Source organism: Ciconia boyciana, chromosome 3, assembly GCF_034638445.1.
Source record: "Ciconia boyciana chromosome 3, ASM3463844v1, whole genome shotgun sequence".
Lineage (NCBI taxonomy): Eukaryota > Metazoa > Chordata > Aves > Ciconiiformes > Ciconiidae > Ciconia > Ciconia boyciana.
The window spans coordinates 80,023,830-80,577,620 of NC_132936.1; the positions used below are offsets into that span (position 1 = coordinate 80,023,830).

The 553,791-nt window shown below is 42.3% G+C and overlaps 4 protein-coding genes and 2 long non-coding RNA genes across 23 annotated transcripts; 3 read left to right on the forward strand and 3 right to left on the reverse strand.

Annotated features, from left to right (window-relative positions):
• Positions 1-85,225: 85,225 nt before the first annotated feature.
• On the reverse strand, positions 85,226-103,464 carry LOC140649285 (uncharacterized). Its single transcript, XR_012041555.1, has 3 exons — positions 100,778-103,464; positions 89,448-89,609; positions 85,226-89,028 (listed from the first exon to the last, which is right to left on the reverse strand). It is a non-coding gene; the product is annotated as an uncharacterized lncRNA (long non-coding RNA).
• Positions 103,465-103,602: 138 nt separating this feature from the next.
• AFDN (afadin, adherens junction formation factor) lies at positions 103,603-238,301 on the forward strand. 14 transcript variants are annotated; one of them, XM_072856255.1, is made up of 33 exons: positions 103,603-104,304; positions 142,256-142,451; positions 144,100-144,215; positions 145,719-145,882; positions 147,246-147,406; positions 148,431-148,588; positions 154,521-154,632; positions 155,048-155,215; positions 163,989-164,083; positions 164,820-165,082; positions 166,646-166,715; positions 168,902-169,020; positions 175,776-175,837; positions 176,740-176,945; positions 180,709-180,729; positions 181,470-181,615; positions 183,108-183,202; positions 185,979-186,244; positions 186,761-186,904; positions 189,843-190,041; positions 191,804-191,907; positions 194,358-194,444; positions 214,608-214,673; positions 214,832-214,905; positions 215,429-215,547; positions 216,591-216,785; positions 217,046-217,137; positions 217,576-217,764; positions 220,393-221,415; positions 227,907-228,035; positions 230,266-230,782; positions 234,879-234,963; positions 236,122-238,301. In XM_072856255.1, the coding sequence occupies exons 1-33, from the start codon at positions 104,194-104,196 to the stop codon at positions 236,264-236,266; spliced, it is 5,697 nt and encodes a 1,898-aa protein (XP_072712356.1). In that variant the 5' UTR covers positions 103,603-104,193; the 3' UTR covers positions 236,267-238,301. The 14 variants fall into 14 exon arrangements, with proteins under 14 accessions (XP_072712356.1, XP_072712355.1, XP_072712359.1 ...); XM_072856254.1 differs by having other exon boundaries at positions 144,103-144,215; positions 227,901-228,035; XM_072856252.1 differs by having other exon boundaries at positions 103,604-104,304; positions 227,901-228,035.
• Positions 238,302-243,580: 5,279 nt separating this feature from the next.
• KIF25 (kinesin family member 25) lies at positions 243,581-286,645 on the forward strand. 2 transcript variants are annotated; one of them, XM_072856268.1, is made up of 15 exons: positions 243,581-243,689; positions 244,541-244,606; positions 248,631-248,747; positions 250,651-250,789; positions 255,846-255,949; positions 257,186-257,274; positions 258,801-258,843; positions 264,289-264,356; positions 268,757-268,831; positions 273,197-273,346; positions 274,430-274,606; positions 279,409-279,560; positions 282,087-282,284; positions 284,871-285,026; positions 286,270-286,645. In XM_072856268.1, the coding sequence occupies exons 1-15, from the start codon at positions 243,615-243,617 to the stop codon at positions 286,425-286,427; spliced, it is 1,767 nt and encodes a 588-aa protein (XP_072712369.1). In that variant the 5' UTR covers positions 243,581-243,614; the 3' UTR covers positions 286,428-286,645. The 2 variants fall into 2 exon arrangements, with proteins under 2 accessions (XP_072712369.1, XP_072712370.1); XM_072856269.1 differs by lacking the exon at positions 243,581-243,689 and adding an exon at positions 243,870-243,909.
• Positions 286,646-302,646: 16,001 nt separating this feature from the next.
• On the reverse strand, positions 302,647-345,342 carry FRMD1 (FERM domain containing 1). 4 transcript variants are annotated; one of them, XM_072856271.1, is made up of 16 exons: positions 345,211-345,330; positions 341,110-341,221; positions 334,411-334,575; positions 328,683-328,773; positions 319,197-319,276; positions 316,988-317,064; positions 315,154-315,340; positions 312,448-312,603; positions 310,065-310,130; positions 309,788-309,856; positions 309,423-309,597; positions 307,383-307,718; positions 307,114-307,242; positions 306,298-306,377; positions 303,914-304,197; positions 302,647-303,820 (listed from the first exon to the last, which is right to left on the reverse strand). In XM_072856271.1, the coding sequence occupies exons 3-16, from the start codon at positions 334,504-334,506 to the stop codon at positions 303,811-303,813; spliced, it is 1,836 nt and encodes a 611-aa protein (XP_072712372.1). In that variant the 5' UTR covers positions 334,507-334,575; positions 341,110-341,221; positions 345,211-345,330; the 3' UTR covers positions 302,647-303,810. The 4 variants fall into 4 exon arrangements, with proteins under 4 accessions (XP_072712372.1, XP_072712371.1, XP_072712374.1 ...); XM_072856270.1 differs by lacking the exon at positions 341,110-341,221 and having other exon boundaries at positions 345,211-345,342; XM_072856273.1 differs by lacking the exons at positions 307,114-307,242; positions 341,110-341,221 and having other exon boundaries at positions 345,211-345,342.
• Positions 345,343-509,775: 164,433 nt separating this feature from the next.
• Positions 509,776-523,859, reverse strand: DACT2 (dishevelled binding antagonist of beta catenin 2). The gene is made up of 4 exons (XM_072856274.1): positions 523,466-523,859; positions 517,387-517,519; positions 515,643-515,930; positions 509,776-512,393 (listed from the first exon to the last, which is right to left on the reverse strand). The coding sequence occupies exons 1-4, from the start codon at positions 523,703-523,705 to the stop codon at positions 510,595-510,597; spliced, it is 2,460 nt and encodes an 819-aa protein (XP_072712375.1). The 5' UTR covers positions 523,706-523,859; the 3' UTR covers positions 509,776-510,594.
• A 262-nt stretch (positions 523,860-524,121) lies between these two features.
• LOC140649290 (uncharacterized) lies at positions 524,122-543,802 on the forward strand. The gene is made up of 4 exons (XR_012041556.1): positions 524,122-524,268; positions 527,928-528,101; positions 535,854-536,158; positions 537,390-543,802. It is a non-coding gene; the product is annotated as an uncharacterized lncRNA (long non-coding RNA).
• Positions 543,803-553,791: the final 9,989 nt, after the last annotated feature.

The following is a 553,791-nucleotide window of genomic DNA, read 5'->3' on the forward strand; positions in this document are numbered from 1 at the left end:
ACACTTCATAAGTCACGATGTGTTGGTCTTTCGAGACATTACACATACTATTACTGGGCTTGAGAAAAACTAGACACGAGAAGATGCAGCACCACATCAAACCACAGAATAGGTAAAAAGCTGAACCTCACACTCAAATGAAAGATATTTTAATGACTAGCCTTTTGGTGTTAAAGCTTTTGCATATATTGGGAAGAGTACGCTACACAGTCCACATATTTATATTTCTTTGTGCTTTGGGACCAATTTAAACTCGTTCTGGGCAGAAACAAGATTTTCTGTTGTTTTACTTCTGTTCCCCACCTCTCCTGCCTCACACCAAGTCTCTGGTGCCCTGCTCCCATCCCCTTCCCAGCCCTGAACACCGGCTGCCCTCGCTGCCCTGGGGGGGAAGGCTTTGCAGCTGGATGGCTTCCATACGGGGGTCCAGCCTTGCCCCATGCACTGCTGCTGCGGAGAAGGAAAGAGGCCACCACGCACACTCACGCACGCTCATGCAGGGCTTTTCTCTAGATTTTATTGTGACTGCATTATAAGACAACAGAACCGGTAATTGCCTTTCATCCCAGAAGTAGATGGCCTCAGAAATTACCCCAAAAGTCCTTGAATCAGTAAACAGCAATTACGTGAGCTCTCTGAGGGAGAGGGTGATGTCATGGTAATTTTGAATAAATAAAAGCACTTGAAAATGGTAAGAGCCCAAGCAATTTTACACTGTCATCCTTTCAGATTTGACTATTCATATGCTGTGTTTCAGCTCATTAAGGCTGTTTCACAGGCAGCTGACTGCAAAGATTTGTGTCTTTTGCCTCGTCCCTGCCCCCCCGGGCCGTTAGGTCCAATCCTCCATGCATGCCCTTGCCTCTCGCCCAGGCATCTTGCTTGGCTTTCACCCTCTGCCTGCTTGACCCTCCCGTGGCATCCCCAATTCCCAGTCTTCACCTTTCCTGGCAGGCTGGCCCCTCTTCAAGCGGGTGGCAGGCAGCTGCCCCAGCGCAGCTGGTTTCTGCCCTGTGGACAGCGGATGCCCTTTTGGGTTGCCACTTAGACCTCCTCTGCGTGCCTCCATCTGCCCCCCTGTCCATGCCTCTCACTCTGCCCATGGTGCTCCCGAACCCCACAGCACAGCCTCGGGGTTTCCCCATCTCGGCGTATCCCAGCCCCCACAGACGACTAACCCAACTGTTCACCTAGGCAATCACTCCCCACTTTCCTAAACTCCTTCTGATCTCCACCAAAACTGCCCATCTGTCTCCTCCTCATATCTGTCTTCTGCTAAAGGGGACACGTCAACGTGGGCCTCTTTGGTAATTCATTTCTCCACGACCATATCACTAGCCTTTGACCATGGCAGCTAAATTTCTTGATTGCTCATAGATTATGTGGTTGGATGTGATTGCTGTGACCATCTGGTCTGATCTCCAGTATAATTTAAGCCATAGGTCTTTTCTGAATTATTTCCTGCTGTCTTTTCTATAAATAGACATTCAAAAATGCCAACTCTTAACTCGTTCTTTCCGATGATGGAGCAGCCCCACAAGTGTTAGCTGTTTGTTGCTCTGTTTGCTGCTTACTATTAAAAATACATGCTTTATTTCTAGATTGAATTTGTCAGCTTCAACTTCCAGCTGTTAGATCCAGTTACATCTTTATCTGAAGAGTCCTCTTTCCCATTTCTGTTCCTCAAATAGATGCTATGATTAATTCATCTCTTAAACTTCGCTTTGTTAAAATTAACCATCTGAGCTCCTGAGTTTTTCTGCTGTGTTTTCCAGTCTCTGGCTTACTCTGAAGTACCTTTAACTGTTTCCTATTATTCTTGCACTGAGTGCACCATGGAAAGGTACAGTAATAGAACTGTCTAGTCCTAATTGATATTCTGTATATTGAAAGACAATGTTTAATCTTCTGCACTGAAGCAATGGCTTGGGAAAGATGCTCCCCCCTGCTCAGGGAATATATGCTACAATATTTAAGAGTGATCCAGCAACCATAGAGAAAGAAAACTTTTTATCTTTGTCCTTGAAAGATGTAAATCACCTTGAAGACTTAAGATACACATCAGTGATGTATCCTGCTTCCCTTCTTGTTCCTGCACTGTTACCTAAACTACAGATGAAAAGGTTTTCAATGCCATTTTCTATGATTATTCAATACATCACCATTCCCAACTAGTTTTTAAATAAACTGTTATTCTGTGAATATGACTTGTGTCTTTTTCCCCTAGGTGTAGGACTTTTCAGCTGGTAATATTTCAGCAGGTATTTTTCCCTTGCATGCAGCTTACAAGTTATCCAAATCAGTCTCTAGTTATCACTTTTCCAGTCTTTTTACTGTCTCATAAACTTTGTGAGGGATTATTCTACATTTCCTTCCAGATCAGTGGCAAATATTTGGAATAGCATATGTACAAAAACTAAGCTTCATGGAACATCTGCAAAATCAGGCCTCTTTGTAAATGATTTCCCAAATACTACTATATTTTCAGATCTCCAAGTTAACTAGTTTCTAGTCTCTCTCATCTGCTACGAGGAGTTTGTGTCTTTCTAGTTTCTTACTTAAAAGGTCAAGAGGTACCAACCCAAACATCTTTCAGAAGACCATTATTTCAACCCTATTCTGTATCAGTCAAGCTTGGAATTTAACTGATTTTTAAAGAATAAAATCACATTCTTTTAACATAATCTTATTTTGTCAAAACCTGTGTGAGTTTGTACTAATTGTACGTTCCTTCTTTCTTTCTTCAGGAAATGAAATACTGTATCACCTTTTTGATTATTCTGCAAAGGATCAGTTCAGTTTCATGGGGCTGGTACCATGGGATCATCTCATTTACCTTTTTTAATATTGCCTTCTTATTGGCTTCCTGCCAGCACCCAGGAATTTCCCCGGTGTTTCAAGATGCATTGAAAATTAACATTGCTGGTGCAGAGAGCCATTCATCAGCTCTTCTGAAGCTGTTGATTACAAGTTTTCTGGATTTTTAGAAGCCCAGGGAAAGTAGCTGCTGTTTAGCATTATCCTTGGTTACTTTTGGAATAGAAGGTATTCTACACAGCTCAGAAAATCAGTGTGGTGTCTGCCTCTCTCCCAAATACAGAGCAGATACATCTATTGAACACCTTTTTTGCATTCCTTCTAGTGCTGGGCAAGGGCAGTGGTTAAGATTCCTTAAAATCTCTGCCTTGTTGTTGTTACCCTCTCCCTGAAGGGGCCAACCTGCAGAAATGGTCTAATTTATTTGCCTAGAAATCTGGCAGGTACATACTCGCCCATGGCGGGCAATGATATATTTATATCTCATTCTAATGAACTCTCCCAGCACCTCAAGTGACTGGTCAGCTTTGCGCTAAAATTCAGATCATTCCAATTTGGATCAAGAAACCTCCACAGATTTTGATGCACCGATTAATTTTTTGAAACAAATTTCTGGTGGCAAATCAAAAAGGATGGAGCAAAAATAACTTTTCTTCCGAAGGAATTTTTCTGAAATGGTCGTTTTTGTTGAAAAATATGTTGTTGGCCTGCCACTGAACCTTCTTTCATCTATATTGTATGTTCTGCATGTGCATACAGTACAATGGTGGCAAGTATTAAATATTCATCTTTTTCTCCAAAGGAAAGCTGTCTGAAAAGACTTTGCTTAAATCTTTGCTCTGCTTAAAGCTTGCACTGGCTCAAAATGAAAAGTGAAAAGTTAGGACTAATATAGCATGTAGTCACTCTCAGATACTAAGGGTGTTAAACTCATAGAAGGCAAAAAAATACAAGTCTCTCTTCTAAGTGGTTTCTGAATCATTCTGGAGTATTGCAGCATATGTTCCCATTAGGAGCAGCATAAGTCGCAGAACAGTCTTTGCTTATGGAAGGTTCACATCTGAATTGCTGGGCCATTTGGATTAAATTGCATTTAGCTGCTTAGCAGAGCCAATGAAGGTGCTAAGGGAGTTGCTAAAAATCTTTACTGTGGTAGGAGTTTGCTCCACTGTGTGTTTAAATCACTAGCATCAAAATTCTCACACCACTCATAGAAACATGCCTGGTTAAAAAGAGCTATAGATAGTGAATTTAATGAACAACTACTCCAACTGAGAATGGCTATTTGGTTGCCTAATAGCCGTCACACATTTGTTAAACCAGACCTGTGAGCCATAAGGAGTTTCAGCGCTGTGATGAGTAGTAGGAATCAGCAATACAGAGATATTGCTGAAAAAAAAACCTCCTGATTTTTTTATACAGGTGAATAATTTTTACTCAGCTTTTCAAAACTAATATTCCCGGTAAGACATGCAATGGAACTGGAAATTTCACAAGCTGAGAGGCAGTGGCAAAAGAGCAGACTGTAATGGAAGATGGGTACAGCCTGACATGTAGCTCTAATAACAGCTCAAACACTTGTAAGTGTCTCAGAAGTGTGCGCCTGCACACCTATACTCCATTAGCATTTTATTTTTATTCTATTTTCATGTTGGAGCTCCACATAGAAACCCCAGCTGCAACCAGTCTGTATGCTATGTGCACACAGACACAATAGGAGAGAAACTCTGCCATGATGCCAGTTGAACTAAACAGGCAAGAGGAGAGGAGAGGAGATGCCTCATTACGGAGAGGAGAGGAGAGGAGAGGAGAGGAGAGGAGAGGAGAGGAGAGGAGAGGAGAGGAGAGGAGAGGAGAGGAGAGGAGAGGAGAGGAGAGGAGAGGAGAGGAGAGGAGAGGAGAGGAGAGGAGAGGAGAGGAGAGGAGAGGAGAGGAGAGGAGGAGGGGGAGGAGGGGAGGGAGGGAGGGGAGGGAGGAGGAGGAGAGGAGAGGAGAGGAGGGGAGGGAGGAGGGGAGGAGGGAGGGGAGGGAGGGGAGGGGAGGGAGGGAGGGAGGAGAGGAGAGGAGAGGAGAGGAGAGGAGGGGAGGGAGGGGAGGGGAGGGAGGAGGGAGGGGAGGGAGGGGAGGGGAGGGGATGGGAGAGGAGGAGGGAGGAGAGGAGAGGAGAGGGAGGAGAGAGGAGGGAGGGGAGGGGAGGGGAGGGGATGGGAGAGGAGAGGAGAGGAGAGGAGAGGAGAGGAGAGGAGAGGAGAGGAGAGGAGAGGAGAGGAGAGGAGAGGAGAGGAGAGGAGAGGAGAGGAGAGAGGAGAGAGGAGAGGAGAGGAGAGGAGAGGAGAGGAGAGGAGAGGAGAGGAGAGGAGAGGAGAGGAGAGGAGAGGAGAGGAGAGGAGAGGAGAGGAGAGGAGAGGAGAGAGGAGCCGCCCCATTTGGCTCCCCTTCCCAGGCAGAACCAGCAGTTAGGCTGCACAGACAATGCTGGGTGCTGCCTGGCGATGAATGAAATAGATCATTACCAGACTGCCAAAGTTTCTTGGGAAAAGAGCTCTCCGAGTATACAAAGAAAAAATCTGACTGAACAGAACAGAATTTTTTCCTTTTTATTTTAGCAGTGTCCAGCATAGTGAGTCTCCCCTCCATGGTTTTTGTGCCATGTGACAGTGTAAATGTTTACCACCATTGCTGATCATCATAACTCTAGCCAACGCAGTTTGCAGCATCGGAAGGTGCACACCTGCCACTCCATGAAATGGTCTGAGTTTTACTGCGTCTGGAGCACGTCTGTTGTTTATGGGAACACAAAATGATGCGCCTCAGTGGCTTTACAAAAGGTCTAGACTGAAGGAAGTTGCTCACCCTGCACTGACAGGCAGTGGCCTGAGATCAAAAAATAAATTCAAATTGAAGAGAAAGGTCTCTTTCAGAGAGCAAAGGCTTAGCCTAGGAGTCCTCCTGGGTGCTGGGGGGTCCCTTTGGACCTTGTGTTGTGGAACTGTATGGCAACAGAGAAAATGGAGACATCAAGCTTGCAGACTTGTATTTGGAGCAGGGCACCTGATGGGGCAGAGCTCATCTCTGTTGTAGCGGTGAAATTAGTGTGGACCTCCCAGAGCCAGGATCAGGCACGAGCACTCCTGGGCGCATGCTTTTTGGGAGTGAGAGCTCGAGGTATAAGGTCACTGCGGTACCAAATGACACAGAAGTGCAAGATGAGAGATATAAAGATGTATGGTGAGAGAGGATACATCAGAATGAGCAGCAGCTTAGGGACATGGTGATTTCTGTGAATGAAGTTTTCATTCGCTTGCAATGATGGTGAGGAAGTTCCACAAATAAATAATCAGCCCCAAAGCCAAATGGTAATTTCTCTGTATGGAAGAGTTAGAGGCCTTCACTCAGTCTTGTGCTCCAACCATCAGGATCATCCTTCTCAGGCCACACTTGTTTATGGAATGAGTGCTGCTCTCCAGGCATCCAGCTCCTCTTCCCGCAGCCTGGCAGTGCCTGCTTGACTTCCCACGGAGTGTTTCTGAAGGCAGCATTTTCTCATATAACTAACTAATCTTAAGAACTCAATCACCAACTTTGTACTGGTCTGTAGCTACTCACATTTGAAAATGTTGGCCTTTGGGCCTCATGTTCTCTCTAAGAGTAAGATACTATTTAATCTGTCATACAATTGTGGGGCTAAGTATCTGCAAACATCCTCAGTATTTGAAGATGTGCAGTTTGCAATATTGCAAATATCCCAGACGTTGAAGAGCTGAGATGGATATATTAGTATTTAAAATGCTGAAGCACATAGGACTGCACAGGCACCTACAGCCTGATTCAGAAGCCTCGATGCTCTGTATTCCAGACTTGCTGCAAATTAAATGTGAAGGGCTATGAACGTGAGTGGGTTAAGCCATCATGCAGTGCTGCTGTGGAGATAGCTGCTATTTATCATTGCCTCCCACTGTGAGGTTGGAATAGGCAGCCTGAATGTCACATATACTGTATTTATAATGCTGTTTTAAGGTCATCTCCATGTGCAGATGCTCTAGACAGAAGAACTGATAAGTACAGATGTGTCTGTTGCGAGGCACTAAATAGATTTGAGATGATTATTTTATAAAAGCCATATTTCAGCCAGAAACACTGCTGCAGTCACTCTATCCCTGGCAACCTTCCAGTCACCAACAGCTGGCAATTAACACTTACACAAAGATGCCCAAACTTTGTCCAGCCAAAAGCTTCAGTGGCGACTTGCCAGGAGCTTTAGGGCTGCACCTATTTTACATAAAATGGAGCAGATTGTGGCTGATTTAATCTTTCCTACGGAGCTATGGCCCACAAAGGCTTTTGCTTCTGGCATGCTTTGCTGTACCCGGATCAAGCCATTGCCCCATTGTGGAATTCAATGGGCCACATTTAGCCTCAAGGTTGTATTCTGGTTTTCCGTGAATTATGTTAACTACTGACAAAGCCCACAAAGCCTTTCAATCCAAGTGTGGAAATGCAGCAGTTAATCACATCTCTTTGTACATGAAGAGGGGAAGAGACTTTGCCAAGATATAATACAAGTTCTGATGATATAATTTTAACAGTAACTACAAACAGACTGCTCGTCATTTGTGCTGAGTGTTATGCAAGAGAGAAAGTTTCTGACCTGAAAATGTGCAGACTCATTATGAGGCAAGGAGAGAGAAATTAGACCCATACAACTCCTTCAGAAGAAGAAGCCTGAGGAAGAGAAGATGCCAGTCAACGTGGAAGACAGATGGCAGTTTCAGGCCCCACCTGAAAGATATGATCTTTTCTTGGACTGCCCCAGAGCTTGGTGACCACGGGGCTGGATTCACCCTCTCAGGCTGGCGAAGGGGTTGAACCCACAGCTCCTGCTGCCTGCATGGGTGGTGTACTGCTCTTCCCCTGCGTGAAGCAAGGTGTGGGCGCTCTGCCCCAGCCATATTTTCACAGAAAAGACTGGCACTTCTCCTCCCTCCCCAGCTGTCCTGTTGGAAGCGATGCCTAACTATCTAACACAAATGAGAATTACAGGCTGTGAATCCTGGTCTGACAGATTGACTTCCCTGCAGCCTGGAAATAGATGACTGAGCTCCTAAGAGGGGTACAATTTAAGAAGCAACCTTTTCCTCAAGCGTGTCCCATTGGCTTGCACAGACACCGCCTAGTCACTGTGCAGGCTGCTGGGGAATGCCTCTGTCCCTGCTGGCTCTGCGCTGGGACCTAATTCCCAAGGCCTAAGGACTCCATGCAGGGTAGGAGCCCAAGCGTGGCATCCCCAGGCTCTTTTTGTGGGGTTACAAAATCTGGCACCGTGCACAGGGGTACACCCAGACTCGTAGCTATGATGTTTAGGACAAGCTGGATGTTCAGGGACTCTCACCTGACTTCTGCTTAGTTTGGCTGCTAATGCCACATCCAGCTGTGCTTCTGCACGCAGGCACTTCACCAGTGTTTTCTTTTCCTTCTTCCTTTGCTGTGCTGAAATTTATACGGACACCATATTCAGTGCTGATAAATGTAAATTAGTGCATAAGGGAGAGCATACAAACTTAACTCTCTGTGCCTTACAATTGACTCCAGACTATTTTTACCTTTCAGGAGTGAGATCTTGAGGACAGAAGAGGGAGCGTTCCTGAAATGGCAGCTCAGTATTTGGAGAGGTCAAGGAAGCAAATAGAGCATAAGGAACTAGGAGGAAAGGAGATAAGAAATCATAATCCATTATTATTCTCCTGAATAAATCCAGGGTGTACTTGCATTTTTTAAACTGTGTGCAGATTTGCTGGCCCTACCAGCCTCTAAACCATGGCAGCACAGGGAAGAGTGCACTAAGGAAAGCTGAGATGATGCAGTGTATGGAAGGGATGCCTGAAGAGATGTTAAATACAAGAGGACTCACCCTAGAAAAGGGGTGGCTGCAGGGGGAATGTTACAGAAGCCTGTAAAATCATCAGAAGCACAGAAAAGGTGCAGGGACAATTGTGCAGGGACAAGGTGCAGTTATTCACTGCAACTTGCAATACAAGAGCTAGGGGTTGTCTGGTAGAATTGCCTAGTGGTCACTCAAATGGGTCATCTGTGGAACTTGTCACTTCATGATGTCCTTGGCAACAAAACTTTCATATCAGGTCAAAAAAAAAATCAGACGAACTCATGGAAGGTGAGTCTATTGTAGGTTACCAAACATGAGGATACCACTTGTCACTCCTGAAGTCTTGAAGGTGCAGGTCACTGGAGACGAGGATGACAAATCAAGGCTCTAGCACTGCTTGCTGTCCTGTTCTTGTGTTCTTTCTCTGACCATCCCTTGCCAGGAGTTGTGACACTAACAGCAATGGACACAGAGCTGAGCCCAATTTATAACAAGTCTCCAATTCTCTTTTGTCTTTCCTGAAAAGGCTTCAAAGGGAAAAAAAAAAGTATCAGCCCAGACAGCTGCCTGCATCTCTTCTTGCATAATGGAAGAGATTATTCTTCAGACATGGTCACCTTGGCTCCTATGTGTTGGCCTTGTGCATTGTTTTCTAAGGCAGATACTTTGTAAAACACTTCTACATACAAGCATATCACATTATTTTCTTTCTTTCCCCCTTATATTCCCTGCAACAGTGAAATATTTAAATGCATCTTTCAAAGGATCCCACACAACTTTACAAAAACCAGACTCCCCCATGCCCTCAGAAGCAGGATTTTAGGATAGGGAGACAAACTGTGTGACAGAGAGAGCCAAGTACTTGCCCAAACTTATGCACAAAGCTTCTAGCAGAACAAGGACCTCCAGAAATCCTAACAGCCAGGGCTCTGCATTCTTCCTCTTCCGGCAGTGGTGGCATTCAATGCAGAGCCGCACCGCCACTGAAGAGTACACCTGCCTAAGCCATGACCTGCACTGCCACTGCGGCTCATGGCTTGGGTGGGTGTACTCTTCGCTGGCTAAAAAACTGGCTGGATGGCCAAGCCCAGAGAGTTGTGGTGAACGGAGTTAAATCCAGTTGGCGGCCGGTCACAAGTGGTGTTCCCCAGGGCTCAGTTTTGGGGCCAGCCTTGTTTAATATCTTTATCAATGATCTGGATGAGGAGATTGAGTGCGCCCTCAGTAAGTCTGCAGATGACACCAAATTGGGCGGGAGTGTCGACCTGCTTGAGGGTAGGAAGGCTCTGCAGAGGGATCTGGGCAGGCTGGATCCATGGGCCGAGGCCAATTGTATGAGGTTCAACAAGGCTAAGTGCCAGGTCCTGCACTTGGGTCACCGCAACCCCATGCAACGCTACAGGCTTGGGGAAGAGTGGCTGGAAAGCTGCCTGGCAGAAAAGGACCCAGGGGTATTGGTCGACAGCCAACGGAACATGAGCCAGCAGTGTGCCCAGGTGGCCAAAAAGACCAACAGCATCCTGGCTTGTATCAGAAATAGCGTGGCCAGCAGGAGTAGGGAAGTGATCGTGCCCCTGTACTCAGCACTGGTGAGGCCAAACCTCAAATACTGTGTTCAGTTTTGGGCCCCTCACTACAAGAGAGACATTGAGGTGCTGGAGCGTGTCCAGAGAAGGGCAACGAAGCTGGTGAAGGGTCTAGAGCACAAGTCTGATGAGGAGTCGCTGAAGGAACTGGGGTTGTTTAGCCTGGAGAAAAGGAGGCTGAGGGGAGACCTTCTTGCTCTCTACAACTGCCTGAAAGGAGGTTGTAGCGAGGTGGGTGTCAGTCTCTTCTCCCAAGTAACAAGTGATAGGACAAGAGGAAATGGCGTCAAGTTGCACCAAGGGAGGTTTGGATTAGATATTAGGAAAAACTTATTTACTGAAAGGGTTATCAAGCATTGGAAAAGGCTTGATAACCCAGAGAGGTGGTGGAGTAACCATCCCTGGAGGAGTTAAAAAAACGTGTAGATGTGGCACTTGAGGACGTTGTTTAGTAGGCATGGAGGTGTTGGGTTGGTGGTTGGACTAGATGATCCTAGAGGTCTTTTCCAACCTTAATGATTCTATGATTCTATAATTCTATTATTCCCAACTACCATGTGCAATCCACGTATCTTCCACCCCTCTGTTTAGAGTAGACAGCTGTTTATTTTGTTGCCAAATGTGAGCACATGTCAGCATGTGTTAAGACTGTCAGTGCCTCAGACGGGTCCTTGCTGCAGCGCAGGCGATACTGGCATGACGGCTCCCTCCATGCGTCGGTGGGCCTGAACCCGCACGCCGACGTGAGGAGCGCTCCCCGCTGCCAGTGTGCCAAGGGCACCCTTCCCAGCACGGGGCGGAAAGCTCATGCCTGAGCAGTAGTGGCTGTAGGCATTAAAGCCTAACCTCTCTGCTCTCAGCAGGACACCCAAAATACCTCTGCAGTGGGAAGAGGTATGGGCCTTTTGTGACCAGCGCTAATTCGACTCTCCGAGACAAAGAAAAACACACAGTCAAGTACAAGGAGATTTTTATCTCTTGCAAATCAGTGTGTTGGTGGAAGGAAAAGGAATATTTTAATGAATTATTCACTACCCCTCTCCCCTCTGGAACAGGCTAAGGAGTGGAGATAGGGTTCCTGCTGAACAGGTTGAAAAGAACGCTGTTTTTCAGAAGGACGATCCACCTTTCTGCTGAGCACAAGTAATTCAATGCCGGGATGTGCGTTAAAAGGGTAGTGGTAAAAGCTGGGAGAGAAAAGTTAGTTGCTAGTGGTGCACGTCTTAAGGAAAAATAGCAACCAGATGATGATGAGGAGAGGAAAAAAAGTTGGATAGAAATCCCCACAGCTTCAGATGCCATGATTATTTCATTAATAGCTGGATGAAAATGCATCACCTTATCCTGATGGAAGGCAAAAATCTTTCCAAGGACTCCATTCTTCTCCTAGGAAAACTGATTTTCCCAGTGTGTAAGAGAGTCCTGCTTGCACCACGACTGCCTGGGGACAAGCTGAGGGTGGCAGTGGCTGCGCTGCGGGGTAGGAAGGGTGTCACGGGGGGACTCTGGAAGCTGAACTCCTGGAGCGGAGACAGACTGCACAGGCTCAACCCCTTCTACCGAACTGTCACAGTGATCTAATTACTGGAAGTGAAGTGTGTGACATCTGGAGAAGTGCCCGAGCTTCAAAGTGACTTAGGCAGCCAGTGAACCAAACCCTGCACCAGCTCACGACTGCTGCACACACCTACCCACCCGTCAGCTGCCGCTGTGCCAGGAAGGAGGAGCTGGTTTATCCACTGAGCATCTGAACAGCTGCAAACACAAGTTTGGTCACCAGCTGGCAGGCCGGGTGTTGCTTTCAGCTGAAGACGTAGTGTATCACGTTTGTAATGAAAAACAACATCTCCTGCAGGATTTTCCCATGCGCTGCAGCGGGGAGGTATTAATTAATGAAGGGCACGCGGTCTAGTGTGACGCGGCTGCTGACACCTTCCACGCAGCCAGGAGCGAGACGTTATTAGGATTTCTCAAAGTTACAAGTGATAATTTCCACAGCTCTCAGAAAAGATATTGCTCTCGCCATGAGGTAACCCTCTTCTGGATCTCATTAGGATGGGCGAAGATGAATTAATCGCTTGTCTGGAAGCGCTGGTTGCCTAGGGATCAGCGATCATGACCTGATTGCATTCACTGTGGGCAGACAAAAGGTGGTCGCAGTTTGGTTCTTCAAGAGGTCTAATTCCCAAAGTTAGAGAAAATTACCAGTGAAATTAACTGGGAGGAAAGGTGTAAAGAGAGAAACGGGAGTCCTTTAAGAGAACTAATTAGCTGGCCAGAAAGCCACAGATTCACACTGCAGAGATAGGAGAGCTCTGGCTAACAGACCTTCTTGGCTTGTCTGCAAAGAGAAGGCAATTGGAAATAACAAAGCAATATATCATACATGGAAAATAGATAGCAAGGGATATAAACAAGTAGCTATTTAAAGCACAAGGCAAGGGACAATAGGAAGAACCCAAAATATATTAGAAACAAACACAAGCGTAGGATAGATTTAGGCCACTTGCTACATAGGGATGGTAAAATTGTTAGTAATAACGTGGAAAAGGCAAAAAGGGCAATAAACAGTCTGCAGGGAAAAAAGCAGAGAATGGATACATATTACATGAAGCTGAGTCATATAACAGAGTTGTCAGGTGTTGTGTCAACATTTTTTGGCAGATATAGTATTAAAACTTTGGAGAGTATGAAAAAAAGGAGCCACAGAAACTATTTGAAGGCTTAGCTACGAGGGCTATTTGATTACAAAATATTTTCTCCTTTTGCAGGGATTAAATGATCTTTATTCTGGCAGAGAACAGTAAAACATGAACCAACGGCTGGAAGCTGAGTCCAAAACGGCAAGGGTAATTAACCATTGAGAGAACTAGGGAAAATCAGTGCCCCTCTGGAATGCATGTTTTGGCCACAGCCATGTTTGCTAACTCGGCCTGGGCAATACCTACTTGTGTGTTAATGCAAATAAAGGTTGTTTTGGGGCTGGTGGGTGAAGGGAGTCTGCCAGGTTCCGGCAAAGTATGATGGAGGAAATAGCTTCCTCCAGCAGCAGAGGGAGGGTGGGTCATGGTGCTCGGGCATGTGGGGTCACCTGAGGGTCTCCCTGTGCCCAGAGCAGAGCTCCCAAAACTACAAGGTCTGTGAGAGCAAAGAGAGAAAACAGCTTTCCCTGAGAAACAAGAGGTAAACTGGAAGGGCATGAATACTTACTTTAAAAAGTGCTTGTTTCTTTCACTAGCAGCTAGTGTACTAGACACTGAGAAAGGAAATAAGGAGAAAAAAAAGGAGAAAACAAAAAAGTCCTGGCTGTGATTTAGCTCATTGTAAAACACAGCAGGGAGCTAGCTGGGGACAGGTCAGCACCAGAGCTCGCCTTGCACACTCCGAAATCTCAGCCTTCCCTACCAAAGGCTTGATGATACCAATACCTTTCTGGGTGTTCCTAGCTGGTTGTACCAGGTCTTAAAGATTTGGGCTTGGTTGATACCCAGCCTGGTTCAGTACAAAAAGCATGCCTACTCCCACTGCTAAAACAACTAGGCATTACAAACATTTCCTCCTTCTTGATGTGGAAACAGGGCACAAATGAACTCCACTCTTTAAATATTTCTTGTCATCTCCAACAAGTGCATGTATTGAATAGGTGCATTATATGCTAACCATGATCTATTATGAAATGTGGGGTTTTTATACCCCAGGCGTATGAGCAGGCTATGACTACTGATCATAGTCCTGCTCATGAGTTGGGTGGGGACAGCAGCAGCTCCACTCTGGGCAGTACTGTCAGCAACCTGCACCACCTGCACAATCCATAGGCCATGATCTTACAACAGCCACATCAAAATTAGGAAAAAACCACACCATCTATTTGCATTTTAGGGGAAGAAGAGGAGAAAGAGTCTGATCTAAATGACATTGATGTTACTGGGACCTTTTCTAGTCAATCAAGTTGGAAGCGGATAAGGCACAAGAACAAACAGAGAATGCAAAATAAGTCTTCAGCTGAATGAAAGGGGAAACCTGATAAGGAAAGGCAGAGGGTGAAGCATATTAAGTACTCTGCAGTGTGAAAAAAATAGGCTGCTAGTTAGCCAATAGGAGCATGAGAATTTTTTGTTTCGTAATGGTATTTTGTCATTTTATATTGAAGTGTATTTTTACATGAAAGGAGCATTATATAGCAACATGCAAATATATAAAAAATAAAGTGCCTACCACTTCTAAAACAGGAACCCAGCCTAGCAAGGCTACCTCACAAATGACCCAGGAGCAGGACCAACAACTGCCGATGTTTAGAGTGGATCCAGTCTGACTGGGGGTCTTGGACACAGAAATGTGAAAGCATGCCATTAGAAAATGTGCAGAATGGAATCATAACCCTTCCTCTCCTGCTCTCTGCAATGCTTAGGGAAGGAAGATGAAAACCTGTCATCAGTTTTGCATGCTTACAAAGACAGGCTTCTACTCAGGGTATTATTTGCTACAGCCTCTAGCTCTGATTTCTAAAGCAGAAAAGGTTTAGTGCCCTGACATTGAAAGTGTTGCACAGGTTACAGCACAGCAGTGGATCAGAACACTGTGTAGCTTTGAAATGCAAAATGCCAACACAGTAGTATTTTCCTATATTGACTTCAACCGAAGAGTACTGTGCAAACTTATATGGCCTGATTATTATTAGCAAATTATTAAAGCCCCTGCTTTACAGATGGGTTACTGACTCCTAAGAAAAGGAAGGTCACACGTACAGCAACTAATAATCTGATGGTGACTTGCAGTCCTTTGTTCTAATTGCTGGATCATGGTTCCTACTGATGGGCACAGTACGGTGGCTTGATGCAATCAATGGTCTTGTAATTAGGAAGACGTGCAATATCCTGGAAAATGGCCACACCTTCTCTGAAGACATTTCTCTCGGGTGTCACTGAATTTAATTCACGTCATCTGAAATCACCCTGAGCCCAGCCTGAATTTGAGCCCATGGATACCTTCATCTGCAGAGCTTCAGCAGTTACTCTCAGTAGGAGTTATGTCCATGCAAAGATGTCAGCACTTGGTGTGTGATAAGATGCAGCAAGGAAGTAAAATAAGGTGCAGTTATTGGCTGATAATAGGGCTCTTGACAATATATAACTGTGGTACAGCCAAATGAAATAAGTTCCATGAGAATGGGCTACTGTCCAGCACTTAATGTAAATGTTTTTGAAGTGCTGGTAGATCTGCTCTATAAAATACCCGAAGTGTGTGCAAGGAATAATAATCCATACTGACCTCCAGCAGAAAAAAGAGAAATGTAAAGACTAGAAAGATTTTATGAGTGTGGGAGGAAAAATGGGTTTTTGCCAATATTTTTTCGTAGATTGAGAGTAGTCTGTGGTTTTCCTCAAACTTTCAGACTTGACTGCTCTTTCTCAACACTGAATCTGTCATCTCAGGTGAATCCAACATCCACCTTATCATGCTAAGCCCCATTTAAAAGGGCTCATCAGGGTGTGCTGATGAATTATTTCCTTGTGCAGGGCTGTAATGCCTGCAGTAACCTCCCTCTGTTTTGTCAATGTGACTACTACAGTGTGTGCGTCCTGACCCACGTTAATAATGGTTCATGTTTAACAAGTCACACCAGACCCTGAAAAAGAGTGTGTAGTTGCATATTCTTCATCAAGTTAAGCCCATATGGAACCAGAGATCACGAAGGCCATGAACTGCATGAAGATATACATGTTTGCTCTGGTGGGAGGGGGCTTTTCCCTGAGGACCAATGATCACATCCAAGAGTGTGAAGATTTTGTTTCTTCCAGCCCCTTCCAAATTAAATTAGTAAATTTGAAGTCAGGCTAGACAAGATTGCTAATACACTCAGACAGCTGCTTTCTCAGGAGTGGAATCACTATCAGTGGAAGTGGAAAGAAGTCAAGGGAAGTTTCAGGTTTAGAATGCAAGATTTTGTTCCATAAAAAGGAATGGAAAAATGCAAAATTATTCCAAATACTGCAATTATGCCACAAAACCTGTGTTTCTAAAAATGCATAGAATCTGCAATACTGTCAGTAATAGGAAGCTTCTGTCTCAGCTAGGGTAAACTGAGAGACATGGAGTGCTAGTCTCTTCTGTATCTGTTACACTGGCATAGCTTCATTGACTGCAGCAATTATTCCTGATTGACATCTAAGTGAATTAGAAACGTGCACTGCACATCTTAACTGCACATGAATTACTGCATTGTGCTAAGCAACAAACTTGGAAAGCCCATTTTTTCACCCCATGGACCTTTTTGGTGTTTCTTGAATGGCTTTAGACCATGAGCTGAATTTATAAAATCCCATACGTGGTATCACATCAGCTGTTGTAGCATGTAATTAGCTCTATTTCATTTCTGAGACATCTCATTGTGTTTTGCAAGGAAGTGTCATCTAAATGGATCTTGGTCCTCTTTTAAGCTTTTTTTTTACTTTCTGGATGTGTGCAACCCCTGCAAATCTCTGAAAACAGACACTGTGGGCAGACAGTCACAACCCCACCAGTTGTGAGCACCATGTGTTGTGGATCTCGTGAGTGCAGACGCTTACAGCTTTTTTCCTCTGGAACTGAGCACCGAGTCATACATGTCAGGCCAACTGCATGCCCATAAGCCATGTGTCTACAGAGAGAAGCCGGTGCCCTGGACAGGAATATGGCAAGCCCATGGGGCAGCCATCATGCGGCTGTAGTCTCCAGCACCAACAGGTCTTGGCTGCAGAGCAGAGGGGCGGTCTGAGGTCTGAGGGGAGGAACCAGCTCTCCTACACTGCAGAGTTAACTCAACATTAGCTGGAATGGTGGTCCTCTCTGGAGTCCATCCCCACACACCAGAGTCCCCCGTCGGGCTGGGAAGGGGCTGCGAGCTCGGGTCAGCCGGCCAGCGGAAGCCCAGCCAAGTGCCCACCTCTGGCAGTAGCCCCAGCGTCCTGCCATGGGACGCTGATCCCCCCTTCCATCCTGGCTGATAATGCTTCCTGCCATCCCACGCTACCCCTTGGCCAAACACGAGGTTAACTCTCCAGGACAGACCTTGTGCCGTCCTGGGCAACTCCTGCACCCAGGCAGCCTTGGCGGGGTGGGAGTGAGGAGAGCCGAGCTTGAGGTGGCATCTGTCCTACCACAGGTGCAGCACCAGGTGGTGCCAGGCGCCTCTGCCAGCCCCACCACCGCCCCGTCTGCCCGCGCTGCTCCTTGCAGGAGGGCTGTCAAAGGCGGGGAAAACACTCCGCAGATGCGGGTGTTACACTTCTCCTCCGAGCACTTTTGGGTGGCCTCGCTAGCTTCGGCTACCCTGGATCCCTCAGGTTCAATCTGCTGCCACCTCATGTGCCGAGGTCCTCATGTGCAGACTCCCTGGCCAGGATCTGAGCTTTGCCCCTGTATAGGATGTCTTCTGTATTTCTCCTGTTGGTGAAATGAAAGGTATTTCTTATCTTGCCATTTTCCACCCATAATTTATGATAGACCATAGTTCGGCTGGGCCCTTAGGATGTCTGAAACCTTATTGTAAAGAAAATAAATCAAACACATCAGACTGCCCCGTGAGGACACTTAAAATTAGCCACAATGATTTGAAGAAATTTATTTAAACAACAACAAAAAAATTAGCATATGGGATATTTTTTTCTTTTTTTTTAACATACATTCACCGAAACCATTTTTTTTAAAGTATTGTGAATTTGGGACACAAAATCATTTTCTTTTTAAGTGGAGACTTAGAAAAAAAGTTGATTAATTTCCTTCTGGTATTTTTAAATTAAAGATTCTGATGTTAATTCTGAAATATAGTTTTAATTTAAAAACTGATCCCATTTTTAAAGGATTAAGTCAAACAAGGATTAAATAGGCCAAGATGAAGCTTTTGCCCCATAACAAAAGTAAATAACACATTTCCAGTATAAATAAAGGAATTTTTAAAATTTTACTTGGCAATCCCTGAACATTTTTCATATGCTATCAGCTGAATCCATTTTCCCCTCCTTTTTGCATTTTCAGTGATGAAAGTGAAAAATCAGCTATTTGCTGAGCTGTGCTGAACAGGGCAATGCATACATTGCTCTTTTTTTTCACATGTGTACCTAGCAGAAAGGCACGCATTAAACAAGGTCCCTTTCTCTAATTTTACGTAGTCCTCACTCATACACAATCTCCGTTGTTTCTGTAGGATGTTTGTCTGGGTTAGGAAAGTAGGAATCTGCACAGCAAGACCAGTGGTAGAAGGAAGCTTTTGAAACTGAAAACGTTGACAGTGTCCTGGACCATTTTCAGAGCTTCTTTCACAACGTGTCTGTGGAGCCATCATCTCACAAAGAGGTTTTTGTGGTCTATACCTAGAGGTGCCACTCGAATCAGTGACGCTACCCAGGGAGAAGTTGAGATGTTTTTAAAATGACGTAGATGTGTATTTTAATATGACCTACTTATAAAAGAGGAACTAAATGATAAAAGCGGCATGCTGAGAGGTCTTGTTCGAATGGAGTTTTCTCTCTCTGGGGAGAAACATTTAAGGTATTTACTTCTTTAAGACCTCACGATAGGGAGTTCAGTTTGGGGAAACGTGCCAACCAACTTCGGTTTCTAAATCAAGTTTCAGTCCTTGTGACTTCAGCTCCGCAGATCTATGTCTGAATAACAGGGCCCAACACACTGCACAACCCAAATGGAAATATATTCAAAGCTGACAGTTCCTGCTACTTTACAGCCACAGGCTTGTCAGATTGAACTTGAAATCTGACCCGAGCATACTCAAAATTCATCCCAAGTTCTCCTAACGCTGCCTGATGAATTTTGCCTGGCAGCAGGTTTTATTACAAGGGGATTTCTTAAAGTATGAGAAGTAGCTCCAAGCCATCTCAGTAACAGTAATTATTTCAATGTTTCCTTGTTGCTAGATAGAACCCAGACCCTTGGAACTGTGCAAAAATTAGTAATTTTGTGTCAAGTCAGCATGAAAATGCTTTGGATTTCTCACAGAAAGGAGCCTTATGTAAAATATGTTTGAGACTCAATGAAACACTTTGTTCAGTCCAAAACAAAATGTTTTGTTTCATGCGGGGGAGTTTTTATTCTTGCAAAATGAATGTGGGTCAGTCCTATTTAGCAAATCTTGTTTCAAAAGATGACAGAATAACTTCCCTTACTTTCCCAAACCTTATCATGGGAGGGAAAGGTGGGAGGTGCGTGTGAAACTTCAATAAATTTGACTTCATTTGTAAATAGCTGCCTTTCATCTGAAACTGTTTGTTTATTTTTAGGTGAATAAACATTTCTACCAAACTGTTTTAGTCAGCTCTATCTGGAGTCAATACAAGGTGTAAGCATTCATCATTCTGCCAATTGCAATGAAGCCCCGCGACTGGTGGCCCTATAGGGCTAGCCTGGGCTATCGATGATGTGTCTGTGGCAGACCTGCCGGAGGACTGTTAATTGCTTGACTAAAGCTGTTTTCCTGAGGTTTGGGTTGAAACGAATGAGCAGGTCTGAAAGGCTCGTGGTGTAAGGAAAGAAGAGCAAGTTCTCTTAGGGCTTCCTCATACCCATCTCATGGACTCATGGTCTCATTCCTACAGAGGCTGATAGGGGAATGAGTATCTAAGGAACGAAGGACAACTTCAGGCTTTGCTATTTTTGTTTTGCTTACAATGGACTTGACCGTATTTCAGGCTAAAAATCTGGCCGCGAGGAGCTCACTGTGTCAAGGTCAGAAGTAAACAACCACATGAGATTTCTCTGTCAGGTTTATAAAGTATCAGTGGCATTTCTTGGATGTTATTTAAACAGCTAGCTACCTTGTTAGCAGATTAATTTAGCGAGGCACCTCCAACGTGGCAGAACTGCAGAAGAAAATACAAATCTGCCCTCCTTTCAAGTTGAAGGGGCTGTTGAAACAAATTTAGCTCAAGCAGCTGCACTTTGGTGGGGAATGAGGACAGGGTGTCGTGGACCACACCTCTGCTTGGGGCAGGAGGGCTGGAGGCAGCTGAGCGGGAGTCAGCTCATGGCTGGTGAGCAAGTCCCCACCAAAGCCACACAACGTAAAAATGTCCCCACTCTCAGGCATATCACTGAGGATCTTTAGTTTCACCCCATTGCATCGAGATGAGCTAAGCTAGGCAGCTGGTGCAAAGCAACACATGTTCAGCTTTGTTTTCTGATTTTGCCGACCTGCATCTTAACAAATGTATTTACATGTAAAAATAATACTGATGCTCAGAAGAATCAGATAAAACTCTCTCAAAGGTTCATCGTAAACAACATTTCTACCTTTTTTTCAAATGATTCGTTAAGCACGGTTTCTGTAGCTTTTTAAGCATCCTGGAAGTCTCTGAGGTTGACAAGAGAAAGGGCTGAAAACCAATTCTACCAGAATCTATTCTTGTCTTTCTCTAATGGCTTATAGATCTTGCTATTTCCATAAATGCTCTTTGAAGGGAAACTATGTGGGATTTTAATGGCTTTTCGAGTTCATGTGGGTGTCACTTGCTTTGATGTATGCCAGATACAAAACAACAGCATGACTGAAGGCAACAATCAATGGGGTTTAAGGTGAACGGCAAGCACTGTGTTTAGGAATACACCTGTCTTGGGGTTATTGCACCCCAAACACAGCAGTAGCATTGAGCTACCACTCTTTTGTGTCTAAGGAAAAGTCTCTTTATTGCATTTTAGTAGGCATACTAAAGATGCATTATGCTTTTATAAGTAAGATATTTTTGCCCATTGGTGACACGTTACTTATTACCTCAAGCTTAAAAGGAGTGCTTGGGGACAGTGATTGTACTCAAATCTAACTTGCAGACAGATTTTCACAAGCCTTTTGACAGGAAAAAGTCGCCTGGAGTTATCTGGCTAAGGGACAGAAAAGATCTAGCAAAGTGTTTTACTGTTGCAATATTCAAGATAAACCTGAGTTGTAACACATGTGGGAGAAGCTCTAAGGCAAAATCATATTGGGAATGATTCTTGAAGAATATTCTGTGAGGAAATAATTGGGTTAAGGTTTCTCTTTCAGCCTGCTTTCTGGCAGTGAGGGATTTCAGCTGTTATTTGCAGCCTGTCCCTTTGCAGTATGCCACCAGCGACTGTAGCCCACCCCCAGCCCGGCCAAACCCGCCGACCCACCGGGCACCACTGCACCATACACTCACTTCTTCCAGCCTAGATCTGTCCATGTGTGTTCACGTTCCTGCACAAAATGCATATGCTATTCAAACCTAGGCTTATTATTTCATTTTTGGTATCACAGTTGTGGACGAGGGCTTTGAGGACTGTGCAAAAAAGCAGGGCAAAACCAGCCGGTGCCTACGGTCTACAGAGAGCTGGATGTTTCAGCTCCCTGACACAGAAGGTGAAACTGTGGGAAAAATACTATCTTGCTAAAGTTACTATTTTTGTTGAAACATATCCTCCCCTATTAGGTTTCCATGTATCAGGAACATCCAGACTCTGGTTGACAGCCTCAGTACTTTCAAAATATCCTGCAGCGGTTTTGTCTTTATCAAGGGGTTAGAAGTAATCAGATCGGGGGTGTATATCCCTAATAGGACAAACAGAACAAATGGGAGTGAGAGGGAGAGCATGGTTTTCAGCTGAATGTGCATAGCCAGGCTAGGCTTTAAAGGTGGGCACAAGTAGCCACCAAAAAAGCGATTGTTGTAGTCTCAAATAGCAAATGTTCAAGTCCGTTGTGATTACCTACTAAACATAATTCCTTTACAAATGTAACAAATGGAGAAACCTATACAGACTGATATGCAGTAGTGTAAAATGCCAGCTCAGATCAAATCACTGAGCCAAAACAAGGTTTTGCTACCTGTGTTGGAAGGGAAATGTGCCTTATTGCTCTTGGATAAGAATCAATAAATGTTTTTTTTACATGAGGTTTCTGACTGTAAGGGGTATGCTGGGAAGAGGAATATCTGTAATTGGTTTTGGGCTACCTACAGAGACACTCTTGAAGTTCACTTTGACTAGCAAATTATCTGAATATTTAATGTTCACAGACCATTGCTAAAAAAAAAAGAACACTGATATTTTGTATGGAGGAGAAAAAGTACTTTTGACCCATTTTGTGCAGGTGGCTCAGCTGTTACTGTGCCCATTGAAGGACGGAAAAATGCTGTTAACTGGGAGAATTAACTAAATTTGGGCTGTGATCTATGACTTGTGACAACGATCCTAAACAAAGCTGACATGGCATGTGACCAAGCTGAACTGATTGATCCGTTAGTAAGCTGGAACTCTTGATCCAGGGAAAAGAGTTGATTATATGGAGAAGAGGCTAAAAAGTAGCCCAGTGGTTACATCAGCACTGACATCCTTTCCAGCGCATCCTGAGAAGGGGTGAACTTTGTCATCTTTACTTGATAGCTTTTCATGCAGGTAGTGCTCCAAACATCCTCCTCCTGTTTACCTATTATAAGAGATACCACTGGATTCCTGCTGTATCATTTATTCTTACAAGGTTCTGTACTGTCTGCTTGAATTTCAGTCTCTGATATTATTACTGGTCCTTGCTCTCTGCCAGAGCTGAGAACTGAATACTGCCAGGAAAAATCAGCTCCATATTTCATTTCCATTTCCATATTTCTTTTAATATCCCTTGCATGCAGCCCATTCATAGTGTAATCATGCCACGGTGCTACTGGTTTGAGGGGAAGAGAGGAGCAAAGAGCAGCCTAGTTGTGAAGAGGTGATGGGCAGAAGACCCTTACAGGAAAGAAACGCCCTGCTTTTTGTCTGCATTTTGTGACAGCTGTGTTGATTCTGAGCTTGGAGGATGTAGGTTGTTTTTTCCACGCACACAGCAGAGCATGTCTGAAGGCTCTGCACGTGCTGGGCTTTGGGCGAGCTGTCCCAGTGGCTCGGCTCGCCAGAGCACCGGAGGAAAGCTGCAGGGTGAGGCCAGGCACGACAAGGCCTGTTCTCGGGTGGTATGACACCAATTCATTGCACAGGCCCAAACCTGTGTGGCTTTGACATCCAAATTCAGCTGGGAGACAGCGGAAGTCCTGTGAAGAGGCATGAGAAAAAAAGGAGTAAGCAGTGACTGGAGAAGCACCGAGGTGCCATGAGGAGTGTCCCCCCCTTACAAAAGGAAAATTTCCAAGAGCCAAAGCTGGGATGGTGATGGGCTGGGACCGAGTTTGGAAACAGGGAGACCAGTCGCTGCCTCGTGGGGAGATGCCCGCAGGCAGCGCTTGTCCCTGAAGGGTGCCAGTCACACAGGCGGCCCGGGACAGCAGAGTTGCCGAGCTGGAGCTGGCAAGTCAGCATCGTACCAAACAACTCCAGGTGACTCTTGTGCCTGGGTCCTCACGGCTGCAGGGAATAAGGGAACTGAAGCCTCTGTTCTCCTTCCTCAGCATCTGCAATACCTACTTGAGGATGACACCCAAGCTGGGACAGGGCTGAGCAAAGCTGAACAGCTCCTGGGGAGAGCACATTACATTTGCCATTGGTATGTATACTTTAGAGTAGTACATCGGCTTGGACAACATCATTACTGAGGGAGAGTCTTTTCTGGTCCTTATTTATAGCTTGTCCATAAGCAGCAGCTGGCCTCATGTTTGGAAAGTTTTCATCTTTTAATTTTCATGAAGTCCCACCCATACTTGGGAACTTGCAAGGAGACTTGGGACAAAAGGTGCAGATGGCCAGAAGGACCCGTACCCAAGATGGGAGGCGTTGGTTGAGCCCTACTGCCAGTATTTGTCCCTGCCTCCAGCTGTCTCCGCAGCAGGACCTGGCTGCAGCAGCAAGACCTGCACATGTGCTCTTCCACCACAAATATGTCCATTTTGCACCAGCGACAAAACGTCCATCGGAGCGTAACAGCATGTTGTCACTGTCAGTCACTGCAGCAAAGCTTAACTGATGGGCCGAAAGGGAAAGGCTCCATCTTCTGCACTCGCAGGTGGGCTTAGCACAGCCCACGGACAGCTCTGTGTCAGCTGCTGCAATGGTACTTCAAGTTGCGATGGCTGAAGAAACTCTGACAAAGATCCTGCAGATTAACTGCTCCTACGCAGGTGTTTGCTGCTGACGACCCATGCACAGCATCAATCCCAGGTGCCAGCCGCCATATGAAAGCGCAGATTTGTGAGACAGCTCCGTGGTGGATGGAGTCAGTATGAATTACTGACGTGCTCCACAAATGGATGTGGAGATGGGTGGCATTTATTAGAAGCTCTAGAATAGAGATCAAAGTGATTCCCTAATAGTGAAGTTTCCCATCCCATCGTTTAGGCAGGCCTTGGCGATTCTGCTGTCACCTCCTCTTGTTCCCTGCTCCCCTCCTCCTCCTGGCAGCAACCTGCAGCCCCCAAAGCCCTGCGTCAGGGTGAGGTGGAGGGAGGAGATGGGCCATCACCTGCATGGTGACACTGCAGCTTTTGCTCCCTTACTCTTATCCCCACATCCCACAGCGTTGTTTGTGCCTCTCAGCACTACTTCTTTAATGAGAGGCAGCACTCTGAGCCCAGGCTCGAGGAATAGGAAACTGTGACAAACAGGGAAGAAACCCATTTATTGTGCTTCTCCCCTCAACACGAGTGAGGTGTGGAGGAGACACAGCAGTACTGCTGCCTGGGGCGAGTGGTTTCCCCAGCCACATCCAGCGGGGATCCCCATCACCTCTGGACTCCCTATCCAAGGGAGGAGAGCATGCTTTCGGGGTGCTCTGAGATGATAGGAAAGCAGACAATCACACAGGTGCTGCAGCTAGTGATTTTATATTAAATAAATGAGATGTGTTGTTGTAGGTGCTGGAAGGGATCCACGCTCACATGTTCTTCTCACAACGCAGATTATTATGGCTGTTGATGTTCTTTTTATTACTATGGAGATTAAGAGCCTTGATCATGGCCTGGCCTTGCATTGTGCTATTTGCGGTACAGACCCGGAATGAAGACAGTCCCTGACACAAAGGGTCATCTGAAACTGGGGCAGGAGCGCTTGGTTCAAATGTTTCAGGGATGGTCCTGTTGCCTCTGTGGCGGTGCTGCTGAGGAGCGGTGGGTCGGCCGGCGAGACCTGGGGCTGGGACTGTTTATAGGGATGGAGGACTGGGCTTTGCTGCAGGAGGTGGGCTCGCTCCTGCCCAGGGGTGGAAACTCAGCAGCGGTTCATTCTTTCCTTCCTCTCTTGTTGCCAAAGGCAGACACCAAGCCCCTCTGGGGAGCTGTAAATGGGTATAACTCGATACAGGGCCCTAAGTAAGCAGCAGCATGCTTGGCTTAAAGCTATCCCCGTTACGACCAGAGGCAGGCATCTGAGATCAGTGGACGGATGACCTGATCTTGTGTGGAAATCTCATTGTGCCCCAGCCACAGTGCTCTGCTTCGCTGTAATAAAACGTAATTTGATCAAATATTTTTGCACATTATTCTTCTGTTAGGGTAATTATTGGGTGTGTGCCAGCCACAGGAGTCCTTGCACCTCTTCCTCTGCAGCGGCTGGGACTGGCTTCTCACAGTCTTCTTCTTCTGGATGCTGGAGAGGCTCCTGGACCAGCAACTGCTGTGTTTATGCAACAGGTAATAGAGGATAGAAACATTCTCTTCTTTTTCAAGGTGCACATGAGTTAATTTATGTCCGAAACTTAAGACAGAGCATATGCAATAAAACAAACCTGAAAATGGTTCTTCCACCTGTTCTTATTCACTCAGGGATACAGAATTCCCTCCGCTCATTTTATATTTAAACTCTGGGATAAATTAAACACAAGCAAACTAACAAGCGAGGTGCAGCTACCTCACCATACTCTTCCCCAGTGGTTTCAGGAGGGGAAGACAAAACTGTGCCTCACTTAAAATCACCATAAACACTTGTAATGTTGCAGATGGATCTGATTTTTTTTTAATTAATACACTACAACGCATCCATTTTGCGAAGGTGCAGAGTTTGAGCTTGCTGCTGTAGAATGCTTCTTAAATTAAGGTTTAAGGTTTTGCCCACAGTCTGTCCTCCACCCACCCAAAGGGAGCACACTCCCGAAAAAGGGTGGCCTATGGTGGCCTAGAGTGATCGTTCCTAATTGCATGTTGATAGGCAAGGAGCACAAAATGTACCACGTCCCTGCTCCAGAAGCTGGTTTCTACAAAACAAAAAGCTCAAGTTGCTTATTACTTCTTGGAGAAGTTTGCTTTTTTTCCCAGAGAGAAAATAATTTATGGTCTAACTGGTCTGAGCACTAAATCTGAGTAACGAGGATCCAGCCAGAGATTCCTATTAAAGGGTTAGTATCCATCATAATTGGCTGATGGGGTGTTTTGAAACTCCATTAATCACCGTGCTGGCAGCAAGCAAATTAGAAACTCTGTGTTCTGCCACTGACTTCCCATTTCACTGAGCGAGTTAAATACAAAGCATGTGTTACTGGCATCAGCGATTTCAAAAGTGGGTGTTTCTCTCCATGTAAGTGGTACTTAATAATGTTCCACCTTTGACTGAAACTAGGGCACGCCCTGCCATGAGGTTCTCATCATCTAATTACACTTACTCAATCTGAACTCAGCCATATCATGCAACTTGGGCTGGGTCTACCTGCCAGATTAACTCTTCGGCTTGTCTCGGCAGAAAAGCCATACCCCAGGAAAGCGGAGCTGCCTGGCAGGGCACTGGGATGGTACGGGCTGAGCTGGCCGCACCGCCTGCCCTGTGGCTGCTGCCCTCTGGGCCATGCCCCTCTCTTTTCCCACCCGTTACAGTTATTGTGAAGAAAGGGGAGTCAGTCACTTGCAAGAGCTCTGTGTTTCACGCAGACCTGATAGGAGCAGTGCCACGGGGCCGATGCGCGCGTGACGCCGGTTGCCACAGTGACAGCCCTCGAGCATCATGTCTTCAGTTTATCCGCAGAAGCAAAAGCAAAATGAGGTAAAAACCTCTTGCCAGCTCTAGCAGGACATTTTGTATAGATAAGAGACCAGCCTGTGCTCCAGGCCTGCTCCAGCCACAGTCTCTGTGCTCAGGCCCTCAGCAGTTCTCTATACAAATAAATAGCACTCCCCGGGGACCATTTTTGGACTCTGAGGCCAAGTGAGGTGCCACAGTTTGTTGGCTTGCACTGCTAAATTTTCTCAGTCCCCAAAACAGGGTGGATCATCCCTGGCTTATGCTCTCCCTGGTTGCTGCCTGGCTGGGAGCTAGCTATCATGGGCCAAAATCATGCCATTCAGTATGCTCAACATGCAACGGTATGGACAGTCAGGGGCCGGAGCCAGCGCTCATGCCCTGGCCCTGCTTTGTCACCTGGTGTAGATGCAGCCAGAGGTGCCAGATGTGGCTGGGTTCTTCGCCAGCCTCGGTACTCGCACAGCTGCGGTGATGCTTCCCCAGGGATGGGCACGCACAGGAGGTGGGGGCAGAGGCAGTGCCCTCTCCTGTGGTGCAGGATGAGATGCCAGCACTCAGCTTCACTTCATTTTGCTTTTGTAACCATAACCTAAAAACTCTCCAGGGTGAAGGTATGGAGAGGTACAGGTGTGGCTCTTCTCAGCTCCACCCTCAAATATTCAAGAGGTGCCTTGGGCACACTGCTCGGAGCTGCATTCCCGCCCGCGGGTGAGGGAAAAAGTGCTCCTAATCCACCTACTCCCACACAAGCTGCTAACGGTCCTTCGAGAAGGTTCTGCTCTTGCTCTCAAGTGTTTTTTTCCAGCAGTTTGGGATGCCGGAGAGGAGAGAGAAGCCCAAAAGAGAACAGTGTGTGTCTCATGACCATGGATGACATTTTAACTGATAAGGATCTCCACTCTGGTCTTCATCTTGTATTTCAGCTGTTATTTATGAAGCTAATGAAACTGCGGTGCATGCAGCAAGCAGGCAGGTTCTCTGGGGATTTCCTTCCCTCTTAATGGTTCTCTGTGAATAAATGCCTTGTCACTGAAAGCCCCCATGCCCTGGTACACAGGAGGAGAGTGTCCTGCCTGCCGTGCGCAGTGGTGCTGCTGGCCACGTATGAAATAAGGCAGCACACAGCAAGCTTAGTCCCCCCTCCCTCTGTTCCTATCCCCTAAGGAGGGAAGGATCTCAACAGAAAGGTGCGAGGCTGGAGAGCTGTCCCTCTTGGATTGTTTCAGTTTTAGCCACATAATCACCATAATAATGCTTTATAATTACATCTTGCATCTTTCATCTATATATTTCAGCTGAAGTTATGAATGTTTAATTAAACAAGTCTCATAGATACCTTTTGGGGCAGGTTGGCATTCAGATGATATCATTTTTCATGAGGCATTTGCAGGGACATATAATCGCAGGGAAAATCAGCCCTGCAGCGTGGTACAGGAGTAGCCCCAGCTAAGCCAAGGCAGCCTGGTCTGTGCACAGCCTCATCTGCCCTGCAGAGCCTGAACCGGTGTAACTGCGTGCCCAGTGCAGGGATAGCCTGCATCTCTCGAAATGTCATCCCTCCAAGCAGGGGCCAAACTCTGCTTCCCTCATGATACACCTTGGCTGCCACACCGCCATGCACCGAATGCTGTCTGGCACTGGTGGGATTCCCAAATGCGTAGGGAGAGGCGTGTCAGGGACTGCAATGCCACTCAAGTGATCTGCCAAGCCCGCTGAGCCTCGGAAGCTCATTGGAGTGTGTTGGCCAAGTATAGCACTGTATGGCCAAGCACTGTATAGCACAAGTATAGCACAAGTATAGCACTCTGCTGCAGGATTAAGGTCCCCATCTTAAACGGCAAACCATCCATCAGCCTTTCTTTTTTCCTGTCGTGCACTTGTTGGCAGCAATTTTCAAGCCCTTATGACAAAGGACTGTCACTGCTGTCACTTTTGTGTCTCTTTTGTTTTTAACCTCTCAGTTGAAAAACAGTTGTTGCTATCCTCATTTCCACTGCCCGGGAAGGTACCATAACTTGTCGCAGGAAAACGCCTTTGCTTGACATACATACACTGCATCCACACTGGAGCAGAGTGGAGCAGCAGGCAGCAGGTCTGTATTAGGACGGCTAAGCAAGACAGACTGGCCTAATTTGTATCCTCTGGAGAGAGAAAGACCCAAACTTGTTTTTTGGTTTATTTTTCCTGCGAGTTCATATGCATTATGAGAAGGGAGAGTTCATGTCAAATATTTGTTGGCATTTTTAATATGAAAGAACTAATGAGCCCACTTTGCCATCTGCTCTGTAGTGCGCGGTGAGTGAGGAGAGAGTCGGCTTGCTCATTACACTGATCACTAGGGTGTAAAGGGCTCAGAGGAGATGGCAGGGCTGCCTTGCCTTCCTGGGCACAAGCAGAACCTTATTGGTGTGCACTGCAGAAGTGCCCGGGGCTTTATTTAAATCAGGAACGTACTGCATCCATTTCAGCAAAGGCCCAGCTGCAGCAGGTAGGCACTCGACCAAAGAAGGTGCTTTTATTGCCATATGATGAAAGTTAAGCTCCGATGCCTCTTAACCCCTAGCCATGGGCTGGCAACCGTGACGCCTGAAGAAACCTGCTGCAAAGAAACTGAGAACCTGCAGTGATAGAAACAAATTTTACTTATACAGGTAAACATGTAATGCAATGAGTACAGAGCAATGAAACAGAGCTAATGGCATGCGGAAATCATGGGCAACGCTGACACAGAAGTCATTAATTGTGTGATTATGTCGGTAACAAGCAAGAGAGACAAAACATTCATTTTCAAAACTGAAGATTCATGGTAAGGGATGCGTATAGGTGGGCAGCCTATTAGGAAAGAAATCCTACCTGACAAAATCCAGAGACTAAGTTTCAGGGGAGATCTCAGGGCATCTGCAGGTGGAAGTTTCAGCACAGATGGACACCCATTCCTACAACCCCAATGTGAGCCAGAGCCCCCTCTATAATCCTCTTTCTTCCTATCTCATCGCTAATACAAAATTATTTTAATCTATCTGGGAAGTTCCGCTACTTTTAATTCCACGTAATCTACAGCTCTAAAGGTAATCAATATTACTGCTCATATTAAATAATTTTGAACTGTACAAAGTTATATTATCCCTTATGAGATGACAAATTCCTCTACTGGCCATTTGTGATAAGGCAATCTTGCTAAACACTGCCCACAGCAAACCCAGAATTTACTTCTTAATCTTCTCACCTCTAATGTTTTTTGGTCACCTTATTTCCTATATCATAGCTAAAGCTAAGGTGGGAAAATATTGTCTATATATTTATTCCAGTTTTGCTAAACCACAGTTTACATAAAGCTTCTAAAGCCATCTTTCATTATATTTAGTAAACAAGTATCTTAACAGGTTTAATCTGTCTTGTTTATTTAATATCCTATAGCCTACTGCGACGGTTAAGATTAAATCATGTTTGTATGCAGCAACAAAAATAATTTCCTTGCTAGAGTCGAAACCACCGGTAGGAGAGAAGTCAGAGCTGGACTCCTGGCAGTGACGCCATTTTACAGACTAACTCAGAGGCACGGGCTGTGCTCTGTGCTCTGAAAAAGCAGTGTCTCAAGCAGCCCTGCCCCACTGCCAGCTGCCTCTTAAACAACAGGAGGCCTTGCAGGCGGCTGGCTGATTGCCTGGGGGGACAGGCCTGAAGGTGCCTTGCTCTGGTAGCTTATGGCGCTTACGCCCAGGGTCCTGCGGGCTCCCACGGGCCTCCTGCAATGCCCAAGCCAACTTTTTTACCACTGTACTGGCAGTTTTGAGATCTGCTGCCACATCCAGTGCTTTGCTCTTTCCAAACCTGCCTCTGAACGTGCGTTTTTCACACAAACACACAGTAACAGTCAAGCCCAGGAAACGTAGCAGGAAGCATTTGTGCTGACATTCTGCTCTCTGTTTTACCAGTGCATGAAAACGGCAGTTCTGAGATTTGTCCTTATAGTCTGAACAAAGATTATGCTGAGCAATGGATGGGTCTCTAGTCATGAGAGCAATGCTTGTTTCCTTCTATTTCAATAAGAACATGCAAGTTTTAAGAAGGAAGGTAAACCCCCTACAACATGCTTTGTTCTTAGTGCCTTTTCAGATATTCCTACACTAGGGTGCCTACATCATGCCTCTGTTAGCTGGTAGTGCAGGGCAATGAGTGGATCTGCTGGCCTGAACCGCTGATGCTCAGGATCCAGTGATCACATTAGACATCCTGATGCCTTTATGTTAGACTAGGCAGGGACCCATAGACATTGGCAGTGGGAGTGCATCTTACTGCTTAGTTTCATCTGAAAGAGGTCTCATGTGCCCCGAGACCTCTTTGCAATGTAAACCAAAGGGCAGGCAGTGCCCATGATCAGGAGATTTGCTTCAAAAGCACATGCCTGACCTGGATTAAAACATTTAGGAGGACACATCTGTAGATTTAGGCTAAAGCTAACCTGGAAACCAGGGCTGGATCTAAACCTGGACTTGGGCCCATCTCCAATTTTAGTATTGAGAGGCCTGGAGCAAGAAGAATGCATCAGAAACTGTCTGACTAGTGCTTTGAGAGTACTAACGAAATTCACTGAAATGTGCTGAAAAATGTTTGTCAGGACCTTTTCAATCATTTTAGAAAAAAATACCAGGTCTATTCTTATTTGTGGACCTACTACATCGACTTGCTGCCTGTTCCCTTCAGTATGAATAGCTGGGCTCTGAGTTCAGTTCAACCACTTCATGGAGCTAGGCAAGACCTGTATTTAGTGGGCAGAGAGGTTCAGTCAGAGCTCCTTGTATGACTGTTGTGTGCCCTCTTACAGCTTCTTTGCTTTCCACCAGAACATGGGGTAACTTGACAGATTTTATGGATCCCCAGTATTTCTGTTATTGCCTTTTTAATGGATTCCAGCTATTAATTTGAAATTGAATCTGCCTCGTCTTAAGTCTACTCCTATACATTTTAAGTATACTTCAAAGTTCATTAATGAGCTTCAGTAGCCTTAATAAACCCAGGCTGTGCCATAATTACAAATGTCTAAATCACTCACTGTAAGTAGTTCAGATCTTTGCATTCAAGTGCAGATACTCAAAGGCATACTGCTGCGTACAGATGCAACCACACATATTCATGCTCATTTCTAGGGCTGCTCTTACAGTACTTATGGACAGAATGAACTCTGAGCCATGGAGTTGTTTTAGTGGAAACACAGATGAAATCATCTTTCACCTCTAGGTCACCAGTGTGATTCCATCAGAAAACAGCACTGCTGACTGAAAGTTTTTGGTCGGACACTGAGAGCTTAAGAAACCCCATGATCTCAGCACAGCTGTTAATAGAAAGCAAACCTAGCACTAACTCATGTCACTTTTGGCAGCCACAGCAGAACAGCTAAACTCTCAAATCAGCATGGGGGCTGCACGGCTCTTTTAGCCCAGAGGTGGCTCCATGGTGGGCAGTGCATTATCCTGGCAGGGTGGAGATTGGAAAAACTTGTATGGCAACCCTTTGGACTATCCCTGTCCCTGGGTTAAGAGGAGGTCACTTTTCATCTCATTCTGTAGGCTCCATATTTATAGGCAAGGAAAAATATAGGAAAAAGTGGCCAAAAGAGCCACTTGCAGCTTTTATTGCGTGTATTAGAACACACCAAATTCTGAAATAAGGACACACAAAATAAGGAACACACCAAATTCTTGAACCTCCTGGGGCTGGATCTGAAACTTACTTATTTCATTCAACCTGTGTTCAGGTAGAAATTCCCACTGACCTGACTAGGAACTGTATCTCTGCAAGAGCGAAGGACTTACTAAAGTCTTCAGAGTTTGGACCCTTCACAGCAAAGTTTGCCATCACATTTCGCTGATAAGGTGCCTGAGGCACTTTCTCTAATTCATTCTGCTGATGTGCAAAAAAAATTCCTCTCCTTTGGACAAATCCATCCACGCTCTTTTGCTTGAAAACCAGGTCAAAAATTAAATGACCATTCCTCTGCTTACCAGCATTGTGCAGAAGGAGAAGAGAGATTGACTGCTTCTGCTGCTCACAGAAGTGTAAAGATGTAAAGCTACCAATTTGTCATGAAGATGCAGGCACAAGGAGCATGAATTTGCAACTCTGGCCTCTCCAAGAGTCTGCACAAGGTGTATGTGCCAGCAGTTTTCTTCAGCTGGCTGAATGGAAAGGTGAAAACAAATGTGACAACCTTTCCTGCCAAGGCAGGGAACGTAAGGGTTAGAGAGATGCATTATTCAACAGTGAGTTTATTTTCATGCCACATTCAGATCCAGGCACCTGGTTATCACAAAACTGACAAAACAAAGAGCACTGGAACTGGGCAGAAAGGAGCTCGCGAAGAAGTCAGTGAGAAGGGCTAGAAGAGCTAAATCTACAGAGTTAGAGAGTAGGATGGGAGTCGAGGTCTGTAAGAACTCAAACAAGAATTTTTTGAGCACCAGAATGAGGAAGGACTGATCTCTTACAGATGTGCAGCTCAAGGCTGATGATACCCTTGGGTAGCTAACACGCAAGCCACTGAATAGCTTTGGTTCTGAAAGAAATTTTTCAGCACTTATAAGGGTCCTTTCTAATGTGTAATCACTGATAGCTACTAGGGAGTGAGCTCATGCTGGAGCTTTGACTCAGGACTCTCTTCTTCTCAGAAGTCTTCTTCCATAAAACATGTGAAAACTTAATATTTTAATCTGCTAAATGTCATTGAAACTGGCCAATAACTTCAAAAGTCTGTAGGGACACACACACATACACACAAAACAAGGGACAGCCTAAGCCTTGTTTCTGAAGCAAATGAGGTTAAAAAAACTTCAAGGTGTGAAAATGAAAATTATAAGTTATGAAGCAACCAAGGTCTTTGGTTTCCCTGTTGGGACATAGAATTTGAGACATCTTGGCCATGCCCTGAGCCATGCCAGCTTTTTGTTTGCTTCATTTGGTTGCCCAGCACAGCCCTCACTCAGGCAGCGTCCCATCATGTGGCTAATAATGTGCAGCTGAGTTTATTTAGGCTTATACCTTAAAGGAAGGTCTTTTACGTCTTAAGAGAAGGAGAGACTTTGTGTGTGAAGCTAGGAGAGCAAAGAGGTTGCTTAATGGCTAACCTGTTTGATCAATGTGAGTTATACCATAAGCAGATTGTTTGGGGAACTCTTGTGGAGGGAATGCTGCAAACAACTTCTAAAAGACTGGGCTTTAATGTGGGTTAAACCCTCTGTAAGAGGGAGGGGTTGGTATTCATGGGTGAGCCTGTAATGAATGTGCCTGTCTGATGCTGGCCTTGTTGAAGGCCAGTTCAGAAGATGAATAACTTTTGTTAAAGTGAATGGCAAGGTAATTGCTTCCTGAGGAAAAGTGTTTGTGTGGGTGGTGGGAAGGGTGGAGGTGATGATGATCTCAAATAGGACAAGTAAATGGTAGCTCTGCTCTGTTGTCTAGTCCAACAGGCTTGCAATGAGGTTAAGAAAGGGAGTGATTGGGCTGGCTCCTGTTCTGAAGCTTCCCAACAGTTAGAGACAATTCATTAAAGTAAGTAGGTAGTCTTCAAATGTGGTGGTTAGTCTCCAGTGCTCAGGTCACCTGCAGCTGCACAGAGGCTGGGAGGTGGCAGGGCAAGGGGAAGAAGTGCACGACATCTTAGGGTACCTGATTTAGTAGGGCTCATGTAGCTTTGCCTGTTCATTGGCCCGAGAGGCACTCAGTGTTCCTTGCTAACACTTGTCTCAGGCGAGTCAATATGAGGCAGGCAATGCAGTAACACCATGCTGCCGTTGGGTGCCTTTTTGTCTGTGTAGTCCCCTGGTGACCCCAGGAAGCCAGAACAAGTCACTGGTGTGCTTTCTTTATTGGATTTTGGTGTTGACTTGCACTGGAGGAGTTAAAGTCATAGTAGCAGCTTCACACTTGAATATGCCTTCCTTTCTTATTAGTACACGTATAAATGGGGCACAAGAACTATAGGATTATTCTTAGCTGCTTCTCTTGGCAACCTGGCTCTTCCAACACAATAGTACTTCCTCCTGCACTGCCTTCTCTCCATTCTTTGTTCTCTCTACCCCATCCAGATCATTTTAAAGTCATATTCAGCCCTACTAAGGTGAAAGAAAGGTGTTCAAGTGGCCATCCACAGGAAGGATACTGTACTTTATGGAAGAGTTACTTTATGCAATACTGGGTTTGCGTTGTTTTTTTTTAGCTTCCCGCATGGGTGACTATCAAAGGCAAATGGAAGATACTTTTCCCTGCAATGAGACGTTCCCCTGCTCCACCATCCTGAGTGGGTTTCACTCGTGTCCTTTGCTGTCAGTCACTTCTGGTTTTGGGTGCTCCTTGCTCCCTGCCAGGAAATCCTTCAAATACTGTAACACAGGCATTGGTGATCCACAAACTGACTCCTAAAAACCTGGAGAGGGAGAAACTCGCATAGGAAAAGAAAAATAGGTAGTAACTGAGTCTTTACTGGGGTCTTTTCTCACCTTCAGTTGAAGAAATTGATCTAAACGAGTGATCTTTCATCTAGCCATTAAGAAGCTGAAAGTGAATCCAAGGCCCCTGTGTGCTCTGCTGGTGGCTCTCATAGAAATCACTTGGCCAGCCTCTATAAAGGCAGTATGCTTGCCTCCGCCTTCTGTAGACATCATGCCTTAGGGCTTCACCGCTGGAAGAGCACCCGCCTTCCTCATGCAAGCAAAGCTCTGGCTTTAACTCCCACAGACACACATGGATATATATTGTGCTTTCAGACAGGGAAACACATTCCTGGCCTCAGGCACCCAGGGGTACCAAATTGCTGGCAGGGTGACTCAGCCCACAAGATACTGAACCAGAAAGCCCAGCTGGGCACAGCACACATGATAAAGTGTGCAAGATTCCTGCCTGTCACGGCAGTATTTCTTTTGGACTGTTTTCTTCACTGCCAGTTTGGGAAAAATGCTAAGTAAATAGGCCTCAAGCAGAGTCCAGCTCATGCAAGGGCTGGCAGCTCTGATAACCATGCTCACTCTTGCAACTCATATGCAGAAAGCCTGTCTCTACATGTTGTACAGTCATTTCCACTGCAGCCATGGGAGAAATCAAGTCTCTGCCGTGTTAGCCTGCTGGTGTTTGACAGTCACCTTGCACTGAAGTATATGTCAGGCGTGTGATTGCAAGGGCGATGCTGGGTGATAGGACTAAGAAAGTTGGAAAACACTTTGAGGAAACCCTATAGGAAATAGAGGGTAGTGGTGTTGCTGCAGCTCCTGGGAATGCACTGGAATGGAAAACTCCTCTCTGGTGCAGGGAGGAGTGTTCAGCGGCTGGGCAGGGCAGGGAAGGTATGTCTGCACCATGCACTGCTGCTCCAGAGCCGCAAGCAGCAGAGCCATCCATGGTGATGCTTCACCCATGCTGCTGAGGTCTGTGGAGCAAGAAGCCCTTATGGGGCTGCATTGCTCCCAGCACCCAGGCTGCTGTCTGCATCCGGCACTTCGCACTTACGCTGCAGGCATGCTCTGGAAAAGGTAGTATGAGAAAGGCTCAGTCAGCTCTGGTGTCCTCAGAAGCCTCAACTCCTCACAATGAAAACAAAGGATGGTGGAGTGTTCACCTGTTCATCCTCTTATCTCCAGTGATAACAGCTCTTCCAAAATATGCATGAAGCTCCAGGCTGCCGGCTAAATCCTTTGTCTCCTTCACTCCTCTCTAGGTTTTAACTATGCCCATGTCTGAAGTTATTCTAGGTGAATACCTGCAATGACTCCGTGGCAGCTTGTTAACCAGTGAAAGCCTGCAGTAGCCCACAGTATGGTGGTGTTTGGAAAGGGGTGGAAGCACAGCTGGCAAAAAAGCCCCTAGGTAGTCTCCACCAACAAGATGTTTTGGGAGGCTCAGAAGAAGCAAGAGGAGGGTCTGCTTCATGTGGTGCCTTGGTAAAGTGCATAAAACTGCCACATGTTGTAAAACTTTAGCATCTAGTACGTGAGTCAAAAAAACAATTGGAGAAACATAGAGGGAAGGGATGATGGGGGAACCCAAATACAAATAAATTACTTTAGGTTCTGGAAAACCCAGAGCCCCAAGCTGAGTTTGAGAGAATATGCACAGAAAGTATCTCTGCTTGTCTTGTTTCTATCTAGGTATCTGCAACTGCTGTGTAAGATGCTGGCTGGATGGACATTTGGCTATTCTTATGTTACATTTTTATGTAAATACAGCTGCCTTTGAATGGCAAAATCCACAAAAAGAAGGTGACAGCCTAAATACAGTGGGTTGTTTCTATTTTTCCAAGGTATTGAAAATTTAAGCCAGAGGAGGGAGAGAAGTTGAGCTTTCCTTTGCCCTGCATATGTAATTGCTGGGTATAGTAACCTAATGAAAAGAACCAGTGCAGGAGTTTAAAAGGATTAGCAACCTTAAATGCCACTTACAGTGAACCATGAAATGCTGAAAACTCTGCACAATCTCACCAGAACAGCACGTCTCTAGCTCTCCTGGAGAAAACCTCCTGGCCTGACTGAGAGCAAATCCTGGAAATTCCTGTGTGCTTAACAAACAGGTCTGCTCACGACGTGCCGTCCTGCTTGTTCAGAGGGTGTTGGAGATAGGGAGTGGTAGATACTGAAGTCATTGGCGTGAAATAACGTACCTGGCATTCATGGGGGGCTGATGCTGCAGCCACTCCCCTTTCCCCAAGCATCCAGGCAAGGGGTGAGCCATAGTCCGGCCCCGATACACCATGCAAGTGGTCTGGCAGCCTGTGTTGGTGGACTTTTGTGACCCTGACAAGCATGTGGCAGGGCTGCCAGGCTCACACCCAGGGCCCTGGGAAAGCCACCATCACAGGGCTGAAGCAGTCTTGGACCCTCCTCTCATAAATACTAAAGTAGCATGTGTAGAGAGATTGGGACATGCATGGTCTATGCTATATACTAAGCTTCAAATTGGCCTTAGTTTAATGGAAGTTTGAGACGTGAGAGGAAGGGTCAAATCCAGAAAAGTATGTTTAGAAATGTAACTGCATAATTTTTTGCAAAGTTGTAATCTGCTAATGTCAGAGGGGAGCTATGCCTGAAGATATCCAGCTTTCTTGAACCGAGGGCTAGTGTTAGGCTGGGCGTATAGCGTTAGGCTGATACCTCCCTTCCCACCTGTTGCGTGCTCTGCTGCCTTCGAGGGGTGGATAGGGAAATTGTCAGAAGTCTTCCAGACTGCAAGAGAGAAGAGTTTAAAATGAAGGCACAGAGCAAGAAGTTCCTTTATTTGTACCGTGTTTGTAATCTCTAGGTAATCCCATCACCGCTTGCACAAAAGCAGCAGGCTGACGTGCCGTATTACCACCGTAGAGGTGTGGGAGCTGCAGCATCAGCTGTTACAGCAGAATTATTTAGTGGTTTCTCTGAGACCACAGGCTCTTCAGTGCTCCCTCCGGTTGTTTCTGGGGCCTGAATAAGTAGTTCTAACACATCCCCAGGTGAAGTGAGCAGACGGCGGAAAGGGGGCGTTATGATGAGAAGAGCAAGATCAAAACCAGCTCTGAAACCTGCCCCCTGCCTCCAAGAGAAGACCAGTTATCCAAGCTGAGTGGGGGCATGTCCTCAGGAGCCTGGAGGAGAGGTCACGGCAGCTCACAGCTGGAGCCTGAGTCATCTCAGAAGCAATTCTTTCATCTGTTAGTTGCATTATCTGTAAATGAGGTATCTCGTACAAGGCTCGTACAACACGCCGGGGTTTGTGGTAGTCAGCTATAGGGCACATCTCATGCTGCATTTAAAGACTAATTTTAACAATAATGTGTCTCATTAAAGCAGTTGGCATATTCTGTGGTTTGTAGGACGTTTGCTGCTATACAGCCATATTATATTTATCAGAAGGGAGCACATTGTTTGTGTAGCTTTTCTTCTACACTATAGCACTGTTCCTGACACTTAGTGCCTAAACCTGACACTTAGTGCCTAAACTCATTTTGTATGCATCAAAATTCTCAGTGATTAATTTCTCTGCAGCCCATAGAGGAGCCAGGACATAAAGCGCCAGGCTGTGGAGGCTGCTAAAACGGAGCTGCGCCAGAAGAGCTCCTGCGGTGAGGTTCCTTCAGGGCTTTTACTTGGACATCGCAACAGGAGGAAGAGGGGTTGAATGCTTTGCTTGTGCTCTCCAGACTAGGTATTCTGCAGTCTAGCCCCATCTCATGGGGCTGCTTGAAGACCAGCTTCTTAATCTTTGGAAGAAGCTTTATAAAAATGTTAAGGTCTTTTGACTAAAGGCCCTGGAGGTATAAGGTATTATTATGATGCTATGCAGTCACAGAGATTTAATTGAAGGTATTTAACTGCAGTAGCTGTAAAACAATGGAAATTATACTTGACCTCCTCTTTGGAGCAATGCTTTTAGACAGATTAATAAGGTAGGTAATGCTTAAATCCTTTGTGCCTTTCCTGAGGTTTCCTCCAATACACTTAATGGGGTTTTCACAATGCAGCCAGATTGGCAGGTATAAGGAATTCTAGCAATTATGCCCCCTAAATTCCTTGTACTTCTTTCCAATTGAGTATCTCTAGGATCAAAGTAAGCAAGATAAGATACAAACTGTCTGTAAATGACATTCTCTGGAATGGCATACAGAGAATCTGGCCTGAGAAAAAAAAAATCAAAGAATAAGTGGTTTTCCCAGTAAATCAGGGCAAAGACAGAGTCCCAATAGACTCTTACTGACAAACCCCTGCATGTGCATGTTTACAGGTTACTTATTCAGTCACAGGTGTAGAAATTCATGTGGTCTCCCAACTTAAGAATTAATAATGGGCCAACCAAAGAGGCTTGTTAATTTAGTCTAGATGCTAATCTGAACTTTGGTTGAACCTACTTGCTCAAGTAATCTACCCAGCAATCTTCAGGAGAAGAGACTTTTTCTCACGTAGAGCCAGCCTAACAAAAATGTAAGCTAACCTCTAACTGAGATGGTTATGGAGAAGAAGTTTTCCCTGTGGGCAATTTGTGTGGTCATGTGCAGAGGAGCAGGCAGGCACCTAAACAGTGTCTCTTCATCAGGGGAATTCCTTGTCTGGTCCTCTGTGTCGTGGGATGGGCAGCTGGAAGCGCCCGGTCACAAGCATGTCCCACAGCAAATGGGGGTGCCGAGGTGCCTCCTTTCTCCTGGTCAATGTGCTCCTGCTTGCGCACTTCAGCTTCTCTGGGGTTAGACAGGGACTGAGCGGGGATTTATGCTTAGACCACCTGTGCCTTGCTCAGTCTCACTGAGGTACCTTTAAATGGATCTCATTCAGTTCCCCAAAGTGATCCAGAGACACCTCCCTGTCTGAGGACCAATTGCACTAGATGGAAGTGCTGGGGTGGCTGAGGTCAGGAGCTAATCCTTGTGCCCAAACCCTTCCTTCCCTGCCAGATGCAGTGCTCCTCCTTGAGCAGCAGGTAAAGCTAGGAAGTGCTTCTGCGGCTTGCACAGTGTCATGCAGGAGATGTGGCCAAAGCCTGCGTCAGACCAGACCCCAGCCCTGTGTTTCTCCCACAGGAACATTATTCCTTTGCTATACAAATAGTAAACCGAGCTCTTGCAGTGTAGACCTGGCGAAATTCCCCTTGATGGCAATAAGACTCACAAGGCAGCATCAGAACCACCTACTTGACTTTGAGAATTGGTCACAGATGATGTGACAGGTGTCACCCCTCCCCAGTGTTAAGGGTGGTGGAGTAATTTGCTGATGCATTCTTGGAATAGTTTTGATAAATTTTGCAAAGACCTGTTTAAATAAAACATTAGATACACTTTTCCTTAAGGTTTGCAGAGGGGTCATGATTATTTTTATTCTCAGTTATAAGTCTATGAATAATCCCTTACTCCATCATCCTTGGCAGGAAGGGAAGCAATATACTGGCTTCAGAGGCTAGAGAGTTACCTGTTTATTTTGAAATAAATGTTTATCTGTGCTATTCCTGACAGAGCATCAGCTTTCCTGTTCCACCCTTACCATTTAATGCAGGACGGTCATGCACTTTTGTCCTAGTTAACTCAAGTCCTGCAACCATGTAAGTATGTGACATTTTATTTCATGTTTTTTTAGGTCAGACCAGCCTCATATGACTGCTTCAGTAAATATGCAGTTGACCAAAAGCCACTCATTTTCATGTACGGCAGGCATGTGAGGCAATGGGAGTTGTTCAGTTGTTTGCCCAGTATTTCTTCTGAAGTCATTATTGCTTTTCTCCCGCCGTCCACACTCGGGGCCAAACATTGCCTTGTTCCTGACTTGCAAAATGAAAGGAAACAGAGGACAGTATGGGCAGGGGAATGAGTCTTTCCTCATTCCTCTGGCACGGAGCCACAGCACAGGCTTTCTGCTGTATCACGGTAATGCACAAGGAAGACGGGAATCAGCTCTATTCCTGGCCCTGTCACAGGCTCTGGGGACCTATTTCCTGGCTGCCCGGAAACTCATGGGCTCACTGTCACCTTTCTCCCGTGGAGGTAGCAATGGTAACATCCCGAGATGCCATTTCACTGCATGCTCTGTGAGCAATGTTCCCCTGAAACGAAGGCATCAAGCTCTGCTTTCTGGCACCACGCGCTCCCAGAGAGTGGCTTGCAGGCTGCACCGCTGTGTTTACGGCCTCTTGCACTGTGCAGCTTCCAAGTCTGCTGGTATTTTTTTGCATCCTCTGCTGGAGAGGACTTCGATTATCTGATAAAACTATGGACAGAGCCTGTACCAATACATGTACTTTAAAGGTACATGCTTGAGCAGATGGCAAATGGTCAGGGAAGAAGAAACTACTTGGTTAGATTCAATTTGATGACTTGTAAATTTTGCTCCCCTTACGATGGTTAACAGGAATGGTCTAAATGTTTCTTTCTTCTTCCATCTTTTCCTGCCTGAGGCTTTTTCTTCCTCCTCTCTAGCAACTCACTGCTGAACTCAGTGCCACTTTCCAGGCACGAAGCAGTCAGCGAGCATTTCTTCAGCATGACAGTGTTTCTGCCTCGCTCCTACCCTGCTTCTGTGTCTGCTTGCTGGCACCTCAGTATGTGAGGACACTCACGCTCTCCCATCTGCTGAGAGAGTGGTGGTAAGCCGCTCTGTGGGACTCTGCATGAGCAAGGGGCTGTGCCCCACGTCATTTCACACCAAGCGAGAGCCAGGCGAGAAACACGTCCTTCTTCTGGCAAAAGAGCAAGAGTTCAGAAGTGTTCCCTGCTTCTGCTTGTGGTGAAATTAAAAGCTCTCCAGGTATCTTCCCTTCCTGGAACGAGGCAGGAGCCTGCTGGCTGGGGCATTAGCTGGGGACGCGGGAGACACATGCACAAATCATCTGCGTATGTGGTTCAGTTACAGGCTGGAGCTTGGCGTTCCCACATCTAAGGCGAGTGCCCTAAACACTGTACCTCTTCTGCAGTGGCTGAATTTTGTTTTGACCTTCTTGCATCCTTGTTGAATATGGCCCCATCAGAGATCTCTCATTTTGATGACTCCTGTTAAACAAACCTTACTAATGTTCTTGATTGGTGCTTCGTGCTCTCTCTCAGCTTTGCACCAAATACATTTGTCCAGCTGGACAGTTTCATCCCTTTACCAGCACATATTTGGTTTCCTAGAGCATCAGTATTTGCTAGGCTCTTCATGGCACTTTGCTCTTGACTAGAGTGCCACAGTGAGAAGTTTTCATCATCTGATCCTCCCCTCTACTGGTAACGGCCAGGCAGCCTTGCCCATGCAGCTGTCTTTGCTTTCAACATGATATTGCACCACCTAAAGCATAAGAAATTCAGGTAAAGTTCGGGCATTTGAGTTCTGCGTCACTGATCTTTGCAATAGGCTTTCGTGCTAGCCCCTGCACAGCAATCAGTTCCTGACTGCGGCTTAGCACACCGGAGTTGGCTCTCATCTGGCTCACAAGCAACAGGGATTGGCGGCCCTGCGGCAGCCCATGGTCTGTCATCTACCACATCTTTTGTCATCTTTGCTCTTGAGCTCTCTTGAATAAAAGGCAGCAAGAAGTAGCCTCTTTGTCAAAAGTTGTAGTATATAAAGCAATAAGAAGCGCCAAACCTGCTGATGTTTAACTAATCGGGGAACATAGTTTTATTTTCTTTTTTTTTTTAATAAAAAGAACTTTAACAAATCCCTGCTCCAGCTTTGACTGAATTTCAAGTGTATGCAGTAGGTCAATGGCTTTTCTAGAAACAATTACCCATATCAGTTAGTGTCTGCACTAGCTTTAACTGAATTTCCTGAAATAGCCCTCCCATCATCTAAATTTAGATTTTAAAATACAGCTAAAGAATGCTTGGTGGCCTAATTAATAGCTAGCCAGTCCTCCTACAGGATCCTGTCTCTGAAAAGTAAATTGTATATGAGCACTAATACCGCATCTCAAAAACTCATTCAACTGCAAGCTTGGTCAGCTTTAATCTGGCTTAAATTGGCTTTGGCTATTTTGTTTCCCTGGTCTATTTGTCTCTGAGGCCTTTTTTGTGCTGTAAAATACAACAAGATATTTTGTTGCAAAGTGATTTTTAGTTTTGACTTAGGTAATGACAGCTATACATCCTAAGAGATAATAGTATTACGTAAAAATGAGCATATAAATTATTTGGAAAGGAAAAAAATATTTAACCATCTTTCTGTCTCTTCCTTCCCAACTTAAATTCTAATATATGTTCTCCATATAAATTCCTTTACAGCAATAAAGAACCAGCTACAGAAAAGAGAGGCATATGTTAATATATATGGTAAGATTTATTTCTTTCTCTGATGATTGTGGGAATACACTTAAGCATATAGTAGAAATCAGAGGTATATATTGGAAGCAACATGATACTCACCTCTGCAGAAATTCAACAGCTAAAATGAAAATGAAAGGGAATAGACCTACCAGCTGCTTAGATTCAGTAGTTTCATTCCTTACATGCTCTTCAGTAAGTTTCCAAAGAAGTGTGGGCTTGGATTTCAGTCAAATTTATCTTGCTAAGATTATGCAGGAGCTTGGAAAGGAAGGAAGGAAGGATGAAAATCAGAGTTCGCCCGCAAAATAACTCTCCTTCGCCCCACACACACCACACAGCAACATGAGATACTAGTGGCAGAAGGTCATGCAGATAATTGCAATAATATCTGCTGTGTCTCGGGAACTTGACTACTCTCAGAGGGAGGGTGATAAATTAGACCTTGACAAAATTCCATTCATGGAAAACTCCAACATTGCTAAATCTGGAATGAGGCAGTAAACTCCAGAATTTCCCAGAGAAAATAACTTCTGGAATTTAAGTTTTTCCAAAGTGAAATGCTTCTCCCTGGCTAAATTCTGTATGTTGTTTGTTTGGGGTTTTTTCCCCCCTTAAAAAATCAACCTGAACAACTACTTGTGCTCACTTCCCGCATGCCTAGGAACCTGAAACTCTGAAATCCCTGGCCTGAGTTGGCTCTGCAAGTTTCCAGGCTCCCTAAAGTGCAGCTGTGAGTCTGAAATTCCTGAGTGAGACATTTCTGTGGTGAGGTCTCCATGAAGCCAGGTACTCTGGAAGCATGGTTTCTCCATCAGCCTGCCCCATGGACTAGCAGGAAACCTAACTGAGCAGCACTTTGTCAACAGAACTTCCTCAAAACTGAGCAACTACTACAAAACCTTTTTAGTTTTGATTAGTCAGATTGGAAAATTCCTGACCAGATGTAATTTAGATCTTTCTGTGACTTCTGCTCAGTCCATCAAGTTCAATTCACATGGCCAGGACTTAGATGTCTTTTGGGTTCTTGATGTCCTTCTTGGTCGGTTTTGCCTCTTTCATGTATTAAGTCCTACTTTCCACATTTCACCTCCATGCTAGAAATGTGGATTTACAGCATGGACCACTTCTTTTTGGCAGGCTTTGGCTGCCAGTGTTAGGTAACAATGGCGGAGTTCAAAGCAACGGTGCTTGGTACCTGCATTCACAGCCCACTGAGCCAAATGGACTTCTTCATTTCTCTCTGAATATTTGCAGCCCGCTGTCAGGCAGTTTGGGCTGCTTTGTTCCTGCCAGCTCACATTGGAAAGCTTAGTCTGCAATCTGTGGCACAACTGTTGAGACATCATGGACCCAGGGTAAAAGTTTATGCCTCGCTCGAGAGTCTCTCTGAAGACCATTCCCAGTTAGTAATAGCTAGTGAGTCTGAGGCAGACACACATGGTGTTAGCAGCCTCAATCTTCTATAGAAATTTGTGTGCTTTAGCAAAGAAAAAAAGTCAGCCTTGGTGGATCAGCAACTATGGCATAGTTTACAACAAAGTAGGTTTGTTTTGAATCAAAGATCTCTCTTGCATTAAACGTGGGCACATCCAGTCTACGCATATCCTGTGGAACTAGAGATTTGGAGGTTTGCTTATTAGAGGAGGAAAAACTGTGTACCTATTCCCCAGCCAAATGAATGCTGGTTTTCAGTGGTAAAAATATAAACACATTTATCATCAAAACATGAGGCTGGAAATGCAGAGAAGTTCCTTGCTGGGATATAGATTCTCCTATTTGGCATGACCTGTGAAATTGAGGCTGGGGATGTGTATGAGAGAGGGATAACATGGTTATTTCAGTGGATGGTTGGGAGGGCTTAAAATCCATTAGTGCCTTTGATTAGGTGAAGTATAAATGTCAGTAGCACTGGCAATTCCTGCTTCTACCAAGAAGTCAGCTGTTCCTTCTGCATTCACTCTTACCATCTATACTAGGTGCTGCCCAACATTATGGTGCTCCAGAGCACTGTGCCTTAATGTGTCCTTCTTGAAATGCCAGTAAACTGAAGAATAGTATTTGTGTTAATTACTTTTTTTTTCCTAAATCAACCAGCAAGGTATCACCATAATAGAAAACTGATTCAGCACTTTCTGGACTAGGGCCCAGATGCTTTCTGTGATGGTAAATCAACTGAAATGCATCAATGCTGAAATTACAGTGGGAAACATCTCTAAACTCTTTGTGTGATACTGAAGCATATTCCCGTAAATTAGCCCCATTGGCAGTCATTTTGCCAATTCAGTTTTAAAGGTCAGAATCAAAATGTTGCACTAGACGGTGATATTTGGAAGGCAGGATCCCTGAAAGCAGGTTTTTTAGACATATTCAACAAATAGGCAGGCAACGGTTTCTAGATCCATACTAAAATAGAGGGGCCTTTTCTTGTGAAAAGTGTTCCTGTTTAAATGGTGACATGAAATGCAGTGAGTTACATCAGTTGTCCCAGCCAGCTTTCATTACTGATCTACATTTAACTTCTGTCCATATGAAATATGGCTTTATAGTCGTGGTATCTCCATAAGCCACTTAAAAGATTGCTTAAAATCCCATGACATTCAGAAAGACATAGGCCAGGTCCTGGCATGGCAGAAGGAGAGAATAAAAAAAAAACGAAGGTGTTTCAACTCTGCCAGCCGAGAGGCAGTGGCTTGAGTACAACAAACGGCTTCCAGCCCCTCAGAGCCCACACGGGCAAGCCCGGGGAGCCAGGACGCAAGGAGAGGGGTGTGCTAGGCACCATCTTGGAGAGCAGCGTAGGGGCAGCTGGGGACGCAGCGGTGGCCCCCCGTCCCTTGACAGATGATGGGGGGCTCACGTGCTGCTTCTCTGCAGAAGGTGTGAGCGGTTCGGCTCGGGGCAGGTCTCGCCTGGGCTGCTCTGCCTGTGTCTGCCCTGCCAAGGCAAAATCCCCAGGAGCACTCACGCTCTCCTCCTGGTCACTGCAGCTTTGCACGTTCAGCCCTCACCCTCTTCTTTCAACAAAAGGCTGTATTTACCCCTACCGCTCCCATCTGGCCTTCAGCAATTAATCTCTGTGCCTCTAACTGCAGCACATTGTGTGATAATTCGTTATGTTAATCCCATGTGTCAGCGAGCCACTTAAAGGCTTCCTGGGATGCAGTTCCCTGCTTCTCTTTTGGAATAAAACCTGGGTATTCTAGTGATGCATATAAAGAAACAATCACATTATCTGGCTTTCAGATAAACAAGGCTAAAGTTTGATTGCTTCTGTGCCTGTAGCACTGTATTCTTACCTAGTTTCAAATTTTGGAATAATAGAATTAGGGGGACCTAACTACACATTTCAATCTGCAGGCTCCCCTTCCTCTTTTAAATGCAAATCTCTAGGGCAGAGGCAGTAAGGAATTAAACATATTTACACTATTACAAGCCACTCTGTGAGCAGCAGAGCTAATGAAGCCTGGTTTTGTCCTGTCTGCACCCAGCTGCTGATTCTGATGAACCTTTCAGGAACACCTTTGAGACCACTACTGCCTTCGGTTGTGTTTAAGATCACCCAGCAGGCTAAAATGTTGCTGGGGGGCAGGATGGATGACAGACAGACAGAAGGGGAGGCAGTGAAATCAATGACACATCCTTTTCTTGTGAAAGCAAGCTGGAACCCCTCTCACTTGGTGCCACAAATTCAGTCACCTTGCATTATCAAACCTGGCTTCAGCTCTTCTTCCCCGTCCTTTCCCACTTAGTGGGGTTGTAGTGAGGATGGGGCAGTTTATAAGATGGTGCATTCTGGTTGTGGGGATCAGAGAGATTTAGGACAGACAAACCACTATGGTCTGAAATAGGCCTGTTTTCCTGGCACTGATGGAAAGAGCTTGTTGCTGCTCTTGGCACGCGTCCCACACAGGCAACTCCTCGGCCTCCTGTCGAGCCACAGCAGATGAAAAGAGCATGGCGGTGCTGACCCACCTCGTGAGAGCACGCTTCGGATTTAAAGAAGGATGGGAGGGAGGGGGTCTTGAACGTGTACAGAGAACACTTTGTACGTGGTCCCTGCAGCCAGTGCCTCCAGGCTGGAGATAAAGGTCTGAGAGGGAAGTAGCTTGAGCTGCCGCTGACTCTGGTGTCCTACGACCACCAAGGACTGCTGCAGATCCGAGGGCATTTTTCCCAAGCACTTGGTCCCTCAGAAGCTCTTAAGTTGGGCTTCAACAGCTCTCAGTTGCCTGAGCGTCACCAAGGATCTGGAGTGAAACACACACAGCGCCTCTCCCAGAGCTGAAACAGGCTCTCCCGAAGCCTGCAGGGTGTCGTGGGTGTCCCTCAGCTGGGTCATGGCAGCTTTAGGCCACCACTAACAGTGGCTTTCTTTTGGTTCTCCGGGTAGCTGAATCCCACCCCCCTCAGGTCCATGATTGAACGAAAAAAAAAGGAGGAAAATGATGAAGCTAGTCCAGGCTATTTTACTTCTTTTCTTTTTAGGTTCTTCTCTCTCTGCTTTCAAAATTTCAACTTAGCTACAATTCATTTTAAAACAAATTGAGAACATTTGAATGCTGAAATGATGGTTCAATTTTTCTCCTTTTCTTTCCAACTAGATTAGTTGGGCCATGTTCTGCCTGAACTGACAAATGTTTTCAAGTGCCCCAAACTTGCTCTTTTTCTTCTTTTTAACTGAATGCAATATTTCTCTGGCATAGTGTTATCTGAATCCAGCTAAGCAATACAACAGCATGTTTCACTTGCTCCAGCTAACCATTGGCATAAAGACACAGTTAAGGATCTCTGTGCAACCGCCTCTGTGCTCTGTGTTTTTGTTTTTAAATTAAGGTTTTTCTCCTTGGGGCTATTGCAGTATTGATATTCCACAGATGAGGAAGAATTGCATGCAGGACTACAAAAACCTGAGAAATTGCAGGAGGAGCCGTGGGCTGAATAATATGCTCTGTAATATCATAAGGGTAGCGTGTTTCCAACTCAGAATGAGGAATGGGTTTTCCAAAAGCACTAAGCTTGGGCCCAAAAGCTGAACTCCAGACAAAATTAAAATAACAAGGCTCCAAGCTTTCCTGCAATCAGCCAGCAACTTCAACTCTTGCTGCTTTTAGCTTAATGTTAAGCTTCCCTACCAAATGTCTACATGTGACTGTGCTAATCAGGCAAACACAGAGCCTGCAAATGAAAGAGCAAGCATCCCCGCCATCAGTGTCTAGCACAATAAATCCGGTCTGTCCACTTCAAATGGCTCTAGGTCTGCTTTCCCAGCCTTCCTCCTTGCCTCCTCCCCGTGGATTCTCAATCTTAATGCAAAAGCAATAATGGCCTATTCCTTAAGGCATGCTTCCTTAGCATATCGTCCCTCCCAACCAAAGCACGGCTTCCCTGGCTTTGTTTTTAAACCAGCAATAAATGAGGGAACAGAAGGGCTCCTTAATCCCGGGGCGAGGCTGCATGCCCAGCAGGGACACAGAACAAGCTCGATGGCTCCTGGCCAGCCTCACCAGGAGGCATCAAAGACCATGAGTCCACTGACACAAGCAGGGGTCCCTCTGTGCCCTGGGGACAGCTGGAAACGTTGCTTGAAGGCATTGCTGGCTGAGAGGGCTCAGCTGCCCACAGCGGCAGATGGGGAAAGAAGGACTCGAGAGAGAAGCTTGCTCAGGGCCACCGAAGCACGAGGTGCAAGCAGGCTTCATGAAATACCATGCCCCCTCTGAGCTCTTTCGCGTTAAACTAAGGCAGCTGATGAAGCTGAAGGAGAAGACAAAGGGAACTGAGGGCACTTACCTGTGCTTCCCTGAGCATGTCTAAATGCTCAGGTAAGTACAGCTTTCAGTCCAGTCCTGGCTGAGGCTCTTCCCACCACCTTCTGGAGTAGCACCAAGGCTGGCACTGGTGGCAACACTGGGCTGGGCACTCCTCAGGGTCTTCCAGAGGGAACCAGCAGGGACGGGGCTCAGCCTGCTGCCGCCTAGACCCCAAGCAGCCATCCTAAGCCAGGTTTTGTACCTCTGCTCTGAATGGCTATGGTGGCGTGCACCTTGTTGCGAGAGCGGTGCCGACTTCTGCCAAGGGGCAGCAATGCCCAGAGGGTGAATGCAGACCATCGGCACTATGCTTGCATCTGGGCCTGGCCTATGTGGCAGGGATGGGCAGAAAGATTGGTTAGTTAGGTTTAATAATAATTAATTAAAACCGTGGACTTGGTGATGAGCTGAAAAGAGAGTTTTCTTACATTTTTTGCAAGAAACAGAAGTCACCAAGACATTTCAGTACATGTTGTAAAAGGACCAGTACAAGCCCGCTGTGAGTTTCTTGGTGTCCAGCATTTGTAAACACTGCTGACAATGCATCATCTGATTTATGAAGAAAGCCAAGATCAGATGGTTTTGGCATTCTGAATGCTATCTAGACTTTTCTGGCTTTCGTGCATGAGAAATTGAAGGCTTGGATCACAACTTCAAGAGGCTGGCAAAAAGCCATAAACCTACACACATCAATAGATGGGAATGAAGTCATAACTTGTAATGATGCTGAGTAGTGCAAGATCTTCCAATCAACAGTTAAAAGAGCACGCTGGAAGGAAGAGATGGTACGGGGATGAATCCTGAGATGGGAACACAGACAAAAATCTGATTTCTAGGAGCATGAAAATGTTTGTCTGCCAAGGACTCAGTCCTGACTGACCTTTCTTGTTCACTTTTTCTCCCATATCATGATTTTATTGCTTTTATGGAGCAGATTTCAGAGGAGTCTGACACTGCCTTATTGGGAAAGCAGGAAGATTTATGCTGAGCTTATTGCAGGCAGCAGTTATGATTTCATTATAGAACACTAAGATTGTAATTTCGTGTGCTTACACAGAATGTTTAATGCACACATTAAGCTAGATGCGTTTTATTTCAGTTTGTATAGCAGCCTAAATGGCATAACAGTATGATACGCTTGTTTATTTGGCATTAAAGCTCGGATTCGGTGCTTAAGCATCTTGCTGAATTGGGGGGCCATGCTGTGATTTAATGGTTCAAATAAGAGTCTTGTTAGTGATCAAAACTCCTGGATCTGTAAACTCAGAAGATTTTCAGAGTGGTGGGAAATAATACTGTACCAGCATGGTAACCTTGCTAACCTTTCCAACCCAAAAGACAGTAACTTTAATGAGGCCTGTAGATACTATCACAGTTTTCACATGTCGGGTCAGTCTACAGATTGATAATGTGAAGGTTATAGGGTGAATTGTACAATTTTGAGAGTGGAGTTTACTGTCGCAAACATAAAATGCTTCAGAAAACTTAGATTTCTCCTACTAGTTTCGTGAACTTTTTTTTTTCCCTTCATATTACTTGAAGATGTATTCCTCCCCATTTAAAATTTATTTACTGCAACAAGTAGATATTGAAATGGGGTTATTTCATTCCAAAGCTTACTAAGATATCTGTGCTGATGTGGGTTTGGAAATAATAGGACTGTATTGCTCTAGTTATTAATAACACAGCTACTGTTTGGGCTCAGGAAATAGAGCTGTTTAAGCACACAGAAAAGATTCAGGTTTTGATAGTTTATATTTTCACAATCCATTAGTGTAAGATGTGATGTGGTATATTTCATAATGTTGAGTATGTATCTAAAAAAGATCCTTGCATTAGGAAGACTTCAGTTTTAAGAAAATGAGTTAATTTAGTAGTATGGGGAAAAGCGTATAACAGGCAAAGTAGACTCTTGCTGTGCACTGGCTGTGTGTTCAAACACCAAGGTTACTGAAATCCCCCAGCTGAAGGCTCAGCTCTCTTCCCTTCCCCCTAGCTATGCAGTGGTAAAGGACAGTACTGACTACAATAAATTAAAATTTAAAAAGGCTGGACAAGGGATCTCTCTACCCTTTCTCCTTCAGACTGGCTGCCCTGACGGATCAGTAGAAAATTCCGCATCTGAGGACTACAGCAATTTAACCGTTTAATGGAAAGAACTATTTCGATTTGATGACCCCAGGATCAAACTGATTTAGCAGAAAAAAAAAATACAAGTTTTAGCAATAGCCAAGGTTTCTTTTCCCCCTGTGTCAGTTGCATTGTGAACAATTGTTGACAACTGGCTCTCCCTGAAGGATGTACTTCAGGCCATAATGGAGATGCCTCTTCTAGCTTCAAGGCCCACGGTTTAACTGAGACTTAACTGTTCTTCAGCCACTTCAGAAAGGCATGTTTCCTTATTTAAATAACAAGGTTGGCATTATTTAAATATCTTGCATGTATATTTTTCCCTTGCTTACCTTTAGGCCGATTTCACCATCACTGAAAATCTTGCTGTGACTAGTGCTCAACAGCCACCTGCAAGATGCACAGCGTTACCCACTTACCAGGGACTTTGCGATTTGGTTTAAAATCTAGGCACTGGTTATTTAGGCTGTGAGACACTTCCAGACCTGTAAAACCTTACCTGATAGCTCTTTGTAGACTACTCACTCTTCTTGTCCAAGCTACGCTCAACTTGCAGGACAACTTTGTGTCTGCCAAGGACTGTTGTTGGCACAATGGCTTCTGCCTCGCTGTGACCTATGGCACTCCCATCCAGCCCTGTCTTTTTGGTGGCCTGAAACTTGAAGGAATGGTTGCATATCGCCCTCAGCAGCAGTAGGGGTGCTGGGAAAACAGTCAGGATCCCCAGAGCATTCTTCCTTCTTCAACCCTGTTCTGCATGGGGAGGGAGGAGAGGTGCAACCTGTTCTGCAGGACATTCCTACTCCGCTGTCAGGAGATGCCTGCCAGCTTTTCCCCTCTGGACAAGATGAGGACAGAATGATTTAGATGACATTACTGCTTTGATAATGAGTTTTCTTACTTCTCCGCCACCCCCTTCCCCCTTTTGTGTGAAGATTCACCTTATTAGAGTACAGGCTGGTTATAGAGGACAGACTTCCAGCCTACCCGTCCCCACTGCTTCACTTGCCCCTCACCCCTCAGCTGGCCAGCTCAGGAAATGGAGGCTGCGCATATGCAGATGGTAGATGGTACCTAAGGGCATGCACATCATGCAATTTAAGGAGGATGTCAGCATGTCATCTGTGCCCAGAGCTCAGCTTCCCTGCCGGCTCCTGGGCCTGGACCGTGGGTTTTCTCCTGTGATTCAAACTGTGACTTATGGCTTCTCAGTGGTTTCAGCTCCCTAAGCTCCTATTATATTATGCAGCATATATGGCTCTTACCTTAATGTAATGAAGTTACCGGGTAACTATTTATTTTTGCGATTAGCTTTTACACCAGCTAACAAGCTTTTAATTACTGAATTCCCCACATAGTTCTTTAATTCAATTTGTTTTGACCTTTCAGTTAGTGGGGAAATAAAAGAAAGGTGAAACCTGTGTTATGCCACTATATTCTGGCATTCAGAGCTGGGGAAGAGGCCTTGGCAGCAGTGAGCCAGGGCACATGGGCTGAGCTGGGGGAGTGTGGCAGGACAAGAGCCTTGGTTCCCATGAAGAAAACAGAGTATTTTATCTTCTCAGAGGAGAAGGCTTTGACACCCCTGCTGCCTACCCAGTGAAATACATCTCTTAGCCCTAGAGACCCTTTGTTTGCATTTTTTTCCCAGAAAGCAGAGGATTGACACTGAAGCTTTTGCCATCCCCCCGCCCCACTGCCACCACAGGCAGCTCTAGCTGTGCTCTAACTGCCAACACGTGCCCCATAAGCACAGCCCCGTGCAAACCTGCCGTACCAGTCAGAGCTGTGGGACAACGGACCACGGAAAAAATGGGCCCCTGAGACACGGAGAACGGGGAGAGGTTGGAGGTTGCTGGTGTTATACAACAACCATCCCCAGCTGTTTGGGGAGCTAATAGTTGGCTTCCCCTTGAGGACAGCCAATGTGCCGGTCCAGCGATGTCTGTGCCGGCGGATGTTTGGGATTCCACAAGGAATATTTGATCTTTGTCCAGCCAACCTGGATGGCTACACGTCTGCTTGGAGTATTTGCACTGCAAGGTGCTGGATTAATGATTAGGGAGATTAAAATCTACAGGCGCAGCCTGGCTTGTGCCAGTGAAATCTCCACCTGGCTCTGCCAGTGGACCTGAACATGAGTCCAAAGGGCCATATCTAAGGGTCAAGCAAGTCCAGAGGGCCATATCTAAGGGTCGAGCTGCTGGCTGGCCTGCAGGTTGTTCAGCGCTTGGCTTTTCTGCTGAGATTACCAACAAGATAACACCCATTGCAGGTTGGACGGCTGACCTTGGGATCTGTCCTAAACCGGAGTGGTTATGCTGATTTAACTTCCATAGATTCTTGATGCAGGGAGCCAGCAAAACAGGACACCAGCAGCAGCAAGAGGAGAGTTTGGCTTTTTGTGCAAGTCCTTCATGTGAAAACAAAACCAGCCAAACAGCCTGATTAATCTTGGTTTTGTTACATGAAAAATTTCCAAGCTTTGGCAAAGGGTGGATGGACAGAGGACAGGCCAAGGGTAATTGCCCCCTAAAGGGTAAACTAGAAGACACAGCTTGACCATTGTCATAACCTTTGGTGACCAACGGTGGGGAACTGGGTGTATAGTCAGTCATGACTACTGAGTGAGGTGAGGATCGTTTGCTGGCTGGTTCTGCTGGAACCTTGTTCGCTTTGCACGGGTGATTCACCAGAAAGCAATTGCAATGAGTCTGATAATGAGGCCAATGGGCGCTGATAGGAGCAGAGGAGCTATTATCATGATTCCTAAGGAGATTTTCTGAAATTAGTTGTTTAAACAGGAATGGGCAGCATTCACGTGGGTACGCTTCATTTCACGTCAGTAGGGATTGACACAAATTCCTTCCTTGTCATACAACGACCCCCGATTATTAACAAGCTTTTGTATGTTATTTCTTTCCTAAGAAATTCAAACCCAGTAAGTTGCTTTAAATGGGTTTGGGTCTGGTGATGTCAGATCCATTTTGAATAAATGGGTCTAGACCATAAAGTTTCAGTAAAAATCTGGCTTTAAACAGGAATCATTCTGTTTTCCAGATTGTACTATCACGGTCTAAACTCATTTCAGTTCTTCCTTAGTATTCTTATGAATTCTGAACATCTGAAATAGTTTCAATACATACTATAACTTAATTCTTTTTTTATACAGGCATACAACATATGAATAATGAATTGAAAGAATTGGAAAGAAAGATTCTTAAAATTAATATTAACTCTGGTTTCTCAAATATTGCCTTAAGTCCTCCCCTAAGAAACAGAGAAAATATTCCAACTCCACATGACAGAAAAGCTTTAATGCAGAGAACTCTCCACAGGACTGTTTTCATTTTGTAGTGTATTTTAAACATATGGACAGGGCAGACTGTTAATTATTTCTTGTCCTTTTGGCTCGGTTCCACGTACAACTCAGCAAAAGCAGAGCTCTACAGACTATTCAATGGACAATAAATGGCTCTGCATTTGCTGAGTGCTGAATAAAAATGATGAAAGGGTGTTGTGACTAGCTCTTGAGGCACTTGTTGGCCCACAAAAAAAATCCTTGCCCCTTCTTACCCCGGCTGCTGCATCTTGCTCCTTCCGTGTTGGTTCAGAGGGGAAACATTTTGAGAAGAGACAGTTTAATAATCCTACAGATGATGTTGGAAAAGGCTATTCAATAGGGTGAGGGGAAAGACCTTGCAACTAGTGGGACCATGTCCTTCAATGCTGCTGGACGCAACTAGCGTGCAATGTGATGTGACAGAAGGGCATCCGCGCCTTCTGAGGGACACACATAGGAAGATCTAGTTGCAAGAGTCTGAGACGTTGCGGCCACGGCTGTGTGCAGGGCCCTTTGCTGGGTGCTGTCGGCTCCCGAGCAGCAGCACCATCGGCAGAGGACCTGCGGCGCTGCCTCCGCTGCCTCCAGCTGCTCCCTGGCTCTTCAGCACAGGCCCAGCTGCAGCAGCAGCGGCACTGCGGTCGGCAGGCGTGAGCCAGGGGGCTGCAGAAGGAGCACATATACCCGTCTGCTGCCTGAATTACACTACTCTACACCATGTCCACAGTGGATGGACGGTAACATTGAATAATAATAATATCTGTAGCGGAAGGAGTGGTAATACCAAAAAACACCAAAGATGAAGTCTTCTGGCATAGCCCTGGGGATGCCCTTGCCCATGGGTCAGTTGCCTCCCACAAAAGAGCAGAGTTTGTGCCAGTCTTTTCCAGCTTGTCCTCCCCACGGTGTCTCTCTGGCAATCACTTTTACTTTCTTTGTTTCTCATCTCCCAGCAGGGCACGGCATGTGCTGCAGCAGGCTGGTGCTTATCTTTGTGTCTGGGGACCAACTAATGCACCTACTCTTACCGCTGGGTCCTAAAATTCGATGAACACTTAATTACTACAGTGTTTGTTCTGTTAGCAACACTTTTATTCTGTTGCAAACATTTGTCAAATATAGTGAGGATAAGGTCTCTGCCTGGTATTGTTTGCAGTCTGAACGTGTAGCTATAACCTGGAGAAAAAAAATGAACAGAAATAAAGTGTTAGAGTGATGGCTTTAAGATGACATAAAGGAATGCTTGGGGGTTTTTGTGCTTGTGACTGGGACGAGAACACATCAAGGAGGGGAGAGCCACAGATTATGGAGCTATTAGTCATTATTAATTATATATTTTGCACCATTACAACCACTCTGAGATCTAACCGTACCTTGCAATCAACAACAAATTAAGCTGCACGATGTCCCTTTGATGTTAATCACAGAAGACTGAGGATTATGAACCCCTGGCCAGGATAGACTTTGCTTTGCTTTCAAAGAAGTGTGGGGAAGGTTAACACCAAGTTTAACTTTATTGTCCAAATTAGATGCATTACCAGGATGGTGATAAGCATGAGTCACAGCGCTTAGATCTGCCTCACGGATACCCTCCCTTCTCCCTCCTGTGTTTCAAGACAGAAAGAAGTGGCAGTCAGGTCAGCTTCTAATCTTCCAGGGTAGCCGGGGCTCCAAAAAATATTCTCTGTGGATTGCCTTGCCAAGAAACTAAATGCAACCTTAAATAAAGCAGATGGAGTCCCTTCCCTGTTCTCCTTTCAGCTGCTCTAGTCATTTTTTTCTAGACTGAGCCCCTGCTGATGTGCCTGTACCCACTGCTGCTGCCTGCCGGGTACCCTGGCACGCTGATAGCAGGTTTCCAAGGATCTCCCCGTGCCCAGGCAGGCAGGACCATGTTCGACAGCTGTGGGCACCTCAAGCCCCTCCTGCCACCCCCCCCAGACCACATTGGCCATGATGAGCTGGCACTGTGACCCACCAGGAGCAAAGGGCCGAGGCCCAGGACAACCGCAAGCCTGCAGAGAGGGAAAGAGCAACTTCTCTGGAGCGGTGCCAGTCACAGCCCTGGGGCCCTCTCTTGATGCAGCTTACTGGCTGCTGACAAAATGGCATGAGAAAGACAGTGAAAAAATTATTTAAAGTGCAGAGGCCCCAGTCCTGCAGCTGTGCTGAAGAGTCTCCTGCACCCTGCCTCGGCAGCAGCCTGCTCACCTTGGTGAGGCGACGGATGTGTATCTCACACACACCTGCAAATGCCCAGTATTTCCATGCTTAACTAACTGTAACGCTTCTACAAAGGCAGCTTTAAGAAAGGTTCACGTTTATTCTGCTTTGCCTCCGAGTCAGACACAACTCCTGAACTCACGAGGGGCTGGATCCCGTTCAGTCCCCCGGGATGTGCTCGCCTGCTCCCCACCACCACCACCGGACAGAAGGAGCAGGCTGGCTTCAGCTGTGCTGAATCACTCGCTTTCCCTTTAGAAACAAATCCCTCGCTTTGCCCGGGGATCTTGGAGAGCACACAAGGTATTTCCCAACTGAGATTGCGGCGATGCTAATGGGTTTTACTGAACGTGTCGATCTTCCCTCCCCTTCCTTTTCCTGCAGGATTTCAGTGTGAAGCAGCAAATGAGCGGGATTTAGGAGTGGGACCCCCTTCCCCTCTCTGCCAGGGCTGGCTGCAAGGTGAGCTGTGGCCTCCCTGTGCCGGGTAGGTCACGGCTCAGCTCGGCACTGCAGGGCACAGCTGGGGTGCCTGCCAGAGTGGGACGCAGATGGGGAAGCACTTGCAGCATCATACCCTCAAATCATTACAGCCAGACAGGCTGGTGATTTGCAGTCCAGTTCTTCGCTGCGCTTTAGCGTCTCACCCCTTGTGAGATTTCAAAAGAAAATAAAAATCCAAAGCCGGAGCGCTGGCAAGAGAAGCTGGCAGTGCTGAGCAGCTGCCCAGCAGTCTGCAGCGGCGTCCCTTCCCCCAGCCACCACAAGCTGATGTGCCAGTCTCGTTTTGATGTAGCCTGTGTTCTGATTTCGCCTTTATTTTCCCCCAGCTTCTTACCCTGAGGCAAAATTCAGCTCTCACGCCCGCATGGCACTGTGCTCTCCCCCCTCCGGGCGCCCAGAGCTCCCACTGGCAGGGTGCAGCAGCCAGCCCCGGGACGGCTGTCACCATCCCTGCCAAGGGACTACGAGCAAAGTGACTTCCAGATATGCAGAGCACGAGATTTGGATCAGCAACAAAAATGGATAAATTCAAGACTGCACACATATTAGTTTGGAATACTGATTAGATCCAGAAATAAAGGGATAAAGTAGCCAAATGTTTTGGGAAACCAGCATTTTGTATCATTTATTATTCCTCAGCTAGCTTGAGTTGGAATAGGAACTGACCGAATGCTCGAGTATTATGTTGTCACATACTGGTATTGTTTGTTTCAGAGGTTTTGGCTTAGGATCTACAAATGATTTGGCAAGTAACCCGGCTGGCTAAGTCTGACCTTTTGCTAAAACGGGGGCCAGGGAGCACCACTAAAGGGACCATAGTATGTGCAAGGGAGGCTGTTCCTGTTTGTCTACAGTGCTTCGGCTGCACAGTCCTGACATTTTGTTTAATGGTATTTCTACAGTTGTTAGGCCTGGCCAGTGCAAATGCATCGGTGAAAAAGGAGCATTGAGAGACCGCCACAAAAGCCTTCTGTAAGTTTAAGACAGGGACACTTGAACAGGAGACTCTAGCCCAGTGAAGGGAATACCCAGTGAAGGTAGAGGAGCCCCCATTCAAGGCACACCCCACACACTCGTTGGGAGGGAGGAGACACTGGAAAGCCGGGGTGCCGGATGCAGACCGGTGGCCAAGGGCTCCAGAGCGAGAGAGAGAGGTTGGAGATGTAGGAGAGCAGTAACAGCACACACAGAAAAGTACCCAGAGCCAACCACAAGGAAAGGCTAGGACTCCGAACTCCAAACGCTCACCTGCCAGTATAACGTTGAGTCAGGAAAAGAGGTCAGGGTCCATGGAAGAAGTTCTCCATGGAAAGATTTCTCTGCTAAAACAGTGGTACACGTAAAGGCAATGCCTGAAAAGGCCTGGTCTGGATAAAAGATTGCTGGATGGCTGACCTCTCCCAGGGCTTTGCCTTTCCCCTCCCTCCTTGCACAGCTCCCCACACACACCCCGTTGCTCGCTAGGTCTTTCTGAGGGTTATCTTTTATCTGCCTCTCCACCAGCTTCTGCAGAGCCCACCCAGAGCAAGGCTGACATGTCAGTTATTATTATCTCCCACTGGAAGCAAGGGGTGCAGGAGACTTTGCTATTTTTATCCAGAACTTCTCACTCTGCAAACAGCTTTCTCACCTCTCGTGAAAGTGTCACTGGATGAGCACCAGTATCGCTGTGACACCGGGCCGTTTCAGCATGTCAGCCCCAAACTCTTAGGATAACCTGGTGAGAAAAAAGGGTGATTGCTCTGAGCTGGGCCTGGTTCGTGGTCCTATGGTGTAAGTCACTGGAGACAAAACTACTCTTAGTTTCCTTTTTAATGTATTTTCTATAAAAAAGGAAAGATGTTGGTGAGCAGCAAGAGCAAACTGTTCACAGATTAAAGAAAAGGAAGGTGATGCCATCTGTGTAATGTACTCCGGGATGTAATTATTTATGTGATCTTAACCTGAGTAGTTTCTGTCCTCCGTAAGACTCAATCTCCAGTTAACTGGAAGAAAACCCATCAAACTCCACTCAAATAAATTAGTGGTTTAGTGTGTTATGATGTATGTGCACTGCAGTATGCCTGTAGGGGCCAGTGTCCCAGTCAGTACTTCACTAGACTCATGTAACTAAACCAGCACCTGTACTTCAGAAAGTTTCAGACATAAAGTCCCCGCCTTGCAAACTTCAAGACGGTCATTTTCCAGTCAAGGCTGGGAGGAGGGCAGTGGGGCCTGTCAGAACTCCATCCTGAACACAGTTGTTACACTGTGAGAGTTAAATGATACCACTAGCATCCCATCCCGCTGCCTCTGACCTCTCCAGATCAGAGGAACAGCTGTTGGATAAAGCAAACTGAAGGAGACACCTGAGTAAGAGGGGAAGACGGCAGGGAAAGGAGGCAGCAGAGCCCCTGGCTGTGTGTGAAGGCAAGGCGAGAGATGAATTCTGCAATCTGTACTTCAGTCATTATAACAGCACATGCATTTCATTTACTGTATTTAGGATCGTTTGATGTTTTACTCTGATCCAGTTGGCTGTAACAATATAGTACCAGTGCATAAGACAGGTCAGAAGAGTGCAGTGAAAAGGAAAAGAAATGCTTGTCCTGGCTTCCTTGACAAATACTGGGCTTAGCAGAGAAGGCAGAGTGCTATGGAAGAGATTCTACCGTCGTTATCTACCTAAGTCTTCCAGCGGCACATGAAAGTTGTTTCACTGATCTTTAGGTTATGCCAGTGTGGTACCAATATTTATCATCACAGATTATTATTCCATTCTGCGCAGAAGATTTGCTTTTGACAATACACATTAGGTAAAATGGTGTAAAATCAATCTTAAGAAGATATTTTTATCAGTATATTCTTAATGTTACAGAATACGCTTAATGATACACTTGGGGACTGGGTGTTTAAAACAGCATGTGCAGGCATCTTGCATTACAAAACTCTGGAAGAAGGATTGAGGTGAGTGGGTTGCATAGATATATCTTCTTTAGATTCCTTTTCCAGGCAGCTGGACCGGCCTAGAACAGGACTTTCAAACTCTGCAGTCATACCTACATCTTTCATTCCTACAGAAGGCTGACAGATTAAGGGATGCGATATAGACTCTTTCATAATGGAAAAGGGCTTATATGGGTTTTGCAATGAAGATATGATAAAGCTTTAAGAGAGTTGTACAATTTTATGCTAATCCTTGGCAAGCAGATCAATATCAAGGTAAAAGGCATAATGTTTTTGCAAAAGGAGGGATCAGCACAGATGTACTCAGATGAGAGGCAAGGCTACAATCAAGTTGCCAGGCGATGCTTGTAGCACAAAATCAAATAAGGAAAGATTTCTTCTTGCAGGCACGGTAAGCTTGTTTCTGTTCTTCAGGAGCCATAAATGTTAAAGCTGGAACAGTCACATTTGATCATCTGACCTATCTGAATTGTTTAGCACATCAGGTCTCTGAGTAGCTTATTGCTCAGTGTTGCTGCATGGAAATTCATATTCCCTGGAGAACACTCATATACGCTTATGGACATCACTAAAAAATTAAATAACATTTAATCATGTATCTCATGCAGAATTCATCAGTGACAGTGGATATTTCACTGAGTAGGTTTTCCCCTGCTGTAAATCCGGACACAGCAGTAGAATAAAATATAACAAAATGAGAATGAGTATCTAATTTGGAGGGAGCACAGCAATCAAAAATGATGGTTTCTCAACTGAAAACAATTGGATTTTGCAGACATGCCTAGAATCTGTTACATATTTGTGTCCTTGAAAAATATATTGATGGGATTACTGACTAGTCACAGCTCGTAAATTAAGAATATTTCTGATCCATTTCACAGGGAAAAGGAGGGAGCAGAAAGTGGACCTACAGTAGGACCTGGTGCGGCGGAGGCACTCCATGTGTTGTGTGATTGCATAGCCTAGCTCGATGAACACAGCGATGAGAAGAACAGGGGCATAGTTTAATATTGGCCTCGACACAACAGATTAATTTTGTAGACACGGCAGATTATTTTTCTGTAGCCCTGGGCTACTCCTCTCCCTCCCTCCAAGAAGTCCTGCCCCGGCTGCCTGCAGTCACCGACCTGCATGCGAGAAATTGCCAAGAGAAATGCGGGGAGCGGGGGGCACGGAGCGGTCGGTCGGGCTGGGAGGAGGAGGAGGAGGAGGAGAGGAGCGGGGCGAGCAGGTGCACTGGCTGTGGGAAGGCAGCAGCAGGGTCTGGGAGCTGGGCCTTGGGCAGGAGGGAAGGGGAGCTGTGGCAATCTCTGCCCCGAGGTACGGCAGGGCTGCACGCTCAGTGTCTCCCAGGCATTCCCACACCAACCCTGCTCGCTTGGCAAGTCAAAAGCCACCCCTTAAAATCTCCCCAAACTGTCACAGCCCTGCAAAGCCTACAAGGTCACTGAACTCGAAGCAGGTAATACAGCTATCTCCATCACTGTCAGGGCTGAGACAAGTCTGAAGTGCTGTTTTTCTCAAGTTCTCAAAGGGGAGTGGGCTGGGTGCTGCTCCTTTTGTTCCTGAGCAAACACTTCCAAGATACACATCTGCAAACACAATTACACATCCATCACCAGCAACTTAATTTGAAGAGAGCAGCACAGGTGTGTGAGAGAAGCATGCGTAGCCTGCACAATATTTTTTTACTAGCTTCAGCAAATACAGTTCTCCATTTTCCATGGGAGAAGCTGGGTCAAGTACTAAAATGTCTTCCCCCCATACAAACACTTTCAGGAGAGTTAAATACTTTGAATTTAGAGCCCAGTAAGTCGGGGTTTATGTGAGCATGCCCTCTTTTTCAGCATACAAATTTTGTTCAAATAAGGAAAAAAAAAAGGAATTTGGACTTTTTCCAGATTCTGCAGATGTCAAATAAATTTTGTCTCATCAGACAGCTTCACACTGACTCCAAGTCATTGTACACACACACACACACACGCGCGCACTCTTGCACCAGCTATGCACAAGGCAGACCTTCTGTGGCCATGCTGCCCAACCGACCTCCACTTCCTCAGCAAGTCCCACGTGTTGCAGACACCTCTGATTTACTGCAATTAGCTGTACAGCACATATGCTATAGGCTCAGTTTGTCCCATACTCCACAGGGGTATTATATATCGGTGCCGGATAAGTGCTAGAGGTCTGAGATATCTAACAGACATTGCACATGTATTTTGTACCCTCGTTTCCACCCAGGACTCCTTACCTTCAGACATAGGGGCGGGCCATTAGTGAATAGTCTAACTAAATTACAAGCACTACTGACACGCTACACATCCTGTTCGATGCAGCCCCAGTTTAGCTGGGGGCAAGCGCGGGCGGCCGTGCAATCCCACAGCCTCCACCAGCTCACGCACCCGGCAGCCCACACCGTGCGCAGGGGCACTGCAGGGGACTCCCGGCAAATCCGCAGCTCGTGTTGCCAGTTATCGCCAAGCATCCTCATTTCCCCAGATCTGCGAACTGGAGATGGCAACTGCTAATAAATTGAATGCTTACTTAATTTCCTCCACCCTTTTAGTTGAAAAGAAAAGGCAAAAGCAAAACAAACAGTGCTAAGTGTATTATGATGGGGTTAGCTAATTGAGCTCTTTGGCAATTTCAGAGGTACGCAACTGCACAGCCATGGTAGTGGCATGTAATAGCATATTTGCACAATGGCGCGAGGCAGCAGAAAGCTACCCGGATAGGAATTTAGTTACGGGTCTCATTCCGTCAGTGAGAAACTTGTTTGGTAATCCCTCATAACTCCGGGATTTTAAATAACGTCTTCCAAACTCATTCTTCTTTCCAGGGAGGCCTGTTTCTGACACCACCAGTGTGCTTTTCAGTGAGGCTTTGCCCCCAAAAGTCCTTGGACAGTTGCTGCATTCACAAGCAAAATCTTGGGATGCATTGTGCCTGCCGCTCAGTAACGACTGTACTAAATCAGGCCCCGGGTTGGTAACTGCTCCAGCACAGCTGGACCCCTAAGGCTCCATAAGGACCACAGCACACATTTTGCTGCACAGCATCATTGGCATGACTGCGGCTTCCAAATCCAACAACTCGCCAACTAACCTTACGAAAAAACCAAAGTCCCCTGATAAAAGAAAAATGTGCTTTGCGTGGTCCTTGTTCTAGCAACTCAGAAAGCAGCTGAATGAAGTTCTTGTAAAGTTGTCCCCCAGACCTGCCCTGCTGGCTGCAAATTTCCATGCTCAGCTTTTAGGGGGAGGACATATTTTCCCCCAGAGAGTGATGGGTGAGCAAAACCAAGATGCTTACGAGGAAGTGCACATTGCCATTTTAAATATAAGGGCTAATGTAGGGAAAGCTATCAATTAGGTTTATAATAGAAGGAAAGTTTGTACGGGCAAGAGATGCCAAATTCTGATACTTGACAATGAAAAACTCTTACTGTAGGGGGATCCAGCGTCCCCACTAGTGAAGCTGTGTTCAAAATCTGAGCCATCCCTTGATCTCATCTTTGAAAGCAGCCGCTATTTGCATTGCTGACTGAAGAATGTGCATCTGAACAACACTGAACACTGGAGAGTCCAACGTCAGGGTTAACATCAAGATTTCTGCTAGTTTGAAGTCTTAGTGTGTCACTGTTCTCAAACTCCTTGAGCAGCCTGAGAATTGCCATGGCCTTGTTGATCTTTCACTGTTGACTCTGTTTTGGGAAAACAGTAATAGCTGGGTTTCAGAACCACTTTTCCACTAAGCATTCAATCTGCCTTTGCCCTTCACATAGAGTGTACAGGGCACAAGATGTTTTATTATTGTTATTTCCAAATTAGCTCTTCTAGGTGTGTCTCCTGCCTTTTTTAAATGGGAGTGTTACGTCTTGCAGCTGAGCAGCTATCTAGATTTTAGGATTTTTTTCTGGTTGTTCATGCCCGTGGCATCTCAGCCTGAGCACGAGGCTCAGCCAGAGAGAATGAACTCCCCACTGTTCACTCCCCCCGCAATGCCTCCGGTGGGTCTGAAGATAGTGAGAAAATGGGAAATGTAGGATGAATATGTGGAGAATGGATAAAACTGGAACTGAGGAGCCGAAGCTAATATAGAAGGTAAAGGAGAACAGGCTCGGAAAAGGCCATGCTCACTTTTGAGGCTGTGAGGGACTGGGTTTTTTAGTCTGTCTCCGGCCCCTGAGAGACAAATGGCTTTTCATCAGCGTGGGCAGGATCCCCCACGAGGAGAGCCCGTCCTGGCTGCCTCTGGGGAGGCGGCCGCTCTCCTGGCCCGGTCAGGAGACACAACGTCCCAGCACTGTGACTCTCAGCCTGTCGTCATCATCTGGGTGCTGAGAGACTTGCTCGGCGAGTTCAGCAGCTCATACGGCTTCCCATAAGATACCAGATAATTGCTGCTGGATTGTTGTGCGATGAGTAGGTTAGATAACAGGACTATTAAGCACTGTTTCATCACCACCCCCAAACCAGTACACCAGACACTTCCTCTAAAAATACTGTTTCATCCCAAATCTAATAAACGTATCTATTCTAAACTCCATCTGCTGTTACAGTGCTTAATTAATGGGAAAAATGGCCAGTGTTAGATTCGATAGCTCAGGTGTAAGTTATCAGGTAGTAGGATCTGTTCATTACCTGCAAAAAAAGTTTGTATTTGTATTTTCAGTCTGGTCAGGTACAGTAATGATTTTTCCAAGCCTTCAAGCCAATTTCCTTAATGATTTCCCCATAATGCATTAAGACTCCCATGCAGCAAGAAACATAAACACATGCATAATCCCAGTGTAACAATCGGCAGCTGCTTGTATTAACCGTAAGATTAATACCTTGCTGAAAGAGGCCCCGAGAGACCTAGCAGCAGTGATGCTCAGTCGACCCTTAGCAAGGGGAAGCAGTGGCAGGTCGCTCCTCGCAGCGTGCTGCTTCGCACTGCAGGTGAAATCCCACCTGCCGAGGTCGGTGGGCAGCTTTAGGCTATGCGGTGTGGTCCAGAGGGTTTGCTCCCCGCTGCAGCTCCAGTGTGTCCCTGCTGTCACCCCCGTAGCGCTGAGGATAACAGGAGCTGGAAATCACCATTTCAAAGCCAGTTCTCAGCTACAATCCCCAGCACCCTTCTGTGGCTTTTGGAAGGTCAAACCATATCCTGCCTCAGAGGAAACAAGAGGGAGACACAGGGAGGTCACATCAGCGGCAGCCAGGGGATCAGCGCCAGGATCTCCCGGCCGCTCGCCCTGGCCCGGGGCCAGCTGCTCAGGGCCAGCAGCTCCATGTTTCCCCTTGGTCTGCCACCGTGCAGCATCCAGGGCAGGGCTTACCTAGAGTGATCGTGAGGGCGCAGCCCTGCCGTGCCGCAAATAGTTCTCGTGTTAGGCGATGCAGAAGAGGCTGTGCTGCTGCGTGGTACCCGCATTGCCACGGCGGTTGCACCCGGGTACCATACCTGGGCACAAGGAGCGTTTTGGCAGCATACTCTGCCACTATCTGTTGTCTCCCACATTGCTGGCAAGGTGACAAAGGGATTATTATGGGCTTAGATAAAATACATAGGCCACCAAGATCATCGTCTTTGATTAGACCATATACTCTGCCAAAAACATCCTCATAGCACAGCTAGCCAAAAGACTGGAAAGACATAGTTTCACTTGTGGAAAACCTTCAGAAACATCTGGGAGCTGGTCCATCTTTGAGTTTTGCCAGCAGTGTGGAAAGTCTGCAGAGCAAACTGCTGCAGCTCTGTTAGCTGATGCCCTGTGGCACATTGCTAAGGGGAAAGTACTTTTGTTGATATGGTTCGTTTCATTTCAGGACTTGCAAGAGAGCTTTTTTGCTACATGTCCCTAGGTTAGACTGTGCAAAAAAGCCAGCGTCCACCTTTCAAGGACAAAAATGATTCCATGAGACATTTTAATCTCAGTATAGGTCTGCTGGATTATTATCACTTATAATTAGTTCTCTACATGCTGCGACATTCCCTGCTGGCAACCTCTTTTTCATCTGTAAAAATACCGAAGAGTTGTGAGAAGCAGGAGGGCTTGCCAAGACATCTGTATCAAGGTTGCTAGTGTAGACAAGGAATATGTGTCCCACCTGGGAGATTTGCTGAGATTAAGCCAGACCCATTCTATCTGCATTATATCCTCTCTAGGGGTATGGCTATGGCAGTAGTATGGTGTCCTGTTTCAGCATGAGCTCTAACTCTTCATTTTTTGGCAATAATATATATTTTGAACCCTAATGCATTTTTCACCATGAGTTGGTGAAACAATTAACTAACAGAGAAAAAGTGCTTTGAATTCAGTCCTGTAAGTAATTTTCTTGTTTAGTGGTTTGCCCTGCTTCTCTTTATAGACATCTAAACACCCTCTGAGTCTGGACCAGTTTGTTGCTTCCTGTGTCCTAACACCCAGCACATCAGTTACACTGAGCATTTTGCACCAGTCGAGCCTAACAGCAAACATATGCACCACGCTGAACCAGCTGAATTTAAATGTTACGATAAACAAGCTGGCATATGAATGCCACCACTTGCCAAGTACCCCACTAGCCTGGGGGAAAGCTTGCTGGGAAGCAGAAGGGGAGAGCAGAGTCTGAGAGCTGTTTAAATTCCTGCAGTTCTTCACTCACATTACTGAATTACGCCACACATCCCACCGAGAGGAGACCTGGAGAAGAACCACGCTCCTTACTTTAGCAATGGTCTTGGTGGTGGTAAGGCCAACTGCTTCCCCAGAGGCACGCAAGCTGACAGGACCACGTGCTGACTTGCAGATATGCACAAGCACATGATGGGGTCACTCAAGGCTTTGCAATAGAAACTAGGTTTTTCTGAATTTGGGGGTGAGCGCTGATTTTTATTATCTGGCAGAGAGGAGTGCATGTCTTACGAAATGCTGGAAGGTGGGGGGGGACTTTGCCCTCCATTATTTCTTCCCATCCTTTCACTTGTTTGGATGACCAGGGTATGTCCTGCCTCACACTTAGCTGCCACGAACTATTTGTTCTGTCGCTTAAGATAGATAGAAATTAAACTAAACTAACATTAGCTACCTTTTCCTCTTAGTTTAAATAGCAGCCCACCTCCTTCTAATGCAGAATATGTTTTCCTCCCTCTTTGCTGCTCCCTCATTGAGTAGGATAAGGGGGTACATTCAGCAGCAGCAGCAATATATGGGTTTGGAGTGCAGAGTTTGACCCAGGTATTGTTCACCACGGCTATGATTCAACATTCATTAATACCAGCTCTGTATCTACCTGATCGTCTGGCAGTACAAGTTTAATCCAGATCAGAAACAAGCCCTCAACTGCATTTCTATCAGGTTAGTAACTGTGTACATTAGGGCTTCTGTGCCAGCTTGCGCCACGATCATGACCTGGCAGCCCTGGTGTTGCATTTGCCCTCTTTTTTTGTTTGCCTTTGTGTGACTGAGGAACGTTGTCTCAGTTGCATTGAGAGGATGTTTGGAGGTGGCACCCCAAGGGACCAGCCTTCCAATTTTAAGGACAGCTCACATGTGCTTCCAATGGGGTCCTCCAAAAGGTGTTCAGGGGAAGCTCAGCACTATGGCCAGCAAGTTTTTCCAAATCACATTAAGTAGCAGGATTAATCTACACCTAGCTGCATCCTTACACCTGGCAGAGCTGATGCACATCGATCCTGTTGTTTAAGTTAAATTTCCTGATCCCTGGCCTGTTGATGAACAGGGCCAGCCTAAGTATTAACGAAAGAGTTATCCACCACACACTGCCACTCTGCTTTGGTGTGAAAACTGGACATTCGGCAAGATAACTTTGGAGCTGATTTATGCTGCCCAGAAGAGTCTCTGTTCACACTGTGCGCAGGGGATGAGCACAGAGGGACAGTGTGGCAGGCCTTGCTAGTGTGGGTGTGTGTCTCCAGGGTTGGGACCCTTGAGAAGAGGCAGATGCCCACCTTTTGCGTCTTTCTGTCCTTCTCCGTTCTGTGCCAGGACCTTGTGGTTCACCATGGATGGCAATTGCTAGTTTGTTCTGCTGGCCTGGCAGGCTGCACAACACCTGGGTTTCCACAAATCTTGCCTGGCCAAAGCAGGCAAAACGGGCAAGTGTGCTCCTGTTACAGAGTGCAGTGAGGTAAACAAGGAGACAGTGTACTGCTGGTGGTCTTTCATGCTCTTGCCTCCCCTTCCTTTTCAGAAGAGATCAACTGCCTCCAAACAAACGGGTAAGAGATGCTCTCACAAAGCATCAGAGTCCTATTCAAGGGCTGTGCTTATGTCCCAACTTGTAATGCAGTCCAACTCCTTTGCCCCAGGAGCAGCAAAGTCAGTTAGTACCACACATCATTATTGTTGGCTTTTCGTAGGGCTATCTGAACGAGTTAATCCAAAAGGGCCTGAAATAACCGCGTGGGATGGTATGACAGACTGTACTATTCCACAGGTTTCCAGTGACAGCCAAGTGCATGGGCCTGTTTCTTGGCACTAGAATCAGTAGAGTCTCTTTAGATTGATAAATGGATTAATGTCCTGTGGCTGTCATGTTTTTGACACAGTACCAGGTGCCCAGAATTTCATTTCTGGACTCACGGAACCATGGCCCAGAGGCAATCCAAAATAACTGATTTGGACCCTTTGCATGTAAGTAAACTTCTGTTTTACTATCTGTTTTACTTCCGTTTCTACTATCAGACACTCCACCCCCCCCAAAAGTCCAAAACATAAGCAAAATGCAGTAATATAAATGTTAACCGTGAAACAGATAATTAATCTAAATGCTAAGAGTAGGGGATTTAATATTAATACGGAAACTTAGAAAAGGCTAGGAGATAAAAAGTTGCTACAGCTGATTAGTAGGAAGAACCAAGTGTCTTCCCACCATCCCTTTTATTTTGGGTGTTTTTCAGAAATAACTCATCAGATCATGTATTTAAATGTCAGAAGAAGGCTTCACATCATTCCTCCCACCTCATAAAATGGAAGAAAATGGACAAGGAAGGGAAACGCTGGTAGGATTTGCAAGTTCGTCCCTGAGCTGCTGCAGTATACTTTCGCCATTGTGCTGATTACTGAAGGCTGAATCACAGATAAGTAAATGGCCCTTGCCAAGAACTGCAAATGTTCCAGCCACCACAAGAACAAAAGTATGCAACAAAAGCTCACATCCAACTCTTTGGGTAACGGCATGCCATGAGTGGGGGAAAAGGGGCTTAGGAAGTGATTTTTCTTCCATGGATTTTCCACTGAGTACTATTAAATACAAATACACCTCCTCTTTCTCACGGAAACCCGGAGTCAGAAATCACTGGAAGCTGGGGAAGTATTCCAAGAAAATATCCCTGTATGCAAGCCCTGTTCCTGCACTCTCCCTAGGCACCTGCCACTGACTCCTGTCCAAGGCAATGCATCGGGCTACGGTGACCCCTGGTCTGATCCAGTGTGGCTGCTCTTCTCTTCTTGAAGCAAGGAAATCCAATTAATTTCAATTTGAGGCATTTTTCATTACCTTTATCCTATTAGGGAGTCTGGGTCTCATTTATTGTCTCTGAAACAATCGAGACACTTTGTACTTCAGCCTTGCATGTAGCCCAAAGCCTGGCAGAAATTAAGAACATTAGCGCTAGCAGCAACATGTGGGGTTTTCCAACTCAGTCCAGAATAAATCAGTCTTTCACACTGATATTCACCCATACATTTCTAGGTATTCTTTGCTGGTTTGACTATGCTTAAAAATTTAGGTTGTCTTTACTTTGCTATGAACCTTTCATCGATCATTGCCCTTCCATTTCGCTCCACTCCTTGCACACTTGCACAAAAGATGGAGTCAGGCTGCTGCTGCGAGGCTGCCATCTTCCCAGCTGCAGAAGGTTTTAGGAGCCTTCAGAAAATCAGCTGGCACACCTGGCATGAACGTGTCAGCAACTTCTGTGGTATTTAATTAAACAGATGGACTAGAAGTCTGCCCTTAAAAAAATCCCCAAAACCAAAAAAACCCACCTAAGCAAACTTGGCAAGCTGGTATTGAATAATAAAACCTAGCCATCCTCCAGAAAAATAAGTGTTCAGAAATCTAAGTGATTATTCCATTCAGGGAACAAGGACATTGAAATGATGAAACCAGTCAACTTTCAAGCTAATAAGACAGAGGTAAGAAAGAATTCAAAAAACAGAAAGAAAGGGAGGGCAGCTTGCCAGAATCCAGTTAGGCCAGCCTGTCTTATTGGCTATCTGAAAAAATTTAGCAGGGCATCTAGAAATAAAAGGCTGGTATTTGCCATTTTGGGAGGCAGGAGTTGCAAGTCTTATTCTACATACTTCAAATGGGCTTTTGTTGGAGATATATATATATACTTCTCCTCAGAGCTTTCTCCAAGGTAGGTCTTCTCCAGCTACCTTTTACCTTCACTATCAATGCTCTGATCAGCACTTAGATAATTCTTGCCCTGCCTATTTTAGTATATTTAAGCTAGAAAGGTGTTAACACACCAGGTCTTTGTCATCATCTCCATTTTTTCTGACAATTGTAAAAGGTATGTCTCAGCCAAGTCAACAAAAAATGGCATCCTGTAGATCTAACCGTGAGCAAGACATAATCTTCCAAGAACATTAGGGTTTAAAACCTGGAAAAGGGACATTTCAAAACTGACTCCCTCTCTTTAAAATGCCATAGGTGGATTGCTGCCTGGTGCCTTTCAAGATCACTCCTTGGGATGGGGTGTGCCAGCTGGGATTTTTACTGGGAACGATTTTATTTTTGGAGAAGTTGTAAGATAGAAAATTGGCCTAAAAACTAACTTTAACTACAGAGCGGCTCCTGCTACTCTATAACATTTAGGCTATTTATCTTACAGCAAGCAATAAAGCAGCTGCTGGAAGCAAACAGCAAAGCAGGTCAATGAATCAAGTTATAGTCACTTTCTTTTGCAAATTGTTTCCTCCTTTTTTTCTTCCACATCCATCTGTCCAAGAGTTAATTCTGAAATCCCTGGGGTTTTTTTAGAAAAGATTCCCACAACTTCCTAAGAAATACTCATTTCAGGAGACACTTTGGTGGCCAGCTCAACTGCACTATAATCTATAATGTCCCCTGGAATGTCTTTCATGTTTCCATGCAAAGCTTGGTTTTGAAGTAACTTTTAAATATATATATATGTATAAATATATTATTTATATTATATGTGTGTGTATGTATAAGTATATATTCAAAAAAGGGTTTATATTTTAGCACCCTTTGGTCTGCTTACAACTTCATCACTGACAAATTTTGCAGCGTGGTTCTGCCCTCTGGTTCTGCAAAGGCTGTGCCTGCTCAGAGAGGACAGGGGCTAAGAGATGTAAAAAATGCAAAATGTCCCCAGGGGCTCACTCCCGGCCATAATTCATGCAGTTTGCTGGAAGTAGAGATGTGAGTAACATTTCCCATCTTGGCTCCACCCCAAAAAGTAATGACTTTCAATTTTCATTCTGTCCTGACCTAGGTTTCGGACACTGGGAAAGCTGAGAGGAAGGTTTCATTTAACTAGTTCCCAGCTCATGGAATGATTTTGGAAAACAGTCTCTTCACCAAAAACTATGGTTTTTCTTCTAAGCTGGCTAGCCCAAACTTGGGTACAACCCTAAGTTTGAGTCATTTCACATCCTGTCTTAGGGCATGTATTTTCTGTCTTCATTTAACAACTTACACAATTAATAAATATTCTGAGGAAGAGTAGATCACACTGCCACTGTCCTGTGCATTTACACGCGAGTATATATATATATATGTGCACTATGTCTGTGTATTTATATGTGTGTGTGTGTGTATATATATACACACAAACCCCCTAAGTTAAGTAATAAGTGTGGCAGTATACATGGGAGTATATAAAATCCTAGCTCTTACCTTGGAAACATAAAACATAACAAAGCCAAGTTTGCATAGTAATTTATATCAGAGTGCCATTAAAAATAATATTTGCTTCCCATCTATGATAAGAGACTTTTGTTAGTAAAAAGGATTAAAAAATAGCATTTCACTCCCACACCTGAATCTTTATATATTTGTTAGCCATAAGGTAATATTGGCAAACCAAACAAAATAAAAGGCATCTCTTCTGAACAAGACGCAAAGGTGAACACAATTCTGCGGTCAAGCAAAATTGCCAGCACAGGCTTCCTCGTCGTTCCCAAAATAAGTGAGGTGTCAGTAAAATTCCAGTTCACACAAGGTCATCATGATTTCTCCCTCCACAAATTACAGCACAATTTTAAAAGAGTCAAAATAATCCAAGCCCTCCTCTTGACTGTGCCTGCAGCAGTAAGAGGGCACTGCGCATGATGGTCTCCCAGAACACAGATCATCGCAGGCGGTAAGCAGGTTTTCCCTGGCTCATTCGAACAGTCAGAGTTCATACCACAGAAAGCCAAACCGAGGATTATGTGAAGATCTAAGGAAAATAACCAGCTAGCCCATCTAAAATTGATCCTGCAGCCTGGATAATTGCAGTGCTACAATAAATAGGCTGCTTTGTTTTCTCATCCAGACCTTGTGTCCACTGCAAGCTTTGTTGAGCTTTCTGCTATTACAAGATTACAAGATCTGCTATCCCACTGGCCCCCATTTGCTTTATTCCTTTGTATGCAGCAAACTGCCTGTAAAATATTAATACACTGACTGTAGAAAAAGTGCGAAATGCAAATAGGTGCAGGTGAGACTGCCTTGATAATTGCATATCATAGTAAAGACCCAATATAATTTAATTTAATGTGATAAGCACATAAGTCCCAATTTTCCTGACAATTGCTTATCCGGTGTTTCAATTTTTCTTTTCATCTTTTAATATTCTTTTAGGTAAAAAAGTTATTTCTATCAGATCCACAGTGGGTGGATAAGATCAATAAAATATACATACCATTCACAAAAGTGCCAGGCTTTACTTTTATTGAAAAATGTAGTAGTGATGTGTAATAAAAAGCATTCTCCCTTTGTGGAGGTGGAGAACAGCTAGTAATGTTCCAGAAGGCCTCTTTTTTCTGTACTCCTCCTGCATTTTAAGAAGAGATCACATCCATTCTCGCTTGCTTTTCAGTTTTGATTGAAGCCAACAGACACAGGCAAGAATTTAAACCTGCATAAATCTGACTCTGCATTGCAAGGTTTGTCTACATCCTCGGCTTCTCACTAAGGCATGGGAGCTGCCCCTGAATACAAAGTCGGTCTCCTAAGTAGTCACTGTCAATATAGCTGCTTTGCACATATTAATTATGTTTTATTTACTGGATCTGCTTTATTGTGATTGTTTGGGGTTTTTTTTAATGCTATAAAATATGCTAGTCATATAGCATCGTCACATAAACATTCCCAAAATAATCTTGCCTTTTGGAAGCTCCTAATTCTGCAGTGCTGGCCCCGTTACCTTAGCACTATTTTTCACCAGTCTTTTCCATTTTAACTAAACCATCACTGGCTCTATCTGGTCCTGGAACCAGCCCCTCTGAGGTCTCTCCACACCAGGCGGCACATGGAGGCACAGGTTTCCGTACCCGATAACCTGCTGCTATATATGAATCTTCTCCATGTGCTAACGAGGACTCGTCCCTATCCGCCCCTGCGGCACGCGAGTGTGTCGGGGTGATGCGGTGATGTTTGATTTTGAGTGCATCCCATCTGGCTGCGCTCGGGTTGCACTCGCTGAGCTCAGGGCCCCTCTCTCCGCACCCCAACCCCCCCCCAAAACCGCACCTCCGGGGGCTCTCTGCAAGTGTTCCTGACCAAATATCTCTTATTTGGCGGATTTCTTAAAGGCGTGTCCAGGAAACATTATCTTTAAGCCAAAAAGCACTGATGAAACAAGGGAATTAAGGAGACCAGAGTGTGAAATGAATGGCCTGTCCATACAACCACTCTTGGCTCCTGCCCTTTCCTAGCCTCAGCGCAGGCAAGCCTGCCGGTTTTATTTGCATAGAGGGTGAAAAGTGCTTCTGCACCAGGGGTCAGCACAAAGCCTATAGATCATTTAAGACCTTGGGGTGGCTGTTTGAGCCGGGGTGAATTTTGCTCAGCCAACATCTTTATTATCCTGAAGTAATCTCCAACCTCCTGGGTTCGGTGCCATGTGGAAAAATACCTCTGCTGGGAGAAAAAAACTCCCTGTTTATTGGAAGGTCTAGACTGGATGGAATTTTCTTTTTCCCTTAAAATTATCCAGATGATATATGTTGCACTGTGATTTTGATCTATGTCTGTTAAGGTTATACTTCTGCTCCCACCAGAGTCTGTGGCTAACACTCCCTTGATTGTAGGGAAAGCAAGCCCTCGAGCCAGAGGGAGTTAGACCTCCGTGGAAAGAAAAGCATTTATAAGACAATTCTAACTTCATATCTACGGTAATAAAAGAGAACAGCTTAGATAAAAATGAATTAAAGGAACGTGAAAGCTTCAGGTCTGTAGGCAGTTTATGGAGAATGAGTAAGTTGTATCTTTAACACTCTCTGTTTTAAATGTTAGACTCAGAAATCAAAGTTTGATCCAATAATAAATCAGCTGGTTAGCACAAAATCTAAAAATTTAAAATCCAGCTTCATAAAAATGTCATTCATTGATGCTGCATTGAGAGACTGCCTAGTCTGTCAAACACCTTCAAGTAGGTCATCTTTTAGGGATTAGTCTAAGTTGCTATCTGTTGACATTTCACATGTGACATCATAAGCTTCTTAAAATGAATGAAATTCTGTTTAGTCTTTTTTTAAGGCAAATGATAGCTGAAATCTTGCAAGGCAGAAAGATTTGCAAAACTGGCTAGTGATTTTGGCTGCCGTGTATTTGGAGTATCCACTTTAACAGAATCTAAAGAGCCTGTTTGTCAGGAACTGAGTGCTTATTTTTTTCTGAAAGTCGGACTTTCTCTCTCAAACAGGAATGCGAAACATGAAACATTGTAGGAATGAATAGTGTACTCACTCTGAAAATCCCTAGCCATCATCTTCCAATTAATGATGTATTGCTCTATTATTTGTCAGAAGAAGACCAGTTAGGAAGACGGATGTGAGTTTGATCCCCTAACCTTCAGCATCAGTTTTGCTACCGATTTCTGTGTGCCCTTGAGGAAGTCACCTGTGTTAGGCTTCTTAGAGGTGCTCATTGCTGGCCTCATCCCTTGGGCATTACAGTCCGCTTTGAAATGGTCCGTGAAGCGTTCTGTGCCTCAGCGTTACTGTCTGCACAACGGAGGCTCCTATTGCAGAGGAGCACTGTGAGCACAATGGCTGGGGGTACGGCCCCATCCACATGGAAAACAGGCCAGTGAGACCCACACAGCAGGACTACAGGGCATCATAATACACAGAGGTTTCTTTTCCAGATTGTATTTTGATAACTGGATAAAATAACAGGAATGTCTCTGAGCGGGGCTTTCTAATGGAGCAGCAGAAAAGCAGGGAGGGGCTGCAGCTTCTTTTGGTTGCTCCTTTCCTGTTTGCCCCGCAGCAGCCATGGGCTCTGGTGTTGAGGACAGTGAGAGAAGCAGAACTACACTAGGAACTGAGGTTGCTCCCTGCTATCAGTAAGAGGAAAACGGGACAAATTATTGATTTATCATGTATGAGACTAATAACTCATCCAAATGCATTAAATTAAAATGAGAGACATTATACAAGAATGTTTATTTTTACTGTAGTGAAGCAGCATCATTTTATTGTGTGTTCTAACTACTTAAAGCCATTGTGTTGGCCATCTTGAATACACTTAAGGAAAATATCCTTATGGAATTATTTTCTTTTAAACATTAACGGGAGAAGAAAGCTAGTATGAATAATAGTACACTAAGTATACTGTTTGTAAATGTCATTTATTTATACATCCTTTGTATATTTGTGTATTCATTGAGACCTTAATTTCTCAAGGAATTTATCTCTGTATCTTATTTACTTGTCTGGAGTGGCTTCCCCTTTCGTACCAGTAAACTAAACATATAATTGTTTAGAAACTCTATGGACTTGCCAAAATATGAACTCATGCACATGGAAGGGGGCAGAAGTTCAGATTTCAATCTGGCCATGTAGGGCGGCACGTGCTGTCCTAAGCTGCTCTAGTGAAGTTGTTCATCTTAGCTGCTCTCCAGAGGCTCTTTTATTGGGAGAGAAAAAAGATTTGACTGCCAAGAAGGAGGACGCTGCTGTCTGCAGAGATGTATCGAGGCTCTAATACAGAAAACAGAATATTTCTTTTTTCTTCTTTCTCCCCCTGTTCTGAGGGACTCTGGGAGAGAGTGTAATCCAAAAAATGGTAACGCTCTGCAGGGCCAGATTTTCTACTCAGGGACATGCTCTGGCCTTTCAGCTCACTGTGCTGGCCCACTGACTGCCCCTTCCTGTTTTCTCTCTTTGCCACTGTAAAGGAGCCCCTGATTCCTGGGTCACAGCCTTCTCCTTTTCTTCTGTGCTCCTGCAGTGCCTCATCCACCAAGCAGCCATAGCCAGGATCGCAGTCTGCTTTACTGACACAGAAACTACAGAAGTAGTTTCTTGCACCTTAGGCATAACTCATGAGCAATATACCATCATACAGCTCCACAGTGGAACAGGACACAAAACCCCTCTTCTTCTTCCTTGGGCACACATTCAAAGGGCTAGTCACCAACAGAATAAACTATGGATTCAAGGAGAAACAACTTTTTTCCCAAAAGCAAGAAAAATGTTTGTTATCAGCTATATGGAGCAGAAAAAAAGGATCTGCTCCTTTTGGCTGCAATTACTCACAAATTGCGTTAAATCCAAACGACTCGAGAGCACCATATATCTCTCCCATGCCATTCAGTCCTTGGGAGGACCAGGCTTTTGGCAGCCTGCGAGCACCCAGAGGTGGAGACCACATTTTCTCCCTTGCTGTCACAGCTTCTAGGGTTATTCTCTTAGGGTGCTGAATGGTACTGGTGCTGGGAGCTTCCAAGTCTGCCAGGTAACATGGGACCAACGTCCCTTCAGGTGTACTTAACCCTGTGGTGTAGTGGCAAATAAAAAGGTGGCTGCACTTTTCCCGTCAGGTGCACTTTGTATTGTCCCAGCTGGCACCTGTGGTTAGCAGCAGCTACGCTGCTGACTCACACAGCGTCATTTCAGGCTTTCTCTTCTGACCAAGTTGCTCAGTGTAAAATGCCAAAGCACGCTGCTGACCCAGAGTCAGCCAGAGCAGGTGGTGAGGCAGAAATGCTGTGAATCCTGTGAGCTGGGGTCTTGAGAAGCTGTTTAGTAGCAGCTGTTTTGTGCAGCTTCAAGGGCACGTCACAATAAAGAGCATTAGGGCATCGTAGAGCCTGAAAGCGCAGCTTCTTTGCCACAGAGAGCTCAGCACTCAGGCAGCATTTCTCAGCACTTCAGAAGGCAACAAACTAAAGACAAGCACTCCTGTGAGCATGCACAAGATGCAAAGGAGCCATGCAATGTGAATGGCACACAAGAAAAGCTCAAGCTAGCCTTCACTCACCCCATCGTCTGGATGAGCTGGAATAGGTGGTTGCAAGGAAAGCATGCTGTGAGAAGACTGCTGCTGCTCCCTTCTGCAGAGGTTTGCTCTCCCCCAGGACGCGGCCATGTGTTATGGCTCATATGGCAAATTGCTCATCGGATTGAGTTTTCTTCCTCTTCTTGGATAACATATCCCATCCCTTCTTCATTCGTTATGGGGCATGGTACATCTGGCAAGGCTGGGTGCACAGAGGGGTGGGAGGAGGTGCGTGTGCTGTGCTCAGGTGCCTGCCTCTGGGCCGGCACGCTCGTGAAGGCAGCAGGCAAGCCCCACAGCGTGAAAGCACTGGCTGGGAGGACAGGATGGCATAGGATGCAGGGTTGCTATTGGCATGTTCTATAAAATGTGTGTCTTTTTGACACATTTTGGGAGATAGCGCAACAGACACACATATGCCACCTAGCACACTTCTGGGAGCATGGCAGGAATCCAGCGGAGTTACAAATTAAAGCTAAAATGGGATAGGATGTCATAGCTCATTTCAAAGATGTGTATCATGCACTCAGGTCAGGCCCTCTGGGTAAAATTTGTGACTAAAAAAAATTTCTGCAGAGAATTTTGTAATTTTTCTTGTATTAATGATGACCTGTATTTTATCTTGATCACCAGATATTTCATCTCAGACTAATTATGTCCTCCCTGTGTGCTATGAGGGACTCCCAGATGCAAACTCAGAAAGAGTCCTGGAGAATGCATGCCAGCACTTTTAGGGAAGAGGTGGGGGGATAATGCGGTTACAGGGAAATCTAGGCTGTGCTTTCTTGGCCGGTGTCAGTTTGATTGATTTTATATGGAAGATCTGAACATTTCTTTGTGGGTGAGAGCAATAAAAAAGGTAGTTGCGATTCTCTACGGATGTATTGGGAGGTGGAGGAGAGTCTCTAAATTCCAACCACAATCCAGCCATTTATCAGAGCTACCCCTTTGCCACAAAGCGCTCCAGCCTCTCACCTGCCAATATCTTCCGGAGGCAGAAAACTGTATGGGCAGCTCTCTGTCTTCCTCCTCAAGGCGTGGCACGAATTCAAAGCGCATCTGAAATCTGATAGAGAATCTCTATAAGGGTCCCGACAGCCATTCCATTTTTACACCTCTTTGATGTGCAGAAGTACTTCATCAGCACGCTTCCTCTCCTTGTGCGTCCATGACTTCCAGAGACATGCAGGTCTATGGTTCTTCTAGGAGCATCTCACCAAGAGGGCAATGCATGTGTTATCTGTCTGCTATTAGTATTATTCCCCATCTTCCAATTCCGCATTGCTATTGATTGATTGTGTGCTGGCTGGCTGACTCTAATAGATAGCTTGTTCACTACCTTTAATTGATTGCCAGTTCACCATCCTTTGCCAGTACCCTGAGCAGATTGCTATTAATTGCCATTTACTTATTTCACATTACTATTTATTGCTATCTTCCTTCTCATCAGCTTCTCTCTTTCCCTCTCCTGTCCTTCTTGCCTCCCCTTTGCCCTCTCCATCTGCCAGTGTCTCTCCTTTTCCTCCTGTTACCTCCCTGCTCTCCTACCTCATGAACCTGTTTTTCACCACAGTCTTGGTGAAACCTGTGCCTGCCACAACCTCCTGTCTCGCTGCCACCAGTCTTTGCCCTCTCTGTCCTCTGTTCTGGGGGGGCCTCTCCTCACTCCCTGCCCCTCCTGCCCTCAGCAGCTCCCAGGAGGAGGAACAGACAGGCTGGCACTGAACACAGCCCAGGGGACCACAAGGACCTGAGCCCGCGCCTGAGTGATGTGCAATCCTGAGCCCTTCCTCGGGGGCCGCTCAGGAGGTGTGCGAGTCACGGTGCTCCAGATGAAGGAGATGAGAGTGAGAAAAGGCAAGAGTTAAAAGCAGGCTTTCCTACAGTACAAGGAATAAGACAGCCAGTGTCTGCGCTTTGGAGTGGGAGTGTTTTCAACAACTCTTCGAAGATCCACGCTGTGGCTACCAGCATAGGGACACAAGCCCCTGTGAAAGTTTCTTGTAGGGAAAACTGCAAATGAGCAGACGTCATGTCTGGGTAGTGACCCCCTTGCTGGTGTGTGTGAACAGAGTCCTCTACGTGGCGAAGGTGCATGCATGTAACCTCAGCAGTTGACAGCCAGTGGGACCGTGGGCAGCAGCATGCTGGTGGACACCCATTACAACTGCTGAGACAGGTGAGTCTTCAGTATGCCCTGCCACACTTGACATGAGTCCAGCCAGAGCGCAGCACAAAAACAGGCACATCTGCCTTCAGCACTGCTCATCAGCATGCAGAAAGAGGAACCTCCGCACAGCAGGGTACGGCTATAGAGAGCCAAAGCCTGAGAGAGGGATGCTGGGGACAGCGTGTTCAGACATGACCCAGAACTTCATGCATTTCATGGATCAGCACCAGGGAGGTTTGTGCACCTCCTTGCCTGCTTTCCCCCTCCCAGGCGTGCTCGGTAGCCAGAGTGCGTCCCCTTCCCGGGCGGTGGCTGGTACCACAGCAACATGCTGCCTGGACGTTATTTCACAGGCAGGAGGAAAGGGCGCAGGCAACTGACTCAGATACCCTCGCTGCTCCCCTTTGGCTCCTGCCCAGGCCCAGTCACATTACAAACCTCAAAGGAAGGCTACCAGGAACACTCAGAATGCTTGACCAAAATCATTAAAAAAGGCTCATTTTAATAACTCCAAGCCTTGAACTCTTGTATGTCCTAGAAGGAGCTCTATTGCTCTCCAATCTGAACCTTTAAAAATAGTCTGTGTTTTGAAATCATCATAGTGCAGATCATCCTTTACTGGAGGGTTGATAGCAAGGTGTGAAAAAAAAGAGCAGACAAGGATCTGGAATCAAAGGCAGGGAAGCACTTTGAGACATGTCGATAAGAAGTGCTATATAGATGCCACATTAAAAGGACTGGCAGATTTCTATCTAAGCTGTTCCTCCTCCTGGATGCATTCATCTTTCAGCGCAGCACTTCTTCATCCATACCATCCCTGTGACTGCAATGGCGCCTTTCCAGAAGACTGTGTTCTGACCAGATGTACTCAGATCTAGCCACCTTCCCTGTTCACATGCCCTTATCTGAAGCCAGCAAGGTCAGGTCTTTGGTTCCTGCCCTGTGCAGTGTGGCAATGGTGCAGATGGTATGTGGAGTGCCCCTAGCTCAAGCCCACGCACATTTTACTCCTCCTTTTGACCCATGATGAAAGTAGACCAGATGGAGATTCACTTATCTTGCAGAATCTTAAAGATGTCAGTTCCAGGCGAGGCAACAAATTCACAGGCCTTAAGCAAATATCTGCAGGTGACCAACGAGACAGCTGAGAGCTTTCCTCTGGCTGTGGGCACTGCACGTGCTAACACGCAGCTGCAAGACAATGCTTCGGTTGTATCTTTAGATGAAAAAATAGAAGCTCTTCCTCCCCCCCTAGCACATGCCACAAAAAGTACAAATGAACAGCGTTACTTTCAGTTCATTTGCTGGACAAATTACGTCTAATGAAGAAATGGCACGGGGAGGCTGCTGAAATGAAGGGTGTGCAAAAGGGAAAACTGCGAGAGACCCCAGGGCAGGTGCTGAGGTGATTTGTGAGCAGCAGGGGAAGAGCAAAGCCTCCCTGCACTAACCCCCACACCTCCCTGGCCCGACACAGGAGGGGACAGCGTGGTGCCGAAGGGCTGCTCAGGCCGGGGAGGTCCCGCTGGTTCGAGTGGAGGGGCTGATGCGGGTGACTGCTGTCCGGGGACCGCCGGAGCTCGCTGGCACTGCCGAGTGGACCCAGCGGGCTCCAGTGCGTCGCTGATGAATTTGGCCATCATCCCTCTGTCAGCAGCAGGCAAAGGGTAATAAGGGAACCGAAAACTCATCTTTGAAAGAGAGCTCAGAAGATACCACGACACGAATTTCAGTTTCAGACTCTCAGTTCTGACAAATTAGACTTGATCAAAACATGATTCATCATTTCTATTATTTAACATTAGGGGGGAGATGCAAAATTCTCCAGAGAGCAAAGACATATGGCTAAGTTCAGGTATGATACAAAGGTGCTTTAAATTACCCTTCCTTTATCTTCATTTTTATCTTCCTTTAACTGAAAAAGATCATTACTTTTTTTTTTTTAATCAAACTGGTAGAATTTAGGCTTTGAGCAGGAGAGAAGACATGTGCGCCATAAACAAAAGATGGTTTGTGGATGTTTGTATTTGACAGCTGTCTTCCAACAGGTAAGCAGATGAAATAAATGTTGTGCCAGCTACTCACTATAAGAGAGCTAACAATTACATACAGGAAGATGTGACACAGTTGGTTTTGATGGTTTCCCCTGTGGTCTTTACTTCTCCTTTTGGTGAAAGTGATGCAACTGTGATTTCTCTCATTTCCGCCCTCTTCAGAATTTGTGAAAGGATCCTGTCTGTGTTTCTTTTTATATCAGCATCTTCATTTTGCTGTCAATTCAGAAGCAAATCCAGTTGTTCAAACGGATTAAGGCTAAAATGAAACATAGCTGGAAAACAGCATTTCTCTCAACCAGTGTTTTATGCGTAAAATCACCGAGTCACAGAATCACAGAACAGTCGAGGCTGAAAGGAACCTCTGGGAACCTTCTAGTCCCCCCCTGCTGCTCAAAGCAGCTGACATATGGGAACCAAAAAATAGGAGTGTGCTCTGCCTGTCACTTCAGTGAAATGTATGCAACAATTTCTGTAGAATACTAACACTTTCTTGGTGCATCTAATGAACAGCCCATGTTTAGATATTTTGGAATACAGATGGTATTCAGAATTCATAAAGCAGGCCAGAAGCACTTCCCTAGTCTTCATCCCAGAAATTAGCAACAAAGATATAAAATCAAATGAATACTTGTATACTCTCACCCCAAATTACAAGTTTTTGACATAATAGCATGCCAATGCAAAAGTACTGAGCAATTTTCCTTTAAGCAGAATGCAGTGCATCACTTTTGTGCTTGCAAGTCTTTGGCTATGTGAAGACTTCTGTCTTTTCATAGTTTCCTTAACCGCTAATTTACTGTACACATAGGAGATGCACACTCTCCATCGACATCTAGATACAAGGAGCAAGCACAGTGATGTTTTTGAAAGAATGTGCAAAGGCAGCAGCACCCAGTGTTTCTCTATGGGGACACTTGGCAGCAGCACACTGACGCTGGGCACCACCTCATTCAGCATGCAATCTGTTTGTGTCCTGTTCTGAGTCACTGACCCTTTTCCATGCTCCCTCTAGGCAACCAAGCCCCTAAACTTTGTTTTGTATGCCAGGAAACATGCAACACCCTGGTTTTAGCCACCTGAACTCTGTTGGATCTAGTTCTTCATGTCTAGTCCTGTACTACATCACACTGTAGGAGCTGAGGCCACCAAACACACATGTGCTTGTGCTCACACATGGCTCTGCCTCAGCGAGCAAGGGGAAGCTGTCCAAGATCATTCGCTTTAGGTGGTCTGCAGCAAGGCTCCCCCTCCATTCCGGGTCTTTCTCATTTAATCCAGCAGCTGCAGACTTACCTGCAGACTCTTTCTTCAGGTTAAGATTCATTGAGGTGAATGTTTGGCTCACGTCCACCTCACAATTCACAGGGAGAGTTTCTTACTCTCTGTTTCTTGCCACTGCTCTGCCAGCCATCACCATTCCCACAGCAGAGTCAGGACAACGGGCCTCAGCCTCTGGTTTATGGGTGGACTGCCCTGGGGAATGACACCTGGAACAATGATGCTCTAGATGTCTTCCCCATGCCTGCCGTTCCTGGCCCTGTGGTACTCACGAATGAGGTCTGAGCTTCTGTGATTTCCAGTTGAGCAGTGGAAAGCAAACCCTCACCGATTTTGGTTTGCTCAAGACATCCCATTGTGAATGGCAGCAGCAGAGGGACCACTGCATGAGCAGCTCGGGGATTTGCATGGCAAACAGGCCAGCGGAAGCAGTGAGGAAGAAACTTTGTGAGTCACGCCAAGGTAAGCAGCTAAGCCAAGCCCATCCATCCATGCTGGTCCCCAGTGATTTCACTGCCATGTCAACGGACACATAAACAGGCAGCTGGGACGCTACCTTCAACCACACTGTCCGCAGCTTAGGTTCAGTTTCAGTCTGCTCCTGAGTGCTCTGGGCAAACTTCAGCTTAATGCAGAACATTTTAAATTTAAATATTTTAAATCAGAGCTTTTTGCTGTTCTTAATCAGCTTTAAAACGACAACTAAGTTCAACTAGCACAACTCAGTAGGTGGGAAAGTCCTAGGAAATTGGATGGGGATCAGGAAAGCTGGTCAGGTGTTTAGGTTGACCGGCTGACAGCCTCATAGGTCCATCTACACTATTCATTAATTCAAACACTTAAACAAATGATAAAATTAATATTGTTATAATCTGACTAATAGAATTAATTTAGAATTAATTACAACTGTCATACCAAAGTCAGATGAGCCTCAATATTATACAGGAATTTAGTCAAATTACTTAGAAAATAATCAGTCCTTATGCATTTTAAAAATCATGTAAGAAGAGGGATGTCCTCTGTTTAGAAAGTACAGCTGAAGAATTTTACCAAAACCTGTCAAGTTGTGATTGAAAATGTTAACCTTCTTTGTGCTGAAATAAAACTACCGTCTGACAATCTGATTGTCTCAGGGATGATTAAAGCTTTCTTCTTAGAATTATGTTGCTGAATAGTTGAATACTTAAACAGACAGCCTGCTCTGGTGCTTTTGAAAATCACATTGGCAACCTTGAAAATCTAGTTGTTACCCTTCCCTGCCTCCACCCTCAGAGATGTTTATCAATTTGATAAGAAGTTTGAAAACTTTATTTACTAAGGATTGTAGAGAATTGATTATTTTCAGACTTTTAAACATACAATACACTCTAAAAAACAATTTTATAAAATCATATTTGAACAGTAAAGCCTTCTCTAGATTGAGTCTACATGTGCTCATATGCATGCATTCGATATGCCTGCTTTCACGCATAAGATTAAGGAACAAAAAGACCACGGCACTTCACAGCATAGAAGAAGAGAGGAAAAAAAAAGAATAATAAATTTCTGAAGATAGCTGGAGTCTGAAAACATATCAGCTCTTTCAGGCTTCTGGATTTGTACAAAGTAAAACTTAGGATTGCAGCCAATAAGGCAGATGGTGATCTGCTGGACATCACATAACTCGAACAGACTTTTGCTCTGTTCAAGATGACTAGTCACATGTTGGTAGGGGGTACTTTTTAGTGCTGTGACTTTTCTCTGCCCAAGGTGGATGGTCACAGAGATTTTAGAACATTAATTTTCCTTATCTTTTTTAGGGCTTTTCTTTTCGCTTTCCAGACCATCTGTCCAAAGTCTTTGGACAAATCCGGTACAAGGCCTATCTCGATGTTATACAAGTTACCAAAAACTTTCAGGCAACTCCCTAATTAACATCAACTTTTAAGAATTCTACTTTAAAAAGCAATTTAAATACAGTCAGTGTTTTGCTTCCCACAGTACCTCCCTACCCCAAATATATACAAAATCCATAGACAGAAGACCATTTTTGAGGAAACGGGCATGGTCTTATCTGGCTGAAAGGTCTTGAGATAACATTGTGTCACCAATTTAGAGAAAGTTCAGCATAAAAATAGAAGTCATTACTTAAAAAGGAACCATGATAAACACTAATCACCAAGCATTTGCCCATCAGCGATATTTTGCATGGTTATTCTAAAAGATAAGTTTCACTATGGTGATTTTTTTCTCAGAAACAGCTGATATACAATATTTTCCTAGCACACAAATGGGCTCCAAGTCAAGCTGTTTGTCAACTGGAAATTTCATCTTGCAAGGGAAAAGCTATTTTAAAGCCATTCAGGAGTGAAATTCATGTAAAGCACTAAACTGTATATATCAAATTTGCATTCCTTAAACTGCTCTTCCCATGCAGGAAATGTGGGCTTCACAGGTCCCTGCTGTTGATAGCAGAGAATGGCTGAAATACATAGCAAATGCTGTAGAAGTTTCTTCCATTGTGTTATTTCCACTGGGAACTGCATTCATGAGAATGTTACCCTCTCCCAATACCATCATCAGTAGAAGGTATCATTATTTACATGAATTCACATAGACATTTACATCATTCTGTCCTAGAGATACTGCCTTTGCATGCTATAGCAAGCCACCTTTTGTCTGAAGTCAGAGCAAACAGAAGAAAATAAACATTGTGTTGGTGAAGGTGATTAACAAGACATAAAACATTACACCTGTGACAACTCCTGGAAGGGAATAGAAGCATAAATGCCAACTAATTCTTTGCATGTCCTGAAAGACAGAGCTAATCCATGCTGCTGGCAGCACTAGTATGCCACAGGTACTCTTAGAGGGAAACTGTTTCCGTGACTCACTCTCTACAGGGCACATTTTGTCCTTTGTCCACAATAAGAAAAGAGCAAACAGAAAAACCCTTTCACAAACTGACAAAATTGAGAAGGACCAACTCTGCAGGCTGCAGAGGTAGATTATCAGAGACGCACTGTTGAGAGCTACAACTCAGAGATGGTTTCAAAGCTGTGATAGGTGGATTTGGGTGGAAACCTTCCCCTACAATTGCTTAGAAACCATTCTTATTTCTTTGGTCTCTGCCCTGGCACAGTTTTATCATCTCTATCTCTGCCCATGCCTCCTCTCTGGTTCTTTTTCTTTTTACAGCTTTACCTCGCATCTCTTGCCTGCACTAATGCTTGTCCTTCTGTACCACACTTTTAATTCTTTATTCTTTACATTTCTGTTTCTTCTTCCTCTCATCTTTTGCAGCTCCAGTCACCCTGCCCATTCTCCTGCCTACCAGGAGGCTTGGGGATGGGGCATTTGATACTCCAGGGGTCTGGTACCCCAGGAGGCTCTGCTAAGGTCTGTTACCACGGTCACAATGGAGGGAAGCCTGGGATGATGGACAACTGCTGGAGCTGGTGGTCATATCTATGTGAGCTTACACACCTGGCTGAGCTACAATTCCCATAACAATACAGAGGGAACATGAGCATTGTATAAGGGCCCACCTTTACCTACAGATGCAGTGGCACCAGGAGTGGCACTCGTAAGGAATGAGTGGACTTTGGGTCACTCAGTTGTATTCCCTTACATTAAGCCTGTGACAAGCACTAAGGAGTAAAATGTTGTTCATACATTTTTAGTTACATATGCGTTACAGCCAAATATTAAAATTCTTCTGTATCCACGATTTCACACTGACTTTGCACTGTATTTATATCACTACAAAAGAGGATTTAAAAAATTCACCAGATTTTCAGCAAGTGTAAATCAGTGTAGCTCCACTGATGTGTGTTGCCTTGACTTTGGTGTGAATGTAATTCAGACCTGAATCACGGAAGGTGCACCGACTTGTGCCAGCTAAAAACCTGAATGAAAAAAACCTCATAAAACAACTAATGTATTTGTCTCCTTGCATCAAAACAAGCTTGGGTGAAAGCAAGCCAATCAGTCTATCTGTATATATACTACTTTCCATGGGACTGCCAAAATTTTTTTATTTAGGAGATGTGACTGACATACGAAATTCTCCATGGGAATCAAACGCAAAACTGTTAAAATTGCCTCTCTGCTGCTAACGACTTCTTCCAGTTCTCATCCATACGACGAAGATTTTGCTTATCCGATAGCTAGAGTCAGGTTACTATTTTGTATTGGTAAAGTAGTTATTTTTATTGAACTTAGTAACAAGATAACGGGCTGATTTCTTCCTGTCTAGAGGACAGGTCAATTTGTATCGAGTTTGTGTTGTTTTTCTTTAAAGCTCTTTAAGAAAATGCATTCTTTTTGTAGGGAGCTATAAAGTGGATTTAAGCTGATACCCACTGCCACTATGTAGAAGGCAAATTGCCAGCACTGCTGACATACATGGGTATATAATCTGAGTAACCCTTAAAACTCTCTCAGAGTCCTCCAATCTATTCTTGCTGGCACGTCGGCATTGTGGACTTTGCTACTAGCTCCTCTTCCAGACATCTTTCAGCACTCATTCCTCAGGCATAGCCTGAACTTCTAGGATCTCATCTCTGCTTGGTGCCTGTATCAGAGCTTTTTTTCTTTGATTGTAACACAACTTTTACTGAGTAAGTCACAACAGAGTGGTGGAGTCCTGCCTTCGAACGGTTGATCCGAGAAGGGTGCAAGCAGAGCCTCTGCTGCTGAGATTTGAACACACTCTCATTGACCTCGCTCTATAAGAAAACTCTTCACCTGTAAGTAGTATGCCTCAGGAACAGACTGTGAGTGGGGAGGTCCTCATGCACAGTCCTTTTTGGGAGAATCTGACGACAGACAGGCAGGTGGCATGCTGAGGCTGCTGCTGATGCCGCCGAGTATGGAAAACGCACTTGCACCTCCCCTCCACCCTCTCCACAGCCCCTAAGGCATGGGACCCATTTGGACCAGCACTTGCCTAGGTCCTTGCATGTATCTAGGGTACTTGACAGGTATTCAGCCCCGGGTGGTGTCTGTGGGCTGTGCCCAGGGACAGCTAAGAATAGCTGCCTTTACTAACACCTCTCACAAATGGCAGCCAAGAGCAGCATGACAGGCACCTACGGGAGGCGTAGTGGGTGAGCGGGTAGGGAGGAGAAGGGGGAGCCAGGAGCCTGCCTCCTCTTTCTGCTTCATCGATTCACTGGGCATCTGCTTCCTCCTCTGTAAAACGGGAGTTTCGAAGTTCACGCACAGTTTTGATAGCTGGATTAAAAGAGGTGATGCACATTTTGATTAATTTTCATACCCTAATTTTCATAAGCAGCTATTAGGTTTGCTCATGATTCTGAAAAGGTCTGTCACTGAGACAGTCAGACTGAGATCACGATCTGACTCCTTCCCCATCTCCAGAAAGACTCAGTAGTCAGTGGATACCAAACCTTCTCATGCAGCAGGATCATACCCTGCTCTTTGAGGTATGGCAGTTTCAAAAATGTAGGCAAACTCACCGGTTGGGCATGTCAGAGGAGAGGAGCATTCCCACAAGAGAACTTGTCTGCCTGACTTGGATATTCAAATTTTGTCAGACAGGATCTCCCTCTGCGGTAGCCGAATTTCCTTCTGCCCTGTCTAAGGAGCAGCACAGGCTTTTGTTCAGGAAAACGCCGTCATTAGGTACTTACGCGTAGGAACAAGGTGGGTGCCAAAGCAAGGGTAGACTGGAGCACAGCCATGAAAACACCAAGTGATGGAGGATCTGCCACAGCACGGCGTGAGTCTCCGGTACACACAGCTCTGTCTTCTCCCCTTTCTCATTGCTCACGTACGTGCGTGCCCTGCTTATCCTAAAAGAAAACATAGTATGATAAAAGTGATGGACTTGTCAACCTCAGCTTTTACCCAGCACTCTCTCCTCAGGAAGGGCCACCGAAGGGATATTTGCTGCGGCTGACGTTAGTCTGGGGGAGCGGGTGTCCCTCAGCTCCCGGCGCCGCGGCAGCAGCGACCCTGAGGCACATCACCCACCCTCCCGCACCGCGCCGGGCTCCTCTGCCCGCTCCCGCCTTCCAGCCCTGTGGAGGCCAGGGACAGGCACCGCGTGAACAGCAGAAACGGTGACCCAAGCCCCTCGCGCCGGGGCTGGCGTGGAAGTTTCCACGCACAGGGCGCGGGTCTGGCACGTGATGATACATGAGGCTTGTAGCATGGAAAGGATTTCCCATCATTGCTCCAAAATTAAGGAAGAGAAGCATTTCCAGGGGTTGATTCAGAACAGCGAGGTGAGGATCCTGCCCTGAAATGCCCTCTGCGAGAGCCTCTCTTTTTAATAGCAGAGAAGCCACAGTGAGCGTGGCTTTCCTGTGGTAAAGGCAGCCTCTGTGAGCATCTTGTTATCAGCTGGAGAAATTCTTGAAGATCCTAATTAAGGCCTGACTTCACCCAAATATCTGTAGTCCGGAAAGATATGTAAGCATATGCATAACTTAGCATGAGCTGAGTTATATTCTTAGTAAGGAGGAACTCAGCAAATATATAACTGCCTTCTAGAATGGGCAAGGCAAGGCAAAGAAAGGAAAGGAAAGAAAAGGAAAGGAAAAATGGAAAAGGTAGAGTGGGAAGGGTGACTTTCTTCTAAAATGGACAACCTTTTATTTTATTGTACTCTTGTCCCTTCTCTGTGTATCTACTACACATTCAATTCTGCTTTTGTTTTATCACTGTGCATTAAATGTGCCAAATGCCTTTGCAAAAAGTCTTGAACCACAAATGAGCCTCAATTTTGGTCTTGCTACAGTCAGTAGCAAATCCATTTACATCGGTGGCTAAGGATCATGGCTTTGCTTGAAAAACATTAAATTGGTAGCGAGAAGGTCATTTTAATGCGTTAGGCTGGGTTCTTGACTACTCAATTCAGTTTGGGTCTGGTGTAATTTTATTTTTCCAGCACTGGTGTGAAGCCTGGAATAACCCTTTTAAATCTCCTGTACAGTTAATCCAACAGGCTGCTGTCACAGCAAGGCTGGGCAGTTGCAGTCTCTTTAAGACATTTCTTAAGGAAAATAATTATATTTAAAAGGAATAATAATTTCTGAAGACTTTTTTTTTCTCTGCTCAGCCTAATGGAGCCCTCAAGACTTTATTTGCATATGACAGTATTAAATCATTATTTTGTTTACATCTGTTTCAATTTCTTACTCTTGCTGAAAGGCTGAGGGCTGTAACACTGTTATATCTGCTTTCCAGGGACAAATGCAAATAACTAGGACTTTGGAAGATCTTGCAAATATTTCTGAAAGCATATTTCATAGCCCTGCATATTTTTTCTCCTTCTTGAAGTGTATGTGCTGTAGCTTGTTCTGAGACAGAAACCCCAAAACTGGCTGTTGAGCAAAGCTATGGATTGCAGGAATTTTTACTAATGACAGTCCTCTCTGACCTGCAGTAACGCTCCTACTGTGTTTAACAAGTAATAGAACAGTCTATAATCCTTAACAAAAGATGAGTTATCATATATATACACAGTCTTCAGAGCCATTGCAAGCAATCTGTGACTCACTGAAAACAACCACTACTCCCTTCCTTAAGGATCTCTTAGCATTTTCTCTATAAGCAACCCATCAGATCATTAGGACTGAACTTTAGACCATCCCTGATGTAACTTAACACATCACTTCTTGGCCTAAAAGCATGACATGGGGAAAAAAAAGAAGTGTTGGCTGTATATATTTATTTCCATTTAGAGAGATTTGTAAGTGTTTAGAAGCTCCTTTGCACTTCCAGATGTCAAAAAGCCCGGTTTTAAGGAACAAAATTAGTTGTATTACTGCAGATAGGATTTAAATATTTCCTCCTTAAAATATTTTATGTTTGTTAAGAAGATGTATGGCTAGAAAGAATGCTACTGTGCACATGAAGGAATGTTGTCTTAATACATACTTAGTTTTTATTAATCTGGTAATGCTCTGTACTCTGAATTGAAACAATAGAATACAGCCCAAAGATTCAAGAAGAACTTGATACAAGTACGGCCTGATTTATGCAGAGCTAACCTTCGTGCCAGGAGGCCCCGAGGGACTTGGTGAGTCCTCCAACTCCTACAGCCAGAAAGACGAATTGTTGTTTTGCTGGATGCTAGTATCCCCTTTCAGAAAAGTCAAGATATGCTTGCAAGTGCAGTGTACAGCCTCAGTGCTTACTTCCAAGCTAGAAAAAGTGTGTAACAGTGAGAGAGAGGGTTATCCGTTTAGCTAGTTAAAAAGAAGATAAAGCGGTATCTTTATAAGCCAGCAGGTAAGATATGGGTGTCTTAAAAGGGAGAAGATATGAAGTACCAAATGGCTATTGAACAAAACAAAGAAGCGTGACAAGAGCTAGTGCCTGGAAGTTGAATTTGGACACACTGAATACGACACACCTTTTAGTGGAGAGGATGATTAATGGCTGGAACAAACCCCGTGAGGTTCTTTATCCTCTGTCTCTTGCCATCTTCAGTTCAAGTCTTTATGAAAGATAGGACTTCACCAAATATAAGTCACTGAATTAATCCAAAGACTAGCTGAATTAAATTCTACAGTTTGTATTAAACAAGCCAGAACAGATCTGCTGCTCATTCTGCCTCAAAATCTATTGGAATATAGATGAATCTTTCCATTGCTCCCTCTGCACTTGGAGCACTTGTGTCACAGCTCGTGCCTGCAGCAGGGCATTTTATATTATGTCTCCTTAGCGGATGATGTTTTCATAGCCAACTGTCAATCAAAACTTACAGTGAGAAGGAGCTGTAATCTCACCATGCTGCCTTCTCACATGATGGTAATTCTGATGGTCAGATTAGGGTCAATAACTACAAGGAATTCCAGCATAGGCTGGGGATTTCAAAACACCCTACTCAAGCTGAAGTGCCTGTGTCTTGGGATAACCACCCTGCCCTAGCTTTAAAATGCTGCTAGCAGTATAACCCTGTGTGCTGGTTTTGGCTGGGATAGAGTTAATTTTCTTCATAGTAGCTAGTGTGGGGCTATGTTTTGGATTTGTGCTGGAAACAGTGTTGATAATACAGGGATGTTTTCGTTATTGCTGAGCAGTGCTTACACAGAGTCAAGGCCTTTTCTGCTTCTCACCCCACCCCACCAGCCTCACCCCACCACCCCTTCTACTCTTCCGATTCTCTCCCCCATCTCAGCGGGGGTGAGTGAGCGAGCGGCTGCGTGGGGCTTAGTTGCTGGTTGGGGTTAAACCACGACAGTCCTTTTTGGCACCCAACGTGGGGCTCAAAGGGTTCAAGATAATGACAGGTTTGATTGGAATGTGCTAGATCGAATTTCTAGCTGTTATTGCTGTTTATCTATTAATCAGCAGGCTCCTGTGCTTGCCATGGGGCTTGCTTCCCTTACTGTATATTAGAGTCTAGTGCTTGTTAGTGGCTACTTTTTGCTTTTGCTGCTTGCTGTACTGCTGCACTGCTTATCATCTTACTCTGCTGTGCCTGGGAACATTTTGATAACAGCAATGGCGATGTGCCTGGGCTGGCAGATGGCCAGGGCATCGCTGCTGTTTCTGTGCTGCTGTACTGGACAGGCTGGAACTCCAGTGTGAACTCGAGTTGAAGGGACTGTGACCTGTGGATGGGTCCACACAGGAGCAGGACACCCTGAAGCACCTGTGGCCATGGATGAGTCCACGCCAGAGCAAGTACACCTCGAAACATCTGTGGCCATGGTTATGTCTCTGCTGCAGCAGGTATGCCTCTGAAGGGATTGTGGCCCAAGGATAAGTCCACACTGGAGAAGGTACGCCTCAAAGCATCTGTGGCAGTGGATAAGTCCATGCTGCAGCAGGTACACCTTGAAGCATCAGTGGCCGTGCATGAGGTCATGCTGGAGCACCTCAAAGCGTGTGGCCATGGGTAAGCCCAGGACAGAGCAGGTACACCCCTGGAAGGACTGCAGCGATAGGTAAGGCCATGTTGGAGCAGGTTTACTTCTGAAGGGACTGTGGCTGTGGGTAAGGCCATGCTGGAGCAGGTATATCTCTGAAGGTATTGTGGCCCATGGAGAAGGCCACGCTGGAACAGGCTGGAACAGCCATAGTTCAAATCAACTGTGTCTGTGGATGAGCTTATGCCGCAGCAGGTATACCCCTGGAGAGAATGTGGCTCACAGATAAAGCTCCACTTAGAGCAGGTACACCCCTAAGGGACTGCAGTCTGTGGATAAGTCCAAGGCAGAGCAGGGGCAAGGGGAGGAGTTCACTGCAATGTTAAACCCGATGGTCTGGTCCAAAGGGACCAGGGATGGAGACTGTAATGGAAATACCTTTAAACCTGGGATTTGAGTTGCATGTTATGGGAATTACTATAGCAGGAACCACCTGAACCAATGGAGGACAAGCCTTACAAGAAGCCATGCAAGTGCAGCAGTGACCCGAACTAAGCTGTCTTTGGTGCCCAGTAACTGCATGCAACACACCACCTCTCCTGTCCTGAGTGACCATCATAACAGATGGAGCCCAAAGTCATGGACTAAATAAACTCAGTGGACATTTTGTAGACATTTGTGGACATTTTAAAGACATTTTATAGGGGTGGTGCATAGACTAAGGGAATGATATCTGTGTCTTATATCAAAGGATGGAAAAGGGGATGGTGGTTAATGAAGTTGTATTGGATAGTGTGGTACCTGAGCATGATGTAAATGGTATGGAATAAGGGGTGGAGAATGTGCTGGTTTTGGCTGGGATAGAGTTAATTTTCATCATAGTAGCTAGTATGGGGCTATGTTTTGGGTTTGTGCTGGAAACAGTGTTGATAACACAGGTTATCACAACTAAAGTTGATAACTCAGCTTTAGTTACTGCTGAGCAGTGCTTACACAGAGTCAAGGCCTTTTCTGCTTCTCACCCCACCCCACCAGTGAGGAGGCTGGGGGTGCACAAGAAGCTGGGAGGGGACACAGCTGGGACAGCTGACCCCACCTGACCAAAGGGATATTCCGTACCATATGATGTCATGCTCGGCATAGAAAGCTGGGGGAAGAAAAAGGAAGGGGGGATGTTCAGAGTGATGGCGTTTGTCTTCCCAAGTAACCATTACACGTGATGGAGCCCTGCTTTCCTGGAGATGGCTGAACACCTGCCTGCCCATGGGAAGGAGTAAATGAATTCCTTGTTTTGCTTTGCTTGCATGCGCAGCTTTTGCTTTACTTATTAAACTGTCTTTATCTCAACCCACGAGTTTTCTCACTTTTCCAATTCTCTCCCCCATCCCACTGGGGAGGGGGGGAGTGAGTGAGCAGCTGTGTGGTGATTAGTTGCTGGCTGGGGTTAAACCACAACACACTGACAGCAAAGAGGCCCACCAGACTGACCCCTTGCCTCAGCAGCATGCTTGGTGAGATTTACTGAGCTCCCTGCTGCCACGACGTCCTTGCTAGCGATACCCAAGGCAGCCAGTGCAGCCCCACACAAATACATTGCAGTGAGTACAATGTAGATGGGCCCAGAGATGGGCTGATCTCCGCCGTGCTCCGGGGCCAGGGCTGAGCAGGCAGAGCCCCTGGCAGGGAAAACCCGCAGCCTGGCAGCACGCCCCAGCTTCGGAGCAGCGCCTACAGACTCTGGTGATTTGTTACATTAAGCAGTTTACATCCATCTGCCATTACCACATCGGGTGAAGTTTTTTTGCAGAGCCTTTCTGTTAAATTCCCATATTCGGATAGGTGCTATTGTGAGGCAAAAGACACATTTTTCATGCCTCGTGGTCTAAATTTGTAAGTGAAGATTCAAAGGTGCCTTTGATGGCTGGGAATTTACAGCATTTTGGAAAACAGGTCATTAATCTAGGTGCCTATTTCTGGGCATGTGTTTCTAACTTTAGTCAAAAGGAGTGAAATGCTGTGATCTTCCAGTTTTGAAATGTAGAAGCAATGTGATTCAGGAGATCCTTCACCCACAGAGCTGTACTCCTCTATAATGTCTGTCTACAATGATCTTTTAATTCTTGGTTTCTCATTTGATTGGCCTGCAGTGCTGGATACAGATAACCTTCCTTGGGATATATGCCTTGGAAACTGTACTTTATGTCAGATCTACTCCCAAACTGTTTATGGTTTGGGTTTTTTTGTTTTGGTAACATCTAAATGCACTTTTACAATGTGAAAACAATGCACTTACTTAGATTCTAACTGCATACGGAAAAGTTTGTTTGGGAGGTGTTGACCCTGAAGGTGCTTACAAGGTAGAGTATGCTGTCTTCAGGATTTGCTTAAATAGATCCCACAGTGCCTTGCTGGGTAACATTAAGTGAGGACACTCTTACACATTTCTTTAATTACCTATGGGGCTGTATGTTGCGCATGACAGGGTCATTAACAACAAGTTGTAGCTGCCGTTGTGTCAGCCTGCCCGTACTGCCAGGAGATGGTCTGTTTTTTCCATTCCCTGTTGTTGTACAAAATTGCACTCATGGGAAAAGGAGACAAGGATACAAAATGCCAATGATTATTGTACCAGGGTCTCGTAGTCACACTTGCTTTCCAGCAAGCTTTAATATTTATCATGTGGTGATACATCTTGCCCCTACCGTTTTGAGCTGTGCTAACTGCTGCACATGTGCACAAGAGGATGGTCCCTGCCTCAAAGTAATATGCAAATCCCAGCACATATTGAAACACAGTAAGGAGGAAAGGAATATAATGAACAGCCAGAAAGGGGAAAGATGCGGAAAACATGGTTAAAAATGTGAGGCTTGTGGTTAGCATGACAAGCAGAGGTCACAGCACACCAAGTGCCTTATCCATAGGCTAGTAGTTCACAAGCTTCATGATTGTAGCGAATTTAGAAGGATCTGAAGGAAGTACCTTTGTGACTTTGGCTGGGTCTCTTCCCACAATGAAGGAGTGGCATAGGATGAAAGGTGAGGGTGTTTGAGGAAAAAATGCACAACCTGGTATTAAAGGTTGATCTCACAGAGAAGAGTCAGGGCTCAGTTATTTCAAAGTGTAATTACTGAGTATTCCTACGCTGGCAGATGCAGTGTTGAGCACAGACATCCCAGCTAGCTGTCTCGGAGGTGAGGCAGGAGAGAATTTCACATGGACAAGTTTAGCCAGCTGAATAGGATGCGCTTTTAAATGTAGCCCAAGTATCTCTATTCCACGTTCTGCAATGTAAATATACTCCCTAATATGCCCCCCTGCAGCCATTCCCTTCTTTACCCAGTTGGGCAGAACTGAGCTGTGACATCCATAAACTGAAGAACAGCTCGTTCACCGAGTTGGATGCATTCAGTTTAACACAGATGGAGGGACTCCTCACCTTTGTATAAATGAGATGACCAATACAGCTGTATCATGCCTGATAAAAAAATTGCATCATTGGTGGGCTTGGAAGTGAAGCCTATGCCACAATCAAAAGACTGAAGCTTTGAAGAAGCTGAGGGATGGCGGCATTACTCTCAAGGAGGGATTCATCTCACTTCTCTGTAGCCATCTAAAAGTTAGGGTTTAATCCTGTCACAAGGTAGGTGTCAATCACTTTCTGGAAATGGCTGCTTCACTATGTATAGAGGGATACTACACTCACCCTCTCAGTCTAACTTTTAGACAATTCAGGTTAGATAAAATAAATCCCACTGCAGGTTTGTACAGAGGAATTTCCTGACGCTTTCTGTTGCTTTTCATTCCTACATACAAACCATGCTTCTATTCCATACCTGTTCTGGACAAAGACCTCAAGGAAAACTTGCTGCGGGAAGGATTGGCCTTTTCTTGCTGAGCAGGCACTTTCATTTCACAGGTTTACACCAATGTTTTAACTTACAAGCTTCCTGAAGTATTTGTTTTTGAGGCTAAAGCTCTCCACATACAGGACTTACGCATGTTATATGATTTAAAAGAACAGCGATTGTTGGAGCAAATAATTGAATATCCATTACAGTCTTAGCTCAGTGGCAAGATATTTTTAAGTGAAAATCCTTCTGGTGCTTTCGGATTGGTTCTAAAAAAGTGAAATAAAAACAAAAAGCCAATGGCATGCTGACCCAGTTTGCTTCCAAATCAAACTTTGCTAACAAAAACTGCTCAGATGTGGCCAAACAACTTCTGCTCATATGTGAAATGTATGTACGAGTTATAATCATCGTGTGTGAAAACAGATTAAAATGAATGCTCTTTTAATTTTCTATACAATGTATGCTTTGAATGGCGTTATTTTTTTAGTCAAGTAATTACAGGGTGGAGAGAATGCGTGGCCAATGGCAGCGGGTTAATTACAAGACCAAACACCCACTACATCTTGCTTAAAGAGCCTTGAAATGATTACGCATTGTTGTAACTAATAGCCTAGTTTGGACCACTGATTGGAGAGCTACCCTCAACTTAAAAGAAATGCACAACTTCTATCTAAGCATCTTTACCATTTTTACAAATAATGCTGTATACCACAGAGAGATCAGCTAAATTTTTGGAGACAGGGGGTGTCAGTTTATTTACACTGTCCACTCGACAATTTTACATAGACTCCATTTCTTCCTTTCCCTTCTTATAGTCAGCCAATTTCTCATCTTCTTTCACAACACACCAGTTTGGGGGAAAACACTTTGAAGTAGAGATCTGTGATTAAAATAAAAACTATCAGAAAGCTTTTGTGGTACCTGCAGCAGCTCTGAACCTTTGTTTTAACTGATTGCAATTTAAATTATATGGGATAAGGCCAGGAGAGATCATCTGCTAATCTAATGTGTATACTAGCCATTAAATTTCTCCTCAATACCTTTACATTGAGAACAGCTCTCCCTGGATAAAACGCGTTTTCCAGAAAAGCATTCAGTATGCATCTGAGGATAGATCCAGGAGGATTCCAGTATTAGGCTGACATCAACTGCGAACCTCTAACTCAGACCTGACCCTCTTCCCACATGCTTCTGATTTCCAGGAGCTGTTCATCTGAAGACAAACATACATCTTGCTGAAGTCAACACAAATGCTCACATGCTGCAAGACAGTCAAACTCTCATCCACCTTGTTTAACGTGGATCAAAGAGCACACTTCAGTAAAGATAGGACGGAGGCTGTGTGTGCTCTGAACCTACAAACATGGGTATGCCTGAGCACCCCGTCTGGGCAGAAGACCCTGCCTTGAGGCCAGCTACACAAGAAGAGCTTCCAGGCTCTCTCTCCACTGCTAAATGGTCCACTGGACCATTTCAGCATCCAGATCCACTCCTTTGTGCCCAACCAGCTGTAAGTTAAATTGTTAGCATGGTCCGGCTATGAACCAGGTAGCTCACTAAACAACTCCTGGGCACAGACTAGGAGTCAGCATGTGCCAGGGACCACTCCAGCAGGCAATTTGCATGCAGCCACCCTGTTTTAGAGCTAAAACAATTTAAAACCATGGAGGTGGCCAGGCTAGGTCAGTTGGCTGTAGGGCTAGAGAAAGGCCCTTACACTGTTTAGTTTATTAGTACAAATATAACTTGAGGGATCTTAACCCAAGAAGCGTTTACCAATAAATTACTTCGAAAGATCTTCTACACATAGTAAAAATTAAGCATCTTCCTTAAGGGGATTTTCTTGCCAGTTCTTCTAATTCATCCATATATAAACCAAAAGTAAGATACATGTGTTAAGATATCTGCCATTTATATAGTTTTGTGCTTCCCTCTCCCTAAAAATAGAACGAGGATAATTGAACTGAAAACCTAAAGATTTCCCGAAACCAATTACATAACTTGCCACACTTGCCCTGTTTTCCCCTCTACTCCCCCCCTTATTTTTTAAAGAGGTCAAGGTTATTAAATATAAGTTCCTACATTCATACAATAAGAAAAGTGGGATCTAAACATACAGTAAAGATTTTTCATGCAGCATGAATTTGCCCACGTAGTCTATATGTACTATGTTTGTTTACCAATTAGGCTATGAAATTGATACTTTGATGTACACAGTGTGTGCAATTCATGCAGGTGAGATAATGGTGCAATGAAAAACTTCTTTTCCCTCCCTGACTCATGTGTGTTTATAGTGTCCAAAGCTGCAACCCTCATTCCAGCTAATTTATTTACCTCAGTGGGTGTGTCGTCTATGTAAGGACTGCAGTTTGATGACCCAGGTTTGCAATGTTAATGTTGCTCTAACATAAGCTTTTGCATTGCGTTATGCAAAATTACAGCTCCGATACTTCTGCTCTAGAAACACATGCACACTTGGGAAGCAATGAGGAGGGTTACTTTAATAATTTCAGTCTTATGTATGAATTTATAACTTCCAATAGCGTGACAATTTATATACGGTGTGGCACTATACATCAGATGCATGCTGCCTCAGAAAATTAATGCTATGTTCTGGCAACCATATGGGCAGCTGGCGAGCGGCCAGGAGACCAGCAGAGCACGACCCTACCTGCATGCAAACCTTCCCTATCCAAAAGAACTGTTTGGATGAACTGCACTGGCCAAGGAGCAGACATAAAGGGATCCTGTACGTTGTTGTTGCTTATAACCATCAGATCCCCCAGGGACAGATGTACACCAATATGATTAACGAGAGAAGCTGCACAGACACGACGCCCTTGCAGCAGGTAACCACACGGGCACTGCACTTCTTGATGTCTTGGGGAACAGAGAGGATTGCAAAGGCCTCCTTGTATATCTGTGTTTCTTCTCTATGGATCTCTCTTTTAGTTGTTGCTCTCACCTGTGACAAAATTTACCTTGCAAGCTCTACAGGGAAGGGCATTTATCTTATTTGTTCTGTAAAATGCGTACTATACTTTTGAGTGCTGAACAAACAATCACAATAATGGCTTACAGTAGCTTAGTTATCTTAAGCACCTTAAAAAAAGAAAAGAACATTGTTCAGTAAGGAAAGAAGTAAAACCATTTTTCATTATCATTTGCAAGTAAAGCAGTTTTTGTTCCCCATTCTTTTGCTCCTCTCACACTATTATTTCTTATCAAGTATGCCATCATTTATAGAGTTAAATCTAACTCTGACACGGGCTTCAGTGGGACTACCTGCAGGAATGCTGGGCTGAACTGGAAACTCCTCAAATAGGATTCAGTCTTCTCACTATGTAAAAGATAAAAATCTCAGAAAGAATACAGAGGAAAATTTCATTTAATGGTTTCAAGTAACTTTATGCAATACCTTAAATGGAAGATGCCTTGATGATAGCTCAAACACACAATCCTGTTTATAATGTGTTTTCTGTGTATAAAGCTTTCCATTCATAAATATCTCTGAATTTTTTTTACAACTGTTCGCAGGAATCATGTCACTCGCTCACCTTTACCACAGCTGTTTTACTTCCCATTGCAATAGCCCTATGAAAAAAAATAGGGATCGAGAGCAGCACACATTTTCCACTGTAAACAAGCTGGTACACTATAATTTCATGCTTTAGCTCTCTGCACACTAGCTTTTGCAAGGAGATCAGGGCTTATGCTTTATCTCCCACAGTACAATCTCCATACGCATACTGTCCTGCTGGTTCACTCAGACAGCTAAATTCTTGTCTACATCATTCTTTTTCTTAAACCCTGGTGCTGTACTAAAGCTGCTGCCGTTTGACTGTTGATGGCAACGACTTGCTCTGCAGGTACAAGCGGGCCTGGTTTCTTTCAATACTGCTTCAGCACTGCCCAGTTCAGTGCAGAGCTGATCAGCAGCGTGGCCGCTGCTGGTATCTGACCATGGGTAGCATTTCCATTGCTCCTGCCCCTACAGTAATACATTGTAGTGACTTCGGATTTTTGAGAAATGACATCCAAACATTATTAGCCTGCTCCACTTCTGCTCAGTTTCAGGGATTTGTTTGTACCCAGACTGGAGTCTAGCTACCGATTAGAAATGCTGACTAGCTGCAGTTAAAATAGAAATAAATAAATTCACAGCTGATTATGCACCACGTGGGCCCAGCACAGTGATAATTTTATTCCTGGTGCTCCTCGGCATTTGAAAACCCAGGCATGCCAGCAATGCTAAATCAACTACTTTGGGTAGCCAGTTTTCCCAGAGCAACCACCTCTTTTCCCCAGGAAGAACAATTTTATCTATGTAGCTTGTAAAAACAAAATGGTGATCTATGCACAACCCGTACCTAAAAGTCTCCTTCATAATCTTGAAGTAATACAGCCACTGTTTCACATCCTGTGTCCTGAACAATCCCATTTCAGCAATATCCAGATAGAGCCAAGCATCCAAATCAGCACACCACTCCGCAAATGTCATTTGTGACAGAGCATGCAGCTATCTGCCTGGGTTGTGGACTACCGCATCACAGATTTTACATGGTTTCTTGATCTTTGCAGGCACTGCCAGAACATCCAAAGTTATCTGGCAGCACACTCTTTCTGCATACGCAGAAAAACCCCAGCATATTTTTTTTTCCCTTCTATGTCAGAAAAGTTATGTTTGGGTTTTTTTCTTTCTCTTCTCGCTACACTTTACTTCTAAAAGGAATATAGTTTTAGGATTATGATATTACAGGAACTTGAGGTTGTGTGTCCCCCCTCCAAGTTCTGCAGGGGCCTTTCAACCCCTCCCAGAGTTTGGGACCCAAGAAATAGGATCTCTTCCGTCCTTGGAACTGTAAAGCTCTAAAATGGCACAGTTACAGATGTAGGGCAAAAGTATAACTGACCTTCACCTGTAAAACCAGAACTGCTAGTACTTATACAGGAGCTATACTGCTGGATAAAAACAATAATTTAATTGCTTAATGTAGACAAGGCCTCTGAGGAATCTCCTTCTTCAAATAACTCAGCCAATCAAAACTTCACCAGCAAAACCCACTCATCTGAACTCCCTCAGCAAAGAGGAACTCGAAATACTTTGCCAGGAACACTAAAAAGAAACAGTATTCCCCCTTTTTAACCACCTGAAGAAACCAAAAAAGATACACACACGGATAACCGAGTTCAGATATGATTGTTCAAGGACTAAGTTTCAGAGGATGCCAAATGCAAAACAAACATGACCGCTGAAGTATCAGGACGCATTACTTTCTTCTGCGAGCAAAAAACAAAGCCAAACCCCCAGAGCTGTACTGGATTCCTAAGTCTATACAATGGGCCATGCCTCTTACAGCCAACAGACACATTTTGTGAGAAACCACACATAAGTTATATATCTAAAAAGCATTAAAGCACATCTGATGCTTTAACTCCATCTCAGGTTCATCTCAAGCTGCGGAAATTTCTGTCAATGCAGTCGTTTTAGACAATGCCTTTCACGCAGTGCTCCGAAAACACTTCCATAAACACTGTTAAACACAGCAGCGCCCCGGGAAGCAGCGGAGCGTCGTCCCCCTCGCTTCGCAGGGAGAAGCTGAGGCGCAGAAAGGCTCGGTGCGGGGCTGGAGGCCGCACGGTCAGCGGGCGGCACCGCTCCGCTTCGCTGCGGCCTTGACCTGCTCCCCCCCGCCCCGGCCGTGCGCCCTGACCTCTGCCCGCGGGCAGGGACGGTTTCGGGAGGGAGGGCTGGGAAGCGGGGACATTGCCCGCCGCCCGCCCGCCCCGGCGCGGAGAGGCCACGGCGGGGCCGCGCCAGCCTCCGCCCGCAGGGTCTTTGTTCCCGCGGCCGCGGCGGCCCAGGCCCTTTGTTGCTGCGAGCGCCCGACCGCGGGCCCCGCGCGGCAGCCAGGGCTCCCGCTGCCGGCGAGGGGCCTCCCGCCGGCAACCCCCCTCGCGCTCCGCCTGCCCGTGCCTGCCCCCCGCCGCGCCAACGGCCGCCGCGTGTCCTCGGCCGCCGCCCCTCCCCCCGCGCCCGTTCACCGCGCGGCAGCCCCCGCGCACCTGGCCGCGCCCCGCCCCCCCCCGCCCCGCCCCGGCCCGGCCCGGCCGCCCGCGGCCCCGGTCCCGGCCCCGGCCCCCTCCCCGCGCCGGGGGGAGCGGGAGGGAGGGGGCGCCCTCCTGAGGCGCGCGGCCGCCGCCAGGAGGTGACGGCCGGCGGGAGCGCGCCCGCGCCGCGGGAGGAGGGCGGGCGGCCGGGCGGGGGCGCGCACGGGACGGTGTGTGAGGGAGCGAGCGAGCGAGCGAGGGAGGGGAGGGCGATACCGGGGCGGAGAAAGGCGGCAGCGGCGGCTTCGCTCGGCTCAGGGCAGGCGAGCGGGGACAGACGCTGCCGAGCCGGGAGACACAGCGGCAGCCGCCACCGACTCGGGGCATCCTTCCTCCTCCTCCTCCCCGCCCTTCTTCCTTTCTCTTTCTCTCCTTCCCCGCTGTCCTCCGGGGCCGATCGCTATCGGCGGCGCGATCTCGGGGCGTTTCCGCGGCGCCCGTGCCGGCAGCGGCCGAAGGGAGAGCCGGCCCCTCCTCTCCTCAGCCGGGACTGAGGGACCCCCCGCTCCGTCCCCGCTTCCGCCCCTCGCCGGGGCTCGGCGGAGAGGGCCCGGCCCCGGCTCGGCTCCCCGGCGGCGGGCTCGGCGAGGATGTCGGGCGGCGGCGGCAGCCGGGAGGAGGAGCGGCGCAAACTCGCCGACATCATCAACCACTGGAACGCGAACCGGCTGGACCTGTTCGAGATCAGCGACCCCACTGAGGTGAGCGACCCCGCCGCGGCCCCCTCGCCCGGCCGGCCCGCCGCGGCCCGGCCCGCCCCGCCACCTCCTCCGGGCCGCCCGGGAGGTGAGACACCGCGCCCAGGCCAGGCCGCACCCGCCTCCGCTCCGCGGCCCGCGGTCAGCCTGGCCCACCTCGCCGCCCCTCCCACCCCCGGCCGGGGGGCTCGGGCACAGGCCTCCCCCCGCTCTCCGTTAACGCGCGGCCCGCTCTGGCCAGGGAGGAGGCTCCGCTCCTCGGCGGGGAGGGCTGGGGAGCGAGTGTCGGGCCCCTTGCCGTGCCCGGAGCGGCTCGGGTGAAGGCAGGTTGCAGCAGCCGGGAAGAGAAAGGGAGCTCAGGGCCGGGGTCCTCCCCTCCTCCCCTCCCGCAGGCACATGCTGCCCGACCCTGCGGGACAGACGGCTCCGATGCGGGAAACCCTCGGGGAGCTGGAGGTGGCGAAAGGGGGCGGGCAAGGGCGGTAATACAGAAGCTACCCCCCCCCCCCCCCGACCCCGAAACGTGTTACCTCCGTGGGCTTTTTTTTGTCTGTGACTTAAACAGAGCCGAAAGGCGGCTGGTGGAAGAGAAGGATTGAGTAGCCTGCTGGTGGGCTTTTTTTGTTGCTGCTTGTTTGTTTCTTTAAATATTCAGCTTTGTGCAGAAGGCGCCTCTTACAAAGCAACCTGCTCTACTTCAGCGGCTCTCCGGGCCGCTGGTGCAGTCTCCGGGGTAGCTTTCCCAGGGCGTGACGGACGAAGCATTTTGGCTGTGTGTGAAGGCTGCCAGCCTGCAGTGTAAAGTAAATATCAGGAGCAGGTTCGTAGTCCTGAGTTCACATGTTGTACCGGAAAAACACAGCGGGTAATTTCTTCCTAATGAAATGGGTGTTTCTGATGGCTGAGAGAGGCTGGGTTTTACTCTTTTTTTAAAAAAAAAGTAATAGTCAAACCACACCCTACCACTACCCCTTGTCATGTTCCCTTTGGCTGGTTAGTGCTGTGCGTCTGGTTTGAAAGCGGCGGGGGGAGAGGGCTGGGGAGGCAGGTTACAGCCCTGTTTGTGTGTGACAGCGCGCTGCCTGTTCAGAGGGTGGAGGCTGATCATGTGCGTGTTCCCGGGGAAAAGGAGGAAATTCACACTTGCTCTTGGCCTGGCCCCGGTCCTGGTTGTTTATTAACAGAAGCCTCTGAGAAGTCACGTTGGCTTGGTCTTGGAGCTTGCTCCTCTTTCTGCATCCAGGTGCTGGCTGCTAGGGTAGCCACAAAATCTCTTGAAAGCAATTCTGAGATTATTCAGTCTGTGATAGCTTAAAAAGAATTGCTTTGGGTATTTTCAGTTCTGCTCCTTGCAAACTGTTTCTTGAACGCCAAGATGAGGGATTTCTGTGATTATTTCCTACATTGTGCAATATTTATCATAGTTAAGAGTTCCTTGCTTGTATTGCTTAGGGTTTAACAATGTCACTGTTGGCTGACAGTTGCTTGTTCAAAAAAGCGGGCTGATGCTAGCATGAAGGAGCCTTCATGATTGTGTTCGAGAACATAGCACAGTCTTTCTGGAATTACAGGTTGACTGCTAACTGTCTGTGGCTTATTTTTTGTCTGATTAATGCATTTGTCCATTCCCAATACATTCTAAATCCAACCTGTTTTCTTCATGTTTGTGGCAGATTGTGCTTCTGTAGTTTTGTTAGTAAGTAGTTTAACAAATCCTACCATTTTTTAGGTCAGCCTTACGTGTTTATCATAATTAACTAGACTTTGCACAAAAGCTACCAGATTCATTATAGTTATTCTGAAAAAAAAAAAAAATAATTAATTGCATTAGCTCCACACTTCTGCAGTTTAAGCCTCTGAATCTGTATAGGAGCATATTTACTGCTGTCAACAATGACGTTTATTTCACTTGAACTACTGATAGTAAAAATTAACTGCATGCATATCTCTTTGAACGTCTGAGCTTTTTAGACTACTAGTTCTAAAAGTGTTTGATAAGACTGCAGGTACATTTACAACAAACTAACAGTAGGTAACAGTTTTATAGACAAAGTATATTTTCTTTCCAGATAATTACCAATACAAATGTTCCCTTTTTTTTTCACCATTACCCTGAGCTGACCCAAATTTGGCAATATTTTCAACCCAGATGACGGTGTGATTCACATGTGTACTATTTATCAGCTTAAATGAAAGCCCTTTTACTAGACTGCTTGAGAGCTGACAATCCTCTGTTGTTTTCTCTGCTTTTCCAGGCTCAACTTGACCATAAGGCACATCTTGCTTATTGTGGGGGCTGCAGTGAGCATGGCATCTGTGAAGATGCAGTAACCTGGATATAACTTCTGGTTGGGTGTGACCAAGCTGGGTTGAACTGGATTATTTTAAACTGTTCAGACATGGTCGTTGGCCTGCTAGCTTAACTTTGCAGCTAGCACGTGTCCATACTGCTAACTGTCACCCAGGAGCTTCTGGTTGCATATATCATATTTAGAATATCGAGACTTGATGCCTTACAGTGATTCTCCAGGCATTTCTTCCATGTAAACAATCTGGTTTAAGTGACTTGTCTTTTAAGTTTCTTAGAGAGAGAGAGAGAGTAGGATTTTCCAGAGGAGCTAGTCACTTCCTTAATAGTAGGGTTTCAGGGAGATTTATATATTCAGAAAATAAAAAGAAAAGTGAAATCTAATGTAAATTGACTGGAGTTCTGACAGTATAGCTTAGGTAATGACAGTGAAAGGTACTCGCATGTGACCTGCTGATGTACCTTGGTGTTAGTTTGAAAGGTCCAATTCTTTGGTGAGACACAGTTGCTCTAAGTCCATTGAGTCCTCATCACTTTAATGGAGAGTGTAAAATGTGACTTGGTTTTGAATGTATAGAGTAGTATTTTGAAAGTAGTTTAAATGTGTGGGTTTTTTTCAGAGAAGTGCTTCATGAAATGAATCAGTTTGAATTACTGTTAATATTTTATTCTGTAGACTAGTCTTAAGGGATTAGAGATCCACTTGTCTACTCTCTTTTCAGAGCTAGGCACAAATTATTTCTTAAAGTATACTGCCTGTAAGATATTGAAAAGCAAGCTGTAAGATATTGAAAAGCAAGAGCCTTGGATAGGGCATATTGTAGAGTTCCATTACTAACTTTTTCCTAACTTGTTGTGTCATATGAACAGTTAACTAAGTCATTCAGTGCTACTTTTCCCCAGCAAAACAGGGATGAAGGGAATTTTCTGTTCCATGCTCAAAGCTGAGTATTCCTCTGTCTGCATCCCATGTGAGGAAGACTGAAGACTTCTTGGGAGTGAGGGTTTCATATCTTCACTTATGCTTTCACTGAAGACACTTGTAGACTCATGCTTGAGAGCAAGGTGGTAATTTTAACCTTGTTATGTATTTACCTATTCTATCCTTGCTGCTGTTCTGAGAAGTCTGTTATTAATTTGCATTATTTTCATTCTGATTTTTTTTTTTTATTCAGAAAGTAGCTGTGAGAAGCTCTGTGGCTAGAGAAGCTTATAAATGAACAAAACCAAAACTCTGTTTTTAAAGTTCTAGCCAATATTACGTAAACTCTAATGTTGTCAGGAGCGATGCTAGGTACAGATCTTTGCTAAATATGTCTGTAATACCAGTACTAATTTAAACTTGATTAAGCTTTACTGTCTCTACTTAAATTATGAGGCAGCTACTCACTTGTGCAAGTTTAAAAAAGATACAGCAGGTTTTGGGGAAATACGGGGTGAATCATGTTTTTGTTTGTACATAAATCAACAGTCAGATTCAAAATGAAACAGTATGTTAACCCTTTTCTTTAAATCTGTTTCCCCTTTGCATTCCACTGTCCCCTTGCCTTTGTTCCAAGTATTACCAAGTTTTTGGATGCTTTTAATATTTGGCTTGCTTCTTCCTTTTTTTTTTTTTTTTAGCCAAGGATAGAAATGCAGTAAAAAGACTTAGACCTTTTGCAGTAGGAGATAAATTGATGTTTTGATCTTGATTTAAGTCTTGGATGATTATAGTAACCAAATTTTTTTAAAAAGGAATAAGTTTGAATTAATGATTTGGTAACAGGTGCCTAGAGTTGTTGTTCAGAAGCTTGTATATAAGAAATGGTTTGCATTTACGTACATTTACTTTTTTTTTTTCCCCAATGAAAGTGCTTACTGGAAGTAAGTGATTGATTATATAAAATAACTGCATATGGATGTTTTGAGGGAGAGCAACGAGCGCAAAGGCACTGTAGACTAGTGTGTTTGTCACTATTGGATAGAATAAATATAAATCCTTGTGAAAGCATTTAAGACTTGTCAGTTTAAGATGCTATACGTGATACGTGAAATAGGTGTTAAAATTATTGTTGATCTTGATGACAAAATAAGGTTTCATCTTTAACGTATGCTTTGATAACTGTATGAGAGGAAGAGAAGCATTGTGTTTTTTCTGAACGTGGTTTAATGGGTTAGGAATGTGAATTACATTTAATTTTTTGAGACACACTTTTTAGAACAGGTGGGATTTTTTTTATAATTGCCCAAGTGCTTAGGGATCGTTGTCAGAAACATTGATATGTTGTGGTTTTGCTTCCTGATGGAGAAAACTGTTCTAAACTGATATAATATACCTACATATTAATTACAGTAGAAAGGTCTAATCAAAAAGCTTAGAGAAATAACATGCTTTGCATTAAGAATAACTCCTAATAGAGTATTTAACTTTTAAATGGCCGCAGTTTAAAAAAAAAAAAGAGGAATTTGGAAGGTCTTTATGGCTATTTGATGACTTTTTTTTTTGTCTGAAATAACTTGTGTAGCCTTAGCAACAAGGTATTGGGAATAACTTCAGAATGAGGGTGGGTTTTTTTTTATTTTGTGTGGTTTTTGTTTTGTTGGGGTTTTTTATATAGAATGAGGGTGGGGTTTTTTGACTTTCCCTGTTCTCATGTTATATATGTTTGGTCTAATCAATATGTTTTAAATTCTTTTCATTGGTTTTAAATACAAATAAGCAATCTATTTATGGAAAATGCTGCACTATACTGGATGACAGGATATTTTAGGGTTGATGCAATTTTTGTCTTTATTCTTTGGGTTCAGATCTGATTCTGGTTCATTAAGTGTCATAGGGAAGACTGATATATGACATAAGTTTGTAGTTGTTTCAAAGTAGTTATGCAAGCTTGTTTAAATCTAGTTAAAGCAAAAAGAATTAGGAATCTTTTAGGTTTTAAGCCCCCCCTGCAGATTCCTATCTGCATGGTTGCTCAGCCGTAGGCTTTTAAAAATATGGCTCTAAGACTTTTAAAAGGACTCATGTTTTAAGATTGGGATTACCAGTGACTATGCCTGCTTAATTATGGGTGATACTAGTAGTGGAAGTGCAAGTCTGGAGATAGGGAAACATAATCTAAATGGTAGAAACGCTTGTGCCTTCTCCACATGTTGGATTGCACAGCTTTCAGTAGTTTTAACTAGTGCAACTCTGCAAACTGTATAGATCTCAAGAAGCTGATAATATATCTGAAAATATTGTCTTTTTAAGTTTGCTGGACCGACGATACAGAAAATAAATTCTCTTTACAACAAATGTTTAAGCTAATGAGACAATCTGGAAAGGTGTCCTGGAATCTTAAGGACTGGTGCCTGTGCTTTTTAGTGAGTAGACTATTTTTCAATAATTACTACCACTAAACAGACACGGTTCAAGAGGAGGTAAAAACGCTGAAGCGTTAGTTAGAGGTTAGCAATTTCTAATTGCAGCTTACTCAGTCTGTTGAGTTCTAGTTCTGCATTGAAATGGCTGGAGAAAAGAAGTCAGGGACACAGGTCTGCTTATTTGTATGAAAAGGACTATTTGGAGACCAGTTTTCCTTTAACTGAGTAAAAGTGAATAGTCTGTCTTTACAAATGAAATATAATCACTACTATCTAGAGAGTAATATCAAGTTTGAATTAAGATCTTGACCACAATCTACAGACAACATAATGTCATGAAAATATTTCTAGGGAGAAGCTTTATGCTGTGCTTTTAATATTCCTTATGTAAGTTATTTCTTGAGTTAGTGGCTAATTAGGTCCATACAATTCAGTCATACTGGCTTTAAGAATTCCCTCCTGATGTGTGAATCTGTTCCCTGCCTAAAATGCCATTGGCAAGCATTATTTTTCACTTGGAAAAACCCCTACTCCTCTGGACATTTTAGGGGTTTACTTTGCACAAGTCTGTTTTTTCTGACAAAACTGTTTCTCTTTCAAAGAGGTTAAAACAAAATGAATGGAACACACTTTTATGATTTTTGAGGAAAACCTTGCTTTATAATTCATAAAATTTTGCTTTTGTCCATAAATGCTTTTGTCATCTAAGCAGGGTAAGAAAAACTAAAACTTAGCTGGAAGGTGTTAAAAGTTGAAATGAACTGGTGTTTGTGATAAGGATGTAGATCATAAGAAACCATTCTGAGTTTATATTTGTGTCAGTATTTGTTTGAAAAGTTGCTTTGTTACAAATGAAGGGAAATAGATCGTGGCTATGCAAAATTCAGAGTATTGCATAAAGAATAACTTCTGGTTTTGACCAGTGATTCTGATGAAGGTGGAACTGAAAATCCCAGTGTGAAGTAATAAACTGAATGTTATGATAAACTTAAGTGAAGTCAAATTTAGCAGATATTCCAGATAAGTAATGGAGTATTTGCTCTGTCTTTGAAAATGAACTTCACGCTAATGGAAGCCTCTTCTGAAGTGTATTTGAGTAAAGCACTACTTAGGTAATTATTGATTTTTGGAGATTTTTGGCTAGGAAAAATATTTATGTATAAAACATATATTGAGTGATACTCATTTCGGTGAATAGAGATGTATAGGATTTTGCTTTTAGCTTGTGAAACAGCTAGAGCCTGTTAATTTCTGCTGTTAAGGTTGTTATGTTGATTTTGGAGATCTCTTCTCGCAACATAATTTTTACCTTAAAAAAATCAGCTGCTAGCAGTTAAATGCAATAAAGTTTTAGGAGGATAGTTTTTTAAACTGGATATAAAATCCCAATATAGGAAAGATTTCCATAACTGTTAAGCAATATATTCACATCAATTACGTTTGTTAAGTAGCTGAGATGAAGGTAAGCGGGCAACATGTTGCATTAGGTCTAACTCATAGCAGAGTTAAGAATTGCCATATAAACAACTGGCTGCTGTCTAGTTTTGTACATTGAGATCTGAAATGGTAAATAATGTTCAACGCACATCCCCCTGGAAATTTTTTGAGATTTGTGTAAAAATATAGCACAATACATTTCTCTTTCTGATGGAATCAAGATCATTAAAAGTGAAAATGCTCACGGACCATTGCTTTTTCTGATTTGTTGAGCTTCTTTTGCTCTCTTTTCTCTCTGCTTGTTCATCTCCTTACCTCCTTCCATGCTTCTCCCTTGTTTTCAAGGAAGGAAATTTAAACTGTACTGATTTGCATCAAGATGCTCCTTTCATTTTTATTATTTGCTAAGCAATCAAGAATGTGAAAATTGAAGCTAAAATTTACAGTAACAACACTAATCTTTAGCATTTTCATTCAGTTCGGTGGCCTCTGTAAAGGAAATGTTCACATCTTTTCTTTCCCAAGTTGTTGCTCAGTGTTTTCTGTAGTCAAGGTGTGTATCAGAGCCAGCTTTTTCTTTGTCTTGGTTTATCTTTGACTAAGGGGCTTAGAAATATTCTGTAGCTAACTGATTTTTCTTTCAATGATTTTTATCAGGATAAACCAAGCTAGGTATTAGATAGTTCTTTTGGATGCATACATGACTTAGTTCATAATTCTAGTTAAAGGCTCTGCAGAGATCCTCCCCCCCCCCCCCCCCATCTTTAATTGTGGGTAAAAATTACTTACTGCTTTTCTCTAACTGCCGCTGTCTAGAAGTTTGATAATCCAAGATGAAAACAGGAGACAACAGACATAAAACTCTGTAGTAGTATTTCAGGTCTAGCAGTAACATTCAAACTGTCTTCGTGGACCATATCCTGCCTTGTGAGCTTCTGCATAATGAACAAATGTATAAGGTCATAACATAACTTTTTGCAGTGGGAAGATAAGTTTTCCATGTGATTGCTTGCCCTCAATCATCAAATTGCAATTCTGCCTTTCATTGCTGTCTAGTTTGGTTCTCTAGTAAGACTAAAAAGTCTGCTTTGACATGAAGTCCAATGTTCATGGCTTCTTTTTTTTCAGTACTTGCCTGTTTTGCTGATACCTTCTTATTCTAGGTGACTTTTACTTTTTCTCTGTTAGGTATGTATAACTTGGTGAAACCATTTTGTGTAATACTTCAGGATTATGGTAATCTACTTCTGTTACAGGCTTTAGCCTCAAGGTTATCAACTGATTAATATTATCATATGTTATATTTCATTACATTTTCTAGAGCTGCTTTCTTTCCTTCTGTGTTCACCTGTAAGTTAGACCTTTTGCTCAACTCCTCTTCTGATCATCTTCTAGCCCAGATATTCTTACCAGGGAGCCATTCCTCTGATACCACCTTCTTTCTTGTCTCCTTATGAAGAAGCCGTCTGTCTAGGTATTGCTTCCTTTTCTCTCTACACTGAGCAGGACAGGGCTCTTTAGTGTCCTGGTCTATCAGCCAATGTCGGTGTAGATTACTAATTACTTCTGGAAATGTCTTTAGAGTTTGAATCCTGAAAGAACTGGAAAAAAGTCCTAGAGCTAGGGTTGTCATCTAGAAGATCAATATATGTTGTTACTTGTAAGTGCAAATGGTACACTAGGAAATGTAAATAATACTCCAATACACATATTTCTAATCTGTCTTTTAATTTTGTGCTATAAATAGGAGAGTCTGTTAATAGAGTTTGTGATTGTACTGATGGAATTGTGTATACTCCTCTTCTATAAGTTTGTCCATGTCATCTGTTCCAGTCAAGAACAGAAATTACACATAATTAACTTTGCAAGTTTTAAGCTTTTTTAAATGGTGCTTGGTATATCTTAAGAATAATTATCCATGGACTTCTAATTTTACTCATGTATTCCAAGAGTATAAGATACACTATACTTTAAAAAAAATACTTAAGAGTTACTGTAGTGATTCTTTTCAAGAACATTAGAAAACCTGCTGGTTTGCAATGTAATTGGAAATTGAGTATCTGTTTGAATATATGACTCCTAATGCCAGGTCAACTCTTGGGTAAATATTCTAGAATAGGTTTCATATAATACAGCACTAGTTGCTATAGAGCGGTGGCAGACTGAAACAAAAGGGATGTTGTATGTTAATGGCTCCAGGGTGGGGTTTTTTTGTTTTATTTGTTCATTGTTTTTATTGCCACTTTGATACATTGTGCTCTGTTGTAACTAGAACTAAGGAATATGAAAGCTCTCACAATAACTTACTACCTAATACTAGATTTAGTTTCCTGATGAACAGTTTTAAGGCTTGCCCTTGGTGAATTGTGTCCCAGGGCATGGTTGAATTTCTGGTCTACTCTGTAGTGAAAGCACCTTTATAGTGGGGAAAAAGTGAGAATGAATTGTCTGGCAACAATATTTATTTGGCCACAAAGTATGTTGTCCATAGCAGTATCTATGAACTAAAGTTTCAGTGCCTAGATTTTTCAAGAACCCCATGGAGCTGTTTTAGAACTTCCTCTTTGTCAGATGAGTCTTGTCAGTCCACATGTGAGTATTTTCTTACAGGCAGATACACAACTAAATTGCAGTGTCATGCTTTTACATATATATTGTATTGCTCTCAAAACCCAGCGGAAGATCGGAATCCCTCTTCTTGATGAAGATTAGTGGCTGTTGCATAGCCTATAGTTGGGCAAAAGAGTTCAAACAAAGAAACCCTCCCCCAATGACTACAACAACAAAAGGTCTTCTTCCCTCTGCCCTTCCAGAAGGTGCTTTACTTTGAGCAGTAGATCAGCTTGAAATTAAAAAGAGCACTTTAACCATTTGTTGTTGTTCTCAATTTTAGTAAAAACAATTATTCCATGTTCTCCATTTAAAAAATATCAGGACAATGCTGTCTGTGATGCAGGGACCTCCTGGACAGGAAGATGTTTATGTGAAAACAGACCATATTGTACCAGGTTGTGTTTTAGAAAGCTTTGCATTGATAAAATGGTCTTTATATTATAATTTATTTTATGTTAAGAAATCTGGAGAAATCTGTCTTGTATTCACCTTTCACATATAGTTCGATAATATTTACTGTGTTTGGATCATATCCAGGCATTGCGTATTTGTAGAATGCTGGGCGTTTTATTAGGAAACGTGTAAGTCATTTCCATTTAAAGTGATAGCCTTACTGAGCATGAATACTACTTATTTTCAGTGTAGACAGAATGGAAGCTTTAAAAGAGTTCTTTAACACTTTCTATATTTATTCTGGCTATTGAAAGACTGGGATAGATTGTTTTCATATCTGGAAGAGGAAAATAATTTGAAAATTGCAATGGAAAGACAATGTTTACTAATGAAAACATTGCTCAATCCTGATAATTGGTTTATGTCTAGTGTTTGCTGTATAGTGAGGAAACTCAAAAGTGGAATTACTTAAGATTATTGCATTTTGTGATCTAATTCTTTAGCTTTGTTGAAGCCTTTAGGAAAAAAAAAAGGCCAAACAACCGTTTCCGTCTTCAAAAATTGGTGAAATGCTCTAACAAAGCCTTTCTTTGTCTTGTGTAAGTCATGTATTGGAATACTTTCGATAAAGTCTCCAGAAATACTGACATTGTATCTAGTATTACAAGAGTGTTTTAGCTGTTGCCATAGCGCAACAGGGACTATTTCAATAAATTCAGCTGCTATGCCTATGACAAAGTGTTTTCAGGCAGATAAGGATTGATATGTAGACTACAAAAAAAAAAAAAAGAGAACAATGAAGTAATTTTATGCACTGGCTTTTGGCATATTCACTGAAGCCATCTACAAGCACCTAAAGACCTAACCATCCCAAAGTGATGAAATTATGACAGTCCCAGGAAGTGCTGAAGACATGAGCTAGGTTTGCAGTCTGTCTTGGGTGTTCTAGCCATTTAATAGGGAAAAAAGTGGAAGGAGAGAGATACTATCTCTATCCTAGAGCGTTTGTCAGGATTTACGGTGAAAAATATGGTTTTCTGTTACCTTCTGATTTCTGTCTGTATATAGCTTTTGAATAAAGTTGGCCTGTAAGGTAGGATCTGTGATGACCTTACAGTGTTCAAAATACTAGTAGAATTTTCCCAAGTAATCAAGTAAATCAAGAAATCAAGAATAGTAATCAAGAAAATCTCTTTAACAATCTGATACTGACTCAGTATCTTGAGTATTAGTAGTTCTGAAGGAGCTACTAATTCTTGTTGTTGGAAATAAATTGCAATCTCTTACAAACTCCAGAATACTTCTATTTTCACGCTTTCTCACCTGCATTAACATTAAGCGTGAACTCAGAAAATCAGTGCATCAAATTTCCGAGAGATTAGCCAAATTTGAAAACTTTGCCTTCTCAAAGTAGTCTTCATTCATCTTGAGTGAAAAGTATCAGGTAGCAGCAAAAAACTCGGACAGCATCATGTCAATGTGAGACAGTCATGTCTCATGCAAAGTATTGTACAATACTCTGATAGTGATAGTCTGAAGTTTGTAAAAACCTACTGAAACTCAGCACTTACCTTAAGTGTCTCTTATCTTCAGTGTTCCACACTTGTCTCCAGGTCTTTAAGCATGCTTGTGTGCATGGATGCTCATAAATATCAATGTGTATCATAAATGCACTGATCTAGCTCTCTCAATAAACCTGCTTATGTAGAACCCTTCTCTTCCACATTTCCGCCACACATGCTCTGCCCCAAAAATCTCAAATCCATAACCCTGAACTGGACACCCCAATCTTCTACTTAGGGTGAAAAATGCCAATCACAGCAGTCTTCAGATGTGTGCATCCTGCTGCACAGGCTTCAGAAAGACCCTGGGAGCATGACTTTGTGATTATGCAGCATTGTCAGTAGCTTCCTGTGAGGTTAGTGATCAGCCAGTCCTCTAGCATGTGCCATGAGGACTTTGGAGTTTGGAATGGCTGGACCGTTGCAATTGGCTCTCTTTACAACCAGCTAGTCCCTGTGCTGATGGTGGCTGTGACAGTGGGGTTTTCTTCTAAGGGAGTGGGGAGAAAAGGTGTTTGTTTCTTGCTTGCTGTACTGTTATAACAATAGATACATTTTCCTTATTTTGGAGAAGATTCCTTTTTCTAATACGCTTTCAGCTTGAGTGTTACCTATTCTGGGTACCTGCCAGCTAGGGACAGAATGAGTTTTCTGGATTAACCTTGCACTGAATTCCTCAGCTGCTGACAAGGGAATCTTGCACCCAGGGGAAAAATTCCTTCCTAAACACCTCAAAGGTAATATAGCATGGTACTCGCAGCAGGTAGAGTAGAGCTAAGTTTAGCCAAATCCTGAGGATAAACAAGGTGTTTCTTTACGGTGCAAAATGTCCAAGACAATTGCTCTGATCCTTGAGACACGTGTCCTTTTCCTAGCTCCAACTCCCTTCCTTCCAAGGTAATACCATGACATTATCAGTAGTAGTAGAAGTCTGCAAGTAGAGTGAGATACCAACATATTTCTGATACCTTTATACCCTTAATTTCTGAAGTAAAATATTGAAGAGCACTATTCTTTGGCATGGCTGATAGATGCTTAAGTAATCTGAAGCCTCTTCCACCTCAGCAGCTGTAAAAGAGGATGAGTAGTTTCACATGTATGTACATACTCTGTTCTGCAGCCACTTCTTCACCCACCTCTTGGCACTTCTGAGGCACAGAAAGAAAGCTGGTAGTGTTGACCCTCTTCCTTCCGTCACTGCCATTTGATTGCCGTCATGGGTGTTGTCTTCTGCAGCGTGGAACTGTCCATCTTTGATTATCTTCCAGCTCAATGGTGTTGATGATAGTGAAAGGCAGCAATGGGTTTTTCTGCTGCTAATGTTTAGCAGTTGCTTTGAGCTGATCCTTACCACTTTTACAGCATCCAGAAGTACTGAATAGTAGCAGTTAAATTTGTATGTTGATAGTTACTGTGGCTCTCAAAAACTTTGGCCAGGCCTTTCTCTGCCTTATCCTCCACCCCCAATGTCCATCTGACTTAATTGTCATTAAATATTGATAACATTTGAATTGGTGCTTAGTTTATTTCAAAAATTTCTTTCCATATTTACATATGTGAAATTTATGTTAAATGAAGAAAAATTTTGACAAGTTCAGGTTTTTGCTAAAGCTTACTGCATTTGTTGGGAAAAGCTGCTTACTTGCTATACACAAGTGGACTTTTTTTTTGTTTTTGTATTACTGAGCTTTCCTGTTTATATATGCCAGTACAAAATAACACGGTAGTCTGACTTTTTCCTTACATGCTATGTAAGGAAATGCTTATACTCAATCAAATGCAATGCTCAATCAAAAATGTTTGGAAACCATTTATATTACTTGGTTATTCCCCCCCCCCCCCCACCTTAGAGTGCTTCTGCAAGATGATATTAAACAAGATGAGATTATTTAGATCATACTTAACTTCTACTTGGGTGTAGTTGTAGCCTCTTCTTAAACTGTCTTCTGTTTGTTTAAAAGACACCTAGTGTTCTTGCTTTGTTATAATGTCTCCAGGACAGTGGGATGGGAAAACAGCGATACAGCTACATGAAGTAATGTGTTGCAGACTGTGTTTTAAATTTGGTTACTACAGAGCTAGAAAGAGAAGCCAGATTTTTGTGCATGTATGCAGTTTGCTGTTCACTGGGTCATGCTAATTCAAGATTTCACCTTACAAAATATGGGGGAGGAGGGGGGGGGGAGTTTGTCAGACTTAAGATGTCATACACCACCACCACATCACCCCTGGTTTAAATCTTAAGCTGTCTTGTATGATATAGCAAAGAAGGTCCCTTTTCTCTTATTTGGTACCTGCATACAGTGAGAAGTAGGTTATGTATCTGTTTTAAAAATACTTAAATATCAAATCTACATGAGACTGCCTCATTTCAGTAAATAAGTAATGTCAGTTTTGAACTTGAATAATTTCTCTTTTCCACATGTGTAACTTTCTGGTATTCAAACTTCTAGGAAGCTTATAAACTGTTAATTAAGACAAGTATATATGTTTTAGTAACATTGGTGAAGTGAATACTGAATACAGAAAAAATTCAAAATCACCAAATGCTTTGCAATAATAATTAAAAAAGAAAAAAAGTCTTCTTGAACAAGTTACTCAAAGTACCTAATCTTAAAGAAAGCTTGCTTCTCATTGTGGATAATAGTAAAAAATACACAGCACAGATAATATGGTGTTAACTAAGAATATATGAAATGTGCATGGGTTTTTGTTTGGTTTGGGGTTTTTGTTTGGTTTGGTTTTATTTATGTACAAATATTTTTGTACAAATAAGCCTGGAAAAGTTTACCACCCTCAGTAGTAGAGAAACAAAACAGTAGCCAGCACACACATCAGACTGGGAGAGATTATTGGTTGTTAATTAAGAGGAAAAGAGGCTAGAGACTCCTCATGGTTTTTAAATCTCTTTCCACTTCTGTATACTGCAATCTTTGCTTCTTGACAGATTTTTTTTTTCCCAGGTCATCTTTACATATTCTTGTGACATGCTCCCTCATTAATGAGAGGATAGACCTGTCTTTTGGTGTAACTTTTCAACTGATTTACTGCAAAGATTCTTTGGGTAATGTCACCAGTTAAAGCCTAAATTGTTTCATGGTGAGTCAGAATATACTTGAAATCTTGCATGGTAGTATCACTTATGCCCTCATTAACTATGTTTTAATATCTGAGTAAGCCAAACCAAGTTACTAAATGCTTTTGTAATCTGAGCCTGTTTAAACTCGAAATACTCCTGTTCACGGTTAATCATCTGCATTAATGTTTGTATTGTAACTTGTCCTTGGTCCATGTGCCACTGAAATGACAGCCCCTTGATAAGAATAAAATTAAGGTTATTTGATAGAATTGTATTTTGGAGCAAGAAAATGCTTGAAAGTAAGCAAGCAATTCATTTTCTGGTAGTTTTTTGCAATGTAGTGGTGATAAATGAAAGGTGGGAAATTTTTAGATGGTGTTAACTAAACATACAAGCCACGTCACTGGCTGCAAAACTACCTACTGGGCAGAAGTGCAGGACTTGCTGAGAATAAGAATTTATGCACAGTACACTGGCAAACACTTTCTTCTGGTGACTCTTGGTTAACACAGCTGCAGAGACCAGTTTTGTTAATCAGTGCTACATGATAAAAACAGTAATTTTTTGTCTTCTAGAAGAAAACCTTAAAATAGAGCTGGTAGCGCTTTTTAAAACATAGCTTCTTTGGTAATCAAATGTGCCATTTGAAGGGTGAAATGAGCATATTCATGGGTGGATTCCCCACTGCAAAGTTACTTTCCTGACTGGGGAAGTGCTTTTAACTTTGTTATTCTACATTTTTTAAAAAAATCATGTATATCTCTTCTGTATATCTGAGACAGATTATAGAAAACTTAAGTGCTGCGAATTGCAAAATAAAATTTACTTGAATATATTGAAAGGCTTAGATTGTATTTTCAGACTGAAAAGCATTTCAAGCATTTTTTTTTTCCGTAAAGTGGAAGTGTATTCCAGAGGGTTGGAATTTTTAAAGTAGTGAACAAATTTTACTAAAAAAAAAAAAATTGCCTTGTTTTAATAAAAATATCTGGTCTGGGCTTGATTATGGTCAAAATCTGCTCCCTGAGATCACCATCTTTGTGAAACCAGCATGAAAATTTTAATTGCTTAGTCATGTAAACCTTACTGATGATGGAAGAGTGGGTAGCCTGTGGCACAGGGAGGAGTTGCGTGTCTAAGCTCAGCAGTTCTTGATCACAGCTTAAGAATGAATGGATGCTGGAATTACCATTTCTGACTCTGATGTTGCAAATTAGTCCATCTCACTTTATTAGTATGGGTCTGTCCAAACAGAACAGCTTGCAAAATGGAGACCTATGTCCTCATAGAGAAAATTAGACTTGATCCTTTTTGTTGTTCAGCAGGACCTCTGAAAAATATGGCTTTGGGGAAAAGATGTTCTATTTCTGTTTGTTTATTTGTTTACCTTTAGCAATTTGAGACATTATATAGCTTAAAACTTTAGGCTGAAGACATTGTGGAGGTGACATAATTGGAAATTAACAGCTTGAGAGGGAAGAATGTTTATAGTTGGTCAATAATTCTGTATAGTTTGGTCATCTATCTCAATTTGTAAAGGTCCAAATATGTGTTTTACTGTATGGCAGTTTGATTTCAGGACAAAAGATTAAAAATGTGATTCCTGTCTTCTACAATTAGTCAAACTAATTAGTCAATTTCATTATTCCTAATTTCTGCTGTATATCATTTTAATAAAAAAAAAAATTTGCTGGACTGTGACTTTTGGGGGCTGAGACATGTGCTGTCTCTTAGATATGCATTTGAAAGGTATGCATCAAAAAGGTGAACAAAAACTACTGTTCTTCTCTGCTTGACATCAAAAAAACTTAGAGCTAGTTTTCTTAGTTCTTCAGTTCTCATGTAGCTCACTTAGCATTAAGAAAAAGCTTATTTAATTATTGCATTAAATAATTTGAAAAGAAACTGATACAAATTGCTTTGATAGTTGCCCATATGCCTTCTATATTGAGTATTTCCAAACTTCTGACAATGAGGACCACGTTTTTTTAGTGCTGAAATGGAGAGACTTGTCCATGTGATTTTGTGGACATACATATCTTTCAGATATTTAGTGATTACTTGACAACAACTACTAAATATCAAGTTGCTCTTAAAAGATAACAAGGTGATCCACAGGTTATAAGTAGCGTCAGTGACATGACTTACCCTCCTCTCTGTGGAGGAGCAGTCCAGAGACTGCTCTGGGTATCCAGATTACAGTTCGGAAACAACTCATTACTGGCAGATAGAGGCCATGCAGGTTTTACAGTGAATTATTGTTAGTCTAGTACTCTCAGCAGGGGTGAATATTTACTTGAGAATTTTTGATCATTAAATTATTGACAATGATTAGGAAAATCTTCATTTTTAGTGTAGTTGGTTTCTAGAACAAGTGCTGTGACAAATTCACACGAAGCAGGTCCTAGACCTGTATCATATAAACAGCATCTCCATTGTCATACAGCTATAATTATACAGTGGCATGTAGAAAATAAGACTGTGACGTTTTTCTGTTGTTACATACAACTTATTAGCTACATACTGGTGTGCCAGCTAAGTTCAGAAAATACCTCTCATCTGCAAATTGAAATTAAGGAGAGATTTAAAGTTGAATTGGGTGCCTAGTATTTTGAGATTTATAAGGTGAACCACAAGTACGTTTTTCTCCTTAGAATAAGACTGTTATCTTCTTTCCTAATTTTTTTTTTCCAAGTGTGCAGGAAGAAGGCTGATCCTCTAACTGTTTTGTGGATTTGGGGCTTTTTATTTAATTTTGGTTTTTTGTTCATGAGAATAGTGAAACAAAGAGGCTTCTCTTAGTGTCTGAAGTTTAGATACTGTTTGGGCCTCTTTCCTTTCTCCTACCCCCTATGTATAGTTGCATGAAGTGAATGACTGAGAAGCTTGAAACTAGACTGTTAATGTAGTTAGACCAGTGTTTCTTCATTCTTCTCTTGATCTCTCTTTTGTCTTGGTCTACCCCACTCTCCTTTTGTTCCCGCTTTCTGAGTTTGTTTTCTTCTGATGTTCTGTTGCTTTGTGGTGTTCTCCTCAAAATCAAGTTCTACTGCTGTGGTTAGCATGTGATGATGATTATTATTATTAATAATAATAATAATAATATTTCCACCCACTCCCGCCCTCCTGTGCCCCACATACCCTGTAGCAACTAGAGGATAGCAACAAATTGGTATTGATGGTGGTGAATCACTTTCCCTGTTGCACTCAGATGCCTGTCTGGAACTTCTGTGTTCAAAAGTAACATATACAACCTAAGGAAATCTCACCAGTTTGAGGATATAGGGAGGATGGGGAATATTTAATTTTTTTTTTTTTTTTTAAAGCCTTTTCTCCTGAGTCCTTGCCTTAAATTTCTGTGTTTGTCTTGCTTTCTCTGATCTTTCATTGGGTTTTGGTTGTATAATCTTTCTCAAAGAATGAACAGGACTTAGACATTAAAAGAATGATCCTGAAAATTCCTGATGACCTATTTATGTTATAAAATATCACTTTGTATTCTTAAAGGAAAAATGAGTTAGAGGCTAGTCTTAGTATTTTGCACCGGTGAACAGAGTAAGCAAGCTTATTTTAGAGCAGTTATACAGTGGTTCACCTGATAGTATTTGAAAAAATGTTTTCAGGCTTACAGTTCACTTTATCCATATTCAAAGTGAAATCATTGTGCAGTTCACTAACTACAAATATGTTCTGCAAAATAAAAATTTTCAGGTGCCAGTGAATAGTCGAGTAGTGGAACAGGTTGCACAAGGAGGTTGTACAGTTTCTGTCCATGGAGATTTTTAAGACCAGACTGGATAAAGCTGCAAACAGCCTGATCTGACCTTGGAGATGACCTTTCTTTTAGCAGGAGGTTGGTTTGGAAACTCCTGAGGTTCCTTCCTCTTGTTCCTTCTTGTGACACACATGTTCGGACATCTCAGTATCATTCTGTTGGTCTTGTCCTCTATTACTCTGTGCTTGGAGGTCAACTTGTGTAAACTAAGGATATCTGCCTGCCTGGCTGGTGTAATAATTAGTGTTTTCTGTAGGAGAATAGTCTTGGAAAATCAATTAGCCTGTCCTCCATAGGTGTTTAAATAAGATCATAGGATGCTTTGATTTGGAAGAGACCTCAGGAGGTTTCTAGTCCAACCTCCCACTCAAAGCAAGGTCAACCCTGAGGCCCTCAGGGCTTTACCCAGTAAGGTCTTGAAAACCCCTAAGGACCAGGTACTACGCAACCTCTGTGGGCACCCTCCTCCACTGCTTGACTGTCCTCATGGTGAAAAAGCTTTTCCTTATATCCAGTTTAAAGGCCTCTATTGTTCCAACTTTTGTCCATTGTCTCTTGTCCTCCCACCATGTGCTACTGTAAAGATCCTTGCTGCATCTTCTTGATGGCCTCCTTGCAGATATTGTGGGCTGCTTTGTAGGTCTTGCCAAAGCCATCTCACCTCCAGGAGGAACAAACCCAGTTCCTTTTGTCTCTCCTCCTAAGACAGTTCTCCAGCCTCCTGACCGTCTTGTGGCCCTCTTCCAAACTTCAGTTTATTGCTGTCCTTCCTGTATTGGCGGCACAAAACTGGACTGATGGGTAGAGGAGGATAATAGTTTTACTTGATCTAAAGCCTATATTACTTCTATTAATACAGCTCAGGATGATTTGCTGTCAAGGCATGCTTCTGAATCATCTTCAGCTTGCTGTCCACCAAGATCCCCAGGTCCTTTTTAGCAGAGCTGCTCCCCACCCAGTCATTCTTGAGCCTGTGTTGTTGCAAGACATTATTCTTTTCAGGGGCAGGACTTTGCGTTTGTCCTCGTTGAATTCCATGGAATTAAAAAACTGCTCAAAAACCCACCCAAAACCCAAACCCACACCTTGTAGAACTTCCTCTGGTAAAACATTTAGGCATGTGCTTTGAATATTGAAAGGCTTAGGTCCTTTTTGAAGTTGAGCACAGCATTCTTCTACCCCTGTCCTACCCAACTTTTATGACTGGAAGTACTTTAACATTTCAGGATCACTTTATGTATCCTTTGACTTAGGCGTACACTGAAGGAACGTATGTTGCTTATATGGTAGATTGCGGGGGGAGATTGGATGAGGTCCTAATACAATCACTTCTTGTCCTGCAGTAATTTGTCTAAATTCCACTCTGTTTTGTTCCCATTTTCTGCTCCTGTGTTTCTTCCTTCTCCGGATGACGTGCCTGTATGAGTTACTGGAATAGATACTTTCAGTGAATGAGTTATACTGGATTATTTTTGTTTATACGTGTTTATTGTGAATAATATTTGCTTTCACTCCTGATTATTATTAGCTTTATAATACTGTATTTTGTGCAGTACAGTGTGTTGACTAGTTAAATTCTTCATCCTGTACCTCATGTTCTTTGTGTTTTGAATTCTGCCATTGTGATACGGGTCTCTGTGTGATGCCTAAAAAATGTCTTAAATAGCATGCATTGCTTGGGGCAAGTGGTAGCTGCTGAATGTATCTTGCATTTGTGATGTTTAGAAACAAAAAGTTTTATCTACAAAATGTTAATTTTAACCACAGAAAGGTCTTTTTTCTTTGTGTCAGAACTTCAAAACATCTGGTATAGTTGGTTAGATATGGAGATTGTCAATTGCATGGAACTATAGCTATGCTGATAGTGTAACATTTTTGGTGGAAGAAATGCTGAAGTACTAGTTTGAAAGTAGACTATAATCTCACCTGGCCACAGATGTTTAATATTACTATTTGTTGCTTCAATGGAGCATTTTTACCATTAAAATTTAAATTACTACTTTGAAACTTGGGTAGTATTAATCTGTTAATTCTGTAAATGTTCCAAGGCCAGTATTAACATAGTGGGAATTTAAAACCAAAATAAGCCAAGCAAGCAAAACCAAAAACTCAACACTGAATTTTATATGTTGATATTAAATTTAAGCAAAGCTTTAAATCACCTTTCCTGCATGTTATGTTGGAATCTATTTTGATGCAAACTTGCTACACATTCTTAAGTAGCTAAATTACCACTTCAGCTGATAATCCCGGATGCAGATGCTTGTTCTTGGATTTCTACCTAAAAACATGGTTAAAAAGGTTTATTGCGCACTCTGGGAAGTCACTAGGTCAGGGCTGGTTTGTTCCAGAAGTTGGGAGATCACAGTGTGGAGCTCCCCAAGAAAAATATCCTTCCAGAAGTCTCCTTTCATAAATGGAAGCTGTTCAGCTGAAGACAGCCTCAGCAGTGTGCGGTGGAGAGAGACTGCCTATGTTATGACAATATGAGGCCTTAATGTTGAATGAACAAACCCTTGAAGGAGCTATTGAGTTGTATTCTGTAAGATCGGTAACCATCTGCTCTCTCAATTTTAGGAATGAAGCTGCTGCCTAGTCTAAGCAATGTATAAATACAGAAAAGTATTGTTTATTTTTAAGTGCGTTATTCCAGAGCAGGGGTGGATAGGAAGGGTGAGGAATAAAGCAGTAATGTGAAGGATGCTTACATGATGATTAAGCGTTCAGCTTTTCAGTCGTCTTTATGTTATTCCTATCTCCTCCCAACTCCACACACCCGGTCTTGTAACTGGTGATCTGACTGACCTGCCCTCTGAAACTTCCTCACTCTTCTGTAAGCAGCTGGTGGCAACCCTTTGTGAAACAAGGAGCAAGCTGCTACGAAATGATGGGGCAGTACCGGTTTAGTTGCTGATCTGTTGGGAGTAGATTTGTTCTGATGCTTAAATGAAAAGTGAGCAAGTGACTCTGGCTACTTAAAATTTTGAGCACTTAATCACCTGAATCAATCCCATACTTATCTTTCAAGCCCCTCATCATGACTAAAAGTGAAGCCAGATTCTTATCTTACCTGGTATGGCAACAAAATGATAATTCAAGATGCTTTATGTCATTTTAAAGAAGTAATGAAATATCAGTGTTTATGAGTGGGAAAAGAGCTGCCTTGCTACTGTTTGGAAATAGAAATTTTTCATAAAATGTGAATAGGCTTGCACAGAACACTTAATCTAATTAGAGAGAGAGCCCCAAAATATTTGAGAGGGTAAGATCAACAATTATAAAATAGTAACTCAAACTTTTTTTTTCTTTTTTAACTTGGGCATATATCTCAGCTCCATTGTTTGAAAAATTCATGGTGATTTCTGACCAAATTCCTTTTGACAAAAAGTCGCTAAAATTGGTCTTTATGCTTGTACCACAATACCTTTTTCTAGATTATTTATGCTATTATGAAGAGAACTGCAAAGGAAATGAGGAGCTTCCTATGTAATCAAGTGGTCAACTGCTGTTTCCTCTATCGGGAATAGCATTGGCGATTACTCACAGTCGCTGCATTTTCGTTGTTGTCCTGAGTGTGGAATACAAGACTCTGAAGCAGTAGGAAGAAAAGAGAAAATACAGTCGCCATGGCTGAAATGCTGCAATTATAGAAAGAGAGTAGCTTTTTACTCCCGTAGTTATTGAGGTGCTTTCGAGTGCTTCTTTGTTTTAATGACTATTTGGTGGCACAATTAAATGTTACTTTTAGCAGGTTTAATTTAACTTTTTTTAAACACGTTTAACACACCCTATCCCTGGACTGAGTTTCTTAAATTAGGACCGCTTCCTCAAATCTTGTTTTCTTTTAATAATTTTGCTTACTTTCCTCTTCTGGCTGGTTTTGTTGAAATGATGCTACTGTGATCTCTGCAGGACATCGGAGACTCTCAGGACTGTAAAACTGTCAGTGTTTGTGTGTGGACAACATCTGAGACAACATCTGATGTAGTGTTTTGCAGAAGGTCTCTTGGCACCACTGAGTAATGCCTCCACCATTTGTGTCATTCCTACTTTAACTGAACCCTTGTCAGTATTGTCTTTTTATGCCCAGGGCATGAAAAATATTTCAGAGGCTAGTGTTAGCAGCTGGTGATTGTAGCTCTAATGTACTCTGTACTCAGTGTCTCCTGACATTTTGGGGAAAACATTATTTCCAGTAGAAAATAACATCACCTTGGTATTTGGTAACTTCAGTTATTATTTAGTTATTTTTAGCTGAAATAATAAAAAGCTGTATTTATTTTTATACAATGCTGTTCTTAGACATTAGATGCTATGTCTTCTAGTATTATAAACAAAAATATGACTTCTGTTCTCCTCAGTTAAATGATTTACTAATTGAAATATAGCCTGATTTTATTTTAGTAGCCTTTCTTAGGCCTTTTCTACTGACTTTCAAATACTGTCATAATGTTTTCAATACTTTCATAATGTTTTGTTTGTTGAGCCTTAGACAAGTGAAATACATGTTTAGATAGGGATGATGAAATAGCTGAATTCCCATAGATCACGAAGTTATCACCACTAGGTGCTGTTAAAGCTAGCCTCTAAAATACTCCCGATCGGTTGGGGTTCTGGATCCGCAGAGGCGTTCCTTACTTCTGTAAATTATTGTTCTTGGCTTTATTTTGAGTGCCAATAGCTACACAAGGGAAAAGTATGAGGATGAGATCTCATATTTACAGCTTAAGCTAGTAAAATGGCTTTCTAGCAGCAAAAGAGTGCTCCCCTCACCCCTTCTTCCATTGAGCGTTTTTTTTTAAATCCCTCCTTTATGCTTGCATTGGGTTTTACATGACTCCATGGTAAAGTTCTTAAGAAAGCTGGGGGACTAGGATTAATTCTCCTTGGGCTTTTCTCTCTGAACTAGCTCATTAGGGTTCACATGCTTGTGTTGAAGCAGTTGAAATGACACGTAGCTGGAGGGGGGTAAGTAGGGAGTGGGAAAGCCCCTTCAAATGTAACTGCTAGTTGCCATTGGATTAGCTTAATGTCATACTCTCCCTCACTGACACGTACGAACAGGACACGTGGAATAATTTTTCTCCTGACGTAACCTTCCAGTGATTGGCAATTAGGGACTTTGGGGGAATTTATTTCTAGGTCTATGTGAGTAGTACCTTCCATGTTCTCTTCTAATAATAATAATAATGACGTGGAGGATACATAGAAGAAGAAAGCGTTCAGGTATAGAGATTTTCTTGTTAAATGAACCTGTTTACAGAGCAAGACCTTTCAGCCAATGAACTTCCAGTCTAGCAAAACAGAGTATTGTAGATGGGAGCGAGTGTGGAACCTCCTAGGAGAAAAGGAAACTGGTAGGTAATTGGAAGGTAAAATGCTTCTTCATGAGAAGAACGGTGCCAGCTCAAGTACAAAGCATTAAAGTGTATTGTTATCTTCATAGCTACACGGTATCTTCTGTTTGAAATCTAAAAGTAAATAGAGTGGTGAGGGAATAAAATCAGAACCAAAGCAGTATTTTGATTGCGCAAGTACCTTAGTAAGAAATATGTTTAGGACTACTTTGAACTAGCTTTTGTGTTAGGATGGAGGAATTTATTTGTAGTATGAGAATAGTCAAAGGAAAGCTTCACAAAACAGTGGGTGCAAAATCACTATCAGTCTGAAGATACTGTAGATGGTGTTACTGCAGAGAAAGCCCTTTTTTAACTTGTCAGCAGTTGTTTTTAAATGCAACTAACTGAAGCTGAATGACATTCACCAAGCACAGTGCTTGCTGAAATTGTTGCCAAAGATTATACAACAGGATTAAGTAGGATTTGCAGAGAGAAGGCTATCAACAGATAAATTTTACCAAAGTATTACAACTACTGTAAAGATTTTTTTTCCAAGCTACCTGTCCTGTCAACCAACATTAAGATAACTAATGGAATTAGTAAGCTGCTTCGTAGGTTTTAAGAAATGACCGGATTCCTTTAAATAAAAAAAATAAACAAGTCATTCAAAATGATAATTGCTGGAGGGGTTTTTGAGTGACAGAATTTAAAAAAAAAAACAACACTTTTTTGGACTCTCTTCTGTTTAGAAGTTGCAACATGGACCCAGTATTTATTTTAAATGTTCAAAAAGGTTACAGTTAATGCTTCTAATCATGTCTAAAACTGTGGGGCATTTTCATGTGTAAATTTGGCTACTTGTTTTGGTTGTATCTGTAGTGAATGAATATCCTTTTTCTGGATGTGTGGTAGAAGTAACTAGAAGGATGTCTTAGCTTTTTGTGTGTGTGCGCTCAAGATGAAGCTGCATGTAAGCACTGTGGTTGTGCCTCTTTGGCTATGACACAGCTGATCTCACTAAATTTCATTCAACAGTGAAGATTTTGGGTTTGGGTTTTTATGCGGAACTAATATTGTAGATGTTGATGATTATATAGCCTGAAGTATGGTCGTTTTGTTCTTAAAAAGGAAAGGGGAAGGTAAGTATTTCAGGTAGAGAGGAAAAATAGTAATAGCTCAAAAAGAGGTCCTTCCCCTATTTCCATAGTATTTGTTACAACAAAATTGCATTTTAGGCTACATTTAGAAATGGTATTTTTCCTTCAAACCTGCTTGACTAACCTAACTTACTTGGAAAATAACTTTTTGAAGTCCAGTCAAATGTTGGATTTGAATCAATATGATCTGGAATGTATGAATTTAATGATTGTAGACCGAATTCCAAGACAGTGTGACAATAATTGTACAACTGGAACGAATTTAAATGTTGCACATTAGTGTCTCTTGTGGTAGTAAAATGGGTAATAAGGTTAATGAAGCTGGCAACAATCCGGTGCAATTCCTGTGCTATCACATAGCAGGTCAAGATCTTGCCAAAAAGCAATAAAACCTTTAGCAATGTCAGTTTGGCAGTGAGCTCTTAACAGTGCCGTAAACAAGAGAACACAGATTGAGAGGGGTTTTTTTGCGTTTGGGACCCCTTTCTTCCTAAATGTACATGCACAATAATCCCTTGTAGGCCTGTCTATTTTGCATTTTGCCAGATAGCATCCTCTTACATTTTGTTTGGCCATATAATTCTTCATATCCATAGCTACCCTAACGTCTCCCAGAAAAAAAGTAAATATTTTGCTCCTTTTAAAATGTTTTTAAAGTGCGTCCACCCCGTCTCAGAGGATAGAGCGGGACATTTGGGTCCAGTCAAGAATAGATTTTGTGTTAAGGTAAGGGTATAAGTGCATTTTGGTGTTGTGTGGGTTTTTGATTTTTCTTTTTTTGTTGTTTGGTTTAGGGTTTTTTGTTGGTTTTGGTGTTGTTTTTTTTTTTAAGTCTTCCATTTTTTTCAAGTAGATTCCCTGCTGCAGTTTGTCTACTCCAGGAGAATCAGGTGCTTGTTTCCTATGAGGCTTGTTAGCATTCCTACTTTAAACTCCTGACTAATTAGCCTGGTTGCCAGAGCACTTGCATGCAGAGTATCAGATAGCACCCGCGTTTTTCTAGTTCAGTCAGTGAAGCTGGGTGTCTTAACCCTGTATGGTGCAGATTCCAGCTCATCCCACAGGAGTGAGAAACTAATGTAACACAATCAAGTTTATTATTGCAGAGTAAAAGTTAGCTCTGTCTTTCCTGGCTGTGTCAGCAGAAAAATAAGTATGCTACGACCCCTGGTTGCATTATGTAAAAATGACCCTATTTTTACGGTTTCTTTTGATACCGTCATACTAAAGCCTGATACTAAAATAGTAAAAATGCAGTGCTGGTTACAAGAAATTAATCCAGAGAGCTGTTTATTTAAAGGATTGTTACTATGATATTTTTTGTCATGCAATGAGAGTTTATTTCCTGTATTTCCAGTATACAGGTTATACTGAGAGCAAATAAAAATGAGTAGTTTGTTGGGTGAACGTTAGGTGGTTGAATTGAGGGTGGTGTCTGAGCTGCTCTGTGTATTGGTTGGTGTCAGCATATTGGTGGGTACCAGCTTGTCAAATTTGGTTTTTAATTGATCTGTTGGTTGTTAGATTGAACCTTCAGCCCATGTCAGGAATGTGAAGTTGCTGCAGTAAGTGGTCGGATAGACAAAAGACATCAGATTTAGTTTCCACTATGTAGTGTGTGTACTTCTGGAGACTAGAGAATCCATATAGGAGGGAAATGTTAGGAATAACTTGATTTGTGCCACCTGTGATAAAACTGTGATCAGCCTTGGGAAGGACAGCCACAAGAAACGAGGCTTCTTGAGTTTGATTGCTGGTAGAAATGCTTGTTTCAATAATGCAGCTTTCTGTCCTAAGTAGATCAGCATTTCTGTTAGAGATATCTATTGCTTCCTGAGTGAAAATTATCTTTTCAGTTTTTAGTAATTTCACTGATTAATTTGAAAACTAGTTGTACTGTCATTTTTTATGGATTTAAGATTATTCCTAATAAGTTCCTCTACTGAAGTTTTATTATAGAGGAAACAATTTGATCTCTTCCAATTGTAGAGAAATTATTGTGTAACTCCAATGTCCAACAACTCTTGCAGTATGCCTGTTGTGGAAATGCCCTTAAGACTACAGTATTCTAAACTTTAGTTTGTGACTTTTAAAATAGTTGTTTATTTTTCTAAATGTTATGCGTTTGTGGAATGAGTCTCTAAAATATTTGAGAGATTTGCCATTCCTTTAGCAGGCCACAATTTCCACTTAGCTCATCAGGACTGTCAGTCTCTGCTAGGATACAGTTCCAGCCTATCAGTGTCAGCATCCTCAGGAAAACTTTTTTTGATGATGATGCCACTGTACAGGTGAGCTAGAACTACTTCTCCCTTGAAAAATGTCCATTCAGTTCTTCATGTTACATGCAACATTCAAAATGTACCTTTAAAACCTTACTTGCCTCTAGCTTTAAAATTCCACTTTGAGAGTGGATTGTCACTGTACATAGAAATGGCTTATTGCTGTGCTGTTATACTCTTAATTGTTCCTTCAGAAATGTGTAAACACTGCACGAGAAAACAGAAATACAATTAAGTGTTACGTGGGTGCTGTCAAGTCAACCAGATGCACTGATGATGATGATACCATGCTGCTGAGCAGGTGTGAAAGTGAGAGCAGTCAGATTAGGTTGGGTAGATGAGCTGCTGGCTGCTATATTTCTGCTCCCTTCTTCAGTCTGGTGCTTGTCTGACCTGTGCAAAGACTTCAGGCATGCCAAGCCAGCATAGCCCAAAACAAAACAAAGAAGTACCTGCTGTCTTATAATGCTGTAAAGACTCTGTGGAGGGTGTGGTATGTGCTGATGCTAGTGTAAAAGTGGGAATAAAGCATCTAGCTTGGCAGAGGTTGCTTTTCCATGGTTCCTTCAAGTTAATACAAGGTGCCAGCACAGTTTCAAGGAGCCAGGACAGTTTCATCCCATTGCTAGCTCAGCTTCCTCCACACTGAGTGGAGTGGGGAAAAAAATACCTTCTTAGTTAACCTGATTCATGTTGCTGTACAGCTGCAGGATGCTGGTGCCTGGCAGAAGGGAGGAGGTGGGAATAAGTGTCTCAGTATGAGGAAGGGCTTTCTGCAGCAGCTAGAGTTTCTGTTGCTTTAAAGTGACTGTGTGCCTACACTTTTTAATGTTAAAGTGAGTAAGGGCAGTCTCTTTTGTGGCCTGATTGATGTCTGAAGATGCTTAAATACAGGGGTTGCAGCTCTGCAAGTTGTTGACAAGTAGCAATGCCAATGAAAAGTCAGACTTCCAGTGCTTGAACTTTCATTCCCCCCCTTACAATTTTCCTGTTGTGTTTTGGTTTGAGGTGTGGATGTAATAATGTATTCCTCTTCCTCCATCAGATTATTTAAAAGGAACAGTCTTTAACACAATAAATAATATGAAGAATTCAGGTTAAATAAATCTTTTTTTAAAGACATATCTGAAAGAAGCTGTAGTAGATTGTCTGTACTTCTAATTTTTCTTCTCTAAGTTTTCTGGAGTTGTTTATAAGCATTCAGTTCTTAGTTCTGCAACAGTGACAGGTTGTAGGTAAAAGGTAGGTAAGCGATGTATTCTTGAGGGCCATCACTATTTGTTACTTTTGCTCTTGCTTGTAAATATGTCATGACTAATTCAAAGTAGGCTTTGTCTTGATTTTGACTAGCTTTTTACCTGGTTTCAAATATGTTTGTACTCTGCCTGTATCTCTGTTTTGTTGTTAGAGACTTCCAGGGTATTTTGATTAGACGAAATGTGTGTCAATTACTTTTCCTTTCGTTTCTGTCCTGTCACCTCCTTCAAACAATTGTCCAAATAATTTTTTTAAAATAAAATTTTTTGCTTTTTTGGGGCATGTTTTCAAAGTATCTATTGACAGTGACTACCAGATCCTCATTGTTGTGGTACTGCGAGAGTCACTGAATGGCTGTTGCATCAGCATCAATATGGTTTATAAAGGGGGGTCTGATTTAATCAGGGGGTATGTTTTAATCTCCTGTAGCTTTATTTGTTATATTTTGAATTTAAGCAGTCTAGTTTAATGAATGATTAAATAGTTACAGAACTGTTGGTAGTGCTCATTGCTGAAAATATTTTTGTTTTTCAGTTGACTGTTGTAGATTTTATTTTGTAAGAACAATCTACATTTTCTCTGGTTAATTGTGAAAGGTTAAATGATGCTGTCCACTGCAGCTTAACAAAAAACATCCTGCCAAGTGGCAGACAGTTGCTATGTGTTGCAAGTGCTGTTAAGATTTTCCCAATCATTTACTATAGGTTTGAAAATTAGAGTTAGAAGGTTAAGCCCGTAATGCTTTTGGAGAGCACCCTTGGCAGATTTTTGTTTATTTTTAATGGTAGCTGCTTCTGAAGTTGTAAATCTTGCTTGAAGACACTTCATGTTGCTTGTACGACAATGTCTTTTGTAGAAGGTTATGAAAACTTAAGTGCTTTCAGCATGAAGCATGGTTGATGGCTGCATACTGAGTCTGGTGGCTTTGGCAAAATACAAATCTGAAATCAACTTTTTTTTTGTTTTGAAGTAAGTAGGAAATATTCGCATTCATCTGCCTCGTGTAGATGGGTCTGTTCTGAAGTTTAATTTTTTTAACTGTGAGGTGTAAGTCACCAGGAAAATATTCAAGATTACTGTAATGTTTGTTTCATCCCAAGAGTTGTTATATTAATCAGTCTTGCTATGTGGGCAGATAGGTAATGGGAAGTAGGGAGAATGCATATAAGGTATAGAGTAGAATATTTACATCAGTGGTAACTCAAGGTTCTCATGGGCATTCAAGCTGCATTTATGAAAGTAAGTCCTTCTTTAGGGTATGTGTTACTTATGTTTATAGACATGAATTTTGGCCTTAGTTTAAGATATTTTTTTTGTGTAGCATTTGTCATATACTGCAGTGGGTTTTGCATTGACTTCATTGCATTACGTTTATGTTGCAAAAATGTTTAGTACCTCTTTTTTGATCTTGAAGCTTTATTTCATATTGTAGTGGGGCTGGTTCCTAAGATGTAGTTTTCTTCAGGAAAATAAAGAGGGGATTTAATTTAGTTATGCTCCTTGTGTTGTGGGTTATTGGTAATTCTCTCTGATACAAAGCTCTGCTCTTGGTCCTGCCTCTGTGAACATTACGGTGTGCATAAATTGTTGTGGCAGAATGAGTCATTCTGTAGTGGAAAGCCTTTGTTGATCCGGGTGTCAAAGGTTTGGAAGAGGAAATAAAGCTGATGAAAAAACAGCTCCTATAAAAATAATTTTCATCTGTATTCTTCTTCCTCTCTTCTCTTGGAATCATTTGGGGTATTCTAGCATTAATCTTGAAGCTGCACTTTTTGAAGGTACCTGAAAAACTGTAGCTTCGCAAGAACATTGCTTTTCTCTATTGCACGGAAAACAGTTTATAACAGTTAACAGGATTTTTTTTTTTTAAAGACTTTGAAATTCCTTTTTAATAATTGGCTGTGGAGTCTGTGTGTGAAAATACTGTCTATCTTTCAGTTTCAAGTTGAAAATTCACTGCTGAGAACGTATGTTTGAAACCTGACCCGTCATGTAATTTCAATGCTTACTCCCTTAGTGATTTAATATGCTTGGGTTTTAAAATCTTGTGGGAATTCTTTTTTTAATAGTCATATATTCATTAGAATTGCACAGATTTGTTGCATACTTATGGCTTTTGGAGAGGCAAAGGAAGCAATTCCATGTTACTCTGTAGACTGACGATGGGTCAGGTACAAAGGCGTTACATTAATGTTTCAGAATATCCTGCAGTGATAATACTGTTGTTACGCTGACCTGTTATATCACTGTTGTGATCTGAATTAATTTGAAAGCAACTTGTATTTGCTTTAATTCTAATTGTTGCACTGTGGATTGGTTTTATTGTGATTTATATTCTATTAGCAAAACTCCTGAGCAACAAGTTCGTGTACCTGAATAATAATTGCAGCTTAGTTAGAAGTTAGTCTTCTGTAGGTTTTTTGCCTGTAGAATTTGAATGGGGCAGGAAGAAAGATGTGACATTCTTAATGGTGGTTTTTGGTATTTTCTAGATGCAGTCATGCAGAATGCTGCTTGCAAGGCAAACAGCGTTATCAATGCAGCTAAAAGAGATCAAAGATAGGCTCTCGGAGGGGTTACAGATGAGGATTTCTGAAGGGAAACTTGTATATTCTCTACTTCACAAGAGATTGAATAGTTTACAAAATGGGTAGTGTGTAATATGCTTAAGTATTGAAGTAATATGCTTAAGTATTGAAGTATGTATTGCTTTGTGATTGACATTGGTGGGATAGTAGTTTAAAAGCCTACGAGTATTCTTTGCTTGGTTTGTGGGAATAGTGATCCTGATCTTCTAATTCATTGCTGCGTCCTACATACAGGGATAATACTCCCTCATTACCTCCTCTGACACTTTAAAGGAGGGGTTTCCTTTCTCATACGTGAGCATGGCTATGGATTACTGCTCCTGGATATTACTGCTTTGTTTGCAGAAGCCTCTCTGATTCTTCAGGAAGTCCAGGTTTCCCTGCTACAAATCCCACTGTGTCACACTGCAGACTTTTTCTATACCTCACTTACAGCACATTCTTTTTATCTCTTTCTACTTGTTTTTCATATTCCTTCTTGACTGTGTTCTCCTTGTGTAAAAAGAATGGGATGACTGGAAGAAAAAGGAGCTGTTTTTTTCTGTGGGGTTTTTCAAATAACTGAAGTATTAAATACCTCAGTCTTCCATAACTGTTAACACTTTTCGTGTGTGTATGTAACCAGCCTCCATAATCGGAGACTGAAGCTTGAGACACTCTTCTCTGCCTCTCTTACTTATTTGCACTTCTGTATAACATAGCTTCGAATGAGTGATTATCTTGATTGTTACTGATTACTACTTTAAAACAGAAATACCTACTTGAGTAACTGGGAGCTAGATTTAAAGATCAAACAAACCATTTTGAGAAACAGGAATCACTTTGAAGCTTCATGGAAGACTTTGATGACTGATTTGAAAACTTGTATGTCACATTTTCAGTTTTAAATGTGACTTAAGTGATCTGTGAGACTCTGTTATGTATTAAAGTTTGTTTGCTTCCTGCTTTTGTAGTGCTCTTTTTCAGTTGATGGTGGTCTGAGGTCATGGAGGAGAATGTCAGAGGAGGGCAATAGCACTGAGAACGCAGATGTTTTCTAAGAATGTTTCATCAAAGCTTTTCACAAGATTTTGTAGAATTTTGAAGTCTTTTGCTATCGTGAAAGTTGTTTCAAGTATGCTATTCTGATGCTTTAGTGTGGTTTTATTTTCTTTTTCTAAAGACACACTTTTGGAGCATTGAGCCTGTTTTTGAAGCAGTTACTGCCTGTCATTGACTTTATGCAAGAGGTCATAACTAAGTAGTTGAAGCACTTTTATAATTTCTTTTTTGTGCCTAATGAAGAGGTCATACAACTTAGTTTTGCTTGTAAAACCAAGAAACAAGGGTTAACTGGCATTTTTTTATTATGGAAGTTGGAGCCTTCTTTTGAGTAGGATATATTTTGGAAACTACTGCAAGTTCTGATAGTGATAAAAAAGCATAATTAGGGTTTGTATTTAAAGAAAGTGTTCTTTATGATTTGAAAGGCTTATAAAGAGTTGACTTTTGCTAGGTGCTTTAAAAAATATATTTTGCAGTCTAGATAATAAGAAATAAAATTTTGTGAAAATTGACTGTATTTGTGTAGCCGAAGACTGTTCTGTATCCTCACATTCCTTCCTAAGGAGCCATAGACTTGCACAGCAGATACATCAAATATCTAAAATGTGATTAGATGAGAAAGCTAAAATTGCTTGTGATGAATATAAACTCCTGAGAGGAACTTAAAAGAGCTTTTCTACACTTATGTAATTAGTCACTTTTGAAATCCAGAAAACACTTTTACTTCTTTTTGGTAATTTATAAATGGCAGTTCTTATCTTTAGAGAAAGATGATTTTAAAGAGACTTGTAAATGTTTTGGGGATATTTCTCCATTTAGAAGTGTATGTTAGGCAGTAACAGGTATTTGCATATCTATTTGATTTAGGGCGAGTGATTTTTATTCTTAGCTTCTTCTCTTGACAGAAGTCCATTTATAAACTGCAGGGAACTTACCTGGCAAACTTGACAAAGAAACACAGAAGTGAGCGAGTTTGAGGATGAAATGTACCTCTCAAGAATAAACACTTTAATGCAGAGTTAGAGTGGAGAGTGGGAATTTAAGTGTGATGTCTACCTTGTTGTCTTGATGTGGATGATGGCATTGGTCTCTGTGTGTCTTTTGTTATTGATCTGCTAAGCATGTGGCCAGAAAGTTAAATGTGTCTTGAACTGGAGATACATACATATATATACATATACACACACACACACGCACACACGTATGATATATAATAATGATGAAGACTGGGGGGGTTGTTGTTTGTGGTTTTCTTTTTTTTTTTTTTTCTTTTTTCCTCTCCCCCTTTTTGTTGTCTCCTACTTTCCTAATTTTTTTGAAATGTGAAACCAATGACTTCATATCACGGAACACTTTTATTTCAATACTGTAAATACTCTAGCGATGCCCAAAGGAACAGTTTGGAACTTTTTGCAAAAGAAACATAAAACTAACTAGAGCTTTACACAGGGAAGCAGTAGAGCATTGTGAGGCAGTTGTGCAGTCTATCTTTTTTTTTTTTTTTTTTAAATGAAAACTGTGGAAAATTGAGGTGGGGGAGCCATGGACTGTCAGAACACAGCACGAGAAGCTGCCATAGAAGAGGATGGGAGGAAATGGACAGCCAGTGGGTGATGCATTCAGTTGTTTTCACATCCAGATTGTCAAAGCAATGAAACAAAACTCAAGTGACAATTCTTCAGAGGAACACATTACTTTCTTTTCTAAAAGGAAAACAAAACTCACTTTATACTAACGTTGTATCACAATGCAGTTTTGTCACCTCTGCTTTGTCTGGAAGTAGGAATAAGTTTTAGCAGTAAAACTTTAAATAATAATAACAAACCCCTGGTAGTTTAGAGAGCTTCTTGAACTGTTTTCTAGACCTTCTCTGAATGGATCTGTTTTGCGCTCCTTTGCTCTTGAATCTCTGGTGGTACTGCTATGTTGTTGTAGAGAATTAATAACATCTATAGGATTAAAAGCATGGCTAATGGACAGTGTGTTCTCAGTAAAATAATCTCCTCTCCTTAAAAAAAAAAAAAAAATCAACTGGAACCTTATGTGTGTATAGGATCTCACACAATACTTACTGCAAATCTCTTTTTTCAGCAGTTATGCTCATTATCTCTCCTAATTCTTGCTGCAGCAGTACCTTGATATTGTGGTGGGGAAAACCTTGTGTAAAGGGAAATAAATGTTATAAATGGGATATGATTATGTTTCATGATGCATCTGCAGAAAGCTCATGTGTCGTTGTCTTTTGCAACCACCAAACAAGTGGATCAAAACCTTAAGTTGGTTATAAAAATAGTCGTGGCTGTTTTCAAGCATCGTGGTTAAGGAGAGGCACAGAAGAGGCAGCCATTTAAATAGGCCCAAAAGAGCATGTGGGATGTGGCTCACAGTGTTACCTGCGAGAAGGCTCTCTGTACTAGAGATTATAACATGCTTAGATTCATTTTTCTTGCAGGAACTGGAAAATTTTCCAACTTGATGGGAAATACAGCATAGCTACACTAGGAAAGATTGTTAAAGCTAAAAGAGGCAACTAGTAGCAAAGTACTTAACCACCTGTCGAGAATTAAAGATGCCATGCTGGAGGTACAGACGAAAAGCATGCCAGCTATCAAGGGAAGTGTGAAAGGAAGCTGGCATGGCTGAACATCAGGCGAAGATAGTTATGAGAAAGCTGAAGTAGTATCCAAATGAGGAAAAATTGTAAGGATATAAAATCTGGCAAGTAAAATATAAAAGTATAAGATAGAACAAAAGAATTTGAGGAATAAATTTTGAAAAGTCTTTAATAATAACTGTCTTTCAGCACATTAGTAGTAGCAAACCTACCTGCTGTGGTTTAACCCCAGCTGGCAACTAAGCACCACCCAGCTGCTCACTCTCTCCCCCCCGGTGGGATGGGGGAGAGAATCAGAAGAGTAAAAGTGAGAAAACTTGTGGGTTGAGATAAAGACAGTTTAATAGGGAAAGCAAAAGCCGCGCATGCAAGCAAAGCAAAACAAGGAATTCATTCACTCCTTCCCATGGGCAGGCAGGTGTTCAGCCATCCCCAGGAAAGCAGGGCTCCATCATGTGTAATGATTACTTGGGAAGACAAACGCCATCGCTCTGAATGTGTCCCCCCACCTTCCTTGTTCTTCCCCCGGCTTTATATGCAGAGCATGATGTCATATGGTCTGTGGAATAGCCCTTTGGCCAGTTGGGGTCAGCTGTCCCAGCTGTGTCCCCTCCCAGCTTCTTGTGCACCTGGCAGAGCATGGGGAGCTGAAAAATCCTTGATTTAGTATAAGCACTGCTCAGCAATAACTGAAACATCCCTGTATTATCAACACTGTTTTCATCACATATCCAAAACATAGCCCCATACCAGCCACTATAAAGAAAATTAACTCTATCTCAGCTGAAACCAGCACACTACCACAAGCCATAGGGCCATGAAATGATCACTTTATAAAAGAAACTTTCAGAACATAAGGCAATAGCAGAAAACTGTTGCTTTGCATTTGTGTTCATTATTGAAACTCTTGGAAAGGTTGCCCTGCCAAGAACCTTTTATGGGTAACTCAGAGGAACTCTCTCAAATCAGCATTTGTTAAGAGTTTAGAGAACAAATGGACAACACAAAATCAAGTTGCTAGAACCAGACAATGTTCATCCAATAACTCTATAGAAAGTGAGGGATGAAGTAATTTTACTAACTGATACTTAATGACACCTTTAGCTTTAGGTCAACCTTTAGGTCGTTGGATATAAATGCAGTGTGAGGCCAGTATTAAAAGGACATTTACTCAGGACGTTGTCTCTGCTGATTAGAAACTACAGTAACATACAGAGTTCATGGACCCATGGTAATTATAATAGATAGTGGAAAGGTCAACAGAGCTTTGTGAAAAGAAGTTGTGCCTTAAACCTTTTGGAGTTTACTGAAGGAGTTAGCAAGTATACGCGTAAGGAAGTTCCAATGTGCTATGGTAGGTAGGATTTCCAGAAGTCATTTGGTAGCCTTCTGCATGAGAGGGGTAAGTCCTCCTATGGATAATTAGTTAATAATTAGAGGTAGATAATTAGAGACTAGAAATTAAGTGGATATAGGATGCTTTTCAGAGGCGAGTAGTAACTGTTAAAAAAATATTCAGGGTAGAAGCACTGAGACCCACCTTTGAATAATTGCAGTTAAGTCCAGAGTGGATGAGGAGGTGGCAGTTAAGCTGAAGTGAGGCATGTGGAACCTGTAACTCCTTGCAGGTGGGAACACGAGTTTGGAATTACAATAGATAGGTCTGTGGGAACACCAATTTAGGCTCAGAAAGATTAATTCTATAGATTGTTAGGATAACAACAGAGAATAAAACAAAATCGGCTATTGTCTAGGTTCATGGTGTATTTGCATTTGACTGCTGTATTGGCACAGGATTGGGAGCGCCCTGGGAAGAGTAGTGCTTACTTCTGTGTATATCTAGGTGGCTGAGATGTTTTTCTTTAGTGTAGGTTATAACACTTGGGTTTTTTGGGTTGGGTTTTTTTGTGGGTTTTTTTGTGTGTGTGTGTGTGGTGGTTTTTTTTTTTTTTTTTTTCCAAAGGTCTTCTGAATGATAGAGTAGCTTCATTAAATATCTCAGGTTCTTTGCTCTTCAAAGAAACATTGTGATGTGGTTTGTGTGATCAGATGTAGTACTGGAAGGGGCTGTGCTTAGCATGAAATCTACCACTACACTTGACGCCTGAGGATTTCAAATTTCAAAACCTCTAGAAAGTGAAGACTGGAGCAAGGATTATTAAACTGTAGAGTAAACTTGGCAGTGTCAACTAGGGCACTTGAACCTTTTGATTCCCCCTAGAGCAGGGCCCCACGAGTGCTGGGATTTATGCAAGGGGCAAGAGTTGGCCATGTGGAGACTGCTGGGGAACTAAAATTTTAATTTGGAGTCGGTGTTCAGACCAGTAATGAAGTTGCACGAGCAGCCAGTATCATCCTACAGTTTGGCAGGCTGGAGTGGAAGACAGGACTCTGATGGCTAAGGAAAATATTTGAGGATGTGAATTTACAATAGTTTGAACAGATGAATGTTGCAGCTGTGGTGTAGCCACCTGGTTACCAGTTGCAGTCCCTTTCATCCCTCCCTTTCACCTTGTGTTGGTACTGGAGCTTTTCTTCCCTCCCAGAGTGTTTAGGGAGCTGTACCAAAGACTAACCTTTCTAATAAAACGAAGAAATCAAATGATTTAACTTCCTGAACAGGCTGTTTCTGGGACAAAGAGATGCCACATAAGAGAAGAGAGCGCATGAAGAGGGGGAAAGAGGAGAGAAAAGATAATGCTTAGGACTGCTGTGACAGAAAGCTGTTCTCTTTGAGACACATTGCTGTTCCTTGAACATATTTAGCCTGCACTCTTACAGACACGGGATACAAGGGCCTGCTCTGGGTAACAAAATATATTGAGACCAGTCTCAAGAAGCGTTTCTGGTTTAAAAAAAAAAAAAGTTTTTATTAATTCTCCTTCAGGTAAACCTGACAATAGCTGTAAATTTGGATACTTAAAGAGTCAAGTTTTAAATATTTCCAATAATGTAGAGTACTTAATTTCTTTTGACAGAATATCCTTGTTTTTTCATGTTTACAGTGTCCTAGTTAGTAAATTCTACTGTCCTCAAAATTTTGAATATTTGGATGTCTTATATTTTCATCATATATTTGTAACTAATAAATAATAAAAGAACTCTGAACCTTATAACCATTAGCCAGCACTCAGATTTATATTTTTATTTCTTTGCAGGATCTGGAGTTTCATGGAGTAATGAGATTCTACTTTCAAGACAAAGCAGCTGGAAATTTCGCAACAAAATGTATCCGTGTCTCTAGTACTGCCACAACTCAAGATGTGATAGAAACTCTTGCAGAGAAGTTTCGACCAGACATGCGAATGTTGTCATCCCCTAAATACTCGCTTTATGAGGTGCATGTCAGCGGAGGTTAGTATTTATTCATAAAGTCTTTTCTGCATCCCTACCACCTTCCTATCCATCCCTAGCCAAAATATCTTTAGGTTTGCCCCCAGCTTCTGAACCACATAAAACTTGGGGGTTTTGTTCCAAAGTACTTTGCTACTAATTGTTATGTGGGGGAGTGGTATTTCAAAATGTAAGTACATGTATCAGGCCTGCAATTTAGGTAAGTCTTGATTATAATCTATTAAATGCTGTACTTGATATCTTGTTAATTTGTTGACATTTGTGAGAGAGTTGCTATTTTTAGGACTAGTAGATAAAGACTAAATTTATAATGGGAGAATAGGAGCGTTAAATTGGAGCATTTAAGAGTACATCCTCGGTTCTTTGTTGTGAGCCTGTGATAGGTAGCCTTACAATGCATGTTCCTTTACTGCTAAATTGGAGGAAGTTCAACATAGTATTGTTCGAAGCAACTGTGTTTCTTAAACAGATCCTTCCATGTTCCCTGTGAGGATCTTAGATATCTAAATAGCCTTTTGATGCTTCTAGCATTTGTCTCTCCCCACCCCAGCAGAAAGCTTCAGCTTGGAAGGTGGTAGTGTGTGTGATGGTGGTGGAGACAGGGATAGGAGAAACTAGCTTTCTGTTGTGCTTTTTCTTTTTTGTACTTCGGAAGCTTACGGAAGTGGTTTTACTACCTTAAATTCTGCTTTTTGAAAGACTGAAAATAATTTAATTTCAGATAGAGAATGGAAATTTATTGGCATGTGTCACTTTCATTGTCTACAAATGATGACTTGATATTAATTATATGGGATTAGGGAAAAGTGCATGTGTCATCACTAATTTAAGAAATGGATAGCATGTGTTTTTTCTGCTTTAGGTTTCTTTAAAAATCTGTTAGCACTGTACGTGTAGTCAAAATGAAATGGTTTCCTTTGCAGAGCAAGTTCCTGATGTTTAAAACGTGGCTCATAAGAGAAGCACCTCATTCAATAGGAGTGTGTCTCATTAAATAAAATGGAACTGCAAAGACATCATTGTCTTGCTGTGCATATGTACTATCTCTTACTTCTAGAAGGGAGATCAAATGGCAAAACTTGTTTAATTTTTTTAACCACACTCGGATTTTTTTCATATACTTAAAATAGATATACACTCAGTACACTAAATGAAATTTTGTCTAGTATATATGCATAATGGATTTTTTATTATTATTATTTCATAATCTGGTTTATTTTGTGCAGTCTTTCCAGAATAGTAGTTCTTGGGCCACAATCAGACTGGTTAAATTTAAAATAAGGAAAATGAGTATTTGGAAGTCTCATGAAGTTATGAAGTTTGAAACATTATAACTGTAGATGTAACTTCTCATCCTGAGTGATAATCTTGTGTTCCCAGACTTCAGTTCTGACAAAGGAGGTATGCAAGACTACTTTATGTGGACCTTTAGCTTATGTAGGTAGAGGGAATGCACTTAGGCTGGTTGCTGGAAAGGGGACATACATTTATACCTTGCCAGGCTTTCTGTCCCTATACTTAACAGGAAAACATTAAGTGATGTGTACTGTTCAGCAAACCTTTTGTTTTTTAAGAGCGTAACTTGTTTCTAAATATCTTTGCTCTTGAGGTGCCAAGTAACTGTTACTGCTTTTCATTTTTTTTGAAGAAGAAAGAAGATTAGATGTAGATGAGAAGCCTCTTGTTGTACAATTAAACTGGAACAAAGATGATCGAGAGGGAAGATTTGTTCTCAAGAATGAAAATGATACACTTCCTCCAAAGGTGAGTCTTCAAGGAGTATGCTAGTGGGAACAGCAATTTCGAAATGTGTGAGACTTGCTTATATAGCAAAACATAACTTCTGCTTTTCTAATTCTTGAAAACAACTGCTGATGATGGCGTTTGATATCTGGAGCAAGTCTTTTTAAATACTTAAAATGTGTCTTCACAACACAGCATTTTTGTGATCTTTCAGATAGCTTGGGATGCTTTGATCCATGTAGCTGTCTAGTACTGGAGCATGTAATGCCCAGAGAACTTAGAGCTTGCTTTGTTCTAATATGATGAATTAAAAATTTCCTCAAATAGTATCTGAGGCCAAACACCTAGGAGGTAATCCTGCTTCTTGCAGAGCCTTTAAAAGGGGATGCCAGAGGGAGTTAAATACCTAAAAATTGTTACCTCCCCAGGTAACATTCTGTTTCTTAACAAAACTGATGGGAGACTGTTTCCTTTTGGGGAGGGTTTTTTTTTTTTTTCCTTCTAAATGCAAAATGAGAGACATGCAAACATCAGCCATACAAAAGCTTATTTTTTATATTAGTTATTTAAACATTAAATTAGATCAGACTTTGTCTCCTGAAGTCATATAATTATATATATTATATCTAACTTGGATGCTTATAACTGTGGAAAACATGCTGTTCAGTGTGTTTTCATCTTGGGTTGAGCACTAAATTTCTTTTGCTCTTGGAATTACAGTGTGTTAATTTTAAAGGTGCTTTGGGTGTAGGTACATGAGCTATTCTTACGCTACGCTTTTGACTACAGGATACGTCCATGTTAGAGGTGGGGTGAGAAAATTAATGATGTCTTGCGCTACATCTACCAGACTTGCCATTCCTATTCATTGAATTAAATAATCTTCAATCTTCCTTCTCTGTGTTCTTCACTTCCTGATAGAAGCAAAAAAACCTGCATCTTCTTTCTCTCGTCTTCTATTATTTTCTCTACAGAAGGCAAATGAGCCTAGGATTACAGGTGTCTTGTGTATGCAAGGAGCAGGAATTGGAGAAGAGAACACTGGAAGGACAACTCAGAAAATTACACCATAGGGGAAATGTCCTCTATAATGTTTTTCCTTCTGCAGTTTATTCTTAGCTGATGCTCCAACATAGTTGTCTTGAAAACAGATGAAATGCAGTGTTGTTTTGTGAAGTATTTTTACTGGGAGGCAGAAATTTGTTTTGCAGCCCTCAGTTAATCTTTGAGGCCAAGTAGATAGTAGGCATTATTCAAGTAAAATTCTGCTTTTTCTTTGCTTTCTTGAGCACAAGGTGCTTAATCGGTTCATACCTGCTTTGGAATATGAAATTATTTTTGCGTTCTATGTTATTCTGGAGAGTATTAGTCCTGTCTCTGTATAATGGAGTATTGTTGCCTGGAGTATTGTTTTTGTGTTAGTGATACTATGTCTTAATCGGATTTATCTGGAAAGTTAAAACCAATACTAACTTTTCATTGGACTAAAAATGATGGAAGTTGTTTTAAACTTGTGTATTTCAGAAGGCTCAGAGTAATGGCCCTGAAAAACAAGAAAGAGAGGGAGTAATTCAGAATTTCAAACGAACTCTCTCAAAAAAAGAAAAAAAAGAAAAAAAGAGGCGTGAAAAAGAGGCATTGCGACAAGCATCAGATAAAGATGATAGACTTCTTCATGGAGATGATATGTAAGTGTTTTAAACTTTGATCAGTTCATATAACCTACATCTTACTTTAAAGGATCCCCCTCTCTAGCAAATAAGTTGATGTTTCTTTCAAAACTACGTACTTGATGTGTGTGCAGTATCATCATAAACCAAAATACGTGATGGCAATGTCTGTGGTTTGTATGTACGTTTTGCCTCAAGGTTTGTTTTTAAACCATGAAATAAGCTTTTTTCCACCTCTTTGTCCTTGTACAGAAATTGACACATGCTTGGTGACATGGACTTTCCTCACTATGTTTATTTTTGAGCATTTACTCTAGAGTAATTTATTCCTCTCCCTATGTTTGATTGTTCTCTCTTTTGCCAGAAAAATTAGTATGTGTAGGTGTTTGCATTTGACTTACCACCTGACTATCAGTTTGTTTTTCTCTGAGATGTATTTTGGTAGCCAGTCTTCTAGGTTCTTCAACTCTTGCTCCCAAATCTGCTGCGCCTTATTCATTGAGATAGGGCAGGACATACATTAATCCTTGTACAGCAAACTAGGGCACAAGAGTCAGGCATGAAGAACTGGAAAGCTGAGAAAGGTCTACATTAATTTAAACTTTGTCTCTGTACCAGATTGTGTGTAGGTTTCATATGTAATACACCAGGAAAAAAAACCATTAATGGTGGATTTTTAACATACCCAGAAAGAAAATGAATGATGAAAACTTATTAATTGGTAACAGATTCTCGGAGATGAAAGAAATCAGTTGACTGGTTGACATGTAATAGAGGATTTAGCTGCTCAGCTTGATTTTTTTTTTTTTTTTTTTTAATTATTATTATTTTTAGTTCATGATTGTTTTTCATATGTGTAGTGCTGTTCTGCATGGATATGTTTGCAGTGTTCTTCAGATGTCAGCATGATCTTTCCAGTATTGTGTGTCGTTACTTAGCTTGATCTTAATTTTTTTAATTAAAATAGAATTGTATTTAAGTGCATTAGCAAAAGAAAAAGCATGAGCTGCAAGCACATGCTAACTCTGCTTCCAAATGATTTGCAATATTGTAAATCAGAATAAAGTTAGGAGTATAATGTAAAGTTTCTTTAATCCCCACCCCCCGACACCCCAAGGTAGATGGCCTCTTTTTTTGTTTGAAAGCTAGCAACCATCAATACTTAAATTGGTTGTTGTCTATTTCAGGTGAGCATGGGTACATGAACAGTGTTAATCCTAGCAAAATTGAGGTTCACGTAGAAAACATCTTACAATAACTTAATTGATCTCCTGTGTGTATGGATTCTGCTTGCCTTTTATCCTTTATGAGGTGATGAGGATATATGTATTTTAAGCTATTAAAGACATTTTTTTTCTTTTTATTTAAACTAACTTGGCAGTGAGAATTCTCGCCTTGCAGCTGAGGTTTACAAAGATATGCCTGAGACCAGCTTTACTCGCACAATATCCAATCCTGAGGTGGTTATGAAACGGCGGCGACAGCAGAAGCTAGAGAAGAGAATGCAGGAATTTCGCAGTTCTGATGGCAGACCAGACTCAGGTACTTAGATTTATTCTGGTTAAGTTGTAAACAGTAAACTGTTTACTGAGAGAGTATTTTTAAGGCCAGCAACTCCTGTAAATCTGACTTAACTTCTGCTTTCGCCAACATTTTTTTGTACTTCATGGCTAACTTATCTATAGTGTAACTGAATGAAGGATTTGTAGAGGTAAGATTCCACAGGAGTATGTTCTGTGACGAGTGCGAGTCAAAGCTTTCAGTGATGGGCAAATTGATGGGAGAGAATATGCTCATTGATCTTGCTAACAGTGCTAAAGTGGGAAAGAAGGAAGGACAGAATTAGACTTATTAAACTGACAAACTGAGGAAGTCTTCTGAAATAAATGTCATTCATTTTACTAAGAACAAGCTGAATGACCTGAATGTAAAAATGCTATCAATAGCACAAATATGGGATGGCAAGGAGTGGTTGTTCAGGTCTGCACAAAGGGTTCTGGTAGATCTTGTGAATATCAACGATCAAGTATTTCACGTTCTTGGGGGTGGGGATACAACAACAGTGGTTGTATAAACATCTACGTTGAATGAATGAATGAAGCAATGTTAGCACTGATAAAAACTCAAATGATGTATTCTGTCCATGGAAGAAGGAGTTAGAGGTATAGAAAACATCACCGGAGGGATGTCTTAAATGGGCTTTTTAAAGAGAGGGAAGATTCTTGAAGGTCAGCACAAACTTGCTGTCAAGATGGGAAAGGTCAGTTCTTCATCCAGTCGTTGTCACGTTGTCACTGTTTCATTTTAACTTCAGGTAATACTAAGAATGGTGAAGCACTGGGAAAAAGACTTGCTTAGAGAAATTAGGAAAGCATCACTGGAGATTTTTACCAATGGCGGAGACAAATTTATTTCAGGCATGTTATGTAACTTTTCTTGTATTAGTGGATTGACTAAATTATTACTGAAGGGGTTCATTCTGATATTCTGTTAGAAGTATAACAAATAGCTGCCTGTCTGTCTTTTTATTCTCTGGTAGCACTGTTCATTAAATTTTGTTTCCAAGGTGGGACACTGAGAATTTATGCAGACAGTTTAAAACCAAATATACCGTACAAGACAATCCTGCTGTCCACTACGGATACTGCAGACTTTGCAGTTATTGAAGCACTGGAAAAATATGGTCTGGAGAAGGAAAATCCCAAGGATTATTGTATTGCTCGTGTAAGTGAAGTTACTGAGTCACAATCTTCTCATGCTTCGTATTTGATTTTGTTCCTTGCAGTAGCTTTAAAACTAAATGGAAAGATGCTGGTAGTTCTGTGACTAATTTCTACACCCCCCCACCCCCACCACCCCACCCCCCACCCCCCTTTTTTTAATCTAACAGCCTCAGGAATTCTGAAGTGATTTGTCAGGTTTTTTGTTTTTAAAACCTAAATCTTCCAATCTTACAAAATCATTACTAGCTGCGTAGATAAGCCTTAATAACGAAAGTAACATATTTCTGTATTTGGCACTGTGGTTTTTATACCACTAAGTGTGCTTACGTTTTGCAGATGTATAAACTAATAGTTAATCCTGCAGATACCTAAATTTGTGCTGTTTGTGCACAAAACTATTCCCCTGAACTAAGAGCACCTGCTCAGAGGCAAAAGTGCTGAGTCCAAACTCCATTTTAAAAGATATGTTGTATGTTGTTGCCTTATGCCTTTCAGTGGTAGCTTACCCTCATGACACATCAGAAAAGATTAAACATTTGACTGAAACTTAGGCTTATTTTCAGAATTTAATTATTTTATGAGTTCTAAATGAATTGTATAGAATTGCTGTTTCTTAGAGGTACGGCTTTATCAAAAAGTCCCATGGGCAGTACTTATTAAAGGTTACAAACTTCTGTCCATGTCATCCTCTGGAGGAGAACAGTGAGACTTGAAAACATTTGATCCTTGTTTGAGTCCAATCTTTGATTACATTTCTGGGTATTACTTGTCTAATAAACTTGGATTTATTGCTCCTTAAAATGATGAAAGAAGGGGAAAAATGTTTGTGTCTCATCGTATTGTGTTCTCTTCCCCTGCCCCTTCTCCAGTGCTTAAAGTCCCACTGGAAAACAGTAAGGAACCTTACATTATTTGCTATTCCCTGCACTTTCTAGCTGCTCTACAGGATGTGGATATATCTTTGGTGTTAAAGTTGCTTTCTGATTTATTTTTTTATGGTATCTTTGAGTAACCTTAGTGTCTATTTCGGCTGTGCTTGCAGCCTCTAGGGGTATAATTAGCTGTGAATTGACATGTTGCTCTAATGTTGTTCTAATTAGTAATAAGGAAACCTTACAGTGGTAGTGCTTTTGTAGTTACATAACAGTGAACTTAGTTTTTATTGTTTCAACAGTTTTGTCTTAGTTCTGGACATATTTTTAATGAAGTTCTAGACATTTTATCCTTGTCTTCATTAACCTGTAATTGAGGTCCCAACTGTGAAAGTTAATTTTACTCTACTTCAGTAAAATTTTACATAAGTTTTTATTAGAGGGGAATAATTTTGTAAGTAATGCTTTTTTTTAATGATGCAGCATATTAAAAATTGATTCTCAGTTTTGGCTGTGAATTATTTTCTATGTGTAGTTTTAATTATGACATCTTCATATGGTAGGTTCTATAAATGAAACTCATGATTCTCAGTTATTGATCTTATTAAATAGGCTGCTGACTTGACATGCTTGTTTTTCTGCTGGTTTGAGAGAATTGTGGGCTAAAGCAGAGACATTGTGACTGAATTTGGAAGATAGTTTTGCATCAGTCTGTTTAGTTCAGAGTTAGAGGGTATTATGATGTATTATGAAATATTAATATTTTAGGGAATTTACTGAACTGATTGCACACTTACCAGGGAAACAATTGCAAATCACTGTTGTGGTGGTGTTCTCTCTCATCTCCCCTTGTTCTCTGATCTTGTGTGAGGATGTTTAATGTAGAAAATAGTCTGAGGAATGTTGCTTTGATCTTGGGAAAGATTAACAAAGTCTTTGCTGTGAAGCAAATTGATTTAAATTAGTTTTCTGGAAAGCACTTCTGGAAAATATTTTGTCTTTTCTGAGCAACACATCTTCTTGATATAGTAAGTTTCTACACTGACACAGGTTGTATGCTTATGTTTACATTTGAAATATGCGAGTGGTCTTCATTGGCTAATAGCAGATCTTTTTTTTTTTTTTTACCTTCAAGTGTAGAAGACCTTACTGTTTTGCTCACTATAATTTATTCTAGTTGGTGGAAATCTGCTTAGCCTTTCTCTGCTGATACAGTGCTTGGGTTTTAAATATGATAATCTTTCATTTTTTAATAAAGTTGAGTATTTTGAACCTAACTTTAAGATCTCCTTTTGTCCAGATATTTTAGGAAGTTGCTTTCCTTGCTGGAAACATTAAAATATCCTAGCTTTAGCTTGATGTGTCTTTCATCACTGTTGTCTTTTTTGGAAACTCACAAATACAGTGTAAATAGGTGTCATGGCCATTGGTACTCCTTTACACTGAAGTCTCATAGCTGTTCTTTACTGCGGTGGGCTTTTGCCCCTGTTCTTTTTACAGTGTTCTGTGGAAGACAAATCTGTGTTGCACATGTTCCTATTCTTTACTTTTTGTTGGGTTTAAAACAGTGTACAGTGGAACGTATAACTTCAGTTTCTTATTGGTTGGGATTTTTAAATGTTTTGTTCTCTTTGGGTGGCAGTTGAAGTGTCTTCAAAGACTTAAGCAGTTGACATTTACTTAACTATTAAGATGGATTTTAAGTTATATGACAAGACCTTTGTAAGGCTGCATAACAAAGTTCACTCACTTCTGAAGTTTCAATTGAAAGGTGAACATTGTGAGAATTTTTCTTAACACTTACCATTGATGACTTTTATTGTAAATGGCAGTTTCCTGTTAGTTGCTTGCTTTCATAACCTGGCTTGCAGTGTATTGGGCTGTACCTGTATGCCCACTTCTAAAGTGCTTTTCTATGTAATCAAGTAAATACAAGTTTGTTCCAATATATGTTTTGTTTGTTTCAGTTTGCTTGGTTTGAGTTTCCCTGAATAATACAGGGTTCACTGCACATCTCTCAAGATGTCAAATTAATTAGACAGTCTTCCAAGCTACCTCTATGTATTCACTTAGGGCATAAGACTTGAGGCATGCAGCAAACCAGTTAACTCTTAAAAGTAGAATCTTGATTAGACTTTTGTTTTAGCATGCTCTTATTTTGTACTTGAGGATAAGGCATAAATAACTTTTTGTAATGTCAAGCAAAAACATGCAGTTCATGGTGATTAGTTTTTCTTTGTTTTGTTTTGTTTTTTTAAGAAGTAGATCTTACAGACATGAGGCATTAAATATTTTTTTGCAAGTTCCATTGGTTTTGTTTTCTTTTGCAGGGGCATGTGCAGAGCCTGTGTTCCCAACTTGTAAGGAAAATTGAGGATTAATTAATTTGAATAAGCAGATATATTAAAACATACAGTAGATAATGAGGTTTTTTATTTAAAAAATGTTAAAATGACAAAAGAGCTTATTGAAGACCTATTATATCATGGTTTTTTTTCTGTGAAACTTTTGCTAAGGATAGACTGATAAGTTGATCTGTAGCTATTACGTACCACAGGGAGCTTAAGTATTTGAGTATTATCTTCTCTTACTTGTTTATCCCAGTAAATGACTTGGAAGTTAAGTCCTAAGTTGCTATGGACTTCATTTAAATTTCTTAGCTTCTATTTTCTGCATGTTTCACTGCATTTTAAATGAATAAATATAGCTGGAATTACTTTATGATAATTTGTATATGCTCATGAATGCAATTATGAGGAAGCAGAGTATATTCTTCCTAATTATCTGTTATGAATTTGTTTCAGTTCGTAGATTGTCAGCTGACAACCTGCTTCCAAGACTTGTGATCTTAAGCTGGTTTTACCCATCTCAATTTCCTACGCTGTTGCAGAAATCGGGGAAATGTCTGTGCCTGATCTCAGCAGTCTGTATGGATTCAAATTCGTGAAAGGATATTTAACTGCATCTTCTGTTTTTCAAAATGAAAGCAAATCTCTACCCATGAGCCAAAGCCTAATCATAATATAAACTTGTTCCCATGTTTTCCCGTTATTCTAAAATGTAGGAATTTCAGCTTTGTGGGTGACACTGAGGCAGCATTCACCTAAAACATAGAGATGTTTTCTAAAATGGCTTCACCACGATTAGAAGCCTCCTCGCCTGCATAAGCTCAGATTTGGTGTTTTGTGTCTTTCCGCAAGTGAGACACTTTCACACACTTTAAAAAAGTGACGTATGTCTGAGTTACCTGCTCATGCTTCCTGGGAGACGGGAGGAATGGTGACTGGCTGGGAGGAGGAAGGGATTAGTGCTTTTGTGTGACCCCTCTTCTCTAACTTGGCTAGTTTACCATTGCTGCCGTTAAGCCTAACACCAAGTACAGATGCTCATCCATGTTCCAAGGCAGTAGTAGTATCAGGGTCACGTAGTAGCACCTATGTATTTATATCTCATCTGTCCTCTTAACTTCACTGCATTTGGGTTTTCTTTGGTTTGCTCTCCAGTCCAGTATTGGTCAGCCCCTGGCATGTGCGCTGTAGCATGTAGTTCTTGTGTTGTAACTAGTTACCTTCTGTCTCGAGGGCTTTGGAATTTAAAAATTGTTGCTTGTTGAATAAGGCTTGCAACACAGTGTTACTTTAATTAGCTAATCAAAGTTATCCCGTAGGTATAATTGATTTTAAATCTGAGATGTGAAATAGAAGAGAGTGGTTTGGCAAGATAAGATTTGAGTGTAGATGTGTTTCTGTTTCCCTTCGGTTTATACATTTTAATGTTTCCTCATTTTATAATATCTTGTCTATTTGAAAATCTAATTAAAGATAATTTAATTAGTCCTATGTTTAGCCGGGTTTTGCATAGAAAATGTTTTAGGGAAAGGCCAATGACTCAATTACATACTTTTGATCTTAAAAGTACTTGTTTCCTGCTTGGAAGAAGATGAAAGGATGTTTGAGGTGGATCTGTGAGAACTTAGTTAACACTGAAATGGGCGTGGAGAGGAGGCGACAAATAAGAGTGGAAAGCCTCTTGAGGGCTGCACCTTAGTAGGGTGCAGTAGCCAATAGCTGCATTACTTCAGAAGGTGTTACCTGGGTCATAGTTCAGAGATTGGAATAATTTTGAGTAGTTTGTTTAAAATAGAGCTGTCTATGAATTTAAATAACATTGTTAGGATCACAAATGAGGGAGTAAAATGTATTTTATTTTATTTTTTTATTCAGCTTTGAAAGATCTATCTTTAACTTAGAAGGTACTCACGCACTGTAATACTGCCTGTCATTGTTTTTTATGCTTGATTGCTGTGGGGAGCAGTAATGCAAATGTGCATGAAATCACAGGCTGTGTCTCCTTCAGAATCAGAACTCATGAATCAAAGTTTCTCCCTTTCTCTACCTTGTAAGGATATAGCGGTAAAAGGTATGAACAGTCTGTGGTTCTGTTCCCAGAGTATACTTAGTTTTGGTTCTTCCTTAAAGCTAGACAGCATGAAGCAATTGTGTGAAATGTTCCAGTCATGCCATTAGTCTCTGTGTAGAGCAAGTAAATGTTGGGTAAGACAAGAAGATAAGGATGCAGGAGGTATCACAACATTCTCTTTGCCAGCTTGTCTTGCTATTTCTAAAGATACTTGCATGTTGTGTTAGCGGAATGGCATTAGCAAAATGAAAGGCTGATTCCAGTGTGTGAGATAATAAAGGAAACTTCAGTTTTATTTTTTTAACTGTCACCTCCACAGATAATTCCCCCCCCCCCGGCTGTTGAGAAATTAGAATAATTTTATTTACTGGAAGATGGTCGTGTCTACATTAAGAGTAACTTGCTTTTCTTAGCTTTTTAAATATATTTGGTGTTCTGGGAAGTGTGATTTAACTGTAACAAGAGGCAAGAGAGAGAGTTAGAAAAAGTCTTGGAAAGCAAAATGCATTTCAAGTTACTGAATTCTTTTGCTTATCTCTTGTTATAAACAAACAAACCAAAAAAATCAGCAGATATACCCCTGAATCCTCTGTTCTAATTGTCCACTAACAGCTCTGAAAACTGATAATGGTTCTTTCCTAGGTCATGCTGCCTCCTGGTGCTCAGCACTCTGATGATAAAGGTGCTAAAGAAACTATTCTTGATGATGATGAGTGTCCACTGCAGATATTCAGGGAGTGGCCTAGTGATAAAGGTATGTCTAAAAAGCTTTAAGAGATTTTTGTGCCTTGGGTGTTGTAACCTATGGTGTGGACCCGCTGTAAAGTAAGAAATTGGAACATATATTAGTGTTTTGTTTTCAGGCACTTTTAATACTAGGTGCTTTTAGAGTTATTTACTGTTTCATTCAGCACTGTTTAGTAATACATCTTTAGACAGTAGAAGGGTTTTACATTTCATCCTGAAGTTTCTAAATTACCCACTGTGGAGAACTATGCTACTAATCTTTTAAATAGTTTTAACTTAAAAATAACTACATAAAGAAGTGTCAGGAATTTAGTAAGCTGAAAGTAATCCTATGGAACACTTGGAACACAAATTAATAGATGTTGGATGTGTGCTTGTTCGCTGATAGTGAGACTCAAAGGATGTATAATACTGTGTTTTAGGAATACTAGTCTTTCAGTTGAAAAGGCGGCCTCCTGATTATGTCCCAAAGAAGTCCAAGAAAATAACTGACGGAAAGCCATTAAAGGGGAAGGAAAGAGTTGACGGGTCTGGCTATGGCTCTTGCCTTCCTCCTGAGAAACTACCATACCTGGTAGAATTAAGCCCAGGTAAGAATTCTGGTTACCTAGTAATCTAAATTACATTATTACATAGTCATTTAGATTTTCCAAAAATAAGACTTTCATTGGAAGCACAAGAAATTCTGTTGGCAGTGTAAGTGAATGCCACATCAGTGGTTCTAATGTCAGATTCTGAATTGGAGCTATTTAGAGTTAGAGCTGCATATTGCTATAATATTGAAATTTTAGTAGCAAATGTTTGGAGTAAAAAAGGGGAGAAATGATTGACTAAGACTTTGTCTCTATTAGCATCATTTCAAGTATGAAGTTTTAAGTGTTTCAAAAACAAACAAACAAAATCATTCAATCTTCAACTTCCTTTGGATTTTGGGTTTTAAAACTTGATAATAAATAAAATAGTTTCACATGCCATCTTGTGATTTAGGGGGGGAACCAGAAAAGCCAGAAAAGCACTGCTTAAATCTGGTTTGTTTTACATTCAGACGTATACTGCAGCATACCTAGTAACATATATTTGACAGTGCCATACATGAAAAATATGTTTTTAGAAAGACAAGAACGTGAATTTTTAAATCAAACTTATTTGCTAAAAATGTTTCAGCCTATATGGAACCTTCAAATCACTAGCAAGGCTGGGTTTTATTTTGGTATCATTACAACTCTCTGGGCTGCATTGTAATTTACAATTGATTTTATGATCTAGGAACAGCCAGGGGATCTTGATTGTTTATAGCACAACAACTGATAAAACACATACAACTTCTGTTCTTAATTTCTGTTGTTTTCATGTTTAAAGATTTGGATGTGGACTTTCATTTTTGGTGATTTAGTTATTTGCAGCTCTTTTTCCTATTAAGTGTAACTTGGGTACACTCAGGTATCCAAACAAGTGATTTACAATTTGCAGTCTGGTTGTTTACCTTTTGGGGAACAAGGTTGGGAATTGGTGCTGAAAACTTTGACCAGAACTGCAAGCAAAAGGTTAAATTCATAGTAAAGTAGCATGTTTGGTGGTGTTTTTTGTGTTTTGGTTTGGTTTTTTTAAAAGCCAGATGAAATTAGCAGTATACAGAATATATTAAGTGTATTTTATATTGTGTTCTATATGCTGAGATTTGATTTGCCTATTAATATTTTGAGTTCTTTTAATCATACTTTTGATTTATTTTCTTGTGCTCTAAACTCTTTACTCTTCATGAAGCCTAGTTGCTTTAGTATTAAAACATTGTGCTTGGGCAGTGGAGCAAGACATCCATTAACTGAGAGAGGAAAAACAATCTGAAATGCCACAGGTGGCAACGCTGTGTACTAAGCATTTGTATATTGCCTGTGGGACTGACCTATTGTTCATGGTTTTCTTTTAACAGCTTGTTGTCGCTTTTCTAAACAATAAGGATTGTTTCATTCAGTAGCTTTATAGTACTGATGTCTTTATATTCTATGCAGTTTCTAAAGTCGAAAGAGTTTAATGCACTTCATCCTTATACATGGAGTAAGTGTTGTCTGGCTACAGTTTCACCCTTTCCTGTCTTTTCTTTTCCTGCCCTCTTCCGCATGTTCTGCATGGTATCTGTCCTGCTGGTGCTGCCTTCACCTGGGTCCTCTGCATGTGTTTCTAACCCCAGGGAGAAGGAATCACTTTGCCTACTACAACTATCACGCTTATGAAGGTAACGCTATATTTAATACTGTTCTCTCATTAGTCACTAAAAACATCGCTGGCTGTAAATCTTCTGTTTCTTTTTGACAAATGAAAGGCTATCTTGCTTATCTTACTTTTTTCCAAGGGGCTGCTTCACAGAAGTAGTTATCTGTCTTGTCAGCTGCCATTTAATTATTCTATCTGTGAACAAACATAAAATAGATCATGAATGTGCTACCATACAAAGAGTTCAACCTCCAGCTAAGGTTAACAACTAAATTTCATAGGATGGTTTACAAGCAGGGTTGTGGTAGAAAAAAAAACGTTCTTTGATCCATCTGCTTGCAGAATTCATAGTTAAAAAGTGAATTGGGTAAATGGCATGGAACTTAATTGTGCTTTTCAGTGTTTGACCGCGTTGATGCAGTGAATGAAATCTGTGATGATTTTTATGTGAAATACTGTTTGGACCACTGGTAAAGTGACCTCACTTTCTGCTCTGTGGTGTTCTGTAGCATCCTTTGGTACTTCTGCTGCCTGGTTTGTGGTGTTGTCTAACATTAACATAGTACGACAAAGAGATTTAGTCACATTAGACAGTAGAGTCTTGTTCAGTTTTATCTGTAGCGTTTGAAATTGATAACATAACCTACAAATCATTATGGATCTTTACTCTAAACTCTAAGGAGAATCAATGTGCAGATATGTCCTGGTTTGGCCAAAAGTCAAGAATACAAAGCCACTTTCTTCTTCATTGTGAAATGTCTACCAAAATACCTTTTCCTTTTCTTACTGTTTTAGCATCTGTTTCCTCATTTTATTTTCTAGACTGCTATAAAAGTACTATATGTCTGTTGGTGTTGCTCAGCCTTTCATAGCTGTGGAGTACAATACTAGGGTTTAAAGAACTCTGTTCAAACTTATGCCTCCAGTGCTCAACTCTTTGATGATTTTGGACTTCCATTTCATTAACAACATTATTCCAGAGAGCAGAGAAGTTCCGTAGAGTGTGCTGAACTAATAAGCATAGCCAAGCTCTGCAGGAACACCTGACCATTGAGTAGAAAGCTTGAAATTTGGTTGCATCTCACTGGAAAAAAAAAATTACAATTTCTTAAATCTTTATCTCAGAGTGTGAAAAAGAGGTCTTAGTACTCTAGAGTCCAGTCTGTCTCTTTGGAATAATGCATTTCAGGATACTTGTATTTATTATAGAAATAAATCCTGTAGTCCTTCTGTGAAAACATTGGCTGTTTATATTCTTGCAGAAGAACCTGGCAGACTTCAGTTTCATGCCCTTTGCAATTGCACAAATTCAGTAAGTTTGCTACTGGAAGTATGTCCCATTTTTCTGTTTCTCCACAGCTGCTGATGTTGCTGGTTGTATGACTGTTTTATAAACTGAAGGTCAGATTCTGCACAGTACGGTAGAGGATGCACTTCAGTAGCTTGTGGCTGTAAATGTGGCAGTCAGCAATTGTCTCTGTCTTCCCTGTCATGTAAATGAACCAATAAACTGCGATAGATCTGATAGTAATAGAAATAAACTGGATAGACTGAAGTGAGATACAGCAGCACTTTGAATAGCTGATACTGACTATGTTATCTGTGAATATGGCTGCTGATGAGTTCAGGGATGTTATTAACTTCAGTTGTTCAATCATAATATTTAAAGGCTGAAAAAAATGACAAAAAGCCATTTTTTAGGATTTGAGCCTCTGAGATTTATCCTGCAAGTCTGAAATAAAAAATTATAAAGCATTAAAAAAAAAAAAAAAAGGCAAAACCTTAAGGCTTTTCTCCCTGCCTCATCACAAAAAAGCAACCCTGAGCTGTAGAATTGACAGCAATGGGAGATGCTGAGAACGTGCAGGTATAACAACTTGGAAAGAAAAATTTATTACAGGAAGTTGGAGAAGCTTGAAAGGCTTGGCCAGGGCGGTTTCCCCAGCCAACCTTCTTTCTGAGAACGGAACCGCAGTATGGTATGTGGTAACACTTTTACACATTAGTTTGAAGGAGCTTTGTTGTCTGTCACGTTCGTCACTGAATCTTCCTTCACCAAAAATGTTTACTATTGGCTCTTTCTTCTGGAAGTGCACATCTTGTCTGAAATTTAATAGCAGAATTATCTGCTGAATTCGACATCATATTTCAAATCTGCCCAACCAATCTCTTAAACTTCTGACTGTCTAAACTCTTAGCACTCAGGAACTTGTGCAGGAAATCTGCTGCTTTTCAAATGTGGATTTAGCTAATTTTTAGGTCAATAGGTGCAGTCCCTTGTGCCTTGTGCAGTCCCAGTTCAACTTTGGGCCTACTTGTTTGCTATGATCTGATCTTCATCATTTGGTTTAGTCTGGTTTTAAGTTAATACTGTTTCCCAACATTGTTTCAAGCACTGGATTAGTTAAATCAATTGAAATTATCATCTCCGAAGTGGTGTAGGGTTCACCTTTTAGTGGTGAAGTAATGCATTTAAAATATATATCCATGAAGGGAGGCCTGTCTTGTGTTTCTGTGTTGATCAAAAATGTACATTTGTATTATGAATCACTGAGTTGATGTGCTTACAGTGACTGTTCACTTCTGTTCACTACACAGGTTTTTTTTATAACACTGCTATTTGAATTCTGAATGTTGACTCATAACTGCCTAAATCCAGTCATGAAATATACTTGTATTGCATCCTCAGCATGGAAAGTGATACAAAGCCACAGTTTTCACAGGTTTTACATAAACAATTTCACTAGTGACTATAGGTGAATAGTAATATACTGTGCATCTTTTTACACTGTGTGTTTTATAGCGGTTTTTACTGTACACTTACATGCTTTAGTGTTTTTGAAAAACCCTTTTTTCTAAATCACTGTTTCCTGCCTGGTCTTTGGTGATAAGGTCTGCTTTCTGATTGAGGGCTACCTCTTGAAATACAACTTTTCAATCGGCGATAGGCAGTATACACAGATGTATATGTATCTTTGTATGCGTACTTCTGTCATGGGGGAAAATAACTTGTGAAACTTCCTTCAAATGCAAACTCTACCAAGTTTATTTGAACCCTCATATGATGTCACTGGGAAAAGCTTTGTCAGGTAGATAATTAAGTTTAATGTATGCAGTAGTGGCTAATTTGGTCTCTTGAATCATAGTTCTTGCTTCTTCAGCTTATGTCTTGGAAGCACGCCTGGGAGGCACATTCCAATTCCATTTTCTAAGCTTAAAAAAAACCCCCAAACTAGGCATTTTATGCACCTATTTAGCTTTGCTAATGTTATTCAGCCATGGGTGCCATAAATAGAATACAGACCATCTTTCTTCCATGCCACATATTTACTTATGCACACATATAAAATGAACAAGTTTGTATAGAATTCATACATTTTCCTTATGCCTCTTGCTGCTTCTTCTGTATTGTTTATTAATGCCCCCCTTTCTGAGAACTTTGACCTTTCAAATTTCTGAATTAAAATAAAATTATTGTCGCGTCATATAAAAACCACAGATATATTACTCCCTTCCCCTCCCGCCCCCCCGATTCGGGACCTTAAGTCGTATGACTTGGATCATATGTATCACCTTTCTGAACCATCAGAAGTCTTTAAAGTTTGGTCCGTAGAGGCTAAGAACAGCCTTCTTGGACTGTCATGGTTTGGGGAGCAGGGACTTTGCCATAAGTATGGCAGAATCTGTATCCCGCTGCAGTGAGTTATGAGGAATGCATTCCAAACAACATTTAGGCAAGCTTCCAGCTGTTGAAAAACAGGAAATACAAGACTTTACACTGTAGTATAACGCAACTCCTTCCCTCCTGCATCCCTCCCCTAGAACAAAAAGGCCTTTCATCCTTTTTAGAATTTGTAGTAATTCTCTTCAAGATTAAGATACCTTTTACTGTAGAAATTGGCTTTTACTGATGGATGATTACATGTGTGCTCCAAATAACTTTCAGTAACTCCTTGAATTTTCCTTGTTTTCCTGGGAAGAAAAAAAAAGTGTATCTAGTGCTGTGGTTGTAAAGTAAGTTTTTTCTTATTACATTGGATGCCCCAGGGAAACAAAACAGTCTTAATTTGCCTCAGCAGAAACGTTGTGATACTAAAATATATTTCTTATGTGAAAGCACATTTTACATGATGTGCATCTATATTGAGGATATAGGGTGGTGTGAGGTAAACGTTTATGAGCAGGAGCTTGGTATTGATTGATTGTTCACAAGTGCTGAACTCAGGAATGAGATCCAGAAGTTATCTTAAAATATTATGATAAATAAACACTTGAAAAATATAATATTTTACACAATATTTCAGAAATATGTAGGAATATTTTAAAGTTTGGGTGTTGTTGTTTTTTTTTTTTCTTTTTAAGATGTTAAAAATGAAAAAATACGGGGCAGGGGGAAGTATATTTAGTTACAGGGGTGAAATCACCAGACCGCAAAGCCTATTCTCTGATCTGTATATAAAGGGCTTAGAAGAAAGTGCCATAAGAAATTAAGAACAAAAGCCCTAGATAACTAGCCCTGACTGTTACGCCACTGACTTTGGAAATTCCAGTATTTTTGCATGTTGAATAAGGGTCTTTGCCTCCAAACTGAATCTTGTATCTTTTAGGTGCCAGTTTTAGCAAATTTGGATGTGGGTAGGAGGAGGAAATGTTTGACTTTTGGATTCGTAAATAAATTAAGGAGCTACTCTAGGTTTTGATGTGTAAGTTGTAGGGAGACATAATAACAATTCAGAGAATTGGGGGTAAGCAGCCAAATGCATTCAGTAGCATATTACATGTCTGCATTTGGTGACAGTGAAGATGCAGACATGTAATTTTTGATTAGCATTGTTAAGTATTAAAAACTGCACACAATTTAAATTGCTGAAGATACTGTATTAGCATTACCTTTTGTAGTGTACAGTGCAGTGATGTATGTCTCTATAGATTCAAATATTGGGATTTAATGAAAGGCTTATCCCTGTACCTGAAGAATGTTTAGAGGACTGAGTGCTCTTATGTTTAATACTTCCTTTGTGATACATGACATACTGTCCTGGGTTCAGCTGGGGTAGAGTTAATTTTCTTCCTAGTAGCTGGTATAGTGCTGTGTTTTGGATTTTAGTATGAGAATAATATTGATAACACACTGATGTTTTAGTTGTTGCTAAGTAATGTTTATACTAGTCAAGGACTTTTCAGCTTCCCATGCTCTGCCGGGCGCAGAAGAAGCTGGGAGGGCGGCACAGCCAAGGTAGTTGACCCAAACTGGACCAAAGGACTATTCCATACCATATGGCGTCATGCTCAGTATAGAAACGGGGAAGTTGGCCAGGGACTGTCTGGGCGTTGGTTGGCAGGTGGTGAGCAGTTGCATCACTTGTGGGGTTTTTTTTTCCCCTGGGTTGTGTTCCTCTCTCACTCACATTTTTTTTCCTTCTCACTACAATTTTTTGTTTGTTTGCTTGTTCCAATTATCAAACTGTTCTTATCTCAACCCACAAGTTTTCTTTCTTTTGCTCTTCCGATTCTCGCCCCCATCGCACTGCGGGGGGAGGGTGAGCGAGCGGCTGTGTGGTACTTAATTGCCGACTGGGGCTAAACCACAACACGTACTACTATTATGATAGTGATTCTAAATATGTTCAGTAACTGGATATTACTGTAGTATGAGCACTTAACTTTGGTATTTATAGTACTAGTCTATGGACTGTCTCTGCCTGATGTCGTTATGTCCCAGCAATGTCACAACACCCCCAGGAGAAGCTTACTACTAGGAGCACCCCTTATACTTTTCCCCATGTCAAAATAATGTAAAACTCTGTTGGTATAATTCTTCATTGATTCACTCATTCACTTTGTTTTCTGTTCTTTTGTACTGTTGGCTTCCTTTCTTTGTGTCTTCTGCTTTTAGTCAGTGTATGGTTCTTAACAGTTAAGTTTTCTCTGTGCTGTTGACTTTTAATTCCTTTAAATACTGTTAATTGAAGGATTGATAGAGGACTTCATAGACTAAGTGAAATCTTATGGTTAAATGGCTTGCATTCAGAATTTAGTAAACAGATCCTGGTAGTAATGCCGGGACTTTACAATTAGATTTATGGAGGTTCTGTTTATATTGACTTTCATTTAAAATTTGAAGATGACTAGTATCCTACCGAAGATAGTATCACTATATGTGCCATGGCTTTACTAATATTCTCTAATGCTTTTGGGGGATAACTTGAAATCATTGTTCATGTCCACAGGTAAGACATTCTTTGTCTTGCAGCCTCCCTTTCTTGCATCTTCCCTTTGGAGGAGAAATTGGAGAGGAGTCAGAAGTGACAGTATTAGTTTAGTATCTGATAGTATTTAAAGTTGTAGTATTTTCTGGGAAGTGGGGAGGATTTATATGTATGCCAAACCCCATCTGTGTTAGCCTGTGAAGGCAGCAGCTAAATCCTGTGCTGCATCCAGTGTATCTTGTGAAATTTTATTCTATTTGGATAACATGTTCTTCTGTGGGGAGGAGGAGGAAGACGAACTTTATCTTTGACCTCATTTTCTGCGAGATGAAAATATAGGTCAATGGGACTATAAAGATAAGGCCAAAAGTGCTACAGTCCTGTATATCAAGACTAAAGCTGTCATAGGCAAACATTGTGTAAGATTGTGTTTTAATATGACTCTCTTTCAGTATCTGATGAATAGGAAACAGTTTGGCATGTTGGCCACCTGGCAGTAGATATTGCTGATAATAGGTACTTTTAGTAAGATCAACAAATACTATTATCACAGAGATCTGCAGATATCTTATTTTCTAAATATTTTAAACCCATATTGGTATACCCATATAAAATCTTAGAGATTAACCAAAATTGTATTGATTAAACTACTAAGGAAGTAGAGAAAGTTTTTCAAAATATGTTCAGAATAGTAGTTCTTGATTACTTTATTCTTTGCAGTTGTAGAAAACAGCCACTCTGAGTAGGCTCTGTCTACTTTCAATGTTTTTACACTACAATGAACAACAAACTTCCCAACAAATCTTGAAAGAATGTCACTCAGGTTTGGTTTTTTTTTTGGTGAACATTGCTACTCTGAACTAAATTGCAATAATGTAGAAATATTGTGTGACTATTTGAACTGTAATAACTTGCAAGTTAATATTTGTCACTTTCTGTACAGATGGTTCTGACTCCAGAGATAAGCCAAAGCTTTATCGTCTACAATTAAGTGTCACTGAAGTTGGAACTGAAAAATTTGATGACAATTCCATTCAGGTACGGAAAAAAGCAGATTTAGATGACACAACTGATCCAGTCTCTGGTCACTTATGTGTAATTGTCAAAACTAGTAAAATATTCTGTGAATACCTTTCAAAGCTAAAAGGGTAAAATATTCCTGCAATTCTATGTTAATGGTCATAACTGTGATTTATTTCCTCTCTCTTGCTCTAAGAAGAAAGTAAGGGTTTCATTATTTAAAAAGGGGTATTCTTTTTCGTCACTGGATCAAGTGGTACCTATCAGTGTTATCATAACTGCTTAATGGCTTTCAAGTCCTAGTCTCAACCACTTTGAGTGAGGTAGGATTTCTTAAATGTATAAAACAAGCAGAGTTGTATGAAGGTCATGCCAGGGAGTCTCTTATAACACCCTGGGTCCACATCAGTGCAGTTAGTTGACTTGTAAATACTTGCATTGTGAGATTTCACATCAAAACAGCAAGTGGAAGAAGACAGTTCTGAACAGCATATGACCAAAAAAGTGAAAAACTTTTTTCATTAAGGGATTTCTTCTGCACGTTTTAGTTAAATGTGTGTTTTATTATCTCTGTTGCAAGGAAAATTAAAGTGAAACTCAACTGATTTTAGTACCACTCATCTGTGTTGAATTCATAAGCAAGCAAAGTTAAGTTACTAGTCTGTAAATAGGGTAGGCTGCATCTCAGTCTTTTGTTTTAATTTCGGCTGCTGTATAATTTAGTTTATTCCATGTTAATTAATCCTATTTCCAGTTATTTGGTCCAGGAATTCAGCCTCATCATTGTGACCTCACTAATATGGATGGAGTTGTTACTGTAACCCCGAGAAGCATTGATGCCGAAACCTACGTGGAAGGTCAGCGTATTTCAGAAACCACTATGCTGCAAAGTGGAATGAAGGTTCAGTTTGGGTCATCTCATGTATTTAAGTTTGTGGATCCCACTCAGGACCATATTATTCCTAAAAGACCTATTGATGCAAGTCTTATGGTCAAAGGCCCAAGACACAAAACTGGGTGAGTAAAATGTATTTTCTTCCCACTGAGGTGAAGGGGGGAGCCTTGGAAAAAATAGAGAATGAGAGCATTATAAATGGCCTGTGACTAGAGTATGACTTTAAATGAGTTCTGAGTAGCTGCTTTTAAGTGTTAAATATAAAATAACCATTTTAATACTTGAGCTCCACCTTGTGATTTTTTTTAGGATTAGCAAGTGTCTTTTTCATTATGAAGTATTCAGACAAGTTTTCCTGATGCTCACTTCTGTGTTTAAAAACAGTGGAATGCCTTATTTTTAACATATTTCGAAGTTCATCCAACCTCCAGGAAAAGTGAAGAATTCACTGAATGTTTTCAGAGAGCCTGGTTTTTGGTTTTTTTTTCTCAGATAGTAACTTAAAATTCCACTAGAAGGATTTGGAAATTAAGTAGGGTAGTCATGAAATGAGACTGTCAAGATAGGGAACTAAATGTCTCAATATACCAGCCACTTTTTACAGTGAGATTACTTCTAGTTTCTGTGTTGCAAGGACTAACAGTCCAGAAGTCCATCCTATTGTTTCTCTGTATATTCATATTTTTGATAGGTGCATAATAAAAATACTGATTATAGATTTAGTGACTTGTGGGGCTCAGGTATTCTGTTCACTGGCTGTAGAAATATTCAGGAGAAACAATCTTAAAATCAGACTGTATAGCATGGAAAAAAATAACATCATATCTTCCATCCTCTTTGGGTCCAAATGAGGCTACTATTGTAGTATACTGTGGTTTAGAAAGGAAACAAATTGGCTTGGAGATGAATGAGAGAAAGATACCTAGGAAAAGAGGCTCTTTGGCTAATCTGCTGAGTTAATATAGATGTGCACTTTAACCATTATTATTTTTTCTCCACTTAATTTTAATGTGGAAGTACACTGTGTGTTTGTTGTAGGACCTGTCTGCAGGAAGACCTCCAGCTTTTTAGCTGTTATGTAATACTTCTGCTTAAATCTTGAGTTCATTCTACATCTAGCCTGCAGATCAATAAACAAATGCTCTCACAGGTTTACATAGTCAACTGCAAAGCACTGTACTACTGCAGAGCTTTACCTGGACAGCAAAATCTCTGACAAAGGGCTACTGCAGCTTGAACAATCAAATATTTTTAAAATCTTTAGAATAAGCAGATAATAAAATGCATTACTATTATTTATGAATGATTTACATTATGAAGATTGTTGTACATTTAGTATTGAAGAGCTGAGCAAAAATTTGTACTGTCTACTACAGTGAATACAATACCTTGAACATATTTTTATGTGTTTTTATATTATTTATGTTTATGTGTATTTATATTTACTCACTTGACTGGGGAAAAAATGTAACTAAGAATCTGTTTTTCCAAAGGAAATTATCTGTATAAATATTTGTAGTGTTTTTATATAAAGAATTGATAGTGTTTTTAAAAAGTGAGTATCAACTGGACTCATGGTATACCTCTTGAATTTTAATTTACTAATTTTAGCTACTCTGTTCCTTGTTTGTTAAATGTTTAACTATAATTTCTAAAAAGTATTTGAAATGTTATCTTGCCTTTAGAGCTGTTCAGGAAACCACATTTGATCTGGAGGGAGATGTTCACAGTGGAACAGCATTACCAGCAAGCAAGGTATTATATTTTGGCTAAATTAGCAATAAATAATCAAAGATCATGTGTAAGTTAGGTCAAAATTATAACATCAATAGTATTTGGTAAAGCGTGTTCAGTTCGTCATTCTCCCCAGCCATTTCCTGTTGTGGGTGGGCTTGGGTATCATGTGCATTATTGTTTAAAAAAAAAAAATAAATATTTTTTTTCCACAAAACTGTTATGTTTAAGTTTGTATTAGCATTTGGCATGCATTCTCTGCCAAGAATAGTAACTTTTTTTAGGAAGGGAAATTGTCAAGCCTGGAATAGTTTCTCCCCAAACTGACCTATTGAAGGCAGATTACATGCAGGTAGAGATTCATATTGGAAATGATACAACATTACCTCATGTATGTAGCATATGACTATTGTCATCTGCGATAGGGTAAATAAATGTTTTATATAAAATGTGAAAGGGTGTTCAATTTTAATTTAACTAGGCTTTTAAAATTTAATGGATATGACTTTTGACTTCAATAGAGCTCCTGTACACACATTGACTAAACAGTCTCTGCAGTCATAGTTATAAATATTTTATGAGGTGATAATCTTTTCTTGCTTTCTTTCTGCACTGTCTTTCTGTTAATAAATTCTGTGCCAGAGTTGCATTTTCCAAGAGCAAACAAATAGAGTAAAATGACACAATGGTTAATGCCTTTCTTGGTGCTATGATCATGTCTCAGATGAAATGAGGGAATTAATTATTTCAGCAGTATGAAATGTAGTAGTCCTCCCAGAAATGCATTTCCTTTTATGTTTTATTACTACTATTACCAAATTTAAGTACTCATAAAGAAATTTAGTGGTATTGGTGTGGCAGCGTAGATATTAATAATACTCTGATAGCTTTTGAAATATATTGGTTAGTGTTACTTTTTTTTTTCTTGCCACAGACTTACGATTCAGTTTTTTTCCTTTCTTTGTAGCTTTGTTTGTGACAATGCTTACTTTTATCTTGGATGCATTCTTTACCTCTGATAGGAATTTATTTAGTGACATTTTAGAAGGGGAAAAAAAAAGAAATTTTGTAAACTATTAAAATGCCTCAAAATTGCTCAGAATTGGAGTTTCTGACATTATTATATGGCATACCTCATTCTTTTCAGACTCATTAGAAAATACTTCTAGTGCATCTAGGGAAGCTTGGGAAAATTTAAATTCTTTTTTTTTTTTTTAATTGTACTGTTTGAGAATGTGCATCACATCTTATTAAATCACTGGTGAATCACTTGTTTTCTAGCAGTTGCTCTTATGAGTTTGCTGTTGTATTTGGGAAAGGGGCAACAATAACTTTCATTAAAGTTCTCTGAGACCTGGTGATGAAAAGTGATTAATGGATTGGCATGTCAGTACTGAAAAAACTATTTTGTTCAAACTTTTGTTTTGAGATGCACTCTCTGGTAGGTTTTCTTGTGACAAAGCAAATTATTTAGTCCTAGAAATTTCTTAGGAAATGTGGAAACACTTCATATTTTACTGATGTTTTTTACTGATGTTTATACTGAAAAATAATTGCTACATATTTTGCTGCTTAAAGCAGTGTGTTTTTCCCCTTCCTGATAGGGTTTGATGTAATTGCAAATCATAAATGAAAAGCTTCCTATTAAGGAGCTTGTGACACTGAAAGAAGACGAACAAAATTGTACATAAATTGCATAGTTTGAATTGCCACTTCTTGTCTTGGAAAATTATGTACTGTCTAACAGATCAGACTTTCCTTAAGAACAGGATAAATTACGGCATGGATCAATAATGTAAGCGCTTGGAGCTATTGCAGAAGCAGGGTAGGGGAGCATAGCCAGTTTTAAATCTGTTAATATGTTTAACTTTGTCTCAACTAAAGTTTTCATTAACAATTAATTCTTAGTTTGTATTGATAACTATGCAACTTTTAAATAAAGACGTTTGAATTTTCATTATATGTTCTTGCAATGCATTAACACATAGCTGCTCCTAGCTGGCTGTTGTCGTCTTTTGACTTGCAAGTGTGCTCTTGGATGCTTCATTGTGGTGAAAACACCTGCTGAGCTGCTGGATTCTGTGCTCTTCTGTTTTCCCATCTCTTTTCAAGCCTCAAATTGACTCTTCATTTTAATAGTGCCAAGCACAAATACTGGCTAATCCAATGTTTGCGTGCTAAGCACCTGTCCTGCTGTTTTGAATTAGAGCACCAGCAGGCTTGATGGTGACAGGACATCATCAGCATCGAGCACAGCCGAACGAGGAATGGTGAAGCCAATGATTAGAATAGAACAGCAGCAAGATTACCGCAGACAGGAAAGCAGGTAGGAAATGTGTAATCCATTACTTCTCATAATGGAAAAAGCTGGATACATTTTTCTGATAGATCAAGCAGTGTGTTTAAAAAATCTTAAACTACCTGAATTTTCATAAGGAAAATGAGATTTGCTTTGAGACCTCACTCCAAATAAAACCCAGGATTAACAACCAAAGCAAAAACTTCAGAATATTAAAAAAAAATTACTTCTTTGCTTCAATATTCTGTTATTTGTAGTTCCCTTTTTGTAAAGCCAAGCTGATAGTCATGTCACACCATTGTTGATTTGTGGTTAGGCATGTCGTATGAAATGCCTTTAATAACAAAAGCACAATTATTTGAAATTTTAATTTGTCAGTGGCAAGATGATGTGATTTACTCTGGAGAGGGAAATAACCAGGTCATTCTTATTTCTACAGTAGTGTTGTTGGCAAGTCTTGTGAGCAAAAATTTTAGCTACCTCTGAATGCCTGTCTTGTAAAGTTATGTAATTTATAAATACATACAACACCTGCTTCTTGATTTTTTTGCTTTTATGATATAGTGGCTGTTATTAGGTAGGTAAATGCTATCCCATTTTGCTCATAAGCCCTTTTTTCAGATACAGAATGATACTTTTCATGCCCTGCATATTCAGTTTGTTTCCAAAGCCATAGTGGAAAACACTGACTTCAAATCATATGCCATTTTCTTGCTATTCAGTCTCCATGTATTCATAGCACCTTGTTCAAATTCAGTTTGTGCCCATCCAAAAGGACTCAAGTCGTTGTTAGACAATGTCTTTTAATTATTAGCATTGCTTCAAAAATTGTCTCTATTTTCTATTATAAATAGAGAAGACCTGATGGGATACATCCAAAGATGCTGGGAGTTGGCTGATATCATTGCAAAGCCACTGCCTCATCTTTGAAAGGTCACAGAGATCAGAGGTCCTGAATGACTGGAAAAGGGCAAATACTACACCCATCTACAGAAAAGACAAGGTGGAAGATCCAGAAAATACAGACCAGTCAGCATTAATTCAGGCCCTGGGAAAATTGTAGAACAAGTCCTCATAGAAGCTATTTCAAGGCACATAAAGGACAAGAAAGTGGTTAAGAAAAGACAGCATGGCTTTATTAAGGATAAATCATGCTTGACCAACCTGACTGGCTTCCATGATGAAACAACTTGCATAGTTAATAAGGGGAGAGCTCTGGGCATCATATAATCTACCTGATTTTAGCAAGACATTGTCACAATCTCCCAGAACATCCTTGTTGATAAGATACGGTCTGGATCAGTGGACCACAAGATGGGTGGAAAACTGTCTAAACTGCCAGGCTGAAAGCGTGATGGTTAATGGCTCAAAGTTGAACTTGGCAGCTGGTTGTGAGTTGAGTTTCTCAAGGTCAATATTGGACCTGATACTACTCAGTAACTGTATAAACAATCTGGGTGACAGGATTGAATGCATCGTCACCAAGTTTGTGGGTAGTACCAGACTTGGGGGACAGCAAATAAGCCACAAAGAAGAGCCACTGTTCAGAGAGACCTATGCAACAAGAATTGCATAAAGTTTAACAAAACTAAATGTGAAGTCCTGAACGTGAGACAGAAAATGCCAAGAGCAACGTAGGCTGAAGTCTGGCTGTTTGGATTGTAGCTCTGCTGAAAAGAACCTAGGGTCCTAGTGTACAGCAAGCTAAACTTGAGTCAGCAGTGTATCCTTGCAGCAGTGAAGGCAAACTGTGTCCTGGGCTGCATCAGCAAGAACACAGCCAGCAGATCAAGGGATGTGATTATCCCACGTTACTTGGCTTTTGTTAGGGCACACGTGGAGTATTGTGTCCAGTTTTGGTGCCCCCAGTTCAAGAGACAGATTTAAAAACTGGCACCAGTTCTGTGAAGAGACATCTGCACCAAGATGATTAGAGGATTAAAGAACTCGATATATGAAGAAAGGTTGAAGGGTTTGGGTTTTTTCGGTCTAGAGAGAAAGTGGATCCAATCACAATCTTCCAATACCTAAAAGAGAGAGGTTAGAGAGAAGATGGAGGTGCTGTCATCACAAGGATGCTGGTTGACAGGTGAAGAGGCAATGAGCAGAAGTTGCTTTGGGGGAAAATTATTTGGCTGTAGGGAGTGGGGGGGAGGAATCTTCAGTGTGAGACCAGGTGAACATTGGGGTATGTGGCCCAGAGAACTAGTAGAATCTCCCTCACTGGAAATTTTCAAGATTCTGCTTGACAAGGCTCTGGGTAACCCTGGATAAAGCCCTGCTTTCAACGGAAGGTTGGAGCACATGATCTCTAGAGGTCCCTGTCAACTTAGGCTTTTGTGCGATTGTTTTTTCTCTGGAGTCCAATGGCTTGGTCAGTTCTGATAAAAAGAACATATTTATGAAAAGAATGACTGGGTACCTAGAGTTGGAATTACATAGCCTTGATAAGAGAAGGCTCAGGGCAGATCTAATCAATGTGTGTAAATACCTGACGGGAGAAACTTCTTTACTGTGAGAGTGATTGAACACTGGAACAGATTGCCAGAGAGGGTGTGGAGTCTCCAACCTTAGAGATACTAGAAACCTGGATGGACAAGGTCGTGAGCAACTTGCTCTGGTTGACCCTGTTTTGAGCAGGAAAGTTGGACCAGATGATCTCCAGAGGTCCCTTCACACCTTAGCAATTCTGTGATTCTGTGAAAATTTTTTCAAATCTTAAGAAAAATACAGGATTGTATTGCTGCCTACATAAATCATCTTTTAAATTTAGATGAACTGCTATGATAAATGGATGAAAGGTAAGGTAAATGTGCTGCAGGGTTAAAAAGTGCAGTGATTCAAGTTGTAAAGCTTCTAGCATGAAGCTTCTAGTACCTTTAGGTGGATTTATTATTCACTAGACAGAAAACAGAGTTCAGAGATGTGAGTGGTAGAAAAAAGAAAAAAAAGGGCAGAAAACTGTGCTTTCACCTGAACTGAATTCCTGATGTTCTAGTGTTTTGTAGCAGGGACATATTTTAAATGCTTTCATTGAAGTTACAGTAGAATACAACTCGGTTCTACTCTGCACTCTCTTGTTAGAGTGCCTGGGCATCTTGAGTGTCTTTTTCAGAACTGTTTTTGTTAAGGTTGCTGAAGATTTAACTCCTTCTTGTTGAATTACTAGTGTTTTTAACTGTAATTTTCCTCTCTCATAAAAGATCAACAAAACTTCTTTGTGAACTTTTTATAGCCTGTCAGAAGTTCTTGAGGCTTCTGCTGCTAGTATTTCTTGAGTTCCAGCTGTGCATTTGTATGTGTATGAAGATGATTAAATTTCTGTATTTCTGCCTTTCAGCAAGAGCACTTGTTATAAAGAGGATTATCTTGTGTTATAGTTGTATATTTCAAAAATACAGAGCTATCTGTTAGCTGCATCTTGGCTTTATTTTGTTTTTGTTTTTTTAAAAAAAACTTTTACAATTCCTTCTGAAGACAATATGCATACTAGTCTTACTGTTACTATATGCAGGGCTTTTTTTTTACTTTGGTACCTGTGTGCAGAAAATGTTTTGAGAGAGGCATCCAAATTACACTTAGATTTGTGATAGCTACAACTGCAGAGATCTTTTTATCACCAACGTTGACACTGCTGTTTTATTTCTGTGTATATCTTATATGTGTATGGTATGTGTTGTGTAATTACATTGAGATTTATTTAGCTAAATACAGCATTTCTGTCACATGCTCTTTCTCAGATATATTCACTGTGTTGAGATTAACAAATCAGTAAAGTCAGGCTGTCATATTACAAAATGCCAGGCAATGAGTTGCTCAAGTAAACTGAATTTTTCCCCTTTGTGGATGTATTTTGTGAATCTTTAGTTAGGCTTCCTCTGGGATACCCTGGTCTCATTTTGTGAACTGCAAAGACAGTAATCATGGAGTAAAGTAACTGCTATGCTAGTTTGAAAAACCAAAAAATCTTCACTGAGCAGTTCCAGGTTCCTGTTACTGTACAACTAGGCCATCTCTGTGCTAAGTGTCCTTGTTTGTTCTTTTTGTGTGTGTTCATCACTGCTGTTCAAAGGTGAATAATAAGGCAAATAAGACTTTCTTACAGTCACTCACTGAATGGGTTGAAGACCAAAGATTAGAACTTGGCTGCCTTATTCTTTCATCTCTAGTCTCTAGAAGAAAAATAATTGAAATCTGAGAGCATAATTCCAATTTACTTATTTGGTATGCTTGTTCTGATTAAAATGTGATTCTGTGAAATAAAAGATGATGATTATTTAATTAAGGATTATGGTCATACATCCTCGTTAGATAACTGACTTCAGTAATCAGGAGCAAGCATATAATAAAAAAGAAAAAAAGAGAAGTTTTTGCCTTGGATACCCTCCAGGAGTTCTTAAAACTGTGTTTGGTTGAAAATGAGAATAGCGATATATAAGTGGTGTTAATGGAATGCAGACACTTACCTGATTCCTAATTTTGACATGCCTTACAAAATTTATACGTAGCTAGTATGCTGGCTAAAACAACCACAGGAGGACAGAGGATTTTTTTTTTAATGCAGTTTATCATAGACAATTAATCTAGGAGAATACAGAAATACCTGGAGAATGTATTATTGTTTTTAATGTAATTTTAAAGTGTAATATTACACGACACTATGCTTAGAGAGGAGGCAACCGATAATCAATATTTTATGGCCTTGCTAGACGTACCCTAACTAGACTTTCAGACTGGTTTAGCTCAGAGAATTTCATCACCACAGAGAGGATTTTTCTGTAAAAACAATAGCACAAAGACAATATATACTTAAAATGTATCCAGTAACAAAGCAGGTTGGCTAGCTGCTCTCATATCAGAATCACACAGAGTTATTTTAACTTAAATTTCCAATTTGCAAAGCTTAATTAGAGAGTATTTCTTTTGTGTGTGCTTAGGGAAGGCAAAAAATGGTACGTTAGTTGAAGGAAACTCATATTAAGGTAGCTAAAATAATTTACTTGCTGCATCTGTTCCTAGAGAAGTCATTTACAGGTAAAACTAAATTAACATTTTTAAAAGAAGTCTTTCCTCTTCCTACTTCATATTCATTTCTCTCTTAAAGCCAATTTTCAAAATTCTGGAAGCAATCTTGCACTAATCCATCCGTTCTCATCTCTCGTGCTGCTTTCTCTCCCATTGGAGGGAAGACTGAAATCTTGTTCCTTCCTTTATGCTGAAAGGGATTACTATCTTTTTGCTCTAAAGAAAAGGAAATAAATCCTCAGCTGAAATCTGTCACTAGTTTACCAACCAGTTTGTTGAAACATTTCTGTGTCGTATTACCATTCCTATAATGACAGATTAAAAATTTCTCTGCAGTTGTCACTATAGTTCTATTTTGATAATGCTCTGTGAGTATTAGTTATTCTTCTACGGAAGTAATTAATTTCTCAGTGAACACGATGCACTTTGAACAGTGTGGAGGTAGTGAGAAATTAGTTCATCTTAAACTTATAGCAATAAAAACAGAGGAAATGCTACAGTTTACACACTGGAGTGCTCTTCATAAAGAGAGCGTGCTGTCATATTTGAAATGTAGCTGAACTGGCAGAAATTTGTGTACATATTGTCCTGCTGTGCCTGCTGTTCCTTAACTTTCAGCTCCCCAGAACTTCATTTTGCTGAGCTCTTTTTATAATAAACAATTATCTGCATGGTATAACTGAGTTCTCTTTTGGTTTAATTTTTTGCAAGTTTAAAAACAAAAAAACACCCACCAAAACCCAAAGGTACCCTTAGTTTTTTGATTGAATATGCTAAAATTTAATCTTAGATCTTTCGACATCAGCCTTCCAAGTTATCTTGTGGATTTTTACTACAGGAGATAGCTGAATAAAGGCATTCAGTGTCCTATCTCTGGTTTGTGGCATAAGTAAAAAAGGAGAATGAGGCTTATATAATCATATTTCATTCCTTTCTTTGTCAAAGTTGCTGGGGAAAGTGGAAAGCTACCTATTGTGTTACATGTGGTTAAAAATGGCTATTGCATGCAGATGATGTTAAGCTTTTACATATTTCCTAAAAATAGGTGCCTAACTAACAGAGAACAGCTCAATTAATGCTTTTGCTTAAGGGAGGAATGAAATCTGTGCTTAATCTTTTGTAGACACCAGAAAAATAAATTTTCTGTTCATTTTCTCCTCTGTGAATTCTCTGATAGGTACTGATAAGAAAGAGCGCTGCAGTCAGTTTTAAGTGAGGACATAGTTCTGGGGCTCATGGAATGACTGCTGTTTCTTAACATAGCATAGCAACAGCCAGGTGAGGGTTGGGGCTAGATTTTACCTCCTTTTCCTCCTTACCAGAAGAAAGGACAAATAAGTTGACCAAGTTCTCATTTGTTTTGAGGGCATTAAAGATAGCAAAGTACATTTGTTGTAACCGAGCTGATGTTTCAGGTGAAGCTTCATTCACTTTCTTTCATGTGTTCATGAATAATTTGTTATTCGAATCCTGCCAATGGCAGATGGCAAACTGATCCTATCAGTCTGCCATACAGTGCAGAAGAGGGTCTTCATTAATATCACAGACTCCACAGTTCAAGTCTGTATTTTGATCTGTTGTGTTGCAGGCAAATATAGCTTGAATGATTCTAGAGGAAAGGTAAAAAAAAGAATCATTTTGGGGAAGGATGTTGTCAGCATTTGGAACCAGTGTATTTGGAGAAATCTGTCATTTTACAGTGCAATTAATATCACCTGTGAGGATTATTGGTTTCAATTTTTGTTGTCTTTCTGTAGACCTCAGGATACACACGGACCAGAACTGATACTACCTGCCAGTATTGAATTCAGGGAAAGCTGTGAGTAAATTGTGAAGTTATAACACTAACCTGTTGACATGTTTTTTCTATAGTGTAATATTTCAGTGAGTTTGAAAACTTAAGGATAACTTAAGTAAACATTGAAAAGAGTAATGACTAAACAGATGGTAGCTAATCCAGTAACAATTTATTTTGTTGGGGAGGGTGAACAGACACTTCAGGTATTGAGCAGGTTCATGCATATCTAATTCTAATTGCATTTCAACTCTCTATCTTCAGATATTTAAATTTAACTGTGAAAAAATTGTTAATCCCACCTCCTCAACAGTACATTGTATTCATTCTCTTCTATACAGTTCTCCATGCTTTGGGTAATAGATTGCATCTTAGTCAAAATCCATTTTATATAAAATCTGATTAGGTTTAAATTTTCATTTAGAATTTAATTTTTTGTTATCTTGGTCCCCAGGTTTTTAAGGTCTCAGATCTGGTAGAAAAATATCATACCAGAGATTGTTCAGACTTCAAATATTTGAAACTAAATAGATTTGTGAGCAAGCAAAGACAGATCTTTGTTAGTATAAAATTCCCTATAATAAGGGAACTTTGTAGGAATAGAATGGACAAGAGATAACTTGCATTTTCCTGTTCCCTTGGAGATGCAAATTTTCAGCAAAGGGATAGGAAATAGTACAGAAATGTTTCCTGATGATCAGATTTTCTAGCTTTATGTAGAAGTATGTTGTTATTGTGCCTAAGTAACTGTAGTACATAATAAACAATTTGGAGTTCAAATTCCTCTAAGTTGCTCCCCTCTTCCCCCCTTCCTCCTCCCAAAATAAATCCTCTGTGACCCAGGTTAAGAAATTGTTTTATTTCTTTTTTTTTTTTTTCCCCCCCCTGTCTTTGGCTTTATGACATGTTTTTTTCCTCTTCCTCAGCTGAAGATGCCTTCTTATCTGCCATTATAAATTACACAAATAGCTCGACAGTTCACTTTAAGCTGTCACCTACATATGTTTTGTATATGACATGTCGGTATGTATTGTCAAGCCAGTACAGACCTGACATCACTCCTACTGAGCGTACTCACAAAGTCATTGCAATAGTCAACAAGATGGTGAACATGATGGAAGGAGTTATACAGGTGAGTTTCTCTGCAAAAACATGTTAAGGGAATTAAATACATCTCATAGATTATCTAGTAACCTTCTTAGTCTTTTTCTTAGTGTTAACCAACTATTAAGGGTCAGACTAATACCTGCACTGGTTGCCCATATGAAGGTTTGCTTTCGTGTCAATGACTAATGTGAGTGGTAGGAAACTCTCTCCTGAGCAATGTGGGAGGTTAGGGACGGGCTGTTGCTCTGAAGATGTGTTCTCTGACAAGAAGTTACTCTTCTGTTCTCTAGAAGGTAAGATCTTTGCAAGCATTTCTGGCTGTGATCTCTTGTAAAACAAGTTGGATGTGCTTATTAAAGAATATCGTATGGATAGCAGTTGTTTGCACTGATTGATGCTTGAAGTGAACATATTAAAAAGAAACATGACTTTTTAATTTTGATCCTGTTACTTTTACAACTTCTGTAACCACCAAAATGGTAATAAACTGGACTTTTTGAACCAAGCTGACACAATTGCTTTATAAAGAGAAATAAAGTTCTCAAATGTTCCAACATCTTACATGTTGTCTGATGCTATTGCTATTACATATGCAAGACTTCTACAGAAGCACAGGGGGAGTTCTGTTTTGTGTAGGAACGCAGGGTAAGATCCACTGTGTTGTCTGTGAAATTAGACAATACCTTGCATTGTGTAACTGTTGATAAAATATAATGGTCATTTCCTGAAAAAGGAGTGCTAGTTCAGGTATCCTCACTAACTAATTAATTATTGTAACTTCTTTGTCTGCAGGTTTTTTTCAGAGTTTTTTTCAATATATATTTCAATATATATTGAAATATATTTCTATATTTATTAAAACATATGTTTGTTGCAAAAAGTACTGCCATAGTAGCCTGTATAGAGCAAGACCCTGCTGTGCTAGGCACTGTACAAGCAGTGCTGCTTTAGAGAATTTATGATGCACATGTTACACAACAGGCTGATTAAGGGAGAAGAGGAAAGTAAACAACAAGAGAGTGGCACGACAGTCACAGCAAACGAAAACTGTTCACCTTTTGTTCAGGTTTTGGAAAGATTTAGTGGAGTTTTCAGTAGGGGGCATGTTATAATTAGCTCTGTAAACAGTTACAACAGGCTCCCACCTTTCATAAGAAAGAATGGGGAAAAATGGGAAGATGCTTTACGGTAAGAAAACAAAGACTAGCCTTTGATGTACATTCTGAAGCTGATGAGAGGTTGAAAGGTGGTTTGAATCTGAAGTGAAGAACTAGTACATTGCTTTGAGTCTTGATGCTGTGGTAAATGGACATTTGATAAAATTGAAGTGGTATCAAAAGTTAAATATTCAGGTTCTGCTATAAAAAAAAAATCTGGCTGTGGAAGAGTGAATTTGTTGAAGTTGGAGGGGAGACTGTGGCAATAGTGGAGAACATGAAATGCAAAGAGTCTGAACATAAGCAATTTAGTTGGGAGAATGGAAGGTAAACAATGAAAGGGTAGGCTTCAAATATAATCTGGAAGTTACAGGGCTGAATCAAAGAAAGTAACTTGGTTTATATAACTAATGTAAACTAGTAACAATGAGCCTAAAAAGACTTGGGGTGACAGGGATGAGTACAGTGGGGAAGCAAAGATAAAGTTTGCATTCTTTGTGTTGAACTGTAATGGATAACCACGTAGCTGCTAGAAGATACTAAAGAGGTGGACTCAAACATCAGTTTGATTTGAAAACAAATAAAAGCTAGAAAAGAGATAATCCTGTGAAAACATTCATTTACAGCACTGAGAAGGGCTTCCCAAATCAAGTCCAGCCTTGTGGTTGTTGCAAGCAAGTGTGTTTTATATAATCCTGCTAATAGTATTACAAAACTGTTAAAACCAAGTGTTTTGTCTGGGTTGTCCTTTGTGAAAGGCCATTTCTACAGCCTTGCAACTCTATAGTTGCAATGTAATCTCCAACCTAAAATTTAAGGAAGACATCAACAAGGAAGTGGTAGTTACATTTGTGGTTTGTGAAAGATGCTATCTATTTGCAAGAAATAAACTGAAGAGAGTTGGAGGTTGAAGAAAAGTAGGAGGAGGTTCTTCCAAATGTCATGCTGAAGAAGCTGGAGGAAAGAGGGAAAATTACAAATGTGATGAAAGACTAGAACTTCAGTGAATTTGAAAGTTAATGGGCTGGAAACAAAGAAATGCATTGATTCCAAAGCTTGGCCAGGACAATGTCATTAGCTTGGACCTGTCTTAGTGAGTATAAACAGTACTAGCTAAGCTAAGTCAAATTACTTCATCTAAGCTGTAGAATGAGTGGTTATATTGGTGGCTGTCACAGTTAAACTACCATGTAATAAGTTGCTGTATCACAATAGCTTTTTTGTGTGTCTTGACTGTAAAGCATGCCTGCACTGAAAGGGATCTGAGGGTGTGAAAGACGGAGAAGACAGATGGGAGGCAAAGGGAGGGAGGCACCCAAAACAGACAGATGGGAGGCAGAGGGAAGGTGCACAAACTCTTGTGCTGTACTGTGGGAGTAAAATAAATTGTTTCGATCCTAATTTTGCCTGCCTAGATCATAAGGAGACTTGATCGCTTTCTGAAGTCACTCAAGAAGTACTTGCTAACAAATCAAGTCTGTGACTTTCTGTATTCTTTGCATTAGTGTGTGCAAATATTATAGGAGACTTCATATGAGATAGGGATAAAATTGGAGACATCTATGAGAAGGCTTAGTGCTTTCAATAAAAACCTAGAAATAGAAACTTAAGTCATATAAAAAAGCCATTTTTTTGTATCTTTTTTTTTTTCCCCCTTCCCAAATCATTCTGTGGCATTTCTGATCCTCTGCAAACTTTAATATTTGTTTGTAGAAGGAGCATCTCGCGTTCTGTGCCAACACATCTTCAGTCAGTTCAGAGTGCCTTGGTTGGAAAAGGAGAAGAAACAAAAAAGCAGTGGCAATTTGTTTTTTTGAGCTCTAACTAAAATTATAATAGTAACAGCAAATGACACCTCAAATTTTTGCACCTAAGCTCACTGTGTTGCAGGTGGGGGAGAGTGGTCTGAATAGAAGGCCAAAAAGAATTAAGTAAGAGCTCAGTTTTAAATAATCAGACAAACATATCTGGTGGGGGTGTTTTGTTTGCTTAACTCAGTATAGCTTTTATGTACCAGCATTTAAGCAGCTTAGTGTGATATTTCATTTGACTCTTTTGTTTAAAACAGTCTTTTTGTTCTTTAATTGAAAAGCCATGTATTAAATCTGTCCTAGGTGTCTTATGTGGGGTTTTTGTGGTTTTTTTTGTTCGTTTGTTTTGTTTTGGTTTGGGTTTTGTTTGTTTTTTTCCTGGTGGGGATTTTCTGTCCCCCTTTGTGTGTGTTTGTACATTGTCGTCATTGCAGCAGTGCGGGCATATAGCTCCCTGGATCTGTTACTTGGATGGCTAGTTACCCTGTTGCCTGCAAAAAGTTCTGCGGAGTTTCTGTGGCGCACTGAGCATGGAATAACCAAGTAGTCTGGGATGTCAACTAGTATAGGGCATTCCTTGAATTAATTGTGACATGTGGGCACTTCAGTTCTTAGCTGTTGTGCTACTAGTCCTATTAAAATAATTCATTTATTAAAAGGGGCTCAGTTGCATCGTAGCTACTGATTAATGCATCTGTGTATAACTGTGAACATAAGTGTTGTACCTTCATATTTAGTGTTTGATTTCTAAAGCTATCATGATTGTTCACAAGTTTCTTTCTTCTATTCTGTTTGATTTCCTTCGTCCGTTTTTCTCCAGGAGGTAGACCAGGTTGATCAGGTAGGATATATTGCTGGGAACTGATCCTAGCTATGTTGGCTTAGCTCAGTTTCTCATGCTGCTTCCATATCAAAATACAATACTCAAACAGCTGGACTTGAACGGTTCATAACACTCATTCAGCAACTGGAACATGCAGTACTAAAATCCTTTTTTGACTTTGCAACTTTTACGGCATTCCATAATTTCTGCTTAACGCACTTCAATGTGGATATGAAATGACCAAAGTTCTTTTTCTACCCTTTATTTTCTTTTTTTGTTGTTTGTGGTTCCTATTCTTTGGATTTCATCTGAGGTTGCCTGGCCTGGCATTTGTGGTCGGGAGATGGTGAGATAGATCAGTACTTGATACTGAATCACCTGGTATCAAAGCCAGTGAGCACAGTATCAGGGTGGCAGTGGGCAGTAGTGAATATGCGCTTAAGAGTGCACAGATTACCAGATACTGCATTCTGCTAAGCTCTTAGCACTATATAACTAGATGCTATGCCGTGGCTTTATTGATATGGCTATTGGCGATTTAACAGAATTTCATATGTTCAGTGAATGTGTTAAAATTGAACTTACCAGTTACAGCAATTGCAATATTACATATAAACATTTTGCAAATATCTGGTATCTGAGATATGTTTGGTGAAATGGGAAAAGGTACTGGTCTATCTTTTGGAGCCTTCTTAAGCTGCCGTGCTTTATCAGAAAAGTATTTCCCTGTATTATTTCTTGCTTCTTTCTACTTACAGAAACAGAAGAATATTGCTGGGGCACTTGCCTTTTGGATGGCAAATGCATCTGAATTACTGAATTTCATAAAGCAAGACCGAGATCTTAGCCGAATTACTGTGGATGCACAAGATGTTTTAGCACACTTGGTTCAAATGGCATTCAAGTAAGGCTATCAAACTTCTGCTTCACTTAACGTATTCTGTGTTTCTGTGGGTTTTAAAATAACTTCGCATTTTTGCCAAATTTTAGGTATAGCAATAATGTCTCTTGTGTATTGTTAAGTATCTGACAGGAGGACTTATAAGAGAGGCTAGACTTACTTCTTTAGACAGATACTTTGTTTTATGAATATGGATCACTGGGCTATGCAAGGAGTTTCATCTATTAGCTGTTCTTGTGATAGTTGAGGCTGCCAATGAAAATTTTAGGGAAATGTTATTTAAATTTAGTTTGTGTTGATTGCTTTCTTTTAATTTAAGGTTTTTATGGAGATGCAAGGAAAGGTTATTTTTACTGTTAATATATAAATACATAGGCTTAAATATTTATGGGTCTCTAATGAACCTTGCGCTCTTTACAGGTTTCTAATTATATTCATAATCTACTCCTTTCATAATTGGCATAAATAGCAATTTGCACAGTGGATTTTTTGCACATTTTTTTCTTAAAAACATAAAGACAGGTTTTGGCTTGGGGTAAAATCAACCTATGCTAGTCAGCTCAGGCAGTTACAATACCGATTAAAAGAAAAATTGAATGAAGTATCCAGTGGGAAAGGAAGTCCTCTGAGGAAAGGATCTTCGAACAAAGATGATAACATTGAATGAGCACAGTGTTAATCAACAAGAAAGGCTTAATTTTTTGTACATATTTAGATCCCCCCACCTGCCACCCCAACAGTATTGAACAAGTTTTTCTCAGCAAATTTGTGTCTCTGAAACTAATGTTTAGAGAAGTCCCGGTGTACCTTGGGTGACTTATACCCAGCCTTCCCCAACTTGTAGTATGTCTGTTTTAAATATAGTCTTTTCATACTTCTGTAACAGCATGGAATATAATCTTTCTTCTTTTTATACTGTGACAGGATTGGGAGACCTAACCATGGTTTAACTGTTTAGCTTTAAGGGGGGCTGTATTGCTTTACAGAGCAGTATGTAGTATGTGAATGTGGTATAGCGAAACCTTATCACTGCTTTCTGAACTTTTGAAAGGTATCAGAGAAGCACCAAACCACTTTGTATGTACTCCCATAGATTTTTTTTTCCTGTTGGTGAATTATGGGAAAATAGGGTATAGCAAGTAGATATTTTGACAAAGTCTTTCAGTTTTTATAGCACCTCTAAATTACTAACTGTTAATGAAGCTATGCCTTTTTCCCACAGGTCAGTGTTTTGGATTGGTGGTTTGAAACAACTCTTTGCTACTTCAGTTTGCTAGATAGTTATTGAAGACAGAATATTTTTGTGGCTAGGAAGAAATAGCACTGTATTTTTCCCTGTACATGATGGGTGGGCTGGATGCAGAAGGGTATTTCTGAATTTTAGCTGTGTGTGAATTCTCCCCTGAGTACACTGTAACATGGAAGATTTCAAATGGATGTATTAAATGAACACATACAGGATTTTAAAATGTCTTTTTTTCTGCCCCCCCTCCAGGTACCTGGTTCATTGTCTGCAATCAGAGCTTAATAACTACATGCCAGCGTTCCTTGATGATCCAGAGGAAAATAATCCTCAGAGGCCTAAAATAGGTTAGGCTACTTGATCTTTTCTTGTGTCTTCTAAACCATACAATTAATTAGTAATAAACTGAATTTTTCTTAACAGTGATACGACATTTACAAGTTACCTAACCCCTGAGGGTTCAGATCAATTTTGTATGGAAAATAAGAAAGGACATTAGTGACATTCAAATGATCTGTATTGGGTTTAAAAATCATGGAATAACTTAGTTTGGAGCGGAACCTCTGGATGTCATCTAATCCAGTGTCTTGCTCAAGGCAGGTGCAACTGGATCAGGTTGTTCAGAGTATTGCCTAGTTGAGTTTTGAATCTCCACTGCGGGACGGAGATGCTACAACATGTCTGAGTAACCTGTTCCAACATTTGACCACCCTCATGGTGAAAATACTTTTCCTATATCTAATTGGAATTTCCCATATTGCAATTTTTGTGTTGATTTGTCTGTTGTTCTATGCTATCACTGTCTACCTTGGAGAGAGATCTTCTTCTGAACTCTCCCATTAGGTAGATGAAGAAAGCCATAAGCTGTGCCCTTAGCCTTCTCTTTCCCCAGGATGAACCAAATCCACTTCGTCCCTCTTTTATGTCTATTTCTCCAGCCGCCTAATCATATTGGTGACTCTCTGCTGAATTCGCTCGATTAAATTGGTATCTTCCTTGTGCTGGGGAGTCTAAAACTGGATGCTGTTTTCCAGATGCAGTCTCACAAATGCTGAATGCATAGGAGGGATTGCTTCCCTCCCTTCTGCCAGCTTCACTGCTGCTAACTTAACAGCTTAGTATGCAACTGGCTACCTTTCCAGCAAGGACATGCTGCTTAATCGCATTCAACTTGATATTTACCAGGTTCTCTACATCATTTTCAGCAGGGCTGCTTTCTATCCAGATAGCACCCAGTTTATACTGTTGCATAGACTTATTCCTTCCCAGATGCAGGACTTGGCAGTTGCCTTTGAACTTTATGAAGTCCCTGTCAGCCCATTTCTCCAGCCCACTGAGGCCCTTCTGAAAAATACTGCTGCCCTTCAGTGTATCAGTATTTCTGTGAGTTTGCTGAGAATGCACTCCATCCAATCACTTACGTCATTAATAAAGCCATTAAACAGTATCAGTCCCAGCCTCAATCCATGAGGGAAGCCACTAATAGCCGACTGCCACCTGGACTTCGTATCCACAAATCCACCAAGTCCAGTGGTCCTGACAGTTCTTTACCTACATTATCATCTGCGTCTCCAGTCTTTATCTCACCAATTTCACTACAAGGATGCTATGGGAGAATCTGACAAAGTACCTCCCAGGTAGTAAGGTTAAGTTGACTGGCCTTGCAGATTCCTGCCAAGGATCCCTGCCACGATACTTTAAATAGGATAGTGCTTCGTGGCAATGTCAGCCTTCCTGGACTGTTCCTGTCCATGACAGCATGCTGGTCATGTGTGCTATCCCACTATGTTTGTAATCGCAGCTCAGTGACTGTGCTCAGACTTCTAACACCTCTTGTTGTTTTCCATGCTGAACACATTCACACACGTGCCCCTGGGATAGGATCCCCCTTGTGCGTTTCACGGGGAAGGTGTGAGAGCCTCCTACATTATGTAGCCTGACAACTAAAGAAGAAAATGGAAAACTTAAACAATATTCAAGTTTGAAGGGATTAACCAGGGATAAAAGGTTAGGAATAGTTAAGAATATAGTGACATTCTGAATAATTGAGGTAAATATGATCTGCAGAGCTATTAAGTACAGTCATTCTGTTCAAATATGAAGAGTATTTATACAAAATTCATCTACGCTTCCTGGTCTTTTGGGTATTAAGCTTGCTGCAATTGCTTTTTTCCTGCGTTGAACACTGAAGGAAGAATATAAAGATGTACTGTTTTGGTTTTATTACCCTGTACTGTAAGAGAGAGAACTTTCTGGGACACGAACCCTGAAAAAGTAGCAAACTGACACTGGAATAAAGGCAGATGATGTTCATTATTTCAGTTAGTTTTGAACTGTTTTATAGATTTCTGTCTTATACAGATAATTTTTTTCAGGCACATTCCTGTGTTTCAATGCTAAAGAAATTAATTTGGTGGTCTCTTCAATAGAGATTTCAGATAAAAGCATTGCCTTAAAAGAAAGCTTGGAGATAAATGTTCTACTTGCATTAAGATATTCCACTAGGAAGCATATAAGAATGTTTGCTTTTGGTGAATCTAATAGGAAGACCGTATTGCTTCTTACATAATACTGCAGTGAACTAACAGGCAAAAGGAAATTTGAGTAATATTTTAAAAAAACTAATGTGTAAACAGGAGATGTGTTCTGCAGTTTAAGTATGTCATGCAATGCAAATAGGTTTTGCTGAAACTTCTGAATGCAGTTTGATATTTAACTGTAAGGAGCTATGGAATTATTGCAATATGCATTTGAAACAGTAGAATATAAAGTTTTTACTTTGTTACTAAAAATAACAGAAAAATGAGTTTACTCTAGTGAGGACATCATTTAAGTGTCAGATATAACCATTGATAAACTTGTATACTAAATATTTCCCCAAAAGAATTTATTTTCATTTCAGGAGTTAAAAAACATATTTCAGCTATCAGTTTAATGTTGCTCCATCTTGAAAACCATGAAGCTGTAAATTTATTTCTGAAAGTCTGTATAACTTAAATACATGTAGTTTCCACCTAGCATTCACCAGCCTGGGTTAGGTGTCTCTGTATTATTATTTATGGCCTGAACCAGTTGTACATTGCAGCGTGTGAATGTGATTTACTTTTTGTTTTCTCTCTGTAGATGATGTGCTGCATACATTGACTGGAGCTATGTCCCTCTTGCGACGATGTAGAGTGAATGCTGCTCTGACTATACAGCTCTTCTCCCAGCTGTTTCATTTTATCAACATGTGGCTTTTTAACAGATTAGTTACAGCCCCAGATTCAGGGTTATGTTCACATTATTGGGGAGCTATCGTTCGTCAACAGTTGGGCCATATTGAAGCCTGGGCAGAAAAACAGGGTTTAGAATTGGCTGCTGATTGCCACCTGAGCAGAATAGTGCAGGTGAGTGTGTGTATTTCTGATTAACACTTCTCACATAATTGTATATTCAAAGAGAATATTTGTATATTCTGTGTTCCTAGAGAATAGCATGTGGACAAGACTAGTTTTGTGTGAATCAGTCCTGGAACACTGAGGTAGCATGCAAAGGCACAAAATACGTTTTCAACATCATTAATATTTAAGTTAGAAGTGAAATTAATAATTAGTGGTTTTAGCCAACATGCTGTTCAATTTCTGTTGATAAGACTGAGCTATAACTATGCTGAACAGAGACAAGAAGAGTAGCTGAAAAATTTATATGCCTCATTTATGATAGGTTTAGTATTAATTCATCTTGTAGGTACAGGAGATACATTTAGTGGTTGTTTTGGGGATATTTATGTCGCTTCTGTAACAAGTCTGGCTTCTAGCTTTGTCTCTTCCTATCTCTCATCTGAAGAAAACTCAGAAACAAGGCTTAAGGTTTCATTCTGGTTTGGATTTGCCTCCTTTGACTTTTTTTTTCCCCTCTCCTAGGCAACCACATTGCTTACCATGGACAAATATTCAAATGCAGATGTTCCAAATATTAACAGTACTTGCTTTAAGCTGAATTCTCTGCAGCTACAAGCTTTGCTGCAGAATTATCACTGTGCTCCAGATGAACCACTCATCCCAACAGTAAGTCTCTTCTATCACTTGCTGTGCTGTTTAACATACCTGAGTAATATAGACTTAAAATAAAAACACTGGTTGAAAATAGCTATCTTACTGTTGATGGGTTTGGAATTGTTACGAGGAGAGCTGGAGTGGGCAATCTGCTCTCCGTACAATAAGAAGTATCGGTGGTATCAGCCTGCTTCTGGCCACCAACTTTGGTGGGTGTACTTCATTGCAACTCAAGTAGGATATTACCAAAAATATCTCTGACACAGAGTTGGAATGTAAGGTAACGCTGCATGTTGAGCATACTCAGAGAGGTGTCACTGCACCTTACACCACTTCTGGATGAAATCCAGTGAGGTGGTAGAGGAGGGGTGCACAGAGCACTCCCAAAAGCTAGTTCTGTGTATGACCACAAGGAACAAAGATTGAAATTTTGACCATAGAAATCAAATTAAAGAAGCAGGAGCACTAAGCTTTTTCACATGTGGGATGTAAAAATCCATGAATCTTGAATCGCTTCATATAAGCAGTGGACAGACTGATACATGGAACTGTATGTAGAGAGAGAGAGATCTGTAAGTTGTTTTCAGAACTGGTTTTTATCTTGATATTTAAGACATAACTGTCTATTCTAAGTTTTATCCATGGGAAACATCTTTTTGGCAAAAGTCAGAAGAGGTTTTGTGTTCCTTGCAAAATTGTAATCATATGTGGCTGATAACTCTTAATGTAAACCCTCATTACAGGACAGTTGACTGATCTCAAAAATCTTAAAAGGTGAAGATAATGTAATATTTATGTAACTGAATGCATTGCCTGCAAAGTCTATTTTTTAATAACTTTGGATACATCCGTGTATTAAATCAAGGGTACTGATACAATGGTTCTAAAGGTATTAAGGGGGACTTGTAGCTTGGCTATATTTTTTTTATATTGAGTACCAAACCAAAATGTCTTTTGCTGAAGAACGTAGCTTATGTTTCCTGTTTACAAATAGGTAGAATTCCACAGTTTATTATTATTGTTCTTCAGGGACCTCCAAAGAAATACAGTACTAGGTTTGACAGGTCTTCTTTGTGTCAGGGGGAGGATTACAATATGGCTAGTTTGTCCTGTGTCGGTGAAGTGGTATTTGGGACTTCTTTGTGCTTTGCTATGAAAGAGACTTGTACACTCAAACTCTGACTTCTTGCTGCCAAATCTGAAAAATTTCAGGGCTTGGAATTTGTTCAAAGGAACATAAATGTATTTACTTCTACATATTTTAGCTTGATGTAATTCTTTTAAAAATTAGCACCTTTTATGGTAAAAAGGCCCTTCTCGAAGAGCACTTCTGAAGACAGGCTGGGTTTATCTGACTTCCCCCTGGAAATTTGCTGAAACTGAACATCTGATGAGAACACTTACATGGTTTTGTCTCAACTGTGTTCTGCACTGTGCTCCAGTAATAAAATTGTTATATCAGGCTTACAGATTGCTAGTTGCATGTTAGTGTAACTGGGGTGAGATTAAGACAAAACTGTGAAGCTGGTCTTGGGAGCCAAGTAAAAGCTGTAGAAAGAGACTGGAAATCACATCTGAATCTTTGGTAAAGCAAATACTTGTAGTAAATGATTCTCTATGTAATATTTGTAGCAGCTTCAGATAAATTAATTGCAGTAATTCTGTCTTGATGCCAGCAAAATCACACATCTCTGGGGTGAGTTCTCTTCCAGAAAGAATGCTGGTTAACTAGAGGTAAAGATACTTTTAAGTGTTGATGCTGCCTGCTCGTTCAAACATAGTGAGGAGTCAAACCTGCGGTGATTTCTTGGTTCCAAAGGCAGAGCATGCAACTTGGAAGAGACTGAGTGCTCAGAGAATTACTACTTACATATTTTTAAAAAGTTGCCTGTAACTTTTTTTTATTTCACTTAACAACTGAATACTTTCATGCTGAAACTTAAGCCAGCCTAAGGTATATAAAGTAACAGAAAAATGGAGGAACTGCTTGAGAAGAGAGAGAGAAGAGCCTTTTCATTGTGCAGTCTTTTGAGTAATTTGGGATAAATAGGAGAATGTAGAAAGACAAAGTGCTGTTTGGACCTATACTTTTTACAAAGTTGTTAGGAATTTGATTTTTGTGAATTAATGTTCCTCAGTTCATACAATCTAGTAACAGATATCCTACTGCAGTCTTGCAGATCTCTAAAATATAGAAAGACGACTACTGTGTGCTACATGCAACCACAGTAGCTACATTGTGAAAAGTACACTGGTTTCATAGAGCTTTTTGTGATATTAAGCGGAACAGTTGTGCACCAAATGTAAAACTTAAAAGTTCCCTGCTGCACCTTTAGCGATCCTGCTCTTGTGTTGTGTGCTTCTACAATGTTATTTAAAAATAGTTATCTACCTTAAGGGATCACTCACATTATACGGAGCTCCCAGGAAATGTGGAATTAAATTAGTTCTCTAAAACTTCCTAGGGAACTGTATATGCCGTTGGTCCTCTGTGGGTATATGTGTTCTGATGGAGCTGAAAATCCTGGTTTACACAAGTTGTCCACTTCCTTTCTATATATTTAGTCTTACAGAAGTATATATACACTCAACAAAGTGTCAAAATTTTAAAGCTGCCTGTGATTCCACCTCTGCACATGCATGTTATCTGCTATATATTTTTAAATACAGCTCTCATATCAAGTAAAAACATGCACCACAAGTTTTGAAAATATTGAAGTAAAAATAAATGCTTCTGTTATATTCTCTAACTACCTAATCTATGGGATTTAATCAAATAAAGCAATAGCGTACTGACGGTACATAGTGGAGCTGAAGAAGTTTTATATCTGATAATTTATTTTCCAAATTCCTTTTTCTTGCAGTCTTAGTATTTTCTTAATGTTAGGGTTTTTTTCCTTAATGAAAATTATCCCTTTATAGTAACAATGTCTTTCTGCCTTCTGTCTAGGAATTGATAGAGAATGTAGTAACTGTTGCAGAAAATACGGCTGATGAACTTGCTCGGAGCGATGGCCGAGAAGTCCAACTGGAAGAGGATCCTGACTTACAGCTACCTTTTCTTTTACCAGAAGATGGCTATTCCTGTGATGTTGTCAGAAATGTTCCAAGTGGTTTACAAGAATTTTTAGATCCACTCTGTCAGAGAGGTTAGTTCTTCATTGTTTTACAATGATCTTCTTTTTTTGGTGTAGTAAACACAGAATGCAAAATATATTTCTGTTAAATGTAAACCACTTTCTTTCTTTTTCTATATGTATGTTTCAATCTTTTTATACTGTGTTATTCAAGTGTTTACTTTTGCAACCCGTAAAGGATATGCAGGATTTTTTAATCCTTACCCTTTCTCCTTATCCCTTTTATTCACTTTCAAGCTTCTAAATAAGCAGTGCTGAGTTACTAGTGCCTACTGAAACTTTGTTTTGCCTTTGCTCCAGAGCTTTTTTGGATTTTGGTGCTAGAGCAGAAAAAATTTACATAAATGTAAATTTTCTAATGCTTCAACAATTTCACAGTCAATTTACTTTTAAAGTTAATATGAATTACATAGTTAAGTCACTTTTTTTACTCATCAGCTGCTTCCATATAACATTAAAAAACCATGAGCTTAAAATAATTCTTTAAATGTTCATCAACGTAAGAATGTATGGTTTGGGCCTTTGTAGTCCAACAGAATTTCAGATGATGAGTAGAGAGCTCTTGTGGTTGGACGAAACTGACCTACACTTGAGAAAGTAAAGCAGGGGGTCTGTCAGAGCATTTACAGTGAATGAACAAGTTATGATCCTTATCTTGTGCTACTCAATTTTATTAGCAGCTTTTTTGTTACATGATTTCTTAATAATTTTCTGCTTGAAAAGCAGTTGTTTAAAAATTTCTCCAGGAATATCATGGTAGGTAGGACAGCAAAGGAGGCTATTGACAAAGCAGACTTACTCTGTCCTACAGTGAAGTTTTGCAATTGTTGGTTCCAACTTAGTTTATAGAAAAGCCATATTCTTGCATTAAAAAAAAAATAGTAGGAAACTGACTGTTTTGAAAGTACAGTGAGTTACAGAGGAAGTAGTCTTGAGACTAAAGAAGACGAGTAGAGTAAATTCTTTAGTAAGTATAATTCATTTGCCATACAAATGTCTGTATAGTTATTACAAGTAAGGCCTTTTTAATGCATACATTCAAAATTTTACTTTTTAGGTCTTCCTTCAGTTATGCTGAGGGACTGGTTTGCAGTAAATCAGTGTAAACTGAATAGCTGAAAGATGGTCTGTGAAGAGGAGAATCTCATCTATTTGGATGATTTGTAATTTGACTGTGATGTGGATTTTCACTGTCCCTGATCTAGGAGACAAAAATACCTCTCAGCTGCTGTGGCTCCTTTTTTCAAAATTCTAGGAATTGCTCAATTAACAAAAACCAAATCAAACAAAATCCCACTTTTAATTGCATAGTTGCATTAAAAAAAGTAATGAGTCCAGGCGAAGCTTCACCTCTGCCAAATCTATGCTGACTCAACTAATCTGTGGTTAGCTAGACGCTCTGTAAAGCAGAAGATTTCTGTGGTGCTGTCTTATTCAGAGTTCTGGTGGTTTGTATTCTAAAAGATGACTTGGTGTTTCATGTCTCTTTTGAGTCTAGTTGGTACAAGCAATATTTTGCAGGCCAAGAGTTTTCTGTGAGCTTGTAGTGTTTTTAAATACATATGTTTCTCAGAAGCAGCAGCTATAGAACTGTAGGATTTTGTAGTTACCATAAAATTTCAGTGAAGCACATAATGGCATCTAAGATGCAAGATTCAACATACTAATGAATGTAAAAAGATGAAATTTGGTATTTCCTTGAGGCGGGCTATTTGATTTTAATCAATCTGTTGAGAAAATACCATGACTATGTTGATGTTACTTTCTCTTTTAGGTTTTTGTAGGCTAACACCTCATCCACGGTCACCAGGCACGTGGACTATATACTTTGAGGGTGCAGACTATGAAAGTCACCTGTCACATGAGAATGCTGAGCTAGTAAGTATTGATTCAGTGCATAATTGTCAAAACTGATATCTTGGCAAGCCATTGTGTTTTATGTGATGAGTTTTAATCCTTATTAGGAAGAACAGGCTTCATTATTAAACATGTAGTTCATCAGTGATTTGGTGAATTTAAGGAACTATTTGCAGATTTTTATAAGTCAGTGTTTTTCTAGGCTGTGGCATGATATAATTCTCATGTAAGCAAACTTTGTCTGTCATGTTCCCCCACCCTGGGGGTAAACATAGGCAAAAATATATACGGACATGCATCTGTAAATAACTTGTAATGTGAATGGAGCTGCAGGCTGCTTTTATTTATAAACTGGCAGTTACCAACTAAGTGTTTAGTGTTAAGTTGTAATCTGGTACTCTTTTTTTTCTGCTAGGTTTTCAGGAAAAATACTTTTCGTTTTCATTGTACTTATTAAAGAAGGGTTTCACTTCAGTGTGAGGTGGCTTTTTTCTGTTGTAGGGGGGGTTTTGTTTTGTGGAGTTTTTTGTTGTGGTTTTTTGTGGTTGTGGGTTTTTTGTAGTTTTTTTAATATGTGATAAACAGGAATATCAAAGTTACAGAACAGCTTGGTTTTGGAAAGATAATGGCTTTATGTGAAATAATTTTTAGAGCAACTAAACAGAAATAGCTTCATATTTATAATTAGTATTTCAATGAAGTCAGGAAGGTCAACATGAAACTAGAATTATGTTCCTAAGGCCTTCTATGAAAAATACTTGCCTCTCACTGTTCAGAGGGACTTGAAAGCTTCATTTACTCTGTTCAGAACCTGACATTTGTTAGATGACATTTTGCAGTCTTGCTGCAGTGGCCTAAAGAATGTGTTTACTTTACAGAAGAGAGCATCTCCTAAATCTGTACGACTGATACAGCAGAGCCCAGTCTTGAACTGATAAGCCAGGCTCTGCAGGCTTGGTATCTTGGTAAACAGGCATTGGACTGAGGAAAATATAGCAGAGACATTCTTGAGACATCATGCTCTTCCTCTTCCCTTTGTTGCTCTAAAGAAATGCATTTTTTAGAGCTAGTGGAAATAAAAATAATCTGAAATTATACTAGGTACTTGCTGTTCCTCATACTAAGAAAAAGCTGAAGTAGAGTTCTGGCCCATCTTCCTTAAAAAGGCCTGATAAAGAAATGTAGGATGAGTGGATGGTACTATTTCCTTCATCCATAGAAATGAATACCATGGAAGACTGTTCAAATAACCTGATCTAATCATTCTTCTCTCTGGTGCATGTTAGTTAATTGAATGTGCTAAACTTGAGAGTTCTAAAAGTCTTTAGCCTTGGTGTCTGAGCAGTGCTCTAAATGCCAGTTCACAAACCACCTCTTGGTGCAACATGCTACCTAATCTAAATACTAGGTAAATGTTCCATTTTATAGCTGTGAGGGTTTTTTTGCTTTGGTTTGTTTGGTTTGGTTTTTTTTCCTCCACAAGCCAAAACTATTCTCACAATTCTGCTTCTGTTGGTAGTCTGGGGAATTGCTCAGGCTAGGCAGTCTTCCTCAAATTTTCACTGAAGAATTTATTTCATTCTTAGACCAAGAGGGAAATGCAGTATAGGCTAATGGCAAAGTTATGTTCCTCTGGCACAGGAGTGCTAGAATACTCCTAGCTTAAAAACTACTTGCTTTTCTAATACTTGAACTTAACCAAAAAGTGTTGTTATTTTTTTTAATTAATTTCCTTTGCTTATATTTTTACTTTGTCATGGGTCTTGTGGAACTAGCAGTTAGCAGGTTTTAATACGAATAAATCTAGGGTGCTTTAACGTACATGCTTCAGCTAACAAAGACTGTGATGGCAACTTTTTGAGTAGAGGGAACTGGCAATGTTGCAAAGGTATAAAAAAAATTACTGAACATGTTTAGGGACTCAGGCTGTATTTGAGTTCCAAAAATTTTCACTTCTGAAAACTCTGTAACTTTCTTTTAAGGCTTTGACTCTGCCTTTGAAATTAATTGGCCTCTTCATATCTTTGCAGAATTATTATCTTCTAGATGCAGCACTAAAAACTGAGCTCCGCGTAGATCGCCCTCACCTTCCTAATAGGGGCCTACTGAGTCTGAACTTCAGTTTTCATTAAAAGTTACCACAATTTTATAGTCCTGTTACATTTAAAATTGTGAATCATTAATAATCTCTTTACTGAATTAGAGAAGGAGAAACAATGGGTAGACTTCAAAGTTTTGGCAGTGTTCATAACATAGGTGTAGTACTTGATAATGTGAATCCATATTAATCAGATGTCAGAGATTCTACCTTTAAAATGGAGTACCAGGCATTATTTAAGGTGCGAGATCTTCTGCTGCACTAACAACTTAGTTTTGATTGTAGATGAACTATTTTGCGCAGTAATTTTCCTAGCCTGGCAGTGAATATGAACTCTTGTCTTTTTTCTTCTTTCCCCTTCCCTGTTTGATAGGCTCAGCCTTTGAGGAAAGAACCTGAAATTATCACTGTAACACTAAAGAAACAAAATGGCATGGGCCTGAGCATTGTTGCTGCCAAGGTATGGAAGTCAGTTTGTTTTTTTATCAGCCTACTGTGGAAAATGTTAATGGAAAAATCTATTTCCCTTAAGTTTGTTGTGCACATCATGTTGAGCATACTTATATTCTGGCTGGGGAATGTTTCTGTAAAATACACAGATGTAACCAATACAAGAGGAAACATAATATGGATGTAGTTATTATGACATTTAAGTTTAAGCCTCTACTATAGGTTTATTCATTTTTCAGAGCCAAAAATTGTCAGTGTTATTAAATGGAATTAATAAACAAGCTTATTTAGCACTTCTGCTGAAAAGTAGCAGAAGTATCTAGGAAAGAAAAGCAGTAAATATAAAGAATAAAATGTTTTTATTTGGTGAATAAATAATTCAAATATATACATTTAAGTTTGTATACTTTCGGCTATGAAGACAACACCTTATCTTTTGCACAGTGTACAGATGCATGTATGACTTCAGTTTTGCTTTATAGTAGAGAGCTACAGTGTTTTAAGTACGTTGGTGAAGGAGGGTATACCTCTTGCCCTGACTTGCCAAAATTGTGGGTGTATGCTGCTCTTAGTAGCACTAGATGGTAATGTATGGAATGCACATACAACTCCAGCCACCAGATGGAGGACTACACTAGTTGGTTTTGCTTTATTAACTGGGTCACATAGCAGACATAGTCTTTGAGTTTTAAGCTTGTTAAAAATTATGCAATGGTGATAACCAAAAGTCCTTGTTGTAATTACATGGTGTACAACAGATAGAAGTCGTCTTCCCTAATGTCTCTTCACTGTGTAGTACATGAAACTTCAGGATGCTGTAGTCCTCCTTAGCACTGAGTACATGGGTCGAAAACATGATTGTTGTACTGCTTTTAAGTTAGTTATCTCACATAGTTAATTGCTTCTAAACAGCACTATTTTTTTTTTTCCTACAACTTTGCTCATTTCATAGTCTGTTCTTGAAATGGTAATCTTGCATCGTATCAGCTTTTAAGGTTTACTTCTGACATCTGTAGAGGAATACCAGGTGTCAGGTGGATGTTGCTAACAATCAGCAGCTATTGAGGAAACTATTCAGGGTCTGAAAAATGTAGCTCAATATTCTGCTGTTACTTTGGTGGAGTGGGCTAATCATTTGAGAAGCAAATACTAGACCTTGAGATACACCAGATTAAATATGTATCAGACTTCTGACTGCCATCTGCATTTCTGTTGAATGTTTCAAAATGTGCAGTGGAAATTATTTTTTTTCATTTTAAACTGTGAAATCTGATTTCTTATGTGGAGAGAAACAGGATATAATGGGGAAAGTTTCCCTTTTCACTGGAGCTGGCTGACTTCTATATGTTCTTTTAACTGCTGACACTTCCATTAGCAGTATGTAACAGTGCTACTGGTCAGTGTGTAAGCTTGATTTGAAAGTTTTTTACAAGTTATTTAACCAATTTCATGATTTCTTTAACATGATCAGTGATGGAAGCAGCAGTCTTTATCTCAGCACAGTTGCAGAAACACTCACTGGTTCAGGCAGTGATTGCATTTCATCTTTCTGCTGTGTGCCTGCCACAGTATTGGAATTCTGATTTTAAAATGGTTATGTCTTAAATCTCGATCCGAAATGAGCAAGAGGCAGATTTTTATTTTCGTTTCAGTGTAGGTAGAATGGAAACTTCTGCTTATTTTGAAGTCAGCAGAATTTTCATTGGATAGAAAAAATAGTCTCTCATTAAGTGTTGAAACAAGTTGCTGTAGTAGTTAAGTAGGATTATTTTCAAGGGGTTATTTCAAGGGGTTCAAAGTTGCTATTGTAAGTAATTAATAGCATGATTTTCCTGTAATGGGCGTCATAAAAACAACAGAGTAAGGAAGAATACACAGGCATTAGTTTTCTCAATCTGGCCAGAGCAGAACAGACTAGAGAATTGAGTGAGTGTGACAGAGAAGCTAGGAATAGTGGGTGGATTTTTTCTTCCTATTCCTATCTTGTTGACTTTTACTAATAATTTTTCCGATGTGTCTCAATTCATGTATCTTTTACCAGCATAAAAATAAAAATTCTCATTTTTTCCTTTGGCTGAGGAAAATGGAGGAAGAAGTCCAGTAGACTATTCATTAAAATTTTCTAAACATTAACTGGATAGAATACCTGAAATGAAAGGGAGAAGCAAGTGTGAGAATAGATTTCGGTTTTTCTATATTTTTTTAAGAGTAAAAGATTTGGGTATCAGGTGCTCATATGAAAGTACCTTATAGTTGAAGAAATGAAAGCTCATATTCAGTTGCAGAAATACACAGTTACTGCTGCCTTGCACAGGATCCCAGTTTGACTGCTGACCCAATTACATTTATTGAACTATTGGTTTCTAGAGTGCTTCAAAAGTGCTGTAATAAAAGAAAATGCAGCAGCTAGTCAACAGGTGGCCCTGCTCCAACCAGTGAACGACAACCCTGAAACTGTTCAGCTTTGGTTAGGAAAACAGTTGTTTTTTTCCTGTGATGTGACAAAATAGTTGCTCTTAGTAACATGCTGTGAGAGTGCCTTTGCGTGTCAGTGCTGACCTGCCTTTCTTGTTAAGTCTTAAGGGGCTCCTCGTACTTGTCACTGGCTTTGGATGAAGTTGGCTAAAACGTAGGTTGGTGATATTCTAGAGATGGATGAAATGGGCAGGTTCTCAGAGATCATAAAGAAAAATGATTCCTACTGACTGCTTTTCTTCCTTCTACCCACTGCAAAAAATCTACGCTTTCCTAGTAATCTGTGCTCATCTCTGAGGAAACATGTAACAAATTTATCATGTGGTAATTCTTTGAGGTTTTATTAGTTTGGAGGGTTATGTAGATAAATAAAGTCTGTGTCAATTAAGGATTTTAATGGGGAAATTAGATACCATAGCTTACATGCCCCTTCCACACCAAGTGTTCTTAATTACCAAGTGATTGTCACGCCTTCTCTGCTGCAATCAAAAAAGATGATTGGAGTTATACAAGCAGAGAAGTGATGCAACTTGCATTGAAATGCTGTGCACCTGCTTATTCTTATGATAGATGGTTTCAGTTTGTGATACTAGGTGACTGCAAACACATTGACATTAATGTAAAAACAAAACAAAACCAAAGGAGGTGAGTCAAGGAGTATGTGAAAGTGGTAGGTCCCTGGGGAACCCTATATTTGATCCTCTTTCTGCCTAATGACAGGTAAAATGTTTAAGTGCATTACTTCTAATTAAATAAAATATGAGTAGCTGTGAAATAGAAGTTTTACAGGCCTGCCAGGAGTGCTGGAGAGAGCAGAAGTGCTGTGCATCACCTAGTTGACCTCACTTTGCTGTAGGGGTGTTTCTGAGGCAGGACAGCCCCTTTGAGAAACCATGTAGTAAGCATGTATGCTATATGCAAACATACCAGAGAAAACAAGTTGAGTTTATGAAACAACTGTTAGCTGCCAGAGCACTGTAAACAGTATTGTGTTTGTTTGGGTTTTCTTTTGGTTTTTTAAATTAGGAAAATACCTAACAGCATTTCGTAAACTGAATACTTTACACAGATTTTTATTTTTATTTAAAATTAAATTGTATAGCTTCAGATGTGATCCAAAAAGGTAGCTTGTTGTTCTACCTTTTTGTAGGTGTTGCATGTTTTCTTACCGTAATACTCCTGTAGCTTTATTAGCAGTAGCTTTTGTAATAGGTATATGGAAATGTAGTTAGTAGGAGTGGTCGGGCATTGGGAACAGTATTGCTTTTTGAGGTTATGTGCAGAATTTGGTTGCTCTAACCCTGAAAGATGTTTTGATGTTAAAAGCTGCCTGACTCCCAACCACATTGTGGTTAAGTTTTTATGAAATCCAGATGATTTGGAAGCAGCGTGTGCATGCAGTTTACTTTAAAAATATATCGCTTTTTGGGGGCTTTTGCATGTGACTCCTTAGCCATCTGTGGGCCAGCACGTTACTTCCTGTTTAATTTGGAGGTTTTTTGTCTTTTGTACAAAAGGGCTCCCTTTCTGTTTTTTCTAGCAGTTTTCAAAGTTTAGTAAAGCCTCTAAAGTAAATGGAAGTCAGAACAGCATAACTGATTACGTAAGAGTCTGAATATTGTATTGGTTATAGCTGGTGTTGATAAATGCTACACTGTGTCATAGCATCCAGCTCTGAGTTATCTTGATGGGTATCTTGGAAAATCCAGCAGACTAGAGCGGTAGTTGCTGTTGAGGGCTGAAAGAGAAGTGGAGAATTGTTTTTTTTCTTTCAAGGATCTGTAGTGCCGGAGATCAAAATGTGGTTTTCTGTTGTTGGAAGAACAGAATCCATGGTAAGTCTGTTCAGGTTTCTGTTGGGACTGTTTTTCTCTGAAGTTTTAAATACTATCCCTGTACTTTTTCCTGCTCTCTTGCTTGTTTAAACCTGCCAGTAGTTATTTGTTCGTGTAGCAACAATGTAATACAGCATGCAGTTAAATATAGTCAGATGTTAGTAGCTAACTTTCTAAAATCTAGAAAGAAAAAACTAATTTTTTAGCTTGTTCTTCATATGCACTTCTCAAATTTGTGGAAGTGACTATTAATATTTAAAGTTTCAGGTGTGATATCTACTGTTTTACTCTGGCAGAGCATGAATAGCATGACATGTGATCTGTTTACTTGTCATATTAGTTGGCTTTAATCCAGGTTCCTCTAAAAGCCTGTTTTCCCCTTATAAAGTCTTAGGAGAATAATTAAAATTGAAATCCCAAACAGTGTGTATATAAGACGTTTAATACTCTGTAGACTCTTCTGAAGAGACCAGAACATGCAAATAGACTGCAGTTAGGATATCTTATGCTCAACACATTGACAGAGTAGAGCATTTAAATTCTGTTTAGATTGCTACTGCACAAACGAAAGGATTCTCATGTTCTGCAAGAACGATAGAGCAGGTTTTGTTGATTAATCTTCACATACTGATTTTATTAATTAGTATGCTACAATTTAGTTCTTTAAAGTGTGGCACACTTCTACTTCTTGCTCCGTCATCTTTTGTTAGTATAATGGAAGAAGTTACCTTAAAATATATACAAGCACCTTAAAATACATATGTATATGCCCCTACTGGCATATAAATCAGAGCATATTTTCTAGGGGTTTTTTTAACAGATGGTCAGATTAAATATCTTTATAGCGCTTGCTATAATAGGATGAGATGGTGATAACATGTTTCTTTTTTAATAGAAGCATTTCAAACACTGAGTGTGACAGTTCATCAATAAATATTCTGGGGAAGGGGCTTACTTCTCTAAAAACAAGTGTGTGGCATCTTAACCATAATATTATTTGGCAACCTTGATTGTTCTTAAGATTTAACTAAATCATTCTAAGTTGCTTTATTTTCTAAACCGATGCTCGTCATTTTGTATGTAACAGTCAATTTAAGGTGTTAAATTTAAGGAGAGTTTGAGACTACCAGGAATATCAATTTCCATGTGAAATTTTTCTTAAAGTTTGTTCTACAAATATCTTGTAGGTGATCTATGTAGAAGGAACAGGCTTAAACATTGATTTTAAAATCTTAATTTTTTTTTTCCCAAAACTGAAAATTAGGTTTATAGTTGTTAATACTGTTAACATAATATACAAATTTGATTCTCTCTACTCTGTGTTTGCAACTATAGACAGTTGATGGGATTTTTTTTTTTTAACCTGTTTGTTAGCTCTTTACTTGTGTTCCAGGTCTTAAGATTTCTTAAGATTTCAGATACCTCAGTATCTGAAGTCTTCTTGTGTTTGTGCTTTCTAAGTATTTAAAGAAATTTTTTGCCCTTTCCTCCCAACATGAATTAATTGAAACGTTTGAGTAAGAAGATTTAGGAGTTGTTTTGTTTTGGTTTTTTTAATGTTCAATACTAATTTACATCAGCGGTCTGAACTACTGATGTTGCCTTAACAGGCTTCTTAGGAGGAACTTAAAATAAAAATGTAGTATTTAATCGTCATTTTCAGCACAGATTTCTCAGTCTCGCAGGAATAAGATAGTATATAAGTTGCCAGTTTAATCTTCGTCATGAACAAATAAGTAGCTATGTGTTAGCAATTTGCCTGTTTCTTGTTGATTCATAACTTCCAGCGGGGTTTTTGGTTAAATTTTGGTACCTTGTAGATGTTCTATAAAATTTTGCTAATGCTTTCATATGCAGTGTAAAAACTAAAGCTTATGCCAGCACAGCATGATTTTTCTTCTCACTAGCTGTGAGACTGCAGCTCTGCTCAAGTGTAGAGTGTTTTTTGTCTTTTTTTATTCGCTTGTATTTAGACTGATACTGCAAATGGGTCACCCAGACTTTTGTATTTAATGCCTTCTGGAACAAAGCAGGCTTTAAAATTCATGTGCCAGTTCCTCCTTGAACTAATACCTTCTGTATGCCAGCACTTGCTAGCAAGCCTGCAAAAGTTACAGTGCACATATGCTTTAGCTAGAATTCCTCTACCAGTTTTCATTCAATTCTGGCATTCGAATAACTTCCAAAATTCAACTTAGATACATGTTAATACAGCATTTTAATTTTAAATTTTTTACTCCTATTAATTAAAAAGACTTTCAGAAGTTAACAAATTCTGTGTAGACTTTTTCCTGGATGAATAATGCTCTCAATTGGAGCAGAAGTTTAGGTGCTTAATAGTATGTGATAGTGCATACACGGATACCGGATTAAGTTGTATCCATCTGAAACTGCAGAGCAGCATTATGTGGAAGATTGTACTGTGGGGTTTTTTTTGGTTGTAATTTGTCCTTAGCTATAGAGCCAAGAGTCACTTTTTCGAAAAAGTGCAGAGATATAGGGTGGGTTTTTTCCAAAATAGATTGCCCAGTATGTCTTGCCTGTAAAATCCTATCCACAGACCTAATTAAGCTGAGGCATTAGTTCAGAGTTGCCTTAACAGGGAGGAGTGTCACAGAATCTGCAATATAACTTGTAGATTGGTACATAACTCTGAATAGCCCTTACTTAGTGTGTCACTGCTCATGGAGTATTTAGAGCAAACGTACATTAAGAAGTTAACCCTTGTTTGGGGAAACAGAGCTCAAGCAATATATTTTCCTTGAGCTCAACAACAGATTTTTCCTTTGAAACAAAAGAGAAATGGAATCAAACAGGCTCATGTATTTAATTTCTTTTGTTAAAAATTAAGAGTGCCTTTCTGCATTTGTAGAATACCATATGAATCTTAGTTGCAGCATTTATAATAATAAAAGAGGCTTCCTTTTCAGACAGGTTGAGAAAGACTAATGAATAAAACTTGCTTAGTCTTTTATGAATGTCAAATATGAAGCATTTTCCCTTTACTTACTGCTTTTCCCGTTTCATGAGAGCAAGAGTAAAGTACAACTAGGTAGGAACTGTTGCATACTCGATTCCAGTCTCAGAATGAGTCTTTAGGCCAACTGCTTTAGCTAGTTTGTTTAGTTGCTTTGGTTTTCATCAAAGTAGGTATCTTCTAGAAGCACGCAATTTCCAGAGTGTGAGAGAAATCACATTACAAATTGATATACTTCTGTCTAGCACAGAAGACACTACAGCTATTTGTGTCAACATGCCTTGCTTTCCATGTTCATCTAATTGCCTTATTAAGGTTTCTGAATACCATAATTTGTTGGTTTGTTTTGGGGGGGTTTTTTTGTTTTTTGTTTTTTTTTTGGGGGGGGGGGGGGGAGTGTTTTGGTTTGTTTTTTTTTTTATTACATACGCACAAGACTACAGTACTGCATATTTTATTAATGCCATTTCAGGAAGTCCATTACAGAACATCCTGGGTTCTTTGGTCTTTTATCTCCTGGGAGAAGCATGCTTTAAGAAGATAGAGGGTATATTCACTTGCTTGCTTTGTGTGCAAGTCAATCTTGATTGCAAACATTCTTTTATAAAAAAGTAACAGGTAACCCTTATTCCATTAAAGAGAACAACAAAACTCTTCAGTCCTTTTTCTTTACTCCTTTTGAGGCTATTTGTAAATAGAGCTTCTGGATACACTGGATGTAAAGTTTCTGGGTTGTCGGATGCTTCAGAGTCCCGTGATATTGTACTGCTTGCAATCTAGCTTTTTTTCTCTGAATAGTAAGACACTTATTTTTCATCTGTTTTCCCACCCAGTGCAACTTAAAGCTACAATGGAATTGTTCATAGACCTTAAATGCTTGATGTTTCTTTGCCTGTGAATAACACTGATTATCACCAAAGTTTGAATCTCCACTGCCTGTTTTATTTAATTGGAAATGTTTTGCCCACTTGTGACTGTAGTTTGTCCAACTCCAAAAATGTTAGGTTTTTTCCCCCCCACCATGGAGGAGAATTTGACAGGGGAAGGCAGAAGTGTACGTATGTGGAGCATGGGTCAGTTTTAAAATTCTTTTTAAGTCAGTGTACGACGTGACTCATAGCAGCTGTAGCCACAACTAACAGACCAGTTTTACATACAGTAGGCTGGTTCACCTCATTTGTATTTGGAAATTATATGGAGCATGCTATGAAGTATTTTTTCTAACAATGACAGATTTCCAAAGTCTCTACATTGGTCTTGAAGCAGCCGAGGCCTTCGCTTCCTCTGACAAAGTGGGTTTTTTCTGATCTTCAAGTCCAGAGAAGTTCGCCCTCGCGGGAGATGGAATGGGTAGCTACAAAGTTGGTTTTTCTCATTCCAATGGGCTTGACAGAAAGTAGTTCGATGAGTCATAGATGTAGTATGTTCGGTACCTAAAGTAGATAAATACATACTCATCCAGATACAACCTACAAAATGCATGCAGCTTTAGGGAATGTGAGTGTTTGGGTGATCAGAAACCTTTGCTGTTGCCTCCTAGACAGTACATTTGTAAACTGGCTGCATAGTTTTGTAAACTGGTATTCTTTAAAATGCTTACAAGCTTGGGTTATTTAAATGCTTCTAGACTAATTACTTGCCAGGGAGGTCAGGCTGAGACTTGATTCTGTTGCATAAACTTGTCTTTAAGGATGTTTATAAAAACTTACAGAGGTCTTCTATGTAAACTTAAGAGTCTGGAATCAGAGAATTAGCCTTGATAAAAATCAGTAAAGTCTACCCCGGGTGTAGGCAGATAAAAAATTTAAGGCCCGATAGCTGGTATCAGGCTTGATAGCTACATTTCTGTCCTGTTTTGTTTAAAGACATTTTAGTTGCAGGGATTCATTCTATTTTTAAACTGTTTCGTTTTTATAAAATATAACAGAAGCTTAACAAAAAAGACTGACCTGGGGAAACAGTGTCATCCTTGAAATGTTATGAGAGATACCAGGTCCTAATAGTTCAGCAAGGTATAGTTGTGTATGTATATACATACGCATATATATATCTACATTATTAAAATGAAATATTTTTTTATGTTTGCATACTTACACAAAATCTAAGAAAGTCTTGAAAATTATTTCTTTTTTAAAAATCTCCAATGGTTTACGTGAAGCATTTATGTGAAACCATTGGTTTATGTGAACCATTGGAGTGTTTTGACGTGTAGTCCTGGTATTTGAAGCCACTTAAATTGGAATATAACTTTGAAAAGGTTGGTAATTATATGATGCTTTTTTGTGGATTTAGTCAAACTATAATCGGAGAGTGAAGGATACCTTCACTTCAGGACTACTTTTTCATATTAATATTTATGTGAAGCTTGAAACCATTTAAATATTCATGTATTTAAGACAGAAATCTTCAAATCAGTATTGAAAGGTCATCAGGAAGACTTTCTTGCATTTCGTGTAAATAAAAGTAGTTTTTAATACATGTAACATTTTAAAAAAACCTTTTTGTTGAAGTGTATTTTTTTTTTTCTTTAATCAAACATGATTCTGCCAGTCTTTATTGGAAGCTGTTCATTGCTCCAGTTTTATTGGAGTGATAAACAAAGTATGTGAAGCTAAACAGGTATGGGCAAATGATGGTTTAGAACAAGTAATGACAAGACCTTACTGTGAATTGTTTGGAGCATTACCGGTTTGGTTAGGTGCCATACCTGCAGATATGTTTGGCAGATGCATAATTTTTCCTTAATTACTTAATACTACAATTTTGCTGTCATTCCTAACAACTGGAAAAGTGTTTTTGTAATAGTTTTCATAGTTCTAATTTTAATGATAGGTTTTGAAATAACTAGGTCATCCTACAGATCTACTAAAACTTCAAGAATATTACTAACCTCACAGAAAGTACAGATAGTTTGTGATCCATCTAAGTTAGTTGTGGGGCATGATGTTTGAGGATGGGAGCAGATTAGCTGTTAAGGGGTTATCACCTCGTCAACAGGTGGACCTTAATGCCCGCTCTGATACCTTTACACTGGGGTACTGGTGGGGCTGCATGGTGTCTCAGCATCTCCAGCCCATCACGCTGCTGGTGGCAGGTGCCCATGTGGCGTGGCATGGCATGGCTTGGGTGGCTCGCATGGGAACTCGGCTGCATGTTGACACTCACTAGAAGGAGCTGCCTGTTGTTTCCACCATGCCGTTACGGCTGCTTTTCCTGGCAAATACCAAATGGGAAGGAGGAGCAGGCAGGATTACTTCTGCCTGCTTTTAATGCTTCTGTGGTGGCTGAATCACCAGCTTGTGGGCTAGCTGTGATGTTGCCATTAGGAAGACTCTATCTGAGGTTACTGTTTTTCAAACTGCTGCTTTATGGTGTGCTCCGATTTTATGGCTGATGTAATGTACGTGAGCCAAATTTTCTTGTGTGTGTTACTGACAAGGAAGTCTTAATAAAACTCATCTTGTGACGTAGCAACACTAGCAATAAAATCTGTTGTCCTTAAATATTTTAATTCTGTCATTTTTAGTAATTCATTACTACTGTAGCCTTGTACATCTTCAGTTTTACACTATTCTGATGTAGGAGTAGTTCTTTCTTTTTTCAGGTAAGTGTAGTTTATCGTTCTTTTCCTGATTGGTCTGATTACTCCATAGAAGTGGCTGCAATTTTTTTTTTTTTTTTAATGCTGCCTCTTCTATTTCTATAGTTCTCTCATAGTAAGTTTTGACACAAATGCAGTATTTTGGGCGCAGTCCTTTCACAGCAAGGAGGGGCTTGCAAAGCAATGCTAACTGTGAAAACAAGTATGGACTACTGTACACCGATGTGTTGCTTGATAGATGGCCCAGATGATAAGTGGATGTGATGGAAAATGACTTGTTTCTTGTTAGGCTGTCTCAAAAGCTGAGGTTAGATTGCATTATCCAACTCGGTCCTTTGTCGTCTTTAACATGACAGAATTTTTGTAGTCAAGCAGAGAATCATACTGGGCTTAAAAGGGGCAAATACTTGGACAACAGGTATGAAATCTTTGCATACCTTTGTCTGCCATAAATCTTAGTTAGCTGAACATATTTTTGTGTTTTTTCTTTTGAAGTATTAAATGCGTGATTGACTTTGCTGTGTTGTATCAACTTTGTTTTCCTTCCATCCTCCAGCTCCTAGTGAATTTCCGGATTTTTTTGAGGTTGCAGTCTGTGTGACTTGAAGAGTGGAAATCTCATAAATAAACCTAATATTTGGGAGGGCTGTTACTTTGTTCACCTTCCAGGTGCTCTTTTTATGAGGGAATCTAGTGTTGGACTTCTTTTCTCTTTTTCTTTTCCACCCCTGCCCCATGTCAGTTCCGTGACTCTTAAATATATTGTATCAGCATTCTAAAGGTTGAAGTTATGCTGACCAGAGGTGCCAAAATTGCTCTCTAACTTTGAGGATTGCCATAGTTGCATGAGTTTTCAGAACTCTTCCAAGCTTTCAGGCCCTTCAGGAAAGTCATTCAGTCAAATTTGTTCATTTATTCAGTAAATTCTTTACTAAATTCCTTTATACCTGGTGATGTGTCCTGGGATACTAGCTTATGTTTTTCTAGTTGTCCTACTGCTTATTTAGAAGGCATTTATAAATGAAAGTTTACAGAGTTTTTGTTACTTCTTAATTTCCCAAATATAAGTGCTTAACAAGTACTTTTTCTGAATTAATAGGGAATGTATATTTATAAAACCATATATGTCTATATATTTCTATGTAATTTATATTATACATGTGATTAAAAAAAATTAAAAAGTTGTTGTCTCTCAGGTGAGATTTTAATGTTGACCCTTTTTTTGTTGGCTCCAGTCTGTCTGAATTCGTTAATCTAAGAGATAGAGAGTTTTTTGAAAGAGCTGAAAGCTCTTGCTGAAGTTCCAGCTGGTCAACTATGTTTTGCTCTGCTGTCTTTGGTCATATTTTGAGATTAAGTTCTGTTGATATTATAAATGTATTGGGGGTTTGGGGTTTGTTTGATTCCACATGATGCAGGAGTGATAAAACATCCTCTGAAACAAATGACAACTACTGCTAATTTTTATCTCTTACATGTGTAAGCTACTTCTTTCTTGTTCATTAAATCCTCTGGTATTTTAGTATTTATATGTGTTACTTTGTGGTTTGGGAATATAGTCTGCAATTTTAGTTTATTCTTCTAACAAGTCAGGGGTTTTTGCTTTGAAAAGAATTGATTTAGGAAGTTTCGTAAGTATTTTTATAAAATATTCAATCTTTAGGTACTAGTGTGGGCACATTGACCTTTTCCTGATCAATTTATAGTGTTTTGGGATTGAATTACAATATTTATGTATTTTACAGTGTTTGGGAGCTGAATTGCAATATTCATTTCATGTGCAGACTGTATGCAGAAGATTCAGTGTCAGTTCATATGTAGGGTCTACCCAGACATTTGAGAAGGTCCCTTGTCAATTCAGCTACAAATCACCAGAAAAATAAGTGTCTCGTGTTATTACAGATTGGAACGTAGCTGAACATTGTTGAACAATGCTTACACTAAACTAGGGCCTAATGAGTACCACTTCAATAACTTGAAGTTTTCATTTAATTTCAAAAGAAGAGTTGGGTTTGCATGGACTATGCAGCCCATGACCTATGAACAGTACTGATGTGAAACTCCCAACGCTCGTCATCATCCAAATGTGTAATAAACTTAACAAGCCTCTCTGTGGTTTATTTCCTTGCTTTTATCTCTATACTCAGGTTGTAATTTTAGACTCCATCTTGTAAAATTTTTCTGAACGTGCTTTTGTTCTGTGATAAGAACTGTTTAAAACTACACATACTGTGACAAACTATGACAAAAATAAAGCTAGTCTTCTTTTCTGAAAGCTTACCTATCTTTCTTCTGCCCCACATTAAGTATCGTTATACAGTGTATGTGGGCCACACAGATGCAATAAAACCAGATCTAAGGGAAATAGAACTCCTGATGAGTTTTAATTCCTGGATTTATTGATAGTGTTTCATACCTCAGTGTCTCGCTTATCCTCTTGACTTGCAGCTCCTTTTATTCTTGCTCTCTTTCTTGGAGGAGGACTCATTGTTTGTTTACTTTTTACAAGGTAGTCTGGTTACTTAAACAGATGTTTTCCCATACGTTCTTTTCGTCATTTAGATTTAGGATCAAGACCTGAATTACCATTCTAAGCAGGCTTCTGTATGCAGAAGTATCCTGTGTTTGCCTTTACCTCCCAAGTAGGATTAGAAGATCTATTAAAATCCCACCTAAATGTGAGAGAATGTTCCCCGTTGTCATAGAATTCCTGCAACAACCTGTAAGTCACAGCAAAGTTCGGATTAATTATTCTCATACCCTGACTAAACTGAAGTGCATGCCAAACTTGCAAGTGCAATATGTTAACATCTTTCAGTTTTTGCTGTTTTAAAACATTAAATTACTTCTTAAGATAAGTGTAAGATGATAAAAAAAACTTTGTACAGGTATTGCATCTCATGCAAATGCGTGGCTTCGTTCTGAGTACTGGACCTAATCGTTTTCCTCAGTTTCCCACATACATTGGCTATGTACATCCATCTTAAAGATGAATAAGCTCAAGCATGGAGAAGATTATTTTCATGAATCTTTTGATGTTTTTACTCAGCTAATTAAGCTTCCTGGAAAAAAATGGGGACATTCTTATCCCATTGTGTAATTACATCAGTAAAGCTGTTCTGGTTTTTTTAACAGGATGTATTTACTTCAACTCGAGCTATGCTATTCATCTCCATCCCTTGCTAAAGTTAGGATTATTTGAATTTTTTATGTTTAGGAGGGGAATGGGCAGGCCTTGGCAAAGCTGGGAAGTGTCTTTTGGGTGTGCTTGCCATGCAGGGTAGAAAAAGCTTAAAATGAAGATGAACTTCAAATGTTTATAACTTTTTTTTTTTCCTCCTATGTGTAGTTTGCTTCTCTGTGTGGGGATCTGTCTATGTGGCTTTCTTGGTTTTGCAGTTGTTTTGGGACTCAGCTTCCACTAGAATACTGTGTTGCTCTGCAGACACTGCTCAGAGCTGCTTGACAAGTCAATAGGTGACCTACAGTAGAATTTAGGAATTTGAAATGGCTTAAATATTGGGTTAAAAATCACAGTATTCGCCAAACAGTGGAGTTTGAGGCTGCAGCAGAGAAACACTGATTATTTTACGTGATGCTGTTTTAACCCGTTTGGGAATTACTTGGGCAGTGCTTAAACTGAAATATTTTCTGTTAGGTCAGACTCCATTGGTATTTTTTTGTATTGCTGATCAAAAAGAAGACTTCCCTACAGGAAGTTCACAGGTGTGGTCTAAACATGGGTAAATCATTCTTATGTTTAAAAGATGAAGAATTCCTGGTTCTTATTTTCCTTCTTAAAGAGGGCTTTTGGGTTTCTAGCAGTAAAAAGCCCAGTTTGGGGTCTGATGTGAAAAGCCTACCTGATATTGGCCCTATATATTCACAGCCCCTGATGATTACGCATTTATTAGCACAGATACACAGTTGCTGTAACCTGATAAAAATTGGCACAACAGCTTAACAAGAATAATGTCACCCTCCCTTATTGATCCAGGCCCCTCCTAGCAACCCCCTTTCCTGTACGGTTATGAAGTCATGCTGTGCTGTAAACAATTTGAGGAAGCTGATTTGGTTGAAAACAAAGTTTTTATTTGGGAGGAGGGGAGCCGAGGACGGGAGTCAGCTTAGCCTTCGGCCAGGTCTGTTGTGGGACCTGCGTGGGTCCAAGCACAAGACAGCATGGGAGCAGGCAGGTGGATTTTTTTCTGATGCTCTATATGAGTTCACTGCTAGTGTCATTGTAATCAATTTAGTATAACTTTAAAAAAAAATAATACTGAAATGTGTAAATAGTGCTCCACTGCTGGCCTTCAAATTTAGTTCTCTGTGCTTTATTGCAGTTTTTATGATCTGGGTTGTTCTTTGATATTGATTATTTAACTGTATTGTAAAAGCACAGAATGGAGGTGTTTCTCATTTTGAAGCTTAGGTCTGATGTCCTTGAGGTATCAGAATTTTTAAATATCATGTAATTCCCTTTCTTCAGTCCACAGTTCACTGTTCTTCTAATTCCAATCAGCTAATATCTTCCTTATAAAACTTTTTCACTGTGGTTCTCTGCTTTGGCTATGCATTGTAACAATAGGTAACATTCCGAGCTAAACAAAGGAGGTCTTCAGACTAGTGTGTTATGCTCATGCAGTTCAGTTCAGAAATAGCCACACAGGTGAACAGAAGCCTGTGTTGATTGCTTTTGATATAATGATTGTGCTCGTTTTGTGGAAGTGGTTCTTCCAGTTGAAAGCTGTGACTAAAAAGTGTAGCCGCTAATTTGGAAGCAATAAAGAAGTAGCAGTAGGTTTGTGGTATTTTTCAGTTATACACCTTGAAAATTTTCCTTAAATTATTACTTAAGGGAAAGGATTTCTCTAATTTTTCCTTAAAAAGGTACTATAGTTTCACTTTCTGCTAGGATTGTGGGAAAATGTTGCTTCAAGTGTGAAAAAAAACAGGTAGATTGGTAGCACTAGAGAGTTTACTACTATAGATGAGGCTTCTTTTAGGATTTTCTACATTATTTTTTGAAACATACTTGTAAAGGTTTGGGGGTTTTTGTAACTGGCTATATATATATATTTGAGAAAATGTGCTGTAGGTTAATTAATCTTGGGGGAATAAACCATCCTTTTATGCTTGCTGCATTCTTGCTTTCCACGATCATCTAACTTCTCTACAGTTGTGTTGTTCTGTTCGGACTAACAGCTGTACAGATACACAAGCTTTTGTTATTCAGGACTGGAGAAAATAAAGTGAACTGAAAAGAACATTTACTGTATTACTGTTATTGATATGCACATGTCATTGCTCTGTTTTGTTTGTGGGGGAATAGTTTTAGTAATGTTGACCTTCACATTCCTTTGAAAGAAAAGCAGGTTAATAAGCAGTTTGCAAAGAAACCTGTTTTAATGTAATGTCGGTAAACAATAGGAGAAAAATCCATGTGGTGTGTATGAGAATTTCGCTCAATTTGGAGTTTAGTATGCATGTCTAACAACATATTAACATCCTTTTTGTGTCCTTCATAACTGTACATTTCCTTCTAATGCAGTTTCCTGGAAGGTGGAACTGAGGCAACATTAAGTCTGTTTCAATAGAAATTAAGAATTTGGATTTAAATTACTATAAAGCTTAGGGTAAAAATCGAAGGAAGATGATGAGTTAACTTTGAGGATGCTTACTGAGAGGTCTTCCCAAGCATAAGTGAGAGCCCAGGCATGTTGTCAGAAATATATTAAATGGCATGTGAAGCAGGCAGAGAAGGAACTAATTTGTCCTAATAATATGCGAGTAGATGTGATAGCTGATAAAGATTTTTTTAATATAATCTGAATGGAGATTTATTTTTAAATCATTTTTTTATGCTTTCAAAATTCATTAGTTTTGTATTAAGTGAGATGACTTGGAGTTAACACATCTGCTCGTAACTTCTCTTAAAAGAACATGAAAGGGATTGACAAACTGTATAGGCTTCATAAAAGCATTTAAAAAGATGGAGCAAAGAGTAAAATGTCAACTCCTTCAAATAGTAATGAAAAATTACTGTAAGACTTAGAGTGTAAGAACAGTTATACTCAGAGCAAAAATCCATGTGGTATCCTCCAGCTGTGGGGTATTTAGCCAAAGAACATAACAGAACAAGTGTAAGATGGCTCTTCCTAGTTTCTAGCTTTCTGTAATTTCAGAATTTCCTTCAGAATGTATTATATCTGTATCATTTTTTTCTGAAAGCCCTTGAAGGGCCCTACCATGAATCTGTGATCTTTTTTGTTCATGTTTACACTTTAGCATCTACAGCAGTCTTGTTCCTGGCAGTTTCCCAATTTAATTACGAAATCCTATGGAAAATGTTATCTTTTTTTTTTTTTTTACTTTTAAAATATGCTAGCTGATAGCATGAGTAAGAAAGCTTTGTCTGTTGGCCGATTAGAGAGATTATAAATAATCCAATCTGTGCCACTCATAATCCCATAGACCTTCACTTCCTTGATTTTTGCTAAGATGAGGAGTCCATGTCTATTTAGTTGGTTCTCTCAAGGAAGCTATTGCATGTTTCTGATCATCCTTGTTATTCTCTGAGCCTCAGAATAATCAGAATTATAAAGTTTTCTAAATGCGAACCTTTTAGATGTTTGGTGACCATGGTGGTTTCTGTTTTGCTTGTTCTTTTCTGTTAGCTCTGCTGGCTTACAGATATTTGAGCTGATATGTGAAGACAGCTCTGAAAACAGTGACTAGAAAGATCTTTCTCAAGGAGTTAAAGCCAGTTTAGAAACTATCATATGGATATTTGTGCAGTTGCAAATGTTTCTCTTATCACTATCTGCAAACCAGTGCCCATGTCGTGGGCTTAAACAGAAGGTTTCAACTTCATCTAATGTGCACTGACAATTATAATCGAGCATAAGAAAGGTGATATGTATGGATATAGTGTGTCTAATGTAATTTATGAGTACCAAAGTCACAATCCCAAAATTGCTTGATTAATAGGTGCATTATTTAAAGTGGCAATGCTCTTCCAAAGGCTTGCTGTTTTTTACCTAATCTTTGACTGTATTAGGCAGATCTTTGATTTACTGGATCCAAGGGGGATGAGATTCTTGCTAGCATCCTTTGAAGTTAGGACTGAATAAAAGCAGCATCAATCCCAAGTGGCTTCAGAGTATATAAACCCAATCATCTTAATTTTCAGTTCCCAACAAGGGGAGGTGGTAACTGGTTCTGCCAACAGTGCCATGCTGGCGACTGGTCCCTTACAAGGTTGGAGCATTCCTTCACATTTGGACCAATGAGATACATTTCCCCCCCGTTATTGCTCCAGTGTTCAGCATCATGTGATCCTTCTCCAACCCTTCGTTTTAACTTACCTGATAAATTTTCTATATGACAAATTTACTTACATTATTGTTTGCCCTTTTTCTGGAACATTTATGCGCGTGGTGAACAGCACGTTCATTTAGGGCTTCTCTGGTAACTTCCATTCCTTGTGAAAATGAATAACTTCCTATCCATTGTTGAACTGATTATTAATATACAAGGACAAGTTCCTTCTTATGCCATGTCACCTTCGAGTCTTGAAGAACTCCTGGTAAGAGATCTTGCCACGTGTGTCCTGTAAGTCTAGGTGTTCTGTCAACCAGATCATCCTTTCCCATGTGCTTCTTGGTTGCTTGGGGAAAAAAAGAGATTTGTGAAGCATGGTTTAGTTTTTCATTATATTTATCTAGCTGTCTTCTGACTTGTATTTCTTATAACTTTAACCAATTTTTCTGGTATAAAATTAAAAATATTCTGCAGTTACCTTGATGTTTCTTTAGAGCCCTTTAAAAACCAACCAAACAAACAAGTAACTAAACTTTTTATTTTTTAATTGCCCTTATATTCTTTCCAGGCAAAGCAAGTGTTCTTACTTCAGTTATTTATTGCATATTTTTTCCTTTTTTTCTTTAAGTACGGCTTAAGCAATTATTATGAAAAATTTGGACATGTAGAATGTTAATCTGGAATCATGGGACTTGAAGTAATTCTTTTTCTGTGGCTTTAGAGTAAACATTTGGGATTAACTCAAGATTTAATGAATAAAAATTATGTCCTTCACCTGCTTAGAAAATCATCTATAACACTAGTTTTTGAATAATCTTCACCTTGATTTTTATTTTATTTTATTAGAAGAGTGGGAGCAATTAATGCTTTTGCTGACAAAAGAAGGAGGGGGAAAAAAAAGAAACCACCTTGGAAAAGGTGGCGGGGGGGGGCGGGGGGGGGAAGGAGAAGGAAGTTGCATATTCACTATCAGAGCAATTTGGGGGGGTATTTTAGAAAACAATGCTCCATTAAGAACTGTGCCGTGTTGAAAACTTAGCACTCTTCTTCCAAGTGACTTCCAGAGTAAAATGGCACTGTTTGCTATAGTAGATAATGCAATTACAAGTAATTGTCTTGCATTGTAAGTGACAATTTAAAGGTTTGTGATACTAACATTTAGACTGATCTGTGTGGTGTCTTGTAAACTGGAGCATGCGGATGACACAACAGCATGGCTTGAATAGATGCTTATGTTCTCTTGTCTTGAATCTGTTGGTTGTCTCGCAATACGTTCGCTGTTAACAGACCTTTCAAAATTTAGTGGAATATTTTGAGGCAGATGTTTTATGAACAAAATTGCATGGTTTTACAGTAGACTTAAATATTGGCTTTGTCAACTCCAAAAGACTTGTTAATTATAATGTCTACTTTACTTGTTTATTGTAAAACTAGAGGCACTGTTTGTTCCTTTACGCTAGCTCCTTTACAGTCCTAACGAATAAAAAAGTATTTCTATTCCGTTTTCTTGTAATCTGCAATTTACCTTGTTTCATTTGGGTATTTGCAAAGCAAAGGAAACAGTGTGGTCTTTTGGAACATAATACATAGAGGTATAAAAAGTAATAACATGCACGTAAAAGTGCAAATAAGTATTTCTTATTAGAAGGCGATTAGAACAAACGTCTAAAGTACAAGTTTTAGTTAATGTATTTTTTTCTTATTCAAGCTTGCATTAAGACCAAATATTCTTTGCTTCTAACAATGTTTGCAGGTTCAGTAGGCCTAACATTAAAATTTTCTTTTGACTTTAAATGAATGTAGCTCTTTTCTGTATAATTGTTTTCTTTTTCCAGTTTGGGAATATATAAAAGTAATAAGAACTTAGAGGTTTACCCAGCCATGTAAAATTCTGATTAACACCTGTGGAATGCTTAAGAGATAAAATATAAATGTAATAAATTAATGCTTCTTTCTCTATAGGGTGCTGGTCAAGACAAACTTGGAATATATGTCAAGTCGGTTGTGAAAGGAGGTGCTGCAGATGTGGTTAGTAATATTCTTAAACATCAAAAGTTCAAAGGTAGAAAGATCCTTTGGAAATTCTTTTAAATCCTTTGTTTACTAGTATGTGTGAATAATCGTTTTAATTTAGACCATGTTAGCACTGGTGTATGAATTTTCTTCTCTCTTGAATATGTATTTAGGATGGTCGTCTGGCTGCAGGGGATCAGTTGCTCAGTGTGGATGGTCGAAGTTTGGTGGGCCTGTCCCAGGAAAGGTATGGAATGCTTTCCTTGGGTGTCTTTACATGAAGTAAATGCTAGAGTAATAATTTACTGAAAAAGGGTGAAGCTTGGTTTTTTACGTGTTAGGCTTTGTTTGGCTTTTTGTAACTGCCTATGCATAACCTTGGTAACAAGTTCAACTGTTCGTGTAGTATTTTCTGTATATGATATGGGTTATCTATATAGAAGAGATTGTATTATATGTTTGGGCTTTAGTTTTGAGCAAACTTTATTTAGCTCTGATTTTTAAATATTTTGGCTTCTGACCTTTAACTGCAGAAACTGGAAATAGTACTTGCCTGTAGGTGTTGTCTGTTTAATAAGTGTATGTTCTAGTCATAATCTAATTTTTTTCAAAGTAATTTTAACTATTAGTCAGAAAAAGAGTGTTTTGTCAAACAAAAGATTACTAGAATAAACGTGAGAAATCATGACATTACAAACTGATAATAAGGAGAACTAAGTTATACAGTGCCTAATTTTATTTTGTTCTATTTGCTTTGGCTTTTATTGCAGGGCAGCAGAACTTATGACTAGGACAGGTTCTGTAGTAACACTAGAAGTAGCAAAACAAGGAGCAATTTACCATGGTCTGGCCACCCTGCTTAATCAGCCATCTCCAATGATGCAAAGAGGTAAAAATGCTAATATTATTTATGTTGATAACAGTTATATAAGTCTTAGAATGCAGAAAATGGAATAATTCACAGTAGCTTGCCAAATATTACCAAAATATTAAATCTGAAAAGAAACATCATTGCACAGAAAAGAAGCATTTCCTTTCTTATCAAAAGTTCATCTGTTTTTAAATATTGTTTGAAATTATGGTAGTCTAATCATTAATAAATGCTTTGCATATGTACCTTCTAAAAAATTAAATGATGCATTTCAACACAGTTCTGGTTTGAAGTAATTTTTATTTTAACAAATAGAATATAATGAATACAAAGGGCGTTTAAACTTCAGTGGCTTTTTTTAATCTCTTTCATAAAAGCTCTCTCCTCTCAGAATATGACTTCCTTATAACCAGAGAGTGCAATGTGATTACTAAGAGAGAAATAAATAGAAACAGAAGCCCCTGGAACATGTTTTGCCATTGAATTTTTTTTTTTTTTTAAACTATAAATATTGAAACATACCTTCTTAAGTTTCTGTGTCTGATCATAAGAAGTTCTTGGATGTTTCTCTAATGTTATATTTTATCATCCTACTTCAGTGAACTAAGAAAAGACATATTTAAGTCTTAGGTAAAATAATGTTTTAAAGGAAATAATTTTGTAAAGGAAGACCTTTTCTACATATAGGGTAGTACTACAGTATAGAAAAGAATGGGTTAAAATAATAAATCCTTATTATCACAGTTTACAACACCATCACAGATGCCATATGCCTCTGAAAGTCAGCAAGAGACTTTTCAGTAAAGCACATTTGGCTTTTCCAAATAATGTGGTACCTTTTCAAAAGCTCTTTTGAAGCATACAAATTAAAGGAATCCTGTATAGTTGATACAAGAGTGGGATTATGTATCTGAAGAAGTAAAGATTTTAAAATCTAGCATTTGCTTTACTGGGAACTCATTTTTAATTATAAATGCAAGGTAGCTCTGGTTTGAAAAAGAATGTGCTAGACAGTAGTTAATATAAGTGAAAGGGGGAAAATGCATATCCAACTGTTACAGTTTCTGACCGCCGTGGCTCAGGTAAACCCCGACCAAAGAGTGAAGGTTTTGAGCTGTACAATAACTCCACTCAAAATGGGTCACCTGAGAGCCCTCAGCTGCCGTGGACGGAGTACAGTGAACCAAAGAAGCTGCCAGGGGATGATAGATTAATGAAGAACAGAGCCGATCATCGCTCCAGTCCCAATGTAGCAAGTAAGTAAGATTATCCTTCTTTTAGGGGTAGATGCCTCCTCCACTAGTTTTAGAGGCTGTTGAATTCAAAAAGGGAATTATTGTTTTTAAAAATGGATTAAGTTTAAAATGCCAACGTAGTAGTAACATTTGGAGCAAGTCTCTTGTTAGAACTATTCAAAGGAAAAATCATAAGTTCCTTTGTGAATACTATCATTTTATTAAGTTATGTAAATTATTATTTAACAGTCATGTAAATGCTTCCTTTAACTTTCCAACAGATCAACCTCCAAGCCCCGGGGGAAAGAATGCTTATGCATCTGGAACTACCACCAAAATAACCTCAGTCTCTACTGGAAATCTTTGTACAGAGGTCAGAAGTGACAAGCAAAATGCTGGCTATTAAACTTTCCTTAGCTATCAATAGTGTCAGTGTGCTTGAGTGAAACCAGTGTCTTACTTAACTATTTGAACATAATGCTTCTGCTAGTGTCTGGGTGGGGGTTTTGCTTATTACAGCTAATGAAAGACTGAGACAGCTTTGAGTGATTTTATTAAATTTTGTTCATGAAGTTGTCCTTGTGATTTCTTAGGTTTGTACAATATAGCATACTTGTTTTCAGTCTATAAAAACATGAGTCATAACCACAATTATATTTGATACTAGACAACCTCTTTATCTCCTGTTCCAGACCAATAATGCTCTTATGAGCCAAAAGAAAACATTTGGAAAATGCGTGTTTATAATAATATTCCATACAAATCTGAGTGATTAGAAAATTCTACCTTATGTTCTTTCTACCTTTTTCAGGAACAGACTCTGCCCCCACGACCTGAAGCTTATCCCATCCCAACACAGACCTATACTAGAGAATATTTCACATTCCCAGCTTCAAAGTCCCAGGATCGAATGGGTCCAGCTCAGAGTCAGTGGCCAAATTACGAAGAAAAACCACAGGTCCAGGCCGAAAGTAATCATTCGATCAATACTACAATGCAGGTGAGAAGCAATTTCTTTCAATATAAGAAAAAAACAGAAAGAAAGTGCTTGCTTTCCACTCCCAGACTGATGGAGACATTTCTGCAGAACAGTCAACTATCTATAATTTCTGAGCTGCTGAGGACAAACTATACCATGGGGGGGAAATGACTGAACTTTTGCCAAGATTGGCTTGGGTTCAGAAACCTTACTCCCCCCCCTCCCCCCCGAATTTATGTTATAATGTTCTGCAGACCTGTTATCTGGGATGTTTTAATCCCCCATTAGACGTAATAGGGTGTAGATGGTAGTAGGGTTTGTCTTGTAAAATGTTTTGTGGTTTTCTGAAAAGCAAACTAAATCTTTCATGCTTCCAAGAAGGTTTACGTGGAAAAATCTCTTTGCCTGCAGGGTGGATTGTTTAAGTGACAAAGTGAAGTATTAAAAATGAAATAAAACAGTACTTTGAGACCTATCCAAGGTCTTCACTGAAACACATTCCCTGCTCTCAGTTAAAAAAAAATAAAATTAAATTAAAAAATTCAAGTTGCATCTCTTATCAAAGTGCACATGCTTCTTGACCTGAAATGAATTTACCCCCACTGTACCTTTATAAATTCAAAAAATAATGTTGTTCTGCTCTTTGTAAACAAGGACTTTACTGAAGTCCATACAGGAAATTAAATCTAGATCTACTAAATCCAGTCACTGTATCATCTTTTTCTCTAATCCACCAGAGACTTAAAAATATATAGAGAAAGCTTTTTTTTTGCTATTTCTTAATTTGTGATAAAAGCAGAGCCTTACATCAGGCTCAGTATGTTTTACTTTTGGAAAAGCAGTGTCATGTAAATTATATTGAGATTGTGTCACAGAAGCAAAGTAAGGATTGATTATTGATTACCCACACATGTATCAGCAAGTGAATTCAGTAAAAAGTCAATTGAATAAAAGCTTAATGCTTTTTTCAGTATTACAGATATCAAATCCTAATTATTTCAGCTGTTAAGAAAATAGATGTATACCTAAAGTAGGATGGTAATTTTGAAGGAGAATGCTGCAAGTTAAATGACTGTGGCAAATAGCTATGGAAATACTTTGCTGAATTTCTGTGCTTAATTCCTTCACGTTTCATTATTACATCTCGCCTAATCTTAGCTGCATAGTTAAGGTCTAGGCTCTCTCTGTCAATGATGGGACAGGGGGAAGCTAGTACCTCCAGAGAATGGTGCCTACCCATTTGTCTTGATGGGATGAATTGCTGCCTGAACATGCATCTCTCCCCCGCTTAAGACAAGCCTAAGTGAGTAGCTTAGATGAGGTGGTTAAAACTAGTGAGGTGAACCCCATCAGTTAAAGTTGTTGACAGATACTGAATTTGAGCTATGGTCTTAAGGCTGAATGCAGTGCAGAAAAGCATTTTCATGAAGCAAATGGCTAGATGCTTTAGGTCCTTACAAGCATTGAAAGTACACAATTTTTCCCTGCCATACAATAGTTCTTTTAAGTTGAAAATTAGAGGAATATAGACTTTGTAAAATAATAAAAAAAATATCCTTTTAATCTTTACAGTGAGAACTGGGCTTGTAAAAAAAGCTGCCGTGAGCTACTGACTGATGTGAAATGCCTGTTTTCTATTCTGAAAGCATTAGCAAACTGTTTGGCTAGGTGCATCTTTACAGCAAATCTAACACAAATAGCTGTGTGTTCAGCTCTGCTGGACTAATAGAGCATAAAAAATACACTTGTTCATTTCAAAGAAGGCATTCTTTAGAGGTCATGGTTAAGGTCATTGATGGAGGAAAAAGAAAAGGAGTTTGCTTTGTTAGTCTTCTCTCAGTTGTTGATAATTGGTACATTATGTGTTCAGTGCTTAGTAGTTCCTGACATTCAAAGTATGAATATTTGCTTCAAGGAAATCATTAACAGATTTGATAAGCCTAACTTATGGTCCAGTATTCTTTTTCAGGAGGTTGTACAGTGCAGTGAGATGTTGAGCTTGTATAAAAAAAGACTTGGTGTTTGACACACTAAAAAACGTGACAAAAGCGCAGACCAATACACCCATGCCCCAAGAGCAGGTAGAGTTAGACCTGACTGCCCAGATTCCATACCCGTGAATGGCACTATAGTAATGAGAGCTTCCTGCAGGTCACCTCGCCTGTTAATGGAGGAGGGTGGGCAGCGGCTCCCTTGTCTCTTCCTCAGCAGCCTTTCTGTTTGCCTTCCCAATAGGAACAATGTTCAGTCAAGCCAGCTGAAGGCTGAATGGCAGAGCTGGTATGCCTGAGCTGCTGTTCCAAGCTGCCAGGACTCTCATACTCACATATGGGGGAGGGGGTGTCAGTCCTGAGAAACTGTGCGAGCTGGGGAGGTTTTCAGCTTAAGCTCCGTTTTGCGTTCATCCTTCCTCCCAGTCCAGGTTTCCAGGCATTTCAGCAGTTGCAAAGTCTTCCATGGCTTGAATGAATTAGAAGGACTGGGAAGAATATTTTATCATTGGCTTTGGGAAACTTACTGGGCATGGAAATGCTGAAATTCACTAAAAGTAATTACCTTCAGTAATAAGAATGCGGTTTGTGAGCCATTTTCAAATATGTTTTAATATAGACGGACTATGAAATACATGCCTTGTTTAATTTTTTCCAGCGTGTGGCTCGTTCCCAGGAAGAACTCCGAGATAAAGTTTTCCAGCCAGAGAGGAATCGTTTGGAAGTTGTTATACGGAAGGATGTAGAGTACATTGATCGGAAGTCAGACAGCGATCAGTGGATGAATTCATCTGTGGATTCTAGCACATCTAGCCAAGAACACCTGAACCATTCATCCAAACCAGTCTCGCCTGGTTCTTGTTTAACTAAAAGTGGACCTGGCCGTTGGAAAACTCCAGCTACTAGCCAGCCAACTCCAGTGGCCGTTTCCCAGCCCATCAGAACAGATCTTCCCCCTCCACCGCCGCCTCCTCCAGTGCATTATGCAGCTGAATTTGATGAACTACAAATGGATTTGCCTCTGCCACCACCTCCTCCTCCAAATCAGATAGGAGCACAAGCATCTTCCCAGGTAGCCGCTGCTGAGCGTAAAAAAAGAGAAGAGCATCAGAGGTGGTATGAAAAGGAAAAGGCACGTTTGGAAGAAGAACGAGAAAGGAAACGTCGTGAGCAGGAGAGAAAACTGGGCCAAATGCGTTCTCAGCCACTAATTCCTGCTCAGCCTGTAGTTCCCCCTGTTTCCCTTCAACAAGTGAAATCAGAAAAACCTTCAACTTTGCAGAGGTCTCAAGAAACAGTCATTAGAGAGTTGCAGCCCCAACAGCAGCCTCGGACTATTGAGCGGAGAGATCTGCAGTACATTACTATCAGCAAGGAAGAACTGTCGTCTAGTGATAGCCTCTCTCCAGATCCGTGGAAACGGGATGCTAAGGAGAAACTGGAGAAGCAGCAACAGATGCACATTGTGGACATGCTGAGTAAAGAGATTCAGGAACTTCAGAACAAGCCTGATCGTACAGCAGAAGAAAATGACCGCCTGCGCAAACTCATGCTTGAATGGCAGTTCCAAAAGCGACTTCAAGAATCGAAGCAAAAGGATGAAGATGATGATGAAGAGGAGGATGATGATGTGGATACTATGCTCATCATGCAGCGACTGGAAGCAGAAAGAAGAGCAAGGGTAAAAGGGGATAATCCTTTCTAGACAAAAGTATTGTAAATGTGTATCTTGGTGGGTTCTCTGTCTTTGTCCGAGTATTTTGATGTTCTTAAAGGGTAAAGGAGGATGAAGCTTTCTTAAATACCTTGAATTTTAGAATTGCTAACTTACAGTGGCTTCACCAGTTAAGTGATGTATTATGAAAGTATCATAGCTACCTATTATAGAATCCAAGTCGGCAGTTGAATTTACTTTTCTGGTTGTAGGGAAAGAAATTCCCTTCGGATAAAGGGATTTTGCCATGTAGCTGGAGTAGGATTAGAAGGTTAAATATAGCAGGAATTTGCTTACAGGAAGGTAAGCAAAAACAGTTGCAATTATGAAAGTCTTTAGGAGAATCAGGAACAAAAAATAGTGTGATTTCCCTCCCCCTCTCCCCCCCCCCCCCCCAATATATTTGCCTCTAAGTGTTCTTATTTATAGTCTTGGACCTGAACACAGACACTGAATGCGTGCTATTTCCAGGGAACAGTGACCTGAACTGAGGTTCCACTTTGCTGATCTTCTCCAAGTAGAGGCTTGGGCATAAGGCAGCTGCTACCTCTACCTTTACCACCACCTCAGTGGTGACCCCAGCAGTGCTAGGGCTCCAGCTCATACATACCTGGATTTTGCATGGTGTCCAGTTTAATCAGTATCTGACAAGGTTTGCTTACCTTAGCTTCAGTACTGTGAAAGCTTGTAATATATCTAATAAGATAATACAACTGAATAGTATGATGAAGTTTTTGTCACTCTGCTGGTGACTGTTGTCTCTCAGAATCTGTTAAATCTATTGTTACTGGGAAACAATTTCTATAGTAAAATTTGTTTTTCTTTTCTGAATAATAGCATGGATACCAAAGTTACATACCAATAGCTATGCTTTGACAGGCTTAAAAACTAGCTCTGTAATACGCTGAGTCTTCTGTTTGTTTATCTTGAAAAGTTGACTTAATTCTGTGATAAGCAATTTTTAATTCTTGAGAATGTTTGCACGTGCTTATTTTGACATTCAGAAATAGCTGTCGGCTTGAGTAGTATTTGAGTTCAGGATTGTTTTGGCAGCTTGATTTCCTAAACTTACTCTTCTCATATTTACTGCAGTCTGCATTGCTTTCCTTTTTTCTTGTGGCTAACTTTATTACTGTGTAAAACAATAGATACCTCAAACTTGGAAACTGAAGAAAGGAAAAGCTAAATATGTCTTTGGCAAACAGGTTCATTAAAGCCCAGCATCACTAACATGTAATTTGTAGCACATAGGCAGTTACCTATGGGCATTAAAAAAATCCATGTAAAACTGCCATTTTAACAAACAGTGTCTTTAAAATTTTACTGTAGCAAGGCTAAAAAAGCCATGTGTCATTAATAGAAAGCCAGTTGTATTGCGTAACATTACATCAGTCGTCTTTGCAAGTGCTGGATTTAAAATACTGTGTGTGCATAAAGTTCTTCCAGCATTTTGGAGCATTTTGAAACTAAAAAATAACAGTTGTCTTGAACTGAAGTATTGTTTGCATTCTGGTTACATTTCACTGTCTCTGCTACTAGAGATGCAATAAGTAGCATCTCTGGAGAAAGACTGAGGTTTTGAATGAGTCAAACCGATACTGATAAAAATTTTGGATTATTTGATTGTTTTAATTTCTGTATTTCAGGATTATGTCAATTCAGTTCCTCGTTCTAAAGCAGCTGACTTAACAAATAAAAGAAAATGCTTTTGAAATAGCACAAGTCTAACCTATCTTTATTTTCACTGTGCATCTTTCTTTTTTCCCTCTTTCTTACTACCTGCAGCAGACTGCTGTGCCAGCAATCTCTGTTCTAGATTTGGTATGTTTGTTTCTTTCTCTTCAATATCTCTTTCCCATTTCAATTCCCGATATTATTAATAACGACCCAATGTGCTTTGGATGATGATTTGGCATCTTTGGGTGTTCAAAAACCTTTGTGATACAATAAGCAGTAAGTTAACTGTAAGCATGCATTTGAATGTTTCCAGATGTGGTGACTCCTTTCCCTGTGTTTCCTTCCTTTCAAATGTTGTGTTCTGCTTGCAGGCTTGATTTGTTTGTTGTAGCAGTGGTCTAATATGAAACTGTGTATTTGATGTTTTGTGCAGTCATGTTTATAAAATCTTACTAAACACTTTGAATGAACAAGCTGTGAAGTAAGATTTCCTCCCTTCCCTTCCCCACCCCTGCAGGTTTTAGAAGAGCTCTAGCAACACCATTCCTTTCCAATCTGAAGTGAAATTGTCCTGAGAGCCTAATAATACAGCATACTGTTTCAGCACATGCTCAAACCCTGTTGTTTACAGGTGTTACAATGTTCTCATTAAAGTAAAAATGGATTGTAAACTCAGAAATTACTTCTGAACTAATATTTCCAAGTAGGTCACATAAACATGCAATTATTAAGTTACCATTGGTTAATAGCATTCTCTTGCATCTAAACATGACAGGCTTCCAAATTCTGGCAGTAATTGCTATGACTCCAACTAATTCTGTATTTTACTGCTGTCATTGGAAAAGGGTACATGGAAAAAAGAGTTCTGTAGCCTTCTAGAGGAGAAATATATCCCCTTCAGTGTTTTTCTGTATCATTAGTATACCAATTTGAAAGCAGGGTAATGCTTGCAAGTCCTGTTAGTATAATTAATTTGTGCTGCTGGAAAAAACTGTAAACATGACTGTTAAAAATATAGATTTGGATATTCAGCACTGCTTTATTTTTTAAAAAATCATCTTTTAAAATGCATACTTCAGATAACTTAGTAAGTCTATCTAAGGTGTTTGGTTTTGTATCTGTGTGGTACATTAGTGTTAAGCAGTTGACAGCAAGGAAACAGGTGAAGTGTGTCAGCTTTCTGAATTAAAGGACAAGACAGGAGTCATGGATTTTTCAGACTTACTGTCTATCAATATTTTTTCTTATTACTACACCTATATTTTTTTGCTTAAGTCTTGGTCCCCGGAGCCGTGACTGGATAGATAAAAGTACTTTGCCAAGCAGGCTTTAAACTTCTGGATCTTTCTGTGACAGGAGGTTGTGAAGGCAGACAGTATCATCAGCTTTAAAAATGGATTAGACAAATTCATAGACATCACACCTGTAAACAGCTAGTCAAAGGATTACACAAGGCTGTACCAGCTGACATCTCTAGTAGCATGCTGAATGCTGGAGAAATACTAGAAGAAATGGCCAGGCTTATGTGCAGCTCTTCTTGCCGTGGTCAGACATAGAATACTGCGCTAGATGGATCCATGGCCTGAATCAGTCGAGGATTTATTATGTTCATAAAGGTAGCTTTAAAAAAAGAAAGCAAGCTAATTCTGAAATAGATGATGTTGAACACTATACCCAGCAAATACGTCTTTTTCCTAATTTCATTGTTTTCATGCTGTTCACATGACTTTCTGGGCATAGTTGCATCTATCGTATACCACTTAAGGTACTCAAGAAATTACTTCATAGTTTTTAGAGGGGAAAAATAAATACCCTTTAGAATGCTCCATGCTTTTTTCTGTATGTCTAATGTGAGCATTGGTGATAGCTGTTCTGTTAATTAGAAGGCTGGTGAAAGGTGATGCATGAATTGTCACCTTGACTAGTGTTTGTCTTTTTAAATTCCCTGGGCCACTAACAGATCTGACCCAGCTTTAGTTGTCATAAATAAATAGGTATAAATTTAAAGTTCTTCCAGAACTTCTTTTAAAGCATTTTAAGCAGCGCTTAGAGAAATTAATTCTGTTTGGAATCTGAGACTTCCTGGGTGCCTGACAGTCCCGTGAATATCTTAACGTTTCTGATAAGGAGCCGATGGGCTGATCCGTTATGAGGAGTAATAGCTCAGAAGAAAGGTGGTCTTTCTTGCCCTCTTCTAAGTAGGAATAGTGCTGCAAGCATATGTTGGCAATAGGGGGACAGAGTCGTGCGGCTGAGCGAACGGTTGCCACTTCACTAGAGCTGGGACAAAGCAGCGGGAAAGAAATAGTGCTTTGCACTTAGCTGCTTCACTAAGCTTGGGAGAATGCTCTTCTCCGTCACTCTGGCTGTACAGATCAGTTTCTACCTGTTACAATATAAACACATGCTGCTTTGGAGAAACCTTGGAAGTACAGTAAATCACGTGAGAAGTACTGAATTCAGATATTCAACCTGGGAATCTAAAAGCCCTCTGACTAGAAATGGGACGTGAAGATTGCTTTCCTTAGCGTCTTGAAAATCAGGGAGTTTGGTTTGAGCTAGGTACTGTTGTACAAACTCACAAACAGAAATGCCTTCAAGTGCTCTGGCGTGCCTCGCCATCCCACCGCCCCCTGGCCTGGTCTGGAAATGCTCCAAAGTAGAATCTAGTTACTAATAAAGAAATGAAATGTCACTCTGTAATAGTTGCTCTATTCCCACTTCTGCCATACATATAATTTTTGGCCTTTTTACTAGGTATTATGTTTAGAATAGCCTCTGACCTGGATACAGTTGTCTTTGCAATTATTATGGTTCAGATGTTGACAACAGTTCCTCGATAGGCACCCTGCCCAGTTTTCCCTTCTTTCTTTAGTTAAGCTCACAAGAAAATAAAACTTCCCTTTTAATTTGGTTTGAAATATTTTGTTGTTTAACTGCATTTGAATAGGAATATTTGCTATTAAGCAAAAAGGCCTTCATGCCGTAACCTGGGATCAGTAACTGCCATGTTCAGAGTTTTTCTCTAAATGCAGTTGGGACAGAGTCAAGGAGTTTTCCTGTATTTTTTCACTGTGCAGTTTTTGCCTTTTTTTTTTTTTAAGAGGAAATTACTTATCTTCTATAAAGTCTTTTGAATTACTGGCTGTCTTTCCTTTTGACAGCAATATTATCTCCTTTGCTAAAATAGTATCTTTTTAATAACCAAGACAAGAAGAGGTCTTAAGCCAAGCAGGGAGTTGGTTAACTACTTTATTCCCTGCTCTACCGTATATAGTGAGCTCGATCTCTATCTTTATGTTGTTTTCAGTTAGGAATTACAAAAGCTTTAGCCCTAAATAAGGGCAATTTACTCAGAGGTAGCGTCCTCTAGTATACATTTGCGAAATTCCTGCCTAAATTAAATTAATTAATTTGTTCTTTAGCTTTTATGCTCAAAAATGGTGGGTTTTAACACTTCAAATTAGAGGTGTTTTCACTTCAATTAGTCTGTATAGCTGCTTGAAGATGTAGAAGGCAAATGTTTTCAAAATTACCTGTTGTACAAGGTCATAAGATACCCGTAACACAAATACTACATGAACAGTGGGGGAAATAATGACCAGAAAATCAGTCCCCCCCCAAAAAAAAGTTCATTTTTAGAATTGATTGGAAAATTGATTAGAAAACCTAATCTGCTTTGAAGCACATTTCCTGTTAGTTAACTGGGGGGAGAGATACCTACATGAAGGTTGTCCTCACTAAATTAAAACTAAATTTCTCTTACTAAATCATTATTGCTTTGTGACTGAAGGGCCTTTCTCTGTAAATGAAACTGGATTGTAAAAACAAATCCAGGAATAGAGAAGTGTCAGTGTTACATGCAGCTTATAGCAAGATATACCAATCAGTACAAAAGATCTTATGGACGAGGGGGGAATAACTTTAAAACATATGCTGCAGTAAGAAATAGCAAAGCATGTAGTCCAGTTAATTTCTACTTGTGAATATTACTGTGCCAGTGAATATTCCTGTCCATTAAGGGCTTAGATACTGTTAGCTTTAGAGAATCATGCAAAGTTTGGATTGTTGCTCAGTTTTCTTATCTGTGCAGTGCTTATCGAAAGCATATATAAAATAGTATTGTCTGTTGGACATCAGTTGTTCATGTGAGCTGTTTAATCTCAGTAGTCAAAAACTTCTTTGCCTCATTCTCTGCTTTTTCCAAAACACAGTTGTTGCAGATACAGTGGGAGACTTTTATTTATCTCCCGAGACCATTTGCAGACTTGCTGAATGAGCCTGTTACTTTAAATGGATTGACCCTTTGACTAATGAGTCATGATTTTCCGGTGCTTAAATACTAATCCAAAATGAAAAACCAATTGGCTGCTGGAGCTGTGGACTGTTGGTTCCAAGTATTTTATTTCACTTTACTGTGCCTATGAGACTAATAGTTGCTGAAGCTGTCTGGAACATGAGTCACCTCAGTCTTCTGCTAGGGGTTCATATATGACTGCTAAAAATGTCTCCCTGTGTGTTTTGTGCTTTTATGTATGTAGTTCTGTGCATCTCTTTCTTTTTTTTTCTTTTTTTTTTTTCATAGGGATTTTAAGGAAACTAATGTAACAAAGCATACTCTTAACAGTTGGACATCATACTGATTTATCTGTAGTATAGCATTTTCTACTGAATGAGTTATTTTTAGATGCAAATACTTTTACATCTTTTTACGGGTTTTTTTGATCCATCTTATCCATGTGAGTGACGAAAAATTAAAGATGTGTCTCTGTTAGTTACAGGATGAAGAACGCAGACGGCAGCAACAGTTGGAAGAAATGCGCAAACGAGAAGCAGAAGACAGGGCCAGGCAGGAAGAAGAGCGCCGACAGCAAGAGGAGGAGCGGACCAGAAGAGAGGCTGAAGAAAAGGTTGTGGTCTTCTGAGTGTTGCAGGGGTTCTTACAGGCCTCTCCTCCTTAGTCTGGCCAGTAACAGCTTAGTGTTGGGTCAGCAGGGTTTAAACACGCTAGCCCTAGTGATAATGGTCATGGCCCAAGGCTTCAGTTTATCCAATATAAAACAAAAAGTAATTAAACAAATATCCCATTTGTGGTACCCACAGTTGACTGGTATTGCAGAAATATTACCGTAGGCTTACTGGCCAAAGGTTTTTAGCAGTGGCAAGGGCTTGCCTTCAGAGCCTTCTCTGAAAGTTGTGGCAGAAATCAATTACCTCCTGGTTTCCTTCAGCCCCCAATGTGACGTGACTTTACTTCCTTTATTGTAATGGCTGAGTTAGTGGTGTTGGGTTTCACTGTGTCTCAGAAATGGCACTTAAATATTTTTGCAGTAATTGTTTTATACAGATAGAGAGAAATATGAAATACAGTGGAGTGGAGTTGACTAATCTATATTGTCTTTTATGTTTGGACTGAGAGGAAAAATAATTGGTTTCTAGAAAGGAAGTAAATAATTTCAGTGGAATAATTTCAGATAAGTCAGTGGAATCAAACAGATTCTAAAAATTCAGGCTCCTAAGTTCCTTCAGAACATTATACATAAATTTAAGAAGCTTTTTTGTTCAAAACTGGGAGACAAAGCACCTCGTTTGACTCTTAGCATGTTTGTTAAGTCCCTCTTCTTCCTAGAGAAAGAACAGTTCAGACTGAAGACTTGGCTGTTAGTAACACTGACTTCAGAATGAAGAAAGAGGGCTAGCTTTTAATGTTGAGAAATTTAATCTTGGAAGATTGAGCAAATATATTTTTAAAAAACCCCCTTGGATATATTCACTTTGTTAATTTGTTTTGTTAGATTGTTTTCAAGCTTCATTAGACTGTTTTCCACAAGCAATATGGGTTAATGAGTAGAAGAAAGCTAAGCTGGGGGTGGTGATAGGTGAGAAGTGAGGAATGTATATCTGGACTGAGGAAAGTATTTAAAAATACACTGTAGGAAGTTTAAAAAAAGGGGGGGGGGAGCGCAACCAAAAAAACCAACCAAAGGTTTCTAAATTTCTGGCAATGATGCAGCCGAATGGTGTTTGGAACACACACTTGAAAGGGTTTTCACCGACAGATCTTGACTGAGACACTTGTACATCTGCCAACTCAGAACTCAGTACCATCTGACCCCTACAGTGGTTTTAGAGAGTAGTACAAGGAGATGAGTTTCATGTCTTTGCTCTAGATGAACAAGATCAGAATTATTTATAATTTTTTTAGGATAAATGACTCACGGTGTTGAGCAGATAAGCAGATAAGGTGGATTTTTTAAAACACATGGATTAAAACCAGAAAGGATGGTTGTTCAAAATGTCATGTATTCCCAGCAGAAGTTATACTATGCTTAGACAAAAGGTTTTTTGTAACATACGGTTTCCAAATACACGTTTTAATTCATTATCAAACAAACTACTGAATAGACCCTTGTATTAATTTACAATGTGGCTTAGACAAGAGCTGAACAGAATTAAATGCTATTTAGTTTAAAACAGTAAAAATCTTTTAAACTGGAAAAATACAGAGAAGATATTTCATGGCCTTTTAAATGGTTAATAGCCTCATATGAATATCATTAGCATAGGTTTTTTTAATTTGTTTTTTAGAAATGTTTTTTAAAAAACAGTTATTTGATGTCTGTTTTACAAAAGTTCTTTGTAATTTGATTTCTATGTGAAAGTAGTTTTCCTGGTATTTATACTAGAAGCTTTGTTAGGAGTCATCTATTCCAGGGCTCTGTTGATTAATTTACATTGTAATTTTGCTGCATGCTTATACAAAGTTCCTATTTTAAGATGGTAGTTAATTTTAGTTATTTCTCTCTCCCGCAGATTCTTTACAGCTTTAGTAAATCTACCCCTTATGAACTGTAGTTACATTTTGAGTAATAAATGCTGGAATCGCCCTTAGTTCACACAAGCAGCTGCCTTAGTTACCAGAGGCAGTGGTAAATCTGGAAATAACAGCAACGCTGTGTTACAGGACAACTGCCATTTTTTTCATAGTAGTAAATATTCTTTGAGTCCATATAGATGCCCTGCTTATTGCCAGAAAAGGAGGCGAAAAAAGATGTAACTCAGTGATGGAAAACTTAAATCTCTTAGGTTGAAATGTCTGTCTTTCTGACCACTGTGTTTCTGTTCCCTCTGGACTTACAGAGGCGACAGGAAGAAGAGTATTACAGTCGCTTAGAGGCTGAAAGGCGCAGGCAGCATGATGAAGCAGAACGAAGATTACTGGAACCTGACGAGCCTGGTCTGTACAGACCTCCGCTTCCACGGGAATATGAACTCCCATCCCCAACCCCTTCATCTAACGCTCCTCCTCCCCCACCTCAGCGAAACACCTCTTACCTCAAAACACAGGTCCTCTCCCCTGACACGATTTATACTGCCAAGTTTGTTGCATACAATGATGATGATGATGAGGAGGAGGATTCCAATCTAGCAGGTCAGGATAAGTACTCCAGCACAAGAAAATCTTATGGTGACTTTCCTCCTGCCACCCTTAAGCCACAGCAGCCCTCCCGCCAGCCTCGCCCAGTTTCAGATGGCCTCTTTCTTTCCAACTCATTCCAGTCATCTCCAGTCAATGCCAACAGTACTACTGCCAAAAAAAGCCAGCCCCAACCCCCACCAAACCAACCAAGTTTCATCCATGCCAGCAGCTCTAAAGGTAGACATGAAATCAATCGTCTCTACAGAACTATCCTCCTGTTTTCAGCTCTGGTGCTGTAGATTGAATCACTTCCTTTGTGATTTTTTTTTTCCCCACTTAATCACTGTTTTCACTATGGTGATTAAATTAAATCCTGATATTAATATGAATCCTCCAATTTGTAATTGTTTTGATCTCTCAAATTTCCTTCTTCCTTACCCAAACTCTTAAAAAGCAAAAATTCCATCTCTCTCACAATGAATCAGAAATTATTTTAACTGTTACTCAACCAACTCAAAGTACTGTTGGTTTTGGCTTTCATCCTGTATCTTTCAGTGATTTGTTTTGTATGACTGACCACTGGTTACTCAGGGCATCTGGAAGTGCACCTTTCTTGAACACAGGAAACCTTTTCTAATGGGTTCATGGACAGAGCTTAGCTTCTGCTTTCATTGTTGGTATCAGGGTTCTCTCTTTTAATAGTGTGTGCAAATGGCTTTAAAAATGACCTTGGTAGGTGTAGTTCTTAAATGTCCAAGCACCAAGAGACACATAGGACATGCAGTTAGTTTCATGTATTAGGCACCATTCCTGTACTTCTGATTTGTACAGTGCCGTTTTCTTGCAAAGAGAGACAAAAATCTAAATTGCCTCCTAGTGCTTTTCGCCTTAATCCTTCCCTCCCCTTCTGCACCCCTGTATTTCTTTGTCTCCTCATCCTGTTTCTTTTATAACTCCAAGTGTGCAACCATAATGGAGTTTAATTTCAAGTACAGCTCTAGCTGCTAGTAACTTCAGCACCATATTTTATCTGCAGAGTACTAGTTTAGCTATACCCATGAATTCAAAGATAATTCAGTCCAAAGTTCCATACTAAATTTTTTTTAAACCGCTCTGTGTAGATCTCGCTCTAATAAATTTGCAGTTTATTCATAAAAGATTTTGTCTTTAAATAGCAGCATCTGCTAGTGCTTCCCCTGCATTTGTTGTCTTCTGTATTCTTCTGAAGGGAATGGTGGCTGTGACATTCCCCTAGTTTGTTCTTTTTACTTGCGCTGGAAGTCAACAAACGCCTGACAACCAACTCCAGCCGATCAAATCATCCTTCTAAAATGCAAAGGGTAGCAAGTCGCCTGAGACAGCAAGGGAAAGCATTTATGCTGGCTTCTAGCTGAATGGCTAACTCGTTTACTGGATTCAAGTCTCAATGACAAATGTGGAAGCCTACAATATGGTATATCCCTGATCACCTTTATAGCCACCTAACAAATTATGAAAAGCACTTTCTTTTATCAGAGGTGTGGTCATAGGGAGCATATGACCCTCAGAATAGGTTCCATCTATCAGAAGCACTTCTAATCCAGCTGTAGTAGTGTATGAATCTAACGTAGGATATGTATGAAGCTGTACAGGTACATGATACTCTGAGCTTTCTGTCTGCATCCTTTTCAATTAAGGCTCAGGTCATTGTTTTCCAGCAAGGCATCCTTTCCTTTGCAGGGGAAATTAGCTTCTGCTACAGTTGGACTGCTTCCAGTGCCAAAAAGAAGCTCTGCGCAGCATTGTGTAGTTTTAGTATTGCTGAAGGGACAGTAGTTTAGCTCAGTTATAATTACTGTCCAACTGATACAGTTGATGCTTAGCAGTTTCACTGTTTGGGGTCAGTACAGCACCCAAGTTGCATAACAAGTGTCTACACTGATACTCATTTAAAGGGAAAAAAAAAACCAACGTCCCTGTTTGTTTACCCTGATTTTGCGAGATCTCGTGATGTAGTAGTCCCTATGGATCCTGCAAGCCTGTCTGTCGCTCCTGTCTGGCTCTGTCATAGGTTCCAAATCTTAAAGGAAGGTGAAGGGAAGGTTTTAGCTTTTCAGTGTGTTGTCATTAGACTGGAGTATAAGTAGACATACTGTACGCTACCTGCTATTTGCTACCATTACAATGCAAATAATTCCATTATGCCTACCTACCATGTGAGCCCACTGATAAACCCACAACCAGTGATCCCAAATCACGGTTTTGTATCAGAAGGACTCTGGCTTTTGAGCACCTTATATCACACAGAAATAAAGAGTTAAAATAAGATTAAAGAAAGACAGGAAATATGCAGAAAATATTCTCTTTAAGCACTATGACTATCTATGTTGTCAGCTTGCTTTTAGGAATATTCTGAAACTGCAGGCTTCTGACATGAAACTCTTGTACTCTATGTCTGTACTGAATTTTTGTTCTTTCAAAGGACTTTCTTTTTCTAGAAATTCTTATTTGAAACTGACTATAATAGAGTGTAAAATGTGCCTTCCATCACAACACATAGGCTTCTAAAGGCCCTTGCTTCCCTTCCTTATTTGGCACTTTGAAGGCTGTACCCGTAATGAATTAAGTACCTCTAGAGCCATCAGTCGCTAGTTGTCACCACCACTCTTCCTGCCTCCCATCATCCACAACCCAGAATGTCATTTCGTATGTAAATGCATTTCCCAATCCTGTTTTCTGTTAATTTTAATGGAAAAATGTATCTCAAGAAAGTGAAATGTTCAGTGATATTTTTTGTGTGTACGCATTTGTTTTTCCCGGAAAACAATCAGAAGGACAACCTACAAAGATTTGGTTAGGGTTTTGGTAACCATTAAGGAATATTTCAGTATGATGCTTCGCCTTTAATAACCTAATTCATAAACCATACAACTAATTCTGAATACTCTTATTTCGTAATTTTTAAAATAGCCATGAGAACAGGTTAACTTCACCTGATTGCTCAAGCTTCTATGAAGACTGCCTGCGTAACGTACAAAGCCGTTTGCACAAAATGCAGAATTCACTGTGCAGTTTACCATCTCCCATCTCACTGACTCTGTTACATTACTGTCCTTTACAGCTCTTTTCTGTTCTGAATGTTAACTCTAGTAAACCACGCTTCTGCAAATTTTGCTCTCGTACCTTCTTCCACTGGGTCTCTTAAGACCATTGGGTCTGTCAACTAACAAAGAAAAAAGCCAACACCCAAATCAAAACTACTGTCCTAAATCAGGTGGAAGTGTGAACCACAGCATGTGGATCCAGACTTTTCGAAGTAGGGAAGGTAGTACTTGTAGACACGTAAGACTCTGAAAGGAAAAAAAATCTTCATATGGCTGGCATACCTGGTTTGATTTGGTCTGCTACGAATTTTTGGTGGAAAAAATGTAGCCTACAACACGCGAGCTAAATTGGCTTGTGTGTTCCAGCCTCATATGTCTCTCTTATTGAATATTTATGTGAAGTTACATATACCAGTGGAAGAAGCAAACATTTCCTTCTGTACCGAAGAAGGTTCACAAGACATAACACGTACAATATTGAGACCAGAACTGTCTGAAGACAAATCTGAGTATTGTGCTGACACTTATTTTTACTCTTTTCCTGACAGCTATTAAGTGAATATGGTCTTAAATACAGATTAAATTATTAAACTTCTTGATTGGAAAGAAAAGGTTTTGTCTTGTGGCCTTTAGAAAGAATTAATATAATGTGTAAAACCTGAGTGTTACATCAACTTAAACTAAAGGTGCAGTGCTGCAAGATACTTGCTTGAAATGTAAATTTAAGGTGGGGGAGGGGGTGTTCTCTGAGTGATACAGTTTACTTAATTAGACTAAACAGACACAAAAATTCTGACTGCTGAATTGCAAAGGCAATATATACTAATCTTAGCTTACTTTTAGCCTTATAAAGAGAGCAGCTGCAGCTAACCTATTTCCTGTGGAGCTTGTTACAGGATAATGAAGTGTGTTGCTCTTTCCATCAGTCTCCTTGAACAACTTCTAATGTCTGTCTTACAGTAAGCCATAATAAGATAAAGACCATGATTTGATGCGTGCTGGAGAATCGAAACAAAATGTGTTCTGACTCAAAATTAGGAATAAAAAAAGTACAGCTGTTCTGAGGAGGGGGTGAAATTTAGTAGTACTGGTTTTAAATATTCTACAGGTCAGATGACCCTCTAAATTTGTTTCTGATTCTAGTTTGAGATCATTTCTTGAAAGAAGCACTGCACCTTTTTGAAGAAATACAATATAAAACTTTTGTGTTGTAACTGCAATCCTTCAACTTACTTTTTCTTTTGCATAAGGAATAAATTCATACACTGGATCTACAGGAGCAGCTGTTGGGGCCCATGAAGTTTATCGGGATCCAAGAGACAAAAGATCTAAAAGGTGACATGCAGGAGTCCATTAACTTTTATACACCTGACTTGGCTAACTTCTGCAGTATTTTCTGTTGTTGTTGTATCTCTGTGAGCTATTCAAGAGTTCTGCAGTTGGCTCTGGAGTATCTTGGGTTATTATAAAATACAAATAAGTTCTCCACAAGTCTTTAGGTGACTGAAGTACTACTTTACAGCAGCAAATTTCAGTGCTACAACTGAGTAATTCAGTAAATGCGTTGTAAATGAACAACTGCAACTGTTTCAGGTGTATTTATAAATCTGAATGGTACCTCTCAAGTGGGATTCTTAGCAAATTTGTAATAAGCATAAATAATATGGGCTGTATCTTATACGTGAGTGGCAAGTTTTACTGCGCAGCGTACTGAAGATGTGACTGGGCTCGGCTAGGATTCTGTAGAAGCTGTTAGGCCAACTCCTGCATTTTAAAATGTAGTTAATGTTTCAGTGGAGTGTGCAGAGCAGAGACCTGTTGGAGCTAAAAGTGAAACCTCTTTTGATCAAGAAATTGAAATATATATTAAAGCTTTATTATATGAGAGTTAATCACATATGTAAAGTATTGTTGCAGCTACAACTAAGAATGACTTGAGATCTTCACTGCAGTCGTCAGAAACACATAATACAAAAATCGGTTTGCTACAAGGATAAGTGCAAGAGCTTAGGCAACAATTGCACTTGGAAGCTTTGCCAGTATAGAATGGATTACAGAGGTGTTGAAGCCGCTGCAGCATACCTCAGTGCTAGTAGCTTTGTTTACCAAGACATAAAAGCTTTGTATTCCAGTGCTTTTTCCTAGACGTGTGCCACCACAGAAAGGCTTGCTGATTTAGCCGTAACAGCAATGCTATGCTAATATAAATGGAGCTTTGATATAGTGAAGATAGAACTTCACTTTGAAACTTGGCAAGCAGTTTCTTTCATGTTCATGTGCCAGAGATGGCTCATGAGCCATTAATTTGTATAAGTGATAGCACAATGTCAGAATTAAAGGTATGTGTGGGGATCAAAACCTTGCAGAACACTAAATGGAGAACCTTTTGCTGTAGTCAAAAAAGCTGCCAGTCAGTTCATGTCACTAAGAATTACTAAATTTAAGGATATTGTAGATAAGAATTATAACAAAGACTTTTTTTTCTCTTTCCAGTCAAGATACAGATTTACCTGGCGCACCAGAAAACTTGACGTTCAGGGAACGCCAACGGCTTTTTTCACAGGGTCAGGATGTATCCAATAAAGTAAAAGCTTCTAGGAAATTAATGGAACTGGAAAATGAGTTGAACACAAAATAAGATTAAAGCACCTTATCAGATGTAACTGAAGATCTCTAAATTGAGGGATTGAGATGGGGGGCACACTACTAATGAACAGAAAATGAATGTTTTCTGAAAGGAGTGACTTTGATTCCTCTATATCTAAGACTGTTAATTAAGATTTAGAGATGTTGCAATAGCAAGAAAACTGATTACTTTGCCAGGAGCTTGTGGTTTATACAATGAAAGCACTGTAAAATTTTAAAGATATGAATCACGTGAAGGTAATTTTTTTTTTTCTTTCTGTTTTGGGGGTTAAGTTCTTGTGCACCAGACCAAGTAGCACTTGTCAAAGATAAGTTCTGTTTCCTGGTGTTTTACAGACACACTTTTGTTTTAGCTGCTGAGCAGAGAGAGTGAGAATAGCTTGAACTGCCTAAACTAAACTGTGCACTAGAAATTAGTATTTTAGGTTGTTTGGTAAGAAGCCAATACCTGGGCCACCCTAAATAAGACTTTATATGCAAGTTTGACATACGGTATGGTGTTCATACAATGATCAGCATATCAGTACAGATCTTACCATTACTTAGTACTGGAATAACACACATTCTGTAGGTAGAACCTTGGAATAAAAACATTTCTAGTCCTATGTATTTGTTGGGTCTAAAATGGTTGCGTAAGAATTTATCTGTAGTTATGGAAAAGTCTGTATCTTGATGCATCCCCACTACATGTGCTTCAGACTTTCAAAAATGTGTAAAGATAAAACCTTTGGATAATTGTTTTATTAAAAATTACATAAGCAATAGATAGTAGGCTACACTAGTGGCCCTTCATCAGTTAGGACCAAAATGTTAGTAATGCGTTGAAGGTGAGGAGTAATGATTCCAGTTCCAAGGTGAGCAGAACAGATATGTATGTTTTCTGAGGAAGGTAGATTAGAAGTTACTAGGCAATTAGGCAAGGAACAGTATTGACAAGTCTGCTATTACCAGTTCAGCAATATCTTTTTTTTTTTTTTTTTTTCTATGGAGAAGTGAACTGGCATATTAGTGTGAAGCATCAAATACAATAGTGCTGGCTGGGATTGGGAATGTTAGTAAGGTCGTTAACAGACTTGGTGTGCTGGCAAGGAACCATCTCTGCTCACCCTGAGGAAGCAGCGCTAGCGAGCTCTTTCTTTAGTCTAGCTGGCTTTACTGACATCCTGTTAACTGTTGTACTGAAAATCTTTCTGGCAGTTCAAGCTATTATTTCACACTGTAATAGCCTTATTTAATTTTAAATTGTTAATCTTTTTCCTCCCACTATTTCTTCAGCTATGCGTATGTGGCTGATGATGGTGGGAATAAGGACCTCATCAGAGTTTTTCCTCATTGTGTGATGTTAAGACAATATATATTGTGATTCCAAACAAATTTTCTATTTGACAAAGCCCTTTACTGGCTTTAGATGATTTTTTTTCCCTGTATCATATTGTTCTCTTATAAATATATATTTAGGGAATTGTGCACACTTCCAAATACAAAGGGGTAGACTTTCACTGCCTTAGGAAAGAAATCACTTTTAATAAGAGTTGTATGATAAATAAATGCAAGTTAATGAAAATTGGAGTGTAAATATTTTTTACGTATTTCAGGTTTCTTATTTGAAAGTGTGCTTTTACCGTTTCACCTGTTAAATATGAAGTAGAAGATTAAACTGGTTCAAAGTGTTAATGAAGGATCTGCATGCTTGCTATGTCTGTTAATCAGGAAAAGCAAGCCTCTCCCAATTTATCTTGAGAACACTAGCAGCCTTACAGTGACAAATTTTTCTTAAGGAAAAAAACTTACGCTGTGGCTGAATTACTGTTGCTGCTAGAATCTGAAAAAAGGCTTAGCAAAAAAATACCTATAACCTTCAGTCGAGTGGATTTGGCCGCTATTGGGCATTCGGGTCAAGTGTGAATATGTGTAAAAGTGCTTTTCATATTTGTCTGTGCATTATTATGAAAAACATCAAAACTGCTGTAGTTTCCCATTTCTACTGTATTTCACTTGCAACCTATTTTTAATAAAGTTTGTATTGTATTTAACTTTGCATTAAATGTTTTTTGTATTGTTTGTTGTTTGATTCTGCATTCATAACAGCATTATCATAAACCAAAGGGGCTCTTCTTAATACGTTTTGCCTTACCTGTCCTTTTAAAATATATTTACAAGCGAAGTCAGTGTATCTCATAATGAATAGGTGAAATTAATTTTATGTGGAGAATCAACAAAGGAGGCTGATTCTCATTGCTGAGAGGAGAATTTCTTGGCCTAACGTTGTTCAATATCTGTAGCAGTAACTTGAAAGAAGAAGTGATTTTTACAGCTTAACCAGCAACTTACGAAATAGTACATATTGGTGGGGTCAGTTACACAGGCTAGTCGTACTGTATCTGTGTCCTCCCCAAGTGCAAAGTTGTACTTCTAACAGCGAAGAGGAACCTGGAATGCAGCTTCTTTTGGAAAAGTAAATAGTATTGCAACCAGAGTCTCCATTGTGATTGCTGTGGTTAAAAAGTCATTTGATGTCTTTATTTTGAACACAAAAACAGGATAACTTTTTGTCAAAGCTCTGAAAAAAATCAGTTCAGCTGACCTGGAAGTTTGGGGGGGTGGACTCAAATTCAGTGTGTAGTTTTGAATGAAGGTTGAGTTAAAGGACCTAGGCATGGTGGTGCTCCTCTTTTATCGTTGGATTGATAAGGTTAGATGACTTGCCTCTTGATGGGAGACAGCAGTTTAAGTTCCGCCTGGGGAGGGAACCAGGCCCCAGTGAAGTGCTGTAGATGCCTTCTGCTGTAGCTGAACATCCACTGGAGCCGGGATTGAGAGCCACCTACATCTCTTCGCAGGTGAGTACCTTAATCTCATGAGCTGTGGGGTCTGCGCTCTGGAATTTTGAAAATCACTAATGAGGAGAGTCTGGATTTTAGTATGAGAGATGTGTGTATGAAGGCAGAGAAGAAGCTAAAGGAACCACAGAAAGCCAGAAGTGCTGTGTAGTATGTTGCAAGGAAATACTGCCAGGACCTCAAGGCATGGCTGAGTGCAACCTTTTATCCACATTTGGAGTCTGTAGCTTTTGACTGTGAGAATAGACTAAAGAAAAAGAACTTTTAATTTTGAATATAGAATGTGTAGTCTAGAAGAAAAAGGAAGCAATCCGCTGTCCTTCTGTATGGTAGTCCCTCAGTCTAAACAAGAGCAAAGAACTAGTAAAAGCAAAAAGTGAGTTATTTGATGAGACTATAGTTGTCGCAACTGTGAACTGTGTCATAGAAATGTTTATTTCCAGACTAAAGTAGTCCAGGGGTTGTGGGGGAGAAACTGTGTGTTATGCAACAGTGGTAATGCATTTCCAGTGGGAAAACAAGTTTTCAGCTATGCCTTGCCCAGTTCAGGTCAGGTTTGCTAAGTGAGCATACTAGTGCTCACTGCTTGGCTTCAGGGACATGAGTTGTCATCCCTAGTGGCATAGCTCTTGATACTTTAATTGATGATGACCCTTATGGTGATAACTGTGTGAAATTACATTTGCGTATGCAGCCAGGTCTGCTGCTCCCAGCAAAGACTCTTTAATTATTTTAAACCTCTCTCAAATTCTCCCTTCTGCACCTGTCATCCACGTACACTGCTTTTCAACTGCTTTTGCATACTCTTTGTACTACAGTCTTGCTGGTAATTGAGGAAAAGGCAGGGAAATTGAGAAATTGACAATGTCCATAGTATATGTCCTGTTACTGAAATAATAAACTATATATGTGATCATACAGCTTGCTGTTTGTAGGTCAAGCAATGAGTACACAAGCAGCAGAATAAACAAGACTGTTCTTTACCTCCTAATTCAATTAAAGGAGAAATCATAACAAAAATAGCGATGGTAAAAAAAAAAAGTTTCACCAAGAACAGTCTTAAAACACACAGAGTAACTCATATATTTGATAATAGGAATGGGAAAACGTGGCTCTTCCTCCTGTTTTGTCAAATGATATTGCTGTCTCAAATGGTCAGTTAGTGGCTATGTGGCACAGAAGGCAAAGCCTCACAGGTTACAAATTCTGAGTCAGCTGACTTCTTTCCCAGCTGTAATGGCGATAAACTCCTTAAGGAGATCAAAGTGCAATACACCTGCTTGGAGAACCTCCATTTATTCTTAGTAACAGATGTTAACTGACCTACAGTTACCGAAGCAAATGTCTTGCTAAAACGTGGAATGATATATTTACAGCTTCACTGAATAATGTTTAGGAGGTTTAAACGATAGGCTGTGTGCAGCACAGCAGTCTCAAGTTACTGTGTGCTGAGTGTGGCAAATGTACTCTCATACAGACAGCAGAAAATCCAAAGGCATACCACAGTGAATCTCCATGTTTGGCACAAGAGGGATAGCAACCTTCTCTCTTGGTATTTCTCCCAAGTGCTTTTCTTACCCATTTTGTTTCTAGTAACTGCATTTTGGAGTGCCGTAATGGACGACTCGTATCGGAATGCTGAAGCTGGGACCTCGCTAGTCTTGTTGGTTCCACTACTGGGGTTAATGTGAAATGCATCAGATGTATTCAAGACAATGCTTACTTAGTAGTATCTTAAGACTTATAATCCACCACGGTATTTCACTGATGCTAAAATTAATAGAGTAAAATAGAGTGGATTTAAGCAATTTCATTAAATTTCTGACCCTCCAGTTCCCCAGAAGGATCTGTAATAAGGCAGGGCTCTGCATTTGCAGGGGGAAGACAGGATCAAGTTTGTAGAAGTTTGGGGAAAAAAATGAGATTCTTCAGTGCAGAGAAGCAGTGTAAAAAGGCGTGCTGGAATACAGCCTTGCAGCATTTCCAGAAGATAGCTGGATTTTATTTCATCTTGCCTAGATCGCACTGACAGACTGTTTTGCTCCCTGCCCATCAAACAACTTCTCCTGAGCTCTGGAAATAGAAGGAAGTTCCCAAAAGAGAATTGCTGCTGTTACGGTGAGTCACAGATCATGTTGTGATTTTTTTTTTTTTTTTTTCTTCATACAGATGGGACTGAGCTTTCAGTACTATCCAACTTTCAGGTGTGCATAGAGAAATGACTAAGAGTAGTCCAGGGATGCTCAGTTTTAGGTTACCAGTTCAAAGTCAGAGTGGTAGTAAATTGTCTTCTCTGTTACGGCCTACAGAAACCAGATTCTTAATCTCATTCATAGTGGGTAAAACCCACAGTAGGGGAGAGATCAACTGTTACACTTCAGAGATGGTCCTTCTGAGATGAAGTTATGTTGGAAAATAACATTGTTCTGACTTGATTGCTGCTGCAGGATAAGCATTACATGTAAAAATCACAGCTCAGTGTCAAGAATTGAGTCACACACCCCCAAGCTACTAAAATATTCTCCCCAAAATAGCTGATGTTGATAAAATCCTGTCTGCCTTACTTAGTGCCAACATCTCTTGACATCCTCAGTATTGCAGTACTTTGGAACTCTCTTTTTTTATCCTAAATCCATTTGTCAGTTTTCATTTTTCCACCAATGTGGAACTAGTTAGAAGGACGAACTGCTGAGGGGCTTCCAGTCAGTTTGTTTTTTTTAAAACTGAGGCTAGAGTTTATGGGAGGAAGTTGCAGTATCATGGAAGACAGTTGATAGAGCTGCACAGAGATGTTTGGTTTGATCTGTGAAAGATGGGCCGTATCTGGATTTGTAAAGGACTGCTATCCCTCTTGTGCCAAACATGGAGAGATTCACTGCTGTATGCCTTTGGATTTTCTACTGCCCGTATGACAGCACATTCACCACGTTCAGTAGACAGTAACTTGAGACTGCTGTTTTGCAGAACTGGATTCCTCTGTAATTATGATGTTGGCTTCAGTTTCTCAAAAAAAAAAAACCAAACAAACCCAACCTTGTAGTGCAAAAATAGTGTTATTTCCCACTTCCAACAAGCTGACGTGTTTGTATCTGGCATACTTTCACATTTAGTAGCCAAATAGTATTCAGACTGCTTTCAAGATAATGTTAATCTTTCAGTGCAATACAGTAGAGCATTAAGTAGTATTAGTAACGTATGTCACGTATTGGCCTTGGAAACTTTAGTGTAAGACCTCCAGCCATAGCCTGAATGAGTAGCTCCTGTCTTGGGCAGCCTCTTAGGACTCCCACACCAGCTGGACCTGCAGGCTTGCAGGATGGACCTGTCCATCTCCTAAGACTAGCCCTGGGCACTGGCTTTGTTCAGAGTTACTGAATAGTTGAGGTTGGAAGGGACCTCTGCATATCATCTAGAAAGCAAGGTCAGCTACAGCCATTTGCCCAGGGCTGTGTATAGTGGGGTTTTGAGTATCTCCAAGGGTGGAGACTCCACAGCCACTCTGGGCAACCTGTGCCAGTGTTTGACTACCCTCACACTAAAAAGAAAAAAAAAAAGTTGGTTTTTTTAGGTTTAGAGTGGGTTTCATGTGTCTCAGTTTGTGCCTATTGCTTCTTGTCCTGTCACTGGGCACCATGGAGGAGTCGTCTTTATAGTCTCCCATCAGGTATTTATACATACTGATCAGATCCCCCTCAGCCGCCTTTCCTCCATGCTGAACAACCCTCAGCATACCCCGTGTAACAGATGTTCCTATCCCTTAATCTTCTTTGTGGCCTTTCCAGCCTTAGACCAACTGCTCAGGGGAGAAATCCTGTAGCCAATATAGGAGCTCTAGGCTCTGTCCTCCTCCTCGCCCTTTGTTGTGGCCGCTGACCCTGAACGCGGGGCATGCGCCCCCGGCCTCAGGAACTGGTGCTCTGAGGCGAACTATTTCATTAGCCTTACAGCAGCCTTGGGAGCCGGCACTCTGCACCCTAATCCTCGGCCTCGGCCCCTTGAGGCCACTTATCCCAAGTGACGCTGTAGATGGAGGGATACCACTGCCGGCCTCCAGCCCTTAGTTACAACACGCTCATTAACCGCTCTGTTCAATGCGGTACGGGCCGGCGGGCAGCGCTGCCGAGGCCCCTCCCTGACCGGCCGCCCGGGCGCCGCTAACAGCCGGGCCCTCGGCCCGCCCCACCCCCCTCAACTGCGAGAGGATTGGTGGGCGTCCCTGCCACTCACGGGCAGGTTGCCGCCGGCTTCGCGGCGGGGGCGGGGCTGGCAGGCGCGGCCGTAGCCCCGCTAACGGTCGGAGCCGGCGCGCGGGCCGCGCATGAGGCGCTCGCCCAGCCAATCGCAGCGCTCGCTGGTGGGAGGGGAAGAAGGCGGGTCCCGTCACCATGGCAGCCGGGCAGGCGCCCCAGCCGCACTTCTCATTGGCCAATTTAAATCCCCGAGGGGGTGGGGGGCCCGAGCGAGGCCCTGCTCTGTCTCGGCGCGGGAGCGGGGAGGACGATGCGGCCGCGGAGCGGGCTCGACCTGGGCTCCGTGTGGGCGCAGCGCCTCCGGCAGCTGGAGCAGCGCTTGCGAGTGAGCCCCGCGCCGCGGCGGCGGGAGGGGAGGCGAGGGGCGGGCGGTGGGGACAGAGCCGGGCCGCCCCGGCCTGCGTGGCGGCGGTGGGGCGGGAGGAGGGGAGGGGCGGGGCGGGGCCTGTCGGGCGGGGCACGTGGCGACGGGCAGCGCCTCGGCCCGCTGAGGGCGGTGGTGGGGTTCGCCCGGCCCTCCCCTTTCCTGCCCCTTTCTGTTAAAAGTAAGTGTGTTTCTGGGCTTAAAATTTAGGCGAGGATCCTAAATACAACAGTCTCTGGGGACTTGGCAGGCATCCTGATGTGAGGGAGAGGCTGCTCCACCTGGGCTGGGTTAGAAATGAGGTTTCAGGGTTGTGATCAGCCTTCCCCGCCGGCGGCTGGGCGGGGTGGCCGGGCGGGGTGGCCGTCTGGCCCCTTCGGAAGGCAGCGCCTGCGGGGAGCAGTCGTCTTGCGGCGACACCGTTGAAGATCCCTAACAGTGCAGCCGCGGGAATGGAAATTTATGTGGTTGTTTATAAATAAATAAAACAACACTTCTCTAGTGACCTGGAAAACGCCAGGAGATGGTTTTATAAAGCAAAAGCAGTTAAAATTTTGTATGTGTGCATTTCCTACATAAGCAGGCGAAGTGACAGAAAATACAGGTAATCATGGAATATTAAGAGTTTATCCTAACTTTTATGTGCTTGTAGACAAATATTGTGCTGAGGAGAGTGGGGGTAGGTAGTCCTTTGATTCTGGAAGGTTGAGAAACAGAGGAATGTAATAAAACTATTATAATGAAGTAACGTTCATCAGGCTCATATTTATTTCATTTTTACTTTTGTGGTTTTGGGTGGTTTTTTTCCTTAGACCAAAGAAGAAAGAATAGTTGTCCTGGAAACTGAAAATGCTGCTCTTCATCTAAAACTTGCAGAGGTAACTATTGTTTGTTTTTCCAAACAGAATTCTTATGAAAATAGAAAAAACAGATACTGAAATCTGCCTTCCTATTTTCAGGTTTTGTACTCTTTACCCATTGGGGAAATCTATGAAGGGATTAAGGCTCAGCGTTTCTTTTTTTTTTTTTTTTTTTAATTGGCGATAACGATAGGCTGATTAAGTACCTAGAATTTGACATACATTTAAATGTATTCATTGTTTTAAATCTACAAAAGTGAACTGAGGGAACGACTCTGCAAGCATTAAATATGGAATATTGCTTTCTGCTTGCAGGGAAAATGTTTGCCTAAAAGACAAGGGTAGATTTTGAAGGAATACCTTTTAGACACGATTAGGATGATCCTTTAAAAAGGGCTATTCATAGAGTGCAGGAAAGACATTTCTTTATGAGTAGACTTACCAAAGATGCCCTATTGCATGTCTTCATAGCACCAGTGTTACACTTGTCTAGAAGAAGCAAGGTACTGTTGCAGAAGTCAGTCACAGAGCATAGAGCAACAACTGGATGCCCTCATTTCCTTATATCCTTCTACAGAAGGATATGTTGTTCGTAGACCATTATTGAAAGAAGGAGCAGCCTGTGATAATGTTTGGGGTCTTCAAAGGTAGGATTTCAGAGATTTACAGATCTTTTGATATTGATCTACGCTGCTAGACTAGAGCCAGCTGTGAGTATTAGTTGTGATAGAGACTGTTGGCCACGAGTTTCTAATCTGGGCTGAAACATTAAATGGTTGGGTGACCTCAGGAAAGCCATTTGTCCTCCCTGTGGGTTTGTTAACACCTGTGGATAAAAGTGGGTTTAACATTTTTCAAAGCCTGACTGGAAGCAGATGGTACATCTGAAATGAGTTTTGCTAGGTATACAGAAGAATTCTGTAATTGATTCTGAGAAAATGTTTCTATTATTTTTGTTGTGCTTTATAATATTTACCAAAAATCTTAAGTATTTCAGCTGTTTTTGTTTTTTTTTACTCTCACAAACACAAGAAAGAAATTATTTTAGTCAGTAAGGTGCATCAGATGTAGGAAATAGTTATCTGAGTATTAGATAATGAAGCCTTATTTTCCAAATACAGCACTGTTTCAGTTTATTGCAAAATGTGCTGGAAGATAAGAGCACCTACAGACACATGAGGAGCGTGGCAGTGTTACCACCATCAGTCAGAAACAATCTCAAATGATTTGTGGAAATACTTTGCAATTAACCTCACGCTGATGTTTCCATTCAGGCGGTTATTTAAAGACACTTAAAAGACTTTTGCTTCTCCTTGGTTAATTTGCCCCAGCAATCTGAAAACGTGAGCTACACTAACATGAAATAGTTTTACCTTAATTGAAGAGTCTCTGTTAAAAAGAGTACTAATTTTAATCAGATGAGTTTAAGGTTGTGCAATGTTGCACCGTATCTCCAATATTTCATCAGATATGCTGGTGAAAAAAGCTACTGGCCTTGGCTATCAATCACTGACCCTTCAGGTTTGCTGGTGGAGCTGCCGGAATGATTGAGCTGTAACAAGTTCAGTCACAGTGACCAGGGTTAACAGAGGTCTCATTCTTAACTTGTAAGAGCTAATTGGATTCGTTTTGGCTGAAGTGAGTGAGGGAGCTTTGGAGACAAAGTTATGAGGATAGCCATAAATAAGGATTTGCAGTGTAGATGTTTGTCTATAGGTTGCATCGGTCTAATAAAAATGTTATCTCTTGCTATAGACCTTCCCTTGCTTAGATCCTTAAGACGATCACGAATATCAGCACTGCCACTGTTTTCTGCAGCCCGGTATATTATTATCCTAGCAGCATATTGTGAGGGTTGTTGTTGAACATAAGAAGTCAGATTCTTTCTCTGTAGACTTGCTTTTGCCTATTGGGAAATGTGGTTGTCTACCTGCACGCCCCTTGCTTTTGTTCGCAGTCCTTGAGGTCCTGATCCTGCTGTCTTCCACACATAAAGCCAAGTCTGCCAGAATGGATCCAATTGCAGAACTGAGATTTCACTTTGGAGAACACTATTAAGTAGTTCAGTTTCACTTCTGTTTATAATAAAGCTGTCTATAAAAAGTTTTATAGTCAGTTTTTTGCCTTTCATGCACGAGCACAAATTTGCAAGTTCTGGTATACAAAAAACGCTGATGAATGCTAAAACTATTTTAATGGAGAAAACATGAAAACCAAGGCAGCCTTTGCAATAAAGATAAACTTGATAGTGGAAGTGATGAGAGGTTCACTGCAATGAAAGTAGAATTCACCATTCTGCTTTTATTGTCCATGTTGAGAAAAACGGGGGAGTCAGGGGGAACCTGTGCAGATGGTGGAAAACGTATTAGATGTTAAAAGTAGGTTTTAACGAGCTTAAGCTTATTTAACAATAAGGCTTGAGTACTGCAATTGCTTATATATATGCTTAACTTTTCACATGTGATTAGAGATACTAATTCTGGTGTGCTACTTTTATGCATTTTTGTCAAGCATGTTTGTAAATATTGCATCTGAGTAAGTTGAAAATCCTCAGAGTAAAATAACACGTGAACACTGTATAGAATCAGTCTCAATTTCTGGGATCTTAAAGCCTGTAACAAAAAAATGAGAGTTCTTTTAAAATAATATCTTCTTGCTATTTCTTTTCCATGTAAGAACTTTTTATATTAGTACTAAAGTGTTGTATAGTTGTGCAGGACCTCCAGTTGTATTTGTAAATAGAAGATGCATGTTTTGTGAAGGTGAAAAGGCCACATGAAAAGGTTGGTTTAGATAAGTGAAGTACATTTCTTGGAAAATATAATCTTTCTTTATTCTAACAGCTCCAGCACATTGCATTGTTGTTTTTGCAGATGTCATCTGAAGTTAAATTGCAATTGAATGTTTACTTTTTACCTATCATTATCAGATGATTGGGATTAAATCAAACCCATTATGTGAGTAGATTTAGCTCTTTCATGTCGTTGTACTCTTCTATGCTCTGTTAATTTAAATAACAGGGATCTGCAGTCACAGAATTTATGGCCTGAATAAAGTAGGAAATAAGGCTGTGCTAGAGACAAGTGCATTCCAAAAATAAGGAAAGAGGCTATTAGTACTGGTTAAGGAATGATAGATGTCAAGAGGTTGCAGGGGAAAGTAGTTGAAGAAGTTGCAGCTCATTTTAAGCACCAGGACTGCCAGTAAATGACGAAAATGCAGTGTTTAATATAATACAGATTCTGTCATATTGCAGAATTTCACAAGTACTCTACAGAGATTTCTTTTTTGTGTTCTTGCCTGTAAATATTTAAAGTTTCACTATTTCTATTTTCCTTTTGATTTCAACATCTCAAAAAAAACTTGGCCACAAAAATTGTTTTTGCATAATAGGCGATTTTAAATTATTAGAAAGCGTTCTTCTCCACATCCTTTAAAAATTGCTTTGGTTGCTTTGATCTCTTGAAGACCTAGCTTAATGCTTTATTGGGACACTTTTGCACCATTGCAACTCTCCTGAATGTAATGGAGTCAGTGTTGGCAGGAAGCTAGAGAGATAAACACTAAGTTGGGGGCTGTGTGTTACCAGCTCCTTCAGGACTTTAGCAGTTAACACAGGTGTATGTGCGTCCTCGTTCTGCTTCATGTCCTTTCAGAGAGCTTTCTCCATTAAACGTAGTTACTGGAAGACACTTAAGCCAGCTACGTAACCATCCCTTTTCCTTAAGTGAAGGCAGAGTTTTAACCATTTAGATCCACTAAGCATAAGTAAGGGGTTTCAGGAAGTGCGAAAGCATTCTAGTATGCTGATGCTGAGGTTTACCACCCTAAGGAAGTAGAATATTGTGCTGTTAGCCTCGAGGTTATCCTCCACATGACTCAGAAAAAGGTAAAAGCAAAGAGATTATGTATTTACAACATCACATGTAATCAGACAGTTGAGTTACAAATGTTTATGGGAATAAAGGGGACAGAATGCAACAGAAAACATAAGCACTTTGAAGTGATTTTTAGGTGTTTTGTTTGTTTTTTTTTTAAACAGTATCAAGGGTTGGCTGGCAGAAGCACTAATGAAGTATTGCAGCTCTACTCTGCTCATGGCCAGCAGCAGAAATTGCAGAGGAGTTCTGTTGTAACCCAGCTGCATGGAGCAATAAAGGTAAAGGCATTTAGTAATAATGTAGGCGTAACCTATGCCCTAAATATTTACATGCTTATCAAATATAGTAAAACCCAGAAAATGGTCAGATATGAACCTGATCTGTGGCTTTGTTGTATTCACAGCAGTGCTTGCAGTGAAGTGTAGCAATGCCTGAGTTAGCTCAAAATTTATAGTGGTTTTGTTGCATAGGCTGCAAAGTCACCTGAGAAGCTGGTAAAAGTGGCTGCTCCTGAGCTCCAAGATCTTATGTATAGGCTGCTATCAATACCTGAGCTAGATATTTTTGTAATCAAAACTTTGCAATCCCTGATTTGGCTATCTTATAGAGATCCCCTAAAAAACAATAATTGTGATATACTTTAACCAGATAGGCAGACCCTTTAAAAAAGCATTGGAAAGCTCCATTGATTTCATAAAGAGTTCTGCTCTGGCGGACCTCACAAGAGGGAGTCGTTTGCTGTATGCTCACTCAGGTTGTCTTAATTTTTGCATCAAAGAGACTGGAACTGTTCTCCCAGTAGCAGTACCATAATGTCTTCCTTTGTTTAAGTACTTATTCCTTAAGTTATGCTATAGAATAGTGACTTCTTTTTAGGGACACTAACAATGTCAGCTTTTCTCAGGGCAGCACTGAATGCCTACATAAAATGACTGAAAAGTATCTCAGGAAAGAAATCTGATTCTTAACAGGCAGAAGGATGTAGCTTTATTGTAGCATAGTTGAACTAGATGATCATTGTAGGTCCCTTCCAAGTGAACTGTGCTGTTCTAGTCTAATTACAGTGATTCTGCTCAGTAAATTTTGTGGTGTTGTTTTACATTTTAGGTTAGCTAGAATGGCAGAACTGCTTGTGATACAATACCAGGGGAATTGAGATGGTTTGCTATCACAGATCAATGAATGTTAGGAGAGAGCAAAGCTCTCCAAATAAAAGTCTAGATTAATGGTAATCCTATACCCGTAATAAAAACAAAATTATTTCTTCCCAGTTATATTCTGTGGCTTTTGAGAGTGAGAAATGCAGTGATTTTCTCCCTTTAGTTTAGATTACTGTTTTATCATTGAAACTAGTCGATTAATTCAAGGTCAGTACCACAGTTGGAAAAATAAAATGTCATGAAATATGTGACACTTTGTACCAGGCTGACTAATGAAACGTCATAGTACTTCTGTGAGGTAAGGTATTAAGTTCATCTTACAGATGGCTTTACATGTTCATTCCAAGACTTAAATGTCAAGTCTACTAATCCTAAAAGCAGGTCAATTTGTTTTTACTTTATTTGGAATTTTAAGTGAATATAAGCTGCTCTTATAAACATTTAAAAGTCTCATCATGTATGTTCTGCTGAGTTTTATCCATGATACAGATACTTTTCTGAACAATAAAAGTTTCTGATCTTTTCAAAATACGTCTATTCTCATAGGAAGCCATAGAACTGGCTTATTTAAGAAATGACTTAGAGTGAAGCTTAGCAAATACCTCCTGATCCAGGTGTGGAAAATGCATGCAGTAAGGATTACGGATCACGATTTTTCATGGCTAATTCTGGATATGTCTTATAAGTAGACAGAACACACACACACTCACACTTACTTTTGTTTGATGAAATATGAAAGACTTTGTTATACCTGAAGCTGTGTTATGGTCAAAGTATGTACCATAAGATGGTAAGGATCCATAAAGTCTTGCTGAAGTCTTTAGGAAATGACATTGCTAAATATCTTGCAGGATCCTTCTCTAAACATGCTGTAAGATAGACTCCTGAAGACTTCCTTTCATCAAGTAAAGGGTTCTTCCTGACTGTGATATCTCACCATAATTGTGTTGTGGTTATATTGATTATTCCTTAACTGCTGTTTTTGTATCTTTATAACGTATTTTTTCTTCTTGCTGAGAAGAGGCTTAAGCAAGACCTGAAGAGCCTCCATTCATTTGCTCTTGAGATTTCAAAAGACTTTCAGCGTCAAAGCAAGACTTATCTTTACCAAGTTTTGACAGCAGTCCAAGGGATACAGCTGCAAAATGAAGCAATGCAAAGTAAGGCTCATTGTACTTATATTTTAAACATGTAACATCAACAATGTCATTGTTAAATGTTAGTAACATTGAAAGGTTGAGTGATTTTTGAGAAACGTGTCACTGAAATTGTAGCACTTGTTTTTTGTTTGATGTCAGATCATCAAGGAGTTCTGAAGTGTTAGAAAGAGTACAAGTAACTCTGCAGAGGTTATGACTGATAATTTGGATTTAGCTTTTGTGTTGATTGCAGCTGCTACTAGACTGCTCAGTTGGCTCAGCTATAACATTTTTAATCTGAAGTTCTCAGGCTTGTTATCTGGACTATTTTAGAATAGCTGAATAAAGAATGTGTTGCTTTAGCTGAAATTTGTCTGCTTTTGACTGTACCAGAAAAGCACTCAGGTGATTTCAGAGATTTCTGAAGATACTGTCTGAAATTAGGACAGACTGGATTTTTAATATTTCTTTGTATTTATGGAGAAAAGTTTACTTCCAAATCAAAACCAGTTCCACTCGCTAGACTGTAGATAATAACACCATATGGACTACTGTTTCAGAATTCAGGTCCTTCCTTGTTCATGTGTACATATAAAGCAGACCCTGCAGTGCAGTGGCACTCTGCCCTCATCACTGAGGACTAAGTGCATTGGTCCTACACCTGGGTCTCTCAGTATGGATCTCTGCACCTGCTTTCAATGTCCTTGATTCTGGTGGAGCTCCTACTAGGCCTGAGAAGCACATGGCACCCACAGAGCTTAAATTGTTTGAAGCTTAGCAGCCTGATGAACTAAGAACAAATACACAAATTTATAATCAGAGTCGCGGGGTGATGCTCTGATATCCATGTGTTGACATTTAAAAGGTACCTTTTTCCCCTGCTTTACCTTTTGGTTGAAATATTTAATTTTGGGACTGATTTGATTCTGATGGGACTACTCATGTCAATAGCAACAAACAGCATTCTCAGTGATGGGTGTTTGCAGAACTTGTTCCTGTATGTTATGTACTAAGTTATGATTAAAATGGATTTGATTACAGACAATAATCCTTGTAGAGAAAATGCTTAATCAAGTTGTCTTTAAAACAGAAAAAAACAAAGTGGAAAATTAACCCTGGATAAAGGTGAATGTTCCCCTTATTGAACCAGGAGGGCTAAATGAACAGATCTGAGGTTGGATTTGGCACTTGAGCTGTTGTGGTGTAAATAAACAGTAAATATTCCTTATGAGGCCTTGCAAATTCCTGTTGACTGTTCTCAATTTGCACTTTGTGGTGCATTGTTCTATGAAATCATAACCAGGAGAAGCTTCCTTGCCTATAACAAAACAGTGTGTTGGTACTTAGGTGGATGACTTATGTTTTTAATTTGGCCATTTTTTGGTTCTCTGTCAAATGTTTTAGATGGAGATTCTATTGTTAAGGTTAAATATGACAGTCAGAATTGCCATCCTTAAATTACATATAATCTTTTGTAAACAGAAAGCCCAAAGTATGTATACTGGAGACAATATATGTTATCAGTTTAATCCTAAAACAGAGATTGAAAATGAGGGAGAGAATTATAGAAGAAACATTCAAGTAGGTTAATTTCAAGGCTGTAGTTGACATGCAGCAAACTATAAAACTTTCCAGTAATAACTGAGTAGTCCTTTGCTTAGAAATATTTATTCACAGCCTGAAAACCAGGCTATTGCCATCTTTCCCACTGAAATTTAAATAGCAGTAATTCATAAAAGAGAGAAGTGCCCATTTTTCTTTTGTTATAGGCCTGTTTCCCTGATAAACAAAGCTGCTATCATTTTAGCAAAAAATACTGGCCACCTGACTCCAAATGATACTACGAAGGCAGATACAGTAATTCAGCAGATTTCTGGAAGGGTAGGAATTTCTAAAAATTTAAGATGACTTTTTAGATTGCTTCACCATGCAGGTATTATCAGAAAGAGGAAACAACAGTATCTGTGCATGCAGAACATATTTTCAGAGGGAGGGAAACCACTGTTCTCACTGGTTGGCAAAGTGGCGGGTACTAAGGAGCAAAATCCGTCCAAGTGAATATGTGACAGAGGAGTTGCTGCAGGTTACTGACAGATTTTGTGAAAGCTGCTGTAGCCCAGTGACTTAGATATCCTTTGTGGTTCCAGGACACTTTCTCTCTGGGGTGGAGAAGAGGAAAAATTGAGTAAGGAGCTTATTTCCCACTTTGCCCGTATGCTAGCGCTTATGTGCTGTGCTCCTCTTTGAGAAAGCTGAGCTCTGCACTGTGCTGATGACTTGTATTTGTGGAATGTGAATTACCATCATCTTTTCCCCTCAACTTGACAGCAGAGCCTCACCAGCTCAGCTGCCTTTGGAAAGCCTTTCCTTCTTAGTGTAGAGTAGGGGAGGAGAAGAGGGACCTTGGATCCAGCAGCAGAAATATTGCAGCAGCCCAATAATGCTATAGCTCAGGATATAAAACACAGCTGAATTCAAAAGAAGTTTTGGAATTAAGTCTATGACATCATAGCTGCTTATCCTAGAAGGCATGGTCAGATTGACCTCCTTTTATACTGGAATCTAGTGTGGAAAGTAACATTAAAAACCCCAGGGAACTATGGGGACAGCTACACATCCACATCTGTGCTAGGCTGTGGCTGTGCTAGGTTATCCTGCTCCTGTTGTTCATGTCCTTGTCATGAACCTTTCCGTTATGCTGGTATAACTGTTTGTGTGACCACCCACAAAACAGATCGGGGAGCTGATCCAGGGCAGAAATTACTCAGCAAGAAGGATTGCTTTTAGACCTCCACATGACCATGGAAGCAGTTGTGCGAGCACAGCAGAAGGTCTGGTGCAGCACTGAATGGGAGAGAATGGAAAGCTCCTTAACCAGGACTGTCAATTAAAGAAACATTACAATCCTGAACATGTTTGCAAGCCATCATTCTTCTACAACTGTTAGTCTGATTATCGATGAAGATCCTAACTGTGCTCAGTGATGTTTAAACAGAAAAATCAGCATTCCCAGCTCCCAGAAAGTTTCTGTATAGGTCGATGAGATGGGCAAAGCATGAGGGAAAGGGATGTCTATAATGGCTGCAGGCATGTAGTGATTACTTCTCTTGAATAATGAAGAGTGCTATATTAGTATTTTAAAACAGATGCACCCAGTGGCTTCCCCTAGGTTATGGATGAAAACGTAACTTCCGAATAGCTTGCACCTGATGCCAAGCAGAAAACTAGGAAAATGTTAAGAAAATGTTTATAACTGTATAGCTCCACTTTTAGAGAAATTCAAAGTTCAGAAATAATTTATACATTAGGAAACTTGTTCTGTGGAGCTTCTATTCGGGAAGTTTTTCTGTGCTGCACATAAAGCTTTACAGAAGATGGACATTAAAACTGATGGTTCACTCTTACAAATATCAAAATATTGTCTGCTAAATGCAACAACTTGACTCATTTTCTATAGATCACAGTCCTTCACCTGTCTGCTCAAAGCCCTGGTGTCAAATTAGGAAGCCCCAAAGTTGATTTCTGTTTTCACAGTCATCTTCATCATAGGAGGGCTACTTAGAAAAAAAAATTTGAGTAATTAGGGCCTAAGTTAACTGAAACTGTCCAGTAGGCTTCTCACAGTCCTCATGAAGAGACCACTTAAATATTGAAACAAACTAGTAAATTTTTTTTTTCTTTCAAGAATGGAAGAGTACCCTTAGCACCTATTGCTAACTTTACTGCTTATTCAAGAGACTTCAAGAACTGAAAGTTTATGTGTACACAAATTTATAAATTAAGATACTTATTATGGAGATTACTTAAATATTCAATGGATTCCAACCTCACATTTTGAAAAATACTGCATGATTAGCTGTCAGTGAGTGTAAGAGTCACTTTTGACAATTTATTGTAATATATTTGCATGTGATTCTCCAAACTAAGGCATACTATGTTACTCCACATACAGGATGCAAGAAAAGGATTTTTCTTAGTGAAACTCCTAGACATTGATTCCCCAACTGTTAACGTCATGTTTCCCCTGCATGCATGCACTTGTGGAGAAGCATTATGAGCTGGAGGTCAACAGCGTGGGTATTACAAAAATAAGATCTGAGAAATCTCTAGTGTAGACAAATGTCCCTTGAAGTAATCTGATTTTTAGTCTATACCAGAGAGCGTAAATCATGTGTGCGACATGCTGAGATTTTAAGTCTGTTCCTTCCTTTATAAGGTAGTACATACTGCGGCTGGTGGCCATCCTGCTACTCAGCTCTCAGACCATGGTTTTGACTGCTTGCTACTCTACATCTTCAGACTGCTCACTAATTTCTGGGGAGATTGATATCCCACTGGGGTTCCTAAAAGCTTGCTTTATACACAAGTTTACAGTCACATTATGTGCCTTCTGGGCTGTATGTTTGCTTTAGGCCTGCTCAGTGTTAATGTAATTGGGCTGAAATAAAACCATTTGTGAAGTTAGAAGGCTTTTATAATGACTCATATTGCTCTCCTCAGTTTTGTGAAGGAGACTCCTTGGGGTTCAAAAGATCAATCTTTTTTTATGAAATCCTACCCATGAAGCGAGTGCACCTATCTTAAAGGGGAACCTTGTACCTGTTTTACAGGATTAGTAGCACTGTAAATGAGGCTGAGGATAAACGATAGGTTAACTTCTTGTAAAGTTATCTGGCATGAATCTAATAATCTGCAAATATGGCATGAGCCTTGCAAGTGACAGCCCCATCCAGAAGCAGGTTGATTCAAGTTTAGGTTTCAGGCTTCACTGACAGATAACATTCCTCTAACTAAATGGACACGTTTGAACTGCCTTTAAATATCTTGTCTTTTTGATTGTTTTTCAAGATTTCACATGTATACCTGTGGTAATTATCTGTAACTTTGCCTAGCCATTTCATAGCAAGAAGTATGATGGGATTTTTCAGAGGTGTCTAGTAAATCAGGAACTAACCCTCCTAATTTAAGTTTGGTAGAAGTTGAAAAGGTTTATGCTTATATTTCATGAGGTGCTACTGGAAAATTCATCTTGTAAAGTCACAGAATTTAGGTCTTTGAAACAGCTTTCTTCTTCCAGTGTTTCAGATAAAAGCTTTTGATCTTGAGCAGTCTTTACAAGAGGTGACAGAGAGATATGAGAAAGAAAAGCAAAAGAGGAGAGCTCTACATAACAGCTTAGTTGTAAGTATCTTTAATGACAGAACACTTTCTTATTTTGTTGTAATTATGCCCATAAGTTCCTCGCCAATAAAACTAATGAATATACTTTTCATGGATATATCACTTCACCCAGCTGTCTATATACAATGCATTTCTTTGCTGAGGCACATTTGTCTTACAATAAGCCCCAGCCCATTCTTTTTACACAAGCATCTTCCAAATGCACTCCTGGAGCATATTGCACTGAGGACTACCATCCATTTTGAATAGTGAACAAAACTTGAGTTTCTTCATCCTGTTCTCTAAATCTGCACTTCTGAAATTGTTTTAGAATTCTTAAAATTATTAACTTGAAATTGCAGAGTGGTCTTCTTTTATTTTTCCAAATATATCTAGCTGTATCCTGCTCAGCCATTAGTGATGGTTTGGGATTAATTTTTTTCCTTTTTGTACTTTAACTTTACTTTTCCTGCCCACCCCCCAAATGACTAGTTTTGGGTTGCCTGATTCAGGACCTGATTTTTAGAAACACAAGCCACCTTCAAACAAAATTCTTTTAAGTTTTTCTACCTGGGAAAATGAAGCTCTTTGTTAAAAAGTACTTACCTTCCAAACTCTGCCTTGTGTTGCAGTTTACTAGAAAGATGTTCCCCAAAGCAGCGGGGAGTTAATGCCAGTGGTCACTAGCCATCACAGCAAGCTGTTTTCACTAATACAAAATGAGAAGAACTGATCACCAATAAAAAGGAAGGAAAAACACCAGGTTAGATAAACTGAAGTCTGAAACAGCCCACAGAGAAAAAACAGTTACTGGCTTTTTGGTCATATATGAACACACAGTGGAGAGGAAAAGGTACAAAATGTTTTATATTCCACATCTTCCTCAGGGCTGGTGGAAGAGAAGCGGAGTGTGTAATCTTGTCTGTTGAGTTAATACAGGCTCTGAAGAAGCTCAAGTAAAGAGAAAGGAGACTGAAGAGGGGAAAGTGGCTCAGATTGAAAGCCTTTATTTTTCTTCCCCGTATATGGACTAGAGGGGGCTACACCTTTCCAGAGCTCTGAAGAGTTCATACTTCCTCAAGTACTTTCTCCTAACTTCTCAAGGCAATATTGATACTATTTTTCCCTCCACAGAGTCTAAGGCTGTGCTGTTGTAAACACCTGCTTTCTTAAACACATTTGTCTGCTTCACAGATTCCAGTCTATTTATCCTCTGTGGTAGTTTGTGTTAAACACATCTTAATATTCTAACCCTAGGAACTGAGAGGAAATATCAGAGTCCACTGCAGGATCCGACCATTACTACCTTTTGATACTGCTGCTGGACATTTGATGTCACAAGATAGGTAATTTATTTTGGCTGCATTAGTTCTTAGCTGATTCATAATTAGTATACAGAGAAAACAGCAGTTATATGTGTGTGAGAACAACTGTGTTCTTGATTTTTCTGTTTTTATGTGTGTGGGGAGATGACGATGGTATTATAAAAACTAATTGCTGTTTTATTTTCTTTCTCCTGCTATATTGGCTTTAGCCAATCTCATCCCCTTGTCTGAAAGTATGTCCACCTAATAGAAAGCCATAGCTGTTCTGCCAAGCCAGGATTATCCCTGGCTTGGCAGAAGTAACACAGCTGCAATCAGTTTAGAGTATATTCATTATCCTATACAAATTCTGGGATACAGTAATGTAATAACTGTCAGAAGTAGTGGGTAGAGAAACACACTCAGCATTACAGTTGTTTTGTAATGCTATAGAACAGATTTGCTGTCAGCACAAAAACTGGTAATTCTATTTTCAGTATAATTTGGCTCTGCATCCCTAATTTATAATACACTTACTGTAACTGAAGTGTCAAAACATTCCAAGATCCGAAAGAAAAAGAGGGATTAGATGCAAGTATGTGCTATAACAAGCTGAATTCTCCATAGATGACTAACATGAAAGAAGGTAGGGATTGAAACATACACAAACAAAGAAAGAAGGGGAAAACTAGGTGGATGGCTAGAAACCAGTAAAATTATCATTTGCCCTATCAATAAATAACTGATCTGGAGCTTTATTTTACTTTTGCTGGCTGGTAGTTCTAAAAGAGTACATTCAGTGTTTTAAAGTTTATAAATTTTTGGCAAATCTTTAAAAAACATAGAATTATTTTAATTAAAACAACATCAAAAATAGAAGACAAGAACTTTCAAAGAGCCTGAAGGGGAAACTTGCATTAACCTGTGCTATCATATACCTGTGAAGGAACCCACTCACTGTTTTTGTTGCTGTATGGAATAGTGCAGTCAGGTGCTGAACTGCAGTGTAAAACAGGAGGGACTGGGCCAAACAAATAATTGTTAAGACTAACTTCTCTTAATATATCAACAAGTAATTTAAATAAAACTTAGTTGTAAAACTGTGGACTGATTCTCAAAACACACACATGAATGAATTTATACACCTCAGCAATCCCAGTCAGTTTTTGGACTAGTAATCGATGCAAGATCAGAGACAAATACCTAAAAAGAGGGTGTTCTTCACTTTAATGTTATAAAGTGAATGCCTCTTGTTACAAGCTCACATTACAATCTCAAAGTAATAGAATGGTTTGCATGTGAATTAGTCTGAATTGAGCTTGTTCTAACTTTCTGGTTTTAAGCAGATTATTTTGCTTGATTGCACTTTAATTTGTTTTTTATTCACAATTAACTGTGGTGTTAGTAGGTACATGGGGTACAATAATAATGGCAATTCTGAAAGGTACTCTTCAGACAATGTGTAGTTCACAGACATTTTGAGCGTTGACTTTCCTGAGCTAAATGTAATGTTTATGGTTTGAAAGGTACCTTTTTTCCCCCTATTGGCTTTTTTTTTTTTCTTACAGGCAAAGAAACTTTTCAGAAAAAGTGGCATATGCAGCTGATGATGTGAGTATTTGATGGTGAAATTGAAAAGCACATTCACAGATGCTAGGAAGGAGAAATAAGAGGGACATGTGAACCATGGGGTTTAAAAAAAATTAGGTACTTTCTTGTCAATCAGTGCCCAGCTTTGATCACCCATGGGTGCAATAGGAGGTGATTTGTGCTATTTTCATCCTGACTCTTTGTAGTAGTAATAGCTTGGAGCTTCTGTTGGTGCAGTCATCCATGAACCAGAGGTTGTGCATTTGTAGTAGTCAAACCGCTGCAGACTTCCTGCAGTCAGTCCCTTTGAGCCACTTGTATTTCCTGTAACTATTTCTAAAATTATGTCAGGCCTATTTCATTTTATTATTGCAACACAACTAATGCATTAGGAGAGAAATATATCTCATGAACCACAACAACCTACGTGGTACTGCAGTCAAGCATGTTAAAGAGTCCTGGCTTAGATCAATCAGAGGAAGGAGAATGAGCATTGAGGTTGCAAATCCAGGTGACATTCCAGCATTAATTGAGGCCATTACCAAGATATAAAATTTAAAAAGGCACAGTAGTGTGAGCTAAGGTCAAAGTATTAACTTGGGTTTTAATTTTCTTAGCTGCCATAGTTCTTAGTTGGCTGCTCACTGTTACTTACAAGGTGATTAGCCAAATTATCTTCTATAGTATAGTGCTTAAAATATTGCTGAAGTGACCTACAGTATGTTATGCATTTAAATCTCCCAAATTATAGCTTCATTAGGTAGATCTCAGTTGCATAAAGTGGATACTTAGGTGTATATATATATGCAGTTAGGAAACTAATGGAGCACATGAAGAGTCAGCTGAGAAAGAGTACATAAGTCAGGAGATAAAAAACAGGGATCTGTAATGGTAGATGTAGTATTCTGGATGCCATGACCCATTTATTGTGCTATAAAATGCCATGACCATTTCTGACCTGTTAAATTTTATTGCATGAAGATGAAATTAGATAATATCTAGGTTTTGGATTATTTCATAGAGATATCTGATATATTACAGTATCTATATGTTTACAGGCAAAGCCGTGTCTGCTTGCTTATGCCAATTAATGAGTTTTAGTTCGTGTGAAAAAGTGACCTGGTAACCTTCAATATACTAACCTGTTCTCATGTTTAAAAGTCCTTATGAAATATTCCAGGAAAATAAGTGTATGCATGGACTTGATTGTAAAATGAAATTTGCAAGATACTAACTTCTTGGTTTTGGAACACACAACATTGACTTCAAATGTTTTATTGGTTTGTCTTGACATTTATTTGGTTAAAATGCTTTGTAATTTTGATCAAACACCTTAAGTCTTTGTGTTATTTTCTTAATGTGAATTTTTTTAAGAAAAAATAAATATTTTTGTTTAAAGCATCCAAGTTCATGAGGGAGGATAAAAGTACAACTGACTTTTTACAAAAAGCAGTCAATTTAGACTAATCTAACAGCAGTAAAGGAAAACAATGTTTATTGCCTGCTTATTTTGCTTTTAACAGCTGAAGGTGTTACGCTTGTGGCTAGGATAAACATGCAATTTTCAGATAAAATTATGGGGTTTGATTTGTTATTGAGCTTTTAGTTGCAACACAGTCAAAGCTCCTATTTCTGGAAACAAGTTCACCATTTTCCAGACAAGTATTTATGATTTAAAGAAATTTTAGATCAAGGTGAAGGAAGACTGTCTGTGATAGAGGTGCTGAGTTTATTAGTTTTGCTTTTTAGATCATGGCTGTCTTTCCAGATTTTTCCTTGAAAATACTTTATATGTGTAACATAACCAGGCAGTTTTCTGCCATGATCATTGTAGAGCTAACGTGCGTTAGAAAGCATTTGAGAACCACAGTCACAATGCAGTCCAGCATACGTATCGGAAACTATGGTTGGATCTTCTAGACAAGCTTCAGCTTGACATTGTTCCTGGATTGGACTGGAGCTCTAGTAATATGCTGATCTGTCTCATCTATGCTACAACTTTGTCATGTTATAACTAGAATAGGGAAAACATCTGTCTTGTAGTGAAAGCCCACAACAGAAATTGCAGTATAAAGTAGCTTTGCTTCTCTTCTGTCAGAAGCTGTGTTAAGACTTCCTTCAAACTGTCTATAGACAGGCAGAACTGACACTTGGACAGAATGGTTGTGTATCTTTTTGTGAGACTGAGACTACGTGAATTCCATTTAGTCTTTGAGTGTTTTTTTTCTTTTGTTTATTTAGAGATTCATATCATTCTTCAAAAGACGAGATCTTTTCTATAATCTTGCTGATCTTGCCTAGAGAATCATTATTCTGATTCTGAGTCTAAAAAAGGCTTAGGATTTGATTTTACTGGATGTACAGAAGAGTATTTCATTTCAGTTTTTGAGCTACTTTTAAGATTTTTTTAAGTTTTCTTTTTGCTTTTCTGTGTATGTCCAGCTCCTCAGCATAGTGCTAACAACTGTTTGAGCCTTTCTCCTGAGGCTTGTTGTGCAATAATGGTGGAGAGTGGGTACACACTACACATCAGGTTGAACTACTCCACATAGATTAGGACATTGAGCAGTACTGATATTGTCACTACCTGAGAAAATGAGTAGGTGAGGTACTGAATGCTCAGAATCTTCTTGGTGGTGACAGGACAAGGAGGAATGGTGCAAACTGAGATACTCAGCTTAAACATGAGAAGCTGTGAGGGCAGTCAAACACAGGAACAGGTTGCCCAGAGAGAGTGTGAAGTCTCCGTCTTTGGGAGATACTCAAAACGTGACTGGACAGGGTCCTGGACAACCTGCTGTAGCTGACCCTGCTCAGAGCAGGGGGTTGGCCTCGACAATCTCTGTAAGTCCCTTCCCGCCTCTAGCTGTTCTGTGATTTCTGACACTTGCTGCTTTTCTGTAATTCCATCCATCTCTGGCAGGGTGTGCTGTGTGCACTAGTGAATATAGGTGTCATATTTGAATGACTAGCTATGTTTTAATTTGGATTCACAACGCCAAATGTGGACACTTAAATGAGCTGCCTAATCACTCCAGATTCCCCCTCTGGTTGCTGAAGAAAAGTAGCCACCTCCAGAGGTAAAGTCATTCACCTAAGATCTGAATTAAACTTTAAATATGTTTGTCTCTCTCCACCACTGCATAGGCACCTGAGGCACCTGCCCTAGCCTAATACCTGAAGTGATGCTTGAATTCAACTTCCTTTGTCACAGAGAAAAGAAACTGGCTGCCTCTAAATGATTAATTCCTTTCAAATCATTTTGAGAAAGTTTTCACTTGTGAGTAGTTGAGAAAAGGGGGATGGCAAAGAGGCTGCTCTGAATATCAGGGAAGGTGCAAGATTCTGCTGTTTCTTCAAGATAGGACTGGGAAAACATGGATTAACAAGACCCTCCTTTTCTTGGGAGATAATTTTGTAATAGATCAGATGGGTGTAGCTATAGCAGTTGGAGACATTATCGCTCCCCAGTTGCTTATCACCGTCCCCAGCTAGAGGTTTCTTCCCCTGGTGCTTACCCAGTGCAGGGAGTCGTTTAAGCTGTCCGTGTCGCCTCAGTGCTATGTCAGCTGGTTGCACTGAAGTTGACAGTGAAACATGAGGAGCAGTCGCAGTCTCCCTTACATTGGCTCTGCTGTGGAACAGTAGTCTTGGGAAAGGGGGCATAGCCTTCAGCAGGTGTGCAGTAACAAGCAATAAGAAATGATGATTATCAAAGCTGGATTTTGTGATCATGTCTGTATCCACTATTCCATATAACTTATTTCAAATTATTTCTCTGCCTTACTGAATTTCACTCACTGAACTGCTCCCCAGGCTTGGGGAGTCAGGCTTGAGTGTCAGGACAGATTGTGAATATTTATGAAGTATCCTTTTGTTATTTCCATGATTCATACTGCCCTGAAAGAACTCAGACTGGGAGTATTCTGTGCCTCTGGGGTGAAAAAAAGGTTCTTCAGTGTTCATGTGAGACAGCTGTATGGATTTCACAAGCACTATTGACAGGGAAACCTGATGAAATTCTGTAGGCCAGCAGCTATGGTGATACTCATCTCCTGAGAAAGGAAGGCCATTACCAATGCTTATATGAAACTTCTGCCTATTAACAGTTCTTTTGTTTCGATGTTATGGAACTAGAGTTTTTTCTGTCCCATTTCTCGCTTTAGGGAAAGCTGGTCTGCAAGTAAATTTGATATCTCAATGTGTTCCATAACTCTGTATCCTTTTCCTTTTTTTTTTTTTTCTTTTTTCCTCCTTCCCCCAGAGCTTTTTTGGTTACTGATCCTGTTAGAATTTCTTTGTCAGGCCATTTTGTAGCAGTGTTGTACTCACATCTCTACTGCTGCTAGATTTACCAGTACTGGGATGGATAATGTAGCTCATTCTGTGGAGTCAGTGTTGTCATCATTAGGTTGATAATGATACATTGGCTTTCTCCAAAGAGGAAGAAATACTTGTAAACTCAAACCAAGAAATTTTATTTTTATTAGCCATTTGCATGCTGGACATACTGTTATGCAGTCGTTATTTGCTCAGCTCTTTATGACTTCATTCTGTGGCAATACTCATTTGAAGGCCATTAGTTGAGCACTCCAAGCTACTTGTCTGAAGCACAGTAGGAATTTCAGCACTCCCATCAAATGCAGTAATGTAACCACAGGTTACTAAGCTAGGAAACCTCCTTGAATTAGATTAAGTATTTTGTGTGCTAGTGAGCTTCCACCCAAATTGTTGTAAACCCCCACATTTTTTTCTTTACTTTTCTCTGCAATTAAGCAACATATACCGTGAGGAGCAGAAGGGCACAGAAGTTGCTATGTAAGGCGTGCCAGACTGCTGTGATTATGCTCTGGTAATAGTTCAAAGAGCTGCTTACATATCTGTCAGACTTGAAAAACTACTATATAATCCATCTGGAAAGTAGATTCCACTAAAAACTCGTGGAATTATACCAAGCGTGCTAGTGCAGTTCTTTCTCACAGTTGTGGACTAGCTTTGTTATTCTATGAAATGTGCCTCTTCTGCTCAGAAGAGGCACAAATATATATGGAATCAATCTGAAAAGGCATTGTGAAAACTGGCCCATAATAAAAGGGGCTTTTTTTGCCATTTTTTCTACCTGTGGTGGCAGTTAGGGAGGTTGGGTTCGCTTGTTTGTGGCATTCTAAGCACATGAGAAGTTCAGGTAAGGGTTTGGATCTTTCTCATGAACTTAAGTGCACATATTTTGTATCCGTTGTTCTTTAATAATCTGAATGTATTTTGAGATCCTTTCTTGTTGTCTTGCTAGTTCACTGCAGTATACAGGCTCTAAAGCCTCACGTGTTGGTGACTGCTGGAGAAGGGCCTTGGACTTCATGATCCTTAATTACTGCTGTCACCTGGAACATTAGAAATGATAAATATTTCTTTGTGTGTGTGTGTGCGCCTATGATACTAACTGTAAGTATTTTGCTTTTCTCTTAGGAAACTGTCCTTGTAAAGTGTAGCCGTCCCGGTCATGCATCAATAAACAAGACTTTTCAGTTTGAGAGGTGGGTAGTGCTCCGTAGCAATCTGGATGGCTGGAAGGTTTGTATAATGAAGGCTAATTTTTTAGTAGGCATTGGTTAGAAGGTAATGTTCTTTTTTTATTATTATTTATGTGGTATTCATGTTCTTCCCAGGACAGAATAATGCACTTCAGGATATAGATGACGCACTTAGTCTTCCCTCTCAGTGAAGACTACTGATATGCCTAAGTTTGAAACCTGTGTAGAGACCTATTTGACCCTCGTCACAGTCTGAGTAGCTCTCATGATCCTTGCAACATGTTGCAAGATAGCGAAATGTTATCCACATTTTAAAGGTAAGGACTTGAGGTGGATTGAGTGACTTCAGCATTAGACATACAGCATGACTGAGCCAGAAACTGGGCTGAGGACTTGTAAGACTTGATGCTCAGCCATGCTACTTTTACCTTAGAGTTAAAATGGCCTGAACATAGACAGCAGGACAGAGTAGTGGCATGTAAATCAGTGGTCCCCGAGGGAAAGGCTGTAGTGTGACCACTTTCCATATTAGATGCTCAAGAATCCACATAGATGAGAGAGATTTTGAGTGCACCAGCTGTGATAAGGGTTTTAATTGGTGTTTGTGCCTTATGAGACACCAGAGAGTCAGTCTGCATGACAGAAAATTGCAGGGAGTCAGGCTGAAAGGTGCCTTATGTTCTTTCAGAATGGAGCTGACCTGAACCTCTGAAAACAGGAATGAAGCGTTAAATTAATACAAATGAGATCTCTGTAAACAACAAAATACAAAATTTTGCCCCATGTCTTTTTTTCTAATTCAAACTTTGCATCTGTACATTGCAATGACTCATACAGTAGGCTCTCTACCCTTAACCATGCTTCAAAACCCTCTGGAAACAGAACACGAGGACAATTTCATGCTTCCTTGCTTGAAGGCAAAACTTGATTTAAAGTCAAATGTATCCAACATGAATTATCTGTCCTGGTTTAAACTTAAGGTCTGAGCTTGTTAAGCCCGAACTGCTGTAGGTTTGCTAAACACTGCCAGTCATTCACCCTTTCCTTGAGGCATCCTTCTCAGATGCTGCCTCTTTCTATTCACGAAGACTGGGGACTGCTGTTGTAGGCCACCAAACAACTGAAAATTCCTGAGATAATGCAAATCTTGGGTAAGCTTTACTGACCCCATAGGTTATAGGACTCCCTTGATACAAGGCACATGCGACCTCTCAAGGTACATGGCCCCCTTGCATGTCTGCTAAGCTACTCGAAGTAATTCCTCTCGCCCTTCAGCTGCACCTAACACAGCCATACCAGTTGAAGTAAATGCAGAATAATGCTGGAATTCAACTCTAGAGTAACACAGTTAATGGTATTGACACAGGACTCCAGAGGTGCTGTGACTCTGGACATGTGGTATAGATCCTGATATCAGAAAAGGGTTAAAAAAATGTAAATCCCCCAAAGAATGCAGTTCTTGGGGAATGTTTTTTCAGTGTCCCAGCACAGCTCTTTTTTATAAACAGAAGAGCATATGGTTCTTATGAACTAAAAAATGTTTATTTTTTTAGCAAAGTTTTATGGAACTAATAAATGTCAAAATATTTGATTTCAGCTCAGGAAGAAAATTCCAGCTTTCAGCATGTTATGCTTTTATAATTTTATTGGTGAATCAGTTAGCAAAATAAAAAAGAAGCTCAGAATTTTCAAGGTGAAATTAATTTTAATCGCTACACAGGGACAAATCTGTTATCATTCTGGTAAAAATACATGGGCTTATGGAAAGAGATTCTCTGGATTTGCTGCATCTTTCATGGTCTCAGACAGCTAATTAAGTGGGTGTCCATGCTTCAGCCAGTGCTGTGATTACAGTGTAGCATAAACTAGTTCAAGCCAACTTTAAACTACTTCATTTGGGTACTGGTAGCATTTGAACCACAGCAGCTAAGTAGTGGCAGTAAAACCTCTTTAGGAAGTTGAATAAATATTTGGAGTAGTTACCGTAACGTAGAGCCCCGTGCCTTTCCTGTGAATGGCTACCAGAACCTGAACCTGACATAGTTAGCTATGGCTATACTACTTTGCAGTGCAGACTACTAAGACTGGTTGATTCTAGCGCTGGTTGTGGTTGGTAGCAATCTGTTTGCTTTATTAGACAGCAAAACCCATCAACAGCAAGCGAAGACAGTATGAATGTTCTCATCTCTAAAATACCTTTTTAAGGTTTGGGTTTTTTTTACGTAATAGCTCTGAAATGTTTTGATGTGTTAAGATGAAAATATAATTTCAACACATATTGTTAGAGGCCTGGTTGATTAAGGTGGAGGACTTGGTGCTAATGAGTATTTCATTGATTGCAGATGATAAATGAAACAGAGAAAAATGTTTGGAAGTGCTTTTGCTCTCTTATATTGACCTTGCAACTTTGATGTGCAAAGTTTACTGAAGCATATGTGTGTATGCATAAAAAGCAAGGATGGAGTATTGCTATTCGGTGTCTGTGTCCTCCCAGTATGAACTGTGCCACATTTCTGCATATCTGTTGGTTTCTCGGTGTAGTATGACAGCACATCAGTGGAATGGCAAGACAAGCAGTATTTGTCCATCAAGCCAGACAAGTGCTCCTTTCCTGATTAAAGAGAGTACATTTTCATGCAACTTACAATTAGACTGTGGAACACGTTGCCACAGGATGTTACTCCAGGCCAAGAATTCAGCAAGATGCAAAAAGAAACTGAATGCTAATTCTTACAATATTTTTTTTGAAACAGAGATTCAACTCATATTTCAGTTTTGAGGCCAGTTTACAGCTTTTAAGGATTAGGATGAGACACAGAGAAGAATTATTGTGTCTCCAGCCAGTACAGTGTTTCTTGCTCCTTCCTCTGGCTATTGTCAGGAACAAAATGCTGAACTAAGTGGGTTGGCTCTAATTCTGTATCTGTTTATCAGTGATCCCTCTGTACAGTCTTATTTATGGAGAACATGAATACAAAATCTGCATTTGTGTAGGCTATAGACTGTAGTGGCCAGATCCTGGTCAAATATACAAAGGGGCTTGAGTAAATGCTAAAGAGCACACTATATTTTACTTCAGTTAAACTTGTAGTATCATATACAAACTGCAGAATACTGCTAAGTGAAGTGTACTAGTATACTATATACACAGGAAAGTAACTATGCTTTGTAATGTTTGCTGCTACCAAATTTCCTGTTTCTAATTAGTCATTTTGCTATAAGCTATAAAGAACGCACATCACTCATTGGAAAACAGAGCTAAACAACAACAACAAAGAATCACAACAGAAAGATATCAGAAAAGGAAGCTTTTTCCAAAGTTAAACAGTCATACCTGAAATACTTAAGTGTGGCTAATGACATTCATGTTTTAGATTCTGTTCATCTTGTATAAACAGTACTTGCTGCAGGCTGTAATCTTGGGGAGGATACGTTTTTGGTGTGCTAGAGAAGAAATTAATTAATTAGGATGTCCACATTTTACGATCAGAATTTCCTCCCTTTGATCATTTCCTATTTTCAGGTCTTGATTTTATGTTGTACAAACTTGATAGTTGAAAGGGTTGGAGGAAGAATTTCTTTGAAGAGCCCTGTGTTAGCTTTTTTTTCCCCCTTGAATGTGAAAAAACGTTTGCAGTTGTTTTAGACATCATTGTTTTGGCCCAAGGATTGTACTGTCATTGCTGTTTTCTAAGAGGTGGAATAACTCATTCAATTTAATTGTCTTTCATTCTGTTTAAAAATGAGTCTGAAATCCACATCACAATGTAAAAGAAAGTCTTCCCTCGAGTGTGAAGGGTTTATTTCAGAGTAGATAGTTGAGCAGGGGTGGGGATGGAAATACCTTAGGCTGATGCTGCCCACAGAGACATTTTGAACGTGACCATTCTTAAACATGACCCTAAGGGGCCTTCTGATTTCTGCTCTGCCACTGACTCTTCTGAGACAAGTCCCAAGGCAAGTTTGCAGCCTCTGTACCTCTTTTTTTTTTTCCCCAACCTTATCCACATCTGAAGGGCCTGACCACTCCCTTCCTTAGTGTGACACAAAGGAGACACGGGCACCAGGGATATTTCCCAGTCTGATAGGTGGGAGAAAGTAACAGGGATCCAGTATAGCCTGAAAAAAGACTCTGTCTGCCCGAGAGGCAGACAGAAGGATTAGGATGAGCTCAGAGAGCCACAAGTGTGCACCTGCGGGTCATTCCCTCCAGCACAGACAACAGCCGCTCCCAAAAAGTGCGTGAGAACCTTGGAGTTCTAATTTTCAGTCCCCGGACATAGAAATGTCGGCAGGTCACAGGTTTTATGTCACTGGCCTACATTTTCCCTAGTTTGTATTCTCGTATTGTGACAACATATTTATATTTTTTCTTCAGTTAATCATTGCACTTTACTCCTCAGAGTTTACAATGCTTCAGAGTCTCAAGACACAGTATTTGCAGATGTGGCCCCTTTGCTAACATCTCTCCTGGATGGGTAAGTTAAAAGGTGGGAGTAAGAAAGCTAAAGGACAATAATCTACTGAAATCCATCAATTAAAAAAAATTACTCAATAGTGGTAGTCCTGTCAAGTTTTGTGGCTTTGCAGTTGCATTTTCCTGTTCTCTTTCTACTCAACACCAAGTGAATATTGTTTCCTCATATAAACAGTGAAAGCACTGTTTACAAAATTTAGCAGAGCAGACAAATTTTGGGGGGAAAAAAATTATGTTTTTTTCTCTGGTATCTTTCTGGCAAACTTAAGCATTGCTTCTAATGGAGGATACTATCTTTTTTTGTGTTTTAGTAGGTTATGTTTTGTAACTGGTTTTTCAGTTGTAGACACAGTACGATCTTTTCCAACAGTGTATTCATACATGAAAGGCCTGCCAGGGCCACTGTCTGATCTGATTTGTTCTGTTTTTGTGTACAGCACAGGCCATAGGAGGTGATATAATCAATTCCTGGTTGAACCAGAACTGAGCATCCTCAGTCGTAGTTCTAACGCTCCTTCAGGCACTGGGGTTAAAACAGAATTCTGGTTTGAATACAAAACTGATCAGTAACAACCACTAACAAATATGTGTAATTACTTCTAGCCACTAAAGTTCATGAAGTGTGATTCTTCATTTAAATTAGAGCCAACTTAAGCTACTCTTGCGAAGCAGCCTTGAAGTGCATATAGTTATAATCCTTGAGGCTTGAACTGAGATTAATACAAAACTTCCTTTCTGCTCCTTTCTCACCCCCGCTCCAATTCCACTCAATTGTAGAGGGTGGTTGTAGAGCTGTCATGGACCTTTCCCTCCCTGTAGTGCAAAAACCAGTCCCTTTCCATCCACAGTGGCATAGTTGAACAGTGGCAGTCTGCACACTGAAGTTTCCAAGTCTCCTTTTCTTAAAAGCAGCCTAGAAGAGGCATATCAGGATATTGGGAAATCCCAGCCATCCCTTTATGCATGCCACAGAGGGGCCCGCAAGGGCTACCTAGACTAAGGGAACTCCTATATGGCCCGTCTGGCATTATTCTAGTTTACCAAGGATGAGTAACCACAGTTTCCATAGCTGAGCAACCTAGGGACCACTAGGTTGGAGGAGTTTGAAGAAGTCCTTATAACCACTGTTTTCTCTCTCTGCTTTTCCTTTTGCAATGAACTTGGCTCAATTGTTGCCTATGTATCTTCAGACGTATCTGATCTGTACCTTGATCTGCTGTACTTTCCACTTTCTAATTTCCACATTGAGAGAATCCTGTCCTAAAAGCTAGGATTTTTATATTCAGTTAGGAAATGTTCTGTTATTGAAAACAAAAGAGTAATCTTGTTCTTCCAGAAGTGCCATTTAAACAGAAGCAGATTTTCTGGGAAAGCAAGGCTGTGCACGTGAGCCATGTTTCTCAGCAGCCTTCCCATTGTAAATGGGAAACAGACATACTTAGTCTGAACCTTAACCTTTTTGCTGCTCCTCATCGTTTTAGTCTGGGCTCCAAAGTGGCCTGTAACAACTTTTAGCTTAAGTAGAAAGGAGTGTTCCACTCCTTTTCTTTATTTTTTCTTTATTTTTCTTTCTTAATGAATTGTTTCATTTTTCAGTATAAATATACAGGAAGAAAAGATTGTCCGATATGCAAAATAGACAAAGTACAGCAGGCTTCAAAGTTTACAGTTAGCCGTCCAGGGCCTGCAAGGGAGTAAAATAATATTTCTTTTCTTTACAGCATTGAAGAATCAAACTTGTTTGTTTATTTTAAAGAATACATTTCTCCTCCTTTGATTTCCTTTAACAGTGTTCTGTGCTAGTGATAACTTTGCTATACTGAACACCCACACTCTTTTCAGGACAGAAATACTACGAAACTATTGATATTCTAGCTTGACAATAAGAAGTTTTTGAAACAAGACTATAACTAATGAAGCAGAGTGGAGAAGGAGACATAGGTAAATCATAGTCCAAAATTTTCAGATTGCTCTACTGGAAACCCTTATGGTGGAACCAGAACACCAACGAAGTAGACAAGGTAAATATAAACTAGTCTGCTGCTTGTCTTCTTGTTGAATCGCCCAACGATTCATTCTCTCCTGTGCCTACTTAGGTAATACTGCTTTGGATAGTTTGAGCTCATATGGGCTTACTGAAATACTGTTTCAACTTTGGCAGAGAAGTTATCACTGATACCTGATTTGCATCTCTATCTTCAATGCTACAAGCACCTGTCTGCTTAGCTTCTAATCGTATCATCTGTATCTTGTCAGAACTATTTTGTCCATGATGCTTACTTTCTAACAAGTAGCAATTAAGGAAAATTTAAATAGCTGGACTATATGAAAGTTTGAGAGACTTCTAAAAAGACTTGCATTCTGTTTTTCCTAAGGAAAGCTACTACTTGCAAACTTCTGGCTCCCTTTTTGGTTCTAAAAGTCTCTGGTTTTGAAGCAGGGCTAGAAGTCTCAATAAGCTACAGGCTGGCAAGGCAGTGTGCATTAGGGGTGGAACTGTGAAAATTGCTCATTGTTAGCCTAGCTGAAAACTACCAAAATTAGTGGGACCTTTTCCACTGACATAAATGCAAGTAGAGTTATGTCAGCAGTGAATATTTAGAGAAGTCCCTTGTTTCAGATTTACAGCCCTAATTTCTAGCACATTTCATTTTGCTGTGGTGCTCTTTATTTTCAGTGACAGTTATCTCATCTCCTTTACTTCATCAAATCTATGACTACACTTCTGTTTTATATTCTGCATCCTGAAACATGGAGGGAACTTACTATAGGTTCACTGACTACAACTTTGACTTTGCATCCCCAGAAGGGGTACCCAGGTATTTGCTGTGTTGCTTATCAGACCACATTTCTTTCTAACAAGAGAAAGCTTTCTAAATAATCCTCCAAAAATAATTGCTTCTAGGCATGTTTAAAATGCAAAAATTGCTGTAAATATATTTCTCTGCAATGGCTGTGTAAGTATTTCATGACTTGAAACCATAAATTTAAAACAATCAGATGAGGGGTGTTCATTGAAATTTGCTGGCGTGTGCTTGAAACAACATTTTTGATAGGAGGAAAAGCATTGGATAACCAAAGGCAGCTGTTCAGGTCTGCCCACGGAGGAGGTATAGCTTAGGCAGTGAAATTTTACTCCCTGGCAGAACAGGAGCAAGCCCATTCTTGCAACTCTCTAGTAGAGCAGAAATTTCAGCATACTGCAAAGCACTCGCCGTGTATGGACGTTCTGCTAATGTTGTGTCTCAGAACAAACGAGATAATCCAGGGAAGGAGCAGTCCTGTCAGCATAACTGCATGTCTTCCAAGAGTTTTTGCTGGCACAGTCCTGTGGTCAACACCAAGGTGCTGGCAGGTGCTGCAGAGCAGACACAGCTGAGTAGGGACTAACCTTCAGCTGCACAGTACAGTAGTGTCCTCGATACAAAGTAGTACTGTGGCTGGATACATTTGAATCCACCCACTTGTTTTGCTGAAGAAGTTGACTTTGATCCGACTGTGTTAGAAACACACTTTCTGGATAGGATTCATACATCTAAATTCAGATCTCTCCGCCACAGACATCCACAACAGACCTCACAGCTGTGGACTTTTTTTATTATTTTCAGCGCGAAGAAACAGGCATTTTCAGAGCTCTGTTCATTAGACGTATTTTACGTGTCTACTTCAGAAGATGATGAATTGTGTTTCATAGGTGCCTGTACCTCTGCAGTGACATTGTACATTTTCAGCTTCTACAAGTCCATACCAGAGCAGTTCCTACCACCTTTATTCCAGAGTAGTCTTTGCATGCTTATACTGAACTAATGCATTTGGTTTAAAATTTGTGCCTCTTATTAGGGCTGTCTTATCTTTTCCAGGGACTGAGGGCTATGACTGATGAGCCTGCCTGAAAAAGACTACGAGAGCTGAAGAGTTTACTGTTCCCAGCTGTTAGTATATTAGTGCTGTGGTTTGCAGCATAGCACTGTAAGACAAATCAAACCCAGCAATGGTTTACTTTAAAATGCTGTACTGTAAACTGCAGTGGTTCAGGAGGTGATTAACAAGCAGCTCAGTAGTGCATGAACTGGAAGTTGGGCAGACAGGAGGTCTAACCTCATCAGTTATTCCAAGCTAAGCATCTCTTAAACTCTGCTTAAAAGCATCCCTTCAACTCTGCTTAAAAAATAAAATCTGTTTAGGCGATGTTATGAGCAGTACTTCAATTTCTGTCAGACTTTGAGATCTCCAGAAAGAAATCTGGAGGGGCAGTGTATTTCTTTTTTGTTTCAGTTTGTGTTCCCAAATTGTTTGGGGTTTGACTTGCCACCTAACAAGCACATTTGGTAATGGTAAAATAAATGAAGGCCCTTTTAATTTTCAGGTACAATGTGTGTATCATGGCGTATGGGCAAACTGGAAGTGGGAAGACATACACAATGTTGGGACCACAGTTAGAGGAGAACTTTGCATTTTCCACAGAAGATGAATCAGAACTTGGAATTATTCCTCGAGCTACCCAAGAAGTGTTCAGGTAACAACTAAGTAAAGGCTCGTGTCAGTGGCAGTCACCTTAAACTTTATAGAAAGGATGAAATAATGTTTGTAATGTATTTATCATTACAGATTTCAGCTTCACAATGATTAATTTATAGCTTCTCTAACTGCCATTCGATAGATGAGTTTTGATATAGATTTCTAGTCTCTCTCCTGCTTACTCTGATTTTGTAATAGAATAAGATTATGCAGTCTTGCTGTGTGTTATCTGTCTGTCTTTCAGACTCCTAATTAACTTTTGAATATGTTTCAGTCATAGTTGTGGGAGTCCAAAAGATAATTAAGTTCTTACAAGTTTTGTGAAAATTTACAATTGGAATAGATGAAGAGGATCCAGATTAGAACGGAGTCCCCAAGAAGAATGATAGTAGAATTTTTAACCATGATCTGTTCTTGCGTTGAGAATTCTTAGATTTTTTTTTAGTTGAACCTAATGCATGATTTGAACAGATGCGCTGCTAGGTTGTAACAGAAGAGCCATTAGAGGTTTTTCCAGCTAAGCCTATTTCTTTTGGAGAATGGTATAAGATAAATAAAAGATCCAATTTTGTACCAGAATAACTGTGTTTAACTGTAAACACTCTCCTGAATAGACAAGCCCTTAATTTATGAATTTTCTGAGGCTGTGGACAGATAACCTCTTTACAGATCTAGCTGGGCAGTTTACCATCTCTGCCTGTTCATTGCTTGCACTGTGCCAGAGTTTATCATACCTTGAGCTCTGAATGCAATAATATCCAACAGAGAAATGGTATAAAAAAAATCTTCATGAGGGAGGGAGGCTAGTGGAGAAAAACAATTTAAGCTGGCACAGCTGTTTGGAAAATGAAGTTTTATTTACTGCTTCACATATAATTTAGCTGTATATTCTGATTCTTCAGCTTAACATTAGCATGTGGATGAGGCAAAGCCACGGCTGTGGATATTTAATCACTTTTATCAGATTGTAATTAGATTACAATTAAAGAATAGATCTTTATTTACAGATTGTTTACTTGGGGTTTGACTCCAATGTTTTTTGGCTTTTTTTCTTTTTTTTTTCCCTATGTTTATTCTCCAGGCTTATTTCAGAAAAGCCACCAGGAAGTTACTGGGTTGAGGTTTCTGTTGTAGAAGTATATAATAATGAAATTTTTGATCTTCTGGCCAAAGACAGTTGTGGAAAAGTATTTGGCGTCAAACGTGATGTTGTCACAACCAGAGAAGGAAAGAGCGATGTTCCATTACTTACGCATGAGTAAGTACACAATTTGATCCTTATCATCCAGCCATGATCTGGTGTCAATGCAATATATAGTTGTCACAAAACTGCATTATAGGCACCAGTATAGGCTGGTGATCCATGATAGACTTCTAAACAATGAGTCCTTACCATATGCAAAAGAGCAGTTCTCACTGTTTCTGTTAGTTCAGTCTATTTGACTGCAGTTGGCTGCAAATGTCAAAATACTTTCAGAAATAACAGTACAATTAGTTTGGGTTATACTCCTGTGTTAAGCGCCTTTCACTCAGAATGCCTGAAGATAGCTGTGTATTTCATTTTTGCTGGATCTAGGGCATCTCGTCAGCAGTAGAAAAAGAAGGGGTAACCCAGTCACAAAGCACTTTCCCTTCAGTCTTACCAAATTATAAAATCTACAGATTATAATAGAAATGTATGTACTTCTCGTAGATTTTTAAGCAGCTGTAGAGTGTTAGCTTTCCCTACACACACTGGAGTTAAAAAAAAGTACTTTAGAAAGAATAAAATTTTAAGTGCTCTTTTAATATAAATACCCATCTTACACTGCTTAGTATTCTGTTTTCATAACTGGAGGCATTAAAGTGGGAATTGATATGCTGGCACTTGAACCCATAGTTCTTGAAAATCCAGGTTCTTCAAACTAAAAGCAAAGAAGTAGCTAAGCTTCTGCCCATTCAGTTTTAAGATGTATACCTTTCCAGAGTCAGTGTGTGGTAAGTTTGATTCTTATTTACACATCTTGACGGTGTAGGGAGAGCTAAGGTATTTAAGGCTACATCTATACTCATTTTAATGCCTTCTTGTACTTACTAAGGATTACAAAGGCTTGTTCTAGTACACGTGGGAATGATTCTTGGTGTTAGGTATGTGTAGTATACAAAGCAAATGTATAATACTTTCTTGTTATATATAAAACACCTTGGCTAACTACTTGGTAAAAATCACATGGTCATAACAATTCATCCATTAACAAGAGTGAATCTGTTTCAGATGCTTCATTTTAGTAATGGGTGTGTTGTTTATGATAGTATTCAATCAACATTAGCAAAAAAAATTATGACAAGCAGTACTAGTGGCACCAGAGAGGTGATGCTACCCAGTGGAATTAAGCTACTGGACATCTCCCTGTGAGCACCCAGCATGTGAACAGATTCTAGAAGGGAACATTTCTGCTTGTGCATTACAGAGAGGTCTAGAAACACAGAAAAAATTTTCTGCTCCTTGGGCAAATAACGTTTGTGAAAAGAAACATCTTGCCCTAATACTGTTTAGCACAGTATTATAGTGTTTTACGTTTCTGGGAAACGTGATGTTTTTCTTCACTTCTTTATAATAGTGTTTGTCATGGTCTAATCTCTACTTTTCCGGGAGGAATTAGAAGTCAGACATGAAAAGCATCCCTCCCCCCCCAATTAAAATAAAATGCACCCTCGGTGCAAATAATTGAAGGCAGTATTTTTGTCTTGTGGGACTTAGTCACATAAGCAGACTAGTAGTTGTTTGTTTATGTGGGTTTATACTATTGCCAGAAAGCCTTGATAAAAATACAAGAATGTACTGGAGGGTTGCACAAACATACTTTTATTCTACCTAGTTATATGCATTTATTGACTTGTATTTTCTAGCCATTGAACTGCTCATAGGAAAGTGGGACCCCAGAGAAATTGTAAAGTAGTTTTCTTCGCCATGGGGGCTATATAACTCTCTTTTTTTTCTACAAAATAATAATCACTGCAATATTCTAGAAGGATTAACATTTGTATCTGGGATATGCCTGCTCTTCAGTCTTGAGGTTAAATATGATTTCCAGAGAAATTCTGCATCCTTGCTTGCACTCTGCATGCTCCATAAGAGCATGGAATGAATGAAAAATGACTGGAGCTTGAAGTGATGAATCCTTTTGCCCTCTCTGTCTGTATTATGCTGACTCGTGGGTTTCTCTCAGTCTCTGTTCTTGGATTTCCCCAACTGTGACTCTACTCCAACTTTTAGTGTCTGGTTAAGGCTCTGCTGTCAAGGGAATGAAAAACTCCTTCAGAAGAGGTTGGGAGCAGAGCCTAACCTGTGTGTGCTGAATCTTTCTTGAAGGAGCTAATCTTTTGCCTTTGACTAGAGAAGAAAGGAACTGTATGACTTCGAAAATGAAGATGGGTGCACATAGTGTGGGTATGATGGGAGCTGAATTTTTCCTGCTTCATCAGAACCTCCAAGTAATTTTTAATTATGGTATTTCAGTAGCCAAGATGCTGGCCTGGTTTCATTCCTGAAAAATGCCTACTCCCCTTCCCAAGGGAGCTTTGCATAGTTAGTGGGTGACCCATCTCTTTTCCTAGGCTTTGGGGAAGGGAGACGTGAGATGTAGCTGGACTTGTGCCATAGAGACAAGAACTAGAAGCTGCAATAAGGTTTCATTTGTTCTTCTAGTTAATAAAATGGCTGCTCTATTTATTTCTGTAAATTTTAATTTATGGTAAAGGAACCTGGTGTCGTGAACTAAGCACCTCTTAAAAACCACTTATCTCAATCAATTGAGAAATACTCAATTCTAATGCAAATATAAATAAGAATATGGACTTGTATCTCAGTTACAATGCAAGCAGCGAAAAAATTCATAAATGGGTTATATTAATAAATTCATAAACAGGTTATATTAATAATTACACATAAAGGTTAATAAGAAAAAGCAAACCCAAACAAAGTAAGGGAACCATTGAATGAGGCCACCCAGCTGCCCAAAATCTAAAGTAAACAGCTGGTGCTTTGAATAAAAACACATCCTCATTTGTGATAATATTTCATCTAGAATATATTGGCCTGCTGGGTCTCACTGGCTTCTCCATATATCCATTAAAGTACAGTAGTCTCTTTCCTGCTAACATGTACATCTTACTGAATCGCAAAAACCTCAGTCTCTTTCTTCTTTTATGGCCTGGTTGACTTTGGAGAACATTCAGCATCAAATTTTTAACCTAACCACAACAGGGCTTCTCTTTGTAGAATCTGGTCCTGGAACGTGCAGTACATACAGCATGATAAAGTCGTAGAGATTATACTAAAAAATTATTACTGTCAGTCCTGCTGAGAAGCTACTGTGCCAAGCTTGCAGCACTAGGCTGGGGATGCTTTTTACCTCCAAAGTCAACTGCAGTTTCCCAGTAGGTGACCAGCACTGACAGCATATGCTGAGGCCTATCTTCTTCTGCAAATGCTAGTTAGAGGACAGCAGCTTGTAGCACTGACCCCTTGCCAGTGCACAGCAGCAGCTTGCAGAAGCTGATTGCCTGTTGCTGCATCCTGGTGAAGGGTACTTAACCTCTCAAGCCGTCCAGTCCTGGCTGACTAGCTATTGGAAGATGCAGTTCAAAACTCAGGAAGGCAAGATCTGCTTCCTTGGACTTGAAGCAATAGTCAGATCACCCCAGTGCGAGGCTCTGCCTTCTCTGACAGTAGGAACTAGAGCCACTGCTTCCCTGCTGGTGCCAGGTCAACCAACCATGGAGACGTTACGAGTGGATGCACAGAGGCAGAGATCTTACAGGGGAGGCCAGCATGTGTGGCTCAGGATTGATTGGCAAAGTCTATGGTGATCATTTAGCTCCTGCAGCCCTGGTTACATAGGGAACTGCTTTTAGGTGGCTGCTTCTCTTAAGTGTCATGGTGTGGCTAAGTGTTTTTCTGTTCTTCAGATGCCCTTGCTTTATTTTCAGAGAAAACTGTTTTAGCTGGGTGTAGCTCTTTTGTCTCTAAACTGTTCAAGTATGGCTGCTCTTAGCATAAGATAAGTTTCTGCCCAGTGTGACTTTCACTGAAATTGGCCAAATCTAAGTCAGGCCTTGCCTGTTATCACATGCTTGCTTTTGCTGACTGCAGTGGTGTGGAACCAAGCCTGTAGCCTGTCAGGAGAGTTATTAATGGTGCTGGTGTTACAGGGCATTCAGTAACCAGGCTGTGATATGCAGTCATAATAATTTATACCCCTATCTAGAAACTAATGTTTAGGTGATGTAACTTGAGTGATTATTGAAGAAGGCAGTGAAAGGAAAGGGCAGGCAATCTTACCTCATTTGTTTTAATCATTGCAAACCTGGGGGAAAATCATAGTAGTTTTTTTCTTTACCTAATCAGTTTATTTCACCTTCTGTGTTAGGTTTTTGTCCTTTGATTGGTCATACTTGCAGTATTTCCTTTAACTGGAAAAGAAAGCAGATAGTACAAGATAAAATGGTCTATATAAACTTACGCCTATCTATTCTGACACTGTGCTGGAGTCCCTGCTCATTGAACAGTGGAATTGAACTTTTTTCCAAGGATTCTGTATTTATTGCAAAATATTATTTCCAAAGGCCCAGAGAAATTTCTTTTTTTTTGCCCTAATTCTGTACCTCCCAACGAACAGGAGCTACCTTAAGATAAACTGGACAACTCCACTTCTGTAGACTGGAGATTCCAGGAATGTCTAAGTCTGTGTCTTTTCTTCCAAAGTGTGGAGGTGTAGAAACTTCAGTCACTTCTAGAGCTGAGCTACAGTACCTATAGACCTGCAAGGCTGGCAGGCCACTTCTTCAGCACTTTCAGTACTACATCACAACTTTTGTCTTAAATTTTCATCTTGGACTATGTCCCACCTTGAAAAAGTCTATGTACAGTTGTTTGTGCAGCTCACATCCGAGATTACTATAAGAAGTTAGAAAAGAGGGGAAGTGGAAAAGCTCAGATTCACGTATAAGTTGTCAGCTTTCTTGTGTGATTTTTCCTGTGAGTCAGTTAAATCTTCTGCTTGTTTCTTTACTTCTTAGGACTGTTGAAAATGCATCTGAATTTTTGCATCTAGTCAACAAAGGCCTACAGCTGAGAGTCAGGCACCCAACACTGGTGCATGCTCATTCCTCTCGTTCTCATCTGGTAGTTACATTGACCATAACCACAATTGTCTCTGGAGATAACTTTGGTAAGTAGGATGTTACTAAAATACATCTAGAGACAGTTGTTTTTTGAAAAACAGTCTGTGGACTGAGAGATTTTCATACTGTTTTTTCCTCCTTTTTCCAATGTTTAATACATTCCCTCAGTTCTTTTCCATTGTTTAACTTCTGCATACTTTCTTAAGTAACAGACCATTTTGATCTCTGAATGCTACTGAAACTTTCACTTTCCTAAACTTTTCACTTTTCTTTACATGTCTTGACTTACAGAGTTCTTGAAGTTTTATAGCATGAAACAACTAATGAAATTAACTTTATCTATAAGTCATAGGATAAGTTATAAGATAGATATCAATAAGATAAATACTCAAATACAGTAGTTAAATCACTTCGTATGACATATTATAATTATTCATGCTAAGTTTGTGGTAAAGCTAACCATGCATTTTAGGGATCATCATATGCTTTTGGGTGAGAAAGAATTTTTTTTTTTTACCCGCTGCCTTGCAAAAATGTCCATTAAATTCAGAGTCTCTTGAACTGTTAATAATAGGCCACTGTAGGAACAGACAACATAGTTGTCTTATTTACTATGGCAAAACCTGTATTTCTACTTTTCATTACCACACCAAGGCTTACCGGTTTATTGCTTTAGGAATGACTTCAGCTTCTGGGGGTTAACTTTGTTTTCTTTTGCTCATGTTGTAATTAGGCTCTCTGCTTCCAGTGCTGTGGTCCATCTCCTTCATACTCTGCAACAACAATATGGTTTTAGAAAGTGGAAAATATTTAACATTTTTCCCTTAGATTGCCATCAGAAATTAAACTGACAATATTAGCAAAACAGAACAAATAGTGCCCTCGCTTACCTATGGGCCTTGCCAAAAGACACAGTTACTTCACAAGTTGCAGCTCTAGCATTCCATATGTTGGTTCTAGCCAGTTCCAGATTCTTGTCAATCAGACAGATGTTACTTTTCAAAACACAGTGTTTGCCCCAGTAGTGCACCAGTCATCGTCTAGTCCAGACTTCCCTTTGCCATTTTGAATTGCAGTCACCCAACTACACCGTGTTGTCTGGCAGCAAAGCTCCACAGAAGCGTCTAATTTATGTTGAATGCAGACTCAGGCTTTCAGCTCATAGTGCATGGATGAAGGTGTGCAATACGGGGGAGGTAGAGCAGCACTGCAAATGGGACCTTGCTATAGCAGTGTGACAGCACATTGTCTTGTTTAAAAGGAGAAATTCCTGATTTAAAAGCTAGGTGCAACTGTCAAATATCTCCACACCGGAGATCTAAGTCACTAAATAAAAAGTTGTAAAGTCTGTGATGAGTTCTGCACCTAAAGCCAGAGTTGACAAGCCAGCACTTCTTCAGGTTTGATTAAGGTCTTTTAGCATTTTGTTTCAGTAATACCTGTTGTTTGAGGAGAGCAGTTTCTTAATTTCCTTGTTCTCGCTCCTCTTCAGTTTGAGACACTTATTTTTACACTGTATGGCCTGAAGCCATTTATTCTTTGTAAACCAACACAGCTGCTCCATCTACACTGTGAACAGCTAGCTCGGGTTTTAGCAACAGCCTAGATGGAGAGGTACAGAGCTCTGCAACCCAATTCATTCTGTTCCTTACTCAAGTTTTGCAGCTGGGAACTTTGTACTATTGCAACAAGACTCTTTAAGTCCCCAAGAGAGTCTGTCTGTTGTCTCTGTTACCTGTTGCAGAGTGTGCGCTTTTTATTCTTTTATGTCTTTCAGAGAGAGAGGGAGCAATGGATGAAAAGCAAAACTGCTTTGGGAAAGCCCTTTAGCATATAATCCTGCTAAGCTAATGTCAAAGCAGCTTTCCAAGAGAATCTGTCTTCCTCTTCCTTCCCAGCAGAGAGTGAAAGCCAGATGCTGCTGCTGAGGAAGAGGAAGGATATGAAGCAGTCTAGTGCAGCTACAGAACTACCAGGAGTAGTAGGTAACCAACCTGAAACCTGAACAAGTGGGAGTAATGCTATTGAAGCTTATAGCTCATAATGTGGAGATGCAACAGTGGCATATGAGGGCTGAAGGAAGTCTAGAGCGAACAGTAGCAAAGGACAAAATAGAAGAGGGAGGATGAACATTTTTTTTTGCCAGAGCACCAGCAGGTGATGTTTCAAATACACGGAAACAGACTTGAGAGCTTACTGCTCCCAAACATTCAAAATCTCACTTTGGTTGCAGTCAATCTAAAACATGAAAAAATGCCCTTTAAAGTCCTTATTGAACTCCTGCTTCTTGTTTGCCACATAAAAGTGTGAACAATGGCTATATTAGATACGATAGAACCTACACCCAAGTCTTGTTACCAACTGGTATGATCAGTTTGATGAACAAAACCTTAAATAAGATAGAAAAAGTCATTCAGCCTGCCTGTGCCATTGATTCTGACTTCTATATTGCTTCTGTTAGAATAGCCTAAAACAGCAGATACTGTGCTTCCCCTACTGATGCCCCATTTTTCCCCATATCAATTTCCAGTGTCAGTGAGAAGCTCCCCTTGTTTGTTTTTTCCATTAACCAGGTACTTCATGGGAAGACGAACAAACCAGTCAGAGACTAAATAAAGAGGTTTCCTGCACCTATCCACAAAAAATGAGAGACAGTAAATCCACCTCTTCTTCCAGAGCCTCTTCACCAGCACAACTTGAAGCCACTGAGAAACTGAAGCAAGTCAAAACTAGATTGCAGCTGGTGGATCTGGCTGGTAGCGAGTGTGTCGGTAAGCAAACGTGTCTGTTTCTGGGCATGGATCCTCCCAGATCTAGGTTACAATAGTTGCCTTTACCTCTTTATGTAGGGATATGTGCTACCCTGCTTTCATACAGGGGGTGGTTTAAACCCACAGATTCTGACATAAACAAAATTTGTGGGCCTGATTGTTCCAGTTTTACACTGGTACAGTTTAACTGAAAATCTGACTGCATAAGCCTAAAATAAGCTCAGGGCGGTTACCCATATCATAGGTATATTATTTGTTCAGACTGGTTTTATTAGGCCTGTTTTTCTACTCTGAAAATTAGCATGTCTTTGTACAGAAATGTTTAAAGTGTTATTTAGATATTACAAATATCTGTAATAATTGATATCACCATGTGTGGGTTTTTCTGCCTTATTGTGGAAAAAGTCTTGGAGGAAGTTAGTGTTGAAAAGATAATATTGTTTTCATTGTTTCTTCAAAGCATTTTCCTCCTCCCCCCTCCTCTATGTGCACAATAATTTAAAAAACTTGATTATTTCCTAAAGGACAAGCTTTCTTACCAAGAAAAGCCATGCAGCCAAATGTACCATTCCAGAAATAATGTTTTGAAAACTGAACCATATTATGAAAGAGTCTTTTACTTTACTGCCAAGAATTCTTGCTGTTGCTCACTGTTAAACTTTTGTTCCACAGAGAAACCTAATATAATACATTATTTTTTTCATTTGCTCTAAGTGCTGGAAACTGTTTGGTAAACATGTAACTGAGCAACAGTGTGTGTGTTTGTTCCCTCAGTTCAACCAGGACAAACATTTACTTGGGTTGGGGCTCAGCGGGCCAGATCCTCCAGTGAAGCCCAGAACTGTGCTCATTTACATCAGTGTTAGATGTGGCCCTGCACATACAGCAGACTAACCTCTGCCATCAGCTACGCTGGTGGAGATTTGAAGATGTTGGACTTACTCTGATAGAAGTGAGGGCAGCTGTTAACTCATAATTGTTTTAAAATGTGGACAAATCTAAGTGAGCAGCAGTAGCAGGCATCTCACGCACTTTAAATGTACATCAGCACCCTGCCTTGTTAACTCCACAGCCATCCTGGATCATTTACTAAGTGGCCCCTTTTTAGCAAACTAGGTTTCAGTTTGAAAACTCAGCTAGATGCTGCTTTGTGGAAGTTAATCTGACCAAATGTAGGTAATCAGCAGTTTAAACATGTACCCCCTTACCTATTTGCAGTTTTCTGCTTTAGGGTGATACCCATTGTCTCAGGAGTCCACCTTCACTGACTATAAAAGGGGATGGCTGTAGACATAGACCCTAGTAAAGTTAGGCTGAGATACATCCTATCTCAGGTTGCTGACACCCTGTGGCAGGGTCTTCTGTTTTGTTCTGTGCCTCTCTGCAAAAAGTCTACCATTCCAGTCCCATCTGCTCCTACAGTCACATTTCTCCAGCCCTCACTGTCCAGACTTCTGGTTTTTTTCCCTGTTACTGTACCTTTTAACACTTGCCTCTTGAACACCTCTCTTGTTCTCCCAGTTGGGAAAATACTGGCCTAAAGGGAAAACAAGATCCCTAGAGTCGCTCTGTACACAGTCTCTTTGCCTCTCTGGAGGTGGGACAGAAGGCAGTTGAGGAAACTGTTAGCCACTTCTGACCATACCTCTACCATTAGCTCTGCCTAGTATGGATCATGTGCTCTGGGTAATGAGAACTGATTGCAGATGCATCTGTACCTCATCCACTATCCTGAAGAAAGGTTGAATTTGAATAATGTGATGCTAAATAGTTATAGCAAGTTTCTCTTCCCCAAATGGCAGAGGTAAGGACAGGAGGAATTAATTACTCTAACCACACTCATCCAGACTGATCATAGAGTTGAGCTTGCAGCACCTCTTGAAATCGGTGCAACTTGATTTGTAGACCACACCTTTCCAGTGTTGCTCAAGGGCAGCACAGCTGCATACAACTGTGCTGGGTGGATGGTAGAAGGGCATCGTTTTCCTGTATTGATTTCCTTACAGCAAATCGTACCACAAAGAACAGCACCTTACAAACTTTGGTGAACATAAACCCCTCACACTTATGGCTGTTGTACAGTTTTCTTTCTGCAGCTTATGCCATCAGTGTCACTCCTGTTCTTCCTGAGGGATACAGACAGGTCAGTTAACTATTATAAAAAATGGTGGAACACAGCAGACTTCCCACTGGAGACACTGTGGACTGATGTTTTCAAAAGTAGTGTTGTCTTGTCTGATCTTATGGTGTTCCTACTACTTTCTCAGTTCCATAATATATATGGAGCCAAGATGCATTGTATGGCTGAAGAGATCAACTTCAACATGAGATACTTCAGACCATCTGCAGGCACTGAACTTTCTTTAACCTTCCATCACAGAGTAGAAGTACTAACAATGTCTTGGTAGTCTGGAGTAAACAGTCACTACATCTTGCTTTTGGCATGGGTGGACTGGAAGTCATGGTTCAGAATTTGTATTAAAAAATACTGTGTCAAAAGCAGATGATACAGCAACAGAATTTTTCACAATTACAATTGAAGCAGCTTTGCTTAGACTTACATTGCTTTTTTCTACACTGTACTAGGTATGTCTGGAGTGACAGGTGCAGCGCTGAGAGAGACATCATTTATTAACCGCAGCTTGTCTGCCCTAGCAGACGTTCTTGGAGCAATAGCAGAACAGCGATCTCATGTACCTTATCGAAACAGCAAACTTACGCATCTGCTTCAGGACTCCGTAGGTGAGGGGTTGTTCAGACTTTTGTTTAACAGTATAGATTTCTTTTCCCAATCTTTCCCCTCCTTTGTCATGTAAAACTAGAGGATGATCTTGTACTCCTCCCTTGTATGTGGGCCTCCATTCAAAGACTCAGGCTTTGGAGCAGTGTGAGTACACAGTGAGAGCTCTGAACTCCTGAATTTGGCTAAACCTTGCCGTTTCCAAGGTTCAGTTTAGGAATACCATTGTAAAAATCACAACATCTCTAATAGGATTGTGTAAAAGGTAATAATTGCATTTCATTGGTGTTTCATGTCAGGTACAGTTTACAAGTTAAGCTTCAATCTTTATTACTACAGGGTGTAGTCACTTACTTGCACATTCCTTAACATTGTGCCCTGTAGCAGTAAGACAAAGGAAGGAGACAGAACATAGTCATAGTACTGTGCTACAGCTCCTTTTTGGGTTTGGGTCACCTCCTCTTCTCTAGCTCCTCACCTATGCAGAAATAGTTTTAAAGCAAGTGTAATTCCTCCAGCAATGTCAGATTTGTGTCCCTCTATATAGTATGTTAGTCCATTTTTCTTCAGCCAGAAAGCATCAGCCCTTTAGTCTCCAGTTCAAGGCACTGACGGTGACTGAAGGTAACAGTTCTTCAGAGCTTCTGAAAGACTATTAATTTTGCTTGAACTTTGAATTTCACCTAGTGCTGGAGTCCCCACTGTGAAAAGGGAAAGCCAAAGAAAGAAGCGAGTTTAGGAGCTATGCTGTATGGGCATTGAGCCTGGTTTTAACCATGCCTGGTGTATGACTTGGTGACACTGTTTAGGTGAAGTGTCAAAAGTGGCAAGTTCCTTGTTTGTTTAATCAATCTCTATGAACTGCTAATAAGTCTGGTTTGCTTTATTGTCACACAAATAAGCCATTTGGCTACTACCCTGAATTTACAAATATTTGACAAAGCTTAATGAAGTGCCCAGACCCATAACATACATGCAGACTAACTGATGAAGCTATAAGGGGGAAAAAAAATTCTATATCACAAATCATGAAACATTTATTCTACTGGGGCAAATATCATATTGTTAGATACAGACTTCCCTTGAAGGAGCTGTTTTCAACAGCCCTCTTCACAGACAGTCTTCTGCTTCATAAAAGCAATGGTAGCCTATGCTCATTGTTGTGTAGATCAATACATTACCAGTGTATAACTTACTGAAAATAATAACGTAAATAAGTATGTTTTGTCTTTTTCCTGCTTTTAGGAGGTGATGCTAAACTGTTGGTGATGCTGTGCATCTCTCCTGACCAGAAGTACTTAACAGAATCAATGCAGTCTCTGGGATTTGGAACTCGTGCTCGGCAAGTTCAGAGAGGACAAGTCAAGAAAAAAAATTTCCCAGTGCAGAGTAAAGCAAAATAAAAGCCAAGACTCCTGTGGATTAAAGTATTATTAATGAGTTCCTCAGACTGAAATGTATATTGTTGTCCTAAAGCCATTCTTTTAGATATCAACTGCCAGATAAAATAAACAATCCTCAACATGGCATTAGTAAGTCATAAACCTGCTGATAATGTTCCTGCTCCAAAGATAATACCAAGTATTGACAACAGCTACCAACCATGGTGGAATGGCATAGAAATAAATCAGTCTTTTTTAGGAAAGCTACTTCAACACATGGTTTTGGTGATGTGTTTCCTTTGGGCAAGTAGAACTAAGTCAACAGAGCCCTGATTTAGGATGGCTCGCTTCTGAAAGGTCAAGGGTGCATTCTGTTTTCTTAGTAGAAGACAGGAGTCTAAATACCATCCCGGTGCTTAAAAGCAGCAAGTGATATACTTCCCCTCAGCTTGGATTAAAATGAGACACATCATTGTGGCTGGCTTTTCTGTCTAGCATGGATGGAGTCATTCCTAATGCACTATCAACAGGTAGGAGTGTAAAGGAACCCATCAGCTGTATTGAATGGAGTTCTGTTCTCTGCTTTGAGGTAGGAAATAATGGCACTAGTGAGATGGAGAAAAAGGAATAAGGCTGTATCTGTTATCCCTCTGAAATGTAGCTTAGGAAGCAAATGAGGGATTATACAACTTTTTGAAAACACACTGAGGTTAAATGGTTGGAGCAAATCCCAGCTCTGCTGAGTTTACGAAGACTACAGCTTTGCCTCTTTTGTCTTTTTTTTTTTTCTCCATAAGTGCTGAAAGGCCCTGAACTACAGATCCTAATGGTTAATGGGACCTACGTTGTACAACCATTTTAGTAGTAGTCTGGCCTGTTGTTTCACTTGCATTTCTGAAGCAAGCTAACCATATCACAACCTTGAAGATGTGCCTGCACATTAGAAAAGGATAACTACATGTCTCCCATCTATCACATGAAAAATACACCAAAAACCCAGCTCATGACATGATGCTTGTCATCTTCAAGAGGCTTTCACCCTCTTACACCAATGTTGAGACAAGATCATGCAGGGTATGTGAATGAAGGTTACACTGGGAGAAGTTCCAAGGAAATTTAAGCAATTGTTAGAGATTAGTAGTTCTGAGATGAGTAGCTGCGTTCAGATAACATCTAATGTGTTTTGTGTGCTGCTTTATTGCTCAGCAGAGGCCTCAGGATCCACTCTGAATTTTTACCTCCATCAATCACTCTGCCTCTAGACTGGGGAGAGGTCAGTGGTAGGTCACCGCAAGAAGGTTTAAATTGCAGTGGCCTGCCCGAAAGGCTGGAGTTTGTAGTACTCCAAGTCATTTAACCTTCACAAGCATAAATATTTATGTAGAGATTATATAGCATACTATTATTGGAATTTCACCCTTGAATACGTAACAGCTGCTGTGGTGCATGCAGTGCTCTAGTGCTCAGAACATTAGCATCGCAACTGGAGAGCTGTAGTAATACGTGTTTTCCTAAATAATGTCACGAGGCTAAAAATGCCTTAACTTTACCTGATTCCAGCAGTAACAGATGGGTAGAAAAAGAACCTGGACACAGGACCTTACAAAGCTGAACAGTCACTAAAGCAATCTCAGGTGAGAGTGTCAGAGCAAGGAATGCTAGCCTGCTATATGAAATGCAGGAGCAGACAGCTTCAAGCTCGCCTTAGTCTCCTGACAGCTAGGCTACTAAAGCAGCCTGGATTAGAGCTCTAAGAGAGGTTGTGACAAGGGAGGGCTAGCTGATTCCACCAGCATCTTTAACTAAGTTCCTCAAATATTTTAAGGATTTGGAATTTCCTAAGTGTTACATAGAAATGTAACTTGTCATGAACTGCGCTTCTTTTCTGGAGCTGCTCTTCAAAACTTGGCATTTATTTACAACCTGTGTGGTAGGGGAAAAGCAGCGACGCTTATTGTTAAAGCTGAGAAATAAACGCCTCAAAATATCAGCAAATACCAAAAGTTTAAGTTTCTACATTAACATTAACTCTGCCAGATCGTGCACATATGGCATTCCCTATTCCTGTTTTTCTTGTCAGCATAGCGTATCACTCGGTGTTTGACCTACACAATGAAGTGTACAGGATATGCAGGGCAGCAAAGTTAACATTTTGCTCTAAGACCTTTCAGTTTTGGAATTTCCTGGGTTATAGAGATGTAATTGCTCAATTCCAGTGTCAGATGTGATGCACTGAAGGAAAGAAGGGTGAAATGGCTTTACTCCAGCATCTAAGCTGAATTGTCTTCTGCCCGAAAAGTCACTCAGACCTGCTAAAGGAGAGGCAGGGATCTTCAGACATGTAACTAATGTCCTGAGGAGCAAGGAAAACAGCATGTGCAAGGCCCTATACTTCTCTGCTGTAATTGTTTTAGTTTTCAGATCTTTCAAGCTTTGAAATAACAGCTTTGTTAGAAAAGCAGGTGTAACAGACACTCATGGAGCTGACTTTAAGGTTTCCTTCGTTGACCAAAACCTATCCTGATAAACCAGTCCTCATCATCTTGATACTGTAAAGCTGAAACACACATATGAACACTGGGAGAAAGAAAGAAAGTGATATTTGAAAGTGTTCTAAAAAAAACTGAGACAGGAGGTCATAAGCACCAGGAAAAAGGTGGTGATTTTTAAAAGTGCCTATGTAGTCTATTTGCTAATACAGCTTTGCTCTCTGGGATGGCAGGGGCACAAGCAAATGAGAGCAGAAACTACATAAATCAGGAGAAAGTCCTTTCTGTGAAGCCCACAAGTGCATAATCCAGAGCTCAGCTGGTCTCTTGATGCTTTCTCAACCCTGCCCTATCCCCGCCTGCTCAGCCAGGTGCCTGGGTCACTGTTTTGGAGGGAGCGTTGCTCAGTATAGGGCAACCTCTCTCCCATCTACGATCAACATGCCTTGGTGGCAGTCAACATGTTAACCTTTCACTGCTGGGCTCTCATTCTCCTCCCCTGGGCCCCCACTTTCTCCTGTGACAGTTCAGCCAGCGCTCAGCCACATCACACTTTCCACCATCCCCTGGCCAGCCGTAGGAAACAGGCATGCCTCCACGCAGCGGTGCAAGGCACCACAAGCCCCAGCTACCTGTTGGGCTGGGCTTTAGATGCCCCTCTCAAATTTATTCTGCTTTTCTCCTTGCCCTGCAGATGAGCTGAGCAAACCACTTCAGCAACAGTAGCTAGGAGCCTCCACCTCCTTCTCAAAACGCCTACCCGTATTGAAACCACAGCAGACACAAGAGAATTTGGTCCTGTGAATACATCAGTATTCAGGATCCTGGTTTAGTGTCAAGTTGGCCAAGGAGTCAATGGTGTGAAGCCTGACCAGCACAGCAGCTGCCTGGGAGGCCTAAGGTCTGGTATTCGTGCCAATGTACCCCGAGCACCTTACGTAAAGGTGGAAGCTGCTTCCACACTGCGAGCACCCCTCACCCCTGGCACCCTACTCACTCATCCTCTAATGCACAGGCCGAGCACCCCCCCAAAAAGCAGAAAATTTGGATCCAGTTCAAAGAAAGGATTTGAGCTCATGTCTCACCCCACACAAGTGAATGCTCTGGCTTATAGCACATCTGCAGATCTGGAGATGGGACAAGGAAAATGGGACTCTGTCAGACCAATCCCCAAGTCCTAATAGCAGCAAGTGCTCATCTAGGGTAAAATACACAGACATGCGTACACATAGACCTACACAAAGTTAGCAGAAGTATAGACATATCTGGAATCAGACAATAGCCTTCAAGGTACAAGTCCAAAACTTGGCCCAAAAGTACAGCTTGGTGCCCACATTTCTCTGTGGATTTATGATTACAGATGGAATTTATCAACTTGGGTTGTTGGTTCCCCTTGCTGCCAAGGGAAAGTGATTAGCAGGCTAGATCCACTTTCAGCAAGTACCTCCACCTCCCTAGTCTAGGGAGGGAGTCCAGGCAAAGGGTTGAGAGCCCCAGCTCTCAGTTTGCCACAGCCAGGGAAACTGATTGCTCAAGGACCTGATTTTGAAGGACATACAACTACTGTGGAGGTTTTTCACTTACTTTTTCAGCCTTGATCCCTACCATACCTACCCAGCTCTAACGTTAAGCTCTGCAGCGCTGGTCCAACACACCTTCTTTCAGCCTTTGCAAATCTGTCCCCGGTTCACTTGCAGCACCCGGCTTTCCATACAGGGGAAGGCAGCGTGCAATGGGGCAGAGCAGAGCGGATGGCACAGGAGCTGCTCCCCATCAGTTCCCCGTGAGGATGTGTTTTTCAGAACCCTCAGTGAACGCCTTTGTGCAGGGCAGCCTACCACACACGGCCCGAGAGCTGCCCCACGGTGAGCACGTGGCTGGCACGCTGTAAATTCACCTTGCAGTTCATAACACTCTGCACCCCCTGCAGACAAGCCGTTAATCTTCCTCACCACCAAGGAGTACTCTTACCAGCAGAGCCCAAGGAAGCAATGTGATCCACAATTGCTTAACAGTGCTGCATCTCATCACGGGGTTAAAAAAAGCAGTAATTAAACCAGCCAGCGCCTTTGGCCCACTCTTAAAAAAAACCTTGACCTATGCTGACGTTTGAAAATTAAATATATAATTTCCACATGTGGCTTCATGCCTTGGCAGCAGCCACACCACAAAGAGAGGCTGCTCTTGGTTTTAGCCAGGCTAGGAAAACCATAATTAGCATTGGAAGGTTCACAAAAATGTTTAATTTGTTATTAAATTGCCAATTCCATTTTGTGAAGCACTGTTCCAAACCCTTGCAGAACACGAGGCACAGGCAGAACAAAGGGGTCATTGGGAAAAGCTCCTGCTGCGGACAAGCAGTTGCAAGTTGATGGGCTTGCAAGCCCCTTCCAAGCAGAGGAAGAGGCAGCAGCGTCCACTCACGGAGGAGCGGAAGGACCGGAGTGCAGGAACACCAAAGGTACCGCAGCCTTTCACAAAACCAACTTGGTGTTTGAGCAGTGACATTAACCATAGCCCCAGCCAGACAAAAATGCAAGCCACATACCGTACGAAGGAGGGCACAGGGTGATCTAATTGAAGGGCACGAGTGAGGACAAACGTTGCCTACAATTCTTTTTTCTTACATCCTTTTTTATCAAACCAGGTTTTATCTTGCAATGCATTTGCCCCTTTTAATTTCGTTTATATAAAGGGAGACTAAAAAATCTAAGATAATATCTGAGCCTTCTTGAATTCATGCAAGTATATCCTGGGAGGCCAGGGGAGTAGACAGCTGCATTCGGTTTCGTTTATTTGAATTCATCTTTAATAAGTGGAAAGGTGCCCACAGTCTTGACTAAGGTTGGCAATGCATCCGAATAATAACCTTCTCAAAGCTGCACTGAAATATTCTTCAGTGACATTTAGAAGCCAGCATTTCACAGCATGCCCCCAGGGGCAGGGAGAGCTAACGCAGCAAACCGCCCCTTTATGTCATGGCAATGCTCCCCTCTGCCTGTGTTTTTACCCAAGATCTCAGATAAGAAAAAAAAAAAAAAAAAAAAGGGATGATCCCTCCCTCCTCCCCATACCCAAGAGTTTGAGACTGATCAGACAAAGCATTTGGAAGAGGAGTCCCAAACTCAATGTTTCCATGACATGATGTCATGCTCCAAATTCACCTCGTTTGTTCAGTACATGACATGCTTAAATGGTCAAGTGACCAGACACATTCAGATGTCAGTACTAGCAGTTCAAACACCAGGGCCTAAATTCAGCAACAAAAGAAGAGAATTGCAGTGCTACAGCTATCAGGACCAAGTATTTAGCATCAGCTTCGATAGAAACAACGTGGGGAAAAAAATCCATAGTTATCAAACTCCAGGAACATGAGACGTGCACATCTTATCCACAGACTTGCAGTCTTAAAGTTGCACCTCTGCTCATTTCCCTGGGGAACCACAGTGAGTTATCCCCATTGTTCTTCCAGCTGCTCTGGCTTCACGCTTGCAAGTATCTCCTCCAACACATGTCCCCTCTTGCCCTTTTTCTGTTACATGAAATTACTGTCCTGGCTGGGATGAGTCACTGCCCAGCAGTTCACTTAAAGGCAAGCACCAGGAGTGGTCTTCCCCTCTCATTTTCCTCTCGACTTTACTAATCTGTTCCTTTGCTCTTCTAAATGAAAATAAAAACAAAAACCAAAAGCTTTGGGAGCCACACGAGAAGCTTTGAAGAGCCAAGAGGCAGAAGATGATACTTCCTCCCTCACTTCAGTTGTTTGGATTTTTAGCAGCCTGAGCCTCCTCCACCTGAGCATGCACACACACACAGACTCTGCCCACTACATGCTCTGAGCTGGCATTTGGAATAACACAAGCTCCAGGTTAAACTCGCAACCAGCTTCAGAAATGCAAGCATTTTGCAGGGCAGCCAATGCATTAGCAAGCAGTCCTTCTTTATGCTTTAGCCACAGGCCTCCGGTACTTCCAGCCCTGCATGCTTTGGCCAGGCAGGGCTGACATTCCCCACACAACGTGCTTTACACCCGCTCAGAGTTTCATCTACGTTTGAGATCCAGGCATCCGCACTCCTTTTCCCCCGACCCATTTCCCAAGCCCTCCCTGGGGTAGGTGGCTCAGCGTGGGTGGATGCATGCACTCATCCACACGCCACTTAGAACGGAGCTGGAGGAGCAGCCCGTGCTGCTCCGGCTGGGTCTGCTGCCAAGGCTGAATCCACGGAAAATGGCTAGCCGGTGCTGAATGTGCCAATGCTCTTAGTGCTTGGCAATGCAACTGAGCTTAGGTAGCCAGATCTGACAAGTTATTTCATGGTGCCTGACTTGTGGGAAGCAATTCCCAACAGAGATAGGACAAAGTTCGCAAGAAGCTATTCAATATCGCACCATCCAAACAGGGACACCTCAAGGAGGTGGCACAGGGCTCAGTCCAGAGGGACTACAAACTGTGTGTTGGGAAGGTACCAGGCACTGCAAAAGCCACTGCCCAGGCTACCTCCAGGGGCCAGAAAGGGCATCGTGTCTCTGGACATCCCCCACTGATGCTGCTTATGGAGAGACATGTGTCCCATCTGCTACCCTCCCAGTCTCCATCCAGAAGAAAAGCTTTATAATGCCTTTTTGTGGAAAGCTGTTGTAGATTCTCAGTGGACATGCACCAGCTGGAAGTTACAGCAGTAGCTTTTGCTACTGTTCACTACCTAATGCCATGAGAGCAGAGAAACGCCTCTTGGTAGCAAGCCCCTTAGATCAGCCAAGACACTACAGTGACGTACCTGTTGCACTCTTTACCTCTCCTCTTACCTTGGCTCATGAAGACTCTGAAACTGCCCATACCAGCTACCAGACCAGCAGCTGTGATGTGGGGAACGTGCAACAGGCAATGCAAAGGGAGGAAGAAGAAGTCCATAGCCAGATCTGAGCCTGACTTCTGCTTCCTCACCAGAATCTGGTTTACCTGCTAAATTTGGTGTAGTGTTTGCAACGGCAAGAGGCAGGATGAGACTGTGATGGCTGAACACAAGAAGCTGTACCTGCATGTTCATCAGCATCATCTCCATGTGAACAGGGAGAGAAGACTTACGATGGACACACTGATGTAGACAATGCATGACTGCAGGCAACTCACAACAGCCGCTTGCAGGACATGGGATGCAAGCAATAGGCCTACAGTTTTTCATCATGAGCAGGTTTGTGTTAACCCCTTCTACCTCAGTCCCGTAAATCCTGGCACATCAAAACATCACAACCTTTGTAATCCCAGCTGCAAGTCATGAGCTCAGCTCTAAGGTACCCAGAGAAAAGGCACAAGAATTGATGAATAACAAAAACGTAAAAACGTGCAAGTGCATGGAGACATGGGGCAGAGGAAGAGAAGCAAGCTATCTGCACAGTCACTGTGCAGGTCCTGGGAGGGCTCCTGCTGTTGAGGATCCAGCAGCTCCCAAAATCCTGGTAGAAAGCCTTCTCTGGTCAAGTTACGTAGCAGAGAAATGCAATGCCTGGGGAAGCCAGGCACACAGCTACTGCCTCCTGCCTCTCATGTCACCGGGACTGCATCTAGTCTGGTTGTGGAACTTCTATGAACTTAGAAGTAGCTACAGGCGTTACCTCTGGCCAAATTCAGGCCAACAGAGCAGCCATCTTCTTCACTCTCATACTTCTAGGAGGCATCCACCTCCTCTTGGCAGAGATGAGCTCCCACACTCGCTCACAGGTTTGCTCCTGCTCTCCTGAAGTGAGCCATGCATTGCCATGGGATGGTGAGGTGGTCCCTCTGCAGAACAGACCAAGCCAAGCCCAAGGAAGGGGAAGTGCCACTGGGGACACCTCTGCCCATTCGCAGGCAAGCCTGGCGCTGCACAAGGCAGTGCCAAACTGCCTTCAGCCAGCATGCCTTTTTGGAGACCCTAACCAAGCACTCAGGATACCAACACAGCTTAAGGTGACCCCTGAAATGTCAGCTTCCCGGGCAGGACAAGGTGCTCATGCAGGTCCACAGGGACCTATTATCTGGGGGGTACACAGCTAATTCCAGCACACAAACAAATTACACACACTGCTGACACAGCCGGTGACCACAGTCCAGCACCCATGCATAAGAGCTGCTCCATGACAGCCAAGAGGGTCCTGCATCATCAGTGCTTATGACTCCTACACTGAACAGCATTTGGGCAAGACTGAGAGGCAAGCAAGCCCTACCCCACCACCCCAGCAGGGCTCTCCTTACTTCTCTTCTGGGCAGCTGCTGGTAACTCTTCTCCTAGAGGGTCTGCAGAGGTCCTTTCCCTGACTCTTCTCCTCAGGAGGGAGCTGATTTCCTGTGCTTTGATTGCCTTCCTCTGTAGCACCCTCCACCTGGACCTGCTACCAGCTGCAGCAAGGTAGACACCTGAGCCGCCAGGAACACTTTCTGGCCCCTGCTCGTGGGCAGAGGAGAGCAGCTTAGGGACACCAGAAACCACCTCATACTCCTCCACACCTAGGATGTCACCGCTGAAACAGCTGTTTCAGCGCATGCTGTTGCCATGCCTCATGGGGCTCTGTGTTTTAGCCATGCATCCTCTGCATGGGGGGAAATTGTATGTGGAGCTCTGTGGGCACCTGCCTGGAGTTAGACAGGCAGCTCTGAGCCTGCAGGATGGCGTCAATGAAGCAGGGCCAGAGTGGTGGTAGCAGCAGTCTGGGGCAGCTTTGGGGAGTCTCTAAAGCTTGTTAACCTTAAAGGTGCCGGGTTGTGCGAAAGCTCAGCCAGTGCTCTGACAACATCCTTGGGAAAGGCAGCCTTCAAGAGCTCCTACCCTGCTCTGTTTATCCTGAAAACATGCTAAAATCAGCATCACAGCTGTAGAGCTCTCCCTTAGCATGCTAGCCCTATATTTTTCAGCAGTAATTCTGCGTTGGATCTCAAAGTGGTTTGTGTTGAAGCAGATTGGAAAGCAATGGTTTGTACCCTCTCTATTATTTGCAGTGCAAATGTTAAGCAAAATTGTACCCAGCTGCTCCCACAGCAAACCCTGCTGCTCGTCCCCTCCTGCAGGACGCGGCTAGCTGAATGCCAGCACTAGGCTGGGACTGGCTAGAATGCCAGCACTAGAATGCCAGGCTAGGCTGGGACTGGCTGGGGGCATGGCCACTCCAGAGGAAGGCCCCATGTCCGCACCCCTGGCCTCAAGGCATTTCCTAAGTGTGAGTTTGGATCTAGAGGTTCAAAAACACACCCATACTCAGGGCTCTCTTTATTGCCCTCTGGCATGGGCCCTTTGAATGGTCCTATTGCCAAATTTTCCCTTCAGCCAGGTATGCTGGGAAGGATTCCTTGTTTTTCTTATTACAAGCTGTGAGCCTTATGCAAAAGCATGACTCAGGGAGCTGGGGCTTTAAAAAGAAATCATAGTGTACTGCAACACCTGCAAGGAATGCGGTCAAAGCTGGCAATACTAATATTGTCCACCTGGCCCCAGGTGCCTCACCTGCCTTAACGCACTCACTCCGGTGACTGGCATGCCTTTCTTGACCATACGGGAGCTCTCAAAAATGCATCTCATAACCCATTAGCACTTTAATGGAGGGATTATGGGAGCCCTCTGTTCATGCCTGACTAGAAGGTCCATGGGTAGAAAGTCTGCATTAGCCACAGAAAGATCATATGGGCAGAAAACCCTCCCTGACCCCAGCAGTAGCTACGTGTGCCAGAGGAGAGGACGGGGGCATTGCTGGTGTTGCTGGTCCTGCAAACGCAGAGATCTCAGGATCCACTTCAGCAGACGCTGCAGACAAAAGCCAGGCTGGCTTCCCAGGCTTCCTCCATACACACAGAGAGCCATTTAACCCTAAATATAGGAACGCAGCCCACAAGCCAGACAAGAAAGATTTCAATACCACTGCCAGGAACAACAAACTGCACCACAGACTTTATTTCCAGCAGTGGGTAAGCGCGGATGCCTCAGAAGAGGGCAAAAAGCCTCCTCACTGTCATCCCCCAAAGTTACGCATCAAGGAGAGAAAAGTACCTGGCTTCCTACAGCACATATTTTTGCTCAGGCATCTCCATCCCAATAGCCAGAGCTCTTTTGAATGCACTTGGGTCTGAGACAGTGTGGAGGGGAGGGTAACCCCAAAGCCTGTGGCCAGCAGAAGAGCAGGGAGGAACTGCCCCAATGCAACCCTTCCAGTCTGAACCCCTGTGGTTAGAGAGCGAGCCACATTTCAAAGCTTAATTTTCTAAGAGGGTGGGGAACGTGGCTGTGGGAATCAGTCACTGTTGCCACGATCATCAAACAAGTCAGGCTATTTGTCAGCTGGTCATAGCAAAGAGGCTGAGTACCTTCTGTGGCTAATGCAATCTAATTTTTCCAGCACCAAATGCTCTGCTGTCACTAAAGTATTCAGTGGTATTTTCCACGTGGTGGGTTGAGACTTAGGGCTTCTAGCACATGCCATATCCAATTATCTCATTGCATATTGGGAACAGCAGTGATTGGAGAAAGAAAAATAAAGATTGGTATAAATGTATTTATGAGATTGGAAATAAAAATGTGAGGCTGATATTTCCAGCAATAAAAATAAAGCAGAATTTTAAAATACCACAGCTATGCTCTTCAATAGCCCATATTCAGCTGCCCCTGCAGTCTACCAGAAAGGATAAATACGATTTTTGCTCATTACATCTCTGCGGCAGAACAATAGACTTCCAGCGCAAGGGGTGCTATCCACATCCTACTCTACTAAATACAATCTCCTCCTTCCAGAGCCAAGTTCAGGGTGCAGAAGGACAGACGCAGCCAGTACCGGCTGACCAGCAGAGTGAAAATGCAGCACGGCCATGGGCTGGAGCGTGTCCCCAAAAAACAAACTGCAGGAACACAATACGTGCCAGCAAAGGAGGGTCAGGAACTACTTTGAGGTGGGTTTACTTCATAAAACGTTGTTGAGATGCTACCCAAGGGGATCACGAAGGTGGAGCTGGGCTGTGAGAAGCAGCAACAGGCAAGTGATTGCAATGGTGTGCAAATGTCATTAAAAATTCAGTATGTGTGACTTCCTGGGTGTGGCTGGGGAAGTGCTCAGGCACGCTGCTCTGATGCATGCAGAGGTTCTGTGGAAAGCGTGCTCGCCCTGAGAGGAGGTAGCTCAGCGATGAAAGAAAAACTGCTTCACTGAGTGGTACCCGAAGCTTGTCTACACCCGTCCTGGCTCCAGCGACGCCCCACACACGATACCGAAGGAAACTACAGGCACAGAGCAGGCACAGCAGACACACGGCCTCGCTGCCTCAACTACAGCCCCTCAGGGTACAACTGTCCGTGCCTCTGGGACTTCCCACCCCAGGGGTATATGGCATTGAACGGGTTTGTCTTCCATAAATCCACCTGATGGAGGTTTTTTTTTAACCTAATATCAACATTTCACACCTCGAGCATCCCATGCCAAGCATTTCCAGAAGCTAAGAAGCAGCAGCTTTGTCCCCAGTGTAGTTTGGGCGTACGACCCTTCGTGCAGGCTCTGGACACTCCGCCCTCGGGCCCGAGGGACGCTGCCCTGGTGGCCTGGGACCGCTTCAAACACTTTTTGCACGGGATTCAGTGAGCGTCCGATGGCCGCTGCCAGCCTCGGGCTCTGCTCGCTCAACTACCGCCTTCCCAGCCTTATGGCCCGCCTGGGCTTTCCGGGCTCCTCCCGTTTTACAGCCGGCGGTGCGGCCGCGCCCCGGGAGCAGCGGGCGGTTTGGTCTCTGGCAATGTGTCGAGGGAAGCGGCCCGAGGTGTCTCCTCTGCCCCAGGGGGCGCGGCCCCCGGCACCACTTGGGCCCCCCCGGCAGCTCTGCGTGAGGCCGCTCGGCCCAGCCGGCACCGGCGGCGGGAGGAGGCGGCGTGGGGCGGCCGGCTACCAGCACCCCGGCCCCGGCCCCGGCCCGCCCGTAGCCCCGGCGGGAGGAGACCCGGCCGTAGGGCCGCGGCTGCCGCGCTCCTCGGGCGCCGCCCCGCGCCCCGGCCCGGCACTGCCGCCACACGGCCCGGGCCAGGCCCCGGCCCCGCGGGAGGGAGCGAGGTGTCGGCCCGGGCGTTTCCCTCCCTCTCCCGCCCCACACGGGCCCCTCAGTCCCCTGCGGGAAAGGGGCGAGCAGCCCCACGCGTGGCCTAAAGGCCCGGGGCCCCGTTGTTATTACAGGGGAGAGAAACGGTGCCTGCCGGCAGGGCGGGAGCCCCAGCGGGCAGGGTGGTTGGGCAGGCCACGGGGCCGGGCTCCCCCTCCGCCATTCCCAGCCGCACCCAGGCTTCTCTGGGGGCAACACCACGGGCGCTTTCTGGTCTCAGCTCACCCCACTGCTGCCAAGGGCCTGGGAGCACCCTCGAGGGGACATGTTTGTTCCCTTCCTCCTCCTCCCCCAGCTGGTGGGCCTCCAGGAGAGACACGAAGGCACAGGCCTGTTCTTGGGCACCACCAGCCTGGGAAGACGGCCACAGCAGGGGCAGGCTCCATCGCAGGGGCTCCAAGGTACAGGTGCAGGCTGCTGTAGGGGCACAGGAGGCAGGGGTAGGGGCAAGGAGAGCTGCCAGGAGAAGCCTGGACAGCCTGACCAGGAGACACCATACCCAGACAGGGGAAGCACCATTGCTGGTGGGCAAGGAGCTACAGCAGGGAGCTTGCCCACCAGTGTAAGACTTTACAACCAGTTCAGGCTCTTAAAACACTGTGTCAGCCTTCAGTGTCTCAGACCTTGCTGCCAAGAACTCGACTAAGGAACTGCTGTCACTTCACCCAAAATACATGGGGTGTTTTAAAACACCCCTTCCCCATCAGCTTTAGCGCGCACCTTCAGACCTTAGCTCCATGCAGCTCCTGCACTTGGCATGCCTCAACACAGATCAAGTGCAGTAACAATATTTCCCCCATCCCATGACTGTATCACTTTAATGAATCCACACAGGATTCACTAGTACCATGAGAAGCCCAATCTTCAGACTCGTCCTATATATTCTGGTCAGCTGCAGTCCACCCTAGCAGCAGGCAAGGTGCTATTACTTGCCAAGCAAAGTAACAAAGAGAAGTGACAAAGCCCTTCAGTTAGATGACTTAAATAATAGGTAAATATTAATTTTACCTCCATAGAAAGTTCCATCTGTAACCAAACCACCTCCTTCCAGCATCCCCAAACCAAAGCTGGATGAGTCTCTAAAGTCCTTGAAAATTTATATACAGGAACCACAGCAGGTACTGGACAGAAATATGAAGTACAAGATGGGAAGTCCCAAGAAGAGAGGCAACACTACAATATCAAAGTACATAAATTTTTTTTTTTTTTGAATGCTAGCTTTAGTGGTCCATAACATATCCAGAGAAAAGGAAAGAAAAAATTACGAGGGAACCCTAGTCAGCAAGCTTCTTCGAGAAGAGATGTGAATAGTTATAGTATGGCACTCCTTCATAGATTGACGTCCCAAGAAAAGCAGAACTTCCCTTTATCCCTGCCAGACACCAGGCCAGCAGGTTCGGTGACTTACGGCAAAGCACTCCTCAGCATCATGTGGGCTGGTGTGCCTGTCCTCGGATGCAGCCCCCGGGAGGATGCTGACAGGATCTCTCTACACCCTTGGGAGTTCGCACGCTCGGTTTACTTGAGTAACCACCACGAGCAGCTTAACTTGTCTCTTCAGTTAGATTCAGCTCCCATTAGTGTTCCCGCTGACTCCAACCTGCTCAACTGGGTCCTCAATGCCTGACAGAGGCCCCTTTAGCACGCAATAAACTGGCGGGGAGGAAAAGGCTGCAGTGCCTCTGGGTTTGCCATCACAAGCCGAGCTCACATGGGTTACAGTCTGGCAGCAAATTAATTTCTGCAACCTACCTATCTCAAATGCAAGATGTCACTGACACGCACCTCTTGGAGGAAAAAAAAAAAGGATACATAGTTACCTTTTTCTATCCATACTTTATTGCAAGGTGTACATATAATTATTTATATTTATTTTAAACAATAAATTCCTTTCATGGAAAGGAGAAACTTTTACCATTAAAATAGAGTGATTATACCACGAGTATTTTACAAATATGTACAAATATTGGCAGCTAGTTTCTAACATCAGCTGATAAATGCTTACACGTTACCCTCTACCAAACTAATCAAAACCAAAAATAACAAGATACCTTCTAAATCTGAAGACAAACAAAAAATAAGTCTATTGTTAACAGGAACAGTTTTTTCATATGAATACAAAAACTTGCATAATAGATATTCACAGTGCTTGTAAGATATTAATTCATTCTCAGTCTACACACAAAAGTATCCGGTCTCCCCTTCATATGCATATGCAACTTAGAGTACTGGAGGGAGCTGCGTAGACCATTGAGAGAAGACTATCAGACCTGGAGAGTTTGCCTTCCCCACCAGCCATGAATAAAACACAAGAAACTCCCACGTACATACAAGGCAATGGATGCTCATGCAAGAGCCAATTACAATGTTTTTCAGGCATTGGTGTATTTTTTTTAAGCCAGCGACAGCAGGATTACAGCATTTCACTGATTCTATTGAACGCTTGGTAACTGCAAAAAGAAAATATCAAGCTGCTTGGTGGCAATAAACACTTCAGCAAGGTGGTTAGGCTGAAGCAGGTATGAATGTGATTGTCTGAGACAAGCATGCACAGACGTGAGCACGTGGCACACGTGTGTTTTATGACACCTTTCCAAACAACTATACCCACTGAATTTTGAGCTTTTTTCCTGTTAACAGCCATTGCCAGAACCACGAGTAACTGTACGCCTGCACGCGTGGGACAGCAACAGTTTAGCAGGGCTGTCACTCTACCCCCCCACCTTTGCCATGGACAGACAGGCACCACTGCAGTAAGAGCCATCTCTCCAGCTCCATGGCGGCTGGAAGAACAAGGCTGCTCCCTGCAGCATGGCCACTGGCCTCCTGGACCCTGGCCATGCCTGTCTCCCATGGCTTATGGCCAAACAGGCCCCAGGTAACAGGGAGTGACCGACAGCAGGAGGCTTGACTGGACTGTTCACGAGCAGCCAGATGTCCTTTACCCACTTAGATCCATTTAGGAGGGTTTATTTTGGATGCAGTAAACATACCTCAAGTACTCTGTAAAGGCATTTTGGCTTTGCTTGGAAGAAGGGAAAAGAGGCTATGGTGAACACACAGCTCCTAATTGTTCATTACAAAAAGAAAGAACAATGTGATCAAAGAGGGCACAGTCAGTTAAGTCCTGGCTACAGCGAGCTTGTGCCCATCATTCATTCCTCAAACACACAGTTAGCGTTTGGTGCTGGATTAATCTCGAAGGATGTACAGCCACTGATGCCACTTCAGTAAATGCAGATGCACCTGGATGCTCTGTCTCTACACCACACTCACTTGCACAGAAATAGTGAGATGACAGACTTCACGGATTTGCTATTTTAACAGTTTATGGGAGCGCAATTTACCAGACAACTGCTAAGCCTGCAAGCCCACCATCAAAGCAGCAGCTCGAACCCTCCTTGTCGTGGTCTGGCTTCCTTCCTTTCCTGAATTCGGTTATCTTCAGCTTTTAAGTCAATCAACACTGCATAACACACACTTCCTCAACCAGCAGAATAGCATCAGTCTGCTTCTAGAGTTTGGCAAAAAATCATTAGCTTCCATCTGCAAGGTTGTCAAAAGCTGGGCACAGGTTACACATGCCTGTAAGTACAAGCTTCCCAAATGCTGGGAATCGATGAGGGGAGGAGGTACTGGAGGAAGATAGGGAAGGAAATCAAACATACATTTATTTGGATGTAATAAGGTAGCAGGATGTTTCCCACAGCAAATGCTTGAATCAAACAGCATAATTATCATTATTTTCCTAGTGAGAGCCAGCACTGCCAGCTCCACCACTCAAAATCACCAAACAAGTACCCTTGGTTTGGCACACAAAGACCCTATGCTGCCACCATCACCAGCCCTGCAGCATCACACATTTGCATGACCTATCCATGACTAAGCTGGACACAGTCACTCTGTCTGTCCTTCCAAAGCAACTTTCTCCAGTCCATACTTGCCTGGTAAGCAGAGGAAAAAATTCTAAGGAACAGAATTATTAAAAACAAGAACAACAACATAAAAGTATGATTCAAAGTAAGGAGTGATCATGCCTGGACAAATTCTCCAGTCACACTCCTGTCTTCAAGAGCCAGTCAATTAACACTCTTGTCTTCTGTACTCTCAGAAGCAGTTGAGCCATTTGTTTTACCCCCTCCCCCATCTCCCCAAGGATATAAGCATTTTTTTACCAATCTGCATCATGGCAGTAGCAGACAGCTGAGAGACGGTTCCATTTGTTGCATTTAAAAAAAAAAAAAAGAAAAAGAAAAAGAGAAGAACACATTGTATTTGGCTGGATGCTTACAACAAAACAAAACAACAACAACAAAAGAGAAATAAGCTCCTGGCAGAGCAGGTCTTGCTCCCAGTAAAGCAAATAGGCAACTTGTGTTCATTACAACAGGAACAGGCTAGACGCTTCCATACACAGACCTCCAAATGTGCTCAGACCATATCCTGGCCTGACAGCTGTTGGCAGTGTTGTAGCAGCACAAACGCAAGACAACCAAACTATTTGTAGACTAGCATTAACATAAATGGACCACAAGAGAAAGGCAGGAAGATAACTGACATAGACTTTAAATTTCTTTCCGATAAATCCACTTAGACACAGTGTTTGCTTTACTAGCTCAGCGTCAGTTTTGGTCCACTGTTTTTGGTTTTTATATTGGTTGTGTCACTGCTAATGGTGCAGGCCACTTCCATTTTCTGCTCAGACAGACACTTCAAATGCCAACGTTAAGTGCTACACTCCAGTTGATTTGCCCTGTAGTCAGGTCTGCAGAAGTGATGCCACTTACTGATTATGGAGCTGAATAACAAAGCCGCTCACAATCTCCTGCAAGAACCAGAGTGACATCACATGTGTTAATGAGGTATATATTTCCATGATGAGCTGTTTCCTGGTATGGAAGAGCTCCAATCTCCTTACACCACAAACTCCTCTGGAAGCTGGTCCTCTCCCAGAAGATCCAAGGAGAGGCAGTTCATGGACCGCTTCCCATAAAGGGCAGACTTGGTTTTGCAGTCCACTGTGGAATAAACACAGCCATAGATAGACAGCTTATCCTCCAGGCTGCAGCCAAACGTGTAGCTGTGGGATGTGTCTGAAGACAGCGTGGCACTTAGTGGTGGGTGCCGGTGCTTGTAAAGGCGGATGTCATCCAAACTCTGGCTGTGCTGGTCCGCGCAGCTCCTGCTTTTGGGCGATCTGACCTGCCAGTTCAGTAAGAGACACACGAATAAAAACAATGAGCTCAGACACAGCCTAAGGATGCTGGCTATGCGTGCTAAAAGTTTTCCAAAATGGTTCTTCCACTCCTTCAAAACAGCCCCACCAGCTTTCTGAAGGACGTTGGCTTAATGAAGAAGCTGTGAACCATTAAGAAATTACAAGTGCATCAAGCTGCCCTGCCATGTTGAGACAGATCCTGATCTCTCTGCACTGTGTCCTCAGTGTCCAGTGCAATGGATGAAACGCTTGACACCTGAATGCCCTGACACTTCTTGGCAGATCCGTGCAGTCATCCTCAAATAGGCAAAGTGCACGTACCAAAAAATTACCCCCACTGCTTGCACACATTGAGTTAGTGAAAGTCTAATGAGCTGAAAGGAAGGTTCAGAAGGCAACCATGCAAACTAATAGGTTACAGGGTCCAAAATTCACTAAGTGCAACATACAGTTTCATCTATATAGCACTGTTCAGCAATGAAGAAAACAGAAGCAACAAACCAGCAGTAATTCCCAGAGGCAGCGTCTTGCTACACAAGCTGTAGTGACGTGGCCTCTGTGGAGGAATTACTGACCATCCGAGACTTTCACACCTGTTTTTTCTTACGCTGTCTCTTCATAATCAGCTTTTAAATGCTAATATTAAGGCTTATTTCAGGAATATCACTTTTAAACTAAGACAATTCTGTTGGCAACACAGGAAACTTCCTCCTAGTATCACTTATCTCACCTCCACGGGATGGGAATTAAACAACTACCCTGAGGAAACCCTGCTCTGGCTGAGCTGCACTCCCAGAAACAGTACGGTCCGATCAACACTAAGGAAACCCAGTCCTGCAGCATTTAGTTACATGGCCTTGGAAGGAAGGTTTTTTTTTTTTTTAAAGATGCACCAAATATTTGATGCCTAGAACTGGCAGCCAGGTCTTTGCAATTGCTTAAACAGTCCTGTGTTGATCAGAAACATTCTTATAAAACAGATGCCTCCCAATAATTAATAGCATAAGCATGTGTTGGTAAAAGCGTTAGCACAAAAACATTACTTTACACAAGGTGCCCACTCCCTGCCTTGTGGTCTTAAGTCATTCCACTCAAATACAGGAATAAGTTCATTATGATTTGTACTGCACGGTCTTCAGCTTTGGAAAAAATAACCAAGATTTTATTTACAGACTATTTTGCTGATAAGTGAAAATTTCTTATCACTTTTGACTGGGTCCAGGAAGAAGCATGAAAAGAAAAAAAGTCCTAAGAAATTATTGTAGTCCTTGTTCAGAAAAGTTCAGGGAGTAAAGGGGAAAATGATGAACAGATTTTAAAAATTCTTTTAGCAGATAAGGCTAATCTGGATTCAGAGAGAGAAGAAATGGTGGAGGCTTGTTTTTTTTGTTTCTTTGGGGGTTTTTTGTTGGTGTTTTTTTAAAAAAAAAAAACCAACCAAAAAACAACACACAACATTTCTACCCCAGTGGGTACAGCTATACTTTGAAAAGAAATATTGTTTGGCCTTAAAAAGACATTTGAGTAAGCTTTTTCCAAGCACAACTTATGCTATGACATATTTTACTATCTATAGTTGCTTTTTCTCAAGGGTTTGATGAAAAGAAAACGTTGACAACAAAGACTTCAGCACACACATAGTATAATTACACAAATGATAGTAATTAGAGCTTGAGCATCTGGCTTTGCTCTGATGTGAGCTCCTTCTGGCTTCAGGAGCAGGAAGATGATCAAGTTTGCAACCCACGTCCAAACTGCATAGATGGTCTTGGCTCTATATTGCACTGAAAATTTGCAAGTGGTTTATTTTCCATTTCCCATCTGGAAGCCCAAGGCAGACGATAGCTGGCTTGCAAGATTTCCATGCAGATTACTCCAAACCTCTCCGTACTATTCTGGACCCAAACACTGCTCTCATCCTATTCCTGATAGCAGTAGCTAGCCAACAGCTGTTTTTAGTTACACCATTTAAAATCAGTCAAATCCAGACCAATCAAGTTCACTTGATTTACAGCTGTCTCCATTACACTAGACCTTGGTTCAGTGCCCACACACAGACCCTCCTGCCAAGCGCTCTGCCTTACCTGGTGAAGGGATTCCACACTTTGACCTCTCATTTTTATTAGCGTGACTTGCACCACAGACAGCGATTCCTGATTTATAGCTGCAAAGGAGAAGGAGGAAGTGAAAAGCGTTGAAGGTTTGAGGTTTTGTGGTCTGGGGAAAAGGGAAGTTGTTCTCACAGGCCGCATTCAAGCAGTGCTATCCTATAAACATAAGTACGCATCAGGAAGCGCCCTCAATGCTCTGGGAGTTTTGCTCACAAGTACTCCTTTTTGCCCCTAAGGATCAATGTTTAAAAACTCTCAAGAAAACAGCTTCTCACCAACTTGTCCCATATTCACCCATCTTGCTTTGCTGTAAAGGCTGTATGTCTTAGGGCCAGACAGCTCCTGTGTGACCCCACTGACTAGCATTCCCTGTATCGCAAGCCACAAAACTTTACCTATTAATTCCTGCGACTAGCCCATTAAGCTGTGGTTGAACCCCTTGGCTGTTTTGTGGTTTACAAGATTTTCAAGCAAATTCCTTCACTACAAAAAGTTTACCTCAGTTATCTTTTAGTCATTAACTGAGTATAAACTTGGGAAATTTGGAGAAGGGAGACCTTGAGGAGCACAGAGGAGAGCAGCACTGTACAATATAGGGTGCTGGCCTTTAACCTCTAGATGAGCTGACTTCAAATCCTGTTGCAGTAGGGCAGTAAGTAGCACTGGCAGTTGTTTGGAAGAAGATACAGCTTGCTTAGATCCCTCAGATTATGCCTGGCTTGCCAAACATATCTTCCTGTTGCTAAAGCCTAAAGAAAAGCACTGAGCAGTAGCAGAAAGCCGTCTCACCTTGGCAGCTAGCAGCATCTAGAGGAAGAGACTCAACAGATTCTCCCACAGTGGCCTCCTCTAACTGGTCTCCCTCTAAAGGCTCATCTACAGGCACCTCCTCTGGCTCATCTACTGCCAGCTCAAGCTCTAGGAGGAAGAGAGCAGCAGGAGAAGGGTTAGCATTACATTTCTGCTCCAAGCTGCTTCACATTCTCTTACTCCCCCCTCTTCTGCAGGAGAAGGTAGGAGCGGGCTTAGAAGTTGCTCCGCATCTCCAAATTCTTTACCATCGTCCTGAGAGTCATCTTCAGCCCGCCCTTTGCTGCCGCTGTCAATGCCAGAGCTACCGTAGCTGATGGTTGAGCTGCAGGATTTCTCTTTCCTATGCACCCGGTCAATGCTGAAGGGCTCATCCACTGACATTTCCACCGACACCCGGTGCCTGGAGTCAGCCTCGATGCCCGACGTGTGAGAGCTGCTGTGACTCCCCGTAGACTGGCGCGAGAGACGGTTGTCCCTCCGGCTGCCCCCACTGCTCCCACTGCCACGCGAGTTCTTATCGCATGGGTCCAGGTCCACGTCTAGCGTGTCACTGATATAGGACTCCCGGTAGCGCTTCTTCTCTGAGAAAGAAAGACAACAGAAACCAGGGGGAACTTTAAGCAAGACCAAAGGGATGGTACCAAAAATAATCAGTAAGTTCTGGGACTGGCACAACCCGACGATTAAGAAACAACTGCTGCGGCTACTGGACAAATAAAGGGACAGTTTTATATTTTGTTTGCTCAACAGATACCGGGATGCCCAGCTGGTTGTAAAAGAATTAGTCAGTCATATTGTAAACCCAGCACCTCCTGAATTAGAACAGGCCCGTAGAGGCAGTTATGATACAGAAAACAGTAGCTTCCAGAATGAAGGAAAGATCAAAAAAAAAAGGGAATTACTTAGCTAACCTAAGTGCTCAGTCTTTAAAAACAGAGTGCATTGATTGTTTCTCAAAACAGTCATCAACATGTGGAGACAGGATCCCCATGGCTGGCATTTATTAATGATTTATTAATTAATTTTCCCATGGCTTGTATCTGTTACCTAAAGAGAGGTGTGCTGAGGGTCAAGAAATCCACAGAACGCTAGTGGACACAAAACAACCTAGGGCCTTTTGCCCACACACGCTTTAATAGTGACCCTTTCTACAGGTGACTGGCATGTGCCACTGGTTGCGCCTGCACAGCTCAAGGCCACTTCTATAACCCCACTGAAGGGAAAGACAGAAATAACCAAGCTAGATGAGACCAAGGGCCACCTTGCCCTGTACACCAGTTCCACACAACCAGCGATCACCACTTCAGAGACAGATGTAAGCTCCTTAGAGTTAGTTGAGATGGGCAAAAAACAGAAACAAGTTTCTTCCTGACTTCTCCCTGGAAGGAGTCAGTCTGTGTCCTCAGACAAGAGGACCGACTACTGCTGGCTAACTTCTGCTGACCTTGAAGGTAAAGATACAAGGCTTACAAACCCCAGAGAAGACAGAAAGTGTGAATGGAGAATGCAGGGAACAGCAGCCAGGAAAGAAGTAGGCGGAAAAAAAAGCATTCAGGAGAAGGCTAGAGGAAAGGGGACACAATCCTCCAAAAGAAGACCTATGCAATGCATTAAAAACAGTCACCAGGGAGAGGCAGGCTGAGAAGTTGTAGGAGACCCAGCTTGCAGAGCTGGAAAACGCAAGGGCCAAGCTAAGAGGTGATGAAATGACTGAATTCTGCTTGGAAGGATACCAGGGACTGTCAGTCATCGTTCCTACAGAGAGGGGACCCCACCAGAAAAAAGAAATTCTGGGAGTCCTAATCTGCTCTCGGGCTGTTTCTTGCACCTTCTAGCTCTTAAATGTCGGACACTATAGACTAAATTGTGTGCAGTGTTTACTAAAGGGCACTAAAAAATTAAGGCATAGGCTCACAACTTGTACTGCTCCTTGAACACAAGAAGATCTTATACCAATGGAAAGCTTTTTATTCAAAATTACTTCCACTCAGAAGCATATGTTAAACAGACAAATTGAGAGCGTACCTCCTTTTACTTAAACAGAGATATTCCCCCTCTGCTGCTCTCACACACAAACTTTCTGATCACAGTCTAGTAGTATGGGAGTCAAACACTTCCCAGTAATGGACTTGAAACACATCTAACACCTCTAATTCTCTCACTGTCTTCCTGGTAAGGCAGAAACATCATTAATTGGATAAAGAGCAGCCACCATGAAGCAACAGCAGAGCCTAACATGCTGTACTCTTCCCCTTACCAAAGTCACCTGCTCTTCCGTCACGTACCTTCAGCCTCCTCCAGTTTTCGGATCTGCTTCAACACTGGCTGGATATTCAGAAAGAGCCGGTGGCTGTTGCTGAGGAGCTGCAGCAAGTGCCGCGACCTGAAGGGGCAACCCGTGTAGTAAACCAGTTTCCTTGCAGAGGGCAAACCATCTGGCTGGATCTCAAATTTTTTCCCCTGCATAAAGAGGAGAGATGCCAGTGAAATGAGCAAGAGCATGTTTTCAGTCACGCAGCTACCAGAGATAGCTGCGGTCTTGTGCGTACGAGTGACAGGACTTGACATGGCGGTGCGGGCAGGCCGGCAGCTTTCCCACCTCCCGGGTTGGCAGCCCCCTGCCAGATGGCCTCTGTTCCCTCATACTCACCAGAAATGCCAGCTTCCCGATGTGTGACCAGGGAAAGTCGTAGAGGAGCTGGCGAACGTGATTCACCTCCTGCAACACATCAAACTCAGAGTGACACGGGGACTGGCAGGTACAGGGTGGAGTCAGCAATGTGCAAAGAATTTGCAAACAACCAAGAATTTGAGATATGTGGAGCCTGGCGCTCGAAGGGGAGGCAGAGGAGCTGCGGTGGAGGGGAGGACAGGGGAGCTGGGCAGAGTTAATGCTACACCAGAAGGCTTTCACAGCAGTCTGTTACCTGATAGATGTGCATTCCTCTCAGGGTCAGGCCCAGGATAACCGTCGGGCGATCCTCCTTCTTATCCTAAAAGAACAGAAGAGCCTGGAGTCAAAGGTTAATCTACAAAGACCACGCTCTTGTTCTGGCACCTACTGCAGGAGAGGTAGCAGGACTCCTCATCAGGCAGATGCCATCAGCTCATTTGGTTTTTATTGTGTTTGTAAAGTGCACCTTGCCTTGTTGACCCCTGAAATATCTACACCTAAAATCCCCTCATGCTGGGCGTCTCAAGCATTTCACCAGCAAACGGCTTAGCTGCCCTGGACAGGGAATCCTGTAGCTTTAGTGATTTGAGGGCATGGACAATTACTGCTCTCAGAGGTACCCTGTAACCTCTCATGCTGCCACAAGCTGTCTCTGCTGTCCCCATGAACATGCACCACTCTTGCTCTCCAGGTGACAGAGAGCCCGAAACAGAAAGGATGCCTGTCCCCTGCTCCTTGCCATGACACTGCTGTTCCTATCCAGGGACTTGCTGGACCTTAGGTGTCCCTTGGCCAGGAGGGAGCTAATCAACACCCAGAGTTACAGGGACTTTCCTTCTAACTTTTTGATCTCAGTGTTGGGAGCATGTGGTTTTAAATGTTTGTGGCTGGGTTGGAATACTTCCTTGTTTTTCCTCATGCTGTATCTTGGTATGACATACTCAGTCTCTAATGAGATTCCTTTGCTTGAAGACCAAAAATATCACAGACTAGTTCTTTCAGTCTCTCCTGGCATGGCAGAGTTAGGGAGGGGAACACATACTTTTCTTGCTAGGAGGAGCAGGAGGAAGAAAATTTGGGGGTAAAAATTTATGGGCTCACAGAGATCAAACTTTACATCAAAACTCTCTCATCTGGCTTGTCAAGATGCAAGCCTTACGCCATCACATTACCTCACCCTTTGCCCCTGGTACCATCCATGCCTCCAGTTTAAAGTCACTAAGAAATGCTTTCTACCTCCTAAGGGCAAAGAGCTTTGTAAATCAGTATTGGTCTGAAGGAGAGATATGGGGCTTAGTGCTGTGTTTTCTTTTGGAGTTCCCAACCTCAGTAGCAGCCATGAGGAGGGTGTAAGACAAAAGCGACTGCTTTTGGAATCTCAGGGCAGCCAGTGCACCGACACCTTCACCTGGCACCCCTGTGCACTTGATCAGGAGCTTTGTGACCCAGGTGTCACCTAGGAGGAGGATATCTCATCACGAGATGAGATAACTGTGTCACACGGCAGGAAGAAGAGCACATTGTGGATCAAACAACACACGAAGGAGTCAGCAATGCAAAAAATCTAAGTTCAAGTAAGACAGGAATTTGGGTATTAAGACCAACCAATTTCACAGCCCCAGTGCTTTTGGATATAAATTGTATCATGTCCTGCCAGCCGGATTTCTTACGGCATTCAAGTGTAACCAACCCTCTTATGACTGCATCATTAACAGCATTAGAATCAAAACAGAGAGGACAGAGGATAGGTAGGGGGAGCATCTATGGTTTGCGAAACTTGTGAAACTAAGCCTGGACTACACACCAAACTGGAACTTATTTCCTCCAGAAAATGCATGTTTCTCCAGTAACTAGAGCTGCTAGATCTGGTCAAAGGACACTGATACCTCCCAGACATAATTCCCACTGAGCACAACCAACCAAGAAGTTTAATTATGAGTCTGACAAAGTGGAGTATCTCCATTTGGGAAAAAAGGTCCAAGCCATTCCTAATTGCACAAGCAGGCTTCACTCACCTAAGGGGAACAGAAAACTTCTCTTTAGTCCTATTTCTAGACCTAAACTCTCTTAGCATGTGAAAATGAAGCGCATTCTGTTTAAGCAGGCTTGGGTAAGGAGTCTAAGACTGAGGGACAAGCAACAATCCAGGAATCCAAAAACTGACATACAGCTGAAAAAACACCAGCCACTGTGACGGGGTTGGAGGGGGAGGGAGACAAGAAAGTCAGGATGACTCAGTGTCACCTTCAGGTATTACATGGGATTTGTGTGAAAGCTGGCCAACCTCTTGTCACCATTTCAACAGGCTGCAACAAAAAAAAAAAAAGGGGGGGTGGGCAGCCCCTTCTGAGTGATTTCCCTGGTGCAAGTCTACTGATAGGCAGGGACAAAAACTAAGTTTTGCCATTCCTGTGGCCAGTTTCTTGGCCGAAGAACAAAACTAGATTCCAGCTATACCTGTATATTTGCAAAAGATTTGTTTGTGGGGACAGGCCTCATTGGCTGAATATTTTAGACTTGTTTGGCCTCTCTGAGTCAGAGGCAACCGTCTCTCAAATAAACAGAAAGTGAAAAATGCAATGGTGCACCCAATTAATGGTGGGGAGAAGTTAAAAATAACAAACTCTTTGTTTAACCTTCTGCAGCCTGTAGAAGTGGACTGGCACATCTTCCAGCAGGCAGGACTCCTTAATGAACTTCAGCACCGCTTCCTTAGCGCTCAGCCCTTGCTGTTCTCGGTGCATCTCTGGGGCATGTTTCAAGATGTAGTCACTCCCCCTCTTCGCAATTATCTAAACCACAAGGAAAACAAACAGGTCAGCAACTCTTCAGCAATCCCCATGGGAGGCAGCTGTGATCAACAGCAAAGCAGAGACTGGAGGTGGAGGAGGTTCATATGGTCCCTCAAGATGTTAGTCCACGTTCACCTCTCCTTCCCTGGAGGATAAACATTTAAAGCAGCCCAGATGACACCGATGTCTCCAAACAGATCCTAGATGGCAAAATCATAACAGACCAAGACTACAGAGGTCGTGTCAGCTCTTTTCATTTTTAAGTACTGGAATTAGTTTTTCCAACTCTTGGCATCCATAAATGCTTATGGGCAGATACCAAATACTGCTCTGCATGCCAAGACAATCAACAGCACCATCTCCAAACACTGCAGAAATGCTAGGTGGTCCTTTTAAGACCAGAAACTACACATTACGTTTATTTAGCATTTCCATCCTCAAAGGGGTGGATAACACTATCTCAAGGTATTTTTTATCTATCAGGAGTGGTTGGCAGGCACATGGCTTTGCTAAGCAGTAGAAAAACCCCACTGGGCCTTTTGCTCTTCCCCTGTGAGTGCCCAGTTCCCATGCTTGCCCATGTGCCCTCTCCGTACAAGGCTATGGGGCAGCCTGGCCGCCTCCCGTGCCAGACCGGCCCCTTCCAGGCTGTGAGTGGCAGTGACAGGTAAGAGGGGCGTTGGCTGGATTTACTTCACAAAATCCCCCACCATTGGGGGCATTTAAAACTAGATCCCACCAGGTACCTGAGAACATCCTGCCAGGAACAACCTGCCCTGGCTCGAAACAACCAGACTCCATCACCACTCAGTTCCCACTTCCATTTTATATTAAGCCCCTTGTTTACTCTGTTCAGTAACACCTCTGCCCTCCTCTGCATGCCTTGCCAGATTAGTTGCCCTCCCATGAGGGAGGCTGGGCTCAGTGGAGGACAACATCATTGCCATCAGGTGCGCAATGTCAGCAGAAAGAGACATGCCAGCTCCACAGTTCAAAGCCGGGTTGATCACCCCAGGGCAGCACCACCTCTCCTCGCTAGCACGAGGCTTGCGGCAGCCCTCAGACAAATGATCTCAAGCACGTGTTGGAGGAAGAGATCGCGTTGGAGGAGGAGATTGCTCAGTATCTCCCCATGGGAGCCCGGGGGCAGGGAGAGAAGCGTCCCCATGCCTGCCAGATTTTGCTCTTTGTAATGATGTAATAAATCACCCACATACTTGCTTGGGGTTGTGGCTCAGCACAGGTGAGCCAGGCTTTGCCTTGGCCTTTGCAATGTTTGCCAAGTGAGCAATAGTCTGTGATAAGACTTTTAACTGCCCCAGAAACAGCACGCATGAGACCCACCTTTTCCAGCCCTTCGTTAGCTACCTCCTGCCAGGCGCCCCATAGCAAGGAACGGCATGGGATGAAGGCCTGCTGTCTGGGAGAAAGGCGCATTTCTGCACAGCAAGGCAGGCAGGCTGGGACTCATGCATAAAGAGGACTCTACCAGCCTTGCCTCCCCAGCGCAACCCCTGTCACTGCTCTGAACCTTCTCCCCAAAGCAGGGGACAGTGTCACCTTTCAGGGGAGAGGCAACTCGCCTGGGGACAAGCAGTCAACTACCAGAGGCATCTGGGCTTTTCGACAGCTATCCCAAGGGATGAGCTGGGCTAAAACCCGCTGTCACAGCAGAGAAGGGGGCTCCAGAACTAAATCAGGTTGCAGAGGAGGGTCTGTCCAGGTCCCAGGGAACATCCCGCTCCGGCAGACATCATCAGACATTACAGTGATGTGTCTGTAACAAAGCTTGCTTCCCTTTCTATTTTTATGGACACTGAAGTGTTTATCAACAGTTTTCTTGACATTTCACCACAAGAGGAGAACGCTCTGCAGAGCTCTGACAGAGTCTTGGCTAATTTGCCTTCATTTGACAACTAAACCAACTCTCGGCCTTCTAAGCTGTTTGTAAGTCTTCAAGGGCACAAGCCCATGTGCACATGCTTATAAGCAAATATGCAAACCCATTTCCGGGCCCTTCCCTTTTCTCTTACTGCAGTTGAGCCAGAGACTGATGACAAAGCAAGCACCAGAGGCACTGCACAGCAGTACTATCCCTTAGGGTTTGGGTCTATCCATCCCAGGGGTAAGCAGAGATAGGAGCACAGGGCAATGGACTTGGCTTCGCGGCCCTGAGGTTTTCTCTACAGCTTAGGTTGCGCAGATCTTGCTGATGTACCACTGCAAACACACAAGCCTTTAAGCCATATAAGAATTAAACAAAGACAGCCGCACTGTCAGAGTTATTCATTTGACACCAACACATTCCGTCACCAAGGAAGGGTACACACCACCCACCTTACCGATGAGTGAGCCCAGGAGGAATGGGCACCTACATCCAGTGGAAAGAGAGGAGATATCTCCTGAGGGAAATTCAGGGTGATGCTCTACCACTCTGCCTGATCATTGCACTGGGAGTTGGGGAAGTTGCATGGCTGCAGTTAGGTACCACCTTGACATAGCTCCTGCTGCGTGCGCAATCTGTTGACAGAAAGATCCCCCAAAACTTACCCATTGCGGGAAATAAGCCTGAGGTTCAAAATATTTGCCAGCATGGACCTTCTCCCTGTAGTTGCCCAAGTCTGCCTGTAAGCTGTAGGCAGCCAGCAAGAAGTAGATTTCTTCTTTGTGGTTGCACCGAGACATAAGTACTTGCTCTTTGAGATGGCAGTAGTAGAGCTGCCGTGCCACCTTATCACTGCAAGACACAAAGGCAAATTTACTTGAAGAAGAAAAGTAAGTTCAGGCTGAGATAAGGCCCCTCAAACACATCTTCCTTCTGAGAGGAGGGATTAAACTTTGACATCCTTGGTGCGTGCCAATGCCACCCCGATACAGTTAAGTGTGTGTAGGGAGCACCAAGCCAAGATCAAGGTCTTCTCCCAGTAAGTGTTGTACAAACATGGGAAATGGTAGCTTCTATCTTGAAGAGCGTGAGATCTAAGAAGTTAGGGCAGAAGGCAGATGAAAGAAAAATCACGTCACACCTGTTTTGGAGACTGACTACATCAAGCACTTCTGTTTCTCTGGAAAGCCTGTAGCACTCAGGAGAGTCAACTCCCTTGAATCCCAGTCCTGTTTCTTGCACACCTGTCCTCCTTTCCCCTCTAAACCTGGCACTGCTTTTTCATTTCACCTTGCCTTAGGCTCAAGGTACTTTTCAACAGCTCATTCCCTGCAACGTAGATCAAAAGACACAGGAGCCTTGGGCTTGTTTTTGTCTTCTTCCTCAAGCTGCTGAACAAGGATAGTCTGATAAGGCATAACTATCACGTAGCACTGATAACCCACACACCCCCCGCTGTAAGAGCTCATGGGAAGCAGGCTGCTGACATGTATGTATAGATGAGGTGCTGGACACTACAGCCTGCTCATAAAAGTGTGTGTGCATAGTTTGAAGGGGCCATGTAACTACCTCTGCATGGCTCCACAAACCTCTCCAATGAAATTACTAGTGCCAGAGAAAGTTGCTTGTGACGCTAAAGGATATGCACGTCGGGGGTGGTAGAATGATATGTAATCTCCCTTTGTACCTAAAAGCAAAACTAAATACAAAACACTTAACAGCCAAACAGACTCTAGAAGAAAGACTCCCCTGTATCCAAAATTAAAGACTAGAGAGGGAAAGAAAAACAAAAAACCACCAAGCTTTGTTCAAGACGAGAACAAATGCCAAAAATTTGGTAAAGATTTTAATCCACCCAAATGATCCCAGCTCTTGGCTTGCCCCCGGGTCACAGCCACACCAGAAGTACTGATGCAAATTAACTCTGTCAGTTGTTCATTTTTAACTACCTCATCCTTTGTTCTGTACCATGGGTGAGGGTGGTGGTGTTTTGAGTGCAGCCCATATTCCATGTGAATGCAAAACTCTAACTTATGAAGTAATTTCTTTTGTCCATTTACAAAAGTCCTTTTCCAGCAGTAGATTGCACAGAGCGCTGCTCAGATACAAAGAGAACAGATCCAAAATTATTAGCATGTGCTCTGGAGTATAAATCGCTAATTTTGGTATATTCATCTGATGCTTTTCATACAACCAAAAGGTGCAAGCAAAAGAGTGTTAAATGTATTTTGATACTGTTGTCATTCAACCTGCTCTCTAAACACAGATGGAAAAGCAGTCACAATTTTCCTAGGGATAAGGAGCATGATTCAGGGGGAAAACATTCATGGCTGGGTGAGGAAGCCTGTGAAGGTCTTTAAAAAAAAATCAAGTGGATTTTTTAAGCTTATTTCTGTGAGCTCACAGAGATGAGCTTAAGAAAGAAACATTATTTTTCTTGCCTTTTAAGAACACAGTGAGTAATTCAAAACACAGTAACTACCACAGAAGAGAACTTACCTTATTACTCTTCCATTTTCTACATAGTATTGTACTCTAAAGAACGCAACAAAAGGAGGGCTGAATTTCTCTGTTCCCTAGAGCAGAGACAGAAGACAAGTTAAATAACATTCAGCATCCAAAATTCCTGTTACCCCATCTCGTAACGTTCTCTTCTCCCACGCTCGCTCCCCGTACTGCTTTTCATTTTCTCCTCTTAGTTCTTGGCAAGTTTTGGGGGGGATCTGACCGTCTTGGAGGCTCACAACAATGAGGCATCATAAAACATTTAGGCCGAATGGCAAAACCCCCTAGGGAGGGCAGAAGATTTTGGATGGGGGGGGGATGAGCAGGTATAGAAGAGTCCCATCGTAGCCTGGGGATGCCCAGCCTGGCCCAGCGTTACCCAGCTCAGCACCTGGCAGGGCGGCAGACGCGTTAGCGCTGAACGCAGCACGTCTAACGCAGCCTCCCTCAAAGCGCCAGGCATGGCGGCAGGGCAGCGTGCCGCGCTGGCACGGCGGCGGCGTTTCCAGGGCACGCCTAGGAGCAGCCAGCCATCTCTGCACCGCGCCACAGCGCTCGGCAGCGACGCACGCGCTGCTGCGTCGCACGCGCTGCTGCGTTCCGCGTTTACTGCCCCAGGCTGGGGTGCACCAGCCTGATATTAACGCCTCGCCTTTTGTTTGGCAGAGCTAATGTTTAGTTATTCACACCTTTTGGTCTGTGGCTGCAGGAAGGAGACATTGATGTCTGCTTCACACTGAAGATGTCTGTTAGAAGAAAGCCAGCAAGAGTTCTGTTGTTGTTTTAACTACAGCCTACCTTTCAGACTTGCAGGCTTGTTTAAACAGGAGAAAAAAAGAGACAAAAAAATGGGGGGCAGGGGGGAAAGGAACATCTTATCTTACTAGCTCATTCTCTCATCTTTCCTACTTTGCCACTCACTTCTTTAATGTTCATACAGGTAACTTTGCTCACACAGGCAGTTCCAAGGCTTTGCTGGTCAGACCCATCTCACTGGGACAAGGTACGTGGCATGCCATGCACATCTGATGCAGACAGCAACTTCTTGATCATCATGCAAATATTTACATTTTATTTCTGGAACTTGTTTGTAGTCACCCTATTTTATCAGCTGGACTGGGCTTCCCACCTGAAACCTCTTCATAGGAATTAAATCCCTGTCTGCCAACCCAGTCCGATAGCCTAACTCCTCTCAGACTTCAGTACTGCCAATGGCAACTCATTCAGCCTTTTATGATTCACCTCACACCAGAGGTTCAACACTTACCCTGACTTAAAAAGTGCTGCAAGAATGCAGCCTCAAAGCAACAAAGCGTACCCCGTCCCGAGGTGACCAGAAACACCTGCCTTGGGAAGCCCTCACTGGCTGGACAGACAGCCCTCCGCACAACTGGCAGCTGTCTTTGAAGTAACCCTCACTTGTTTGGGAGAAGCAGTATGGGATAAGAGAGATCCTCGAACCTCACTAGTCATCTGCAAACTTCTCTAAGCAGCAGAAATGGCAAGCGTGCCTACTCTGAAAAAGAAAACCCTTAAGGAAGCTGGAAAAAGTCATAATGAGCCAATTAAAATATCTGAATGTAACTGCACACTATACTTTGTTCTAGACTGCGTCTCTCCTCTAATAATGACACACACAAACAGGCATTATCATGTCTGAATGACCAGCACTAAACAATGACATAGGCTTGTCTTTATTTCACGTACCTTTTCCCTCCCTTGACAGGGCTGGCTAGCCTTAAAGAACTAAGATTCTTCTCGAACAAAATATCCTTCCTCTCGCTCCCCTGTCCTTTTGCAAGTACTCTGGAAGAGTCACAACTCCAGCTCTCTCCCTCATATCATGTTCAAGTCAAAAAGGTCATTTTAGGCTGTTCTGCTTAAGGATAACAATGAGGTCTCCAGATTCTTCATGGACTCAGCTAAGTTCAAAAGGAAGACTGACCAACTGACCTTCTCCACTCCTGTAGCAGCTAAGCAGCAACCATGTGGCTACTACCGTTCAGGTAAAGTTGTGTAAGGGGCTGTTTTAGCTCTTTTAATTAATTGTGCAGCCATGCACAAGTCACTGCATCTTGCTACCGAACAGCATTCTACAGATCATCTTCAAGAAATGCTTTATGGACCTTAGTTTAAGAGCTTTCATTTCACTGTGTAGTCCAATACCAAAGCAGTAGCCTGTGAAATTAAACATCTGTCTTACTTTGGTGGTCTCTTTCTTCCATTCCTTTGAAAAGTACTTGCTAAGCTTCTGCTCCAGGTCTATAAAAACATATTCATTATCTGAAAGACAAGAAGAAAAGGCATTTAACGTTAAAGAATTAGAAATTCTTATTCGTTAAATACTTAGATGACTATACAAGTTGTTTCCAAGCAATACACTTTAAAAGAAAGCTGACTAGGGAATAGACAGGGCAGGGAAAAGAGAAGGCACCGAGTCTCTTAAGTACGTGTGCTACTCCAGACAGTATGGAAGGTCAGCTATGTCTTGGTTCAAGAGATGCTGAGCTAAAGTTTCCCAAACACCTTAGCCAGAAATGCAGAATTCTTGCTTTATAAGCAAGACGACACTTACGGAAGGGAAACATCATCTTACCAAGCTAATTGTACTGTCGTCAGTTTAGCGGATTCAGTTTTTTATTATTAATAAACAAGCAAGCCCTACCCAAACTTCCATTCTGCCATCATGTAGCACTGTGGTCCAACGTGGCATAAGCAAGTGGACAGAGTCAGGTATTTGACAGGCTTCATCCTCTACATATGAATGGGATCCTCTGAAATGGTGAGAAGGAGGACCAAACCCAAATGCCCTCCTCAGAAGTTCTGGCATCTCCTGCTCACACCCAACTTCTTTCATAGAGCAAAAAGATGAATGAAAGGAAGGGAAACCTGGCCTGCCTCAAAGGACCAGGACTTGCTCTCCACCCAGGTGAGGGTGAACAAGAAACAGCCTGAACAGCACATCGTCTTGAAAGAGCTTTGTGCTGCTTTCAAAGCCAATGTTTCGTAACACTGCTTACCAATTATCAAATCCAAACAACTCAGACAGTGAAAGATTTTTCCAAGTCTTCTCAAATCTCTTAAAAAAAAAAAAAAGACCTGATGGGTGTTTCAGGCTTCAGCAGCAATGCCAGCTGAGCACATTCACCTGACCAGTCCCTCTAGTCTTCGGTCTTGCCCAGGAAAGTGTTTTGACAGGTGACATAAGTGCCAAGTTGAAGAGCTTGTTCCTTAGACATGAAAGGAGCAGGGAAAAAAGGGAAAGAGAAAAAGGAAAAAAAGAAAAAAAAGAATCCTTCACAAAACAACCTTCTGCCCTTGCAGATCAGCCTGGACTTCCAAGCTTTGGCTTTTGCTTTCTGATGTCAAACAAAAAGATGGAAAGGGAGAATAGAGGTGAAATTTTTCCAATGGAGATTTACAACCAAATGTGAGCCTGCACTCATGTCTGTACAGCAAACGAAGGACTGGCAGAGGCCAGCGTTACAGCAGGTATTCAAGGGGGCTCTGAGCTACCTCACAGCCATCCTCCCAGAGCATTCAAGTTCCTTACAGGGGGCAGATACAGCAAATACTTCCTTTGTAAGCTTTTAAAAAACAAGCAAGCAAAACAATCCCCTGTCACCACCTCCTTCAGCTCCCTCCTCAAGTGAGAGAAACCACACCTGGTGCTAGCCAGAATTTGTCCACACACCACACTAACAGGAAGCCTTGTGTAAAATACCAGTAACACTGGACACTATTAAATAAAGAGGACAATCCAAAAAAAGACCTGTTTCCACTTCTGTGGTCTTTCCTGCATTATACTGATTGCAGCTGTAATTTTAATATAATTACACTTCTGTTTACCACGTTGCTTGACATGTCACATACATATACAACACAGTATTTAACAGCACTGCTGAAACTGCTGTACAGAAATCCTGAAAAATTTAGTGGTGGGAATTTAAGTGCTGTAGCATACAAGGTGATAGAGAAGTTGTTTTGCTATTTTGACAAGGAGAGAAAGAGGTTTTAGCATCACAGAGACTGCATCTTGTACCTGCCTCTTCACTTATGCCTTTAAGATAGGGTAGCTGGGGGGCTATGCTGGCCCCAACCCTTGCTTCTCTAAGTCCATTAAGATCAGATAGCGCTGCCTTGAAAGGTTGATAGAAGTCCTAGTCAGTGAGAGAGATGGGTTTGGTCCATCTCTTGGACTCGTCTCTGTCCCTTGTCAGCTGCCGAGCTGATAAGCGTCTCTCTGTAAAGCTTGTCTTAAAAAAGTACATAAAAGCTCATTTAGGAAGCAACTGCACAGCAAGCGACAGGAGTGGGATAACACGAGCACGGCACCCAGTCCCTCCCTGGGCTTCAGCAGTCCCAGGGCAGGGCGCTCACTCCACGATGGGCTCCCGCAGCGGGACTGGGGCTGCTCCTGATGCACAGCAGCGTTGGGTAAAGCCTGTATCGGTTCTGCCAGCACCGCCGTGTTTAGCTGCCATGTTGCAAAGAGGGTAGGGAACCTACGGGCACGGCTGTAACAAACTGTGGGGTCACTTTTCCCTTCTTGCTCAGGAATGATCCCGTGCTCAGAGGCATTTAGGGAAATACGTGAATTATTCCTCAGCCACGAGGGAAAGATGGCAACAGCGAGCGTGGTGATATACCCTGAGCCATCCCATCACACACAGATACTGGGACAGAAAGGGGGAAAGGATGACAGAGCAGTTCCACCGTAGTAAAGCCATTTGTTACCCACACCCCACAGCCCCTATTTACCTCTGTCATGTTAATTAGGTTAGAGAGATGACTCTGGGAGGGCCCAGATGCTAAGTCTGAGGACTCCAGGTCATTATGCCTACTGAGAGATGCACAGAAACCCCAAGAATAAGGCAGGCTGACGGAGGAGGACATCCCGATGTATCAGCTCTGCCTGGGGGTCCCACTCCTCCCCAGCCCAGCTCAGCATCCTCCCTCCCGTGCAAGAATGCAGTGCTGCATTCCTGCCTTAATGAAGTTAATATTGCTGGAATGTCAACCTGCAGCGTAAGCCTCCATCTACAAAACCAAAGAGGTATTTCCCTCCCCAGCCCTACCTGGGTTGTGGGGTTTTTTTCCCTTAAACTGGCTTAGTGGTGAAACTTCCGAGATCTTTTGCCAGATGCTAAAACTCTCTAGTTTGAAAACAAGCACCTCTACAGAGATGTTTTACAGAGCAGTGCTGTAAAGGACAGTATAGAAAGGCACAGATGGCTGCCTTTCCAGGGAAGAATGTGTCCGATCTGCGGATCCAAACAAGGCTGGATACTCAGCAGGTACAAACTGTCATTGCTTCACTGGTCTCAGCTGAAGGACAACTGAAAGGTACTAAGAAGCTGGCTTAGAAGCATGCATGCCAATACGCACCCGTTCACCTGCAGCTACTGACACTGCGTTCATGAATCTCATCTCAGTGCTGTCAGTGAGCTTAAAAATATATCCTATCAGCTTCTCTGAAAAGGTTCCCTCATGTATGTGTGTACAGATACCAGACATGGCACAACACACAAGTGCACTGCACTGCAATTCCAAGAAACACATCTGGACAGCCAGCTAGTTTGCAGTAACGCAATTTACACATCTCTCCCAATTTCAGCTTGTAAGAGCCCTCAAATGAAATGGCAAGTTTATGCTGTAAAAATCTCACTTCAAATTAAGCAGTCACCAGAAATGCAAACATTCAAGTGCTCCTACACTGCAAAATTAGCTTAGCACGTTTACGTATTTAAGCAAATATAGGACGCACATTGTTGCAAAAAAATAATGGGCCAGGTCTCCAGTCAGAAAAAAAGTGACACAGTTCCAGTGAGTGACGCAGATTTACAATAGGCATTATTTACACTGCAGGGAAAATGGGAATAGAAAATTATAGCTGTAATACAGGGTCAAATCAGTTCTGAGTCATTGTTACTCTAAAAGCCATTATTTTGCATTAACCAGTGCCTCCCCATTTCATTTTTTATGAAAGGTAAGTTCCTTGCAGAAAAGGTAAGTAATGGTGAATTACTTTTGGTACAGGTGAATTACCTGTTTTTCCTCCTGTGCCCATTTTGGGCTAGAGGCACTGAGAAATTCCACAGAGGTAAGTGCCTCTTGGTAGGACAGGAGAGCTCAGGCCCTGTTGGCAGCCAGGAACGTCCCATTAACCCCTTTGGTTGAGTCAAGTATATTTTAATATTATAACTAATTAGACAATCCAGAAGATTAGGATTCAAATAAATACGAATTAGTGCAAAGCCAAACTTCCACATAGCAAGCATTTTCTGCCTTAAAGAGAAGGAAAAAAAAAATATCCTTGGCTATAGTGCTTAACTTCTCCCAGATGCTGCAAGAAACCTCGTGGCAACACCATTATTTCCCTTGAGAGGCAACCGGAAAGAGACTGGGAGCAGAACAAAGGGATGCTGGGGTTAGGGGAGAGCTAAAGCTTAAAAAAACCCCAGCACTCAAAAATACCTCACAACACAACCTGTTTAGCTTTCCTGAATACCAGCATAGATCTTCTTGTTTGTTTATTGAAGAAGAGCTGGATACACACTGCTTTTGCATGTGGAGCTCCCCAAGCTTCCAAGTGCTGGTGGCCTGGGAACATCACTATCCATATGGCATCTGCTCCCACCACCTCTGCATAACTCCTTGATGCTCCTGGTGTTACCTTTCAAGCCAACAGAAAGAAACCTCATCCACTTTTGAGTTCCTGGTTGATTAGTTTACTAAGAGGTCTGGAAGAACTTGGTTCAGGATAACCTTGTGTTTTTAGCTTTAGCTGGAAAGTACACGTATCCCAAGTGAAGAAGGGAAGAACAACAACAAAGGCTGGGAATAAAGCAAGGGAGTCCTGGCTGAGGTCGCTTTACCTGGGATGGACAGAAGATATATGGCAGGAAGAATGAAAGGAGGCAATATCAAGAAGCCCAAGGCCGTGTGGCTCTTAGGAACTCATGTTGAGGTCTGAAGACTGAGATAAAGGCTCAGTCATTCCTGACGATGGAGAGGTACTGCAGGAATTTTACGTTGGCATCTTACAGTTAGCAACAAGGCATGCCCAGGCAAAGTTCTTTGGACTTTTGGCAGTGTCACAGGGCACGTGCACTTTGGCAAGTGCACTTCTTGTGCAGCTCTTCTGCACAAGAAGAGCTGCAGAACCATTTCCAGCACTGCTCATCCATGAGCAAACAAACCCCTTGCAATTCTCAGGCAGGAGAGCACTTTGCTGGATGTTGTACTGATGCTGAAGGAGAAACAACTGACAGCAGGTACAGGCAAAAAAAAAGCCTTCCTAGGAAGAAACCATGCAAGTACTTCCAAGGAGTATTATATACTTTTTGAACACCTGAACCCCTGCAATTCCCTCTAGGTGGCACATTTCTGCACGTGTTTTTTTTACATTGCATTTAACTCATTTGAGGTGTCAAAGTCATTATAAGAGAGCTGTATCTTAGGTTAGAATAGAGAAGAAATTCGTAAGGGAGATGCAACTATCCAAGTAGATTTAAGAGAGGAGAGGCAGAAGCAGGGACAGTGGGGAAGGACTGGGGAGTAGAAATCAGAGAGTATTTTGGAGAACTTCTGTTGTCATCTGTCTTCGTAAGAGACCCTTTGTTATAATAGATACCCACATAATATAAAGATAACATGGTAGTGTACTCCATTCATGAACTTCAGTACTGAAGGATACACAGGTGCAGAAGAGTTAACTGGAGACAGAGTGGTCTTGGCAGAGTTAACCACCAAGCTCCTTGCTAAGGGTGTGCTGGGAGGCATGGGTCTGGCAAGGTGAACAGCCATGGCTGTAATAACTGAAGATGATCCTTGAGGCAGAGGAGCTGAAGCAAAGGGATTTGGTTTTGTTAGAAAGCCAGCCTGACAAACTGATAAGAGGACACAGACAGATAGCGGCAGGGTGTAGGAGCTGCAGGCTTGCTCCTTCCCAATCAAAGGCTTCCATCTGCTTGGGTGAAGCAAGGTTTGTTCCTAGAAAGGAGAAGCCCAAGATTCAGGATGACAGGGATCTGGGTTCTAACAACAAAGGAGGCCTGTCTGTTCTTTGTCTGCTGACAATCCGTTTTGTTTTAGAAGACTGAATTGTCTCGCTGCATACACTCTCTGATAACAAGAGGGAAACCTCCCGCAAGGCACAAGATAAGGTTGACCCTGCAGGAGGAGCTGCAATACAAGACCCAGCTGCTGAAGCCTATGGAGCCAGCTTGAACCTGACAGGGATGCAGGGTCTTTCAGTGAGCAAACTACAAGGAAAAAAAACACTTCAGCAGCAGCAGCATGCATGGCATAGCCTGCTTGATGATCTGTGACAAAACTAGAATAGCAACGTGTCCCAAGCTTTGTGCCGGTGTGGCTTCCATTAATATACACTCCTGAACTTAATTTTCAAACGGATCAAATTCTTCTTATAGATGCAAGCATTTTTCCTCCCAGTACAGTTGGCTGAAGGGGTTTTTGTCTTGAGAATAAAAAAGCTCAAGAGCAAAAGGGGCGAAAAATTCCATTCTGCCACCATTACTGTTATCTTAAATCCTGAAGCTTGCCCTCAGCATCTGTAACAGTCAAAAGTGAAGGCAACGCATTTAGGCAACGAATGCTGGAAGACACAGTCCAAGACCTAGAACTTAGATCTCACAGCATTCGTGGTTTGCAGTTTGCACAGTGCTTTGTGGTGCTGTTTGCATTTCTGCCACACTTAGGGGTTAAACTTCTGTTTATGATTAAGGAGCCCAACCTCTCCCCCTCACACACATACTATAAGACCAACTGAGCATTAGTCTATCTGTACAACGTCTGCAGGTCAAATGGGCTCCTAATCCAGATAATCCACCCAGTGTGATTGGTTACAGTTCTGTAGAAATCCCTTAATTTTCATTCTCTTGCCACTGCTGACAATCAGGGTTTAGTTGACAAATTAGCAGCAAGGTAATGGATGCAGGTAGATTAGAATACCTTGTTCTGCATATGGAAGCATCACACTGCCAAAAATAAATACACACTAAGAAACCGGGAAACATACCCTTTCTAAAACAGGGCACTTGTATCTCAAAAAATGAGATCTTAGAGCTGCAGCACAGAGAGGTGAAAGCATGATGCAGAAGAAGAATACTTTGGTCTGAAACACAGAGGCTTCCTCTCCAGTTTTCAGACATCTAACCTGCCCTTGCCTCACAGACCAGCCCCATGCCTTCTCTTCGCAGCCTCTGCGGGACGTACACTGACTTGCTGCCTGGCGAAGGCAGTTGACTTAAGTACCCACAAGACGACCCTGGCCAATGCAAAACTTACCCAGGCCTTCCCACAACCTGACTGGGCTGCTTCCCTTTCTTGAGATGATAGCTTACCGTGAAACCAAATATCCCTGAAAAGCAGGCAATGCCTTAAAGGCTACTTCCAAATGCCAGAGATGGAGAGTGCTATGTTTGCAATAGAAGTAAGACCTCACTTACCACTGGCAGGAAGGGTCACCAGTCTGTTGGCCAAAACAAGATGGGGGGAAAATCAAGTTGGAGAACAGAAAACAAAATATTTCCTTTGCTACAGCTCTACAGTAATAAACGTGGAGCTATTTTAAAAACAAAATAAAGAAAACTCTAAAACACACCCCACAAGACTCCAGTCAGCAGCTTACTGGACTTTCACAGACTAAAGGTAGGGACCAGAGGAAGCAATAACAAACAGACCAGGTTTGCTCCCTCACTCGAGAGCGGGCTGTGGCCATGGCCTTCCCAGTGGCTGTGGCCATTCTGGCTGAGAAACTCACTGCTGACACTTCTACATTGTCCGGCCCCAACAGTTTCTTAAACAGAGGCACAAACAAAAATAAATCTCCTGCTCGTCCAAAATCCTGACACCTGCCTGGGTGGTGGAGGGAGATGGCTGTCAGGAGGAGCCAGGGTAAGCATGCGGAGCCTTCAATTCAGCAGCTTTACAAACTGAGCTACAGCAAGCAGGAGGAAGGAATAGTCAAGACAACAAAACAAACAAAAAAGAGAGGTTAATTCAGGCTACTGGGTTCCTGCAACTCTTTTCCTTGACATTTTTCTAAGAGCTTTGCAAAGAATTAGCTTCTCTAAAAAGGAAGAACGCTTTTGTGAAGCAAGAAGATTGTTTATGTTTAAAGCTATGGGCAATATACTTTAAGGCCTAGCCAGCACAGCTTTATTATGCTCTTTGGGTTGAGGTAGCTATAGTGCATTTCCAACAGGCTGAAAGGCATCTGCCACAATAGGGTATTTTGGGGCCAGAGCCCCTGTGCTTGACAGGGTGAAGGAAACTGCTCCATGCAAAAGGTGGGAGGGAAGGAAAAAGCAGGGTTCAGGAAATATGAAACAAGAAAGATATGAAGGGGAAAAAAAAGTGAAAGAAACACGAGGAGAACAGGACAAGAGCACCTAATTCAAAGAAAACGGGAATGAAATTGCCCTGTCTTACAGGGGAGGACAGGAGCTCGAATTTCACCCAAGATGCCCTGCAAGCAGAATAGGCAAAAACTGGTGTTATAAAAAGGTGGCAGAGGGGGGGGACTCACAGGAGCACAGTCGATTTGTGAAAGAAGTTAAGAGCATTCAGGTACTCCTCACATTAAAAAAAAAAAACAAAACACACCTGCGCTGGTTGAAACACATGGATATATTTGTTAGCTACCGGTTTAGTTACATTGATGGAATCTCTTGGAGACTCTACAAACCTTAGGAAGATAAACAGCTTATGCCGGTCTTAGTTTGAGTGCTGTGCTCAAAAAAAGCAAAAGTTCTTAGAGAATGATAGCAGAAAGGAAATGAGACAAATAAACTTAAAAGAAACTATTTTATCCCACATACTCATAAGGAAGCAAAAGAAACCTTATTTAGAGGGACTCATAAAAGACTATTCTCATTTCAATGAAACAACATCTAGAGTTGCAATAGTAAATAACAACAGACTTGAGAAAAATTTTGCAGGGAAGAAAAGTCCTCTCCATGCTTTTGGAGATGTGGGGAGGCAGGATAAGGAGGACAACAGATCCATTTCTAATTACTAAGAGTTGTGGGAGCGTGCCAATGCACACACCATCCTAGAAATGTAATATCTCATATCAGTTTGCTCCTTTAAGGCATCATCTTACACTGTTCCCTGGTCAATACTAAGCCATAGGACCAAGCAGACTGGACTTCAACCCACGGACTAAGGAGTTTTGTATTTCCCGTGCAATATTTCAAAACCCAATGTACCCCACACATGCATTCAGTCCCCTCAAACCATTTGAGTTTCCTCCCCCTGGTGCCACATTCTTTGCCTGTGACTTCAGAAGATAAGTAACACTTTCAGCCCCAAAGTCCTTTTAAAATTCACCTCCTGTTCAACTACTGACAGTTTTGAATTCAGTGACAAATATGTGGGCTAGCAACTCGGCTACAGGAGAGAAAGAAAACCCCACAAAGAGCTGGAACGTAAGAACAAAGGAGGAGAACAAAAGCCCCCCCTTCTCCCAATTTGTCTGCCCACATACCAAAGATCAAAAGAGCCCCGAGAAGCCTGTGCATAATCTACATACTTTGTGACCTTATTACAATCAAATTCCCTGCAGGCACGGCTGCTGTGTATATATGCACACACTGTAAATACACAAGCGGGTCTGTGGATGTTTGCCAAGTTATTTGCTCCGTGCATTGAGTTTGCTTACTTTTAACAATGCTGAGGCCAAAGAAGTGAGGCTCTTTAATCTTCACTAAATCACAAACTTGCTGAAAGAGCTCCTGTCCAGTGGCTTTGACCTGAAAGAAACAACCAATCCAACATTACAGATGGCTCACACACCTGGATGGAGCAATTCTCCTTCTTTACATTGGCCAATACATTTTTGGGTACCGCAGCAAAAAAAACCCCACAGAACAAGCTTTGTTTTCAGCATTATTATTGCTGTTATCACAGAATAATAATCAACATGTCGTTCTCCCTCCTTCACAGTGCAAAGTGGCTCAGCTTAGTAAGACATGAATTTAAAGTTTCCTATCTATTGGCACCTTTGTATAAGAATTTAGAGCACTTCTGGAGCCCTAGTTTTGTGCAGTACCTACCAGGCTATTTATAGGTGGTCTTACAGAAAGCGTGTTTGTAATCACAGAAATGAAAATACTACTCTCTTGCAGAATTGTTTTTTTTGAGAGGTTAAGAGAAAAAACAAAAAGAGAACTTTCATTCAGGAGAACTAAAAACAAAAGTACACAAACAAACCCAAGATTGCATGGTTTGAGCAGAAATAGCTCGTGGGTTAGAGATGAGGTTGCTCTGTACCCCACACAGAGGAGCTTGTTCTGTCCCCTGCTGACTCCTGGTCACACAGCAATTAACATCTTCATCTTCTGAAGCTGTCACCAATGGCCTATAAGCTCTTGCCCATTTCCACGCCACACAGACTTTCCAGTACCCTTGCCCCCCGTAAAGCTGTGCATGCACTGAGGAAGCACTGGGAAAGCAGAGCTGCCAGCAGACGCTCACACAGGGGACCAGAGGCTGGGTAGTATTTGCAAACGCGGCACAGGACAAGAGAGAACCATGGCACTGTGGCACAGCTACTGCATGCGCTGTTCTAGCAGGACTGCTGGGAGCACAGGCTGCTCCAGCAAGAGCGTGATTCTGGCTACCTGCATGTGCAGCCCTGGATGTGTACTATGATGGGAAAATTCCCCCACTAAATAGCCTCATTTCCCCCTGCCCCATCGCACCACCCCAGGAGCACAGACAGACAGACAACCACAGGCACAAACAAAACCCCAACCCTCAGAGGCATAGGGGAAGGAGTTTTGAGCAAGAGCAGGTGGAAAGAGCAGAACACCACCACCACAGACAACCTCAGCCCAGCCCTGGGTGCTACCAGCTGCAGCTGTGAAATGGGCCAGAACCTCTGAATTTCGTTACGCCACTGCTGGATGATGCAGATGAGCAGGCAGCAGGAGCAGCCTTCCCGAGGGGGGACAGTGCAGTGCTACCTTCACAGCAGCAAAGATGACGGGGCAGAAGCTGACTACTGAACTGTCCTACAAACTAATCACTGCCATCAAACTAATCGCCACCATAATTCTTCAAACCCTTTTAGTGCAGGCGTGCCACGCTCCCCAGAAACTGGCTGCGCTCCCCTCCCTGCCCCAGGATGTACCATGTCACTAGACATGGACAATGGGAAACTGGAGGTCGTTTAAGTACTCATTTTCTTCTACTTGACAAGGCACCACTAGCCAGCCACTCACTGCCACTTTATTGGGAGCTTTGAAACTTGCACTACACCAATACACACAGACGTATGCATATACGTACTTTGGGAGAGAAGGAGGTAGTGCACAGTTCTGAGACCCAAAATCACATCTGGGTCTTATTATGGGTCTCCTTGTGAGACTGCACCCTTACAGTCTCACACCTAAATGCAGTATTTGCGCAGACGCCAAGAACACGCAGTTGGAAGGGAAAGTTGGGCACAGATCTGCCTCCTTTCTCAAGGAAGCAAGCTCTGAGCATGTTCTCCTACCTGGGAAGGACTCACTAAGGAAGAGGTGACCTAGCCCTAGCCAGAATGGTTATGTGCATATAAGAGTCACTGGCAGCACAGGACTCTATGTAAAAGGTATACGATTAGATGAATTTTATAAGTGGCATGCTTTCACACCTAAGGGAAGAAAAACCTGCTTTAAGATACTTAGTTCTAGGGAACTGGGCACTTCAGTGTTTTGTGACACTCAGCTCTAAAGCAGTGATTTAAACAGATTTCTTGCAAAGCAGGTATGTGAGCTACCACCTTGTCCATTCTCCTTTTGGCACTTTCCTTCTGTACCAAGTTTTAGTCCCAGCCTTCAAGGCTATGCAATAGCGATGACACATGCAATCGCTGTTCCCTCCTCCTGCCTTCCCCTCTGTTCAAAGCAACCAACGTTTCCCTTTGCATTTTTCACCTGTGCGCTTCTCTTTGGCCTTTCCTCCCTTTGCATACGGTTCCTGTGCCAAGCTCCATCCCAGACACACCATGAATCATTCCTTCCCCTGATACTCAGCTTTACCCCATGTCAGATTCAGGGCTTCTTTACACATGAAATTTAGTCCAAAGTGAAGTCGAGTGCAAGTTTACAGAAGGTAACTATTACTCCAGGGTCATCTGTGTGCAAATATTCACGCGTATTGGTTACCTATCTCTATTTTTCTTGGTCCATATGCTTTAAAACATCAGCTCTCCTGCTCACAGAACAACTGAAAGACTTCAGACCTACACTTGCCATTCACCAACACACAGGGCCTCACCAGACTTCCTCCCGTTCAAAAATTTCTGCTCATGCCCCCACCCTTTCTCCAGCAGCTAGGCAAGGACCAACATCTGCTGTGGCTGCTTCTGAACTACCCAAACACAGGTAGGGTGGCTGCCTGCCCTGCTCCCCTCGCTGGCAGCCGGACCTTCACTAGCATAGGTCTGTCTCCTTTATTCAGCTGCTACCACCCCAGAAAATTTTCAGAAACCTAGTCATAAAAACTAGCTGATATTGATCAACAGGTTCAAAACTATCAGGGAGATAAGCCACAATGCTGGCAGATAAACAAAACTGAACAAACTGGATACCACAAAATCTTTGGTGCAACCGACACAATTTTTAGTTGCACCATTCTCACTCACAGCCTGCTTCAGCTCCCTGCTGCTCATGCTCCACCTCCGCACTGGGGCTGCCCGGAGCAAGGCAGACCACTTTGCTCTGTGCTCTGATGTCTGTTCGCCCCAGCAGAAACCTCCCACCTCGCCTCACCATCCTCAGGGCGGCTGGTGAGCTGCAGCACCCACTAGTTCTCCTCACTGCTCTGCTTCTCCTCATGTTCACAGTTGGTCCCAGGAAGACAGTTTTCCTCCTCACCATCCCCTCAAATTCATCTATACATCCAGAAAGGTGGACACCAAAGTTAATTAAGAGATACCCGATTATGGGGGAAGAGACTGTAAAATGGCTCCTGCTCTTCTCTCTTCAACAGCACTATCTGTGAAGGGCATAAGACAAATCAATTTTAAGGAGTGGGCTACAATCTACATGTGACCACATAAAACACAGATAGGTAAACTCTTATCTGGAAGGGTGGAATTTATATGGGAGGGGGGAGAAAGGAATTACCTACATAAACACTATGCTTATCATGGGAAGGATCTATAATTTATTCTGCTGGAAGGATAACCACTCCTACCTACCTCACTGAGCTGCAAGCTTGTTTAGTATTTGCATTCTACACTGAAGAGGTTAAAAGGCTTTGGAAATCTTAAGTAGTGGCATTATTATTCTAATAAATGCACAAAGTATCATCTGTGGTTGTGCTAATTAAATTTGGGTTCTACCAACATCACTAGAAAATTGCCTTGATGTTCCTTTAAAAAAAAAAAGCAACCATCTCTTCAGCTGCGAAATCTTAATTATTGTTGTTGTTTTGAAGGGGTGCTGTGGTAAAGACAGAAACCAAATGAAAAGCTGGTTTTGGTGACTTGCCCAGCTGTAACAGGTCATGTTTCACTCTCTATGCAATGAGGACACAACTGTGCGCTGAGGTCTCATGTTTTGGCCCAGGCAGCTATTCCCTTTCACACACAGGCTGCTCCACATACACATTTTCCCAACTTCCCAGCCACAAAAGCAAGGGGCAGCAGAAGCGAGGAGGGACAGCGTCTTTAAAACGGCTACCGAGGGGTGCTGTGGCAGGGACCCCTCAGCGGGACAAGGTGGCGATGCTCAAGGCGCCCTGACTCTTCGGAGGGGCAGCAGGCAGCAATGGGGGGGACACAGTGCCTTCCCTCCGTCCCTGCCAGCGCTCAAAGCAAAAGACCATTTCTTGTGCTTATTAAATACCCTTGGAGTATTTAATGGAGGCATTTACAAGATGTGTAGATGTGGCACTTAGGGACATGGTCTAGTGGTAGACTTGGCAGTGTTAGGTTTGTGGTTGGACTCGATGATCTTAAGGGTCTTTTCCAACCTAAATGATTCTATGATTTTATGATAAACTGCAGGTATCCAGGATTTACCGTATGGTCTAAGCGCTGCCTAAACTTCATACGGTGGAGCATGACGCAGCGGTGGAGGAGCAGCCGTGTGCCCGGCTCAGGCATGGGCGCAGCGAGGGGCGGTGACGGCATCAGCCCTGCTGGCACACTGACTGCCCTCCTGCACCCCAGTGCGCACCCTCCCTGCGGCAGGGTGGGCTCCGCTATCTCAGATCTTTAGCCTCCCTGATAAAAGCTACAAGAAGCTGAGACTTAGGCTCAGCCGCAACATACCATTACCCAGGCCTGCGCACCTGCCGCCAAGAGCTTAATTAAATCATCGTTTTGTGGCTTGCACAAAAGCCAGCAGACTGCAGAAGCCTTCTGGGGCAGTAGATGGGCTGGGTTTGAACTGGTAACCCAGAAGCAGAGCGCCCCAGATTTTGCTGTTAAAGCCTTGTTCCATCCAGCCCTTGTAGCTGTTTCAGTCAATGATGCCACACTTAAGCACAGCGGGTAGGAAAATTCCTACGCGAATTTTGAAGATTAGCACGCATAGTTTCAAAAGCCACCGTTTCAATCAAGTGCTTAAAATAACAGTTCACCTCAACTGTGTTCTCCCCCTCCCCATCCCAGAGGGGGGTGAAAAACCCCACCCAAAACAAAGCAAAACCTCCCCAGCCCACACGAGTGCATGCACACGCTCACAAGAGAGCACTTATCTTTGAGGCTAGCTTGTCGTCTGATCGTGAAGTGCCTCTGTCAGCTCAGTTTCTCACAAGTTCAAGGAGCAGCCGGCGTTGCACAAAGAGGCACCGCGCCGCGGTGGACACCGTGCCACGCTGGGCTGCCAGCTCACCCGGCTCTGCTGTCACTTGTGCACACACACTTCGGCATTTGAAGCAATGATCAAAGAAATTAAGTTACTTACCTCTAGGTTTTTTGTGTACAAGTACTCAAAGGAGGGAGAAAAACCCTCAATGGTTGTTTACTCTGCCTTAGAGTCTTTGAAGAGATCTGCAGACTATCAAAACCAGAAATAGCTAAAACGCCACAGAAATGGTCAAGCATGCCCAAATGGTGCTGGGCATGCTTGCTAAGTCATCAAGGCATTTCAGGTTCAATTTTATAAAAAATCGCTAGATTATTATTAGTGGCAAAAACACTGAGAAAGAATTAAAAAAAGGAATAACAACAGAAAAAGAGCAGAGGGGACCCCCTGTCCAAAACCACAACCAGGACTTTTAAGGAACTCTGCAAATGAGTTGAAGCTGCCCAATTAGAAAATGGAGCACCAATTACCCTAAGCTGGCTAATAGCCTTTCAGTCAGCAGACCAGCAGCAGGCTTTGGGGAGAACAAAGGGCGCTAACAGAACTGAACCCCAGCCACGCTGCTGCGACCTCCCGGCCACTCACCCCGACGGCCAGGCTGAGCTGCTCCCGGGTGGGCAGGAAGACGCAGACGCTCCGGCTCTCCGGCTGCATCCTGCCGGCCAGCAGCGCCCTGCTCATGGTGGGCAGCTCCGTGGGGGCCAGGGTCTCCTCTCCGGGCAGGCGTCAGGCTCCCTGCATCCCACGCACCTGCCGAAAAGGTGAGAGCATCAGTGCCACGCTCCTGCCGGCACTGGGAGCAGCCCGCGGCACGTGTTTGACAGCATGTTTTTCCTCCTCGCTGTTTAAAAAAACCAAACGCATCCATTTTAGAGCACCACAGTCGACGTTTCCACTGGCATCACAGCACAAACTGGACAGAGTCGAACTTTAAATAGCTCATGAGTCCCAGGAGAGTGCCGTAACGCAATCAGGTCTCCTTAGAATAACAAGCCAGGCTAGAGGTTTTCATAACGCGTGTAAGTGATAAGGCAGATGACACCACGAACCACTTCCCGAAAATGCCCACGACGGAGGGGAGAAAGCCCTGTCCTTCAACTGGGTACCTCGCTCCTGCCCACAGCGGAGGTTTCAATGAGCTGTCAGCAGGCACATGCCAGTGCAGAGGACTTCTGAGCTGTCTTCCCCCTCTCTCTGCTCCCAGTCCCTGGGAAGCTGCTGAACCCAAATCCTCTACACCACAACTCAAAGGAGGAGGTAAACACATAAACTCACAAGGCTGAGCTGCCGTTTCGTACTTTTTGCAAGACGAGCACTGCCAGCCTCCTCCTGAGGGCTGAGCCCTAGCTGCATGAGCATCTTAGAGCTGACGTTATGATAATAACGGAAATAAGAGACAGAAATTCAATTTACACCCAAAAGCACAGTACCCAACATCATCTTCACGTTATAGTTAGGTTATACACAATTTGTGACGTTTTATTTACAGCCCTCTGCTCCAAGACTCTCCAGGGCAAGGAAGCATCCCATGGCACCTGATGAATCCGGAAGGAAGGGGAGAGGCTCCTGAAGGGTAGGTTGGAGATGAACGCCGGTAGAGACCTGAACCGGCAGAATACCAACCAGTTACGGGGTCCACTCCATCCCCACACCAGATCTGATGCAAGCCAGCAAACCCTGGCTGCCCCAAAGTCACCCTGGCACGACTCCCTTTGGCCAGCAACACCCAGACACCCATCACCGGCACAGCAACAGAGGTGCTGCTGGCTGACGCCTGCCCAAAGCCCCCTGTGCCCCCGGGGACGGGCACGTACCCCAGCAAGGGCAGCCAAACGTACGGGCTCTGGCAGCGCTGCCCTCTCCCACCACCCATGGCACAGGTCGCCTGTGGGGGACAGGCTGTGAAGGGACGCACGGGCTTTTCCTTCACCCTCCAAAATGGATTCAAGGATGAGGGATCATAAGGAGCAAGGAAGCAGGTCATGTTATGCTAACACACAACATACATATATGCACACGTACATGTCTGCATTCCATGTAAGTTTTAAAAGCATGTGGTATTTAAAGTCATGTTTGTCCTGTTTCAGGGGAAAAATATGGCAGAATCAAACTTTTGTGTGGGAGATGGGAAAAGCAAACCGCCACGGGAAAACAAAGTGCAATACAGAAAAAAGAACTTGGATTTACCCCTCTCCCTTCAATTCTGTGCTCAAACATTACAGGTTTTTATTTTTTTTAAATCAAATACAAGAAAAAGATCTATAAGTGTCCTTCTGCAAGTACAAAAGCTGTTCCATGCACCTCCTTCCCTGAGCCAGCATATACAATGCTTCTTAATAAAGCATTTTAATACAAGTTCTTTAAGTAGAGCATCTCTTATGAGACAGAAGTACAAAAAAAATGCATTTATTGTATTCATGAAAAGAGGGCATTATTAAAGGCTACTATTATTCTTTTTTTCAAAATCAGAATTTAATTAAACAAGAACTAGGATTTTAAAAAGAAGATTGCTCTAAATTATAAGCAAGCAGGAAAGACACATTTGACTTCCTGGGACAGGTGAAAGCTTCTATTAAATGAAATATTAAGAGAAAAACTCTGATTTATCCTCTCTTATCAATATAATTATACTGATGAGCTCTCTTAGGCTCCAGGCTACACACTACTAACAGCTGTATATAAATTACAGATGTCTACAGAATGACTCGAGGGCAACAGGTCACCATTATTATTGCTGGCTGATGTCATATGCGCCATAAACTTTATCAACAGCATAAAGACCTTGGAGTATGAGCTCAGACTTTCCAACACAAGGAGGTTTGTCTGAATTGTCAAACCGCTGCCCTGGCTGGTGCACATTCCCACTCGCACCAGGGGAGATCACGTTCAGCGAAGACGTTCATGCAGCTCATAGCAGAACTGAAAATAAGACAAAGAAGCAACCGTAAAAAACATGTGCACAGTTTTCTGTGGATAACTGAAGAAACTGAATCCCACTTCCCCATAGCCTCTATAAAACAAAGCTTCTGGAAAGCTGTTCCTCTGGTCTCGGCACCTGCTTTGTCCATTTGAATTTTTAAGAGAACGACTGTGGACCCCGGGAGCAAGGAAGTGAGAAAGGACAGGGAGAAGGTTTCTTACGTTTAAAAACAAATGAGCTTGTGGACCCTGCCACAGCAGGTAAGAGGTTAAAGCAGCAATGTCCTTAATCTGAAGGGGGAGGTCAAACACAAGCCCAGCTCAGCCTTCTCTTCTTTAGAGGGATGTTAGGATGTGATAAAACATAATAAATCATTAACTTGCTAGCATTGCATGTTTACACTTTTTTTTTGTTAAAAGTTGTGAGCCAAGAGTAACTGCCCAATGAAAACAAGTGGCCAGAAGGAATGCTCTTACTTAAACATACACAATTTCAGACTGCCCATATGCCATTCTTTTGTTTACCACAGATTCCAACCTCTTAACCTCAATTAAACCCTAAAAGCTCCAGCAAATGCACTGCAGATGAATTAATAAAAGCTGAAGTCAATCATCGGCCTCTGGGACACCCTACAGGTTGTTTGGTTTTGTTGTTTTGTTTTTTTTTTTTAAATAACATCACTTCATGTTTCAGCTCCCGGAGGAGTGCATTTTGAGATGTAATTGCTTGGTCAAAGGCCCTGCAGCCTATCAATGAAACAGTCAAAGGCTCTATTTATTTGTATTCTTCTGGTATCAGTCAGGAGGCTTATTAGTGCCCAGAGTGATGGCACAGCTTATTTAGCACTGTTTATTTTACCTAAACACACGTGCAGCGAAGCTTTGGAAAACATGCCTGTCATTAATTTCGAGACTCCTCTGACTAAACAGCTCAAACACAGACCTAAAAATTCATTAAGAAACCCCCTAATTTTCGCCTCCTCTCTCCATGGCCCTATGAGCTGCCACCCAGCACCAGGGCAGAACCTCAGCACTTGCTGGGTCAAAGCAGGAATTGCTGAGGTTTGCCCCAGCAGGAGGGTAAGAGTGGCAGAGCCCTCCGAGGGAGGAGGAAAAGGAGGCTGTTCGCTTAGGTTATCACCAGGATGGCTAGCTGCACCACCTCACACAGCCCGTATACACGACGGCATGAGGATGACCTGCCACCTCTGAATTTGGGGCCGTGCCACGGCCAGCCTGTCTGGAAGCAGGTCCCATCCAAACAGCACGTGGGTTCGTGTAGCCTTATGAGCGCTGCTGTATTTTATGCATCAGTTTGTGGGACCACAGCGAATTGGGTCCTAATCCTGATTTCAGCCTCTAGGTACTGCCACATCTCAACGGGATAAAGCAAATAGATGAACGAGCAACCACCTACCAACTCAAAGCAGCAAAACAGAACAAATTCCTCCTCTGTAGAAAAAAAAGCACAGGTAATTCTGTGCTTCTCTCAAAAACATGTGCAAACATGCTTTGTAAGGTTTATTACAGTAAAACATCTTAGGAAAGCTGGTTTTGCTAGAGCTGACAGAAAATGAGCATTGAGCATCTTCCTGATGAGACCTGACCAGAGTGGCCCTATGGAGTCCCATCAAAAATGGTCCAGAAGCGTTAAGACTCTTCTTAATATTTTCCAGACATTATCTAGAGATGTCTTAGGCTTCTAAGACAACTAGACTCTTAGGCTGCAGTTTCACAATCAGCTTAAGCAGCTTTAATCAAGGCAGTCCTGCAGCAAGACAGACAGACAACTGCCTGGAAACAAATCTGTCTTTGGCAGCAACCCACACTTGGGCTGCCTTGTACTCATGATGAAACACGGCCTTAAAACTGAGAACCTCCCTCACCTTCCAGGTATTTTGTCCCCTCAGAGGCATACTGTAGGGCACCAGTACTATCTGCAAAACAGACTAATGAGGAGCCTGAGCGAGTAAAAGATGTAGTGATGGCATGTATTAGCCTTTCCCAGCAACTTTAAGACCCTACCCACCTCCTTTGACTATCCCCTGAGATGATGAAAATTTCTCTGGAAAGATGCATCAATCAGGAGGGAGGGGAAAAAAGGTTGCTTGTCAGGGCAGAAAATAAGACTGAAGCTAAATAGCTTTATGTCACGGCTGCAGATGATGTGAAAAGTGCCACCTGCAATCAACAGCCAGGACAACTAGGTCGTGTCCTGCAGTGAATTCCCAGAAGCACATTGACTTTTCAAATGTATCTGCCTCAGCATCACTCCAGGACTAGCAGGACACATCCGGGGGCAAGGATGCTACAAGGAGGTAAGGTACTGAATTTGGTGTCCACACACTGCTTTTGGGCTAGAATACACACGTGCCTTCAAACACTGAGCACTACTTAGTAGGAAGCCCCTATTCAAAGCCATTGAATGAGGAATACCAAGACACCTCCCAGTCACTTGTGTGCTCTGAAAAACTGGATCCCAGAACTGACACAGCTTGGCTATGGGACAGATGCAACACTGGCAGCCAAGACAGCTGGCTTTCAGTCCACAGATGGGGGAGATGCAACTGCAGCAGGCCTTCTGCGTCTGCTAGCAACACCCGTTAGATCCGAGTGCAGTCCTCTCGCAGGGATGGGACGTGGGCCCGGCTCCCACCTTTCCTCTAGGATTTTCAAAAGGTACAATGGGAGATGCGTCCAAAAACTCCAGGGTTGTGAAGCCCTAGCAGACTCAGCCATCACTCTACCTTTTGGGACAGATGGGGAAATCGCTGAGCATTGGTCTTAGATACCAACCAACATCCTTTTTCCTTTCTTCTTGTACAAGCAGCACTCCCTGGTGACACTGAGCTTTAACAATAGAGAGGAAAATGCCTTCTCATTAGTCTTCATTGCAGGATTAGACACAGCTCTTAGTTAGGCATGACTGCCCACACTCCACCTTTGTGCTGCAAAGTTTTCCTGCCTCACGTCAAGCAGCACGAGCAAGTGCTAGAACATGAAACATGCTCTTGTGTTTGTAACTCTTCTGCTCTGCACCCTCTACAACATGGCCGGTGTGCTCAGGTGGAAGGGATCTCCCAAAATTCCCGGGGACACCCATTCCTAACCTGGGACCATGCCGCTATGCTACTCTGTCTGTAGGCTGCCCTAGTACTTAAGCTCAAAGACGGGGCACAACTCTCTTACCCAGAGATGGCAGCGTTCTCTGGTAGCCAAGTAGAAGTGACTCATGTTTTTCTGCTCACATCAGACCTTACTGCTGCTAACTAGTCCTCAAGGAGAGGGAAAAGGCTTAGCTGAGGACAGAGCACCAAAGGAGATGCTCCCTCAGCACATGGAAGTGCAACAGCAGGGCAGCGGTGGCAGGACCACGCAGGGTGGCTGCCATGCTTCCATCCGGCTCTCATGGGATGAAAAAAGCTCCTCAGCAGTTTACTCCCTGTGAGAACAGCCCCGCATGAATCATCTGGGCTTAATCTTTCCCTGAAACCAAAACTGAATTCAGGAGCCTTTTGAGAGAAACAAGACAATGAGTATTAAAGGCTCCAGGCAAAAAGGGACAAATTAGGATCTCACAGGGACTACGTTTTTCCATCACGTCCAAGTGATGGAAAGTGCCTTTGAATTTTTGTACACAAAAACATGCAGCCTTTTAAAATACATTATTTTATCATAAGCATATGGAAAACTTAGCAATGTACGTGCTTTAAACAATACCCAAACAGTAAAGTCTGCAGCTAGAGCATGCAATCCCTTTCCAGCATGCCTTTTTCCTGAGGGGACAAACATTCTCTTGCCAACATGGGAAGAGCAATGGATCAACTGATCCTGCATTTTCATTGATTGGTAAAAGCAGTAGCACTGCCATGTCTGACTACCAACATGAAGTTTCTCATTACAATGAATTTGTTTACTTCTGCATAATCTATTAATGGCCTTGTTTATTGATTACCAATTGCTTATAGGGCTTCCTCATGCTTCATAAATGAAGCATATTAATTAAAATTTACAAGTAAGTAGCAACTGAAGGTATCAATTAGCCTAGGTAAATGCAGAAGCATAAGAAAGAACCAGCAAAATATGGGACAAGGCATGAGCCAGCTTCAGTGTCCATTACACCTTGCATAAAGCGGCTGCAAAGGACGCGTGCTCAGAAGTGCAAAGCTCTGTTTTCTCAGCTGGATGACCAAAACAGCATTGCATGAGATCTTGCAAAGGTTAAGGGAAATGAATTGCTTGAATAGCCATTCAGTAACAGCAAGCTTGCCTCCACTAAAAGACATGCACACATCAGAAAGCTTATTCATGGGCATACATCTGCAGAGCCAGGAGTGCAGTAAAGAAGATGCCACAGTCTGGTACCTCAATGTGAAGGACAGCAACAGAAGATACTTCAGTTTGGTGCTCCAGTGCTCGCCCTGCGCCCTTCTGCCAAGTAGTGCAATCTTTACTAAAGACTGTTCATCTTTTGTATCTATGGGAAACAGGAGAGGCAAAGTACAGACTGAGAGCTGCAGCAAGATCTTTAAAATAAGGGAGAGTGAGGCTTCCTTCCTGGCCACTGTAACTGTCAGGAAGCTTAGGAAATGCAGGGAGAGCAGCAGCAAGACCCGTTCTCTCTACTAGCAGCTCAGGAGAGAAGCATCTTTCTATATTGTGCAAACTGCAAATGCGTGAGGTCTCATGACCCAAAAGCCTGTCCGTTAATTCTCCAACTGGAAACATATTCATTTTTTCAAGTCTACTAAGGCTATAAACAGGATTTCTCCCAGGCAGATCTATTATACTCTTGCCTTAAGCACAACAGCTGAGAGACACTCTTCTACAAGACTGTCTTTGCAGAAGTTATTCCACAGTGATGGTATTTTTATATTTGAGCTGGGCTGTACTGAATTGGAACAGATCACCAAGCCTTCTGAAATATTTTGCAGAGCTGTCCAAAGAAAGTGTGAATAAACTCTGCCTTCATTTTCTATTCTCACCAAGATCTTGTAACAGTTCTAGAAGTAAGCAGACTATGAAATCTTTATTTAAAAAAAAAAAAAAGGCATCATTATAACTTCACAAGCAATACCTGGAGTTGCAGGACAAATAAGAACAGACACACTTTTACCAATATATTATGTAAAGAACTCCGCTGAGCAGGAATAGCTTTGCTACCAGTAATAACCAGGTAAAAAAAAATTGGCTTACTTCCCCAGAGGAAGGAGAAAGTCCACTGCTGATCTCATGGCATTTGAATCATCGTCTAAATATTCAGACCAACTAGGCAGCTTCTGCATCAGTTTGCTTCTAACTTTTTCCCCCTAAAGTGTACAGCTAGTCTTGAACATATACAGAGCAGAGAGAAATATCAATTTATGTAAAGTGGACAGACTTCTAGAAAGAAAGAATAAATAAAACTCCACCCAGAACACAGCTTGCCTCTATTACAAGTGTGAAAACGCCAATCTGCCAATACCTTGACAAAATTAACACAAACAGCAGGGTCTTTATGATCAGATACAGCTTCAGAGACTGCACACAGTACTGCCAGACATCAGCTTCAGCAAAACGATGGGGAAACAGGAAGACACGGCTCAAAAGAGAACAAAAAACCAGCTTTACAGAGCGTGCTGCATTTTTGAGGTGATGCCGAATTTTGCAAAAAGAGGAAATAGAGCAAAAAAAGAAAAAGTAAGCATAAGCAATGGTTTAACAAGAAGCAAATTACTTCCTCCTGCGATTCTGCAAGGAGCAGCTCCTCCTTGTCAGAGGACTTCTTTTGGGCTGAGACCACCAGTTGTCCATGCTGAGTTACTAACCACACACTACGAATTAAGGTACCACTGCTAACCACCACCAAGATAATCAAGGAGCAGTGCAGTAGCACAGGACTTTCTGCAAGAAAAGAAGTGTAACCCTGGAGCACAGTAAGCATGCAAGTAATTTACATTGTCTTGCACTGGATGAACAGTACAGCAATGACTTTACTACAAAAGCTAACTGATAGAGTTAACCACTGGATTCATACACTTTTTACCTGCAGTGTTGGGGACAGAGAAGAGCGCTGTAGCTTTAAAGCACTATCAGCTTTGCTTTTAAAAACAAACAAACAAAAACCAAAAAAACCAAAATGACACAGCCCTTACCTGCTATTAAAAAACTTCCTCTATCAAAAAAGACTTAAATCAGAAAAACATATGTAAATGCAAATTTTTTGTTTGTCTCAGGATTTTTTTATTTCAGGAAAAAAAGGTGACATAAATTTAGTTGTCACTGGTGTTTGTCACATTCATGTAAAAATCTAGTTAACAACAACAAAAATCCCTAAGGGAAAAAAAACTGTCCAAAAAGCACAGACAGTATTTTTTGGTAAACCACTGAAAAGAATCACTACAACTCATGTCCTTCAATAGCATTTTGTAGACTTATTTTTGTGTGTCTTACCCTTTTTTTGTTCCCTCCCCCCTCCCCCGTCCCCCTTTTTATTTTCTTAAGGTAATCTCTGCAAGAAAACATTTTTTTTCCCCTTTTGTATTACATTTTCTTCTGATTTGGCATTCCTCCTCTGAAGCCACAACACTGGCTACTACACAGACTCTCAGCATCACCAGTGCTGAAAACAGAAGACTTTGATTAAGAGTGCACAACAATTAAATGGGAGGAATAAACAACAGAGTGAGGCCAAGGCATTCTGTTGGCCTTCCAAGTTTTCCAGGAACAAAATAAAAAAAATAAAAAAACAAGATAAAAGCTAAACAAATTAATGGGAAACCAATGTCCAAAAAGTTGGAGGGGTTTTTTTGTTGGTTTTTTTTGTGTGTGTGTTTTGTTGTTGTTGTTTTTTGGGTTTTGTTTTTTATGAAACATTACTCCAGAGATCATCAGTGCTAAAAATACATCCTCATTATTTTCTCTGGGAAAGTGCCCTATGCTTCTGAAGTATTTATTGTCAGGGCCTGGGCATCACGGCGGTTCTCTGCAAAAGGGCCACAGTTCAGGCAGCGCGTTACAGTTTCCTGGTGCGGTGGAAAACACCAGATGTGCATTTTAAATGCCACCGGCGAGTTCACCTGAGAGCCCGTCACTCGAGCAGCAGGAGAAACACCTCTCGATGCGGAGGATGACGGTTCCTCAGCACAGGCCACCCAGAGCCTTTCCCGGTCAATCGTTACCAAGAAAGAATTCGAGAGGTGGAGAAACAATGAAGTACGGAGGCTTTTTCCTCTTCGACACCCACCCCTTCTCCCGCGCACATCTACCTGCTGGGACACCCATCTCCTTGCCCGTGCGGGTGGATACAAGCCTGTCACGGCCGTCAGACCACCCAGACCAGCCCCGCCAGATGCCTCCAGCCCCCCGCCCCTGAGGCGGTCTCCGAGGCGGCGGCGGCAGGCACCGGAGCAGCTCCCGGCGCTGGCTGCCGGCCCCGCACGGCTCGCCCTGCCTGCGGTGCTGCAGCGGGCAGGGGCTGCACCGCGCTGGGCAGCGCTGGCCCCGAGGCCGGCCTGCGCCGCCCGGCCATGGCCGCGTCCCCCTCCTCAGCGCCTGCAAGGCAGGTGGCAGCCAAGCAAGCGCCTGTGGGGAAGCGTCCCGGACCCGTGCCGTCTTCTGTCCCCAGGGAGCCCTCTGGGACACGGCCAACTGCCCTCGGGCGTGCCGGAGGTCCCTCTCGCCGCGCAGCCGGTGGCATTGCTGAGCCGGGGGACGCGCCCCGGCATCACCTCGAGTTCCAGCGCCGGCGAGACCCAGCGGGGGCCGAGGACGGCGGCGAGGGACGAAGGAGTTGCCACCGCTCCAAAACTCTTCCAGAGCCCCGCTGCCTCCCGTTTCCAGCCGGCGCCTGCCCACCACCGGTGCCCCCGGGAGCCGCAGCTCCGAGCTCGCAAAGACAGCCACCCTCAGCCCTGCGCTCACCGCTGCTTTGACGGCAAAATCCCCTGATAACGTAATACAACTAGGAATCGCTACGGCACTCCAGCCGAAATTCAGACCTCCCTTTATCGACAAAGTTGTGAATCTACTTCTGCAGCCGCTAGCGCACCCACAGACGCACACGAGTGGAAATCCCCCCGCAGCTCCGCGGGCGGCAGACACCTTTCCGAGCGCCTTCGCGTCCACGGTGCAAAGGGCTCGTTCACCCACCCCGGGTCTCCGCGGGTCTCTCCGTCCAAAGCACCACCTGCAGCCGCACCGTCCCCGCGGGCTCCCGAGGGGACCGCTCCCCACAGCCGGCCGCGAACGGGACCGGGGCCGGGGCTGGCGAGGACAGGTGCCGTTCCCGCCCCGCGGCCGCCCCGCACTCGGGACCCGGCACCCGTCCTTTGTCCCCCGGCAGCTCACCGGGGCCGGGGCCGGGGCCGCCCCCGCGCTGCCAGAGGAGCGCCGGAGGGACACATGAGCCCCGGGAACTCCCCGCGTCGCTGCCCCGGCGGCGGAGCCCAAGCCCCGCTGGCAGCGCGGCGCCGCCCGCGCACTTACCGCGGGGTAGCCCCGGTCGCGGGACTCCGCCGTCCTCTCCGGGGCAGCATCCAGCGCCCGCCGAGGCGAGCCAGGCAGCGGGGCGGGCGGCGGGCGCACGCCGCTGCCCGGGAGGAGGAGCGGCGGCGGGAGCGGGGCCGGGCGGGGTGGGGTGGGACACGCCCCCCGGGCCGCCCCGCCCTCCCCCGGGCCGGCACGCCGACAGCCGCGGCAGACCCGCGCGGCGGTCCCCCGCCCCTCCACACACACCGCGCCGCCGCCTCAGCGGATTGGCGGAGCCGGGCAGAGAGTGGGCGGGGCGGGCCTGCGGCACGGCCTCGGGTTGGTGAGCGCGGCCGTCAATCCGCGCCGCGGCCGGCGGGCGGGCCTGAGGGGAGCGGGCCGGTCGGTCGGTTGTGGCGGGCCGTTCCGGCCGGCCTCGGCCGCTGAGGGGAAAGAGAGGGCGGCGGGACGGGCGGGCTGTGTGTAGGGGGGACCCCAAAGGGCTGCCGCGGGGGGAGTCCGCGTGCGGGCGGGTGACGAGGGGCTGCCGGGGGTTCTGTCCCCGTTTGGGGGCGGTTTTATTCTTGGCAGGGTACTCTGTGCTCTGCACTGGCACGAGTAAAGTCGACATAGGTGAAATTTTAATTACGAGTGATCACAGCGAGGCGTGAGAATTCGGTCTGGGTCGCTCTGCTGTAACCAGGTTGGCTGGGCAGTGCCGGCGGGGCGGGAAATGGTAACAAGTGTAAAAAGATGCGGCCAAAGAGTCGGGGTCAGGTTTGGAAACACCGAGCGCCTGCGGGGTCTGGGAGCCTGCATGTGCAGGAGGCAACGTACCTGGGAAGGAGGTGCTGTGTTGCATGCGTGTTTTCAATCTGCTTGCCTCCCTCCCTCTTTTATATAATAATTTGCTTTTTAATGTAGTAAATTTCTGACAGAAGACCAATATCATCTCAAGTTCTGTAGTGTTGCTCCCTCTCCCTCACAAGTAGGCCGCTGCTTAGTTTCCCCACATATCCAGTTGTTTTTGAGGGTGCAGCCTGCATGGGAACTGGGATGGCAGCGAGGCGTAAGGGGAGCAGGTGGGAAAGCTTTCATACAATGTTGCACTACTCTACAGGAAGAGTTGAAACTTGCCCAGGAGGGAGCACAAGAGGGAGCCTGACTTGCTGGTGTGACATGACCACCTGATAGGGTGAGGGAAGCAGGGCAGCAGATCACCTGTCCATGTCCGCGCTCCCAGGTTTTTCTCCTGTTTTAGGTTGGACACAAGACTGGATAAAATCTTAGCCTTGCCAGCATAGATGACAACTTACCTCTGCCTCTTCCCAGCTGGATTGTAATAGTGAGGCTGCTCTGTGAGCGCAGGGGACATCTCATCGCCCATCTCTTCTCACAATGGTCTTCTGAGAGAAAATGTTGGTGTTACTCATTATCTGAGGAAGTACGTAGGCACCTCATTTCAGGAATGGTTTCAGAGCTGTGGGTCCTAGATGGACATCTAGTGACCTAGTCCTAGTGACCCCCAATGACCAAGGTTAAGTCCTTCATGGCTTGTCATTTTGTTAAGCCTAGGCTGATTTATACAATTACCCTCTCAGCATGCCAGCTGTTTCTGATGCTGTTCTGAGGTGCCTAACGTGTTGTTTCACGGGTAGCTGAGCTGGCATGACAGCTGCCCTCTGCCCATAGAAAGATGTCTCACTGTCCTCTCCTTTTTATTCCTTCCCCTCTTCAGTCTTCTGTCTCCTTCACTCCCTTTGCTTGTGGCTGTAGCACCTTCCTTGTGCCAGTGCTGGAGCACTTCAGACTGCTAAGCTGGTCAAACTCACTAAAGGGACAGAAAATTCCAGCTTTTTTGCTGGAAGAGTGGTCTGTCATGTTAGTGAATTAGATTGTCTCATGGAGTGGTCCAGCCAGTGTTGGAGTCAGCATCTTGTAATATCATCACCTACATCTCCTCACTTACTTTCCAGCATGGATTGCAGGATTGAATGCAAGGGCAGGGAAGCTGGTGCCCCAGTGTAGGCTCTATTGAACTTGTTCTTATTTAACCTACCCCATACCATGCATGAAGCCTGCAGCAGAGCCAGCACAGTGATCACAGTAGGACTTTCTGTCATGCCCTGACAGCTAGTGGAGAACTTGAAATGTTAGCAAACAGCTCTGAACACTTGCTGCATGCTTCTGGGTTTTGATCATTTGAAAAAGAAAATGTTACAGTTGCTTACAAACTCATAGCTTGGCTTTCTGTGACAGGGTTCTTCAGCTGTTACAAGAGTAAAGGACCGTGTCTAGGCTGTTGAGACAGGGGTGTGTTTCATGGCACGCCACGTTAACCTGCTGTCCTTGTCGTTCCCACCAGAGACCTTAGGGCTGTGTTCCTTCCCGCAGAACCTGAGTAGGAGGGTGAGGAAAGCGTGGGTTGTGTGTGGCCAAGGCTCCCAGTCTAGCCATGGTCAGAATAGAATATAGTACGGTATGTCATGTATGGTTACCTTAATTAGAAGTATAGTAATTATCCTGCATAGCTGGTCTCCTAGGATTGGGAGGCCTTGTGTGTCACCGTAGAGAAAACAAGCTGCATTTTGAGAAACATCAGAACTGCAGAAAAATGGAGATAGCGTTAGCCTGTTTGTTTTTGAAGGAGACATCAAAGTGTTGGAGACCAAAGATATCTGTGTTCCAAGGAAATACCACTGCATGTTTTCAAAGCGTCAACTCCAGCTCTCCTTCTTGCAGTGCAGATAAGCAATTTCATCCAGCTTGCTCTTTAAAGTGGAAGCTGGAGAGGGGGATTTGTGGAAGGGTTCTTATAAACCAGTGTCTTGATTCAGAAAATTCAGAAAATAGAGCCCCTTTTGTAAGCGTGTCTTATGCAGAGTCGTGCCAAAGTCAGAGGGACCCCCTGCAAAAGTAAGTTTGCATAAGCAGATGTCTTTGCTCATGGTCTTGTCTGCATTGCATGTAGACAAAAAGATTTCCCACTGCAAAAGGGAAAGAAGGTTTGCCTTCACAATCTTGGAAAAGTATCCCTTTCCTTTTCTTACAATAATTTTAGCAATGCATATAGGAGATAATTTTGTTGCTACTATTTATTTAGTTCACAAGCAGCACCTAAGCTTGGAGTGAAATGGGTTGTTTGTAGAGTCTGGAAACAAAAGGAGTTTTCACTAATGATCTCAGGGAGCTGAAGCTGGCTTCAAGCTGTTCAAGTCATGAGAGGATGACTCAGAAGTCAGAAATTTGAGGCATTCTTATGTCTAGCATTTAATCAACAGGCAAAGCGTTGGGAGGTAAGCAGAGGAAATCAATGGCAAATCAAAGAAGAATAGGTCAGCTATTCATTAGAGAAAGGATTGATCTCGGGGATATTAACAGAAAGGAGGGCATGAAATGAATCCTAAAGAAAGTTTGAACTAGCTGTGGCTGCAGTGAGCTGATAGTCAGGGAGCCTTAAAAAAAAATTACTTGACTGTCTTGCATGAAAGGTTATTTGCAGAACTCTGCATTCTCCATTTAAATTGGTGAGATTTAACCAGCTGCAGATGTTACGGAGACCTTTCAACCATAATGCAGCACTTGCAGGAGTAATAATTATTTGTGTATATTTGTCATTGTGTATACAGTCATCATAGGTATTACACATGAAATGATAATAATCTGCTTTCTGTTACCATACATGCTGAAGCAAAATCTTATTTTGTGATGTTTTCAGTGCGTGTTAGAGCTTGATTTTGCTGGTTCTTGCCTTATTCCTAGAAAATTATTGATAGCTTCAGTGGCACTAGGTGACTTCATCATACTAGGCCTTTCACGATTAGCATCTTGCAAATTCAGGTTTAATTTTGAGCTCTGGGGCAGGGACTTTTTTTTTCACCTGTAAAATATCAAATTTATCTACACTAGCATGCAAACAATAAAAAAAAATACTTAAAAGTTGCAGGGTGGCTTATATGCCAATAACAGTATTGGTTACATTATTAGTAATAATTAGTCATTACTATACCAAAAGCTGTGTACAAGGTATAGACATAATTGGTGAGGTTTGAGACACCAGTTTACATTAAATAAAAATCAAATGCTTGTTACGATGATCATCCACCACATTACGCTGCAAGTGAGGCCAAGGTACAGCTCTGGAGCCATAAACTGCTTGTGGGCAATTGAGGTATGACTCCTGTGCCAGGGATGTGCCATGTGACTGCGGGGACGTAGGAGACATTGCGTTATACCCTGTTGTGTCTGGTGCCTTATACGCACTGTGTATTATGTCTTTCATCCCAAAGGATTCTGATGTGCTTCCTGAGAAAGCTTTTTCATTTGTCATTGAAACAGAAGCACCTTCAGGTAGTAAGGGTGTAAGCAGCCACAGCTGCTTAACATTGCTCCATCAACAGCCTTTGGAAACCATGTGGGGAATCTGGGTGGGGAGAATGGATTCATAAATCAAATTTGGCCCTAGAGCACAGAGGCTGTAGCTCTTGCCCTTGGCACAGTCTCTGTGGGACTGCTTTTAGTAAAATGGTCATAAGCTTCATTTTACTTCTAAAGCAAAACAGAGAAATGGGAGTCTTTCAGTAACACGAAATCATTATAGGCTCATGATTTTATTCTAACTCTGACCAAATTCCCAGGGCCCTTGTTTTCAAGATTTCCTAACCCAAGCTCTAATCAAGCCCAAACCTGTATTCATTACACAGCCTCCTGAGATCACATCTAGTGGTGGCATGGCCGCTGGCCATGAGAAGTTTAAATCACGTTCTCTCTGATGGGACCCATTTGACATATATTTGCCTATACAGGTGCTCTGGCAGGTTGGTATCTGTAGCTAAATACACACAAAGTGCATAAGCTGCTGGTATGAGTTCCTTTTTGGGGTCTCAGCAATGCTGCTTCCATGTGCTTCATAAAATAAAACGTAATAGATAACAACTCTTCCCCTGTGGGGTTTGTCAGTGTTTAATACTGTGATGACACAGGAGTTGTCTACTTATTTAACCACACGCTGCGGTTTGAACCGTGAAGTTTGGTTACTTTCAGACGGTTTTGAAACCATGCCAGAGCTGTTAAATCCCTGCCCACTGTTTCTCAGTGCTAATCATGTCTGTGCTAGGCTTCGATCACAATGCTAAAATAATTACATGTCCTCTGCATGGCAAACATACACACACACATTGTCATTCACAGCTTAATAAAAAACCTTTCCTGCTGTCTGTTCCCTGCAAGTTTTCCTCTCTCAGCCTCTAAGGACAACAACAATCCTGCCAAAGCCATACCTCCCAGAGGAGTAATGGCCTCTGCTGTCTCTGAAGATGTGTTCCACAAGGGCTTTTCTCTTGATTTTATTTTCTCTCAGGTATGTGTTTAGTTTTGCTCTGACTAGAATTACTTTCTGTAATATTGTTTTCCTATTTTTTTCCTTTTTCTCTCTAGCTTAAATATTTTTAATCCAAAAGGAAAAATAATACCACTAGATGATGGGGAAGGGTAGGTTTTGGTTACAAAAACTTTTGAAATATTTGGAACAGTATTCCGTGGTTAAGCTTTTTTTGATGTCAAATGCAAATTTTATTTTTCGTCTGAATTTCTGTGTTTTACCTTTTTCATATTTTTCATCTGCATTTCTGTGTTCTTCCCTAGATCAAATAATGGAAGTGTCTGCAATTACAAAGGGTTAGAGTGTTAATAAAGAGGCAGTAGAACCAGGAAAGATTCTCCTACAAAATCACCATGGTTTTTTGTGCCAAAAGTGTTGCCCTTTCCTGTTTTTTGAAAACATTGTATGTCTTCCCTCTGATTCACCCCCCAGCAAATTGGGATGTGGAAGAAATGTAATCTTGGCTGCTGGGGTCCTGCCTGCAGCCTCCCGCCTGGGGAGCGCCTTGCGCCTTCACACAAAGGAGAGCTGGTGTTTCTGGTGGGGGAATGGGGAGGGGGCCTGGAGTACATGGGGAGGGAAACGTGCCTGGGAGCAGCTCCACAAGCTCCAAAATCCTACGTGCGGGAAACAATTGGCTGAACGGAGGCCACCGCTTGCAAATGCCCCGGCCCTTTCTCTACCTCCTGCTACCAGGCAGCATTGCAGATCCCCCCACCTTGGGAAATCTTGCACCTAGATGAGAAAACATGGGAAAAAGTGGGGAGAAAGCCAAAATGAGGATACAATACATCAAGTTTAAGGGAAGAGAGTAAATACCCTTATGTGCTGTGTCATCCTGCTTCTTAAATGAGAAATGAGGGATGAAAGGGAAAGAAAAGGCCACGTTTAGGCTGAACATTTCCATGAAGTAATGGCACTAAGATGATCTGAATTACCCACAGGATGAATTTAGCCTGACGTGTTAAATCTATTTCTACCATTATCACTGCTAACCTAAGCCTATTCACAGATAATTACAGTCAAGTGCTTACCCTGCTCTTGCTCATCTGTTTTTCCCTCCTGCCCATTTAGTAAATGCATGAGTTATGTATTAACACTGGTATGCTCTGTCGAAGCAGCAAGAACTTTGAAATTAGGCAGCAGGAGTGGAATATAACATGGCAGCAAAGAACCAGTGAAATCTGTAAACAAAGGGTTGTAAAAATGATAATTAGAAGTCAGTTGTGTTCTAGCAAATTAAGATCTTAGAGTGAAATAATTTGAATTTGCAACAGTGTCAATGCAAACGGAGGGCAAATGTAGTAATTTTGGCTAAAGCATGTTTCTAATTTTTGCATTGCTTGGGGCAAAACAGTTCCAAACATGAAGAAGAGGCATTGTCTGTACCTGACTTAAAAAGTTATTGAAACTCACAAAAAGTTATCTTCTGCTGTGCTGTGTGCATCTCCTGCACAGATAAATTCCACAAATATTCTTCTTCTCTCGAGCATGTTTTGCATAAAATTACTAAGGTGTGTAGGTCCCGTCCGCTTCCTTCCTCATCACATTACCTGGGCACTGAGCAAGGGGTTCAGATGAATTCCCAGCTCCTGTGCAAAGCCGAGAGAGATCACTGGGAAGAGTGCTATGATACCTGTCCGTACAGGCAGTGACATTAGGAAAAGTGCCTGAAATACGGGGTTTATTATACCCAGAGAGCATGTTTTGAAGTAAAAGAATAAAAGAGGCAACTAGGCCTCCCCTCATTGCTGGCCAATGCTTTCTGAGCGGTTGGGTGGGTGCCCCAGGGTGGTTAGTCAGGCTTTGCTCTCACCTCCGAAAATGGGGGTCAGGGCTAAAGGTGCTCCACAAGCTCCACACAGCCCCCCTCTTACTTACAGATAGGGCTCTGCCCCTACCCGTCACACGCATAGCACCGCTCTGGTCAGAGGCTTGGTTGCCTGTAACAATAGCTCCTGCCTATTCGTGTTTTTGCCTTGGCTCTGGAGGGGATGGTGGGTCTTTTAGTGCCTGAACAAAACAATTTACTCGGAGTTGAATGTTTCAACCTGTCATTCTCCAGGGAAGAAAAAATGACTTGTTCCTGATAAAAAACAGAGCTGATTTGAAAGCTTATATCAAGAAATATAATCACATTTCACCAAACTGCGATAGTTTTAGAGGCTGCCTGGAGGTGTTAAAATGTCTGCTGTAACTCTCCTCGTTAAAGTATTTCTGAATTGAAAGCTATTTCATCACGTTATAAACATTTCATCAAGTTATAAAAACAACTGAGGTATCTTATAAGTATAAAAAGTGAAAACCCCTTGTAAATAAAGAATGCGGCTGTGAAATATAATCCTTGGTGGGATTGGTTTCTGTCCTTTAGAAAGGACATTACTTCAAGACAGGCAAAGTAAAAGCTGGAGATGAAGGGTGGGAAGTGGAGAAAAGCCTAAAGTAATAAAAAATGTACACACAGGGGTTACTAATCTGCAATGACTGCAAGCATGTCTCACTGTCTTCAGTTCTGAATAAATTATGCTATCTATACCAAGGTTATCTCCCTTTGTCATCATACATCAAGTAAAGATGAGAAACACAGGTCAGCCTGGTTCACTTGAAGCTGCTTCCAAAATGCATCTAAAAACTTTAAAAGGTAAGAAGCATTCTCTAATTCTTTGTATATATCAATTATGTCCCATAAAAACTGTTACTGCTATGGTTATTTTTAATCTTCTAGTTCAAAGCTGAGGGTTGAGTTTTGGTGTGTTTTTTTTTTCCTGCAGGAAGATGTCCACAGCCTCTTGGAAATGATCCCATAAAGAACTGAGTCCTACTATTTAAAAATAGCTGGTTCTATTCCTTCCGTTTAAATGACAGAAGAAATACTCATCTCATAGCAGTGAAAGCAATTTTTAGAGTTATCCCTTGCCATCTCCAGTGGTAAAGCTGAGCTCTAGCAGAGAGCATGACAGAGAGTTCCAAGCTGAGCATGGCAGAGAGTTCCTTGGGGGTGGGTGTCACATTCTCAGGGGATGCAGTGGGCTCTGGACACTGTGCCAGACGTAGCACTTGGACAGGTAGATACGAGCAAGTAAGCAAGGTGCTGGAAGAGGTTGTTTCAGCAAAGGTCAAAGAATGTTCAACCAGGCGTCTTAGGCTGCAGGCTCTCCTTTTTCAGGCCATTGAGAAGTAAGGTACATAGCACATTGTAATGCCCGCCTGATATTTTTTTCAGTTGTTTGGCTTGCTTTTAGATGACAAATACTTTTTTCCATCAGTTTTTGTGTTGAAAAGAATTATAAGAAAAGTAGAAATAGGTATTAATTTCCAATTACCATGCATATGCCAGTTATGTGCATCTGTGCTCATTAGGTTTTTGATTTACTGTACTGTGACTCTACAGGGGTAAAAATGAGTAGGGTAAGTACTTTTAAGTAAATAGAGGTACCTTTGTCGCCCTCTCAATCATATGTCAGGTGCAGAAAGCCAGTCCAGAGTCCCTGCACTAACAGGTACAAAGTACTTTCGGATACCTACAGCATTTTTGCTATCTAGCTATTTAGCTCTTCCCCCTGCAAGCTCACCTCTCTGAAAGAGAAAATACTGTTTCCAAAATAATTTAATCTTGATCACCTCATTTTACTTCATGCATAAATACCTATGTGCATGCATCCATGCATGTCCTAAATCTCAAAGGAGGAGGGGAGCATCACTGACACTGATGTACTGGGGATGCCCATGGTAAACATTGCTCTTCTGTGTTGCCTACACATGACCTGAAAGCAGGAATGTCACGACCTGCTGAGGAGGCAAACACATAGCATGGCTCACTGCTGACGGTGTCGCTGCCATGTGGTCTAAGCATTGCTCCTGGGTGGCAAGGGGGCAAATTCCTGCTATCTGTGTTTAAGGCACCTAATTTATGGTACGGTTTCAGGTTACAGATAAGCTGGTCCAGCCAAAAGGAATGCTCTGCTCCTCTTTCTCTCTCTGCCCTACGCTTCTGCTGCTTCTTTGGTGTGCAGCCTAGTGATCGTATAGCTGCAGGGCGAATCAGTCCATTTGGCCAACCCCAGAAGACTAATCTTGTGGAAAAAGTGAACCATTTTTATCACTCTGAGCCAACTGAATTGAAGCACCTTGCTCCCATACGATATGGGAGGGATGGCAGGGACACTGCAGTTGGAGACTTTGCCGTGGCAAACCACCTTTTCAGCAGAAACCCAGTGTTTTAATCAGGTTTACTAAAATATCAAGTAGCACTTAACCCACAGAAAGAAAAGACTTAACTCTCTGGGCAATTGCATGCTTGCTAGATCTGATGTGAAGCAGGAGAGTGGGAGTGGATAAGCCAGGCTAGCTGCAGCTGGGAGGTTAGTCTGTGTTCCTAACAGAGACAACAGAGATGCTATTTAGGAGACAGGATTCTCAAACTTCCATACCATGCCTCTTCTCTTCTGGAAGAGTTTTGGAGCTCCTTATATATCCACCTTTCCTAGAGTACATTGTCTTTCCCCTGCCCCTGGATGGGGCACATCAGCCAGTTTGAGAAGGAAACCAAAACGGCTACCTCTGACTGGCCCTGGGATGCCTCTCCCCTTTCTGTGACTATACAGGTTGCCTCACTTAAAATCAGGCAGCATAAATAGCTGTCAATAGCATAAATAGCTGTCAACAGTCCAGGTCTGCATTACTGTGTACGCACCTGACTTCAATGGTTTGAATGAATTTGGGCATGTAAATAAAACCTCAGTGTTTGTGGATCTGGACCTTAAGTATTTGGTCTGCACTGCTAACAAGGAAAATTTGGAGTTTCTTGGTTAATTGTAGGTGGGATGAGAGAGACGTTTGGGTATGAAACCCTGGCCGTGACATCTTTGAGTTCCTGACAGGAATATGGAGGATAAAAAGAAGCTTGCCCGAGTCCAAGAAAATATGCTAAGCCACATATACATTTGGATAAGACTTGGGGCTGTAGATAGCATTTGCAGATGATTGCAAGGAGTAAGGTTAGGGATCTCACTATTGAGTCTGAATACCTTGATTTGCAGAATTCCCCCTGTGTGGGGCACAAGTCTTCATGAGGACAGGTAGATCCCTTACTGAAATTGTCAGTAACTGGTTGTTGGTAAAAAGGTAAATACTGCACCATCACTGTAGGTGCTCAAGCAAAGTGCAACCTCTTCTTTGTTGGGACATAGCTAAATGGCATAATCCATCCTTTATCAACCTACCCTTAGTCTTACATGAGCATAAATTGATGAATGAAGCCAAATACGATGAGATAATGAACAAAAAACAATGTCAAGATTTATTTCCGTTTAGTCAGTAGCCCAGGAATGAGAGCTGTGGTGGTTGTGGTGATGAGCCGGAGGAATGCTGCTGGTATTGAGAGCTCTTTGCTGTGTCACACATTCCTGTATTTTGCAGTCACATTAGGATCTGAAGGAATTAGCCTCAGGAAAGCTCAGAGTTTATTTCAGGTGGGTAAACTCTGTTTTCTGGTCTTCTGGTCAGCGGTGGGAAACATTCATAGCGATCGAAGAAAAGATCAACAGGCTAGATAAGAATTTGTTATCTTCCAGATGGCAGATTATGAAAGCAGAGAAGAGGGCTGCGTCTGTCAGGTGTAGGCTAGGAATGACAAAGAAATTTAACTCCGTTCCAAAAATGTTAACCATATTGTTCACGCTCAGCAGTAAGGGGGCCTGTGGCTGCTGCGAGATTAACCTTGTGACCCCGACAAGAGTTTAGACCAGCCTGTCAAAAGCATTATGCTTGAAGGCAGTAATCGTTCTTTATTAGAAGAACAGTTACTTTGCCTGGTTTCTGCTGCCCGCCTATGGACTGCATGTTGGCTGCAGCACCACCTTTAGGAAATGGTGTGTAGTTTAATCATTAACAGCAGTGGATTCCTAAAGGCTGTGCCCAGCCTCTTCAGTGGGGTTTAATTCACCCTTAAAAAGTAGCCTGGTGTAAAAATGTACTTATCTGGTATAACAGTGATTTTCCATAGGGCTGTTATGGGGATGGTAGTAGTCTGTAAATTATTTCAGATCATGTAAATATTTTTATTAAAGGAATTTGGGAAAGTTTGAGCTTATATTTTCAAGCAGACTTAAGTTTTTAGAATGGCTGTGCTCTGTTTATGACCATCAGTTTTGGATCAGGCTGTTGATACATCCTGTGAAAGACACTGGTCTGAAGAGTTGCAGCACTGAAATCATTGCAGCCTCAGTGGTCCAGAGAAGGCAGTAACAGCTCATACAGCCGTAAAACGTGAGCCAGCTTTTGGGCCCACAGGCTCTTCAGTAGGTTTGCAGGGAGTCATCAGCTGCTCCCGAGCGCTCAGCTTCCATGGCTTCGTGGAGCTGCGGCTGCTCTGCCAAGTCCCCCAACAAAAGTTGCAATTGTAATCGTTTCCCAGAGTTGTGGCTTTTTCACATTCTCTGTTGACAAGTTCTCTGTAAGATGAAGTGTGAAGCTATTTAGTTTCTCATTCAGCAGGCTGATTTACTACGTTATTGCTCTGTAGTGCTTCAAATATTCTCTCATGACCGTATCACAGCATATATTTGTAATAAATATGCACCGAACACTTGTGAACAAGAAAATAACTAATATAGGCAATAGGATATATGTGTTGTATATGTATACCAATATCAAAATAGATGACAAGCATTTTTTTAAACAAGAAACACTCATTTAATAATATTATTTCATATGGCAACCCCTGCAGAAACCTTGTAGCCACAGCAGAGTACTTACACAGTTTCCTGCAAACATCTGGATCCTTATTGCATCCACTTGTCTAACTCTTAGTCTTTCTGTCCCCACATGCTGTGTGGATGCTGAGAGTGACATTTGGGAACATCGTGATCGAACACACCTCATGCTTCTTTTTTTTTATAGCATAAAGGAGAAAGACAAAGGATGTCATTTCTACTTCTCAGGAGCACTGCAGCTGTTCATACTAGTAAAGCAGTCTGGAAGTGCAAACTCCTACCGTTGCTGACTGCTTATACCCTAGGAGAAGCTACAACAGCGGTATTCCTCTAAGTTCCCTTTTCCCAGTTTCCATGCCGGCCACTTCGAGGTGCTTGATTTATCCCTGTGTTTATTTTGATGGGGATGCTGTCACCTGCTTTTTGCAATCAATAGATGCTGCCAGCGTGATCATAATAGGGCACGTTCAGCTGCAATCTCCCTTGGGACTGGCAAATATCTCTCTCCTAGCCTTTCAGGACAAAAAGCTGCAGCAAAGCCATTCATCTCAGGGCTCAGGCATTACACCACAGGGGGAGGTGCGGAGTTTTTAATGCATGAAGTCACTGCCATTCACAGTGAACTAATGAAAACACTGTCTTTAGCTATGTTTAAAATCCCTTGGATGCCTGTGTGTGTGCGTGCGCACTGAGGGACAGATGAATGATACTGTGAGGTCTTTGATACCTTTTTCAATGAGGCTAATTGTCTCTGCATAATTTTTGGACAAGCCTGCAATAATGATGTTTGGTTGCTGCGCAGGATTAGCATGTTTAGCAATAGGAGAAGGAGAAAAAGGGAGAGATGGCATCCAGTACCTAGGTGATGGGCCCGGCTCAGTGACATGCATCTGAATGAGACATGCCTATTTAACCCTAGAATCATTTTTCTAGCTAATCATGGAATGTGCATGACATTTGTTATTACTGACATTATAATGCATCCATTCACACTACTAGAACTGCTAAGCTGTTCCCACTGAAAGTAATGGGAGCTTTGTATAACCTGAAGGGAAGCAGGATTGGGCCTCACTAGAGCAGGTCAGGAAGTTTCTGTACTCAGCTTCATTTTTAGGGAGCTGGATAGCCCTATTGCTGCAGTTTTGGTAGGGACACATGGGCAGACTTAAGGTTATATGGACACATGGGCAGACTTAAGGTTATATGCTTTATATTCATCTCTATTTCCACATGATAAGGTTGTTTTAAGAGTATCTTTGAATTTCTTGGCTTTCAAGCATGTATTTGTTGGTTTATTCGATTTTGCTTTATTAGAGAGAACACTGTAATACAGTTTTCATTCCCGTCAGAAGCACTGCATGATCATGAAATCACCTTCCCGCATGGCAGGAGAGGTAGGAGGCTGGGGGAAGAACCTTGTCCCTGGCCCTCGTGAGATCAAGAGGTGTTCTTCCATCCGCATCCATCGGCTTCTTGTCTCAGTTTTGGCACCAACAGTGATGTATGACCAAAATACCAGCCCTTTTGCATACTTATTTTGCACTGGGTAAAAACATCATCGCTGCACTTGACTTGCCTTCCTCACAGAAGTGCCACAGGAAATGTCTGAGATCATTTGACAAGGTCCCAGTACCGAAAGATGGAAAGAATCATGCCCCAAATTGTTAGACACTTAACTCACCGATGCCTATGTGCATCTTCCAGCACCCTATGTATCTTTGAAAAGCTGGGCCAGTATGTACTAGGACAAGATGTCTGTATTAAACCACTCTGCAGTCTGCAAATAGGTGTGAAACTGGGATGCCTTTGGTCCCCAGGCAGGAGTTTTCTCAGTCCTAGTTGGAGTTACATATTGGTTTGCTGTTGCACAACCAAAGTGCACTGTAAAAATTGTTTTGAACACTGTGTATTTTCCGCTTGCCTTTTTAAAATATTCTTTGAAATACCTCCCCCAACTTCTTGTTGAGAACAGAAACTAGGCTCATAGAACAGGCACGTTTCCATTGTTTCTCAGTCTATCTGGCATGCTAGTGGTCCGATGCTGAGATTTGCATTAAACTCAAGGTGTTGTTAAGGAATTGATTAGTCCCTGGAACGCCCTGATATGTTCTATTTCTGCACTTTACATAACTGAATTTAGACAGCCATCTAATAAATGGATTTTAAATGTAACAATAACATTGCTCTTTCATTTTGAAGCTGGTAGCAAACCTCCAATTCCCCTCTCAGTATTCATTACCTGTAGAACCCAGCAAAGCTTCAGGGACAAGAATAATGTTTTTTTAACATTTACACAGCGTTAGGTCTACATCAAGTCATGGCTCCCTGGAGCCTAAGCCTCTAATCGATATGAAGCCCTATCTCTTGAGGGTACAGTGCTGTAGAATTAGTTGAATTATTGAAGACGGTGGGTAAGAATTCAGCTGTGTCCATAGCCGGGAGATGGGTCTGAGAGGACAATTCCTCTTTCGTACTGTGCAGCAGTCTCTTCAGTCCCATACTCAAGTATCAAGAAAGAAAAATACTCTGAAAAGAGCCTTCTGACTCCATCCCCGTGGTCCAGGTAGGGAAGCACGGGGGAGCTAGTTAGGCTGACATACCGATAGCAACACCTGAGTCCTGCCCGCCACAGAGCTCCTGCCACCCTGCAGCCAGGGCTGTGGCCACGGCAGTAGCAAGGGCAGGGTGGGAGAGTAGGTGAGGGATGGCCGAGAAGGTGCAGGCCGGAGCGAGGCAGCCTTAGTGGGAGTCGGGCAGCCCGCCCTTTGAAGTCAGGGAACAGTTTCCAAGTGCCATTTGTGCCCCTGGCTTAGTTTGCATACATGGCATTACATCACCCAACAAAGCAGCCTTCAGCCAAAGCCCGCACAATGGCGGGGGCTGGCTGCGCTCACTGGGGGGCTAACAGTTGCCCTGGGAACGCCGCATTCCAGCATCAGCTGCTAATGTGCAAAGCATGCTGCTGGGGGCTGGCCCGAGCAGAGCATGGGAACATTCTTGCATACTTCATGAGACAGAAACAAACCGACTTTCAGCAGAACAACAGCCAGGCATAATCCCCCCCCAACCCCTCGCCCCACCGCCTTCGCCCACCCCTCTGAAACCAAAACGCTCCGGACCTTTGTGTGAGGGCTGGGAGGTTCACGCTCCAGGGTATTTTGCCAATAAAACAAACCAAAGATATGTTCTGATCCAAGAGTGAATTTTCCACGTCTTGGGAGCTGAATGGCCTTAGTGTTGAAGGTCTTAAGTGTAATTTCATACAGTCTTTTAGGCCAGTGCATCCAGGCAGTCTTGGCCAGGTCCTCGTGTGGAAGGTTAGCACCTGGGACAAGTGGAGCACCAGATGACCTAACATCATGGACAACCATCTTTCTCAAGCCTTCTTTCTCTCTTTCTGCACTGGCAGCTCACCACTCAGAATAATAGCACCACAAATTTACTCCGTTGCCCCCACAGCCCCTATCCACACTAAGCAGCCTGCTTATTTACCACAAGATGGTAGTTCTGGATACCACCACAAGTCTTTTGTGGGGAAAAAAGCGAGACCAAGGAAGGCAAAATGGCGCTGAGGACAACTTCTCACTGCAGGGTTTAGTAGGTGTGAGTGCATCAGTATGTGCATGTGTGGGGTTCTCACCTTACTCCCTCTTATGGGCAGAGCTGGCTTCAGCATGGCAAAACTGATTCATCTTTGATTAAGAAGAGGCTAAACAGTAACTTTATCAAGTAAGTAATTCAAGGCACAGCCTCCATGTCTCTGTAGCACGTGATGTAGCAGAAGGATCAGTGGTGTGGAGATCCTGTTGGTGGGATGCATTAGTGAGTCCAGTTTTAATACTGTTTATGGTCCTCTAATCACACAAGGTGTCCACATGCAGCAGAGTTACTTGTTTTTCTTCTTCTACACACAGGAAAACATAAAGCATCGCCTGTGTAAGCAAGCTGCAGTTGCACAAGGCAGCTCGCATCCTTTTGCAGGTGCTTTTGGCGAGTTGAGCACTGAAGTACTCCAAACCCTCACTGTGTTTGCTTCATAAAGCATCTTTTGGAGAAATTAATGGGCAGGATTTGTGTAGCTGATTTGCAGTTGTTGACCACGGGGGCTGCGGGTCCAGTCTGCCAGTGACAGTGGTTCTCAGATGCTGCAACTCAGTGCCCCTTGATGTGATTACTGGAAATGAATTTGGTGACAGGCCTTTGCCTGCTGGTAATCTACTAAACAGTGTTTGTTCCTAAACCAGGACTTTAAGAGATAGCTACTGCTGCAGCAGCACATGGCAAACTCTTTAAAGGAACATCAGTTTCAAATCTCTCTGTCTCATCTGTGCTGTGCTGGTGCTAATAGCTGCATGCTGTACACAAGGCTCTTTTAAATAAATGTTTGAGAGAAGGTTTGCTTTTGTCTCCCCAGTTTGTTTACTTTGTAAGCATGATGTTATGCATTGTCAGTTCAGCTATTTCCCTCCCTGCAGCCTTGTTCTGGAGATTCTTTATATCTTGCTTTCATACAGCATCTGAGGAGAGAAATTACTGTGCCATATGCCTGTGAAACTGTTACAGTTAATAAGTGAGCTGGATAGTAGATACAGCACTTACTGCTACTTTAAACTCACTTTCTTTTTAACTCCCGTGGCATGAGGATGCAGCACTTTTTAGCTACTGAGAGCCCTGAAGCTGGATTTACAACATCGTCAGACTATGGCCTGGATTCTTCTTGGGGCCCTGAATAAGCTGGGACACATCTGTACTAAGTCCCTTTCATCTCTAGTTCAGTGCTTTCAAGCCATGTTGGTCGTGACTGAATACTGCTATTGCTCCTTGCCTTCTGACACATCTCTTCATCCAGTTGCTCCTCAGTTGAGTGGCTGCACATGTCTTTGCAGGCTGCCTTCCCCATGAAGGAAGGATTCCTGAGCTGTGAGAGACCAAGCCTTGCCATTTGCAGCAGTACACAGATGTCCTACAACAAGTTTGGAAGCAGTCCAGCAATGTTTACACTGTATTGAATTTGAGTTAACAGTTTCAGATGTCTCTGCATCGTGTTCCCATCACATCTGATGCTGTTCCCATGGGTGAAAACAGACCCAAAGTCTGTCTTGTGGTGTTCACAGCACTCCCCAAAGGAACAGGCCAAGTAGCACGCAAGGTGAGCCCGTCCTCCAGGACCCTCTGCCCCCAGGCACCTGCAGCCTCAAGGATTTATCCTGTTCAAAGTGCAGGCAGAGAGCAAAGTCTCCAGCTGCCAGTCCCGCTCCCTGCCTCCTTAAGATGTCTCCACACCACCACCTAAGCCACAATCAGCAAAAACATGGTATCTTTCAAAGAATCAGCATATGTTTGCATTAAGCAAAAGGAATGCCTGGAGACATCTGCCTGAGTGTTACCATCAGGCGAAATCTGCTCCTAAGCCAAACAAGAGGGAAACATACTGAAGAACACATTTTCTCCACAAAACGCCTTTCTGATGAGCACCCTTCCCCAGTGACTGTGAAAGCACACTGGGATTTGCAGCTGGAGGTCCTTCTGTTCACCACGGGCTTTTTGACTGTCCGTTGCTGCCAGAACAAACTGTGCAGCCCACCCCGGGGCTGGAGCTGATGGCTGCGGCGGTTGTTGCATTTGTGAGGTCCAGCTTTGGCTGCAGTGCTGCAGGGAGTAGTGACAGACAGCCCAGAGAAAGCCCACCACAATTTAGAAGCAAAATTTATTGCAAAATTTAGAAGCCACTTTGCTTAACCGCATAAATGAACTGCTCCAGTCCCAGCATTTCTCTGCATGGAGAGATTGGGCTGGGCCATTGCTGAGCTGTTTGCTTTATGGGAAAGTTATTACTAAGGGGCTCTGCAGCGGGCTGAAGGGCTGAGTAAAGGAGGCAAACCCAGCAGTTCTGGGAGAAATACCACTCCACCCCGTCAGTGAGGGTAAATGCACCATTGCTGTGAACATTGCACAAGCACATCCCCTCTTGGCTAATAAAAGTCCATCTTTATTGCGCTCTCCGGAATTTCGTAGTATTTAAATCTCCAGTTCACATAGCAGGGTCTCTGATATTCCTGTGCCGCTGACTAAAGTAAATCCAAAACAGATTTTGTTTGGCTTTCCCATGCCTCAGTAGTCCCCAAAAGGTGTTTTTATTATTTTAAGTATTAGGCATGTGCATGGGAAAGAATTTTGTTAGTTCAGCTCGACCACTCCCTAGGAGTTTTCTTGGCTCTCTCAGCATCTCCTTACCCTCAGGCAGCTCCTATCTTTCTGCAAATCTCACTACTGGACTCAGCAGCTCTCCTCTTCCTTCCCTGCCTCTTGGTGCGGCTCCCAGCAGGGCTGGGCACCCACCGCCCGCACCAGGCAGGGAGAACCCGTGGCCTTTCACAGGGAGGGGTCTGCACTTTTCAAGGGCAGAGGCTGAAGGCTGAAACTCTTGGTTGAGTGTAAAAGCAAAGTTTGTACACTACTTAGATCCCCAACAGATTTCAGACTCGATCTCAACCAGTATGTAATTAATATATAAGACTTACGCTGGCCTTCTGCATACTAGTGAAATCCATTGCTTGCCCTTTATTCAAATACACTGTTTCTTGCTTGTTCTGTCGCTTGTCTGAAGAAGAACAATGCTGTGTAGTGCTTTGCTCTGGCTAAACATCAAGGTGACCATGCTGCATTTTACACCATGTGAATTTTTTTCCCCCAGTTTCTGAATACTGAGTTGTAGGTGAGCCGCAATGGAAGCGGCAGGCAGAGAGATAAACTCAAATGGGAAATAAAGAGCATGTTGGAACATTCAAGCACATTCAGGGTAAAGCTATCAAATACTTTTGGAGCAGAAGGGCCAAAACGTTGTTCAGTAGTTTCTTAAGGTCTGCACGAGTCTAATCTACTGAAATTGGTTGTGAATAATGCAAGAAGAGATGCTGTAGGCAAACAGAATATTGCAAACCAATTCCTTCCTATTTGTATTTAATACTGTTGGTATTACTTGAATGGTATGCCTCAGTTCAGCAGAAAGCATCATGCTGAGATTTCTCCTGGGCTCCATTGGCTTGTCAGTCACCAAACAGGAAGCCACAATCTGCCCTCAGTCCAGCTGTTCTTTGTCGGAGCTGGCCGGGTTCACAACATGGGCACAAAGATGAGGCAACCCTCTTTTGTTGAGCATGTCCAGGTGCTCTTTGCTCACCAGACTCCTGCTGTGACTTTATCTTTTGTTAGCTGGAAGCCTGGGCTCTCACAAGGCTGAGCTGATCGGGTCAGGCAGAACAAAGAGTAACTGTGGGTGAAGTGATGAGATGCAAGAGAGGGTAGGAAAGCTGGTGGGTCTGTTGAAACGCTGGTCCTCTGGTGTCACCAGGGCAGCGTCTGGAAGATTATTTGCAAAGGGTGAAAAAAGAAAATGCCAAGTGATGTGCTGTTACTGGCAAAACAGTCTCAGCTCAGGGAATTTTCACTTACTTTAGTTTATTGCCAATTAACACCAGCTTCTAATCACTGATTTGGATATTGAGAAAAAGAAAACATGAACAATTAAGCAAACACTTGGGTAACCATCTTTCTTTACTCTTCCCCAGGCACAACTTCTGTTAAATACCTCCATCATTCCTAGTCTCACCTCCCTGTGTTTTTGCTGTGGGTTACACTGAGTAACCCCAGAGGTTCGGGCCATGTACGTAATAGTTTTGGTCTGCTGCTCTTTCATGCTTCTTATTGGGGTTCCTTTGGTCATCTGATGTTCTTACTGGTTTTCCTCGCTCCTTTGTGCTTCTTGCTGGTTTGCCTGCTGGCCACAGTCCTTCAGGGTTGTCCCTGCCCTGGTGTTGGTCACCCACAGCCACAGTCCCTCAGGGTTTTCCCTGCCCCGGTGCTGGTCACCCACAGCCACAGTCCCACAGGGATGTACCTGCCTAGTGTGGGTTGCCCACAGGCTGCAGAGTGTCCCCTTTTGACATGGAGCTCCTCCTTTCAAGAGTCCACCTTGTCATGGTTTAGCCCCAGCTGGCAACTAAGCACCACACAGCCGCTTGCTCACTCCCCCCCGTTGGGATGGGGGAGAGAATCAGAAGAGTAAAAGTGAGAAAACTAATGGGTTGAGATAAAGACAGTTTAATAAGTAAAGCAAAATCCGTGCACGCAAGCAAAGCAAAGCAAGGAATTCATTCACTCCTTCCCATGGGCAGGCAGGTGTTCAGCCATCCGCAGGAAAGCAGGGCTCCATCATGGGTAATGGTTACTTGGGAAGACAAACGCCATCACTCCAAATATCCCCCCTTCCTTCTTCTTGCCCCAGTTTATATACTGAGCATGACGTCATATGGTATGGAATAGCCCTTTGGTCAGTTTGGATCAACTGTCCTGGCTGTGTCCCCTCCCAGCTTCTCCTGCACCTGGCAGAGCACGGGAAGCTGAAAAGTCCTTGACTAGTGCAGCAACAACTAAAACATCTCTGTATTATCAACACTGTTTTCAGCACAAATCCAAAACATAGCCCCACACCAGCCACTATAAAGAAAATTAACTCTATCTCAGCTGAAACCAGGACAACCTCCAGCTTCACAGCTCCACAGCTGTCTTTCCCTCTGTCTGTCTCCCTAAGAGTGTCCCCTAAGTGTCTCCTGCCTGCAACGTCTGCTGGTCTTCCTAAAATATGTCTGAGCCAGGGTGTGGGACCCTCTGCCTGGCTGCAGCTCTGGTGTGTGATGGTCACACACACTGGTTTCAGAGGTGGATGGACCGAGTTGTGGCTGACACTCAGCAGCTCATGCCTTCCCTCCACACAAGTCTCCACCACAGCCCCCACTGCTGAAACCCAGCCCTGCATGCCCCACGCATGGGGAAACATATCTCAAGTGAGACTGAGAGATAAGGAAACTATTTTTTTCAGAGAGTGGGCAGGCAGTTGAAAAGGGATGCAGCACGCAAGGAAGGCATGCGAGGAGTGAAGGTATAGCTGAAATTCATCTCTCCTTGTACAGATAAACCTTTATTCCTCCTTGTGTAATACAGGAATATTCAGTGAAATGGAAAAGCAGCACTTTGAAAAGGTGACCCCAAAACTCCTGCTGTAAAGTAAAAGGCTTACGTGGTATTAGGAAACAATAAAGAGCAGGAAGGAGATCTCTTCCTCCCAGTGATGGTCCATCTTCTTCTGCCAATTTTTATTTTCCATGCATTTACTGATGCGAACACCAAGGATCCTACTACAAATGATCCTACTGCCATATTCCATTTATGTTTGCCTCCTGTAAGGGATGAAAAGGCAAAGAGCACCTTGGCCCTGCTGCAGAATCCCAGGTATCCCTGCCCCAGTCTCCACTTTCTTTTGTGGAGAGATTGCCAAGGGTGCTCATGGCCCTGAGGGGAAGGACAGGGAGGATGCATCACAGGCTTGATCAGGACTTTTAGTTCCTCACCGGAGTGAACAGGCATGACCTGTTCTCACAGCAAGTGCCCTACATGAAAGGTAGGAAAGGCCAAGGTCCCCAGTGGAGTTGTAACGTGCTGAGTTTGCTCAGGTGTGACAGAGATCGTTGTGAGAAGTTGTAGACCAGCAATACCTCCTGTGGTTGAGAAGTAAATGAAAGGTCAGGCACATGTGAGTAGCTACAAAAACAAACAAAAAAGCAAATTAAAATGCTTTGGGTTCTGTAACAGAGAGAGAAATAGGACTGCAGGTGTGAAAAGGGGGAGAGGGGAGAGTGAGTTTTGTTGCTATGGCCGAAGTCCTGATATTACAGTGCAGAATTGCTCTCTAGGACTGCAGGACCTGTAGGCACAGGATCAGTACCCTCCTGGAGTGGGAGCATTTAAGCAGATTCCTCAAAATAGCTCCAGAAAGCAGTTCTGTTCTTACACATCTTCCTCCATGCATGAAAGGTCTCCATAATCAAAGGCAGAGTATTGACAATGAAGTGGCTACAGCAATCCCAGCCAATATGGTAGAGGGTTGTTGCAATAAGACTTCCAGCAATCTCTGCCTCACTCCCACTATTTCACCACTCCCATGTCAGCTTCTGATAAATAGTCCATGCCAGCCTAAAAGCCTTTCCTACATCACAGAATTGCTTTTCCATTTTTTTTAATGAATAATGTAAGAAGTTGTCTACGTATGCCATAAAAATAATGGAGTGAGAGAAAGATGTTGTTACCTAGGCTGTAAATCATCCTGGGGATCCTGGTGTAATCACCTACCTCTCAGACTCCCCTTCCAGGGTTTGTGATATAATCAGAGGGCCTGGACTTGCTCAGTCCCTGCCTGGTACAACCTAGCTACGCCTGGTTGTGATTTGGTTGGTATAACACCAGTCGACCACAGTGCAAAGCTGCAAACCATAGACCCAAGCTACCATTGCATTCTGTGGTGGAAACAGAGAACACAAAGCTCCAGAGAGCCTGGCAGAGCCCTGGCGTGGGCTTTCAATGAGCTCTGCTCTCTGCAGGTGCCTCTGATGCAAAGATCAGAAATGCCCAAGGCAGCTGGGTGCTTAGCTTGGGCTGGAAATTGCATTGCAAGCTGAACCTTTAGCAAACGCACCCATGCAAGCTGAGGCTGCTCTTTCTTCATTCTCAGTTTGGGAAGGATAGCATCGAACAAATTTATCTTTGTAATTTCCCTTTTTTTATACCTTAGAGATTTACTCTCTCCCTCTTTATAGGATTCTTCTCTCCTTCTTCCCTCAGGTAACAAAATATGTGATCGGGGTAAGATTTACCTAGCTTTTGCTCTCTAAAGGTTAAACACTTAGTCTGTGCTACTTGTCTACCTTACTTTTTAATCAATGAAGACGAAAGCCTCCTCCAGAGGGCAACTGATCCTATGCTAAAGTAGATGTCTAATGTATATGGGAAGAACTGTCCTTTTGAGGTGCCTTTATCTCCATTGACTGTAGGTGAAGCTTGGATAACTAGATTAACACCTGAATTTTAGATGGCTAGGGAACTGTTGATGCCTGGAGAAGGGCAGATGCTGCTTTTCGCACTCTGAGGAAGCAACAAGGCCATCCATCAGCCTTTTCGTACATGCCACCTTCATGGGCTTTTGTGAGGATGGAAGGAATGTCCCAGCGGAGGCGAAGGGCATTCCCGGAGCTCGGCCAGTGCCGCAGGCAGTGCTGGGCATCTTCAGGCTGAATCGATGACTGGGTCTCTTACGAAACTGAAAGGGATGGTACAACAGCATGGGTATTGTATCGCATGCCACACTGGAGGGCTGAATGAATTTGAAAAATGAGGTGCAAGATGATGACAGTCAGCTTGCAGCTGCCGCTGCTTTACACACAGTTTGGCCAGGGATGCTGCTGTTCTGTAGTCCAGGAAGGAAATACGTGAAGGATAAGATGTGTGGAGCAATTGTTACGGGTCTGGAGCTGAAGGATGCTTAGGGATGTGGTAGCACTTTAAACCGAGTATTTCGCCTTAAATAAAGCATTTATTTCACGCCTTGTGCTTAGTATTTATGAGTTTATGAAGTTGAAAAAGCCAGAGTGACTCAGTTCTTTTTTAAAGATTTTTGTCTAAAGCTTAGATTTTGCAGAGGTGGAAGAAAACATTTATTTTTATAGTCGCAGACCTCAAAGACAGCCAGGTGTTTTTTTCTTGCTGCTCCATTATGATTCATACTTTATCAGTGGAGCTGAAGAGAGTCACAACTGTTCCTGGCTGTGCTGGAGAGAATATCTGTTGTGCAAAGCCTGGAGTATGATCTGTATATTATTTATGTATTCACATACTTAAGTAGAGTTGTAGGTAAGCTCTAATGAATTAAAGAAATACCTGTGGTTTGACCACTGGGAACGTGGTGAATGTCCATACACAACACTCGCCTCCCTACACCTCTTTGCATTCAATGTACAAGGCAGCCTCTTCTTGCCTCACACCAAGAGATAAATATTAAGCTATGGATCCTGTTTAATGGAGAAGTTTCAAGGCTTTCTGTTCCCCCGTCTTTTGTTTGTTCTTCAAAGCCTAAGATGAAAGCCTCCTGCACAAGTTGCCTGCTGTGCTCGGCCCTGGTACCGGTTTGGTGAGGTCAGGGCTACGTGCGGTCGGGAGCAGTGCTGTTGGCACTGACGTCCCACCAGCAGAAAACGGATGCGTCCCGAGCGAGCCGAGTGTGAGAGCCTTTGGCATGGCTGTGGGATGACCCCTGGGTGAAATCCTGCCTCGCTTAGCCTGTAGAAAATATCGCTGATGGCAGAGGGGCCAGAAGGACCCCGGTGAAGCCCAGTGAAGACTTGAGGGCCACAGCTGTTCTTGCAAATTAAAGATGCCCAGGGCTGTCTTCCACCCCTGGAGCTGACTGGCACAGTGCGGAGACACCCAAACTGCTCAACTGCTTGCATCCAGAACAGGGTGCTCTCAAAGCTGGGTTCAGAAATTGCCTGGGAGAGTGCTCATGGACCTCAGCCGGGCCCTGCCACGGGCTCACTGTGCAGGAAGCTGGTGGGCGAGCAGTGCAGGCAGCTGAGCTGCAGCACCGAGCTCTGCACCGGTGTCGGTGTAGCCTGACTGAAGCTGAAATTTTAAAATAATAACAAAGCAGGCAAAAAGTCACATAGTAAAAACACCCCAGCAACTTTCAGATTTTCTTTGGAGATGATCAAATAATAGACCAGACGACTAATTTGGCATACTGAAGCTTTGGTTGCCTTTGCCCAGAATTGAGCTCCTTTGTTACCTGTGATGCTTCAAAACAGCCTACACAGTGTGTTGAAGCACACAACTTTCAAGCCTCTGAGTATTTAAACAGTAAATCCTCGGAGCCTCACTGACTTTATGGATTTTTTAAAATGATGGTTATTTGGACTGGGGTTATCTGAGCTGCTTGTCACCTGGAGGTGTGAAAGCTTGACACTCCTGTTACTCACATTGTAATAGTTCTTCAAATACCAAGCAGTATAAAAATAACAAGGCTGGAGTCAGAATGGTTTCTGAGCAAGTTAGGTTCAAGGGCTGGTGCACAATGTGCTGTGAATCCAGTTTTGAGATGGTGTAGATGCTCAGCCAGGAGCAGGAGAAGGATGAGAGCAGAGTCTGAATGTGCCTGTCAGGAGGAGCCAAATGGGGTGTGGAACTTGGCTTTGAGCTGTAACTGCCCTGTTATATCTGGGGATGGGGATGGGGATGTGCTAAGGCCCATGGCCGGGCAGGGCAGGGCTGAGGGGAGCTGGAGACCAGCCCTGCTGCGGCATTGCTGGGGCAGGGGCTGATGGCTCTGGGGGGCTGACATGGGGTCCTGGGCCGTGGGCAGGGTGGGGAGAGCCCCGGCGGGGCTGAAATGAGGTCTGACTGGGACAGCAGAGCTGGCAGTGCCCCAGCTCTACATGCCCAAAACCAGCACCCCCTCAGTGCCTCCCAGAGACAGTGAAGATAACCCTGAAAAGCCATTGCAATGGTCACTGCAGGTGCTCCAGGTTACACCTTATAGCAGCTCCTCAGCATATACAGTCCCCCCACCTGTGTACGCTGTACAGGGGCTCTCTACCCCCCTATAAATTCTGTCCTTGGTTACACGTGGCCTCTTCCCAGATGCAGCTGCAGGACCATAACTGAAATAAAAGTATCTTTAAAATATTATGTTTAAAGATGTTAGGAAAGTCACACTATTTAGAAGCCAGAGATAGGGCTCTCTTTAATCTTTGGCTGCTGAGGAAACTGCACCATTAAATCCCTCTGGGAGCCTTACAGGTGTAAGACATGGTCACCCACAGACTTCAGCTCAGTCTAAGGAGCTCAGAAAGATGTGCAAAGGAAGCTCAGACCTGAATTTTGTAATAAATATAGGGTTTTTTTGATTTATTTTTTTTTTCTGCACAGGTGAAGATACAAATATTTTTCCAGTGCCTTCACTGAAGGCTTTTCTGTCCAGGTCCTCTCCGCAGCTCTCTGTGATTTGTGCCTGGCACAGGACTGATGCATTTCACACCGAACAACGCGCTCTGGGGCTGCAGTGGAAGAGGAGGAGAGAAAAAAGTAGCGTCTGCAAAATGAGGAGAGATTGCTGACAGCTGCTGAAATCCGTGTGAGCGAGGACTGGGCTTTGTAAACCTGCGAGCCAGCAAGCTGCCCCGATGCGAGCGTGCGGCTCCGGGCACGTGCCTGTGCACGTTGTCAAGGACGAGGATGCACAGAGTCAGGAGCATGCCCTGTCTTTGGTGCCATCCCAGTTTCTCACACGGACCTCCCCTGTCTCCACTCCCACAGATGCCCACCCAGGACAGGCAAAAATGCTTTTTCTGCCTACGAAGGCTCACAGGGAGAAGCAGGGGAGCCGAACATCCCACCTTCCCCCCATGCCCGTTCCCAGGCCTGCTCTAGGCTTGCCTGAGGGGGGCATAACAGCACCATGCTGGGGCAACCCCATGCTCTGGTGGCACTGCACTGGGGTGACAGTCCCCTGAGCAGTCCTAGTAAATCCACTCCTGATAGCAGTACTTTAAAGCTCTAATACAGGTACAGTTTTGTCAGGAACTCTGTGGTTAAAATCGGAGAGAGAAAGTGCAGCTTTGGTGGTATAGCCATGCCTGCGTAGGAGCCCTTGGCCAGCACGGTTGTGTCGTCTGTCAGGGAACGCCATTCTCCACGCCCTTGACAGACGTAGCTTTGCCAAGCAGAAGTCTGTGCTGTAGACCTGGCCTCGCTCTGTCCTTCATGTTTGAAATGTGCTCTGAGAACCACAGGTATTTTTCACACAAGATAAGAAAGCAGAGGAGGAGGCTGAAACAACGGCCAGTTGTTTTCCACTCAGGACGGTATTATTCAGCGGGTTTATCTTATTTGTATTTTTATCACATCACCTCTCAAATGTATCTGTACTACCTGCAATATCTCAGGAAAAAAGAGAAGAGGAAAACTCGGGAAAAGGAAGGTTTGGAGTCACTAAACCCCTTCAACTATGGGTCTGGACAGCCCAGCTCCTGTGCCAGCAACCCTGTTCTCACCGAGAAACTTCCCGGCTTTGAACGATCAGCGGGCAGACGAGCCATGCTGCAGTGCCGGGGTCGGCAGAGCGTCCTGCAGCCGTGCCCCAGCCTTGGCAACGGGCAGCGCACGACTGGTGTCTGCGTGCGAGGAACAAACTTGCCTCTCACTGGCACTGTGAACACTGTTGCGCGTTTAAATAACTGGCGGGCTGACAAGGGGAGATAGAAATGCCAATTACTGTGCGTTGCCTTTGCTGTCTGTGCTGTGTACCTGATATCCATTTCAGCTACTGGAGGTGGAGGGAAAGAAGAAGATAATAAGGACTAAAAAAGTGTAATAAAACTCCAAACAGGCACATTATTGCAAGAGAACAGGGAAAGCATAGCCATCTTGGGTACAATAAGTCTTCTCTTTAAATACTTTGAGCAGCTTTCTCACAATGATGGATCCCTTGGAGACACTTAAACTAGAATAGCTAGTTAGGGAGCTAAAGTCCTCATTTGAAATCAGCTCTCAAAACCGGAGCTAAAGCCCTGTCTGTGTTAAAATTCAAACTGAACCTGGCTAGGCAATAACAGGCATCTCCACGGTGACTTTGTAGCCATATATTTCCAACGGTACTATAAAAAGCAGAAGGTTAGGAGGGAGGAGCCCCTGATGGTGTTAGCGTGCTGGCACAGAGTTATAGGCAGTCCAAGGCTAACACTTGTCAGCCTTTGAGAGCAAATCATACGTATATACTTTTAAAGACAAAAAAAGTTAAAGAAAGGAAACATTTAATAGACACAGTCCCAATACTTCCCTGAGATGAATTCTGATACAGAATACATTCCGTAGCTTATATATACACACCAGTAATGCTCAAGTCACGTCTGTGTCTGATTAGAAGTTGTGACCTTTCCTATTCCAGTAGCAAACTTAAAGAAAAACAATGGAGAAGATTAGACGGGAGAGCCAGCACACCACCGTGCCAGGAGAAACAATCTCTGCTGCAATCACATAGAGCCAATAGTTCCCTCTGCGGGATCTGGGCTGAGTCTGACCTCGGGAGCCCAAATTCATCACGCCCGTCAGCACTAGTAATGGCACCTGCTGAAGCTGTTCCTAGCTCCAGCTGTCTGCTCCCACCTGTGCCTGGGAGCATCCCTCCCTCCAGGGCAGTGGCAGGACAGATGCTGTGCTTGCTCCTCAGCTGGCGTTGCTGTCTATTTTCATAGTGATTGACTGAATTCATGTGTTAAATTAATGTTTTGAGTGGTGAATGGGGCAGTTCAGCAGAGGACAGGCTACCTGTTCTGCCAGCTCTGCTTCTGTGGGAACATTGATCTCTAAGAGATCGGGGCACGCACCAACAGCTTGTGTCATCATATCTGACAGACACTCTCTGAATCAGAGCGCTGGCATCAAGCCAGTATGGACACTACACCTTGAACTATAGCAGCTTTATCTGCTATAGCAGCTTGACTGCAGAGCTGTAAGTCCCACTACAGACAATGCATATTTTGCCATAGGCTTCAACTGAGATAAGGGTAAGACTCAAGAGTGTGGCTTTTGAATGTTTCAAAAGACTTTCCTTCTCAAAATATCCTAAAAAAGGAAAATCATATGTGCTCAGTAACTATTTGTTTCCAGGAATAACATAAAGCTTTCTGTGAGAGAACTGCATCAGGTGTCACAGGTGCTGGCTTGCACGGGGGCTTTAGTGGATTCACAGCTCAAAGACATATAGTTCTCTTTTACAGCTACATAACAAGTTTGTAAAATTTCTATTTGGGGCTCAGGAGGACCTCTTGCCACAATGTGGGATGTCATCAGATCACGGTACTGGTTACTTTTCCACCACTCCTCTCCTCACACCTGTGTAGGCATTGCCAATACATCTGAAGAACTGTTCTATCCCCAGCGTCTGTGAGGAAATTCTCCCCATCAAATGTAATGTGTTCAGAGTTTAATGAACTACAGCAGCACACGCTCTGAAGCACAGAATACGTGCTGAAACGATACTTGCACTCATGTCTCTAATTCACCTACCTGAAAATTATGAACACTGTAGGAAGACTGGTTTATTCCATGCACAAATAGACATCTTTGTTCAATTTTTGTACACCCTGTCTACATGGCATATACGCTCGCAGCTACTGTGTGAGCACATTATGGAAGTGTTATGGCTGGCTTGGTAAAACAAACAGCAGCTCTTTTCTATATCTTCGTGTAATTATATTTTACTAATATTTTGTATGGCTTAACAAAGATATCTCTGATTGATTAAGGAGTAGGGTTGACCAGGAACCTTAAAACATTACCTCCCACCCCCATGACACAGGCTGCTGAATGAAGCTGAATGACTAAAATTAGGTGTGTTGAAAGAGAAATCCTGAAAAATTTGTGGGAGACAGAGAGAGTTGTTATTGGCTTCCAGAAATCAAAAGCAAATGCGCTGCATTTTATTGCAATGGCAAAATCTATACGGTGTGCTTTCCATGTGGCTACTGTCCAAAGGGTTCTGTTCATGGGTTCTAGCTGCCTGATGTGAAAGTAGCTCACCTGGACTTAAAAACAGCAGATTTGTTCAAAGATTACATCTTTGCATGCAGAATGGTGTGAGGCCTTTTTTCCCAAAGAGAGCTGGAACTCAAAAGTTTGGAGCAATAACGTGCAAGGGCAGCTTGGTTCAAGTGTGTTTGATCTGTTTTTTGTCCTTCCTTAGGCACAATGAGTTAGTTCAATAACAAACTTCATTATTATTGCATGTTCGCGGCCAAATGTGCTAGAGGTATACTTATTTGTTAAATAAATACAGCGAGTATGCTTCACTGATTCACCACACCCACACGAAGCTCTGAATAATTACAGGCTTGCTGTCAGACAAGCTAGGGTTGTTGGGGTTTTTTTTTTGCAAACAGAGGTCTTATTCATAAGTCATAAATAACTGGCTTTGGCAGAGGAGATAAGTTCTCACAGAAATGCTAAATGATTGTTCTGAGTGGACTTCTGCAACCAGAAGGTGGGTTGCATTTAGTTATCGCTAATAGTCATTCACTGCTAAACCTCAAAAGATAAGTTTTCTACCAGGTACAAACCAGAATGAGAAAGCAGAGCATTATATAGAGTAGGGATGCTCTCTCCAGCCACCATTGCATGTTAAGAAAATTTGGCTTCAGCCATTTAAAAATGCTTGTTATAGGTGCCAAACTTATATACACTTCAGTGTGTCTAGCTCTTGTCTAAGAAACACTCAGAATTACATCTTGGAGAGCCCATTTTGCCACCTAGGAATGTATCAGTCCAAAATGGTGGAGTTCTGGCTCTGGGTATCTTCATGTTCTGGTGGCTGTCAGTAGTCAGTGATCTGTCTTGCTCTCTTGCCCCATTTTGTGGGGCCCTCGAAGGGCAGTGTGAATACAGCGCTTTGCTGCTGACCGCATCTGTTCCTTTTAAACGTCTAAGTGGATGAGTGTGTCACTGCTCTTTAGACGGGCTCCCTTCCTGGCATAGGGGGAGAATAGTACCGGGAGTCAAATCTCCACAGCTTTCCAGCTGGCATCTTTCACTATGTTTACACAAAAACTAAAAGAGAGGGGAGGATTGCTTGCTCTGAATATCCTTGCCTGGTTAGTATTTTTAGTCACATCTTAAGCTGTTCATATTGGCTGGTCAGCAGGAAGAGCCTCGACTACCAGCAGAGCTCCAAACATAATCTGGCCATGCTCCTATGGAAATTACAACACAGCTAGTAGCCAGCAAACTGGTTAAAGGGTATTGTATACCTCTAGTGCACACCTTCAGCTTGCTTACCTCCTACTTCTAGCAAATCTGCAGGAATGAGGCCTTGTGGCAAGAATGGGAGAAGGAGCGTGTTGTACACTGCTTGGGAGGACACCCGGTGAGCACCCACTGCTGATCAGGTACCCTCTGTGCTGCGGGACTGCAACTGAGAACCACAGCCATATCCACCCAGTTCTCTCCCTTTTTACCTTTCATTGCTCTTGTTTAGAATTCAGCCAGATAACAAAGTCTTGGCAATTCTCTATCAATGCCATGTGGTCTATGCAGGTCTGCCCACATATTGGTAGTGCTGGTGGGAATAACTAAGGCTAACAGGCCTTGACTATAAAAGCAGCTAATTAACAGAGTGGGGCAGAGTATTTCTGTCTCAGATTTTTCTCCCCATGATAAACAGCTCCTTTGGGAATCAAACGGGTCATTTACTATCTCTTAATCCTTTTACCTCTTCCATACCATTTTTGCTTGTTCTTCTATTCGTCTTTTTTCCATTTTGATAAAAAAGGCATATAAAATATGTCACAATATTTCAAAGTATTAATACATTTTCTGCACAAATTGTCACTTTTTCCTACAACTCTGCTAAGGATGGATGCACTGTGCAGCGAGTCTGAGTCTCATAAACATTCGCTTCTGCCTCCATGTCTGGATTCTTTTCTTTTAGAAGCTCTCCAGGCTTTTCGATTGGGATTTATTCCTCCTGTAGTTTCATTATTCTCAGTCTACTCTCTCTGATGTTTCATTATGGTAAGTAAGAAAAGGCTGTCACTACTGTACAACAACTATTGTTTCAAGCACCCTTTATCTCTTGCTGATTTATATTTCTAGAAGTTGGGGCAAGGAAGAACGGTTGCAACAATGTGTGAGGAACAATGGCATCCTCTGTCTTACAGAGAGAGGCCAGATCACAGTCAAGACACTTGGAGGTAAGCCACTCACTAGATTAGAGTTGCAAAGTCTACAGTAGGTTGAATGGGAGAGGTGGAGGGGAAGCTGTGAAGAAATCTTTTTCAAAACCTTTAATGCGTGGCATTTTTGTGGCTTTCCCTCTCCAGGAGCTGATATTGCTAATCCCTTTCTAAATGGTGTTTGAACACCACCGTCCTCAGGGGTCCACCCGTCTCCCAGCTCCACCTCCTTATTCCCTGCTCCTTTGTTTATGCATCCTAGTCTAAATCCTTATGGGATTGATAAGGAAAATAACTGCCTTGGCATTGCGCACTGTGGCACCAGAACGGTTGCTGAAGTTGATTAACTTCAAAGAATCAACTGGTCAAAGAATATTTTAGGTTGACTAATTACTTGCCAGGCTGTGGAAGTTAGGGAGAGGAACCTTGCACAAGAAATGAAGGTATTCCTTTCTATTCCTTTGAGAAACTGGGCCAGGGAAGCTTCTCAGAGAGAGACACTGGAAAAGACTGGAAAATACAGTGCTTGTCATAGCAATGTTGTTAACTATTCCCAGATTAGTGAGGGCCATTCTTTTTGGAAGAATGGTTGGGGAAGACTGATCATAACCCATGGTGATATCCATCTGTTGGAGATTAGAGATTTGCAGGCTGATATAACTATTCTGCTGCTGGAAGTGACCTTTCCCAAAGGGACAGAGGTTCCTCCTTGCATGTGGGCTAACATAGCTTTGCTCAAGTTAGTGGAACTGACCCCAGCCAAAGATGTGGCTTAAGAGCTGTAGTCTCAAAATCTACCCTGATTATTTTGCTGTTGCTTTTTATTTCCTAGTGGAAATTCAGTCCTCAATAAGATCTAAACACTGTGTTGATATAAATCATCCTGAAATTTCAATGGGATGTGATGTTGCACTTCTCTTTCTTGTAAACTGTTCTATTGTGCACCCTAGTTTATTGTGGATTGGTTTAGTAGCATTTTGTGAAGGTGCTAATATGCTTTAAGTGTAGACAGGTTATTTCTGATCCTTCTTTTAATACATTTGAGAGATCATTAACCAAATACACATTGTCCACCTTCAGCAGAGAATAATCACAAATAAATAAATGGATTACTGATTATTTTATCAGCATTTTCCTGCTCTTTACAAGTTTTGTTTACTAAGTGGAAACATGCTAAGTATGTTAATATTAAGAAGATACAGCAGTATGACGGAAATTAGACAAGTCAGATAATATGTTTGTTTTGTGATAACCAGTGGAAGCATATTGTGTAGGTGAGAAGAGTGCTCTTCAAAACAGGATATGGGCATCTCCAGAGATTTACTGAAGGAGTGGCCAGATGCTGGACCACTCTTCCTAGCAGTAAAGATGGTTAAAGGCATACATTCATTATAGTTTCCTTTTATTTTATAGCCTCACTCAACCAAGTGATAAGACAGCAAATAGCACAGTGTGCATTTGTCTCACTGGCAAACAACATGGGGTAAAGTCAGTCAATAAAGCTAATTGTACCTGGACAATCCGGTTAAAAGCATCATTAGCCCGTTGTCAGAACTATTCCTGCTTCAGTCAACAGATGCAACCACTAGATATATCACACTTGGGCATTTCCGAAGTTTAGAATTAGGTCTGGCCCTTCAAACCAAAACTGCAGACCTCTTTCAAACAAACAAAAGCAAGCTGGTTTTCGCTGTTTGCAGATGTGTGCCCTGCAGGGATAGGCACCCTCGTTCAAACTAAAGACAGTAACAACAATGATGTTAATAATAATAGTACTAACACATTGAAATGTGAAATAACAGACCCCTAAGCAAACAGTTACTCTAGTCAGATAAGTCTGTACTGGATGTGGGTTTATTTGCAACGGGGAGCCAGGTCCAGACATTGCTAACCACTTTGAAATAGTCCTCACTGGAGGTAAGCTGCCATTTTTGTCTCATAAGGCCTGTGTGAAAATGGAGGGGATAATAAGACTAACAAGGGTGATAGTTATTGATAATGAGTGTTTTGGAAGAGATATGGCAAAAGAGAGAGATCTGCTTCAGGGATGCCAAGTTTTCAGCCAGAGGTTGGATGGGGAAGAGAAGGCAGCATGTCTGCCTGCTGAGGTCTCCCACAGGCTCCTTTGGGATGTCCCCTTCTGGGTCCTCTCTGAGGTGCTGCTGAGCGCTGCGTCTGCAGCCTGACTTAGTCAGTCAGTCCCTGTGTACCTGTACTTTATTACTAGTAAATTGCTGAAGCTGTTTCCTTCAGGCTTGGCTTTGACCCCATAATCTGTTTAAAGAGTTGAAGAGGAGGGATGACACAGAGAAGTAGAGCAGCACTAAACCGGAGATGCTATCAACAGCACCAGGTAAAGTCATCTCCTGCTCTGGGAGGCGGCACAACTGCATGGTTTCAGACTCAGAATGGTCCGGGGGTCGTCCGCTGCCACCTTTCCCTCGCAGGCAGATCCCGGCCCCTTTCCCTTCTGAGGTCTACCGAAGTGCTCAGCAGCAATCCAGCTGTGCGAATGTGTAACCAGGGCTGCTGCCCTGGCTGTCACAGCTTTCGTGGCTGGGGACACAGGAGTGAAACACGGTCTGCTGGCGTTCAGCCAGGCAGCTGGGGCTGCCGCGGGTTTTGCCTCGGAGGCTGGAGGAAATTTTAAATAAATATTCTGTTCAAGAGGGCAAATGCCGAGGCTTGGATTTAACGGAAATATTAATCCCAGAGGGAAGTGTGCATCATGTGGGGCTCTCACAATGAGATGCAGACTTCTGAAGATGTCTCTTAATGACATTATTTATGTTTGTTTTCCAGTGCTGTGGTAGCTCCCAGGAGCTATGAACCAAGTGCCTCTTAACCTTGGGACTCTATAAACACAGGCTGAAAGGGTGATCCAGCTTCCAGAAAGCTTTCTCTCTTTGGCAAGCTGACATTTGAGCTGATACTGTTTTACTTAAATCCAGCTAGTAAAATGTACAGTGAGTGCCTGTTTTTCTGGCTGGATGCTTACCTGTTTCTCTCTCTCTGTGCTTCGCTTGGCCACATTTCTTTCACCTTTATGCACTGTGGTGTTCCTTGTGCAGCTTCATCATTTCCATTTTCAAGTGTGTGCTGTGATTCAGTCATGCCTGATAGTCACTTGGGATAGTCTAAATAATTAAAAAAAAAGGAAAAAAGATGCATTTTTTCCAGTTTTCCTGACTTTATTTCATCATGTTAGGAGCTTTCTGATAGGGAGAATGATGGTCTGTGAAGGTAGGTATAAAACATCACTCTAAGCCCTGCTCAGCACAGTCCCTGTCCTAACTTGAAATGGAGCAAAAATGAGGAGCTTATAGAGCATCTTATTCTGACTGGACACATCTTGCTTTGTATGATGGGCATCTGGCAGGTTCTAGACTGCTTTCCACATTCTTTAGCACTCATTTTCCCTTCTACACACAGTAAAAGATATGAACACAATTAAGAGGTAACTTCTACTTCGGTCAAAATTACACCCAAGTGTAATTTAATATTCCTTAGGGAAAAATAAAAGCCACACAATTTTGATGAAGTTAGGTTCCTTGTTTACACAAATTATGTCCAAACTGCTTTTTATGGTGGCTGGTAGCACCATTGTCACTAATAGAGGCAGCTTGTGGAGAAAAGGTATTTCATTTCTCCCAGTTTATTATGTACAGAATTGCTATAGCCTAGTTGGCTTGTTAAAGTTAACCTGGAATTAGTGCTTTAGATGCTAGGCTCTCAATTAGTGGTTTGACAGCTGTTCCATGAGTGTCTGAGCAGTGCTTGTAGCGCAGCTGATGCTTTTGAAAGCAGAGCTGGGGCCAAGTGTTAAAGGCAGGAACTCTTTCAGCAGTTCCCAGCAAGCCAGACCCTCCTGGTGGCATGAGGGACTCCCAGCAGCAGGTCTGTGAGGACCACTGTAGTCCTGCCCTCCCTCCTGCCCATCTACCTCCCTGCATCCCTGCCTCCCTGGATGGGGGGGTGCTTCTCTACCCTCTTAGCAGGTTAGCTTGGAAACCTGAAGAGGCTAAAAAATAACCCCACAAATAAAAGCAAAGAGTCTGCAGTTGGTTAAGATCCCTGAGCAGATGGCAACAGACAGTGTGGCCCCATGATGAGGGAACAGCAAAAGAAAGCCAGTGGCAGAGAGAGGGGTTACATCAGGGCAGATTTGTATCAGGCACAGGTGCTGTGGAACAGCACCCTTAGAGACCCAGGGCAGGGATGAGAAATATGGAGAAGAAAGACTGTATTGCACCCAGCATGAGTTGGAAATGTGAATCCTAATTTAACTACCTGTGGAATGGGAATTCACCCGGGTGTTGGCAACACTAGCTCAGTAATACTTGTGATGCATTCAGCTCTTCATGAATCTCTTGGGCTGGTAAAAAAAAAGGTGACCAAGAGGGAAACTCAAGAAAACCATAAAGCACCATGAGTGGTATGGAAAAGAGAGCAATTATTTACCTCCTAATTACATTAGGCACTAGGAGACACTCACTGAAATGATCAGGTAGCGAATTAAAAGGAAATGGAGGGAAATACTTTTTCTCACTATGCAGAACTAAACTGGTTGGAGGGGGACCATGGAGCTCAGATGTCCAGAATCGCAGAGAGTTGCTCCATACACCAAGCTACACTGGTCAAGCCTGGAGGACACCCACCAGCAAAAGATGAGAATTATGAAATTCTGCTCATTAAGTAGGTGGTCACAACATACTGCATGTGCAGAGGAAAACATATGCCCTAGGGCAAAAACTATAAGAAAAATCTTTATAGATCATAGCATATTTTAGCTTGGCGAGGGTCTCAGAGGTCATCTGGTCCAAGCCCTGCGCAAGGCAGGGCCAACTGTGATGCCAGGTTACGTTGTTACATGATCAAGTAATTTCAATGTCCATATGGTATTCAGAAAGAAGCTGGTCTAGGTGTGCATGGACTACTTTTGTTCTCACTTTTCCTAACTTTTGAGTGCTCGACTTGTTAACAACGTTCTTGCAGTGTCCTAGAGGAGTATTTCCCGGTGCTAGCCTTGCAGAGGCAGTTGGGTAGTTTGCTGTGTAAGAGTTGCAACTTGCCCTAGCAATTATAAACCCCACCTGCAATTATTTTTAGGCGTAAAAGGGTAAGCTAGCTTTAAAAAGCATGTCTTAAGAGCTGTATGAATCTAGCAAAATTGCAACATTGCCATGAAGAAATGTGCTGAGGCATGTGAGCCTTGGGCAGATTTAGTCTGCTGACAGGCTGAATCTTGAGTGGCACCATCTTAGTGAACCAATTAAATAACGGGTGCTAGTTTCCTAAGGCTATGACCCAAGGGAATTTTGCATTGTTCAGCTGAAAGTTGGAATTAGTGAGTCAAAGTCTTCCCCGAATTACACTAGTTAAACAGTGACCTCAGCTTTGTTACCCCAGATTTCCATTCAACAAACACAGGGCCTTATACTGCAAATGTACAGTAGAAGGTGTTAACTTTCCATCCAGTTTTGGAATGAAATCTTTCTCATTTTTCTCTAAAATGAAGTAGCTACAGTGTGTTTCAAGAATATGATGAGAAAAAAGTTTGTTTTAATTGGGAATAAAAAGGGAAAATGAGGGGAGAGGATAGTCTACATGAAGGAATACTTCATGCAGGGCATGAAGCTTCAAACTTGAAGCTATGGATTCATGAACAAGCAGGAAAGTAAAATAGGATGTAAACTTACAGCTCAGTCTCTGATCTAGGTTCAGATTTACCGGGCAAGGGATGGGGTTGTGTGTGAAAGGCTGCACCCCCCACCTGCCAGCGACACTGACTGGAATGGTGGGTGACACCTTCACAGACACATGACGGGTAGCCTGCATTCAGCTAGGAGCTCTGGGACCTCCAGAGCTCTTCTGCACTGACTGTCTGTGTATGCACTGGGACCCTGAAGTCTTTGCAAGGCAGTCTACTGCAGCAGGAAAGAAGGATAGCTTGGGGAAGGACTGCAATGAGCACAGCCTAGTAGTGCAGAACAAATAAATGGGATCAACCCAAAGGAACCAGGAGGCAGAAGAGAGATGGGTCAATGCAAATTGACTGTGGAAAACAATGCTTGTATATACAGTACATGAGCTGTGCAAAGCAGTGCAGTAATGAAATGCAAAGAGCAAAATGAAACTTTACAGCTTCATACAGGCCAGAATAAACCAGTGCCACCTTAATGGCAAGAACAGCGTGGTCATAGTTCATCTCCAGGAAGGGGATTCTCTGGTGGGCACCCACTGAAAAGCTCTGCTCAGGAAGAAGGTCTGCTTTGTAGTAGCTGGGATAATTTATGTGCTATGGTGAGGCCACAAACCACCTATGAATTCATATGATTCAACAGTAAATCCCATGAAGGAAAGATGCTTCCCCAGGAGGACTCAGAAAGCAATGACAATATTGAATCAGGAGTGCAGACAAGGAAGAGTTTCACAGCAAAAGCAAAGCAGGGCTATTTTCCTGCCAGTGTTGCTCCACTGCTGTTGACTATATGTAATCTACTATCTCCTTGTAATGTGCTAGGCTTTGATGGGCTGGGTGGCCAAGATGCTGCTTTCTCTCAATGACGTTGCCTGCTGCAGCCTTCGGGGAATGACATCCCACAGGACACAGAAGCCAAGAGACCACCATTCCCTGGCCAGGCAGTAAATGGGAGCAAAGGAGCCAAAGAATGGAGTCTGCAGACCCATGAGGAGGTCCGAGTCCCACTGGCTAACAGCCCAGTGAGGGAAAACCAAAGGCAGGAGCCCCTGTGAAACACAGATATGGGAGATAGCAAGGGACTGGGAACAGTGGTGACAGTAAGATTAGTAATGCAGTGGTGCCTGCTAGCCAGAAACTTGGAAAAGGTCCAGAATATGAAGAACTTCAAGTCGTCTACTGATGGAGAAGAGCCACAAGCAAGGTAGATGGGTAACCAAAAAGGACAGCCAGACCCTGCCCTGCAGAAGGAAAGCAGCTTGAAGACAAAACACCAAAACATGAAGTGTGTTCACTGGGCATTTCTGCAGTGGGAGTTCACTGAAAGACATGTCCTCAGGAAGAGTTACATATCAGGAAAATCCTGCCACAGTGAGTCAGAAAATTCTTGAGTAGTAGGCAGAAAATAAGACTTGGAGAAAGTTCTCCAGAGGCTGGAGAAGGAAGAATTTGGATGCAGCAGCACAAGGCTTGTTTCTGCACATCAGGTCATAGGCTACGAGGATAAAATGTGTGTAGGGAGTCACTGAGCCACTCGGGTCTCACTGCCTGGACACCTTCCATATTGATGGCCACCATCCAGCAGGTGGCACAGCCGCACCCTGTTACTGAAGCTGGTGCTGGTTTTGAAGCTGGTGCTGGCCTGATCAGTGACCTGCTGGATTCCTGCTTTTGCCACAAATGGGAAAAAAAGCTCCTAGCCGGTCTAAATTCTTCACCCGAGGCTTTTGTTTTTTACCTCTGTCCCTCTGGTGGGAAAAACAATTCAGAAAGTGGTTGTTCTCATTTGACGACGGGGTTCATTAGCTTTGACACCATCAGGAAAAGGACTGCCCTTGTGCTGGTGTGCCTCACAGGAGGGCTTCACAGCCTGCCCGGCAGTTTCAGAACCTGCCTGGGTGACCCTCCCAGCTCATGCCAAGCAGCTTTTTTGGGTGGCCGCGGCGGCGCGCCCTGGGAGGGGTGGCCGGGAGCCGGCTGGCTCTGGGCAGGGCCGCAGTGCCATCTCCTGGCCTCGGCTCCCTCCGCACCCCGCGGTTCGCCAGCCCGGTGTGTGGGTGCTGCCTGCTCCCTCGCGTCGTTAAACGCGGTGGGCAAAACCCCCCAGAGCTGAGGCATCCCGGGAAATATTCGGTTACAGCACTGCCTGAAGGTTGTGCTGCATGTCCGTAATGATGCCGTCAATTGCTTTTTTTCTTGAAATGCTGTTATTATTTCACTTGCAGTAGCACACCTGCTTGGAAGCAATGTATTTTGGTTTCTCGGCTAGAGTTCACAGAAATACCATGGGAATTTGGTTTGTAGATTAAGAGAAGATGGGGTGTGCGACAAATTTCTCCAAGAGCTACCCTTTTGGTTGCTGAATTTCGTTCAGCTGTGGCAGTTCCCTGTTAACCCCGGGTTGGGTATAGCTGTTTTTCTACCTTTCAGGTCCAATGAGATCCCAGTAAGACAGAAAGAAGGTCCTGACCCATAAGTTAGGCATTTCATAATCTTAATGATCCAGAGTGCTTCATGAATTATGTTAGTGTGCTGGAGCTGGAATTATTTTTTTTTAAATACCCTCCTTTGAGTAATTCCCCCATTTCTATCATTATTTAAGATGTAGATGTCAGTCCACCTTGGAAAGAGCTCCAGGGCACTACCCGGTTCTCTGCTCAGACACATTAATTCCAGCCTCGCTTGTCACTGGGACAGACCCCGTGTGGCTACAGGTCTGGTCTCCTGCAACAGCAGGCAGCCGTGACCACGTAATTGCCTTCCTTTGCCCATGTGTTCAGAGAGGTCTGGAAAATCAGTGGTTAGGGTAAATGCCCCTGAGAAAGAAATATTTCAAAGCTGAATAAACTGATGAGCTAGGGTATTTATTTGCCCAGAGTTGTGAGTTTTGATTTATTTGCCTCTGCTGAACATACTGAACACCACTGACTGATCTTTGTCAAATCATTTCAGCAGTGCTGTATAGTTGTTGAACACCCTCTCCCTCCCCCCCCCAATCTGATTTGAGAAATACGTGATTTGAAGTCTCATCCTTCCTCAGGACTTGCTCTGCATTGTTTAGGTTTTACCACACCAGATGATATGGAGAGCTTCATTATTTAGGGCCATGGATTTCTATGCTGTAAATTGCTGTAAATTGACACATCCACTCCTCTCTTTCATTTAAAACGTATCCCAAGTGGAAGAGTACTGAGTACTAGTACTGAGCACTGATTTTCTCATCACTGGATCTTCCTAGGAAGCACAAGCTCTGCAAGATGGTTCTTTTGGGACTAGGGGGCTGATTGCTACCAGTATGCACGTGTGCAGCAATGCCTCCTGCAGGGCGCTTTGAGCTCTGTCCTCAACTAAGCTGAGAATTCAAATCCAAAATCTTTAATGTGTTTCTGGATAAAATCTTCTACAAGTGAGTTGTTTCATATTGAATCAGTTTAGGCCATAGCTCTGCTTGGAGTATCTCAGACTTTGAACTAGGTTTGCAGACGTTTGAATTTCTGCAAGCCTTTCAAGGAGACCTGAGCCAGCCTTTACATTTTTCTGACGGCAAGTTTTAGGAGTTAATATCTTTTTAATGTCATTTTTATACGTACTATAATGGCCTTGCCATAGAGCACTTTTACTGAAACCAAATAAAAATAAAAGTCCAAGTGCTACATGGACTTCAAATTCTGAATGCTTCACAGAAATGTTGACAATGGCTACTCCTGTTCCTTCAGCTGCCTGCACAAAATCACTTTCTATGTCATTGCTGGCATTTCTAGCAACTCTAATCAGAACGCCTGAAAAGTATTTGAACACAATAGTTATACCCATGTGTATAAAATGTATATATATATATACATGTATGTACACACACACGTGCACTTGCCAATCATCATGAGTGGACTATGCTTTTGAGGCCAGCTTTTCTGATGATCCAAGTCTCACCGTGCCAGCATTTTGAATCCATAAAAGCCAGTCTCAGTGGAATTTCCACCCACTGCATTTTCCAGCCCTGAGGCTTGCTCCACATCTCAGAGCTTGACTAGTAAAAATATTTTGATGAAAGGTCTAATTACTAAAATAAACCCAAAATGCTGAGGTGGGTAAAAACCCAAGCCTTGATACAGTTTCACCAAGATATAGGTAATAAATATCAGGTATTTTAGTGGCAGGGATTAATTAATTACCATGCATTTTTTTATGTGCAGGAACATGAGTGAGTTGTGGCCAATTTCACCTCTAAGCCCACCTTCTTCTCCCAGGTTTGTAGCCAGCATATATGTAGGGATCCTGCATACTTCTGCATCCTTCATAGCTAGACCACCGTGATTTCTCGTCCTGGTTGAGGATTGCAGCATCATTGTAAAGTATGTTTAGCAAACTAACATGTACCTGTGTGCATGGTGGTGGGTGGGTGTGCAAGGGAAAGCTGGATGACTTCGGTTCTGTAAGTGTAGTTAGATAAATGTCAGCAATAGAAAATGGTTCTGATCAGGTCAAAACACAATCCTGCCAAAATGGTGCATTCGGATTCCATAAAACTTGCAAATAAGAAACAAAAATCAATGTTGTGACAGAAATTTGCCACACCTCTTGCTGCCTCTGTTGGATAAACGGCACCAGTAATTGCTAGTGTGTTAGGCTGTCCCAGGCTGTGTTCTGCAAGGTGGAGGGCATGCTTGGACATCTGTTGCCATCTCCTTCCTATGGCGGTTGTGGGTAGTGGGATGGAGAACCTGGGCATCTTTGTAGCCAGAGTTTCCAAAAATTAGCATGTTGATGAGGAATTTTTGGTGAAACCCCTGTTCAATGACTGGACTTGGTGCTTTATTTGATGGATCACGTTACTCTTTGAGAACCTTGCTCTGGGTTCTACTGGGTGCTGAAGGTGGTCATTGATAAGGGGGATTTAAAAAATGGATCAATGTTAATAGGCCATTTAAAACACTGTGTACTATCTGCCACTTGAGGAGGCATCGGTGTGTACAGGTCAAACAAGACAAGTGGTGATGAAGGGTATGCATTTTATTGGTGTTCATATATAATGACTCACGTTGCTCACTTGAGATTTCTGTGCTTATGAGTCATGTAGATCTTTGGAGCAATTATTTCTTAAGCTTTGACACTTCACAGTGATATTGCTAAGCCTTGGATGACCCTGAACAACATATTGGAGAAAGAAAAAGAATGGCCTAGGGAAAATGGGAAGAAATAAATCCAGATAAATTAAAAAGAGGAAGAGATAAGGTGGGCAGGCTTTGGTTGAGGTGGGGGAAAATTGAAGAAGCAGTATTTGTGTTGAGATAAAAAATAAAACGGAGCTAGAAAGCTCTTAGCAAATGGTTGATGTTGTTGATTTGATCCAGTGTGACACATTGGTCCATGTATTCATGTAGCAGTGTAATACAGTCTTTTACTAAAACAAAACAAAAAACCCCTAGAGTTTAAATGCTGTGCTTTTGGTAACGAACTGCTCTGTCATATGACTTATTTAGGCAAACACATTAAAGTTCTTTTAATGCCAATTTTATAATGTCAGTTAACTGGCTACACTGAAGACTTCTAAACTGTGACTGCTTGGCTGAGCTGACCACTCAAAACCTATAAAGCTCAGCGTGGTGATCTGCACTAATCTGAGTCATGGCTTGAAGTTGCCATCAGTCATCCACATCATCCAGACTTCTTCAGGTCATTTGCCTTAGACTCACACACATCATGTGGCATGCTCATTTTTATGCAGTGGGGCAGATTTATCAAGGTTCCTGCAGGAAAAGGGAGCTTAAATCATCCTGCATTCAGAGGTCTTCCTTCTTTGCTTGAATGAAGCTCAGCCCTTTCTATCAAGATTTAGCTTTGGCTCCGAGTCAATTCCTCAAGCATTTCCTAGGGAAATGTTGCCATGTGAGGCATGGACAGGAGTGTCGGCCGAGACTCTACAAACAGAAGGCAGCTGACAGCATGTGGTTATGCTCAAAGGACATGCTGGGTAGAAGTTGCATTTTCCGCCTAGTTAAGTCTTTTCCAGACCTACCTTGCAGGAGGGCAGCAGAAGATGCTAGAAAGATGTAAAGGCAGAAGGAGTTTGCCTCCCACATAGCCAACCTACAATACTACTCTTTAATTTAGAAATGCCTTCAGGTGCAGATAGAGCTGAGAAGTTACTGATTCGTTACTTTAATGCTTAGTGCTGGGGACAGACACTCATGCAAATCTCATGGAAGTCAAAAGGATCTGCACAGGCTGAATGGGGGCCACAGCTGTTCTGTTGTGTATTAAGCCACTGATCTTATGTCATGTGCATATCGCATCACAGATGAAATGAAGACAGTAAGCAACTCTACCACACGGGCATGCCCATGGTAGGTAGGAAACACCAACAGAATGGAAAATAGATGTTCCGGTTCGCCCATTTGCGGAGGTTTCCAATCTGTCTTTTGGCACCCTCAGGGATTGAGCTGGTTCAACAGGCAGGATTTCATCTGAGTTCAGAGAATCTAATAAAAGAAGTCATACCTGTCAAGGCCTTTTTTTTCTGAAAGGCTGCTCTGAATCAATACACTGGAGAGAACAGCCTTGAACAAGACTACCTGGAGAAAGGGTTGTTTTCATAGTTATGAATTCAATACTCAGGCTCATGAACTTCTCCCTCAGCAACACTTTGACTCAAAGCTGAAATATTCTTGGTTCCTGGAACAGTGGATCGCACAAATGGGGAGGGAGGAAGTCACAAGGGGAGGGAGGGAGCAGACGAAAGGCCATGGGTCATAGCAGGGAGTGCACAATGCCAGCAGGATTAAATTTCCCTAGACCTGTTGTAGCCACTTTCCTTGATCCTATGGGATCATTTGTGGATCACAGAGCAAAACACAGCCATTATTTTTCATTGTGGCCAAGCAAACCCCAACTGTCTGTCCCTACCAGAATGGGCCACTGCACTCTTTTTTCAGCTGTTCTTCTCTTCCTTCCATGTATGTTACAGACTGGGGAGAGCTACTGAGAGCACTGCTGACTAAAAGTATGAAGAAGTCATCAGAAGAGGGGTGTGATTATTTTCTAAGCGTGGTAAGTGGAGGATGAAATTGACTTAAAATAGCATGTCTTGACTAGATCTTGCTTGTGAATTATCAACCTCGTTACTCAGGAAACTGGACTATTTCTAACTAAGAAAGACTTCACTACGAGGAGAACTACAGATGACATATGCATAACAGGTTGTCAAGACCTCAGTGGCTGAGAAGACAGATAAGAGACTGGAAAACTTTTCTCCCCAAGGTTGCTGGTTCCAATCCGGATGTTGGCATAGCTGAGTTTCCCGAGTGTAGACCAGCATGTATACCTGATGACATTTCATTTGCCTCTGTTAAGTGGTATGATGGTTTCACTCCAGTGCCTGGATGACCTCCCAGACATGGAATAGAGGCTTTTTCTGTGGCAGAGTCAGCACAGAAAATGGTAGCTGGGACAATCAGTGACTTTCAGCCATTGTACAGTTCCCACAAGTCAGCCTAGCAGCTGAGATGGAAGTTGCAAGTACCATTTCCAAGTGCTTTGGGAAGGGATGTGCTTATTTATTTGAAACCTCTACAAGTCCTAAAGAAGAAAAAAGGTAGGAAAGCTAGAGAGGTAGCTGGTGCTTATAGCAAAGAGGTCATTCTACTTAACAAGGATTTGGGTAGAGTTGGTTCTTCAGACTGACAACAGGTGAAGGAAGGATGTACTTGCAGCTGATGGCCCTCTCTCCTGCTGAACTAACTTCTACGAGTTAATCCTGAGAGTTCTTGCCAACATCCTTGTTTTCACTGTAACTTTTGCTCAGACAAGACGGAAAAATGTGATAAACAGCATAAAAACTGTTCAAAGTATACAAGACCATTTCATGCTAGCAGGAGATGAAGCTATCTTTTCCGTTCTCTAAAAACTTTGTGGAAGACATCCAGCAGCCTTTTATTCCAGCAATTATATATCTGCACTTTCAGGCATTTGTATTCTAATGGTTCTTTAGTTTTGGGTTTTTTTGTTAAACTAATGATATTGTTGGATATATATTTAATTGACCCTTCTGGGCATTAAACTAACTGTCTGAACATTTAGGAAAAGCAGCCAAATCTGACATTGTGTCGTAAAATCAGGGAGCTTGCCAGAACCTGGACATAGAAGCCTTATGCATGAGAGCTCGACCAAAGCACAAGCAGAAATCTGATAGCTGGAGAAATACCTGGTAGTTAATGGGCATGTAAACCAAGGAATCGCTGTGAGATTAAGTATCGGGTACTATTGCACTCTGCTGCACTAGGACATCTTTTTGGTTCAGAGACCAATTTGTACTAGAGCCCTTTACCAGGCCTGAGCTGAGTGTATAAATGCAGAGCCTCTCTACGTATAAGGAGGCCTTTATTTTCTCGTAGTGAAACAGAGGTTCAGCTGTGACCTTTGCTGGCCCCGGCTCCCACCTCTTCCCAGGGCTCTCCTCAAGCAACTAAGTGACTGTTTGAAGTTGGGGAGACCAGCAACAAGGGGAATTTGTATTTGGTTCCACTGAGGCTTAATGAGACCTTTATTATCGCTTGTCACTGCCTCTACTGATGCTGGAGCTCAGGGAGTTTTTTAAACAGATCAAGGCACGTTTTAAACTCTTACCTCAAGGCAGATTGGCCACTTTGTCTGATCACAGCCTCTGTGCTGATATAAAGGTCCATCTGTGAGATTGCACAGACAGCTCTTGTAAAAGCCCTACTGACCTTGGTGTGCTTCAAATGTTATGTACTTAGCATTAGTCAATAGCTTCTCAGCTGCTAGAGTTTTCTTAGGGCTCTGTGTGTGTGTGTCTTTCTTAATCACCATAAGGGCAATATGCATTCTTTGAAACAGCTAAGTAGCTTTTAGCAAGATATTGGAAAGGTGAGGTGGTAATAACAGCTGCAGAGTGGCCTTCCTTGTTAGCCAAAGAGCTATTGAAAAGGATCTTGGCATTTTACACCATACAACTGCTCTGTTTGGAATAGGAGGGCTTAGAAACCTTGAGGTGCTAAGTCTGCAGTAAAACTGTACAAATAAGTGATTTGCAAATAAATGATTTACTGGCTATGCTAAAAAAAAAAAATCCAAACCAGGAAAAGAAACAACTTAAATTCGGCCAACTTCAAAAAAATTGAAAACTAAAAAATATTTTTGTATGATTTTCAAGATTATTTTTATCTTTATCAAACAAGAAAGCAGTTTAGATACATTGTGTAACAAAGTTGTTTTGAAATAAAAAGCAAAATAATGGTTTTGAAAAGTCACTTCACAATTATAGGAGCTAAGACTATTGGGTATTTGTAGTTGCATAATAATAAATGCAATAGCATGTGCTTGTATATCACTTCTCATCTTCCAGTGGAGGGGTCAGTGTTTGCTGGGATTTGGTTTAATAACACTAAAAAATGTTCTGGTCATGGTACATTGCTTTGGGAGAAATGGTTTTGATTTTCCATTTTAAATTCTTTTTCACTCAGATGTGTTTAAAAATCCATAGTACACTGAGGTTGCATGTTTTTGCAGAGCTAGGTACATCACTTGCTTTTGTATACTCCACCAACTACCGTATTCTATAACTTGTGGTGCTTAAGTAAGGTTTTAAACCACACATTCAAAACACAGCATCTGGAAGCCTATATTTTGAATACAGTTAAGTCTCCAAGTCATTCAGAAGCTTTGAATTTTTTTCCAACACATCTGTTTACGGAAGGGAAAATAAAGTTGTAAAATAATCTTCACATATCAACAACAGAAGTAAAAGAATAAACATTCAAATCACGTGAAATACCAAAAACCATTCATGGAGGCACTGTGGATTAGCAAGATAGTAGGGAATAGCTCTGATACTCATCTGCTGTGTATTTTGATATCTTTTCTTGATGCTTCAGTTCCCTTTTTGCCAATAATTTCCCACATTTGTAAAATGCTTTGACCTTTAGGTAAAAGCATATGAAGTAGGGCAGTAATATCTTGTTATCATTACCAACAGTGTTACTGCAAGTGACACGTACTTTTGCTGTTTCAGAACCTGAACACCCTGTATCGCCTGCCTTCACTGAGCACGGAAAGTCGCTTCTTCCTCCTGGAAAGACTTTGCTGTGGGGACAGTTAAATACCAGCTGAAGCTTGTGCACTGCAGGCATACCACAAATTTTAACTTCCTGTAGATGTTGGCATTGAGCTACCCTTCGATGTAAAGTGCATGCACTAACGTATATAAAAACATTGGGGCAGCTGCTTTCTGTTCTTAGCCTGAGTTCTTTTTAAAAACTGCTGTAGCATTTTAAGGTTGTAAATGAAAGCAAATCACAGTCCAAGCTGCTGCTTTTTGACGCTCAATCTCCTGCTTGTTGCTGTGGATTTTTTTCTCATGAGAGGGCTCCCATTACAGTAGGACATCTGTCCAGCTAGAGAGTCCTGGTGCCCATAAGAGCCTGAAACATTTTGGGGTTTGGACCTTTAGAGATGGGGTAAATTAAAACTGGTTTGTGGATCAAAAGCAGTTCCCGTGTTGTCCTGTGATCTCAGTGACCCTTGTCTGGGCTCTTACAACCTCAGGAAGGGGCACCACCATCGCTGTCATTTAGTGGAATCATCTATTTGATTTGTACCAAGAAGCCTGATTTCAAAAACAAAACAGCACATAAAAAAATTAGTACCTTGATATAAAACATTCACACCTGATTTTTTTTTTTTAAACAAACTCTTTCTTCCATCTGTCTGTGGTCTAAGCAGTGTTGTGTATCTGTACCACAGGGTACAACAGCGGAGCAGCTGTTGTCATCAGGAAGTAATTTCCCCTCTAGCTATGGGGGCAAGATTCCCCTTCGGCCCTCCTGGGGTGATGAGCAGTGAAGGAGAAGAGTGAATAGTTCCTTCTTTCCCAAACAGGCCTAATGAATGCTGCGTTATAGATAAAATATATAAAAATAAAATACAAAAATATATTTAAAATATATAAAAAAGCCAAAATTTCAGCTGCTGTGCTAAGTGGGCATAGGATTACTTACGTAAGACTATAGTGGGCTAGGTCTTCAAAGGTGCATAAGTGTCGGAAGGTGTGGGATTTGTATGAACTTGTAAGTAGATTTGGTTCCTAACTTCCATTGCCTGCTTTAGGAGATTTTGAAAGTCTTGGCAGGCATCTCTTGCAGCTTTCAGCTAGCTAAATAACTTTGAAACCCTTCTCCCTGATGTCTGGAAAAGGCTGGGGGTATGTAGAGGACTAGCAGGTACGTAGTGCACTGTGGCCTCCAGCTTTTTCTCCAACAGGGTGGCCAGCTCGGTGGGGAGGACAGGCTGCTGTCACGAGGAGCAGCTTTTTGTGTCCTCTCCCCACCATGTAGGCTGAGCTCTCCCTCTAACTTATCTTGTATCAGCCCCTTCATGAGACAAATCTGGCATGAGAAATAAGAATTGATGAGAATACCAGCTTACTAGTTTCATCCTGAAAGCTTCCTGCTAAGGGACTGATGTGCTGGCCTTTCTCATGGGGTGTTGCTCTCCCGCTGGCAGGGTGTTTGCAGTCTTTGCTGGGGAATAGCTGGCTTTTCAGTGTGAACAAGAACAACAGAATTAGGCCTTACATTTTTCCTCAATCCTATCTCGAGCTAAACTTCAGCAGGGTTAATAGCCCTCTGCCTAACGAGGGTGGTAAAGACTTCAGGGCTTGGTCTATATTTAGGTCTGCTGTAGATCAGAGGCTGTCAGAGCAGATGGTTTAGTTCCCCCACAGTGGCTCATAAAAGAAGACGGTCCAGTGTTGTAGTCTATATAGCACGGGGGAAGCTGCTTTGCCAGGGCTGGTGCTCTGCTGTCTCAAGGAGAGATGGTAGAAAAAAAAACCCTATTTCCCTCTGTATTTGCATGATTTTCCTGTCAGTGACTGTTTTATTTTTCCAAGTATAGGGGCGTCCCATTGAGCAGCAGACAGCAAATATGTGAAAGTCTCTCAAGTTATCAGAAACCTGGAGGAGTTAGGCTGGGTAACAGGGACAGGGAAAAGACATTTGCTTTCCAGTGAGGACTGAAGTCATGGTTCATCCTGACGGCATCTGGGTCCTCGGATGCAGTGGGACCTGCTGCAGCTGCTACAGGGGAACGTGTCTTCTCAAGGCATGGTGCTGCTGCTGAAGTATAACACTTCCCTCCTGCTCTGGGGCTCTGCATACAGGGTGGTCATCTGCGCTGGCACACAGGTGCTGCAGCGGGGCAGGCACTGATGCTGCTCTGCAAAGGCAGGGGAGAGCTGCCCTGCAGGGAGGCAGCAAGGAGGAGAAGAGACTGACTCAGGGTCTTGCACTCACAGCTGACTTGACAGACATGGATCTGGGCTTTTCCCATGAAAAGGTATTGAGAGCTCTGCAGCTTGGGGGTGGTATTGGCATACCTTCTCATGAGGTTTGCCAGTCACAGCTGGTAACTGGGGATGGTAACACGTGAGAGTGACAGGGCCATTTCCCCCTTTGCAGTGGAGCTCCTGGTAAGGGAGTCTCTAAAGGCCCGGCTGAAACCGGATTTTGTTTAACAATCAAAAAGCCTCAGCAGTAGGTTTATGGGTATTTTCAACAGTAACTAATGAGCGCATAGGTGGCTAAGGTGAACTCTGATGCCCCAGCTAAAAATCTGAATGAGAGCTGAAATAGCCATTAAGTTATTCTTTTATTTCTGTTCATGGTGAGACAACAAATAGATCTGGACTTCTTCCAGTGTATTTGCGATTCAGAATCATTCATTGGATTTCTTCAAGTAATTGACTTTGCAAATCTTTGCACGTTCACAATAGCACAGTTGCACATCACAATTCATGCTGTGATAGTTAATAGATATAAGACTCTGATCCTACTGAGTATGAAATCCTGACATTAGTGAAACCAAACAGGAGTTTTGACATTAATTTAATCGAGACTAGGACTGAATCCTAATGCAGTCCTACCGAAGCCTTCTTTACACTCTCATATTCATGGCAGAGATGAAGTTCAAACACGTATGTTGACTGGGTAATACACGCAGCCAGATCTGTTTGAAAGAGAAGCCAAACATCTGCACCGCATCAGCTGATTAGAGAATTTTAAGAACTTGCACATAAATCAGAAAATTAGAAGATTAAGCCTCCTTCCCTGCTAACAGAGCACTGCAGGCATTTTCACTGAACTGCACATTGCTGACAAGGTTTGGCAGATGGTGAATGATTTTGCTCTTCATGAATATTTTTCAATGGCTGATTGACAGCTGACAGGCACTTTTTCTTTAGACAACAATAAGTCAATTTTCCCCATCATTGTATTTATGGAGGCATTGCTCTCCTCATTTCCAAATGTGACATGGGTTTTCATGGTCTGGACCCTCCCCAAAAGCACAGAAGGGGAAGCTCACACTCACACAATTACTTGTGAGATTTTGCAGGGCGGGGCACCTAGCTCGGCATCCTGGGCTTGTGGCTACCGGGAATTACCGCAACACGAATAGCCAGCAGTGCAAATGCAGGTAGCTGTTGGCAGTTTTCATATTTATGCAGACCAAGACCGATGTTATTGGGCTTTGCACCAGGAGATGGCAGGGTCGTGCTGTTCATGCAGCCTTTACCAGCACTAGTTACTGGTCCCGTGCCTTTCTAGGATGGGAATTTAAAGCTCTCCCAGGAGCTACTATATCTTGTTTCAGAGATATCAAGCCTGTGACTGGCATTCGTGGAAAATATACTGTATGTGCTCAGCAGTTTATTTAAGGAACTATCACCCTTGACTTGAGACTGACCTGAGTTAAATCCCCCAGATTCAACCAACCTCAAGCTTTATGTAAGTGCAGATGGAAGACAGAAATTTCAGTTTAGGCTTTCTTTTCTCCGGACACTTCTGTTCTGCTCCTTGTTCCTCAGACACATAGAAAACTGTGCAGTAGGCAATGCCAACCCAGCTCTTCTAGCTGACCTTTTCTGCCCCCTCCTCCCTCACTGCAGGTTTTCTTTTATTAAGTATACTCTGCAAGTGAGTTTGTTTTTTTAAAATTTTTTTCCTGTTGTGCTCATCTTCAGCACAGTTCACTCAGTCTTTCAAGCTCTGAAAGACAGAGGGATGATGGTTTCATGCACGGCACAGAGAGGGAATTCTTAACTTGTTCTATGTACTAAGCCCACAGTCTCATTCAGTGGTCACAAAATCACACAGATAAAGAAAATGTCACTGCCTGTTGCCATAAAGGGAAAAACCTACTTTGTTTGCTTGGCTCAAGGAAAAAAAAAACAAGGCAATTTGTGCTGACCTCTGAGTAAATATAATAGCTTTCCACTGCTAAATTTTGTAGCCCTACCCAAGAAATGAGTTATGTACTGCAGTGACATTCCAACCACAGACTAAGTGTGAGGTTTGTGGTAGGGGATTTTTGGACCTGTTTTGGGTAGTGGCTGAAGCCATGCAAGCTACCTGGGAATCTGGATTTTTGCTATTCTGTTATGTATGCCTAAGGGGGATTGCCACAAAAATGGAATTGTATTTTGAAGTAAATCATTAGTCATAGTAATAACAGTGTCAGTGATTAATTGATCCGACAGGAAGCATGCACCCGATCCATGACAGTCACTGGAAATGGGGTACTTTTTAGTCAGCGACAACTTTAAGTCTGGGAGACCACAGTCTCTGCCACCTCTGTGGACAGTGCCCAGGCCAGCACAAGTGCCTGCAGAGCCCATCCATCTTTCAGTGCTAACTCATTCTTGCCTGCCTCCGGTTGTGTCCATGTGGTGTTTCAGCATGAGAAAACTCAGGTTCACCAGCTAACCCATCCCACTGCCAGCCCAGCTCCTGCTGCCATACGTGCTCTCACTGGCTGCCTGCGCTGTGCCAGACAGCCCATGGGGAAGGGTCAGCGGCATCTGTGCTGGCCCAAAGTATGCCTGGGCATTGCTTGGAGAGAGCCAAAACCACACCAGAAACTGGGCTGACTCTTTCACGTTACAGAGGGCCAGGGCCAGCGTGTGGACCTGTGCTCGGGGAGTGCTGTGCAGCGCGAGGTGTGGACGTGCTCTGTGCCTGGGGCTTATGGCCTGGAAGGACACTGCGAGTCTGCAAGATCTGCTGGGTGGTGTGTTGAGGACTGGGGAGATTTGCCTAGAGGCTGCTGTGCCCCCAGTGTGCGGGTCCTGCTTGGAAGGGTACGGTGGCAAGCTAAGCCAGTCGCTCCTGTGTGCAGGAGAGCCAGCTGGGCTTGTGCCAGAGGTGACAGAGGTGACCCTTGCCAAACCCACCATGTAGGCAGGGCAGCTGGCCACAGGGCTCGAGCAGATGATGAGCTCAGGCAGATGTAGTCTGAAGGACTTTGGTTCTTCTCGGACTCAGGTCCTCAGCTAACAAATGTGCCTTTCGTGCAAACAGTGGAACAGGGTGAATGGCAGAGCTGCATGCAGAGGGGAGCATCCTCCAGTTTTTCTGCAGTTCCCTCCCCTGCCCTGGCTCCGTGGCTTGGGGCAGGCATCCTCCCGTCTCCCTCCTCCTTGGTGCCGGAGGGCTTTAATGGTGATGGCTGTCTCATAGTTTGTCTGCACAACAGCCGCGTGGACAACATAGCACCGTCAGGACAGGAACAACAAATAGGCAGTGTTAAGTCTCTCTTTGTCAAGAGCCCTGGGTTGTTATTACAGTACACGCTCTGACTCTGGCACAGTTCATTGGGCACAAGCAGGACTTTAGTCCTGAGCAGCACGCATGATTTACAGCTGTCACTTTTCTATTATCCTCCTGCCAGAGCCTCAGTACCCAGAGCTGCTCCAAACCACGCTGTGTTACGGCAGCGGTGGTTGTGTCAGATTAAACGGAGGGCATGGCAGAACTGCTCTGCAGTATGACAGAGACCAGGGAAAGAGATCTGTGTCAATGTCAAAAGCAAATGGGTTCCCTAGCTTGAAGACTATTTTGAAACAACCTGCCCAGCCAGGTCTAGTCTGGTACCACCAGAGGCATCGCCCCTCCGCTGTCCTTGGCTCAAGGGAGCCAATTCACAGCTTGGGAAAAAAACTGATTTTCAAGCAAATTTTCCCATCTCAAAGATACTCTCTGAAAGCTGCCATGTAAAATAGTGCTTTGGTACCATGGGACTCAGACAAACTGGCCATAGTTATGACCATCTTGCTTCTGAGTTACTGTCTGAGATGTTTTGAAAAACCCATAATCCACTGCGTTTTGTACCCAGACCACTTCAGGAAGGGGACGAAGTTGGTGACCATTGCTTGAGCTATTTGTGCTGACACAGAAAGAAGGGGACTGTATTCCACACCAGGCCTGGAAATCAGTTCATTAACATTATCTCTGACTTTTTTTCTCAGCTGCCATTTCTTTTGTTCTGATGTAGATCCCTTTTTGTCAGCTTGTTCTTGTCTAATTCAGAGGACCAGCTGGTCTCTGTGCTTCTGAAAAGGGCCTTGCAGTGTTCTCCAGTAATTGCTCAGCACACCCTTGCATGCAGCTGGGGGAAGGCGTTGCTCCGGTCATTGGTAAGACACACTTACGTTTTTTACAAACTGGGGGAATTTTCAGAGACTCTGCAGCACACAGAGGCTGCCTGCTTTTATTTGGTTGCCTGATCATTTTATAAATGCTTTTGGTCGAATGAATAGGAGGAGGAAGTCTTTGCATGTGGAGGTCTGAATGGGCAAAGGTAGCTAAACAGGGAACCGCACTCTTCATCCATTGGGTGCATTTAGCAGCCGCCACTTCTGCAGCCCAGGGTGGTTTATGGGTGCGGGCTCACCTGGCAATGCACTGGGTCAGGCACGGCTCGTGGCAGTCTCTGCTTGAGAAGGAGTGTTATAGAAGTACCCTGTAGACTTGCTTAAGCATCATAAAGTTATTTTTTCAAACAACTTCTCAAGTCTTTTAAGTTTGTTTTCTCCTCTTAAAGCTTTATATTTTCATTTTTTGTCCCTGAGATTTTGAAGGCTAGAACCGCACTGTCTCATGTAACCGTATGAAACCTGGAGTGACTGTTCTAAGGAAAATATCACATGAGCTGGCTACACTCTCTATGTAGAACATAGATATGGGTCAGAAAGGCCAGGTCAGCTTGGGGACTGGCAGTGCCAAGCATCAGGGCATAGAGAAAAACTGAGCGTTGTGAGCACTACACAGCATCCCTTTGGGAAGGGACTAGCAGTGGTGGGTGAGCTAGTGGCATCAGGAGGAAAAGCACCCTGTCACAGGTCTATAAGCCCATGTTCAAGTGCTTCCTAAATCTTACAGGATTTAAAACTGCATTTTCTACCTCACAGGAGAAAATCCGAGCAAACAGTTTTTGGAGGAATTTCAGGTAAGGACTCTCCCTTTGCCCCCATTGAAGCTGTTGGACACCAAAATACTTGAAGTCCAGACCTAATTCCCTTAGAAAACAGAGCTTATGCCAAGCCCTTTTCCTTTGAATTTCTGGTGACTAACCTAAGCAGCTCCTTGGCATGCCAGCTGCTGTGAATTTAATTAGGTGCCTGCAATGTCCATGAGCCTAAACCCACAACTTGCCATCCAGTTTCCTGCGTGCATCTCACCCCAAGTATTACCCCCAGCCATGCCAGGCTATCTCTGGAGCTGCCGCCAGCTGGGCATTTGTTCAGAGCCTGCTCCCTCGCTCCTCGATCCCGGGATTCAGGAGAGAGCTGGGGAGGAAAAAAGCGAGTGTGTTCAACAGGCGATTTCAGCACTGTTGGGTTCAGGTTTTGCTTTCCTTGTGGAAGCCGGCCAGGACATTTGAAGTCCCCTGCGTGTGGCGATGAAGCCCTGGCCTTGGGCTGCTTGCTGGGCGATTGCACCGGACCTGCAGACCCCAGGGAGCTCGGGGAGCGGGGACACTGCACACCAACAGGCTATGGGGGGACCAGGGCTGGGAGCCCAGCACAGGCATGTCCGCAGGGGGCTGAGCCAGTGCACCCCGGCGGGGCTCTGCCAAAGTGGGACCGCCTCCACAAAACCTCTCTGGTTCACTGTCTTTGCTGGCATCCTGGTAAAGCAAAAAGAGATCATTTTGGACTACATCTGTAAGGCAGGTCTGGGAAGCTGCTAAAATCCTTCTGGCTGCACAAGGGAATTTTAGTGCTAATCTGACAATATTTCATTTCTAGAGGCTCCTCTCTCATAAACACCTGTCCTCCATGTCCTCCTTGGCTATTTTACTCCGTCCTCCACTGCAGCCAAAATGTCATTTACTTTTGAAGGATTAGGAGCTGCCGCTTCCAAGCAATGTCTGGAAAAATTTACTTCAACAGAGAAAGATCCTGTAACAGAGATGCTGGAAACATTACCTCCCAGCAACCTCAGAAACAACTCAACATAGCAGAGATGACCACGGTGCAGCCTAAAGGCAAAAAGCAACCCGTAATGTCCTGGAGCATGGCCCAGGGCTGCCTTCCTACTGACTGGAATCTGGGAACACAGGTCTGGCGGTGCTGCAGGGTTTCCATGGCAGGTGGTGGTAAGCGAGACTACCTGCTTGCTGGGAAGACAGAAGATACTGTGCCTGACTCTATTTAAAGGTAGTAAATTTGAAGTTATTTAGAGAATGGTGGCTGCCTTTGAACACTCCCTGTATGTATTGAAGAAGTGGATAGGAGCACAGATAAGATTGTACCAAGTTTCCCCATTTTTTACTTAGAAATCCTTTTTTTTCACCAGATAACCATCCCTTCAAAAACAGATCTTTACACTTCTTGAAATGGGCCCATAGGTTAGCCCATTTGCTTGACATCTTAATTTAAGAGTAGTTGTTTCCCTATACTGCTATATGGTTTTCAATTTTGGAAACTATGCTGTTCATGAAAGCATTAGTATGTGTGGGATGAGATTTATCAGACCGCCTTAGAGATTTATCAGACCAACTTTGTGACACAGGAACACAGGGATCTGCAGTCCTACCTCAATTAGCAGTTCTCTCCTGTGTTTCACATTAAGCACGTGCTGAAGTCTCGTCCCATCTGCATGATGACAGCAGAAGAATGACCAGTATGGCTAATCTCTGCCAGATTCAAAAGGAGATACTGGGTCTACTCCTGCCCCAGATGCTATGCCATGAATACCAAGATGAAGCATCAAACACAAGTCAACAGGTGTGAAGGACCAAGGGTGCCAAGGAGACTTTCTTGACAGAGTACAGGATAGTTACTCTTCCCAGAAAAGCAGATGGAGCCACCAGGAAATGACAGAGGAGTGGAAAGGAGAAACAACAAAGTTAGACTGGGAAAGGTGATGTGAAGTCCTACGCAAGCAAAGAAGAGAAAACACAGGCTTTAGTGCTATCTTGGTTCGGGTCCAAAAAGTTTTACAAACATGCGGCTAACATAGAATAGTCAAGATCTGTTCTGCTTTAATTTTGGTATATCATGTTTAAATTAGTGTGCTAGCTTGCGTCAAGTACGTGTTTTGTAATTAAATTTTGAAACAACATTTTCTTTTCTGAGAAAGATATTTTAAAAATGAATTGGTTATACTTCAGAAACTCAACTTTGTTGACAAAGATGGTTTCTGTTAATAAAAGACTAAACTGGATGCATTAAGAATGAAAAGAATATAAACCATATGCTGTTATGTTTGATGCACTAAAAATGGTTCTTCTCTCTACTGGATTCCCTGGGGCGGTTTTCAGACTGGAGGTAATATATGTATTTCATTCTGTGGTTTAGCGCTGGATAACCCAATTAGGTACAAGTTGGAAGAATTGAATGTCCTTGGTCCACTTGGAAAAGTCTTTCTGCTGAAAAACTGAGGGGACTAATTCTGAATGTCTCATTCTTCACAATTCAAACCCTGAAACTAGAATAGTTGCTTTTCAAGGTTGAAACTTGCTCTGTCTTGCTGCTTTTCTGTATTGTCACTGAAATTTAAGGAATGTATCAAGCCTAGAGTTCATCCTTTTTGAATAAAGAGCATCTTGTATTTTACACTGGAGGCTTTGGTATTCTTTTCACAGAAGGCTGCAAACCACTCTTTGGAAGGAGAGTTTGTATCACTTTCAGCAGTTGCCTATTTACAAGAAGCTGAAGACATTCAACAAACTGCATGAACATGTCTCTCATAAACAGTCTTAATACTTTCATTTTAAGATCCTTGAATTTAACAACAATGTTGGCCTTGGCTTCAAGAACCACCATCCTTTGAAAGCTAAATTATCAGATGCAGGGACTACATATGGTTACAATAAAAAGAAACATTCACAAAGATTATTGTAAGTAAAAGCATACAATTCAGATTGATGTTATTCTTATTCTGGTTGTGCTGCTGATATTTATGAGAGTTTGGACAAGTTATGGGTAGTTGTGAATATGTTTATGAATCCCAAACAGCTCTTGTATTTTAGTAGGGAAAAATGTCTTTATACTGTTTGTATTCCAAGTGTATTATATGTCCCCCAGCTCTAGAAAGGCTTTGAGCAATTGCACTGGGAAGATTGCTGTCTTCAATACAATATCTTGTTGACTGACTCTGTTAAAATCAACACTCTGTTTCTTGTAAAGCTTGTAATAAATGCAATCCAGTTTCTGTTTGAGCTAGTGGGAGTATTTTCATCAACTTAAATGAAAATTTTTACGTTTGTTAAGGGAACAAATGAATTCGCTTTGGCACAGATAACTGCCATGTCCCCTTCCTTCCAATGAAGTACCTTATTTAGCTTCTCAGCATCCAAACTGTCCTGGTGAGGTCTGCAGGCTCAGTCTTGCATGTGTCTAAAGAATGGTGGGACATTAAGTGGAGAAATTAATAAGCTCACCTGTATGAGAAAGCATACCTATATGAAAAGTTGGTAACGTCTGTTGCCCAGAACTGGAATGAAGAAAGCTCTGTTTACCTGCAGCTGTACCACTGCCTTTGGATGAATCCCTTCTGCTTTGTCAAACACTTCTTGGGAGACAAAAAAGTTTGCACGGTTCCAAGGCAGTCACAAATACCCTTGCTTTTCTAGACCTATCCTACCTTAATTTTCTAGCATGTATGATGCATCTGTAGAGGGAAGATTGTAGTGTGTTGATAGGGACATCTTGAGTCTTGGATGCTCTGAAATTAACTTTGAAATCCTTGCTGTTGTGTTTGTCTGCTAGCCTTTTGCTGATGATGTACTTGATGATCTTTGGGATTTGTGTGATATTTTTCACTCTTCTGATTTGTAGAGCACTGGTTGTAACTGCAAACAGGGACTTAACAGGCCCATCACATGGACATGAGTATTGGTTTCTGATGACTCCCGCAAGCAACTGCAAGCTTCTTTAGGGAGGTGTCTGTGTTGATTTCAGTAGGAAACTGAGGCACAAGGATTGCTGGAGATGACCTCTTGTAGAGTAGTCTTGTGTCTGCACTTTAAAGTAAGGTATATAACGACTTCTGTTCTCATTGCTCTTTGTTGAAGATTTGATCTCTCTTTTCTGACTCAGTGTGAACTGCATCTTAGCTGGGTAGTTTTTGGCTTCTCTGCTAATCTTTCCAATATATTCCTTAGTGCTGCAGTTTAGTGTTGCCAGCTCAGGTTTCAGGCTCTTGGCTCTACCCAGGATTCCTTTGTGAATCAGAGTGTTGTACCTGCTTGTATCATCACCTCATCAATGTCTTTAATCTTCTGAAATGAATTTAATATGAAAGCACACTGTACAAGTGGAGCATGCCTTTTGTATTCCTTGAGAAACAAAACAAAAGCCCAGTAACATCAAATAAGTAGAGCTTGTGCTGCTCCTGCTGTGGTGTTCACACATTCACTTTCTAAGCTGATTTGGCCTATACTAAGCAGAAGTGCGATGACTGCCAACATCTGCGCATATTGTATTTATTACACCTACCAAAGCCTTTGTGAAATATTACAAAAAGGTGTGCTGGTTTTGGCTGGGATAGAGTTAATTTTCTTTATAGTGGCTGGTATGGGGCTATGTTTTGGATCTGTGCTGAAAACAGTGTTGATAATACAGGGGTGTTTTAGTTGTTGCTAAGTAGTGCTTATACTAAATCAAGGACTTTTCAGCTTCCCATGCTCTGCCAGGTGCAGAAGAAGTTGGGAGGGGACACAGCTGGGACAGCTGCCCCCAACTGACCAAAGGGCTATTCCATACCATAGGATGTCATGCTCAGTATATAAAGCTGGGGAAGAGGAAGGAGTGGGGGGGACATTCAGAGAGATGACATTTGTCTTCCCAAGTAACCGTTACGTGTGATGGAGCCCTGCTTTCCTGGGGATGGCTGAACACCTGCCTGCCCATGGGAAGGAGTGAAGGAATTCCTTGTTTTGCTTTGCTTGTGCACGCGGCTTTTGCTTTCCCTATTAAACTGTCTTTATCTCAACCCACGAGTTTTCTCACTTTTACCCTTCCGTTTCTCTTCCCCATCCCAGCGGGGGGGAGTGAGTGAGCGGCTGGGTGGTGCTTAGCTGCCAGCTGGGGTTAAACCATGACAAAAGGATAGAACACTTTTCTTCCATCCTTCCCTGCTTTCTTGCTTTCTCTCTCTCTCGGCAATGACATGTACCTAAGGAATGTTGCTCCAGATATTGTTGTGGGAGCAAAGTACGCTCTTCACAGAAGTGAGCTGAGAAGATCTGAGCTTAAGTCTTAAATTTCCAAATATAGAAGAGAAAACCTTTTTGTCAACTAGAAAAAGTGTTGCACTCCGTCACTGACATGATGCTAACACCTGCCTCCATCCATGTATATGTATGTGTGAAGCATATATGTTTACATCCATGTATGGTGTATGTGTACACCACAAAGGCATTTCTTTTCTGGAGCCTGCAGTAAACCCAGCAGATGTTGCTTTTAGAGAGAAATGGACGTTTTCGTTTTCCCCTCACAACCACCTTCACAAAGATGTTTTCTTATAAGCCACACTCATGAAGACAGAGTTCTGCTGAACAGGCAAATACATTAAACATTATCCACTGTTTTAAAATACATTATTTTTATTGAGAGCACTGCTCTGTTACACTTATGAACCCAGAAGAAAATATATGTGTATGCAAAGACATTTTCAGAGCAGTTAACCTATCTAAGTAAAATCAGAAGGAAGCAAATTGTCATAAGAAAGTGCCTTTGTTAGGTCTTATATGCTTGGTGGTGGTATTCCCAGCTTCCAAAATACACAGTGCGACAGGCATCCCTCCAACTGCCAGCAACTTATAGGTTGATTAGTACTAGAGTTTTCACTCATTTTCTAGTTGTCTTGAATGCAGAACAGCAACTAGAAAGAAAGGGAGCATTTTGTCATTTGGCAGGCCTCCAAACAGCACTAGCAAGTGACCATACCTTTTCAGCCTAAACTAGTCTTCAGGTGCTAGCAGGCAAGGTGGTGTTCATACATGATTTTCTGAATAATGAAGCTACTAATAGTGACATTTAGTATCACCCAGAGCCAACATAAGATAATTGTACAATTGAGGAAAAGTATCAAGCAGCCTTACGCTTGAAATTATTTATTTCTATTTCAGAACAGCTGATCCTAATCTAATTAAATAATATATGAGATGTCTCAAATGGTAAATCTGATTAGATTTTTATTAAAGGGGATAACGCCTGTTGCCCTTTGCCAGCATCAGTCTCTGGGGTTAAATAAACTTCTGAATCACATGATGATGATTTAACTTTGATGCATTGATGCATAGATGACAATATAGTTTCTTTTATATAATTAGCATCTTTTAGTGGAAGCTGCAGAATTACTTATGCTTTCTTGGCTGAATTTTTCTGCTCTAAAAATTAACTGCTTTCCTTGCTTCAGTAATTGTGTTTATTTGTGTTTGGGTGTTTTTAGCTCCATGGGCTTATAACAGAAAATAAAACATGATAAATGATGGTTTTGAATTGAACAAATGAAACAACTCCTGGCATTGACATTCACCTGTATTCTGGCATCCAGACTAACTATCAGACTAACCTCTGTTAAAGGAGGAGGTCATATATTCCTTTATAATTTCTAGCAGAAAATTCTAATAAAGTTCCTAGGATGTCATATTTTGGAGTGGTTAAAGAAAACATGCTTACATGGAGAAAGTAGAAAAATGGTCATTCTACTTTTTTCCAGATATAAGGAATTTTTATGTAATACTTTTATTGAAGGGCAGTTTTGTTTCCCACTATAGACCTAAGCCAGAAACAGAATTTAGCCTTTAACTTGCTACCATTTGAAAGGCCAGAATCTATAGTTACAGGTACATTTTGGGCCCACCTTCCTGCTTTACAAGGAACTCCCATCAGTGATGTCTTTCATGCCATAGCCCTGTGTGGGGAGTTGGTATGATGCTTGAGGTGATTTGCAATACAGCCCAGTCCTCCCACCACAGCTGTGGCACCACTGTTGTTCTACCACCCCCAGATCATTAATGATGCCCTGGACAAGTGGAGCAAGTTGTTTGCTTAGTTAGTCATAGATGAAGCTCTAAATATTCCTCTGACATATGTTTGTTTTAACTACAGATTCTAAATTGCCTTTCCTTTGCATGGGTATGATTAGCTTAGGAAACAACAAGGGTTGGTCTAAAAGTATATATAGGAAAATACTGCCATACAGAAGTGACAAGGTGAAGAACACATTTTTTAAACAGAACTTGTGAGTCTTCTCAAGCCCAATGACTTTTCATTCTCATGAGCTTTGAATAGAAGAAAACTACACTCTCCAAATCATTCCCTCAGCCATTCTCTTCCCCCCCGCTCCCAGCTAAAAAAATAGCTCATGATTTGGAATGTATTAATATATATGTGTAAAGATGGACTTGGTATTATAAACATTTAGGAATTAACCATTTAACTATATCACCTTTTTTTGCTGGTGCCCTTTGAGGTTGCTCTTTGAAATTCAAAGGATCTGACAAATGTGGGCATTGCGGGTCCATTTCAGGAAAAACTGTCTCTGACATATGTGCACTTGCACACTTTTTATTTTAACACAACGTAGGAAGATGAAAGCAAGGGTAATGATAGATAAAGCACCTTCCCTTCTTCAGCTGTAGGCTCTACAGTTTCATAACAGTTGTTTCTAAATATTGCAGAAACTCCATGGTGGCATGTTAAAAATCTCACAGAGAAGCAGATTCCTCACGTAACAAACAAAAAGCACTGGGTGCTGAGGCAGGGGAGTTTGGTTCCTGTGCAGTGTACCTGGTAATGCCCTTGCTCTCAAGTGGGGAGTCAGGGTCTTACAAAGTCAGCAGCTGTATCTCCAGGTAGCAGCATTTTTGCTTTTATCAAATTGCTTAATGGATTAGCAATTACCCAGTGGTTGCATGTTGCAGTGGTGTGAACCTGTTTAATGTTTCTTCCCAGAATCACTCATGAGCACAGCTGGAAGGGACAGGGGCCCTCGGGGGCAGAAGACCTCCAAGCAGCAATCCTTACCTACCAAGACATGTCGAAGGCAGCATCCTTCTCTGCGGTACCAGGGAAGAACAGCTGATACATGAGTGAGGGAGAGCCCATGGATCTGGGATACTGAGAAGTGAGAAAGGAGCAGACTAGCCAGCTCCTTTGGGATAAGATGGAGGGGTAAGATAGATAAAATTACTGAAGGTGTTACTGGGTTATTATTTTTATGACCTCCAGTGGCAGATAATCAGGGTTACAGGTGAAAAGCTCAGTGAGCGATTAGCTGTCTCCTGAGATACCCAGGCTCTGGTCCTCCTGAGCTTTGTAGTTCTTAAGAATTATAACCTTTTGGCACAATCAGAGGAAAATTCAGATGCTGAATCTCTGTAGCAAAGCATTAGGAGAGCAAAGTCATACTACAGAGCTTGACTTTCAGGATCCAAAGCAACACATTCTCAATGTCTTTACTCAAGGGGCTGCTTAAAAAGTCTTAATATTTTGAGCAAGTAATGCTACTCAATGTCAGTTTTAAAATTAAAATTCCTTTCTGAAAACAAATGTATGTGCAAAAGGAAGCAGAATAGGTGTTGGAGAGAGTCATCCCTGAGGTTGATAAGTGAGTACAACCACAAAGCAACTTTCTTCCTCCTTTTCCAAACCAACAGTATTTTTATCATTTTTTTGATGTCAGAGACTTCAGCCTGCAAAGATTTTCTATAGGAAAAGAGTGATTTTCTTTTCTTTACTCTAAATTTAATTTATGCCCAGACCTACATCTGGCCTAATTTGCTTATGTACAGAAGACCATATCTCTTCCCTCAGTGCTTCCTTCACAGACCTCTTTCTTGCTATGCTTCCCCAACTTCTAAGAAATATAGGAGGTTTTGGTAGTTCTTCTATTTGTTGTTTGAGATACAATAAGTAATCATTAGAAGATGCTGTTAGGTGACTTGACAGTGTTAAAACCTAGCAACATTTCATAAGCATTAAAAACAAACTTTTGACAAACAGCATAATTCTCCTCAATATAGTCCATGAATTAGCTACAAAACTAGCTTCTTGCCATGCACATTCACAGGAATACCTCTTCATTTTCCTGCAAAAATTTAATCAAATAAGCAGCATTTGCCATGTGCTGGGGAGGCCATGACTTCTGGGATATTCTAGAGAAACAGGGAGTGCATGATTCCCTGCTGGGACTCTCCTTCTTCCCTTTCAGTGCAGTGAATATCCATCTTGAAGATTCACTAGCCAAAGCTATGGCCATCTGTCTGAAAGGGTGCATGCCTTTCTTCTCGCTGCTCTGTCCTCACTCTTCCCACTCTTCTTTCCATATTTACTACAAACACTTCCCTGACTTCTTTTTTGCTCTTCACATGGCTGGCATTTATAGCCTGTCTCTATTACTGTTGAGTATCTTTCCTTTTCAGCTTTTGCTCCTGTCCCCCTCCACTTCTCTTTCTAGGACATTTTCCCCCACATCTCATGGCAATGATGTGTCTGATCCTGCCCCACTCTGTGAACTTGTGCTACTGGTCAGCCCATGAGAGTGCACAGGGGTGAAAATTGTTGGGATGTCAGAGTTTGCCAGTGCTGTTACCCCTGCTAGAATAGAAAGCCAAAGGAATTAAGGTACATGATACAAGCCTTAGAATACGAGTCAAAGGAATAAGGCACAGAATAATACAGATAGAGAAGTCAGTGACTGAACGGATGCTGGAGACATCCCCTTGTATACAACAGCACCATGTTTACACAAAAACCTTTCAGCGCATTACTGCACCTGGAGTATTAGTAAAAGGGTTTTTATTAGTTTATTAGAAGGTTTCTTATTTTAGAGCTGTTTAGTTTAGAAAAAATTTAGTTTTTTCTTTGTCTGACCTGACTGAACAAAAAAAAAAAAAGAAAAACAGTTTGTATTTACCTGAAACAAAACACATTTGGTTTTCTTGAGGAACTGAAATGTAAGCTAAAAGGAATTACTCAGGTAGGACCAACATATTTCTTTAATTCCTAACTAATACATTTTGTATAGTGTTTAGGCTTGGAGGTTAAAGGGTAAAAAGGAAAATACTTTCTCTAGTCTGTATAAAATATTACATGTTCTTGCACTTTTGAAATGGATAGGTCAAGATAAATTGTTCAGATTTTTTTTGTTTTGCTTACATTATGTATGGGTATCACTGAAACAATATTTTTCAGGAAACTATTCTCTGCAAAAAAATCCTCACCTAGCTCTTTCAGTAGAACATAGCAGCGTCATATCCTTCCAATTTGCTCTCCTGTTAGAGCCTGACTCGTGAACAATGCCATATCCTTCAATGTGACCGTGTGCTTGAGAGGGGGCTGCAGATTTAAATCAGGCAATTTAATGTTTCCAATTATAGGACATATATTTGGAAGGATGCCAAAATGCTAAAATGCTAAATAGCTTGATAAAAAAGAAAGCTTCTTTGTTTCAATAATTTCTTATTGCACTACATACTTCCCCTGCCACCACTTAATTAGAGACGAGAGCTCCGCAGGAGATCCTGTTCTTTATTAATTTATTTTGAAGTTATTAACTGTACTTGCAACAGCCATACCAAGGCCTGAATTCAATGGCAAGTTCTGGGTAAGGAAAGGCAGCCCAGTGGGTTATGTCATTAGCCTGGGACTGGAGAGGGGTGGCCGTAATTCCTGCTCCTGACAAAGCCTCCTCGGGCAATCAGGCCACTTGGACCCAGATGATTAGAGCTCTTTAATTTTACTCCTGTGGAAAATCATGCAAGACAGGAACTGCTAGTGATCTGACGCTTCGTCTCTCTCTGTGACAATTTCGGCTTTCGGAAGGGTTTGTGAGGATAGCTATCTGAAGAATTGCTCAGTGATTATTTAAGAAGTCCTGAAAAAAATGTAACACATGCATTTTTTGGCTTCATGATCACACTTTGTTTTACTTTGTAGTAGCTTGTGGGAATGGGATTAACTTTGCACCCTGTTGGATTTCAAACCTTTGGCCAGGTGTCAAGCAAACACCCTCCTCCTCCAGGCAGAGGGAGTGGGCCATATTCTTTTCTGTAGCTCCTATGTCCTTCCTGATATGGGAATCGGTGGGAATGGTAACTGGAAGTTGAGATCGGGATTTTTAGTCCATTCAATACAACTCTAATTAAAAAAAGGACCTTATGAGCTAATGCAGCAGAGGAGTTTGCTACTCCCCTAAGGATTATGGAGTTTAAAGGGTCACAGCTTCTTGTAGCAACTGGCTGATGACATTAGAAGCTTAATGCTTGTTTGGATTTTGCTAACAAAATGTAGGTGAGATAAGAAAAAGAACCCACAGCAAAATTTACAAACCGATTAGTCAACATTATAACAAGTCACTTCACAAATGAAGACACCAATAGAAATGTTTATGTTGGGGATTTATCTAGCCTTTCGAGCTATCTTGTTTCTGGTTTAAAATACTTGTGTTTACTCACTGAAATATTCTGCTTGCAACAGCATTGGGTTAAATACAATAGAACAACATGTTAAATTGTTTGTTTGTATAATGACTTGTGGGACAGGTCCTCACTCCTCACCTGGTGCAATTTGACAAGGATTATATAAGCTCAAGAGCTGTCACTACATAATTAGTTGTCAACTAATTTGTCTTGAGGCAGGATCACTTGAAGAAAATTTTCACTAGTGATAGTTACCGAAACGTGTATTTTACTGCTTGTGTTATCCCATTGCTGGCATTCACATTTTTCCTTGGAGCACATACTAGTGAACTTTATAAATCACAGCATCCTCAGTACTCTGTGGCTCTGGAAGTTTATAATGCTGCTTAGGACATTTGTGACACAGCTGTCTGTCTATCCTGCACTGCTTTGCTGTGTAACACACCGAAATCTTGGAAAAAACTTAGCCTATGTTGGCCATATAACAGCATTGCAAAGAATGGTGAGATGAAAGTCGATGGAGCTGGGTTGAGCAAACCTGGCCATACCTGCACCGTGCCAACATGTTGGACTATCCCAGAGCTCACAGGTAATCCTGAACTAATGCCTGACCTAATCCTGTTCAGGCTCAGGATTTCTTCCCTGTCATGCTCCAGAACTTACTCAAAAGCTTCTCTGGAGTACTGTCTCTTAACCAAGTTTGGCCCTGCCAGAAGGCTAGGAGCTATCTCTACAGCATAGGGTAGGTTTAGCCCTTTTCAGAGATGCTAAGTAACTGCAGAGCTCGCAGCTTCTGAGGGTGCTCATTTCCTTTGAGGCCCAGGTCATCCAAGTAAGGTGCTTATGCCAAGGAGCCAAGAATGAGTTTCTCAAGACAACTGGTGGTCTAGGTGCATTCAGTTTGTGTACCTGGGGTTGAATCTAACACAGAATTCCTTGGGGAGGAAGGAAAACAGAGAATTGGCTTTCAAAGGCCAGTTGCTACAAATATGGCAATATTGTCAGAAAACCAGAAGTATTGGACGTAAATTTCAATTAAATAGTCATCATTATAAAATATTACACTGCTCACTTGTATTTACATGCAACAATTGCATTTCATTATTTTTTCTAACCATCCAGTAGTTACAAAGACTCATTTATGACCACTTAACAGCCAGACTTTTAATATTTGTAGTGCAATTAGCCTGAAAGAGTCTTGAATAATGTCCTGTTTACAACTGAAGTAATAAACCAAGAGCACCAGGGGACAGAAAGGCTAATTAAAGCGGACAATTGGAGAAACAATCCGGTGTTGGATGGCTGGAAACATGCTGTTATTGTTCCTGTATGGGGTAAATTTATGCTAAAGGTGATTAAACCTTGAAAGTATTTGGTTTCTTTTTGCATTTCTGTTTGGACTCACTGGACCTGATTCTCATTTACAGCCAGACTTCTTTACACTTCCAGTGGCAGTATAAAAAGTCTTTAGGAGGATATTTACTGCCAAAGTGGTCTAAAGAGGGCCTAGCATAAAAAGGCAATAAAAATCAGACTGCACAATAAGAACAGTTTTCCTACCCCTAAGTGCTCAATATTTTATAAAGGCTGTGGGATCTTAGGGAATTAATGTCATTGCTCTATAATGAACACAGACTGACTGTATCCAGATATGTTGTGTAATTACTGCTAACATCTAAACCCTCCGAAAGTCTGCTGGGGTGCTTGGCCACACTCATAAACTGAATTGGGTAGCAGTGATTAGGGGACTCCTGTCATGCTTCCAAAATCTGCTTTTTATTGGGAAAACTATTCACTGAGTGTCTGCCACATGCATATTCATTAGGAACATAGTTTTGTAGTTCTACGTGTGGGCTCTTAATGAGACAGAGCTAAAAAACCAAGACATCTAAAGCATAAGACATTTTAAGACTTTTGTCACCAAGTTTGGAGTCTCATGTTTTCAAGCTTTCCTCTGCAAGCTGGAAAGCCAAGATGATTTTTATGTTTAATTTTTTAAACAAAAGCTGATCTCCTCTTCTGATCATACAAGACTAAGAGCTTTAGCTTTCTTTCCTAAATATACTGAGATTTGTGACAGAGATGCAAGAGTTGATAATGCTGGAAGTTTGAGACTTGCAGTGTAGATTTACTCATGGGCCATGCAAGTACAGTGTGCTTTCAGCTGAAATCAGTAGGAGTTTTGCTACGGTTGGCTTCAGCGGGGAAAAAATCAGACCTGAGTAAAACTATCATGTTCATTCCTGAAGACCTATCAGATTAGAAAATATAGTATGGATTGTAATAACTTGATAATCAACATTATATTCCTTGGTTGTCTTATACATGATGTATTTGTCCTATATTTGACATACATAAAGTTGCTGTAAAAGGTTTTAAGGGTAATATAACAGACTATATTTTTTTACCCCAGATTAGTGGTTATGTGTACACATAGGAAGTCAGGAGGACTCTGGAGATGCTGGTCTTCCACAAAACATGACTGCACTCTCAGCTCCTTGGAAGGAGCTTGGTTCTGTGCAAGGCCTGAGGTCCCACGTCCCACTGACTGTGAACTCACTCACGCCAATGCACATTGCAGGATGCCATGGCCCCCGGCTCCTAGCCCTGGGCTAGCAGCATTTTAAGTAGGCCTGTGTGTCACCTTTGCCGTGCATACTGTAGGTAGCAGGCTGAGCCAGTGTGAAGAAGGTCCTGCAGCATTAATTACAATCAATAAAGGCACTACAGAGATTTTTTTAACATAACCTGTCTATGTGGGCTGGTACTTTGGGTCATGTCTAACACTTTCCTTACAACATGGTCCTTAATCCATGATATCTCTTTTTTTTTTTCTTCTCCTTATTTTTATCAGCTAGGTGTGATGTAGAAGATGGGCTACACCAGCTCCACTCTTGTGCAGGTCAGCCTCACACTGGGCTGGTAGTATACACCAATCATATGTATACCTGCCAGTTCACTTCTGATGTAACTCCATTAGAGCTGGAACAGGTAACACTTGGTGAAAATCTAACTGTAGAGCTTTGCAAGGTTTCTTTCCATCCCTTTCAACTCAATAACCAGCTGGGGGAATAATGTGATAAATGTTGCTTTGTCTGAGTTTCAGGGGGACATATCAGACAGCATCATTCAGGACGTTTTGAGAGGATGGAGATATGCTGTCTGAAGAAAAGGTCTTTGAAATTTTGGAAGCTTCTAGTTACCAAAAGACTGCAGTTCAGGTGAGCTGGGAGGTCCGTAAGGGAATGGGAATGAGATTGCAGACATGTAAAGGGACGCTGAGGCCTTCAGCGAACGTTATTCAGCATACTGATTAGGGACTAGACACTGATAGTATAAAGTTGAGATGTGTGATGAAAAATAAAAATAAAAATAAAAATCAGATGTGAAAACAGAAGTAGCCTGATCAGCCAGGCTACTTGGAGCCTTGGCTGAACTAATGGGAGAGTATTATATAGGAAAGAGTCATGTCAGAAGAGATTTATGATCAGACTCAAATTGACTATAAATTCTCAGTACATTGTTTTCCATAATCAGTAAATGCTCTTTTAAGCAAGTTATATACAGGGAAAAGATTTCTTAAAGGGCAGGAGAAGTCATATTATTTATTCATAATTTAACAGTAAGAACTGTATAATTTTTAAAAGGATATTTAAATACAGAAAGTTGAAATGAGCAAGGGAAGCTAGGAAGCAGCCTGTCTTCTGAGGAAACTGGAGTGCAGAATTTATACATTGCTTGTGATGGATCTCATTCCCAAAGTCTGTCCTGCCCAGGGACTTTGGATCTGGGAATCATCTTACAATATTTATTGGTCTCACAGCTCAGATTCCAGGCTTGTCAGTAGTGCGAGCGCTGAAGAATCGTGGGTTTGAGTCAAACTCACTTACTGGTAAGGGCAGCTTGTTAAAAATGATTCCCATCATACATTCCTGTATTTGTTTTCAATATCAAGGTGATAAAGAGGCTGGTTAAATAGAGCAGGATGTTATGGGAAATGCCTGTCTTTAGAGACTGGCAAATTGCCTCTACGTAAGCAGCACTAAATGCTTTTTTTTTTTTTTAAATGAAACCCTGTGGAAGCTGTGCCTGAGGAAGGCTCATGAAAAACCACCAGAGGCACAACACTTTAAAACTCATTTAGGAATGGAGCAATCCACAAGAAGTGGTGTGAAATGCTCACAGTACCGGGCTTAGATGGATAGTTGGCAAAACTTCACAGACGACGGTGTCTTCTGGGGACTTGATCCTATAAATTAAGAAAGGATTTTATCACAGGCTAGATTTATGAATGTAATATTTATGTCAGGGAGGGAGAGGAGAGAAGAAAGATAGATTTTTAAAAACTGTTTAACATATTTCTTGTAAAAAAAAGTCTCATTAATTTTTATCTTTATAAGCCAGCTGGATAAATCAATAGAGAATGAATTTAACTATTTTAAGATTTTGGGAAGGACATTTACATCTTCTTTTCTTTTAGTGGTTGCATTCATTTCCCTGTTTCTGGAAACCCCTGGGGCTGGGATCTTTAGAGACTCTTCTCTACGTATAAATGTCTGGGCTTATGCAGGTCGACACAGTTCTTTCCATCCCAGGCTTTGCTGGGTATTCACGTGTGGGAACAGTATTGAATCACAGTGTTTATAAAGACGTATTGGGTGTTCAGGAAATAAGTAATAGGCCCTAGATATTTTCACCTTGAAATCACTGCCCAGAAATTTTGAGTGACAGAGAAAAGTGTTGGCATTTGTAACCTTCAGTCTCCTGAAATATTGCAATTTTCATGTAGCGAGTCCCTTTCCCTCATGTCCCCAAGGCTGGCCTTCAACCACAGTGTCTCTGGATCTCAAAACATAAGCCTTTGACAACTGCTATAAGCTGGTTAGCTTCCTCCACGCCCTTAAAGAAAATAAGAGATCCAGTTTCTAAATCATGTGTCTGTACAGTCTAGCTGCTCAGGAAGGATGAGGAGCGGCACTGTCTTCAGGCCCTTAGCCCACAGAAGAGCCACTGAGCTGTGTTGGCCCTTTGGAGATGTCCATCGAGGGGGTTTGAGTCTCAGGAGACCGTTGTCCCTGTCAGCATTTCTCTGCATGACAAGGACTCTGCTACAAGGAGAGGGAAGGAGAGTGGTGGCCCTCCCACCCTTCCTCACAGCCAGCAGGGTCAAGCTCCTTCCCTCTGGAGGTCATGTCTCCCCCCGCCCTGCTTCAGTGGAGACAGAGGCAGGGACAAATACCACTTACGACCCAGAGCTGACGGTCAGTGGTCCTGTGCACAGGAAACCTGGTGTGTGCTTTACGGTGGTGATTACATCTCCTTTGTATACCCCCCATGAACAATCAGCCGAGAGCAGCCTCAGCCCCATCGTGGCTGTACGTCTCATTCCCTCCAGGCATCTAAGGCCAGTGCTACTTTTTTACATCCAGAAGAGATGGTCTTTGCTTTCTTGTCGAGGTCCCTAGGGAGACGCAGAAGTCATATGCAGATGTGTGGGCTCTTCCCAGCCCCCGGTGTGTGAATATTTATGGGTTGCAGGTTAACCACGTTGACATTTGCCAACAAGCAGTAGTTGAAGTTTCTTTATGTGGTTTCTTTAAGTGTCTTAAAGGGTCGCCCATCAGCTCCCTCTCAAGACCAGATGATCCTTGAGGTCCCTTCCAACCTGGTATTCTATGAGTCTGTGATTGATATGCCACAGGGCTGAAATTAGGGCTCTAAAAACTTCAAACTCAATTGAATTTTCAGGATAAAATCCTTCCTGCAGGAAAGGGTGGGATGTGACCATCCAGATGGCCTCTCCTCACGCAGTGTGCAAGCAACAGCAGCGTGGTTGCTTGCTCGATGTCTCTCACTGCAGCAGAGCAGGACTGCCACGTTCTGCTTTCTCTGCTAGCAGCAGGAGCCACCAGCGCTGTTCTCCAGGGAAAATCTGGCCCGTGAGGAGCAGTCTCTATGCAATTATGCAGTACATCAGCATGTATGCCCGTAAAGACATTTACGATTCATGTCAGTGCAGTGGATAGCAAGGTAGGTATAATTAGGCCAATAAGAGAAGATCCACCTGGGGTGTGGAGGATCTAATGCTGCCAGTTCCAAGGGGTTGCAATGACGTACTAGTCCAGGTCCAGACATGCTTTAATCAGCTCCATCTTTATTATATGGCAAACAAACTCTCATTCTAAAGCAGAGGGAAAACATGCAAATAGGTAAGCCCTGTGGCCTGCAGCTCCTCAGGGGAGAGATCTCTCTGTCCCATCTGGGGAGTGAGCAGAAATACAGGCAAGGACCAAGGAGATGCATTTACGGATGCTCTCCTGAGTTCCTGTCGCAATGCACATGGAGCCAACTGGAACTGCTCCCTCAGTGCTGAACCGACTGGCCAACAAAGCCTGGTGGTGGAAAAGAGGGTCTTGGATAAGAGCAAGAAGGTGCCACTGCTGAGGTCGAGCACTTTCCTGGAGGATTTCCATGTCCCTCCATCCTCCCTTCCCTCCCACCCCAAAGCCCATGTCTGTGGGAGAGGTATAACAGCTCTGCTGTCATGTCAGACTGTGGTTCATGGCCGTACTCCCTGGTTACCCATTTCAGTTCTCTGGCCCTTCCCAGTGGTGGCTCGCCAGGCCCGTACGTTTGGCTATGAAAGGGGACAAAGCCCACAGATGAGCTTTGCCGTCACAGTCAGGATGCTTGCAGCCAGGGCAAGGCACTTGCCTGAGCAGATGTCACCTCAGCCACAGCTTTCAATGCTGGTATAGACAAGATCTTTGGGGACAAGTGGAGCCTGCAGAATGGCAGAGATCAGCAGCAGTGGTGAATCAGCTCTTGCCAACCTCTTCCTACTAACGTCACTCATTAAGTTGAAGTATCCATAGCTGAATTAAGCAGTGGAGTTGAAGACTAGGACCAGGGAGCCTCTCCAGAGACTGAGCACAGCCCTGCCAAAGTGCCTCTCAGGGTCTGGGAAACTGCCACCCACTGACGACAGACTGTGAGAAGATTTAGTGGATAGGGAAGGTGATGTGATAGAGACATATCTGTCTGTGAGATGCTTGCACTGGTGGTCAGGGAGAGAGCTGTTAGATGCAGTGGCTGCAAATGTGGAGGAAGGGGAAGGGAAAAAAAGCATTTTGTTAGTTCTTGCTGTGGGTAGGTTGTTGCTGTGTTTTTTCCAAATTGTCACAGAGTTCCCATGTTTCCTAATGATCTTCTCCATGTGCCATTCCCTTGTGTACAGGGGAGCATCACTGTTAGTGGTCCCAGGCAAGGAAGTTCCTCATCAAATATTTCAAATGGGGAAGCAAGGGAGACAAGTTCAGTAATGTTGGTTGGTTTTAGGAAGGATCTCTTATCGCTTGGCACCTATCCCTGGCAGTTACTGACAACACCTGGTAAACCAGGATAATCTTGTGGATACTGCCCGTGGAAGTGAGAGTATGACGCAGATCATTCATAAGACTTTCTTGGTGTCTCTGCCTTCCTCTGTAGGAGGAGATGGAGAGAAGCTGCAGCTTTACTGCAGCACTTCCATGCTTTTCACACAGCCTGATGTAGCATAATGGTAGGGGCTGTCCTATAGCCCATTGTAAACCTGTATGCTGAGCCCTCTTCAGATTAAAAAGCACAAAACTAACCAATCCTTCTTGGAAATTCTGGCTGCAATATCTAAGAGGTTACAATCTGAACAAACAAACTGGAGATAAGGTGGGAGAACAGGGACATAACATTAGAGAAATGTCATTTATTATGATAAATGACTTAGCAGTGATTTAAGGTATTGAAGTATTATCATACAAATAAACACCTGATGAAAGCAGAAGGAGAAGTGCCTGAGGTAATAAAAATTTATGGATTCCTGGTTGAACCACAAGGATTTAGACCAGGGTGGGAGTGAAAAAAACAAGCTTGTTGGAGTGAAGATCACTTTTGAAAGAAGCTAAAAAGGAACTATCCCCTGCCTAAGTGGAGGGAAATGACAGCTGCTGGGGGTGGGAAGGCTTTTCTGCTTACAGCCATTATTTTTCTAATCTGAATAAATTACTCCTCAGGAAGAGCCAACTGTTGCCCCATTTGATCTGTCGATATCAGAATGGTGGTGGTGGTGAGAGTGATCATGAAAGAAACACAAAACTGAGAAACAGAACTCTAGTGTCAAGACATCACTGAAGGAGTGTTGGGAGCACCTGCACCCAGACGTGAGGGACTCGCTGTTCAGGAGAGGAAATTGTAGCTCAGACTGATGTCATGAAAGTACTGTATTTTTTTACACTGATAGTGAGCCACAGATAGAGAAGAAAAAGAAGGAAGAGGTAAAATATTAAGCACACAGTGGAAAATAGACAAGGAAGTGCCATCACACTAATCAAAGTAGATAATCTTATGGGGAAGAGCAAGGTCACAAGAGACAAAATAAACTCCAGTAATACACACAAATCAAGTACAAAAATGAGGACTTTTCTGGCTCACTACCTAACTGACATTGTGAATTGCAAATGTGCAAAACAAAACTGGTCTTCAAAATGACTGAAAACACTTTCAAAGCTCTTACCTAGCAACATTAGATAAAGTGTGATGCATACATATTTAGGATAAATTGATTCACTGAATAAACTGTGTAAATAATACTAGGTAATTCCTTTAGGGTGAAATTTTTCACTTTACTGTGTAACTACACAAATCCCAGGCACCATCCAAATTCTCCATCATCCATGAAATAAGATTAAAGATGTCAGTCATTCACAGACATGACCCTCATCCATGCAGAATTATTTGAATGCATACACACAGAGACTACTGAGGTAAGTAAACACAGTAACCATGGTCAGCACATTTGCTTGAGAGGAAGGTAATAAAGTGCCATAGATCTATTTCTTAGTAAGGAAAATCTGTGTGGAAAGGGCTAATATGTAGTGTGCACCTGTACAGAGCTTAGTAAAGGGAGCCTGTGATTGTGACTGATTCCTCCAGGCATGACGTAAATGATCACATTAGTGTTACGTATAGGCAGATATATAACAGTTCATTGTCAGTACTAACTGCAAGGGTTGCGCAAGCCTGGCTACAGCACCAGAAATGGCATGGAGAACCAGACTGCTGTGCTCTCTTGCTAAAATGATGCTTGACTTCATATTGGAAATTTGAGCTGCTTGTGGAACAGGAGTAAGATTGGGTGCATAATTATTTTTCTCCTTGCTCACCACTCTGGTGGATAGTGAGCTATTTCCTCTCAGCGTCTAGAGTGTTCCCAAAATATTACCTATCATTTACCACAAAGGGTTTTCATCATTTATCATAGAGATGTGCTTTCGCGGTCCTTCTCCCCAGTCACAAGCATACAACATCTTTATGATAGTTAAAGGAACAGCTTACCTGTTACCACTGATATTAAAATATCAGATTGACTCACTGACACAATAAATATGCAGAACCAGGTCCAAACAGGATGTAATCAAGGATATGGACTGGTGAATATAAGTTATTAGTAACAGGAGAACTCATTGCATTGTTTCAGAATCTGGGCACTTAGCCCAGGCCATAGCTGACCCCAACCGAAGCAGCTGACACTGGTCTCTTTCTGACCCACTAGATGCTCTTCTTTTGTGGGGAAGAACCTAGAAGTCCGACACTCTCCCTCAAGCACTTTCAGTGGGGGTACTACCATGCCTGTATTGTCTCCTGCTTGATGGTGCAACATTCAGCATGCTACAATCTCATGGCTATTGATTTGGCCTGGTGCTGTGAACTTTGATTTCATAGCCCACTATAAAAACTTACGGTTTTGGCAGATGTCATATTGGTGGCAATACTAAACATTTTCACTATTATCTACCAACTTTTTTAGTGGAGACTGTTCTGACTGGATCAAGTTTATTCTTTGCTTAATCCCACAGCCCCAGACTTTCACGGGGGAGTGAATGCCTTGGTGCTTTCACCTTCCTGACATTCAGATCTAGGCATGACTGAGCAGTAGAAATACACTCTGATAGACTGGTCTAGGACCAGATACTTCAGCTCAGCTTCTTTCTTTCTCTTTCAGAGGCAACCTATAATGGATAACAAATCAAGGAGGACATGGTAGGACCAGGGGACTTGAGTCGCTTCCTGGAGCCGTTAATCCTGTGTCTCATCTTCCCATGGTGCTATAGCCACTAGCCAGGTGTTTCACTGGGAGTTCAAATAATGCTGAGGCTGTGGCAGGGAAGAGGGGAACGGGAGGTGGGGTGGCAGATAAACCTGTCTCTGGCTCTCCTCCACAGCTCCAGTGGCCACTGTGGTGTCCCTGCCGGGTCCGTGGGGCAAGCTGGGGACTCTGCTACCCTGGGTAGTGTGAGCACAAGCGCTAGTGCACAGCCCATGCACAAGGGAGTGTTCAATTCAATTACCTATTAGGATAGATGAATTAACTAGATAATTCCTGACACAGAGTAGGAAGGGTCCAGGAATCTTTTTGTTACCTTCTTTGGCCCAGTCTTGGAGAAACTCTGGTTCAGCACTCCTGAAGCGATCAGACAGGTTTTCTGCAGCTGTTTGTGCATAGTGAACATACTGATTTCCTTAAACAAACCAAGAAATGCTTCAGCCTTTAGGCCAATCTTTTACAAACTCAGATGCCTACAGTTATGCTCCTCAGTCTGAACTGAGATACTTAAAAAGAAGTCAGTTATTTCAGTCATATATGTGCTAATCAGAAGTGGAGACAAGCCCAGAATTGGAAGAATCCTCCAAGGAAGTGCAGTGGAAACAAGTCTGGACAATTGATTAATGTGGAAAAGCTGACATATAGAAATGAGAACCAGATTTTCATAACACCCACTGCTTAAGTTTTTATTTTTCAAGCTTCGTAAACAGCAGAAGTTTCATCTGAAGGGAAATTTGAGTTGAACTATGCACTAAATATCAGCTACATTTGTTTTCAACACGGTCATATATTCTATTCATAGTGTATTCATACATACATGATTTTTTTTATTACACTACTAGTTTATGACAGGTACATATTTTGCACATTGTCCCAGGATGCAACTTCATCACTTATGAATTCTTTAGCTTTATTAAAAAAATATTAAAAACCAGATGAGATCCCAGCATAGTGGAGAAGAATCAGCAAGAACTGTCTAGAGCATGAGGACAGAAGTGAGCTCACAAACCTTACACCTTGTACTTTATGTCATTCACAGGATAGTCAGACATTGTGATTGTATTCCCTTTTATAGGTGAAAAGCTGAGGTTGCCTTTTGAAAAGGTCCATATCACAAAAATGGGACAATAATCGGCTTCCTTACATATGTTCTTCCTGAGTTCTCCTGCTGTATCATGACCTTGATGTAGACAAGACCCATATGTGGTTAACAAGGTGAGCTCTGGTTCACCGTCTGAAGCCATATTGACTGCTGGGGTAAATATGCCCAGTTTCTTCACCTGTAGAATGAGGATCACAATACTTGACAGGCAAGGAGTGCTATGAAGACCTGTTCATGTCTTCACCCCAGATACAACATGCAAAATACTGTCATAAATGCAGAGGGTTATGATTCTTATGACTAAAATTGGTTTGCCAAGAGCAGTGAAATAGCATTGGAGCTGGTAGTTATTATTCACCCTCACCTATGCCTGTGAAAAATAGCTTGGAAAGAGCAGGAAAATGCCCTGCGAGTTGGTAGAGGTTTATCTTTTAACCTGCACATTCAAAAGGTCACCTAAAAAATGAAACTTCGTTTTGTGGATGTGCAGCATTGACCTGCTAATGATAATCAGTTGATTATCAATCAGGTGATTAAAATCAGGTGATTTGAATCTGAATCAAGATGTCACTATGACCTGTGAGCAGGCACCCTCTGGACTGCTTGGCAGCAGCAAAAGAAAGGACCTATCTGTGGCCCCATCAGCTGCTCCTGGCTGGGCTCCCTGGCTGGACCCTGGACCTGGCCCATCCCCTCACTGTGCCTGGGGCTGCCCATGGGCCCTGTTACCATCCCCAGCTCTGCCCCTGTGTTCAGCCACCAGGGGATGGTCCCCATGGGTGAGGGCATGGCCCATGCCAAGGTCACCTCTGGTCCCGGCTCGCCCACCATGCAGGAGCAGCTGCTGCTGCTGCCTGACAGACATGAGAAAGATGACTAGCACCATGGCAGTTTATTGGATCCACTGGTATGGTAGGCATATGGTCTGCCTTGGTCTCCATCCTTGTCAGTGTAGGTAATCCTTCAAGGAAAGTCATCTCCTCTCGGGTGCGTTGGGCTCCTCCCAAAGAGTGCAGTGGATTAGAAGGGCGGATACTCAGAAACCCTAAAAATCAGGCCCTGGTTTTGGTGGCTATATGTGGATGATGCACTCATAATACAGCCTTTCTGGTCACTTTGAAAAAGGGCTGATCTGCCTTATTCTGCACTCAGATGGATTATTAGTTTTCATGTAATGTAGAAACACCCTGCTGGGAAAGTCCAGCCAAAAATAAAGTCATGCATCTGTGGCCTTCCTTTTAATTCCCAGCCAGCCTTCATTGTTGGGCTGACCTAATCATGCCCACTGGCTTCTTAAATTAGCTTTGTGGATCTAAAAGACGCTGTACTTGTTTCGAGAGCATTTTTAATTGAGCTAAGTTGTAATTACCTGATGTAAAACTCTCTCAGGCAGAAAGAGTGTATATATTCACTGGTATGTACATATCTGAAAGTATGCAAAATGAACCCACGAATTTGTCAACTACAAGAAGAATCATGTTGCTTATACTGTTGATTACATATAATTAGGATTTAAAAGATATGCAGATGGAAAGGCAAGCGAGCTAGGAACTCAGCTTGGATTGAAATTACTCATTCCTCTCAGTCATTTTCACAGCAAGCATCAATTGTCAAGGGCTGCTTTATTTTTTTATTTAAATGCTCACTCAGACCTGAGAATTATTTTAATTAGATTAGGTTATGGCAACACATCTCCCTCAATGTGGTCTTGTCCATGCAGAACCAATTAGTGCATCATTTCACCGCAGCTAGAGAGACCAAGAGAAGGGTGTGGATGTGTAAAGAGAGGGGGAAAAGGGAAAGCAGATGTGGTTCAGAGATTTTTTCCATCTGATTTTCAAAATAATTTCCCACCACCCTAATTCTACTCCCTCTGGCGTCAATTGGAGCTCTGCCATAGATTGCAGTGGGAGTAGGGCTAGGTCAGTGCATGACCCTTTTGAAACCATATCCTCATTTGTTACATAAATGAAAGCTCTGTGAATCACTTTTACTCACTGTGATAGTTTTTGAAATTGAAAACTGTCAGGGATGGGGGAATACCATTGGCTTTGAAGTAGACAACACAAATCTCAGCATAGGTATCTTTTGGAGTTGCTCCTTCATATCCTGGGGTTTGCTTCTCCATGCAAAGAGTTGTGGGGCTCATGCCACATCACCAGGGTCCTTCTCCCAGAGGACTGAGAGACCACAAGTCCTGCATTCTGTGACATGGTGAGGTCAGAAGACCTCAGAAAACAACAAGAAAGTAGGAGAATGTGCTGGTGATTGGCTAGATAGAGGCTGTAAGTCATCCTTTGTGCCAGAACCCTCTACTAAGCTGTGCCAGGCCATCCTTGGGAACAGGTGAGCTGTCTTTTCTTCCAGCTAGCATAGGCTCCCTCACTGGAAGTCAGGAAGGGAGATTTTTCATTCCTTTTGCTTTGGTTTTGTTCTGTGTGAGGGGAACGTGGCACTGCAGGGGGGAGAAGGAGGATGATTCAAGTGGGTAAGAAAGCCAGGTAGCCCTCCTTGCTTTCTTTGAGACAGAGGTATTTGGCCAGGGGGGACAGGGCTGTTCAGAACCCTCCTTAATGAATTTTTGTACCCAATGGTTATATTACTTCCTTCCCAAGTCTACGGTGTTGAACAATAAGTGCCACTGTGGGTTCTGTGATAGTGCAGCTTCCTAAGGACATACTGAGTGCAGACTTTGTATTAAGGCTTGACTCAGAAATGCAGCCCTTGCATGTTCCTTTGGCTTGTTCTGTACAAGTGCAGGCAAATGTGAAGATCAAATTACTAACTTTCCTGACTGCTTCTTGGTTAAAGAGGTGGTTTTATACATAGGTGTGTATATATATGTAATGTAAACATATACGTATATGTCCTGTGGCCACTGGTGAACCTTTTTGGATTGTTGCCCTGAATTTCTGCATTTTATGTAACACTGTTTTCGTCTATAGAAGTTATGAATGTTTTGGGGGTTTCACCGTACTATAATTTGCTCAGTGAGATACAGCTCCTTGCACTGACGAGGACTTCTATCTCTGAGTAATTCCTGAGGAGTATTTCTTTAAATAAATTAATGAATAAAAAAGAGTTATATTCACAGGAGAGAGAGAAAATGCCTTATATCACAAATGTGATAGAGAAATTCCATTATTAAGGGGAAAAAAAACCCTCAAACCATGTTGTCCATGAGCAAAATACCTAAACAGAAGGCTTACTAGCACGTGTTTTTGAAAACCTCAACCATACTATATAGATGGCAGGTATAATCCATGCTGAAAAAAACCCCCAAACTTTACAGTTTAACCCAAGACCCATTGAAATCAGTGAAATTATTATCTTGGGCTTTAGCCCAGACTCTCACTACAGCAGCAGACACTTTCAAACAAATGTAAAGGGTATCCTGTAGTGGAGGCGTTAGGCTGGGACTCACGGTTTTGCGCTCCCTGTCAGCCCTGATCCCTGCTCTCAAGGAGGTAGTGGAAACCATTTAGCCCCACCACAGCCTAGTTCTCTTATCTGTAGTACTGTGTCACTAAAAGCATAATTTCCTTAACATTAATTAATAATCACTGTGAGATCCTCAAGCAGAAGGTGCTGTAGAAGTGCAGAGTATAATTTTATTTCAAGGCACAGAAGAATTTATAGGGTAAAAGGTGGAAGGATTTAACGTATTCTGTTCAAAAATGAATTTTCCCACAGTTGCTTCCTTGGAAACAGGACTTCAGAAGTACTGGAAGAAATATTAAACTCAGTGCTCTGTGGCCATCTCAAAGTGTTGGGTATTGAAAAGAAGAGCTGAAGAAGCCAGAGTTTTGCCCAAAGAGAGATCGGTTATCTGCACAGAGACTTGAAAACTAATTGATTACAATAGTTCATCCTCTTTATTGGGGTGCTCCTTATGACAAGAAAATGTGGCAATTATAGGACACTGTACATAGTTTGAGTTAGGCAATGTTGTGTTTGCTCCTACAGCTCATTTGTCTGAACATCCTAGAATCCTGTTTTTGAAGAAGAAAATTCACTTTAAGTGATTGGTTTCAGTGATTGCTCTGTCCATTTTGAGGTACACAGGAACCTGACACATGGAAAGACATTTCCGTCTGAAAATTTCCTCCAGCATGTCTAGGTGATATGCTAATTTGCATGCCAAGTTAATACATGATGTCTCAATAATAAATGGCCTCAGGAACTTGAAAGACAGTGTGTAATTCTACTAGGTCCTAGCTTTGGAGCCCATATGGTAATTGGTGGGTTCTTTCGCTCAGATTTTAAGGACATCGGTGAAGTTTCTGTGAAGCAGAGTCAAGTCTGTAGAAGTTTCAAAACAATATTCTTGAAATAACATTGCCATATGTTAAGAAACAGACAGTGTTTGCTGATATCTACCACTTTCTGTAGTGAATCACGGATATTAGACAGAAACTACCTTGCATATTGTCAGGTCCTTTTCCATGCTGGCATGTCTCCTGTTGCCAGGTTTTAACGATGTTTCTCTAGGTCTTTGTCCAGTCTAGTGCTTGGATAAAGACATTGGAGACCCTAATGCTGAGAGTTAGAATATCACTGTGAATATATACGACTAGTTTTTCATGGTGTTACTTTGCACCCCTTCATTAAATATGGACATCTTAATGTTCTCCACAGGGGCATATTAGACTTCTTAGGTGGCTTGTTTCTGCCCTGCTGTAATTTCTACCTCAAATGATGGCGCTTGCTTTGTGGGCGTGCACACACTGGAAATTACAATATAAACTATAGGACTGACTTGTACAGATGTTTTTTTCTCTCCTGTAGGGTCGTATAACAGCCTACTGTATGTTTAGGGGAGGTAAGTCCCTGGAGCTGGCCACGCGATGCTTCTGGAAGGCACTGGATGGGCAGGGTAAGGAGCTGTGGCAGAGAGAGGGCAGCCCCAGCTGTTTCACTGACAGTCATGGCCTGTCAAGAGCTTAATGGAGATGTGGCACAGAAACAAATCAGGCCATCATAAGCTGTTTTGTATCGATCCACTTTCAAGCCCTGACAACAAGGGCATGCCAGAGATGGGCAGGGCTGTGTTCATGATGTTCTCAGCTTTGGGAGCTCTCTGCTGCTGCTGTGTTTATGGATAATCTGCAAATAAGATCTGCAGTGTTTGGATGGGGTGGTTTATTCCCTGTTCATGTCATATTCTGGAGGTGCCCCAAATCTGTGAGACATGATGGTAGATGAAAACCACTGTTTCTCCCCTCTTTCTGGGTGGATACGTTTGTGTTTCTGGGAGCACAGCAGAAAGCCTCACACAGATGCTCAGATACTTATGTCATTAAAGAAGTATTTTGAATGCATCCTCAACTTTTCCCATTTTTTTCTAGGCAAGGAACAACAGCTTTAAAAGGAGTCATAAAAATAGTTTTTTAAAACAAGAGTAGAAGTGGAAAAAAATGAAAGCTAAAAGCTATTGGAAGAAAGAAGCAACAGTGCCTAATTACGCTCTGGCCTTCCCGTGGGGCTGTTTAATTAATTGCCGTTTACTCTTACCAGTTCATTTCTACTCAAAGCTTTATTTTCTTTTGTTAGCTCTAGGCAGGATATGCACCTGAGCGGAAATTTGTGTGAAAGAGGCTAAACCTGTAAGCATCACTTCCATCCTAACTGAGAGCACATGCATTATTATAAAACAACTTTAATTATAGGCAACTTAAAAAAGATACCATCACTCCAACAGCAACTACTGTGTACTGAACAAGATGAAACTCAATCCCTTGCAACCAAAACAAACAGGCCATCACAAGACACTAAGGTTTTGAAACGTGGTGCTTTTACTTAGGAAGGAACTGCCAGAAAATCTAATACCAAAAAAGCTTTTTCTGGGTCACTCACCAAGCCCAAAGGTTTTTAAAGGGTCTGGGGACTAATAAGTCTCTAGCCTATTATATGAATAATACAAATCTCTTCAAAAGCTGCAGGTGTTTCATGCTTTTCCCTCAGCTCACAAGCCAGAGAGTCTTATCTCAAAGCTTTAATAGCCAAAATTCTGGAACCACAAGAAAGTTTGGGTTCAGTTGCACTTTCTTTCTGTTATTTATTACCACTTGTTGTGAAAGTGCTGACTTGCTCTAGTGGCAGACCAGGTCCCACGCTGCGCTAAGGGCTGTGTGGGCAGCAGGAGAAGGCTCTCTCCACCCTATGGGTTTACAATGTAATTTGGAACAGGAGGCAATGGAGAAGATCATCAAAACTGGGGGACAAAAGGAGAAATAAGATGAACTAGCCATGGTGCCATCATGTGGGCAACTAATTAGGCAGGTGAGTGTACAGTAAATGCATACATGCACTACAAATGTAATGAGCATGGACAGCTCTGATCAAAATTGGGAGTCAGTAGCTGTACTTGGAAATTAGTGGAAAGAACCACGGCATGGCTTCAGTTTGCCCTGGCTAACTTGTTTCAGCAAAGATGCCACCAGCGTGTGCTTGCACTTCTGAGCATGATGACTTCCACGAAGAGATGAAGTGAGCAGGAAGCCAGCTGGACCCATGCTCTGTCGTCTTTCTTATAGCACTAACGCTGCTAATACTGTGTGCCTATAGAGGCAGAGTCCCCGTGAGGTGCTTAAGATTGCTGTTGATGTGAACGGGAGCGAATCCTGATTGTGCTCATTTACTGGAGGTCAAAATTTGCCCTTGAAGTTAAGACTAAATATTAGGATAAGTGAATCCCAAGGCATAGTTTTAAGTGGCTTTGGTAGTGTTACACCAAACTTAACTTTGGTCCTTAAAGCTTGCTAGTCTATCAAAAAAACCTTCCCTGACTGCATTGCAGCACATTTTTGATTTAGGTAACTGAACGTCAAGATTTAAAAAACACCAGGGAAACATGTGATGCCAGCAAGACTTAGGAAGATCTTTCTGGTTTTTTGCACTGCCCCATTCAGTTGGCTATGTGCCTGGCAGGGAACAGAGAGCTGAGAACTGGCATTGGGAATAGTTTGCGGTAACAAAGGATGATAAACACATGCTGAATAGTGGCAAGTAAGCTGGTTTCACTCCTAAGCTGAAAGCCTTTGAGGGAGATTGGAAGGGAACTTGTTAATCCTGTGTAGCACCTTGAATAATAGGTCCAAATCTAATAATTTTACTACAAAGAATTGAGTGTCCTGTGAGGGCATGGACTAAAATGTGATGATGCTGGCACGTGGTTGTTGTGCTAACGCTCAAAGCAAGATACACCGAGTATTTTGCCTTGGAAATTACAAATCTGGATGGCAGGATTTGTCCAGGAGCAGTGGACAACCCCCATAGGGGCTGTCAGGGCAGGACCTGTCAGCCAGGGCTTGTCCCACTGCCCCAGCAGCTGCAGGGCAGCCAGTGGTCCTGAACATCAGCATATTTGTGATGATGATGGGGCAGGGATGAGGCGCAGGCGGGAAGTCAGTCTATGGGTCAGGGTGAGCGAGGTATACGGCCAGATGTAAGCACATTTGCAGTGTAGCTCAGGAAGCACCAAGGGTGAAGTGAGCTAAAATCAGCTCTGAAGCAAGTGGGGAAAAGCCCTGATAAGTCTCCTCACAGCCCTCTCTCATGCAGCTCTTCTCCAAGCAGCTTGATCAGAGGTCCCACAGCTGCGCAGTCCCAGGGCCAGGCGGGAGCACAGGAGGGCAGAAGAGTGTGCTCAGGGCTGTGATGGGATTTTTAGGAAGAGAATGAGCACATACTGGTTCTGCTGAAACAAAATATCAGTGTGAACAGCATCCCTCATTTTAAAACCTCATTTTAACCTCCAAACCCAATCATTTATGTCTATGTTTATTTACTGTCACGTTATGTTTTATAGGCCAGGTCTATTTTAAATGCAGCTCCGGCAAACCAATGTACCAGGATTTAATTTAATACTATGTCTATCTCACTGAATTTCCTTCAGCTTTGCTTAAACAATTTGATAAATTTGCTGCAGCAAAATTGGTACCTCTCAGGGCGCTGCAACTTCCATTAATTGGTGGGCATATAGGCCCTGCTGTGGTCAATACTGTTGAGCTTGAACTCTTCCTTCCTCTCAAGTGGGCTTGCAACAAGCCCTTACATGAGCTAAGCAGTACGGCTTTGGTCTTTCTGGTGCCCAGGGATGGCAGGCTGCAGCACAAGGCTGGCTATTCTTGGAAGAAAGCACGCTGCCAGGAAGTTTGACCTTGCTGGACCAGGACGAGGCCATTGCAGAGCAGTGGGATGAGGTGTGGGAATCCCATTTGGTAGGGCACACACACCTGCAGAGTCCTTGGACCTGTCCTCTGCCTCTTTTTCTTCTCTTTCCCTACCTTTTCTTTGTTTTTGTTCTGGAATCCCTACCTTTTCTTTGTTTTTCTTCTGGAAAGTAAACCACCTCCATTTTTGATTAGAGGAAGGTGGCAGTCGTGCACACTTTGTAATGGCTGTAGAGTTCAGGATAAGAGAAACAATCAACTGAGGGAAGGGTGTGATGCTGTGAAACACACTCTTTCTCTGAAGCAGTTCCACCACAGATTAATTTTCCTTTATATCAAATAACCTGCATTTTGTTTTCATGCTTTTGTGTGCAGAAGCAAGTACTTGCATGCTGTGGGACACACAGGGTCAGATTAATCACTGGATCCAATCCATTTCTCAGTGGCATTATCCTGAGAATGAGCTTCGCTCACAGTACGTAGCAGGAACACCAGCTATATGTCTGTGTTTCAATAACAACTGGAACAAGCAAGCCCATGTATCGATCGCTCTAGATCTCACTGATTTTAGTCTCCATGCTGGGTGACGGTATGCTCAATTGGGGGTCTATTGATTTGCTGACAACCGTTCAGAAGACTTGTCTGAATACTGAAAATGAAACCATTCTAGGATACATTTGCCTTTTTTCCTTTTCCTGTTTGGATCCAATTTTTATCTCTGTAACAGCCACCTCTGCTGATCACGCATCAGTCGCAGTTGCTTTAATGGGCTGAGGGGAAAGGAACTCTAAATGTGCTATTTATCAGCTTGATATTTTCCTTTTAATAAGTTTTCCCATTACACTGCAAATCTTATACAGCTCACTGGATTTACCCTTCTTCAATTAGCAATCAAGCCTCTCCATATGCATGAGTGTTGTGAATCAATACCCACTGAGCCAATTGCTCTTTATAGTGATAAGAAAAAAATAAGTGGCAGAGGAAGAAGTAGCTGTAGGAGTTCATTTTAAAAGATTCATATGCAAGTAGAAGAGGCACATGACTGAAGACTAGCTATCAGTCTGTGTGCTGGTAAAACTTGAGTAAGCCCGCTCTGACGGGTTTTGGTGCTGGACCAGCCCACTGCATGTACCAGAGGCATATGGGAGCACTCTGAAGAGGGCTGGTGCCATCTGCGCAAACAAGACTTATTGCAGCCCTCAATTCTCCCTCTGACCCTGCTGCAACTGTTGCTACACCTCTTCTATGGACGAAACTCAGCAAGGCCTTCCTTTCCAAAATGTGGCCCTCTTCAAGTTCACGTATGCTGAACAAATACCTGATTCAAGATTTCATGAGAAAGATTCTTTTGTTTTCAAAAACACCTATTTATTTCAGGGTCTCGTTTTCCAGGTGGTAGATATAAAATTGCCAGCATTTCGGTCTCCCTGTTCTTTAGAGTCAAGGTCTGTATTCCTCAGTCCCATTTGTTTAACTAGGAAGTATCTTACCTCTTCCAGCCCACTCATCAGAGAGCAGCAATCCATTTCTCTGAAAGGTTTGAATCTTGTCCTGACTAGTGCCCTGGGCTTGCTTATATTAAATGTTTCAGTGTGTTTGATTAACTCTCTCCATTATGAGTGATGCCAAAGCAGAGTGATCACCTACCTGCCTTTCAGAGTGGGGTTATAAACCCCTAGAATTAATGAAATTGCTATGCCTGATCACAGCTGGTCAAGCAGGCCAGTATATTCAACACTCCTTGTGCTTTTATCGCACAGAATAAGATAAATCATGTAAGGCTTGCAAATTTCTTGGCCGGGTCTGTTGAATATTTAACTTTCGCCAGTGAACTCCCTAACTTTCTCTGGATTCAGAGCTATTAAAGAGAAGTAAACACACGGGTGTTCAAAGGCTTTCTCTTTCCTCTGCGGCTCTTCCCATGTTGTTCCTAACTGGAGATGAAAAGGAGAGGGCAAAGATTGCTCTGTCCCAACATGCATTCCAGCTAATGAAATAATTATCTTACAATGTGGCTTAGTATGGAGTAATTGTAAAAGAAAGCTACTTGGCAGCATGTCTCGGGGTGAGCTGCTTCCGTGATGTTTCCACTCCTTAACCCAGGGAGAAGCTCAGCAGGAGGGATGGGATTATGAAACACTGCATGTTTTGGGAGTCCCGTCACTGGGCTTTGCACAGGGTGGTGCTCGTGTGTGCTTTTCAAGCCTGTAGTTTCTTTCCCAAATTTGCAAAGACTTGAGGAGTAGCCAGCGCTCTATCTTCTTCAGCAGGTAACGATCCATTAAAATCCTTAGCCTGTCTCATACATAACATCTGCAAATCCAGTACCGTTTTGGCAGTCTCTGAATGGCTGCCTAGGACAGAGATTGAGCTATTCCCTTGTATACTTTAAAAATGAGTTGCTCCAGAGCAAGGCAGAGAATTGCTGGCAAGGCTGCACAGGGAAGCCTATGCTAGCCCTGCCAGCACATCATATATATCCTCTTGGGACTCACAGTCTAAAAACCGACAGTCTCCACAATAGCAATACAATACAATAGCATCTCGTACAATAGCATCAAATTGGAAAGAACAGGCTAGGAGGCAGCCCAAATGTCACCTGACTGGTTCATCAGACCCATGTACTTGTCCCCTCCTTGGTGTAATCAATGGTCACCTCTGGGTCAGATTTCTGAGTTTTAAGTAACAGGAGAGATTTAGTGGGGGGAGAGGTCCTGATCTTACTGCAGGCTTCATGAAGTCACATTTACAATGATGAAGAGTGAACTGAGCAGGGACAAGTGTGCTGCTAGTTTATGAATTCTGAAAGGCTTACAAATCACAGCACCACAAGCCAGGCAAACTGTTTATTAGACATGCAAATCCTTTGGACAATGCTATAAAAGCATAGGATACTTGGCAAATGCTGTATCTCTTGTCCTGAAGAAGCTTGCAGCTGCAAGTTGTGAGAAAAATGTTTTGCAACTCCAGGGAAAGAATTGTCCCTTAGAAGTGGAAGACTATAATTGTAGAGGGAGGAAATATTAATGTAGCCTGATCTATCAGGAACTCAGGCTCCCAAATATACTCATGTATTTGAAAAATAGGAGTGGCGTTGAAGCAAAAATTGACAGGTCTGCATAAAACTTGGCCCTGGTTAGTCGGTCTGTTCAGATCTGCCTCAATGCACGGCTTTGTAAGATGCAAACAAAAAATTAAAAGTCAGTATGGTAAGATGCATGGTGGAGATACATGGTCCAGGGCTTGTCTATACAGAAACTATTTCAGTTTAATTGTTCAGACACTTTTTCCAGCAGAGGTCCAAATATGATCAACCTTAACCCAGTGCTGTTAAGTGGCTGAAAGTGCAATAGTTATCTAAAAGGAACTAAATTATTTTCATTGCTAGACTTGTCTGATTTTCATGAGGCTTGTCTGCTTGCCTATTTGGCCCATCTCTCCAAAGATCTGTCAGACCTCTGTGCCATGACAATATTTAAGTTTACTGTCTAGTTCTAAAGAAAGTCTCCAAGATGCCTCATTCCTGCAGATATTATTAAAAACAGAGGCTGGGTGAAACAGTGCGCCAGCAAAGACTCAGTTTGTCTGCACAGGGCTTTGTCAACGCTATCGGTCTCGTATTCCCCCACCACATCTTTGTGGAAGAGGCTTTGTCAGGGGACCCCAGCTGGCTGCAGCTGCAGCAGGGCCAGGGTGCTGCTCCTCGCCCAGCCCCAGCCCACGGCTGGCCCCACGATGCTGCTGCCGTGCCCGGAGCCCTGAGTGCTGGGGGCAGCCGGGGGACCTGGCTGAGGGGCTGCGGCTGCTCGGCTGCTTGCAGGTGGAGGCAAAGGCTGCTGGATGTGGGTTGTTGACAACCCAACCGACAGCTTTTTTTCAGCACAAACAGTTCTAGTAGATGTCACCATCACAAACTATTGTCCATCCAAAGACCTCCGCTGAAAAAAAAAAAATTACGTGTCTATAATAGCAAAAAGTCCAGCTTGTAAGATATAATTGACCAGCTTGTAGTATATAATTTTCTTTAGGGGAAAAGAGAGCAGGTGTCTGACCTCCAGCCCCATGACACAAGCCAGAACCGGGCTGCTTTGTGCTGTGAAGAAATCACTCAGACTGGTGGGTGCAATTCCCTATTAGGAGAGTGCATCTCTGCAGCACCTGATATGGTTCACTCTGAAACCAAAATACAGTATTAGATGGGTCATTAATCTTATTCAGTGTGACTGTTCCTGTCCCTCAGCTTCCTGTATATCTGCTCCATTAGTGAGTTTCAAATCTTGTGGAGATACCTGCAGGGATCAGTGTACTAGGTTTAGCGGAGCAATAATTTGATATGTTATGAAGAATCCCACACTTTTGCGAGGCACACTAGATGTAAGAGGAGGCATCTGCTGTAGTTCTTTCCCCAGCATGAATATTTTAGAGGGCATGTATTGTGTATCAAAGCTTGAAAGTGTACTTTTTTAAAGAATGAAGCTATTCTTTAACCTCCCTCTTCTTTTTTTTTTTTTTTAAGTTGCAAAAGCTTTTTTTTATAAAGGCCTGGAGCCATTCTAAGATAAGAAAGTGTTGGTTGGTACAAATAAAAAAAATCATAGTTTTCCTCTGCATGTATGTTTTTCTACAAAGAAAAAAGATCCATCACTAATGAGTAATGAAAGATGAACCTGAAATGAATAAGCACATTTCTACTGAAGATCCAGATGGGCCAGAAGATCTGTTTAGCATACCCAGCAATGAAAGTGCCCATTGTCTCTACACTCCAATATTGACATAATATCATTTCCTTTAGTCTTTCAGGTCCTGGAAATGCCAACATAAAAGTCAATATTTAACACTGAGTTTGTATAGGAGTTCCCCATCTTCTCCAGGCTCCACTGCCTTCTCTTTCTCCAGACTTGATAAGGGCTGCCCAGATGCAGTTGACCTTATTTGGAGAGACCCCAGGGAAATGCTAGCCCCCACGTCAGTGTAATCGTCCCTTCAGTCAGTGTTCAGCACAGTCAAAGAGCTATACCACTTGTTTAGACTTCTAAATATGAACTTAGTTTTAGACACTCATTAATCTCACCCATGCTGTCACCATATCCTTCCAGTCCCACCAGCACACCAGCTGAGGGGCTGTAGGTGACAGCCCAGCTCATGAGTGAACCAAGAGAGCCGAGCTGGCCGATGGGTTCAGAGCCGCAGGCAGAGCCTTGGAGCTGCATCTGCTGACAGCAGCCAGGCCATTCAGCAGGGCTGCTGGATTTTTATGACAAGAGCGTGTAAAAGCCCTGGATCATTGTTCAGACAGGGACGCTGGCCAATTTATCAGGTAAGCGTGGTGTTCAGACACAGCGCTGCAGGAAAACAAATGAGCCAACTAAACTAGATATCTGCCCTGTGCAATTCCTCTGGTAGTAAGGGACTGGCGCGAGGTGTCCCATCGTGAAGAGAAGCTCATGCTTGTTTTTCCTTCTCTTTCCAAATGGATGCTAAGAAATTTGTGCTGTGGTCAACCATAATCCCAAACCCTGGCCAAAACAGTGACCTTGGTCATTGCTAATGCCGAAGAGCAGTACAAAATGGTGACTTGCAGCCTAGCAGGGATGTTGTGAACATACAGTTCAATGATTACATGGATTCAATAATAGTTAAAGTGCTTAGATCTGATGGCAAATCCAGTCCTTTTAAAAGCAAATGACACTTCAGAGAAAAACTGAACTGAAAATTTATGCTTTGGATTTAACCAAAACGCTAAATAAACAGAAAAACCATTTTCTACACCGCATTGGATTTGAAGTAAGAACAGGTTCAACAAAGTAGATGAGACCAGGGGCAGCTTTTTGTCAGGTGACAGATGAGGACTGCAGAGGTCTGGTCCAGCACGTTATGTTCAGATAAAGTTTCAAAATAAATAGGCTCAGCATTTTTTGCTTTAACAAAACTGTTAAAGTTTATTTGCTTTGCTGCAACCATGCTTCTGTTCACCTTTTCTTCTTGAGACACCGAAATGTATACTAGATATGAGGATAGTGAATAAAAAATTCAAAATGTGTCTGAGCCTTATTTTGCTATATTATTAATATAAATGTTTACTGAAAGTACATTTTAGGATCTAAAACCAGATTTGTTTAACCTCTACAAATGTTGTTTTTCAAAAAAAAAAAAAGAAAAAAAAAAAGAATGGAATTAAAATCAAGGCATTAGAATTGTATTTGCAAACCAGAGCTTAAATTTTCTTCTTTTGAAACTGAAAATTGTTAGAAAATATACATTAAATAAATTTTTACCTCTGCAATTTCAAACATATTACATTTTGTATGTAGCATAAGTGAACCACCAGGCACATAAGGGAATGAATTGTGACTATCCAGTGCTGAAAGGAATATATACAGAAAATAATTTGTGAGCAAATGGACCATTCAAATTTTTTAAAACATTAGACCAATTTGTAAAATTGAATACTTCTCATTATAGTTTGTTCTTAGTGTTCACAAAAAGGAGCAAAAGCTAAATTAATCATTTGTGTAATTGTACTTTTGGCTAATTTTCTATTGTTCCTGGCATAGTAGGACTTTGAATCCCCAGCCATGAATCAGTATCCGTTTTACGAGGGACTGTTCAAGTAAGGAGAACCAGTCCTTGCCCAGAGTGCTTGGAAGGGAAGTCTAAGTTTCTGAGAGCTGATGTTACACAGGGACTGGACAGAGAGATGGTGTTATAGGACTGGAAACAGGGGTGGAGCAGATAAGGAAACAATAAAAGAACAATTTCTGTTGAAAACAGGACTCTAGAAACAGGCATAACTGGAGGAGCTACAGTGAGTTACATGTTAACCCATATGCGTATATTAACCCAAGGACTGGCTGTCACAGGTCCTGAGGATGTTGAAAATGCAGGGAAACATCTGAGATTGGGCTCATGTGACCAACTGGAACCAAAAGGTAATGCAAGAAGTTGTCCCCTGAACAGGTTGATCCTGGGGGAGGTGTGTGAGGGTGTGGAGCAGATTTGTGTCTGGCTTATGCTTTCTGGACACATTTCATTTACTAATACAGACATGGTCTTTGGTTCTTTCTGTGAGTAGTGACTGATGCTTTCCTGTGCATGCTTGGGATTTGGCACACCTTCCAGATATGTCACCTCCTCTCCAGAAGTCCTTGCACTCCCCTTCCCCAGCCCCTCATTCCTCTTACTGCACCAGGTAGCTGGTAGAATAATTTTTAGTCTCAGAAAAGATTTAGCCTATCCATACAATGGATGAATCTAGATTGACAGAAACTTTCTGTTTTCAAGTCAGCATGGCTGCTGTGTGTGTCCTGAGAAATGAGGGGACCATCTGCTTTTCCTACTCAGAGAGTGTCGGTGACCTCTATTCAAGAGCCTGAGAAATCTGTGCCTACGACAGGCCATCGTCGTAGTACCTGTCATACCACTGCCCAAAGATCAACAGACTACCAACTTTACTACCTTTATTCTGGGTGAGGAAAGCCCTCTTGGATCCATAGATGCTACCCATACCTCCTTCCTGTCAGAGGCCCAACAGTAAACTTAGAGTCAGATATTTGCTTCAGTCAACAAACAGGAGGAGGAAAAATATGTAGCCTACATTGGTGAGCCAGTGGGAAATAGTATATACATTAGACCGCATGTGGGTGTCAGTGTTTAGGTGTTGTGGGAACACACATGGCACATTTTGGACATGATGGATCATTGTCCAAGAAAACATTATCAAGCAAGTCTGGTTAATCATGAAAAAAAATGTATCTCTACACTCAACTAGTGCGTAGGTTGTGTGTCAGCCAACCAGTTCTGTTGTTTCAAGGTGTTTGATATAGCAATGGTGACTGAAGTGGCGTTCAGCCCTACCACTCTTTTTCTTCCCACCCTCAGTCTTACTTGAAGTGAGCATGAACACAAGTGGGAAGGAAAAAGAGTAGAAAGGGTAGTAGGAAGGAGTGGGGACATCTCAAAGCAACCCAAAGATTAAAGATTAGACAGCAGGGAGACCAAGGGATGACACGACACAAAGACACAGGGGGAGCTCAGAGAAGAGGCTACAGAAGATAAAAGGTGCAGCTGGAAGAAACATAAGGAGACACGGAGGGCACTCATTGGAGAGGTCACACAGAGACCCAGATGGGTGACGGAGGCAATCCGAGGGCAACTCACATGAGGCCTGGCTAGAGAGAATGAAAGACCCGGCCTTAGGAGGTGAGGGATGTCAGTGAAGTTCACACAGGGATCAAAGAGGACAAAAGGCATAGCTGGGGGGGAAGGAGTGATTGAAGGAGCTCGCAAAATGGTGACCAGTCATGAGATGAGAAAAACTGATAAACAACTGAGATAGATTGGTATTTTTCTTTAATCATTACTGGAGGAAAATAACTGATAAGTAGTTTTCAATAGCTTCTTTTATCTAATACACTCTATGTCTTTTACAAATTTTTAGTTGTGGTGGGAAAACATTTGAGTTGGGCAAACAATTTTTGCATTGAAACTTTGGACAGTTTTGGCCATTATTTTAAAGGCATATCTTGGAGTGTACATTGATTACTTCCTTGAGTGTATTCATTACTCACATTTCCATGGATCAATTATCTGTAGTCAATATTCATATTCCAGTACCACCAATGCCAAGATGTTATCGTGAACTTTCTTATTAAGTGATTTGCATAAATCTTCAGGTGAAGAAATCAGATTATTGTAAGATCTTTACCTTTCAGTAAAAACCTGGAGTTCTCCCAGCTGTGCAGCAGATTTTAAAAAAGACCTGTACAGTGTTAGAAACAAAAAGAAATTAGAGCTTCAAATACATTGCTTCAAATATTTTGATATTTGGAAACCATTAATCAATACTTAAGCCAATATTTAGTATTTAAAACAATACAGATTTTAAAATCTGCTTTTGCACATACTTACATAGTGGATTTTGCACTTTGTAGTCAGAGAATGTTAGTAGTCATAAAATTTAAGAGCATGAATATTTATCTGAAAGGTAACCAAAGATGGCAAAAATGATTTGAGCAAAGGTCAGCATAATGTTCTTGTCTGATCAAAATTCTTTAAAATTTTTGTTTAAAAGATATTTGAACTAAAAATGTCATTCAATTACAGCAAAGAGGACTGCAACTGATTTAGGTTGGTCACTCAGAAGTGAGCAACTCAGCTTGATATTAAAATATTCACAGTCAATTAGATAGGGAAACTGAGGGACAGGGTGGATGACGTGCATGAGAGTAGAGGAAGTTCTGTAGAAATGAGATACCCAAAAATAAAAATGAATTTGGATCCTGTGGTTCAGGCTCCACTGACATTTACAAATGCAGTCTCAACTGTCAATTTAAAAAGGGATGGATGAGTAAAATAATCCAGAGAAAAGGGGATCCGTCAAGCACATTCAGCCCAGCCATGTGAACCTGGCTTTGCTGCTCTCCCAGCCCAGCTGGCTTGCTGTCTGCACGCACAGTCTGACTAATCTGCTGCCTGAGCGGCCTGCTGCTTGTGAAACCATTTCTTAAAATAATGGCTGACCTAATTATGTAGCATGGATCTTTACCTTAAATGTATATGGTGACTGTGTACATGAAATGCATACTGGATATTTTGTAAGCCAGTACCTAAATCTGACATAATTTCATTTCACATCTCATCCCATCTTTCTTCACAGAGTACAATTAAAGTAGATGTGCCTTTATGCAATAAACATTACAGCACAGATTTAGAAAGCAGACAGTGTTAAACTGATTGCTTTTCACTAGTAGCCACTGAGGAGGTGGATAAAGGGGGTGGAATAGTGATGGTGTCATTATCCAGCTTTAATAACTTCTCTGACACAGGGTAGAAAGTTCCTAGACAGGTAAAACTCTCTGTGCAGTAATACTACTGAGCAGATACATGTTTTGATTGCTGTGTTCGTTATGTAGCCTGCTAGGTTTTAGATCAGAGTAATTAATTATTGTGAAGGTGTCGGACATTGCATGGATTCTCTCAATCTGAAGTCTATTTAGCATCTTCTCTATTACAATGAAAAAGTAACATATTTTACAGGTGAAATCACTGGAGACAAACTAATAACCCACCACCCATAGATTAATAGGTTGCAGGGTGAAATTATGATCAGTACCAGAAACAGATTTGCAAATGGGCCCTACCTACTTTCTCTGTACGGAAAGTTGGTTCATAGGCTATAGAAAGTAGCCGCATGCTGTTGTTATAGACGGTTTCTGCAGCTCTTGTTCTCCAGTCTCTTTATTGCAGGCACCTTGGATGTTTCTACAAAAGCTGTAGTCACAGCTTCAAATGCCTTGTAGACATGGTTAAGTCAAGGCTTAGACTTTCCTCTATGTATCCCTTATCCTGGGGCTTGTGTTGGACCAGTTGTTGCAGAATTGGTTCTAAATGCTGCTGAAAAAGTAATGAACTTCCTTTAAAATGTCAACACGTTTATTTAGAGAGTTTGAATTTAAAGATACTTAAACATGTGGCATCAGTATTTTAACAATGAAAGTTCAGATTTTAATTTTAAAATGGTATTTTTCAACTAAACTTGAGCAAGTCTTATTAAGAGATAGAAGAAAAGAAATGAAATATTACAAGGTGGTTCAATAGTCTGAAAAAGAACTAAAATTAGTCACAGAGAATGTCTTGGATGGACCCAAACAATTTTTTCTTCTTTTAAAAATCCTCTCAAAGTTTTATATTGCATTACCTTAAGACGTTCCTCCCACAGACACTTTTTTTTGTTCAGCTCTCAGTTAAAAGACCAAAGACTTTATTTATCCAGGGTAGTCTACCTCTGATGTTCCCTAGGCTTTCCACCCTCCCTGACCATACGTACTTTGTTAAATCTGAAAAAATCACAAGCTGACATTCGTAAAATGACGCAGCTGGAGGCTATAATTAGCTATTGGTATTACAGACATTGTGATGGGCAACCAATGTATGTGGGGATCTATGCGCAGAAGGAACACAAGCAAAGTCTCTTGAGTATCATATGCTCCTGGGTTTTGTCGTTCCTCTATATGACAGGTGACAAGACCAGTGCAGGGCCACCTTACACCCCCAAAATGTGGAAGGATGAGAAAACAGTGAAATTTGTGTTTTGTGGAAAAGAACTTGAGGGTAAAGGCACTTCCATAAGTGAAGAAGAAGCAAACAAAACCCAGGAGCTCCACAGAAACCGTTTTTGGGGGGATGAGTTTGTCTCAGCTCTACGTTAGCATGCGCGCAGCCGATCTCACCCGTCAGCCAAGTTAATGGTGAGTCCCTGCGGGAGAGTCATCAGTACTGCTTGTCTGCAGCCCCGGTGCCTGCTGTGCCTGTGCGCGTGGTGGGATTAGATATTTCCTTCTGAGCTTCACAGCTAATTAATTCTCTGCTGGGGCTCTGGGGAGGAATAAATTTTGCCCTGTGGTTTGATTGCAGGGAACAGCAAAGGCCTGATTTCAGGCCACTCCCCGGGGTAGGAAAGGGGGGTCTTCCTTCAGGTGACGGTTGGCTCATGTCTGCGTTGCACCCGCAAGGTTGCCAAAGTGGGAGAGAAACTGCGGCTAGGACGTAACTACTAAATGTTGCTGAACCTCTTAAGCAAGTACAAAAAAAAACAAATCAGAAGGGTTGTTTTTAGCTACTGATTTAGCCTGTCTTCCACTCTTGTAAGCCTGACTGACTCCTCGTGACCTTCTCATGGATTAAAGCCCTGGGAAGGCAGGGGGAATTGGAAGGCTCAGATTATATTTTTCCCACAATTACAATAGATTAGTCCACTCCAAGGAGACAGTTCCTAGCTTTTCCGTGGTGAATATGTTTGATATGAAAGAACAGAGTTTTTATCCTACGTTTATAACATAAGACTTAAATGCACTATTCCAGTGGTTCTAAGTTTATATCATTCATAAATATGCTTAATATACTGTGCCGAGCAATAACCTGGACATATATGAATATATTGAAACACCTACCCCCAAAAAATGTTATCCCAAAGAGGATTTAAATGTGATACTTAGTGGTGAAAAAGCATCAGAATTACCTGAACTGGTCTTCAAAGGCAGATATATATTATTTAAAAAATAAAAATAAATATTGCTGTGTCTGGATGACTGGCACTCTCAAACTTAAGGTTAAAAACCCCAAAAGTCTTACTTGTGGGTTTTTTGAAAGTATTTTTTTTATTAATGGTACAAGTGACTGTATCCTGGATGGCAGAGTAGTTCATACATTCATGAGGTTTATTCTTACTCATGTCAAAGGAGGTAGGTTTTATCTAGGTTTTTCTTTCCCTCTCTGAAGGAGCTTCCCAGCTCAGTGAAGCACTTGGGCAAGTAACGTAGATCCTTAAGTTGAACTTGATTTCAGTGGAGTTTGGAGACATCCTTAAATTATCTGCTGAACTGGGGACTCTGGAGAAGTGACTTTATAGGGGCCAGAAGAAATACCGAGGTGACACAGCAGCGGGACACAATCACTGCCAATACTGTTATAACACTGAGGATGTGTGTAGCTGTATTCATGTCAAGCAACACAATGCAAAGCTAAATGAGATGTCAAATGTGTATTAGCCTCTCCTGCATTTACATGGTGTAGAGGCGTGTTGATGAAGAGCAGCCATAACAGTTTGCCATAACTTTAAAGACTGTTTGCTGTTGTGCACTTACTGCCTGCTCAGTGGCTGAGGAACTGCTGAACTTACAGCTAACTTCCAGGCTTGCTCCAGGCAATTAATCAAAAATAATTTGGGAAAGTTCAGCAAGCCAGTCTGCACCACTTAGAAGTGCACTTGGTTAGAGAAAACCACTACAAATGAAGAGATGTTAGTGAGGGGTTTGGGGGGTTTTTGCCTTATTTTTGTGCTTTCTGCTGAGGCAAGATTTTTTTTCCCCAGTGTGCACTTTTCATCACATTGTCCAGACTATTTAAAATGAACAGGCAATGGACTTCCCACATTTCCCTCAGGAGGCTATTCCACAGTCTAATAGATCTGACCCTTCCATTTTTTTCCAGCTGACATTGAGCCAATGTTTTCTTTTTGCTACTTCAACCCAGTGCTGCTAGCTGTGCCCCACACTGAATAGTCTCTTGGCTGTTTTATGCTCTGAAAAGAATTAGAGTTTTATTATCCTCTTTCTTTCTCATTTAGCCATGCTAAACATATTTAACTCCTATTGTCACTTTTCATGAGTTGCCTTCAATCCTTTCAGATGTTTTAATTTCACTTCACTGACTTATCTCCCAAACTGTGTTCCCTAAGTCATTCCCTGTTTCTAAACTTCCTCTCACCTTAAGTGCTGCTAACATCCATAACAGAGTATATGAGCTGTGGCATAGCCCGAGATCAGTACTTAAAGACAATAGGTGCCCTCCTTCGGCTGCCTGTTTCTGTATTATTGAGTATTGTGATAAAGAAGAAAGGGACTGTGATATATGGAGCCTAATGTACAATTGCTTAGACAGGATCCTGAATTGCTACTCCTAGCATGGACTGTTATTAACATCTCCCACATGACAAAATCATTTTTACTTATCTTTTCTTTTCAGCACCATGCACTTGAGTCACAAAGAAGCCCATTCTTTTCCTTTCCCTTGACATAAGCATTTACATGTCGTAGTTATCTGCCTTTCCTCCCATAAACTGGTGAGAAAATGCTAGATAGCTTTTCTTTTGTACAGCTGTAAGCAGTCTGTGTCTGAAAATGGTTGACAGGTTTCTAATAAGAAGAGTTGTGTTGCCCAAGCCTGAAGGTCCACTGACCTGAAGGTCCACCCCACCAAGCAGCTGGTCTCCGAAGGTGGCCTAAACTGTCCTAATCTCCACGCTCGTGAAGTGCTGCTCTGTGGATGGCTGCCCACCATGGACTCTGCATTGCTCTGGGTTTGGGAATAATCCCAAAGATTAACAAACCCTTCAGCTTCATGTATAAAGAGAGCTGCCTTACTTTATGCTTTGTAATTGTATTCGTCAGGCCTTAGGACAAAAAATGCTTGGTTTCATCTTCAGTGCACCTATAGTCCATTGAAGGGGGCCATATCTGGAGAGGCAGAAGTGCTGATTCCAAGCCAAAATGTCTGTGCTTCCTAAAAACATTCAGGGTAAGTAAGTCCACTGACAGATTAGCTTGGCACCCAGAGATCTCAGAGGCTTTCAGATTTAGACTGCAGCTGAGCAGAGGTGTTGAAGGCCAACGCTTTGGCCATAGACTGTCCCCGTTCCCTGCTGAATTTGGTGCAAAGCTGCACAAATACTTGTGCTGAGATGGTGCAAGGAGTGGCGCAGAGTAAGAAACACACAGCTGGAGAAGGCCCCTAGAGGGGTGGCAGATGCCATCTAAGCCTGATTAAACAACCCTGCTGCTGAAGTGTAGACGCTGAAAAGTGGCAGTTTGTGGATGAAATTTCATGGGTCCAAATGGTGGAGCTGCACCAAAGGTGCAGCTCTCACTCCTCCTCCTCTTCCTCCTTATTTGTGTTATGGCTGAGCTTAGGAGACGCTTGGCATTTTTCATGAGCAGAAAAAGAGATAGTTTAGCCAGCGATCAAAACCCTGGCTCTGAAGCCACCGCAGAGCTCTGCAGCCTGACTGCCGCCCAGGTGGAGCCAGAGCTGGCAGCGATGGGTGTAGCAGCATGCCCTGCGTCTCTGTACGGGCAGGGGATGGATGGGAGGCACCTGCCAGGATCAATGAAGCTGATTTAAAGGCAACGTAATAGTGGTGGTGTTTTGGTGCAACATGATCCTGAGTGCAAATGAAGAAGGGAGGCAGCATTATTTAATGACAATAAATTTTTAATATAAGAGGCCAACATTTAAATGAACCCAAAATCTAAGCCTTTGGACATGGTCTTTGGAGGTGCGGTGGAGAGACACGAAGGGGGAAGCTTGAACTGCTGTTAACTGTACTTTGTCCAAGCAGTGAGATACTACCTCATTTCTAGAACTTCCCAGAGACTCAGTGCATTCAAGGCAGTACATTTCTACATTTCTAGTGTCTGACCAGTGGAGAATTCAGTGTCCCATGTCCCTCCCAGACAAATAAAGTGATTTCTCTTTCCATCAGCAGTACCAGTTTGCAGGGCCTAGCTGGCTTCGTGGCTGTGGGTGCTCTTGTAGCTGGGATCTGTCCCTTTCAGCAGGGCTCCACAGCAAGAATGACTCTGCACAGGCATAGTCCTGCTGCTGTTTGCCTCCAGGCTGCTGTATTAGCCACCCTTCCAACGCCCTGATCCTGCTTTTTCTCAAACCTCCTGCAAACAGGGATCCCAGAGGGCTGAAACAGTTCAGCGGGTCAATACAGTAGCAGGGAAAATAAGGGACCTCACGGGTGTCTGGATCCCCTGACGTGTGGTAATGCAATTACCAGCTGATCGAACAGCTTTATATCACTGAGGGCAAGAAGCAAGGCAGGCAGCAGGCATCTTGTCACCAGCCTCTTGTCACAGCTTCTGGCTGACCCTCCCCACGACAGAGCCAGAATTCGGGGGGCTGGGGAGCCGGGAGGGTGTGAGGGTCCCTGCCTTTGACTGGACATTCCGCCTTGCCCTTTGCGATTTGCACTGAAACCCTTTTTCGACTTTTCCCTTTGTGGAAGTGTCGGAGGGGCAGAGTGAGCGGTGGGTGAAACGAGAGGCAGGAGGAGCGGCCTCCCGTGCCCTCTGATGCTGCCGGGCTGGGGGTCTCGTCCTGAGAGGGGGTTGAAGGGTGTCCGTCAAAACAGGGCAGGCTGCGGGAAGTCTCTGGGACAAAGGCGACGGCGTCAGGGGTCAGCGTTCAGTGCTATAAAACGTGACGCAACGGGAGACGCAAGGAGACGTGTCATGCATTGTGTTTGTGCCCTTGCCAGCTGGTGTCCTCTGGAAGGAACAGCTTGTTTAAATTAGCGACGGTGTTCACTGACAACGCGTGGAATAGCAGGGCGCCGTGACAGACCTCACCCATCTCACAACACTCGGCAGACAGAGTGCAGGGCCGCTTCGGCTGGGGAGGGAAATCCCTTGCTGCTGGGTGGACGGGCAGGCAGGAGGAGGGACAGGACAGGGGTAGGGTAGGGAACAATTTGCCCTGCGGGCTGCGAGCGATAAGGGAAAGGGTAAATGGATTTAGGGGAGAGAGGGGACAAAACGCCTGTGAGAGCAGGAAAACCTGTTTGATTGTGAAAGTGATGTGAGGGTAAAGCAATTCTGCTGGAGAAGCGATTGTGCCCTATCTTTAGGGGAAGTGTTGAGCGGAAGTGGCTGAAGCGGAGTGGTGTCGTTCAAGCATTTGAACCTAAGATAAAAAGATAGGGTTTCCTCAGTACCTTCAGTAGGCCCTTGTTCAGCACTTCCCTGTATTTACTGTAGGAAATACCTCCAATATCTCAAATAGTGAGGTTATCTGACTGCAAACACTTATTTAGTCATCTAAGTAACTTGCACCAGGGCAGAAAATAGGTAGTTCAAGTAATGTCGGTCCCTCAGTCCCCAAGGAGCTGGATTAGGTTTGCTGACAGATTCAGTCCTGTGCACCTTTGCATCACTTACCCCTTTGCTCGTGATCCCAGGCACCACTGGGATTCACCGAAATCCCTGCTCTGCTCACTTCCTTTCCGTGCTGTGAAGTTTTAATGAGTCAACTGCTTTTAGGAGAGACCTAACCAATACTGCTTTTGAGTGGCTTCCACCTTCAGCCTTCTCACACAGCCCTTGAAATACGGCCTTTTTGTTCCAAACCTCTTTACTACCAGCGCAAAAAGGCATCAGAAGTGCAGTAGCACTATAGTGGCTCAAAAAGCCGCATCTTTAGCGAAGTGTTTTAGGAAGCCCAGATGGCCTTAACCTGTAGTTGGCTGCTGAACACAGAGGCTTGGAGTGTAAAATCCCTGCAAGCTGGAGACATCAGTCAGAGGAGGGCACGCGAGCAGCGACTGTGCACAGTGCAGCTCTCCCAGGCAAACAGCTCACCGCGGTGCCCGAGATGGCTGGTGCAGCGATGGCCAAACACTTTGGTGTAGAGCCCTCCTGAGGGATAAATGCAGCGTTGACAGATGCCATTGCGGCAGGAATGTCTCCACTTGTTGTGCCTTAGACTTGGATTGAAAATTTCTCTCTCCTCTTCAAACATGGGTCTAAAACACCAACCAGGTTTTGGGAGATGGCTACTTTATTCCGAGAAATGTCACCCCAGTATAGTGCTAAATGCTGCATTAGAAGTATCCTAATGACTCTAATAGCAGCATTGTTTGATCTGCACTTTTTAATAAGTAGGAAAGGATCCTGCTCAGAGTTCTCTGCAGCAAGACAAATCGTGGTGTCTATTTATCACAAATGTGTACAAAATGGCAATAACGCACCGTATCCACTAGAAAACAGAGGAGAATCTCTCTGTTTTTACAGACTAATTGAGAACAAAGTATTTATCAAAAAATTAATGATTGAACAGCGCTGTTAAATTTCTGCCTTTTATTTCATAAACAAAATGCACAGAGCAGTAACAGTTTACAGTTCAGGAAGGACACAGCTATCCCCTGTGCTGACAACCGCTTATGCTCTATTTAACATGTGGAATTTAAGTGGTGCAGAAAGTACACTTGGCCAGGAATTGCTGTCTGAATGCCTTTGCAAAGGAAAATCCATTTACTGCCAAAAATTAGTTTTCAGTAGGAAATTTCTTAGTATTCTGCAGAGTCATAGACTTTCCTCCTGTTCTGTAATTAGACATCAAAGGAAAGCCTGTCATATAAATTAAAAGATACCGATTGAGATCCTTTGAAACAAGCAACATGCTGTATATAAATAATTAGTCATATTTCTGTTTATTTTTATCTCATGAATCTCCTGTTGAAAGCCATTGTTAAGCATACAGTCTGACATTGGAAAGACTCCTATTAACTTTCACAGACTCTGGGATAGGCTCCAGTGCTTAACAGGTTGTGTAGATGAAATAACACCCGTGATCTGCATTACTCACACTTGTCCACAGCTAGATCGGACAGGTTATGTTTATTTTGCTCTATATGTGGTGACTGGGTAAAAATGAATGGCCTTTACTAGGCAGGACGTCAGAGTAGATAGATAGCTTAATTATGCCTCCCAGACTTGTGGTCTGTGCATTTACAGATTAGTGTAGGGTACGCACACAGGGTGGGGGAGTCCGGGAGACCCTTGTCAGGGAAAAGATGCTGGTTAGGGCTGGAGGCTCACAACACATGATCAGTTCTCTCCTGTTTTCTTCCACAGCTTTGCAATAGGAAATCCTGAATCAGGGAGGCGTAATGACCAGCTGGGTAACTTATATCGCCTGAGGCATACTTGCTTGTGTAACAGAGGGTTTGCACAAAGCAAATGTCACTTCAGATTGAGCAGCAACAGACTGTTTCGGAAAAGAGAGACACAGCTCGAGGAGTGACATGTTCGGGGATGAATCCATGTGCATGCTGGCAAAGGCCATCTCAGTGCCTACCTGGCCGCCTTTCCCACTCCCTAGAAAGAAATAAGCTTATGTCAGTGGTAAAGGCAGAGATGGCAATTCAGGACCTTTATAGCCTAACCGTTGCTATTTCAGCATTCATTTACTTAACCTTTGTTGGTACAGGAAGATCAACAGCAAAAATGGCTGAGAACAAAGAAAAAAAACATAAAAGAAGGGATAGTCCTTAACTAGTAATCAGGGGTGTGATAACTGGATGCAGATAAAGTAAAAAATGACACGCAATGCGTAAGTCCTAGGTATTGTTATCCAGACTGTTTTTCTTTCAAAAAGACTGTCTAACAAAGATACTGCTTCAAGTATAATAACCTACTTTGCTATGACTGAATACATCAGTTAAAAGAATCCCAGCTGCATTACTGAAACCCTTCAGACACTATTTTTTGCTGTTATTAGTATTTGGCATTGAACTGATGTCAATTGTCCACACGGTTCAGAGATGGGTGTTTGATGTATGTGGCAAAAGAAAAAAAACTATAAAACAGTCTGTTCATTACTGACACTCCTACGCAGGTAACAGAGGTTTTTTTCTGATACCTTGCCTTTCTTTCACCTTGTCACCTAACCAAGATCAATAGAACAAAGTCAAAATTAAAGGTAGTAAAAGGAAAGTTTCTGTTCGGCTTGATTTTTATCTAGTAAGACAATCTTAAACTCTCATGAAAAAAGTGAAACAGTACAAATATCAATGTGTTTGCTCAGTCACCCACAATTACAGAAACTGGCTCCTAAACACCCTTTGGTATTTCTTGATGTTTCTTTGTATTACAGTAGCAGTGGGAGACCAGAGCCCTATTTTTGTTTAGCCCTGAAGAAAAATCAACAAAAAACCAGGGCAAAGTCTGTTTCTACTAAAAATGCTTCTAACACAAAACTCATCTGGGAGGCAACAGATTAATACAGCAGCAAGCTGCAGGGTATTGAAGCAGGTTATTTGCAGAAATCACATCCCCTTTTTAGATGGCATCCATACTCCTTACAGTCATATTGACTGACCAGTTGTCAACAGTGGATTCTCCAGAGTGTTTGCTCATTTAAGGATTTCTCCATTTACCAGCACTTTAAAAACAAAAGGATTTCAAAAGCTCACTCATTGTCCAGTCTCTTTGACACAGTCTTCTATGCCAGACAGATTTGCAAAAAAACTAATACACCGAGTTCCCCGTATCTGTGCACCCACAGAGCAATGCAAACTGGCTATATCAACACTAGAATCAGGTTGTCTTGGAGCGTTTTTGATTGTAAAAATTAGTTGATTCTCTGAATGTGTTTTTAAATGGAATATTACTCTAGCCAGTTTCTTATCAATCTCACAGTAAAAATCTTTGAAAGAGGAATGCTGCACGTAATATGCAGTTACTGTCAATTATTTCAACATGCCTTGTTCATCAAAATCCTGAGATGAAATCTGCCATGGCTGGAGTCTCTGTTTCTGAGGCTGTTAATGATGTTATTCCTGTGCTGAGGATGGGAACCAGGATTCCACATGTCAGCACTCATTTGCTGTGATTTACCTGAGGCAGCGGGCAGCCTCTTGGATATGCATCAACCACACTTTCTGTACATGCGGTCAACTCTCTGTTTGGGAGCCATGGGGGAGCGCCCTTTCAGTTGATTCTGACCCTTACTTCCCTTCCCAAGTGAGCACCTTCCAAAACATAGGCTGGAGTACTCCAGTCAGCCTATGGGCTTTGCTCTGAGATGGTTATTCTGCATTGAGATATACTCAGCACATGCTCAAATAACCCAGCTAACTCTGCAAACCAGGCCACTCTATGATGCTGCCCTGCCCTTGGCTATATTTAACCAGTGTTTGCAGTCTCTGGGTGTTTTATCAGCCGGACTTTTGCCACAGAGCCTGGATTTGAAGGTTGTGACTTTCCCAGGCATGAAATCTGGATGAAGTTGTTGTTTTTGAAAAGCCAAGGGCTTTCTTGTGCTTGATGGCCAGAGGCATTTGGGTAGGTGTAAAGGGAGATAGCTCTAAATAATATCTTTGGCCTTGAATTGTTGCAGGAGAACTTCTTTTACACCCTGCTGTCTCCCCATGCCGCTGCAACCACATATTGGCACCTCAGGCACCTAATGCTGATTTCTCCCATATAAGACCCAGTAGAAGGCTGCCAAGAGCAAGGCATATGCTGATTGCAACCTGGCTTCAATCTGTGATGAGAGTACAACGAATCCTTAACAGCAGGGCAAAGCACTGCTTGAAGGTGCTGCTGGACCATGGTCACCCACCCTGCACATTGCGCTCAGAGGTGCCCAGAGGTGGGAGGTACTGCAGTTGTTCTTCCATATTTGCCTCTTCTTTCATGTCAGGCTCTCAGATAGGCTGGAATTTATTCCTCTTTGGTGACTTAAGCCCTGAAGAGCAAGGATATGCTCTCTTCTGTGATGGGATCCTTATCCTGAGCAGGCCTTTAGGCACTGTTATAGTAAAGGCAGTTTTACTCTTTCCTATGTAGCAATGCGACTATGCGTGGGCAAATGCAGTGGCTCCTTACTGAAGGAGGCCAGATGATTATTAGCCCTGACATTCACCCCATGAGCACATGTAAGAGACTAAGTGACTGATGCCTCTCTCCTGTCTGGCTGAGCTTCTCTACACACATGCATACATATATCTCATGTTATTTTTAGTATGAGTTAAAAAAAGGACGTCAAAATACATAAAAAATATACAATTACACTTTGAGATTTGAACTGGGCTTATGCCTCCAAATGCCTATTCAACCACAGGCTTAGCTTACCAGCTGCTTTCCAACCTGCAGTTCAGGTTCTCATTTGGTGCCAGGGTGGCCCTGCAAGAGCTGAGACTCATTGTAAATGATGGTCTTTATATTTCATTCTGCATTTGCACAAAGAGAAGTCAAAAAGCATAGCACAGAAGCACAAAAATCGAGACAGTCTTTTGTACTTTCAGAGGGAGTGGAAGTTGAAACAATTTACAACAAGAAGTGACTCACTGGGATTTTCAGAACTGGTCCGCATGGATGGGTGCAAACAGGTCCAAGTTCCTTTGCTCTGACTACGTCTGGTTCAGAAACCATGGAGCTGTGCTAATGCTGTGCTCGAGTTGACTTGTCTTGCTGAGAAGCTAATACAGTTGTGTGGCTTTCAAACCAAAGCTGGCTCATGGCCAACCAGCCTGGAGCACAGGCAGAGTGAGCTCATGTCTGCCTGCATCCACCCATGGAGAAGGGGCCGTAAACGTTGTGTTTAACATAAATGCAAGGATACTGTTTCTATGTATTCCAGGCCTTAACGAGCATCACACTTACAAACCAGGCCCTTGGGTTTGCTTTGACCAGAAAGAACAAGTGATGTGTAGGTTGTTCCAGGGAACATGAGCTGAAGGCAATGGCGGAAAAGAGGACACTTGAATTTCTGAAGCACTTTGAAAACCTGGGTAAACTCCTTTTTAAGGACGGCTTATTGGATGACAGTGCTACCTAGCAGCAGATACAACCTTGTTGAAGTTTTAAATGTTCTGAATTTTTCCAAAATTAACTCTAAATGAGTTTCAGAATTGTTTTGTTTTCTTCCAGTGTCTTCTGCTTTTGTTTCTCTATCTCATGCCAAAGCTGAGGGTTCTAACTGGAGTTTAAAACATTTCAAAATCTGTCACTTAAGTCTTTGTAGAATCAGTCTGGTTAGACAGAGCCTATTTATATACATCCAGATAGCAATTCCAGATTCTTATAGTTCTAACATTACAAAAAAGAAATTCAAAGGAATAATTACTTTCCATATTATGTTAGCTTTAATAAAGCATCCAAAGAACAAATTGGCATCTGTTTCCTAGCATTTTTTCCATTATTTACCCAGAATCTCTTTTGAAATCATGAAGTTCCCCTCAAAATAGTAAAGTGTGATTAGATTGTGAAATCTGAATCCAGTTAAAGATCCTGCGCTTGAAGCATGCATCACTGTCATGAGGCCACCAATCAGATTTCCAAAAAATGCATGTTTAAAAATGGTATCAATTTACTGTCAATTTTTCATCTAATTAGATTGAGTACATTAGCCTTGTAAATACACAGACACTTCTTAAAACCTCTCCTAAGTGGTAAAATGAAGTTGATTTCAAAAGAGAAAAACAGTAATGTTGTAATTTCATAATAAATTCCCTTTAAAATTCCCAAAGCATTAATAAAGCAATAGCATTGCCTCAGTTTGGGCACAGGTATCTAAAAAATTGTCCTCTTACAGGGTAAGGAGTGTCACACTACTCCTGTGGAGAGTGACACCAAGATGCAAAGATGGCTTAGGGGCATGATGCTGCTGCCTGCATGAGAGTTCTGAAATTCAGACCAAACTGAAAAGTGGGGAGTCTTGGTTTTGAAGAATTTCAGAGATATTTTGTCCCAGATGAGGAGTCAATGAATTTTTATCACAGACTCCCCCAGACCTCCCTTGTTTCAAAGTAGGTTTTCACCCTTGCTGGCACATCTTCTTCTCCTAGTTGCTCAAAATTTCTGGCTCTGCAATGTGGTTGAATGGTGGCTTCTAATGGTCACAAGGCAGAAGACACTAATGACCATATAGACAGTCCTCATGCGTCAGACCTGTGGTCCATTATTTTTGTCTGGGATGCTGGCCAGTGTTTGAATCAACATGTAACAAATCTCTCTGAAATGCCATGGTATGGTCATAGAAGACATCTTAGCAGTGGCAATTGTCCTGTTCTATGAAAAGCCACATCCTTAACCCCATGATACATTTTATTCCATCTGATGCAGACAAACTTCATCCTTATGAATATTAATATTCTTTTCTGAACCCTGTTAAAGCTTTGGACACACGATGAGGCCTTGAAGTAGTGAGTATCTGTAGTAAGTATCTTCTAGGGAGTCCAGTCTATTTCCATAATATTTTTTTAATAATAGGTCTTGATTTATGTATGAAGGGCAAACACATGTAGCAATGGTTCTGAACCATTCATTTTTTTATTACCTCTATCATGTCCACTATACATCTCTTAAAAGTAAAAACTTTCACACTTCTCATACTCACATCTTGACCAGGCTCTCTTAATTTTCTCCCCCAAAAAAGCTCCCAAGAGCTTTTTTTGACATGCTGAACAGAACAGGGTGTTCACAATGAGTGCTTATGTTCTCACAAGAGTAGCATGTTTTCAGCATTGTATTATGGCAACACAGTATTTTATTTATTAACCAGACTGCAGTTGAGGACTGATCAGAGACACTGTTCCTATGAGTACTGGAACAGGTTCCAACCTCTCCATCCTCCCATGTTAATTAGATTTTAGCAGAGCTAGTTGTGATTCTACCATGCAGCTGGTATTAAAATGAAGACTTTATCCATCTATATGAAAAGAATGTAGCTTGTAATCCATCCGCACATCATCAGGAATATCCTTTACACCAAAGGATTCCAATGACTTTCTGAAGTCAATGTCACGTCTTTCAAAGGCTGGACTTGCCTGTGTTTCTGAGACTTGTCTGAACAATGGTTAGCAAATTCAAGGTATTCCGTTGTATATATACATATGTCAATACCTCCTTCAGGCAGCTGTGATGAGCATTATAGGTCATAACAAGCACCTTACATTTCAGATCAGGTATAAGGTTTCACAGTAATAATAGCAGGTCTCCATTGTCTTTTTCTGGGTTAAGCCAGGATTTGGTCCTGGGTGTTGGACCAGGGCAAGAGGATGGCAGATCAGCAACCTTTAAGAAGGTCTGTTGTTAACTACAGAGGGCACTTGGAGCTGCCTAAAAAGGTATGGCTCTCCTGCAGAGCATTCCTGGGTATACAACAGAGAACTGAATTTACCCTATGTACATGGATAACCCCATTAGCATGGAAGAAGAGCAAACAGGCACCGATACAAAGGAAACAGCTCCTAGACAGGGAACTCCAGAATTTCCTAAAAGTCTTGTCAGTGAGAAGGAGAGCCTCCATTTAATATGACTAGAAAAGTCATACTTTTGTGAGTTGCTATAGTAGCCGAGCTCGCAATAGGCACCATGAACAACTAAGAGCTAAAGGCTGACAATGTACTTAAGACCAGTCTTTGAAGACTAAGATTAGGCAGCGGCTGCCTTGCAGGGAAGACAAATAGTGGAGAGTGCCTCTGGAATTGTGCCACTACCGCTGGCACATCTTCTGCTCTGTGCTCAGACAGCTCCTGGGATGCTACCAGGGAGCCACCTTGGAGGTTTGCTGCTCCAGGAGCCGGCAGAAACACAGGCAGATGGCACAGCGCTTTGCTCAGGTCTGCTCAAATGTGCTGCTTGGGCATCGAGGGCTCCCTCCCTCGTCATGCTGGTGGACTCAGGTGGAAAGCACCCTGACAGAGGTATGGAGAGCTCTCTCGCCTCATATATAAGGTTCTTCCTCTTAATGTATATTATTTTACCTGTTATGTTAAAATAACCATTCCATTAATCACTGAAGAACTACACAAAGTAGATTGAGAAAAGAATTCAGAGTGAATCTGAAATTCATAACCAGACCCATCAAGATGAATAAAAAAACCCAGGACACCTGATATAACCCTGTAGGAGTTTTATTGCCCAGGCATCTCCCTGCTTGTTCTGACACCTCTTGTGTTTACTGTGCAGATGTCTGGCCAGCATGTCCATGAGTTAAGCCTTTGCAGCCCTGAGAGTGGCCTGTTGCTGGCCAGTCAATCTGGCGGAAACTTTATACTCTGCCATATTCTCCAGCAGCACTGAAAATATTAGAGAGAACCAAGAAAAGATGATCCACAACCCTGTTTTGCCCAATGAGATAAGTTTGTCTCACTAAAAATTTCTAGACTGCCTCTAGAAATTTCGCCCTTGTAATGCCTGTCTTAACCGTAAAGGAGATGTGACTGTGCTGCTGCAGTTGTTAGCACTGTAACTGGGAAACCGTGGAGTCTCATTTGGCCATGGGATAATGTCATACAGGACCCTGAATAAAGGGCATTTAAATGGTGAAAACATTTCTAGGAGAACATCTATATGTGTCAGGCCTTTTCTTCTTATCTCCAGTCATAGTTCACCCATCGGTTCAACAGGATGACCAAAAATAATGTGTATTTGGGCTGGTGATTTTAAAAGGGGTATGGTTACAGAGGACTGACAGGGCACTTAGGATGTACTCAAGGGTTTTATCAGTAACTTTGTTTTCCTCTGTACTGCTGAAGGAAAGGTTGCAACTGCACTTATGAACAGCAAAGAGCGAGCTACATGGGAAGTGACATGTTGCTATTGCTTTTTTTCCCTAGATAAATAAATCAACTCTAATTTTATAACTGCCACCTGTCCAGCCAAATACCATTATTACATGGTAACTCTTAGAGTAATGCTGTTGTTAGACTGAAGTGGGCAGAAATTACAAAATATAATAGAATAGGCAACAGTTATTTTCTCTAGCATTGCAAAGAGTGAATTTTGTGCCTGATTTCTTGTTGAAAAAAGCATGTGGCATGTCTGGTAACAAAGGGGGGAGCCACCACATTGCTAGTCATATGATTAAGTGCCTGAGCTTCCAAAGTTGTTTTCAGTAGGAAAGCTGGAGTTAGAAAAGCTGAAATGAAGGCTACGCCACAGCAACCGTCAGAGAGCTACAGAATATAAAACTGTCTCAGTGCCAAGCTCTCATATGTGGGTTTATGAAGTGAGGGACAAAAGTGATGGACGAGGAGTGGTCAGCAGGGGAAGAAACGTGATCTTGAAAGGAGTAGGCAGAGCCACAACATGGTTCAGCAAACACTTAAAGGGAATGAATAGTCTAAGGCATGCTAAAGGGTTGGTACCATGAAATTACATAAAAAGCAGTATTGGGCCAGATCAGATGTGCCTATCTCCTGTGTGGCCAACAGGAGCCATGAACACAGGTAAGAAGATAACACGCATCTGTGGTTTGCCCTCTACTACCCCCCAGCCTCCAGCTATTCTCATCCCAGGGACTTCCCAAGTTTGATTCCCATCACCCTCCCGAGCTGTTCACCCCACAAACTCCCAGGAACCAGGGAACCTGGTCCACTATAGAGGCATATTCTCCTTTAGTTCTTCCTTAATAAAGATTTGCCTGTCTTAAGTTATCATCACAGGTATTGTTTAAAGTTAGGTTTAATTGATAACATCATATTCTGCTCTGGTTTTGTGTATGTGCCATAATATCTACACCTAACAATAGTTGGATATAGATATGCATATATACTTATGGGTATAAACATATGTTATGGAGTAACTAATTTAAAAATGCCATTAATGTTCCTCGAACAGCCTATTACTGAGTTTAAAAAAAAAAAAATCAGAAGAACAAACCCAAATAATATTCAAGTCCAGACACAAACTAAGCAGATCCAAAGATGTCAGAACTTGAAATCTTATCCTGAACATATGCTTCTCTGAGAGTATACAGCTGGGGAGACTCAGAGAATGCCAACTAAAATTATTGCTGTTTGTATAATGCAATATTGAATACATTTACATTACACATGATTAGTATTGTTATAGAATGCAAGTAATCATGTTAAGTTCAATAATATCCAGTAGCACAGTCCTGTATAAGGGGGGATTTTAATTTCCTTAGGACAGTGAATGTATTGATTTTCCAGGTTTGTTTGCCTCTATTAAGAAATCAAAGTTTTATAAGACTCTCAGCATATCCTTTTTCTTACATTGATTTGCTCTTTTCTGTAAGCTAGGAAGATGTGAAACATTTTTAAAACCCTTTCTTTCCATAGTCCCATTAGTGAATAAAAAATTAACTTTGTGGATTAAATTTACAAACACGAGGCAAAGAAATGTAGCACATCTCATTTTAGAAGATGGGTACTTCAGTTCAAAGCGTCTCCTTCCTGAGTGGATTCAACAAGTTTACAAAGTAACAGAGCATTTGTGTTCAAAGTCTCTTCTCTTAGGAATACTATGTCTCTAAGGGTACTCGATGGCGTTTGGAAGAAATGTAATTTCAATGAGCAGAACTTCAGCAAAGTGATCTGGCAGAAAGAGATTGCAGTGGGTTTGCACATGAAATGGCCAGAAAACGTCACCGAGAGACAAAACCAGGATATTATTCATGGGTTCATGTGTACTGATGCATCAGAAAAATCTCCCTGTTACAGTATAAAATGCCTATAAATTAAATGCAGTGCCCCTTTCCAGAAGCTGTGCTTAGGCAAATGAAAGCCATTAGAATATATATTAAAAACTTTATATTCTTTCTGGACAAGAAGATCTCATTTTTCTACACACAGAATGTAATAGGATACTGATATGAACAGCAGCAAGTTAAAATTTTGTGGCATCTCCGGTCACTGATTAAATTCTCATCTGAAAGGTGTTGGGTCAGCAGTAAATGGGGCCATTTTCAACCCTGGGACAAGCAATGTCAAACTCATGTTAAAAAAGAAGAGCAGGCAAAGAAACAGTTGCAGAAAGGCTTGCAGAACAGCTGAGGAAGGCTTACTAGAACTAAAGAAAAAATGGCTCATTTATAATGCATGAAGCCCCTTGGCCTTCATTAAAGGGTAAGCATGCTGTCTTGGATACTGTCTTACCTCATCCCAGCATCTAAAGTCCTTGGTTTTGGAAAATGTCTAGATGAAGGCCATAGTGATATGTAAGAGTGAAAGGGAATGTGATAATGGCTTTGAGGCTGTAACTTGCTCAGCCTATGGGACGTGTAAAGGGAATCCAGTTGGGATATACAAGCACCCGTGAGAGAAGTGAGCACTAAAATGTCCTGAAAGTTGCATCAGGTGCTGCCACTGCAAAGCCCACGGTGCGTGTGTGTGTGCAGTCAGCGGTGAAGGTGATCAAGGACAGAGGAGTCTGCTGTGACAGGAAAACAATGCCAGGAAAAGAGATGGTCCTCAGGCGGAGCCTCTGCTCAGGGGTGTGCAACAGGGATGTGTGTTAAAAAGCAATCGTTGGCTGTTACATGTGTCCCTGCAGAAGTGTTTCGAGGTGAAAAACCCTGGGGAACATCTGGCTAGCTGGTCGGCTTTGCTGCCTGACTGGTCATTGCCAGGTAGAGGGTAGGGAAAAGACAAAAAAAAAAAAAAAGTGGAAGCTCACTGTTTTGAGCCAAATCTGCAAATCCTTATTCAGGAAAAGTCAAAGGAGGTCAACACTGAATCTGTCTAAGACCCGGGGAAGAAAGTCACAATTCAGGGCCTGACCCAAAGCCAGCTGAAGCCTGTGGGTTATGGACCGGATGTGCTGTTGTAACCAACAAACAGGGTGTTACCATGTCCATTAGGGTTGCAGAAACTTTGAATATCAGACTGGAAGAAATATCTTAGCTCATCACTTCCCATTCCCTTTCTATCATAGTCAGCCATGAAATACAACCCCATTTATAAGTGCATCAAAGGAGTTTTTATGCTGCTTTGGTAACTTCATTGCTATGTACAACATGAAATCAGCTGAACTATGCTGAGAGGCAATGAAGACGGAATTAAGCTGAATTAGAGAAAAAGACACTAGATGTAACTGTCAGACAGTTACAGATAAAGCCTGTAGTTCAGGTAGAAGGTGTTCAATTGGTTATTGAGAATAATTTTTCAGTTTCTAATTGACTGTGGAAGAGGGCATCATGCAGGATAGGAGTTAAATTCTTATACTGACAAGCTGAAACTAATGTGACTAGGAATACAATCATCTACAAATGCTGAGGATGTTGTAAAAGAAGTTGTTAAGCTTCTAAAAAAACCAAACATTAAAATCAATTGCTAAACTGCAGGCCTGGAGAGTAGTGAATTTAAAATTGAAATTTGTGGGGTAGTTGGAGCAGTCATAGACTGATGAGCCTTCAGTGGAAGGTGTGCTATTTTAAGCAGCTGTTATAAAACCACCTAGATGAAAATTAGATGATTACAGAAACGGCACTGATTTATGCCGAAGGAAAACCTTGCTTCCAACTACAAGGAATCATTAAAGTGTCAACAAATTAGTGAGTAAAGAAGCACTGGCAGATATAATTATTCAGATTTTTCTTAAAGTCCCTCAAAGAGGCTATTAAAGAAAGCCAGGCACCTAGAAGGTGAAAGGTAATGTTCTGCTGTGCAATGAAAATGGACTGGGAGACAGCAAATACAAAGGATAAAGAACCACCTTTCATCTAGAAATGAGGTTAATAGTGAAGTGTTTGCAGTGTATCTGCTGGGACTGAGGCTGTTTATTAATAATCTGACGGCAGGGCAAAGTAACAAAAATTGCAGATGATGCTAAGTGATTTAGATCAGCCAGGGATTAAGACGTGCAGACATGACAAAACTAAGCCATCAGGCAATGTATTATGAGTTTGATTCTTGTTCTGGTTTTCTTTTTCTTTTTTTTGCTGTAAGCAAAAGCAAAGCCATAAGCATTAAAAGAAATAATGAAATTCCTTGCAGCACTGGACTGTATTCTACATGAAGTGATAACAGTTTCAGAGCAAGATTTGCAAGTTATTACAGATGTTCCAGAAGAAACCTCTGCTTAATATCAAAGAAAGCAAAAAGGTTTTGATGGTATTAAGAAAGGGGCGGCAAGAACGGAGCAGAATGCTATAAGGCTGTCATATCTCAGTCCTCATCACCCCCTCACTTTTAATAATGTTTACAGTTGTAGTCAGCCAGTCCTCATCAAAATGTAGCCAGGGAAGAAAATCAGTTCCTCCTGAAGAGCAACACATATGATCTCCAACAAGGAAATCTTTCCAGATACTAAGAAAGATCAATGAAGACATTAATAAGAGGGAACAGAAGCTGAGAGGCTCATGAGAAATAAAGGAATGCTCATCAGTTTTCAATACAGCTTTAACACAAGAAAGAGAAGAATCTGGTAAAGACTAACAGTTCTGAAACAGAAAAATAGCTATTCATGCACAGTATGTAATGAACTTGCAGAATTTGCTGCAGAAAATACTGTTAAGGCAGTCAGTTCAGGAAGACTGTCAAACTGAAAAATAAGTGTACCATCAATACTCAGAATAGATGGATGAAAATTTGAAAAGAACTGCATTTTTACAACAGTGCTGACTCTGAGACATGAGCTATCCACCATGCTATCCCCCGTACAGGGTTAGGAAAATTATTTCCACTCTAAAGCTTTTTCATATCCTTGTACAATACATAGTTACAGCTGCAGTGGGGGACACATTTTGTCATAGACCTTTTTGCACTTTTTTTCTCCTCCATTAAAAGAATCAGAGGCCTGTGGTACCCTCCAGCCTTGGAGATCTATATTTTTATTTAATTATTTCAGCAACAATGCAAGGCAGCAATTGACCCTCATCAACGTTCAAAAGCTCTGCAGTAAATATGCTGTCTGAATGGCAGTCAAGCTGTCATCTGCTTCCTTGGCAGAGGTAATTTTGGAAAGACTGGATGGTACTTAATATGGGAACATTATTTCTACTGTATTATTAGCATCAGTAACTTAGAATTAAATGAGAAGGAAAAGAAATATAGAGAAGCTCCAAAGAGAAATAGAAGAGTGTATGTGTTCTGAAGACACAAAATTAACATACAGGTCAACAGGATGAAGATGAGACATTTGGAAATTAAGAAACCCCTTGTATTAACGGATTATCACAAATTTCCATTGACAATCCAGTAAGCTGTTCTTTCCACCTTCCTTCCCCTTCTTTATTCTTTTTCCACCACTGCCTGGTGTTTTATGTGCACATTTAGATGCCAATCATACTTTTGTAGATCTTTGTAGATCAAAATAAATGCCATTGTTGTCACTCTGAAATGTATTTATCTGTCCATTATCTCTGTTTGAACATATCATTGACTTACAGAAACTGAATCTAAACTCCCGTTTTCTGAACATAATAGACCTACTTTAAGGATATACCTTTATCAACATGTATGGAGAAATTTAAAATTAAAGTGTCATTTCTGTACAGACTCTATTGCATTTTACAATCCAACCTAGGTGTCTTTGGAGAGATTTCAAGAGGAATGAGAACATACATTACCGGTCCAGGTACTTGTTGTGGTGGGCTTCTGTTTGGAGACCCTTTCTCCACCCTTCTCGGTGGAGATGCTGGTGCATCCCGGCAGGAGAGGCTGCTCTGGATGGCGTCACCCCACTTGACAGCCTCCATCCTGGTTCTGCAGCTGGGCAAGCCTCCTGGACAAAGCCCACGCCTGGCGTGAGGTAGGGGCAGCCCCAGGCCCCCACAGGACTTTGCCCCCTCTCCCTGCTCTCCCTGCCACAGCAGAGCTGGAGCTCTGCTGAGCTGGGCTCCTTTTCCTCTCCTCCTCCTTCCCTGCCACCCCAGCTTCGCAGCCCCTGGGCTGAACAGTGCTTGTTATCACAGCAGGACTCACAGAGGCTGCCGGGCAGCCCTGGCGTGCAAAAAATCAATGCAGCCCTCCCTGCTAATTAAAGGCTGCCCTGCAGGTGCTGGCCCCGGCAACCCAGACTGGTTATTGCCCTGGCTTCCCTCTGCCGCCACTCGAGATTGTGCCCCCCTTGCAGAAAAAGGCACCTGGGATGATCCATATGCAAGGCTAATCACAGCACGGGATAGAAAATTATTAGGGGATTCAGCCCTGTTTGAAGTGGAAAACACTGCCTTACCAGAATGACAAGTGTCCTCTCCCTTGGCAGAAAGGCTTTGTGCTTTTAAAGCAACTGAACCCCAAGTTATTTACAAACAGCCACCTATTTCTCTGTGATTTCTCTTCCCCGCTGGTCCAGGCAAGCCCACCCTCCACCAAATGTAGCAGGAGGCATCCTGCACTGCATCTGCTGCTTTTGAAGGTCATGCGATGCCTCTGCAGAAGAAGAATCAGATGCTCTTTGTTTCACCCAAGTGTCATCCACTCTCATTTATGGAGGTGGAAGCTACATGTAGAGATGGGCACTGTAATTTCCATTTTGCAGGCAGAGACCTGGCAGCGAGGTGACTTTCCCAAGGCGGTACAGCCTGTGGAAGCCAAGGCTGCAAACCAGATGCCTGATGCCTCAGGGCAGGCTCAGCTGTTGCATGCCTGGAGAGCTACCTGGGTTCAAGTGGGAGAGAGGGGTAAGGGATGGACCCTGGGCTCATGCTGCTGAGCCAGAGCTGTGTTGCCCTCCCCATCCCTTGGCATTCGGAGCAGGGGAAGAAGAAGCCCTTGTGTGCCAGTTATAGCAGGGCTAGAGCTTGCCTAGCTTAGTGAAACTGAGGGATTTCCAGCTGGGACTGTATGAAGATTTATTACTTTATGATTTTTATCATGTTTTTTAATTAATACAATGCAGTATCAGTACCATTTTAAGGTATTTATAAACTGGAGCAGGCATTTATAAACTGAACTGGGGGGATTTATAAACTGAGGTGCATACTACTCTGCTCTGAACATACAGTAGTGAAGGCAGGGGGGAGAAGACATAGAGGTTTACACTGAGATAAACAGCTCTGACTAAATAACCTGGCAAATAAGGGAATGTTTCTTACTGCCTAGATGCAGGCGGTTACTTCTGGCCATGTCCTCCTTCCTTTCTAGGGCAGGTCAGGGCACATCTCACCTCTCCCTCTTCTTTCCCTTCTCCCCAGCACACCTTTCCACCTGTGCCTGGCGTGCAAGGGGATGGCAGCATGCTCCAACCTGTCCCCAGATCTGAATGGCCAGCAGCCCAGGACCCCATGGCACACCCCAGCAAGCCCCTTACCGTCAATCAAGTTAAAGTGGTTGCAACTCAGGAGAACCCCAAATAGGTGCAATGTGCTTGTTTTCCATTAATTAGGGCTGTTTTCTTGCTTTCTGAAATCTAAATGGAGATCCCACTATGGGATTCCTGAGGGAAACATGGTTTTGAGAGGTTGTGCTGGGTGCACACTTGAGCCCCGTCCTTTCTCTCTCCCTGCCTCTGAGTTTTTCACTGGAGACATCACCTAATGCATCATTTTGCACAAAGATTGCTCTGAAGCTGCTTAACTGGCACAATCTGCCAGGAGGAGTACCAGGGGTTTGGGAGGCTGTGTCAGAGGCTGTGTCCCCTGCGGCCACAGCAGGGGAAGGGAGAGCGGGTTAGATGTTTCCCTTCACAAGCCCTCGCTCTCCTGGGCTGCCTTCCCGACCCCATGCTCCAGAGAGAAGTGAGCTCTGCCCTGAGGGAGCAAGGTGAGAATACAGCTCTGAGCGCTCTCCTAATGCGGTTTTGATTTATCCGCTGAGCAACCACCAGACTCCGTTCAGCTGAAGCCAGCTTTATGGGTATTTAAAAGTAGGCTTTTAAAAACAAAAGGCTTTTCTATAAATGGCTATTACTGAACTTTTAAAACTCTATAAGGCCCTTTGAAGCTATCAAACGGCACAGGATAATATCATCATCCAGTAATACCTGCCTGCAGATTCATTGTGTTTTTCAAACCTGCTCATTACATCTATTTAGATGCAAGACAGCCAGACAGGTTCAGATGTCACCGACAGAGCGATTACTAGGGAATCTGGGTGTGAGGAGGAGCAGGATCCATCTCCCAGACCTCAGCAGGGCTTTAATGTTTTAATGGTAGGAAGGGTCATATTCTGAACTGTGGTAAATTAGGACAGTTCTGCATATTTCCAAACAGTTACAACAATTTATACCATCTACCTGGTTTTATACCAGCTGAAGATGTAAGGCGGGACTGTAATTCAATAAAAACAACATGAATTTTGCTGTTGAAGTCAATGGGATCCCACCTTCAAGACTTTAAAGCAGCCAAGTAGCACAGAATTTATTTCAATGCTCAGTTGTCTTCTTCCTAAGGAGTTTTTGTTTCCTTGATATTATATCTGAAGTGTTAGAAGAAACCTGCAGGGAGCAAAAAAAATTGAAGTTTGGAGTTTGGTGTATTTTGACCTCGTCATGATGACAGAAAAGTCACTGTGGGGAAAATCAGTAGAATTCTGCAACCCAAATGAAAAATAAAGCACTTTTCTGAGTTAAAGGCATCAGGCACACGGGTCTGGCTCTTCTGGCAACACTTCCAGGGGAAAGACTCTCGACTGGACTACCATCACAGAGAATCAGAGTTCTTTCCTAAAATACCAGAGATTACAATTTCCTTTTGTGTTAGAAACTGGCTAGCACTGAGGCTCTGGAGAGAATTAAACTGAACTTAGCTGATCAATACACAAAGCTTATGCAACCATGTTTTCTTCTGGGTGGGGGAAATTCTTCGATCCATCATTGTTCAGCTTCATTCTTCAGTGAATTAACATCTCAAATGACTATTCAGGTCACATAGGTTCAAGTGGCTAAGGCAGAAGCAGCTTTGCCTCTTGAGGACTATCAGGCAGCAGGGAAGGTAAATAAGGGGTTTTGTTTAATGTTTAAAAGAGCATACTAATGGACAATTAGCCAGGGGCTTTGGGAGTAGTTTTTAAATCCACAAAAAAGCAAAACTTCAAACACTTAGCAAACTCTACCATCCGAGCGCTGTGTTCTGGGTTAACACCACAGTAGACATCTTAGAAAGGCAGAGTTGATGGTGACGGTAACCCATGATTTGTAACAGCTTCTGAGGGGAAGTGGCGAAAAAAGGTTGCAGGTGTCTTGAAAAGAGAGCAGATAATCTTAAGCAAAGTAAAGTTTGCAGGTCGAGGAAACACCTAGACCAAAGTGTTTTCCCCAAACTTCAGACTTTGACTGACTCGTATCTTTAGACCATCATGGCTGCGATGTTACTGTTTGCAATATAGATGATGTGGGAAGAAACACTGAGTCATCTGCTGCAATGAAATCAGTACAGTCGTGCAATACTTTGGGTGCTGTTAAGCTCTTCAGAGAGAGTAGACGATATTTTAAAGAACATGGCTCGTAGTTATTTCATTTCTTATTTACAGTGGGTTGAGAAACCATCCACACAATTATTCTGTATGTTGGTCACAGCATCCCTGCTGTGAATAGATAAATTGAAAAGAAGGAAATGACATTTTAGAGAAACAGCTCATTTCTGAGGTATTTCAGTGAAATTCTGCCTCTGGAAACAAGGTTAGGCAGTACAATAAGACTGGTTTTTCACTGTGTCAAAATTCAGATGGTACCCTCAATACTGAAATAAAAAGCAGAAGGCAAAAAAAAATGACACATGCACTTCAAAACAGCAGCTATATTCTAAGTTAGTTATTTTTTTAGCTTTAAGTTTCTTGTACAGGTCAGGTTATTGGAGTTTGTAGCTCTGTTGCAGAAACATATCCTGCTTCTGAAATGAGCTTCTCCAACTTTGTAGGAAGCTTCATGTAAAAGCAATCTTTCCACAGTGCGATGGCCTCCTGAGTGACCCTCAGTGAGTGGAACAGTTGTTCCTCACTTTTGAGAAGTAATATTTTGTGTTGGTTTCCTAGTCAATTGATTGATGCTTCCTGAGTCTTCAGCAACAGCTGAAGTCCTCACACATGAGAGGTTGCTGAAGAACCCCTGGATAGAGCCTAAGGAATGTCAGGAATTTAAAAAAATAAAATTAAGTAACTAGTAATGAACTAAATTATAGATTTGGTATCATAAGTATCAGATAATTTCTCAATTTTCTGATCTGCAAGTGTGTTACTTACTTCTCTGATGAATTGGGTGGCAAGATAAAAATAAGAGGATAAATATATTTTCTCAGCTGGCAGACTGAAACAACCCAAACAGTCAAGATTACCGTTGTGAACCTTCCAGTGAAACATGCTAAAAATAAATTCAATAAAGGACTAAATTAGTCTTAAAACTGATCGGAGACAAAGCTCCTTCCAGACTAGGTTTGGCAGATACCTGAGACATTCATTAGGCCAGCAGCCTGTTAAAAGAAATCTGAAAAGAAGTCTTAAATGTCTTTTGCTGATAACATCATGTCATTGAATTATTTGGATACTTTGCAAAGCAGGGCATCCAGTGTTGCCTGTCAGTGTAGTAGCTGCTAATTACCGATTTTACTTCCTCCCTGGTTGCCATTTCCGAGATCATACTCATCAACTTTTGAGATGCAGTACCCTGTTACAGTAACTGTTGTGGTATCAAGTTAACATTTTCCAGGCATTGCGTCAGTTCTTGCTTTCTGTACACAACTAGATCCAATTGAATTCCTAGCCTGAATTAGATTGGGACAAGGATGTCAATAAAATAGTCTTCTCAGCCAGCTACAGAAGTGCAACTGGCAGAACATTTCCTGAGAAGTTTGAATTTATCAAATCGAGTAAATAAGACAGTTTCCAGGGGAGACTAGCTTACACTCTGCATTGACAAGGACTGGAGTTGTGTGTACATTATATTTCTGCACATAAAATGGACTGCAAGTATGTTCCCATTATGTCCATGTCAAACCTGACCAAACGCCTAATTAAATCAAGATGAAGCCCTTACTATCCTTCATTAAAAACATAAGTGTCGAACAGGAAAAGTTATAGTACACATTGAGTACATTATTTGAACATGTCTTATCAGATTCTTCTCTTCCATATTTACCAATAAAAGATCATGATTATTCCTGCACCTTCTACAGTATAGATGCTACAGTAGAAACATGATGTGTTTAGTCCTCACCAGACACAAGCACACATGATCTGTGAACAAGCAAGTGTTTCCTATCTGTGAACATCTTTGAGATCTAAGGATAAAAAAAAGAGAATCAGAAACTAAATATTGTATTGTTGAAAGGAATTAAATTCTCAATGAAAAGATTATTTAGTACAATAGAACATCTGAAACTGCTTCATCTAAAACCCTCTGTAGACATCTGTAGTTTTATCAGATCTGTGTCTGATACTGGAATTAATTTCTGGTTTGTCAAAATACCTGTGAAATCAAGTTCCTTATTGAATCTGTAGGCATGTTTTCAAAGGAATAAAGTTTAAAAAAAAGTTTCTTCTACAAGTATTTCAATAGAGATACTAGTTGTGAACTCCTCTGGATGTTGTAACTGACCTTATAACGAGGTTATAGCTGCTATTGCCCCTGTACTTAAGGGGCTGTATCACACGTGACAGTAACATAACAGCCATGGCCAGTCGTGCAGCCATTCCTGACAGTCCACAATTCAGGCAAAGAGTGAAACTCAGCTCTGAAATGCTTATAGGTATGACAGATTGATTGACCTCTGACAGATACAGAGCTTGGGACAGCGGTAGTGATTACAGCCTCAGTGATCCCGTTCCCCACCTCCCTTCCTCATCCTTCTCTGGGGCGGTGTCCCTCCCAGTCACTAAATGCCAGGAGTAGTCTGGTCCCTGGGACGTGATCATGTCAGCTGATATATCCTTAAAATGGTCCAAGGGTGGTTTTGGGCTGTGCCAATCAACACTTGTTCCCAGGCACAGTTCAGGCATTAGGATGGGGCCGGGGATGGTGCCAGCCATGCAGCTCGGTTGCAGCCCCTGTGCTGAGAGGGTTCAGTGACACAGACCCGGGCTGCTCCGTGCTCGCCAGCTCAGGGCAGGGGACAGCAGCAGCTGTGCCCCAGGTGAAACCTTCAGTCCGGTTCAGATGGAAACCTGAGAGGAGTGTGTTGACAGCAGGAAGGCAGCAGGAGGAGAGTGAAGATAAGGTAATGCTGTGGCCCATGAGAGCACAGCAAGTGCCAGCAATGTGTGCCACCCGTAACCTTCGATTTTCTCCACTTCATCTTCCTTTGGTGGGAAGAGTGATGGGCTCATGCTGCTGTCATGAACTTCTCAGCTGCCACTGCACTTACAGGATGCAATGCATCCTCTTGTCTAACACTTAATTTTTTATAATCCACTCCAAACGCCACTTAATCAGAACAAAACTGTGAATTGTAACATAGGCAGGAGCAGAGCAGATGTTTGGAAACAGGTTTTTCTCCTAATGAGCTGTGGCTGTGCCTCAGACAGTCTCAACACACCATTTTTCATTCTCTCTGGTTTTTGGTATGGTGGTAGCCAGGTGCAAATGGATGCCTCACATCTGTAGAACTTCTAACCCTCTCTCATGGCCCACAAGAGCCTTTTTTAGGCTGAAAACTTATTTTTATTTCAGGGGTGACTTGAAGCTCCTGAGGGAGACCAGAACACCCCTGTGCTCACTGCTGTGCCCTGGAGACAGAGGCAGCATCTTGTGAAAAGAGTAGTCAGCCTAACTTAAAGCCAGTAGGTGAATAACAACAGAGAACCAAAACCAAGTCATTTCTGGTGGAAATGAATTTAGGAAACGAGATCAGCAAGCCAGCTGCTATATTATTGTTAAGGTTTACACAGACTTTTCAGCAAAGTTAATTCAGTGTCTCATGCTCAAAGAACAGCAAAAGATAGTTTAAAGTAAGGTCCTTTTCAAAGAACTAGTGTTTAAAGCATTACAAATAGTTAAGATTAAGTAGTAAGAAGCTTCAGGGCCTTTGTAGCCTTGGAAAACTTGCATTTCTCACTGGAACGTTATGGGAAATAAAAACTGTTTGGACTATAAGGAATGCTATGATTAAAACTGAGGTGACAAACTGGAATTATAAACTGGAAGTGAGGGTTTCCAGCACACACAACACCCTGGGCCAAGGGCTTAGCTGGCCCATAGGCATGCAACTCAGTTAACAGCTGTACCACTCTTTTACACCTGATAATTTGCCTTTTTATGTAGCTATGTACTTTACACATTCAAACAGTACTTGAGAGTTAAGGAAGTTTGCCAGTTTGGAGGGTTTTCAATTCCACCATTATCTTGCTTCGTTTACACTTCCTCCCTTTATTCCTGAGCTGATCCGAGTGTCTACTTTCTATCTTGCAAGCGCACTTTCTCAAAACATGTCACTAACTTCAGTTATTTTTGCCTCACAGTACAACCTGTGACCTGGCATTATCCCTATTGCATACACACAGGATGAGGGACAAACACATCAAAATAATCTGCCTGGAGTCATCTTGGAAACCTGCCTCAGACCCAGCAGCAAACTTGAAGCCCCAGGCACAGGGGTGAGCCAGAGAGGGTTAGCATTTGCAAAGCGTTTTAAGAGCCTCCAACCATAGGCTCTGAGAAAGAGGAAGGATCCGGGCTAAAACACTTCACTATGGAGACATCAGACCAGCTCTCTGCTCTGCCTAATTTTGGAAGTGACACCTGGCCAATCAGTTAGATCCTCTGCATCCACCTCTGTTGTACCATGTGTAGGAGAAGGCTGTGCATGTCTGTGGCTACTGCCCATCCCTTAAATGCTGCAATACCAAATGCTATGAAATGGTCTGAGGGTGACTGTAATCCTTGCAAGCTCCCCAGCTGGTCTGCTGCAGCCCACCCTCTGTCTCCAGGATTAGCTCTTCCAGAACAAGGCTGCATTATACCAGTAACAGTCTTGCAAGTCCACACCTCATCTGAGTCCTCACCCCTCCCACGCCTCTAAGAGAGAAGAAAAACCATTTTTAGGGCTGTCAGTCTAGAATCTCTCATAAAAAAACCTCTCTACCCCCCAAATCTTGAGACCAAGCCTTTGTTTTACTGAATCATTTTAAAATTAATCACAACTGAGAATACCATGCAACTTAGAAACCCTCTGTACCCGTAACTCACAGAAGACAGGTTAATATTTCAGTACTCTGCATCAAGAACTGTGGAATAGTGTATAAAACAGGCAAAACCTAATTTTTTCCAAAGATATAGCTGCTGACTAGCACAACAGAAGCAGACTCATCCTCTGATATTTGGATTTGTGTCAAAAAGAGGTGATCAGTAGAATCACAATTTCAGATGATAAAACTCCCTTAAGCTGTTGGATTTTACGGAAGTTTTTGTTCTCCTTTTCCCCTATTGAAGAAGCACATCTACCCAGTGACAACTAGGAATGAAGCTGTGGTCTGAAGCAGCTTCAGGTCCAAGCCATGCCATCTGGGCAAGGTCACTAGGGCAGTGACTAGTTATCTGCTTCCTGACTGCAAGCTTGTGTCTCTACCAGGTCAGGACTGGGCTGGGTAAACCTGTCCCATAGGCTGGGTTTTACTTATTGTCAGTAGTACCAGGCAGGACTTGCACAGTTAGTGCTTGTAGGGAAGCAGGTTACTTGTTATGAGCCTTTGCCTTTTGTTTAATATGTTTGTTTAATCCTGAGAGGTACAGCCTGTCACTGAAAAATCCAATATATGAGATTTGACTTTAAAAATACAGCACTGTGTTCTGTAAATTCCAGCCAGGTGTATTTGGCTACATTTCATTCACTGTTCCCTATGAGAATTCTTGTTCATATTTTCCACAAGCAAAAACGTGAGGGATAGTTTACTGTATTGCTCTAATGTACCTCTCTGGGAAAGCTCGAATGAATTTGATCATCACAAACCAGGAAACATTTCTCAGAACTCAGACAGACTTCACTGCAAGAAAAATGTTATGGAAAAAAAACAAAAAAGCCCGCAACGCAGACTTTAAACCTGCAGCTGCCCTGATGGAAGGAGGTTATTGAGACATGCCTTGAAGACTCTTTTCCATGTGCACTGGGCATCAGTTGATGGTGTTTAATTTTTCCTCCTGCTACCACCGTGTTTATTTTCTGGATGATTATCACACATTTTTTGTGTTTTAGATCTATTTACCTTCACAGTCTGCTGACAAGATGCTAGAAAATAGTATACCTGTTCCTTTTGTTCAAAGGTGTATTGATTTCTAAACAATTTCTTTGTAGCTGACAGTTTCTGCCCAGAGCTTGATGTAGATGGTACGTGAAGAATCAACTGCTGACTGCTGGACTGGTATTTATTTTTAGAGTCTACCACATAAACATGTCCATGATTCACAATTAGGGATTTTCAAAAAGCAAGACTTTTCATTCTGAAAAACAAGGTGAGTCAGATGTCGGTGTGAAAAAACAGATTAAAACATAGTCAGAATAAGAAAACAAAAGGGCAAACCCTGTCAGTTTGATACTTGGTCTCCTGCAAGACTGAATTGCTATTAGTTAGTTATTACCTATGCAAATACCTGGTTTTCTCCCCATATTTATATGTTAGATTTTATTCTTACGTGAAGGAACACTTAAGCTCCAAACTGAGACTGGAGCCTCAGGATACGTGCTTCTGAATATATATGGCAATAAGAATATGGTCTAGCTCTTCTACTGGAGTAGATCAATACCTGCACTCCCATTTCATGATGTCAGCAAAGAACAAAGTTTACAATACAGACAGGAATCAAACCTGCACCTCTTGATCTTGGTCCACATTGACCATCCAGCCAGACTTTTCCCTTTCCAGCTTCTTGGCATGCAGAAGTTTAAGCCAGGCATCTCCTCCATCCCTAGACAAGAAGCTTCCCCAGGGAGATCCCTGGCTGTGGCTTAGGTAAGCCAATCTTACCAGAGACTTGCTGTGATGAAAAGGGGAGTTCTTATTCCTCCGTTCCCTTCTCCTTGGCTCTTCATATCACACAATGTTGTAAATTCAGAGGTTGAGGGATGCCGTTGTAGCCTTGCTTGTGCTACAGATATGCACCAAAACCACACAAAGAACAATGTACGTGTATGTGGAGGGACTCTGCTTCCTGAGTGCATGGACATGGATCTGTTCTGCACTCGGGGTTACAGAAGAAAGTAACTTCTGTCGCCTTTTGTGACTGGGATTGAACAATTTAAATAGCAACACTTAGAGAAGAAAGAGGCAAACAGCTCTTTGTCACTGGAGTTTCATTTTCAGAAATTAAGGTACTATGGCAAAGTGCTGGCATGAAACACTGCTTACGTTGCTCATTCCTAGAGTACCTTCCAGGGCAGTAACCATAATAAGGGAGAATCAAGCTTATGCATGGTTCACAGTGACCCAGTTTCATCTTATGCCTCTAATGAGGATTCTTCGCAAGATCATTTTTGAACGAAGTGCTAGAATCAGTACTTACATATCACACTTTTTAATCCAGAGAACTTCAGTGTACTTAGAAGACAAGTAAGTCATTTATCTTTACACTACCTAAGTACCTGGCCTGTTGAGAGTGCACATGAAGTGCATTAGTGTTCAGCATTAACCCTTCCAAACATCAGAATGATGTGAGTCTTGCATAGTGTCATTGCTGACAGAGAAAGGTGTCCTCTTCATGTGCATTAGCAGCCCTTGTCTGGTGAAAACAAAACACCTGTAGCACTGAATGAACAACGCAAGTGGCCAGGTGATTTTGCCTAGCTGTTGTGTGCCTTCACTTTGCTCAGCACTGGGTAGCCTCCTGTTTTGTTCTAAGAAACTCTGAAAATAGAGCCCTACTGCTCTTTTCAGTTCACATAGAGCCTGGGGACTGCTCTAACAGTTTAACGCTATGAAAAGTTGCATTACATTACCCAGGAATGTCCCCTGGCACTTTTTAATTTACTAGTATAGGCATAGCCCAAGTCTCTTTGAGGACAGACCTTGAAAGATAGCATAGCTGTAAGTGGTAAGCTCTGAGCAGGATGGAGTGCTGCAGTACACGTGGGTGGAGGGGGTGCCCTCTGCCACTCCTGGGCTGCCCTGCCGGCATTGTAAGTGTTTGCTGGTTGTTTCCACTGCAGAAAAGGGATGGCTAAAGCTTTTGACACACACACAAGATGCCATGTCTTGTGGAGTCTCTTCTCCTTTCATTTTCACCCTTTGTGAATGGGAGCCTTTCTTGAAGCTGATAGTCCCCTAAGACTCATAAGGATGGCTGAAGAGAAATGTGCCTGAGAATCTTTTTTTCTGGTTCCTGATAACGGCAAAATTCCCACTGATGTCAATGAACTTCTACCGCTGTAGATTTACTGTACATTCTTAATCCCAACTGCTCCGAGGCAAGAACATCCTCAAATACTTGCATGTTCTCCATTTCCTAACAAACAATCCTTTTTCTGATTTAAAAGCAAAAATCTATAAAGAATCACTTTTGAACCAACTCGGCTGAAGAGAATGTTTTTCCCGGCTTTCATGCAGATCCAAGTTCTGAAAGCACGACACTAGTTTTTTATTAATATTCAGCTCTCACTTTTATCAATCTCTTCTCCAGCACACAAGCTCATCTGCAAATTATTAGCATCCCACCTTTCGAGCTCAGATCAGCACATCTGTTGCTTATAAGTGGGGTTTGATACCAGTGAGAGATGACTCCATCATCCACCAGATTTATCATTTTAAGGGGGAGAAAACCTGCCCAGCTGAATGTGCTTCTAGAAAGCATACATGTGCCTTAAGTAAATAGACCTCTGTTTGAATTTCCTATCAGTGTGGAGACAAACAAAATAAAAATCACAGACTTTAATTGCTAACAATAAATCTCCATGGACTGCTGTTGTCAGGGTGGGCAGGTATTATAAATTCAATGCTTCTGAAAGGGGCGTGCTGGAAACAGAATGCTTTTTCTTTCATCTTTTCAGTCATTATTTGGATCTCTGCTGCAATTTGATTCAATATTAAAGCATATTACAGTTTGGTTTAGAGTTCATGTCATACTTAAGAATACAGAGACGATATTTCTGGGTAATGTATTTAGGCATATTCTTCTGCCTTATGTTGCATTATACCAATTCTTTGTTGTAGAATTGGTTTTGGTGAGAATACTTGGTGTTCACAGGTCAGAATTTGCCTATCAGGGAATATTTTTAGAAGTGAGTGAATCTGCATTGCAACAACTTTTGTTCCCTTTCTACTTACAGGAATAGGTTATGTCTGTTACAACAGCAGATGGTCACCAAAAAAATACAGTGCCAAGTACTTCTTCAGGTGACTAGTGCCAAGACTTTATTCAAGAAAGCAAGTAGAAACCCCAGTTTCATAGTCCTGGCAGTTTTGATAACAGACAAGGACATACCTGGTCACGAAAAATGTGATGACATTCCAAGACTTTTAGAAGTGCTACAAGCACTTGTGTAGACACACTTGACCGAAGTTGACTAGCTGAAGTCTTTTGTCTATAAAAGTGCTTGGTATTTCGTTGCCAAATGTCAGCTTGCTCCACACAGGCCTCAACTTGGCACATTAGCTGAGCCTGGTTAGAGATGCCCAGTCTCATAGCAAAGCTTTCCAGTCCTGGCTTGCTGTGCCACCAGCGTTTCAAAGCTTCTGCTCAGCTGGAAGCAGTGGCAGCCCTCACTCACTCCTGGCTGTAGGAAATGCTGTAGACGATAGCCTCAAAAAAATTTGGCAGCAAAATTTACTCAGCTTCAACAACCAGGCAACACCGGATGCTGGACAACAGTGAAAAACACTGAAGAGCTTGCTTGCAAATTATTGACTGAACTTGTTCGGCATGAAAAGGTACTCAAGTAATGTTTTAAGGATCTCCATACACAAGCAATAGAGGCTGTTTTCAGACAATTTTTTTAGAGGAAGAAGCTACAATTGTTAAAGCAGTTATTGCAAATACAGCATTAGCAGTACGATAAAGCTTCCTTAGTTCTTTCAGAATTGGTGAAGTCAAGAGAAATGGAGACAAAAATAGGAAAAGAGCTAATTTGGGGGTATGGTGAAGATGTATGCCTTTCTTAGAGACAAAATCTCCCTCCACTTTAAGGAAGGATTACCCTGAGGCACAGGAATATGCAGTATATAGCTTGTACATGCACCCATGAACACCCAAACCCTCCATTTCTTCCCTGCTTCAGTGATTAGAAGATAGGTAAAATGGATACTCCTATTCAGAGTTCAGTGGTGTCTGTTCCAGGGACTGACTGACTAGAGACCAAAGAAAGTCTGTGGCAACATATTTCTCTTATCTCCTTGCCCTGATGTGTATGAGTGTGCACTCGAGAGTTCTATATTGTGTCTAGTATGCTAACCAGCTTAAGAAAAATACAATTTGCCCTTGCAAACCTTGCCTTGTTTATAAACAAAGGTACAGAGGGAAAAATAAATTGTGAGAATTACAACAAGTATAACTATTGAGGATGCTGTAGCATAAGTACCCAACAGAGAACTGTCACGCCCTTGTGAGAGCTCAGTTAGCACAATGTCTTCTTTCTTTCATGAAAAGAAATAAACTTAGGTACCTCAATTAGTCCTGTTCAGTAACTGATTAGTTTGCAATATAAAATAAGTGCAGCTCCTGGGATGCTCTGTTCTGACTGCTCCCATCATGCTTTCACTTTACTTCTATTTTCACTATAATATGTTCCTTTCACTTGCCATTACAGATGAATGAAAGCTCAGTTATCGGCACAGGAATTACCTCTGGTGAAGGAAACATGTACTCAGAATAGAAGTATTGTGCCACCAGCTGTGTTAAATTGCTGCCTCTAAGCTATTGCAGGACAATTCAAGCCTGTTGTAAAATAGATAGCAGGAAGGCATGTGTGTTGCCAAGGAAACCCTTGGCTGCAAGTTTATTGTATAAATAACACCGGGGTGGGGAAGATGTGGCTAACAGAAGAGTGGGGAAAAATGAAGAAGTGCCTGGCATGTCTCTGTGCCTGGGGGAGGGTCGGAAGCAGAAGGAGTGAAACACATTTACCACTTCAAGTAGCTGACCTTTCTTTAGCTGGGGAAAGCAAGGAAAGTAGGTCCATCATTCAGAAGTGACTGGGGAAGCAAATAGAGTCTGGAGGGTAGAAATATGACCATGATGGGCAAGCCCATGCACTGTGGGGTGGAGAAGCAAGAGTGACCCCTGCACCTTCTCATGCTCACTAGAGGAAGAGAAGCTGGTGTAAACCACTGCTGGATTTGCCCAGAGCTATGCAAGAGAAGTGGCAGATGAGGTCTACGATAAGGGTTGTAGTGGCAAGTAGGGAAGTAAGGGAAATAAGGAAGAGGGGAGCCAGCATAGTAATACATCTAAATTTGGGGACAGATTCAAAACCAAGAGCAATACGTTTATGTTCTCCAAAGATTATCTACGTATAGCTTCTCTAAGGTTTGTGGACAAGATGCTACTAGAATTCAGAGCAAAGCAGCGAGTAATGAATTCAACTCACTGCAGCAAGTCACACATACGCTGTGACAATATGAGCGTGTGCCGAAAGCTTGTCTCTTCCCCTAGACCTTATGGATAGTGTCTATAATTCATCAGTGGCTTCAACAGTCATTAGTGAAGTGGTCACATTAGCTTTCATCCATTTTACTTGCTTTACTGCTTTGTAGCTGGAATGTGAGTGCTGTGGTGCTGTGAGAAGTACAGCTGGGGTAGTGGGGTCTAGTAGAGAAAGCAAAGGGCTTACAGCTCAGGAGAAGGGCTGATTTCCTCCCTGCCAGTGACAGGAATAGGTTGTTTCACCTCCTCATACCTTACATGCCTCATTCAGTAAGATGGGATAACATTGCTTTATCTGTAAAACAGCTTGAGCTACAGGTCAGAACAGTGCTCTGTAAGAGTTGACAGTATTATGAACTTCAGGCACCTATGTAAAGAGCAAATTGGTGTACATGCATGAGTACTCCAGAGCAGATGAGCAGCTGTGCTGGTTTTGGCTGAGGTAGAGTTAATTTTCTTCATAGTAGCTAGTATGGGGCTAAGTTTTGGATTTGTGCTGAAAACGGTGTTGATAATACAGGGATGTTTTAATTTACTGCACCAAAGCATCTATGGCCATGGATAAGTCCATGCTGCAGCAGGTACACCTTGAAGCATCAGTGGCCGTGCATGAGGTCATGCTGGAGCACCTCAAAGCGTGTGGCCATGGGTAAGCCCTGGACAGAGCAGGTACACCCCTGGAAGGACTGCAGCGATGGGTAAGGCCATGTTGGAGCAGGTTTACTTCTGAAGGGACTGTGGATGTGGGTAAGGCCATGCTGGAGCAGGTATATCTCTGAAGGCATTGTGGCCCATGGAGAAGGCCACGCTGGAAGAGGTGCACTTCAAAGCAACTGTGGCTGTGGATGAGCTTATGCCACAGCAGGTATACCCCTGGAGGGACTGTGGCTCATAGATAAGGCTCCACTTGGAGCAGGTACACCCCTAAGGGACTGCAGTCTGTGGATAAGTCCAAGGCAGAGCAGGGGCAAGGGGAGGAGTTCACTGCAATGTTAAACCTAATGGTCTGGTCCAAAAGGACCAGGGGTGGAGATTGTAATGGAAATACCTTCAAATTGTTGTAACCCATGATCTGAATTGCATGTTATGGGAATTACTATAGCAGGAACCACCTGAACCAATGGAGGACAAGCCTTACAAGAAGCAGTGCAAGTGCGGCAGTGACCCGACCTGAGCTGTCTTTGGTGCCCAGTAACTCCACGCAACACACCACCTCTCCTGTCCTGAGTGACCACCATAACAGATGGAGCCCAAACTCATGGACTAAATTAACTCAATGAACATTTAGTGGACATTTGTGGACATTTCTGGACATTTTACAGACATTTCACAGGGGTGGTCCATAGACTAAGGGAATGACATCTGTGTATTGTAACAAAGGATGGGAAGGGTGGTGGTGCTTAATGAGGATGTATTGGACAGTGTACGACCTGAGCATGATGTAAATGGTATGGAATAAGGGGTGGAGAATGTGCTGGTTTTGGCTGGGGTAGAGTTAATTTTCTTCATAGTAGCTAGTATGGGGCTATGTTTTGGATTTGTGCTGAAAACAGTGTTGATTGATTGATACTACAGGGATGTTTTACTTAGTAAAATAAGCATAAGTAATTACATTACACTGTGTAAGCTGAGCAGTGCTTACACAGAGTCAAGGCCTTTTCTGCTTCTCACCCCACCCCACCAGCGAGGAGGCTGGGGGTGCACAAGAAGCTGGGAAGGGACACAGCAGGGACAGCTGACCCCAACTGACCAAAGGGATATTCCATACCATATGACATCATGCTCAGCATGTAAAGCTGGGGGAAGAACAAGGAAAGGGGGGATGTTTGGCGTGATGACGTTTGTCTTCCCAAGTAACCGTTACGCGTGATGGAGCCCTGCTTTCCTGGAGATGGCTGAACACCTGCCTGCCCATGGGAAGTAATGAATGAATTATTTGTTTTGCTTTGCTTGCGTGCGCGGCTTTTGCTTTCCCTATTAAATTGTCTTTATCTCAACCCATGAGTTTTCTCATTTTTACCCTTCCTATTCTCTCCCCCATCCCACCACGGGGGGAGCGAGCGAGCGGCTGTGTGGGGCTTAGTTGCTGGCTGGGGTTAAACCACGACAGTAGCAAAAGTACCCACTGGGCTATGGCACCTGGCATGCTCCAGCACATGCCTTCACAGTGACCAGAAAGAACTTGCTGACCTGGACTCCTTCTTTCTGACTGCAGAGGGTTACAGCAAAGCCAGACTGGACGGGAGGCAGCAAGCGCTTGACACTTGGGATCATTGCCATTTGCCTTAGGCAACTAGCTTTGGCCACTGAGGGAGCTTGGCATTGCTACTAACTGATCTATCTGCCCAGGTCTGCCAGCTACCACTTGCTCTTAGTGAAAACCCACTGCCCTTCCATTTTGATGATCTGCCATATTCCCTGACATCTGGCTGTCATGGATGATGGACATCCAAGAGTCCCGAACTGATTAACACAGCCTGCGCAATGTGGTGTTGCTCTGTATGCATGGTCCAGGCTGTGCCAGTTTGGGTACGTACCGCTCAGCTGCCACGGGATGCACATCCATCACTCCTGGACTTGCAGATGCTGATGGGTATGAAAGGGAGAGCTAGGAGCTGCTGCAGGTAAAAAGCCCACTTGGCTGATCTCTTCTGGAGTGTTCTCTCGCCACCAAGCAGAAAGGCTCAGGAAAGGGAAGAAACCAGTCCGGTCTACAGCCTCAGTCTTTATCAGGAATGTAGCCATGAACCGTGATCACAGTTCAAGCCCCAAGGTATTTGCACTCAGTTCAATTCATATTATTTTATATTCATTTATATATATACTTTTTAACTCAGCCAATGCATCCCATTTTCTTCTCCTGTACTTTTTTTTATACCATAAGAGTTCACAGTTGTAATTGCCCATTTAACATCCTTGTGTGAGGGTTTTTAGTCCATTTGGAAGCATTATAAAGCTAGATCTTAGCTTGGGAAAACCTCCTCTGACTGTGGAAGGGCTACTGAGATCCACCCTGGACAACTTGCAGGATTGGACCATGGTGCCCACCTGAGCGGACAAACGCAAATATTGCGAAACTAAGGCCAGGCATTTAGAAACATCTGCCAAATGGTTCAAACCAAGATAGGAAACATCTGTGTTACAAAAGTGGTACAAAATACAATCTCCCATTCAGGAACTTCATCAGGTCTCCTCAGAGTCCATGCAAACAGATGAGCCCTTAAGGTATTTTGCTTTTGGAAGCTGCCATGCACTATCGAGTGCCATCACGTTTAGTGCTTATACAATAGCATTTCCTTGAACTGGAAGCTGCAGTTGCTGGATTTATGACACAATTTCATGAACTGGGCAAGCTTCAGAACATATTTTAAAGTGACTTGTGGAGAAAAATAATCTCTCATTCTCAATTTATTAAATGAGTGAATTACAAACTAACAATATCTTTCTGCAATAAGTTGTTTTAATTTTTCAATTAAGCTGAAAATCATTCATCCAATTTTACCTTAATGAATGAACACCTCAAGTCAGCATCTGTTTTAGAAGAAAGATTTCAGTGAGTTATTTTTGCCAAAAGAGATGGTTGATTTTTTCTGCTTTCAGACATGCCATTGCTTTCAGAAGTATAAGATAGAGAATCTAGGATGAAATAGATACTGTAATTAAAAGTATATGTCATTGCCAGAATATCTTGGAGGATTCCTTCCCTTCTCAGGCTATCTATCCCTATTTTCACAGAATACTTACAGCTAGGTGATACTATACTATTCCATCCATGTCTCTGGAATTTTAATAAATACATACTTTGTTCCATTTTATTTCAGTCCTCAATACTGTCAGATTCTGTAAAGTATTAAGTTGAACTTCACTTAGAAATCCCATATTCTTTAATGTTAGACTGAGCTGCTCCCTTAATTCAGTTCCATTTTCCTGTCTCTATACAGGTAATAAATATCTGTTTTACAGGAAAACTCCTTTTATCTAGTAATTTATAGACATATAGAATTTTAAGCGTTGGTGAGTTTAGGATTCCTCAGATGAAAAAATAGTAGAATAATTCTCAATTGAGAAGCTACTAGTCTGATATATTTGCAGGGCACTGAAAAAGCAAGGATTTTTTTCATTTTTAGTATGATGAAAAGAAACAGGTTTTTCTTGCAGTTTATGTGGATTCCTGCTTCATGAGAATTGTAATATTTCAGACAAATCACCACCCTTTATTTCCCTATAAAACACATTCCAATTTTTAGTACGAATTTTGGTAAGGTTTCAGATATTCCATTCCAAACAGTAGGAAAGCTAGACATTTCACATGTTTTCTCCCCTGAGTGATTCATATTTACTTCCTCTAACATCAGCAAACCTGTTAAAAGCTGAGCTGTCAGACTCTGTTATGAATTTTGTCCCTGCTCTGGTGATTGCTCTGAGTGGTAAAGTGCAACCTGATTTAGGATACAGGATTGGCAGTCAGGAAAGCAGGATGCTGAATGAAACCCCGGTCGTGCTCCACCCTGTTTTGTTGTTGATTTGAGTGGGACCAGGACTTTACCTCTGTTCTCAACCCTAAGTTTCATCGGAATTAATGGAAAGGGTTCTGATGAGTTAACATGGCTGAGGTTGAATTCAGGCACCAGGACTCAAGAGACTTGTAGCCAAAACTGCCACTCAATCCTAGAATACTCTGGCTGCAGAAATGGAGATGGTGCTGTGTGCTTAAGCACCTGGTGCTGTGGCATCTTCCACTCCTGCTGTGCAAATCATCTGATTTATATGGCGTATCTATATTGTTGGACTGGTGAAGAGCAATAGGAAGACTTTGGCCCTGGTCCCTCCTCCCAGGGCATTTAGCATTGATTGTGATACACATGAACAATGACCCAGGTGAAGAGTGCAATAGGAACACCTATACACAAAGCGGGCAACTGTTTCATATTGGCTTTGTCTTGTGTTTAGTTGTTTTTAGAGGCTACGTGCTCTGACAGGGGCCAAATATCAAATAAAATGCTGCTAGTGGGATTCACGGAGTGACATCAATTATTCATGACATGATTTAACTTTCTCATGACATTCTGTGTGCTGAAAAACACCTTCCTGAAATTAAAAAAAATCAAATAATCCTTGTGGAAAGGCAAGAGGGAAAGCAGAATGATTAGATATGCAAACAAAGCCCTAATGAATTCTTAAGGACTCTTGTTATCAAAGAGCATTACAAAACACGAAGAGATTAGCGCTGTGGTGTGCCGACTGCCAGAGCTCTCCTCCACCAAAGAGGCATAGTCAAATTCCTCTTTTCTTTGTGCAGTCAATCTTTGTATCATTTCTGAAAAGCATTCTCAAGTGCATCTCTAAAAATCATTTTAGGCAGCTGCCCCAGCTTTCCCTTGCCTATCCGGGGTTGTGCTGGCCCATTAGCCTCCTTGCCTTCAGAAGAAGTGAAAGGCCAAAAGTCCACAGAATAAACTGCAGATGAGGCAGACTAATTGGTCTCAAAATAGAAACATATGGCTTCTTTCAGGATCTTGACTTTTTAAATACTTGTTTAAAGTAAACATTTGCAATTCCTCATGAAAGGCACTTTCCTCCCTGAATCCTCTTGACCCTCAGTGACCTTTCTTACCAATTGCACATTGCTTTACCCTTGGGGATGATTACATCTTGAGAGGCTTTTTTTCTTTTCTTCTTTTATTCCCTACATTTGTCTCCGAGGACTAACTTAAGAACTGGCTTGAAGAAAGCTAACCTGGGTCATAAGGACAGAAACATGCCAGATGCCCACCTGAGCACCCCACACGGGTGTCTGAGGCTGGGGCCGGAGGGAAAGGAAGCTGCTGTTCACACATGTCACAGCACTTTGTATTGAAAAATATGGACCACAAGAAATAATCACCAAACACTGACTCACCAAAGGTAAATTTTCAAGCTAATCTTTGAACTGAAAGGCAGCTGGAATGCCTCGTGTCCCAGGGACAGAGGGGGAGCACAGGGAGGGAAGGTGGCCTGAGGCGGTCATCACTGAGACAAGACATTTTAAAACTATGGCCTGTGGCTGTTGTCTCCTCTGTCAGAAAAAGTCTGACAAAAGTGATTGACTCCAGGCTGTAATCTCTGGCGAAGGCAGGCAAACCCTCCTGGTTTGCCTCCAGGGTGTCAGTACATGAAAGCTGACTGAAGTCTCTCTGAAGTCACTTTATTCACAATTTGTGTTCCGGGCTCGAAGGCACTCCCAAGCCCTCCTGTAATTGTTAGGCAGTGTCAGAGCTTGTGCGAGGGCCGGGCATTGCACAGCCACTCACGCCCCGGCACAGAGGGCCCAATGCTTGCTAACAGGACCGGGAGGAGTTGTTGTCCGACGCTGGGCAACAATTGTTCCAGCCTTTCTTTTCACTCTTGTTTGCCAAGAAGCTAGGAAGAAGATTAGTTCTTGTAAAGCACTTTTCAAAAGCTCTGCTGCCTAATGCCTCTGTCTGCAAGTTAAATGTCAGCCTGCTCCTCCCATCCTCAATGCACAAGCAGAAGCGTGCCTGCAGCGCTGCAGCATGTGGCGGGCAGCACCCGCTGTCCGGAGCGGCGCAGAGGCAGCAGGGGATCCCCACATCCCTGTATGCAGACGAGCGAGAGTCATGGAGGCAACAAGGCACAGCGGTGCCACGCACAAATAGCCACATGAAGAAGCGGGCTGGTAAATGAGCTGGAAACAGCAGCCCTGTCACTGGAGAGATCTGCATTTGCAGCCAGCTCACGCAGCCCTGTGTGACGCTGGGGTGCTTCATGCCTGACACCCTGGGAAATTCCTAGCCTGTTCCTCCCCATATGCTGTACAGAGAGAGATGGGCTGTCTATACTGCACCTGCCATTGCAACACACACACTTACCTGAGCTGGCTTCAACCTGCCTGCTGAGAAGCTTTATGCAGACTGAATAGGTATCTTGTCTAAATAAAGGGTATTTTGCTGGTTTTCATCCTCTGCTGAGCACTGTAGCTTGACTGCTATTCCTCCCCATGGTCTTCCAGAGGTTTCTCTACTGGAGCAGGAAGTCCTGCCCTGAGACCCCAGCAAGCTGGCAAGGACCTGCAAAGCTAGGCAGGAAGATTTGTCAAGAAGGCAGTCTGTGCCTAAGCATGGGTGCAGACTATATGGGGGAGGCACCTGCTTCCACCAGCAATTCCTCAACCCACAGCTCCAGTAAAGGATTCATAAGTAAAAGAGACATCCCCGTTACAGGGTGAGGACTCTCCTTCACAAGGACCTGAGCTGTGCAGGAATTCCCCATTCCACCCACTTTGAATCAGGACCTTGAGTCCAGATTTTGCATGTCCACAGGGAGTACCCTCACTTCTGCATTGCTGGATACCCTGTCCTCCTGGTTGAACCTGTTTCCAGTTTGTGTAACTCAAGATTCAGGGAAGGTACTTGGCTTGTCCTGTTGCATCTCTGCTAAGTGCTTTAACCACTGTGCTATGAAGTCACAATTTTCTGATCTCATTAATGTTTATTTATTCTTGAAGAGTGGACTTACTTCAAAGGAAGAGCTCACCTCTGATTCCCACAGCCTGCATGTTACATCTCCCACCAGATCTGGCTGCTGGCCCCTTTCTGAGCAAGGTAAAATAGGGCTTTAATGCTGGGTCTCCTAGATTGCAGGAGAGTGCCCTAAGCTAGGGAGGGAAAACAGTGAAAACAGCTGCTTTGTTATTAGGAGCCCTCTGAGAAGACGAAGTAGAGCGTGTCCTTCAAGCAACAGACAGGGGAAAGCGGAGTCCGAGCATCCCTCCAGGCCTTAGGCATTTTTCTGGTCTCTGCACAGCTTGGCGGTGTCAGAACATAACTTGCCCATGTCTATGGACAAAGCCTTGGGTTTTTAGGGGCATTCAGGTATCAGCTGGTCATACGGCATCTGAGCAGATGTCTAAAGCTGTATCCAACAGAGATGTTGATTTAAGGCATCAAAGTGACTTTTTTGTGGACCTGCTCTTTCATAGCAGTGAGCAGGGGTGTTTTTCTGATAGAAACATATGCTCATTTCTGCTTTCTCTCATTTTGAAGTAATCATGTCTGTCAGTCCTGGATTAGCAAGAGACTCTTACATTAAAAATCACATTGTAGATGAAGGGATAGTCTTATACAACATTGCTGACACTGGGAGAGTTTAAATGCATGTGTTACTTGAAATGGATTCAATCTTCAGAAAAATTACTATTTAGATGCTCATTTGTTTAATCAAGGAATAATTAGGAGATAGTTCAGTGAGTAATAACTTATCATAGGATTTAGAGCTAGAGATTGAACTCAAATTTATCAGACTCCTTCAGGATGTGCTCCGGTGCCTCATTTCTCCTCCATCTGTAAAATGGGGGATTGTCTCCCAGCTGTGCCCTAGGTACAACTGTATCAGAGGCCTAGATGTGATATAACCTATCTGATACCAGACAGGATTTTAGCTGATATTAAATGCAAGAATCAATGCGAGCTAGGCTGAACAAGACTCTCGAAGTACGAGCATGACCAAATGTGAGGGCTTGCTGTGGCTTAACTGAAGATCTTTATAAGCTTATTTGTCAGTTTCTTTCATACCCAAGGTCTCAAATCTGGTGCATATGGCCACACAAACTGGCAAATGTATGTCAAAAGTGTTCAACTTCATGTGCCAGCAGGCTGCACAGCCATTTTCTAGGGAACATTTCTTCACAGAGCTGAATGTACACATGCCTATGCTTATCAACTACCTTTGCTGATGAAGTTATCCCTTCAATTATTTTTTTCCTTGAAGGATCCAGCATTTTATCTCACATTAACACAGCTCCTGGAACTAGGTGGGGAAGGTTCTCTCCTGCTTGCTGATAATGAGGCCCCACAGTTCTCATTTTCAGTGCAGGTGAGATGGAGATATGCATAAACTTGTCTCTGACTATATCTAGACTGTGGGTCTGTCTTAGTCCTTTATCTATATTTTGGTCTGGCTGGAGTGTGCTGTAACTCCTTGCAGCCTGCATGCCTGGGTTTCCTGCTCAGATATTTGGGAAAATTGTGCAAGTCCAAGCCCTTTTCAGCAAGGAGCCTGTGTGAGCCTGGGGCATCCTCTCATAGCCTTGCAGGGGGTTCAGGGAGGAAGCTGCTGAAGAGCTACACAGCAGGACGAGCATCCTGGAGTTCTACAGGGCAGTACAAGAGAGAGTTATTATTCTGAAGGTTTTTATAGAAAAGACTACAGTTTCAATCTGAATGGAGGTTGCATTACTGATTCAAATATTGAGGCTGCCACTGTAACTGTTGGATGAAGAAGTTGTAAAAGTAAATTACAAACTACCTTGGAAGTAACACACTAAAGATGTGCAAAGAGGTTTCTTCATCTAAGCTATCTCTTCAGGTGCAGATAAGAAATTCCTTCTTCCCCACTCCCACCCCAAACCTCATCATGAACCCTCAGCGAAAACAACTCTCCCAGTCTCCCAAGAGGTGAGGCAACTCCCTGCACTCCACCCTCCTTTCTCCTCCAGCACAGACTAAAAGCTGAGGATTGAAATACCACAGAAAGGGCTGCTCTTTATACCGTCATTGCAACAATCACACAGGGTTTGCAGATGTAATGAGTACAAGTACCTTTGGGAGAGAGCATGCAGATGTGCACTTGTTTGCAGAGTGACTAGACCTGATAATTTGATCACAAGTTTGACATCGCTTTCACAGCAGTTCCTTTCATTGCATGGCTGTGTGGGCATTTCTCTTCCACGTGCAAGATGGTGAGTACCAACAAGCATCAGTATTCACTTGTTAACACCTATGGGAGAACATTTGATGTTTGACCAGGAGTTAAACTGATGGCATCTCATAGCCCCCTGGAATCCTGTCATGCAAACCCTGCATGTTTCAAAGGCCCCTGGGCACCTGAACTGGCTTTGGAAATCTCAGCCTCACCCCACTTGCTAGCAGTGACACTAACATCTTTATACACATATTCTTAAATCAGTATGGTTCAGGCGATGTTGAATGAGGAGAGCACCCATCTCTGGGGCTGTCCCTGTGCCACCAGGCTTCCCTGTGGTCATACCCTGACCTTTAAAAGAATTTGTTTTAATCGCAGAGGATCACGCTGGGAGGGGGCTGTCCCGATCAATGTCAGACACATACACACAATTTCCCTGACATAATTTGGCAATACAGTATAAACAAAGGACACACTTCATGGAAAAGGCAGGAGGCACACCCTGACCCAGTTGCTCTACACACTCACCACCCAGCATATGAAAAGGCTGCATAGCTAGGCTATTTCCATTAGCTGAAGTAAACATCACTTGAGCAAAAGTAGGAGGGAGGCATACCTCCTGTTGAAATATCTGAGTCCTTTCTGAAATCTTTCAAATGTTTACTGCCTTTTTCCTACAACCCTCTTTATAGTTACTATTAGTACCATGCAGTAGCAGTGCCTCCCAGCACCCCTCCATTTTCTCATGAACGAGATTTTGAATGGGTTGGTTCAGATTCTCTTGCTGGGGGAACGTACCTCATGGAGAAGACAAAAAGCAAAGTTACATTTATAACCTAAGACTATTTTATTTTGGTGGTAAAAAAACTTCTTGTTCAGTTTTAAAATTGATCCTGTTATACTTTTCCCTTCATCTCAGCTTTTTCCTCTCTCTTAAAAGAACTAGAAAGTGAAACACATTTTGGCTATTCCGATAATTGGGGAATCAACATATGAAGAAGACTGACACTTCTTCTCCAAAGAGTGTATCACCCATAGCTCAAGGGCTGATTCCTGGGCTGAGGAAGAGATGTCTAGGAGCTGCCATCTCCCCTTCCATTGCCCTTTGAAATTCCAGCCCCTGCTGTTATCTGTGCCACTGACTGCAGCCCATAAACCTCTGTGCAGAATGGGATTAGCAGGAATACTCATCACCTCTCACATTTTTTTTTTAATTAAGATGGGAAGAGCATGCACAGGATCCTGAGCCCATGCCATGCTAAGCCCATGCAGAGCCAATGATCTTGCTGCCTTCTCCAGCTGCAGCACTAACTAGGGCTCTTCTGCTAAACTGCTCTAAACCACATTCTGCCTCACCAGAAATTATGAGCATTTACTCTGGTTTTCTCACTGGTAATCTGTGAACAGAGCACATCTGTAGAAGCTTTCCCAGCAGTCAGTGGCGGTCATTCCTGTAGCTGAGCTGACGGCTCTGAAGGGTGCGGTGTGGCTGAGCTGGTAGAAATTAAGCGAGCAATGCTGTCGCTGCAAGCAACTCACAGTGAGAATTTCTCCATATGGAAAATCAACAGCGAGTAGTCTTGGGTATAAAATCTATATTAAAATATGTCTGCCTGAAAATTGCAGTTAAATAAACAATACTTATTTTACAGACTGACTTTTAGATGGTCATTAAGTGCTCGGGCTCCTCAGCATCTTACCGGCAAAGAAAGCAGCGCAGAGAGCCTGGCTTTTCTGCACCAGCTCTATGTGCAGGTGTGCTTAGCTCTGCACTCTGCAGGGCACTGGCTCAAGCCTTTGCCCAGGTCAGAGTGGGCTTCAAGGCAGCAAGGACAGGGAGCTGAGGGGAAGGGACAATGAGGAACAGGACCTTCAGGTGGTTCCCAGCCTCCGAGCTGTGCTCCACTCCCAGCAAGCGGAGAGGCTGCTGCGGGTTTCTGAGCTGAGCAACGGCGTAACTTTGCTCCTGGATGCTTTTTCCAGCCAACAGGCTCTGTTGTAATTTTAACTCACAGGTCTGCTCCTGAGATACTCACATGCTTTCCCTTTTGTTGGCATATAGGAAACATCCATTTCTGGATGACTGAATATACCAAGCTCTGCTTTGATATTCTGGCCATCTGCAGCCAACGTTATCCCTAGTTATGCACAAATGGAGTAGCTGCCTCCCGCCACGGCCTGAGCTGACCCTAGCTTCCCTCTGCTGGTCTGTGCTATGCTCTCAGTCCATAAAAAGAGCCCTGAGCTTAAAGGAATACAAGAGGTATATTTACAAGGGGTCTTTTCTGGGAGGTGGAAGCCTCCCTAAACCTGAAGCTGCAGAGGTGCAGATAGGATGCTGCTGAGGGCACCCCGAATCATTCACATCCCTGTTGAATGACAAGTTATTAATGGAGCTACATTAATGCAACTGTGCAGCATCGGTCAGGTTTGTAGTGTGCACACAATGAATCTTCTCCTGCCGGCCAAACACTGTGAACATGCCTCAGGGCAATTCCTTTCCAAAACAGGAAGGATAATACCTCCCTGAAAATTGGGATGCTGCACAGCAATGTTTGCAAGGCTCTCAGATGCAGTTGTGATTGGGGGCCACATAGATATCAGCAATAATATTTCAGATAGGTAGATTACAAGGTGATGATTGACTTTGTGAGCTTCTAGCTTACTTTGACCATTCTCTAAATGAGAAGAATTAAAGAGCTTTGCTGATGAAAGTTTGCAAAAACATTCAAATAAAGATCTATCTTCTTACAGCTAAGGGAAAGCAGTCGAAACTATAGAATGACTGATTTCACTAGAACAAGCACAAGCTATTGCTGTGCGCAACTGGCAGCAAAATTCAGCAGTGTGAAGGGATCAGTGGGAGAAGATGTGAATATAGAGCAGATGATAGAATCTAGACCACTAAGGCTGTGTACTAAAAATTCACGCACATGAAATATGTGATGCAATGAACAGCTAACTGAGAATTTCAGCCATAATTTGATAACCCTTGAGTGGTTCTAAATAAAGTGGAATAGAAGAACAGAGCCAACAATTTGCAATCATATTTCAGATGAGTTTCTCTAAATATATATACACTTTAAAAAAGCATGAGTGTTATTATGCAGAAAGAGAAGAATGGAGAGTGATTTTATGCTGTCTGCAGTGATGTGAAGAATAATTTTGGCCAAGGATGTTAACCACTCACTGTTGTTTTAAATTTGCCTCTGCCCTATCTGTTCATCATTGCAACCTCAGCACTGTAACGTGGCCTGCTTTGGTTTTTTGTGGGTTTACATAGCACAAGAAGGCAGCACACTGCAGAGTGACCTCTGCAAATAGCTTTGCAAATTCATATTCCACATCTTTGACTGCAGTTAGACACTAGTAATCCCAAATTAACCTTCCAGGGCAGTTTCATACTTTGCAAAAATCAGATGGTTGCAAAAGTGATGTGTCCAAGCAATAAACATGTTTCTGGCATTCATAGGCAGTAGCAGCTGTTGAGTCAGGCAGCTGTTTTCAAAAATTTGTTCATAAATGAGAAAAGAATGGCTTTCTTAGCTGATGCAACAAAAGTTAACTTAGTTGAATGTAGTAGCTATAGTTCAAAGGTGAATTAAACAGACCAGGAAAGGGGCACATGGCTTGGGGCCATATGGCTAAACTCTTCTATCGTTAAACAGGTTTTCCAGGTCTAAACTACCTATTTGGAACAGCCCCTGGCGCATGCCGTCTCCCCAAAATGTGTCCATCCCTTTTCCGGGAGAAGCTGGTCACCATGAGACCAAGACTAACTGGGAAGCCTGATACGCACATGTGCCACTGCCTGCACCAGTGCCCTGGTCCTGTTGGGCTCACGGGTGTAAATGCAGACACCGGTGACATGGGATGAGGCAACAGCAAATCATGGCTGCATCACACGGCTCCAGCAACACGAGGCATCAGTGTGGTGGTGTCAGGAAACCTGAGCCTGTCCTATAAAACTGTTTGTTATAGAGCAGCACGAGGTATACGAAGGAAATATCTTAATGCCCTTCCTCCTTTCCTTGCCACTGACTTGCTTTGAAAGGGAGGAAGAGGAGGAAAAAGCACTGCATCACATAACAACTGAAATAGTGACCTTGCACAGGTTTACACACGATCTTAACTTAGTATACTAGGGTGTAGTCTGACTTTGACCTCAAATGTGATCTTAGAAACACTTTAGCAGTTATGTAAGAGTTTATCATCGATGCAGGAAAGTCTCCTTCCTTGTGTGCTTTAAAAGATAATCATGCTATTGATCCAGGCTGTTTTTTATAAGACTTTCACAGTCGCCTTTTCTTTAAAGAAAGCTGAGAGACTCACAAATATTAGAAATAATCCCCTTAAGCCTTTAAACAAAAGGGCAATATTGACACAAGGACACGTATGTACAAACCAGGTAAGTAATGATAAGGGGGTACCCAGGGTGGAACAGCTTTGTGTGGAAGTAGCAGGGCGAAACACTGCACTGCACTAGGGGATGATATGATGGTGATGGCTGCAATAGTCTGGGGCTGGACTTTGAATGCCGGGAAGACTGCCCTGCTCCTGTGCTCCTATGAGATTGCTCTGTAAGTGACTTCAAATTCCACACACAAAATTTTACTGGCATGAGGCCTTAGACTGCCCAGTCTTTGCTCCTCTGAGTCTTCTCTGTACAGAGAGGGAAAGAAATAAGAGAACTCTTTCTTTAAAAGCTTTAGTGTTATCATAGGAAAGAGAAAGTATGCAGTGTATATATTCAGTCTCACACTGGTCTGGTAGGTTGATTTGAGATATAGAGAACTAATATCAGAGTTGTTTAAATGAAGGGTAGAAGAAGGCAATTGCAATTTCTGCTCACTAAACATTTGTAGCAGAGGGAAAAAAAAAAAAGTAAGTAAGTACATATAAAACACGTAAATTTCCAAGAAGGAGAATGAAAGAAGTGTCACCACAGGACACAGCTGCTGTGCTCCCTCCCAGCAAGCTCTCTGGGTACAGATCATAGACTTTTCAAGGTCTGAGGCCATTACTGAAGATAGCCTGAATATATCAGGAACATTTCTCATTTTTATAATCTCTTAATAATAGGCTACACTCTCATAGGGTATGCCAGGGACATTAACTTCTGCTATAAATTGCAGGAATTGCATGGTTATTTTCTTGGCCTTGAGCACCTAAATACTCCCAAGGAGGAAGATGAGAGCCTTCCATGGTCAGTGAGGGCAGAAGTATTTGCATCTATGTGGGTCAGTTTAGAAAGCTTTATTAAAAACAAGCATAAAATCTGGCATTTTAATTGTAGGTGTTCCTAAGGGTAAGAGCCTTTCAAAGTCCACAGACAACTCCATTAATGAGACAGGAAGCAAAGGAAGCACAGTACTGCTGTAAAACGTACTGCACACTCCCTCCGAGCGACCAACCCCTCTGAAAAGCAACTGAGTCTAGCCCCATTTAAGTACAGTCAAAACAAACATCTGCCTAAAGACAATTACCACCTTAGGCATGAAAACTATGTTCAAGCCAGAGAAAAGAGTTTATATGGATCCCAGCAGAGCCTCAAGTCTGCAGTCAGGATCAAGGGACAGTACAAAGGCCAAGAAAGAGCAGAGAAGTGAGTTTACCTTGCGCATTACAACAGTACTTTGTCTGGCCCATACTTGCATTTAACAAGTTCTCTCCTCACTGTAAATGACGATGGCACATTTTTTTTCACTGGGAAATGCCTGCTTACCAAAACAGAATTTCTATTGTTAACACACTCATTTTAGCTAAATTTCTTCAGGACATCAGTTACAGAAAAGCACTTCCAGCTCAAACAGAGAAGGGAGGAGAAACTCTCCAGAAGAGCGGAGCGCCCCGGAGTGACAGTGCTCACCTTGGCCGAGAACAGAGTGTTTCGGTGGATTAAATTAACTGAAACCAACAATTATTGGTCTTTGCCCTGGGCTTGAGTACTCTCTGGAGCAGGATGCGGCTGGACAAGAGGAGCCAGGAGGAGAGGCAACACCAGAGCTCATTGCTTAATTTATTTCAGGAAGGACAGAGACAAAATAAACTGAAAAAGGGGCAGTCCATGCCATGGGTAGGTTGCAGGTTGCAGGGAAGGGCAGAGACCCAGCAGTAGCATGCCTGCTCTACGCCTTTCTCAGATAGTACTTCTTCACAGTCCGTATTTCACCAGCAAATGAGAGCAGTCTTGTGTAGCCTTCTCCAAAACCAGGGTAACCTTAGACAGTTGAGTTTCAGGAGAAGGACTGCAGCCAGGGAATGCAAAATAAGTGAGATTATTTGTTTACGGAAGAAAAGCATCTGATTGATCTGGGAGAGGAATTTTAGAAAGAGGAGACTTAGGCACAAGTGTCTTGTGACTCTCAGGACAGCCTAGCACTGATGTCTTGCTACACTAGATTTAAAAAAAAAGAAAGAAAAAAAAGAGAGGAGTGTAAATTTATTGTTATATTAATCAACTAAAATAGTTTATTCTAAATTCAGGAGCCCTATATAGCATAACAATCATAATGATCTCTTAAGAGGCTCGGTCAAAACCCATATTCTGCCTTTCTGGTCTTTACCTATTTCCTTTCAACTGCCTAATGGCTTCCTCTCGAAAGGTGTGACAACATCTCCCTTCCTACTTCAAAAACTGCTTTACATTTATTACTTAATAATTTACTAGGAGCCTCTGGTAGTTCTCCTTTGTAAAAAATGCATGGGCAATCCCAGCTGCAAAGTCAGCCCTGGCATCGTTACACCTCCACATCATCATTAAATTACCTTATAGCTGTTCAACACAAGGTAAAGAGCCTGGCCGCTGCATCCCTGCTTCATCAGCACTTGTTATTAAAATATCTGCCTCCATCTGGAGGCATCCTAAAGGGCCTGAAACACTCATGTTACTTTTGCACCAGGACATGGAAACAGGTCTAAAATGGCTTGGAGCCTCTCTGCTTTTGCAGCTTCTGCTCAGAGGATCCACACTGTAGGAAAAATAGACCTTGTCGTATTTACCGTCAAAGCACGTGGGAATACAAGTGGATGTGCCCTTGCCAGACCATGTGGATGAGAGGTGGGGCTGTACTGTTGTATCACATACCCATGAAAAGGGAGGGCTGAAGCCCACGTGAGGCATCCTGCGGAGTGAGGTATGGGGGTCTTCAGTGTGGTGAGTAAAAGAGGCCAATTTCCAGAGCAGGTTTCCAGCCACACTTACCTGGCAGTGCTTCTGTACCCCAAGGTGCTTAAATCCCAGTGGGACCACACAAAAATGGTTTCCCATATAAAAATGCATGCCAATGATGGGCCAAGGAGGGGCAACGTGAATCTATTGGACAGCTGAAAAGAAATAGGTAAGGATAGGTAAGGATTCATAAGGACATGGGTGAAGATGGTCGTAGGTAAGGATTGGAGATGTCAGGCCTATTTTCATGTGAGAGCTGAAGATTTTCTGCTGCCATTTAAGCATTAATTCTTTTGAAGACTAAGTCCTCTGGTCCCCAAAACTGGCATGTTGACACTGATTTAGTTGTTTATTTGCATGTCTTTTCCTGAGGCAGACCAAGCATTTTCTTTTCAAGCTGAAATTTCATTTAACAATAGAATTATTGGCTTGGGTAAGTTTTACTGAAACATAATCACAAAGGATGTTCTTCATGGAGTACTTTTTGGAGGAAGCCTGACTATTAATATCATATACTATGCATCACTGAAAGGCCAGTTACTGGAGATTATGTAGGAAAAATCTTATTTACTTGATCTATGTATTCAAATAGTAGAGGCAAAACATAATAAATGAAGCCAAATTCACATGCAACTTTACTGAGACAAAGATTTTGGTATGAAATATACAGTTTGAATGCTCTAAACATTCTATTTTTCCTTATAATTACATTAAACACTTCCTCCTGTGTCCACTATTTGGGGAGAACAAACTTTGTGTAAATAAACAAAATTTAGTTTGTGTCTATAAACTTGCCTTACATATACAAATACTTTGAAAACTATGAATAATTTTATACAAATTTTGTGTGGGTCATCGCATAGTAAGTATTAAAATGCAGAACTCACATACGTATATACATGTACATATAACTGTTCCAAGCTAAAAAATGGGTGATGGCTCCAGCCCAGGATGGGCAGTATGTCTAGAGGAGAGTTTCCATGTTTCATAAAAGCTTTTCTCTGTCTAGTTGATTTAAAGACTGCAGCTGCTGTTTGAAGCTGCTGTATTTCTTGGAAACTCATTATAATCCCAATAGGGTGTTTTATATTTGAACAGCAGCAGTGCATTCTAAAATTTTTTGCTCACATGACTTTCTATGAATATTACACACAATACAACAGATTTTTGATAGAATTTGGAACCCAAAAAGGGACAGATGTCTCAAAGAATTTTGCAGGTTGTATGTGGAACATTTTTTAATTTACTTAATAAACTATATTTGTGTTCAATACTCCCATGAAAGCCACATTTTTAAATGATCTCAGTCGGTAGAGCTTTAGATGAGTTATACCAGTCTTCTAGATGATGTGTAAACCCTGAACCAGATTTGCAAAGGTAGTTTTATGTAAATTAATTTTTCGTAGTTATTCCTTTTGCAGGTCATTATGAAAGAAAAAAATGGTGTGATTGTTTTTTGATTTTGACAAGTTCTAGTATATAACATTTTCTAAATTAAAAGATGTCTTTCCTCTTCTACTCTTTTCTTTCCTACCTTCCTACCATATATCTTTTTTACCAGGTTTAATATACTAATTGATATCTTCATGAAATTTTCCTGTTACTTCTTCTCCTCAGTCTTGTTATTTATGCCTTTTCCCTTTATTTACACCCCCAGTACACACACTCTACCCACACTTTTTCTACGACACAAGTGTAATGCAGTGAGAGGAAAAGAAAATGAAGCCTACTACTCTTTGTCAAATCCCCGCCCCAGCCCAGACATCTGATACAAATTTAAACTTTCACAAAAATAAGAGGCTCTTTAAAGATAGAATTACGGTTTGTATAATCTATATTTTGCTACACACAAGATCCAATAGATCCTGTTGCCATAGCTGATAGAAATGAGAAGCTGTAATGCTGTACATGAACTAGTAACGTACCTAGAACTGTTCTGACACATGTAGCCCTAAATTCCATTTTTTAATGTACTCAAATAAGCTATACATAATTATAGCTTGACTGGTTCATGATTAGTATGTGTGGGCTTTAATATCACTTAGGAGAAGGATCAAGTGACCCTAATCGTATTCAACTTGTCCATTTAAGCGCTTGATTTTTTCTAAGAGAGTTGTTTGTATAAATAACATGTCTCAATGAAGGGATGCTAAACTTGTTCTGGTTAAGTTTCTTTTAAACATGGTGTAAATTACAGTTACAGTTATTCATGTCTTTTGTAGAACTGTACTTGAAAACATTTCACATTAAAACTTACAGAGACGAGGAGGCAACGCACAAAAAAGTAGGAAATGAGGTTCTGAAACCTTATTTATATGCATCCATCAGAATAATTACTCCAGCGTCTAGAATTGCTTCTTTCTCTTTGAGCTAAATATTTTCTTTTCCAATTCACTGTTAAAGCAAACAGAATACATATGTTTTTGATCTTATTGTTGATTAAGAAAACCCTCCTAAAACCCTGAACCAGACCTCAGAAGCATCATTGTGCAGCGACAAAAGCTTTTTATTGCTAATTGTAAAAGCAGGGCAGTCTCCAGCAGAGAGTTGCTGGGTTGCTGAGTGATGCCTTGACAGATAACAGACAAATCAGTGCGACACTCCGAGAGTCCCCGGTGGAAAAACAAAAGGCGCTTAATTGACGAACAACAACCAGGCATCCACTTAGCGATACCATTATGCACTGGAAAAGGCTCCGCGCCATGCAGACGTACAATGAGCTTGCGACAAAGTAGGGAAAGAGTTGGGTTTGTCCGTGAGTGGGCAAATAACGAAGGAATGGCCATGACACTCATTAAAAGCCCTGAACCTTTCTTTCCCAGCTTGGGTGGGGCTGCTAGTGTTTGCACAGTAGGTCTCGGCGACAGCGCAGAGGTGAACTGTGTCCACTTGGAGATTCAGACTTATTTTAAGGGATTTTCTATCCCTCTGCTTGCCAAAATGAGACTGTCGGGGATTTCAGTCCTCTACCACACTGGAATGGGAGGGTGGCAGCAAGTAAAGCTACCAGAGGAATTCATAGGCGAGGCATGAGCCATTGGGACACTGGGGGACACAGAGAAAAGGTCCAGCGATTAATGGGGTTTCTGAAGCTTCCCAGTAGCTTATTACTGCAGGAGTGTGAATATGAAATACAGAATTGTGTCACCAGCAAAGAGCAAGTTTTCCAGAAGCGGCAAGGCGGATCTAAATTTGTTATGTTTGCTCACCCCATTAACTGCCCCTTTTCACCCTTCATCAAATCCCTGTCGTTGTCGTTATTATTATTACATGGATGCTCACTGGGCTGGCACGAACACGCTAGCCACAGGCAAGACCCTGCAGAGGCAGATGCAGGCAAAGAGGTAGAGAGGGTCTCTGCCCCACAGCACCTACCATGTGGTAGGCTTGGGCAGATGCCAGGGAAGGGCATGGGCAAATGCCAGGGAAATGTATGAGAAAAGCTGAGGATGCCAAAGATTTAGGAAACAGCTGAGGGAGGCTGGGATCTACAGGTCTTTCAGAGCAGGAGCTGGCTTGTTCATAGTGCATGAGAAATGCTGGGTAGGACAGAGCTATCACAGCAGCCCTGAAAATGCAGGGTTTGGGTGCACAGCAGTTTAGCTGCTGTCATTTGTTTTATTAGGTCTTTCGCTTTTAATGTCATTCCAGCTTCTCCAAACTCTGTTGTCTCAGTGAGTGTTGAAGTTTGGTGTGGAGACATTTGCCATTTGTGGAGTTATTTGTAGCTACAGAGCATGCGAAGAGGAAGAGATGGATAAAGCTCATATAAAACTTGTTTACTGTTACGTGCATTGCAGAAAGACTTGCTCCCACACCCGCCGACTATGCGATTAAAGCGACACATAGTCTGTCAGTGCTGCATGGAGTGCTGCGATGGAGGCTGGCATATCCAACAGCTTCTAATGAAACCAAAGGTAGGTTTGCCCAGACATGGGGAAGGGTGTGTGTGGGGAAACAAACCTGGCAGACCCTCAGCATGAAATCGCACTAGCTGGGAAACCTCTGGAGGGGAAGCACAGGGGCTTGGCCAACAGATAGCCAAAAGCCATATGAGAAATAATAATGTGATGATAGATTACTGACTGGGCCGAGGTTTGGTTTTCCAGGTACTCTGCATCTGGTGCGACGGCAAAGCTGACCAACAAACTGCTCCTCCCCAATAGTCCCATGCAAGCATGTGCAGCTTCTTTACTGCGGTTTAGATGCTCTGCAGGATACTTGAGAGAAATGGCAGTTTTCAGACAGCCCTTAGAGCTGAGCAGAACCACAAGCAGTGACCTTTTGACCATGTTTGGTGGTTTTTAACACTGTGCTGGAATGTACACTGAATAAAGAGAGCAGTTTCTATGAAAACAGGTGCATTTGAACTGGTCAACCAAATACAGACTGCAGAACAAAATGGAAATGCTACTGAGATTCCTGCCAGACCCCCTGGGTGGGGAGCTTTCAGTTAAGACCAGAGGAAGCTATCTCTTGCATAAGATACAGTTAAGTCCTGTGGCACCCTATAGCTGAATGACCTGCCATCAAAAGCTACCCTTCTCCTCTGGCATGCAGGAAAATTGTCCCTTCCCATTCATATGTACGCTAAGAGCTCATGGAGCTTGCGGGAACTTGCTCTGAAGTTTGTTGTTATTTTTGGTTTTTTTTCAACTCTCAAACAATATCTGAATTACATTCCAGAGCTGAAACAAACACAGCAGTGCAACTGTCAAAACTATTCAGCAATTTCCCTTACGAGTTACAAAAGTGCAGCTCTTTCTTACTAAAGGAAAAAGAATGCATGTTACCTTTATTCAGCCCACCCAACGGAGTATCCTGCTGGGAAAATCCCTGTCTCTGGGGCTATAAGCTTTTCCCCTTTAAACTGATTTTCTTCAAGGCTTGCTTTTTTGTTTTTACTGTAAATTACCTAGAAAAGTCACAGGACTTCAAAAACTGAATATGTGTGCATGCCTGAGTCGATATAGTTTATTTACTTACACATTTAGTATCAGCAAATGAAATGAGGTGCAGTATTTCATGTTTACAGTTCTTTTTTCACATGGACATTCGTGATAGGAGTTCTGGCTTCATTACATGAAATTCTGCGTTTAGGTAAATCTACAGAGGTCTGATGGCTTGGCTCTCTCTTATCCTGCCTCTGGTAATTCAGATTACTGTAAACAGAATATGAAACAGGTCAGAAATATGAAGGAATTAGAATAGTTGTAGTTGTGGGGAGGTCTCTGTGAAACAGGCACTTTTTCTGTTGATAGAGTAGATCTAGGACTAGCAGGCATCCAGGCTACCAAACACATATCTTCTGTTTCCACTGAACAGTTTTATACAAGTGGAGAATGAAGCTTTGATCATGCCTTGGATTTTGGTTTTGGACAACCTTGACAGAGCTGTAGATCTCTCATGTTCTTTCATGGAGAATTTCTTTTTTGTTGGTTTGGTTTTTTACCCTGAATTAAAGATTCTTTGGTCATTTAACTGTCATTCAGAGACAAAGTCTCTTTTACCTCTTTCTTTTCTATGGAAAGAATGGAAGTTTTCATTCCTTTGTCTTTGGAACAGTGTAAAGTCATATGAAAAATAGACATTTTAAAAATCAGCTGAGCTTTTCAAAGCCTGTGAAAACGAATTATGTGCAAATTCTGTTTGATTTGATTTAAGTGACTACATAAGGTGCACAGGAATGGTAATTTGGCCTCTTTGATTCTTAAACAGAACAGTAAACCAATTCTTAAACAGATTATTGAACAGAACAGAAACTAAAGCCCCAAAGAAAGAGGGACAGTGTTACGTGCTAATGTCTAAAAAGGTAGAGGCTGCAACTTTCCAGACATTATTAGATATTACTGATTTTTTGCAAGTCTATTCAAGCTTTGGTGTCCTCTGGAGTGAAAAATAATTCATCATCTCTGCAGAAGAAGAAAAAAGAAAAGCACAGGTCTAAGGGATTTTTAATGTAACAATTTTTGATTGATAGATTCCTGGTTTATTTCTTTATTCTTAGATTAATCCAGGGTTTGGATATAATTTACAACGTCCCAGCTCTATGCTGTGTATGTGCTATGGCTTGCCCTTACTTGTACCATCTGTACTTTTATGTGCCGTGCCTACCCTGAAACTTATTATCAGCATTACCAGTACTGTCTAAAATAACTCCTTTATAAAAAACCAAAATGTATTAATCCCCTTCCCTTTCTTCTAACAATTCCTTAGATATCTCAATGACAGCTGTATACAATCGAAAGCAGCTACCCACACCCTCAGAAATCAAATGTGTCTAATCTGATGTTACTTATTCAGAAGTCAGGTATCGCTGAACTGAGTCATTTTGGCTCCTTTGCAGTCAGTACTTCCCAAAAACGATTCAGCCCACCTATCTGGCAGACCTTGCTTGGAATGAGGTAATTTCCCTGCTGGCGGCGGTGCTACTTGCTCTCTACTGGCAATACGAGGTGCCTAGGAGACTGGTTTAGCCCAGATTCCTAAATTTCAGATGCCTTAAGACAGACGTAACAGATTCCATCCTAAATCCATTGATATTTGCCTTTAAGGCACCGGAAGGGACCTTTTCCCCTAGCTTGCTGGGAAATTTTAAAATTGCTTTGTGACCTAAGGATTGCTCTCCTCTTAAAACAGAAATACAGTATAGGAAACAGAATAAAAGATAATAGACTCTAAAGCTCAGAAGGATTACAGGAGGATTTAGTCTGACCTCCTGCACGTTACAAACCACAGACTACAGATGACATGATAGAGAAAGATATTTGTTTTTTTTTTCAGAATGACAACATGGAAAGTGTTACTTTTATAGCAAAAAAGGGCTTTTAATGAAATAATGGAATAATTTCCATTGAAGACAAATTCCTGGCAAGATACAACTTCACTTTATGATCTTCTTGCTAATGTTTAGCTAGAAAAAGCATTATATTCTTCTAGAGATTTGGTTGGATCTGGCTTGAATTCACAAATGCTTATTGAAATACTAGAGGTGAGTTTAAAACACAGAGATAGTTTTGGCTCTGGGTGTCTTTAAAAATCAGGTTTGTTTCAGTGAGGATTTAATTACCTGTTTGCTTCTTTAAACATAGTTTTATAACTTCTCAGATGAATATTCAAAGCAAATCGCAATCATTATGCAGAGTTTTTTATTAAAGGAAGAACAGAACATCTGCTAATTCAGGAAGCCTGGTAAACCATAGATAGGGGGCTCTGTATCTCAAAGACCTTTAGCTTTACAGGAACAAGATGCTTTTCCTACGAGTGTTTGAATAAATGAGAGCAATTAGAACTGACGTAGCATTGTGCAGCCATGCAGGCCCAACATACAATGACTGTATTATATATTACAAGAGATACTTTATATGTTCTATTCATGCTGTGAATTTCTCTTAGCAATATGTGTCTAGTGAAGACAGCAATTATCCTAGCTACCTTCCTTATAGTCTTGTATAAGTCTGTATACTTACAGTATACACAATATGTACTTATATACATAGTATAGTCTTTATAGTCTGGATACAGACTTGGCCTGCTTATACCTGGAAAGCTGATGTGAACTGAATCCATAGGGAAATATAAACAGTGGCCCTTTGTTGCAAACCACATTATCACACTGAGTTTTGTTACACAACGCAATTTTATTAAGGGCAATTTGTGCTCAAATTGGTCTTGGAATATGCAAAAAATAGCATTCTCCATCAGAGAACCAGGCAGTATAACTTCAGATTTAGAGCGAGGCAGCTCAGGAAGCGAAGTCTGCTGTGATTAAGGAAACTGCAGGTCTTGTCTCTGCTTCCCAGCGTGTGTTAGGACAAATGCAGACCACCAGGCGTGGAGCCTGGCTTCCACAGGGCACGCTCTTACCTCAGCAGGCTGGGGTGGCCACGCGGAAAAGTCAGGGAAAGCAGCATGTAAAGGAGAAGGTGGGAGAAATTAGCTTTGTAATTATATTATCTAATTATAGGTGATGGTATCGAGAAAAGTTTGTATGAAAATAGCTGTATTTTGTTTCTGTTAGTTCTCATGGCTGCCTGTGGAGCTTTCAGCACATACCAACTGCACAGGGCTTGATCTTCCCCTAATTTGTAAAGGTGAAAATCACGTATCCTTGTGCCAAGGAGCTGAACTGATGTAGTTCAGCTCATCAACTGATGAGTGAGGACACTGAGGGCTGGTGTGTTGAGTGGGGTCATTCACCCCTGCATAATGTGGGCCCAACGTGCGACCCAACATGCATGGTGTCTGCTTTGCATGGAAGTGCCTGGTTGCACCTGAAATAAAAGACAGTGGACGGTCTGTTGCCTTTTTGGTTTTGATTTCTAGCCCAAGGCTGCATCCTTCTCTGCAGTAGCTTCCCTTGCTATCTAGGGCAGTTAATCCCCAGTGTCCCCACATTGCATACCCCGGAGACATACAAGAGAACATGAGCCATGAGAGTGCATTTCTGCAGGCTGATTGTGGAGAGATGGCCAAACATTTCATTGTTAAAAGTTCTCTGCACGCTCTGAGGTTAATCTTTATAACTTGACAAGCCTTCTGAGAAAAAGAGGAATTCCTCTGGAGGAAGGCTCTCGGCTGCAGACACGGGACACGGCAGCCAGGGAAGTGAAGGAGGCTGGGTGGAGGGGAGGGGGTGCAGGAGCAGCCCGGCGGGAAGGTGACCCCCAGGCAGGTGGCACCGTAGGCTGGGCTGGGGAGGGTGCCTTCTGCTGCAGATGATGCAAACACATTTGGGATACTTGGCTTCTCACCCCGGCGCATTTCTGTGGCACACATGCCTCCCTGACAACCACACTCATGTTACTTAATGTGGGAGGCTGCTGTGATTATATACTAACCACAGCGCTAGAAAATTATTAACCCTCCTGTAATAACAGAGCTTTAAAGTGTCCCTTTTTATCACTCTCCCTGCCTATCTTGCAGCTTGTTTCAGTCCTCTGTACTTATTTAACACCATCTGCAGAGAGCTTTTCCCCTTGATTTGCAGTAACTTATTATCAGACGGTGAAATCATTTTTTTTTCTCATTTCAGCTCTCCTGGAATTCTTCCTATTTCTGGCTTTATAGATTCCTTGTTCTGAAGTCCTCTTCAGAAGCACCTAGGAGACAATATGTGGTTTTCAGCCTTTTTTGATTTGTGAACTCCTAAAAATTTGAAATTAAAGTTCATACTGTGGTACAGTGTAGTTAAGCCTGCTGGCATTAGGCTTACTATTCATAGTTACCTTTCTCTGACCTCCTAGAAGCAGCCTGTGCTCTATAAATACTGGTTATAAAGCTGTGGTTGTAAGCATACAAGTATTATATCAACTCCAGTGCCCCAGTGACAACAAAGGAGACCCAGGATGCAAACATAATCAAAACCACAGAATCTAAACGTAGCATGAAGAACTAGAAAAGCCATTCTACAATCATACTCATTTTATTAGAGGTACTTTGTATGTGTGCAACATACGCCTACTTTTTTGGGGAGAGGGAGAAAAAGGAGCTGAATTTTCTAACAGATAGTTATGAGTACACTTCAGATGATTCAGAATTCAGGTGCAAATCAGGTAAGCACATATGAAGCTTCCTTGAACATCTTAGTTTAACAAAATACATCACATAATTATTTTCAAGAAATTCAGCCCACTCCAAAGTAAAATTTGATAGAACCATCCCCAAACTCATTAGCTTCAGTAGGTGTGATTAAAACAAAAAAGGAAAATGTTCACAGTACTAATTTTAATCAGCAGCATCTCGTTCTCAGTACCTCTCCAGTATTGAGGCCTATTTTCTTTGGAAAATATAGCCAGAGTCAGTGACAACATACAATGTAGTCCAAAACCCTTCCCGCTTTGCTTCCAAAGCAATGTCTGTGGACATAATCACATCAACCATCCACTGAACTGCTTCTTCCCAAATATCTGTATATACATCTAATGCTATGAAGATGTATGGCAAATTTCCATTCCAATAAATAACTTCATAAACCTCAGTCCTTACGGAATATAGAGAATTCTATGCCAAGGTGAAATTCTTAGCAATCGGAGGCCACAGTGTAGCTGATAAGCACTCTGTTCTTCCACTAATGCCACAGTGAAATAGCAATATTGGGGAGACAGGAGATACTGATTTGGCTATGCACAGAAGGATGGTGAGCAGCACAGTTAGTGAGCACACTTAGTATATAATCAGGAAAATCTCTTTCCCTTTGCAAATAATTTTGGTTCACGTAGCCCTTTGCCATAAATTGCATCTGAGATAAGGAATCTGTTTAATTCCAATGATCTCAGCATAGGAGACTTTGGGTATGCCCTAGCCATTAACTTCTTCCACTTCCTTGCCATTGAATAGGTTAAAAAATGGTTTCTGCATTGCATGTTTAAGACAACGAATTTTCATCCTGACTGCAACTGTCTCTGCTCTTGCCCTTTTGCATGTCCAAGTGCATCAAGGGAGGGTCAAGTCCTCCTAGTGAAGAGCATGAAAATGAACTTCTGCTTCTCTTATTTTCATTTTATTCTTTAGGGAATGTTAAGTAGAAAACAGGAGAAAAAAAGCATAAAAAGCCATACTACTGCCATTTTCTGCCAAATTCTGTATACCCAGACAGTGATCAAACTCAGACTGTTTTCATAATTGAACTTCTTGGCTTTCATTAGTGAATGAGCTAATAATCTTACAAGATTTAAGATTTTATTTGTGTTTTAGCATTCCGGTGGTCCAGACAAAGTCTTGAACTTTTATATGTTAAATAGTAAAGCTCCTGTTGATGCTACAACTTGTTGTGTGGGTGCAAGTTTCACTTCTGAATTCCCACTGAAGGATACTTCCTGTTGTCTCGAGTCAATGTATCTGTATCATTCCATCTTGGAAATTGTAGAAGAGTTTGATAGAGTTTTAAATGTAATAATGCATTGAGTGAATTAGAACCTTTAGCTTTTTAGACTCACTTTTGGGACACTAGGAATGGAGAGAAAATATTGCATGTAAATGTAGGAGTAAAGGTTTGCAGTAATGCATATTTCTCAGAGCAACTTGTTAGCCTGACGTCTCTATCTTGGATGCTGAAGGCTAGGCACCCGGAGTGATTTGACAGAGCTTTTGAGCACATTCAGCTGCTCAAGTCTCCTGCTGAAACTGAGATTCTTCATTTGGGGCTTCATCTGCAGTTTGCGTTCATCATTGCCTGGTCAGCCCCGCCTGGTCAATTTGATCGGGGGGCTTTCTCCTCTCTTGGTTTGTAGCTTTACAGGATCACCAGACTGCTGATACTCTTTCAGTTTGTGTTTTGGAAACCAGAATAAACATGAAATGCCATCACTGTGCACAGCCCTAACCATCTCCCCTGCTCCGCCACTAACACAGATGTGACATGGCAGCTCCCCAGGCAAACCAGCTGTAAACACAGTTACTTTCACAGCCTGCAACCCAATCAAGAATGAAAGCAAGTCTGAAATCCTCTTTATTTCCCATCTGTCATGTCAATCATCCCACTTGCTGACATCTTGAGAACAGCATGAGGGGGGGTAAATGAGTCTGTGGGGTAGCTCCAGTGACTTCCCAGGAATTATGTCATGGGTGAATTTGATGCATTGCATCCCTAGTTACAAATGCTGAGCCAGGAAAAGAAAGGAAAAACAGTGGAATGCTTGAAAAAAATCACTATTAGCTAACAATAGTGTCCAGGCTTCATTATAATGATAACACATGGAATTAATAGAATTGGTGGTGGCTGGACTTCTGCTCATTTCAGCTGTTATTCTGCTGACGTTCTGCATGGCAGTATAATTAGACATACTGTGATGGTTTTAAACCTGAGAAGTACAAACATCAAAAACCAGCCCTTAGCTGAGCATTTTCCTGTTGATCGCTCTTCACCTGTAGCTGAAGTATCACAGCAGCTGTCTGTACAGAGTAGCAGCTAATGATGGAATCCCAGGTCTCCTTCACATCCATGTAAGATATGGGAGACTGCCTAAATGCTGTATTGGTGTCACTGTATGTTTGTATTCCTCAGAAGCAAGTTTCAGACATAGGACTCCTTGTTTTCCAGATCAACATATGTTCTTTCCTTTACACGGTCATTCAAGCTGCTTGTCTCAGGGTAGCTTCCTGGGGAGCATGTTCAGCAAGGAGGGCTGAGTTCATGGTTAGGGAGCAATAGGTACTACAGCTCTCTGCAGGAGCCAAAGGGTTTGCTGTGGTGTGGAGGGCAGAGGTGCTGCTGTAGTTAAAAGCTGAGCTACTCTCTTCCACTGAGCACAGCTGGGGTGGTCCCTTCAGCCTCAGGATGGTTGAGGAAGGCTCAAAAGGGGCTTGGAAATGAAAGCTGCTGCTATTGCTTCTGAGTAGCAATTGGGCAGTCCTTCCCTGGCATGCTGTTGCCTTGTTACCTGTCAGAGACAGCAGTCACAGATGCCTTCTTTTGCTGCATGCTTCCTTTGAGCAACCTTTGCCTAACAGGGGATTTTGCACTTGGTAGTCTGGAAGGACTCTGGGCTGGGGCCCTCCCTGACCTTGTAGCTCTGGAGTGATCAGCCTGTGACTATTTCAAGTGCAGCATGCAAATCTCAGCACTGCCACGTGAGCAGCGGTGGGGCTGGGTTAGAGCCCTCACAGCAATAAAGAAGCTAGCAAAGGCTGCTGGGGCTGGAACAGCCAGAGCCCTCTGGTGCCACGCTCAGCCTGCCTCGTCCTGCGGGCAGCGACTCGCTTCCCAAAGAGCCGCCGCTATCGCCTGCCTTTCAGCTGCTCCTGGAGCACCTCTCACCTTCAACTCTCCCTCCTTCAGAGCTTCGGACCAGGATGGGTAAGCAAATACAAAATAGACTCCAGCACAGTCTTAAAATGTCCACTGGACTCAAGTTCACCAGCACGAGAATCATCTGTAGATGGTTTTGAGACTTACCACATGATAACTGCCTTTCGTTTGACCAGTGCCCTGCCTGACAAGAAGTCGCTTCAAACAAAGGTCTGGTCTGAAGGATGGTGTCTACAACAAAACATCAGTTCTTTGACTCTGTCCCATGGTTTGGGTAGTGGATGTGGACTTGAAAATCTAAGATTGTGTCAAGGCCAAGAAGGCTGATAATTATCCAGTTCCAAAATCATTAGAGCAATAAAAGGATTAATGAAGTTTTAAAAATCATAATTCTTATCTATTCTGCAAATTGCTCTTAAAGCTTCCTTAATTCCCTTTCTATTCTCTCTTTTTTCCCTTTATTTTCTTTCCTTTGTGGTTTGGGAGCAATTTGCTCTTACACCGAAGTGTAAATGTCTGCCTTTGACAGAAGGAAACTGCTGATCTGGTGCATAGATTTTGGCAGTGGATGATTTTGATTCACTAGAGCTTGGAGTGATGATGGCAGATGTTAGCTCCTGCAACCTCGACGCTGCATAAAGCTGTTCTGAAACAGCCATCAGATCTATACACTTGCTAATCAAGTCACAGTGAAAGTGCTGAACTTCTCACTCCTAAAGTGTATCAGGTTTGGTGCTAGACTTCTAATTGAATCACTGACTGACATTTCTTGCATTCTCTTAGACCTTTATCGTACAAGATGCAGCAAGGTAAAAAGATTTTGTGGATTCCTCCTGGAAGGGAAAATAGAAAGTGAATATTTCTATTTGTATTACCGATTAAAGCTGGGCATCCCTGATTCTCACTATGAGGCTTCATATGGAGCTGAAAGCTGGTTTTATGATGCTTAGTATACACATATAAAAGAATAGTGCATCAAAGTATTTATTGATATTTGTTGATTTTAAATATGTTTCAGATCTGTTTGCTTAGGAAGCAGGTATTCCTGAGTGCTGTCAGCAGAACTAGCCCACAGTCTCCAATGGACAGAGCACTGACAGGTGTCACACTCGTAACCAGATGTTATCAAGATTCTCAGTGTACCTGCCAACAAAACGTACTAATTTTCACAAGTGTACTGAACTGCAATCATATTTTTGGTGTCAGTATAGCTGGAGTACCGGCCACCCAAGTCTCCTGCCCTGCTTTGCACTGTCTTACTTCTTCCCTCCAGAGCTCTGGTCCCAGCGCAGTTTCTGCTCCGGCAGAGGAAAGCAGTGTTTCTGAAGGGCAGTGCTAGGGAGAATGTCCAACGTCCAACATCCCAGAGTAAGGAGGGGTGGCATCACCCGTTCTGCCCTCCCCAGAAAGTCACCGCTCAGTAGCATCACTGCACATGGTGATACCTCAACACTTAACAGCAGGTTCTCTGCCTTGCTGGGGTTCTCCAGCACCATAGGTTTCCCCTGGATCAAGTGTGGGCACATAATATTTCTGTCAAATTAGCCAAGGCATAAGATGATGACGTTTGTGCCAGCTTTATGCTTTTATGTTGGACTTATGCTTTTTATGTTTTATGCTGGCTCTGGGAGGAGAGACGTTATCTGACCTGGCAGAAAGTGTGAGCTGTAGAGGCAGTGATACCTCATCTGGCATAAAACCTGTCAGTACAAAATTAACTCATCATTTTTCTTTATTTGAATTGGCAGTGTGAGTTCATTCTGGATCAGCACTTTCATCATGTGTCTGGCAACATTTCTGACGGAGTATTAACAGCCCTAAAGCAAGATTTACTGAGTTGTGGGACCACAAACTTACTGTTTGAGCTTACTCTGATAAAAAGGCAGGGAGCTACTGGGTGGCGGTTTTTACCAGGTTTCAGAACGCTCCTACCCAGAGCAGTTTTCTAGTTAGGAACAATTTCCTCCCCCACAAAAAAAGCACCCTCAAAATTCCTATCTAACCAATAAACCCCACCCCAATACAGAAAACCCATGGATTAAAGGTTCATATGTAACTTTTGACACACTCCCCCAAACCAAACCTTTTGTGTAAATGGGAAAAAGAATCCTTTTGTGGTGTAGAAAGTCAACATGGCATAAATCACTATTTTGTTTGTTCTGTTGCTAGACATGCTGAACAAGAAACCACCACCAGACGTGTGAAATTCTCCCATTAATCCTACCAGAGTGATTATGTCCAATACTCTTGGGACCATGAAAAAAATGCTTAAACATACTCCACTGACTAAAATGCAATATTTTCCTAGTTGCAGTAAGGATGGTGGTGTACACTAGCTCAAATACTTGAATTAAATTACTTTATGTAACTTTTACTTTTCTCTACCTCATTTTCAAAAAATTATTTGAAAACAGAGTGGTTTAAAAACATAACATAGTTTCCAAAGAATAGAAGGCATTGGCTAAAAGTTTAGTCTTTCAATACTTCTGTTTGGTAATGAATCCTTGGAGTAAACAAGCACTCTCTTACCCACAAGTTTCTGCAAAGCACATGCCTTTTGTTTCAGACCCAGTACACTCGGCTGAATGAGGTAATGCCTACATTTCCTAGGCCAGGAATGTATCAGACTGGGCACTGAAACAGGGTAGGAGGATAAAACCTGCTCTTCGGTAAACACAGGGTGAACTTCAGCTCAGCTTCCAGATTGCTGTGCTCAGAGGAAAGAATTAGGACTGCTTGTCTGAACACAAAAAAATCACTTCATCAGTTTAGCAACCGATTCAAAGCTTCACATAGGTGCCCTCAAATGCATTCAAAACACATTATGTATACATAAACATGCGTTTTAAATTAAGAGTGTCTTGTCACAAAATTGCATCAATTTAAGTGAGACAGTTAAACACTACTCTGTCCTCAATACAAATACTGTTTTAAAATTCACTCATTTAGAAGCAGGCGCTGAAGCAGGTTTCTTGAGCTAGGGGCTGAAAGGACCCTGGTTCTGATTGAGCTATAGCAACCCTCTGAAAAAATAAAAAAGAACCCCTCTGCACAGCGATCACGAAAACACAGATCTGTTTCACCAAAGAAATCTCCTTTGTATTCCTGATGTGATGTTAGAGTTCAGAATAATTTTCTTTAGACATCGAAGTCAGACAAGCACAATTTCCAGAAGTACATTAAATAGTATTTATTGAGTTTGCAATTTCAGGGGCAAAGTTATAATCTCAGTCCCAGCTATTCACACACTTTGGCACTGAGCCCTCATGTTCTTTCACCCATTGAACAAATGAACAATAACGTGGAACATCATAAAGAGGGGGTTTGAAAAAAAACCCCTATACTCTCAGTTTTGAAAACAGGAAACAAACTGAAGTCTTGTTCTCATTCACAAATACATCTGCCTTCTTGATTAAACATAGCATGTTTCTATGGAAGAACAGACTTGTCCTCCTGATGTTTGGGAGAAGGTATGAGATGGTTGATCTGAAAGAAAGTAAAACTATGGAGAGCACTTTTCCATATGAGCACCGTGACAGCTGGATGGTTAATGCAGACTTCAGACTGCAAAGAACTCCTCACAAGAGGGAGGGATGCTACCAAATATCCAGTTGGGAAGAGCCCCTCTTCTTGCGAAGCCTTTGTGTCTGGGACTGATTCTGTGAGTGTATATAGTGAACAAACCATCAAGAGCCTGCCGGTAAAATCTTATGGCAGAGATTGTTTTAATTTTCACCATGGTGACCCTTCTGCATAGTAAAAAAAGGCATCACACAATATACACAGATTCATATTTACAGAATAAATGGAAAAAGAAGAAATTAGATACAGTGACATTTATGTCCAGGCATTAACAAACAAGATCCCTTGTGTTGATTCAGGGGTTATTCACAGTTCCTTTAAGCATGTCCTTTTCTCTGCACATGGGTTCTCTTGTTTTGCAAATGAGAGCCAGCAGGATGTCTCACTGTAAAAAACAGATGCTTGCTCTCCCTTAAACCATGGTCATGACCTTCAGAGAGGCAGGTTGGAATCTCCTAATCTTCTTCTTTAGCGCCTTTGAAGCTTTGATGCGACAGATTTTGGGCACCGGGGGAAGAGGCTTGGAAGAGGCCTGGACAGTCCCTGATTGTCTGACCGAACCTTCAGGCCAAATCAGCTCACTTTCATCCCCCTCATCACAGTCAAGGGCAAGGCTGCTACTATTACTGCTGCCATCTGAATCGCTTTCACTGGACTCACTGTCCCCGAAACGGTTAGTCGTGAAATCGCTGACCTCCCCTTCACTGGTCTCTGCGATGGTGGAGTGAAAGAGGGAAGCGCACTCTGCGGAGTACTCGGAGTGGTCTGACTCGCTTTTGGCATAAGCTCCGTGCCGCTGACTCTTGGAGCGAGCCCTCATACTGACAGTGCGCAGGACACCAGCTCTCCTTGCTGGCTGCCTTGGAGCTCCCAGGCCAAAGCTACTAGAGAGGCTGGCCAGGTGGGCCTTGGCAGAGATCTCCACTGTGGACTGCCACTTGCGCTGCTTCTTCTTGTTGGCTGTGTCTACACAAGCTGCTTCGAGGGAATAGAGTGCATTGGCAGAGGCTCTGTAGAGCTCTGGCCTGGATGGCACGGTGGGGAGCCTGGCCTGCACAGGGAACAGGCTAGACTCCGAGCACGACCTGCCGGTCACGTCACCAGAATATGAAGGTCTCTGCACGAGGCTCTTTGCTTCGTGTGGTCTTTGGGGCTGATTCCACTCAGCAGGCAGCCTGGCAGCCCCAAGGGCCCCTCTCGCCTTCTCCATGCAAAAGGCTTGCTTCCCAGGCCGTAGTACCTTTTCACTGTTCCTCCTCTTTATCTTCACTGCCTTTGTTTTGGAGCTGGCAAACTTGACCCGGACTTGGTGGGATTCTGCAGGGACGAACTGAGCACGAACGAATTCACTCCGTGCCACTCGCTCGTGACAGCCGGCGTTAGCCAATTTGGCATTGCCACACCTTTTGAGGGGCAGCTTTCTGGGTGGGACGGCTTTAGCATTCCAGGTGCCTGGGCTGGAGTCCTCCTGGCACAGCTGCGAGCAGGATGAACTGCGCTCCACGCTGCTCTCCGTTGCTTCTGCCAGAGGAGAGTCCCTTGCTGCTGACCTGGCAGGATAACAACTATTCACAGCTGATGGCTCTGTGTCAGGCCGAGTGGATGGCTGTTCTTCATTCACACAGCGCACGGTCTCCTGCTGCTTGGCACATTCCCCCTCCGGCACCTCTCTCTGCAGCTTCCCTTCAGCTTTGTTACTTTCCAGAGAACTTGCTTGTTTTTCCAGCTGGCTAATGCTGCTGTTAATTTTCACTCCACCGGCGCTGGGGCTTATAATGAGTCTCTGGTGCATTGTGGCTGGCTGGCTCTTTGTTGAAACCCACTCACTGGCATCAACCCGATTGTTCCCTTTGCATCTTGTCAGCTGCAGTAATTTATTGATGTAACCCCCTGGCTTGGCCTCAGTGGTTGTCCTAGTCCTAATCAAGCTGGGACCTGTCGCACTAGGCATGGGTTTGCTGGGAGGAGCCTGGAGGTCTGTTTCCGGGGATGTCCCCACCAGGGAGAAAAGGGGACTTTGTAAAGCCACCGCATGAAGGGGGCTTGGGTAAGGATACACATCTATGCCATTCTTGGAGACCAAGTCGTTCTGGAATTTGGGGTCCATGCTGAGCAAGTGCATGTCTCCGGCATGGCACAGAGGCAACATGGATTTGGGATCTGTCTCTTTCTGAAATCTAGCGTCTGCTGGAATGAGTCTTTCCAAGTCACCTACACAGTGGATGAAAATAAATAACCTAATTAAATCACAGACAATTACATTCAAACTGGCTTATGCTACAAGTGCTATTTCAGAGGGATGTGCAAATTTTTACTAAAATCAGTAGCATGAATGAAGAAAATAGTTTCAGTCCTCCAAGATCACTGAATTGCTTCAAAAGCTTGTATTCACCTGAGCATAACGGAGATTAGAATGCCTTTTAATGCCAATAATAAAACTCAGGCCTTTGCAGGAAATTTAAACTGTGCTACTTGGATGAAAGTAAATCTGTGCATATATAAAAACGTTCTAGAATGTCACAGACTAACAGGAACTCAACCAACTAAACAAAAATAAGGGATTATTTTTATTTCTTAGCAGAGATAAAAAGTGAATCCAACAACCAGAAAGCCTGAAGCTGAATGTCATGTAAAATTATCCAATGCAACAGATACAGTTTTTGAACACTTTCCCCTCAGGATAGGATAAAGACTTCCTCTGGGTATATGATTCTAACTCAGGAATTCCTGAAATTTACAGCATGCAGAGTCAATGGTATTTTTTTTAAAGTGGTTAAATTTGAATTCCAGCTTTTCTTCCAACCCTTTTATATCACGTGTCTTGGAAAAATCTATAGTACTCAACCAGCTGCTTTAAGAGGATTTAAGCAGACACTAGGTTATAGCGTTTCTTAACCTCTTAAATGCTGGAAGCTATAGTTGTTTATTCGTCTGCATTTTGCTTTAGTAAGGCATCAGTAAACAGAAGTACTCAACGCACACGGGAGAGCCATTAAGACTCACGTGTCCCACAGGCCAGAGTGTGACATGATTCTACTCTTCCTTAACCCCAAATCCAGTGAAACCTCCTAACTGGATCTCTCATTTCATTTGATAACAACATTACCAGTCTCATGCCTTTCTCAAGGAAGTAACTTCTTAGAGTATTCAATGCCAGAAAGAAATATTCAGAGGTTTTATTAAAAGGCAGAAAATCAGGAATGCCATAATTCCGTGTGTGGGGTTTTTAAGAGTCAACCTTCAGGACGTAGAAGAATAGACTAAAGAACCTTTACTTTGACAGAGAAAAAAATCTAAGGGTTACTACTCAGGCAGATGGGAGGCTCAGTCCCTGAAGATGGCATTTATGGCCACCAATTCAGATGTCTTAAATTTTGGAGTACTGTCAAGGTTGCTGTAAGTTACACTTGACTGCTGCACCTTCCTCTCAAGGACCATCTCCTGTGCACAGAGAGGACAGGCTGTGTCCTTGTCTGAAGCAAGACTGTTCCATCCAGACAAGTCATCTGATAGAGTGCTATGGTGCTGTGTTACCTCTGGTACCAAGAATACTGGAACCATCCGCAGTTAGCTTGGATTTCTCCATACAACAGTGCAGACTTCAGTGCCAACAAATCCTCAGCTAACTGATTTCCTGGCTGCTTCATGCTACCAGGAAACCCAACCATTAAATCCAACCACATATTTCACTTACAGTGACTGTTTCTGTCCTGTGACAGGAAGCTTTTGAAAGACTTCAAAATTTGTCATTGTCTGCAGTGTCCTATGTAAGGCACTTACAGACCTGCTACAGCAAAGGTTAGGATGATGATTTCTCTAACAACATATTTTCATAATGAAAATTCTTTAGGAAATTGTTGGCAGTGTGTAGTGGTGCTTTCTTCTGCAAACAAAACAGGAAGGTGTCAAAAGACTGCTGTGCTTGTGTTGCCTCAGCAAGCTTTCTGCTTGCCACTGAAAGAAAAGGCAATCGGTTTGTACCTGCAGTTACCTGTGAGGACAAGCTAAGGAGAGGAAAAGAGAAATTTCTTCCCCTCTCCAAATGATGCTTTTCTGAAGTAACATCTTGCCTCGCTTCCTGCAATGTGGTCAACTTTGCGAGAATTGTTTCTTCAAGACTAAACCCACTACTACCCCACTACTAATGTTTCTCACACTAAAGGAAGTAAGAGGTTGTAGCCAGGAAGAAGGGAGGTGGTGGTGGAAAAAGGAAGGAGGGCTGAAGGAGGTCTGTAGCCTCATTCCCGCACCCCTACTTAACATCAGCTATCCCTTTTTCTGCTAGTCTATCTCCATATCCAAAAAACCATAAAGCCCTGGGGGTCCCAGTAAAATGTGGCAAGGCAGGAAAGTTTCTGATAGAACAAGAAGTCTGTAATCTGAACATGAAAGCCACAGATCATTAAGCTCAGCTCCATCCCCAGCCTCTGAGAAGCCTTGAGAAGACTTTGCTTTTATGCTATAATTTACCACTATCGCTTCGGGTGTGTCTGCACAGATAGGTACAGAACAGGTGTTCTTTGCTTCTGTCTAAGCAAGCCAGAGGTGAGCTAGCTCAGGTCAAGAAGCTGCGGGAATGACTCCAGAGTGACATGGTACTTGAAATGATGTTCCCTATGGCTTCCCTGTTTCTATGATGGAGCTGTCACACATCTGGCTGGGTCACCATATGAACTGCACTAACACAAGGTTGCTTTGAGGCCATGGAAGGACCCAAAATAAGAAGTGATATGATGTCACTTCACAGATGGGTAAACAGATTTGGAATATTAATGGACTTGTCCATTTTGTCTAAAGCTATGATGCAAATTCATGGTTGATCCACTATTAGGCTCATGACTGGTTCCTAGGTAGTCAATTAACCTTTGGTGTCTGTTATCCCTAATGGTACATAATAAATTATGAAAAAGAGTACTGTTTGAGTCTACATTAATTTGAATAAATAGGGCAAGGTATATGTAAGTATTATCATAGTCATTTTACAACAGATAGAGAAAACAGGCACTTAGTCTGGAAGTGTCTCTTTCTCCTTAGATTTCTGTAAAATCTTTCTCAGTAAAATGCATCACCTCTAATTTTGAGTTCACCTTGTATTTCTCATACATCCCTGCACCTTCACGGAAGGTATTTCAAATACTGCAATTTTTCTGATTTCACAAGCAGGTAAATTAAAAAAACGTATCACAACATTCATTACAATTTTATCTCATGCACTTAAATATTCTTCCATTTCTAAATGCATAAGTCCTCGTATTTGTTATTGTTTAAAAGTATATGAGTATGGAGACAAGTGAAAGTTGGACAGTAAATGGTTTGGCTCTGTGGTTTCAATTAATTCTCACTTTGTGTATTGAAAATGAGTGCTATATATTGATTACGCATTGGTATATTAGGTCCTAAAAGTAATAACCAGGATTCTGCCCTTCTCTTGAATGAGTATCCAGTTCTGCAGTTGATTACCTGTGGAAACTGGCCTTGGTCGGGACCTGGCAGGAGTCCCAGAAATGTCTGTGCTAGGTGTAATCCGACATCCATCGCTGACATAGGTTCCCTGCTGCTGGAAGCTGGTGGTATGCACAGTGGTTTCATCTGCAGACTTGGGTCGGTAATCAAACACACTGAGTCTTGCTTTAGGGTGTTGAGAGCCAGGCAGGAGACTGGTGTGGGAGGAAGAGATGGACTCACTGTACACAGAGGTACAAGAATTGGAGAGTGAGCAAGAACCACCGTCGCTCAGGTCATAGAAGCCTGCAGAGTTAAAATAAATAGGAAGATATTTCTTATCTACAGTAACTAAACATGCTCTGTAGAAGAAAAATCCAAAGAATAAAATAAATCTTCATTTGCTATGTGCCACAGGCCTAAATTTACGATCATTTATTTGGGTAGCTTTAGCAGAGGTATACTCTAATTCAACCACCTTTTATTGGGCTTCTGCATATTTACTTAGGCCCTGAGCCAGCTTGGCACGCACATGAATGCTTAGTTCCAAGGGTGGGATGGGGTGAAGTGCAGCACCATCACGCCCAGTTCTTCACTGGAAAACGTCTTTGGGGACTATTATGCAACTGGTGTAAAATAGGGCCGTCTTATGCTGTTGTAACTTGTGCTAGGTGCATACAAGCACAGCTTGGATGGGAAAGTAGAGTAAAACTAGCCTGTGATCAGAGCTGCCAAGTCTATGATAGCTGGAATGTCTAAGGGCAGGGAATAGAGGCTATCTTCCCTCTCCAGGTCTTGTGATCATTGCCAATTAATTATGAAAGTATTAAAAAAGGCTCTGTATAAATTCAAGATAGGAATTTTTATTATTCCTCTCTATATAGAGCAAACAGAAAAGGAAGCTGTTTCCTTTTGAACTGTGTGTATGTGCCTAAGCGCGCAACTCCTGAACGTAAACGCTCAACAGAAACTAGCACTTTTTATACCCACTCTAAGTACCAGGCTGCAAATCCATATGCTGTAAATAAAAAAAATCTTTCCTTGTCTCACTGAAGACTTAAGGTTTTTCAAAATTCTGTTTAAAAAGTAGTATTCACATTGTCCCAGATTAGATAACAGAAACTGGTTTTAACAGACATCCTAGCTATAAACGTCTGCAGTACAAGTCTCTCTGTGAATCAGACCAGAAACCTGAAACTCAATCTCTTTCTGTCCATGAGAGCTTTAGTCAGCAAACTGTTGGGGTGGTTTTTCTCAGTGTCTTTTAATAGAGCTGTTTCATTTTTATATAAATGACAAACATTACTTTGGCCAGAGCACTGCAGTGGTTGTGATCTTCAAAGCCTTAATGAGGTTCAGGACCCTTCTTGGATTCAAGCAGAGCATTGACATGGATGTTGGTCTCCTCCACTTCTAATAAGTACTCTAGCCACTTTGCCAATGGTAATTCTGCACTGGACAAGGTAATTAATTAATAAATCTGTCTCCTACTCCTTCCATGTGTGGCTAAAATGTCAATTTTGAAATAAAAAAATCCAGAAAAAATACTGTTTGAGTGAATAAGCATTTTCCAACTAAATCAACTTTGCAGGAAAATTCCCACCAGCTCTGTGAGCGTGCTCTGTGCCAGATGACTACTCTCCAGCTCAGCCATGGGGCACTGTTTCTGACCAAACAATACAGAGAGTTCTGCTTAGCAGTTGACACCCTTCAGTTCTCCTAGCACCACACCCCTGGGAATAAACGACCAAGCGCACATTACCTGAGCTGGGCCGGCTGTCACTATCCAAGTATTCACTGGAGGTCTTACTGACGTCCAATTTCAGCTCACTTATTCGCTGGTCTAGCTGATCCAGGTGGCTTTTCAAGCCGACATCCTGTCTCCTCAAACGAGACTAATTCAAAATTCGAGGGAAGAAGGAGGAAATGAAGAATAATCACAGTTAGAATCTCAGCGGCAATGCATGAATTCAGGCCATCTGTGCCGGACAGATTCTGCTCTCATTAAGTGTTTTGCTTAGCTAGGAACTGTTGCAATTGGCTCTCTGTAACGAGACTGACATAATAGACAAGTGCAAAACATTCTGTTTCTCCATATATATTGTCTTCTGACCAGCTGAACACGTTCTCAAAACTTTTCATACTGAATAGACTTATTTTAACCTTTGGGTTTTTTGTTACACCTACAGCAGGAACTGTATCTCTAAAGAGGATGGCAATCTTTTAACTAATTATCATATTAATATATGCACTGCTTTTTGCCATAGACTGCCTCTGAGCAGAGGATGAGATAAACATTATAGATTGTCTGCATGAACTTTAAGATGCTGCCTGATGAAAGGAAACCGCTGTATGTAAAAGTGTCTTATTGCCACACAAAGTAAAGGCAGTATACTAATTTCTGTAAAACCCTTGGCTTTGATGACATGTCTTTATAGTTGAAAGGGTACACTGCACGAATTGTGACATCTGTTTTGCTGAAAGTTTTCCTTGCATGTCTCGTAGCTAAATATTTCCACACATTTTATGCAAGAAGAAGGTGGCATTTGAATACTGCTGTGAAAATGACTGTATTTAAACTAAATGGTGTCTCGAGCTTGTGAATAATCCTTCAGAAGCCAGCAACAAGGTCCTTTGCCTACTCCAATCACTGACCAGGCTGATCTGAGGTAACAGCTCCCGCAGTTGCTCCCCCAGTATTTATGCCGTCAGCTTGGCGAGGCAGATGGCCAGGCGTTAGGTATCAGCCAAAGAACCACAGTTGGTTTCTGTCACAAACTTCTCATATGGCACTTGGCAAATTATCTAGGCCCAGTCACTATTTAGGCAGCTTCTAACTGTATCACACCTCACCATCCATCCAACAATACTTTACAGAAAGATGGTCTCTTGAAGTTGGTTGCAAAGTTGTGCTCGCAGCCTTTGAGGGGCCGGGTTTCCACTCAGTAATGGCAAGAAAAACATGACTAAGATTCTTCTTTATGTGTATGTTTCAGATTTAAAAATACAAGTGGCAGTTCTAGCAGAATTTCCAACCGCAAATATGAAAAAAAAAAATAATCTAGGTCCCTTGAACTAATTAAAGTATCTGCAAAATTAAATGACATGCAGAAAATCAAAATCAGTATGTACACATTTTAGACTCCACTTTCCTTGTGTTCGGAATATTCAGCCTTTAATATTTGCATTTTTAGGTTTCGCCATAGCTATAAATACTAAAAGCAAGGAAAGCTAAGGTCCCAAGGTAATCGGTAAATGATTAGAAACTGGGATTCAAGGAAAAGAGAAAAAAGACAGATGTCCTGATTCTCACAAGACAACTGTTATGGCTCGTGATGCTGGTGAGAAGAATAATAAGGTATTTCTAGCATGCTTTTATGGAGAACTGGAGGAACATAGAAGACACAAGAAATAAAGGCCCTTTTTGTTAGCGTCACACATCTAGAAAGGTTTAAGCTCAAGAGGCTCATTACTGCTTCCTAGGAAAACCGGTGGTGATTTTCCCTCTTCCTGTTTCACATAAACAAAAAGGAAGGGAAGAACTGGAAAATAAAGGAGATTTTCTATCCCATCTGAATGATGAATGTATGACCTCCTCAGTACTTCTTTATTTCTTTTATGGTGAAAAAGCAAAAACATGTCGTGCCTCCTTCAATCCCACCTACTCAGGAAATCACAAAGTTTTGTTTTCACGGCTGGAATTAATTGCTTAATGATTAATGTTTTGCCAGCCAATCCCTCAGTCTGTGGTTTCTGATTAATGACAGAGAGGCCACAAGGCTCTCAGGTATTCAAAGATTATTTATTATACCTCCAGGTTCTGTCTGCGCTTTCACAGCATTTTAACCAACACACATGATTTACATCATCGTTTTTAACCCTTTTATGGTGTCTCACACCATTGGGTTTTCATGTTTCCGGCAGACTTCGTAGCTTTGATCTTTCAGTTAACTCCTTCTGCACTCCAAGATGAGAAGCATTCCTCAAACCATTTGGATAAGGATGACTTTTCCGATGCGTTTGCTTGAGGTTGTCACTGCTCTAATAATCACACTAAGCAGCACCCAGAACAATAAACGCTAAACACACTCTTTCTCAATTCACAACATGAATTTTACATGAGACAAAACCTTGCAGGTGAAACCATCTGTTTGCTTTGGGCAATGCAGCTGTGAAGACTTGTACACTGCACAACACAGGACCACACTTTCCAAATAAACTTGTACTATCGATAGCCTACAGTTTTTGGGAGCCAGATCTGGGATATCACCATACCACTCATTTTTCAGAAGGAAGAACACTCTCTGAAAAGCAGGTTCCTTTAAGTCAACACAAATTGGCACCCCAAATCAAGGCACCAAAAAACACTGGTTATAATTGACTATTCTCAACTATTAATCTCTTCAGCTAAAGGGGAGGCTGACATTTATTGGTTGTAGATTAGCACCTGGTAATTTTATTAACCCAACTATATTTTGGAATGGACAAAAGATAGCATTAATCTTATCTAGTTTTGCACATCTAAAATGTATTCACCCTTGGGTCTTTCTGTAACTGATGGTGCAAAGCAGCCAGTTTCAGAGGAAAATTAATCTCACTTATCCCAAACCCTTATCCTCGAGTGAGGCGAATTCCTTCTGGAAGCACCTCTTTCTCTCAGTTGACAAAAAGTTTAAGTTAGTTTATTATTAAGAAAAAAATATAAAATCCCTGGTTTAAAAGATGTTTTCTTCTATTTAAAACTATCTAAAGGGGAAAAAAAATCTGTGCAAAATGCAGGGTTACCAAGTGTTTTTTTTTTTCTCTTCAGTATAATGTGTCCCTTCTGACATTTTTATAACATCATAAGCCACCTGAAAGCTTGCAAAACAAAATAATCTGATTCAAATCAAATCAACCATTTTTTGTAAATATGTTCTCTGAGGAAACAGCTGAGAAAATACTGGATGCTGCAGCCTTAGATATCCATTGACTTTGACAGTGAAGTGTCATAGACTTCTTTCTCTGTATTAGCCTGAATTTGCATCTCTTCTTTTTCCTCTATGTCACCATGATATAGTGTGGCCAAGAGACTAGTTTAGCACCTTTGGGATCAGTGACAGTAGATGGCATCACTTAACTCTGCTTCTCTTCTGCTACAGAGAGTTGATCCTGCCTGCGCCGTAGTAACGTGCAGCTGTCAGAAGAGCCCCTGGCCACCAAAAAGAGCCACTGGCTGGGGCAAAAAAGGACATGACTGCTAGGGGCAGCAGAAAGCCTGCAGCCTTGCTGCCTACAGCAGACCACGGGAAAGGCCAGCTGCTGGCTGTCGCTGGTACCTGGTGCTGGGGAAGAGGCTGGAGTGCTGAAGTGGGATCCACATGTGGTCCCTACGGTATTTGATGGCTCTGCTCCACCTGTTCCTGCTTGTGGCACTTGACTCCTTAAGGGTACTGCCTCTGCTCTTCTATTTCTCACCTTACCATTATAGGAGAAGCCTCACTTGACTCTTTTATCTGCCTTGTTTCCATTGCTGAGATGCCTTGAGCCAGCTCCAGCTGATACAGCTTCCCCATTGTATGTTGCAAGGACCAAACTTTTTATGAATTAAACCACAACCACGCTAAAGCCCAGGGCTACAGCCCTACTTGAAAGTTGGATCAAGATACACTGCAAAGCAAAGCTACATTTCCATTGTTAATGAGTTCCTCAATCTGAAAGCTTATAGAGCGGCGATCACAAACTCTTATCGTCCGTGGGCCAAGAACAACAACGAGGAAGACGTAACACTCCCTGAGCAATGCTGTGCTTTGCATTTTCTGTTGTTTTTAGTTTTAACTTAATTTCCTGTGATCATGAACAGAATTTTCAAGGGTTTTGAGTGCAATACACTGTTCATGAGTCACCAAGAAAGTTTTCAGCCTGTGGTCGCTGAGTTTCTAGGATCTGTGGACTACTTCTAACAGGACTGTGAAAAGCCTGTTTTCAACTGGGTTTACTTTGCTATTAAGCAGCTTTGAGGTATGCACCTCTACTCAAATACATGCCTGCAATTTGCAGGGGAAAAAACCACTAAAGGTACCAGGTACGCCAGTCTGAAAAGCTTCCAGCAGCCACAGGTCAATCGGAAGAGCTTTGTGTCACTACTTTAAGCATTCCCACAACTGCATATTTGCTGAAGAACCTGCCCCTGGATTTATGTAGTTCTGAGTCATCCCTCAAGCTTTATGAACACTTCCCTCCCAGGCACCCCCAGAAGACACGTTTCCCATAATTGCACTGGCACCTACTGGCGAAATCTGTCCCTCTCCGGCGGTGTGCTGAGTTACTCTCATCCTCCCGACTCCTGCATTTCTAAGGGCAGAATTAAAGGCCGTTTTTTCCTTCCATCGTAATGGCTAGTTTCTCCCATGTCCTTGGAAAGCCTTGCAAGGTGCCCGTAAAGTCCTGACAAGCTAATCCTCTATTTTCATATTTTATTTGAAAAATATATAAACAAATGAGTAATTAAAGCACAACAACTGACATGAAAAAAGAATAGTCACTATGGTCAGAGGTCATTGGGTGTTTCTGTTAACCCAGTGGCCCCAGACTGGCAATAAATGCCTTCAATTCTTTCGTTTAGTTAAAAAAAAAAAAAGAAATAAAGTAGAGCCATTAGTTAAAATTATCAATGACAGGTAATCAAATGGTTGGCAGTCCACTTGTCCTGCATTTTTTACTTTAATCAAGATATGCCTGCTGCTGTGTTTTCACATGTGGTGGCTAGGTTTCCCTGAAGGTTAAAGCCAGTTTTATTCTGAGATGCTGCCTGATAAAGCTGCCTACGGGGAGCGAATAACCGTGCTTTTTTCACACCTGATTGGTAACTGATGGCCAAGACTTGCACCAGTAGAGGGAGGGAAAGGGCTCTGAAATTAAGCCTGAGTTTACTGAGGTGTGTAATTGCCCATACTAGAGATTAAAGCCCTTTACCCTTTGATTGTTGCCTCACCTACGAAACTCGTTTCAGTCGCGATTCAGAATTTTTTTTTTCTTTCACAAAAAACCCGTGCAAGCGGCCGGTGTAACACTTCAAATACAAGGCCTGGCATTCAGTTATTCTTATCTTTTGATCATGCAATCCGTGGCAAGAACAAAGTACTCCTGGCCCGCGAACCCCTTCCTGGTGGATTGACTCCTGCCGGCACACAACTGCGCGGGCACAACTAGGTGTACGCACACACACCCACCCATACCAAACCCCTGAGCGCTTAGTCTATTTATGCGCATCCCACTCCTGTGTGTCTTTCGATCTCCTATTCAAACGGCTACTGCAATTAAGAGCCGAGCGCTCACAAGCGTGATACATGTATTACTGAAGTTAATAATCTCCTACTCCTCGGCTCCGATGAATGAGCAATGCCGGGTAACAACTTCTCCTCAGCGCTCCTGGCACAGAGCCCTCTATCAACACTACGCATTTCGGTAGTCGATGAATACGCGCTCAGGTGAGCCCCGCCTGAGGAAAAGAAGCGACCGTTATAACGGCTGCGACAGGGACGGGCGCTGTCGCCGCAGCTCGCCCCAACGACCACCCCCCCGGCGCCGCCGCTCGCACCAGCCGGCGGGGGTAACGGCCGCTGGCGGGGCGGGAGGAGCGGCTGGGGGCCGCGGCCGCAGCGCCCTGCCTGCTCTCGGCCCCGAAACGGCGCCGGCGGCTCCCCAAGGGGAGCCGGGTGTCAGGCAGCCCGGTGCGGAGCTGCCCGGCGGCGCTCCCCTCCGCCCGCCCGCCCTCAGCACCGCGGCCCCACAGGACCCCCGGAGGCGGGAAACAGGCCCCCTGGGCGCAGCGGGGCGTCCCGTCCCATCCCGTCCCTTACCAGCTGCTCCTTCAGGGCGGTGAGCGTGGCCTCCAGCCGGTGCTCCTTGCTGTGGGCGGACAGAGGGTGCTCTCCTCCCCCCGCCGCCGGCCGCTGCGGCATGGCCAGGGCGGCCCGCACCAGCTCCCGCTGCTTCTCCCGCAGCACCTGGAGCTCCTGGAGGCCGGCCAGGGCCGCCTGCAGCCTCTCGCCCACCCGGCCGCGATCCCAGCCGCCCGCCCGCGGGGCGCCCAGCAGCATCGTCAACGCTGGGCCGCGACCCCGGCCATGGCAGTGGGGCAGCGGGGAGGCGGCGGGGCTGCTCCCGCCCCGGGCCGTGCCTGCGGCGAGGGCCGCCCGCCCCGCTCCGCGGCTGGCACCGGAGCGAGTGAAGCGCGGCCGCGGCGGCTCCTGCGGTTTTGGAGGAGAGGTGGGGACGGGGGAGGGAGAGAGGGAGGGAAGGGAAGAGGGCTGCGGCTCCGGGCAGCGCCGGGGCCACCTCCGGGGTGGATGCGCGGGGAGAGGAGCCAGTGCCCGTGCGCTCCCTCCGCCCCGCGCGGGGGCGGCTCCTGCCTGCCCCTGCCCCTGCCCTGGGGGCAGCCCTCGCCTCGTCCCCCGCCCCGGCGGCGAGGAAGGACGGGGTGCCCGCCCTCCCTGGGAGAGACAGCGGGCCGACGAGACTGCACGCGGCGCCGGGGCGAGAGTGCCCGTCCCGGCCGGGAGCGAGCTCCGGGGATGCTGCGGAGACAGGACCCCAGCCCGTCGTGCTGCAGCCGCGTGCAAATGAAAATAATGCGAGGATGTGGTGCGGTGAGCGCTCGCAGGTATAACATTTCCCTCACAAAAACGTGGGGCTTGTAACTCCATCCCTTCCCCTCTTTGCTGCTGTTTCCTATCAGGCATAGGCACAGCATTGGCACTCCTCATCTTGCTCTCCAGAAACCAACCCAACAAGGATCTAATCGCAGAAGTTCTCTTTCTCGTACTGAATTGTTGATTGTCACTTTGGAAGCAAGGCAGAGGCCTGTTTTGTGAGGTCAAGGTGTGATTCAGCCCCGCAGAAAGTAATTTGCTTTAAATGGGACTTGAAAACACAGTTAGTTATGGAAATACAAAGTCATGGTGCTGTTGCTACCAAGAAATGCCTGTGTCTAAAGCTCCCAAGACAGGCAGCTGCAGCTTCTTAGGAGGTAGTTGGTTAGCAGGCAGTAAAGCCAGTATGTGTAGTTTGTAGTGACGCAGAGGGGGAGAAGCAGCCCTGATACCAAGAGTCTGGTGAACACAGTGGAGACCAGGCTACAGGAGACTAATTTTACTACTGCCTACACTGAAATAGGAAGCATTTGGATCCCACAGATCTTGAGATCACTGTGTGCCACACTCAAGAGATTGAAATAATTTCAGGAAGGGTGTATGATTCTCCATGAAGCAGTGAACACACACACAAGCCATTTGTCTGTGGTTATCTTCTGTTCACCCTGTGGCGTATCTTTAAAAGCTAGCATACCTTAATTTGAATGCCACTTGACTCTGTGCTGGGATACATGAGTTGGGTGAGCAGGAACCAGTTGCTCTGTCATCTGTTCTTCAAGTAGCCTTCTTTCAACAGCATGTGTGGGTGGCCGTTTCCGCCGCTGAGACTGCAGCCAGCCTAGCTTTCCCTGTAGCAGTCCCTAGCTGTAGGAATGTCAGAAGCACTAGAATAATGTCCAATCCAGCTCCTGCTGGGGGGGGCAAATTATTCATGTGTTTGTTCACTGAGTTCCATGCAACACATTATTTGATAGTGTCAGTAGGACCAAGCCTTGCTTTCACCATGTCACTTTCAACAGTTTTCATGTAGCTTGAAGATTTGAGAACAATATTTACCCTGCAAAGTTGAACTATGTCAAAAGGGGTCCAGAGAGGTCCTATTCTGGCAAGTGGTGCACAAATATTCACAAATGTCTCCAGCTGCAGATGGAACTGCAGGAACAGAAATGACTGATCGTCATAGCACTACAGTGCTTAGTCAAAGTGTGTATGAGGTATGACATGTATTACATCATCTAAGGCATGTTTTGGGGTTTTTTTCTTTCTCTTTAATGAACATGCATCTGCTTTTCTTCTTTCCCCATTGATCTTGCTGAAGTTCCCTGTGCAGAGCAATGCCTTAGTGCCAGGATGACTGAACTCGTCATCTACAAGGTGAAAAGAAAAACTGAGTTGAAAACTGAGATGCTCTTGAAGGTGCTGACAAAAGACAGCGTGAAATGCTGTCACCTCTCAGATGGAGGGTGGCAAACAACCATCCCTGTGTGGTATGTGGCAAGAATCTTGCAAAATGTCATTGCAGGTATGAGGAGCTGAAGCGTTTTTGTAAATCACTTGGCTTGGCACTTGTTAAAACAGACATACAGCACAGTTCCTTATTTTATTCAAACCATGTTCTAACACAACCAAATATGAGTCACCAACACAAATACCAGTTAGTATGTACTTGGTAGGAGAATTAGATAATATAAGGTCATATATCTTTCTTTTCCTCCTTCCTTTACAAGGAACTGTTATCCCTTGCTCTTTGTTCTTCTTCTTCTTTCATCTTTTTATCTTTTCATACATTAAATCCCAAATGGGCTATATCACAGCAGTATCTTTATTCTAATCAGCTTCCTGATTATCCGCTCTGTTGTACTGATTACTTTCTTCCCCAGAACCCTTGTGATGTCACTTAATCTTTTCAGATAACTCAACAAATAGCTTGTGTTATCCGATTTCTGGAGGAGAGAGTAAAAGGTGTGAATCGCCCTCAAATTTAAAACTATGAGATTATGTGGGGGAGTGGTGGCGGTAAAGGTGAAAGCTTCATAGTAGGGACTTATAAAACTTCTGCTATTCTTAATGACTGATAGAGAAGAATGTTTGATATTGATGCTGTGTAAAGTTTCACTAGACTTTAAGAATGATTTAAAAAAAAAGGGAGCAGTCTATAGATAACACATTAGTACACTGAATCCAAATGCTGAAATGTAGCTTGCACTTTTCAGGAGGCAAAAGGTTTGACTTTTCACCTATGTTACTTTAATTCCATTAATTTCAAAGACATTATTCTTGATTTATGCAAGAGTTGGAATAAGATTTTTGTTTTCCACCTATGGATCCTGAGGTAAATTAAATTTTACGGAAAAGCTGTAGTAAAGGAATGATATGGTTGCAAAATCAGGCACCAAAACAGTAGGAAGTAGAACAATTTGTCTACATAACCTTATTTTGGATCCTGATTTGTATGATGTGATCACACAGAGTTGTTCCACAGGTCTATTCCTCAATAAGTGTGTACAATGAAAGATGGGTGATCAGTGGGCAAGTACTGATCAGTGGGCAACTACTCAATGCCCCTTGTACTCATGCTCCAGCTCATGCCTTATTTACTGCAGATCATTTAAGCTGTGCACTGCCGATAGAATTTTCTTTTGCTTTTTAAAAATACACTTTGCATTCTAGCTTTTAAGTGCCTTACGGTATGAGTGAATAATGTCTTTACAACATCCCAAAAGGTATAAAGTTGTTTTTGTTTTCTAGGAGGAGACCTGGGGCACTGAGTTTCATTTCAGAGACGCTCGCTCATTTTAGGTGCCCATTGGAGATGCCTTTGGCCTGATTTTTCAGTGTACTTAGTATTAGACAGTTAATATATATCTATTTTATTGTTCCAAGCAGAGTTCCCTTTGACTTCAGTTGCAGTTCTGAGCACTCAGCACTTTGGTAAATTGAATACTGGGCATTTTAATTTGAATCCCTAGAAAAATGAGCAACACAATTAGTGCTCCTCATATGGAGCCAGCTTGGGTGTGCCTGCACCTGTGGTAGAGACATGCCCTCAGAGCCTCATAAACTACCAGAAAGGAGGCAGGTGTTATTTACCCTGTTTGGCAGATGGAGATGTACAAAGAGGTTAACCCTTTTATGCAGGATCGAACAGGAAATCTGTGGTAGGACTTGAAAGTGAAGCCAAATCATTCATGTGACCACAGAAATGACTTTACTCCCTGTTTTGTGGATGTGTATTAGCCAGTTTGTGTGGGACTAATGTTAAGGGTAGAACAATTTGTATTGACCTCCAGATGTGTTTAAAAGAAAAGTAGTTGAATGTTTGCTTTGGATTACACAGAGTACACAAAATGCTTTGGTATACCAGACAACTTCAAGAGCTAAATTGCAGTTTGCTTCCCGCGTTTGCTTATGTTTTGTTGTGAAAAATAATTCAGAGGGTTTTTTGGTAACATTACCTTGTGGAGGGATATAGTCTCCCCACATGGGCTTCAGCCTGTGTGTATTTTAATTGTGTCTTTAGCTTGTACTGATATTGGCATGTGTAGCAATAGTTGAGGAAGAATCTGTTTGTTTAGGACTATCTCTTGACATGACAGAAACTCTGTGTGCACCAGCATCCTCACTTTGCCAGCCAGCCTCCCTACTTCTGTGTTGTCCTGTTGTTCCTCAGAGCTCCACAAGCCTCTTGGCATCGATCCCACTGAGGGTCTCATGCAGACATACTGCCTGAGGGAATCTTCTGAGCTGTTGACATCTGGCAGATGTTTAGAAGGATAGTTGGAGGATGCAGAACAGTCACATGTGGATTGAGCCAAGCCTAACACAAGCCATTATCCTACTCAAGGTAAGGCAAAGTGCAATTCTTGTACCTGTCACTCTTGTTCATCCTATGCCCAAAAAGACATGTACTGAGCATATCCTTTCATGTAAAAGGACTAAGGCACTGCTTACACAGTTCTGCTATGACATGGGATGGAGCCTTCTGCCATTTTTTGGAAATGTTAAGTTCGACCATTAAAAATATCCTGAAAGTGGACTAAACCTAAATCCTTATGTTGCCCACACTGGGTGGCGTTAGTTCTGCGCTAGCACTGTTTGCCAGAGAATGCATTGTATTGTATGTCCCTCCGTGAGGTGACTGTAAGTAAATTGCCATCGTCCAGGCATTTCGTCTAATTAGCAGAGCAGCTGCCTTTGAAAACATTCTTCTTAAGGGCTGATGTCTCAAGGATTACTTTATTTAATTAGAAAGAAACAAATCAGTGGTGGGAAGGTCTCATTCTAGAGTTCAGAGAATTTGATTTGAATTGAAAAAAATGACTTTTTGAACTGTAGCTTACATGGTAATGGATAGGGAAAAGGAAGTGAGAGTGCAGCTGACAGATACAGCTTCTGCTACAAAAACAGGTTTGAGTTGATGGAGGTCTTCAGAAAGAGGAATCTTCTAAAAACACGAGTAAAATCCTGCCTTCAGCTATGAGGGATTAGGAGATGTCCATCTGTTTTTGTGATTATTTCTGTTTATTTTTCACAGGGTTGCAGATTGAGTCTCTTGTGACACTCCCAGCACAACGGTGGGGATTGCAGGGAAGGGAGGAGGGAGGAGGCTTTGCTGACGACTGTTACAAGCTTAGCATGAAAGTGCTCATTCTTGTCTCTTTCCAGTTTATGGCCTCCACATGAAATCTTTGTAACTAAAACCCCATATTTTGGACCACATAAAAATGTATGCATATCCATAAATCTGTGGATAGATAGGCAAACTGAGGGGGCACATAAGCAACTGTTGCACAGATGGGGACTCAAGAAGCACAGAATATGCAGGAGATTGGAGAAAGTGGTAAGGACCAGAAATCCAGGTAGGCAGAAAGAGTGGCACCCAGTAGCCAGGATGAGCCTGGGGACAGAAGGCTGAGAGTTAAGCCAGAAAACAGAGTTACGGGCATCAGTATTCAGAAAGAATGGGAGATGTGGGAACCTAATAGAGAATGGAAAAAAAGTGATACAATTTGGTGTGGCTATAATGGCTTCTTGCCAAGGATCTTGAAAGCATTGCCATCCTAAATTAACAGGGAAGAAGTCAAAGCACAAAGAAATCATTTGAACTGCAAGAGGTCTAAGTTTACAACAGAACGTAACCAGAGGTATCTGGGGAGCACATGTGAGTATGGTTGGCCTGGGGCCAGTGCTCAGAGAGTTGCTGCACCTCCACGTGTTCATGGCCACAAAGCTGGTGTAAGACTCTTTGGAAATAAAGGAAATTTTTAATTTGGCTTCTTTAAGAATGAGATGCCAAATGTGGATGCTGGGTGCTTCTGCCACGGGATGGACAGACCTAAAGGGAGGAGCTGGGCCAGAAGGCTGTCCCACAGAGACAGGAGTAGGGCAGTTTTTGACGAGGAGCTATCAGTAACTTGCTGCCGAGAGGGGCAGCAGTCCTTCCCCATCACTTCAAAACCTCACCTCTGTTCTAATGGAAGGAGCCAGGCTGGCTGCTTGGGCTGGGGCACAGGCAAAGAGGAAATGGAGCACGGTCATTCTGCTGTCTCTGCGGGCTAGGCCTGTTTTGTCCGCTCTGGCACTAGCCCTCCTCTGATGTGGCTCATAGCCTTGCACTGGATTGTGCTCACTTGGTGCTGATTGCCCTTTTTCACCTCAGCTCCTGCTAAGAAGAGTTTGCAGGTCAATACTTGCTTGAAAACAGGCACACAAAACCAGGACACAGTCTGCCTCATGCTGTTACATCAGAAGCCAAGGAGAATAATGATTATTTCTCCACATCGAGTGATACCTTCTTTTACACCTATTGATCTCGTTCAATGGCATCCTAATGAAAATTCAGAACTGACTGCTGGTCAGTCCTGATATTAGTCCCTAATTCTCTCAGCCTCCCTCCTTTCCATATTTCCTCCCACCAACTATAGCTTGTATTTTTTTCCCAACAGAACCTCACTTTCTTCCTGTCTTCCTGATTTCTGTAGGCTCTGCAGCAATATTTTTCTGCCCTCATTATCATTCATAATGCTTAGCAAGTTCACATCACCTGGAGATTTCATTACAATATTGTTTAAAACCATCTTCCTGATTGTTAATGTTAAACGTGAATTCCACCAACATTGCAGTACAGTTCCAGACACTCCTCCCAGTTTGGTCTTTGCTCTTCATTATTGCTTTCCCTTTACTTCATAACCTTTCAACAGCTTTTCAGTATAGGTGATCATGTTTGCATATCCAAGCTGCCACCTTTTTCTGTTTGTATGCCAGATTACTCCAAGTGATTTGTAATCCCTCATTCCAGGGTCTGCTCTCATTCTTACAGGCGCACCTTACTTTTACTTATGAGCTTTTCTGCTAATATTGGAAATACTTTTGGATTGCACAGCTGTCTTCTAAAAATATTTGGAGTCACAGTCTCTGCTGTTTTGTTGAATTATTAATTTATCATTTTTATTTTCCTCTAGTCCAAGGGATCCCAGTTTTCTTCTTTCACTTGTCCAGCATTAATAACAAATGAATCCATCAAAGCCTTTAAAGTTACACCAATCAGAGAATTGTTGTTCCATTGCTTTATATTTCACATCGGACGCTTCACATCAGATTCTTAGCTAGCATTTGCATGTGGATTTGCCTTTTCACCATTCTTTCTGTGTGTGTGTGCACATGTGTGTGTAACTCTCTATGATCCTTCTATTTTCAAAGTTCCATACTTCTCTGAAAAACAAAGCAAAATCTGGTGTATGTAAGGTCTAAGCCGACTTTTTTGAAAAAGGAATGTATTTCCAGCAGGAAAAGCTACATGCCAGTGTGCAGTTCCAGAGTATAAAGTATTCCTCCTGCCCCACTGCAGGATTCCACTGATTAACTCTGGGGTCTTATAAAGGAAGGGCACTACCTTTATTCTGGACAGATGTAGCTTAAAGTTTAGTTAGTGCAAAACAATCTCAAATAGTTTTTCCAATGAGAATAAAATACAATGCCAGAAAAAAAAGGGAGAAAAAAGGGTCCTTTCATAGTGATGTATCGACAAGCTTAGTTAAGGATGGTGAAAGTTTTCAGGACGTATGGTTAGAAAGCCCTAAGGCACCTATTCAGCAAGATATGTAAACACTCACCTAACTCTAAATAGGTAAGTGGTTCCACTGAAGTAAAAAGTACTACTTCTATGCTTCAAGACAGGCACATGCTTTAGTATCTTGCTAAACTGAAGCCTAAAGACCCACTAATTTTAATCTTGTCAAATGCTTCTGCAAATTCTGGGTCAGAGCATTCAGAACAAAACATCTTTTGTTAAAAATAGTTAGCTTAAGGATATCCAGGAGGAACATGGAAAGAAAGAGGAATTCCTCTTACTGTTTCACAGCATGCTGACTTAGCTGCTGTTCGTATTTATTTGCATTGGAGATCTGTGCAGGTAGTGGGGGTTAGACTGCAATGCAGAGGATGGCATGGTAATGTACTTTTATTGACTAACAGGCATTGAACGCATTCAGATAATTCACCCTTAGCTTGCTGGATGCTCATAGGCCTGCTCCTTTTGGACTCTTTCACTAAAAAGCAGAAAAACCAAGCCAACAACCTGCTGACTTGTGAGGACTCTGATTTTATTGGGCATGCTTTAAAATGTGTTCTTTTTTCTAGGAAAGATAAAATGGGGCAGATCCAGTTTGCTCCACTGATGTGAATGGTTAGTGGGAATATTTTTGTGAGTTTTGTGAGCTAATAAGATTTATATGATGGTGTATAAGAATCACACTGAGCACTGTGGCAACTGGGAAATGTTTTTACTTAAATGACTTCTTTTGGAAAGTGCAGATGTGTGTATCCCCACAGAAGCACGTCAATGTCAGCAACATCTGAGATGGGAGAAGAAGCCTTATCAAATGCCTTGTTTCACTCCGATAATGTTAAATCCTTTCCTTTTGCTAGGATGGAAGTGTATGAAAACCCATATAATGAATCCTGTGTTTCAACCATTGCTTTGCCTCTGTTTATAAGAAGGAGCAGACATATGCAGAATATGCCTTGGGGAGCGTGCTTTCCTGCTGAGTCTACCCTGAAAGAATTAGTCAGAGAGCTTCAATTGTGTCTCCATTTCCCAAAGCTGGGGACTGTCTGGGCCCCATAGCTAGGTCAGTGATAAAAGCATAGCAGAGATTGCTTCAGCATTATAAATTGGCAAAATTTACTGGTGTATATCACACCACCGCAGTATTGCTAAATGCATCAGTGGAGCAATATTATGGCAAATGTTTCTCATCAACAAAGCCTTTGCTTCATTTTTTCATGTCTAAAAAGAGCAGTGGCAAACTAAATTAGTGATATTTATTTCTTTTTCACTTCTTTCTTTCCTGTAAAGGTTAACTAAACTAGCTACTGAATAAAATTGAATTACTTTACAGACAATGGCTCTTTGCTCTTAGGCATATTGCAGAAGAGCTGTGCTGTCAGGAAGATGGTGCTTATTCTGTGAGACTATATTTTCAGCATGTTAGGCAACACCAGCAGGTTTGCAAAACTTCCAGTTGCGTATTGGTACCAACAGTTAGTGTTTTGCACGCTTTGCCATTTGCATGTAGGGTCTGCTGAATTCATCATCGTCTTTGCAGCAGGGTGGTGATCAGGGGCAGTTATAAGTCATTAGCAAGCTGTGGAAAAACAAATGGAAAACTTACAAGCGTGCTGAGACACTGACTGTGTGCTCAGCAATGGGATGGGCTAAAGCACGTATTGCACATTCCAGGATGGGGAAGATGAATGGGAGATGCATAGCTGATCTCTAATTCCTCTGCTACTGAGGCTGTGGAGTTTGTGCTTTGTTTAACATTTCTGTTCACAATTTTTTTTGTGTGAATAGGCTGTGAACAAACACCCACAAACACCCACACATATACATTATCTATACCCTGACTTTGCCATGTCATCCTCTCTACACCTTACTCCTCTTTAGCAAATTTGTGTTTCTTGTCAGGTGCCTCTGAAGATTCCTTGGTTACATTCTTAATTGGATTTTTTATTAGACTAGTTTGATTGCAAAGTACATTGCCATGTGAACACCTGGGAAAGACAGGGGACAGGACATTGTAACTAGAGCTTTTTATAAAATACTGGGTTCTTAAAATCATTTAAAGTATTATAAATGAATATCAGCAACTCATGGCCAAGTAATCCTTAATCATAATTTGATTGCCAAAAGACATATAACAGTTAATTGGACATGAGATGATTTGGTATTTTGTGAAACACATACTACTATGTTCTGTACATACTACTGTACATAACATCTCATTCCCTCACCACAGGAGATCCACATGGCCTCATTCTCTTTCCACATGTCTTTCTGATGTAAGAATGTGAGCATACAGGGCATCTCTTACTTGTCTTGCTGTCCTTTTGGCTGCAGTGATACCAGGTACTCTTCCCACCTGTGCCAGGCTATAAAATAAGCATCTTGGGTCTCACCTCCTGCTGAATGTTCTTATACTCAGTTTCAGAACATTCAGAACATTGTGGAGGGCTTGCTTGAATGGAGAGGAGTAGAGGAGCTTACAGAATTGATAGACGCCTATGTCAAGAGGGTGCTGGGTTAAATATGCATCAGGATTGAGACAGCAGAGAAATTCTCCCAAAGGATTCCACTCTAATTCCTGGAGAAGCACAAGTAACACTAGAGTGTATTTTGGTTATGGCACTGCTAGAAAATTTCTCATGGTAGTGACTCAGTACTCCCTACATATAAATTATTTGTCTATTAAAGCTATTGAGCCAGGTCCACTTTGAGCATACCTGAATACAGCTTGAAAAATGTCCAGGGAATTAAGCTTTGTCTGAGCTTGACCTACTGCCTGTGAAACAGTCTCCTGTGATTGATAATAGGTTTTCTGGACAACAGACATGCTGTCATTGGGAGTGGGCGCAGCACAACTGCAGGAATTGCTAGTGCTCTTGTTCCACTGACTGAGATAATTGTGCTTTGGTGTTGCGGGCACAAATGTTCTCTGAAATACCAATGCCAAAGAGTTGGCAAAGGAATTTCAGAGGAGCGTTTACACCTCACGTGGGGGCTTTTGTAATTATTTTTATACAACACTGTAGACCAGGATGCACTGGTATGCAGTTACTGCCAAATGTATTGGTGTGAGAACCAGAAAAGAATAGCACTGCTACAAGGTAAGTATGACTTTTAGGTCAGCAAGGGGCAGGCATTTCTAGATCTCAGTCAAAGGTTTGCCTGACTGCCTGCCCCACTACATTAATTTAACCTGGAGCTTGGAGAAGGGATTTGAAGATGCAGTGTCTATTGGAAAGTGTTTCCACAGCTAGATATTTAAGAATGATTATAGAAAAAAAATCAGTAACACCATCAGGAATCCTGAATGACATGGAGAGAAATAGAGGAAATCAGAAGTCACTTAAGGGATTAAGTGAACCTCCAAAAATTATTCAGGTCATGTTTGGATTTGGTGGCTTGTCCTTCTCCTGTCTGCACATGTTTGCTCTTCATCTCTCAGATCTGACATTCTTCACTCTCAGGACAGACTGCTGCTATTTCTGTTCTCACTGACCATGGGAGCACTGTGCCATTTTGGAGCTCTGCAGTGAGCTGCTACATAAGCCCAATATGTGTCCAGAGATACTCCTTCAGGTCCTAGCAGGACTGTGTGAGTGTCATTGTGTTGGCATCCCTGAGCCTCAGCACTGCTCTAGCACAGCCACGCTGTTTGTAACTGTAGTGCTAGCTCATGGCCCCACGCCATGGCTTGGTCATCCCGAGAGCATTGTGCAAGCCTGCCTGAGAAACACCATAGCTCTCTCACATCCATGCCTTCTGCAGCAGCTTGAGTAAAGTAGGATCAAGTAGCACAGACTCTTTTCTTTCCTTTTACTGAGCTGAAATTATCCATCAGGTCATTTCCATTCCTGCTTCCCAGATTCCTCTTCCCTACAGCACTGATAAATTTCCTCTTTCTTCTGTATAGATACAGTTCTTCAAAAGCTCCTTCTCAACAGAGTAGATACATAGCAGAAATCCTTACCCAGAGTTTGCCTTGCAAAGGGGAGGAAGTTAGTGCCCAGACCCACATTAGCAGCAAGGTAGATCTTTTTTTTCCTTAAGTGAGACATTAGTGCTTTTTTAAGCTTTGCTAGGTATGCCAGAAGCCCGAAGACCAGCCCTCTCCAAACATCAGTGTGGATCAAGTTTTCTCCATTTGCTCTTCCAAAACAGAGGCAGCTGCTATCCTCGTTGCTACCATGAAGAACATCTGCCATCTGTTATCAAGAGCCTGAAACCTTAGCTAGCAGCTACACTGCTGAATGTTTTTAATACGTGTAAAATAACACTGACGCACCAGCTGCAGTACAGATTAAGGACAAACACAGAAACACTTGCAAAAACCAAAGCATCTCCGCATGTGTGGGCACTCAAAGAAATATTTCGTCTTCACAGAACAGGATGTTTTAAATTAGATGTTCAAATCTCCTTCCCTGCAAGCAAATTCTTGTGTAAATCCTGTAAAGCTCTTCCTAGAGAAAATTTGGAAGGCTAGATTTGCTTTGTGTACATTTTCTGTTTGCTAATCAGCATATTCCATCGCAGATCCATCCTGGCTAGAAGACAGTAAGCCACCCCTCCCAGGACATCAAATTAAGGACAGGCAACAGGAAGTTGCTCTGGAAGCAATGTTGAAATGAATGGCGTTGTCTCTTCTCTCCACTACAGAAGGTGAAATGCAGAGGAGATGGCAGGCATTACTTTTCTATCCTATGACAGAGATTTGGGATGAGGTTCTGGTTGTCCCCTGGATGAATGTGGGAAAATGAGGAAAGAAGATGAGACTCAAGAGGGTGTAACGGAGAAGGAGATGCTCGCTTCCCTTTCTAACATTGCTGAAGAGAATGAAGGTAGGACAAAAAGACACGCTTTGCTCTCTTGCAGGCTGAGAAGACAACTGTCTCAGACAAACTCTCAGAGCATTCAAGGACACCAGCTGAATCATACAGCAGGTTTTCTGGAGAACAGTTGCGGTGCAACTTCAGTCATCCTTTTTCCAGCATGCAGAGCAGCAGCTTGCCCCTTGTAATGGTGAAGGTGATGGTGATAGTCAGAAGTTGGAAGGTATTGGTTTCCTGCTGGAAAATGGGCCTCCTCAGTTTGAAATGCCTTAGTTTGAAATGCTTTATGCCTACCCCAAAGAACGCTCCCCACCTGATGCTGATATCAAGTCAGTTTTGCACACTAGGCTGGACTTGGAACACTTCAGTATTTTTTGCAGCACTCCTGCATCTTTGGTGTTTGTGTTTAGGCCTGTCACTTCATCTATCTTAGGCACACTGCGAGCCCCCTAAAACAGTCCAGTCGTGTGATGTGACCCCCAGGAGCTTGTGCTCTGGGTACCCATCTCTGGAGGGGGGATAAGGGTTGCTTCCCTATGTAACTGGTTTCTGGGCTAAGTTCTCCAATGAAGGCTGTCATTGCTAGTATGTGAGCTCTCAGCCTGATAGTGCTATGCTTCTCACTTGTTTCAAAGTGAATTTTACTTACATGTCTGTCAGGGCTTATACCCACCACCCCTTGTTCTTTTGGCTTTCCACCTGTGTGTGTGTATGCAGTGTGGTTTCTGAGAGGGTATAATACCTCTGCTATCAGAAAGCAGAACCTTTAATAACCTCTGGGGTTTTATAATCCTTTCTTTCATTTCCTTTTAAATTAATCCAACCCTATCTTGCTGCGACATATGAGGTGCTCTGCCTAAAAAGACATAAATGTGATTAGATTACAAGGTACTTCAAAGGTGCCCCACCTTCAGCTGTTTGTGAGCTGCTTAGAATTAGTCAACTGTGTGGCAATGGACAAAAGTCTTATACCAAGGAGGACTTTTCCCTTTGGTTGAAATTCCAGGATGTGCCCAAAACTCCACAGCTGTTGTGTGCAATACAGTCATGTCAGCAGGAAATCTGGGGACTTTTAAAATTTGTCCTGTTTTGACATGGCAGCTCTGCTCCCTACAGTTTATGCATAAAATGCAATGATGCCCTAGACTGGAAGGTTGGGAATATAATAAATGCCATAAGTGCAGTTCAACTCTGATCCTGCTGCCATGAGAAGTCAATATGTAGGTTTCTTTCCCCCCAGGATTTCAGCGTCAGCAGAATCCACCCGACAGATGTGGGAGCACCTCACCTTGCCACTGCTATCTCTTCTCCCAAGATCAAAGTTACCATCCCTTCCCCCCTTCACCTGAGGGAGTCGCAACAAACTGATGAAATGCTTCCCTGGGAATAACTCAGTCAGGAGAAAACTGCAAACAAACAAACCAACCAGCCAAAAAGACGAAAGGAGGCTCAACCCATAAGAAGCAATGCAGGAACAGAGTGGTTAGTCGGTTGGCTTCAGATCCAATCCACCAAACATCTGATTTGCTGGATTATTTGCTCTAAGCTCAGACACCATGCTCAGCATTGCCCTTCAGCCCTCCCAGAGGCACCCCACAGCTGTGTTTTTTCATGGTATCTCCGAGTGATTGAAAACTCTGGACCTTAGAAAATGTTCCTTCATGAAATGAAAGGAGGACAGGACCGAGTTTTTGCTGCATGGCGCCTGACCTGCTTTCCAGTGTGTGTGCTGTTGTGTCAGGACAGCCAGTAGCCACAGAGGAACGTGGAGGTGGAGGCCAAGGTGTACATACTGGAGAGGGCACATGGGTGAGGTGCAGTCTTGTAAGACATATCTCCTGTTTTGAAACTGGGGTTATTGTTTGTTTATGGGAAGATGCTAGTTTATGCTTTGATCGTTTGCATGGTCCAGAGTGACATCTAATGGCACAGTACCAGACTGCACCACGTCTGGGGAGAGCTAAGTGGACAAAAAGCTATAGTTGCCAACCATTTATCAAGTGACAAGGGCAAGGTAAATTCTGTCAGGGGTGAAAAACCAAATAGACTGTATTAAACTAAACTATAACACTATTTGTAGCCATACTTCGATATATATTACCTGAATAAAGCTGGGAAGTTAAGTAGTCTAAAGGTAGGAAGTGGCAGAGTTAAGCTGTCTGTAAAAATGTAAAATACTTCACATCATATGTTAGGTTAATGAAATATCAGTGAGTTTAAACAATATGAAAGGAGGAAGTGAGGACAATATTCCAGAAAGGAGTCAATCCCAAATATTCTATTTGAGTTTCATGTGATGTACATCTTTCACATATAACTGCTTTTATAAAAAATGACAAGATCCTACAAAATTGTTTTGCCAGAAACAGCATATTCCAAGAAAATATGCTCCATCAAATATTTTCAACCAGTGCTGTGTAGTGGCATCATTGTTTTGAACTGTGCAAACTGTAGATCAGCGGTCTGTCCAGTCTTACCAACGTGGAAATACATTTACATATGCTGTATGAATTCCCTTTTAGGCACCAGTAAAGGCAATTTTGCACCATTAATTAATGTTGCAAGAAAAATACTTCATGTGTTGTGTTCAAGTGTAGGAGACTGACATTTAAATTATATAATCCCAAATAAGGGATAACAATAGCAAGAAAAGCTTTGGAATTATTCGAGCTAACTTTTTAGGGAAATAGCAGTTTCTCTGTTTACCTTAAATTGATTGAGTTTTATTTGCAGTAATGGGCATTGAATGATATTCCATTTAGAATAGTTTCAGAATTGCCAAATTAAAAGGAAAAATTGAACTGTATTATGTCTATATACATATATCTATATACATATATGTGCGTATGCTGGTGTATAAAACGCAGTTAGTGGGTTGTGCATGGTACACTTAAAGAGTGTCAATGCCTAAAAAGCATTGAAGCACACAGAGTTTTAAGGTAAGTTTTTCATCTCTGGTATGAATTCATAAAGCAAAACCACACCTACTAGCACTTAAGACATGTGAATAACATTTGGTTCTGTCCTTAAGAAGGCTGAGCAGCATATGGTGAACCCAGGGAGAAGGTGGCTTTGGTGCGTTTTGTGTCTCTTTAGTCATGACCTGCTGGGAGCATGTTCCTCCTGTGATCCTTTAGAGTTGCAAAGTCATGCTAAAGATAATTTATCAAGGAAAAAGGAATGAGGTTTTGGCTTTTAAAAAAAGATTTCTAAAAAGCATATGTATTATTTTCAAAAGATTATTTTCTTTATGGGTTTTTACATTAGGAAGTTGAGTTTTTAGCTACCTTTTTGCCTAGAAGTCTTTACAGGGTGATTGAAATATTATCATGCTTGTGACAGTGGAGAAGCAGTACAAAAAAATCCTTTTTGCACAACACTAAATTCAGTTGAGGAACTCATTGCTACAGGATGCTGTGGAGACTAAAGTTCACATAGCTAGGCAAAAGAAGATTAGGAAAAATCATGAAGGATTGGTCCACTGGTGGCTGTTAAATGTAGTTGGAGTGCATCCATCACCTCAGGAACTCACAGCTGCTGATTGCTGAAGAACGGGTGTATAAACAGGGCAAAGGATTACTCCCTGACTGCGCCATTACATATATTATATCCCTTAGCATCCAGTATTAGTTACTGGCAGAAATGTATTTCAGCTAGCTGCACTTTTGCTCCCTCCCCTATGGCTGGTCTAATGGCTGATTTTTTGTTACATGAAACTCCAGTAACACCTCTTTTTTTTTTTTGCTCCCACCAGAAACAATGAGCTGAACATAAGCTAATTTTTTTCGTTGAAGTATCAAGTATATTAATTCAGACTGGAAAAGCGTTTGCTTATCTTAAAGTATAAGTGGGCTGTAGTTTTAAAGGTAAATTAGTTACTGTTGTGGCCGTGTCACCTTAACCCTACATCCAATATCTTAGACAATTATTAAGCTGCCAGATCTGGAAATGTAATGTTTTTGGTAGCCTCAGGCTTCCTTTTGCTGTATATTGATTGCGCTCAGAAGGGGCTTTCAGCTGAACATCTCCAGCCCTCAGGCAAGGAGCCTTTCTCTCACAAAGCATTTGGTATCCAGCAGCTGGAGGTGACATTTTTAGACACTGGTCCTTTCTTCAGCTCTGAGGAAGGTGTTTAATTATATATCGTTTCACATCCAGGAAGTAGCCTGGGAATGCACGGCCTACTCTGTAGGCTTGCTTTGTGGAAAGACAAAGAATGTTGTCTTTTCATTGTGTTGGCTTCTTAAAGACGCTATTCCATCTCAGAGGAAAAACTGTATATTATTTGGAGACAAAAGTCATTAGAAACAAGGTATACTTTTTTGAAGCTGAGGTGATTAATCATTGGAATATTTTAAAACCAAAGGGAGGTGATTTACTAAAGGGTTGGAAATAATTTGGAGAAATCCTGAATAGGCTGTGACCTGTTGGAGGTCAATCTGACTGTGATAATAGTAGGGGAAAAAAAAGGCAAAAAAATGTGAGTTGGGATTCTGAGCCACTATTACCTCTCAGGAACAAGACCATACAATTATAATCGATATTTCTATGAAAACGTCTAATCAGTGCTCTGTGCAATCAAAAAAAGGTGTACGTTGAATGCTAAGATCTGTGGAAGACAGTAGATGGCGCAAAGACGTCAGCCAGCCTCCCGGGTTTCCCGGGTTCAGGTCAGGGACCAGACTCCAGAAGGTTTTAGGGTGAGGATGGCAAGAGGAAAAGGACCCTAATAGGCGTGTATCGGTTTTATTGCTTAAAATCCAACAAGGATCATGTATGGGAGGAAATGAAAGAAATTCAATTTATATGGGTGCCACACATAGCATCTTTAAAGTGAATTGTCTGCAAATGCTATCTGCTAAAGTATTTTGATTACAGTGTTTTACAAACATTACACCCCCACCTACACCTTTGTAGTTTTTTGCAGTGTGATTATTTTTAGCTGTTGTGTCCTTCAAGTTTGGACTTTTCCCACTCTGCCTTGAGATGAAACAAAGCCTTCAGAGCTTTCCAAAATAATAAATTACCATGCAGTGCTCTCCCACACCCAGGTTATAGGAGAGGCATATTTAACTCCTTTGTTTCTCATCTCCCCTATATCCTTATTCCAGGGTCTGCACCTTGGATGCCCTATTTATTAGCCTGTTTAAGCTGGGCTAGTCTCTTTCCATCTGTCCCCATTAAAAGTTGCATTCTGGAGCTGAGAAACATTCCCTAACAAAAATTAGGTGTGAATGTTTTGGCGGAAAAAAGCCAATCCTTATGAAAAGTGATGATGACCCAGCATTTCCCGACAAAACGTCCCCTGACAGTTTTCAGAGCAGTGTGGCATTCCCCTGCTTTTGTGGGACATGGGGGTCAGCACTCCAGCCCCACTCCAGCCCCTGGCTCTATGGTCATGGAGTTGTGGGTAAGCAGAAGTCACACAGGGTCTACTCATGACTCAAGTACATCGAGCCGGTGAGTTAGCCAGTTATTATTTACCCTGGCATCTCTATAGCTCTCCACACAGCTGCTGCTGTCTTCACAGCCTTACATGTATGTCAGTCTGAAAGAATCACCAGACTCCCCAAATGGTGTCCCACCATTGTGTGGCTGGGAGAGGAAACCAGCTCAAATGAAGAGTAATAGAAATTTTCTGCTCTAGATCAAAACACTCTCCCCAAATTGATCCTGGCACTTTCTTCATGCTCTGCAATCACTTAGCATCCTCTACTCTGAAGGGTTGGCAACAGCTCCTTATGCTACTGCTCTGAGGTAGGAGACTCAGTGAAGCGCAGGGGAGTAGCAGTTGTACTGTGTGAAGGACTTTTCTGGGGTGCAGGAGGGGAGGTAGGAAAGGGTGGATATGGTGGTGGTGAGTGGTGGAAAACAGGGACAAAGCTGTACCTATATGTAAGGCCAGCTTGGTGGGACAAGGAGGAGAGAAAAAGTTTGGGAAGTTGCGTACTTTAGAAAGCCAAGAGTAGGCAGTGCCTCAGGGATAGATAGAAGTACTTCCAGAAAAGGAACCTGCAGAGACTGTGGAGTGCTCAAAATTGAGTAAAGCTAGGGAGCAGGTGTGAGTATGGCTGGAAAGAACTGGAAAGACAGGTTTCCTACAGAGGAAGGTGGGATCTTGGCAGTAAATAGTTATGGAAGGATGACTAGGCATGCTAGGGATGTTGCTTCCGCACTGAACAGTGGGTGCCTTTTAAGGTGGTGGCACCTTAGAAAGAGACAACCAAGGAGAGGCCAGGCATTGTAAAGAGTATTAGTGTGTCTGTGCATCAGGAACTAGCTGGGAGTGAGCAAATGAGCTTCAAGGATCTTGAATACACTGGGCTGCAGACAGGCATGGCAAGGAGAGGGGCCTGAAGAAGCAGGTGCCTGCCCGGTACATTGACAGAGGAGCTGGGTAACTGCTAGAAGCAATTAGAGATTCTTTGATGAAACAAATTTTATTTGAAAACTAACAACTTTTCCAATGGAAACATTTTCTAGTAATGTGTTGCCTTCAACAAACTTCTGGTAAAATGCATGTAGTTTCTAGCTTCTGGAATGTATGGCTGTTGGACAGTCCTGCTCTCCAGACGTTTCCAGAGCTTTTAGGCTTTTTCTTATTGTATCCACAATATGCCATTGCTTGATTCCAGCCTCATTTACACTGAGTAATGGAGGTCTGTAGAAAGACACTATAACTAGTGCTAATGCAAGCTGGTGCGTCCACCTGATACTGTGATGCTGTGCAGAGACAACAGACTGTGCCGAAAATCATTAGCACAGGATCATATCTGAGGTGATAAATCTACCCTTTGGTTCTCTTGCTTACACAGCTGGCCAGGGATTCACTGCACCCCACTCCACTAAGTGAGGTACATGTCTTGCTCAGCATTTGCTGACAGCTGTTTGCATGGCCACATGCAAACAGTACAAGGATAGGAGTTGTGTCATTGCCAGCACTCCTGATACAGGGGTCAAAATCATATGAATTTGTTGCAAGTCCTCAAAACTATCCACAGTTTATTAGTGTTATCTTTATAAACATGCAAGACAAGTTTTTTACTTAATTGCTGAGAACCAAATAACCTAACTGCCCCTTAATATCACTGCTTGCACAGTTTTACACAGCCATAGGAAAAAGAAACGGCCAATAAGAAGTTCATTGACATACTGGACAAGATTATAACTGCCCTTGATAATCTGTCCCCAGAGAAGCTGATGTTCTCCTTCCAGCAAGTTTTGTACCCTGCTGTGATAAGCAGCCAGAAATTTTTAAAGCTCTTAAATCCTTTGAAGTCAGGAATGATGATGTGTTATTAGCGGAATATCCTAAATCTGGTGAATATGTCATTTTTCTCAGCTTCAAGTGAAAGTATTATAAAATGATCAGGAGGTGTTTTAAATGAAATGGAATGGAAAGGAGTGGAATGAAAAATGAAATTAAATGAAATAAAAAAGAAATCTATCTGCTGCTAAGTGAATGCTAATAAGAAGTATGTGCAATGAACTTGTGTGTGTTTGGATAATACATTTTCTTTAATTCATAATTAAGCTACTGCAAAGTAAAAAATAAGCAATAAAAAGTTAATGCACCCAAAGCAGTCTTAGCCTGGCCTCCATACCTTCATGGTGTTATGTGGTACTCAGTGGCTTTTTCCTCTTTCCACTTAGTATTGGGTCAAATCCACCAGCTCTTCCACTGAAGGGGGAGAGCTTTGGGGTTGGAAGGGGTGAGAGGGGCATGGCCACTGAAGAGCTCAATTCTTCTTTTCCACTGCACCCAGCAAGTGCCAGGGCCATGTCAGGAAGAGTTTTCTCTTACAGCTGAACCTGTTCATCTTTCCTTCGTACCAGATCCCCTGGGCAGGGAGAGCTGGAACAGTGGTGGACTGGTCAGGTAACATTGCTGTGGGCTGTGAGTGTAAGGTACTGAGATGTCACCACTGTCCTTGAGACAGTTATTTCCCCATGGTTTGTGTCAGAGATCCTCACTGGGATTTTATTATTAATTAGTGGTCAGAGGTGAATAAGTTTATCTGCCAAATGTAGACTCAAATAAGGAATATAGAAGCCTCTTCATGATATTTCTTTCAACAAAGGATTTTACTCTCAGTTGTAATTTTTTTTCATTGGAATTGCATGGTTTTGTTTTAAATAGAGCTTGCACTTAGCTTTTCTGAAACAATTAGAAGGAAATGTGAATAATTTGGCTGTTTGCAACCAACAGTTTTCTGTATGCTATACTTAAAGGACACGTGATGTGGAGGATTCCCTATCCTCTCTTTGCCTGGCTGAATGCAGTGACTTAAGGGATAGGGGGCAATGGCGACAAGTTCCTGCCTGGCGCAGCAGGCACATCTCCTCTGTGACTGCCCCACCTTCCCAGGTGCCCTTGCACAATAGGTATGAGGCTCTGCAAGTGGAACCGAACAGTAACGAGGATGATGGTTCATCTAGCTTGGAGGTGTCGCCGAGGTTAAGTTGCCCTATGCCCTGCATCAAAACTGCTTCCATAAAGAAAAAAAGGCGGGTCACTGTCATAGGAGACTCCCTTCTGAAGAGAACAGAAGGCCCAATATGCAGACCAGACCCACTTCTTAGGGAAGTCTGCTGCCTCGCTGGGGCCTGGGTTAAACATGTGAAGAGAAAGCTTCCTACTCTGGTATGGCCCTTGGATTACTATCCATTATTGATTTTTCAGGTAGGCAGTGGCGAAGTTGCAACTAGAAGTCTGAGGGCATCAAGAGAGATTTCAGGGCCTTGGAATGACTGGTTAAGGGATCAGGAGCACAAGTAGTGTACTCCTCTATCCTTCCAATTGCAGGGAATGATGAGGGAAGAAACAGGAAGAACCAGCAGATCAATACCTGGCTCTGAGCCTGGTGTCACCAGCAGAATTTTGTGGTTTTTGATCATGGGTTGGTCTACATGATACCAGGCCTGCTGGTGACAGACAGGGTACACCTGTCTCAAAGAGGGAAAAGGATCTTGGCACAGGAGTTAGCAGGGCTCATTGAAAGAGCTTTAAACCAGATTTGAAGGGGGAAAGGGATAAAACCAGGCTTGCTAGAGATAAGCCTAGGGGTGGCACGCCAATGTTTGAGGGACAGTGTGCTAGTGAGGTCCTTCGGACTGCTGTCTCAGTGTAGGTAAGGGATGGAGATCTGTGCGGCATGATAATATGAAACTATGAAAACTATGAAAATATAGGCATGAAAACTATGATATAGTTGCCACACAGAAACATGGTGGGAAGACTCGCACAACCGGAGCGCTGCAATGGACGGCTATAAACTCTTCAGAAGGGATAAGCAAGGAGGGCGAGGCGGTGGGGTAGCCCTGTATGTTAGGGAGTGCTTTGATTGTCTAGAGCTTAATGATGGTGGTGACAGGGCTGAGTGTTTGTGGGTAAGAATGAGGGGGAAGGCCAACAAGGCAGATACCATTGGGAGTCTGTTATAGACCATCCAACTAGGATGAAGAGGCAGATGAAATGTTCTATAAGCAGCTGGGAGAAGTCTCACAATTGTTAGCTCTTGTTCTCATGGGGGTCTTCAACTTACCAGATGTCTGCTGGAAATACAATACAGCAGAGAGGAAACAGTCTAGGAGGTTCCTGGAGTGTGTGGAAGATAACTTCCTGACACAGCTGGTGAGTGAGCCAACTAGGAAAGGACTCCCGCTGGACCTGTTGTTTGTGAACAGAGAAGGACTTGTGGGTGATGTGATGGTTGGAGGCCTTGTTGGGCATAGCAATCATAAAATGATAGAGTTTTCAATTCTTGGAGAAGTAAGGAGAGGGGTCAGCAGAACTGCTACCTTGGACTTCCGGAGGGTAGACTTTGCCCTGTTTAGGAGACTGGTTTACAGAGTCCCTTGGGAGGCAGTCCTGAAGGACAAAGGAGTCCAGGAAGGCTAGACATTCTTCAAGAAGGAAATCTTAAAGGCGCAGGAGCAGGCCGTCCTCATGTACCAAAAGACAAGCCAGCAGGGAAGAAGACCGGCCTGGCTGAACAGAGAGCTTTGGCTGGACCTCAGGAAAAAAAGGAGAGTTTATGACCTTTGGAAGAAGGGGCAGGCCACTCAGGAGGACTGCAAGGATGTCGAGAGGTTATGCAGGGAGAAAATTAGAAGGGCCAAAGCACAACTAGAACTTAATCTGGCTACTGCCGTAGAAGACAATTAAAAATGTTTCTATAAATACATGAGCAACAAAAGGAGGGCTAAGGAGAATCTCCATCCTTCACTGGATGCGGAGGGAAGCATAGTGACAAAGGATGAGGAAAAGGCTGAGGTACTTAATGCCTTCTTTGCCTCAGTCTTTAATAGTAAGACCAGTTGTTCTTTGGGTACCCAGCCCCCTGAGCTGGAAGACAGGGATAGGGAGCAGAATGAAGCCCCCATAATCCAAGGGGAAATGGTTAGTGACCTGCTACCCCACTTAGACACACACAAGTCCATGGGGCCAGATGGGATCCACCCAAGGGTACTGAGGGAGCTGGCAGAAGTGCTCCCCAAGCCACTTTCAATCCTCTACCAGCAGTCCTGGCTAACGGGGGAGGTCCCAGTTACCTGGAGGTTAGCAAATGTGACACCCATCTACAACAAGGGCCAGAAGGAGGATCCAGGGAACTACAGGCCTGTCGGTCTGACCTCGGTGCCAGGGAAGGTTATGGAGCAGATCACCTTGAGTGCCTTCACGTGGCATGTACAGGACAACCAGGCGATCAGGCCCAGTCAGCATGGGTTTATGAAAGGCAGGTCCTGCTTGACTAAGCTGATCTCCTTCTAGGACAAGGTGACCCGCTCAGTGGATGAGGGAAAGGCTGTGGATGTTGTCTATCTAGACTTCAGTAAAGCCTTTGACACCATTTCCCACAGCATTCTCCTGGAGAAACTGGCTGCTCATGGCTTGGACGGGCGTACGCTTTGCTGGGTAAAAAACTGGCTGGATGGCTGGGCCCAAAGAGTGGTGGTGAATGGAGTTAAATCCAGTTGGTGGCCGGTCACCAGTGGCGTTCCCCAGGGCTTGGTATCGGGGCCAGTTCTGTTTAATATCTTTATCAATGATCTGGATGAAGGGATCGAGTGCACCCTCAGTAAGTTTGCAGATGACAAGAAGTTGGGCAGGAGTGTTGATCTGCTTGAGGGGAGGAAGGCTCTGCAGAGGGATCTGGACAGGCTGGATCGATGGGCCAAGGCCAATTGTATGGGGTTCAACAAGGCTAAGTGCCAGGTCCTGCACTTGGGTCACCACAACCCCATGCAACGCTACAGACTTGGGGAAGAGTGGCTGGAAAGCTGCCCAGCAGAAAAGGACCTGGGGGTGTTGGTCGACAACTGGCTGAATATGAGCCAGCAGTGGGCCCAGGTGGTCAAGAAGGCCAATAACATCCTGGCTTGTATCAGAAATAGCGTGGCTAGCAGGAGTAGGGAAGTGATTGTCCCCCTGTACTCAGCACTGGTTGAGGCCGCACCTTGAATACTGTGTTCAGTTTTGGGCCCCTCACTACAAGAGAGACATTGAGGTGCTGGAGCACATCCAAAGAAGGGCAATGAAGCTGGTCTAGAGCACAAGTCTGATGAGGCGTGTCTGAGGGACCTGGGGTTGTTTAGCCTGGAGAAAAGGAGGCTGAGGGGAGACCTTATTGCTCTCTACAACTGCCTGAAAGGAGGTTGTAGCGAGGTGGGGGTCAGTCTCTTCTCCCAAGTAACTAGTGACAGGATGAGAGGAAATGGCATCAAGTTGCACCAGGGGAGGTTTAGATTGGATATTAGCAAAAAATTCTTCACTGAAAGGGTTGTAAAGCATTGGAAATGGCTGCCCAGGGAAGTGATTGAGTCCCCTTTATTTAAAAAGATGTGTATTTAAAAGATGTATTTAAAAGATGTGTAGATGTGTTGCTTAGGGACATGGTTTAGTGGTGGACCTGGCAGTGCTAGGTTAACAGTTGGACTTGATGATCTTGAAGGTCTTTTCCAACCTAAATGATTCTGTGATTCTGTGACTGAAAAACTGGGAAGCAGACAGAATTACATGTACTTTAATTACAAGTACATCCATCCTCAGAGAATCAGCTAGTGCTGCCTTTCAAGCACTGGTGCAGAACTGCTAAATAAGGGAGGACAGTAACTAAAGTCCAGTGCAGTGAAGTCCAGAAATCAGTCTTTAAAACTGCACTTTGGTGAAATAAAATTAGAAGTAGGCGACCGCTGCTGGCAGTTCAGTTCAAAGCAAGTTGTTGGTCTTAACATGGGAAACTGGGTAAAATTTCACATTCTGCATATGTGCTCAGACCAGATACTTAATCGTTCCTTTTGGACTTCAAAAGAAATCTGTATTTTGGATACTGGTGGAACTAGATTAATTGTGGAAATGCTTTCTGTAGAAGATGGGTAGGGAACAGGGAGTCTCCATGCAAATAAATAGACTTGATAAGAACAAGGGGGAATAAAGCGTACCTCCAGCAGTGGAAGGTCTGGGAGGAAACTGAGGGCAGGGTTACACTAAATGCACTCAGGAAGATGCTTTTCATTGAGTGGTGGAGTTATCCTATTTAGGTACCCATGTATATGGACCCATATGCTACTGAATTTAGCATTGCGGACTTAAAGGCTTAATCTCCATGGGTGCAGGGTTGTTTGCCCTGTGCTTCATTGCACCCTGTGTTCTGCTCCAAAGACATATGCTTGAAGAATTTTCCAGCATTTCTCTCCTCAGTGACCACTGCTGCTGGTTGAAAAAAAGTGGTGAACCAGAACTTTTATTGCTCACTTATTGAATAAAATCCTTTAATAACAATTGTCACTTTGCACATAATGGGGCTTTTTCAGTAGTAATTATGAATGGGAGGCCATAATTTTCCGCATTAAAAGAAGTTGTTAGGACAAGTGCACACAAATGTAGAAGGTGGCAATTTCATTTCAAAGTGGTTATCTGACTGGAGTGAAGAGCATTTTTCACCCTTTGAATTACTTGTAGAAAGGGAGTTGTCTTGAGATTTCCTGTAACAAAGGGAAGTTTTCAAATATTACTGCTTACTTAATGCAACTTTAAAATTAATATTAAACATTAACTTGCACAGATTGTTAGGTAACAGCACAAACATTAATGATCTTCTTTCTCATTGAGAAAACAAAATCAAGGTTTCAGATGTTAACAAAGGTCAAAATATGGATTATCCAGTGTGACATAAAACTGGAAGAACAACGAGTTATAAAACAAAACACAGAGAAAGCCAGGTGGCCAATCAGATATACAGTTCTCTTTTATTTTCTCTCCAGAAGAAAAAAAAAAAAAGCTTTGTTAGTATAACGCTGTTATTATGAATTTGCACACCTAAAGGGGTTAAGAAAGGAACAGGTGAATCCAATAGTAAAAGTTATACAAAATAACTCTCATTATACAACATTTGCATAAGTGGGGAAGATTATATAGTCCATAAAATGGGAGATTCATGTTTCTCTGATTTTTTTACAGGAGTTTTTCCCCCTATTTCTTTGGGCTTTTCAAAAATCTTTCTGCTGGAGTTCTACATCTAATAACTTCAGTTGTCAGCAACTGAAGGGCTGTTCTTTGGGTCTCATGCTATGCCTCTTGGCATGATAACTAAGTGTCTTCTAAAATGAGCGATAAATGAGGAAACTAATAACACTTATTTCAGGGTTATTCCCATTACCATCTGGAGAGTTAATGTTGGGTGTGTGCCAATTATAAAGACAATCCATATGCTAAACAGCACAATGCACATCTGAACATCAAAATAACAGCCCCCAGATATTTGGCTGGTGTCTGTATGTGAAGTTTAAAAAAAAAAAATCTAGCTTTGTATTCCAGGCTTAAATACACTGAGAGCTCCGAGACATAAAGGACGGGAGTCAGGGGTTGATGCAATTGTAACAGTCAGTCTTAGAGCTCTGAAAGGCATTTTCTGTTTGACAGATTGTACCAAAATTCCCATGTGAGACCATGGGGCATAGGAACATGTCACTATGGAAATCTATCTTACAGTGTTCATTTTTGGTTTGATTATTTTTGCAAATTGTTCTTCTTGCATTTGAAGATCCTGCTCTTCAGGAGTCTCAAAACATTGCATCTGAACCTGCTTTAGCAAGGCTTGTCCAGAGGGGGAAAGACCAGAAACAGTTCTCCACTGGAGGCAGCAGCAGCAGATGCAGAAATGTAATGTTAGCCAGAGCACTGTGTCATAGTGTAGCAAGAAATAGTGTAGCAAGAATGAGACGGGAGACACTAAAGTAGAAATAATAATGCAAAAATTGTTAACTTTAATGTATGACATTTTCTTCTAAGACATTCTGCATTTGACAAAACGCCCGGCTTATCTTTGAAAATGTCTGTAGAGTCATGTTCTCCTCTATTACACAGAGCCACCACTGTTAATTATGCAAAATTCAGCCTCCCTGTGTGTTTGATACAGTGTGGAAAGTTCACTGATAGGAAGTTCATTAATTCCAAAGAAGGGCAAGTGCTCTCATCAGGTACTTACATGTAGCTGCGCTGCACAGCAGGAAGAAACTTCTTCTCAGCAGATGCAAGCATTGTCATAGAATAAATGTCCAATGTGTAAGCTTCAGCATGATTGAATCCATTGCAAAGACTCAAAATCTATTCCAGTGTTGTCCACATTTGTTTTCCCTTATTTTCTTTTTTCCCCCTGATTCATCTATCTTTCAAACTGTTTGCAACAGCTGTTTTTGAGAGGGATTGGAATTACACACTCCAGGTAGCAACAGCCAAGATCCTTCTTCTTTCTACCATTTTTAAAATACTTCTTTCATAATTTCTTCTTTCTCCATGTTTTTCATAACCCATTTATATAGAAAAAATGCCAGATATTTTTCTTTTTCTTTTGGAGACTTTTCAAAAAGTTCAGCACAAGGTGATGCAGTTGCTCAGTGATGGTTTTTTTAAAGTTATTTCTTAACTGTTTCATGGAATCACTGCATTTTCCAGATATTGTAGGACATAGTTGCAATAGATGCAAAGAAAAACAAAGAGGTGACAGGTGAAAAAATGAAATATGATGAAGAAAAGGCAGAGTATTCATATCTTGAACTGGGAGATCCAGGGAAGTCCCACATTATTACACGCACTCTGCCTTTCTTTGAACCTCCCCATCTGCTACACCACCAAGAGTGAAAGCTACTTTTGCACTCCTTGAGCACAAATGACAGCAACTGCGCCCCTTTGCTAGCCCTGAGACAGGTTGATGGTGGTGGCTGAAGGCTCTTCAGATGGAGACATACTCTTGAGTAGTTAATGGCTATTCTGTTCCACAAGTGTGCCAAGAGACATTGGTACTTCAGGGAGCCAATTCATGTGACTCATTTTAGTTATCTGTTACAGGATGAGAAGGATGATGCCCTGGCAGTGATTACATCTCTTCACTGACTATAATGGAGTCCTTGGGGAACTAACTTACATATAGAGCTGTGGCTGTGCTACAGCTTTTCATAAGGACATCAGCTGAAATGAATCCCAGTGCCTGCTTCTTAAAGCTGGAATAAATAGCAACTTTATTGTACAAAGAAAGCCTTGAGTTTAATGAGTCCAACTCAGTATGGAGGGAAAATGTGCACTTGTGTGGCAGCTCTGGCCTATCAGAGGTCTCATAGCTTGAAGGAACTACAGTCATTTATTCATAGATTGCCAGATACAGCAGTATTAACTAATGGATATATCCCATAGATCAACATAGCCAGTTTTGTTGACAGCAAAATCTTTACTAAGAAGTTGTTTCACTGCTCCTGTTCCATTTCTTCCTTCCTGCAGTCACCAGCCTAGGTGTTTGCTCTGCAGTATCTGTGTTTTCCCAGACTGCTCATGAAAACTCACTATCTCTGTCTCCATTGCTAGTGTCATCTATTCTCTTCCTTCCCTCAGTTCTTGAGTTCAGTTTCACAGATACAGTTATTCTCTACACCCTCTTAACTCTGAGACCAACCCAGGCCACTACAGAGGGGTTCCCTTTTCCTGCTTCCAACTTAGATGATACCAAATTACAAAAAGGCAAGGCAGCCATTCATTTAATTATTGGAAGAAAGAGGAGACCAAAGTTTCTCTGGATGTCCAGTGTGTGTTTTCTTCTGTGCTTTCTCTACTGATGGAAAACCTTGTTTTGTTCCTGAAGAGGTTGGGGTAAAATGCAATAAGCTTTGAAAATTCCTTAATGTCTGCTTCAGTCCAAAAAAAATAGATAGTGGACAAGCAACTATAGAAAGGACTTTACACAATATAAAGGCAGTGTCAACCTTGCCAAAATCCTGTCATTCACAAGACATTCATGAGAACTGTACTGGCACTCTGTGATTTCCAGTGGAGCAAACACTATGTGTGCTCTGCACTTCTGATCTGCAGTCTGGTCAATATCTTGGAGCTTCTGTTTGCACAATTATGAAAGCAGGGATATCAAATAAGAACATTAAAACTACTTGAAAATGTTTTGGGAAGTATATCTGAACTTCCCATAACTTTGTTAAAGACATTTCCTGCATCAGTCTGGTCCAAAGACCAAGAAAAAATATGTTCGGTGCCCGTAACTTGCAGTGTATCTCCTATTACTTTTCAGAACCAGATTCTGGGGGTCAAAAAAATAGTTGAATTTTTTGAGTTCTTAGTAACAGGGAAAGGTGTTCAAATCATTGTTGAAAACAGTAACTTCTAGTCTTGGAAAAAAATGCCAGGGAAAACCATGGACAATGAGAATATTCTCTCTTCTGCAAAGACAAATTACCAAAGATACAACTGTCAATGCATACCAGTAAAATGTCTTCTTGAACATGTGATGTAAACTGTGAAGATGTTAATGCAATTGAAGTTCATGGGATGGTGTTTATTTAATAAATGCGGAATTTTGAAAAGACCAGTAGTAGTCTTATTATTATGGTGTTCTACATATATTGAGGAAGAATATTTGTTAAAAGAAGGTCTTGTATTGGATCACTATATAAAGTGGGATAAACTTTTGGCCTCAGGGCAAAACCAATAAAAAATAAGAAAGCAAAGAAGCTAAAATCCTTTATTTACTTAATGCTGAAGCAGTTGTGTTTTTCGTAAATATTTTGTCCTCATTTTTCCTCAATCAGGGCAATAATGGGCTCAAACAAAATCATTCAACTGATTTGATTTCCAGAATGCAGTGCAGTCAGTGAAAGGATTCTAAGCCTCATTGCAGGCTAATATAATTATTCAATTCCCATAAAAATACATTCATTAGAATTTTATCCTTGGGACCAGGCAGTATTCTCAGTCCTATTCCATTTCACTTCTTTTTGAAATCAAAGTGCCTGAAACTTTCTCCAACCTCATAGTCTTCAGTATGGAGGACAGCAGGTAGATCTGCCCTCTCAGAATACATGATTCATGTCATGTGTCATCCATAATCTGCTTGTTTCTTTTAGGAATCAGCAGTACAGCTGATGAGAACTTTTCTGATGAAACAAAGTTTGATCAGAAAATACTCTGAAATGCTCCAGAGCAGTCTTATCATAATAGTATTTCCTCTGTACCTTTGCATGCAAATTTACCAATACCATGTCACTAGTTTTATTCCAAATTGTTCCTAGGTTCCAGACTGGGTCTAATAAATGAAATATATGTACATTCAGTGGTGCACATTCTATATCTCCTATAAACATTG

What these genes read in the sequence shown, in the direction of transcription:
- AFDN (XM_072856252.1), top strand. Translation starts at nt 104,194, where the DNA reads ATGTCGGGCGGCGGCGGCAGCCGGGAGGAGGAGCGGCGCAAACTCGCC. An exon ending in GGAGTGGCCTAGTGATAAAG is followed by an intron (nt 154,633 to 155,047) that starts GTATGTCTAAAA and finishes ACTGTGTTTTAG; the next exon opens with GAATACTAGTCTTTCAGTTG. An exon ending in GTGGGCCTGTCCCAGGAAAG is followed by an intron (nt 214,906 to 215,428) that starts GTATGGAATGCT and finishes CTTTTATTGCAG; the next exon opens with GGCAGCAGAACTTATGACTA.
- DACT2 (XM_072856274.1), bottom strand. Translation starts at nt 523,705, where the DNA reads ATGCTGCTGGGCGCCCCGCGGGCGGGCGGCTGGGATCGCGGCCGGGTG. An exon ending in CCGCCCTGAAGGAGCAGCTG is followed by an intron (nt 517,520 to 523,465) that starts GTAAGGGACGGG and finishes ATTTTGAATTAG; the next exon opens with TCTCGTTTGAGGAGACAGGA. An exon ending in TGACAGCCGGCCCAGCTCAG is followed by an intron (nt 515,931 to 517,386) that starts GTAATGTGCGCT and finishes TTAACTCTGCAG; the next exon opens with GCTTCTATGACCTGAGCGAC.
- KIF25 (XM_072856268.1), top strand. Translation starts at nt 243,615, where the DNA reads ATGCGGCCGCGGAGCGGGCTCGACCTGGGCTCCGTGTGGGCGCAGCGC. An exon ending in AGCTGCATGGAGCAATAAAG is followed by an intron (nt 248,748 to 250,650) that starts GTAAAGGCATTT and finishes CTTGCTGAGAAG; the next exon opens with AGGCTTAAGCAAGACCTGAA. An exon ending in GGCTGGTAGCGAGTGTGTCG is followed by an intron (nt 282,285 to 284,870) that starts GTAAGCAAACGT and finishes ACACTGTACTAG; the next exon opens with GTATGTCTGGAGTGACAGGT.
- FRMD1 (XM_072856270.1), bottom strand. Translation starts at nt 334,506, where the DNA reads ATGAGCAGGGCGCTGCTGGCCGGCAGGATGCAGCCGGAGAGCCGGAGC. An exon ending in AGCTCAGCCTGGCCGTCGGG is followed by an intron (nt 328,774 to 334,410) that starts GTGAGTGGCCGG and finishes TGTTTCTTTCAG; the next exon opens with GTCAAAGCCACTGGACAGGA. An exon ending in AGGCTTATTTCCCGCAATGG is followed by an intron (nt 312,604 to 315,153) that starts GTAAGTTTTGGG and finishes CTTGTGGTTTAG; the next exon opens with ATAATTGCGAAGAGGGGGAG.